Below are 576,716 nucleotides of genomic sequence, written 5' to 3'. Positions count from 1 at the left end.
CAAGAGTGAGTTTGAGTAAATTGCTAAAGTCACAAGAAGGAAATGGTAATGACAAAATATTATCAGATTTCTAGTCCAGTTTTTCAAAGCTTCCATCTACAAGATAAATTTCTAAATAATTTGAGAGCATATAAAAGACTTTCATGTTGATCAGATTTAATTAATCACTTTTTGGCAATGCTAACATTTTATTCAGTAAAATTTCCAAATAATCTAAGACAAAAGGGGGAAAAAAATAGGATTCAGATACTGAACTAACTACAAAAGGTAGGGTGTACAGATGTGGAATAACCTGTCAAAGTCTATAACTATTATATATTCTGTATATTCATCTGAATGTTACAAAGTGATGTTTACTAATTCCAGCGTAAGTAGCGTGACAAGAGTTTCTCTCTTTAAATATCAGTTGTTACATCACTCGGATCTCTTTCTTTGACTTGGACTTTGAGGATAATGTCTGTATTATCCAATAGGCATCAGTAAACCTTCAGTCCAAGGCAGCTATAATTAAAAAAAAAAAAAAAGACTAAATACTGAAGTATAAGGGAAGTTTTCAAGTGCAAGACATTCAAACTAGTTTCATACATTAAAGCAACAGACTGCAAAGAAATGGGAAAACTAGTCTGACAAACCAAGGAAAACCGCGCTAGCAACTTCAGCCATGAATGCTCACATTGATTCTCCACTAAAATCAAGACGAAAATGATAAACAAAGAAAAATGGAGTGCTGCTAGATGTGTGTCCTTCCTTTCCTTTTTCATCGATCTGAACTGGATGATACAAAACACCAAGAGCCAGAGTCACCATGCCTCAAAGTCACCATCAAAAAACTATATGTTTATTGTAGGCCAGCTGCCTAATTTTATTCTGTATTCAATGAAAAAAAACAGGTACATCAATGGGGCAAGCAATTCCATTCTTTTAGTTATTTTTAGTTATTTTTCTTACACCTTTGCACACTGATGTAGGAGATCTGATGTCTTTGATAATTATTACCAGTAAGAATTCTTCTTTCATTTTGTCTTGGGGACATAGAGTTCCTGCAGACACTGAAACAGCAGTTAAGATCAGGAAAAGATATTAAACTACACTAGACTGGACAGGGTCATATGTCATCCTCTGGTAAGTTAATTATAAAATATCATCTTCTATACCAAAGAAATCTCCAGCGCACAAAATGAAGCTGTGCGAGGTAATGGTTGGGGCTGAAGCGAAACGTATGAGTCCCAAGTGAAATCGCTTGTTTGGGTACTTAGCTGAATCATGGAGTTAATTAAAGAAGAGGTTAATGGTTGCAGGAGTTACCTGCAAGGGAAGCCACCATATGATTTTAAAGGTGATTTCAGTAACAAGGTGAGAACTGCGTGCCTCAACTCCAGCATCTCAGTGAACTGCCCCAGTTTTGTTGACAATGTCAAAACCCAGGAAAAGGAGAACAAACCCCTCCTTAGTCTAGAATATAAACTCACTGAAGCAAGGAGACAGACTGAATCCCTCAGCATTTGGGGGTAAAATGGTCCCGTGTAGGAGTTTAAATACAACAGACATGTACAAGCTTTTATTGGTTTCAGGGTTTTGTTTGTTTGTGTGTTTGTTTTGGTCCTGTGCTATGATTTTCTGCTATGCTAAAATAACTAGTACTTTTGATTTAAGAAAGTCATTTTGGGCCACTGTAATCTTCCAGATGGTAAATTTAAAATTGATGATGAAAATTTCAGTGGATAAAATTAGGTGAGGCGATTCTTCTTTTTCTCTGAGATAGCTGGGATGAATCTCCTTTCAGAAACATCCTTCTGTTTCTCAGGACCTCCTACTGTAGACAGCATTTAGATGACTACCTGACTTTTAGATTACTAAAACAGGACAAGATGAATCCCACTCCAGAAGACTAGGGAGATGAGTCAGACATACCGTTCACTTTCCTATATCACCATTAACAAATGTGTAAGTATGCACTGCTCTGCACAGGGAAAGCTTTGCATCGTGCATCAGGCGTTCATTACAACTTGAATACTGGGAGGAGGAAGACTATGAGTGACACAGGCCTGAACAGACAGGTATGCATGGGCAGCCTTTTATGGATGAATGCTACATCTTTCTTGTGATAAATAAATAGCAATGGTTTTCTGTCAGATGTTCCTTATAACCCTCTGTCTTTCTGCCCGTGTCCATCCGTTGTCTTTTCTTTATGCTGCCATAGACAAGCACAGACTTGTATTTATCTATGTTGCATTTGTACAGCATCCATCCCTGCAGGATCTTAGTCCATTGCCTTAAAATCCTGTTTGACATCATAATAAAAAAAGGAGAAGAGGTCCATGGGCAGCTGAATAGGTGAAACCTGGTTTCCTACGGGATCTCTGTGTTTGAACTGGATTGTCTGCTCTCTGTGAGGACAAAAACTCATATCTGAAGCATTGCAAGCTTTGGGAATTTATAGGCCACAAAGCATCCAACCAAATAAAGATATTTACCATGTAGACAGACATTGGATGAGAGGACTCCCACCCACAGGCTCTGCAACCCAAGATGGGATGCATGTGATTTAGTGTAGATATCTCTAAAACAGATGTCTCCGTTGCCCTTGGCTCCATGTATAGTCAATGCAGATGACTATATTTCTAGATATTTCTTGGTCATACTCCATTCTAAAATAAATAACTGAAGTCAGATAAATCACACTCAAATGTATCTATTTCTTTTCATTGACTATACAGGGAGTCTAGGTGAAACTAGACCACAGATGCAGACACGGGGATGTCTGCACTTGACCAGACAAATCCCACCTTTCTTTCAACAGGAAAATTTTACTCATCTAAGGCTTGAAGTTTTGGAAGCACTTATTCCAAGGAACAGCAAGGGCTGAGCTCCTAAGTAGATTTGACAAGGGAACTGAAAACTGTGTGAATAATGTTACAGTAAAAAGGTTTCATCCACTAGTAAGGGTGTAATCTCAATGGTCTTTCATAAACAGATACATAACTCAACAGCCAGGCTGTATAGCAATAACTTAACTAAGGAATTCTGTCACTGATTTATTTTTCTACTTCTGAATGATTTTAACATAACTGAGTGTTGTGTCTCTTCTTTATCTTTTGGATCAGATCTATTCAGAAAATATTAATAATGCTTCATGTTGTGGCTGTACATTCTAGTTTGAGGTAACATATTTAAAACTGAGAATGCTATTGGCATTTCTGAATAAAATTCAACCGTTCTGGGTTAGGAGTTATGAGAAATTTTTTTTTTCCTTCAGTTGTTTTCAGCTTATATCTTTGTGCAGAATGTGGAGTTCAAGGTTTGAACAAACCTAAGACCTCAAAATAAAATTCCATCAAAACCATAGTCCCACCAGGTTTCACGTCAAGATCATGGGAATCCATGAATTTTGGATAGCCTCCAAATACTATCAGCACTATTTAGCACAGATTTGTTTCAAAGATAGGTCCAGAATGATTCAAAAACAATGAAAAAATGTCTAGCTATTTTGTACCTAACTTAGAAGTGGTGGCGGGTCTGAAACATTTGGAGAAAGAGAGGTGACTGCACTAAGGTTATAAACCATAATTATATTAAAAAACTTGAAGCTGAAATTGTATGTCTTGAGGGTAGGAGGAGCATGCTGATCATGAGGAAGCAATGTGAAAACCTCCCGTTGCCTTTTCAAAACAAAGGTACACGGTCAGTTTGATACTAAGATTAGCTTTAATTCCAGCAACAACTGGAACAACAAATGCCAACAGTAGTGGACAACAGATCTATCTCCTTAGTTTTCTTCATTTATTTTCACAAGATTGAGTAAAAAAAGAGGAAAAGAAGTAGGAAAACAAAGCTAAAATTCCACAGGTAGAGCAAATCTTCTGATTTTTCAAAGATGATAATCTTCCTTCTGTCAACCCTCTTTTGGTCTAGTCATATTATTATTACTACCACTAAAGATAATAAAAATAAAGGTAAAATAAAGCCCCAAATCACACAGGATGCAGATAATGTAGTCCGTGAGTCATAAAATATGCAATAGGTATGTGCAATAGGCTCTTGTGACTAATGTTCCTATAATGAGAGTTTCTATCATCAGGTCCGTTGTGTCAGTTCGTAGGAGATGTGTAAACTGACAAAAGTCTATGCTACGTCTTAGCCCTACTTATGTTATCCATGCTAGGTGTGGAAAAGTGCAGTGGGGTCTAAAGTGATGTACCTCACAGGCAGATGCGAAGTACTGTAGCTGATGCTCACAGCCTGCTCTTGGACCTGTGCGAAAGCAACACCTGACAAAACGAATCATCTTTTGCACTGGACTAAATCATGTGCACTTGGTGGAGTAACACCAGAGCTCAGTCAGGACTTTTGCTCGTAATCCAAGACCACAGATGAAATCCCTCTGCTGGAGCTGGTCCAGAAGAGAAGCTGATCCACACAGAACTAAAATATAAGAATTAAATAAATAAATACTTAACTATTGCTACTTATCAGCACGACTGGAAAAATGGCACTGCAACAACTCAGAATAAAACTTGTGCTATCACCAAAAATCTCCCCCCCACAGATAAAATGTTTCTGAGTTAGGAGCTGAAATCAAAGCTGAATAATTATGTGTTATTATGACAATATCTATTTCAATATTTATACCATGTTAGATATTCCTGAATACATACATTAAATAGACATATGTGTGTGGGTATGTGTATATGTTTGTGAGTACAGATGAAATAATTTAAAAAATATCCAAGGTAATTTTATTTCTAAAAAATAGTAAAAAAGAAAAAAAATCACTAGCATTCCGAGTTCCAGCCTGAAGCACATTTTTACAGCTGAAAATAGGATCTCATAATGAAAATGCTGACACAACCTTAACTATAGAGGTGGTAGCAGGCAATGCTATAATAAATAATGTGGGAAATATTTTACACTTCAAGGCAATTACATGTTCAGCCATCTTTAGGATTTCTGGGCCATGAAGGGTAGGGATTAGGTGTACTTGACAAGTGTAAAAGACCCATGACTCATGACTGCTAGAAGGCACAAATGAATTACAAAAGCTGAGAGAAAGCTTTGTAATCACATAGCATAGGTAAAATATTTTTTATTTGGGGTAGATAAGGATCAGGTAAATGGAAGGATACACACTCCAGATTCCATTTAGTTTGCTTCTTGAAGAAATAGTGAAAGTTGAGTTAAATCTATTGTCCTAACTTGCCTGCCATCCATTTGTGCATTTCTCTGTGCCACACAAATATGACTTTAATTTGCTTTGAAATGAAAGTTCACACTTGTAGAACAGTACTAGATAGGACCAACTCGGTCATTAAGTAGGCTCTCTCAGTTGCAGAAACCTATGCAGTTGAGTTTAAGTTTACAAAGACCCCTAAGAGCATCTTCCTCAACCTTCACCCACCGCAAGCAACAAATAACCCAACACCAATAACAGCCTCTTTGTTTAAGTGATGACTAAAGACCTCAGTCTTGGATTGTGAAGCATCTGTCCCCTCTTTCTGCTTGGAGTTACATGTAATCGCTTTCCAGTCGGTGGGGAGAAATGCCCACCATAAGGAGAGAATTCATACGACCTTAGATATTATTTTCATATGAGACAAAGGACCTTCTGGAAGTTCTTGTTCCTCTCTGTTCATTAGAAAGAAAAGTGGCAATTGCAGACTTCGAAACTGCAGATGCCTGAATTACAATGGGTGAACCACTCTCCTAGCCTCTTGGTTTGTCTAGACTGTGCTGTAGCTGGTCAGTACTAATTGGGTGCTATAGTTATTTTCACAGCATCTGTCAAACGAGTTCAGACTTTGCGGCGTAAATCCCATAGCAAACAAGTACATATCCATGTGATAATGCTTCTGGTAAACCCTGTAAGGACACCAGAGAAGGAGGAACTACCCTGCCCTGTCATCTACAAGAGGTCCCTCCAGAACATCATTGTGTAGACACAAGAATGAGGGAGACACCATGGTCATTTCCTGTGCCTACTCCTGTCCAACGTCTCCCGTGTTTTAAGCTGCTTCTTATTATGTTTTCCAAGAATCTGTGCTGGTGTATGGGGTATGTATTTTCAGAAATGTTTATCTGACATCGGCTTTTCAGAAAGCAAACAGAATTCTCAGCCCAAGAAAAAAAAGCAAACAGCCCCTCCCAAACATTTTATCTTAGATGGTTAATAAATATTTGAAATATCTCTGGATCTTCGAGTGCTGAGGGAGCTGGCGGACATTATTGCTAAGCCACTCTCCATCATCTTTGAAAGGTCATGGAGAACAGGAGAGGTGCCCGAGGACTGGAAGAAAGCCAATGTCACCCCAGTCTTCAAAAAGGGCAAGAAGGAGGACCCAGGGAACTACAGGCCAGTCAGCCTCACCTCCATCCCTGGAAAGGTGATGGAGCAGCTCATCCTGGAAGTCATCTCCACGCATGTGGAGGAAAAGAAGGTGATCAGGAGTAGTCAGCATGGCTTCACCAAGGGGAAATCATGCCTAACCAATCTGATAGCCTTCTATGATGGAATGACTGGCTGGGTAGATGAGGGGAGAGCAGTGGATGTTGTCTACCTTGACTTCAGCAAGGCTTTTGACACTGTCTCCCATAGCATCCTCATAGACAAGCTCAGGAAGTGTGGGTTAGATGAGTGGACAGTGAGGTGGATTGAGACCTGGCTGAATGGCAGAGCTCAGAGAGTTGTGATCAGTGGCACAGAGTCTAGTTGGAGGCCTGTAGCTAGCGGTGTCCCCCAGGGGTCAGTAGTGGGTCCAGTCTTGTTCAACTTCTTCATCAATGACCTGGATGAAGGCACAGAGTGCACACTCAGCAAGTTTGCTGACGATACAAAACTGGGAGGAGTGGCCGATACGCCAGAGGGCTGTGCTGCCATTCAAAGACACTTGGACAGGCTGGAGAGGTGGGCAGAGAGGAACCTCATGAAATTCAACAAAGGGAAGTGCAGGGTCCTGCACCTGGGGAGGAATAACCCCAGTCACCAGTACAGGTTGGGGGTTGAGCTGCTGGAAAGCAGCTCTGCGGAGAAGGACCTGGGAGTGCTGGTGGACACCAAGTTAAGCATGAGGCAGCAATGTGCCCTTGTGGCCAAGAAGGCCAATGGTATCCTGGGCTGCATCAGAAAGAGTGTTGCCAGCAGGTCGAGGGAAGTGATTCTCCCCCTCTCCTCAGCCCTGGTGAGGCCACATCTGGAGTACTGCGTCCAGTTCTGGGCTCCCCAGTACAAGAGGGATGTGGCACTACTGGAGCAAGTCCAGCGAAGGGCCACAAAGATGATTAGGGGACTGGAGCATCTCTCTTATGAGGAAAGGCTGAGAGAGCTTGGCCTGTTTAGCCTGGAGAAGAGAAGGCTGAGAGGAGATCTTATCAACGTGTACAAGTATCTGAAGGGAGGGTGTCAAGAGGATGGGACCAGACTCTTTTCAGTGGTGCCGAGCGACAGGACGCGAGGCAATGGGCACAAACTGAAACACGGACACTTCCATCTGAACATGAGGAAAAACTTTTTCACTGTGAGGGTGACAGAGCACTGGAACAGGTTGCCACGAGAGGTGGTGGAGTCTCCTTCTCTGGAGATTTCAAAAGCCGCCTGGATGCAATCCTGTGCAATGTGCTCTAGGTGACCCTGCTTGATCAGGGGGGTTGGACTAGATGATCTCCAGAGGTCCCTTCCAACCTCAGTGATTCTGTGATTCTGTGATCTTCAGTCATGTGTTCCTAAGACTGTGTGTGAGTTCATCTGGAATGTTATTTCCAGCATATACCATGTCTATATGGTCTTTGTTAGAATATTTGACAGAATATTAACTTTTTAGATCTATTTACACCATCTTATTTCTTACTTTCATCAGTCTTGGCTAAAACAAATGCAGTAGATAATGAGGAACAAGCAAGGAAGCAAGCAAGGAGACTTCTTTGCTTATAAATTAAGTTTGATTGCCTTTTTCAAAAAAAAAATCATGAAAGATGTTTCACAGTCTGTTGTTTGGAGAACTACAGGGGAATGAAGGAGGACTGGAGGGTTAACTACAGTAGGATGGAAATGAAACCTTGGTCCCTTAATATGATGTGTCCAGAATTTTAGTCAATTTTTTAATTCTAATTTCCATGATATTTTGAGTACCCTAGTGCCATTCAAATTGTTCTAGCCTCACTTTTGTCAGCTGCAGCTTATTTAAAACTCCTTCTTTCTAGCATTATAACAACTACCGTGCAAAATGATGAATATTCAACTTCCATTTTAGAAGTCTGTATGGCTGCAGAGATAGATACATACTTTTCAGTATATATCAGGGTTAGGTAGCAGCATGATAGCTTAAGACACTTAAAATAACGTGACACCAATTTATTGCCATTAGAAAAAAAGCCTTTGGAAAAGACCCTAAGCATTATGTTAGCACTGATATGTCAATCCTTTATTTGAAGGATGGCAAGTCTGAATCCCAGCACAGCCTTAATTAACAGAAAATAATTAGCATCATTTTCCCAGCTGTGAATTTGAGATTTTTTTTTTTTTCCAACAGAATCCATTGATTGATAATTAAGGAGGAGTTAGTTGTAATAAAACTCCCAGTATTGCAATTCCTAATTGGCCTTTAAGGACATTTTACAGTTACAGTTACTTTGTTCCAGGCGTTTTTTAGCTTTTTTTTTTTTTTTATACCAGCTTTAATAAGGAGTCCTTTCTGAGTGAGGTAAAAAGGATGCAGCTGAAAAGGAAAAGCCACCGTAATGTCAGATCTGTGAATTAAAAACTTAGCATATAATACAGTCCATTTGATTTGTTTGGGTAATAATTGGTGCTAAGTGAATGTAAAAAGCTTTGAAGTTTGGTTTGAATAACCCAAGATTTATCCAGGCACTTGAGTCTTGAGATTAAACTGCATTATCACAGAGATTTATGTAAATGCTTAACTTGATGCACAGTAAATGCTCCTGTTGGCTTCAGTGGGATGGAGCATCGTGTGTATAGTTAAGCAGATATACGTATATCCTTGAAGGAATGCTGCCTTAGGCTGGAAATCTTATAGGAGCAGATTCAGTTCAGGGCATGTCTGCTTGTTTCACATTTCCAGCCAATCCTCAACTACTGCTAGCACAGTGTCCCCCAGGGCACTAAAACTTTCTTTTACCAACTCTACAAGCAGAATTGATCTAAAAGCACACATTTAATGATTTTCTGATATTAATGCATTGACATAATTTTGATTTTGTTTCCTTAAGCTACCTTAAAATTTCAGATTTCAGTTGGAAAAAAAAAATCTTATTTGTGTTTTCTCTGTTTCTTTCCTTTCCCTCATTTCTGTTTATTCTCCCACCTGAAAAGCAAGCTGGAAGAACTGACAAAAAAAAAGGGGGGGGGAGAGAGAAAAAAGATCTTATACCTCTAAGTACAAAATGATCAGAAAATATTTTATGCAAATTCCCTTTTCACAAAGATGATTTTCTAGCAAAAAATATGTGTGAACAAAAAATGTCAAAGATCTTTTTGTATCAGCAAATCCGTAAGTTCAATGGAACATTCAAATATAAGAATAATACTATTTGACCAAAAACCTAAAAAGCAACCTTCATAGGTAAACTGGTGATAAAAACTGTTTGCTACTGTTATGAAAGCAGATACGAATAATCAGACTTGGACTTGCATTGGTGCTGTCAGTGGCCACTACAGAAGGATTTAAGCTTGCATAGGCTCAGAGAAATAATTAACGGTTCATTAAAGTCTGCTGTATTATGGGCAAAAACATTGCATGATGAAGGAATTTTGCTGTTGTTGTTTCCACTGGTTATTGTCTTGTTGTATGATTGTTCTGTATTGCTCATGTGTAATTTTTGGGCTGCCTTTGTCAATGAAGAAACCTTTCTGTGTGATCAAAGCATCCTGGCTGTCTTCAGAAGAACACGTCAGCTCAGTTTCTTCATCCTGGGAAAGCTACACTGCTGCTTTTCCACCTCTCCGAGGAGGATGTCAGATCACTGACCTGTGACTTTGCTACATCTTGGCTGGACTAATGTAGCTTTCTGTCTTTGGAGATCTTCCAGGAAAGCTATACGCTGGTTACAAATTTATTCAAAATGCCTCCACCGTATTTCGTTAACACAGGCTGAAATGTCCTCTCTTATTTCAATCACGCTGAGGTCACCAGACTGGTTTTCTGTGCAAAACAATCTAGAGAGTTTGACACTATCATAGTTGGTGTTCAAGGCAACTTGATTTTCTTCCTAGCTAACTGCACTTAAGTATCATTTCAGCTGCCAGGAGCACATGAGTTACAATAAAGCCACAGGCCACCTTAGCCAATATTTGAAGCTGCTACAGATGCTGATATCAGATATTTCAAAATAAGCTGTGCAAAAAATAATAGCATATATAGATGTGAAAACTATAATGTATATTTACAGATCAGCTGTACATGCATAATGAGGACAATAATCCCAAGTATGCTTATCACTCCCTAAAAACGGAAGGATTTTACCTCTTACGAGGTTTTATTTCAGGTCCAAGACCGGTCCCAGTGGTAGGCAATGCATGTGGCCACCTAGGGTAGCAGACTGCTGGAAACAGCAAGCCACCGTGCTCCACCTTCAACTTTGCCAATGTCACAGCCCTGCAAGGCCCAGCTGGCTGCTGCCACCACGGAGGGAAGGATTAGCAAGCATGAGGTGGCAGCTTTTGCTTATGGTGAGGGCCCACACTGAAATAATCGTTGCCATCCTTGTTTCACTCATCCCCTGGAGGCAACGTTGGCGTCAGCTGAATGCATATGTACGTTTGCGTTCACATGCATGCGTTGTCTGGGCACACAGCTGGGATAAATCAGGGTATCTCTATGGATGATAATAGAGCTTGGCTGTCTTTCACCCGTTAAAGAGGTGGGCCTATAAGTATCACATGGGGATTCAGCTGGATAGCGTAGAAGAGAAATTGTCTCAGTTGACCTTAGCCTTCTAAGAGAGAGCTGTCAGGTCTCAGCTAGTCTTGACTCCTCAAGTGAAAGAGAGAGCTGAGCATGCCAGAGAGCTAATCGTTGTACCAATTATAAAGCTATTTAAAAATCAAAGCAATATGGAGTACCTTAACAAATGAGATAACAAATTAGCAGAGCAAATCCAAAATTTTGTCTCCATTTGCTGAGCTGAAATTCTCCCCCATATTGAAAATTCATTGGCAAATTATTTCAATTGCCTCTCAAAATTGCTTTCTTTGGAGGACTTAAGATTTACGCAGAAGATTTACAATTTCCTCAAAATATTTCTCTAGTCTTAACCTAATCATCTCCTATAGAACCCTTCTCCCAATAAGTGACCACATGAAATCCTGTGGTGGGGGAATCTAAGGCCTGCCTGCCAAAATCTCTAAGCATTGCTGTTATCATCCCATCAGTGATTTCTGTTCAATTTTCCTCTTAAACTGCACAGTTTTATGGAAATCAGAGTAGGAAGAGACCTCAGAGTATTGCTTGTTCCATTGCCCCAAAAGAGACCCAGCTACAAGCAAACACGATACATGCTTCCTTGACTTGTTCACAAAAACCTGCAGTAATTAAGTTTCCACAATCTCTCCAGAAAATCTGTTCCAGGCCTTAATGGTGCCTGCAGTTAGAACATTTTTTCCTCAGACCTCTCCTGAATCTCCCTGCTTGTATTTTATTCCCATTAGTTCTCCTCCCCCCTGCAAATATAGGGAACAGTTCATTACCCTTCTTTGCAGCAATCTTTTTACATCTTCAAAGACTGTTGTCTTGTCTCAGCACAAATTTTTAGTCCTTTCAGAGTAAACAAAACCCGTGAAAGAGTCCCGACGAAAGAACGGTACCATCTGAACTGGAGACACTGATAACGAATGAACAAGCAGAAGCGCGTACGAGGTGCTGCATACCAAAAGAGAAAAGCCATTTGTGATCAAAACACATACTGGCTGGGGTGACCTTATTGATTTTGAAAACACAGCAGGGAGCTGCTTAGAAAAAGGAATAAAACCCTGGATAGTTCTGATACAGTGTTTGAAAAATGTCCCCATCAATATATTGCAGTGTACATTTTGTATGTTCCAGGAGAATATTGGCATGGAGGGGAGACTATAAAAATCTACTACAGGACAATTAATATATTAGAAACAGACATATAGGACAACATATTATATTCTATATATAATATAAATAATAAATATATATATTCTATATTAAATTTCTACTTCAAATTCTGAAACTTTAATCTAAATGAATCTAATGGATCTATCTAATGGATAAAACATGGATCAAGATTTGCAAGTCTAGGTGCCAAAAAACAAGCTCCAATGTTAATATTTAAGCAGAAAATAAGAGGTCTGATTTTTGAAACAGCCAGATTTTCCATAGTTGCAGTTAAGTGGACAGCCTTTCCCAAACCGGTTCTTAGGCCAAGGATTTCTATTTTTATGCCCGTGACACTGTCTTGAACCGCAGCCGTGTTTGTGAGCAGAAGGAACGTGTCAGGTTGTTGGTTCAGAGCTATGTCACCTGACGGCATAGCAGTGCAGCCTGTACCATTCATATACTGCATCTGGCTCGGAAAATCTCCAGGAATTTCAAAATAAGGAGCTTCAGCTCTGTAGGATGAGAGAGTAATGAATTTGATCTGAGGTCACTGCTTTGCTGGAACCCAGAGTAAGTTCAGACCACAAGTGATCAGCATGGACCAAAGCACATCACAAACCAAAGAACGGGAGAGGTTTGCAAGAGCAACATGGCTCTGCACATGGTGACTTACTCGCAAAATTAGTTGGAAACACAAAGCCTGATCAAAATGACACATTTGCTCATTCTGTGATTTTGGGTTGTGGATTTTTGAGGAGCAGAAGGGAGGGAAAGCTACTAGCTAACCCCTGCCCTAATATGAGGAATGGGCCATAGCTCTCTTACCTCCCTAACCTGCACATCTTAACACCCCTGCAAAACTCCTGACATCAAAAGCAAGTTTTCTGTTGACTTCAGTCTTCTCTGGATTTTTAAAATAGATCCCCCACCCCAAAACCTCTTACAATTGCTGGTTAGCTGTACAGGAGACTGGGGTTTGAAATCCTACTTAGCTACAAGATCCTGGGGGTAAGTCAAAATTCCATTGCGTTTCAGACAATCTCTTCCCCATGAAAGGTTTTTTTTGACAGTTATACAGTTCATGAGCCACTCAGATGCTGTAGTGATGAGGTCCATATAGAAAAGTAAAGCTCTCTTGATCAAGGTGAATGTTGCTGGAGCACAGAATATGATCGTTCATTTAGCTTCATTGCTAGATGGTGGCTCAGGGTTAGTAAAGATGCTGTGAAGCCCAAAGATGGGTAGCTAAGGACATTATTTCTACTGAGATGAAAGATATGAAGAGCAATAAGAACCAAAACCTGAATTTTTTTTTATTATTCACTCATTCATTGATTTTATTCTGCTTTATTGTTATTTGAGCTTTTTATTTATATGTCATATGCACCAACGTATACACTTTGTATTAAAAATGGGAGTGAACCTGATATACTGGAATCTTAGATACTGACTAAATATAATTATTAGGTCTGAATATATTGCCCCCCATCCAAAAAAAGTGTTTAGGTATGATTTTAGAAGAGAGTATATAATTCTTATTGATGGCCCCCTCACTGCTTACCCTTTAGGTTTCCAACAGCCATTTCTTTTAATCATAGAACTTAATATACTCCAAGGTGCTGAATTCCGTGTCAGCTGTAAACATGCAGTGAAACATTTACATGTAGGCTTCCTTCAGCACCTCACATTCAATTCAAGGACTGAACAATGAAGCAGCACTGCTGTGCAAGATCCAGATTGTGCTGCTGGCAAGAAGATTCTCAAATAACCGTGGCTCTCCTGGGAGAAGGAATATTATACTATGGAATAGAGAGTATTTGCCATAGAGCAAGCTGGTCTGTAGGCTTTTTTCGCTCTTCTTTCATTCTGCTTATTTATTTGTTTGTACTGTCACCGATGTCATCCGAAGTCAAGAAATGCAATAAGGTTAAATCTATTGCAGGAAATTATTTTGATCTGCCAATTACATGAATAAGTTCACCTTGCCTATGATACGCCATCAAACATTGGTAGGAGCATTTGGTGCAATCAATCTATTACACATCAATTTTATGGCTGTATAATGAGGTTTAATTGCTGCTTTATTAGTCTGACTAATATTAAGTGTCAGTAATTGCCTTCCATTCAAGTTGGCTTTCTCATTTAAATTACATTTCCAATATTTAACCATAAATGTACATATCCTCTTTATCTATTGAATTTTTGCTTTCACCCTGTACCAGAAAACCCTGTTTGGGGTGATTTTCTCTTTTCTACAGGTTCTCTGGCCCTGAGGAATACAACCTGGGAAAGCTAAATGTTGTTCTTGGTAAATGCACAGGCCTTTGGCATTTAGAAAGCTGACTTCAAATTTCCTTTTGACAGAAATATAATATGAGTTTTGTGTACTAATGAGTGAATCACTAAGGTGTGTAAACACATTTGTAGTCCCACTGAAGTCTATGGGACTACTCATACTCATTAAGTTATGCATATCCTTGGGTGAATTGTAGACCTAACACTTACTACCCTGGAGCACATATGAAAAACAAGTCTGGCAGGATGCAGGATGCATTTTGACTGGCAAGCCACAGACCGAATGTTATTTTCAGCCAGGATTTTAGTGCATTGCTAAAGTTGTAGGCTTAGATGTTCGGACCTGCAGTTTAAGGGGGTAAGTGTTGAGGTGCAATAAACTACTTGATATAAGCAATGAGGAAACTTTTTGTACACTGAGTCTTGTTCTGTGGCTTCTTTGTATTCACAAGAACTAAATTCAGGTGGTAAATTCCTGTTGTTTTCAAGTCAGCAGCACTTTTGCCATTTCCCTTGGCTTCTTCTGATTTCTTTTTTCATTTGAAATAAAGTCCATCTGATTTTGTAGTGATGAGCTCAGCTCACTGAATAGACATGCCAGTTGCCATTAACATCAACCAATCCTCCAGTGCCAGCTGGCTAATATCACCCTGGAAGCACCTCCTGAGCTAAAGTTAAGCTGTATTTGGGGAAAAGAGGCCTAGTGCTGGGATGTTTCATGTGTCTGGTTTGTATGATGTTGGATTCCTGGAATTCTGATCAGAAAAAGGTGGTAGTTGAGTCAATAACATTGTGTTGCAATTTGCTTTCTGAATCCATGGAAGAGCTAATATAGCTAGAGACTCTGAGAGTCAAATATCCATCACTGGGCATCTACTGGACTGCAGACTAATTACTGAAAATATGAAAGTCTGCTGCTGCTTAATCTTGGTTGTCCCCCTCCCCCCCCCCTTTTTTTCCCCCTTCTTGTCAAGGATGAACCTTTTGAGGATAGTAAAATACCTATCTAGCACAGCATAGGTTTTAAGAGAGATTTCTTTCAAGAAGGGACTTCCCCCATGCTGCCTATCCAGTTTTCCATGACTAATGTACCCATTTTACAAGTAGTGAGAGGTAACAATTGGTGGACTGGAGTTAGTTCCGAAGTTCACAGCTTTCTGAAGCTAGGATTTGGGCCTAGCAGGTACCTGACAGAAATCCAGGTCACAGCCTTTCAGCACAAATAATACTAATGTCAAAGTTCACCTGAATAAATGAACTCAGAAGTGCTTGTTCTGTGGAGAGAAAAGCCAGTCAAATCTCCTAGGCCCTCCTGGACAACCTAAACACCAGCTAGGGTATACATCAGACCCAGTCCTATTTCATAGTGATGTGGCCATCCACTTTTGCCATGGTGGCCTAATATTTTGCAGCATGCACTCAGCCCAGCAGATCTGGGCTTCGGGATCTCCTTAGCCTGAATGGTTTCACATCCCAGAAGAATACCGTAACCACCAGATTACAGGGCACTCTGGGTGAGTGCACAGCCAGGAATGTAAGATCATGGGACCAGACAGATAGACATCAGGCAAGAGGGAACCTGCCCCTGGCCCTGGTCTAGAGCATTTGGCTAGGAAAAGGGACACCTGGTGTTTTCATCCCCAGCCCAGAGACTGTTTCTCTTTCTTATCCGAAGACTGATCTCAGGTAAAATGCACACACATTCCAGAGGGCAGGTGAGACCTCGCGTGTGAGAACCGGAAGCTCAAGCAACTGCAGGCTGAGAAGAGCCCCGGACCCTTGTCCTTCAATAAGGTGAGTGCCCTAACCATTAGGCCCTCACACTAAAAGTGATGGATACTGCCACCACTTTTGTTGTTGTTCTTGTTGTTCTTTCTCGTTAGACACCATTCCTGAAGAAGGCAAGAACTTGAATGGACACAGGCACCTACTAACTTCTGCTGACTCCCTATCCAGTCAGCATGGACATGGTTATCTTCAGAAGCCTTGAAGTCTTTCAGGGTCTTCAGAGTCACTCACCTCTCCTCAATGCACTTCATAAGAAATGTATTCCCTTATTCCCTGCATTCCCTTACATCCCCTCTCCCTCTCACCCAGGAGTGGGAACCTCAGTTACTGTACCCTGGATTTCACGTTGTGTTCCCCTGCACCACACTGTCGACTTCACCACGATGATGCAGAACTTCAGTTAACCACTCAGTTGATCTGAAAGTTTCAGCAAGGCTGACACAAGTAAAATCTTCCTCCTGCCTTACTATTATAATTTTTGAATGCTAAGGCAGCAGAACTGTCCTGGGGAGCTGATCTGCTGTGTAAGAATGTGCCATTTTTACACCATCACTTTTCAGAGCCGAACTGCACTTTTAAATGTGTCTGCCAGTCTTTTCACTGTCAGGTGAAACCCTTACCCGTGGTGATTCTTGCTCATCCGCGCAGACTGTCAACACGGAGATCAGGAATGAGTTTCCCCCCCATGGCAAATTGGCAGGGTGTTTATGTACGAGGGACTAATCCACCTTCCTTGGAAGCAGCAAGCTGAGATTCGCAGTCAGGAGCAAACGGCCAGAACAAAGGTCAGAGAGTACAGATGGACAAACATTTGTGGCCCTCCTTGTTTCTGCCTTAATTGTTTCTGACAGGCATTGCCAGACCAGTGTAATCCAGCCTGGATGAGGCTCTGTTTCTGACGGGGAATGGGCTGCAGAGGGGTAAGGATTTCTGTAAGGATCCCTCAGCAGGCAAGTGAGAACCTGCATCAGCTGTAGAGCTCAGCTGGATCTTGGATCTTGGACCTCAGCTATTTTCTTCAGTATTAAACTTTGGCCGTATGTCCCTCTCAAATTAAGCAGGATGATTTTTTCTCTTTCCCAAAGCTCACTTCTAAAGGTAGATTTTCATCTCTGTGGAAACCCCCATTATTCAGTAAAAAAAAATCTTCACTAACTGAGAAGAGTCCCTAAACCATCTTGAAAAGACTCCCCCATTGCAAACCCCTGCTGTGTGGGTCATACAAAGGCTGAAGACTGGAACATAAGAGCTGTGCCCGGGCCCAGAGGCATCCTCCTAAATTGTTCTGGAAGCCAAGTCAAAACCTGCAGGAGTCCCTGGCTTCTGCATGGGTTTTGTAACCAGCTAGGGACTTGGGGGGGGGGGGGGAAATATATATATTAGGGGAGTTAAAGGTCCCTATATACCTAAACTCAGACATGAAGGACCCACATTGCCTATACATACCGCCTTGCTCTAGACACTTAGGCAATGCCTAAGTCAGTTAATTACCCAGAGCCAGGGCAGAGGCTTTGGCTTTGGAGCTCACTCATCCCACCTCCTCGGTTCTCTGCCAAGCCCTTGGTCCAGGCCAATTAGTGCTTTCCCAAACAGTTCCCAGGCATGGTTTAGGCGCTAGCAAGAGCCAGGGGCCATTCCCATAAAGGAATTTGGATGTGAATAGCTTGTTTTGGAGGCTAAGAAAAATATGGAAGCGGTCAAACCACGTCAGGTGGATTTAGAGCCAGACAACAGGCCCCCACAGTAATTCTTTTAGTAACATAGATGTGGCAGCAGTGAAAAGAAACTATTAAGTGTAAAATCCAGAGAGGAGAAGCTTCTCAGGGCCAGAGTCTCAGCTGGAGTAGATCAGTATCAGAGCTGTGCTGGTTTACAACAGCTGAGCAATTATTCTGCATCCTTAAAAACAAACAACTGGACAAATATGGAGCTGCTTATTGTTTTCTTCAAGAACTGCTTCACCCCTCCCTCTCTTCCTCCCCTTCCCTCCATGTCTGAAAGCCTTTACCACTGCACAGTGAAAGCAAATAAACAAGGAAGGTTAAAATCTAAAACCACTCATCCAAGTTAATTAAGTTCAGCCAGCCTCAACTACATCATCTGGTAAGATCTGGCAAGTCGCGCACGCGTGTGTGCGTGTGTGTGTGTGTGTGTGTGTGTATGTATATGCATGCCTGTGCGTTTCTTCTTCTGCTCAGAGAGATTCATCTAAAAGTGCACCTACTTTTAAATATACCATTTCTATGCCTGGCTGTGAGGTTTTTTGTTTTGTTTTTTCCTTGTCTGTTTTTGTTCTTACAGCCACTTTCATATTTTTCTCTAACTTCCCATTATTACATTTTCCTCCTTTTATTTATGATGCTTGATTCTCAGTGTACATTATTGCTGCTCTGTTGGTACTTTATTAAATACGATACAGATACTAGAGTGAGAGTGAGGTTTTATGTCCCACACATGGTGTGTCGTAATTATGGCATTTTTACTTTCCATTAAGAAGTATCTCCAGGAGGGGAGGATGGGGGACTCGGTTCATTACTTCTATAAACCAAAGAAGAAACCCCAGACAAGCTTGATGAGTTGTTAAGTAGTCTTTAAAGAAGTCTTTAAATCAAGATTAGATGCCTTTCCTAAAGAGACACGCTATTTCAACCAGAAGTTACAGGCCTGATAGAGGAGTCACTGGTTAAATTCTATGGCTCGCAGTATGGAAAAAGTCAGACTACATTAAAATAATGGTTCTTCTGGCCTTAACATTTAAGAGAGTGTAATTAGAAGATAGTGGTTTTAACTAGCCAAGGTACCAGACAGAGTAAAACTATAAACAACTCCATGGTGAGCAGATAGATTTCCACATTGAAAACTTGGTCTGAAAGAAAGACAGACAGGACAAAATGGACACAGGCTGAGCATAAGCAATTGAATTACTCTTCTGGAGCTATAGCCTTTCTTCCTAGAATCTATCTGAGATGTTTCTAAGAACCTCTCCCTCTATGCCAGCTCTGAGCACTTTGACATTTTAATGTATTTTATCTTCACAGTCCCCCTGCCAGGAAAGGATGGCACCTGTCCCACCTTTATAGTTGTCATGTGGACGTCTTTGTGCAGCATTGCTCTGCTCAGCACCTCGGAGTCTGAGTGCTTCAGAAAGCTAAGCAGGCACCGGGGCTCAGGCACTTCCAGCGATATCACTGCGATGTCCTGGCATTGCTAGAACACAAATAATCGTAATAAAATTGTATGGTTCTTTTCTGGGTATTCCTTTTTTTCCATGGTGGGATCTAAACCTAGTCAAAACCAGATGGGTGGCCAGGAGGGCAGCCTGCTTGGGGCCACAAAAATGGCCATCTCACTGATTAGTTCATGTACGCCAGAGCCTTGGCAAGGCGAAGCAGCGGCTGCTGCCGAGAAGTAGCTCTTCGCTGGGTATCGCTCGCTGCCCCCTACTAACCTAGTGACACAAAGAGAATCTGCAAAGAGAAGACGAATGGGACCAGCTGAACAATTTGTTTAACTTTTTTTACATCTCTTTCACAATTACAGAGTCTTCCTTGTAAGTATTTTGTGTCTGTGTGCGTGTGAGTGAAAGAAGGAAGGAAGGGAGGAAAGGACAGACAATAGCAATCTCATATTTACAAGCTGCCCCTTCTGCTCGCCTTATTTGTTGCATGACACCTCTTCATTTAGAGAGGGACTGATCCACATCTGAGGGAGGCAATGTTTGAGGAAAAAAAGCAAACAAAACAAAAAATGATGACCAGAAATAAAGCCTCAAAACATTGATCTTTAGAGGCCAGCATAGTCTTGTAGAGTATCAACACAATATCTAAAGCAGGATAATAGGCAGTTGTGTTTGCGGATATAGAGTCCTAAACAAGGCTGGATTTGCCTGAAACAACTGAGGTGCTTTGAAGTCCTTAAGGCTGTTATTGGTTAAACAAACTGACTTTGTATCCCTCATTTCACGGCTGGAACAACACGATGGGGTGTTTTACTTTTGTAATTTCATTGGCTTGCTGGTATCCCCCAATTAAACCTACCTGGCCCGAAGGATGGAAGGAAGGAGATCTAAATTTGTGTTCACAAGACAATTCAAAGGGAGAGCTAGATGTTCACATTGGACTGAGAACAATCAGAAACCAGAAGTCAATATGCAGTTGCCAAGTCTTATTGATTCCCACACCGAGATGCTTTTGGTGATCTTTGTGCTGGTTCCCAATTCTATGTGCCACAATATGATTTCAACTACACTTTATTTAGGCTATCAAACTTGCTGATTTCATTTTGAATTATTTCAACAATACTGGTTGAACCTAGTGTAACTGACTGAAGAATCTCTTTTTTCTGCTTCCTTTCTTTTTCTCCTCCTTCTCTCTCGCCTCTCCCCCTACACCTCTGGATATGTTCCCTCCAAGGGAATTCAGACTTTAAACACTTTAAATAGCTTTTGAAAGTCGTTTTCCAAAACCAGGATCCAAGCATAACAAGCTCTGTTGTGAATGACCAGAGTCACTAAAGTAGGGAACACAAACAATGCTACAATTTCAGTGAAAAAGTACTTCCATGAAGATATGAGTTGGCAAATAGTGGAACTTGCATGTTTTTAAACAGAGGACCACGTCTTCAATGCATGCACAAAGCTGTGGATATGAAATCTGACTCCTTTTCTGAAAGCCGTGATCAGACATTTTCTACAATAGGAGAAAATAAAGCTTTAGATTTAGGGTCCGGAGTAAAGGTTTAAGCTGAAATCTTTTGAGGATCCCAAAGCAGACAGGAATGCAAGCTCCAGAGGCTGCTGAAATGACAGAGAACATTTTCAGTCCCCGCACTCTTCTGCAGACTACTTAGAGGTGGTGGTAATATTTGCTATGTTGTTGTCAGTCCCTTTGCCAGTTATCAGCAGCAGAACTGCAGCTGTCTGCTGAATAACACATTTGTTTATACAGTAGATTGAGAATATTTGTGTGCGCAGCAAACTCCTTGGGGGTATAAACAATATGTTTCTGAGGAGGCCCAATGTCATTAGAATAATCAAGACTTGTAGGATGATAAACAGAGTCACAAACGGAAAGTACTACATAGACTCTCGAGTGTGGTATCGCATTCAGTGTCAAGTCCCGAGGATGATCTGTTCAAACAGCTTTTCCTGTGGCGTAGACACAGGTTGCTACGCACTTTATGGAGGAATCAAGGGGAGACATGGTCATGGTGCATTTTTGATGAGATCTTGTCAGGGGCATGCTGGTACATAGCAGAAATCTCTTATTTATTTCACGATTCCCAAACCCTTTCATCTGTGCAAACCATGTGAAATTCACCCTAGTGAAAGAATGTCCACTTTCTTTACTGAGGAGACCAGACTGAGGCTGAGGTCCTATTGGGGTTTATTTATATTGTCCTTAATAGCCTGTAACAGAGAACACGTTCCCTCTTGGCCACCTGACAAAGTTAGCTGTGTGCACACCATCAAAGTTATGACCAGCCGGAGTGGACTAGCCATACTGACGCCGTGGAGCTTGGGTTTCCCCCAGCATCCCAATGATGCTTCTGCTGTCCTGTGACAATTATAAATTTTGTGACCGTTATTTTGAGTAAAAAGGATGCAAAATAGTGAGAGGGGTGTGTTGCAGCTCTGCGCAGTGGTGTTATTTCATGCCATGATTTAACACCGTAAGTGTTGCCAGACGGTCAGTTTGTTCTGAGGGTGTATGGAAGTGTTTGAGAGCTAAAATCCTCAAGGTATGGTGTTGGGACAACTCTTTTGGGTAGGAGAAGACAAGCAACATCTTCTGGAGTGGATCCTGGAAATAATTATCGTGTCAGCTATGGGTTTCCAACTGGGAGGAGGAATGTGGCTTGCTTAAGAAGGGAGCCTGGGAGTGAACAGACACGAATACAGTGAAGACACTCAGGCAGCTAAGGCCTTGGTGTGAAAATGGTGGCGAGCCAGGGTAATTATGTAGACAAACTCTTAAAGATTATCATTGTCCTAAAGAGCTGGAGTATGGATTATATGATGAAGTCAGCCATATCTTCAGAAATGACTGCGTTAGATTTAGCCCTGATTTCCTAGTCTTGTGAAAAGTAAAACACACAGAGATCCCAGTGGGGAGAGGGGGGGAAAAAAAAAAAGTCTTCTCCAGGAAAGTGCATAGAATCATAAGTTTGCTCATGAGTGAAGACAGAGGGAAATAATGGAAAAGGGAGAGTTACTATGGTGAAAAGGTAGTAAAGATATGGTAGAGGAACAGAGATTACTGAAGCTGTGCTCTTAGTGATAGCCACAAATATGACTAGTGCACCAATTCCAGATGTATTCTTTCAGTACCATAGACCAAACACTGCCTCCTAATTCACCAGCTATATGTATTGGCATTAATAGCTCACATGCTGTCATGAAATGTTTGCTGTGGGAACACTGAACAGAAAAAAGTTCATTATGAGAATGTCATTTTACTATTTTTCAAATAATAAGACCCCAGTGTGGTGTAAAAATCAAGTGGCTGCACTTTACACATGCATTTCTTTATTGCTGGTAAGTTGGTGTTAAGCTGTTAAGATCACTGAAGCCAAAATGAGTTGGTCAAGAGGGAAGAAAGAAAGAAAAGCAGAAACAAAAAGTAAAAACATGCCTAGGGCTTTTGACTTCTTGACTTTAGTCTCCTTCTTATGCCGCTGTGATGAGTGACAGAAGTCTTCTGAAGCCTGTTCATTTTGTTTTATTCCTTCTGTCCTGTTTTTCCTCTTCACTGAATTCAGGTTCTTCCTCTGAAGGTGAAAGATCTCTCCTTAAGTGTAATTCATCTGTTCACTTGTAGAAACACCATGTTCTCAAAATTCATGTGCAGCTAATTGACTTTTCCGTGTGTCTTGCTCCTAGTCTCTCATTCCTTTCTTTACTCCTCTTCCACACTTCTCATGCCCTGTCTAGAAGACTACCATAAAGGAACTATCAAAGCTTGCAGAAATTCCGGTTGGTAAGAGGTCAGAAGAGTGGGGCAGTTAGTCTGCCATCCTAAATTAGAGATATAGCTATACAAAATCAAACTGAAAGTTTATCTAATCCAAGGTCCTTTCTCCAACACCAACTGTTGTAGTCCTGCTGTAGCACCAAGTCTGAAAAGCCATGTTGCTTTTGCACACATGGAGGCAATGTGAAGGGGTTACAGAAGAGGCACCTACAATCTCTGCATTCTTTCCTCATCTTTTTTATTAAATGGCTGTGCAAATCTGGGCAAAGGATTTCTATAACTGTTTTGTTCACCATATAAGCTCTTGAAAAGGCAAGGAAAGGTCTGTGCCACCTGAAGCCAAAGTAACCATCTAGGCTGACTCCCTGCAATGCATAGGCTGGGGAATCTCATCCGGTACTCCTCTGAGTTCTGGGGGGAGTTTAAATGCATCTTGAAAGAAGATGTTTAATTTGAATATTTCCTCAGCCTGTATAACAAAGTAGTCCAAAATAAAAGATAAAATAAGAGTCAGTGTCAAGACATGAGGGGTTTGGGATTTTTTTTTTCTTTTTTTTTCTCTCCCTATCCTAAGCATCAACTAGTTTTCTTAAGGGCAAAATATATCATTCTATGCCTTGGGTTCTACATGTCTTAAAAAGATGCAATATTCATCCATTTCAAAGTACTTGTATCTTCCACAGATTGCTGTTACCTATGAACAGAGTAGGAAAGGTATGTGGACAAAATCTCATGGGAGGTAGAGAATAAAACAGAGGAAGAGTTTCAGAGCGGAGGGTGGGGAAAGCAGAGAAATTTAGATCCCTCCATACAAATGGGCCTGTGTCAAGGGGCTGTGCAGCCCTTTTAATTAGATAACTGCTGCATCAACTCCTATACACAGGAGTTGTACAACCTGATAACTTTGCGTTGACCTAAATTCCCCCTGTGCTGTCACCAAATTCCCTATGTCATTAACACAAGATGGTTCTTGTCCTTTCTCCAGCTTCTGTCTTTCCGTCTTTTCATTACTGGTGGTATGTCATTTACTGCACAGATGTTTCTCCCAAGCCATTGTAAGGTTATTTTTCGAGTCACTTCTTTCAGCAGATGTTCCCCAGTTCCCAGGTGTATGTGCTGTGCTCTCCACTGAGCTGAAACTCAGTGATGCACTTGACATATTGCACCGCCGCTGTCTCTTTGAGCTAGAGGGTCTGCACAACCGCACATTGCTGACATCTCTCTGCGCTTGTCAGGCTGCTTGGTGATGGCTTCCCTCACCAATAGGCCTCCTTGCCCCTCTCCTGGCCATTTCTACTGGTTACAGACTTGCTACCTGGGCTGCTCCAAGCAGCTTTCTGTGGTGCCTGAAATGAACCTACACAATTGCAGTGAAGTCTACGCCCAAAAGAATAACGAAGAGTTAACTTATCTTTTACTCAGGCAGCCAGGTCGTATTTCCCTGTAGAGTCAGAGAGGAAAGCCAGATGCAATGAGATCAATAAAATAGGATTTTGAATACAAGACCTTCTTCCCCTTATCTGGGAAGTCAAGGTCATATAACCAAGTGCGGAAGGAAAGTTGAATAAACCACTGAGCTCTTTCCCTCAGAGCCCATAATCTAAATCTGTCTTGGGTCCTGTGGTAGATGACTGAATATAGGTATTTGGGCCTGGCTTCCTCTGCAATCTGTGCTTTCCTGTATGATTCAGTCCCCTCCCTCACTTTCATCTTTTGGCATTAATTTAACTTTCTTTTAAACATTGCAGGGGTGCAGACTGGCTCGCAATGACAGCCCTGTTTGGTTCAGCTAATATCTGGGCTAGCTTTTGCCTCAAGCTATGGAACAACTCCTTGCAAGCCTTCTGTGAGCCAAAATGAGGCATAGATTCTTTAATTATTATTATTTTTAAATGGATACTATATACTGAACTCAAAGAAAACTGCAACCTGTTTTTAATTAGAGGGAGAAGAAAACTAGTGAAGAAATTTCTTCTCACCACCCCTCCCCCTTGCTCCCCACAGAATTATTCCCCCCTTGTCTTTCATTCTGGTGGCCATTGATAAGGGAAAAGAAAAAAGAAAAAAAAAAAAGAAAAAGGAAAAGAAAAAGAAAGAGGAGACAAATCACTAAAACTATTCTGTGTAGACGTAAAATCTTGGGGTAGAAACTTGACTATAGCTAATAGGTACTACATACTAGCAGTCAACTGATGAAGGCAACAAAATGAATGTGGTTTTGCTGCTAACCTTATCCGTGTCAGGAAAGACAAACTGGCTGCTGCTGATGCCCAAGGGGTGAGATTATGTATACTTGGAGTATCTCTCCGAGAAGCAGTGGTTGCTTCTCCTGTCCCCACTGTCCTGCTGGCAGCAGCAGGGACAGTGAGCCCAGTTTCTCCATGATGTTTCTTTCAGCTCTCTGTCTTGGCTTGGCCCCTTCATTCGGTCCCTTCCCTTCATGTTGGAGCAGCTCGCTCCTCATCCTTGGGTCAACAAAATTCAATGTTTTAGTCCAGCACTGCTAAGAAACTCTGAGCAACATGGAGGAGAAAGAGACATTTCTATGTGTACTGCCAGGCACTTTTGCAGAAGTGGAATGAAGACAAAACTCCTGCCAGACATTTTGGCTACATCTCTACTACTAAGCTAACCAGTGTCAGGATCTGCTCTCCAGCCCTGAGGCCAACTGGCACAGTGTGGCCACTTCCTTGCTTTTAAATACTATTAAATTCCTAAACAGAATAGCCGTATCTGGCTTGCCCACTGGCTAGTCCCTTGTGCATGCTAGCTCCTGAACTGTGTCTGGGAGAGTGCTAGCTACCTGGATTAAAAGCATGCCAGGGACCACGCCAACTAGTAGTAGAGACTCAGATTCCAGTGTTTACTCCTATGCACTGGCCTCTCCATTTCCTCATCCCCTTCCCACCAGCTTGCTGAAGACATACTGCTTGAACATGGGCAGACAATGACTCCAACGGCCAGGTTTGGCATATTGTTTGGCTTCATTGCTGTCGATGTTTTTCTTGTAACTCACAGTATCAGTGCCTACTGTTTTGCAAGGATCCATCTCATACCTTTATGAACCGTTATAAAGACTCGAAGAATGAATGGGTTTTAGAGGTTAAGTTAGCAAGAATGACCATAGCCTGAATACCAGTGTTCTCCCATTTCACCATGAACTAAGACTTGATCTCTTTCAAGCAAGTGCAGGTGGGGAAAGGTAATTAATGCTTGCATAGGCAGGTGCAGACAAATGTGAGCTTGCATTTTAAGCTGATCAGATGTGAAGCTGCTACCCACAGCCTGTCCTGCTGATGGACACCACTGTGACCTGAGGTTGCAGCTCCATGGCAGCCTAAGCCTGTTTGGCCACATCTGTACCAGTAAACTAAACCTAGGCGGAGTACAGGCATGAGTATGGGCCCCTTATCACGTATATTGATACACTAATAGCACAGTTGTTGTCTTAGTTTTGACTCAAGTCAATTAGCATATGCACAAGCAATGCTTAATCATGGTTCAGGGTTAGCATGAAAAAGGGACTAACACCAGTGAACTACTCTGTTTTGGTATGGTAAGAAATTTCAGTTGCACGGGTGCAAGCAACGTCACGTCATTCAGCTTCAGAATGGCTAAGGAATGGCTCTGCTTATTTATTGGTGTGGATTTAGCCTTCTGTGGTTCTCTCTGGATCTCCTGGTCTCATATTCCCAACCACCCATCTTGAGTCATCTAATCCAACTGTTAGGTGGTTCAAGGACCTGGTCTGGCTGAAAATTAGTCCTGGAAAAGAAATTTATTGACTTCCATCAACAAATGAACCTTTTTACAGTGCAAGAGGAGGTAGCAGGAGTACAAATAGGAGCAGAGGAGAAAACAAGATAGCATCACCCTGAACTTAGATCAATTTAAGCTTTACTGGAGCTGGAGCTTGGCTGACAGAACCGAGCAGCTGCAAACATGCTCTGTGATGTTGTGTTCACTGTACCAGCCAGTGGTTTTATAGGGGACAAAACTTCCTTTGAATCCTCCCTATGAGGCCCAGTAAATTCACATGCAGCTGTAGAGCCAGGTTAGTACAGTCCTAGGTTCTAGCTAAACTACTTTGTTCTTAAACAGGTTTCATTACCACCAGTGAAACACTGCTTGAAGGATTCAAGATGTCCTTGAAAGCATACTGTCTGGCTGGGTATGTGTCTTCCAGCTCTGCTGCGCATACAGAGAAATAAAAAAAGAAATAATTTTGGGACTATATTCAAGCATCTGCTCTCACATACAAATACACCCACACATGCACCCATTTTAACATGTTTTTGAAGCTGTATTTCTAAATTTAAATATGTACCACATATATATATATACAGGCCTAAAATCTTTCTTTAGGCAAACTGTCTCGCACTGAAAGGACATGGAAAGAGTAGTGGGGAAAAGGACATCTTTTGAAATGGAGGGTTTTAGTTCCTTGGTTTGTTGTGCTTGTATAGAAATAACATTAAAATACAGCCAGTCGAAAAGCTCCAAGTATTATAACAAACCATTGTGCTTACAGGGAAAAAAAAAAAGAAAAAAGGAAGGAATAGAGTAGACAACTATCAGGAGCAAAATAACAATAATAATAATAATAATAATAGCAAGCATACACAAATACAGAATTAAATCTGTCAATTCAAAATACTAGTGCAGGAAAAAAACAGCTTTTTTTTTTTTTTAATTCATTGCAGAAATATATCTATATCATCCCCCGACACCTCCGCCTTTCCCTGCCGTCTTGGAAATAAATAAATAAAGAGATTCATATATTCATAGATTTTTAAGGCCAGAAGGGACCATTATGAACATCTTGGCCGAGCCCCTCCTGAAGACAGGCCTTATAATTTTATTCTTACATCTGACCTGTAACTTTTCTGAGCAGCACCATACTTTTTCAAGAGGCATACTGTTCTTATTTAAGGACTTCAAGTAATAAGGAATTCACTCATATTCCTGGGTGATTTGATTAGCTGGTTAGTTAACCCTCATTGTTAAGTGTTTTGTTGTTGTTTCCAGTCTGAAACCATCTAGATACAACTCAGACATTGGATTTTGGATTGCCTTTTTCTGCCAAATCACAGAACCTGCAGCCCTCCGTAAATAAATAAGAAATGTTCATCCCTAAAAGCTTTGGCCTTCGTTTCTAGTTCCTAAAACCACATAAATTTGATCGCAGTGTTCACTCAGCCTCTTTCTTTTACAACATCCAGCAGTCTTTAAGCAATAAATGAGCCAATATTCCAAAATATCTAGAAATCCATTACAACCCACCTGTACCTTGGCCCTGAAAACACATGGCCTTCAGTTTGTTCTCTGCTTACAAAGTCTGTCAAGCACTTTGAGAGCTTTGGATGAAAGCCATCTTATAAAAGTACATTATTGCACTGTCATTATTATTGTGTTGTCATTCTGTGTTCGGCCTTTTAAAATTGTTTCAGCCTGCTGTAGCTCTTGAGGTTTAATTTCCTTTCTTTAAGCTAACAGCCCCATTGAACAAAGAAAGTAAGTATGGGGACATTAAAAATAGACTGAGTTTTCTGTACTATTATTATTATTATTGCTGCAAGTTCACAGCTTACACCATTATGACTCCATCTCATTACACCGAGCGCCAAGAACGTGCAGCAATAACAGGCTGCATTTGCGTAAAGTGGGACCTGCAATAACAATTGCTGAGCAAAACTATCCGAGGAAAAGCAGTTGGTAGGCAGTGGTCTGATCCTACTGGGTGTGCTGCTGCACCTCCGGCTTTTAACGGGCTCTGCGTGTGGGAAAGAGAGAGATCCCATCTGCTTTGGCTCCTGCTAACCTCAGAGCTGTAAGGAGTGGGGAACATCAGGCAGACAGACCCAGGTTGGATCTATAAAAGTGCTACCCCCATAAGGACCGGATGCCCCGAGGTTTGGGCCACCATGACTTCACGGGCATGTCACAGCCCTGGGATCACGCTGGAGAGGGCTAGCAGGGCTGAAAGCCTTTGGAGGCGTACAGGAGTGGAGGTGCAGCCAAGGTGTCTCAGTTTCTCTGTGAAGCGTTAAACGGAGGAAGAAAGTTACTTTCTCATCAGCCCTTTCCTATTCTTCCCCTAAAACAAAGGGGAAAAGATAAGGTGTGCGGCCAGTTTGAACCCAAGGTATCATGGGGGAAACAGCTAGCTGTGTACTTCACTTGACACCCTTCGAGCAGACGTCGGCTTTGGGAGACCATACACGCTGCGCGAATACACACGTATACATGTATACACCCATATACATTTTTGCAGAATGGAAACCATTGTACAGATTTCAAAGTGCCCGTGTAAAATCCAGACCCAAGTACTAATGGTGAAAAGACGCTTAGAGCTGGAACCTGTGTCTTGTTTGTCACGATCTGATTATATCTATACTAGCAATAATAGTTTACTAATGCCTGAGCACCAGCACACTGAAATACACTCTTTTACACCACTGAATTGTAGACATGGTCGCTCACATGCATTTGCCCCAGGTCAGCTAACCAACTCTCAAACAGGTCCCAGGCAGGAGCTGTGAATTAACATAGTTCAGGGACCCCAGATCCTGGAGGCAAGAGAGAAAGTCTGGAGGAAGGAACACTTTCCCTTGGTGGAGGAGGAGTGAGTTAGAGATCATTTAAGCAAACTTGACACCCACAAATCCATGGGCCCTGATGGGATGCACCCACGAGTGCTGAGGGAGCTGGCGGACATTATTGCTAAGCCACTCTCCATCATCTTTGAAAGGTCATGGAGGACAGGAGAGGTGCCTGAGGACTGGAAGAAAGCCAATGTCACCCCAGTCTTCAAAAAGGGCAAGAAGGAGGACCCAGGGAACTACAGGCCAGTCAGCCTCACCTCCATCCCTGGAAAGGTGATGGAGCAGCTCATCCTGGAGGCCATCTCCAAGCATGTGGAGGACAAGAAGGTGATCAGGAGTAGTCAGCATGGCTTCACCAAGGGGAAATCATGCCTAACCAATCTGATAGCCTTCTCTGATGGAATGACTGGCTGGGTAGATGAGGGGAGAGCAGTGGATGTTGTCTACCTAGACTTCAGCAAGGCTTTTGACACTGTCTCCCATAACATCCTCATAGGCAAGCTCAGGAAGTGTGGGCTAGATGAGTGGAGAGTGAGGTAGACTGAGAACTGGATGAATGGCAGAGCTCAGAGAGTTGTGATCAGCAGTGCAGAGTCTAGTTGGAGGCCTGTAGCTAGCGGTGTCCCCCAGGGGTCAGTACTGGGTCCAGTCTTGTTCAACTTCTTCATCAGTTACCTGGATGAAGGGACAGAGGGCACCCTCAGCAAGTTTGCTGACGATACAAAACTGGGAGGAGTGGCGGATACACCAGAGGGCTGTGCTGCCATTCAGAGAGACCTGGCCAGGCTGGAGAGGTGGGTGGAGAGGAACCTCCTGAAGTTCAACAAAGGCAAGTGCAGGGTCCTGCACCTGGGGAGGAATAACCCCATGCACCAGTACAGGCTGGGGGTTGACCTGCTGGAAAGCAGCTCTGCGGAGAAGGACCTGGGAGTGCTGGTGGACACCAAGTTGACCATGAGGCAGCAATGTGCCCTTGTGGCCAAGAAGGCCAATGGTATCCTGGGGTGCATCAGGAAGAGTGTTGCCAGCAGGTGGAGGGAGGTGATCCTCCCCCTCTACTCAGCCCTGGGGAGGCCACATCTGGAGTACTGCGTCCAGTTCTGGGCTCCCCAGTACAAGAGGGATGTGGCACTACTGGAGCAAGTCCAGCGAAGGGCCACAAAGATGATTAGGGCGCTGGAGCATCTCTCTTATGAGGAAAGGCTGAGAGAGCTGGGCCTGTTTAGCCTGGAGAAGAGAAGGCTCAGAGGAGATCTTATCAACGTGTACAAGTATCTGAAGGGAGGGTGTCGAGAGGATGGGACCAGACTCTTTTCAGTGGTGCCCAGCGACAGGACGCGAGGCAACGGGCACAAACTGAAACACAGGCAGTTCCATCTGAACATGAGGAAAAACTTTTCCACTGTGAGGGTGACAGAGCACTGGAACAGGTTGTGCAGAGAGGCTGTGGAGTCTCCTTCTCTGGAGATATTCAAAAGCTGCCTGGACGTGATCCTGTGCAATGTGCTCTAGGTGACCCTGCTTGAGCAGGGGGGTTGGACTAGATGATCTCCAGAGGTCCCTTCCAACCTCAGTGATTCTGTGATTCTGTGACCCTTCCCAATTGACCATTTAGCTGTGGTCACGCTGTTTGGAGGCAAGGAGAGCTTTACAGTGCAGACATGCAGAGTTTAACAGTAATTATTTCAGCGGGTATCAGGGTCAGATGATAGGCTGGGTATAGACACTACTGTTGGACTTAAAGTGTTAAAAAACCTCCACCATCATCACCATGGGGGGGGGGGGGGAGGGATTAATCTTCCCTTATGTTAGCAGTGTAAATATTAGGCATTTACCTTAAGCTGGTTTTCTGGAGATGAGGCAGGCATCTTCACAGGATAGTTTGCCTATCCTAAAATAAATATCTAAAAGGCATAAGGTAAACCAGTCTCTGGAGAAACTTGTCTTTTACCTTTTCAATAGTAGGAGCCAGATTAGACAGACTAATTTGGCCTACAGGGCTAAACTAGCAGAAGTCTAACTCTGCATTTTCAGTTGTGACTTAAATCTCCATATTTGACCTCACCAAGGGCTGCAGTCTGGGCTGAATTCCCTCACTGTATTAAACAATAGTATTAATGATTATTATTGTTATGCATCATATAATAATAATAATTGTTACTGTTAATTATTAGGGGAGGGGTCTCTTCAAATATAGTTTGAAACTAATGAAAAGAAGGATTAAGGATAGAAACTCCCTGAAAATTCTAGAATTTTATTACAGAAGGAAAACCCAGTTGAAATACAACCCAATGCATCTGAACAAAGAATGCTTACAAGATTCAGGCTGGCCCCAGTGCAAATTGTGTGATAGCATCTTATGATTACTTTGTGTCTGACACAGTTTTAGCCTAGGATACAATCTGTCATGCTGGATTGCAACTGTGTGTTCTCCACCAGGGAAAAATATATTATCAGTAAAATTTACCATCTGTGTCATTATGTGACTGCATAAATTCCAATCTGAGAACATTTGTTAGTTTTAATTCCCAGATTTTTTTTTCCACTAAAGCCATTATTTGTATTAGCTGATATTGGATAACCCTTACACTGTCTCTAGGGGTCTTCTCCAGATCAGGGAAAAAATATAAAACCTATATTATCTGTAAACTTTAGGGTAGGGACTGCAATGTTTTTTACCTTAATGCCTCCTTTGAAGCCCATCCTTACAACTAAAATTGACATTGAAAGGTTAAGGATCACCAGCAGTTATGGTAGCTCAGCTGCTAATCAGTCACTCAGTCTCTCCCTCTCACTGTGTCATGCTTTCTGATGGGTTGCCACTCCATAAACATCATTTGATTAATCTCATCCATTCTCTAATGCCTACTTGCGAAGAGATGGAGGCTGCAACATGAGGAATGTGGAAAAGTCAGTGGAGGTTTAATTGGATTAATCTTTGTGTTCTACATATATGCTGGCAACTTTCATGACAGCTCAGCTAACACGATAATATGCAACAAAGAGATCTGGTATTCAGCAGGGTCCCACACCTTAGCTAGGGGGGATGCACCTGGGGAAGCTGCAGTGCGCAGCAGAATAACAGGCAGCTGACAACAACTCTGCTCCGATATTGTCACAAATCTCTGCATCTGGAGTGTGTTTTTCAATGAAACTCATCCCCCAGTTTGAGTGGCTCAGAGTGATGGCTTTCAGCTACAGGCTCCTGCCAGGTAAGAGCTCTGCACAGCACCTTGCTTCTTCCCCTGGGAAAAGCAAAACAGCACGAGGAGAAGGCATGGAGGTGTTGACACAGTGTGTGCTAGAGGAAGAGGGGGCAGAGGTGGTGAGTGTGCAATATCTCCTCATTGCATCTGCAGTAGTTGGAAGCTAAGACAGGACTATGGGAGATTTCACCTTCCTGGACCAGCAGCTGGAGGCCAAACAGGATGTCACCTTCTGGAGGTACTTGTCTTCCTCCCTTGACTATAATCTAAGGTGTCCAGCTTGGACCTGGTGCCTAAATTCTAGCTGCTCAAAACTAGTTGACATGGAGCTCCTCCCTACTGCCTAAATCTTTGCTCCTTTATTTTCCTTCCTCTTTTCTACTCGGATGAGGGGATTCTCTCTCAATGTCAGCTCCCACAGCCCAGTATATTTTCCACTATCACAACTAGTAACAGTGGTGATGCCAGTGCAGTGGTTGCAGTGAACGCAAATTCTCCTATTTTAACTTCCAGTGCCATCAGTTCTGGTGGACAATAATTCAGGTTATAATTACAATCTGAGTTAAAATATGGTCAATGTCTAAGCATATATGTCTTTATGCCACTTCTTAAATTCTTTCTATAAGAAGAATTGCAGAAAAACAAACAAAAACCCTGACGATGAATTCAGATTTCTCAGGCAGTGCCTGGATTCCAGTCCCTATTCCTCTCTAAGAGTCAACGAAACAGATTGGGTACTTCATAGACAAGTGATTTCATCATGAAAGGATTTAGGTTTTCTATATCAAACCTTCCCTGCCAGTAGTTCCCACCATTTGATTTTAGACTTCCAATAGTAATAGTTCACGTGGAGGAAGGAGAGATTCTGTGCAGTTTGGGATTAGTGGAGAAACATCTGTTACCATAAGAAATTTCCAGAAACCTGTGAAAGTCTCACAGCCCTTTTATTGCAAATGGAAGTGTTTCTGCCAAAGTACTTTTAAGAGGAAATGTCCATACAGGTTTCTGTCGACATAGTTTCCTTGAGACTTCCATGTCTTGTGAAACTCAAAATAAAAAGTTTGCTCTGACACTACAACCCCGTTAAGTAGGGATTACAGCTCACTCTGGCCTTGTAGACTATACTTGCACTAATAAGCTAACCACTGCCAGGACCAATTCTTGGCCCTGAGGACATGTGATATCTCTTAACCTCATATACTCTTAATTTCTCCTAATCTCCAAAAGATGGTGCTCACATCTACTGCCTACTGGAAAGGGTCACTGTTTTATCCTTATTCCCAAATAGCAAACAGGAATTTTTCAGAAGAGTGCCAGCTGGTCTGGTCCAAAAGCATAACTGGCACCATGCTACCAGTTTAACAACATAAATGGTTAAATTCCTTTGCCCGTGTTTGTATACTAGCTAACTAGACATCAAACTTCTTTCAATACTGGGCACCTGTTGTATCCTCAGATCCAGTGTTAATGAAGATCCACAATTTTTCGTTGTCTCTTCCATTACTAGTTGGTTTTTCACTCCTCATGTGTTCAAAGAAGCATTTCCTATTCTGTTCCATGCAGTATAATGTCCTTTCATCAATACACAGACAACTCTGAAAGCATAATTGTCAAATATTTTTTCCAGAGGAGACAATGATGGGGGGAAAAAAGCTCTCCCCAGGACCTCAGACACCTTTTCAGGGGGAAAGGCCCTGTCCAGAGCTTGAGTCTCAGCTAGTTCTTCACCCTGACTAATTCTGGTGGACTTCCTCTCTTTTCGTCTTGGTCTCCTTGGGTTCAAACAGAGGACGCCTGGTGACAGAATCCCAGAGGACGGACAGCTTCATGTTCAAGACATGCCTGGTGATGGGAATTACTCTGCTGAGGAAATTGCTGAGACAATAACACCGATTGACTGTAAGTCAGAAGGCAGCACGTGTTGACTGGAGAATCACAACTAGTTTAAGATCGCCTATTAGCTTCAGATAGTTTAAATTAGTTTGAAGATATGTGACTCTGAAGATGTATACTTTCCCTAGGTCACAGTGGATGGAGGAGCCTGGACCCTCCCTTTAAAGGAAGTGGAGGCGGCGGGTAGAAGGCAACTGGCAGAAGGCTTTGGTGCATGTGAAACATTCAGTTTCAGGACCTGAATTCGCAGCCTGGGATCCCTAATAACCCAAGCTCTTTTGATCTTCAGAGCATGACAGAAGGTGTCTGTTTTCACTTGGCCACAGAAGAAAAGTGGCTGAAGAGCACTGGTTTTATGGTGTTCAAAAGGGTTTCTATTTTGCCTGTTTATTTGTTTGATTAACCTTTTAACCTGCACACTAATTGCTGAGGGAAAGAGAGAGAAAGAGGGAGAGAGCGATTTCATAGAAACATTATGAGTTTGGGTAGAAATCCTGAACCAAACTATAGCAGTAGCAATAACTCTGAGTTTACAGACATCTAGAAATTATGAGCACATTGCACTTTTGGAAAATATATTACATGTGGGATAGCTTGTGTCCCTAGGGTAAGTGTTCTGCTTCTTTCGTGACCCATAACTCAAGAGTGTGGCAGGCTTTAGCACTTTACAAAACATCTTCATTCTTCATGGCTGAGGCAGAACCCATAGACTGCAGAGTATCTTACTTATTCAGCAGTGATTGGAGTCATTTTATTTTAAACACTAACTTTATGTGGTCAGTATCCCAGACAGATGAGGGAAAAAAAGGGAGGCAGTAGAAGTGTATCTAATTTTTTATTAAATATATCACCGTTGCAATCTGACTTGTTGTACTGCTATGGAAAATTACAGACCATAAAACAGTAAGAAGAATGATTCTGATGCATAAAACAGGAGCATGCCTGGAGAAGAATGCCTATCACATAAAACTGTAAATACATACAAATTCATACACACACATACACTCACTGGGACAACAGAGAGATCTTGCATCATGTGTCTTGAATGAAAAAACTGGAACGCACTGATGTGGCTTTCTATGTGCCCTAATGCTGCCTTTCCCAATATCAGAGGGTTTTATTTTTCTATATCAGTCACTAAAATGTTAAAAAAGAAGAGAGGTGGCTTCTTTAAATGCATAGGAACCCCCTCAAACTTCTCCCATTCCAGGGAAGCCGGAAGGTTGGGTTTTAGTATCTAATACCAATTCCATGACCTTTCTTTTTCGGCCAGGATGACAGAAAAGACTACAGTAGTTCAAAGAAATCCCAGTATTAGTTTAAGTTCTGAAAGAAGGTAATAGGACTGAAGTCGTTTTAGGTTCAAACATCAAACAGTTGTAGGATGATCTCTCTGCATAAAACATACATGAAACCCTTTTGTTGTGATTTTCAAAACTGGATCTGGAAGAAAGATTTTCATTAAAATTTCTTAGAAAACCTTAAGACTTTCAGGGAATCATGAAATATTTCGTATATTTGACGTCTGTTTGTTTGTACCGCGGCAAAAACTATAAACTGAAAATACATGAAAGTGGTTTTTTTCTTCATTTTAAACTGCCTAATTTAAAAATATTATTTATTTTAATTTTTAGAAGTTTAAAATGCTTACAAGTGCTCAGAAGTGAAATCAAAGGGTTTATTTTGAGTTGAAGAGTGCAATTTCTTCAACTCAAAGCAAAAAACTCACTGTCTTTTTATTTTGCTAATATTTTATTTTGCTCAAGCAAACACTTTTAAAGATATATCAGCAAACTGCAAAAATCCACTGTTTCTCTAGCTCTGGCTAAACTATTTGCCACTTTAGACTGCATATATTTGCTCTCCCAAATTTGTTTTTCAATTATTTAATTTAATCCTGAGCATATTTAAGATCCTGTGTCTTTCCTAACAGGACAAGTGAATGCATTTTTCAGTGTTTTGGTACTTAGTATCCTTTCACATGGATGTAACATTTTCTGGTGAACCTAGCAGATCAAGGGGTCACACCTCAGCAATTAACAAAAATCTGCCATTTTTTCCTGCTAGAGCTTTTTTTAAGAATTACTTTTACCTCTAAATGTGATGTGAACTGCTGTCTGTTTTTAAATAGAAAAAAAACCCACAAAGCAACAACAACAACGACAAAACAAGCTTGTTCTCTGGGTGGAAAACAACATTTTTTTTCTTTTTTTTTTTGAATGAGTTGAATATTTTCCATAAATTTTCTCACTTGGAACAAAGAGCCAATTTCCATTCAAAGCTCTTTAAAGGAAAAATACTCAGAGTGCTCTAAGCAGCCTTAGGTGACTGCATTTCACTGATGGGTGAAGTGAGTGCTTGAGAGATGTCACGTTCATAAAGCTTTACAAGATTCTCGGCAAAGGGAACTGCTTGATAAATATTAGGGGCTGATGTTTAATATTATTTTGTCTTTGCATTTGTCCTCTCCTTGCTATAAATTAGAGCCATTTATAAGACATATACACATACATTTGCAATCTGTTGGGTTCAATTCATGCGGGGACTGTGCAGAAACAGAACATCTCCATTCAGTTATCGAGACACACATAAGCTGAATGTATTAGTTTGGACATTGTCATATCAACAATGATCGAGAGACAGCTGGAGACAGAGGATCTTTGTTTTTAAGTGATTAATTTTAATAGCGTGCATTAATCTTCCCTATGTCGCCCGGCTTCCCTGGCCTTGGTCCTACAAGTACTTAAGTTCATATCTAGCTTTATTCACAGGAGCAGCTTAGCTGGAACTTTGTGGAAAGCACGGTCTCCTCTTCAGCAAAGTTCAGCACAAGCTCAAGTGCTCTGCTGAAGAAGAGCCAAACACCTCATTCCTTTCATTAAATTCAGTGGGGTTTTTACTAAATACATCACGGTCAGCATCAAGCACTACTTTTTTGCAGGATTCACGCAAGAGTAATTTTCTGTCCTGGTAGAATAAAATTTGCTGGAGTATAGACTTTTTGAATCCTGGTTGTATTGCCAATGCCTCCTGGATTCTACACTGACAAAAATAACCATGATAATTTTATTACAGTGAAATTAACCCTATAGCATTGAAAAAGAATAAGCTACAACTTAACTATATGTAAGATAGAAATATAACATAAAAAGTACACTTTCACCCATTTTTCCAACTAACAGTTCTGACTGGATGCATTATGCTGAATCCTGTTAAAAGTCTGGTTTTCTAAGCCTGGAATGAGATAATAAACCCATATGTTTTTTTCTCCTAGATTCTTCTTTAGCACCAGCTTCTAAATCTGGCTTGTTTTACCAATGAACCATTTTGTCTGTCAGCTTAGATTAGGTCAAATTAGCTCTCATTTCAATAACTGACAAAGATCATCTTTGACAACATCAGTGACCTCACATGTCCTGACAAGGGCACATATTCAGAGTCTATAGAATAGGAAGAAAAGTTTTATAAATTGTGGGCAAGAGGAAGGCAAGTAATAAGCTAACACTTGGGCTCTTCTTTGGGTAGAAAAAGGCCTGAGTAAGAATTACATGTTTTTAGTAGTAGTTCATAACCAATTTTGAAGATAGATAGGTAGATAGATAAATAGATAGATAGATAGATAGATAGACAGATGACAGACAGACAAAGGAGGTAGGCAGACAAGGAACAAAGCAAGTAGCAAATTCATTAATACTTGCCTCAAATGTGCTATTTGTCAAGGACTACAATAGCTTTAAAAAATTGTTCTTGCCATTGCTAGCACAAAATTCAGGTACATTATTTTTATGAGACAATCTGTACAAAGCCAGTTCGGTCACCCCCAATCTAAATTCCATTGTTTAGTGGGACAAGACACAGGCTGGAGGTTAAACTTGCATATAGGTATTTTACTGACTATACTGCTATAACACGCATCCTTAAAATTGAGCAGCTGAGTATGCTCCAACGAGCCAGAATTGTGGGAGGGTTTTGCAAGGTCAAACCCACCCTCGCATACAAGAGAAAGGCACTGCTGGAGAGCATCAAGTAAGTTTGCATGATGTCTGCGGTACAAAAGCCTTTGCACTAGACCCATTCACGAGGGGTAAATGTCACTTCCAATAGAGTAAGTTGTTCAAGGAGGTGGAGGAATGCCTATCATTTCTGTTACTCCTGACTAGACCTGACATTCATCTGGTGGTGTCAGGGATGGTTTAAGGATAGTGAAATGCATCTTCTGCTCTCCCATCATTCAGACAAACAAAAAGCCTCATAATCCTTTAACCAAGAAGATATTTCATAGTACAGCATATTGGAACTCCTTAAAATATGAAGATTTTAGACAAAATCTATTTCTTATCTTTTCAAATAAATCTGTTTTCATTTTGTTTTTACTGCTGGAATATCATGTGTCTCCAAAATTTTTAACAACTATTAACGCTCAGCTCTCTGTGTGTCCCCCAATATATATCCCAACTCATCGTTTAAGGGTATGTGGAGGAATTGCTACTTCCAGCACTGAACCGCAGCTATCTCTGGCGAGGAATACATCAATTGTATTCAATACTGGAACAAACTCTTCAACATTAAAAATTTGCTTAAGACAAAGGGTATTCTATCTAACAGAAGCTTCATGATCATTCTTACTCCAGTAAAATCGTCAAGAGACGTCTTTGTCTCTAGCTTCCATTTATAACAAACCAATTCCAGTGTTAGCGATCCAGGGAGAGGAACATATTCACCCACATTTAGGAAATCCTTTTGCTGTTTTCTGAAATCTGAAAACAGAACAATTAAAGATTTTAAATATAACTCAGAAATTTTGTTGCATTTTTAAAGGTTAATTATTTTTAAAGACAAATTAAAGGTATAGATCTACTTGTGTGAATGTGTGTTTTATAATATTTTTGTATTATAACCTTTAACTGACATTTATTCATATTCTGAGCTGTGAAATGCAATGAAAATCCAGAGATTGTGGAGAAATTAGTCCACTTTGTGATGAAGACCAGGTTTTCATGTGTCGATTTAGTAGCGCCTTTCTGATTTAATCATGTCATTTATCCCTGACATTCCAGACTACTAATTTTCTGTGGCTGATTTCTAGTTCAGATATAATTGTCAAATATCCAGGAATGCAGCTTGACATTTCTCTGCTCACGAGCTAGGATCTTATAAATTCCAGAACTGAGTGTAGAAATTCGGTTGTGTAGTCTGTTGTGTACTTAGCTCAGTTGAAGGCCAATTGCTCGTGACTTTTGCACAGCCATGCAACAGAAGGGCACAAGGTGCTTTACTACCTCAGACATGCCATGGAGTTTTACAAGAGCAATTCTTCTACGAGACTCTTGGGAAGAGGTTGCAGTGTACGTGGCTCCACTTTCTCCTTAGTTGTAGTTCACTCTGCTCACTCCTTTCATGGCACGTGAGAACTTTCTTGCACTCGGAGCACAGATTTGTGACTCCACAACCAGTCTGACTCCTAAAAAACATGTCAGGAGGAATGAAGAAGAGGTTGATGGAAATCCTACCATCACTTTCACATACACTGTGGTTGTGCCAATGTGAAATGGGTTGGAAACGTCCACTCTGTTGTGACCGGGGATAGGATTCATCTGACTTCATTTTGGCCACATAAAAGCGATAAGCCTAGTCTAGATTAGTTATATAGTCTCCCTCTGTAGTTAGTGGAGAAAGATTTATCCCACCTGTCTTAGATATTTGTCATAGAACGAGATAACTCATCCTCTGAAAGCTCCATCATTGATAACAGAGGGATGATCAACCAAGAACAGACACGTGCATGCTGAATGACTCCTGTTAGACCAGGTGAATCTACTCTGCAAGAGAATATGCCATCTACCCATCCCCAAAACAGACAGGAATGTCCCTCCCGTTATTAACGATCACCAGCCAGCACTAACACTTACTTTAGCAATACACTTATACCACCTTTATGGGGCAAGTGAGGCTGAGGGTGAACAAGCTATATTTTACTCTTTCAAGCTGCATCATTAAAAGTCACCGTGTGAGGATTAGCAGATGGTGATGCAGAATAAGAAAGAACCTATAACATATCACATTTTAGTGAGATAACGAGAAAAGAACATTAAGCAGTTTGATTTCTGATGTCACCGCTGTTATTGAACTTTGCAAATTGATATCTAAAACAAAACAAAACACTTTGATTAAAAGTTTTCTAGTGATAGAGAAACTATCACAACTCTGTTACTGCAGTGATTAATTACCCCATCTCTTAAAAGCATAAGCTTTACATTTACGGTGAATTTACCTAGCTTTGACTTTTTATTATTTATATCTTTATCTCTGAAAGAGCAACCAACAACTAGAAACATAGAGCAACTAACAACTAGAAACATGTTGTCTTGACATGTAAATTATTAATTAGGCTAAATCACTTACCAGATTTTGATACATTTGAAGATTCATTTCCTTTCCCCAGTTAATCCATTAACCCCTCAACTACCATTTCATTAAGTAAACAGGAGGGCTGTGTAAACCAGTTAATATTTATTTATAGTGTGCCAATTAGTAAGGAATATAATTTTTCTAGGCAAGGGCCAAACAGCCCTCCAGTCTTTTTTTGTGTACACTTGTTTTCTTTTAATTTGGCTGGCAAAAGCAGCAGGTGTTGAAGGCTAAGTGTGTATGCAATTCGAGGTTGTTCAAGTCTACTGATTAGGTGATCACTTTGGATGAAAATTCTCACTGGAAGGCAGGATTCCTTCATTCATTTTGGTCAGTCTACAAAATGCCTCCTTACTAGTAATATACTTGCTGAACTTTGCTGCAGAAATGCACATCAACAACAGCCATTTATCCCATGCACTTCTTCACAATAAAGGCATGTACACAAAATATTGCATGAAAGGGCTCGCTGCCTCTGACAAAGATCAAATAAAACTTGGTTGGTTGATCTGTCCATGCCTATAGGGTATTAGTGATTATAATATTGCGCTTTAATGGACTATGGACCCAATTTACATAAAATTTACATGTCATCTGCATACTCTTTATAGAATTAAAAAAACAGTGATTCGGACACAAAAAATATCTAACACATACACACACACACTCTTCAAACTGTTTTCTTTTCTGGTCTTCGGTTTGAGGCCTACAGACTTTTGGCTTTACCTGTTCCCACTGGAGTCTGAAAGCAGAGCTGAATGATCGTTACTTCACCACTCCGAGCGCTCACAGCGGAACAATGGCCATTAAACGTCCATTGAACCAAACCAGCATTCTGAGCATTTCGTTCCTAAAGAAATTACCTGTTAAATAAAACTGTAAACACTCAAATGTTCCCTTTTTTAGGCAGGCTTTCAGCAGGCTGGCTACCTACCAAAAACGCTAATTAGGAGTTTTTGTTCGAAGGGGAAACATAGGGAAACCCTTTTTAAGTTCCTGATACACCTTTGTCATTTAAAGCTTTGGGCAGGAATGCTGAGAGGTTCTAAAACGCTGAGATGCTCAGTAACGTCCTGGTAGACCCTGAGCCTTGGCCCCTGGAGGCCTAAGCCAGGAGAGAAGCCTACAGAAGCCTTGCAGGGCTGTTGTGCCAGCTTTGAGCCAAAAAATATAAAGGCCATCTCAGGGCAGTGACTGCTGTTTGCGTGTTAACCAACCTGGGCATCCAACATAGCTCTGACAATAACCAGAAAGTAAAATCGTCAAGGCCAAGGGGATGCCATATTAAACAGGACACGCACTACACCAGGGGTGAAAGTTCCATTTATTATACAATAAGCCCAAAAGCAAAAGAATTTGAGTATTCAGCGAGGGACTGGGAGATCTGGGTTCTAGGCTTTCCTCATCTGTGTTTGAAATCTGTACATGTTATAGATTATCTGAACCACAAACACATACTGCATCCCTTCTGTTGCAAATAGGCCACAGTAAGCTCAGAATGTGAAATGCATTGAATTAAAACAAGCCAAAACATGCAAAAAAAAAAAGAAAAAGAAAAAAGAACAAGGAAAAAAGAAAAAAAGAAAAAAGGAAAAAGAAAAAAAGGAAAAAAGAAAAAAAGGAAAAAAGAGAAAAAGGAAAAAAAGATGAAAAAGGGAGAAAGGGAAAGGGAAAGGGAAAAGAAAAAGGAAGCAAACCTGTTTCCAGACCAGTTAGGACCTCCTGCTGACGGGAAATGGAGGAACAGAATCTAAAGCACAACATATACAGACACCTCGTAGAAAACCATGATCTAAACATCCAAGTGCAAGACAGCGGTTTCAGGCTCCAGCACAGGATGCAACCCTGAAATTTGACTCAGACACACATAAGTGCCCTTCCCTGGTATTATTTGTTGTCTGGCTTAAATATGAATGCCAGAGGTCACTCCAAGATCATCTTCTTCCCCAGTAACTAGCTTTCTGCCCAGCCCAGCCTTGTAAACTTCGACCCCAAGTCTGGGAGCCAAGCAGTTGAGCATAGCAATGATGAAACTTGCTTTTGTGCATTACATGTCAGCAGAATCAAGCCTGAGAAGTGACAGGATTTTGTGAGAAGGACCTTCTCTAGCTTACAAAGGTGTCCAGCACCTCGCACAACAGGTCTTCAACACCCCTGTTTGTAAACTCCAGGTCTATCGTAACACAATTACTACATTTCATCTGTTTCAGAGTAGTTGGATTCTGATTCCAGTAGAAAGAAAAATTCGTTGGGAGCTAGTAAATACAAAGGCACCACATCTGGCTCAAGATGGTCCTGAGTATGTAGGGGAATGAATGATCAGCCCGTTCTTCTACTATTCCTCACATTTAAGCAGAAAAGACAGGAAACAAGGCTATATGGAATTTTGTTCTGACCCAGTACAGCAGGCTTTTGTTCTGATGTTCCTATGACTAAATAAAGGAAAGAAGTCAAGCTGAAAATTTGGATGTAAAGCCAAATTCAACATTTGCATAAGGGCTTTGGCCAGACATATTTTTTTCCATATTTTATAGTATTACTTGGCACAGGTTGTCTGCCCGGTTCTACCCCCAAAGGTTTGGTTTGTATTTTCAGTTTGGCCATCTCTCACACTGAAAAACTAAACAAAGACGTATCTGGCACATTTTGCTGATTCAAGGTCACTAAAAGAGACCACTCCAGTTCATCTGAAACATCTGCGAAACTGCAGCAAATCTGGCTGCAAGTCAAGGCTCCCTTGCGAGCTGTGATGAAACCCAGGTTTCTATTGAAAAGTACTTTGACAAGAGAGGATGATATATGACATGTAATCCCAGTGATGCATTATGCAGGTAAGAGTGCACTGCTGTAGCCCATCCATCTCTAATGGAACAAACCCTTCCTCCTCCATATATCTTCCTGGTGGTACTTGTAATGGTATACGCCAGGCAGTAAAACATGGAGCCGAGCCTGGGAGCATGCAGCAGGGAGAAGAACCTGTTTACCAAGCCAAGCACACAGGAATATCTTCAAGGAGAGGAGGCCCCAGCAACAGGGACAGAGATCTCAGGGGAGGAGGAGGCGGCTGCAGGGAACCTAGCTTCTTGGTAAAGGGACAACGGTGGCTGGAGACATGGCTTTTAGCAGTGGCAGAGGTTATGGCATGCTGGGAGTGGATTGTAACAGACAGTTCAGAAACTGGCTGTGATTCCAGTAGCCAAGTTCAGCCAAAACAGCCTGAATCACCTTCAGCACAGCTGCAGAAAAGAGGTGAAAGTGGAGGAAGACAAGGATGAGCGTTATGTTTGTACACGGACTGGGGAAACTGATTTGATTCCTTGCTATCAAGGCTACACTTTTAGGTCTTCCGGCACTGAAACCGGAGCATTTTATTTGTGTAATAGGACCAGCAGAGCAGAGCAGCCAGTCAGTTAGCAGGACAGCAGCCAACACATACTCCTTGTATAATGACCGTGAGCATGGTTCATGGTGGGACAAGAGTGGGAAGATCCCAGAACTCTGGGAGTGTGGAGCTGGCAGTTTATCAGGGAAGCAGTGCTGTCAAGGAAAGAGCATAGACAAGGCTCTCTGCAACCCAAAGCTTGGAAAAGAAAGTATATTATCTGGAGAAACACACCAAAAGGACAAAGTTGGACAAATCAGTCTAGATGACCCACGTGGCCTCCTTCTCTGTGATGTATATTTTATCAGATTGGAGCAGAGGCTTCCTTAATGATAACTAACAGGAACAGAGAGTCAGAAAATGAGCAAAAATACTCATGAACTTTAATAAAGAATTTAATTCTTTCATAAAACTTATGGAGGATCCTTACTTCGCAGTAACATAATCTAACATATTTCTCCTGAAGTTAAGAGTAAGACCCCTTTTGACATTAGCGGCAGCCAGGTCATACCCATAAAGAGCCTCATGTCCTTCTTCGCATTGTAGAGATGTGTTTATACCTCCTGTTCAACCGAACGCATTAGCAGGCTGTCAAATCACATGGTTGGATAATTAGCATCATTACCGCATCTTCTAAAAACACACAGGTAGCAGGATCACGCATCTACGCAGTCAGAATAGGGATGGTGTTGTAAGATTTGGTAGGACCTACAGATCTGTGCATTGACACAGCACACAGTTCTCTGCATGAACACAAATCTTTTCAAGTGAAGCCCACTGCAAGGAGCTGCAATCTTTGTATCTTGTGGTGTATGTGGTGGCAGTTTATCTGCAGGCACAACGACAAAAAAAAAATCTGATCAAATAAATAACTAGTCTGAGATGCTGACATTTACTACATTAGAATGCTGACATTGCATATTAAACAACATTTAGGAGGGCCAAACTAGCTGGAAGTTGCCATGTGGTAGAAGCTGTTTGAGCACAGTGAAGAAACAGGTCCAGCCCCAAGGAGAGACAGTGGCATATTTGTCCTTGAAAGTATGATATTTGCCTCTGAGGATGAAGGAGGAAGTCCTTGTTGTATGGGGTGGAGATGAATTTGTTCATGACATTAGTTGCTGGATGGTTTGTTGGTGAGTTTTAGCAGCAGTTGTAGAATTGGGAAGTCTGGCCAAAAAGGAGAAAAATACCTCTAATGGGATGCTGTGAATCCCCCTGCCTTTAATATCAGTTGTGGACAGTTTACTGACAGTCCTAACAGAGGGATAGGCTGACCTGGGCCAAAGATACCAAGAACAAGCAGCCATTGACTGGAGGAGTTCGCAATCTGAGGACCATCACAATGGGGAAAAAGAAGGCTTCATTGAGAGCTTTAAGAAATTTGAGGAAAACGGTCCTACTTTGCACTTTGTAGTCAGGGACAGGAAAAGAAAGTGGTGACAGGTGATGACAAAATCCTGACCCAAACTAACACACAAACTATGGGATAGAGAGTGTCTCTTTAAGTATGACTGAAACAAGGCACTAAAGTAGGAAGTGTTTTGTACATAGAGTTCATGGCTGAGAAGGTCTGGGCATCAATATGCCGCTGGATACAAAGATGAGTAGAGACAGGGCACGGTGGAAGAGAGAAAAGGCTACGTGGATAACTCAGGATTTTCAGGTACCCACTGAACAAGAGGATGACAAGAGGCCAGACAGATGCCTGTATGACTATGAAAACAAGGCAAAAAAAGAGTCTCTAGTGGGAGAGAGATGGAGTTGAAAAACACATTTTCTGAATCAGGGAGCAGTGGAAAGAAATGGGCAGAAAAACAGGTGGAAAAGAAAGAAGACAATTTTGTCTCACAAGATGAGACTAAGACAATGGAAAAAGCCGTAGAAGAAATAAAGCCAGTGTGTGGCTGATGGTGAGAGAGCAGAAAACACAATGTTTTGCAGACAGAAGGAAGAACAGACGAGACAGGCAGCGGTTCACAGAGTTCATGGCAGCTCCACGAAGAGCTGTGTTGCTGTGGACTTCTGTTAAGAAGAATTGCTAGACCTGCCACAAGAGTGGATGGAGAGAAAAAAAGGGTGTCTCATCTGCCAGGAGGATGCCGACAAGTGGCAAAAAATGGATCTGATGAGAAAAATACACCGATTATCTTCTCCCCAGGAACAAATGATGCCGCAAGTTCCTGCGCGTTCTGCTTTTCCCAGCTGGGGAAAATGAGGCACACAGATTTATTAATGTGCTGTTGGTGTCTTGAAGTGGGCTAGAGGTAGAAATATGAATAAAACACAACTTCTGTCTAATTCTGGGTTAATTTCTCTGTTCAACAAACCATACCTTCTCCAGTGACAAATGCTGTTTGGGTTCTGTCATATTTCGATCAGCATTGCCACTACTTTTAATCTATGGTGGGGTGATTTTGACAACGCAGTCACAAGTTGTTCACTCTGAAATGCTAATTAACATATTAATTTAAGTCATTTGCACACCAATAAGCCTTTGTACTTTTTTGGAAAGAGACTGTAAATTGTCCCCTGTATTGTGAGCAGCAGATCTGTAGCAATGTTCACCGCCACCAACGTGCTTGTTTCCCTTTACAAACTAGGCTCCTTGATGTAGATTTCAAAGATCTCTCGTGTAAAATCCTGCTTGACCTTGTTGCATCGTCAACAAGCAAACAACTTTTATGTGCAATCTCTGGTGACTTTCTTTTCCTTTCATTTTTTTTGAAAACATCAATATGTAATGATACAAAAGGATTTCTGATAACCTAATTTTTTGACTGGCAGCAAAATAGCTGCCACTTCACTCTACTGCTTGTGTTATCATGGGTTTATTTTCTTGTCTTTTTTTTTTTTTCTCTCTCTTTACAGAAAGGGATGTTTTTAATCTCCTTTTAACTGGAAAACATACTCAAGCCCTTTTTTTGCATTTGCTTAGCCTCCACTTATTATTTCTTCTGTTAGTAGGCAAGGAAGAGAGGAATGAAAAGGCTGCTATGGTTGTTCCTATAAAGAAAGCATGTGTGTTTAGTAGTCAGAGCAGGAATTGAAAAGGAAGGGCTCATGGGCTCTAATCCGTTCTGCTGTGAGTTAGGGGACTTCTTTTCATTCAGTTCAGTAACGATGAGGACTGTGTATTTGTATTTCTGTGATGACTGCAACAACACCAAGCCATTCAGGTTGGCGTCTTTTAAGTGAAATGAAATGCGTGAATCAAATCCCTCGTTCCATCAGGGCTTACCATACAGGGCTGTCTGCAGAGCGTCAGGCAGTGCCGTGTGGGATCTGTGAGCTGAACCGAGATCAGTGAAGCTGGGATAGTGTGGGACTCTGCCTGGCTGATTTACCCCACTGCTCCTCTGTAGCCCCACTGCCTCCGATGTGCACGTGCTCCCACGTCATGTGCTGCTCTTGCAGCCTGCTGGATAAATCAGCTCTCTTCTCTTTCCCTCTTCAGCTCGGGACTTTCTGCTCTGTTCATTTAATCATTGTGCTCCTGGAACTGAACAAATATCTCTGCAGGTTGTTCAGTCATTGCTCTCCTGCCTAGTCACAGCAGTCCTTTACTTTGGTGGTGCAAGTTTTGGTAAATAACCTCACTGCATCTGTAGGCACCTGTGCCCTCACTCAGAAGGGACACAGAGGAGGTCAGGTACACGGGTGTCAAGTGCATCCAATGCTTCATATGGGAATTGTTCTTTATAACACAAGAAGGGCTTGTTAGGACAGACTGAAGGTCCATCCAACCCAGCATCCTGTCCCTGAGAATAGTGAAAAGTGTATGTCTAGAAAGGAAAATAAGAATAAGCATATCTGATAATTCCTCCTAATATTTTCCAAGTTTCCAGCATTTCCAAGTAAGGGACTTCAAGAGTTAGTTATAGTTTCCCTATACTTCATGATTTTCAATGGATTTTTTCTTCATAGGCTTTTCTGATCTCCCCTTATAATTAAGATAAGTTCAGATAAGTCCCCTTACTTCTTCCTCAAATGAGAAATTCTGGCACAGATCAGGTCTCTGAGGTCTGTGGAGAAATTTTTTAGGAAGATTGTACAGTTTTTGAGAATGTGACATGCCCAAGAGTGAAATGAATAGACATAGAATCAACACTCCTAGCTTTCATCTTTCATGAATGTGCTGATTTCCCTGTCTCTTTTTAACTGTCTTCATACCCAAGCACTTCTTTCAGGTCAAGTGATTTAACCTATAGGATAACTCTTTCTCCTTTTTTTAAGTGCAGTGAGTGTTCGTTTCCTATAATGTAGAACAGCACTAACATTCAGTATTCAAACTTGTCCATACCAGTGGCTTCTGTATTCCCCTGAAGAATGGAGAGAAATTCAAAACACCTCAGGCATAAAAAACACCTCAGGACTGAACCTAGATCTTCCTCATCTGGATAGAGTGCTCCAACCAGAGAGTAAAAGTAATAAGGGAAACGCTTCTCCTGTCACTGGTACTTTGCATGAATTCAGTCTTGTAGGTTGATTCTGATAATGTTTTCTGAGTAGGATTGCTGCGATACAGAAGAGGAACGGTTACTTTTCAGAGTTCTCCCTTCTCCATGGGTTTAGCTGGCTGACACAAGGCTCAGGAGTCCACTTCAGAAACCAAGATGATTAAAAGTTAGCTGGTTAGCTCTGTATGTCTTTATTGTCCTTGCATATAAGCAGAATTGCCTGAACTTTTCAGAGTCTCCAGAGTCTCAGGTCTCAGTAAGCCCTTCTTAAAAACAGTAAGTAGGAAGAGGACAGTTTAGCTGGTCATTAGGAATGATCCATTGGAAGTTTTGGAGAAAAATATGGATCAGTTTATTTTATACAAGCTAATTCATTGTTTTCCATTTAATACAGTAAGAAATAGAATAAGGGATGCCAAATCTGAACCTGGAGCAAGACTTGGACCAGTCAGAAGTCACTGTTTAGCATATCTGGATATGACATTTGGATCAGTTATCTACCCCCAGAAGTTGTCAGCACCATGAGGTCCTACTGCATTAATTAATACAAACTTTTGCCATGCACTAGGAAAAAAGAAAAAACAACAAAAACCAGCCAGATGGATGCGGTCTGACAGCAAGCCAGAGCAATGGAGATGGTTTCACAGCTGCACTGCAATGGGTTTTGCTTGTGAAAGGATTGGCGCACACTAGGGTGAGTACGTTCACAGTCCTGCAGATTTTCATTTAGGTGGAATCAACAGCATTTGACAGAATCAGGCACCTTATTCCTGAGAATAGTCCCAATAGTTCCTACATGAATTATGAAAGTGTTTGACAAATACCCACTAGATGAAGTTTGGAAGCCAACAGAGAGATATTGAATAGTCTTGGAGCTGGAGCGAGCTTATTTTGACACAGCATTTCCAAGGATTAAATTCCTCTGGTCATCCATCGAGGAGAAGAACAGGAGCCTCATCTGTAGCCCTTGCAGGGACACCCCTGCAGAGATTGGATAGAGGTTTTGACCAAAGAAGTCATGATCTGGACTAGTGGAGAATGTCAGGACAGCACTGATCCCTTTTTTAATTTTCCATACAAAAAGCAAACATTACCCAGACTAAGATACACCACTGTGAGAATGTGTTGAAGGTCTGCAGCCTTTTTTTTGTGCCACAAATGCCATTAAATATTTTGTTTTACATATTCCACACCTTCTAAAGCCACTCACCCGTTAAAACAATGAAGTTTGGAGGGGCGGGGGGAAGAGACCCCAAATGACAAATCATTCTCTGTAGAAGGGCCACAGCCCCGTTAATTCAAATGACATTTTGACAGTAGCGTGCTGTCAGCCCAATGGTTTGACCTACACAACAACCTCTAATTATTACTAATTAAAGAATTAATTATTCATGGCAGCATGCATTATTAGCATAGCAGAGATGTGTTGGAATATGAGTTATGCGCGGTTTATGAATCTTCAGAAAATAGATTCTTTAATAAATTAATAAAGGGGCTCTGGGGTTTCATTAAAAGGTGGCTGGAGGGGTTGCAAGCCAGTTTCCAAGGAGACCACAGGTGGTTTGCTTGGATTTTTTTTTTAGTTAAACTTGTTTGGGCCAGATGATTTCCCTCCCCCTCTCACCCTGTCCTCACTGCTCTTTCCTCAGGCAGAGAGGCGAACATTTTAATGAAACCCCTGTTGTCCTCATATCGCTTTGATCCCCGTGTGGTCTCCAACCTCCACGTTGGCCAGTTGGAGGATGGTGCGATTGTTGTTTTTTTTTCCCCTGTTTTTTTTTTTTTTTTTTTGATTGAAAGCTGCAACCAGCTCCGCCATGAATAAACAACAGAAATGATAAAAGCGCACGGGTAAAGGGAGATGGAACAAACAAAGGGGAAAAATAAAGGAAATTGCATAAATTCAAATGAGACCATCAGGATGGGAGCAGTGTTAATTACCCTGCTCTCCGTCTTAAGAGCAGATTCGGTGATTATTTTTATTGCTGTTATTATATCGATTCTTGTTTCCAACATGATATTTCTCATTCTTGGGTCTGTTTTATAGATTTTATTGTTATTAAAAAAAAGACAAGGGAGAAAATTCTTCACTTTTTTATTCCTTTTTCATTCTGTCATGACCAATGTTTCCCAGCATTTATTTCACTTCTAATAATGCAGAGGGTGATATTAATACCTTCCAGTACTGCTAACTAAATAGCGATATAAATAGTAATAACAATTTTTCCAAGCTTCTGCTCTGGCTTCCAGACCGCATTAAAATTCCATCCTTGGTTAAGGAAAGCCTCAAAAAAATAACAACTATGTAATAAATAAATAAATAAATAAATAAATGGTCTTGCCTCAGCTTATGAGGGTTTCCCTCAAGCTTTCACCAGTGCAGGGTATGCCCACTGACTGGACTGGTCCTTGCTGCTGCACCCATCCCACCAAAACCAAGGGGACCACTGTCAGGGTCCATGCTTGTCAGTCGTCCATAAGGTGGATATTGCGGGGAGGATGCTTTTCACCTGTCTCTATTCACCTCAAAATTGTGCCCCAAGCCTAAACGAGGACCCAGCTGGGAGAAGGAGGCTCTGCTGAAGGCAGTCCATCCCACCTGTCTGAGACACTGATCTTGGGACAAGACAAATGACCTCCGCAGGCTATTGAGGAAGCTTGGTCTTAGATGTACAACTTTTAAACAAGATGCAAGGTGAATCTCTCACCCTGTGACTTCAGGTTCTTGCAAGAAACCTATCACTTCTCATTCAGTTGCAACTCAACTTTCAGAAAGAAGCAGCTACATTTGACTTTCAGGTCTCACGTGATGGTGAGTTTGCCACAAACCTTGATGAGATGTTCCAATGGTTAACTGCTGTGGGTGCTATGTACGCGCGCATTAATCCCTGTCTACACACTTTTGGGGACAGTGACCACATATTAATACATCTATATACAATGCCTAAAGCAATAAGGTTTCAATCTCCAGTGAAGCTGTTGCCACTCTGATAGTACCAGTAATTTGTGATCATTTTTACTCATTTTATCATTGCGCTTAGAGACTCTAACAAGGGATTCAGGCTCTACTTTGCCATGTACAGTTGCACATGTAAACGGAATCACATTACAACCTTGCAGCAGTTGTACAAACTTGATCTCCCTGTGCCTGTTTTGCAGACTGACAGCCAGAACCACCTTCAGGTGAAGACAGATCTTTTCAGTGTGTGGCACATCTGTAGCAGTTAATGCAGTAGGCCACTAATTGCCACGTTCAAGAGCCTAAAAATTTGGATCAAATTTTGTCCTTGGAAAAGGCCAGTCCTCAGAGCTAAATTTCCCATAGAAATGTATCACGTCTCATGCTATATATTTTGAGACAATGTCTCAAGTCTAACAATGAGTTTTGTGGTCAAATTAAACAGACAAAATGTATTCGGGTTGGGATGCCAATATCCCAGTAATAAGGAAAGTCAGCTGGGACACCCTGGTTTGCTTCAATAAGAACAAGAGCGTGCATCTGGATCCCACTTCCCAGATGAGCGTCTGAAGCACTGGAGAAAGGAAGTGTCTCTCTCTCTCCCTCTCTCTCTCTTTTTTTTTTTTTTTTATCCTGAGAAAAAAGTAAAAGACTTTTGGTTTCAAATGAAAACACATGCTGAAATTTCAATTAAAAAATATACAGGATAATTCTTGTTTTCCTTTATGGATTAATTCCCTGTCCTGAGCAACATATATGTCTGGGATGCTTTATAATAATATTGCCCTTGGCAAGTTTAGAAAGAAGCTCAGGACTGGGATCCTCAGACTGGGATTTAGAATATAAAAAGAAGTCTCTGCTTAGCCCAGATATGGAAGCCACTGCTACACTGATCACCTAAAGCTTTAATGAAGTCTAAAGAAAATTGACTCAGAAGATTCTCAGCTTCTTAGAGAGCCCAGCCAATTTTATTTAAATACCTGAAAAATAATTTATATGCTTAACTTTAGGCATAGAGATTTGAACATCTAATTGACTTAGCCAATATTACGCACAAAAACAGTGTTATCCTCTTCAGTCTCCAGCAGTGAACTAGAGCCAGAGCGTAGCTATTTTTCTATAATCAGCCTTAAGTTTTAATTGGTTATTTGCTCTCTGGGAAGGTTTTGGCTTGAGCTGCCCAGGAGTCACCAAGCCATGCACAACCTGAGAGCTGGCCCAGGCCACGGATGTTCCCAGCAGTCACGATGGACTCGTCCCTCGAGAAGAAGGCAGCTGAGCCACGTCGGGGCTGGAAACCAGTCCTGAACCTGCCGACGTCGCCTGGGGATGTGGACAGGAGGACGCAGGACTCGTACAAGAGTGTCCTGCAGCACCGCGACCCAGCATTAAGTTTTCATCATTAGATTAAGTAAATTGAAACAAATGAATCCAAATGAAAATTTTTGACTGGAAGAGGCAGTCTGTAAACATTCCCTGTTCTTTTTTTTTTCCCTAGAAAAATGTTTTGAAATGTTCTTTTTTTTTCCTTACATTTACAACATATTTTAAAAGTTTCACAATTTTGAAAAAAAAAACTGAAGTAAATTAATTATGAGAGATATTTCTTTTAAACCGAGCTAGAAAAGAAACTTGGTTTAAACAAATTAAAGCAATGCACCCACACTTATGCACTTGAATAACTACACATATACACACACCCAAAGCTATGGACAGATACAGAGAGACAGTATAAGCATAGGCATATGTGTATGTATAATTATATTTTGATCTGTTAAAGAACAATGCCAATATTGTAATTTTTGTCCTGAATCACATGACCACTGAACCATTTCGGTGGTTTCTGAAACACTGAATAATGTTCTTTTCCTTCATTTAGTTCTTCACCTATCTTTGAGATATCTTAACATCCACCACTGAAATTCCTACAAACTGTCAGTGATTAATTTCACATTGCATAATGCTTTTTCTACTTCAGACCTTTCCTAACCTTTTCAATTTCCAGGGCAGAAAAAGATCTCTGGGACATTCAGGCCAGTACTTGGAAGTTTCACAACGATCTTTCTTCCCTCAATGTATTTTCCTCCTTCCTTTTGCTCTGTACCTGAGGAATTCTTGTTTCTGGATTCATCAGATCTTTTTGATCATGCTTCTTTGATGGAGAAAGTTATTTCACCTGCTTCCCTGTGACTGTTGTGCTTTGCTGCTCAGTTAGCAGCTAGAGGCTTGTATAAGCATTTCAGCCAAAAATATCAGGAATCTTTTTCTTTGCATTATAAGTATCTTTTCTCTGAACTGGCTTGTGTTTTTTTTTTTTTTTGCTTTGGTTTTTTTTCTTTTTTGGCATTACAACCTGATGAAAAACTGTATTTTCATTTCTCGGAGAGCCTTGATAGCCTGAAATTTCGGTTCGTTAGCCCCAAAAATCTCAGAACTGTCTGTGAAATTCATCTCTGCCCAATTTGCCTAGAAGCAAACTCAGCCTCCCTGACGGTTTGCCCCGGGGCAAGGGGCAAGAGATCTGCAAGCTCGGCCATGGGGCAGATAAAAAGACCTCCTGCCCCCAAGGAAAGATCCAGGGCAGCTATGTCTCAACTTTAACTGAAAAATCATTGTCCAAATAGTCCTATCAACCTTATTACGGTGCCGCTCCTTCAACAATGATCTGGACCGGAACATGAAATTGGGAGAGGTAAAGGGATGTCCAGACACTGGAGTTAATTACTAACACAAATGGATGCTTACTAATATATATTGTAGGAGAAGGAATCACTCTAGGAAAATATTATCAGACCCTATGGGCGTCCATTCCCCACTTTTTTTTTTTTTTTTAAATGAGCTCAGGAAAGATTAAAGCCCTAATTAAACACATATTTTAATTCTGTATTGAGTGTTTTGGTTTGTTTTTTAAACTGCATCTTTTTAACGCAAAACCGACGTTCTGGCATTGCTCATATGCCCAGAAGAATTAGATAATCAGCAAGGTTTTGTAATAACAGTGTGCTAGTACAGAGTATGAGGCTGGGTAAAGAGGGTGTGTTTTCCTTGACATGGTTAGGGGAGACCAGATTCACTTCTGGGTTTTGTGCTTTATTCTCCAAGTCAAGCTCCGGACTGCAAATGTGCTGTGGTTTGAATTCTTTTCTCTGAACTACAGTCAAAGTTGGGAGCTGCTGTGCTTGGGGTTGATGGACACAGACAAAAAAATGAAAAATAAATAAAAATAAGTCCTAATCTGGGTAGGATAATGTGGATGGACGACTACATTCAAACTAGTCACTGGGCTGGGACTCAGCTCTCCTAACTCCAGCCATCTAAGGTGCTGGTGCCCACGTGTGGGCTGGGCATCTTAGATCCCGTTTCAGCCTGTGAAAATTGAACTGATTCAGCCGATAGGATGTGAAGAGTGATGCGGTGAATCCTGAAGTAAGCATGTACATTGAGACAGCTGGACTGCTCTCCAAAAGCTGCCCAATGTGTTGGACAGGTCTTCGTCGATTAAAGTGGGGGCACCCAGCACGCACGGAAACACGTACGCTGCGGGGGATTGAAGTTATGGTGAGCTGAGTTCCACCCCTAAATTCTCCTCGGATAGAAACCAACACCCTGACTGGAGAATTGCGGCTCAAAATAGAGTTAAAAGAAGACCGTGGTGACTTAGTTGAAGTTAATCCCTCTCTTCCTGCCCCAAATACCATCTTATCCTATTCTTGAGTGGGTGGAATAGAGAACATCAGAAATGTATGGCATATTTACACCAGTAAAAAGAAAAAAAAAGAATGAATACAAATGGAATATAGTATTAGAAATGTTCCCTGCAAATATAGCATGCGAGATAAGCTACCAAGAGGGAAAAGAATCCCTTAAGCAAAATAATCATGTTGCCACTAAAACAACGTGGTCTATCCTGATGGTGCATAAAGAAGGTTTCTAAGAGTTTGTAGAAAGAGGGTCTGGAACAGCCTGATTTTGCACTAAAAAAAAATTGACCATGCTCATGGCATAGAGAGGATGTGAGGGTTTTCTGATGGGGCTGCCAGCAATAGCCAGCAATGAAACGTGATGACCAACACGGTCTCATCCAATTCTGACGTCCTAAATCAGAGCTGGTGCTAATAATGTGTCCTGGAGTGAACTACTAGGGTTTATTGTGCGTATTATTACTAATTTTGTGGTGGCCAACCAAGAAGGGCTTCTTTATGCTCCTTGCTGTACGTAAAGGCGCCAAAATAACCATAACTTCCCCAAAGACTTTTGAACCCACAAAGTTTTGACTCTCATTACCCTATTTCATAGTGTTTGTGATTGTTTCACAGACCTGTTTGCTTAAAAAGAAAAAGCAAAAGCAAGAAACCACAGTCTTTCTATAAATGAGGTCAGAGCACAGTGTAAATATTTGAAAGAACTTGAATGCACCAAAATTATCTTCTTTACAACTCAAATGAGATAGCTGCTAGAAAGTCGCAGAATTTATGCAAGTAATTTTGAAATAGGTGGCAAGACAACACCTTTTCACAAGCACAGATTTCTTTTAAGAAAGCAAACAAAATTTATTCCCATATAAAAATATATGAGAGATTCATGATGTAGAAAAATATTTCTTTGATAGATTCTTAATTATTAGTAAGGTGTGCATGCATCGTCGGAGGCAAGAGATCTAAAATGAGACAAATACTTTTACTGAAAATTTCAAGTTTTACTGAAAGCTTTTTGCTCAGTGGGAGGAAAAGTTTATTTTTCCTCCAGAAGAAAACACAAGGCTGATCCCCTGAATCACAGGTACTCTTTTACCCTAACGCCCCTGCTGAATTGGCTCATAAAAAGAAATGAGAAGCTCCTGCATCAACCAGGATCCAGAGATTAAGAGCCATCAGAAAGTTAAATTACTGTTAATGAGAGCACCTCTGTCCCTGAATCGTCAAACCAACGATCACAAAGTAACAATCCAGGCACAGCATTTTTCTGAAAGGCAATAAAACCACTGTGGATGCAGATATTAGGTATAAACTATCATAGCTCAGTTGGGTCCGGTGCTGTGGGTAGGTGTCTCACACCAGCTGGGCATCCAGAGCCTCAAACCTGGCAGTTAAGCGGTAAGGGTCTGAGTCCGCTCTTGCTGATGTAACTGCAAACCCAGTTCCATTCAGCAGGTTTAAATCCAGATTAACTCAGTGTAAAATGAGATCCAAACCTGGCTGTGGCTTGGGGATTTGCTTCACATCCCAGCTGAGTTTGATTCCTCCACAATGCCTGTGTTTCTTAAGATATTAGTGCAAATGAAAAGAACAGATCCTTGTTGTTCTTAACTGCAACCGCTAATGATAACCGCTGTGTAGAGATGTGCCAGGACTAAGGGATAAAGCTTCTGTGATGCAACATGACAGTTATTTTTAATCTACTTAATATTTGTGGTTTATACCTGTTGCTACAGGCCAGGGTCTAGGATGCTTAAGTTTTGCTTTGTATTGTATTCCCTTAACGAAGGCCTCTTTTTCCAACATCCCAGTTAATTAGCTCACCTGGATCACACTTACTGTTCTCAAATAGGTGCAACGTTGAACGGAAACTCACCTGAAAGCTGACATTGTTACCGTTATTGTGTTTAGGACAGCATTTCTACATGAGGATAATCTGTCCGTGAATCTGCTTCTCCATCCGTACACTGGCTCTTTCCTAGGTGGAGAAATACATTTTCCTGGGGGAGGCATGATCATGTGCTGGCCAGTGATGCCTATTTGGTCCAAAGTCCTAAATTCTTGATTTCCTGCAATAAAGCTGAAAGGTACTGGTGGTGCTCGCAGACCAGAAAGGGATTTTAAACCAAATTCTTGTTATTTTTTTCCATTAAAGCTCAACCTGTAGGCTGTTCACTATCAGTTCCCCTATAAGATCCTACAGAAGAGGCTCAGAGTGTCTGAAATGATCAAGGATTTGTCTATTCTCTTTCCCAGCTGCTGCCTTTCACCTGCAAGCAGTGTTGCTGCGTGGACAGACTCTGCACGCAACAGATGTCCTTAGCGGTCCACTGTGGCTTTGTATGCAGGTGGGTTTCATTCATAGCTCCAGAGAGGAGCATGAGTGCTCAGAGGGGCACATGTGAGAGGGACGGAGGAGGCAGAAGGATGGTGTCAAAGAGAAGAACAACGCGGTGAGAAGGAAGTGGGGGAATGTGAACACGAAAGCAAACGAGCGGAGTTGGCTTTGGTGGTGCCCACAAATGAACAAAACGTCAGACTGAAGAGTACAAGCCTGGATTCTGTTCTCAACTTTGCTGCTAGCTGCCTGCGTGACCCCATGCAAATTGTGCCTCAGTTTCCCCCCTGGAAATTGAGGGTAATAATACTTTTTTTTTTTTTTTCATTAAGTGACTTTGAAAACTGCAGTTGAAAAGCATTTTTACTATCACCATTAACCAACCACGAAAGCACTCTGTTTAAGCTACAGACTTGAAGCATGTCCCTAGGGCACCACGCGTTGCGACAAAAAGACACTTGCACTGGTTCTTAGATCACCAGCTTGGGTCCTGTAACTGAACGAACTTCATTCTGCCCAACCTATTTATTTCTGCTGAAAAGCAGGAATTTTTCAAGGAAGAACACAGCATTAACAGTGTGATGCTGTTTGTAGTACCTGAATTGACTCCAGCAGATCCAAAGACTTCAGTATAGACAAACTCCCATGGGAGTCAGATGTCTGCCCTCTTATTCTCCTCTTTGCCCTCACATACTCTTTAGTTTTCTTCTGTTTAGACTATAAGGCCCTGGCAGGGAATGTTTCTGACTTGGTGTCTGCAAAGCACTTAACATAATGGCGCTTAGATTTGTCTGGGAATTGTAGTTGCAAATGCTAGTAATTCGTAGTATTAATTATTATGATTTTCATTTACCCTTCTCTGTGTTATTGTCATCACATTTAAACAAATCCTCTTGCAGGAAAGGAAGGTCAGGATAAGGGAGGAGGAATTTTACAAGTAGCATTGTTATAATTTTCTTCTTGAATAAATTAATGGGAAAATTCCCATTGTCATGGAGGGAACTGGATCTGATTCTTAAACCTGACCTTTGCCCGTGTTTGATTTTGTCTTCCTTACATCACCCTCACGCTAATCCCAGTGGCTGATCCGTCCTTTTGTCATGCTGCCATAGGTTTATGGAATCATCAGGCATGCCCCAAATACTTCTCTCTCCCACCTTCCAATAATCTTAAACATTGATAGGATTTCACACAGGCTTTTCCAAGGGCCATCTTCAAATGGTGCGGGATTTCAGACATGCTGCGAAGGCTTTTTCCTGCCTTTCAGGGTGGAACACACTCAATCCGTCCTATTTTTATGATGTGCTGTCGTCCCTTTCAAATCCTGCCGAAGGATCTCAATACATGGCACAGCTCCTCTGAATGGGTCTGTTGTCTGAGGGGGAGAGACAATGGGCCTTATTTAATGAGATTAGTTACAATAGGAAAAACAGCTAAAAGAAAAAAAAAAAAAAAAGAAGCAGTTATAGCAATTGGACTGACTGTTAAACCATTCTTTTATGCAAGTTTGGCACCAGCCATACCTTTTCCTGGACTTTTGCCAACATCTTTCACAGTTTAGACTCAGTCGTTGATTTTTTTGTTACAATTTCCGCTCGACTTTACAGTTGCATGGCCTATGGTGTAATTCATTTCCGCTGTGAAAATGCTCTAGTATATTAACACTTCTGCTTGCTTGTAACTTGATCAAAGACAACGTATCTGCTTTAATTTACTCTCAGGAGCGCCCTTTCTTTTTTTTTCTTTTTTTTTATTTAAGTAATATAGGTTTATTGCAAGCTGTGTCTCCATTAAAAATGGAAACCTTGTTTTTAGGAGACAGCCAACAGCAATTCCACTTATAGAATGTTCAGACATGGGAGAACAACCCCAAATATAGCTGTCACACGTCACAATAATACCCTCGTGCTCTCTTCAAGGACACAAACAACCTTCACAAGAGGAACTCTGTGCTAATGCATCTAAGCAGCTGTCTGGTTTACTGCTCAGGTGGTTAAAGCAACATTAATGCTTCATTTTATCTGGAGTTTGGCCTGTGGAGTGATTCCACCTAACTTGTTTCCTTTCCTTTGGTTGTCTTGGAGAAGACCTGCTATGGCAATCAGGGCCCAGTAGCCAAGTGCCTCCTCTTGGGAACAACACCCAGGCAGACTCAGAAGCACGAACAATAAGTTCTGGATTCACTTGGTGTCTGAGGGTGGAAGATCATATATTCAATTAAAAAAATAAACCAAACAAAACTATATTCAAAGAATGCTAAAAGTAAAAAATCCAAATTTTAACAGTTCCAGGATTAAGGTTGTTTGCCTATGTCTGTACATTAAGATAGAGTTTTTAATGATTTAATAGCATGTTGTAGCTTGTTTTCCATATGATACAACAAGGATTGCTTCTCAAGCCATGTAATCATCTTGGGTTTCAAACCTGGAAACAACAATGAAATCTGACTCATGTTGCTCCACTGTATCAAGCTGGCCATGGACTTACTGGTGTGCTTCTTCCTTCATTCTACCGGTGCTCTGCCAGCATAAATTTATCAACATAATTCAAACCTCAGATCATGTTGCAAAGGTAACTAATAGTGATAGTAGGCTGTTATTCTCTATTACCGCTTCGAAAACACCCTACTGAGGAGCTCACAAGGTTTGCATCTCTCTCTCTCTATGTACTTTACAGCCTGACAGGCTTAGACTATCTGGCTTTGAAGAACCTACGGAAGATGGACAAGGATCTATCTTCTTGAAGGAGTTGTGATGTGCTGAATCATGCTGAGTTCAGATTGAATCATTGGATTATTTTACTGTTTTATTACCAGGCACTTTTTAAAAGCTCATAAACTGGCCAAATCTGGAAAGGTTTTTGCATGAACAGCATCCCTGACAATGTTTTAAATGATTCCTCAAGTAGGAGTAGTGGAGCATCTTGAGGATTTTATAAACAAATAATAGTAGATTTTGATACTAAGAGATAATCTGAAATGAAAGACAGTTCCCAATTTTGCCCAACCTAAAAACAAATTAAGAATTTAATTCTGTGATCCTTATTCATCCTCATTAAACTGTACCTCACTTTCAAGAATTGGCATGATTTTAGTGGAAACACAGTCAGAATAAGGTACTATTTTTTCTAGATGGAGAATCTGCCCCTAAACAAATATGTTATCTCATGCTGAACACTTTGGTCAATTAAGTTATATTGCAGACCTTGGTATAATGTTTTGTTATTGCTTTTATGGATAGCATCAAATTGTATGATCACTCTATAACTTGACAACAACACAATTTGAACCAATGTATAAAGGCAAAACTCAGGCACGTCATAACAATTCAGTGACAATTAATTCATTCTACAAAGAACACTGCAATGTGAGGAATAATTCACAAAAAAAGACAGCCCTGAGTGTGTCTGTAATCCAACTATGATAACTACTATCTGTGTTAAATAGTCTGCAGCTGGTCCTCCAAGCCATATTGCTTTTACAATGTTTGATAGTAAGTCTTAAGGCTGTATTCAAACATGGTGTTTTCATTGGCATTAATCATTATTATAGTATCTAGGTTCAAAAGAGGGGTAAACAACTCAGACTACTAGCTAGAGTTACTAAATGAATAGAAAGAGTCACAATGCCTACGTTAGGCATCTACCGTATACATCACAGCTACTGCCTCTGATCCTTGACTTTATCCAGAATTGATTTCTGGCAGTCCTGGATCGTACGTGGTCTGAATCACTTATCCCTCTCTTGAATGAGGAAACCATAATAATGCTTAAATAAGTGCCTGGTGTCACAGTAGGCAGTCTATATATGACCTTACATTCCCAACTCACTGAGACTCTTTTAAAGTCTCCAAATCCTAAAATGTATTCATGGCCAAGATTGCTGGCAGTTCTGCTCACTTCACCGGCAGAGAGAAACTGCTCTACAGTGTAAACACAGAGGTTAACCAGAACCCTGGGCTGGGAGCAATTTTGTGGATTGGACTTAAATCATGGTAAGTCATATCTACACACCACAAGCTGAAGGTTGAAATGTGCTGCAGAAGACAAAGGAGTCCTGTTACCACAATTAGATCTACTTTAAAGGTGAGTAGGAGCAGCATGTAGTGACTGAGGTGAAGAGGTGTTGGTGGAACTGAGACTTGGCTTAAGGAGACAAGATAAGAACTATATTGCTTAGGATGTTTTAAGGGCTGAAATGGCTTCAAGAAACAGTCAAAGAGATTTTTAAGGAGAAATAGCTCAGAAGAGTTGGTGCTGAAGTAATAGCAGGAATGGGCTGAAAACTAATGGAAATATGAGTACATTTAAAAATATATATTTAAGTTCATCACCAAAAAAGACATATATTTTTGTGTTTGAAATACTATGATATATTTTGGCAGGTCTGGATATAAGGCTTATAAAAATAAAAAACTCAAAACTTCATTCAAAAAGTGTGATCCTGAAAAGACCTTCTAGATCAGACTTCCCAAGCTTCTCCTTTACAGATCAGTCACAGTGGTCTCAACATCTGTGTCTAGACCAGCAGATTAAACACTTGACCATTTCTGATGCCACTTAATGCAGTTTGGCCAGTCTGTATGATGAGCAGTCCATATTATTATTTACCAAAGCAGACCAAACTCTCCATTGGGAATGGTTCTTGGCCCTTGTTAAGTCAAATTACAGGTGGAAATGTTTGGAAGAGCTCTAGGTGGTCCATGAAAAACCCAAACCAGACATAACTGTAACAGCTTAGTCATACAGACAATTGAATTTCAGAGTGTGGGACCAGGCTGTGGTACTGTCTAGTCTATTAGTAAAGTTATAACCTCTACAGAACCATCAGGCATTATTCACAAGCAGTCTACCCGCAAGATGACTGTATGGCTGCAAAGCTGGTGGGACATGGGGCTGTAAATATAACTTATCTGTATTTCTCTGCGGTCGCAATGCAAGAATGAAAATGGGGAGTTGATACGCTAGTGCCATAAGGACATTATTTCTGCGTAGTAAACTTGTTCCATTGTATTGTTATCATTTTGATTTTATATCTCCCTTTGTTGTTTGATTGCATTTATTGCGGGCAGCTTTAGAAAGCACCCATGGAAGAGGAGCTAGCATCACAGGAAGACCCACTCTTGTGTTTGATGCAAATAAAGAACTTGCATATACAAAGCACAGGGCTTAGTCAGTGCAGCATCATGAGAGAAGCACATTATTTAGCTTGCCTTTGAAATGTCACTTACCTCCAGGGGTATCAGCTGTGTTTTGCTTCAGGGAGATGGGGAGCACTTATTTTTCCCTCTACTGTTAAGCATCTGCCTGGTGGTCAGGTAAAAGAGAAGAGCTTGAATTTGTGCTTCCGGTCCTTTTCACCAAAAATAATGAAACTGTCAACAAGTAATAAAGATGGAGGCGTCTGTTTTTGAGCAGGGTTGTTTATGTGTTCTCACCAAGCTACATCTCATTATGTAATCCGTAAGGGAAGCACTGTCACGGAAAGAAGACAGTAAAAAACACTTTGAGAATATATGAGTGAAGCCTGTACACAGCATTTAGAAATCGAACCTGTAACTACAAAAAAGAACTCAGAGTTTTATTGGTGGTGTCTGTTTTCCACTATCTTACATTTGGCAATTACCTTAACATATTTTTATTCACTTTCTCTTAATGATTATAACTGAAATCATCCTCTCCATGATTTTCCTGGGGCCAGATCATAGTTGTCCTGGTCTTCCTTTTATCGTTTTTCTATATTAGCATAATAAGCCATTTCTTCAGTCGTTTTCCAGTTGTGCTCTAAAGCTGATTAGAAGCCCACGTGAATTATTTGTTGAGCTCTTTTCTATTTCTTTAATACTCCTGGGTACAAAGTAACCAAGCTTTCAGTTTGGTTATTTGCCGCTACCTTTTATTCCTGATATACTAAACCTGGGCTTTCATTGTCCTCAGCTTTGTCCACCTCCTTAGTCACTTACTGTCATTCTCTAATTGCCAGCCGGTAGCTATTTTCCATTTTCCATTTAGTAAATATCTTTTAACACCTCAGCACATAATTTGTGTATTCCTATTTGCAGAGCCTCACGTTCCACCTTAGCATGTGTTCAGACGGGGCATTGCTAACAGATTTTAAAGGACTCTGAACAAATTCCTCCTCATTTTATGTCTAGGTTTTAAGAAACCTGAGATTTTTTTTTTTCTTGTAATGCTATCTCTCATTGGAGAGAAAACTGAGGACTGAAATTCTATGTATCTATCTGAATATTTTTGGATGCTTTGTATATCAAGCCAGTCTTGATATACAGACTTTCAGTGGCTAAAGTCATTGAAAGTCTTTCCACTGGGAAAGAGCGAAACCCTGAGCAATTCCTTTTTTTTTTTTTTTTTGGGGGGGGGGGCTAAAACCTCACATTTTAATTCCAAAGCTCCATTCTTCATCTTTGCCTATGGAATTAATTGAACACATAGGTACTGTGTTGCCATTTTCAGGAAAGGTGTTTCCTTAAAAAGATCTCATGTTTTCTGGGTTCTTTGAAAACAAACACATTTTCAAATGTATTTGTTCAGTGGCTGAAAAAGAAATCAGGAAAGATGATGATGATGACAATAATAATAATAATAATAATAATAATATTAGTAATAATAATAACAATAATAGAATCTTTAAACTGTGGAGTTAGACATTCAAGGCTGTGTAACTGTATGCTTTTGTCCCAAGTAACTGCCTGAATTTTAAATAAGTAAAACATTGAATCTTCTGTTTTTGCAAAGAATGAATAACATTTTGACGCTAGGGCAGGAGAGTGACAGTCACGTGAGCTGCCAGTGCCACGAGTCTGTGCCTGGAAACCCATTATGGAAATCAGCCCCAATAAATTATTTGCTTTGACTTTTCTCATCTCGTACAAGTAACTGTTCATTGTCCAACTAATAAAAGACAGAGTGAAAGAGAGAGAGGTATTTAGGAAGCCCTTAATAACCAGCAATTAACTTTCTATTTCCTGTTATAAAAATTGAACGCACTAAAGAACTGAGTCATTTGTATCATTTTCAAGGAAGGAATTGCCTTTTCTGTCGTGGATCCTCCCACAAAGTTGTACTTAATTTTAGCGTCCAAATCCTAACTGATGGCCAGGATTGTCATCATCACGGAAACCAAGAGGATGTAGGAAATGGGAGAAGGAAACAAAAACGCTTCCAGTTTTGTTTGGAATTATGAGTTCAGCTCACTGAAAAAAAAAGATAAAGAAAGAAAGAAAGAAAGAAAAGTCTAAGCAAAATATGGAAGCAAGATAATTCCTCCAAGAGGCAACCATCCACCCTGAATATTGGCAAGCGAGCAAATCATTAATAACAACAACAAGGGAGCATTCATTGTCGTGCAGCAATGTAGCTTTGTGGCTCTGTGCTGTGTGGGGAGAGAGAATAATGTTGAAAAAAAAACGCAAGACATTTCTAATATTTCCTTCTTCCATGGTAGAAACCATCTGAAATTAATGAGTCTTATTAATGTAAATTGCACCACACTGTCAGACATAAATATCCCAATACCAAAGGGGCCCATTACCATTAACATCAGAAATGATCAACAAATAAAGCTGTTAATGCCACAATATTTACTGGACAAATTGACTACACTCCAAGATAGGCTTATGATCGTGTCTTGCTGTTCGATTTCATTTCACTGCAAGATGCACTAATGCATGTTGTTATGTGCAGCTGTGGCTGCTTTCCATAAAAAAAAAAAAATCTGTTTTCTGTTGGGAGGTGGTAGAGCTCAACTTTATCATTATTATTTTCTCCCTCTTGTGAAAATATATTTTTAGCATTTTTGGTCTCTTTCAAACTGATATATGAAAATTTTAGGTTTTTATTAGAAAGGATAGAAGCAAGCTTAAAGATTGGTCCTCAAGGAAAAAAACAAAACAAAAAAACCCAACAGACTAATGATTTTAACCGATCACAAACAGATGTTCTCTTAGAGAGCTAATCAAATTTTTTTCTATGATTTTCCATTGAAAATGCAAAGCACAGTATCCTTTAAATAAAATATCAGATTTTTCTACTGACATTTTATCAAACTTTGAACTTACCAAAGACACCAGATTTTCAGCGAGAAAGCTCATTTTTTTGTTAATGAAAAACACAGAAATCACTTTTCAAATAGGACGTGAATGAAAGGAGACAAAAAAGTTGATATAAATATGTTCCAAATACTATGAAAATAACAAAGGCGCAAAGTTTAAATATCCTGCATGACTTTTTCTCTGGCTTTCAAACAGCTGAATTTGAGTACATAGGTTTTACTTGTAAAATTCAAGATACAGTTCTATATATCAAGCATGCAAGCTAAGAGTAAGGCCTGTTCCTCTCTGATGCGTATACAACATTTAATTCTGGAGAGTCCTGATTTGTGTCTGAATGCGCTAAGCACCACTATTGTAAATGTGTTACTGGAGTTCCCAAAACTAACACTGTAATCTATGTGTGCTATTAAAAAGGTGATACAGCAAAAATTAAAGAATGAGGGTAAAATAAAAGCGCGTGCATTCTAGTTAATTCTTTCCCGTGGGTTTACTTTGAAGGGTGATTCCTATTCCAACAACGCAGTGCTCTGATGAGTCCTGAAACTGGGCCATTGTTCAGATGGAAGCGTCTGTGTTTCAGTTTGTGCCCGTTGCCTCGCGTCCTGTCGCTGGGCACCACTGAAAAGAGGCTGGTCCCATCCTCTCGACACCCTCCCTTCAGATACTTGTACACATTGATAAGATCTCCTCTCAGCCTTCTCTTCTCCAAGCTAAACAGGCCCAGGTCTCTCAGCCTTTCCTCATAAGAGAGATGCTCCAGTCCCCTAATCATCTTTGTGGCCCTTCGCTGGACTTGCTCCAGTAGTGCCACATCCCTCTTGTACTGGGGAGCCCAGAACTGGACGCAGTACTCCAGATGTGGCCTCCCCAGGGCTGAGGAGAGGGGGAGAATCACCTCCCTCCACCTGCTGGCAACACTCTTCCTGATGCACCCCACAATACCATTGGCCTTCTTGGCCACAAGGGCACATTGCTGCCTCATGCTTAACTTGGTGTCCAACAGCACTCCCAGGTCCTTCTCCGCAGAGCTGCTTTCCAGCAGGTCAGCCCCCAACCTGTACTGGTGCATGGGGTTGTTCCTCCCCAGGTGCAGGACCCTGCACTTGCCTTTGTTGAACTTCAGGAGGTTCCTCTCCGCCCACCTCTCCAGCCTGTCCAGGTCTCTCTGAATGGCAGCACAGCTCTCTGGTATATCCGCCACTCCTCCCAGTTTTGTATCATCAGCAAACTTGCTGAGGGTGCACTCTGTCCCTTCATCCAAGTCATTGATGAAGAAGTTGAACAAGACTGGACCCAGTACTGACCCCTGGGGGACACCGCTAGCTACAGGCCTCCAACTAGACTCTGCGCCGCTGATCACAACCCTCTGAGCTCTGCCATTCAGCCAGTTCATTGAGTGTAAAACAAGCCAGACTGTGCCTGATGCTTCCCCCTTGTAAACTGAGGTAGCTTTCCATCCAGGAAATGTGTCAAAAGTTTGCTGCTTAGCTATTACCCAGCACTGGCCAGGGAAACCAAAGCTTTGAATTCCCTTACGAAGCAAGCTCGTTGCACCTGGGTAGTTCTCTAAAGGAGCAGTGGTCTGCCCAAAGTTTGGTGTTAGACACCTAATCCCCATTGACTTTCACTGGGTTTTGGATGTTCTAGCCTCCTTTTCCTAATCCCAAGCCTTTGGATGGGAGTCGTATCTTAATTTTATTATTGAAACACCAGGCTTACACTCCAAGCAAGTCCTCTGGGCTCCCTCAATAGCCAGTGGAGGAGAATTTGCACCTCCAGAAGGTAATTTGTCCCATCCTAACACAGATGTCTAAGAGATATGGGATAAATTTTCCTCTGAAGGTGTCTGCTTCTCTCCCTTCACTGTAGCAGGTGCTCAGGGACACCAGTTAGTACTACATGCCTAACTTTTAGTTGAAGGCAAGGGAAATTAATACCAGATATAATATCAGTGTTACAGAACCATTATGGGCCCCAAATCTTTGACATTCTAATTATCTCCTCAGCGCAAAATCCATCCCAGAAAACCCTAAGATCCAGTTCTGACCGTTCTTCTAAGCAGAAAGGCTACCTTTTTCTGTTCTTCATGTCAATATTGTACTTACTGTGTCCATTAGAAATTTAAGAACCTTAGTTTTCAACAAGAAATATCTGAGGAAAGGAGAAATAGATACCATCCAGGTACAGTGGACTGACTTCAGCCTCATGGGCTACATCTATGGCAATAAATACACTAAGCCAGGGACTATTCTTGGACTCAAGGCTATTTGGCACAGCACTGCTTATATCCATACAACCATTCCTTCTCCCCTCCCAGATCCAAATTACCTAATGGGAATGCTGTTCCCCAATTCGGGTGAATTGCCTGGGAAAAAGTGGGTTGTTACAAGCCAGCAACTGCGCTGACAATTTAATGGTAGGAATTACATTGTGCCGGTGCCCAGTCCTGCCAGGCTGGCTAGTACAAACACAGCCGTAGAGGCTAAAGCAGCATCAAATGACTCATCTGCAGCGAGGAAGCCTTGCCACAGCCATTAGCACAGTGATCCACAGCCGGAGGCGAAGGGGTTGCTTCACACAACCTTTCCAGGATGACGGAGTGGTCCCAGACATCATCCTCTGCGTGTGTGATTGCACACTGCAAACATTGCCTTTTTCAGGCTATTGGCCTCACTGCAATATGTACTAATAATAACCACTTTTTTTCGTGTGTTTTATCCACCTCATTTTAAACAACTCAGTCACTCTACTTGGGTACCTACTGCATGGCATAATTGCTGAAGGTCACAGTAAGAGCCTGAAGCCGCAGAGGAAGCAAAATCTACAGGTGGGGCCCCCAATTGACATCGATTGACCTACCTTTGTTGAAGTCAATGAAGCCAGCAACAGTGGAGGGTTTAGTTCAATTCTCCTAATTATCTCTGCTTTAATCACTACTCCATCCTTTCTCTAAGGATCACCATAGCTGGGAGCTGTGCAAGAAATGACAACATCCTCCCCAAACAACGAAGGTAATAAAGTAGATGGTACCTACTCTCCTGGTTTATAATAAGACCCTTACATACTTACACTGCATTTTGCATTCAAGCGTCATTTTGTCCAGACACACATAGCGCAACAGAAGGAGAGAGTCTCGTCTCTAGCACTGACCTGTCACATGGCTTCACTCTCAGTGCCCTCTTACCTTATATCTCTTTTTCTTTCCTTCATTTGGAAGGTAGATGCTGCCAATGTGTGTCACTATACGTAGATATAGCCCTTAGCACAACAAAGACCTGATCTGTGTTGCAGCTGTTGCTGTGGTTTCAAGGCAAAAAATATTTCTGCCACATAACACCCATTGTCATGGATAGACAGAGATATCTTTTCCTTTGAGCTCCATGTCAAAATTGAATTGTGAATTGTGATACACAATGGTTACGAATCATCTACAGACAACACCCCTACTTGAGATGGAGCTGAAAAATTGCTATAGTATCTACAGTAGTACTTGTCAGACTGCTTATTTTCCAGCTCTACCAGATCCTGGCTCCCTATGTTGTCTGCAGAAGGAAGTTAAGGGTAAATTAATCACCATCACTATCTTAATAGCAATCTGCAATAGATGGTCTTCATGTCAACTCAGTTTCTATCCACTGACTGGATCTGGCAGGCCTGCACAGTAGGCAGTCATGAAATGCTATGTGCTCTCTTGACTTTAGACACCATGGTAAAAGTGCTGTTTTTCTCCAGATCACTCCACCAGCCAATCTTGATATCATGAAAGGGCATCACCACCAGGAAGATAACTCAGGTGTGGAACATCATGACAATATGGGTGCCACTGAGGCCAAAATGTCAGTGCTTTCAAAAAGCAGCTAGAAAAAATGATGAAAGAAAACTTCATGCAGAGTTATGAAACACAGACACACAGGTTCAGCCTCTGGTTTGGAAAGCCTTTGAACCCTACACTCCTGGGAGATGGGAAGATGTACTTGGGAAAAAAGTAGGATTTAGGCTTTGCCTTGTCTTTACGTTCTTTACCTAAGGATCCATTTTTGGTCATTCTCCAAATGAGTGTGCTGACAATAAACATTTATCTCTAACTCAGTTAGGATCATTCTTAATAAAGCACTCTTTATCCTTAATACTAACAGTGCTGCCTCTGCTTTCTGGCTAGATTCCACATCTTCAGTTGAGCAAGTTCTTTTTTTTTTTTTTTTTTTTTACTAGAAACCCCCATATTCCACCTGTCTTTACTTTTGTTTGATCACATTTTCAAATAAAAAACTAGATACGGATGTCATATTTATGAGTGCATATATATATATATGCATATAGATTTACACAGACATATAGACATATATATGTATCTGGTGCTTAATTCTTCACAATTAAGCCTGGTGATAATTGTTTTTGTGCATTAGTCATAATCACTTTTTAAGCAGCAAAGCCTATTATTGCTGTAGTGTGCGTCTCAGATGCCCTGCAGATTTCAGTAATTTTGAGTAATGCAGCTGTGTGTGGTAAAAAGATTTTACAGTGCCTATAAAATTTTGCCTGGTGACATGCTCAGCAAGTGAATCTGTGGCACCATGTAGTAGTTTCAGTACTTTCCATTAAATACTGGATACCGTTAACAGTCTGCAATTTTAAACAAGACCCATCCTTACAGACAGGGGTTAAAAACTTTGGAGTCTGGGGTGAAACGTGTTGTTCATGAGGAGTGAATGATTTCCATGTGGCTAATCCAGCTAGTTCAATTCACCATTTTCTTAGTTTTGGATGTGTAAATTTGGCTCATCTTTCCTCAAATTCCTTGCATGCTGCTGAATACAAAACTTTTATGTTGCAAAATTCCATAGTATTGCACGGGGAACCACTCAAAAGGATACTCACTAAAACGGCCGAATTATTATCCAAATATACTTCACTGAAAAATTAGGGGGGGGAGGCCTATTCCACTGGAGCCGGATGGGTCTCACTTCCTGACATGAGACAGGGTTAAAGCATTTTGAATGTCTTTTTCCCATCTCATTTAGGTGTCTAAATTATTTGCCTAAGTCTCAACTAGCTGCTCAAGGATACTTTCGCAACCAATAAAAAGAGGTACTTTGAGACAGTGACTCACCTCTCCCTAAAATAGGTGTCCACAGTAAAACAGGTAAGAGCTCTCAGGAGCTGCTAATTTCTATCTACTGGTACGAACAATGTCAAAGGTGGCTACACTAGATTTAGGCGTCCAATATTTAGCTGTCTAAAATTAAAAGGAGATGAATTACACATTTTCAATCCTAATCTGAGTCAGTTAGCTGGGCCAAGCAATAAAGCCATCTGTATCACAACTGTTCTTATCTGTCACTCTTCTGTTTCCCCCAAAGAGGTCTATAAAGTAGGTTAGGATAGTGGCTGATATTCAGTTTCCTCACATGCTCTTCCTGCAGAAGCCTAGGGGCTAAAGAGCACCAGCAACTCTTTTTGCAGCTGTATTCAGAGCCACTGTTTAATACAGACATTTTTACTTTTAGCATGTGTTTTTTCAGTTTTCATCCAGGGCTTCAGTAGCATGGTTACACAGCTCTTGGATCAGCGCTGAGTAACACCGGACCAGCTCAAGGACTGAACTGAGAGATTTTGGTTCTGTCTGCAAAAAGCAATAGAAGCCTGCCCTAATCCAGCTAATCACAAGAAACAGCACTATTCACATTCTGAATTTTTGTGCAAAATCCCTGGAGGGAAATTCTGTTGTTTCTGCTGCTAAAATACCTATTGACTAAAAAAGCAAATGAAAATCATGGTCTATCCACACAATTTCTCTAAGGAAACAGAGAAGCTAAACTGCCTGCGTGCATTGCTTGGTGTGATTTTCTCCATCACTCTGAATTGCCTTGATGCAAAACACCACCTTGCAGCAGTGAGCATGCATCATTCAAACCAAAGTAACTTTCCTGCCGTCCCTTTCCTATTTGCAATTCGTAGCCAGGACAAATGCATGATATAAAGGCAGAATTTGCAACAGCAAAAGTTTCAAGTGATTTAGAAGTGCTTAAGATGTGTGGAGCGCACAGTCCCGTTTTAGTGTCCTGTCCCTTGGTGAAAACAAGAGATGGCTAACAAGCGTGCAGTGATCATATCAGATGTCATAGGTACTGTGCCTTTACAGATGTCTCGACATCATGTCCTAAATAAACCCACAGGCACAATTATTGAAAAGAAGTGTGTTGCAATCACACTTAATTAGTTTCAGTTAAGACGGGATGGAAACATCTTTAATGGACTTTAACCTTCAAAAGACATTTCCACTGTTGCTTCTTCAGATCAGATTCCCGTTGGACATCCTTCTCTACCCCTCACCCCTAACCAGAATGTCTCTTTTTTTTTTTTTTTTCTGAAAAACACTCTTCCATTATAGCTCTGCAAGCTCTTAGGAGGACATAGCTCAAAAGGATCAGTCAACTATTTATTCCTTCCGGCCTGGGAGTCCACAACATCTTGTTGGCTGCTGTAAAAGGGTGAAAACTGATCCAACAAAAAAAAAAAAAAAAGGAGACCAATTTTTCCCTATCAAAAATAAGGAACAAAATAGAAATAACCTGGGGGATGATGTTAGTTTTCATGAAACTTTTGATAAAAAGGAGGCAAATGGTTTCCTGCCAGCTCATTTGGCTATCCTCCTCAACTGGTCTTTTTCTCCTCTATAGCCTGCATGCCAGGTGTAAAGGAATCTCCCAAAACAGTTCAAATCCTTGTGCAACATCCTTCATGGAAGCTTAATGAGACCAAGAATAAGAAATTTCATTGGTTTTTTTCAAAAATATCTTTTTTTCTTTTCCTTTCTGTCTCCATAAAGACTGTTTTTTTTTTTAATTCACTTGTTTCCAGCCAGCTCCACTCCCTGTTATTTCAAAAACAAGTACATCAAAATGAATCACATTTCTCTATTTTTAATTATTTTACTTTAACATTTTCAAAATATTTCATTTTCATTTTTCATTTTGACTATTTCAGGGTAGTGTTGTACAAATAAATAGGTAGGTAGAGAGACAGTAAATACATGTGCACACTGTGTTTCACAGGTTGATTTAAATCAGGACACTAGATTCTTGGGGACAGTTTGAGATGGAGCTACCATCTTCAATGAAACACAACATATTAAAAAATTCCCATCCACCTCGCATTTCTACTTTACCCTAATTTGGATCCTCCAGAGTTTTATGAAAGTATAAAAATCACTGACTAAAAGCTCTGACTCTTCTTGCTCTCAACATAGCCTTTCCCTTCTTTGGGTCAGTGTTGTTCCTGACACTCAGATCTCCTCTGAAAGCAAAGAAAGAGATAATTCTGAGCCAAATATCCAGGCCTCTTGTACCTATCTTTGCTCCTTCCCAACGAACTTCCCCCACAGCTCCTTTCTGCCATCCTTGAAGACCCAAGTGCTGTGCACCAGACCCATGATGACCAAAATTCCGATTACCGACCTCAGTGCTACGACACTGATGGCGTTTCAAGGCTTTGCCAGTAACCAGCCAGCAGAGCTGTTCAGCAAAGTTTGCAGACCGCTGCTTTGCTGTGGAATTAAGAGAAACAACACCATGTGCCGTGCTGTCAACACCTTGGCAATATCAGCCTTTCCTCAATTACTTTTGCTTACAAATTACTCCTAATTTTGTTCTTTAAAGCTAGTTAAGAACAAGTGCTGGTAGGATTGATGGGGAACTAACTGCATGATTAAGTAATTACATTTTTAAAGCTTGCCTTACACTACGACTAATGATTTGTCACACAGTAGCAGAAACCCAAGATAATGAATGAGAAATGTTTACATGTAGTTAGTTTCTTCCAAGTCTTATATCATGCTGTGGCTGGTGCCATATATGCATATGATTCTCAAGGGAAGAAAATCTATCACGTAATCTCAATATTTCTGAGCAATTTGTTAGAACTTTGGTCACCATGCACCATTTATTATGTGATTTGTCTATGATCAAAGTTTATTTGTGTTAGGAAAGATTGAATTGTTTTTGGATAAAAGAGTTTTCTATAAGAAATGGCGATTTCACTAAATTCTAATATGCTGCTGATGCACAATGCCATCAACAAAATTTCAGCACATCAAGAATAAATTAAAACATTTTATTTCAATAATTTCAAAGCTCATCATTTCATTTTCATTACTTCAATATGTCACACTGTAATGTCATTCAACTGAAAGAAGGCTCTGCAGGTTGTGTATGTCTAAAGTTTTAATATGATTGTTTCAATATTTTTGAAAGGAAATTCTTCACAAATGCTATCTTCCAAGAAACTTTTGAATTTTATTGTTTTTGTCCTCATTTGAAACAAAAGAAAATTTAGAAGAAATGTTTAGAAGCAAATACTCCAGGTTTTGATCAGCTCTTATCATGATCTGATTTGATAGCCAGCTGAATGAATTTGATCAGATACTTACTGTTGTTTACAGTACAGGAGCATCTGGAGGCTTCAAACAAGATTGTGCCACAGCTGAACTGGACACTGTACTAAAGGACTAATCAAGAGTCCTGAGAAATTAATGGAAATAGTCCTATAGATTTCTGCAGGCTTTGAATTGGACTCACAAAGTGAGAAGATCTCTGCCTCGAGCAGCTTATATACAGAGAGAGAAGAAAGATGGTGGGGGAAGAAAAAGGGACTTTTCCCAAGGTCACACAGGAGGTTAGCATTCGAGGAAACAACTTCTGGCCATTATTTCAATTCTGTCCTCACTGGAAAACATTAATTGTAATTGTCTCTGTTCTTCTATTATATGAACCAGACCTAATTAAGGCTCTTTCGATGAACGCATCAAATCAGGTACTACTAAGCCAACAGAATACACGACCAATCATTGAGGGCTCTCTAATGAATACTGTCACTCACCACCTGTAACTTCTTGTCTGCTTGTTTAATGACACTGAGCGTGAATGTATGCATTCTACCTGTGTTCACACCTGTTTGTGAAATTTTGCCCTCTTTTTTTGTAATATTTACCAGCATATAGCATCATGATAGCTAAAAGGTATTCCTTCTGTTTTGCTGTAGCATTAAGATAAGGACTTAAAACAGAATAGAGTTTTTTTATTCAGATGACCCTGATTTCAGTTTAGCTTTGTAATGATGAAATTGGAGGGTCAGCTAAAAATGTTACCTGTTATTATTCTAATTCTACTGCAGCAAAAACTTCAGACAGAAATGGACACTATCATCAGCTGCTAATAAAATCAACAGAGTTTTAGGTGAGAGAGTACTTCTGTGGTCTTCTATCTTGACCTGCTTCATAAAATGGATGTCAAAAATATTCACCCATTAGTATTAGCATTACTGCCAGAACTTCTGGTTGAGCCAAAATGTCTTTTTTTATCATCCTAACTGGAAGATTCTAGACAATGAAGAATTTTTCATATCACTTGGTAACGTGTTCTAGTGGTTAGTTACCCTCTCTGTTTAAAATTTGCTCCTTATTTCCACATAAACTTATGACTCCAACATCAAGACATTAAATATTCTTATGTGACTAGATGTGTAAGCAGCAGATCAATGGTAAATGACCTGTAATAATAACCAAACAGACTTTCTGAGCTGTCCAGGTCTTAACCTGTCCTCATGTACAGTCTGGCTGTTAATTGAACTGGCTTGATATCGATCCACTGGTGTCCTCATGCAGGTTACCCCTTGCAGATGCAGCCCTGAAAGCTTTATCAAAGGTCTTATTCTCACTCCAAGCATGATAAGATTTGGAAAAGAGAACTGTGGTAGTCTTTCCACTTGGGCCGTAAAGGTTGAAGTTGGCATCCAAAGCTAAGAAACTCTACAGAAAAGAGAAAGAGTTACATAAATATATATTTACATGATTTCATTGACAGATCAAAGATGGACCAGTAAAGGAAAAAAACAAAAAAAACAAGCAAAAAACCCCACTAATGAAAGGCTTTCCACAGTTGATTAGGCCATGTCTAATGCTTGGCCTCACTGGTGTTACAGTGGTTCTCAGAGATGCCTCCAGACTTTTCAGAAAAGAAACAATATATTCTTGACCTAAAATGATGAGATGGAACTAGATCAACTCCAGGCCACTCCTGCCCCAGAAATAGGAAAGGTTTCAGAGTCCTCTTTTCTCTATAGCTTGGAGAGGTATATTTGGCATTCCAGGTAAGGCCAGAAGGATGGGAGAAGTGGGAGCACTTGTTCCCGCTTCAAGGACAGCCTGTCAGGCCCCTCACACATCTCACCATCTCCCTTGGTGTCAGAGAAGCAGCATCCAGCCTGGCGCAGGCAGAGTCAGTAGTAAGATCCTGATGAGTTTGCTCACTCTTGCAATATAATGCCCTCAGCATCTGTCTGACAGCACTGCTCTTGGTGGTTTCCATCACCAGTGCCTTGAAGTCCCAATTCCACTCACTGCTGAATAATTCATGTCAAAGTGAAGGGATTTATGCATTTATTATAATCTCTGCTTCCTTAAACCATTTCTACTCTAGGCTTAGGCTTTATTTATAAAACACAGACTGAAGGTCCAAGTTGTAGTTCAGAATCTATTGCATGTGGTAAGGTGCAAGGAAAAGATTGCTCCTGACCCAAGGAGTTGGTGAGCTACACAAATGTGTGTCGGGAGGAGAAACAGAGATGAAGTGCTAGTCTAAGGCCATGTAGAAAGTCAGTAACATGTTGAGACACAGATCTCAGATGTCTCAATACTGAGGTTTATTCTTCATCTCCCAGACAATTGTGCCTTGGAAACAATTGTCTCCTACCCGGAAAAGAAAAGGTAACTGTCTGCTCGTCCTTGTAGATGTATGAGTAGTTAGCTGATGACAGGGATCATAACAGGGCTTCTTCAATGCTGTTAGTAAATAAAATCTGAGTCTTAAAATAGTTTATGCAAAACTATCATTCTAGCCAGAAAATAGCAAACCAAACAAGATCTACTAATAGAAGTGCCTATACCAGTAGGGTTGCAAGAAATTACAAAAACTGCTTTGGACATCAAGCTGAAATGGATGTGTGGGGGAGGTGTTTTTATTTTTTTTTTCCTGTGTGCTTTTAAAATTTGCCCCTTCCTAGCAGTTACTCTTCCAAACACAAAGGACAACTAAACTGACATCAAGTAAAGTTAGTAGTCTGCTGTCACATCTCTGCACATCATCTGTGACAGCTGCGCTTGCGGTGATTCGGTCCCTCACACGTCACTGTTTTCATGTCAGCTCTCCATTTCACGTGGCAGAAATCCCTTCTGTCAGCTCCCATTCAGTTTGATAGGTCATGCTTACACCTGCAAGCTGGGGCAGTGCCTCTGTGACAGGACCTGTCACAGCACAGCAGTCACCACGCTCCGCGAAACAGCAGCTTCACTCAGCAGCAAGTCTGTTATGATGACTTTTAGGATATGAGTTTTCCTTTTTCTTATCTTATCTTTTTTTTTTCTTTTTTTTTCCCCCTCTGCCTCCTCTCTGCCAGTGACACACATTGGGAGCTACAGGAAAAATGACAATTGTCATCAGTGGGGAGAAACCTGAGTCTTTTCTGGCAAAGTCAGACCAAGATGATGGCTTGTTTTTCCTGCCTTGGTCCGTGCCAAGCCTATTACAGGATGTCACGACAGCTAAAGCGTTCCTTGGGTATGTGAAGCTCATGAATCAGTTAGATGCATGTCCCCGTATTTATAAACTGTACAGTTCAAGGAATCATTAAAATTGGAGATGGCAAAGACCTCTGAGGTCCTCTGCTCTGTCCACTCCTGACAACTCAGGATTGTTCTCTCTAGGCACTGAATGGGTATGTCCTCCAGTCCCCTGTCTGCTCACATTTAATTGCATGTAGGATGCCACCGGGCTTTCAATCACTCCCACAGATCCCACCATTAGAAAGTTTCTGTTTTAATTGACCTCAATATATATATTTTTTATTTTATCCCACAGTAGGTCTTGGTAACTTCTTGGACCAGCAGAAGCTGCACAAATCAGGGGAAACAGCACTGACCTGGGGTTCAGGAATTATATGTTAGGTTCTGCTGTGTGAACTTCACAACCCACTTTGCCTCTTCACCTTTGCTTCTCCAGAGTCATTTTATTAAAGCAAATGATTTATCTCCTATGTTATGCCCTGTGCAGAGTTGTTAATTACTACTCCTTTATGGAATTATATCTTGCTTTTTTTTACTCAAAATGCTTCTTTATTACAACCTTTCCCAATCTAATGGCTAATTTTAGTGAAGTTATAGAGGACCCAACAAACCTTCACTGTTGGGAATTGTGAATACAGGTTTATCATCTTAGTTTATGGAGTGCCTTTTGTGCTCGATGTACCACCAGGTATCTTCAGAAGACCGAATCCTTAGAAACAAAGATGGTAAGTCTCAAACATTATTACAATCCCATTAGAGTGACTCAATATAAGTGAGTCACATGAGATCCCGATGCCAATATGAGTATGATATCACAATTTCATAAACAGCATGATGGAAACCATGGAGTATGTGGGGAGGCTAGATCACAGAGGAATTCAACCTCATTCTTCACCTTATATCTTCAGAAATCTTAAAGACACTTGTCTGTCTCTGCCAAGTACATCGTTAAACTAGAACAATATTTTAGAGTCCTTTGAGTTTGAAGGACAAATCACATTGTCTGTGCCACAGAACATCTAAGGTGAATAAATGGTAGAAAAATCCCACGCTCCACTAATCTGCACAGAAGTGCAATGTTTGCTGTCTGTGCTTCAGGTGAGATGAGGGGGACAAGAAAAAGAAACCCGCCTAGGACTCTGGTTTTTCTATATGCCTGACATTAAAATTTAATATCTGCCCAACTTAAATTACTTGATTTAATCTATTTCCAATTAACGCAAAATTATGATTACTGAATCAGATATTGAGAAAAAAAGGAAAACATAAACAATTAAGCAAACACTTACAGAAGCACCCTTCTTCCCTCTTCCCCAGCCTCAGCTTCAGTCCAACAATTCTCCTCTGCCCTTCCTAGTCCAACCTTCCCCTGTTTCTGCCACCAGTTACACCCAGTCTGTTCCAAATCCTTCAGTTAAGTGAGGATGGTGCAGGAGGGTAGGGTCGATGTATAATATATCCTTGCACCTTGCTTCTTATTCATTTTCTACCAAACCCCTGCCAGTCATGTCCAATACATCATTACTCTTGTCTTCTCGATTTGTAAACTGGCAAAAGTATTTATTTTGTGCCCTCTTCCTGTTTATTGCTAGATTGCAAACTCTTTGGGACAAAGATCCTCTCTTGCAGTAACTCTCCACTGCAGAGGTAACTGGGAGAAGTGGCACTGAGGTGTGAACACCCCTGCACGTTGCCTGTGCGTAAGCAGGCATAACCGATCATCGTGCCCTCCTACATCTACTCCAAAGACTTCTGGAACAAATCCCTCTTTTGTGTATACATGTGTGCTTGTATTTCTGCAGTAAACTTTTTTTTTCCGGTGGCTTCTGGAAAAATGTGTCTGTTTGGGGGAAACTCTGGGAAAGCGCTGGAGGGCTTTCCCTGCTGCAACCCAGCACAGCACCCTCAGTGCAAAGACTACCAATACCAACCTGGATGAAAATATCTCCTAAATTTTATTTTAGTGTCCTTGCTTAAAACCAGCACGGAAGTCTGGGAAGACCAACTGTCTGTGGAAGATAAAGTAAGATTAAAAACCTGCGTTTAACCCAGTGAAGGCATAACTTTTCTGTATGTCTGAACAGCATTTGGTATAGTGTGAAGCTTCACTTGATAGGGGAATCCCAGCGTTAAAGTACTATAAAGAACAAACATACAGACGCATGCCAGCTGAACATCTCAAGAAGCAATGCACAATGGAGGAGAAATAGCATTTGCCTGTCTCCAGGAATGCTAGCTTCCAGAAAAGAAATAATTCTCTGGGCTTTTACCAAGTGAATTTTCCATTTCAGTGTAAAATTTCTTTATTTAGCATTACACCGATTATCCATACTTAGACTAATGATCAAATAGCTCTAAAGTCCAAGATATTTGGCTAAGGCAGCCTGCAGGATTTTTCTTTTCCTTTTCAGTCCATTTTTTTTCTCTTTTATTCCAAATTTTTAGGGTGATTATAGGGTGTGTAAGATCTTTAAAGGATTGGCAGCGTGCACAAAACTCAAATCCTTTATCCAGAGGCTAGAGGAAATGTGAGTTGCCAACAAGCAATTCCTTCATTGTCCCACCAATGTCCTGAATTAGCAAAGGAACCACGGTTTCTCTCCACTGAGAAGAAAATAGACTTCTCTGCTTCCCAAGACCCTGATACAACAAAATGCTTAAGCAGATGTTGTATCCTACTCTTAGGATGAGAACAGTTAAGCATACATTGAACTCAAACTATTTGCTTAATATTTATGAACCTCAAGATTAGAGAAACAATGAGCTAGAAAAAGAACAGGCTTTGGTGTTTTGAGTAACAGGGGTAGGTTTTTTTTCATTAAATATAGGCTAAATAAGAAAGAAGGCTGCCACTTAGTCATGTGAGAAGAAATTGCTTAGCTTCATATCAAAGGATCAACTAGCATCCTGTTTTCTAATACGAAGTGATGTTTGGACAGAGAAGAAGAAATGCCTAGAAATTTAGGATTTCTGATTCTTTTCCCCTTAAGACCGTGTTGGCGTTCATGACTTTCACATGAGCAAAGGGAGTCAGCATAGCAGACACTGGATTCACTAGCTGAGATTATATAAACACATACTGCTTTATATAAAAGCAGCTGCAGAACAAGCTTCCTGGAGCCACCTTTCCAGTGCATCCCACCATCTGTCCTCAGAGGGTGACTTAATCTCCAGGCCTGCTCGGTCCTTTGATCCTTCCAAAGCTGGCCAACAAGACAGCCAATTAGTAATAGGTTTTATTTTTAATACAGTCACCATCCCTACAACATTATGGGTCATTTTTAGTTTTCATTTTTCTACTAGGAAGTTTAGACCATAAGCCAAAATGCTTCTGAAAAAAAAAGCACCATTATAAATGCAAAAATAAAGAACAAGCCCCAAATTAACCGAATAAAGACCACAGATAAACCTCTGATGTAGCAGAATTATTGCTTTGTACTCACTACATTTTTAAGGTCTTTTTTCTCTCGTTAATTCAGAAAAAAAAATACTCTAAAAGACTGAAAAAAACCTGAAATTGGGAAACTCCTTGCTTTAGCTCTTTACTTTTCTATGGATTTAGTCTCATTCCTGCTGCTTGGAAGACATTGTAACTACAGCCAGCTTAGCAGTCCAGCCACCTGGGCAGAAACTTTTTCGCCCTCTTGAGAAAAACTTTTTATCGTATCCGAAAAAAGTAACACCTGAATGGGTCTGTAAGCAGCTCTGCTTTGCTTCTCCCCAAGTATAAACTTCAATAATTGCGACTGAAGAGTTTGATGACTCAAACTCTCAAAAAGTGGGGGAAGAAAGTAAAGCAATATCTTTAGGATCAGTGGGAAAATGTTTGCGTTGTTGCCCTAGCCTTGAAACGAGCCATGCTGTCTCCTAGGAAATAATCTACATTTGAGAGCTGAATGTGGCACGGTTCTGCACCTTTCCCTGGCAGCAGTCCACGCAGGTGTCGGAGGAAATCCCACCTGTGCAGAGAGTACAAGGCATACCTGTTATTCAGTTAGAGGAATCGGGCAAAAGTTTCCAAAGGCGTTTTTGTCTGCTTATTTAAAAAAGGGCAACTTCCTTTTCTCCTATCTTTTCTTTGTTTCTTTCTACTGTTTTGTTCAAATAGGAACATGACTCATTTTCTCTCTGGGGGTTTCCACGCTATTTTTTCTCAGTGTATGCTTAATTTCCAGGGTTAAGAATAGATAGCCATACCGTTGACATTTTTGGTTTATCCTTTTGCTTTTCCTATCACCTTCTATGTTTTCTCTCTTTTCAGTTCCAGTGATAATCGAAAGAAAAAAATGCCAAAAAAGAAGGGAGAAAGAAGAGAAAAAAGAAAATTGTAAGCCAATAGATAATGAAAGACATTGAACCTAAAGAAACCTAAAGATCGTATAGTAATCAGTGTCCAGGCAAAACTTTGTGTTTAGATTTTGGTACGTTCTGATATTTATAATCCTATCCCTTTGCTCACCTATAGAATGTCTCAAAGCACATAAAGAAGGTAAGAATTAATGCTCCCTTTTTACAGGTAAGGGAACCGAGAAACACCAAACCTAAATAACCAAACCTGCCCAAGACTTTCCACAAGCGCCCAACTGTCCTGAGTGCCAGCCCTGTGCTCTGCCCCTGTAAAGCAGTCTAAACAGACCGACTGAATTTTAGGCCTCCGATTACTAATGTTTTCAGGCCACAACTGCTTATTAATATTTTCAGACCACAAACATTTTCTGATGTTCATCAGGACTTACAGTTATTTAGATGCAAGGTACCAGATGAACAAACATTTTGATAGAGGGGTTTTGATATGTTTCTGCTGAAGCCCATTTTGGAGGGGAAAGAGTTTTCCAAAGAAATGGAAAAAAACATATTTTTAATTGAAAATCGAATACACTGGAGGCAATACCGCACTCCAGACTCCTCCTGCACCACGCAGCTCTGCAGAGGTGTTGCTTTCTGTGTTTGAGCTGACTAAGGATGACCCATGCGCCCTTTGTAAGCAGCCTGAAAACAGCCCTTACTCCAATGCCACCCAAAGCAGTTTGCCTCAGATGTCTATTCAAAAGCAGAGAAATGAACCCTTAGTTCCTCACGTCTAAGCTAACGGCCTAAACTGTCTGGGAATTAATCTCTCTCCCTTGCTTCGCCTCACAAGCACGTTGGTCTCCTTTGCAACCTTTGGAAACCTGCTTTCCTCAAGCATCCCACGCTCTTTTCTCCCAACCTGCGCGGCTCCATTGGTGCAACGGTGTCAACTGGTGTGTTGATGGGAGAGGAGGCAGGTGGTGCCGGCGTTGACACAGGGGAGGGTCTTCCTGTAGGGCTCCTGCTGCTCCGCTTAAAAACCCGTTGTTGCCTGAAACCCATGCCCTGGAGCCAAGGTCTGATTCCACTTGCGAGCAGGAACCATGCCATGCTAACAGATGGGCTCCGGTGCGAACAGCCAAGAAAGCATGTATATTCATTAAAAAAAAAAAAAAAAAAAAAGGGTACTGAGGGCATGAACGCTAGCCAAAAACATCAACGTCTCTCTGTGTCTTCTCCTGAGTGTACAAATCTATGGTTAAGGGGATGTGTGGGCGCTGAGCTGAATTCATTTTAAAAAAAAATTAAAACAAAATGCCTGGCCACATAGAAAGATATTTTGGGGCGTCAGGAAATGGGCAAAGGTGCCTTGAGAGAGGGGAGAAGTGAAAGAGAAAAGCAATATTCTTCTAAAATCGCTAAGCTATAAAAAGACATGGGGTCTGACTGTTAATCCCCTCACCCTGCAACTCGTCTGGGTGTTGAGTACGCTCCTGCGATAGGTTAGGGCTAGGAAGGGGAGCAGCTAGGACACCGAGTTCGTCCTGCTGCTGGGGGCAGATTGCTACTGACACTGATAGCTGGGCTGGTGGAAGAAGCAGGTTTGACCGTCCTGGTGCCATTTCTGCTATACCTCTACTTTTTACTACTACTGCCCGTCACAAAACTGAAGAGGAAAAAAAAGCATTGTAAGTGTAACTAATTAATAATCATTAATTCAGCATTTTTTTAATGCATTTCAAATGTCTGAAGCAGAAATGAAGAATTTCAGTTAAAAAAAAAAAAAAAAGACTTCTGTCTCCAGTTCAAGCCATTTCTCTTTCAATAGACTGAGGGGAGGGGGGGGAAGCCAAACCCCAGGATTTCAGCTTGGTCTAACACTCAGTCGTCCCTGAGGTATGTCATGCGGGGCAGCAAAAGTGTGTCCTTCAGGCCCTAGAAACATGAGCCTCAGCAGCCATGGGGGCTGGGGGCTTGAAAACTCACAAGTCAAACAGTGAAGGAGAAGAGAGCGGTTGAACCCAGGACATTGAGAAATGGATTGTGAGTGTGAGTAAGGAGACCATCTCAGAGGGAAGTCCCTGTTGGGAACCCCTTCCAGCAGTTAAGTAGGTAGAACGTGCCAGCCAGGACCAGATCTAGGCATGAGAAAAACATCAAAGTGCCTTCCGGTGCTACTGTCCTGGAAACAACCAGGGGAATAACTTTCCTTAAGGGAAGCCTCGAGAACCACACTGAGACAGATGAAGGGTCTGATGGTGCAGCTTAGGTGAAATACCATGAATTTCTTTTGTACATGCTCTCCTCACTGTCAGCAGAAGCAGCAAATGATCTGACTCCCTGGGGTTGTTCTTGGTCCTCAGCTCCAGATTTGCCCCTTCCCCAGCTCCTCGCTTTCTCTGGGCAGGACCAGATCAAGAATAAGAAGCCTCAGGCTGGGTCTGAGCCAGCCCTTTATTCCCCTGATGGGGAAAACCTCTCCCAGAGGTGGTATCCCCTTAAAACCAGCAGATCACCTCTCCCCTCCATCCATTTTGGAGCTTGGAGTTGCACCTGGATTTTCTGCTTCCTTGCAGACTCCACTGTTCTGGAACAACTGGACGTTGTGAGGTCGGCCCCTGCTTCTGAAGCTGTTCCAGTTCATGCAAAATAGTTAATAAAGTAAGGCCTGGAGCCCAGATCTCTCACAGGACTGTGCTAACATGCAAGCTGTGGACTTACATTCCTTGGACTAATTCATATTTCATTATTTTATGCAAAACAGAACAGCCTCACACTACAAAGAAAGAGGGAAGTTTTCATTACGACACACACCTTGACCTGTGGATCCCTGGTCCAGTTCAGAAGGATGTGGGATCTAAACCATTCTCCATCGCTGGGTTGTTTTTAGATGAAATTAGGAGTCAATCGGGAAGTTAGAGGAACATGAGATAGGGTACTGAGCTGTAACTAGCTGCTAAAGATAGAGATATTTACTCAGTAAGATTTGCAGGTTCCTACGAGCTTAATTCCCATTGAAATGAAATGCTGTTAGAGCCTATGTTCTTTTGAAAAGCCTACTAGACACTAATATGCATTTTCAAAAATATCAGTACTTCTGAGAATCTGATTCTAAGCAACATGCTTAAGTCCATATATGAAATCTGTGTGACAGTGCAAAGGGATATTATGAGTTTAGGCTAATGTCCTAAACACTTAATAGACTTATTTTTAAAATATCACCTTATAGAATACCTATAGCATTTAGTATAATATATCTTTTCTATAGCACTTTGAAACCATTACAAAAATCAGGAATACCTGATCCAAAATTTATTTAGGCACTAGAACTTCAAGAGGCTTTTGATAAGACCCTAATATTCAGTGCTAATGGATATCAACTGAAAATGTCCAGTCCACTGTGAAACCTCTGAATTTTTGTAGTCCTGGTCTCTCCCCAACAGGTTATATGTTATGCTAAAATTTCCCAGCCATCTTGGCACTTGTCCCACCGTTGGGTAAATCACAGTTCCCAAACTTAGTGTCAGAGAATGAGAACCTGTGCATCGACATCTGATCAGCCTGGAGATGCTTTGATGCAAGATGAGACCTGTGAAAGAAGAGGTAAAAAAGGGACTATTGTTGCTGTGATCCTTTCTCAGTGCTCTGTGGAGTTTCTGGAGTATTAAAGCTTCTCTCTGTTCAACAGAAAACTGTTAACTTCTGCAAGTGTTTGATCTTTAACCTGTGTGCAGCCACATCAGTGCAAACCTTTGTTCTTGTCCCCGTTGAGCCCAAACACCCAGTATCCTCCATGGTGCCAAAAGTCAATGTTCTCTCCCCACTGTGCAACAGCTATTATTATTGTTGTTGTTGTTGTTGTTGTTGTTGTTGTTTCCAATCCTCCACCCATGTTTTCTCACTGTCTCCTCCCTCCTCCTAAATAATAATAAGGGAAAAAATCAAAATTTGGATTCTGCCCTTTCTAATTACAAATCACCACCTGTGGTAAAATTATTGAAAAACAGATGAGCGTTTCATTCCAGCAATAGCCTTAAAACAAGCAGCAGTTCCAACTGCCAGTGTGATGTATAGACACAGCACAGGGCAGATGAGGGATTAATTAGGTCTGTCCCTGCACATTGCCAGGGGAGCACTTCTGTAGAGGTGATTGAAAACTAGAAAGAGTGGCATTAGTCTTCATTGTTGGTTAAAGGCAACAAAAATAAAGATGCAATTGAGTTGACAAAGCTTCCAGGTATGTGGCTGAGTCATTTGGAGGTGTCAAAATGATCAAACCATAATTAATTAGCTAAAGTGCTATATTTCATTCCTCAACTTTAATGAAGATTTCTGCAGCCGAAAACACACAGCGACACCATTTGCTTCTGAAGGGAAGGGGTGGAGTGTACTGAGGGGGTGACGCCAAAGTTTAATGGTGCCTTTATAATCAAGCCCATGTTCTTAATCTTATTGTCGTTTTCTGTACAGCTGCAGAAACCCGGTGCTGTTCTTTGCATTTGTATTAGGGCTACCGTTATGAGACCACAAGTGACGAGTAAAGCAAATGCTTATTACTTTCAATGAATGAAACAAAATACATCTGAGGAATCTCTTCTATTTCCTCAGATAGGTCTCCAGGGTTGACACCGTAAAGACAGAAGACACCTCTGTGGCAGGTAATCTAAATCTATATCTGAGGAATTTAGCACGACTTACTCCAAAGGAAAGAATATTAAGATTTATGAGTAATGAATAGGAAGAAGAGCAAAATGCAAATTTTGTTCCCAGTTCTGCCACAGGCTGTGTGACTGGGGACAATCGTACCTCTGAGAATTTGTTCAGACTGAGGGAAGATCTGCCTGAAAACTGAGGCAGCTATTCCTGAGTACCTACATATGCAGATACTCCTCTCATCTTGGACTGAGAGAGGCTTGTTTCTCATTTGCTTCATCTCCTTCCACCGCACACTATAATGCATACTATTCCTACCATGTGCTTTGACCTGCAGAGATTTACCCCAAAATGTTTCATGACATACGTACCCAACACCCACATCAAAGTGGACATCTATGTATACCAGCTGCTCTGGAATAGACATTGTCCCATCCCACACACATTCACACACATACACTGGTGCACCTGTGCACCTCTCAAAGATAAACTGGAACACGACACTCTTCTATAACATTGTATGTTTTATGCAGGAATGGCTATTCTCAGCTGACTTTACATTGAAACATGCCTTCTGATTGCCCCTTTTGCAAAACAATAGTACCTCCTTAATAAACTGATGTATTTAGAGGGTCAGTTTTTCAGAATGGTAGCTGCCTATTTGATATGCATATGCACAGCACCTACTGTGAACGGTTCCCAGCAGCTTCCGTAACAAAATTAATAAAGCAGCAATAAGGGCTGAAGAAGCCTTGCACTTAATGCATATATGATAGCAGTACAAATGTACAAATCATTTAAAAGGCCCATTTAATGATACACATCATGCACATGGGCAAGATGTGTGTGCATGTGTGCTTGTGTGTGTGTGCAAAATCTCTACTTTCTGCAAACTGATGGTCATGTTCAGTAATGTTTTACGCTCCATTCACACCGGTGTCGATGGTGCCACAAACTGTGTGCCACATGGGAGGCAGGACCAAGATACTACTGCTAGGGGTATTAGGCAGTAGACGGTAGTTTAAAATATCCCCTCACCAATACTCTGTGGCTGGCATAAACCATATTGCACAATCCGCACAAAATCCCTATGTTCAGCAGCCCGTTTCTGCTGCTGGCATCCTCAAGCTTGTATGAACCAGAAGGGTGAGATGCTGCTTTCTCCCAGAGAGGAATTTACTGGATTAGCTGACAGTCAAGGTCTTACCAGCAAGGCCGGTTAACTTATTGTTTCAGCTACGATGTAAAATGTAAGCAATGTTTTGTTCTTGCTCTACAGCTGTTACCTCTACTTTAAGCTGTTAAAACTCCCTTGTTACTCCGTGCAGCCAGGCCAGGCCTATTTCCTGTGCAGTTGTCATCTCCTTAATATATTACAACATTACAAACTTTATTAGTATATTTGCAGTCCCTTTTTATTTTTTATTAGCTAACGGGCTGCTTTCGTGTGCTGTATTTTCTTAATCTTTCAGAACTCGGACTATAAAACGGCCAAACGCGATCCCATCTGGAAGCCATTAAAGATCAATAGAGACACAATATGAAGAAGAAAGAATAAAAAAAAAGAAAGAAAGAAAGAAAGAAAAGCCCACTATCAAAACAATTGTGAACAAAACCTGTCAGCTTCTGTTTTCAAATCCTGGTATGCTAAAGCCCATCATACCTCCAACGTGACAAGAAGGACCATGGTCTTGTTAACAACAGGAACAACTAATATAATTGAAAATAACCATAAATGTGATTAAAGCCTATGGTTTCCTTGATTTGGGGGGAAAATGGAAACCCTTCTACCACATGTGGCATTCTTCTGAAGTGCTGTTTTTTGCGGGAGAAGCGACTGAGTGCATGACTGCTTCTATGCCAGAAATATGAGTTACTGTGACATGTCCTGCACTAGCTTTCATGGCTGTGTCAGAACTTCCACTGACTTCAACACGATGGGATTGCGCCCATATCAAGGAACCCGCACTATGAAATGCAGGTTATAGAAGCCAGCCTGTTAAAGCCTTTTGGGGTCCCAAAGAATATCAACTCCATATCTTTAGTGCTTAATTTGCCCAGAGTTTAGCAATCACCCTTTCTCAGAAATGCTTGCCCTGGGGATTTTTCTCTCAGCTAAGACTGCAGGGCGACTTAAAGTACATTTTATTGGGAGGGTAACTGAACACTGGAACAGCTTGCCCAGAGAGATTGTGGAGTCTCCATGCTTGGAGGTATCTGAAAACTGACTGGACTTGGCCCTGGGTAACCTGCTGTAGTTGACCCTGCTTTGAGCAGGGTGGTTGGGGTAGATGATCTGCAGAGGTCCCTTCCAACCTCAGTGATCCTGTGATTTTGCTTTTCAGTCTCAAGAGGGTCCTACCTCCTAAACAGGTGCTTTAGTCATTTTGCTGAGGAGCGGTCTGGGGCAGCTTTCCCTCTGCCTTCACCACTGGGGTAATCCAGCTTCACAGGAGACATCATTTTGGCCAGGCAGGATGTGCAGATAACTCTACAGCTTACTGTTTGGGGGAGGTACCTGAAAGACAGCTCCAGTCCCAGCACTCAGGAATACTTAAGTATTTTTTACAAAACAAAGCAGATTGGAAAGGAAAGGCTGAGTCCAAGCAGCTCCATAGTGTATTCACTAGGGCAATTTCCTAAAGCTATGAGACTTTACATCTCTGTTCTGAATTTGTGAGAGAAGAGATCTGGACCTAGGACCACAGCATCTCACAAGAGCGTCCTAAAGGCACATTGTGAGAAACAGAGCAACACCCGGATCATGTCCTTGATCTGTTTACAGAAACTCTTTAGTTTTATTGAAAAATGTTCAAAAAGATATACAAAACGTGTTCCATTAGATATTCCCTCCCCCCCCCCCAAAAAAAAAGAGAGAGAGAGTGAGAGGGAATTTACTTTCAGATTGTCCTGATGCAAATGATTTTTTTCTCTGAGTTTGATGGCCAAACTGAAAAATCACAGATTTAAAAGAGCCTTACTCCAGGGTCCTAACCTTGTGTCTTGTCTACCTTGCTATAGTATGGAGGAATTTTGTGCTACTCCTGCTGCTATTATATTGTTCCTCTTTTGATTGACAGCTCTGGGGACAGCTTTCAGCAGTGTTAGATCTACTTTGGGGAAAAAAAAATAAAACTAATAGAGTGCTGCTCATCTTTTCCTCAGGCTTCTGATGCACCTTGTGAGTTTTAAAGAAATTTTCACTCTCAGCAACTAAAAATCTCCCCACACCCCCACCAAACACTATGCAAAATAATAATAATAACAATTATACATAATGATAACAGCAGAAAGAAACCTAAAATGATATACCTACAATTTGGTATTTATGCAAAAAGGCTATTCTGTTAGGCTCTTGATAGGAAAAAATGGAAAGACTAAACAACCACCCTGAAAGGCTCTTGAAGATTTTAGGTGGAGCCAAAGAAACCCCTCCACACTCGTCACAGAAGCTAACTTAGAGCTAGCATATTCTGAAGTGAATAGGAGACACTCACGCTGCAGTGTGCATTAAAAATCGTAATAGCTACCCAGGAAAACCAGGAGCATGATGAGGAAGAATTGTATTCAGGAATCAAAAAGAAAAGCAGGAGATTTATATGATAATGCTTTGGTACCAATCAATGGGCACTTTAGGCAGAAAAAGCAGATAACCATCAGATTTTGTGGCAGATGCCTCGATAGCTGAAGTCACCAAACTGCCCAGGTGAGAGGAAGCGTTTGAGAGCATTTATGATTTGCCAGCACCAGGAGAAGCAATGCTCAGTTTAAAAATACTGCCCCTCAATGGGAGAAAATGTATTTCTATTAAGGGACCAGAATTGCGCTACGCCTGTTGGAATTTTTGCTTGTGCACAGGAATTTAGCTCCAGGTTCATGTCTGTCACTAAAATTGACAACTGCCTATGGCTCTGTACAATTGAAACGTAGATCTTAAATTTCACATCATTATCCAAATAAAATATATCTGCCAAGGGGGACTGGTATTACACAGTTAGAGAACTGTGATACCAGTTGTCTGATTAACATATTGAGAGGAATATAAGAATTTCTCACCTATTTTCCAGAGGGAGACTAACTGGGGAGCTTGTGGTAAAGAGACTAATTGAACATCCTCCCTCTGCTAACTACGCAGATGCCCAGAAATATGTCTGCTCTATGCAAGCAGGTTTTCCCTCTGTATATTATATTTGCTTTTTAGGATGGTCAGGAGGAAAATCATTAATTTTTTTTTTATCTCCTTTCCTAAAAAAAGTGTTAGCCAAATTTTCATGTTGCAGAATGTATGAATTTCCATAGAAAGCTTTCTTATGACCGCATAGAGTAACACATGCAAACAGACTGTGTCTTAAGCAGAGAAGCTGATTTTGGAAGCTAGAAATGCTTTCTCAGTAGACATCAATGGAGCAGAGGACAAATGAGAATCTCACCAAACTTCTTTTAGACCCTGAAGACATGAATAGGCGAGGCAGATGTGAATTTGCACATTACAGAACTCAGTTCAGAACTGGAGCTACATTTTATGTGCAATTGAAGTCAGGATTTTGGATCAGTTCATCAAAGTACCTGGCCCGTGAGGATTTTTGAAACCAAATTCGTGCCTGAAGTTCTTTCAGGGTTTGTGTCTGTAACGTTCATGACATGTAAGAGAGATCCCCTTTCATTTCACTTGTTTTGCCAGGACTTGAGAAATACAAAACGAGGGCTGACAACTGTGTTGCCATAAGTCAGATGAGCCACAGTAGGGGTTTCTCTGCACATTCTTAGCCCATGACATATGCGAACTAATGCGAATTATGTTACCTTCCAGTGAAATAAGTTTGAGCTGGCACAAATCACCTGTGCTATTGCCACAGATGAAGAACATGCCCACAGACAGTTATCACCAATAAGCTGATGTGCCATCCCCCATATCTCACCCTGCAGCCAGCTGGAGCTGCTCCAGGTTTATTCCGTCTATAACAGTGAATGGAGTTTGGCCCATATACAGGTATATGTTGGTATATCTCATCTAATTTTAGCCATCTGAAAATCAGAAGCTGCAACTCAGAGACTGCAGCCAGCAGATCAAGAGACGATTATTTCCCGCTACTTGGCTCTCATGAGGCTGCATCTGAATAATCTGTCCAGTTTGGGCTTTCCTGGGGAAGAGAGAGATTGACAAACTGGAGAGGGTCCAGCAGAGACTGCTAACACAGTTACAGGGCTGGAGCACATGATGCATGAAGAGACGCTGAGGGAACTGGGTTTGTTTAGCTTGGAGAAGAAAAAGCTAAAGGAGGATGTAATTGTTTTTAGCTATCTAAGGGGGAATTATCAAGAAACTAGAGTCAGATTTTTATTGGGGGTGAATGGGAAAAGAACATGAAGGAAAAGCAAGAAATTGCAGCAGGGAAATTCTAATTGGACATCAGGAAAAAAAGTCTTCATAATGATAAGGGATAAGCACATGATAGGACCCAGAGACACGGAGGCATCTCCATTTTTGGAGGTATTCAGAACTCAAAGGGCTCGAACAACTTGGTCTCACTTTCAAGTGCTAGCCCTGCTTTTGGACTAGAGACTTCCAAGGATCCCTTCTGACCTAAATTCCTCCACGATTTTATGATTCAGTGTGAGATTAAGAAACCTAATTTAAATGTCTACAGCCCAGAAGTCATAAGGCATGCCGGGTGTCTAAAATCCCATTTTGGTGAATGGGGAGTGAGTTCTTGCAATCATCATTTCTAGATTGCTATTTGTCTAAATAGAAGTATATCTTTTAGATTAAATGTCTTTCCTGATGCTGTTAGTCACAGTCCTTAAATCAGGAAAAGCTGAATTCTACCTTAGGCGTCTTAGTTTAAGCTATTCATTTAAATATCTTCTGTACAGTGACTGGAGGTGGAAGTATATCTCCAAAATGTGCTTTCCACAATCACAAAATCACAGAATGGTGGAGGTTGGAAGGGACTTCTGGGGATTGTCTAGGCCAACCTCCTGCTCGGAGCAGGATCAGCTAGAGCAGGGCCATGTCCAGTTGGATTTTGAATAGCTCCAAACATGGAGACTCCTCAACCTTCTGGACAACCTATTCCAGTGTTCAACCACCCTCAGAGTGAAGAAGTACTTTCTTATGTTCAGACAGAACTTCCTGCACTTTAGTTTGTGCCCATTGCCTCTTTTCCATTCACTGGATACCCAGTCACCTTCTTGACCTTCATATGTTTGGAAATGGCTTCCAGAATTATTTGCTCCATCACCTTCCCAGGGATTGATCTTTCTTCTTGCCTTTCTGGAAGATAGGAGTGACATTTGCTTTATTCCAGTGGTCAGGAACCTCCCACAGTGGCCATGACTTTTCAAAAATAGAGGGTGGCCTCTCAATAACATCAGCTGCTCCCTCAGCACTTGTGGGTGCATCCATCAAGGCCCATGGACTTGTGTATGTCTAGTGTGTTTAAATGTTTCCTAACCTCATCCTCTTCCACTGAGGGTAAGTCTTACTTGCTTCTGACTTTCCCTCTGATCTCAGGGGCTCAGGATTCCTGAAGGCAAATTTTAGCAATAAAGACTAACATGAGGAAGGCATTGAGTACACTGGCTTTTTTCAAGTGCTTTGTCACCATGTCCCCTGCACCATTCAGCAATGGGCCTACATTTTCCCTAGTCTTCCTCTTGCAGCGTATATACCTGTATAGGTCTTTCTTGTTGCCCTTCACAACCCTTTCCAGAAGCAACTCCAGATGGGCTTTGGCTTTCCTAACCCCATCACTTCATACTCTGACAGTGTCTCTGATTTCCTCCTTGGTCACCTATCTTGTATGCCTACTTTTTATGTCAGAGTTTTGTCAAGAGCTACCTGTTCATCCATGCAGACCTCCATACCATCTTTGTTTGACCTCCTGCATGTAGGGATGGACTGTTTTTGAGCTTGGAGGAGGTAGTCTTTGAAAATCAACCAGCTCTCCTGGACCCTTTTTCTCTTAAGGACCATATCCTATGCAATTATTCCAAGAGACCCCTGAAGAGACCAAAGTCTGCTCTCCTGAAGTCTTATGATCCTGTTTTTTGCCTTGTTCCCTCCTCTCAGGATCCTGAACTCCACCATCTCATGGCCACTGCAGCTAGGGCTGCCCCTGACCTTCCACATCCCCAAACAGTTCTTCCATGTTTGTAAGTACCAGCTCCAGCAGAGTATCCTGTCACAGCTCCTTGATCACCTGTGTCAGGAAGTTATCACCAATGCACTCCAGAAACCTCCTGTTTTGTTAGTGTCCTGCTCCGTTGCCCTCCCTCATTCATCCCACTCTTAGATAGGTGTCAATGCAAAAGAAGGTGTCAAAATATTTTTAAGGCTTTTGCCTCTTCAGAGGTGATTGCCAATCAAGGCAGCCTAAATGGCTGATTTATGCTGACCAATTAACACTTAGACAAATAAAATTGGAGGAAATAATACCACCCTGAAAGTTTATATACACTACTTTCCAAATCCCCCAAACTTACGCACTATTAGCAAACCCTCATTTCAGTTTGTTTTGATGAGGATGGACTGAATAAATGTGGAATGAGGAGGGACAGACACCACCTATCAAGGGTACCTTGGCTTGTTTTAACATTACTGCTGAAAACAGAAAGGCTGCAAAATATTTAGGGGTCCTAGCAGAAAAAAGCAGCTTGATGCACGTTCCTAATATGATGCTGTGTCAAGTAGGGTGAAGAGCTTTTGGACAAGGAATCACAGAAATACAGTGTAGAAGTGAGGAGCTATTCTTGCCTTTGCATACTGCATAGGTAAGAATAATATGAATCCACTGGGGCCCACTTATATTTTTTGCCTTTTTAAAGGATATTACAAATTAGAGATGGTTCAGAGAAAAGTCTTAGATGGTGAGAATTAAGAGGTTCTGTTTGCTTAATTGTCTGAAAAGAAGGTTGCAAAGACTTTCTTTGAGTATCTGGGTTTTGTAACTAAAAGAAAATATCAAGTATTAAGTAAATGTTTTATTTAACAAAGGAAGATATATAAGGACACGGTAGTACAAAGCAGAAAGTCAGACAACAAAAATCGGAAAGAGGGAACCAATGTTTAGCAGAGATGAGCCACCAGAACAAACATCAAAGAAGTGGAGTGAATGCCTCAGTTTTTGATATCTGCATGTTAAGAATGGATGGTTTGCCAGGAGATATGGTTTAGCCAGAAATGGATAATTAGGCTCAAAACAGATGTTAATAGGTAAAATTTTATCACCTCTTTTATACAGGAAATTAGATTCAAGGATCAAATGATTTCTTCCGGCTATAAAAATATGTGAATACTTCGAGGGTCAGAGCCTTGCTTATATGCTTTCTTGATTTTTGCAGTGGAAAGACACTAGAAAACAAGCAGCCACAGGCAAATCTGCTATGAGGGAATCACCATTAAGGAGCAACCCATGTCGTGCGGGGTGGCTGTCACGTCGTCTTTCCAGCCTATGGCACCAGGAACACAGGGAAGAGAAGCGGCGCTAAGCTGTAGTTTATGTCTCAGCTCTGCCACAGATTTCCTGGAGCAACCTGCTTACTCTTTCTATGCTCCAGCATTTTCACCTATAAAAGAGAAGGAATTCAGTCTGCTTTACCTACTGCAAAATATCTGAGAAATTGTAATTTCTCTGGGAAAGGAAATGTCTCCTAGTATGTATCTAGCAGCAGCTATCATATTTCCTGAGACCTTGTAATGATGCAATAACATGAAAAAAACCACCGTTCCCAGCTTTCAGTGGTGCCAGAAGTCCTGGGCAGGTCTTCAGATTGCTCTAACTTGGTTAGAGCAACCCAGAAGCCTGTATGCTTCTCACACAGAAAAACTATGTTTCAGGCATGTCATCCACACTCACAGGTAAACATGAATATTTTGCAGACTTGCTGAAAAAAATGGAGTTTAAAAGTGTAGTATGCTCTGCACAGTAATGCTAGAAAATACTGCTTTGAGCTTTCTATTGGTCGTTTGTCTCTCAGTTATTTTTTAAGTCCTTGTTAGAAAAAGAAAAGGAGAAATGCGAGAAGGGAAAAAAAGGCAAAGAGCAAAGAGGGAAAATGTTCTGTAATGCTGAGTCCCTTTTCATGATAATTTACTCTCAGAGTCATTTCCAGTCGCAGGCATAGAAAATACTGAGTCACTATCAGATCTTGAGTCACTGCCATTTATCTTCCACACCAGAAGGAGACGGCTTTGGTTGGACATGCACAGTGTTGAAACGCTTAGCAAATTATTCTGATCTTTTTTATCTCTTCAACAGCTTTTTGGTCTTTCAACAGCTCATTCAGCAAAGAAGAATCAGGATTTTTTTTTCCATCTGTTGTAAAACGAAATGATTTTCAACCTGCAAATTATTTCAGACTTACGGTAGTGTCTCAAAGAATGTGATGTGCTGCTGATGTTCCAATATTTGACATTATCGGAGGATAATGCCAAATTCTTGGACTGCATTACAGCAGACATTTTTTAAACTAGGGAATATAATCATTGAACATGGGCTTGCAAATAGCAATAAAATTATATGTTTTGTAGAACAGAGGTTCATAGCATGTAGCATGGATCAAAATGCGTATCAAAAATGTGCAGCACCACACAAATATCCATATTTTACAAAGGGGAGAACTGGAGTCCTGAAAAATATGAATTCTGTGTCAAAGCACAGGCTAACACCATGCCGAGAACAGAAAATAAAGGTCAGATTCATCTAATCTATTTTTAGATATCTCCAATGTAGATCTGCATCATCTACATATGAGTGAAACACCACAGATTCCCTCTGTAGTCAAAGGAGTAAAACAGACTGCAATAATACCTCATCTGATATCTAAAATAGATCTGTTCTAATGATGCAATGATGCAAACGTCCTTTTTTTGTTTGTTTTTTGTTCCACCGCCCTATAATCTTTTATGATAGTAGCTTCTAGAGAATGCGCAGAAAGGCTGCAATATAAAAGGACGCAAACACTAAAATCTGCACCTCCTGATGAATAAAAGACCCTCGTTAATATTTTGATCTGTGACTAAAGTGGAAACTCAGGAGCACCAAGACTAACATTTACATTTACCAGTAAGAAAAAATAAGCCGCAATATTCTGATATTATGGCCCATTCCCCTTCCACACGAAGCTCTGGTATCTCTCTGAGGCATTGGTCTGACATTTCAGTGCACCACAGTGCATTTCAGGCATTGAACGTTTCCAGGAAAACAGGCAACACCTCATTGCTCTTCACAGAGCCACATTAGCGATTGCTTACAAATTATATGGCATTACGGCATGTGTGGGTGAGAATCCCCTACTTTAAAGTCCCACCACTTTTAGCCCCAACGATTATTTCTTGGAGGATGTTTAGATACTGTTCACTGTATCTGATCTTGAAAAGATCAGCCAGAGTGGAGAAATACTCCTTATGAATGACATGACCAGTCATGCCAGTCAGAGCAAACAGGCTACCAGTGATTCACGGGAAGAAAAGTGCTTATTTCTTCTGCTTGGCAAATATTGAATGTTTTATTTTTATCTTTTTTGGAAAGCCAGGATCAGTGAGAGAACAATCTGTGAGCAGCAATAAATCCACGTTTGTTACCTTGTTCTATTTCCCTTGTGTAATCCCGGCTTCTGGAAGTTGGCTCCCGTTGAAATGCCAGGGGAAACTGGGGTAAGCTCAAGGTAGCAACTCAGGATACCGCACTATATTAGCTCTTACTTTAAAAAGAAAATGAATTTGCTGCGAGGGGCCAAACGGTTAGCTGCTTATCCCAGCTAGAGGACACTTTTTCTTAGAAGTTGTTCCTCTAAGCCAGGTCCTCAGCTGGTATAAATCTGAGCAGCTCCATTTAAATTAATAGAGTTACACAGATTTACATGATCCAGCTGTTTGATTTCAGCTAAACAGCTCCTGTCAGAAGGCGATTTTCAGCGTGAGTAAGGGTATAAAACCTTGACCCACACTGAGTCAACTAGAGAAAAATCAATAACGATCATTTTTCTTTTTTTTCATTTCATGTATCAGGAAGGGCAGAAAAAAAAAAGAATCAAACGAGATCTGAAATTAAATATATACAGCCCATGAAGAGGGTTACGAAAAGAAAAGATATGAGTAAGATGGATAGAAGCGGAGACAGAGCACGTATTGAGACAGCGTGCCCTATTTGCTGAATGCGGTCTTTGTGAAGACTGATGGATCAAAAAAACTGGAAGCTGCAGTGCTCTGTTTATCCAAAAATAAAATACTGGGTAGGTCAAGCAAGCACAATGCAATCCCCCTCCCTTTCACTGTATCTCAGCCTTGACCTGAAAAGACAACTCTCTAATGCGCTGAAAGCCTTTCAGGTTCCCTTTCCAGGCAGGGACTGACAGCTTTCCCGAGCTATGCCAGAAATAAGATGGATTTACAAAAATTAATCAAGATCCGATTTACCAAGGGCTTGAGCACACACACAACTCCTTGTACCCTTAAAGCAAGGCACTTGCTTACATAGCTTAATAAATGAGTGTGATTTTTTTTTTAAACCCAAACCCAGAGAAATTGTGTAGTAGAAACTTTCCAGAGACGTTATACAGAAATGTTTCCCCCAAATAATTTAAATCAGTTTTAAGCTCCCCCATCCCTTTTATTTTCTATAAAAGGTGGTGAAATGGCTCTTTCAGTAGTGGGGAAAAAATCAAGCTGAGGTTTCAAGCCACTCTGGCAATCATCACAGCCCTCAGTTTCATTAGGAAAGATGTATGTGCATATGCGTATTTAGTGAAAGATAGCAAATGTTGGCGCTAAACTGGGCCATTTTTAACTCATGACAAATTTCCAAGTAATTTATAACCTTCTGATGGAAAAAAAGAAAAATCACATGGCTGAGGAAAGCTTGCTGAGACCATCATATTCATTTCTCTTAGATATGTTTACAGTTATCTTGCCAGAACATATGGTTATTCATCCATTCTTGTCTGATCAAACCCAGTTTCAATCTGACCTTTGAGATAACAGGCTAATATCCCTTTCATTCAGAACTATAAAAACCCTGATCTTTCTGAAGACTGGCAAGGAGAGAAAATACTACTGACAGGTGAATCTCAAAAGTTTCAGAACTTCTTTTGGGTAAATGTCCAGAAATATGGGATTCATATAAAAATTAGATCTAAGTCCACCAGTGAGTTCAACAACTATAATACATACTACGATACAGGGTAGGATCTAACTGTAGGGAAAAAAGGACATGGCTGAAATTATTTGGACTATCCAAGCTAATTTTTCAGATTTGAAAGTTGTTCTGGAGGTCTAAAAGAGCCTCAGGTCCTTTGTACTTTGTGTACTTGTGTTTTTTGTTCTGATTTTGACAAGAAACAAGCATGAAAAAACATAAAGTACATGAAAATAACAAAAATTGATTATTTTGAATTGGCTCATGTTGATTTTATTTAAAAATATAGGCAAAAGGGCAGCAGCGTTGAAGCAAAAGATAAAAATCTCAATAACTTGGACTAAATTCAAAAAGATCAAATATTTGAATCTGCTCTTCTTTCATAAGGGAGAGCTCAAAAATCCACACACAGACTGGAAAAATACTCATATTAAAACTTTAATTAAGAAAAAAAAATCACAAATATGGTATTGCTGATGTGAGTGCATGGAATTACCCTTTTCTCGCTAGGTAATGTGGGTGCCTCATCTAATGCATGTTATAACTGCAGGGCACATTTCCACGTGTAGTCAGTGGGTGTTTTACAGTGGACTGTAATGACTGTAGATGGCCAACGCTGTAGCTGGATGAACCTGGAGAGACACCAAGACGTTGCCAACATCACAGACCATGACTCAGGAAGCTCAGCACCCTGCCATCATCCGTAGGGGTCCTCCAGCCCTCCACTTCTTCCCTGTTCTCCCTGAACAAGGAAAGATCCGCAGAAGCTGTCAACAGGGAATGGGTGAGGAGATCTAGGAACATCAGCCACAAAATCCCACATTAGTGTTTCAGTTCATACCATCCTGATTTTCCTATTGTTCTGCTACAGCCAAGGTAATCTCTTAACACACACACACACACACACACACACACACACACACACACACACACACACACACACACAAAGAAAAAAAAAGAAAAACAAAAAAGAAAAACAACTCCTCCTCCAAACCAAAGAAAATAGTGTTAGGAGCAGGATCAAACCATTACCTGGCATAACTGCTTGTGCTAGTACTGAAATCATACCTATATCTGCACTAGCAAATGGAGCTAGGACCTGGGAATGGACACAAGAAATCAGTCACAGTGGTTCCCGCATTATTTCAGTCCAGGTGTGTTTTGGAGTTCAGCAGGTGTAAAGGACCATTCCTGGAAGTCAGTTTGGGTACGGTCACCTTATTTTGGAGGGTAGCTTAATATAGATATGTCCAGATCATTCTCAGTTCAGGAAATAGGTCTTATTGCTGTTTAGATGATTAATACAGATGTAACTGCGGGGTTTACACTGATTTACAACTGCTAAACACTCATCCCTAGTGAACTGAAACCTCCAGTGCTGGATCCAGAAGTGATCATTGAGACACAAGGCTCTTCCATTGGAAAGGAAATAGGGACAGAGAGATAACAGAGGGCAATGGATGCAATGTCAGGAGGGGAAATATTTCCCAAACCTGCAAATAGTTCTCCCTGGGAAAACTCCCCGTTTGCGGCTGCACCTGGAAGATTTGCCCAGGGATCGGAAAAAGCCAGGGATGGGGGGAGGTGTTGGAACTGGGCATGGAAAGGGCTGGGCTCTGCCTGTCCAACCGGCCTTGCTCCAGCTCTACAACTTCCCAAAGTTTTGGTCAAACAGCAAGCACCCAGACACTTACCAGCGCTCAAGCACCTTCCTAAGACACACTTCAGTAATAATTAAAAAAAGAAAAATAAAAGAAGGAAACCTGAAAACCCAAACAAAACCCATCAACCTTCAGCTTCTTTTCTCCTCAGAGTGCCCCATCTTTTTTCTGTTTCAACTTCCATGTTTCTTTGAACAGGAGCTGGCTTTTGCTGCTGCTCACGTCCTGCCTTGCTGGCTTTTAAAAAACATTAACAAATCCAGTGGCCCAAAGCCTTATCTAAATGCCCAAATTAAGTACTGCAAAACATCAGATTAACATCTCGATGGGTGCCTGATCATCGACAGAAAGGATTTTTTTCCACCATGAGCCAGCGAATTTGAAACTCGCATTATGTTTTACAGGAGAGTGGCCCAGAAACTGCTCTGAAACGGGGCAAACGCACCATCCTTTGTTCCACAGGCATTTTAAAAAGGAAACGTGTATCTATATCTATATCTATGTGTACAGATTTTTTTTCCAAGATGCCAAGACAGAAAGTATCTCATTGGTCAGCAAAGCCCACAAAGCTTGGTATAAGAATAAAAAGAGTATATATATATATATATATATATATATATATATTTACATTTATTTATTTATTTATGTATTTATATAAAAAGAGGGGGTTAAAACTTCATAGGCACAAAATGATTAAATTTAAAATCTTTCCAACCCCTTCCATCCCTCTAGAAAACGAAACGCGCAGCTGGGCACCCGCGCGTCGAGACCCGAAACTCTTTGCTCCGAACAAGAGGAGCATCCCTCCTCCGGCCGCCCAGGATGGGGCCCCTTCATTATCCTTAAACCAGCCGATAATTAGCAACTTTGGTAGCAACCGTGTCAGGCGAGCCGCCTGGGGAAGGGAAGGGAATCTATTATGCAGCGGGGGCCCTTCTGTCGGCCCGATCTCTTAAGCAGATTGAAGCGGGGCGGCCGGCGCGCACGAGCGCCCCAGGTAAGGCGGCGCGGGGCTCCGGTGGGGTTATCGAGCCGGCCAGCCCTTCCAGGCAGCGCAAAGCCATCCGCTGGGGAAGTTCCTCCTAAGTGCCGGCACCGCATCTCCGGGATTATCCCCACCGCACTAACACATCATCTGGCTTTAAACTTCAGCCCCTCTGGCAAAGTATATACTAAAAACGCCGCTCTCCCCCCCTGCATCCGCCCTCCCTCCTTATCCTTTCGTCCCGTTTTCCCCCTCCCCTGTTTCCTAGCAGCCACGGGCTGCGGCCGGCACCACCGCCAAGCACCGGGCTGGATTAGCTGCGAGCCAATAGCTGGGGGTCAGGATTAAGAGGCCAGCGTGCACTTTAATACAAGCTGCCTATAATTAATGGCATTATTAATAGCTTGACTGAAAAATTCATTAAAAAATCCATTAAAAATAAATACCCTTTTACAAAAGGCATTGCCTTGGGTAAGAAAAACAGAAAAAAAGATAAAGGAAAATTGATTGGTGGTTTTCAGTTCACAGAAAGACAGACCATAGTTCAAGCTGATTAAAATTGAACATTTTAGATTAAGCACCCTTGCCAAAATATTCTCTGTAGTTACCCAATATGAAAATATTATGAGATGTCACGTTTTACATTTTTTATACACCAAGCTTTGAGCAGGAGACACATCCACCCCACACGCAGGCACTCAGATACACACACATCTATGTGCCCACGCTCATACTTGCAGGTAACTTCCTTCCCAAGATATTTTTCTCCCTCAGGAGCAGCAGGACTCCTCCTGAATCAGAGGTTAACTGTAAGCGATAAACTCTGAGACTCTACCGCTGAACATGTTTGCAAATGCTCCAGAGATCCCTGCCAACACATATCTTCGCCTCTCTGTTTCCAGGCCTAATTGTTGCATCTAAAGAAGAAGAAGAAGAAAAAAAACAAACAAACAGAAAATAGGTGTCTTTTCGAGGTAGGTGTGGGCTTGCCTTCAGATTTCACTTCCCAGTGCTCTCTTCTGGAGCTCATCAGCATTTTGAGTGCACAGAGCAGGGAAGGAAAAAACAGATAAAACTGATTCTCATTTATACTAAGGCCTCTTGACATCTCTCTGGTAGTGCAAAAAGCCATTAGAGTGAGCAAAAGCGTAATTTATCCCATTTTAAAGTCCCCTTTACGCTGCCTGAGTGGTGTAGAGCAGACTCAGAGTAAATGAGAAACGGACCCAGAAGGGGCCTTGAACTTTGCTTCCAAATCCTTCTTCGCTGAAATGAATCTCCTGGAGTTATAGGCAAGATTACAAAATAACAATAATCCTGCATTATTTTTCTTACCGCCAGCACTAAAACCTGAAATCCTGTATAGAGTCCCAAGGCGGATACAGCATGGGCAGCAGTGTTGAAATTGCTCAGGTGGTCCTGCAGATGTGCTTCAAACCTGGCCTTGGAGGAGCAGCAAAGGCCAGAATTATGTTCCTTTTAAGTAACACTGATTTATAACCCAATATGCTAAGACCTTCTGATGGACATGGACATGTGCCACTTCTAAAATACCAGCTTCCACTGTTCTCTTATAACCCCCAAGTTATCTACTCTGTTTAAACCAGTAGGACAATATGTGAAGGATTCTACCGGACTTACAGACCAACTAGTCTGTTATCCTGTGACTGACAGTCACCAAAACCAGATGCTGAGGTGAAAGAAAGCTCTGATGAAATAAACTCCTAATCCCCAAGAGCAGGAGCTTTGTTTAAAATGACCAAATTGTCACAAGTTGCAGGAAAGCTCTAGCTAAACTGGAGTTATATGCTGAATAAGGATTTAAAACTCAAGGATCCCTGCTTTTGTCAACCTTGCTGGTTCTCTGCACTGCTGCTCCACAGTTGTCGTTACCTCTGCCAGACGATAATGCAAAAAGGTTCAGTTTTCATCACTGTTACGCTGAAGCTACAGAGGCTGACTCATGCGTTAGCATCTTGATTGCTGTTGTCATGCGTTGGACATCCAACGTGGAGTATCAGTGAACTCTTTCACGCTTCATCCCAGGAAGGCAGCGATACTACTCCTTGGCTCCAAATCCCTCCTTGGCTCCTTGCGTTGCCAGCTGTTAAGTTTAATGGCAATCAAACTGTTTGTGCCTCTGAACTAAAAGTCTCCTGGAGGCTATGTTGGATCCCGCCTTTTCTCTTGAGAAACATCGTGATTCTGTGGTTAGGTCGCCTTTGTGCTGTCTAATGAATATGGCTAAGTTGTTTGCAAGGCTGCGGCAGTGTTTTTGCCCTTAACTACATGTAACAAGCAGTAAAAATTTCACTCCAGGACTAAACTTTCCCAGAAGATATTGTAACAGATAAGTGTTGTAAGATCCCATAACTGGTCTACTGTTTGTTGTCAAGTCACTCTGGTTCTTTGATCAGTGCTGTTATGTTATGCTATTAGAGAAATGTGAGAGCCACATGGAGTGGGGACTGGTAAAAATCTCTGCTTTTTTCCTACCACTACTACTTTTTTTTGCATTATTAGCTGCATTGGGGGGTGCTTTCTGAAGTGGGTGCTCAGAACGTATGGACGCTCTATACAAAAAAGAAAAAAAAATGCAAAACAGCGTATTTTCCATGTTTTCAGTCTGTGTTTTTTATATACAACTTTGCAGATTTGAGATCATAAAAAGTTTTCATAAGTTGTTCATTTAAAAAACTATTGAGAATAAATTATTGAAATATAAACATTGGACAAATCTTTGATTTTTTTTACTTGAAAATATCTATTTTTTAAAATAAAAATACCCTCAAAACCACTCTAAAATGATCAACATTAAAGCTTTTCACTTTTCAAAATTTCCACTGAACCAAAATAGATTCTATATATAACTATCTCACATAGAGACACTGAATAATTTGACCATGAATAATTTGACCAAGGACACACAGTACTCTGTGACGGAGGAAGGGACTGAAACCAGATTCTCAGGCTCCTGGCTCCAGCCACAATATTGCTGTCTTGTTGCTATTCACTCTTCCATGCAGGACCAAATATTCGTGCTCACAAGTTTTCCTAGTAAGTCCAACACAAATAGTAGCTAGTCCAGAAAATGTAAGCATCAGCTCTTTACTGATCAGTAATGATGAGATCATTTCTGCTGGCCATATTTCTTAACTGATTTAATCTCTATACCCAAAGTGTCATTTAACTACACTGATAAACTCTCTCCATCGCCCAATGCCCACCCTCACCACAATTTGTTCATACCGAGTCCATACTGTATTACTGTGTTTGTACTACATATTGCACTTACACATATGCTGATTGCTATTATTATAGTTTGATTTATGTTTATAGCCTATTTTACATGTTATATTCTTATATTTATACTTTATAGTCTAACATTAACTTCACGCATAAGTGCCTTAGATACACCTTTACTTTAAGTAAAATTCCATTATCAGAAAAACACTAACATTGCAAAATTCAATTTTCATCTCCATCAGGACAAAAACAAAACATTTTAAAAATTCCCACATTTTTCTGAATGTTTTGATTCAATTAGCATGTTGATGAAGTTGTTGTTTTGACTATTACTACAATAATAGTTTATGTATTACTAATAGATTAATATTGTCACAAATTTTGTTCCAATGAGGTTGAAAGGAGTTTTTTTGCTGTATTAAAATGTCCTATTTAACTTTCTTCTGAAACAAACTATCAGAATTGTCATGTGCCCACGGAAAGCTTCAAATTTGTTAAAGACATTATGACAGCAAAACATTAAACTGGAAACTTTTCAACAATTTTTACTGTAGAACAATCAATTTTTTTAGTAATTATGCCAAGAAAGCTAGACTGTAGATGTCTTTGACAGGATCATAGAATCAAAACATAGAAAAATGAATTAAAATCCAATATTCCAAGAAACTGAGGGGGGGGGAAAGAAAAAAAAAGATTATTCGAAAGTATCAGCTTCCTCAGAACTGAACTCTTAAAAACTGATAATGTCATTGAGGGATCCAATTTTTGGATTTGTTCATCTAAATAACCACAATTCAGGGAACTAATCCAGATTTTTGAATTTTCACCCCCTTCTTTTAGACTCAAAACGTTTCAGAAACTTACGCATAGTTCGTCTGCTATCCTGTTTGGTTTCCTTTAACAAGCTCGTCTCCCAGGTCATTTAGAAAGTGAATTTAACCTGGAGACGATTTTTTCCTCTCTGCAATAGACTGGCACAAGACCTGTTCACTCCCAGTAGAAGTTTAGCAGGCTGATTTTGATCTGGTTGCACAATCTGAACAAATCTCTTCCACTACCTGTGAGGCACAATCACCTCTAGTGGTAGAAATCAGCCTGCTGTTTGGCCATGGCCCCACCACACGGTGTATTACAGAAGAAAGAGAGAATATGAAAGTCAGTTAAAAGGACAGTGATAATTTAAAGCTAACTGAGTATACTAACATTAGTTAAAATTTGGTGATGACTCTTCCATTCTTCTAAAAAGGAGTAGTGGGCATCTTATAAATCAAGAAGTCAGAGAGATGATAGTCTGCCTAAAAAACATCCCTTGGTAATCACAAGGTCTTAGTTCATTACTGGCATATGAAAAGGAGTGTTTCTACTGAGACATGCCTGTGCTTCAAAATGTATGTTCATCTGTCATCCCAATATATCTGTGCTTCCAGGGTCTAACCACATTTAAAACTAGCTCTGGTACCTCTGCACCTCTTCTGGATTTCCCCTGACGGCCTTTCATTCATTCGGGCAACCTTAGTTCATCATCCATTAGGAGTGAGATTCATTTGATGGAAGGCAGATCTCTGCAATTTAAATCTCCATGTAGTTTAAATCTCTATCTCTATCTTAGTCACACTAAGCCCTCTACACAGTCAAAAGGAAAAAAAAAATATATAAAAATATATATCTTCTTGGAGTGTGATTTTTCTCGTCCTGAAGTAGCGTCATACTCCAGCACACTCTGACCAGACTGTTTTAGATACTCCACACATGGAGAGTTTAATGTTTTGTACTAAATTTCCTTCTCGGTAGATATTTGACGTTACATGGGATTTTGATTTAGCAGAGTGATATAGCAAAGTACCGAAATCACAACAGAAGAGTAAACTACACTTAGAATATATCGATTGCAATATACAGCTGAATCACCATACAAATGTGATTTTTTTATTACTGGTCTCTATAACATGCTCACCGTCGTGACACTGCGTGCCCCCAGTCGCCAGGAAGGAATACGTGGGTTGAAACCAGCTCAAGGCCATTGCTCTCCTCAAAGTTCTTGCTGTTAGTTGTTAAGTTTTTATACTGGGTGTTGTACACTCACCACCAGACTGGTCTGGCTAACTCAGGGCTAACTCATTCACATTTTTTTGTTTAACTCAAGGAAAAACATTTACAAAACCAGATGATCTACTCAACTGATACGGTCAGTTGATCCACTCAACTGATGTAACCGCTTATCTAAAAAAAAGATCACCCTCCGGTTCCTTTAGGTTTAGACAAATTCAGCTTTCTTTGCTACAGCTGTGGTCAGTCACTCCCTACATTCTTGCCCAAGTTTCATGGACACATTGGTCTCGCCCATCTTCTCTGAGCCTTCTTCCATTGTAGGGATTTACTGATTGATCACAAGTGGACATCTAAAAGAGGCAAGATAAATTCCCCTCTGTAGGTGGCTATTCCTCTCCACTAAATATAGCAGGGTTTCAGAGTGATTACTCAGAAATAGCCGATCACCTATAGGTAAAATTACATCTCAAAGTTAGATGAGATTAATCCCATCATAATTATAAAATTAATCTTCAGTGTGATTTATGATAAATTACATTGAGAAAATATTACATCAATATATATAAATTTCTGTATACTGTAAGAGATCACTGGAAGAAATTAAATGCCATTGCCAAGGTCTGTCTTGTATTTGCATTGAATTTTGTATTGCACAATTTGAGATTAGGAGAGCAATACAGGTGCCTAAATACAGACCTCTACTATTGTTAAAAATCTGATGGGGTGTCTGCAACATCTACACAAGAACAGCAGAAGTCATCTGGGACCTACTGGAGACCTGAGTTTGGAGGCTAGGTTGAACAGCCCAGCACCAAAGCACAGGCCTAGATATAGTGGTTCATTTAGGGCTCAATCACATTCAAAAACGACTTTAACTCTAGAAAGCAGCGAGATTCAGACCACTGAAACAAGTGGGCAAAATTCCAAGTTTGGGTAACATTATCTTACCCAGAATACCCCAGGCTGTGGGCATCAGAAGAGCGATCATCTTACTGTAGATACCACTGAAAATTAGCCTCATTGGTAAAGGCACACATTATATGTGCAACCTACAGCGAAGCATTTGCTTCATTGCTGTCAGTACCTGAGGGCACAATACAATAAAAAGTGTATAACCATGAGAAAAGTTAGGCCCTGGAAGAAATTACTATTGAGAGTAAGGAAAGAAAATAAAAAAGTTTTAAACAGAGTTTAAGTTTTCTGGTGGGGTCATCTGACGTGGCTACTAGCTGCTGCAGCATTCTGAACATCATGGCCAGGAAACGCTTTTCAGGTCTATGTCTCTAATCTGAGATCTTGAAATTATGTCTTGATGTAAGAGAGAGAAACTTGATCTCCTTTGTCCACGTCGGAGGAGGGAGCCAGGTTTGGAGCTCGGAGCCTGTTTCTGGCCCTGTAGACCTCTTGACTGCTTCACAAGATGCTAGCCTCTTCTGGCACCTCTACTGAGAGCACGACCTAGGCAAAAGGACACGCTTGGAGCAGAGCCATGCCTGCTTTACGCCAGCAGGAATCACTGGAAAAATTTCTGCAGTTCCTGTAATGAACAGGGTGGTGAATAAATTGACATCAGTGTTCCCGTCTGACATTAGCATTTCCTAAATCTGTTATTTGACTTCTTGTTCTCTCTCTCCAAGGTCTGCTGTGCATGAACAGTATCACACTCAGCCACAAAATGTCAGAATGGATTTCAGTTTGGCTGCTTTTCAGGTGAGGTTTTTCAAGACTCAATGTTGTCCCCCCCTCCTTTTTCTTTTTTTCATTTTTTAAGAAGGAACAAAAACATAAATAGACTGCTGTTAATGCTTCTTTTGGCCCAGACAAGAACATTTTATCCCAGTTTACTTTTCTAGTTAGTAAATGTTTGTCTATTAAAAGTGGTTTTTTTTGATCTATAAATAAAATTGCCTTTGCAAAGACAAAAGCAAGCTCTGTTTGTTTTGAAAATATCAAAATAAAATGTATTTTCTAATTCTCCTTCCCCATATTTCCACTGATAGCATAATACTGACTTTCACGTGAATCTACAAATTGTTTCATTTCACACCAAACTGAACTTTTTCAGATTATTGAGCACCATAGGAAGTTTGCCCATTTCTAGCCATCATACGCTGTCTGTGTTCTTCACTGTATGGAATATCATCAGGAGCTAAAGAAACATCTTTCTAGCAACATCTCTCATATGTAGCAATTTATAAGCCTATTTTGTCCCACGTTGTCCTCCTGAATCAACTGTGCTATTCATGGCCCTTCCCTAATCACTGAAGACCAGACTTGGACTGGTGCATTAAATCATTTCAGTGCTGGAAGCCAGCTTATCCTTTGTTCCCACTTCCTCTCCTCGCTTTCTCCTCTGTGCCGAGTACATCTTGTGTCCCATCCTTACAAGCCACACCTAAATGGTTGAGAAACTTTGCATTAAGTACAAGCCCAAGTGCAAAGCAGCTCCTTCTCCCAGATGACTTTAAGCCTAGAGTTTTAATGAGCAGGGTGGGGACTCTCACCGTTTGATACTTCCTAACTTTACCCGCTGGCTAAATAATCCACTTTCAGTGTGCGTACACAAATTTGATACTTTTCCAGAGTCAGATAGCATCTCAGAAAGATTTCTTTTATCTTTAACCTTGTTAAAACAAGATGTCTGGGTGGTAATATTTCCGTTCCCTCTCAGCCCACAGACTCCAAACAATGATACGCTTCACACAGGTTAATCGAACTGAGATAATAATTGTGTCATAACTGAGCCAAAATTCTGGAAATTGCATAAATCAGCAAGAGGAACATCAATTTTCTAAACCTTTCCCTTGCCAATGGAAAGGGTCAGCAATAAGGAGAGCTGCAGTACATAACCATGAAAATGCTATGGGAATGCAGGGTTACCTTTCAGGGAAGTGATTCTTAACTATTTTTATGATAATCAGCTTTTTTCCCCAGATAAGACTATATTCCCATGTACTGATATACCAACGGAAGCATGATTATCCTGAACTTTATCATTCCTGAGCTTTAAAACTCCCATTAACTGGAGCATTCATGACTTCTCACTGGGAATTACTGCACAGTGGTATAGTTCTCTAAAGAAATGCTATTTCATCACTTGAGCTTCACTTGGGATCCCAGCGTATCTCAAGAAAGCTTCTTGTCGGTTCCTAAATACTCACTGTTCAAGCCTTGACATTTACACTCTTCAAATATTTGCATACTGCTATGCTTCTGTTAATCGTCTATGAGCAAAACTATATTTATTCTATCTTTGTAGTCATTCCTCATAATTCAACCCTTCCCAGCTTTGATCTTTTTGTTCTTCTTCCCAGAATAATTCTTGCATATTGTCAGCACCTTTTTATTTTGATGGGGCCAAAGATAAAAACTTATTCCAGGTGAGTTTGCCAGAACAGATCTAGAGGTACTATGGTACTGCCTTTTTGAACTGAGATATCACACGTCTCTGAATGCATACTTTAACATTGCATCTGATTCTCTTCTCTTTCTCAGTCTCCCAGCTCAATACTATTCTGGTTTGCAAAAGCAAAGAAAGCTTCAGCACAGGGCAGATGAAGTAAGACAAGGTTGCTCAGAGCTAGGACTAAAGGCAAGTGCCCTGAGTCCCTAGTCATATAGCTTCTTTTCCTACCTATTGGACTATTCTTCATATATATAGGAACCCTTCTTATTAAGAAAGTAGCTATAAACTAGGAAATAACAATCTTGTGAATGTCTTATCCTTCTATTCCATGTCCCTTGGATATCAACAGCACATCTCCTTTCCACTTTACAGCTAGTTCTATACCATTTGAAGGTTCCTATATGGCTATGCTACATGTATGACATTTCCAATTAGAACAATAGAAATGTAATTAAATGAAACGTTATTTCCACAAATGACATCATTTCTATTTTAAGAAGAATATCCCTTTCAGCTATCTGCCCATCCACTTTGTAGTCTGCTCTACTTAGGCCTGCATCAACAACTGAGACACATTAGTATAACTGCATGTGTGCTATTCTGTATGCAAAAGATATCTATGAGTATTAACTAAATTTGCAAGAAGAATTAGGATCAGTAATAAATGCTTCAGCAAAGAGACTTTTGGGAATAAAAAAATGTGTCTTCAGGCAAAATTCTCATAAACTAGACATCATCTTTGATTTACAATTTATAGTATTTTCTTCACTGCATCCAATATTCCCAGCTTCGGGGCTCCTGTTCTGTTTGTTGTGATTGACTGCAGAGGGTAGGAGGGCAGTTCTGTAGGCTAAAGTTGAGTCAATGGAATCAGGAACTTAGGAAAATAAAGAACATGTTCAACTTCAGTTTATACAAGTCGGGTCACTCAGGCTGAAATCCCTTGGACTCACTCACTGGTAAGGAATTTCCATTTCTTGATACACAAATATTGTATTACCTGCAACTGATTCAGTGACAAAATCTAGTCATCCGCTTGTAGGAGTAAAACGTGGCCACATATACACAGAGTGAGGAGGAAAAGCTGAACATTTCTGGGATGTTCCCCCCCCGCATCACACAAAAAGAGCAATCTGTCTTTGGCTCAAAGGAAGTTTTACCTTAGTAATAATTTTAAGATCCCTCCTGCAGGTCTTGTCCATCTCTAATTTCATAGATTCTTGTTTTACAAGGCTAGAAGGGACCATTGCAATTCTCTTGTCTGACCTCCTGCATAATAAGTTGATTATGATGATGTCCCCATCTTAAAGTCTTTTGGTTGCATTGTCCATACCTTAGATACTGAGGAATTACCCTGAAGAGGAATTTTTCCTTTTTCTTTTTCCCTTTTAAAATGACCCTTTTAATGGAGCTCCCACCACTTCCAGTGGTAGGCAGTTTAAGATCCACCATTAAGACTCTTTTTTCCCCTCTGATAGTCAGCCTATATGCTCCTTAATTTAATTCCATTGCTCAAGGCAATGTCCACACCCTAAATATTTCTTCACCCTTCTTGGCATTTAAACCCTTGAAATAACTGTAGGCAATTTTCCTGTTTCTCCTTAGTCATTTCTTAGCCAAGTTAGATGGATATTAGCTTTTCAGATCTGTCCTTATAAGTCAGTCCTTCCCAGCCTCTTAATTATCTTAGCTTTGCTCTTCACTACTATATTGGAAGAGCTTCATTTCTCTTCCAGCATTAACCCATCTAGACCAAACAGTGTGTAGGCGAAATCCAAAACTTGCCAAGTCCATAAAGACTCCCATTGACTTCATTAGATTTTGGATCAGGACTTACACTATGTGTGGTTCCTTCAGGTGAATGTTACAGGGAAATGAGTTTGCAGCTCTGGCGCTGTAATATGTTAACTCTGCAAAAGCACATTGCTTTCTATATCCTGATATAACTATCTCATGACTCTTTTGATAACTACTCTTATCTCGAGCAACTTCACCTTCTGAATCTCACTTTCCACAGAATAGTTGTCTTTGAATTACTTTTTTTCTGGGTACTTCACCTTGAGTTTTCCAGGTTGAATTTCTTGCCAGTGTTTCTCTGTGGGTGCCTCTGTATTATTTCTCTTTCCCCTAAGCTCACTTCTCCATTCCTGGTATGGGCTTATTAGGATGTTTTTTTATTGTGTCCCTCAATTTTTAATGAAGTGTCCTCATTTCAAAGAGATATCAATTTAATGTGTTTTGCAAATGCAATTATAGTGTGCTATTTGCAATAACCCTCTTCCAGAGCATTAATGAGAGCTTTCAACATGCCTGGGCTTTACTCTGCTACTTGGGATAAGCAGAACTCACTGTGACACCTATGCAGACCTCCCCAATATTTAAAGCAATTCTTGTTTTCATTAACTCCTTGCTGTGGCTTTTCATTACATTTTCAGTCCATGCAATAGTGTTCTTATTAGTCAATCCCATGTGAATTAGTGTGTAGATTTATATATAAAATACATGTTATAGTCACATCAATATCTTTCACACTTTTCCATACATTTATGGTATACATATACTTGCATATAAAAATGTATTTGCATCTGAGCAAATGCACATATGTAAGTATATAACATGTTAAGCAGCTCTCACTCACTGTGTGTGGGTACATACACATAGAGCAGAACGATAAATATCACTATAAAACAGCAATTTGCCTAGAGAAGAATAAAGAACTCCTGTTCTAGTCATTCAATGCAAAAAGGAGATAATCAAAAAACAAGGTGGCAAAGTGAAAACCAGAGAAAAGAAAATGGATATGATTAGATCGTGGAATTTATTTCTAAAAGAACTCTTGAAGCCAGAAACTTAATACTTTTCAAAAAGTATGCGTAGTTATTGGATACAATGATGATTATCCAAAGTTAAAATACTTATTGTGAACAGACTTTTCCAAGGATAGCAAATCACAGAAGTCAGGGCTTAAACATTGTTGCAGAAAAAAACAAGAGTACAGGAGGGATACATGACTGTCATGGCCAGTATGTCACGGAGACATTTACCTGTCTAACCATACACAGCTTGTGCCATTTGAAATTCCCCAGAGTGTCCAAGACATTCTTATGGGACTGCTAAATACAGGACCAATGGAAACCGTATACCTCTCTGGAGTGATATCTTCTGCAGTTATAAAAGATATTTGATGTACAGGAATATGCATCCCCAGTTATGGAGTTTGTGTGCTTCAGCATTATTTATGTATCAATTCTTGTTGCACCGTCATAGGGTAAAATATTGCCATTTCTGTTCCTTAGATTGGTTTCTTCAGATTAGCTTCCTTAGGAAACAAAGCTCCTATGAAACTTCTACTAATGTGCATTAAAATTTGAACGTTCTCCAGGCATCTACCTGTCTGTCTGGGCATTGCCTAATTACCCTCACAAGACACAAATCCATAAAACAATACTTCATGCATGATTGCTGCTGCTCATGAAACCACTTGTTTTTAGGAGATGAGGAGGAACTGAGGTACAGGATTAACCGACTTGTCCAAGATCACACAGGAAACTTGTGCTGGGCTTGAAACGGCTTGCAGACCAAAACTGAATTTTTCTCCCTGTGAGGACATAGAAAGAAAATAAGTTAAAAGGAAGAAAAAGTATGGCAAGGCAATAAAGTTAAACTGAAACCAAACTTTAACCCTTGCTGCCTTTGGCTAATGTGACTCGTTCTAAATATCACTAGACGACTACCATTTGTCGGGTCAAGGCATACCTATTTTTCATAGCGTTTGCAAAGAGCAGAGAGAGTTGCAGGATGAAAATCAGTCTAGTACTGTGATAAGTGCAAGATGGATATTGCCAGTCATGACAACACATAAAGCTTCCTAAACAGGATTTGGTACTATTTTGGTACTTTGACACACTCTAGACAATTTTATGGCACAGAGGCCAGATGATATGGAAAATCTCACACCCAAAGAGTTTAATTCTCTAAATCTCCAAAACAGGGCTACGGCAACCAAAATTCATTCTGGCAAGGATCTATGGACAGTTTCACCTCCTGTGCCAGGCTCAGAAATTTTGGGGCTGAGTGCCAGAAGGCCAGGGGCCAATCTCAAAAATTAACAGAAGAGAAGACTGAGTTCTAGTACCTGAGAATGTTAGTGACAATATTTAATTTACTGGTGTAGCTTTAGTCTTCTAGATCTGGTCAGATGTTTACTTGGCTGTTTTTTTTTTTTTTTTTTTTTTAATGGAGTCATTATACAGAGGTTTTTTTTTACAAATTCCCATTTTCTCCCCCCCCCCCAAATAGAAAATAATATTGAGAGTGTCAAAACATGCTATTTTAACATTATTGGAATAAAAAAATGAATATTTCCTCATTCTAAGCAACATTTCATTTTGAAATTGACTTTATTCATATTAAATACCATAGAAATTAGTTTAAAATGTAAAATAGTTTTAATTTGTGAAAATCTGATTGATTTCATTTCATTTCATTTCATTTTATTCTTTTGCTATGTTTTGCGAAAAAAATAGAGGAGAGTTGTCCTACAAAGTCCCAGACTGTCCCCCATACAGAAAAATCCTTTCTCCAATCTGCATTTTCTACACTCAGTTCTAAGGACTCCATCCACACATTAAAAAAAAAAAAAAAAAAAAAACTTTGAAAAGAAACTGAATATGATAATTCTTAGTTTAAATGGAAAGGAAAATTAAGAACAAAGAGTTGAAGGTGAGATTTTCTGCAGCATCTACATAACTTGGGAGCAGAAGTCTCATATAAAGTCATGTTGGTTTATCTATCAAGGTGTCTTGCTCAAAGTTACTCAACAGACCAGGGGAATGTTAGGAAGATCCCTACATGCATGTAACTCTATATCTTCTTTAATCTGTGATTTGTCTGACCTACCATGTCCTAATGTTCCTGTACAGCAGCTTTGTTCTTATTCAGTGAAACTCCAATTTATTTAATGTTCCTGCACCCTCTGGTTGCCATCCGCTGCAGACATATCACAGGCCACAGACTCCGTACACCTGACCTGGCATTTCCTCCTGCCCGCAGATTCCTAGTGTAATCCATAAAGGACATTTGGCATTGCTCTGCCTTGCCAAATCCACCTCGGGGTTAAGCTTCATATGTTCTCTTTTGCATCAGTTCCTTTAAAGATGGTGCTTTCTTTAATGAGCTGTCAGAGCTAAGCATTTCTCTGCAGTTAAACGGGACTACGGTTTCCTTGAATTTATTCGTTCTAATAATTACTGAACAGCAAGAGACACCACAACACTTTCTCCGTGTGCAAGCTGTACGTTAATGAAAGTTAATGTGCATGGGAAGCTAGGAGTATCAGAGCCATCAGGTTGTCTTCAACGGGACCATTTAATACAGAAACATAAAAGTGAGGATTTGTCATACTAGATTGAACCAATGACCCCTCAAGTACTGCTGGCAACAGCCTGTTTCTGATCTTTAGGTTAAAGGCAAAAAAAAAAAAAAAAAGCCATAAAGATGTCCTAAATGTTGACTACCTATATTAAGTTAACATTTCTTTTGCCCTTGCCCAAGGATATGGAAAAGGATACGAAGATAGTTTTCCTTGTGTTCATTTTCACTTTTATTTTCTCACTGAGGGTGAGACACGGTTTTCAGAGCTATCAAGCAGATTTGGATGCCCCTTCATGAACCAAGTTTCCGTTTCAGTGGCCTTATTTGAGCTATGCAAAATGCTTTACATTCAACTGCTTTTGAAGTAACTCCATTTTTTTTCAAGTATCTCATAGAGTTTTGTATTCTTTCAAACCAGAAATTGAGACCAAAAAGCAGGAGAATAAGAAGGTGCGACTTCATTGCCCTGAATGCTTTGCTTATCTAAGGGCTTTAGTCTGATAAGTACAAAGCTATGCAAATGAAAAATAACGATTGAAAAGAGCTACAGAGAGAAACCCACAAGCCTTAAGCTGGTCTGATACTATAACACTATATTTTACATTATTTCTGACTCCCTTTAAGAAATTAAAATCAAAGCACTTTTCTGGACAGACCTAATATTTATGAAAATTTAAATCCAAAACTAGATTCAGAGGGTCTGAGGGTTAATCTACATTCCAGTACGGTCTGGAGTGAATGCCAGAAAAGTACATATTCTTAATGACAAAATGCATTCATCAATTGTCTGAACTACAAAACTGTAGCACTTGAATAAATGCTGTCACTTAGGAAAAAGAAAAAGGGGAGGGTAAATATTTCAGTTTAAAAACAAACAAACAAAAGTCAGAATTTTATGAATTCCTATTTTGTTTCCTGATCTTTTATCAGCCCTCCAAGTTAATTGTCACCAGATTCTCTCACAATCCTCTTGATATATCTGACAGACATACAGCCATGTCTGCTCTGCACAAGCGAAAATCTGGCTTCCTATCAATGAAAGTGAAGGCAGAACACAGTGATAGTCACGTAATTAGAAAAAAGAACAAAACTTAATATTTATATGCAGGTATGGTCATATATTCATTTATCAGTGGCAGAAGGAACAGACTCCAGATTATTCACAATTTTGCTTGATCGAAACCACTCACATTTTACAAAGGCTTAAGATTCCTGAAAGTTTGAATTCAGTGATAGGTTTAGAAATATAGTAGGAGAAAAGGATGGCTTTACAACTCACCCAGGCAATTCACAGCCTTGAGCTGAGGTTCGAAACCCAGCTCTATTACTGGCTTTTTCAGGTTCCCAAAGTTTTCACCATCAAACAATATCCCTCTCATCTGCTCAAAATCTGGGAGGAAGGGGCGTGAGACCAGGACCATAGTGAGCACCCAGGAGAGCTATTAGTTAGAGGTGCTACAATATAAAATCCTTCACTAAGCCTTAGTCCAACTTGTTTTAACCCTGCTACATCTATTTGGCTTCTAAACCAGCTTTCTGCTGTTTAAGGGGCTTCTTAAGATTTTGTCTCCAGATGCCTTGGTGCAGACACTGGCTTGTTTCTCCTTCCAGTGTGGGATCTCAAGGCTCCATCAGAGGGATTTTGTGCAGCTCACGTCACATCTCTCTGTGCTCCAGTTCCTTGCCATCTGAATACAGGCCTTCTGTGTCAATGTGGCGATAAAAGGGATTTATTTCTGATTCCTTGAGTGTTCATTGTAACTTTTTCCCCCAAAAGTTACAGAAAAAAAAAATCCCTTAAAGTTGCTGTTCAGTATGCAACAAATTTCATGAAATATTCTAGTAATACTTTCTGGGTGTATTTTAATAAGATTTCTATTACATGTCAGCATTTTAAGAAGAAGGTAGCTTTTGATATCAAGGTTTGTTTATATTTTAGGGAAAAAGACAACCAGCTCTAATCATACTTTATCTGCCTTTCCTTTTTAAGCTGCTGTCTTTTGGGTAGAGAGACCATTTTTACAAAGAGTTTATACAGTGGACCCACCAGGCATTATTAGAATCAAACTGATGATATACCTCCTTAGGGCTAAAGAAATGGAGATAAGAGAAGTAAATATAATATTCAAGGTAATTTTTAATAAAACTGAAAGTCAAAAAAGTCTGTGCTTTCTTTGAATTTAGATGATTCACTCCTTGATCCTGAGAATAAATACAATAATTTGCCAACCAAACTAATTTTCCAAAGCAGAGAAGGTAGAACCAGTAGTTTTATAATGAGCGGTTGAAAGTTTAACCATAAAGAAAAAAACATTTCCTTTTCATGCAGAAGTTGATATGAAAAGAGGGAAGATATTATGAATAATTATGGCTGGCTGAAGAATTTACTTTGAAACTGCTTTGGAGGAAGATTAGCTTTTCTGAGTAGGTGAACCTTTTCCCCCATATTGTTTAATTTCTTCAGGGAAGTGGTCTGAAAGATGCAGAACACTTATTTCATTTTATGAAATAATGACATTTTCTTGACCAAAGTTGGAACTGTATATAATGTGTAAGTATGTACATGTATCTGTGCATATATAAAATCTCAAAAATATTGGCTGACGTAAAAGCTATCATCCAATCTGCTCTATTGCTTTAATCCATATATTCAAAGTGATCTTAATGTCTGGCAAAGCCTAATCCGTGAGCAGTCCTTATTTCTGACATGGCCACATAGATGACAGAGTGTAAAAAATGCTGAGTGTGGTAAGACTGACATCCTGTTTCCTTAATGTCATATTTTCTCTGGTCTGCTCCCCTTTATTGATCTCTGCTGTTCATATGTTGTGGATCCTAGATCAGGTGGAACGACAAGGGCTTGGACACATTTATGCCTGGAAACTCACTCAAGGGTAACTATATTCAAAGATACCACCTTTGGCCCAGGAAACCTCTGATTCGTAGCTCATTGAGGGTGGGAGAGTATCCTAGGAATATCCTAGCAATAATTAATATATGTGAGCTATATTCCCTAGTCATCTGTTATAGTCTACTCTCAGAGCCAAAGTTTAAGGCGATGGCATCTAGAAAAGAGCAACAAGTCTTCTACCTCGTTCTTCTTTCCTCTCTCTTTATATAAAGAGATTAATTCTATTCCTTTGACCTTATAAAGGATCAGGACAGATCGCTCCTTTGGACCCAGTCCTGTGAGATTCAGGCACATCACTGCAAGAAGGAATTATGACATGACAGACCTTGATTTAAAGGTTGTTCCAGGGGGATAGTTGATTAGACCTGTTACCCTGTGGTCCGGTTCCTGACTTGTCTGGTTATTGACCAAGATGTAGATCAAGCCATTGGATCCTTTATGCCTGTTTACTCAGAAAGCTAAATAAAATTCATGAGGCTTCTATTTCTCTAGTGCTAAGCAGGAAAACATAAGATTTGTAAAGGTTTCTATATCTTTTTTGTTTGTTTCCTGAAAATAAAGATGAAAATTCAATGTTTTAAAAATTTTTGCAAAGCAGAAATCTACAAAGAAGCATGGATATGGATCAGTCAGTTGAACTTTTTCATTTTAATATTTCCAAACTACTCCATGCTTTTCATTTAAAACTCAAAATGAAAAATCTCTGCTAACCAATTTAGGAAAAAAACCTTGTTTTACATAATGTCCAAGTAGGTTATTTTGGTACTCCCAACCTCTCCTCCTTCTTTTCCTTTTTCTTTAATATTAAATACACCAAAATCAATTCTTTCCTGAGAAAATCAGGGGGGTTGAAACAGTGGCATTTTCCAACCAGTTTTTTTATTGAAAAATTTCCAGGCCTCTCTGCTTTTTCATTACTCTGCTGTGTGAATCCCTTACTCCCCTGTAACCATGGCACAGGGTCAGCCCTCAGCTTTCCTCCGTGCAGGCACAAAGCCCATGGGAAAGTGCACATGTTCCACTTCTTGCCTTTTCAGCTGTAAGTGGCACTATTAGCCCCGCTAAGACTGCCGACACGCGCGTGCCAAAACGCCCGCTGTTTCTGGCCTTGGCTCCCGACACGACTCCCGCTGACACGAGAGCAAGATTTTGCCAAAGACTTGACCGTTGACTGCCAACACCCAATGTGACTTCGTTTCCCCCAGCATTTGTGATCTACGTGCTGGGTGAATATAGCCCGAGACCGTTGCTTCAGTTGTCTTCACAATCAATTGAGAGAGCAAGAGTTACCTCCTGAGGGCCCTGGAGTCTGCCCCTCTTACACACCTGTCTTAGGAGGGGATGAACGGTGCCCTGGAGACACCCACTTCTCTTCGTTGGCTATAGAGGACAACTAGCTTAGATTGGATATTTAACTCCTAGATAGCTAACGCTGAAAGCATTAATCCCACATTAGCTTTACTTCATTATTCTGGTTTGGGTCTGAACCCAAGCTTGCAGATGCCCGTGGAGGTCTTCCACTGACATCCACAGGCTTTGAGTTGCATCCTTTCCACCCCGGGCACCGTTGAAACGAAAGATCAACACTTACAGCACTTCTGTGTTTGCCACTGCCACTTTAGATGCAGCTTTTCCCGTATAAGAGGAGGAAATACCAAAAGTGTCACAGTAAATGTAATTACCATGGTCTGGTAAATGTTGGGGGCTTGGGCTTTTTTGTTTGTTTGTTTTCTTCTTTGGAGAGCAGTGTACATGCTTTCACATCTACTTGTCCCAGGAAAATTGTATATATATACAAAAATATATATATAGTGAGCAGATCCTGTAAAAAGAGATGATCTGGTGATAAAACAGAAGTTAAGTGACATCAAACTCTCTGTCTTGCACACACGGAGTCCCATCTGCTTGGTCCCGCTAACTCATTTGCACCGGGCACAACAAATGGCTCGTTTTCGAGCAGTCAGAATCAGCTGCAGCCCACGTGCCTCTTGCTCTCTAATTCTTTATTGTTATTCCATGAACTCCGGTGGCCCCAAGCAGCAGGAGACAGGGACACATGTAACAGCTCTCACCCTCTGGCCCAGATACCAATCCTTTTTTTGTGTGTGTTATGCTACAAACACTTCCCAGGACTCTCATTCACTACCCGAGAGCTTGTGCCGCGCTGTTCTGTCTGGACGTTCGACCGGCGCTCATATGGAGCTTGTTTTCTGTCCCTTTCAGCAATGCCCCTGTACGAGAGGATAAAACACTCACAGACCATCCAGGCTTTCAATGAATAAACCTTCAGCAAGGCTTCACCAGAAAAAAAAAGTCAAGCAAATACGTCTTTGTATCAGCAATATGGAGCCAAGCGGGCAGTTTCTCCCAAGTAGCGAGGAGGTACTGCCCACACTTGGCTTATCTGTGCAGCGATTTGCATATATAACCCTCCGTGAAGAAGAGGTATCCGCTCTCTTTGACCTTAGTAAATCAAAAGCAGACAGGTCACAACTTTAACTTATTTCTTTGGATACCAATCCTCCAACATACAGAACTGTATAAAACACATGCATAATACATAATACAGATCGTGTGCAGACCATCTGACTTGCTTTAACCCCCCTGGTTCTGTATATTAATGGTACTGAATTTAGACCTGTCATTTCAGGGTTTTTTTTGTGTCTGCTGAATATATTTGGCCAGAGTTTGTTCTCTGCATTTCCAATGAGGTCAGTAAGTAACTCAGTGTTTACACAGATGTTTTACAGAGTAGAGTATGTTGCTGATATTTAAATTGCACATGTGTGCTTACCTCTGTGTACATATCTGTAGATATATAGATATAGATTTATAGAGATATATAGATATGTATATATCTATATGGACATACATACGCACACACACACATATATATAAAGTTTAAAGTAACTGGGGAAGGATCCATGTTATTCTACCTTCTCCTTACGGGATATGATTACTATTATTTACTATAAGTCATCATATGGTGATATGATACTGCTTCTGTTCAGATAGGTGTAAATATTCCTACGCAGCTCCGAACTTCTGAGTTAGCAGGGAAGAGAGCTGCTTATGGGTATCAGCACTAGGAGTCTGCTCACTTGCCTGCCTGAAGTCAAGCACAGCCTTACTCCAAGCAAATTTCATCTTTTTTTTTTTTTTTAAACTCATTTGCCATATCTGCGTGCAAACCCACCTAGAGCATAGCTTAATCCAGCACTGATCGGCAATTAGACTGCTTTCCAGAACGGGCCTTCTGCAATGAGAGTGCCTTGAAGACAAAGAAGCAATGGTAAACAGTCACCGCAGCACGACTCGGAACAGGTCCTACCTTGCCCTCACCACCCGGGAGCTGGGGCAAGCCTGAAAGAGAGAGTTCCCTTTCTCTAACACAAATCGTTCAAATTTGGCCCCCTCAATTTTAGATGACCCAATAAACTCCAGCCCCCAATTACTGACATTTCAGAAAAACTATGTTCAAAATATGGGAAAGGTAGAGTCCCCTTCATATCCCTGTGAAATGTAATTACCTCCAAACTTATCAGAATAAGGGGTTACAATAAAACATTCTAGCCTCAGATTCTTGCACAGAAAGGATGTGCTGAAGTGATACATATCCAGCTATGTCTATCATGGTAAATAAGATAAGTGAGGGCCCTTATTCCAGATCTGATTTTACACAACATGCCTGGATTGCATCCATACAGATAAACTGCTCTTACTCCTTTCCCCTGCACTCCCCCTTTCTTCCCCCAAAATATGGAAGGACCTTGTTCTTATTGGCTACATAGACTCTGGTCCGTGCCGTTTCAGAAACCATGATCTGTATCCAGAGCATCCTAAAAGATGAATCACACCTCATGTTACAGAGGAAAGCACATTGCTGACAAATCATTTGTAGTTGCCAGTTAAATCAGAAGCCAACACCTTAGTTGCATTTGTTTTTATTTAAATTGTACTACAATAAGAGATCCGTCCTCCAAACAGTGAGGAAAAGGTCTGGCCACACTTTTAGCTCAGCAGCTCCAAAGCACAGCGGGAAGGCAAGGTGTGATCCCTGGCTTAGAGCATTTGCTGGGCTAAGGTCTCCGCTCCAGCCCTTGCTTCCAGCATTGTTTCTGTGTTACATGAAATAACTGTTTAATGTAAAATAAAGAATCCTTTGAAGAGGAACCGGGACCCACACCCACCTCATATGAGTGCTAACTGCTGAACTCATGAATCATGTTCCTTCTTGCTCTTCTCGCCTTCTTGGAGAATAGCTTACACCTTTCTACACAGAACCCTACATCAACAGAACGGGTGATGAACGAATGCTGTTATGTTCAGTGTTTAAAGGTCCATTTTGGGCCCAAGTCCATATTTATGAAAGACTGGCTTTAGACAGCCACCCACTTCAGGCATACTTTGAAAGACAATAATCACAGAGGGCTTTCTGGGAATCCTGATGATGTCTGCGTGTACCAGGAGCGCTCAGAAAGGTCTATATGAGCAAGTCCTTCAGCAGACAGAGAAAAGGATACGAGGAGAAAGACCCCTGGTATAATTTTGGCGCAGACCAGTAAGGATTGTCCCAGAAAACGTCTGGCCAAAATTCATGGGCCAGGTATGACTCCCAGTAGACGTCCTAAACACAGCCACCTTATTTTTGGAAGTGAAAGACCACAGCCATATCTATCTATGCTGTCTGGTCTCTGCAGCTTGTCCTCAGAGCAAGATAACATTCGCAGGGCCATTTCCTCTACTAATGTATAGGAAACCTTTTTATTTTGCCTCCTGAGGCCTTAAGAAAAAAAAGAAAAGGGTTATTTATCTATGTATTCATTCATTTATTTTATTCCACTTGCCTAAACTATTGTGAGGGCTTGGTTACAGTCCACAAAATTGATGATTTTCTAGCACAACGCAGCAAAATTCTCCCTCTCTCTGCCCACCCCAGTACAGGGTGACAACATCCCAACAGGCGTTGGCCTGTCACAGCTCCTGAAGAGCGCCAGGGCATTCCCTGTTCTAGTGTTAATCAGCACAAAAACGCACAGAGGACTTTGTTAGTAACCAAGAAGTAAGGACAACCACCGGTCAATACTTGAACCTCTCTTCTGTTTTGTTTACTGGTATAGAAATAGCTTTAATGTCTTTGTGCTTCAGCAGTTATCCATGGAATAGGGATAACAGGACTTTTTTATCTAGAAAAGCATTGTCAGGACCTCAAAAGTATTAGTGCTGGAGGTGCAGTGTCAGTGGGCTCTACTTCCAGTACAGGTGTGCTTCCTAGCAGAGTTTTAGTGCTGTACGGAAAGCTCGACCGGACCCCTGAAAACTAACTAAGCAGTTTGCTACTTCTATCCTTCAGCACTACTGCGAAGCTTAAACAGACCTAATACGGGTGGATGATGCTGAATTGATTGCTGAACTAAAGCTGATGGTTGCCTAGGTGCACATGGCCTCATGACCTAATTCTGTTTGCAATTTGCAAGCAGGTTGTACTCCTAGCTGTGAATACATATACTGGCTGCTTGGAGGAAGACTGATTTACCAAAGCTGAAACCATCCAGGAGAAAAACTGAGTGAGAGGGAAAAAAATGTAACCTCCCCAGGAAGGGAATGATCTTTTGGTATCTCTTAAAGATGTTGATTAAACATGCCCTAAAATAAAGCGTTTTCACAATCACAAAATAAAGCTTCTCCTGGTGAAAATAATAAATGAATCCTGGTTAAAAGGCAAGAAAAGAATGGTTATTTTTTAATATTTAAAGACAACATACAAGGTAGAGTAAATGGAGATTTGAGAAAGCTGTTAGCAGTGAGGGCAAACGAGCAGATAGGAAACTGCTGGTACCAATACAATACCTATGCCCTTTGGGACTAAAGACAATCACAATTATTTAAACTTATCCAGAACAAAATAAACAGCCTGATCAACGAAAAACTTTGCTAATGAAGCAGTTTCTAAAAAAGGTGGCTGTTACCTACGTAAAGATAGGGAAAGAGCATAACCCAGCAAGTCTGACGTGACTGCGTGAGTCCATGGCACTCCTCCATCTTCAGCTGTGTGTTTGGTTTTGATCCGCGCCTTGGGGAAAATAGAGCAGAGCAGAAAGGGTGTAAAGAGAGCAAACAAATAGCGTTACATAGTAAAGACAAGGAGAAAACTTGGTGTATAAGTAAGGGAGGTAGATCAGGTGCTTATATTTATCCTTTACATTTAAAGAAAAAGCAGAGCAGAGGCTTTTCAATTAATTTTAAAGGCAAAACTGTTTAATTAGCAAATGAAGGCCTTTTATACATAATTAACCCATGGCTTTCAATGTCACATTCTATCACATGAGCAAAATTCCTAGCAATATTTTAACAAATGTAGGGGTATGATGAGGTTATTCTGTGCTATATGAAAGTTCAAAAACTATGAAGATTCAGTCTAACTTCACTCAGATCGACATTGCTTATGTCAAGCTTGTATTTATAACAACCCCAACAGTCATAATCGTTTTTATTAATTGATAATTAGATTATTAGAATGAGCTCTTAATGTTGACCTGGATATTACAATCCTATTTTTCTGGGGGGAGGAGTTTTTTGTTCCCCCCCCTCCCAGTGCCTACTGTATCAAGCTTGTACATGTCTTCTTTGTTTTTATGTCTTCTGTGTTTTATTTAAAAAATGCCACTTATAGGTTGATCAATGTGAAATTATCTCAGGAAAGTGCTGTGTGATGGCGTTCAGCTCAAGCTAGACCTTCCATGGCATCTCCGTCACTGAAGATGCCTCGTGAACAGATTAGATGATCATCTCTTAGAAACAAAACAGGTAGGGCTGATCCTGCCCTAGAGCTGGGGCATGGAAGAGGTAACCTCTCGAGGTCCTTTCCAGCCCTACGAGTCTACGTTTCATTATTCTGATACACCAAATTGTGGAGCCCCATTAAAATGAATACACTGATATAACACACACTTACAGAGATCCCAGGAGAGCTCATTAGAGTGAGGCGAGATTGTGTTTTAACTCTCTTTTTTCAGTGCACAAACCAGCCAGCAAGTAACATGTAGCAGAGGGACAGAAACACAGGTAAACAAATATCCCGTTATTATTGGAATTAAATCACCTTACAATTGTCCACTTTGGGATCTCCCTCTGAAACATCTGACTGACTATGATCAGAGTCTAGCCATTGCAGAGGATGAACCTGATGTGGCTGAGCAATATATATGTTTCCGAGTGAGGTTATAGTTTTGCCTCTAGAGCTCAGAGTTCATTATCCACTTCTTATTTCTGAAAACCCAACTCATGTTTTGCAGTCATAGCTAGATGTCAAAATGCAGCTGAGCCAAGGCAGGCTATCATATTCGGAATAGTTATTATGCCTTATGTTAGAATGACTTATGCAAAAAGATAGTGGAGCTGCTCTTTGGATGTCCACTGAGAAGTGGGGAGAGTTGGGGGCTGAGCATAGAGAGGGAGGAGGGAGAGTGTGAGTCCGTCATGAGCTATGCAGACTTGGGAAATCCAAATTAGTGAGGTTCTACTATAACTGCACATTTAGAAGGGAAAAATAGAAAAGCTTTATTTTATTTACTGCGTGGTTTTAGTCTCTGCAGGAGGCTGAAATGAGCCTCTCACTGTACGAGCTGACTGAGTTTAGTTACAAGTGCTCTTTGCCACTTAAAACTCATCATATTTTAAGCACTTCTTTTTTTGAGCCACTAATAAAGACTACAGAGAGCACATCTCCAGCACCACTCTGCAGAGCTAGTAGCTAGATAAAGACACAGAGATCAGGGAATGTGGGTCAAAAGTAGAGAAGACAGTCCAGACTGGCTGGACACGCACTGAGGAAGGCTCATTGCTGCAGGCAGTCAATAGTAAGAGGTTACTAGGGGAAGAAATATGAATTGATCATTCCCGAATTTGTCAGTTTGCAGCCAAATTTTCAGGGAAAGGAGAGTGTCTCTTTATGATTGGAAAAGAAAAACTGGAAGTTAATTTAAGGAAAGAAGATTTCTAGTAGCCTGGTTGCACAATGCTATACATGGACATTTTGGGTAGTTAATGAAAAAAATTTAGGAGTTGGTGTCCAATTTAAAACTTCATATTACAGCACGCACATATATACCTACGTAAATATATATGTACATATTTATTTCATGTCTCAGACCAAACTCAGATCTACAAGCTGTAATCAGGTATAGGAGCTGCTATTTTGATTCAATCTATTGCAAGTAATGAGACTGTTCATGATATTAAGCATCTCACCAACAGGTAAGGTCATATGCTCCAGGAGCCGCAGGCACAGCTGACTAGTCATAAGTTACCTACTTTTTCTCCATATTTTTATAAATTCAAATGAATAAATGTTTAAATGACAAAATCCAGAATATCATGACTTTTCCCTTACCTGTAAAGAGTTATTTTTCCAACCTGCAGTTTTCGTTATTTTTTTTTCATTCCCCCCCCCACACACACTGTTTTAAAACTTAAATATGATATTACAGGTAGACCCTCTTCTCTTTCTTCAGTGGTATCCAGCTGGTGATCTATCAGCCTTTGAGAATAAAGGATTTATTCTAGAAGATTTGCAAAGGTAACAGAGATTTCACCTGCTGTTAGTAGGCTTACATTCGCTAACCAGGGATTGCAGGTCCACTGTAGAAATGTTAGGAGCCCACAAAATGAAAATGAAATGCTGAAATCCTTCTCCCAAGATCCACATTTAGCAGTGGAAGTTGTGAAGGTCTCAGCAAACTGATGAAAATGCAACTTATAATGTATCTTTCTTTTCTGTTGTGGTCCCCAAATCTGCTATGATATATAAATAAGTTTCCCACATGGGTAATGTGTTTTTCATGACCTTAAACTCAAACAGAAAACGTCTGTTTAAGTCTTTAGAGGATCACAGTTAAGAGACAAAAAAGTGGGTGAAAGGATGAAGAAATGCCATTCTCATTTTCAAAAGGGAAACTGAGGCACGAAGAGTTCACGACACTCACTTTATACAGTGACTTTGTATCAGGGAAAAAGAATACAGATTTCTTAAGCCAATTATACCTTTTCTCCAGAAGATCATTGACTTGCTCCTGTGGGCACTACCTTGGGTTTTATACCTGAACTACAGAGCTACTAAGGGCATTCACATGTCATTTCTACTAAACCATTATTCAGCTTGTGCTAGAGCTTGTTCACTGCCCCTGGGGCCATCTGGCATGATCTGCCACCTAATACCTTTCATATTGGTCTTAACCTCCAAAAGAAGCTGTATCCAAGCTGCTAATTTGGAATGACCCCTGGCCTGTGCTAGCTCTGGGATTATATTGGGAATTTCTTAAGAGAGTATCAGCTGGGCTGGGCCAAAACGATGCTGGAACCTAGATGTGTGATCTGATACTGGCTAATTTACTGCTATAAACATAAACACAGGGACCTGGCCTTCAATTTAGCATTGTTCTGGGGCCCCATAGAGGCTTGCTGTCACCTTCATGACCATACCACGGTCTGAAGATACTTGTATTTCTTACCTTGTCATAAGCATTTCTGTTCTACAGCTCTAACTGCAATTGCATAAAGGGAGAATAACAATAATATACCTTTTTTCTTTTTCCTCGCTGATTATCCAGCACAGTGTCTTGACACACTGAGGCAGTGATAGAATATGAACAGTGTTTTTCAGTTAGGCATGAAAGGTCTGTGGTGGTCCAGGTATATGGAGGATGAAGGAGAAAGAGGACTTGTGTGCCAGATTGCCTACTAGACAGAGAGACGTGAATCAGGTCTTCACCTCCTGGTTCCTTAGATGAAGAAACATAGAGGGAAGTAAATGGACCCACTGAAAATGGATAAAGTTATTGAGCAGTTTGTGAGAGTGAAGGAAGTGCTGTTCGCTCTATGTGCTGCCCTTCTCTCAGGGCAGGTTTCATAGCTTCAAATTAGTCTGAAATATAATCTGTCTAGAATACAAATCCAAGGGAAATCTATTGTCCAGCCGTGGCATATCCTCTCATATTGCCCCTGTCCTGGAAAATCCTCGTACCCTCCTGGGTCATTACATTCATACAGCAAGGGTGCGAGGGGGCACACGGATGCTAAGCAAGGCTGGAAAAGGGTCCTGGCTGAAGAGGCGACAATTTAAAATTCCCATCTGGAGATGAATGGTCAAACAGCAAGACTTACCCCAGAAGAGCTGCCATCTCTTGGGCACGCATGAGAGCGCAGCTCTGCAGCAGCTGCATCCAAGCAGTAGTATCCTTCACTTTCCCAGGATACAGGGATTGCAGCGGCTGAGCAAGCCTTAAAATTGTTTCTGACCTGGAAGCCCATCTCATACTGTGCCTTCATGCCCTGCCTCGCTGCTTGAGATCTGGGTATGACCCCAGCTCCCTCAACTGTCAGAGCCCAGCGCTGCCTTCCCAGACAGGGCAGCACCTTTGACTTCACCCTTTGCCTAAAATAGTGCCTCCCCAGTGGCTTTCCTAAAAAAAGCAGAGTCCTGGCTGGGCTTTCAAACACCAAGGCAAAAGCAGCCTTTGCAAACGATGCATCTGGGACTTGGTGGGAAAGGAAGGGGAACATGTTCCAGAAAACCAGGATAAAAGGGTTCAAGCCAGGTGTATGGAGGATCCAGGTTCCACGTCATAAAGGCAATGCAGAGGGCTAACGAGAGCATTCCTGATGGGACTGCCTTGGATGTGATGAGACTTTGAGAGGAATCCTGGTGATCTAAAACGAGGAAATGACTTGGGTGAAAAGCCAACTGAGATCAATTAGGAATTCCCCAGTCCCACAAATCTCCTGCTAAATAGCTGCCAGCTATTTTAATGCACTAGGGAGGAGAAGTGTACTTTTGGGAAGCAACCTGAAATCCTCAGTTACGTCACTAGTCCCATGTGAGGATCATTTCTTCCAGTGACAACTGCAAGATCAGGCCAATAATTAACAAGGCTGCAAAGCTAAGATTAGAAATGGAAGGTAAGGGTTGAAGAGCATAAGACAAAACAGAAGGGAATTACACTGAGACGAGATGTGAAGTGAAATAAGTGGATGTTCCAGAAGAAAAAAAGACAAAATGCTATCACTAGTAGTGAAACTATGGGACAGAAGAAACAAGTCAAACTGAGGATGGAGAAACACTGGAGATGGAAAAAAGGGAAAGCTTTTCTCTGTCTTTTCAAATCCATTTCCTTTATTTTCTCCCTGTCACTTCTGATTTCCACTGGTGTAAAGATGTGTAAGAATGAAGCCTAGGAGATTCATTCCAGCCCATTGAGAGCACAGTTAGAAACGTCTCTCATATTACCTCATATTTTCTATAGTCATAGATGATTCTAGGTAAGTTTACGCCATTCATGCAGTACAATTACAAATATATCATTTGAATAATGGAGAGTCAAACTTACCTTTTAAGCATCTCCCAGCACTTTGGAATAAGAACTCACGAACATCATAATTTCTCTTGATAATATTCAGAACCTGTTTTTGTTTTCTTATCAAAGCTATTTAAAATCATGGACTTCACTGTGTGATAATTTACTTCATAACACTTTTATTTCTCCTTTAAGGTTTTTATTATTAATGAGAATGTATTTTTATGGCACAGAATGCTGATACCTCTCCTTATAAAGACAGTAGGAATGTGTCATTTGATCATCTAATGACCTCTGGTGGATGAATCTAATTGACTCACAAACACATTATGTTTCACACTGGTTTTAACTTGTATTGATCGAAAGCTTTACTACTGGGCTGTGCACTGACAGCTTTTCCGTGCTGCAGAAATGTTCAGACAAAAAAAAAAAAAAAAAAAAAAAGGCTAAAAACAAAAATGCCTTTTTTCAAGCTAGGAAGAAAAGTCACTTCTCAAAATTTCTCGGGAGCTGAAACTACTTAATGACAACAACAAAAAACCCTAATAATAAATACTGATCACCTCTAACTTAGACCAGTTTTTCTCTTGTGGTCCCAAAGTCTTTTTGCCCGGTGCATTTTGCACAATACACACAAAGGAAACAGAGTATTGTACTTGTATTGTACTGCTGCTCCTGCTTTTCCCCCATGTATACCTCTTTAGCTGTGTTTTTTACACTGCACACTGAGAATCTGATTACCTGTTCACCCTCCCCTGCTAGAAATATTTCAAATAAACTTAAAAATACAGTGGTTTAAAATTTCACTCAAATGAAAGTACGCTTCTGCTATAAATTGTGCCTGCTCTCCAGTCCCTCCGAAAGACACAAACTTGCGAAGCAAAGAGAAGGGTGACTTAGAATTACAGGCAGAATTGTTAACTCTTTGCATTATTTCTTTTTTAGAAGGCGAGATATTTGTACTACCAGTGAAACAGTTAAAAGAGCAAGCCGTATCCTGTAGATTGGCATGTGCAATAAGACCCTGTTTATAAGGCATGTCCACTTAGACTGAAGTTTAAGAAACGAAACGTTAGTGAAGGCATCTTCAGGTCCTTTTCGACCTCTAACTTTGTAAAGGGCATATTGTGATCGCCATTAAAACAGTGCAAGTCCAGAGGAACGCCGGTGCAGTCAGTGGATTTACGCTGGCGTAATGGCGATTACAGAGTCTGCGATTAGTTACACGTTGGCACAAGAGGGAGAGCAGGTTAGCAGTGCCTAATTTTTACACCGCTGGATAATAAGGAAAACGGGGAACGATGTCCTTGTAAAATGCTGGAGCACGTGAGCGCCTATTGCCACGCAACTGGAAATGAATTAATGAAAAAAAAAAAAGTAAAGAAGGAAAGAAATCCTTTCCGCTTGCTCTTTGCTTGCTAAATGAGTGAAGGGACTGTAAAAGTTTTTCAGTCCTCCCAGATGTTCCTAAGTAGATACAAGAGCGCTATTAGGACTAAACAATTCAAAAAGGAAAACTTGTCGTCCTGCTTTGGATTTATAGCAAGATTCTTTCTTACAATTCAGTCAATATAAGAGTTCATTGAAATTAATGTAAAAATACATCACCAGCTTTAGTTTGTTGTTGATTTTAACTGTGAGAACATTTAAAGTGACATTGCAACCAAATCCTCCCATAGTCGGGTTTCATTCATCTTTCTTCCCTTGTGTGTTTCTAACAAATCCGTTTTGTCACTTGGATGTGAGATATTCTCACAAGAGGTATTCTTAAGGAGCAAATACAGGGCACGGAAGATATCATTTAAGTCTGCCATTGGTGTTGCATCCAAGAGGATAAAAGCACAGAGGGGCCTGAACACCTTTCATATAGTCCAGAGAGGTTCTTCCACCTAATGCAGAGACCTTTTGGTCAAGGACCCAACACAGGAATATCCATGGTGGCTGCTCTTCTAGTTCTGTCACTGAAGATCTCGCATGCAAGAAGCCGCAAATTCCACCTCTCTAATCCCTGGCGTAAACCTTGTGTTATCTGACTGAATTGCAAAGGCAGGGAACTTTTTTATTTTGCCTGCACTGCACACTCTCCTATCCTCATTTCTATAGATATCTTACAAACTGAAATTCATTCTGGCTATATCTGTCTCAAAACAGACGGACATCCTGCACTGAGAAAATCTTTCCCTAATCTAAATTACTTGCCTCCCCCCTTGCCTCTGTTCCTTGTTTTTATTCCTGCATGCAATTCTGGCACCAGCGTAAGACTGTCTTGGACAGAAAACAAAATCCTTTAACAATTCCACCAACCTAGAAACCTCGCTGGGGAGGAAATGGGAAACCTCTTCCCCTTCGCTCTTGCTACCAGCCGCTGAATCAATGGAGGTCATTATACTCCTTGCCCAAGAAGTCAAGGGGTCAGGAAAGAGCAGCTTTGTTGGGGACTTGCTCCAGTCCGATATTATGGATTTAAACAATGAAAACAGAGCCGAATTGTGAGAACCCATGTGAGATTATTTAAGGCAAGATAAAGTCATTTTAATCGTGGTTATCGCAAGTGGGCTTTGCAGGGCAGTGGATCACGCAGGGCACCTCCGTAGCCAGATCGTGGGACGGGATCAGTGCGCAGAGCGGGGCAGGAGGAGGGAGCAGAAGCCACGCCAGGACAGAGCTGCTGGAGCTCTGAGTGATGGAAATGCGCTGCCAGGAGCGGAGAGGATGAGACCAATCACCAGGCGACACCTTTGGACTCCCCAGAAAGTCCACTCATTTCACAGGGCAAGTTTTATACCTTCATGTTTGAGACAGCAGTTTGTCAGAAGAGTTTTTGCCTACTGCAGGCAACTTCCAACATGTCCTGGGGAAATGATGATCCCTGAGGCCAGCGCAGCCCCAGCTGGGCATTAGGAGATGAAGTTACTGTTCCTTTTGTTCCTTTAATTACCTGCCTTGTTTTCCCAGGCTCAGGCTCCAGGTATCCCTGGAGCAAGCACAAAACTGTTCTTCTCAGAGGTCCACCTCTGTTCTGGCACCACTCCTGGACAAACTAAATTACTTGGAAATGTTTTCTTTCCTTTTTTTTTTTTTTCTTCATTCTGACTTTTGTTAAAATTAGAATCAACTTAAAGTCCCAGCCAGAAAAAAATCACTTCAAGTTAAAAACAACAAAGCCCCAAACAGCATTTTTTTCTTTCCACTTTCAAAGCCTTAGAACTGGACATTTTGAACATTTTTTAAGTTTCTCAAATTGCAGTGGAAGAGGTGAGCGTGTTGGAACCAATCTTCCCAGGAATAGCTCCGGTTTGAGTCACCAGCCTTTTACAACAATAATGAAAACAAAAAAACATTTCCTCAACAATTCCCAGCTTCCCCTCATTGGCATTACTTTAACTTGCTTCCAAAGTCGGTGAGAAGTTTTGTGACCTCGTGACAAAACACTTGAGTTCAGCGGCTCTTGAGTTTTTCTCTTTATTGATGAAACAGTGGGTTCACTCTCATAGCTCTCATTAGCAGCTAGGTGTAGAGAGGGCAAAGGCAGGCATCAATTTGTCCCATGTTTCTTTAGGCATCTCATGGAGGCAGCCTTCAACGTAGAGCCCATGCTGATGCCTCCTCTCTCACCTTATACTGTATAGAGTTGCTAAATTTCCAGTCGATGTGTCCCAATAAGGCCCCAAATTAAGTTATATGGGTAGAGAGGGGACAGCAGAAGGGCATAGCTTTCTGCCTGGCCACAGCACAGCAGCTGAGCAGATACGTGCACCCCAGCCCAACTTTGGTGCGTGACCATAACCTCCGGCAGAGGCGAGTTAAAATGTCGTTAGACCACGCCGAAGTGGCACACGTGCTTCCAGTTGCTGCAGTTCAGCTGAAACCCAGCAATTTATTTGGCCACCGCAGGCCTGATCGTATGTCAACACAAGGCTGAAGCATTTTAAGAGACCCGAGACATTTTCTACAGGACTTAGAGGAAGATGCTGTGATTTTGCTAACACGGATCCTAAACTCATTTGGTGATACGGGGGGAAGAATGAACTCTAGAGGTGTTTGCTCGATGACATCTTTTTTACTATTCAGTTTTCTAAAGGGGTCTTAAAGTGACTAAACGTGGCTAGACTTATAGGAACTTTTGAGGACAGACTTTTTTTTTTGCAGATATTTAAGCACACAAAAAGGTAGTTAGGCACTAAGATACTTTTGAAAAGCCCATCAGATCTCTGATCTGCATCTTTAGGCATCTAATTACGTTTGAAAATGCTGTCTCTGGTGTCTGTGAGAATTGTATCTTTTGCATATTAGGCGCTGTACTACAAAATGTATAAAAGTTACATGCATTTTTTTGCAACAAAGGGGAAAAAAAAAGACCAAAAATTTGAAAGAAATCAGCTGTCAATTTAATCTCAACCACAAAACAACAACACAATAATTGTTCTTTTGTTTCTTTGTTTTACTTTCTAAAATTCCTGTAATTATATGCAATTACCTATTATGCTGGAAATTGGTTCTCCAAGACATAGAATCTGATTTTTTTTCTTAACTGTACAAAATATGCAATTTAAAGAAGTGAGCAGTTTGAGTGTGGAGAAAAATGAGGCTACAGCTGTAGGATTTTGTTATGCTTTTAGTATCAAATCACAAAACCCATTACATTATTTATCCTACAGGCAGGCCTTGTGCTGCAAACATTGAATACAATTGCATACCCTAGGAAAAGAAATGTGTGCTTTTTAATTGCCCCTGATTTAAGCAACCCTTAATTTCATTAGGCTTTTTTTTTTATGGGAAATCGAAACAGTTTACTTTAAACCATGGGTATGAATCAGTGCTTTTTTAAAAATCCTAATGACTGAACATTACACTATGTGTATGCATAAATACACACACACACATACATAAAACAAAAGTATATAATTTATACATAGACACGTGTGCATAGGTGTGTGTGCACACACAAACATGAAAATATTCTTTCCTATCACTATAACATTAAATTTCAGAAAAATAGCAGTCTGTATGATTCCTGCTCAAATAGTAGAATACAGTCCCTGAATTCAAGGGCTTTCAAAAAATAAATCCCAGTAAAGACACACTTAAGGCCTGTGTCTGAAATATCTTGGTTTTGTCATAGGCTATAATTCAAACTACTGAGTCATAAAATTAATCTGTTTTGCTGTGAATTTTTTTTTAATGTTCCGTTATTTCATCTGTTGGAAATCTCTAAATAAGCTGTAGGCAGGAGGTTAAATTTTAGTGGATCAGTGGCATGTGGTGGGGAGAACCTTTCTTTAGAGGAGCCCACACTTCATTCCCGTTAACGTCAATAGGATGGATGCAGGTTTATCTCGGGAAAAGATCTTTGTACAACAATATTATACTGTGTTGCATATTTAAGACTGAAACACGTTTGGAACCGAAATGCAAATATGGGAAAGCCGGGAAAGAGAGTTTTTGCTTTGTGTGCCTATGTATGCCACCGGTGAGCTGCTGGCCATCACCACTGCTCATGTGCCACTGCCGCTGGGTCGCCTTCGTGTACGTCACGAGTCAGCTTTCCTCCGTGTGTCTTTTGGAAAGAGCGTGCACATTCATGGATACTGAAAAAACACAAATTCTGGGCAAGAAAAGCGGCTGACGAGAACTGCGGTTGATGACAACCTAACTGTTCGGTTGCTCTAAATAACTTCAGGGTTTGATCCTGCCCAGCAGAACACAGGGCAACTTTGACCCTTGCTTGCAGTAGAACCGAAGTTAATTGTCATATCAAAATCTGCTTATTTTACCCTGTTTTCTCCCATACTGTTAGGCTACTTCAGAATTTCCCTCCTTTGTGGAAGATTCTACTAGTGTGAGACGCCCCAGAATCCAAGCGTTAAACACCAACGCAGCTCGTTACAGCCCTTCAACTTCTGTCCCTCCTGCAGCAACCAAAAAGGCCAGGTGCTTCGATAACCGTATTTGTGTGTCTTACACGGAATTCATCTCACTCAGAATAATCTGGCTCTTTCAGGATGTTTGTTTTGCTTTCACACAACAGCATATTTGTCTTGGACGCTAGGTAATGCGGAAGCTCTTTGGAGGGTAAAAATAGGTTGTGGCAGAGAGCTGAGCATTGTTCTTTGTCCTTTCAAAGGGTTAAACCCCCCAAAAAGTTATAAAAAAAAAAAGGAGAGGAAGAGAGAAAAAAAAATAAAAGGTTAGTGTTTTCTGTCCATTAAAGAGAGTATTCTGTTCTGAAACCGAATTGGTCATGCATTCTTCCCGCGTTTCCTGGCAGAGCGGAGACTGACTGCAGCACCTGCCCGCGCGGTGCAGGGCTGCCCCGTCCCTCCGCGCCGCCGCTCCCGCCCTGCCCAATCTGTCCCCCATTACCCACCTCGCTTACGGGACCAAAGAAGCTTTGAGACGCCGGTTTCCCTTAGTTAGCTCCATATGAAATTCCTCCTGGAGCGTAGCTGGAAGTCGTTGGGTTTTTTTTTTTATTGGTTTTTTTTCGTTTTCCTGGCTTTTTTTGCTGCAGGACAAGACCGTCCTCGCTCCGAGCTAAGGGCCTGGATTCCACGCGATTTTATGGGAGGAAGTGGACAATGCTCTGTTTTATCCTTCTCCTTCACATTTGCCTCCAGCAAATGCCTTAAAAATTTGTAAAAAAAAAAAAAAAAGTTTTTTGTTAGTTTTTTTTTCCTAAAAAGGTACTTTTTCAAAAAAATGCCTGTTAAAAAAAAATGTTTCTGTTGAACACTTTGGATTACCTGGTTTTCATACTTCTTCAGATTTGCCTCTAATTTTGATTTCTCAGCTCAGTCGCTGCAGCTGGGCAGTGAAATGGTAACAAAACAACCTAGTTGCTCACAGAGAAAAACATGTTTTCACCGAAAATGAGATCTATCAGCTTAAGTCTCAAATTTAATGAAAAAAAGAGTTAACACCAAACATTTCTGTCTGATGTATTAATTAAATAGCAGGGATATCCTTAAAAATCCAGTGTTTTTCTCCAAAACAAAACAAAAAAAATTCCATTTTGATATTGAAGCATTTCCTTTTCTGCAATTGCTGACTTGTTATACTCTGATAAACATGTACGGATAATGCTAAGAAAAAAAAAGTTGTTTCTAAAATTGTTTCTAGAAAAGATTGAATTAATTATGAATACTTGAGGATTTTTTTTTTTTTTCCCTTTAAGTGTTACGCAGAAGCGTTTCCTTAGGACTGAATCCATCTTCCCAGCACTGCTCTAGTAAAAGGGCCATATTCCATAGTCTGAATTTTCCCGTAGCCCAACAGGAGAAAATGAAACAGTTCAGCAAGCAGTAGATGTCCCATCCTTCCCAAGTCACTGCTCTCTGAAGGACAATTTTCAGGGAATCAGGCTGTGAACCCTGTAGGTGATATGACCCTTATATGTTACATGGATTTCAAGAATATAAAAATAACACCGGACCCAAGCTGGTCTCCTGGTATCACCTGGGCATCCTGGGCACGTGGAGATGTGGGCAGCAGTGATGCCCGCTCACATAGAAAGAATTAACTACCACCAAAAGCAGGCTGGTCTGACCACATCTCTTTTCCTCCTGCTGCTACAGCCACCCTCATCCTTTCTTTGCCTCAGTTTACCCCTATTTCAAAAGAACAAGAATAATCCACCTCATAGCAGAGCAAGGTGAAATTATGCATATTTACTGACAACTTGTCAAAATGTGAATTCGTGTCATTCCCCATTAAAGGATGAAAACTTTTTTTTTTGTTTCAGTGCTCACGTAAATTGAAAGGAAAAAAAAACAACTAAGGAGAGGTTCTGATCATATCAGTATTGATGGCAAGTTTTCATTTTGCATTTTTTTAAAAGTAGAAGTGGAGGAAATTTTGAAGTGTAGAAAATCCAGTTGTTTCATTTAAGAACATCGTGACTGAAGTTTGCTTTTGCTTTTGTGACTGAAAGAAGTTGCTACGGAAAACGTAGCAAAATAAGAACATTCCAAGGCTGCTGAATCTATATTTTGAACAAAAGATTTATAAAAGGACAAATACCCTGCCCTCATGCTGGGGGTGCGATCGGCTGGGGCTGCTTTGAGACCCTCGGCTGAAAAGATCTGGAGAAGTATCACCCTGTGTCTCTTTGGAAGAGGGCTGAAGGCTTTCAACTGTTTGTTTGCCAGGAGAAAGGAGGAAGCAGAAAGCTGGCTGCAGGTGGATCCTATTAACCCTGTTATAGCAAATGTCAATATGCAGCGATTCTGAGAATTTTGAAAAGATTTGCCCAGTGTCCCAGCTGTGTTTTCCCATTTCGCACAAAATATGTGTGCCGTGGCCTTATCTCTTGGACAATGTGAGCATTTAAGGAGAGGCATTCTCGCTCTGTCCAGATGTCACCTTGTCATCTACCACAAAATTGCCTGGTCTCTGGCCGGCTCAGATCAGAGTAAAACAAAACAAAAATGTTAAATCATTCATTTAAACTCTGTAATAGGTCATTTAAGAGGAAAACATGCTTCAATTAACCTCTGGAATATGCTTTTTCAAGGATTGTCTATGGCTTTTTGTCAGCGTGTATCTTCTTTCTTTCCTTTTTTTTTTTTTAATGAAGTAATGAGTGCATCCACACCACCAGTCCCACCAATGTTATTTAATTCATGTACACGTGAGGGATCCTTTCTCTGATGAAATCCAGTTGTGCCCATTTTGGTGCTGCCAAGCCTTTGGCAATCTATTTAGATTAATGAAAGGTGCTCTTTGCAACCAAATCCTCTTTCCTGGGGGTAGCCCACTCTCCACCTCCAGAACCATCCCCGAGAATGCACTAGCCTGAAAGATAGACAGTCCTTAAATAATATGGTCCTTGCTGCTCAGATTGATATCTGCGAACAGATGTTAATTATAAGGGAAGCAATGGTTGAAATGCAGATGGTATAGAAAATGTCTGTTCAGATTCAATCTGTGTTGCTTTTTATAGTACTCAATACTGTTTTCATTGAAACGTTAGGTCTGCAAGAATAGGTTGCAAGGCTTTAAACAGAGCACCCCTACCCCCTTGTGGCATAATGGCATTTCTGGAATGGAAAGAAACCCTTATGGAAATTGCTTTCTCTGGTTATCAAAAGCACCTTTATCATACGATGAAGCAACGCTGGACAGCTGTCCCCCTCCTTGCTCATGCTGTGCTCCCTAGGGCTCAGCCTAGCTATTCATGCGGTGTCCTACACTGGGCATTTGGACCTTTGCGAAAGGAACCGAACCAACATAAACAATGCAAACAAAGCTGAAGAGCTGGTATTTTGGCTGATTTCCACTTGTTTGCGTTCCTTTCTGTTGTGTTTTAAATGTCAGTCCTTGCCACTGAACTAACTCGGCTTTCGCCTGTGTGTTATGCAGAGGGTTGTGGTGTGTCATGTTTCCAGGGCATGGCATGTGATAGAAGGCTGGTGCAGGGTGACTTCGGATGGGGGATGTTTTCAAACACAGCAAGGTCACAGTGAGCAACAAAAGTCATCTCAAACAGATTTCAGCCCAGGTGCCAAAACTGGCCTAGTTAGAGTACTCTTGCTTTGAGTCAATAGCAACGTAACTTCACCTACTAGCAGATGAACCAGACCTATTACTCCAGTACTACTTACATTAATAGGGTGTACTTGTTAATACTGAACTTTCAGCAGTGGCAACTAATTTAGAACACCTTTGTGCACTTTTTCCAACTTATTGGTTACGATTTGCAGAGTGGTTATTTACGTATTCCATGAGCTACAGGTGGAGCTGTAGATGGGTTCTCTGAACTTTTGAAAATGTTCCCCTGAATCTCTCTGACTTTGAGCATTCAGACTCTCTTCTGCAATGTTTCCCTATCAAAAAATTTAAAGCTTGCATTTAACTTTTTTTTTTTTTTAATTTAAACTTCACTTAATACACATCCAATACCAACATGGACCTGAAAGGATCTCAAATAGCAATTAGACCTTAGTCTTACCAGCTCCAGTTCCTTTTTTTTTTTTTTTTTTTTTTGCTATTGATATTTGGTGTTCTTCAAATCTTCATGTTCAAAACATCATGGAATCTCAGTCAAAAATAAATTGTTGTCTCTTCTGTTTGCAGATAAAAGACTGAGGAGATAATTTTCATGAGGACTACAGTAAAGGTTCAGATACCAGAATGCAAATAAAATGAACCCAAAATGTACTCCTTTATTAAATGTCATGTTTGCTAAGCTAAATCTCATGCTTTTTGAGGCCTGACACATGAGAATTGTTGGGCTTCAAGTTATTGCAGTCTCCCTTCCATCCTCAAAATTTTCTTTAAAGGAGGATGATCTTTTGACTTTGTGCTTCATCTTTTTATCCAAGTAACAGCAGCTGCATATGTGGTGTTTTGCCCTACTGCACAGGGCTCAGAGGAATTGATATGAACTGCAACTTTGACTTCTTCATCTTTTTTTTTTTTCCCAGTGTCCAATGCCTTATATGTACATTTAAGAATAAATGAAGGTCTCACTGGCAACAGTAATGTCCTTCTTGTTCTTGGGGAAGACAGAATATATCAAAACATTAGCTGAGATGTTTTGCTTTCCTATTTATTAACTAACATATGACTATCATTTTTGGACAGTAGGATCAGTTTTAGTCATGTAATTACAGCACAAACTTGATGTTTTTTTCTTTTCCCTTTCTTTATAAATTACCCAAAGTATCTACCATCTTTTCTTCTAGAAAGCTGAAAGTTGGATTAGCAACAAAGCAGATTTTCATCTGATGCAGGCTATATCAGGACTGAAGTTTAGACACGTAAATGTTAGAGGTCGGGCTTTTTCTTTTCTTATTCCTCCTAAATGTGGATAAAAACAGATCAAAGATAGCAATCAGGAGAAGCAATTTGATGGAATTTGCTGATACCATCGCCAATCCCATGTACTGCAAACAACTCTAAATGCAGGCACAACACACTAAGATTGTTCTCATTTTGGGGAAAAAACAAAAACAGTTGCATGATTTTGAAGCCTGCTCATCATGGAAGATAAGAATGGATGGTTGCCACGATATGGCAGGGCCAAGATGCCCTTCTTGCCAGTCATTTGTTCCTGATTTGTGTATGTGTGAAATAGTTTTTTGGAATGTGGGGGCAAGGCCCATCAGAGTCATCACACTGGAAGGATACTGTCAACATCATCATATACCAGCGGTGGAGAACAAGGCTTTCCATCAGACAGCCTCTAGCTCTGCCATGCAAAAAGTTCTCTTAAATTGTGCCAGACAATGTGTTAAATCACAGGTTCACTTTCTTGCCTCAACATACAGCTTGGCTGTAGAGGCAAAAATTATGCTTTAACTCTAAATTAGTGTTACCAAAGCAGCTGGAGGGGTATGAAGATGTAAAAATGAAGATGAGGGGCATGTAAGTACCAAAATGACAAACCATATTTGAACTTTCTTACATAGGGGAATTATTGGAAAATAAGCAAAGTGTGTATTTAAAATGTAGTCACCTCTCCACACTAGCTTCCCTGCATTGTCCTGTTACACTATACGGCAATTGCTGTTATATAGCATGGCTTACTGCGTTTCAAAAGTGGAATCATGCTGACTTTATTGTGGCTCTACATGTGGCTGGACATATCAGGCGGTTTCAGATACATAAATCAATAGGAAAACCTCTTCAAAGGGCAAACATTAATCCTCAAACCCTATTTCTCAAGATCCCTGGCCTTGCCCATCTGATCCCCAAGATTTTCAGCATGATGTTCTTCACAAAACCCATTTTCTCCCCATTCAAGTAACTTAGAGTTGTCTGGCATTCATTGCTTAGCATATGAGTCACCAAAAAAAAAGGTACCAGAGCCATCTGCCTGCAACTCAATCATATCTCCTAAATGATTAATAAGTGTTTAAAAGAATAAGACAGTGAACATCCTAAAGTCTGGCCATGCTATTGTTTAAATGAAGCCTAAGTGCACTTGAAGAAACCTTAGTTTGTTACTCATTTTCAGGAAGAGAAGAGGGTTAATTTCATGCAATAATTTATTTGGATCTAGTTAACATGTCCCTGTCTGCAGCCTTGCACTGCACTATTAAACAGCTGCTTCAAAGGTGACTGAATTGCCCTGATGGATGACTTGCTATTTTAATATATTGGGTAAAAAAAAAAAAAAAAAAAGCTTTCCATTTCCTTTAGCATGAAAGATGAGATAGTAAAGTGGGATATTCTACTCTGCTGCTTTATTCAGGAAACTGGCTCAGTGATGAGGATGTGGATGAATCAAATATTTCTAGCATTGTTTGAGAACATGTCTCCAATTGATTTAAAAAATCTCTCTAGGGGTAGTTTCTTAAATTAAACTTAATGATACTGTGCATCAGTTAAGATCTATTAGATCCAGGAGACATGATAACATTTATTAAAATGATGGGTTTCATGCTTTCACTGTTTATAAAGTTTAAACATAATTTTTCCAATTAACTTGCCCCCTTCTTAGCAACACAGAAGCATTTAATAACAAAGATAATAAGAAGTTCCTTTGATGTAGTCACAGGAATGTTCACATCAGTTATTTTGACATGTAAATAGCACCTCAAGTTCCTGTTAATTCATCGTGTGTCCTGGAGTCGTGCCATCTGGGGCTGTGAACTTGTCACATCCACTGAGTGAACAGTGTTGGGTGGAAGAGGCCACAAGAAATGACGTGAGAAGGTTTCAGACAGGGCTTCTACCTCCTCGCTTGCTGAGGAGGCAGTACCACCCCTTCGTATAACTGATGTCATGCTGGCAAAGTGCTTAAAGTGCTAAATGAGTGTAAGTTTTTGTGGTAGGGACTCGCTTTCACCGTAGGTTGTTTGAACAGTGTCGTGGATCCCAACCTCGGTCAGGGCCTCAGCCTCTGCCAAAGAACAAATAACGACGTATGCTGAGATCCTCACCACTTATGGTTAAAGAGCCTTTGGCACTTCTCACAAATGGAGTGAGAAGCTAAACGCTGGAAGCCTGACCAAACTACAGCTGTTCATATAAACATCCTTGCCTCTGCGTGGTGGGAGAGTTGCCATTTTCATCACTGTCTTGGGTTCTGTAATTCCTAGCCAAGCCTTTAAGAGAAATTCCCCCAGGCTATCATGTCAGCGGTTCAGTAGTAAGCAAGAGCTAGTTTGGAAAGAAAAAAAGAAAAAAAAAAAAACCCTGCAAGGCCTGAAAACCTTTTCAGGGCACAAACTAACTTCTAGCTCACTAGTTTTCAACCACGGAGGCATAACAGTGAGAAAGAGTATATACGGAAAGGACTATAAATATAGCATTATACATATGCATCTATATGTATATGCAGGATACAGAAGTAGAAAAAAACACTAAGATGGGCTCCAAACCACTGCAGCTGGTGATAGAAGAAGAAGAAGAAGTGATAGGTTTGTGGGGAAGTGCAGGAGGAATAAAAATGTGGCTGTGGAAGGTGAAGGTAGGGATGCAGAGGAAAAAAAGCTCAGAAGGACAAAAAGAAAGCTGCAAGGACTGGAGAAATAGGCAGACAAGAAGTTGGCAACTGGGGAGCAGAGGGTGAGGAGAAAACAGCAGTAGTTCAAAGAAGGGGAAGACCTCAATGTCAGGGAAGAAACAGTAAGAGCGAGGCAGTGAATCAGAAAAGGCATCAGTGTTAAAGGTGTTGAGGAGGCAGGAACATGCGGGTTGGAGATGGGGAAAGGCAGGAGCAGGTAGCTGATAGTGGGGTAGGAGAACAGAAAAGGAGAGGTCTAGATCTGGAGAAACAGTGGCAAGATATGGGGAAGAGGAACAGTCCACCAAAGATAAGGAAGGAGTAAGGAGGAAAAAGCAAAGGAGGCAGCAATGAGGCTTCCTTTGGAAAAGATAGGAATCACCATGCTGGCAAATCAGTTTCTCCTCTCTCTCTCTGAAAGGTCTGGCTTTGGTAGCAATTCGGTAAAAGATACTGGAGAAGGCAGACATAAGAATTATCCAGTATATCGTAATTATGGTCTTTGCATAATCATAGCTGTATCTTCAAGCAAAGCAACGTTGACAGAGTTTCTAGTCTGGTTCAAACACAGTAGAAGGGATGGCAATCAGCAAAGAAGAATGGTGGGACTAGGGCTGAAGTACCTAAAATCTGTGATACATTATTACTCATATTGTTTGTTTTTAAACTAATTGCTTTCTTTTGTTTAATATAGAGCAGGAAAGGAAAAAGAGGAAGGACAAGTGAGCCTGGAGGAGGCAGAGGAGGAGGACTGTGCAAAGCATGCAGTGACAGAAATGTGCTAGTTCGTTGCTGATCAGAGGAAGCCAAAGGGTTCCTCAATCACACTGAATTGGCAGTAGAAAGGTATAAATATTTTAAAGGGTTTAGGAAGAGGTGGATTGTTCAGCAAGACTTTCAATGTGTTTTAGGAAGGACAAGGCTTCATCATTTGTCTGCACACGTAAGTGTCTCGCATGGGTCATTCATCATTGAAATCAAAAAATCTCAGATTAGAAGAGATGAAAAGAAGGCCTCTATGAATAAAAAGGAGACTAGAAACCTTATCACATGAGAAGAGACAAGAAGAGCAGGACTGTACTGGTTTTACATAGAAAACTTCAAAAGACTAAGTTTACAGAGGAAAAAAGGAGTCTTCTCATAGGAGTGAGAGAAGCTGTTTAAGCAAATGGACAATTCTGGTAAAATAAAAACTGATTATAAACATGATCAATACTTTTAGGGTGGAAATTAGGTTTTCAGCCACCAAAGAAACGAAACTCTGGAAAAGCATTTCAGTAGAAGCACTAGGACTCAACAAATCTAGCTAGCTTAAAGATGGAGCTTGATAAAGTTATAAAAAACAATATATGATATGCTTATCTATGATAAAAGGTGACTTAGACCCAGTGATCCAGGCAATCTCTTCCAACCCTATGTTCTTTTTCTTTACACTTTTTCTGTCCTGACAGACAAAATAGCAGCCTGTGAGTACGTATAATTTTATCAAAAGGAACCGAATGCATAAGTCAAAGTTGCCTTGAGGCAGTTTTAACTTGAGCAACTAACTTTTGAAAGGCCCAGATCTTCTCTTGTGGTTGTGGAATTCTTGCTGACATCATTAGGAGGCCCATGTGTGGACAGATTGCTGAATATGAAGTGGAAATTGGCAGAATGGATCAGAGAGGAGAATTTAGCCCTCAGCAAATCTCTTTGCATCTTGCTGACCTTGGCAAAATTACAGCTATTTTTCCCAAGTAAGATAAGATGCTTTTTAACCATCTTCTCCAGCAAATAAGGCTCAAAGATGGGAACACTCCCCTTTAGAGACTTTCGATCTCTTCATTGCTTGCACATATTTTGAGAGCATTTTCATCAAAGACTGAAAACAAACAAAAAAATAGATTCTATTCTTGGCTCTGGGTGGCCTTAGATAAGATATTTTGTGAGGTGAAATGTTAGAGGTGCCAACCAGGTGTAGTGCTCTACTTGACCTGCAGCTCATTAACAAGGAAGAACTGGTAGTGAATACGGCCATAGATGGTAACTTGGATAGCCTTGACCAAGAAAGGATGCCAGATCTGGAGGAAGGCTTGGGAAGGCGAGCAGCAGAGGCAGGACAGTGGACTTCAGGAGAGCAGACTAGGTCAGTGGGAACTGCTATGCAGAATCCCCTGGGTAGTGGCTGTGGAGGAAAGGAAAGATGCTGTGGAGAGCTGGCAGATTTTTAACGAAAGCTTACCAAGAGCTCCTGCATGAATGCTTCATTTGTGCAGAACACAAATTTCAGCAGGACTACCTGGCTAATCAAAGAATTCTTTCCGAATCACAGAATCACAGAATGGTTGAGGTTGGAAGGGACCTCTGGAGATCATCTAGTCCAACCTCCCTGATCAAGCAGGGTCACCTAGATCATGTTGCACAGAATCACATCCAGGCGGATTTTGAATATCTCTAAGAATGGAGACTCCACCAATCTCTCTGGGCAACCTGTTCCAGTGGTCTGTCACTCTCACAGTGAAAAAGTTTTTTCTCATGTTCAGATGGAACTTCCTGTGTTTCAGTTTGTGCCCATTGCCTCGCGTCCTGTCGCTCGGCACCACTGAGAAGAGTCTGGCCCCATCCTCTTTACACCCTCCCTTCAAATATTTATACACATTGATGAGATCCCCCCTCAGTCTTTTCTTCTCCAGGCTAAACAGGCCAAGCTCTCTCAGCCTTTCCTCATAAGAGAGATGCTCCAGTCCCCTAACCATCTTTGTAGCCCTTCGCTGGACTTGCTCCAGTAGTGCCACATCCCTCTTGTACTGGGGAGCCCAGAACTGGACACAGTACTCCAGATGGGGCCTCCCCAGGGCTGAGGAGAGGGGGAGAATCACCTCCCTCGACCTGCTGGCAACACTCTTCCTGATACTCCCCACAATACCATTGGCCTTCTTGGCCACAAGGGCACATTGCTGCCTCATGCTTAACTTGGTGTCCACCAGCACTCCCAGGTCCTTCTCAGCAGAGCTGCTTTCCAGCAGGTCAGCCCCCAACCTGTACTGCTGCATGGGGTTATTCCTCCCCAGGTGCAGGACCCTGCACTTGCCTTTGTTGAACTTCAGGAGGTTCCTCTCTGCCCACCTCTCCAGCCTATCCAGGTCTCTCTGAACGGCAGCACAGCCCTCTGGTGTATCGGCCACTCCTCCTGGTTTGGTATCATCAGCAAACTTGCTGAGGGTGCACTCTGTCCTTTCATCCAGGTCATTGATGAAGAAGCTGAACAAGACTGGACCCAGGACTGATCCCTGGGGGACACCGCTAGCTACAGGCCTCCAACTAGACTGCGCCGCTGATCACAACCCTCTGAGCTCTGCCATTCAGCCAGTTCTCAAGCCACCTCACTGTCCACTCATCTAAACCCCACTTCCTAAAATGCAGAACTGAAAATGTCAAAAAGGAACATAAGAGAAGTGGAAAGAAGGAAGGGAAGCAAAGAAGGAATATAAAAGCATTGTTTGAGCTCTTACGGATGAAAGCAAAAAGGCCAAAGCCCAGCTTGAACTAAGAAAGAAAAGGGAAGGGATTCCCCTGTGATTCCTCTGTGCCACAGTTTCCACATTTGTAAAATGGGGATAAGGATGCTGACCTACTTTTGTAGGAAAATAGTTTGATATCTACAGATGGAAAAAGACAGGTAAGTGGAAGACATTAATATTAAAATAGTTAACTACATGTATAAAAATAGCTAAACTTAATGCCCCCCTTTACCTCAGTATAAACTCATATTTTTGTACAATAAACTATATTTTTAATACAAAAGTTTCAGGTTGAAACCTAGAAAGTTGCACTTTAAGACCAGGGAAACAGATATTTTGGAATTTTTGGCAATTTAAAAACAAACAAATGCTAAACAGGAAATCTGTCAAAATTTGGTATTCCAAAATCAGAGCAATTTAAAGAGGTAAATTCATCTCAGTTCACTTACAGCATGTTATCCTAGATTCCTTTTACAGTCAATAAAAAGAGATGCTCTACTAGGGTGCGATTCATCTGACCTATTTTGGGCATCTACTCTAAGCTAAGATAAATCATTCCTACTCGTGCCAATTTCTGTACAATCACTATAAAAGGAGTCACGGGTGACTGCCTCCAGTGGACACGTCTGCATTTAGTTGCATATATCTTACCAAACAGAAACATTCTATGTCATTACTAATATATATGTATGTAGATATTGAATTCAGGCAAAGTATATTATATAAGGCAAAATATCACTGAGTTTTGTGGGATATGATTGCCGCAATTTGCATTCTGACACTCTGAGGACTGGACATTGTGCTGTTCCAAAAGCATTCAGGCAAGCAGCCACTGAGATCTGGGGATGCCTGAAGTAATCACCATACACCAGCAATTTCACGTGTTGTAAGAACACGGGAATCTGAGGACAGCCATACTGGACCGGCTTTGAGCAGGGGATGGGACCAGATGACCTCCCGAGGTCCTTTCCAGCCTAGATCATTATTCCATGGTTCTGTGACGTATCCCTCAGGAATTTGTCTTTATTTTTTTTCCGGTGATTTATATTTTAAGGTTTCACAACAGCTCATGGGAACGACTTCTGCAGTGTGATTATGTGCTTTATGTAAAACAAAACAAAGAAACAAACAAAGCAAAAAGAAATGCGACCTTCTGTTTGTTTTAAACTTGCCGTCTGACCATTTCACTGGGCTCCTGCTTTCTGGGCTCTCTGCTGCACCATGTCAAAAACAAGTAAGTTACACAGAACACGTTAACATGGCTGGCATTGACTGTCATGAGGAAAGCCAATTGGAAATAGTTTCCTTAACCAAGAAAAATGTTTAGTTTTCTAAAATTTTCTTACACCAGACTGATAGAAAAAAGACAAAATGTCAACAACAACAGAAACAACAAAGCAAAAGTAACAGTTCCCCCAAACTAGTTTGGATCGACTATAGTAATTTACTTCAATTTCAAATTTTAATTCAATATATATTTTTATACTATAAATTATACTTTCAAAGGCTATTTCATATTTAAAGCTGGAACTTTGGTTTTAAGGATGTTGAAACAGGACAGGATGGCAATCCCAAAACTGGAATCGGCAATTTCTGGAAAGGGGAACTCTGTTGGAAGCAAAATGTTCTCATATAAAGGAATTTGTACTATTTAATGGGGGAAAAAAATGTCCAGAAATTGCCAGTCAGCTCCAGTTATTAAGCATTAAAAACCTAATACACTTCATTTACAGATTACATGCTGCTAAAGTCTTCCTACATTTTGATGTGCAGAAGATCCACAAAATAATCCATTAAAAAAATTGCCTAAAAAATATTTGTCTCATACAGTCAAAAATGAAAGAAACACAAATCCCTAATGAAGCTCTTATTACATTAAGAAAAGTCTTCTGGAGAAAGCACAGAGTGACTGAGCGGAGAGCTGTGCAGCAGCCATCTACCGAGAAACCAAATTAGCGCTAATTATATTATGGCTTGCTGTTGTGCGATCAGTGTGACTTCACCCAAGGAAAGAGGCAGCGGTGTCACTAGGTGGCACAGTTCTGACACATTTACAGGTCATTACCCAGCGTTAATGTCGTTTCGCAGGGCGCAGGGCTGGGGGGACAAGGGGGGTCTCTCAACGTCACTCAACTATGGGTGATCTGTGAGTGTAAACTGCTTATCGGCTCCCGACGGGTACGAGATCCAAGCTGAGCTCGGTCAGCTGGCCTTGAAACTAACAGCAAGAAGTTGTGCGCCTCGCAGAAATGACGTTTAGATCCGAGCACGGCTGGGAGATAAAGGGAAATGGGTGTAGGAGCCTGTAGATGGTTGCTTTCTTCATGCAGTCCTCAATGATGGGCCTGGCAAAGTCACCTCTCCGGTTGTTATGGCTCAGGAACATCTATTTCTTCAGCAGCAGGGCGCAATGCAAGGATGTCTCTCTTCCATCCATCCTTGACTCCCAGACTTGCTTGATGAGGTAACCATGTGCAGCTGAATCATTGGGGAATCACCACTGGAGTGTGAGCTCACACTCGTGACTGCATCACGTGCCCACTTGGTTAGCTGCAAACCTCTCAAACCCCTCCGCACGTCAGCAAACAGAAGGATGGGAGATGGCCACTTTTCCTGAAGACTCCACTGTAGCTTCAAATTTCCCAATAGTCGTGCTTGAGAAAGAGCCTGAATACAATTTCAGTCACTCGTAACTATTTACATCCATTCACATCGAGCTTGCGATAACTGTATATTCATTGCACTCCTCCCTGTTTTTTAATTTTTCCTTGTCTACTTTCCATACAGAAGTTCTCAAGAGTCCTGCTCGTTTCCCTTTCACACTGTTCTGGCATTACTAGGTGAAGTCATAATCAACATTTCTTTAAAAGTTCCAAAGGGGGCGGATCAAAATAAAGAAATACTAATTTGGCTTTCCTGTCACCACACCTGATTTGTCAATCTGTTGGTCACACTTTTAATACAAAGAGATAGATTTCTCAAGATTTTATCAAGGGCTAATGAATGATAAATAGCAGGAGTAAGTGTGCAATGGATGTGAGACTTCTGAATTATAAATGGCTATAAGCACACTAACAGAGGATATTAGAGGGGATGGTATGCACACTATTTACCCGTTGGGCATGGCAAAAATGCATTCATCTTTAATAAACATGATCTATTAGTTAACAGTCATCATTTACAGTTGCCTTTAATATTGAGACATTTCTATGGAAATCTGCAGTTACCTTCTAGAATCCTCTTACAGCAAGGAGATATTTCTCCCAAGTACTAACATAGTTGTGGATAACAATTTTTATTTCCAGAAGCAAGGAAACCATTGTAGTTCTTTGGCTCTCAGCCAAGACTGCCAGCACAACAGGAACTTTTTTTGAAAAGCTATATTTTTGTTAAATAACTTTCCAGGAGCTGGCTGGTAGATTTTAAGGAGCTGATGGCTCCAAGCTGCCAACTTATTTTTAAAGTTTCTTAATAACTAGTGCTTTGCTTGGGGCTGTTATCCAATTAACAGGGATTTATACTGAAGATTCGCTGTGTAATGACTACCCTCATGGCCATTACGTGGTATTGAACCTGTGACCTCTAGACCTGAGGGCATAAGCGGATAAAACTTCACATTCTGATTCCAAGGAGAAGACAAAGAGTGCCTGATTTAGGGGCATATATTCCCCACACAGTGAGTGGAGGTGGCCAAGAGCCTCCAAAGGGCAATCCAGAAAGCACATATGCTGAGTGTGGGAAATGCTGACAGCACACGAAGGCATGCCTTTCTCTAGAGATTAGGAGCCAATTCAGGGATGCACATTAGATACCACCAGCCTATCTGACCCAGGTGCTTTCTGCTTAAGGTAAAGACACTAGCTTAGCTTTTTGCCTTTTGACAGGAAGACTACTTTGGCCAACCTCAGCTTGATATTATTCAAATCACCTCTCCCGTGACTGTGCTGTAGCCTCCAGGTCCTTGAACAATCTTTCTAGAGAATACAAATCATCCCAGCTATTGAAATGGGACCACAGTATAGCCAAAACAAAACGCACCGTGGGTGAAGTTCATCTATCTACAGTTGAGCTTGTCCCAGGCAGTTCTCTATATACCATCTCTGGAGAGGTGTAACTCTTCTGGGCTATTATCTGTTTCTTCCAAAAAGCTGTCATCTAAGATGGGTTTAAAGAACTGCACCTGAGAATTTCTCACTTCTTTCCAAATGCTATAAAGGGAATCTAGACAACTAGCTCAAATGCAGATGTCTATACCGTACTTTTCTAAAGTTAGATGAGATGTTGCTTAGACAGAAATGAAACTTGACTCCATAATTAACTGTTTGGCCCATGTATAGGGAGCATAGGGCAGAGGAAGGATATGTGGTTTTCAGTTCCTGCTCCCTTATCCGTTTATACATGTTGTATTAGATAGTCCTGAGACCACAAATCATTCGTGGAGCAGACCTAAAGGATCCTCCCTACCAGCCGAATACTCTCTACGGCCTGATAGTCTGGTGTTGATTGTGGGTGCCAGCCATAAATCACTCTCATGGCCTTAAGCTACTACACAGGTTCATTTCTCTAGTGCTGCTAATTCAGAGTTTGACAGTGAATGGGGAATATCTGGATATTTCTTACTTCTGGGAGATCCATAACTACATGAGAAAAACTTGGCTAAGGAACCAAGCTTGAAAACAGAAATCTCAAAACTGACCCCACTACAGATCTCAGAAAGGGTTTTTAATTGATTTTATTCTTACAGTTTAAATGTGTGCTATATATACATAACATATACCACATACTAAGTTTGTGTGTGTGTGTGTGTGTGTGTGTGTGTGTGTGTGCATGCTCGCACATGTGTATGAATGCATATGTATATATTAAATATTTACTCAACCATACACAAACATATATGCGTATACACATATATAAATTTGAGGCCAGAACCATCTTTTTCTTTTATGTTGATACAGCTCCAAGCTCAAGAGAGTTCCAGGCCACTTGCTTCTACCTATTATGACAGTACAAATAATAAATATCAGTAATAACTGAGTCTTTCAGCCAGCTGAACAGGGCTAATATCAGAACTTCTCTTTATTTAAACATTCAAAGTAATTTTTGTTTTTATCCTTTGTACACACACAAGGATTTGTTTTAATTCAGCTTTTCTCCTGTAACTAGCTGACTCTTCATATTCTTCCCCACCTGTCTTCTTTAGTGTTTCTTTTCTTTTTTTTTCCCCTCTCTTAATCAAAATTAGAAATAGATTGTGTGTGTCTGTTAAAAAAAGAGGGGCTTGGCTAAAAATAGTTCCCCAAGCCAGGATATATTACAGCAAACTGCTTTTGCCTCTGGATGTTAGTGGAGTTTCCTTTGTTGTCTTCTTTGATTGTTTCATTTATATGGCAGGTTAGACAACAACAGACTCCTGTTATTGCCTTTCCTCAGTGGTGATTTTTTTTCTCTTTTTTTTTCTTTTTTTTTTTTTTTTAAGGCTTGGAGCCCCTGAGGACAGTCACTCCCTAACCACAGCTGGTGACAGGAGGAGGGTTTTTGTGCGTTCGATACTTAGAGCTGAGAGCTGACTGGTGAGAAGATTAACAGCAACGCTATTAAGTGGGATGCACTGTCTCCATTTTTAAATTGCCTAGGCCTTTAATAAAAGGAAGAGAGAGAGAGAAAGGGAGAAGGAGAGAAGTCTTAACAGCGTAGCATCTTCTGTATGTTCGCAATCCATTTTGCCAGATGCTAAATTGCTTTGGCTCCCTTCCCCCCTCCACGCACACACCCCACTTTCTCCGCTTCCGCAAGTACACGCTGGTGTCTAATGCTGTGCCTCGTGGCTCAGAAAGGAGCCCTCGAATCAAATCGCAGTGGTGGTCCCTTAAAAGGGGAAGATTAGTGACCCAGGGTTAGGCAGGACGGTGTCTCTATGCGAATTCAGTTTTCTCAAGTCCTGGGGCTGTTTTAGAAAGTTCTTCCAGGAAACTTTGTGTCGTTAACTGCTTTCTAGCTGCCCATTAGTCTTCTAGCTAATACTGTCAGAGCAGGAAATGAGGATGAGCAGATTTAGAAGATAAAAAGGAAGAATTTGAGAGACTAAACTTTTTTTTTTTTTCTTTAGGGAAGGCGAATGTATTACTCAGGAATATATATAGGACAGTGACTCTAAAGACTCAAATAAGAATATGGAAAGGGTTGAAAATGATGACTCCAGACCTCATTTACTGTGCGCAGGGTACTAATCCGTGCTCCTGAATACTGGACCTAATTCTCTGCTCTTCTGAATCCTGCATTTGCCTGCACACAACTGCTAATCTGACAGCATTGTACATGCATTTTGAGTTGGCCAGACTCCTAGAAAACAGAAGTGCCGGTGTTTAGGAAATTTCAGAAAGGAGGAGCTGGTTCCCTGCTCCGCCACATGCCTTCTGAGTGACCTCAGAGCTTCAATAGTATGAGATGCCTAACCCCAACTTTGTCCCAGGGCATTTCTGTATTTTAGCCAACGAAATACCATCAAGATTTTTTAATACTAACCAGTTCGAAGGCATGCTCCTGGGCACTGCACCTTGGCTGGTTATATTGTTAAATTGTTAGGCTTCCACCAGCTAGGTGTGACCCAAAAAATCCTCAGGCACAGTTTGGCAGTCCTGGGACCATTCTCAGGAGACAATCTGGTGGAGGTCATCCTAGCCTGGAGGAGAAAAAGGTTTTATAGTCTTAACATGTCCAGATCACACTAGCTGGTCTTGGAGCACTGTTTAGACTATGAGCAAAGATGTGGCCTCCAGTTCTCCTACTCCATCTGTGTAAAGGGAAGAACTCCAATCCTCTTCCTCAAAGAAGTGTCACTAAAGCAAATGCCCTGAAGACTCTGAAATGCCTGTGAAAGCCATGAATACCTTAATTTGTTGGGCCTATTTTTCCTTTCTACCATGTTGACAGTAGAAAGAAGCCTTAGAGGAGGAACAAATATAATCCATTCTCGCATTGGAAAAGTGTTTCTGTTGATAGATTGGGATCATTAGTCTGAACAAGAATTAGGCCCACAAGGGGTAAGATTTTGGAGACTCAGGTCCTGTCCTGGTAGTGAACATAAATCCTGCTGCCTTCATATGGATTCATCAGGACTCACTTGCTGAATACAAGACGCAGAAAAAGACTCCGTGAAACTAGGTCAGTACCTGCAAAGCCTCCTCTGCAAAACCACAGCCACCTGCAAAAGCCCACCTCAAATTCTCTAAATCTATGTTACTGCCTTTGACAGTAGAGCTTTTCCATCCTGGATCCCTGCTGATTTTTGGAAGGTCGCGAAGGTCAAGCTGGCAGTGCCAGCGAAGTTAGCGGTGAAGCTCAGACTTCTGCAGGGAGGCCCTAGGTTTGCTAAACCTCCTGGCAGAGACCGTCAAGCACATCCAGAAAGCAGCTTTCAGGTGAGAGGGAAAACCCCAAGTCACATCTAACATCACCTCTTATCTGTGTATCACTGTGGTACATGAGGAGCAAAAACCAAGGTATAGATTAGACTTAATAACAACAACAGCAATCTGTAAGTGTGATTTTGCTCATATTTTACATCCTGCAGTGCTGTCCAGATTTGGCTGTTCTGCTTTACTGTACACAGATATAACCGAATTTTTCAACCCCAGCATAAGCCGTGTTAAGAGCAACATGATTGATTATATTTCAGATGCTCAGGACTGGAACTGCTGCCTCTCTGCATATTGTCAGTTAACGTTTATTATTGATTAGGTCTTAGCATAGTTATTAGCAATGATTCTGAGCATCTGTTTGGCCATCTTACATACCAGAATCATCAAAACATGTTTAGAAAAGACTTTAAAATGTCAACTAGGAGTTTCCCCTTCCACAAGAAACATCATCTCTCTGTACCATTTCTGTCATATATTTCTGGAATCTGTTCTTTAAGACTTTCAGCGATGGAGGTTCCACAGCTTCCCCAGACAATGTTTTTTTTGGGGGGAAGGGGAGGGGAGGGTGTGACTATCTAACCTAGATCCCCTTGCAAAAATTTTAGGGCACAATTTCTTGCCCCTTTCCATTGATTATAGAATAACTTATTTCCTCCTGCTTTGCAACACCTTTTTAACATATCTGAAGGTGGATATCATATTTTATACTTAGGCTACAAGTTAAAATTTGCCACAGTTCTGTATTATACTCAGGTATTGTCATTCCCAATTTTCTACACCAGCAATATTTTAAACCAAACTACATTTTTATAAATTAGAGAGTTGATAAAAATATTTTATACCTGAAATCAGTGTTTTTTGAAAGAAATGCATTGGTTTTTTTTAGTGTTATTCCATTTTAAGAATGTTTCCACCTTGCAAGTTTGAATGAAAAGTACATTTGTTTTGCTTTCCTTCTCTTTGTTGTTTTAATGACAGTTGGGAAACATAAAGAATGACTCCTGTACTTATTTATATACTGACATTTGCCCACAAAAAAAAAAAAGAAAAAGAAAAAAGGATTTCAGAAGTGGAAATTTCAAAGGGGGATATTCCAGCCCATTCCTCTTTTCTTGCTGGCTTTACTACAAACCAGTGTTCAGTCACACCCCAGCACTGCAAGTACTGACACATACGTTTGGTTTCAAAAAGGATGGAGATCTCGTGTCTTGAAATAGGTGACTCTCAGACATGCAATAAAGCATATTCAGAAGTCTGAACAGGATCAAAAACCTGAGCAGTTATATACTGGCATTCCTTTAGGACCAAACTTCATCATCTTCACTTCTATCTAGCAAGTGCTTTGCTCAGCAAAAAATATTACAGGTATTCTAGTCAAGTCTGGTCTCATCACCATGTATTTGAAAGCCTTCCAGTACTGCTTAATGCAATATGAACAACATCAATCAATTCTTGTTCTCTCAACACTCCTCCGTGGGAGAAGCATGAGTGTGGGGTGTGTTTTGTTTTGTAATTTTTCAGAAATACTGCACACATGCACATAGATACCAGTCTATACTATAGAATACAAAGTCAGAGAAATGTGCTGGTGGTTTGGATGGAAGGCAGTGAAGCTTAGGGAGATCTCGAGTACCTTTAGTTTGAGACTGCACCCCTTAATCTTTGCTTCCCACAGACTGCCTACAAAATTTAAGGATGGAGCAAAGGCAAGCTTTTACATTACAGTGTCTGAAAGTGGAACGCACTGACATTAGGAATTAAATCAACACAGTCAGTGCGCAACCCATGACGCTGCTGTCCCATTTTCATGCTGGTGGAACTTCACTTAAAGGGAGGGAATATCAATGAGCCTCGCAGAGCATTTTGTAAAACACCACCACCGTATCAAGGACTGCCCTGCGAAGTGTTATCACAAATGGGCTGATCTACAGCACTTTGGCAACTTTATCTTCCATATTTCCTAGCTTGGGTTCCTCATTTTGCAACAGGCAATAGCGTTCTTTTACTGTATAGTGAGCATGAAGGGGACACGGCATTCAGTACCTATGCCTATTTAGAAGAGAAAGCAGAAGAGAACAAAATAATATTTTAATTTTAAAGATGCCTGTTTTCTCCTGAATCTGGTCCCACATTTCGAGCAGGAACAATCAAACATGTGACTATTCCACTATTGCTACTAGTAATAATGACCAATATGAAGCATATTGTTGCTCAGGTCCTGGCCCAGGAGCAGGATAATTGCTACATTCTGTTCCAGAAAAAACAGCAATCCACAGGCTAATATCAGAGCCCATATACTAGGAAGACAGCCTTCTCTCAGGACCAAATTCAGAGGGAAGTTTCGATACATGGAGGAACTAAAAACGGACCACCTAAGTCACTGAGATTACTCTTCTGTAGCCATAGGCAGCTACATAGGGAGCACTTGAACCAAAATGATCCAAAAATCGTTCTGCCTGCTTCACAGACACAAAGCACTTTACGAAAGGCCTATAACTATAACTTTCTACAGACAGAAAGCAGGAGACAGGTCATGGCTGACGGCCTGCAGATCCCTGCAGTAGCAGGTGGTTTCTTAGCAGAGATTTACCATGGCAGTAAGCCAGAGAGAGGTCCTCCCAGCAATAGTGGCACATACACACACGTCCTCTCTCACAGAGATGGCCACATCCAGTAACCACAGGAAGAGATGGATCCAGACTTCATCACCTAGCCTACACCCTCATAATCCTGTAAAGGTTTAAGACACCTGTGCACTGTCCTGTTACTGTTTGCTGGAATTTCATCCTTGAGGATAAATTTCTTGGCAGACCACTCTGGAGTGCACTGGTGACAACAGATGGGAAAATTGGGGCCTTCTAGGCATTATCTTGTGCATCTGGGTGATCTTTTGCATCCCCTGAAGTAATATCTAACCATGGGTTCTGGTGCCCTATGGTCAGCCCACTCTGTTGGCTCCCCACAGGGAGGCAGGATTCAGATCTTAGGCTGGCAGAAGTGGGAAATAATAATATGGCATATAAATGGGCACAAGAGCCCCAAACCCTGTCTGACATAAGCCGCATTTTACCAGTGGAAAATAGCATTTCTGGTAGCAGTGACAGAAGCTGGTAGGCTGACGAGATGTAGGTCTGGGTCCCAGAACAAATTCTTCTCCAACTGGCTTCTCCTTTGCTGTATAATCCTGATGTCAATGGCAAGAGCAGGCCACCCTGGGTCCCAGAAGAAGCAGGCGCTATACCTGTGCCCAAGCAAACACAAGCTGGAGGGGTTAAAAGTACTAGAAGGGCTCTGCTGGGCTTGATATCAGTACTTGTGGGATAAACACTGTATGCAGGAGCAACCTGTACAGTGTGTAGCATAGCTCTCCAGTTACGGTCTGAAAGTGCTTTACTAGCCCACTGTATGGACACAAGCAGACCACTCCTGGCTAGGACAGTCCTGGGAAAGCGACCTTATGGGGAGTCTTGGCTTGGTTCTGCATACCAATGTGAAAGGGACAGGAGAACCCTTGTCCTACCATGGATTCAAAGACTGACCGACACTTATGCAGGCCAAGATAGAGATGGGAAAACCTACTCAGGTCTTTGAGGGAATTTCTAGGATACATCGCTCCCTGTGCTAGATGCTGGAATATCACTCCTCAGCATCACCTTTTTATCTGTGCCTTAAGTTACAGTCTGGGCCATAATGGCACTACAGCAAGTTTACATCTTTAAAGCATTATATATTGTTAGTGAAGAGAAGATCAACACCACGGCTTTAAAAAATGAAGGGAGAGAGGGAAAGGAATCCCCTGACAAAGTCACTTCTCAGAGGTCTCAGCAGAATCTGATGAAGCCCAGCCTGTTTTAAATGACAAAAGTTGGGAGAGCTATCAGCCAGAAACACACTCCTCACACCGGGAGCCAGATTCAAGCCTTTTCCCCCTTTCTCCTTGCAGAGCCTTTGTCCTCTTGCCAGAAGCCTGCCTGCAGGCTACATCCCGCTTTCTAATAAAGCAGCTCCTTTGTCAATGACAGTAATGATTATCTCCTACAGCTGCCCGTGGTGTTGCATTTTGTAACACAATTTGGCCGCCTTTGGCCCCGGTTAGTTCTATTTAACGTACTGCAGGGGGTTCACTGTTTGATCTCTAATTGATATAATTGACTGGGAATAATCAGAGCGGCTTTATAGATTTTTATTGATAGCTAATTTTCCTTCATCCATTGTTTAATTTGATAAGACTATAACCTAATTTATTGCTACTCTGATAGGGATCCATTACCCTTTTGACAAATGCTTCTGGGGCCCACTTGTCAGCAACTGATTTGAAAGAGCTGTTAAGCCTACAGAGCCCATCATTAGTTAATGGCAGTTTAGAAAGCTAATGGCATTATAAATTAAGATCAATAAGTACATGGAAATTACAGTTGTTCAGCAAGACACCACTGTATTATTAAACAAACATAATCCTGTACCTTTGCTTAATGCACGCACAGGGAGTGAGTTTGAGAGCCGAATAAAGCCAGGTGATTAGCAAAGGAAGAGCCCTTCTCCTGCGCTGGAACTGCCAGAGTAATTCCTAAAGGATCTTTGCGAGAAAAGAAAGAAGCCAGCACTGCATTATTTTGCTATGTAAGCAACCCAAAGTCTCAGAATAGCCTCACACAAAACAATACCCCTCTCTCTTCCTTGGGTTTTGATCTGCTCCAAAAACACTTTCAAATTCATAATATAAAATCAGCAAAGGAGAGGCTCCTGGATTTATCCCAGGGATAAAGAAAAGCAAACATGGTATCCCTCGATGATTTCGCATAGCTGCTTCTTGATTCCTCGCAAAGCTTGATTGGCACTGAGTGGTGTTTGATCATGTTGGGCCAACACAGGCTGGTGTGCATGTTGAGATTTTTCCCAAGGAGGCACTGTGATCTAATGGATTGGCCAAAGTACAGGATATCAGAAAGCCTGGAGTCAGTTTTGGCTTCACCACTGATTAGGTATAGGACATTGAACAAATGGCTTCATTTCCTATGCCTTTTTGCAAGTTCACTCTATCTCAGCCACCGAGATTGAGGGTTAGGCCTTTGGGAGCAAGGATTTCTCATCCTGGGTTTAGTACAGACAGGCTTCACCCACAGTCATGCTCTCTAGAGCCTGATATAATATAAATAACCAGGACTGAAGTGAGTATGGAACAGAATGGATGAGAGAGGTGGGATAAAAGGGAGAACAGTAACAAGTCCAGCAGCAACCTAAAGATCTGATTGAGGTTGTAGAAGGCACTGGCCACCCAGAATGCTTATGCCAAATGCGTTGCTCACTTAGGTGAGTCACTCCGTCTCTGACGGACTCGGGCTGCAGGCTAAAAACGGACAGCTGAAGTTGTCACATACCTAGACATCTACCCTGCCTTCTGAGAAGGGCTGATATTTCAACACAGGGATATTTGATCCTGTCCTGAAGCAGTTCCTGAATGACTGCAGTTTTTATCACAGTGTATTCAAGTTAACTGGCACCAATTTTGCTTCCCTCAATATGCATGGTGTAAACAGTAGCAGTGAATAAGAGAATCAGATGTCCTCACCTCTGGGACAGCAACCTCTGTCAGATGAATGGGGCAGACACCTGAGGGCAGCTAACAGCTTCTGCCATCCACTTTCAGTCTGGATCTACAGGTCTGGCAGGACCTTCAGGTACTTAAAGTTAGGTGGGATGAATCTCATGATTTTTGTAGCATGGCAATGAGCTCAGCTGTAAGACTGTCTCCACCTGGAGTGCTGGGGTGCATCAGCAGCTGTTCTAGCATTTGAGCCAGTTCGAGCTGAAGTTTTGCAAGAGAAGGGGAAAGGATGATGCTACCTCACAACCCAGTCCGAGTCCCTTGCCTGGATTTAGCTTTAAATCCAAGACTAGTCTAAAGACTAGCTTGATCAGAATTCAGATATCCCTAATATCCACCAGCCTTGGGAACCTGAAAACAATGAGCCACAATCACACTGGCTACAGTGACTGCAGAGGAGCTCTACCAGCAGTGGATTGGTCTTATGATCTACTGCTTGACTTATTTCCTGCTTTAGTGTTTGTTGGATGCAGTCATCATTTGTAAGCCTGAAATCACTTTTCAAGTCATTCCAATTCTAATGATGGAAATCCCTCACTCAATTTACCCCAGAGCAGGTGAGGACAGAAACAGGCTCCCTTGCTTCAGCACAGACCTTGCCCTGACCACTGCCTCCCTTGCTCTCATCCCAACCTCATTCAAGCATAACTGGTAGGTAAATCTTAGTGATCCAGATACTAACTTCTGACATACTGAAGTCCTTCTGACTGTATAATTTCATTTTTAAAACAATCAAGATAAGACAAACTACTAAACTTGTCAACAGCTTGTCCATATTGACAGGATATTTGGCTGATTTACAGATAATCAGCTTATTGGGTAGAAAGACTATTGGGAATTTTAGTTGTTTCCTTAATGAAATAACGGCTCTTCAGTTAGAAGTTATTTACAGTGGCCATATCCCTATCAATAGGGATGAAATATTCGTATTCTGTTTGTCTCTTGATTACTTTGTGTGAGTTAATGTTGCATTACGTAAAAATGTTGACCTGGAAACACAATTTATTTCTTAGTTTGAGATTCAGCTTATACAATTTAAGTGTCTCAAAATTAAATATCTAAGTGTGAGCTCTAGACTATTTTTTGAGGTAGAAAGAAAATATAGGCAATGCCTATGTTAACATGTAGTATGGACAAAGAGGATTGGAAATGTCGAGTGAAACAGTTCGTGCCGAGGTTCTGACATCCACACTGTAGCCATTTCAGAGGGATTTCCCTGCAGTCTAGTTTGGTCCCATCTTAATTCCCATCCATGGTTAGAAAACACTGGATGCAGTTCTATAATTTATCTTCTGTTTAATTTCATTTGAAAGGAATCCAGTCTGTGCAGTCTGGAACTAAATGAACTATTGAATCATGGTGAGCTGAAGTGCACTGAGTGAAGATGATCAAGAGAGTCATGTCAAAAGTGCAGTCCAAATTCCCAGGATAAAATATTGATCTATATTGTTGTTTTAGGCACCTCCAGATGGTGATCTATTTCAAAATTACCCCTTGACATTGACTACAGAAAGAGCCTGGGTAACTGGATCAGGTTTAAGCATGTAATTCTTTAACACCTGTATTATAGCAGATAAATGACACTTTTGACATGGTAGCAGTGATGCTCAAATCCACCCAGAGGTCTTATTGGCCAAAGCACCATCAAAATCATATAGCGACATACAGATGGGATCTTGCTTCTAGATAGGCAAGGCAGAGCTGAAATAAGTGAGGAAGGCGAGAAACGAAAAAAGCCTCAAACACGCAATATACCTGAAATTGTAGTAAATGTAAACTCAGACTTCAAAACTGAAAGCTGCTTTTGAAATGTGTTTTTTTCTTTTCCCTTTTTTTTTTTTGGAAGCTGTAAATTGATGCAGCTCGAGTGAATCTAAGATTTAAGCACGCTGAGGATCCAGCCACTGTTCCTGAAAGCTCTTGGGTGAAAAACTAACACCTTCACACCTGAATTTTTTCCAGATGGATCTCACAGGTACCGACAGGTGAGTTTTCAGTGATGTGCCTTGCTAGCAGTGCAAAGCCACCATGGCAGGGACAGCAGACCTGGTGGCCTGAACCTGGTTTGGCCCATCAGTGACAGAAACAGCGCCAGACAAATTGCTCTCTTTAACAGCTGAGAAGTGAAAAGACCAGATTCAGCCCCAAGTGACTTGCACCTCGTAGCTGGTTTCAAGGGGAGCAATGGATGTAAACTGAAAAAGCATTCATATTGCTGCTGGATTAGACTGAAGAGACATTTACATGCCTGAAAGACTAAAGCACAGTCACTTCTGCAGGTTGCCCAGATCCCCTCACTGAGGACTTTAAAGAAGCTAACTAAACAAAGTGAGAAAAATTAATCCCAATCTCACTCTCCTCTCTAGCCTTTGCAAATCAGGAGCAACTCTATCAAAGCCTTTGAGTCTACTACAGCTCTCAGCATAACTCTGAAGCCTAATGAGGTTGATGGGCCAGATCGTCCATGAAGTGCAGAGAGACATACAGCCGCTGACTTTAGTGCTCAGGTCATTTAATTCCACTGCACATCAGTGAAGCTATGCACCTTAAATGTAGCTGGTGATGTGGCCTAAAGGAAGTATATGGTGCAAAACTATTTTGAAAGATATAAAAATGGAGTTGTCTTATAATTTTCCATATATTAATTGTTCCTTTGTCCTTTACTATGAAGTGCAGCCATTTGACTCTGCTATTGGCTTGGGAACTGCGTGTTCCTGTCCCACTGCTCTTGGTGCAAAAAGAAATTTAGTCTCCCACAGCTCTACTTGCACAAACTCTCCAGCTCAGAAAACTTTGAGGCAAGGTCTGGATATTCACTTCTCACAGTCAGCATCACAGCAGTGAAACGCAAATCCGAGGAACCTCCATCCTCTTATGCTACTTCTGGACCCAAGACAACAAATATGGCCCCAAGACAGTAAAAATATGATTGTCTATCTATCCCCTAATGAAACAGAGCCAAGCCAAGAGCCACAGGGTAAAGCAGGGGATGGTGGTGGAGGGAGGAACTGAACTGTCTGCTTAGTTGAAATAAAGCAGGCAAGATTACGAGACTCATGTACAATTCTCCACGGTCCCTAAAGTCTCTAGCGAAAAGGTAGAAATGAACTAATTTATTAGTAAAATCACATCAGGGGCAGTAATTTCATGTTAGTGAATTTACATGTAATAACATTAGATTTCCAGCCCTCCATATCAGCACACTGTGGCCCTCCTGGATGATGAATGAGCTGCCTAAAGAAAGATGATGGTTTGATTGTTTTCACAGTGAACGGATCAGCATTTTAATTTCTTGCCTCTGTGTTTATTGCTTATTTGGCCCCTTGCTCAGCTTGTAAAAACTTGGCTAAATGGAAATGAATAAATGTAATTACTGCGGGTGACAGTGGTAATCTGTGTGGGTTTTTCATATTGCCTTTGCCAACGTTAATCTAATCACTAGAGAATATGTGTCACTGCACAAATACACTGACAGAAAGCAGAGTCCTCCGTCAGTGCCAAAGATACGGAGGCTGGAAGGAGTTCCTGCTGGTGGGGGTCTGCTGCTGGGACAAGGCATTAGTGCGCTGGCCTATAGATGATGCATATTTATCTTTTATATACTATACAACTGTACCCAGGAGAAAAAGAGGGAAGCGATGCAAACCAGAGTTAGAACCGAATGCAAGATTTTTCTGTTATATGAATCTGCCAAAACAGTGCATTATTGGCTTTCAGATCTCTCCAGGAGGCCTGAAAATGACTGGGTGTATTATGATCACTCCTCAGAGGGTATCTGCCCCCTACTTCTCTTCCCCTGAGCTCTGCTGGGCACAAGCCAATCTTTTGGTGTACGCCAAAATTACAGACATATTGCCCAACATTTTGTTGGGCAGTCTTCTGAACAAACAGATCCAATGCCTGACAAAGTGCTTACATGTCTGCTTGTTTGTGGAGGTATTATCTCCACGTTGTTAAAGGACAGCAAAGATTCAGAGTGATTAATTGATTTTCCAAATATCACATAAAGGATGGGATTCAGCTTCAGATGCAGACACTTGTATTTAGATGCTTACTGTATAGATGTATAGATGTGAATTATGTGTTGGAGCTCCCATTCTAGTCAATGGAAATGGCAGGTGGATTCAGTTGCATAAAGGTAGACACTTAGTGACATTTAATATGTCCAAGGGATATCTGCTTGGGACTGGCAGATATGACACAGGACTTGAGGGATATTTCTGCCCTTCTGGTGAGACAGTTGAAGGTCTTGAAGGACAGGCCATAGCTAAAATAATGCTAGACATAGGTCTTCGACAACAGAGACTAGAGGGTTATTCAGCTGCCCAAAAGTAGATGTCTATTTAGGCTAAGGTGAATTGCTCTCTCAGCTCCATAGTCTGACTCTCCTTTGACTCTAATGAGCACATAGACACATTAGGAGTCCCTTTATCAGGCTATTTGAGATACCCTCAGGTACTCCAGCTGACCTCTAGCTGACAGTCCAAAAGAGTTTGGGCTGTTGTAATTCCATCCCCATGTGGCTATCTTGGACATGCTGGGCGGTCTCAAATGGCACTGGATGCCTATGTTTGTGCAGCTGAACTGGACCTTTAGTGCACCTCTCAGTACTTACAATTTGGATAGCTTCATTTAGGTTTGTGTACCTGGAGCTGAATCATGCCTAGGAAATCTGTAGTAGAAATGAGATACAAAAAAAGATGTCCTTATTCCCAGACGTGAACTCTAACTGTGAAAACATCTTTATTCTCTTAGGAAGCTGATTGCCAATTTTTCTTTATTCCTGAGCCTCCTGAGTTGATTTTAGTTACTTTAAGGGGGAAAAAAACCACAGATGATAAACTGGAAATCTTTGTTGAGGCAGAACTTAATAAGGCTGAGGATTGTGTCTATATCCAGATGAAACTGCAACTGCAGACAGTTCGTATATATTGAAAGGTACATTCAGGAGCATGTGAGGGCTCATGCACTCATGCACATGTACACCAACATGTTCAGGTTGGTGTACAAATACATCAGGAGCTCTGTCCTTCAGTGGTTATTAGAGAGATCTCTAATTTTGCAGCTTAATAATTGTGATGAATCTTTATTGCTATAGATAAACAAAAAAAAGTTAGAAGAGGCATTTGCAGGGTAATTGGGCATGTCTCTTAGGAATGGTATTCACCAGCTGACTGTAACTCTTGGTTATCATCGGACGTTCAAGGCTCTTCAGGGGAGACACTCCTGAGCAAGAAGTCAAGCAAGAGGAGGAGAACACTGGGCCTATGGCGTCTCCATAAATTGTTCTTTCAATCGTTTTTATATCTTATAGATATTGCAAAGGGAAAATAAGGAAGACTGAAGAAGATTCCTCAGTAACTCATACCTAGATGGTAAATCCTAAGCTAAGAAGAAGAGCTGAACATCTTGAGCTAAAAAGTTAGCATCTTTGGCTGAGTATTAACAAACTCATCCCTGTTCTATCTGCTGTAGGTCCATATATGCTCTGACCCATTTCATATCTGAGTATCCCCCAGATGCACATTAAACCATCTGAGAAGCTTCGGTCACCTGCCAGCTGTAGGAAGCAGCTGAACGACCAGACAATGAGTGCTCTCAATTGTGGTCATTTTTAAATGTACTTAGTGCTGTGTGTTTACAGTACAGAGGTGGGTAGAACTTCCATGGGAAGCAGAAAGACACAATGATGTTCATGGAGATTTGATATATGCCAGCCATAGGATTTATGGGGATAATCAGAAAAGAAACAGTATTGGTCACGTGAATGCACCCCCAAAACATTCAGGAAGCATCAGGAAGTTTTATGTTGTTCATAATTCCTCTTTCCATAATCGCAAATACCGATGATGTCCTTAGTATTGTCCAAAAGATATACGAAAAGCCTTGGCACATGCCCAGAGGGATTACTATTCAATAAAGACATGAAAAGACAGAGAAATATGGAAGTTATTGCAATACCAATTCAAAATCCAAGGGTGGCTATCTCTAATATTTACAATTCACTATTCCATCTCTTATTCCCTGAATCAGCCACAAACAGCTTGCACTCCAGGCACACAAACTGCATAGCAAGTAACTCCCCATTTTAAAGTTGGAAAACCAAGATACAAAGGCTATACTAACATAAATATTAGTAAATTAAACAGCACCAGGGCACTCTGCCCATGAGACTTTTGACACTGGACACATCCCTGCAATTAAACTCCCTTAGCCTCCAAAACAGGGAGGTCACATCCAAACTGCTCACTATGAATGCTCCATGGCTCAAGTTAACTCCCCAAATACAATCAGGATTTGACTAGGAGAGGGCTCAGTTCACATGTCTGAGCCACACTGGCAATGCGGTACCAGCATCCTAGTGATGGCAACTGCAGAGGTACTGAGTCAGGGGCACGGAAGGATTTGTTCACTGCTATGCAAAAAGATTAATAATAGTGCTAGGATCTGAACTTCAAATATTCAGGAAGCATCTTAACCAGGAGACTATCTCCCTGCACCAGTGTTCAGCCCCGCACATCTCTGCACTGTCTTTATCTCTTCCCTGTTACACCTGAGGTCTACAACCTTGTATCTCCTAACCACCCTTCCTAAACATAACCATGTATGTGCTTCCACTGCTCTCTTGATTTGTTTTCTCTAGGGCAACATCGGGTAGGTGAGGCTCCATGTATGGCAGCCGGCTCCAGGACCACCACCTTGGATCCTTTGCAACATGCTCTCCAGAGCTGCTAATTTCAGTGCTTATATTCAGATTTCCAGTCTCTGTTCCGCACTCCCCAATGCTTCTGGGGACAGGGTAAGTGTGGACAGAGCCAGATGTCCACATCTTTGTCAGCTGTATGGCTGTGCTCAGAATCCCTCTGCATAACTCCCAGAAGTTAGACTGAACTCCCAGAAGTTAGACTGCAACTTAAACTCTTCTTCAATTCCTTCATGGTGCCTCTTATACTCATTTTGATTTCTTTGACTTACTTAGGCTCTTTTGTACTTACTGCTGGCTGTTCTACACACAGTTTATGCACCAATTTAACTAAATCAGTTTAGAAACCAATTTAGTTAAATCAGTACAACCCCCTAGGGTAGATCCAGATGGAGAATACCTTTAATTGATTTAATGTGAGTCAGGGTATTTTAGTCAATATGCCCTATTTTCTTGTTGATGTGTATCAGCAATACCCCACCATCAGCACGAACAGTGTCTCTCACTTCTGTGAAAAGGGGAATTTGCCCCTGAGAAAATAAGTCCATGCGTGTTCCCAAAGTATTTGCATAAAGTTTTGTTTTTCTCTTTTCCTCCTCTTCCTCCAACCCTCAGTGAGTAGCTGCCTCCTATGCTTAAAAATAATGCACTTAATATAATGATTCATTTGAACAGGTGAGGGGAACAGAGGACTCTGGAGGATTGTAATGGGATAGAAAGCCAACAGCACAAATACAGTGCAGGTCACTAGTGACTGGAAGCTGTAACTATCCCGTGTCTGAATTAGAAAAGCCTGAAAAATGAGTCCATTTCACACTTGCACATTTTATCAGCCCTTACATTATCCAGGCTCAGAAAAAAAGCCTAGGAGTGAAGTACCGCAGGGCTGAGCTATCCTTACTAGAAGCTCCTCCTGAGCAAAGGCTGAGAGAAACCGGAGTGGGAAAGGAATCCACCATGCTGCCGACGTCTCTTCTGGGGACAGAGATCTTTGTATCCTGTGTACTGTCCTCCGTGGACATTGCATTATTGTTTACGCAGGAACAGTCAGCAAAAGAAATCCAAATTAATTGAAAGTGGGGAATTTAAATTGCATTCAGTCAGGCATAATGTTAAAGGAGCCTTAATTCTGTCTTACTTCACCCAATGTTAACTTGAATGAAGCAAAAATGAATTAAAGCCCCTTTAATTCTGAATGAGAGAGTCCACACGGCGTTTTAATTTAGTTGAACTAATCCACTTCAAAAATTAATTCAGATTAATTTTCCTCAGTATCCCTGAGCAGATCTGCAAAGCTGCCTGAGGGAGTTGGGAGCAATTTCTCTGTATAGGGAAATTGAATGAAATAGGCTCCAGTCCAATGGCAACTCCACAATAGTGCCTTGTGTGAGCACTGTTATTCCAGTATTAAATAGAGAATCATTTCAGATTATCTGTTGTGCTTTATATCCTCATCCTGCCTTCCTTCACAATAATTTCCTTAATCCCAGTGACATGAGAATTGAGCCACGAGGTTTCTAAAGCCTGCGCTAGATTCACATCCACAAAATTAAATGAGAACATGGAATAGCAATTTAGGTTCTAGTTATTTTTATAGGAAGCATTCCTTCCAAAATGAAAATAAACATGATCTTTCTGCCTTCCCCCTACTCTGAAGTGCTTTGAATTTCAATATATCTGGAGCTAATTGGAACCCTGCAAACCAGCCAGACTTAAGCTGAAACTCTTCAGTCTAGCTTACATTGAACTAAATGTAGTGAGACAAATGTGTAAAAACAGAAATCAAACTGAATTTTAAAAGTTACAATAACATGGTTTGCTACTAGCACAAGAAAAAGTTTGATTTTTTTTTCCAAACTAATTGTCTCACTTTCTGTATGTATAAACTGGACTTCAACAAGAAATCTTGTAGCTGAGTCCAGATTTTTGTTTCAATTACATTTCTTCTTGCTTTCTTAAACTTCTTTTATTATTATTATCCCCCATAGAGGTAAATAATAAAGGAACTTTGGAAACTTCTGTGCCTTTTGGCATCTCATTTTTATAGAAGAAAATGTTCTGGCTTTATTTTTCTCAGGATATAAAGAAGTAAATTATTTTTTGACAAACTAAGCTATTTAACTTGTTTGGGTTAAATTTCGACAATGGCTTTAGAAAAATCTAAAGCAAGTGAAAAAAGATGTTCAGCATTTTGTACTAACACAGTACTGCAACTCATTGAACTCATGACAGCATTCTCACTTTGAGGCAGCCAGTCTCAGAAAATCAATAATAATGCAGTAGCTTTTGCAGAAGAAATCACTGGCACAAAACAGACCTTTTTGCCACTGGGAAACAGATTTTACTTCTGAACTTCTTCTCGAAAATGAGTGATTTTAGGTCATCCTGATCAATGAATCACATGAAGGTATTTCTTGCATTCATTTTCTTCATTACTCCTTTGTCTTGGCATTTTTATTTTTGTTTGTGCAGCACATAAGCATATTTAAAAATATATAGCCTTTGGATGCCTCTTGCAATTACTTTGCGTGAGAAAAAGCAACATATTCTGCTTAGATCATCTGGAGGGCAGGTCGTGAAAGAGACTGTACAGTGAGGAGCTTGTTACAGCAAATAAACTGACATTAGAGTGTAAGTTCCTATCTATTGCTTATCTCTTTTTGAGACCTAGCTATTAAAGCAGCAGGTGGAAAATGTCTCATTTTTGTTGAACGTCCTGTTGGTGGCAGCAGTTACAGTACATTTAATATGTAAGCAAAAGTAAGAGCCTGTTCTGGCCAGGTAAAGCTCCAACGTGCCATTTAATGAGCGGGTGATGGTCTCTCAAAAGCATATGGCTCCACCACAGCTTCAACAGTTAAGCGCACACAGAAGAACAAGGAAAGGAAGGGAAAAAATCCAAAACCGGTGTCACGGGAGCATTGCAAGATGAGACTGTGCGAGAGTCAGCGAAGCCAGATGGAGAGAAGGTAAAGTTGCGAAGTCAGTATGCTCTGGGGAAAGTGGTGGTGGGGAAGTGGGGAGGAAGGGAAGCGAGGAGGGGGGCATTTTTAGCTCTCATTTTTAGTTCTCTTCCAAGCAGAACTCACAGAGCATAAGCAAAACCTGTTTGCATCCTTGAGAGAGCTGATTTTATTGTGGGGGTTTGCTTCTCACTGCTAGTCTAGAACCAACATTTCTCAAATCTTATGGTTCATTTCAGGGGCTTGTTTCTCCCTTTCTCTCAAGAGGGGCTTATTTTTTTAGGATGCGTTGTGGACATTTGCCCTGAAAATGAAGCCTCTTTGAATTTAGTGGGCATATGGCTGTTAAAGCTGCTGGAGTCACTGAAAATGTTGGCCTGCGTTTGGCCATGGCAACGTGAATGGGAAGATAGGACGAGGCGTAAGATGCCCTGATGGAAACCAAGCAAGAAAGTTTTTTTTAATCTACCTTATGGAAAAATGATTTTTTTAATCAAAAGAGCAAAAATAAATGAAAGTATCCTGGCACTTAGGTTATCAGCTGAAAATGACCATGTTGATGTTCTGAAGGATCGTGGAGCTACCCACCTGGTTACTGAGAGGTGGTCTAGCCAAGAATAAAGGGAGATTTTCCAAGAAAAGCATATACTTCTCAGTGGCATTCATGTTCGACCAAACCCTCAAATTTCCTTTCAGAGAAAAAGATAAGTTTTAGTGGTACATTTTCATCCGGTCCACCTCATCATTTCCTGAGAGGAGGGAAGGCACTTCGCATTAAATTGGAGGCATGGACAAGGATCACGTCAGGTATCAGATTAGGTGAAGTGACAGAAAGGAAGGTTTTTGCAGCACTGTTCATGTAGTGTCAGGCAGCAAGAATGGCAGAGCTGCCTGTGGAGTTGGCAGATGGGAGCAAATCAGCACTGGGTAGCCTTTATACTCTCACTGTAAAAATGTGGTCATTCAGGACATTTTTCACGTGCCGTACAGTCATCTTTTCTGTGGAGGTGACACCTTCTGAGCAACTGGTGCATTGGACTGCCAAGATCAATAGGCCTGGGAGACATTTGGGATAAGTAGTCATGGAGAATCCACTTTAGTGGGTAGATTAGCTGAGAAACTGCAACAAAGATGTGGTGGAGGACACCCAGGTGGCTTTACTGCAAAGCTGAGCTACTGGTAAGTCCTGTGTGACCAAATGGGAGATACCCCACAGTTCTGGTCTTCCTTAGAGTTGGCACTGTTACCTGAAGATCTCTTAAGTATAGCAAGACACTAGGGCTTCCAAGATGCATCCCTCTTTCCTTTCTATCTGCTTTCTGATGAGAAAAGAGATAATTGCTGGTTTATAAATAGAAGAACAAAGAGGAACCTTTATAGTCTTCTCTATAATAAATAAAGTAGTTTAGTGGTTAAATCATCAAATTAGGACTCTCTTCCTAGTTCTTTCCCTACATCTCTTCTATACCACAGGAGGCCAACTCATGGCCTGGGCTGCTCTCTATATGTTGACTCCATCCCATGTAGGATATTCATGTATCTCAACAGACAATTTCAAGCTGCCGATAGATACCATCTATCCTGGTGACACACAGCACGGAGTCCAGATCCCATTGCAAGGACAGACTATTGGCGACAGCGAGACCAGGCCCATCCCATCCATACTCAGATATGTGTGTGTTAGAAGGTGATGGGTGTTTGAGGTTTTACACTCTTACAGGCCCAAGGGTCCTGAGAGCCTTTTCCTGAGGAAGATGGGATGAATGTGAGGGTGGGAAGAATTTGGATCTTGGTCATCTGTAATATAGACAAAACAATGGAGTTTGACTTAAAAGAAGTAATTTCATCACTGCATGACCCCGTATCAACACCTAATAAGTTAGAGTCAGCCGATTTTCCCATTTCCTCATGGTTTATTGGTGTCATTCATTTTAAAAGGTGACCAATAGTCCAGTTGCAAATTTTCCTGGCATGAGGGGATGTTTCATCAGCATCTCCTTGCTGAGGCTTGAGACTTTCTTGTCCAATACTGAAGAGAGGACGGAAGGAGCATGGATGAAGAGGGAGTTTGGAGGAACAATCAGAGAACTTTCTACTCCAAGCACAATTTAAAATGGCCTTCTACACCATCTTAGGATTTGGAGTGGGTCTTGATGCTTTATTATACTACTGAAGAAACTTCCCACAGATCTTTTAAAGGATTTCTAGTGCCAGGTTCTCCCTTGGAAGAGGGAATGGAGAGGTATTTTGTACATGTGAGTTGCAGATCCTTTTGCTTAACAAGCACTCAGTGCAAGCTGTGTAAACTCACTTTGCTTAAATAAACATTCTGGAAAGCAAAGAGTTTTCAACATTTTCAGGGAACCCCTTGCTTCCACCTCCAGATAGCAAATCTGAATTTTCCCCGTTACAGGCAGGAGTAAAGTTCCTTGGAGGAAAATAAGAAGAGAAGAAAACAAAACAGACAAACCTCAAAGTCCCCGAGGGAATGAATAGAAATAAACACAGTCAATGTGGAAATCAGTGTTGATTCCTGCCATCAGATTCTCACTTAGTTTGACCTCAGGAACAGCATTGACATATACCAGAGGCCAGGGAGTAGGAAAAAAAAAGGTAGGACACGTGACATATTGTGCAGCAGGGACAACTGATGTGTTTTTAAAAGTCATTGCGCCTTCGAGTTTTTAATACAAACCACCTCCAAGTCATTCTACTTAACTACTACTTAGATAAGTAATAGCAGTGGAACTTTTCCCACTTTATAAGTCCTGTAGTAAACCATGAGCTTAAAGAAGCATGCCTGCTTTTTTGCTCAGTGACTTTAACTGCTGTTAAGTTACTAGGCGTCTATAGCCTGAGATCACAGATCTGGTACCTAAGTTTTACACTGCTAACAAATTAAGACTCAGTTTAAAGTTAGATGTCTAGTCTAGCCTAGTTCCCAAAGAAGACAGAGACCTCTCTAGTAGGCAATTTATGTCACCTGTGATTGACAACTATCTCAGGAAAGAAGAACTGATCCCAAGGTAGCTATGTCTGTCAGCTAACAATAAAAAATAGCTTACAGAATCAGAACAAACAAAAAAGCTTATGTTTTAATTTCTAAAAGGAAGTGATATGAAACCAGGTCTAAATTCAAACCCAAATCCAACAAGAATCAAACCAATTTTTGCTTGTCCCAAACAGAATAATTTATTTCCATTTTGGAACTTGCTATGGACAATATGTGATGCTGTAAGTTATCAGACTCAGCAGTTAGTGGACTCTTTGTGGTGTAAGGAACCTTCTCTGAATTACTTTCTGTAGACCTTTGACCCACAGCTTCTTCTGAAGAGACTGCCCAGTAGCTGGTTATTAGGTGCTTTTCACATATATATATATATATATATACATATATATATATATATATATATCTTTTTAAAGATGTTCCACTTTGTATACCCTGCTTAACACTTGGAAATGTCACCATTCCTCACAGAATTTAGATTTTTCTCCCCTCCCTCTTTAACTCCATACTGCATCTCCCGTAACATTTGTTGATGGTGGACTTCCATTTGCCACTTCCTTGCTTTTCCAGGAGAGAAACTTGTGATGCATTCAGAGATGCTGTTTGTCAACCAGCCCTGCAATCACCAGAGGAAGGAAGGAATATACAGCTAATCTAATCTTCTTGAAAGGCAGCATATCAGTATTTGCAAAGCAAAATATTTCAGTTTTCAAGTTTTGCAGAGAAAAGGGAGTTTTCCAAAGATCCGGCAAAAATAGCTGTCCAGCTTTACGAAGAACAGATATGAAAGTTTTATAGCGTGGGTCAAGGCACATAAGCATTCTTGTGTCTTAAACAAGCAGCTAAATGGATGAACTGAAAAGAGGAGCATCATCTGTCCCATTAGCCATCAGCTGCCTGGTGCCCTAGGCAAAGACAACATATTGGGGGACTTTGTTATATTTTCTTTTTCACTTGGCTAGTTCTGTTTGAGTCAGTGGTTCAGACTAATTACTAGAAAATAAATAATAAAATATGTAAGAACCTCAGCAGGAGTGAATCTCTTTGCATACAGAAGGAACCAATTCAGATCTCAGCAAACTCACATGGAGCCAGAAAAATTTCTAATAAGGTTAACAGCATCAAAAACAAAAATATACTTAACTTTGCTTCTTTATTAATCGTTTGCTAAATTTCTGGACATCCCAACAGTAGCCACCTTCAATTTCAAGGCACGCAAGGTGTGCTGCCTAGCATATCTGCCTGCTACTTGAAAGAACTTGAGCTTATTTTTTTTTTCCCCCCCACAAATGGTAGAACATTGTTGTGATGGCAAAAGAAGAGCTAAAGATATGCAGACCTAAACTGACTCTACTTAAGTGAGTGATGGGGTTAATTTTGGCTGGTTTATCTCTTTAAACTTAATATGTCAGCCCAAATTGCTGCTCCAGCATCCCTTTATAGCCGATGGAAAGAAACAGGCACTTTCTGAGGGCCATTCAGCCCAACTGTCTTTGATACATGTTTTAAAAGCAGATCAGTCTGTTCTGCTGCACGAGCCCAGAAATCACCCATTCTTAACACTGCTTGAACTGCTCAGGTTTGGTTCTGCTGGACACCCAGTAGCCCGCGGACACCAGGGTGGGATTTATCACTCCTCGCTCTGCTCTGCAGACAGCTACAGCTGACCTAGGTGGCCAAGGCTCTCCTTTTACTCAGTGGAGAAAAATAAGTGTGATTCATCTGATGTATTTTAGACACTCTTTAGTGTCTATAGGAGGAAATGCAGGTGCTTGCTTCTCTCCATTGACTCTGAAGGAAGTTGGGGTACAGCTGTAGTCAGATACAGATGTCTCATCTGCAGAAACCTACCTGTGGGCAGATGAATCCCACCCAAAGATACTGCTTATGATTTAATTTGTTTCTTTCTCCCTTAAAACTACTGGTGGAACTCCATGAGTTTGAATTCAGATCCAGTCTTTGGTCCCCCTCAAGAAGCTGGAAGGAGTCTAGATTGCTGATTATGATGCGCCTCTTAAAAGTATGATTCAAGAAGAAAAAAATAGCTTCAGTAATCAAAAGAGTTTGTCTCTGCTCTTTCATTTCAGATTATCTCCAGTTAAGACATCATTTGAACTGATATTTCTTTTTTTTTTCTTTTTTTTTTTTTAATAGCTACCCTATTTGACTTGTATCGGAAATGCCATTAAATGAGATGCCCCTGGCGTTGTTACAGTAGCTTCAGAGATACTGTCATAAGAGCTCCTGAGTCTGTCTGGGAAACCTCATAGCACAATGTCTCTCCATTTTATCCCTGTTCCTAGATTTCTGGAAGCCTGTAATGAATAGGCAATGGAATATATTCAGACAAATGCCAATGGGTGCAGTATTTATTGAACTTTCTGGAAAAGTTAACAGTAATGTTATAGGAAGTGTCAGAAATGAGAACTTGGGGAAATTTTCACTGGGACATATTCATCATTCGATGTGTGAAAAAGGAATGTAGTCTATACATTGATTGGACAGAATGGGACATTTGGGACAAAATGCAATTAAACATAGATTCAGGAGACGAACAGATAAAGTAACAGTACTTCTTTTTCATCTTGCAATGTCTGGGCTATCCTCAGTGATTACTGTTCCTGCTGACTATCATTTTGGTGGACAGTCAATGTTGCTTAAATTGTGCAAGTGTTTTATTTGCGCCTGTGCTATACCTCTTAGCAGAATCTTATGCCTCTTCCAACTTACATTTGATTTCTAAACATGGGATAGGTATCTTAAATTAACATGGGCTTTGGCTCTAGAGACTACCCTTAAACTAAAAAATAAATGATTGTAATGACTTGTGACTTATTACCTGATGCAAGCCCTAGGTCCAGTAAGAGCAGGCAAAACTCCAGTATCTACACTAAGCTGCTGATTTTTCCAAAAGATAGGTGCAGGTGAGGTCTTGACCATACTACCTTTAAAGATCCCTTAGGAGCAGTACTAAGGAGTGTGTTAATCTGGACGTCCTGGCCAAGTGCCATCTTATTAACAAGCCCCAGTGTGCTAATAACTGAGCTAGTACCAAGCTGCCTAATAAACTAACAATTGGCCTGATGTTGTTTTCAATTGGAAAATTATAGGAAAGAAAATTAGCTGACATTTGAGGGAATTAACCAGGTCACTGGAAATTAGGCATTACAGGGAACTGAGACATAGTAAGGAAAGTTTGCCTACCAGAACTTACATTTGGAAATCTCAAAAAATTTCATATTCATTAAATGATTGTATTTAGCTTCCCAGCATTCCTTTGAACTAGGAAAAATATTTTTGTTTTCTTCATTCCTATCCTGGATGGGATCCAGAAGATTGATAGGCCAATTTGTTTCAGGGAAATAGACAAGCAAAGAAACAGGGATCCAGCTACAAACTTTCCTGGGGGCTGAGGTAGTTCAGATCCTTACTTTAGATTTCTGACTGTGTCTCCAGAATACTGGAAGCATACCCAAAATATTAATGTGGAATGTGTGTGTGTGCATGTGTGTGTGTATTCAAGCTGCAATAGTTCAGGGATTTTTCCTTTTCTTTATAAATAATATAATAGGCATTTTTCTATTTTCATCTTTAAAAGGCTAAACAAATGAATGGTCAAGCAAATCCCCCTTCAGTGTTCTCTTCCCCCTTTCCCCTCTCTTTTTCCTAAAATATCTGTCTAATGAAAATATATTTCTCTTCATCAACACAGTTTAAGTGTATGCAGCAATACAGTTGACAAGTTTTAAAACAGTTTTACAAATCTCATCTATTCATTTCAATACTCAGAAATGTGGAGATTAGAAAAGCTACAAATTGAGTTTCCAGTCTTGCAAAAAATTCACATATGGCCTTAATGCCATGAAGAGTATATATCTTGGGTCAAGAGAGCTGCAAAGACATGCAGATAAGACTGTCTAGGACTGGCACCTTAGTGTATCAATTAATCATCCAAAACCAAGCCTGGATAGACAGTCTTACCTGAACCAGAATTGTTTCCTTACTCAAATGTAATAAATTTCAGATAATAATATTAACAGCTTCTAAAAATATCTTATGGAAGTCCTGTGATACTTCAATAAATATACATTCTCAGTGATTTTTTTTAGCCAATTTCATCTTGTTTCTTAACAGCATTTGCATGGTCCCAAACCAAAATTAGATTATATTTAGAGGATTAGAGACTGGCAAGTGTTGCCATTGCTGGAAACTGCTTAGTAACAGAGAACTTAAGCTTATTATTTATTTCCATTGAAATATCTCTTTCATTCAAAAATGAATTTTTTCTTTTAAGCTGTGTGTTTATTTTCTTTAAAAATAATGAAATACTATATTTAAAAGTCAGCAACACAGGTGAAAGAGGGGGATGTGAACTTCCAAAACGACATCACTCATGTTTGAAAATAAATGATTGCATTTTCAACATCCTTTCAATCACCTCATTTGCAGTGCTAAGTCGCAGCCTGATCATCCAAATCTGTAAGCGTGTGAATGGACTCATTCACAGGAGAAGTCAACGCAGAGAGGACAGGTATGATGGTAAAATCTGGAAGCCTTTGTATTTGGCCAGGATTCTGTCATGCGAAGACAAGCATCACTGAAGAATAAAAAAAGACAATGTCTGATTTGCAGAACTCCTGGTCCATGTGTGATACCAGAGGGCAGCAAGTGAAGACAGGGAAGCAGCAAGAGACACCGAAGCAGCTTTGGCCACTAAGACTCTGCCTGTACTAGCAAACTAAGCTTTAGACACCTGATATCCCACATCATCATCCTAGATTTTGCTATAGCCACTGAGAAAGGTGCTGTCAGATAGCAATTTAGCCCAGGCTAGATCTGAACCGCTCTCCGGAGAAGCCTATCTCTCTCCACTGATTATAGAGGGAGCCTAGGGCAAGTGTGCATCTAACACAGGAGCCTCAGTTAAACTAGATGAATGAGGACCACAATAGCTTACATATCAGTAAGTTACAGTGTTTGAGGGCTTACTTCTGCCGCTGTCGTCAGAATCAATTATATTCCTGAATAAATCAATTAGATGCTGGTTAACCCCAATAGAAAGAGAGAACAAGGTCCTTTGTGAAAAGGAGACTGGAATTAAATTTTTCCATAGGAAAATCATGGCTGGGCTCCAAAACTTTTATAAGTCTGCTTTGCTTTTCCTCACATGTTCTTCTGGTACATTTTTCTGTTTATTTGTTTAATGAATGTGGTGCTGGTGAGAGATGCTGGATTGATGCCTTGGGGAGAACAAAGTCTTTTATTTGTCCCCAGGCGTGCTATGCCCATACCCTATAACCACGCGTCTTCCCTCTGACCTGAAAGGACCACCTTTAAGGGTGAGAAAGTAGTTTTGTTTCCGGGCCCTTTTAAACGTGCCCTTTCCTCTGGATATGCCAGCGAGGGACAAAGGGTCATTAGCGCTTATTTTTATAGACAAGGGCACACTGTCGAGAGGTTCATTTTGTATCCAGAGCTTGCTCGTAAATCTTGTTGGCCTTGGAATCTCACAATAGCAGGCTTCTTTTTTTTTCTTTTTTTTTTCTTTTTTAATAAGGCAACTGCTGTCCAGTAAAGTTTCTCTCAGAGTCATTTTTAGATACGACTTCAAATCAGGAAATTATAACGTTCGCGAAAAAATAGTGATAAAACAATAACAGCAAGACTTTTAAAACTCATTCTACAGCTCTGCCTATATTCCTCATACAATTCACTGCAGATCTCTGTTAAAAATGATTGTACGCCTTGTTTTGTTCTTATCTAAACTCTTTGTTCTCCTTTATTTTGCTCCACAGCCAGTTAACCGTCTCAAAGACAGTTAGCTAAAGTTACCCACTTCTGGGTGTTTCCCTTTGTCTTCTGTGTCACAAACCTCATGTGAGGTACCTGGCCTTCAACAGATCATTTTTTTAGGCAAAGATTAATATTTGATGACATTCCACTTTTCCCTACCAAGCCCTTAGAAAAGCTTCCTCCCGAGAGCAAGAAATAGCAAGAATGAGAGAAATCAAGAAAGTGAGAGTGAGAGCAAGCGAGTGAGTGAGTGAAAGAAAGATAAAAAGATCAAACAATATTCCCAAAACATCTTGGGTGAATTTTAGGAAAAGTTGGGTTTTTTTGTTTTTTGTTTTTTTTTACTTCAGCAGTGGCAAAAGATAGTTAAATATGGACTGTCGTAGTAGCACCTATGGGTTAAAGTGCTTCTATGAAAGTAGGTCCTGGGCTGTGCTTTGTAGGTTGGGTTGATAAAAGGCTTTGATCCAGCGACTTTGTGAGAATCTCCATTGCGTCTGAAGGACTAACTCCCAACAGCGAGAAGCAGGACTAGAGTCATAAATGTTTTCTTTCGTGAAGGAAAACCACCTCTGCTCTACTATTGTTAACTTTCCTCTGGCATCTTTTCTTCAAAGGCTGAGAGGCTTTGTAACAGCATCCCAAATCTCAAGCTGGTTATGAGATAAACATGCACACTGTGGGCCTTTATCAGTACTTTGGGTTTCTGAGGAACTTCTGATTTTTAAGCACATGTTAGTCCTGGCACTCTCAGTATTAATAAATACGAGGGTCTAGATATCTAGCACTCTGTGGGTAGTTCTATTCCAAATGGTATCTGAAATGTCTCGTTATTAAAACTGCCAAATGGGAGCTGCTGTGCCTTCCTCCTCCTAATGTACTTCTTTATTGAATCTGTCAGTAAGCATCTCCCATTTTAATATTTGATAAATATAAAGAGACCAGAGTGCTGTAAAATACTTACTACCACTCATTAACAAATCTAGGACATCCTCCTCAAATTATCACGGTGCACCGTCCCTCCATCTTTTCTCTTTCTAAACAAAAAAAACACCAAAAACCAAACAGGAAATCTGTTAGAGGAAATTGCCGTTGCCGCTATTATTATTATCATTATTTCTCCCCCCACCTCCCTCCACCCCATCAGGAGTGGAAAAAAAACAACAAAGGTTTAGGAGTAATTTGCCTGGAAAGACAACGCTTAGGTTGTTCTGGTACCGGCCCTGCATTTTTAATATTCATCCCTGCGAACATTTCATCATTAAAACTTCGCGGGGAGCATTTCCTTCCCGTTTATTTATTTATTTATTTATTTATTTATTAGCAGCAACGCCACCTCTCCGCTCGGCAGCATTTCCTGTGTTGCAGATTTCGGCAGCGTCTGACCCCATTTCAGTCAATTTTCCATATCCTGCCTGTCTCGTATCCGCCGAGGGAACACACTGATGCTGTGTTTATGCTAATTTTATGCTCTCTGAGTTGTGTCTGTTATTCAAAGCAGTTGAAGCAGTTATTGCCAGTAATCTTATTTCTGCCGGAGCCCTGGGGGCAGACTAGGCCTCAAAACCGGGCCTGCAGACCGAGCCAGAGCCATCACAGCCTGCTGGTAAATGGCAGCTCTTTCCCGCAGAATCTGATATCAGTTACTTCGCAAACACAGTAATAAAATGAAACAAATCAGATTTTCAAGTAAATAAACCAGACTTCAATGGCAAACAACAATGGTCAGGACAACGGGATTTTAATAAGTGATGCCGTACACGGGGGAAATAGCAAAGCGCCGCGTTGCCTTCTCCCTTCCGGTCCCCCACCCCGCGGCACCCCGAAATTAGCTGCCTGAGCCCCTCGCAGAGTGAAAGTATAGCAAAAAAAAAATAACGGCAGGACCGATTGGGTCTGTTTTCCGCTCAGAGGAAAAGAGCATTCACTGCTGGTATGTATGGAAATTCCCCCGTAAATGTGGGAACCAGGCAGCTGAGCTGCTGCATCGAGCCTTCAAAGAAACTGCTATTTCTCTGCCCCGTAATATCCACCGGAAAGTTCAGGAGAACTTGCGCAGTGAAGGACCCGGTGTCTGGTGACAGAAAGGCATTGACCTTCCGTTCAGTAGAGCCGAGGGTGTTTCACGGTTTTGCCACCATTTTCCAGGGCACCTTGGGCAAGCGATTTAAGGATAAGTGTTGAGGTGCCCATCACCTTTAAATGAGTCTTTAAAACAAAGTTACCTACTTCCTTGGTGCCTACTGAAAAGCTAAATATTCAGAAGGAGAACAAGACAAAAAATGTGTTTTATTGCAGCATAACATTTAGAGAAAACCACAAAATTCTGCTTTTTCAGATAGCCTTGCCTTGAAAAGTATTTTAAATTTTGTCAAAAAGCCAGTAGTTGAAAAAAATTGAATTCTTGCCAATTTTTAGTAGCCAAAAATACAAACCATTTTTCTCTGAAGAAACATTTCCTATAGAAAATTCCAATTTAAGAAACATTTTTCAATGAGAAGACATTTCAAATGGAGGATTTTAATTTTTTTCTACTGCCATCAACAGCACTCAGTTTTTATTGTGATGCTTAAGGCCATGTTTTCAGCATACTGTGCTCTTTAGAAACTTGCCCGTTTATGTTGAGTCCTCTACAAGTAGCAGGTGCTCCCATATATAAATACATATATATATATACATATGTGTATATATACATAAGTAAAATATAAAATCCTGGAATTTATTCCCTCTGTGTTGTAGCTTCCCATCTGTCAAGTGTGATTAATAATTCTGTTACTCTTTAGTAATTTCTGAACTTTTCTGAAAGGCTCTGTCTTCTTTTGTATGTTAGACTTCTTGAACAACAGAAGTGTTACCTTAATATCACCCTCCTTGTATTTCATGGATTTTATATGAGGATTTTAAACTTTACCTTTTTCTTTGCACTCCTACAAGACCAATGGAAGTGGCCAGATCAGCCATGCTGTTCTCGCGGTGACATCTATAATGGTAAATTACACGTGCCCTTACCATTCTCTGTCCCTGAGGCCAGTTCACAATATCTGACCGCATCCATGCTCTAAAGAACTCTTGACCTCCAAAACATGGTGGGCCCACCCAAAACGAATGTTGGAAATGATTTCTGGTCAAAGCTGACTCCTGAACCTAAGCAGAAACTGTATGGGAAAGTGCTGGCTCTCCTAAGCCAAAACCACACAAGGGACCATGCTAGAAAATTAATTTTGCTGCCGGGGGAGTTCCAGGGCCTGGGAATGTTGTCTGATGCTGTTTCATTTTGTAGGGTATACAGAGCCTATGCTCTCTGTTCCCGCTCTCTGACCCAAAGATAAGTGGAATCTAGGGCAGGTGTTTCACTGGTTATAACTGTCTTTCAATGGAGCTTTTATGCTGGTAATAGGCTCCAATAGCCTTCAATCATACTAGTTCAAACCAAAGTTGAAAGCAAAAGACTTATCAAGAATTTAGCTCAGTGGCACTGCATACAGATTTTTGACTGAATTTCTGTAAACAGCAGCTATATATTAACCTTAACTTCAAGTCCTTGGCTATCTTCTGTTCCTTTAAGTGTATTTTTTAATTTTCTCTGTGTTGCAGATTTAGCAGTGATCTGAATGGACTAGAAATAGACAGAAGACCTGGGATAAAAGTCTGCTTCGGGTGAAGTCCATGAGAGCTTTCCTTCACTGCCGTGACCAGTATTTCATCTCCACTCTCCCATCTGGTTTGTTCAGCTGCTTGCTGGGTCTGAGGCCACTGCTAATGTGATAGACTTCACCAGAGTAAAGACCTTGACAGAGAGCACACTGTTCTTCTTCATCTCTCCTTGCTTGGACAACTCACAAAGTGTCATGGAAAGCTCTTGCCTGACTCACTGTTGGCCAAGGTTGGCCTTGGACATGCTCTAGCAATGGCTGAACGTTAACTGAGATGAGATAGCAATAGTGATGGCTGGGCAGCGGAATTGCTCGAGAGAAACAGCAGATCCAAGGGTTGCTAAATAATTTCCTCCATCCAGGAGTATGTCCAGTCTGTACAACGGACCATGAGCTAAAACTGCCAGAACTAGCACTGGAATTAAACACAGTATAGCAGTACACATCCTAATGCAGATTACAGACCCAAATATATCCTGTCCATGGAGCAGCACTAGTTGCTAACACACCTTACTTTGCTGCTGACTTGGATAGCACTGTTGTGTTTCAAGGGACAACATGATTTTATTCCAAATTGTTCTTAAACTGCTACAAATGGCAAATAAGTAACAGTAAAAATGAGAGCATTTTTTATAGGAACTAAAATATGCAGCATTATTTTTTCCACTGGAGTAGTTTCTCTAAAGACTTTTTTTTTCATCCAAACATGCTTTTAGACCTCTTCCAGTGGAAACCTGGACACTCTAAACAGGACAACCTTCCATAAAATTGCTTAGATTTTTTAAAGCATGTTTTAATTCAGTTTTCTTCCTTTAGAACAAAAATGCTTGGAAAATGTTTTTTTTAGAAAACCAAATGGAATTCAATAATAAGTTTCAGAGTTCTTCAAAATGTGAAAGAATTTAAGAAGGAATTTGTTTTGAAATTAAAAAAAACAAAATCAAGGTTTTCTGTGAGGACTAATTTTCACTTTTCCATCACAGATATAATCCAATACCCAGTCTCACTAATCTGTAACCTGTTTGCAGCATCTTCACATGAAATAACTCCTTTAAGGTGAAAAGAGAAGCAGAGAGTATATTCTACCTGCTTCTGGACAGATACGCCTTGCAATAGTTGCATTTGGCATGGAGACGTTTCTGCGTTCACAAAACAAGTGTCAGCTGATTGGATTGTTTTATAGACTTATTAGTTCAAAACAATATCTCAGACTATTTTTAATTCTTTTTTTAATCTATATTAAAACTAATCTGATGGACTCCTTCAGTGTTATTCCCTCCGAAATAAATTAAAAAAGTTATACTGACTTTGATAAAAGCAGAATCAGGACACTTAAACTTAATGAAACTCTTTTTCATTTACACTTTTATGTCTGGAAGTGAGAGGTATCTGAAAACAAACATGTATGTCTGGGCTTCCTCGTCAATTATGATTTTATGTTTTGGTGATTTCATACTATTCATAATGCACTTTGGAAAAAAATGCTTCATGAATATATGTTTTTTTAATAAAATCTACATATGTAAATACAAATATAAATATAAATATAAATACAAATACAATCTAGGCACGTAAAGCTTTTACAGAGTTCTCAAGTATCCATTGGCAGGAAACTACTTTTTAATATTAATGAAAACTTGTTAGATTTATGATATCCAAAGAAACACAATTAGCAGGGTTTTTACATATTTGTTTTATATGTTTGGAAGCATTTTAGGCTAGGAAGATGAATATGTATTGCATATCCATCAACACGCAGTTTCCAGAAGTGTCTGTCGCTTCTAACATGCCAAGCTGTGGGGCTCTATTGCGCAGCATTTGGGAAAATGGTGTTCCTCTCGCTGGCCGTTTGATAGGTGATACCGATGCAAGTGTTACTTTTGGGCATTTAACACCTGGGCAAAGTGCCAAGGGACACCTCTCAAAAGTTCTGGAGGAACATATATGTGATAAATGATTTACGCTCTATGATCAAGCTGAAATATGGTACTGATTCTTTCTGCTAACAAATTGAAGCTAGTAGAGCTAGACTTCATTGAATTCCTTATTTTCTAGAAAATGAAAATCCAAGGCTGTGGAAACTATCTGAGTATGTGGTTTGAATTTAGCAAACACTTTCAAACACTTGAAATGAGGAAAGCAGTATTCCAAAGTGATGTGTGTTTGTGTGACAAATTTAGAGATTTAGACCTCATTCAGAAAAAAAAGGGGGGGGGGAAGATGTTATTTTTTTCTACATTCAGCTGATAGACCATTCACCCAGACCTCAGAAGGACAAAGTTTGCATCACTGCTAGTTGTTACACAAGGCTAGGAAAGATCTACACATCCTGGAAGAGTGCCCCAACCAGGAGGACAGAGGGTCTCAATGAGCTGTAGTTCTTTGAGCTGGGCCAACAGCTAAACCATCATGCTATACATGACCTCTCTTTTCTTGTCCTGCACACTACTGAACTTTTTTTAACTAAATGAAGCAGCACCAGCAAGAGAGATTTGAGGAAGTCTGTTTTAGAAATATAACATCCCTAGGTTGCCTCTGTAGCAAATGAAGAGAAATAGGTGTCTCCTGAGCTCCAGTGTAAGAAATGTGTCTAAATGAGATGAGATGAATAGTCCCCTGGAGGTCTCCTTCCCTCCCCACTGGTTACAAGAGAAAATGCCAATCTGCCCTTGCTATATAGCATCTTCATGCTTCAACTGCTGCTTGAGATGTGGAAGAATCCAGTCTCTCCTCCACCTGATACAAACTCAAATCTCCTATTTCTTTTCAAGACAAAAAATGTTCTCTGTCATTTTAAAGAAAAACAGGCTAATTTTCCTATTACTGCCCAGTTCCTTGTTGCATCAAAGGTATTAATTTATTTTAACCAGATGATTAAATTGCACATATTTACTTTTTTTTTTTCTTCATTTAGCTCCTTTTATTTTATTATTTATTTCCATAGCAGAAAGGAGGTTTCTGAATGTATCGGTTATTTCTCTTTGGAGGTAATGATATGCTACATAACACAGTGACAGACCAGCCAACTTCACTACTTTCAAAAATTAGTCTCCTTAGAGCATAAGTTCCTTGTCCCAGAGATATTTAGGACAATTTTCTTTAAAGAACTTTCTCTTACATCCATTGTGCATGTCCCACCATTATGTGAGCTTTCACAGTTGGAATAAATAGGTTGAATTACACCCACAGTCCATTCATTACCACAGTAAAATAAAAGGAAAAAATAATGTGTAGACCTAATCATTTTCTCCAATCTTTTCATGTGGAGTCTGGATGTACGTTTCTGGTTTACATCAGAGAACTTCAATTCTTTCCACCATCCAGCCATCACCAGGCATGCAACACACTTGTTCATGAATGAACATGGGAGTCTTAAAAATCAACTCTCACCTGTTCTTTAGCTCCAAATAGCTGCATATCCTCATTCAGCAATACACAGAAAATGAAAAATGCAGAAGAAAAACAGCACAATCTTATAGCTGACTTCTGTTAACGAGAAGAAATGCTAATTTCTTAAAGAGATCTAGAGATTTGCTTTTTATTAAAGCTAATGTAGATACACCATTTCCCTTCCTAGACTGGATGCTGTTAAAGGGTTTTCAAATATTGTTTCTTTCCTGTTTTTCTTAATTTGTCTGGAGGAGCAATGAACATAGTGAATTGGAGCACTGAATTCCTAAAAAGAAAGTACATCACTTATTTCTCTCTGATAAAGCAGAGCACACACACATGCATACAAATATGCACATATGCACATATACACACACTATTTTAAATCCCAAATATTGTGTTGAAGCATTTCTCCCTCACATATAGGCTTGGGAAGAATTTAGTGCTAAATAAATGCTGCCTCAAACCAGGCAAGATAAAACATAAATCATTGCATTAAAAACCTCTAACAAGTCTATCTGCTTTTTGAAATGACTGGGAGATGAAAGAGAGGAGTCTCATTTAAGAAGGCCCAGCGGAACAGTTCTGCATTTATATAGCTGTTATCAAAAGCAATTCATTTGGAGATCAAATAGACTGACAGATAGGACAAGCAGGGGATCACTACTGCCTTCAGGCAGCCAAAAGCAAGGATGGTTTCCCAGTACCATCACTAATATTGGGTCTAGTCAATGCTCATGTCTATTATGGCTCACAGTAACAGCCAGCTGAATGTTAATATACACTTCTTAGACTCGTATTCGGTGCCGATTTGTAGCTGAGGGACTAAATAGTGTACATCCCTTTCTCTGCCTTTTTTTTTTCCCCTGTAGGAATATCTCCTTCTGTAATCATTGTGTATCCGATTAGTATTTACTTTTTAAAAAGGTAATGCCACCGAAGACGAAAGCAGAAGACCGTGGACTCCTTCCAATGTCCTGTGAGCAACATGCTGTGGTGTGTGCACCAAGAGCACCTGTTTTCCTTGTGCACTAAAGACATGAAAGAGCTTACAGAAAGAGCTTCGTGCTGTTTTCTCCCTTTAAAATAGAAGAGAAAAGCGACATATCAGCCCAGGACTGCCTTCAATTTCTCCATCCCAACAATGAAGTACACCCATAAGGGAAACTTTTTTTTTCCTCTCTCCAAAAACATGACACACCACCACTGAAGTGAGCATAAAATCTTATTCCATCTTGCCCATTTAAGGTATGTTTACAATGCTAAATAAGAAAGGAGCAAGGAATGATCCCTGGTTCTGAGATCAGTCAGCCCAGAAATGGTTTGTGTCTGTACAGTTTAGGGTGAACCTCCTCAAGAGTCATCTAGTTCACACTACATCACAATCACGGTCTCCTCAGGGTCCCATGAGATGGTACTGTGGCCTTAAGACATGATTTTTTCTTTTTCAGTATGAAGGCTGCATTATGGCCAGAGCATGAAGCTGAGAATGTGTGTTGCATACCTTGGGGTGTAGTGTGAAAGGAACTGAGGATGCTGAAGGGTACAAAGTCTTCTAGGATACTGTTAGCAGATTCCTCTCGACCAAATGTGGCCATAAATATATGCTCAGCATCTTACAATGTATCTGAAAAAGAGGTTCAGGAACCACTTGGACCTGACTTCTTAATGGCACACAGAACTCAGTGCTCTGTGAGATGCAAATGTCTTGGAAAAGTGGGATTCAGCATTATGACTGAGTGAAATAACAAGTGATAACCAGCAGAAATGCATGAATTTGGAAGACAGAGTGACAGTGAATAAAGCACAGGAGGGTGACACTTGCAATCCAGCTCTTCAATATATCTTTCGGTTTGTTTTGCTTTGTTTTTTTTTTCTTTTATTATTTTGCATTGTTAAATGAGGCCATAATTTTGTGGAGAGTGCTGGAGACTTGTTCAAGCAGTGATTTAGTGGAAGGTTGAGAAGGAAAGCAAGGGACTGGTAAGATAGTTGATTTTTTTCCAGGAGAAAAGGGTACTGAGAGCTGTGAAAGGTGGTGGATTACAAGGAATATCAAGTGAGAGAAGAATACAGAGTGAAAAAAGTATGAAATAGCAGCAGGTCAAAGTAAAGAGGATAATACACTAATTCAGGATTTAGGGTTTGGTATTAAACAATAGATAAATTCCTAACAGGCGCTGAAGCACCATTAAAAATTTGGCTCTTAAGCCCTACACAGTTTCCTATTTCTAGTGTACCATATTGCCCATTTTCTTCAATGCAGAACTACAAACTGGGTAGAGCAGCTCAGCCTGGAAGAGAAACACCTGGAGGATCTATGAAACTATGCTGGAGGTCTATGAAACAATGAGCGTCAGGCAGAGGGTAAATAGGGAACAAGGTAGACAAGGAATGACCATTCACTGTCTCTTCGCGTAGAAGAACAGAGAGGTACAAAATGAAAAGATCAAGCAGCTGGTTCAGAAAAAGCAACAGGACTATTTCTTCAAACAATGCATCAGTAAACTGCAGAGTTCATTGCCATGTGATAACAAGGTGACTCTAAATATGTACATGAGTTACAAAAGCAGTAAGACGAATTCAGGGCAAGAAATCATCAAGGACTGTTAAAGAGAAATCTCCTTCCTCTCAAAGCTGAAGTTACTGAGCTGCAAGACAAAGGAGGCTGGGACGATATACCAGGGAAATATCATTCTGCGCTGTCCTGATTTCTCTATTCTTCCCTAGGCGTTTTGGCCACTATTAGTTACTAGGCTAAACAGGTCTTTGATGTGGACCAACAAAGTTATTCTTATGTCCATATCACCAAATCTCCCTTTCCGGTTCTCTGCTGGATCTTGTTCTTTGTTCCAAAACCCAACTGCCCTGCAGATAGTTTTCCTGCAGAGTTCTTGATCTGCTGACCTGGGAACTTTTTCATGGATTAGGAAAAAAAAAGCACTGACAACAGAACAAAGCCATAGTCCTCCCGGTGCAGCCAGCTCCATCATAAGGAAATGCAGCACAACACTTGGATGCCAAACAACATGGGATGAAATACTAATTATGGTAAGACTTTAGAAAAAAGGCTATCTGCCCCTGTGAGAGTCCAAGCCTCCAAGCAAGTCTCTCATGGAACAAAAGTAAGTTGTCAGATTTGAATAATTTCTCTGCATGTAGATAAATCCTCTCATTTCTACATCTCCCCCTCCTTCCTTCCTCCCCCTTCTCTTCAGTTTTGCAAACAAGAAAAGAAACACTAGGAGCTATTTCACTGGATAACCATGCAAATGAAACAGGAGATTTAAACGTCTTAGCAAGGAGATCAGAGACACAGTTGGAAACAGCTGTAAGGGGCATTGGAATGATTATAAGGGAATAGGATGGGTGCATTATTTGGCTTGGTGACTTCATTAGTGATATTTGGCATCAGATGCTCAGCTGGTGTAAATCAGAAGAGCTCCTCTGTGGCTGTTTACCCCCTCTGAGAATTCACTTCTTTGTCCTGGAGATGAATTTCTGCATTATTCTATTTTATTTTTCTCCATTGCATTGATCTCCAGCAGCATTTTGGGAATAGGAGTTAAAGCTGTGAGAAGATATTTCATTAAATGGAACAAAACTCAGGGCACACCCATTGCCTTGAAGATTTGGAGGTTCTACCAAAGGCCTACTGAGGTTCAATTTGTCCTCAAATGAATGAAATGTAGGGGTACAGCATCCTTGCTCTACTGCCAGTCTGAAAGAAAAGTTAGCAGACTCTTGCCATTCAAATTAATTGCTGAAAAAGTTCCAGATGGGGATGTTTGTCCATACAACAATACCAAATAACTGCATAAAATTTAATCGGAATTTTCAATTATGAATTCATGTTCCCTCTTAAATATTTCCTGAAATAAAATAAAAATGAAATAGTTTTTCCTCATTTTTATCTTTTTATCTATTTTTTTTGTTTGTTTGCTTGTTTGTTTTTACAACAGATATGCAAGCATTGCTCTGCTCCAGAAGCTGAAGACCTACATATACTTTTATTTTTTTCATTTTTTTAAGTGGAGGAATCCCTAGCAAAAAATAGAAATATGGTTCTTACTGAGAGAAATTATCCTTTGACATATACTTTGTATAACTCATAAAGTGTCCCCTGCTGACATTTGAATTGATACCATTCATTCCCTTTCTTCTTTCCACTTGGAGGAGGTGGGAATAAATAAGCAATCATTTGAGACACTCTGCCTGACAATATACATCCAAAAATTTTGCCATTTCTACTATTGGAAGTGTGTCCAAAGACAGAAAGGGTAAGCAAGAAAGAGAAATCACTTCTTTTCATGCACCCAGTGGACATGCAAACTTCATACTTCATCGGAATAAGTAATGAAACTGCATCTGCATTCAGCACACACATGTCAGTGGAAACTCCTGTCAGTGGCAACAGGCTTCCATCTCTCTCATAAACAGATATGTCTACACCTTTCCCAGCCAAGCCAAGTCCAGTTCTTTGGACTATTTGCCAGACTTCCTTCTTGCATTTCTTATCATTCTGCAGCTACCTTACAGTCATTTCTTATGCATGGTCAGTGAGTTAAAGGTCAGTCCTGCTTCCTCTCTTGGCAAAAGTAATGTTTTGCCACATAATCCTTTGCTTGTGCCATAATAGTCTTCATACTAATCAAGTATGATATGTAAAAAAAAAAAAAAAAAAGACTCTCAGAAATTCTTCAGATTTCCAAAGTAATTTTCTCTTGGTTTGGCAGGAACTTAATAACTAAATTTTCACTTGGATGAAAAGCTACTGAACATAAGGGAAGAATTTTTGTCTGAACACTGCTGGAAAACAGACAACTTTGGCCAATGTCCTCATAAAATGTTAGTATTCAGAGAAGCATTTGAAAGCTTGGGGCATTTGATTTTCCAAATAACATTTTTAAAAAATGTTACATAAGGAAGAAAGGAAGTCCCAGCGAAAATGCTAAAATTTAACTGAACATTTAATTTTCCATCAAGGGGGGAAAAAAAAAAAAAGTTAAACATTGCGGCCATCCTGAATTAGGGATCTAGAATGGGATGTCAGTATCTTCAGTTATAATTCTGGGTATCGACAAAAGTCAGAAAGGAAAGTTAGGTAGCACTGCACACCTCCTTTCCTACAGCAAGATGTAAATAATGCAGATGTTCAGCAGGAAGACTGAACTACCGGCTAATGCTCTGGGAGCCAGGACTGCTGGGTTCTGTTTCTGCCCTTTTCCGGTGTGCCCTTGAGAAAATTGATGCCCTTCACCTCTACTTGCGTGGTCACACCAAGTTGTGGGACTTCATTTATATCTGTGAAATAAGTTGAGATTCCTGTTTGGAAAGCACATTAGAAAAGCAGAATTGTGTTGTCAGCACTGAGATGCCACGCAGGAGAGCATTAAACTTGGATTTGGGACAGGCAGAAGAGGTCTTTTCCTGTACAGGGAATATGGGACTTATTTCTGATTAACTTCCCAAATCAATGGTTCATGCAAATGAAAGTTCAAGAAGCACCACTGGGTAGGTCAATGTAATTATTACACCAAGTGGCACAAACCACTGACCAAAAGATATAAATAGAGGGGTGCAGGATACAGTTCTCAGGTTGATGACGCTATTAGAAGGCACTTCATGCATAAGGGCTTGTTGTCCAAACCGAATCTGCATGCGGCAGGTCCATTGCAAAGTGCAGACGATTTCTTCCGTGTGGTGCCAGAAAGGTAAAATTTTCTCTCTGTGAAATACTCTGATCAATCATCTTATGAACAGGCACCAGCAAACCTTGTTAATGTACCATGGCTCATTGTGTGTAAAGAAAATGTCCATACTTTAGGCCTCAGTGCTTTCGTTCACAAAAAGCTGTTCACAAGATGACTGCAGGCTGGAGCCATGAATCCATTTTGCCTTATTTACATGAATTTTCCACAGAGTCCTTCAGGAGGTATCATACTCAGCACTTCCCAAAGGAAATTATGTGTATAAAATTCATGAGAAACCCTGCTTTCTCTAGAGTATTAGTAGACATCTCTCTATTATGCAACCCAGGAATATTATAAACCAATAAATAAACCTTGAGATGAAGGATATTTGCCTCACTGAGCCGAACATCCTCAGATGTGTGGGGATTGTATGTGCAGTGCCTTTAAAGGATAGTCTTTGCTTTCTTTTATCTCTGAAATATCCATGGTGGTTAAAATCAGAGCAGTATTGGCTTAGCCTCTGCAGCAATCTTAGCACAAGAATATGATTCTAATCTGTGATTATTCTTGTAATATGCCTATTACATTAAGCAATATTAATAAGCCTAATATATGTCATTTCTTGGTAAACCAGAGGAGGAATTTGATGCCTTAATGCCAGTGAGTCTTTCCAGTTTTTGGCTCTCAGCTAATCCGAAAAGCAAACACATGCCTGAGCTCAGGTTTTCCAATCTGCTCATTGTAATGTTCAATGCAGAACACAAAGCGCTTATAAAATTTACTCAAATGGAAGGATATTCAAAGCTGCGTTTTTCTTTTGGGGAAACCTGTCTTTCAAGAAATTATATTTGGCTTAATGGCTTGTATTTTCACAACTATTTATTCCCCATAGCTCTGACAAGGAGCTAATTCAAGCATGATGGCACGGCTGTGAAAAAAGACTGCTTGTTGTAGCCAAAGCTTGGTGATTTTCAGCACAACCATAAGCAGAAAATTAACCGCATCTGTCTTTTAGGCCTTATCGATGCCTGGGGATGTCCAGAGAATGAACCTCATGGACTCGAATGGGCTTTGGCATCACCCGTAAGAGACACAGATGACTGCTGTTGCACCCATTGCACGTCAGTTCTTCAGAGATGGTACTAGGGTGCTGCACCAGAAACATCTTTGACACTGAGACAAACTTTGTGAGCTGCAAGCCTCAAGATTCATAGGACAAAAATGGGCCTTAAGTCCCTACTAATGCAGTCAGAACTTTTAAAGACTGCTTATCAGGGCTTTGAAAGACTCCTTAATTGTCCAGGGAAAGGCTTAATTTTATGGGATTTTAATTTTTAGAAGGCTGAAACATTTCTGGATGGATAAAGAGGACTGGAAAGGGAAAAACAGTCTTCCATCTGCAGGAGAAGCTTCCAGTGGACTGAAAGTGGTGTCCGAGGTCTCCCTTGCCACCTTGCTTCCTCTTCCCTGGGCTCTCTTCTGTCTTCCCCTTGCTACCTTGGGATATGGAGTTGCGGCCCTCAGCACATCCCTACCAAGAACCACACAGCCTCTCTTCCCTCTTTCCACTTCCTACCTCTGCCATTATCCACACTGCAAGAAGTATCTGCCTTTTGCCAAGAACCCCACTCACTCTCCTGTGCTCACCCAGTCTTTGGGGAAAGGAGGCGGGATGGGAACAGAAGGTGGGATGGCAACAGGTGGGATAGGAACAGGCGGGATGGGAACAAGAGACAGGATGGTCCCTCTTCTTAAAGACGAAAGAAGTTCACGGGCCAGTCCAGGAGCCAAAGAAAATCCTCAGAGACAAGGCTGTTTTCTTCCAGCTGCTGTCAAGGGTGATGGTAGGTTTAGTCTTAAATTTAAACCTGTATTAGATACCTCCCACAATCACCCCTCTCCCTTGCTAAACTCTTGGCTAATATCCTCACTTATAAAACCCTGTGCATTAACTCCACTCTGAATCTGCCTAGCTTAACATGTTTTGTCTGCACCAGAGGAAAGCACTTTCAAATTTCAAATTATCAAATTTCTGTTCCACCTACACGCAGTTTTAAATTGTGACCATATTTCTAAAACCAGCACTTTCACAAAGTGTTTTATTGCTTTGTGAGCAAGGGGAAGATGAGATGCAAAGTGACGTGCCTTCTGGAGGTGCCCGTCACTGGTTACACAGAAAGCCTGAATGACTAGTTTAGACTAGGCACTTAATTTTTAGTGGTGAAAATTTCCATTTTTTTAACAATGAAAAGTGTTTTTTTTCCAAACTTTGGTTCTTTTATGAAACCTCTGAAGAATTATAAACTGTCTTTTTGAATTACAGAGATTAAAAATGTAAACAGTATCACTCCCGAAATAAAAACCACACAGTTCCTATTTAAAAGACATTCAAATATGCGGCAAAATAACATTAGCTCCTTCGCAAGGCTTTTATTCTGGCAAAAAAACATCTTTAGTTATCATCTAATATGACTACAAGTTGTTTTCTGTAACCAGCTGTCAGAAGAGAAGCTCTGTCGAGTAAATAAAGGCTATATTCTTACACAGAATTTCTCTAGTGTTATAATAAAATGTACCTTGCTTGCGTGAACACTGTTGATTCACTGATCACACTGCATAAGTGATCTGTCATCTTGCTTTATTTACCATTCCCTGAATCTCTGTGTCATTAGACAATTGGATGATTACCAACTATTAATTATCTTCGGGTTTATAGATAGCATTGCTAAAATAGCATAAGGACCTGCTCAGCAGTGACTTCTATAAACACATTTTGAGGCTGTCAGCCTATTTTTAATCCACTTAGGGTGCACCACGTTAATTTTGTGGTTTTCTAGTTTAGTAATCAAAATGTCATGGTGCACCAAGTCAAATGCCTCACAGACGTCTATTACTTGAATACTGTTACCTTTATCGACTGAACTTGTAATCTCATCACAAAAAAAGCTATCAGGTTAGTCTGACAGGGTCTATTTTCCATAAGCCTGTGTTGACTGGCATTCACCAGATGTCCCTTCTTTATTGCTGAAGGTGGGGGACTCTAGGGTACGCGGGAAGAAGGTTTGCCACAGTGTATGCATCTGCAGCTTCAAATTCAAGCACCAATTGTCGGCTTGTCTCCTGGAGACTCCTGCAGTCTGAAATGGCCCTGAAGTTATTTTATGCTTTGCTCTCTCCAAATCAAGACTGTCCTGTCTAGAAACCCAAGGAGGCCTTTCTCAGTCTCTATATAAATAATTCTTTCATACAGCCAACATTATTAGTCATAGCGTGCAATCGGTTCTGTATTAGAATAGTAAAGAAGCCCACTGGCAGTGTGAAATGACTGATCTCCAGTGTGGGTGTATCTAGAGCGCTGAGTCCCAACAGCCGTCTACCTTGAGGCATGGGAGAATTTAACTTGGTGAGGAGGAGGAGGGATCGGTGATATTAGGGAAGCTGACAATTTGTGTGACGTGACAGTTCTTCTGCACAGGCTGCACTTTTTCTTTTTTTTTTCTTTTTTTTCTTTTTTTTTAACCCCCCAGCACCTTTCAAAATAAAACTAGTCTAGGTGCATATGCTATTACTATTACTATTGCTACCATTCATTTGTTTCAAGGGTGGTTTCAATGGCGATAGGGATACCAGGGTGCCCGGCACTTCGAAAATAATTATTTAGAAACAGCCTCAGTTCTGAAGACCCTGAAGCTTGACTGGGCAAAGTGGGCTGTGGTATGGAGAAAAGCTGTATTAGCATTCTCGTTTTGCATGTGAGGAGCTGAGATGCAGAAACATTAAATGACTGGCCTAAGGTCACAGAGGGGAATTGGTGGCAGGATGCAGACTTGAACCGAGGATAGCTGATATCCAAGCTAATGCAAAAGCAGCAAGCCTTGCCCTGGATTACTTTTTCAGTGCTGCCTGTCTCCATTTTCCCCTCTGAAACAGGATTAGATAACAAAAATGGTGTAGTGAATGTACCTGAGGACAGTTAGTGAAGGGAAATGGGTGCTTTTTCTCATTTCCTCTCCCCTTGTTCCTGCTGTGATCTTTGGTGAGTTACTTAACTCTTCCTTGTGTCATTTCTTTCACCCCTGATCCATGGACAGTGGTGTAGCTTTTCCCCCACTGGGGCTGCAAAGAGCAGTGATTAGGGCTGGCAGGAGTTCAGTATTTCCATTTGAAAGGAAAACCTGAATTAAAAAAAGAGAATGCAAGAAATATCTATTTTTTTCGGTAATTATGAAAGCATTTTCTTCAGAATTATTACAAAATTTTCCAGAGTTCCAGGGAACTACATGGATCCTCCAACTCCTTGAAATGCACAGTTGTCGGCAGTTCATGGACCTGCGAGACAGGAACCTTGACTGACCTTGTAGTTAACTCCCAGGCTCATGAGACGGCCAAAGCCCTGGATCCCTGGCAGCCTCCTAACAACCAACCTCAAGGTCGCCTCAGGCAGGGGAACCAGGCAATCCCACGATCTCCACCTCCAAGGAAAGCTGGGGCTGGATGGATTACAAAAAAGAGGAGCAGTTACAGAGCAGGGGACTATTTTCAGAGGCAAACAGTGCCACCAGACTTGTGCAGTACTTGCGTACTTTACTTGGAAAATAACTCATGATGAGTTAGGAACTGATTGGTGAAAGATCTCACATACTTTCGGAAATGCATATCCGGATTAAGCAGAAGATGCCTGCTTGACAAGCCTAGAAGTCAGCCATCTCGTCTAAGCTATCCGTGTAACCCCTGCAGAGAGACAAGCACTTCCAGAGGGTAACTTGCCCGTCCTGCAATAGCTGTGTATGAAAAGTGAAATGAAGCACTTTCTGGAATGCCTATCCATCTCTATTAGCTGTACGCAAAGAACTAGATTAGACTAGACACCTAATTTTTAATAATTAGGGAAGATAAATCCCACACCTAGATGCCTAAATGCAGATGAAAGTTAGGAGGTCTTGCTTTCGCTCCTCCATTCAGTGTCTCAGACAACGATACTTCAATGCCTTCACCATGATGGACTCAACTCCACCCAAGGAGGGTTGGTTAAACAACTCCTTTGATAGAAGTATTCTGCATTGTCACTTCCGAGAGGGTAAACGGAGAGAAGGAGAATTTGTCTCGTGTTCACATTTCATCTCAGATATGTATTGTCTCTGTTCAATTTTACATCTCCACACAGCCTAGATAAACACATATAAATGTTTTCATACTATTACGAAAAGGCACAAAATATTTTGTGCCCTGCCCATGAACAAAGAAGTCAAATCAACCATGATTTTGCTCAGCAACAGGAAAAATTGAATTAAAAGCTTCTTTTTCTGAAAATTTAAACCCCTCACAGTGGACCAAGAGTTTCTTCCTTATAGATATAGAGGTATTAGGACCCACAGCAAAGAACTTCTGCCTCCATTCACTTGGGAATAGTGTTGCAGACTTTAGTTCCTCATATAATTTACCACACAATTTTAGATTAAATAAGTGGGTATTGAATCATTTCTGGACTTGCTACTAAGCCCAGTGGTGGACATGAAGATAAAAAGTCCCAATGGGCAAGGCTTAGAAGGGAGTTGCAAATTTTGCTTCAGCTAATCATCGTTGCTGTGTCTGAAAACAACAAGAAAGCATGAGGCATAACAGAATGAAATGTAGCATCCCTCTCTCTGCAGTGCACATCTTTTCTCCAGGATTAAAATAGGGTTTGCATTTTAAATTTTCATTTACTAAACAGAAAAATATTTTACTAGGAGGGAATGGTATTAAGGAGAAATGATTCTTTGTGTGCCCTCAGGCCTGGTGAAGACAGGATTTGATTTGCTGTGTTAGGCTGGAATCTGGATTGATACACAGAGATGAGAAGGTGTTTAATAAAATTTACATTTCATTTTCTCACTTGACACCAGTCTCCTGTCACTCACCGAATGAAGGGAATACGACAAATAACTTTTGTCAGCACCTAGACATAGAGAGGCAGTCGGAGGGGGAGGGAGAGCAAGGGTGGGATATTTTTAGCATCATTTCCTTTGACGGCTGTGAGACTTGGTGTGTCTTGGGCACTGGCTTCATCTTTAATGTACTTTGGAAAGGAGAGGCGTATCAGGAGGGAAAGCACAAATTAATCCAATCACACCAAACCCATCCCAGGGGATGGACAAATGACCTACTGGGAAATGAATGAGACGACCTACACCCAACCCAGCAGAGCATTTCAGCGCATGCTCCATGCTTGCGGCTTGTTAGCTTGCAGATTACTCACATCTCTGACAAATGCAATCTGATCGTGCTTGAATCCATCTTCCACGGTGCTGCCGCAAAGATCCTTTTCCAGCTCAATTTTTTGTCCAGGTTACCTGTTTCTGTTCTTCCTCTTCCCCTACTGATCCCAAATTAAAGTTATTGTCTTTAGCATTAAGGCCTTTCAACCCTGATTTATTCCATGTAAATTTAGATTTCTAACTGAGGATCCAAGATCAGGATCATAGTCAACCTCATCATAGCTCTTCACTGTGCTCATAACTCGTGCACCTACGTGCATAAAATTTAACTAACTGTGGGAATCCAGGGGTGGGAGCTCTTTTGCAGGAGGACCAAGCATATATTTTCCTTTTCTTCTGCCCCTGTGGGGTTTTATCCCTTACTCTTTTCCTCTACATTTTAAGACTCAGAACTCCAAGCCCTTCAGGACTCTAGCTTTGAAAACAGCTCAGTGTGATGAAGAATGTGCTAGACATCTAGAAAAGCAAGGTGAATCCCTCCGTATTTGTCATGCAACAAAACTTGTAAAGTATCGGGCAGAACATTTAAAAAAGACAAACCAAAAAACTTTTTTTCACACAGGGTGCTTATAATTTATTGTAACATGAGATTCAGGTCAGGCATTCAGAAAAATGTTTACGGAGGATAGATAAGTCCATCCGATGGCCACTAGGAGCAACCTTCAGCCCAAGAAGTGTCTTCTTGCTGAAGGGCAAACCCAGGGAAGGTTCGTTTCATATTTGCCTTTTTCTTATATTCTTCCCTAAACATCTAATACCAGCAAGCCCTCAATACAGGATAGGAAGCTAAGAGATCTGGTCTGATCCAATACGGAAACAATTACCTAGTTTATATCCCTTTTTTTGCCATGACTTTTGTTCATAACTGCAAGTTGACCTAGGTTCATCAGTATTAGGGACTATTTTTCTCTTAGCTTATAATGTGAGGAAAAAGCTTTGAACTGAAAGATCTGGGGTAAGATTGACAGGAAGCTGGGAGTATTTTAGGAGAAAATGATACACTAACCTGGAGACCAAGGCAGAGGAACAGAAGTGCAGAATCAGATACTCCTCTGAGGCCATAAGAAGTTCATGTGAAATTATATCTGTGCATCACAGTTTGCCTTATCTTCAATGAATGGGTACACATGAAATTAAAGAGCAATCATACTGAAGAAAGTAACCTCAATTACTTTGGATAACTACATAAATATGTACAACGACAACTCATGAGTGTTTTTCTTCCAATTTTTTGTTCAGAAAGATGATGTTTAAAAAGAGTACTTTCACACATTGTTGCCTTATATTTTTCACACTGCCTTCCATTTTTTTTTTGATTTTTTTGAAAAAGTTTTCATCTTGAGCATAAAGCTAAGTACAGACTGGGTCACTTTTCTAAAAAACTGCTACAAAAAAAAAAAATCTCACCTGTTTATCAGTTTGAGTGTTGTATCTGTTGTTTTCTTTTTTCCCCTTCTTTCTTCCCTGCTCCTTTTCTCCTCTTTCTTGGTAAGAATGTGAAAGGAAAGGGGAGAAAAAAGAAAAGGAGAGGGCAAATACCTCCCTAAATGTCCCTCCTTCAAAACAAATCTCAGCTTCCAGTTTCAAAAAGAAAAAAGGAAAAAAAAACACCTCTGTGTATTTCTATTTTCCTTTTTTGGAAAGCTCACTAACAGAATGAAATGTTACTCTGTTCTTTATTATTATTATTATTATTATTATTATTATAAATATATTAATTTACAAAAATCATGGCCAAATTCTTCTGCTCTATTCCTTATGCACTTCTGGGCATTCACAGGAGAACTGACTTTTTGAAAAGGCCTTGATGAGAGGTGGTGCAGGCTAGTGCTGCAGCAGACGGTGAGTGACAGCTATACACCATGGCAGGGACAAAGGGTTCTTGTCTGAATGCCAGGGTGGTCTCATTGGCGCAAAGGTGGGGGAGAAGGAAATAAGGTAAAACTCCAGATAACTGCTGAGAATACATTAATTTGGGATCCAGAAAGCAGTTAAAATTACTTTTTTTTTAATTCCAAACTGGGGTTGAATTTAACCTGCTTTGCTGAACACAAGCATCAGTCTCACTCACCCAGCTTCATCTCATAATGCCTTGGCTTCTCCGCTCAGCACTGGAGCTTCTTGGTAGCTCCAGGCCTACATACACACAGGCTCAAACCAGTGAAAGCATCTATGTAGTCTACTAAATGTGCCTCCTAGGTTGGCCTCGCACTCCAAGGAACCTCACTGTCCCACACTGCAACCTCGTTTGTCTTCTGTCATGTCACCTGATATGTGAAATCTTGTATCTTGGGTAACACCTACCTCCTGTTACCACCCTTCAGAAGGAAAAGACAAGGGGCATGATTTTAGAGTCTAGATATGAAGTGTGGTCTACCTGACTAATAAGCCATAGTGCTTTTATATTACTAGAGAAACCCCCATGGCAACATCCTTAGCTGACATGTTCTTAGATCTTGGAACGATCCTACTGGGTATCAGGTTTTGCTCTTGCTATCATCTCTTTGTTGATCAACAAATTGTCACCCACCATTTCTCTTATTTTAGCAAGGCTTTTCCTGTTGGTATAAAGCTGGAATCAGTTCAAGACTTGGCAGATGCATAATGATTGCAAAAAATTAATTCTAAAAAGCCTGTGCATCTGCATAATCAGTAAGCACCCATAATTGCCCTTGTAGTGTTGCAACATATAGCATTCCTGATCCAGTCAAGATTTTCTATCAGTGCTCCTAGTCCAGGGAAGATTTTGTTTGTGGAATTTTTACTCTTAATAAGGCTACTCTTTGCAGAATCAGGACCTCAGAGAACAGGCCTTTTGACTGGACACTTGCCTCCTTTATTTGCCTTTTGTACCTCTGATGCTATAGAAATAACTGCTATAATAAATAGGGAATGGGAGTTATACCACACAGAGATGATGAAAGGGTTTATAATCTCATTGCTGTTATTTGGTTTTTCTTTTTTTTTTTTTTAATTTTGTCTTAGGCACACTATTCCTTCAACCCAGACCGTAATTAATTTTACTACATCACCGGTTATCTCTGCTCGCTAACCAGCCTTGTCATTTTAATTTTTCACAGTCTTTCTTTTTTTCTATCCATGTGCCTGCTCCTGTATCTTCGTGAAGTCTCATCAACTCTGGCCCAAAGCCTTAGGCAAATTTGTCTGTAATGCACTCCTCTACTTCAGACATAAGAGGAAAAAATACCACTGCCACAAAAGGGAGAAAGAAAAAAAAAAAAAGAAGAAGAAGAAGAAGGAAGAAGAATATTTTTGACCACAGTATTGTCTAGGAATTCAGATAGTCCTGGAGAGCTCAGTTAAAAATTAGGCATCCTTTCAACTAGACTCTTGCTTATAATAATAAAGGAACTAAAGTGACATTGGAGATGGGACTACAGAAAAAGGTGTCGAGAAGAGCAGGTGGAAACCCCAATCCCAGCAAACTCAATAAATAAAAATAGTTTCAGAATTTCACTCATATTTAACATGGGTATCAAGAAATAGTTTAGGTCTCTGAGGATGGTTCTGCAGAGGCAGAAGCAGAGATTTTTTACAGTAGTTTTGCCTGCACTTTGAAAGCTTCTTTGATATTCACCGTACACAGGTTAGCACTTCACTGGACTGTTTCAGGTAGGTCTGCTGAAAGGGCTTGCTGTCCCCTACACAGCCTGGATTTGGGCTGAGCTAGCACATGAGTCTGCCCTGACATGCCTACAGGCTCCTCTGAAAAGCTCAGCTGAAATCCTACTATCCTCTTTTTATATGTCCTCCCAGAAGCTAGTCAATGACAGTGTAAAATCTCAAGGGAATCCCTTTCAACTGAATTTTCTGCAACTGGGCCAGAAGTCAAAAAAAACTCAAAAATATGAAGGCCAGCAGCCCATCCTGTGTAATCCTCATGTCGCACTGTGGGGTTTTCCTCTGGCTCCTTCATCTCCTTCCCTACCCCACCCTGCCTTCACACTGGCTTTTATATTTTCACCCTCAAGAAAACTCCAGTTCATGCATCATCTTCCTCAGTGTCTCTCCCCCGGATCCTACCTAACCATGTGCAGTAGGCTTTCTTCTTCTAGCAGCTGACTACTTCTCCACTGAGAATGCATCCATTCAGGTCGGGAGTTTTTCCCTTCCTGTCATTACTCTAAGAAGTCCTCTACACTGCTTGCATTCCAATTTCAAGGTTTTATTATCCACAGTTACTTATCTTAATGCTCCTGAGACTCTAACAGCAGCTTACCTCAAAATTCCCCTAGGTCCCCTCCTAGCCTTTCTTCCATTGGGGTGGTGAAAATTCTTCCATTTGTTTTTTGTTCTAAGTTATCTCCTCTCCTTCTGTGTTAACCTAACCCAAAACCTAACGCAACCCAAAGTCAAGGGAGAAAATTATTCTGTTTGCCTAAAATTAAAGATCATAGCAAAGCATATACTAGAAACGTGTATACAATAGAAATACAGTGAGTCAGTGAGCAGAACACTGACTTTATGGCTATTTAGCTTGCAAATGTATAATGTCTTCTTATCAAGGAGTATTTGAGCACACAAATTTTCTCATATGCTATCCATGCAAAGTTGAGAACTACTGCTGTCCCAATTATAGTGGGAGGATATTGGAGAACTTAAGAGTTCAAAAACTGAGGATCTTGAACAGGATGACCAAAAATGTTGGTGGCAAAACAGTAATGGTATGGAGATGCCCCACAGGCTAAGTTAGTGTTCTAATTATTGCAAAATAAAGCTTTTGGCTTGGGACACGAGATGTATGTTCTCTTTCTTGCACTGCCCGAGACATCCTGGAGCAACTTGGGTATGTCTACCCATCTCACCGGACCTTCCTTGTGATACTGGGAGGCTGTTTCCTTTGCCTGTCTAGACAGAAAGGTCTTCAACCTTCAGCAGTGTGATCTGGTCTCAGCCAAATGCTGGTACTATCAGTGGAAAATCAATCATTTTTAGAAGAGGTACTACCTTATTCTTGATCAATTTCTTCAATGAGTAAGTCTCTGTCATATCACCTCCCTCACCAATCACCACAGGGACCATATACAAGACAGGATTCTTACTTATTTAGGGCTCACTTCACGTTTGTATTGCAATCATGTTTTATTTCACTTTCTCCCCGCATGTTTCCCATGCTCCAACACTCAAATTAATACACAGCAGTGTGGGAAATCAAGATCAGCAATGCCGCAGTTAAAGATTTTTTAGCTCTGCTTATTCCATTAGAGGTCTAGACACGCAAGACATTAATTATGCTGCAAACAAAGTATGGATAAATGCAAGGATTCTGAATTAAAGGATTAATTAAAACCCTTAACTGTTTCCAATATGTCTGATTTTTTTTCCGAATAGAAGGCTCCATTGTATAATTTTTGAATATCATTTACATTCAATATTATTTACATGTTATTTACATACATCCTGACATTTGTAATTATATACTTTTTGCTTTCACAGTGCTTGGATGTGATAGACTCACTTGCCAGGAGTAGAACTACTTAAAGGGAGAAGAGATTAGGGTATGGAGGAAGTTTATTTCTGCAGATAGAAAAGGATGTCCTACCACGTGACAGCATCTAAAACTGGATATCAGTTATGAAGGAAAGGAAGAGTGTCTGAATCATTTCACCGAAGCTGTGTGTCTTTACAAGTTATGTCTTCTTATTCAGACTCTGAACCATGAGGCTTAGAGCTCTATCATGTGTATTCACATTAAAGAACATTTTGGGTTCTGCAGAAAATGCTGGAAAAAATCCCAGGTCCATATTATGGAGGACTATATAGCCCTCATCCTCAGCTGTTTTAAGCTAGCAAAGCTCTAGCACAGTCAGCCAGAAGCCTGGCTCAGCATGAAATCACTCTGATTTCACTTGAAAATTATGCTTATAAATTCTACATAGTGCAAGGGCTCCAGTGAATCTACCCACAGTGACATGATATGAAGGACATTGCACTAGTATAGTGACTTTCTTCCAGTGGAGACATAAAAGAGAGGCTATAATCTTTTATGGACCTAAAAGATCCTAAAATATGAATAAAATGGGACTCATCTCTAGGAGCCTGGATGGAACCGAAGTAAGAAGTAAGGAAGACAAATCAGTTCTTACTTTCAGTTCAGCTGTTTCAATTATTTCCTTGTTGTTCAGAATCAAACAGCAATATGGACTGTCTCCATCCTTTCAGCCAAGGTCTTCTTGAATTACCGCAATGAGAAAGATGAGCAAGAGGAGAAGGCATTATATATTATTTCATGACTAATAACAGGCTTGAATCTCACTATGACTGGCAGTATGAGGTTCATCTAACCAACGTATATGTCTTCATCTGAACTAGTCATACTAGGCTGTCTTCATAGTTGATGGACAGAATTAGGCACTTTTGGGACATAGTTCATCTCATCCTAAAGCACACATCTAAATTAAATCAAAGATTTCACATAACAGAGCCACTGAGTTACAAGGCAGCCTACACTGACTGCTTCTTATGTAGATATCTACAAGAAAAAGTAATGACTGAAGGCTGTTGCCAGCTGGTGACACTTTAAGGAGAATAAGCTGACACTCAGACTCCATTTCTTGGCATCACAGCTGGTGTTAAACCTTTACAGATATGCCACAGGGGCAGAAGAAGACCCGTACTTTTAACAGGACCCATTCCTCTGATATAGGATTTACTTACTTTGCCTGGGAAGTGTGGGTAGGATGGTACATGTGCACTGGTCCTCATGGATGAGCTTGCAATAGTGGACTTAAGAGGTTCAGGGTTGGGGTTCAAGTACTGTTCTGCCACTATCCATCCTGATTCAGCTAGTTTTCACCCACAAAATGCCCATACAGTGCACAATTCAGGAGCTTGCATGGGCCAGGGTGATGAGTATAAATGAAGTCATCCAATTTGGAAGACAGTTCTACAGACAGGAACCGGCTGTGCCATTAGGTCTCAGGGTCAGGTGGCAGAAGGTAGCCTGTTTTATATACTAGCATAGATGCAATCCGTGTTCTGAGTAACCTCCTTCACCCTGTCCACAGCATGTGGAGTGGGTTTATCCACAGCTTCACTCTTCAGCGCAGGTTCAGGGTGTGCACACTTAACACCTTTGGAAGCCAATAGCACCTTGTGCATGGGTCAGGGTGGCAATATTTACACACAAGTTGGGGCTCCCTTAGGGCTTAAACTGATGTGAACCTGAGAAGTCTGGAACAAGATATTTGTGTGTGCAGAAGTAAGTAAGAGAAGTGATTACTTTTCAAGACATCACTTGCAGACACATCCAGCTTCGGTGAAATGATTTGGAGACCGTTCCTTCCATCTACAGCTGATAACCAGTTTTAGGTGCTTTTACATGGCAGCAGTTTTTCAGCTGAAGAAACTTGTTTTTTTTTCAAGTTGAGGTTTCTCACCTCAGTTTCCACAATCGGTCTGGCCAGAAACTTCATCTTCCTGCTTATGTGTTCTGCAGAAGAATATAAATTTTATGTGCCACCAGGACACCTTGCAACCAAGAATTTTATGATACAGAGAGGGCATAATAAAGTTCCTCATCTTTCGGCTCAGTAAAGCAAAGCACAGAGGAATCTTCTGAACAACTGAAGCACATCATTATTATTATTATCACTCATAAAGAGCAGTCTTCATAACAAGCCAGTGATTTAAAGGTATTAGAAAACAGCAACATGGTGAGGATCTAACTCGGCAAAACAGTTTAATTAAAAAAAAAAAATCTTAAACACAGCTTTAACTAGGATAGCCTGGAAGCGCTTGCTAAAGTCACAATGAAATGGAAGGTGAATACATGATTAATTTTTTTTTTCCTCAGAAAAATAACAACAAAAAAAAAAGAACATACAGAAGTTCTTTGAATCACAAACTAAGGACAGGAGCAGAACAAACAGGAAAAATCTTATACAAGCTGCTATGTGAATATGCACATATACACACGTTTATATTTATTAGTGCATATATATAAATATACACACACCAATGGGCATTGATCTAGCCACTAAGACTACATCAATGCTGAAAAATTAAACAGTGTCAGAATGTGGAGATAGGAACTTGATCACCTGCAGTGTTAAGTCATTAGGCTAATCCATCAAACGCTTTTGGCCTAAACCAGCTAGCATTTCCCCAAACAATTCTTGGAGAGAGAAGCCAAGGACATTCTCAACAGGCAGTTTAGATATGCCTCTAAGAGAGTTTAACAGCGTGGACATGGCCACAGCCTCCCTGCTGGCTTCAGAAGCAGGTAACAAGTCTAGACATAGTTTTGTTTTTATGTGTGCAGCATGACAGGCTGATTTCCAGTGTTAATAGGTGTATGTTTTTTCTCTGACTACCAATAAAAAAGAAACTTAAGTTGGCATTGGCTGCAACCCAGAAGAAGCTTGGTTTGTTGGTGTTCCACCACCTCAAGTCACTTCTACACATCTGCTGCTCCCATGGCAATCTCCTCTCTGGTGTCGTTCTGAAGTGTTGGCACCCTTTCAGCCTTCTCCCTTTCCTCGCTGTGACCAGCTGAAGGCTGGGGGGCATCCTTCCAGCCAGAGAGCCCAGGGACAGCCAGCTGCTGCAGGTCCAGAGAGTCACCAAGAGATGCTCCTCCACATGGCTGTTGGCAACTGTCATTTTTCCTAGCCATAGAAGAGATGTCTCTATGACCCGTCTTACGCTGGACAGTGTTTGTCTTTCCATCCAACCTGGCTTCAAGGGGCTGTAGGTTCAGCTCCTTTAATTGTCCTCTAGCATCTCCCACTGTTCTGTTTTCTTCCACATCTGTAAAAGAAAAACCTGTCTGTGCTTTACAATAACTGTAAGACCCTGCCTTCATCTTTCCTTCCCTTTACTGCCTTTCCTGTCTGTTAGAAACTTTAATGAAAAAGTAGTTGTTATTGGAAAAAGGGTTGTTAGAAGGATCATTTTAATGGGCCCCCAATTTCAGTTTGGCAAAAATAAGTTGTTAAAACCCAATAACAGTAAACTGCTTCCACAGATAAACATACAGCAACCAAAAACTGAAATGGAAACAGCTGTCTTTTTCATACTGATACAAAAATAGCTCCTAAAGCATTATCCAATGGTTATCAAATGTTTCAATAAATTCTTAATAATAAAGTGTATAGAATACAGCTGTTTTATAAGCTGTTTATTGCTAAGGTTGATAATCATCTTTAATACTCACTACACATCTATAAATACATCAGCCCTCTATGAATCAAGCTATAGTATAATGCACAACTTTCCAATGTTTGAAACCTACTCAGGGCAGAGGCTGTAACCTGTAACGTTGTTTATGAAATGATGTTGAAAAAATGCAGAAAAAGTGAAATGGATCTTATACATTTTTCATGTGGAAATGCAAAATGTTTACATCATAGCAATCCAAAGGGTTATCAAGCACAGAGGCAGAATCACTTGTAGTGTTACGACAGATGGCTTTTGAGTTGACAGTGTGTGCTATCACTTCAGCGCAAGATTGGCAGTCTGCTTCATTTGGATGCTGAAAACATTTGTGAAATTCTTGCAGTTTTCTCTCCCCCAACCCCAGAAAAAAATTGAAATTGTTCAAAAAACAAGCCTTGGATACTTGCTCCAAATCCAGAACTAGTCCTAGACTACGTACCACATTTGTTACTGGATGACACTGGCTTTTGCAGACCATTCATTACTGGTCCTTTCCACAAGTGATCCACAGAAAATGTGTTGCTACCACTACTTATTATTGAGCTTTGTCTTTCAAATTTAACCCTTAGCAGCCCAAGACTTTTTGCCCAATGGTTTCTAGAGCCTGCTGCTCAGATTAACGGCAGAGGAACATTTCTGCTATCCAGACCATGTCAGAGCTCATACCAATGTGAAGAAAGGAGACAGGTTCAGTTCTGACGAAGGCATTTCAAAAAGACCTATCTGCTCAGTCTTTATAAGGGGGACAGTAGAAGAGGCAGCAAAGAGGTCGGATGGTTTTGCAGATTCCTAATTGGAAGGCAACATCCCACAGATGTCTGCAGGCAAAGCTCCCCTTGATGCCAGTGGCAACTTTGCTTGGCTGAGCCTGAAGTCTGCAGGGTCATCTGGAAGATTACTTTCACTATTATTTGAGTAACGAATATGCTACTGGTGTTACTGGAAGAGAGATAGTGTGGCTTTGGCGAGGTAGAAGGAACAGCTTTGCTTGCTATTTCTTTTGAGTAAATTATGCTTCACTTTCCTCTCCAAAGGATGGATCATATGCATGCATGGCATATCCACTATGCCAAATCCACTAGGATTGGCTCCTTCCTCTACATTACTTGGGGAGCTATGTGAACGAGGCTGACACAGCATACATTCACAGTCAACATTAACCACTGTTTTGTGTGACCTTAACATCCCTCTTTCTGAAACTCATTCTATATAAAATATATTCATATATTTTTTTGTCTCTCTCTCTCTCTCTTTTTTTTTCTTTTTTTTTTTTTTGCATCCCTTCTCCCTTTTCTATAATTCTTTGATTTTGAACTTTATTTGATGGCATCATTTTCCTCTATCTTCATTTCCTTCCTACAATTTCCACATTTCTTTATGCCTGTGCTCACTTTTCCTGGTAAGGAGTGTTGCTTTTTTCTGACTAGAATGCCTATAGCATTCAATTTCAGAACTGTGCCTTTTGGAAATTCACTGGAAAGTTCTCAGTAAATTTTCAGCAGTCACACATGCTTCTGTGCATAATAGTTTTCCTCCTCATGATTGTTTTAGCATTAGGTAATTGGCTCTTTTAAAGTACAGATTACATATATGACTGCCTTCAACTTTCTGCTTTTTACACATAAGCAAAATGATCAGGTCATGATCCCCTATAACAAAGTTTCATGTTATTTTTTGCTATGTATTTAAGCCTTCTTCATCTTCAAAGGTGCCATCTTCTGTTGCAAAAATAGGTCTTATCAAACAAGTTTGTGTTATTCTTGGAAAGGGCTAAAAGTTTATTTTTTGGATATGAGCAATTTCAGGGATGAAATATTGCCTAGACATTTCTAGAATGTAGTAGTCTATAATACCACGATTTTCTCTATTTTTAATTAAATTGAAGACCCACTGTTTTCTCAATAAAACCCACATTAAATGGATTAAGAACCAGCTAACAGACAGCTCAGGTAGCAATTATCAATGAGAAAGAATTCTAGAAGGGTAGGATGAGTTGCGGTACCAGACACTACAACTGAAATGGATGCTATTCCGTGTTTTTATCAGTGATCTGGAATCAAACCTAAAAAGGATTCTGATGAAATTTGGAAGTGGCAGGAAGAATGGCAAGCCAATAGAAAGTAAAGAAGGAGAAGCTGTCCTGAGCAACCTAGAAACAAAGGATGCAGACCATATTTGCAGAGTGGGAACCCTCTTCTGGAAAACAACCAATAGTGATTTATGGATCATAGTGGCCAAATAGCTCAGGATAAGCTCTCAGTGAGACACAAAAGCCCAAAGGACTAATGAGATCTTTTGGTGGGAGAGAGGTAGTGAGTGATGTCAGGGAGGTGATTTTACTTTTGCAACAGCACAAAGCAGACATCCAAACCAGGTCTGAATAATGCAGAGGGCAGAGAAAAGAGCCACTGGAAGGGTTCCAAGTCACCAAAAATGGTGAGAAACTCCCAGAAAAGCAACAATTTGCCTCTAGGAGACAAGCACTTTCACAGGGAGAAGCAGCATGGTATTAAGGGATCTTCAGTATAACAAATGAATCCTGTAGATTGAGCCCAAACGCTGGAAACTGAAGCTAGGAAATGCAAACTGGTACAGGATACAACTTTTCAGCGCTGAAAGTGGCAAACCACCAGAATAAATTGCAAAGAGAAGCAATATGTACCTCCACTTCTGGCTGCCTTTCTGTTAACCATGCTTTAGTCGATCCAAAGTTATTTAATTCAAGAGAGAGAGAATTATGTGAAACTGAGGAGATTTTTGTTACAGAGTGGGTCAGGCAAGGTAATATCTTGATCCCTTCTCACCTGAAATATTGCATATCTATGCACATGGCTTTCTTCATCATCTCCATCCTCAGCTATTTGCCCTGGGACAACCACCAAGGCTCCTAGCTCCATTGGACTTTGCACTGAATAAGTACTTACCAAACAGAAAAGCTCTGCATTGCAAGACTTACTGTGATGATTAATAATAAAGACTCTGAACATTTAATTGTTTTAGAAAGGTGGGATTTCTTATGGGGGGAACAGCTGTAAAGCAGAAACTAAACAAAAAGACTGTAGCTTTGATTGCCTCTCTGTCTCCAAAACCAACAGCACTTTAAATAGGAGGAAATCAAACAGACGTTTCCAAGTCATATGTATTAAATTCACTTAAGATATTATTATCCTTGTTTAGATTTGAACATATTGGGGAATCTTTTTGTCTTGCAACTATTCCTAAAAGACTTTAAGTGGCTGGATTTCCTTTTCCTGACAAAAATCTTCCCATGAATTATTTACACGACCGCTCCAATCAACGCTATACCTGTCAGCCTCCCCAGCCAAAATGAAAGTTCACTGTGTAAAGGTGCCAAGGGAGAATGGCAGTCTCCCACTGCGAGTCTATAGACAGAACTAAGTCAGCACGCATTATGTGTCAGAGCCGACATCAGACAGAATCAGTTCCTTTGATCTCAGACCTCCACAGGAAGCTTAGATCTCAGACAAATTAGATAAAAAATGAATTTATAGCAGATATGTATCCTAAGGCACACAGCTGAATGCTGTATTTTGGAGGAGTACAGCAAATATCAAAACACATAAACTGCAGAATTTCCTCTCTCCTTCTCTCTCTTTCTCTCTGCTTTTGTGATAGATGCTAATGAAAAGAAGATAAAGCTCCAAATATCTTCTTCCTGCCTCTTGTGTAATCCACATGCTTTGGGAAGGAGGAGGAAAAAGAAATTCCCGATACAGGGTAAATGGATGGTTCATCAGGGCTATCAGAATGCCCTTAGATGTGCGCTGTTGGCTGGTGAGACCAAAAAAGAAAAGAAACCATAGGAACATGTCACACGTGCAGAGAGGGAAGCCAATGCTTTATGCTGCCAGCTGCATGCCCCAGAGGCTGTCTGCTTTTCAGTGACCTCAGAAGAAGTTGTGTTTGATCAGCAGATGATGAAAAGACAAGTCTTGAGGAGGTGTGCGGAAGAGAGTTGTTTGTGAAAGTGACAGTAGGGGGTGAAGGGGGACACAAAACCGGGGAGAATGGAACCATTTTGGGGTGCTGGCTCTGAACCACTGCACAGAAAGCATGGCATGAAGGTCCTGTAGCAGGAACTGCGAGTGGCGGAGGTAACAGGGAGAGTGTGGAAATGAGCCCTGAGTGGTTTTTCTTGCTCTCCCCACCTCCACCACAGTAGTGGACCTCAGTACAGTCATCCACAGCCTGCAGGCTCATCCAGAGCTTTTGAGCATTGCACAGCAGCTATCTCTGTGCTACTATTGCGATAGCACCTGGAGATCTGGTTAAGGGAGGCCCTGTTGCTCCAGGAGTGCTGTGGATACAATGGGAATGTCAGTCCCTGTTCTGCTCCAAAACACCAGGTGAAATCATGGACTCAGTGAGCTCAAGGGGGGTGGGGGTGGGGTTGCTGCTGCCTTCATCTGAGCTAGCATTTCACATAATATGTCTACAAGGAGAGAAAATGCTAAGTAGACAAATAGGAGGAGAAGATCTCATTCTGCAATCTCACCTCCTGTCACAGAAATGCCGCTGTCATTCTCTCCTCGATTGCGGCAAGGCTGGATGTGAGCTGAACAAGGCTGTGCCTGGGTCTGGGGTGCGTGGGTACTGGCTTCTGCCTGCTGCGGTACATTAGCCTGTTCAGTCCTTGTTTCTGCAATGAAGCAAACAGTTGCATCACTCTCAATCCACCCTTGGCTCAGCACCAACTATTGCTTCAAGCAACAATAAATTGCTGGTGAATTACCAGATAATCGAGCACGTGTTCTTTCTGCCCAAAAGGAGAGAGGCTTGTTTTATGATTATACCATCTTGTGTTTTACCACTAGGGATCCCACCTATTCTCTTCAGTAAAACCTGTCCTTATATTGTCACCATGTTCACTAACATTAGAGATTCAGACCTTATTGCAGCTAGTGTTCACGGTGAAGTTTAGGAGAAGGGCTCTTTGGCCTCGATTTGCAAAGTTATTTGGAAGAACAAGTTTAGTGAAACTCTTGAGAAGATAGGCCTTGAAACTACTGGGAAATTGGTCTAAAATGCTTTATTAACTGGGATGTGCACTGGCTCCTTCAGTATGGGTTACCTGTACCCATGGCTAGGTCCCAACATATCTGGAAGACAAAGTTATTGGTGGCTTTCTACATATCCAGAAGTTTAGGGTGGCAATTTGGGAACCAATCCACAGAGCAGTTATCACCATGTTGTTTTACCTTCAGTTTTTACCTTACACAGAGAGCTTTATGCCTCCCATATTAAGAAAGCTTCCTTTAGGTAGCTATGTTTGTTTTTAAGGTCAGTGTTAAAAAACAACCTTAAGGTAAGTTAGAAGAGGTGTGGATTTGTCTGGGGGAAGAGCTCCAGAGAAGCTGCAGCCTTCCAATCACCACTTTGAAGGATATGATGATGATGATGTAGCATGGGATGTCAGCATGGCTACACAGCTGCCTCTGTCGCATTCACATTGCAGCTGTGTCTGCTTCCTGGTCAGCACTTCAGCTTTGCATTAACCTCACCACAGCAATATGTTGCTGTGTCACCTGTTATCATGAAAATGCAGTGGCTGAATGGATAATCTTGGCACTTGAAATCATGGTGAACATTTCCTTTATTTCTCAGTTCCCTAACTGCACTATAGAAATCAGATTTTTTCCATGTTTTAAACACATTTAAAACTTTTTGCAGCAAGGACTCAGGCATCTGTTATAGGGACATAACCATATAACCCTGAACTATATTGCTTACTACTGAACTCCACAGAGCTTTTTCTGAGGGCCACCATCTACCCGAGCAATTTGCAGAAGATAAATTAAGATGCAAAAAAATGATGAGACAACCAGAGGAAATAAGTGAAAGAGTCATGAGAACAGCAGAATAGGGGATATGTAACTAGACAGACTGACTGTGAGTCTTATCCAAAGCCGACAGAAATTAGGAAAAAATGAAACAATCAGGCTATATTGGGGTAAGACTTATGAATGGTGTTAAAAACTCTGCTCAGCTTGCTTTGCCATTGTTACTAAATCCTGTTGTGGCCACTCTGGAGATTAGCTAAATGAAAGAGATTTATGCTCTGCAAGTATAAATTTTCGTGGGCATTTACAACTTACTTTTGCTTTTGCTTTTCTTGAGACAGCAGAATGCAAGAAGACCAAGGATGAGTGCAGATGCTGCTGAACTCAGCATAACAACGATCACGTTGGACTTCTCTCCCAGGGCGACAGGAAAGATGGTAAACGGCTGAGACAGCACAGTAAACTTAGCCCCTGAGAATTCAAAGCAGTGAGAGTTTATTACAAAAGTGAGGACACCAGTTTCATGGTGAAAACAGTAGGTTGTAGCCTTTTAACAATGCTGCTGCTATTAAAAGTGCATGCTGGAACATGCCAAAAGTCCATCTCTCTCCATATCCAGCATTGGCCAACAATTTTTATTTAGGACAGAATATCAGAACAAGGCAAATGTGTCACCAAACTACTCCAGTTTACATTCCAAGTCTTCAGTGCTTCCTGAAGTAGACGCAGCCTCTTTGAATGTAACAATCCTCAACCAAAATTTCTTCCATGAATTTGTCCAATTGACTTCCAAACCCATAAAATACATTTGCAAAGTATCTGTGTCTAAGGCCAACCAGATCAGGCCCAGACACAACACACGTACATTCTGCCCAACAAGACAGAGAGGCTGGCTGCAATGAGAACGGTTCTAAGTCATACACTGTTGTTAAAGGCTATACCTCATTCATTTGAATGTAAGAGAGAATCTAGAAACATTCACTGGCATTAAGCTTAAGTCCAAGATACAGAAAACTCCCAGGGAACTCATTAATATTCTCCATTGTGTTGATAACAAGTATTATAAATAAAAAGTTTGAGTGTCATTGCTGCTAGCATAGTCTTTTCCAGTACATTAGATAGTACCTGGGTGTGGACTCAGGTATTCGAAATTGATCTAAAAAACTGAACTGTGAAAAAGCTGTTTGGCACATTTTGGTCTGGGCCAGCAAACACTCTCCCAGGCTATGCTCACAAGCAGTCTGGATTTAGCACAGGCTCTGGACCACTTCCAAAATACATTTTGAATGGAGATGTGTTCTGGAAGGAGAGGAGTTTAATAAAACTGGCCATTGCGCTGTCTATAGACTGATTTGAAGGATGTGGAAGAGCACACTAACATACTACCTATCATATCACCTGACTCATTCTCAGTCCTAATCCCACAATTCTAATCATTTCAACAGATGTGTATTCCTTTTACTTGTTTGAGCTATACTTTTAACAAAATTTGAAAGTCTTCTTTTCACTTATTCTCAAAAATCAGAAACACCGTCAGACGGAGACTTGGAGACTAGCATAAGTAGCTGTAAGTGCTTTTATCTGAAACTGATTAGATTTGTGTCAATATTGCCCACTCGAACAGAAGAGAGCTTCATCAGAACAATGCGGGAAGCATGTTCCAATTGGGAAAAATTTGCCTGCAGATGTACACCCATATGAACTTCACCTGAGAGGAGATAAGTAATCTCACAGATGTCAAGGACTCTATACAGACAGGTGCTTAAAGGTTGCATTTCACGCTACTCTAATAGTTTGTGATTAGACTGCTGTTGGTTTAAACGGAAAGTGAATGGATCAAGCCTGCTGGGATACCTGTCAGTTAAGTGAGTATTATTGCAGAATAAGGAGCAAGACCATGCAGCAATGCAATGAATATTCTCCTCTCCCCAGGAACTACCACTGAAGAACCTGGGATCATTGCATTCGACATCAGCTGCATCTTCTGAGCTCTCTCTAAATCACAAGAGAATAAATAACTATGCCAAGGTACACACAGAAAGCTAATCATGAAAATGCATCCCAAACATCTATTATTTGATTGTTTACTTTTGTTTGTTTATCTTAAATGATAAGCAAATACCTTCTATAAGAGTCTGGCAGTATAAAAGTCTTTATACTGTCTCCAGCATGGCTCCCAATAACAAACAAGCATCAGGGATTTCTTTTTGGTGTGTATTTTTATGATGCATACTAAAAGTATAAATTTTCTGATTTACAAAGACGATGCCTACACAGGTGGATCAGCTGTCTGCATTGCTATCTGTAAACATCTCTTTGCAACACTCTGACTAGCTAAGTGTTTAATGAAAGGGCTCTGCATTTGATCAGAGGAAAGGAGATATTTTGACTCCCCTGAAATAACTTTCAAAACCATTTCATTGTGCTGTACTTCCCACTGAAGAGTCTAATCCTGCGAGGTGCTGACTTTCCATCTGCACTCACTGAAGTGTCATCAGTGTGGGTGTTCAGGTCAACATATACCCCTTTAAAGACCTACCTCCAAGTATTCCCTGTACCACAATTCTTCCTTTGCAAAGCCATGGGAAACATTGCATCGATTAGCCACTTTTGACTTGGAGGAAAAGTTACTCATGAAAAAAAAAAAATCTGGATCTTCCCAGGATGGGAAGGGATTTCTTGGGTCATTAATCTTGTCCCATGCTATTGTATGTACCATGTTATACAATATCATCCACAGGCCTATCAATTTCCATCCAAAAGTAGTTTGATTATCTGCCTGCACTATTCCAAACTATTAAGAAAAACTGTTCAGAAGCATAAGACTGTAAATGTTAATAGCCTTCTTTAATTTCTAGGCCAAAATTATTCTTGGCCATTTTTTCCCAACAATATCATTTTAAATATTTCATCAGCCATTTCCATTCAACCACTTTCAACTCTCAACTATTTACCTCTCTGATGTATTTGTCCTCTCTCAGGCTTGTTTTTTTCTAGCTGAAACAAGCCAAACTATCTTGGAGTTTTCTCCTAAAAATGGTCATTCCTCTCTCCATTTATGGGTTCTTCTCTGTACCTGCTCTAATTTGAGATAATCTCTGAACATGGGTAAACAAAGTTATGCTAGTATTCCAAAGGAGTACTCAGCAGGGCTTAACGCAGTGGCACACGCATCATCTGGAAATATTTCTATCTATGCTTCCTAGGCTTCTTTCCAGCTGATGGATCCCAGGTTATATACATAATACCAGTGTTAGGACCTTACACATGGTGGTACAACTTCTATACCTTAATTTGTCTTTGGGCTACCTGCTGGTTCCTGTCAGAAAGCATGTTCCTGCTCTTCCATTGATACATCCCAGCACTCATTCTGACACAAAAAAAAACAGTGCTTTGACCCTTATGTACCGTTAGGGCCAGATTGGCAAATAAATTTAAGCCCTAAAACAGTTAGACAGGTGCTTATCTCTGAAGTTTTAAAAGACAGAGTTCGAGTGTTGCCTTATCTCCCAAGGTGCCAATGTTCCTCTCCGCTGGTACTTTTAAGGGGGAATAAGCATCCCTGCTGCTTCACCATTAACAGGTTGCCTCTTGCAAGCTGCACAGTCATGGAGGTCCCAAGATCACATCTGTAAACCAGCAGGGATAGTCCTGCAGAGCCCAAATGTCTGTATGACCCAAAGCATGTCACACCCAGAAAGACAGCCAGGTGCAGAAAAATGGTAGGTGAAAGGCAGTACAAAATTTGTGCACTGGGAGCACAAATGAGGGACAATTACTGAACACATTAGGAAAAAAAAAAAAAAAAAGAACCAGGGAATGATGGGATTCAAGTCATAGGAAAAAAATTACTCCGGTTGCTTAGGCGGCCTAAGTATCTAATTAGCTCATAGCTAGGGAACGCAGGAAGAAAGAGGCACCTTTCTCTGGCAACACATCTCTGTTCTAACCCATCTTAATTTTTAGGATCTTGAATCAACGGCATGGGAATCACCCAGCTCACTGATTGCCTGCGTGATGCCAGCTTGGACATGGAACAAAAGTCAGGCTGTTTAGAGGTTTGGCATGGCTCCACTCATTCAAGTAAAGCTTAGCTCCCTATATAAATCAGATCACACAATGTCCATCTCCTGTAGGATTTTGCGTTCAGTTACCAAACAAAACAAAATGCAGAAAATGGAGCCTACCTGGAGGTGATGTGACAGTGAATATGAGGTTCCAGTTTGTGCCTGTGCTGGAGACAGCCAAATTGGTAAAGCTTGCACGTCCATCTATGACCTGTACTTCAGTGAGCCCTACAGAGTAATAATAATATTAAAAAAAATGCAATTAACAGCTTCCAGATAAGCATGACCTAACCACACTCCTGAACTCATCAGAGAAAATGAACAAACCAGGAGAGTCCTTGTGACTTTAATGGGACTTGGGAAGGCCTGAATCCAGTGTCCTTCCTAATTGCAAAATTTCTGCCTGATCCCAGAAATTTCACATGGGGCCAAGTCTTCAAAGCTACTTGGGTACCAAATTCTTGATGGAGTGGAGGATCTAAGTTTCTGAATCATGGGTCTCCAAGCTCTTTGTGAAATGAGGTTTATTGCACATATCCTTATCACAGGGGTGTAACATGAATAAATGTTAAGGGGATCAGGCAGAGGTAATGGGAGCTATACAGATGCTTTAGAAAGTTCCCAGTACTCATTTTTTGATTTAGCTCGTGTCTTGTGTGACTAAGAATGTCACCAGGGAAACAAAAAGTGCTTAGGAGAGTGTTAGGGAGATACTTAATATTTTCTGTACTGAAGGAATGGTTTTTAAAAGCCAGCTACAGCAGCTAAAGGAAAAACGATGACTGTTTTAACCCCTTTCTGATTTGCAAATGTTTCACCTCATCCTTTGGGCATATCACCTCCTGTCCTACTGCTAAATCGTTTTGAACTGTTCTCCATCCCTGTCAGAAGTTATAAAAGGGATCTGGCCATGAAAAATGTCTGTGGTGACTATCCTGTGATCATACAGGAGAGACTAACTCAGCTAGAAACATGACGGGGAAGTCTCCACGGAAAGCATTAAAACAAAACCTGGGACCCAGATTCTCCATCGCTTTATCTCTTGTTCTGAACTATTAGGGAATGCATTCTGACCCAACATTTACCCTAACTATGTTATTTATTTATTTATTTTAGCAGGCTCTCTCTAAAATCTATAATTGATTTTGCAACTGGATCTCTGTTTTACTGTGTGTATCTTTGAGCACCAGCCAAGTCTTGGTCTTTGAGTAATGCTGACCAGGTCTGTGCTTCATTCAGGCTCTTGGAATGAAGGGGGCAAAATCCTAAAGATTGACAAACTTTCCAAGTGTTGGTTCAGGTGGGGGTAAGAAGTCAATACTTCCTAGGATGCTGGACTCCATCCAGCGACCACAAACACAGACTCTCTTGCTTGCTCAAAGACAACACGTAACAATTATTTTTACGAAGCAGGTGTCTTGGCAGTTAAGCAGCACAGGTGAAGGTACATACAGTTTGAACGTGATACTCTTCCATCCCCATACTCAGGATACTGAGCAAACTGGTGAAATAAACATCTTTGTGAGACACCTTTAGCCAGTGTTTTTGTAACCACAAATGCATAGGACCATTCAGGAGGTGTAGACAGGGCTGTTGATAGTAGGCCAGATTGCAAGACCTTTGCCTATGTCAGTGCTTATCTTCTTACATTAATTATCCTCTTCTCTTCCCAGAAGTGTCTACGGCACCCAGCTCAGGATGAGCTGGATTTTCCTTGTTGTAACTTTAACTAGTGATTCTAGTGGCATAAATTTGTGAAGTATCTGGGATATCAGATGTGAATATTTGGAAGCTTTCTCACATGCCAGCTGCAGAATAGAGACTTGTAAGGAAAAGTACAGCATTCCTACACTTCCCTGGGCCTCAGTGTAAAACCCTTCTCCCATTAGCCCAACACTTCAGCAATGGTCACTGAACACTGTTGGGCTGATCCGAACTTTGTGCTAGAAAGGCAGGGGGAGAAGCACTGAGCTGGACCTGGAAGCACAGAGCAAATGCAGGGCATTCGCTTCACTGCTGCCTGCAAGCTGGAGAAAGGCCTTCAGAGGTAACCTGCAGTCATTACCTATGCTCTCCCACCTTGACCTGTGTCCCCATGAGTAAGGGAGGCAGAATGTAGGATCTTCTGCTCCTTTTAGGCTGTTAGACATTTAACAGAGCATGAAAACATTTCTATCTGTGGGGTAATCCAAGGAAAACAATTTCTGCCACCCCGCCTCAGTTCCTCTCCCACTCTGCGTGCCTGTACCTACAGGACAAGAACTAACTGTCAATCAGTGTCAGGGTCTGTTTTTTGGCATTGAAGTGACTGGCATGCCCTGGCCTTAAATTGTGCTCTTAAATTCTTACAGCCTCCAAACATCAGTGCTGCATGCAGGTTGCCTATTGAGAACTGTTCATTGCTGTGTTGCCTTCAGAGCCATGCTCAGAATTGTTAGAGAAAAGTCTAGCTTTCCTGGGCCAAAAGCATACTACGTTTTAACAGTTTAATCACAGCTAAAAAAGTTACAGTTCCCCTGTCCATGATGTGGTACTGTTTAATTTACTAGTATCCCACTTATTTTTGACTACTTATATCTTTCTCTATGTGCGTACAGCATCCAGCACAACAAAGCCCCAAACCCATTGTGGGTCTCCAGGTATGCATTATATGATATGATATATAAACAGGCAGTAATTTATACTGTGAAAAGACTTGCTGAAGACATGGGAATCTAGATTTCTCTAACTGCTCCATTCTGATCCTGGTTCATCCATTTATGTACTGAGCATATGACCCTCTTCACAACAGTATTTGCCTTGACTACCAAGAGTTTACTTGGCTCTGATGCTCACTGTAACAGCACTTTTATGGAGGGTCTTGTCAGCTGCCTTCAAATATTTATAATTGTCATTTCTAGTCTATGATGAAGCCTGCAGTACTGTACTGTACTTCTCAACAGAGACTATCTCAGCTTTCGGGCACATATGCTTCAAATCTCAGAATATTATAGATATATATGGGAATCTTCACAAAGATCTCTCAGGCAAGCTGGTATTTAACACAGAAGCGAGCTAATTTGGAGCTAAACTACTTTCCATGAGGCAGTTTGGCTGCTGTCAGATGAAGCAGCCTCACTATGCTAGACGGGACCCATTTCGATTAAATGCTGCTTTCATGTGCTTCAAAAGACGAGTGCAATAAGGACATTTGTCAAAGGAAAAACTGCAGCAAACTATTACATGCAGAACATCTGTACAACGCAGTTCATTCTTTGCTGGAGTTTACTGACTATTAATTTGATGCATGTATCTTTTAAAGAATGTGAAGTGCATTTCTTTTCTCTGACTTTTCTTTCTTTCTTCTTTCTTTTTTCTTTTTCTCTCTCTCCATCCTCCCTCCCTCCCTCTCTCCCCCCTTCCCTCCATGCACACTTCCTTCCTTCCTCTCTCTCTCCTTTCCTTCCTTCCTTCTTTCCTTTACTTAGCACTTTATTTCATTTTCATTGCAAAAGTCAGACAAAAGTTAGTCTCCTCAAAGCAGTTTTTATAAGGCATACACACAATCAATAGGAAAAAAAGGGATTTAAGATTTCAAATTGCCAAATTGTTGTTTTCTAGCCACCAGGATCAAAACCAGTCAAAACATCACTGCCAGAGCGCTCTGTTCTATTCATGGCAGGAAGTTAGTTGCATAGTCGCAGTACAATTATTATAGGAGAAATGTCTGACCTACAAACTCAGTCTGAAAGTATTTCTGTGGGTCACTCAACTTGTATAAATGCAATCGTCTTGAAATGTACAGTGCCAAGCCAAGGATCTGGCACTGCCTTTGAACAGATCCTAAAATTAGACTGCATTTTGTGGTCACCTAAATTTTCTCTTACATGATACAGGCCACAAGATCTTCACAGCTGATCATGATAGCTGGTCCAACAACCTGTCACTCACCTAGACCCACATTTCTAAGTCTTTGAGGCTTACCTCCCTGAGAATGCACTAAAAACAACAAAAAAGACCTGAACAATTTTCTAACCTATAAACCTGGAACTACAACAGGGCAGGAAGAACTTATAATTAACAGAAGCATAAGCTAAAAGGGTGAGAACTCCTAATCTAGAGCATGAGCGCCACTTACCTTCCCCAAATGTTATCTTTTCAAGTCAAATTTAATACACAAATCAAATTTAATACACAAATAGCCTTACTGTAAACAAAATACTTTACCTATAATAGGAAACCTGACTTTTCACTGTGTGCCCTGTTTTCTGACATTTAAAGATCAGAACAAGGGAAACCGGGATGCTTTGTTTATAATCCATTGCATTTCCACTTTCCAGTTTACAAGCATATGATCATCCTCAGGTTTTCAGTTCAGCACTGTGCTTAAAAAACGATCTCTATCTAAACATGTGCATAGTCTCAATAACCTCAAGGGAAATACTCACATGCTTAGAGTTAATCATGAGTTCAGGTCTTTTGATAAATGAGGACCAGAAGGGAAGCATTTAAATCCCTCATGAAAAACATTTTCACATTGAAGTATGCTAATTAAAAACAATAGGCAGTTATTTCTGTCTGTACTTGGCCAGATCATTTGCTGGGACAAACAGATTGCCATTGACTCTAAGGAAATTACCCCAATTAACATGAGCTGAAAATCAGATATTAGGATTTCTAATCCTCCATTCTTTGCCTTTTTGATCTAAGATACACATTTTCAAGATGAACTGCTGGATATAGTCCCTTTGTGCTGTCAGAGCATGGAAACACCTTGTATAAGCTTCTCTTTCTCTAGCATATGACCGGGCAGTTCACCAAACTCCTTCTAATTCAACCTTCCTTTTTTTAGTCCAAAGATCACCTTTAAGCCCAACCTTTCCCAGGGAGAACTCTTAAATTTATCACATAATTACTCGTAGCTGCTTTGCTATAACCCTTGATGTAAGAAAACACGTCCAAACCTTTTAGCACAGCCTCCGAGGAGCCCTTGAGGTGAGCTGATACAACCCAGGGCTCTGAGGGCAGCCCCAGTTTGTCAACTCTCTTACCCTGGGAAAAAGAACAAAAGAAAAAATTCATCACCAGGAGGAAAGAAAGTTTGGATGGTTTTAAACAATTGGAATCATTTATTAATGCCCAGTGGAAGGGCAGTTTGCACCTACATGTTATGTGTTACAGACAACAAAACAGAGCTCACTGTCACTCTCTGAGATGAGCTTAAACTCAGAGGAACCAATTCTGGCAACTTCACTCTGTTTCAGCAAGGTTTGGCAAGGTTTGCTGCTTCACTTTAAATACTCGGGGTCACATTCACATCACTTATGAGAAGCACCTAATTTCAACATCATGGCATCAAAGTTCAAGGAAACTGAGTGGATTCAGTTTGTCTATATAGTTAAGCTGCAGATTTAAGTTCTTTATACACTCATTGAAAGAAATTAATTTTGATACCTAAATATCATAGCTATAATAGGCGTGCAGGATCTAGTCCATGTGTATATGAAGAGCTCAGCTTTCAGTTCTTTATTTTTTTTTGAGGGAGTTGCTAGCTCTCATGTGTAGTAGAAAAAATGGAATATGTGTCTGAAAAGGGGATGAAATTCAAGGGAGGATTCAGTTGCCTCAATTAAGGTTTCGTGTGCCATTTCAGATACCCACCAATGCTTGACACCAACCCGAGTTGGGAGATATGACTCTTGGCTTATAGAAAACCCTTACCTTTCTGCAGGAGCTGGAGGCTAAATAGGATATGCCATAGCCCAAAACACAACAAGATGCCTATGCACAGGGAACCGAATCCCACCCCAGAAGGCAAATGGATAGAAGCAGAAAGTTTTGTGTTTCAGTTGTAAAACCTGTCCAGCCACTCCCCAATTAAATAGTCCTGCTAAGGACTCATCAGACCTTGCCCACTGCTTCCAGGACCTGTTGGTACCCCTGGCAGAGCTAAATCACACCACACAGATGCCCAAGCTTCTTTCAGTCATGGGGATCTCCACACAGCACTACTTTGTATGGGGTGGACTTGCTTGGGCAGACCAGAATAGCCCATTTCACTGCCAACCTTAATGATTGTGTTGCTGTTCCTACAATCCTCAATGCTATCCTCTAACCCTGAGGAGCGGAGATTGAAAGACTGAACACAATAGCTACCAAAGTAAGAATCTAACCCTCACAGATGCAGGAGAAAGCTCAAAAATGTGACCAGAGTCTATCTTAGGAAATAAGGCATGTGACAGTACCACTGACTACTTATTTATAGAGAAATCTTATGCCTTATCTAGGTCAGTCCCATGGCTTTTGGACTGCTTGGAGATGCCAAAAATGTACAGCATTAATAGAAGTGTCCATACACAGAGGGGTAAATCCTACCTTCCTATCCAGGAAAATGATTTGCGGCTGTACAGGAAGCTGTTTCTCCGTTTCTCCATCTGAGGGCTGCACCCGAACAGAGATGTTATAGGGCCTCACATACAAGCAAGTTCCAGGGCTTTGTCTGCTTCCATTTCTTTCACTTGCAAAAGAAGGTTAAAAACAAAAAACAAAAACCCCCAGAAAATTAATGCTATGAAAACACCTCATGTCAATTCCTGAGACAATTCACACCTTACCTATGTCTCATAACTACACATTACTTTCTGTTCACAAGATTTCTGCCTTTTTAGTGCAGGTGGCAATACTCAAGTGTTTGTTGTGAGCAGGAAGGAGCACTGTGCTAAAAGACTACTAATTTAGCTTATGATGATATTTTGATACATTGCATGAGATCAGTATGTGCAGAAATACAAAACAGGCATCACTCCAAGGAGATCACAATGCCTAACTAATAAAAGACCCCTTTGTTCCTATCCCCAGTTAACAAATAGAAAACTGAGGAATGACCAAAATAACTTATTTTCCCAATATCACACAGGAAACATGTGGCACAGATAGATTTTATGCGTTCAGAAACCCAGTGCCTTATCCCCAAAGTCTTCATTCCAGTACACTGATAACTGAAGGCTACCAATGCTTCCTGTCCAGCTGAAAGATTTCCAATGGATATCTTCGAGCTCTCATAAAAACAAAGTTTCAGTTCCTCTACACAAGCACAGGACTTTAAGTCATAGGGTTTTACTGCAGATCTTCATCCTGTCATACCTATGATCCTACACTTCATTATCTGTGAACTCCACATACTGAAATATAGCAGTATACAGACACCCGATTAAAAGACACTGGCTTTTCAAGACTGAAATTTGAAGTTAAGCATCCCAGGAGAGCGGTTTTGCATTTAAATAAAGAATCAACACTTTATTCTGAGCCTATATCATTTCATTCTCTCTCCCAGTGCTTTCTGTCATTTAGTATCTCTTTTATACATATACATACTTCTAAACTACAACTGCAGTGATGTGGCTGGGGGTTTGATATTGTCTTGAAATGAAAGTAGGAAAGCTATTCATTCATCTCTCTAGTGTTTGCTTAAAGGTGTTTACAAACAGAAGATTTACTGAGCACCAATTTCCTTTGGTTTAACTTCAGGTTATTTTTCAGGGTGTTACTATGCATTACAAAACAGATCCTGCTTGTACTGCAGCTGATGGGAAATATTGGCCCAAACCGTAGACAGAGAGAGAAGACTAAAGGTTTTAAGGACACCTGTGGTCTAAAGAACCGGCACAACAATTTAAACAAAAAGTCTCAGTTCTTCTCTTGGTTCTTTTTCTTTCTTGTGAGTTGTTAATTCTGAAAAGCAATGGTATATGAGAAATTCATGTCAAAGGCACCAGGTCATTCTGCAACGCTCTTTTCTGCCTCCTTCCATAACTGGGCATTCAGCGCTGTGACTTAAATTCACTGCAGGCACAACTCGCCACACCACTGTGTTTTTATGGCAGAGATCTGCACTTTCGGTGAGCTCTCTGGACTCAACTGAGTCCAGACAAGTTCAGGTGAATCTTGGAATGGCTTATGTAGGCCAAAAAATGTTTTTTTCTCTCTCCAACTTCTTTAAACCGTCAGCAAACAGGAAAAATTTGGCATGCAATGCCCTGGCTTCACAACTCAGGCCTTACACAATAAATAGTGCCCATCACTCATTTAAAGGAAGCCTGCAGCTAAATCTCACTGTAGGAGGTAGCCATTCCCACTCCCTAAAGCGAGCAACAACAAACAAAATGAAAAAAAAAACAAAAAAACCCACGTGCATGTTTAAAAATTAATGTTTGTTTGCAGGTGATTTGAATCCAGCTAACAGCACAGAACATGATATTTATATTCCACATGGTCCAGCCTGCTTCTTGCTGTGAAGGAGCCCCCGCCTTAGGTTGCAACCCTGCACACAATGAGTTATGTCCCTGCAAGTGAGTATCAGTGTCAGGAGGGAGGAGAGAAGAGCAGCCTGCTGCTCCCCTGTTGATTTGTGCCGGGAGGAAAATAGGCTTGCCTGGCATAGTTTTGCCACTGCGAGGTGGGAACGGGCAGGAGTGCCTGTAGCCCAGCAAGGGCCGGAGCAAGGAAACCTTTCTCCTTCAGCTCGGCACCAAGAGCGTGCTATTTTGTCACTGCCCTGAAGTGTCGTGCTGGGAAGGATTTGCAATTCCCTGCTGACAGTGCTCGTTGCAGAGCAGCTCAGTTGCTCAGTGCCTTGCAGCTCTTCTAAAGGTGGGCACAGTGGGCAAGCAAGTGGTATCATGGTATCTTGGTCAGCAACGGGACCTGGGCCAGGCTCCCAGAGATCATTGTGCAGTCAGCACCGACACAGCTCTGCAGAACATGCTGAGGCTCTGCAGGAGAGCAAATGTCTGTTATTCAGTACTAAGGAAGTTATGGGTCATAGAAAGAAATTAGAGGACCTACTGAGGGTATCAAGGCATGACCGAGAAGCTAAAAGGAGATATTTGGGGCAGAGAGAAGGAAGCATTGTTGCAGTCAAGAAGAGGTTGCCATTTTATTTTATATAATATAATTTATAAAATTTATAATTCATATAATAATAATAAATTATTATTATTATCCATTGGCTTCCAGGGGAAAGAGATCAGACCCAGAGCCTGTGTCAAGGATCTGTTAAAGTCAATATATACATCAATATTAGAAAACAAAATAGTGCCAAAGAACAAGCCTTGGCAATGAAGCTTGATCATCTCTACTGTCAACTTGTCAGTCCTTGTCAAGCCTAGGTCCAGGCAAAACAGCAAAGTCTACAACTACACCCAAACAGTATGGGAGCTAATACAGTCAGAGACTTATCACTGGGCAGCTTGGACGAGGCCAGCCTGAACTGGTGTGTGAGAGAGTGTACTATGGACACAGGCTGATCAACTGGCCTTGGTGCTAGAGAAAAGTCCCTGGCATATTTAACTTACTAATAAGCATAGCCAATGAAACTAATTGAACAGTTGTCTGAGTGTGTCTGCAATGTTAGGGCTGCAGCACTGGCATATCCTTGGCAGGGAAGGAGATTGGGAAGAATCTGGGGAAGCAATAACATGTCCAAATGCAGCAGGTGGCCAAGCCTAGGAGTATTTTATTTTGTTCTTTTACTGAAAAGGCAGTGGTTGCTGGTGAGGAGAAGACAAGCTGTGGGGAAGAAGGTGCCATAATGAAGACAGGAGATAGGCAATCTGAGGACTTGCACAAGGTGAAGCAGGTGCAGGTTCACCAGAAGGGTCGTGGGGATATCAGCACCCCTGGGTCAGAGGTGTGCTCTCATGTCCGGTGGTAATGAGGTTAGCTGAACACCAGGTACCTGTGCCCTCTTTCCTGCATTGTTCAGAGCTTTGTCTCCCTCTGCAGATCTTATCACTGAGCATTAGAGACAGGAAAAGAGGGACATGAGCATCCAGAGGGCTGTGTTAGGAGTCCGGGCTCATTCCTAGTGTGCGCAAAACAGCTCTCCAAAGGATGACTTTTATTTCCACAGATCCCCAGGTTTCCCCATGTTATATAGAGAAATCAAAGCTATAGGAAAGAAACTCCAGTGGAAAGCAAGTTTCAGCTTTCCCTGACAGCAAAGAAACAATAAAAAAAGTAATATTGATCATGTCCCTTTATGAGGACTGGGCTAATGGACTGAATGAGACACATGCTGTCAGACATTAATGATGTCTCCCATCTTTTGCCTACGCTGAGCCAATAAGACCAAAATTCAACATATTCTAGCCGTGCACGCTGCTAGCACTGACAGGGAGCTTTGAACGAAGCCATGACCATTGCAAGTCATTGCCCTGGAGGCTAGATGCTGTGATGGCAGTGTGCTAGCAGGCGTAGGTCTAATAGGGCAGAGGAGTAACAAGGGGTCCAGGACTGATGGTGAACTGGGATAATAAACAAGTAACTGAATTACCCTGTGTTGGTCAAGTGGGACAAGAGGGGCAAGCTTATTTATTTAACCATTTTGAGCATTTCCTTTCAGACAGCAAAGAAGTTTTGGTTAGAAGCTAGATATTTTGTGCCTGTTCAAAGCATCAGATAAGGTGGTTAGACTGAAAAAGAATAGCTCTTCTTTTTGGAATATATGTTAATTCAAAAAACCCAGTCTTTCTGAATGACGTATTCTGACTTTAACCTACTGAGGCCCTACAACCATCAGATCTGCATTTGCTGGCTGTTGCACCTATACCAAAGACTATCCAAGCTCCAGACAGCTCCCAATCTAGCTTGGGGTGAATGTTTTCCCCGTTTTACAGAGAAGGAAAGAGAGTAACTCAGCATGAACACAGCCCTCTAGGAATACACAGACATGTCTCCTGCATAAGGCAACTCTTCTCCCTTGCTCAGAGAGCTTTCATTTAGTAGTTTACGATCCCTATGGTACCCAAAACTGAAGGCAAGCAGCTGCCCGGTGGAAGCAGCTGGTGGCAGCTGGCATAGTCCAGATTCCCATAGCCTGGAAAAGTCAACTTAAAAAAAAAAAAAAATCGGGGACTGGAGGACCCAAGGGATCCACTCAAGGGTGAACTGCAAATGCCAGGTGCCTTCAGAACCAGTCCATCAGACAGGAGAGAAACATCCTCCAGATTCATTAGTGACTTTCACTAAGTGCTGGAGACCAGTGGAAATACCCATACTTACAACGCCGCCTGCTAGTGGTGAGGGACTAAGCCAGGCTTCTTCCATAACACACTCCTGAAGTTTACTGTTGGAGGAACGTCTTTTATTAAATGTAAACAGCATCACGCCGGAGGTCAGAGCCTTGCTGCTGCTGCGTATCCCAAGGTAATACCACTTTAAGCTCCACATAAACTCTTAAACAGTTTCTATCCTAAAACCAGACCGTAGGTGGTACAGTTTTTTACGATATGTTATAATAGTGCAATAAATCTGTTAGCTTAAAATCGAATCTCCGTGGCCTTTTAGAGAAATCATCATTAAATGCAAGGCCCTGTTAATGATGCCATCCCAGTGAAATTGTTTAATCTGCTAGGGGGGTGAAAGGTCACCAAATGAATTTTTTTATAATACATCAACTTGACACGCAATAGGGAAAACTGTAATAGATAAAAGCAAAGGAAAAGGGCACTGTCTTCTTCTGATAGGTCAATAGCAGCCAAGAGAGTCACTCATCCACTTTTCCTTCACTACCGTGCTCCTTTTCCATTTAATATGGACACCCAATTAATACCTCAGCACCATAGACAACCTCATTTTAGGTGAATTATAGCAATTTCTTCCCCCTTCTCCGAAATGAAAGTGATCACAATACATCATAGCATTGTGCGAATTAACGTTAATTGATTCGAGTTACCAAGCATTGATGGGCCACTTCTATAATCTGGCCCTTATTGGGAGCTGGAAGGGATGAAGGGAAGATTAGATTGCACCGTCCGTTGCTTTGACGACGGCAGTCACCTGACGGCTTGTTAGACAGTTGTACGGTTCTATTGCAGGCCCCAGTGGGGTCGTCAGTAAACTGGAGTGATGTCCAAACATCATTACACGCTGCTCCGATATTAAAGCAAAGGGATTAGCACCTTATTGCAAGCAACCTGGATTTGTCATTGTGCTGTCGTTATCCAATTTCCAGATGATAATGTGACTGTGGCCTGCGGGCGTTTGGTCCTACAGCCAAACTAAGGTGTATATATATATCTATCTATATATATATATATATATGTACACACATCCCCACAAAGATCCAGCACCCAAAGCCATTTAACCCTTTAGTCGCCAGACTCCTCTTAACAAAGCATGTGAAAGAATTTTTCTTCCTTTTCCGTGTTAAGCAATGGTCAAGGGTGCAACACAATGGCAAAACAGGCTGACTTCAGAGCAGAGACTCCTGTCACTCACTTTTAATTTTACACCAGCCACGCTCTGCTAATAGAAGTGACACTGCTCGTATTTTAAATAAGGCTGAGCGAGGAAAGGATCAGTCCCTCAGAGACGGGGCTGTCAGCTCCTCTCTGCTGTGTGCACACACCCCATGTAAATCATCAAAGGCACAGCTCTCCTTGTGTCACTTTTATCAGAGATCTCATTAATTGTTAAAAGGAAAACCAGATACGTATGTGACATTAAAAAAGCAGATCTTGTCTGACAGCAGTAAGATGCCACTTCTGGGACCGGATCTCCTCCCAGTCCCCTAGAAAGCCTATGGGTACACTCCTGGCTCTGAGGTGTGCTCCTGCACGTTTCTGAACATCCGTAACTTCTGGGGAAATACATGGGAATTGGGAAAGGCTCCCCTTGAGCTGGTCTCCTTCATTTTGAACTGAGATATAATAACACAAAGCCCTCGCTTTCAATGAGGCACACATTGGATGGGATGACTCATAGCCCTTTAATGACAATATATCCTTTGTTCCCCCCATGTAGACCTGCAAAGTGTTTTAGCTGATAGAGTTAGCACTGTTTGTCCTGAGTCCTTCCTCCCCTCTTCACTCTCCTCCTCTGCTCTCTCTTCCTGTCCTTTCTCTTTTCCTCTTTCCTTGCTCCCTTCCCTCCCTTCCTGCAGGGGAACCATCTAGTTTTTGGAAGCCCACTGATGGAGCAAGCTGCAGTTTCAGCCACAGTTCCAGTGGAGGTAAGACTTTAATTCTCATTGCCTGAATTTTATAATTCACGGGTGTCACTTTTGAGAGTGATTGGTGAATTTTCATAGCTGTGAGGCACAAAATGACACTCCAGAGTAACAAGGACTTTTTAGACAGGTTTACTACATATGGTAGATATTAACCAAAGGGTAGCTTAAAAGTAAGGCTCAGTTTAAGAAGAAGCAGGTCCATTTTAATTCAAAGGCAACTACTGTAGCCAGGAGGACTGACAGACTGACAAAGTCCAGTGCTGTCTCAACTGATTTAGTCTTATTTTGCTTCTGTGATTAGATACCTTCCCCAGCAGACAGGGAGAATAGAGATCTCAGTTCAGTGCTCCATCATTCTTAGTGACTTTCACAGATCACTGCGCCTAATTTTTCCCCTTCCTTCCCAGTGCAAGGTAGTAACCTCCTACAAGGAGGCTATATAAGCTCCTGGAAATCTAGCTGTGGGAGTCCTCGCAAGAACTACCTTTCTCTACTGACGATAGGCAGGGGCATCAAACTACCTCCTAAACCTCCCCAGTCTGAATTCAGTTTGAGGAAGTGTTAAAATAGCAGCCCTGGAGTAACATCTACATAGCCAAAGACCTCGTGCAGTATCGACAGCCCCAGTACAATTGTGCCTTTCTGACTCCACCAACGTGCTGATGGTTCAGTTTTGTTGCCCACTCAGTTCCGTTTTTTTCTGCTAAAAATGCCACCAGAAGAGGCAATTAACAAAAGGTTTTGCGATAAGGAAACTTCACCTCTAAGACCTGGAATAACTTCCCACAACTCTTTTCCCACACAAGCCACCAGTTACTACCTTCAATCATCACAGAAAGATGTGTCTGAATCTCTGAGTTCATGCTGAACTCATGCTGATGTTCATGATGAACAAATGAAGAAGAGTTGCATGAGGCCACGCTGCCCTTTGGTGTCTAGCCTCATCCTGAATAACAATCTATAAATATTCTCTTTGTCTGTACCAAGGCCTTAGTTCCCAAACCAGACAACACAACTTCTCTCTGGCCAAAATTCTGGTATTTCCTGCTGAGAAGAGGGCCAGGTGGGTAGCCAGGGCTTTCCTTGCTACAGTGTCATGACACAGCTGTGCACACACCCAGATGTGAGAAATCAGGTCTGCCCACTTAGACACAACCTCAAGTGCTGCATTAGGTGCAGCTCTGAGGTCAGGATTTTGGCATCCTACCTTTCACTACAAAGAGGAGGAGAGGTTGGACCCCTCCACAGAATGACTTTTCATCTTCCTTTTTTAAAACCCTTTGCAATTACTTACAACAGCCTACCTGAAAACTGCATGAAGGTTATCAAGTCCAAGCACTTCAAGGTTAGGAGGTGTCAGAATTAATCAAGTTTGGACCTTTAACTCTGCCTGCCTCTGTGTATGCCTTGTGACATAGCGAATGAGTACTAACTTCTCATTTAGTCCTCTGGATAGGTATTGCTCTCTGAATGAGCACTTTGGCAATTTGCTTCACTTTTATTGCTTGCTGTGAGTCTCAAACATCGTTATTTCCTGCACACACACTATTTTTCACATGCTACCCCAAATCTAATGTCTGCAAATTTCAGTTTGTAACAGGTTAAAGGTCTATCAGGGATGAGCTAGGTACCTGCCTTAGAGAGGGAAGATGGACTAAATGGTTTCTGGATGACTGTCCAGCTTTATATTTCTGATTTTGTATAAAACACCCACACAAACATACACTATGTATTTGCTGTTGTGTTTTCTTACTCTTTTGCTTTATATTTACACTGATATTCGGCAAACTTTGCAAAACAGAGATTATTATCTGTAAATACATTGCAATATACGTTTATACACACACATTCACAGAAAGATGCAACTATGTGACAGTTATCTCTCTGTATCTCTAGCTGTGCAAGGCTATAGCTGTCATAGCAATCATCTCTTTCTTTCATTGGCAAACCAATGAGCCATGCCTGAAGTGACCCTAACAATGGAGTTAAATTAAAATCATGTAAAAAGGCATTGCAAATCATAATAGACAACTCATTTTTTAAAGGCTTGGCAATGAGATACACTGACTTATTGCCTTGCTACCACAGTAAGGTTTCCAAAGCTACCTTCAGCCTCACTGTCCCAGGCTGCAAAGAAGAACACTCAGTCTTTGCTGATCAAACATCTTTTTGCTGTTGTCTTTAAGCAAGAAGAGCCATGAGTCTGAACCTGCAGGGAGACTGGCCCTGCAGGAGTGCAGGTTCTGTAAATATCTGTTAGCTTGATTGGATTTTGCATAACTCGGGGGTGAAAATATTTCTCTGTTCCTTCCACAGAATAAATACATGGGAATACTTAGTCTGACTTGTAAACCCAACCCCATTATCCTTGCCTGTGCTAGCATGTACTGCCTAAAGAGAGACAGATAGACAGTGGGGATATTACATGTCCCAACAGGAAAACCCTGATTTCATTTCACAAGTTATCTGTGGCCTTATTGTATCACAAATGCCAGCCATGAGTAATTCCAGAAAAGCTGTGACTGATGGGGAGTAATAAATAACACTGCAGAGGAGCCCAAGCAGAAAAGGTAGTTGGGCTCTGATCTGGTCCACTGATTTGGTGATTTAGTCTTCTGCTGAATACACGTCCCACGTCTTCCCCTCTCTGGACTGAGCTACTGAGAAGATGAATCTCTGGCTTTAAGCTGGTGCTGTTCTTGCCCCTCTAATAAAAGAGCCTCCTTCCCTGGGTGCTGCCCTGACCCTCGCTGCTTGGTGGAGGTCGCCCCCATCCACATCACCCTTGTCCACAGCTGATGCGTGATGAGGAGGGCTGGCGTCACAGAGCTTCTAATTCCTGATGCACAGAGGAGAGGGCAGGAAACACTTCTCCATATGCCACCCTGGAGAGCAGTGTGAGGTGCAGGGAAGATCTCACTCGTGTCTGACAAAGGGCAGCCACAAAGTGTTCCTGCCTGGCACACCAAAGAGGCAGTGAGCCTTCCCTGTAGGTGATCCCTGTTTGCCCACTGTGACGTTTCACGGAGGTATTGAGGAATCCACAGACACTTAATAGGGTTCTGTTGGACTTGCTGTGAAAAATTATAGCTTTTACATTTCCCACAGTGTAGCTATCATTGCTCCTCTTGTGCTGATCATCAGTAATCAACACAGGGAATGAGGGGTCATTTATCTGTCAAAGTCTGCAAGCTGCTGGGCGTCTCAGAATAGCATAGAGAAAGGATAACATTTGCTATCACAGGCTGCAAGACTTCCTGCAACACTGTTTGCTTAAAAACTGTCCCACTTGCACCGGAACACAAGCACCCCCCACTGATGTTAGTGACGCTGTGCTCATAAACAATATTCCGTGTCTTCAGGGTCTGGCCCTAACTTAAGACTTGATCTTGCAAACAACAATTTCTCAGTGTGCTTAATAAGAAACCACCTCAAAAGAAATCAAAGCAAATACTCCTGTGGTCCCAGTTTAGCAAACCTTAATGTGGGAGTTTCACTATCATAAGCCACTCCGTTCCTGGTAGAAAAGTTAAGCATGCGAATAGCAGCTTGTATCACTGGCAGTCAGCAGACATCAGGATGGTACAGGGGTCAGTGGTAGAAAGAGGATACGGTATTAATTAGAGAAATAAGTCTTAGACAAATCCAATTTCTTTCTCTGGTTAATAAAGATAACTGCATAGATGGAATATGCTTATAGTTGGGTAAGGCTCAGCAGTGCACAACATCAAAAAATAACATTATGCAATATCAAGACAGTACACAATAAGGTTGCCAGGCATTAAATCCCATGTCCCCTATTAAAAACAGATGGAATATTACCTTTTTCATATTTTCCATATGCTTTTAATATGGATTCAGGATCTGGAGCTGAAATATACGGCTGTCTGCTCCCTCCTCAGCCCTGCTCCTCACAGCGTTCTCGGCAGATAAGGGCTGCCATCTGGGCCGTACAAATAGTGGCTGCAAGAGGCCGAATAGAGCAAGACAGGGCCAGAGGAAGGAAAGACAGAAAAGGGTTGTTTGTTGCTGTGGAGGAAGGGAAACCTTTTTGGAGGAGGAAGGGAAAGGCCTTTGGAAATTGAGCCCTCATTGAGCCTCATCAATAAAAAATCAGTGTATACAAAACTCATCAAGAACTAGTTAACAGGCAGAGCAAAAAATGTAGTTTCCATAGGGAAATGATTATCAGGTAACAGAGGGTCCGCTGGTGTTGTGTTAGAATCAGCTGCAGGCCTGATGCTGGGGGATATTTACCTCAACAGACAAATATAAAATCACTTCTGATGAAAACACCAAAGTTTTGGTGGGCTGGTAAATTGTGGAGAGTTGAGAACAGCCAAACAAGGGCACCCAGACATGTGGTGTGTTGGATCTGGGCAAAGAAATTGCATTTTTATGCAGTGAAATGCAAAGCTATGTGTGCAGTAAGACAAGTTTTAAAACATGGAAAGCCACAGACACAGAATGGGGGATTGGGTCCTGGAAAGCAGTAACTAAAAAGAAACTAGAGAATATAGTGAGAAAATGAATGATCAGGAGCTCTTATATTTCTGTGGAAAAATGGGCTAATGGGATCATTGAATTCTGTGAGTAGAAAATGGGATTTATTACCACTTTTGCATATGGCACTGACATCAAGGAAAACTGCTAGCAATTCAGACATCCACACTTCAGAAAGGATTCAAAAACACAGAGGGGGAGAAGGAAAGAAACCAAAAAAGGATTTAAACACCTTACACCGACCAGAGCTCAAACTCCTCAATTTATTAAAAGCAGCCAGGTAAGTGATTTTATTGCTCTGGAGGTATCTGCAGGAGAGGGAACAGCCAATGCCCAGCAGTTTGCTGATGTAACAGAAAAAGACAGAGCAAGAAGCTCTCACAGGAAGCTGGAGACGGAGGTATTCGCAAGAGAAAGCAGGCAAGTATTTGTGATACAAAAACAGGGATAGCATTCAGCATCTAGACACACATTCAAAAGAAGTACTGGATGCTGCCAGCTCCGTATCTCTAAGGCTGGTTTTCTAGAATGCATATTTTAGCCAAACACAGAAGTCAACACCTAGGTATCAGAATAAACAGAAGTGGCCTGTGTCACACAGGAGATTAAACTAGAAGATTAAATGGTCCTTTCCAGCCTTAAATTCTGTCAGTATATGAATCAAGGTTTAGACCCGTAAGCAATTTAAGGCAGCAACCTGTCTTCCACACCACGTCTCTGGCAGTGCATCAATTTATAAACATTCATAGGCTTACTTAAGTGTCTAAAAGTAAAGAAAGAGATACCATAGTCTGAGCTCCTTTAGAAATATTGACCTTACCCAATAGTTTACAGTTTCAAGGCAAACTTCTAGTAACTCTATCCTAGTTTAAGGCATCATGGACAGCTCTGCAGTACACAGTGGAATATGGTGCAGCGATCCATGAGAACCAGCAAAACATCATAGATTACACTCAGGACTCCTGCTAAATTCCTGGGCATAGCTATGCCAGGAGATCTTTATAATGCATTCCACTGTGGTTAGACATATTTCAGTCAATGGAGAAGTTATTCCCTATCCTGACAAGCAGATCAAATGGTTAAATTGCCTCACTCCACTTAAATCAATGTCAACATCTTTGATGATACTGCAGCAAAACAATTACCTGTTATTATCTCCTCCTGGAGATAGGAAGGCAGGCTGAGTCACCATTAAAGTATCTACTGGTAAATCCAGGCCTCTCTGAAGGTCTCCAGTTTGATGAGTGTTAATAATAGTTCTGGCCAAGCTTTTTAAGCCATCGCTTGTCAAGGAGGGATGAAATTCGTTTCTTGAATGGCCTGGTGGATCACCGAGTTCAATGATAAGCACTCTTGATGGAACAGCTCTGTCAGATGGCTGCAGGGTTTGTGTGCTTACTGATCTTCTCCCCACTCTCTGTGAGCCAGCCCTGGTATAAGAGGCCATGCAAAATGTCATGTTAGGGCAGTGATATCTCCTCTTGCTAGCACTGGATGAGATGACTTTTAACATGCTTTCATCTCCCAGAACATGATAGACTATTCTGACTTGGTCATGACCAACCTGCAAGAAATCAGCTAATCGACGTATTATACTTGCCTCACCCTCTTCCCCAATGGTCTCAGGTACAGAAAAAGCAATGTGAAGGGAAAGGCCAGTGACTATTTCTACAGGTTCCTCTTCATGAAGGAGAACATAGAGAAGGTTGTCCTCAAAGTTAAAGTAATTGGCTCCTACCCCTTCATTCAGTGAGAAAGAAGATAGGGTTGGAGAGACATACTTCCCTTGAATGAAAACACGAAGGCTGAGGGGTTCATTGTAGAATATAGCAAGGGGCACCCTGGTTGAGTTTTGGCCACTGAGAAGGTAAAGTCTGAAAGTCAGAGGTGCTAGGTCAGGGAAGCAAACTGTAGTGAGTTTGTTGGATGGCAAGACAGAATAGAAAGCAGGAGGATGCTCTGCTGGATAACATTTTGCATTTGAAGTCACATCACTGAAGGTATCCATAAAGCTGCCAGTCATCGCTACCACTGGAGATAGTCTCTGGTTGACTATACTGGGGTCCAGGTTTTCAAGGATGACAAGTGCATGATCTGTCTGCTTGCAGAAGTAGCCTTGTACTGCAGGTTTGAAGATACACTTGCTGTCATCTCTGTAAATTCCTGGAAAGATAGAGAGAGGTGAGGAGAGGAAAAAAAAAAGGAATTGTTTCAGGTAGCATCTCAACACTTCGTGCTATAACTGTGTATTTTCCCATTCAGTGCTTAAATTTGTTTCTGTGGATGCTAAAGTTTTATATAGTTTTAAAGGAAAACTGGACACTAAGGGATATGAAATGGGTAGAAACCACATCTACCTCAAGAAGTCCTTGAGCTGAAAATTGTTGAAGACTGGTAGAGCATGAGAGAGAACCATCATAGACTGTTCTTTCTATTCTCTAGACATCCAGTTATGGGCACTGTTGAAAGAGCAAGTTGGGCTAGATGGATCTTTGGTCTGACCCAGCACATTAATCTATATGTCTTTATGTCTTCTCCTGGTTCTAAGTCTGTAGCAGGGTCAAAAATCAGGTCATGACCGCAATTCTTTGGAAAGATAACAACTCTACACCGAGTCCTCTCATCCCACTCACATGGATTGCATTTCAAGGAAACAGCCTAGAAAGGATTAGCATATCATTAATCCAATCCAGTGATGAGAAACACCTCACCCAGCTTTAGAGCTGGGACAAAGCTCCAGATTCAGACACCTACAATTAACATCTATAGTAAAGACCCTGTGCTCCGACTGTCTAAGCTCCTATCACAGTCACTGGAGATCTGGAGTTTAATTTATTTGCCCACAAATAGTCATCTAGTGTCATGTGGGATGCCCTGAGGTATTTATCTGCACAGCCTGGCAGATGTGACAGAAGGCCTACAGAAGACCATCCCTTCTTGGGTGGCAGCTGGAGGCCAGGTGGGACCATAGCACCTGAAATTACACTAGACACCTGTTTTGGGCAACTGAACCCCACCTATTCCCAGCCATTAATACAGTCATGGCAGTGCAGAAAACAAGTCAGTTAACCTTAAAATAGGTACCTACATTTTGTCAGCTGAATTGCTCTCTAGACTCCCCTAACTGTACCAATTAGAGTTAGGATCCAGTCACCAAAACACAGATGTATAGTGTCACTTGAATTTCTTAGGGTAGCTACAGTATCTGTAGATACTGCACAGGACCTATGGGAGTGGAAGAGACACTTTAGGTAACAGAATCAAGCCCTCTTCTCACTTCAAAGAGCTAAGACACTTCCATCCATGTCAGAATCTGCGGCAGAATCCCATCCCAGGTGTCTACCCTATAGCAGCTCTATGGAGACTAATCAAGAAGAGCCTTTTACAGAAGGATCTATATAAAGGACATCTAGGCCATACAGTTGTTGGAGTGAGGGCATGATCTCTCTGACCGAATATAGGTCTCTGCTTTAAGATGAGAGAAGTTGTGCCTCAGGCTGTAATGATGAGATCATCACTGATTATAAGGAAGAATAAAAGTAAATGAGTGCACACAGGGACACCAAAAATGTAAACATTTCTCCCCAAAGCACCCTAGGGAACGATGTGTGTTTTTGTTTTTCCTCCCTCCCTTCAAAATAAAATCAAAGAAGGAATTTACTACTGTAGACAGCTGTAATCCTCCTTTCCTCCCCAAGCCTGCTCTTTTCCTGGTTGGCTGTGTGCATGAATGTGTTAGGCAAAGCATGGACAATGTCTGAACTAATTCTGCGTTCCTCATTCAGCAGCTCTGGGGATGTGTACACAGATCAGTAGTGCTTAGTGTTAAGGATAAAAAGAAAGAGATAACGTACTTGAAGGTCTCAAATTTTTGAATGCATAAAAGAGCATTCACCTTAGTAAGCAAATGCTAGAACTGTGAAACTCCCTGCTAGAAGGAAAAAACAGACTCCTGGAAAAGAGATGAATTAAATATTGCCATAGAGGAATCAGCCTGAGTTCACTTTATAGTTACATCTTTATGCCTGATTCCTGTGGACACTTAACTATGATTTATTTCAAGGGGATTCCTCAAGTGCAGAAAGTCACCCAGGTCTATGAGTGTTTCCCAGAACGAGCTCTCATTGCGCACGTCACAGACGAGAGCAATGAAATTACATAAATGTCAAGCTCTGCTCAGAGAGGAGGTCCAAGTGAGATAGGATCTGTGCAAATGCACCTATTTTTAGACAGCAGCTTACTATCCTCTCCTTTTTTCCTTGCTTCTTTTAGTTTTGGCTAGTCTTTCCCTTTTTTGTTTCATCATTACATGCATTTGCTCTTAGCATGTGCTGGGGGCAAGAGAGGAGGGAGCAGCGACTTCATGCAGAAGCAGAAGTGGTAATGCTGCACTCAGATACTTGTGATGGTCCTCGAGCGCCGGGAACACGCACCCTGCCAACGGCAGCCAGGTCACGAAGGCTGGCAGATCTTATCGCCTGCTCTCCCGGAAACATCCAAATCACGCCCTTCTCCCCTGGGTGACATTGCTCTTGTCTACAAATGGGGCTCACTGATATTTTGTGATTCCCAGGGCTTGACTTTGCCTTGCCAAGTGGGTTTGTCAGGAGGTTGCCTACGCGCCCACACGCTGATACACACACACCCATCTTCGCTTGTCTCCTTCCAAATGGCCTTATCTGCCAGTCACAATTTCTGCAGCCAGCAATTTCGATCACTTTTAAATGAAACCCATGCTGGCCTTAGTAATCATAATGTCATTTACAATTTACCACAAAACACGTTTATTCAGTTAGTAGCACATTGGAGAAAGAGAACTCCATATGAACTCGCCGCTGAAGGCCTAATCTGATTATTTCCTCATGAAAATCCAAGCAGGGGTGCTTGTAAGAGGGGCCTGAGAGAAGAAGGGAAAAAAAGTGAGGCCTGGTCACAGCTGACTCTCATAATCAATGCGAATAGATAAGTGACACGGCGTGTCAGGGCCAGCACCTAATCTGCCCTGGGGCTTTCCTCTCAAAAAGGCCAGAGTGGACAGGACTTAATAAATACTGAGTGACCACTGAATATTGAGCTGACATGTGCTATTTACATCGGCGGCGGACAACAGCGGTGATAAATTCCAGAAGCCCTCCTCCTAAATGGGTGAAATTAGATTAAATGGGTTATATTTGCCCGTGCGTTGTGTGTGCACGCGCACGCACGCGCGTGAAAGAGAGAAAAAGTGGGGAAAAGAGAAGAAGGAACGTGTGGGAAGACACAAACAGGTCAAAGATGGAGACATCCACGTCTGTGGGAGCACGTGCACGTGTGAGACAGGCGGCATGTGCCCTTGGGGGCCACATGCACGGGAGGAGAGGAAGAACGGATGTGTGTGCCGTGCACGTGTGTGTGCACGTGTGCCGCATGCACGGGTCTCCGTCAATGCACGAAAGAGAGAAAAAGTCGGAGGTAGAAAGTATGTGTTTGCGTCCACTCTCCCCAGCTATTTCCCTAGCCTCAGGTAGCAGATCTTGCTTTCTGCAGATTCCCCCATCATCAAGTCAAGTTCATTATTTAATTTTATATTTTTATATATATATATATATATATAATATATATATTTTATATATATATATGTATGTATGTAAGATTTAAGCACTCAGGTTGCTTCTACGGCTCCTGACAAATATTAACTTTGTGTCAATATTTGTCCTTCCTGTCGTGAAATGAGGATTTTCCACCTCATTTCACATTTGAAAAGAAAAATGCGCCGAGGGGGTCCTCTTTGCTTAGGAAAAAAAAACCCAACAACAACCCAACAACAACAACAACAACATCTCATATCCTTTATTTAGAAAAATGGAGCAGGAGGGAAGGAGGGAAGAATATTTTTAAAATAGATGTTTTGACTTAAAGGCACACAGAGTCCCTTGCAAGTCTCCTGCTTTTTTCCCTAGTTCCCCTACGCCAAATAAATAAAATAAAATAAAATAAATTCTACATTTAAAATTGAATGAAATACATCAACATTAATGATTTTCCCCTTCAGGTTAACACCACCATTTCCTTCAATAATTTTTACCCATTTCGTGATGGATTTCACAATTCACGGTATGAGGAAAAGTATAGTCAGTTTTTGACAAAAACAAAAGGCAACGTCAGTTTTTTATCAAAATAAAATAAATCTCCCACAATTTTCTTTCCATCTGACTGGATTTGCCCGTCAGTTATTTCTAATTTAACTATGATTGTAGTTACAAAAATACAAAAGCGAGTAGGGGAGGAAGGGGGAGGGGAGAGATAAATGGGACACTGTTTAGAAATTGCAATTCGTTGGCCTTGGGCTGGCCGGCACATATCTTTGCTGAGGGGGAAATATTCATCAGCATTAACTGTTCCTTTTGACCCATTGACATTCAAATACGAAATAAAAAAAGGCCCAGCAACAGGACCTTAGAAATCTAGTGTGCCATGAAGGTAAATTATTCTGAGGTCAGTCATTTCTGCTACGCAAAAGGTTTTCTACGTTTCTTGAGTTCCGATGCTCCCTGTAAATAATGCAGGTCCCAGTCCTTCCATCCGATCCCTGGGACCGGGTCCCCATGCCCATGCACTTGTTCTTTGAAAGCGACGGCTCTGCAGATGCTGATCGTGTAAATCTTGATACACATCAGTAAAAACAGGCCTGACAACTTCAGCAGACACTGAGGCAAGGCATCCCGGGCCAGTTTTAGAAATCCCACTGATTATAAGTAGGGGTTATCATGCAATTGGGTTCACCAGTGTTTTTTTTTTGGGGGGGGAGGTAAACATGCAAACATGCAATCACAAGTAACTTAGGAATGCATGGAAGCACGTGTGATTGCATGTGTAGTTGTGTAAGTTTGTGTATGTGAGATATATACACACAGAAATATATATATATATATATATATATATATATATATATATATATATGCCAGGGACCATGTGAATAAAAATTGAGTGACTGCTTTAGGCTGTTAATTCTTTCTTTTAGAGAAAATGATTTTCTAAGGAAATGAGTCTCATAAGATCACACTGTGTGTGCTTTTATGCTCTCCTGTTTATCACTGCTCCATAAAAACCTTTGAACCCCCCGGCCAATTCCAGTCACATTTGTGGACTCAAAGATATTATGTTCTTACAAGTTCTGTAAAAGTCGTTGCACAAGTAGAGCAAAGAGAGCTATTAGTGCTCCCACTGAAGGAAAGCTTGTAGTGTAAGCTCACCTTTTTTAGACACCACTGTATCTATGCTGGCCCTTCCATTTCATACACAAATCCATAGAAAACCAGATATCCTAAATGAAATATTTGTTCTTGTATTCATCGTTGGCATACGTTGATCTGACCACACACATTGCTATATATTACCTGTGAAATCAAGTATGGCTTGCATCTTTAATACGGTTGGGTATTTATTACACTAGCATCAACCCTTCACAACTTCTCCATGCTGAAAAGGTAGGTCATGTATGCTACAGGTGACAGTATATCTTTCCATGTTATGAACAAAAACTTGCAAACTTTTCCAGCTGCCGGAGGCTAGAGTAATAACTCATTCCTGACCTTAAAGCATAAGTACACGGGTAAAGTCTTAACAGGTGAGACCAGAAGTCCATCTAGGCAAGGATGCTCTCTGACAGTGGCTGAAAAGAGGTGCCTAGAAAGAGTATGGGAACAGAGCAGGCATATAGCAATGTTTCTTAAAATGCTCCCCAAACTTCCAGTGATTAGCAGCTCACGAGCTACCTGAGTCCAAAGGACCATCTTTGTTCTTCATAGGCATATTTATATTCAAGAGCACATATCAACCCAGGCAGATCCTGCCTCACACAGCAGCAAAAAGTTGGGGGAAATAACCTAGCCAGAAGAATATATCCTGAGCCCTCTCGGATGAGGCGGGTCTGTAAATCTGAAGTGCCCTTTAGTGAGATTGTCCAGTCCAGGCCTTGTGTCATGGTTGAATTAAGGAGGTGTTGCAGTGCCGCAGTGTTTCTCAAATGTCATGCTGTCGCTGCCAGGCAGCCCCGCCGGGAAACACCTTGGCAGATCGGACTGAAACTGAACTGCTAATGCATCGATTGCGTCAAAACTAATAAAATAACCACTGCCAAGGCCAGGTCTTTGTCCCTGAGGCCAGCTGGCAAGGCATGGCACATCCATACTGCTAAAGTCACTGACCCTCCAGCAGATGGTAGCCACCTCCAAACTGCCTTTTTGGACTGGCCCACAGCTTTTGCTAATTCATGGAAGGCACCCAGGAATTGTGTTGGAGACTGCTGGGTCACCTGGGACAAAACCGGGCTTGGAGTGGTTCTGCTGATGGAGCAGGAGTGACTGTAAAGCCCCAGCATCCATACCCTGGCACTATTTAATTCACAAGGTGTGGACATCGAGCCCGTTTCTAGTATTTTCCACACCAGCCCAGAGCAGCTTGACCATCAACTTATTAAACTGCAACAGAAAGTCAAGGTGAGAGAGGATTTTCCCCCCCCATTATCATTCTCGATTAGGGAATTTGCAGCAGTCATTTTAGGCATCCTGGCAACATAAAGGTCCCCATAATTCCTATTTAGGCAATAAATCCACCATGGGGGGAAAAGAGGCATTACTTGACATTATATTGTGCATGGAGCGAGAAAGTATTAAACAGCTGAATTACTCTGTGATTTTGTGCATTTTCAGAGAGTCCCAGAAAGTGCTGTAAATTAAGCCTTAAACTGTAACCCTGAACTAGGGATACACAGACGTTGCAGGAGTCACTACTTTAAAACCTGCTGTAATGCAATCAAACACGTGCGTGGGACGAGAGTGCAGGGCACAGAGCGGGGCAGGGCCAGCTCTCACAGGATAGCGTGGAAGAGATTAATTCAGTCTCCACAACCTTCTTGAGGGCTTGGAGGATCGACCAGCACACAGCCCAGGGGTGGAGATCAGGACTTTTGTGCAGCTCCCAGCAAAACTGAAGCCAGGGTCTGACTAGGGCTTTTAGATGCTCTCATGAAGCAAATAATAAAATATAAACAAACTATTCTCACAACCCTCTTGAATTCACTGTCCATCATCCAGCAGAGCTGAAAGCTTGGGAAGGGACGGTGGCGGGGGGGGGGGGATTCTGTCTGCTAGGAAAGATGATTAAAAGAGAAAAAATACACACACAACCATCTTTCCGTCCAAATTATTTCACCTTTGAAAGATCACACTGTTCCGCAGGTAACGATTTGTTTCTCTTGTTGCTACCAAAGCTTTTCCCATTACATTTCCCCCCAAGATATTCCTGGTTTCCTTTAGCTGTATTTAAAGCCCAGAAGGCATCTTCTCTCCTCCTGACCAGCAACTCCGTTGACTGAAGCTTTAGACAAACCGATACCCACGGCTTAATTTAAAGGCAAGGGGCAGCAAGCGGCATCCTTCACCGACACGACTGCAATCACCGGCTCCCTCGCCAAGGGATGACAAAACCACCACCTCCCTCCAAAAGCGGAGCAGCAATTTCGCCGGGTGCCAGACCTAAAAACGAATGGGGTTGTGCCATGCGCGGCTCTGAGCTGTGGATATAATGAGTTTTGAATGGGAAGTCCCGGACACAATAAATCTGTGCCATATGTGACCATTTCCTGTGTCAGTTCCTTTCTCATAACCAGCGGAGGCTTCCCCCTCCTCCCCGCTTTCCCTTTCATGACCCCACGCCAGGGCTCTGAAATCTTTCAGGGCTGCTTATAGGCCCCAGGCCGTTCCACAGCAGTTGCATAAATAAATGAGTTTGACAGCAAACATCATAACGGTTAGCAGTAATGTGCGCTCCACGCAAGTGCCTGCACTACTCGCTGGAGAAATGGGAGAGGAAAGAGCTCGTTTCGTTACCGCAAACAAAAGTATGTTCTCTGACAAGTGGTGAAAGAATTAGTCAAATAAACTTGAACTCTATTAGGACTAGTGCTGCCAGGTTTTGTTATGGACTGGAAGGTTCTCAGCTTCTTTTTCCCTGCTTGGCTCGCCGTTACTGCAAAGACAAATCATCATTTTCTTCTGCAAAAATAAAGTCAGGGAATAAAATGACTGCCTCAAAATAAAATTGGTGTGGAACTCCATTTTACTATTTTTATTATCATTTCTTCCTAATGAGAACAGTTCTTTCGTCCTGGGAACCGACACACAGAGAGACTGAAAGATTTTCCGTTAGAACCAGGCCAGAAGGAAAACATCAAATACCTGCAGACTTTGGAAATACTCAGATTAGAATTAAGCTTAAAAATGCCAATTATTTGTATAAGACATAAGGGAAGCGGAGGACAGAACAGAGCCCAGCATTTGTCCTGAAATAGTTTCCCCCCTCTTTTGTTCATTAACAGATCAAGCATTTTGACTTAAGTATCAAAATTTTACTAAGTTTTAATCTTTATCTAAGAATTGATTATGTTCCTGAACAGTGTAAATTTTATTTGCCGTAAACCTATTTTACTGAAATATCCTTTTTTCCCCAGATATGCTTTTTGAACAAAAATATTCCATATATCCCAAATTCAGCCCAGAACTACAATTAGGTTATGGATTCAGATGTGCTGACTTCTTATCATTTCTTACGCACACCATTTTCAAAAGAAACTAGCAATTCTGAATGCTTTCAGCTTTGTACATCCAATTTCAGAGTGTTAGGAGAGACCTGGTTTTCAGGGGAGTAAGGTACTAAACACCTGTGCATTAAAAACTAACCTCTTATGAAATATAAGAAATGAAGAAGAAAATTGAGAGATTTGAAATCTCTAGGCATTCTTTAAGAATTAGGGTGATTTGCAGATGGCACTATTTGGAGATCCAGTCACTGAGCAGTAGTTGTGATGGTTCCCCATTTGTACACTGGAAAGTTTCCCACTGGAAGAAACATCATCATGGTCTCCTTCATTAACAGACCTCTTGGCATATCTCAGTCCCACGCTGGCCCGCCAGTGAACATGATGAAACAGTGTAAACTGGGCTGCTACTGTCGTGTGTTCAACCCTCCCTTCACCTCCTCCAGACCGCAGGCCTGAGGCATTACACAAAGTTGACTTTCTCTTCACTTTTTCCCCATGTACTGCCCTTAATTCCATTTCCAACAGTGTTAAGCTTGAACAAGGTAGGTAAACCTTATTTTTTGCAGACTCAATTTGTCTCAGAGAAGTGTTGGATTAACTATCAGTGGCAATGCTGTTGCAGACTCTGTTGCAGAGCTGCTATGTAATTTCATGCAGGTCCCTCTTTCTGTACCACAGCAGGGCAATAAGACAACGGTATTTCCTCTCATCCATTCCTCATCCCTCCAGAGAGCTCCTTGTCAGAGAGGTGAAACAAGATCAAATTTTGCATCTGACCCTTAGGAGAACCTCACCACCACCAGTAGGTAACAGCTGTGACAAACTGAAACATCTAAAAATCTCAGACAAGGACTGAATTCACACCACCTAAGTGTAAGGATTGAACTAACGTGCCTAATTTAGGAACCCAGTCATCCTAGGCCTCAAGGGGGCAATTCAGTCTGCCAGCATCTGAATGCCTGTCTTCTTTCATTGCATGCCAAGGAAATTTAGGGCAACGTTAAAAAATTGCGTATGTCTCTAGGTCTCAGCCCCTGAAAATCACAAGGAAGACTGAAGATCATTACAACATTAGATATTTAGTTGTATGATTTCATTGATTATTCCAGTTTTTAGTTGCCTTTTTTTCATCTCTGATGGGCTTTCAAGCAATTATATGTAACTATAAAGACTCACTATACAATGAGATTCTCTAGGGCTGTGCTTCCATTTTCCAAGGCTTTATGAATTACCCCAGTTCTCTCTAGACCTACTCAGAAGTTCAGATAGTTGTTAATAGACATCTTGGGGAGGCATGGGTGAGGCTCCAAAAGACAGGAAAATGGGGGAAAAAAAAAAGGCATCTATCTTTAGAAAAAAAAGAAAAAAAAGAACATTATAAATCTGGCAGTTTAAATTCAATTCCCTAAAGATACTGGAACTAATAACCTAACAAATTGGAAATATTCAGAGGACAACAAGGAATGACAGACAGCATGGATACATATAGAAGGCAGGCCATCTATCCAGCTTTACTGTAATAAGGCTTTCAACAACGTCACACATGATAGTTTTGTGGGAAAATGTAGTCTAGATAAAATTAGTGCAAAGTGAATGCAAAACTGATTGGAAAATGGCAGTTTCAGAGCAGTTGCTAAGAGTTTGCTGGCAAAATAGAAGACCATATAGAATAAGGTTTATAAACATCTGTCCTGGTTTTGGTAATAATGAATACATTAATTTCTTGCTTGATGATGGCATAAAGAGCATGCTTATACAGTCTCTAGAGGACACTAAGGTAGGAGGAAGTTCAAGAAGTTTGGGGGACAGAATTTTGAATTCAAAATGGACTCAGTAGATTGGCTTGAAACAAAGTAAGAAAACATTCAGTAAGGCCAAAGAAAAAGTTTTGTACTTAATTAGGGGTAATCAGATGCAGACAGAAAAATCGTACGCCAGGAGAAATTCTCCACGAAAATGATTGGTTCTCACAGTAGATTACAGACTGAGCATAAACCTACATTGTCATGATACTGGGGGGGAAAAAAGTAATATTCACATGTACAAAGAGAAATACCACTAAACCTCCTCAGCACAGACAAGGTGCCAGCTAAAGTATTATGTCCAGTCTGAAGCTTTGCATTTCAAGAACGATAAGGACCCACTAAAGAGAGTCAAAATAAGAAGTCTGAAAATACAACTGACAGGAAAAATTGCAGACATTTGAATTAGTATACTAATTAGTATAATTAATTTATAGAAGTGTAGACCAAGGGGACTAGTCTACAGCATCAGAAGAAAGATCTGGAGGAAGGTAGGTTGGTTTCCATGTCCAAAGTGGATAGAACAACAACAGCAACAACAAAATAGATTAATATTTTAACCAAGGAGATTTCAGATAAAAAATAGAAAAATAGCTTTCTAATGAGAAAAAAAAATTTTTTTTGAAGCCTTGACATTAACTGATTGGGACACAGTGGAACCACCATAATTGGAGAGGGGTTTTTTTGTGTTTTTTTTTTTTAACAGATTATATTCATTTTTCTCAGGTGCAATGTCAGTGCTGATACTGCTTTGGAGCAAATGGATGGGTGAGATGATTTCTTGCAGTCTCTCTGAGTTCTGTGCAGTGTCTCTAATATTCATCAATTGTCTTGTTTTACAGCCTTTCTTTTTTCTCCTGCCCCAGGAAGTTATACAAAACATTACAATTTTATTTGTCCCTGTCTTGGCTGAAGGCCCAGTCCTACAGCCTGTGCTCATGACAGAAAGGTTCAGAAGCACAGGAGTCCCAGTGACATTATTAGGAAAATTTTCAGCAATATTAGTCCTGTATGTGCTACAGAGTTGAATCTTAAAGCAGAAGGATTTCATTACAGGTACAGACAGCTATATTATACCATGACATATTTATGACAGTGAACAGTAATGGGACGCAAGTATTTTAAGCCTTAGAAGTGGAAAAGAATCTGAAAGCAAAGTGCAGAATCCAAACACCTATGAAAACATAGAGAAGAGTTAAAAATTGAGATACAAAGGCTAGAGTCATTATCTAAGAACACAGAATGGGATTCATCACATTAATTTTAGCTGCCTAAATGTTAAGAGTCTAGTCTAAGCTAATTGTCTGGTCTAAGCTGCTCATCTAGACTATAATCATTAGAGAGAGAGAGACTTTTATAGGATCATTCATTCCCCCTTTCCCTTGGATAGATTGAATCACTTCAGGAGATACCTGTCTCTACCGGTTGTATGGAAAAACCTAGAAAACTAGATTGGACTGAAAGCCTATATTTTGAACAGCTAAAGTTAGGTGCGATGAGTCCAGCTCCTAGTGATGCAGCTAAAGAGCAAGGCTTGCAGAACAGCGAGAGTAATAAGTGTTGGTATTCACTGAGGGTACTTCAAAATATGCGGGAAAAGCTTGTCCTGTACACACCGTTAATGTAACAGTATTCTCCAATTATGAACAAGGGAAAAGACAGAGAGAAAGAGATGAAGATCTCACCGCATTAATCTAGAAAATAATAAAGAAAATCCCCCTATCCCTGACAGATCTCTTTGGCTAAGCAGGCTGCAAGCAAATTTTTGAGAAAGACTCTGAAAAAGGTCAAACTCTGTATTTGGCTTTTGTTGCTGTGATGGTTAAGCCTGAAACACTGAATCCAGATGTTCCCACCTTTCAACAGCACCCATTAGCCTGATGCACAGTCGTCTCTCTGCTCCATCTCCTGTGAATGTGAGCAGCAGAGCTCACATAGGTAAAGGAGACAGCACTAAACAAAATATCTTGGAAAGCACAGAAATAGATAATTTATTGCAAAGGAAACATCTGAGCAAACACCACGAGAGCCCATAGAACTAACTACTAACCTCTGCCACCAACATGGGTGCCAGGCTGGACACCAGTTTCAAGAAAACCAAATAAGTCTCTAGGCATAGTCCAAAAATGCAATGTCTACACTGAATCTTGGAAAAAAAAATAGGTCAGAAAGGATCTCTGGAGGTCATCTAGTTCAACCTCCTGCTCAAAGCAAGGCTAGCTACAAACTTAGATTAGGCTACTGAGGACTTTATCAAAAATCATAGTATAACTACTTTTTAGGCCCCTACGTGTTTACTAGGACAGAAGACCCAACTTCGTATAGATCCAGAGAAGTCACCAGGGTCAAAAATGATTTAAACAAGGTCTGTGTTCCGCGTGATATTTTCATATGTGACTTCACACACAGGCAAGATGGTTTGAAGGAGCTTTGAGGCTCCCTTTTGCACCTGTGTGCTTGTTTTAGGTAATCCGAAGCCTCCTCCTTGTCTCATCAAAGTCTTGTGCACATTTCCATGAGAGAAGAAGTAGGTCCAAAGCTGGAGCATCTCGTGTACGTTACCATAACTAGAGTAAAGATGAATAAACTCAGCTGCACATTGATCTTGGTTGTGTGGTGCAGTGCCCATGTAAGGAGAAAAAGAATAGCTAGACTGGCAGAGCAGAGCAAACGCCCGCGCAGCCCTGGCTGTCCTGATCTGGCTGGTAGCATCACTCCCTTTGCATTTTATTCCAGACTTACCAGGGAGCCGTTTGAAATTTCTCACAGTTCTCGGAGTTGTTTTGGCCAGGGAGTATATTTAAAAATCATTGTGCCTAATGTTGTCTTTCTACAATTGAGAAGTAATTAGGAAAGACGTGAAAATAAATAGACAAGTGAGAGGTAAAATGAAATATGAAGTGGCTAGAAAGGAGTCTGTTCTCTAATGTATTTTTTCAGCTTATTATTGTAAAAGCCCAGAGCAAAAGAATAGCTTTGAAGAGTCTTTTGTTAATAGTGGCAAGGTTTTTTTTTTTTTTTCTCTCTCTCTTCTTCTTAACTTTTTATTTATTAACCATGCTGCGCAGGGTACTTCCATAAATGATGGCTGGGTTCAGGTTACAGGGACTTGTTTAGTCTGAAAACATCCCAGCCTGCAATGGGAACCAGAAAAGAGAAGTAACAGCCCATTGTCTGGTTCTTGAAGGTCCGAAGACCAATGCCCATTTGTCCTCTGTTTTTCCCTGGGATTTCTCGTGGTGGAGTTTGCAAAGGTTTGAATGTCTCTGTTTGGATGGTTAAAACGCATTCCCAGCAGGCCACTTCCTCAGGTGGTCTATTTGATGACAGCTTGATGTGCAGGCCAATATTAAACAGCTGAGGTTTTGACCCTTTGTGGGAATAAAATTATGCAGCTACATTCCTACATGGGGCAATGGTTTCATCCTGCAAATTGCTGTAAAAATAACAGTTGTGGAGGGTGCTTAGCTTATACTTAAGCCCTAAAACGGGGCAGTCATTAACATTTTTGAGACTCTTCTTGTTGGGGTACTACGTACTGTTTTATCGTTGCCCTGAACATGTGGTTAATCATACAAATGCTCAATTGCTGCACAATTTCATTCAAAGCTGCCATGTGGGAATACACTGGTTGTGCACAGGAAACCAGACAGGTGCACTAGTGCTTTAGAGTAGGTGAACAAAAGAGCACCGAAACAGAGTTGCTTTAAGATAAGCAGAGCGATATAGGATTCCCCAAGACTGCTTTGCTCAGGCATCCGGCCTGGATCTATGGGATGTTCTTCATGCATAAGAGTCTATTTCATCTATCCTTTTATGAAGAGAATTGCCAGGATGGTCAATTTTGGGTCCATTTTCATGCTAGAACACTAGCATTGCCAGACAGGCTGGTAAGATAAGCAAAGGAATGATTTTTACTTATTTATTCCATGGAATCTACAATATTAGAAAAGCCTTGATTTTCTGAGCTTATCTGGCATGCTCTCAGCAGGAACCTGGATAGATCCTTCTGCTGGTTTGGGACATCAGAAAGCAACTCTGAGTTTATAGGGTGCCACGTTGCAAAAATCTACAAAAAATTGTTGTCTAGCAAGGTTTGCTCAGTTTTCACATGTGGGGTAATCCTATTGGACATGAGGCTGAAGCCTTGTAGGTCTAGTTCATATTCCAGTAGCATATAAAGGCTCATTTCAGACCCAGTGCACACCACTACTAAGACTAATTCAGGTAAGCAGCAGAAAACGGTCTTGGCCAACCCCTTTCAAAGTTGCACTGCGCTGCAAGACTGCCAAGGCATTTGGACCGTAGCCCTTCTTCTCTCCATGAAAGCCACAGGAACTCCATTTATGCATAATTTCCAAGAACTTTCAGCAGAGATTCCACTTTCCAGCCCAACCCTACCCAAGAGGGTGGTACATTACATTAAGTACACTTTGTTGTGTGCCACCAATTAATTCACATTTTATCATATATTATGTTTCCCTGAGTTTCAAAAAGAGCTAATTCTGACAACATTACAGTCTGTAAGCTGAATACCCAACCAGACAGATGATCCGGGTGCTTCCAAGGGACACTGAGGACAGAAAGAACATGAGGGAATCTTGCCTTTTTTCTTTGCTCTCTGTGGCTCTCATGGAACAAGTGCTCAGACACAGAGGCCTCAGAAATAGAAATCTGAATTTAATAAAGCTGTCTGGATGGGGAGGGAGACAGAGGAAAAAAAAGATCATGGAGATAAGAAAGGCAGAGATAGGAAGAGAAAAAAGAAAGAAAATTAGAGGTGATTGGTGATTGCTGTGTCCTTCCAGACTGAAGCGGCCAGAAGTGAAATATTTGTTTGAGAGGTGGGACACCAGCTCATTATGGAAAGAATAACAAAGAAAGAAAGGAAAAAAAAAACTTTATGATTAGGAGACACACTCTCATGCAAAACATGTGCCACTCTAATGAGGCAAGGCAAAAAGCAAAGCAAAAGGCAAGGAAAGGCAAGGAAGAAGAAAGGCAAGGCAAGAAAAGGTTTCCTGTTTTCATTGTAATTTTTATGAGTACTGGAGCAATACTTTAAATTCAGCACAGCTACACCTACAGTCTGCAAGCAGAATTAGGCCCCTACTTATAAAAATAACCTCTTTCAACTTAACAATCAATTCCACAGATTAGTAAAATGAGAGGGTCTGTATGCTTCACCATTTCTGCATGGAGAATAAAAGTTGACTGAAGGGCAATAAGGAGGTGGAGGCTCATCTTTTCCCCACTGACATCAACAGCCCTGTCTGTCAAGGTACTAGACTGACTTTTTACAGAGAGCAAATGCACTAGCAAAGATCCCCACCTAGGTTGATTGGTTTCTTTCTTTCTTTTTTCTTTCTTTCTTTCTTTCTTTTTTCCGTAAGATTCTGTTTGTTAGAGAAACCAAAAAGATACCAAGGGGAAAATGCAGATACATTTTTAATGCATACATTTCATTTTCTGAACATGGCAGGCACTTCAATGCTGGCTGCAAGAACTGCAAGGGGGAATTTATCTAATCAGTCCTCTGCGGCCCTGCTTCATTGACATAATGTGGTCCTGCCGATTAAAGCACTGGAATCGTAGCTCTGAATTTTCCTTCTATTTCATACTAAAATTATTGATGTGCTTTGTACAATGTGTAATTGCCATTATTGTATATGTGCCTAGAGCGTGTGCGGAGCTGAAATTGAAATAAATAAGCAAACAAAAATCAAGCGATACGAAGTCTCTGATGGTATGGTGGGGGTGGTACCACAGCATCACTAGCTGAAAATAGGATTTGATACTGCTGTGACTGGTTTTGATAGAGTGAGATTTGGTAAGACTAGAAGAAAGGCTGTTATGATCATCTAGTCTGACCCTCCCCCCTTTATATAGCACGGACCCTCATCAAACACCCAGAGGTGAAGTATCTTTTTTAGCATCCCAGGTCTGAGCCTCACCATCCAGACACTTCACTGGAGCCGTACTAATTTACACCACCTGAGGATCCTGCCCAGTAAAATACATTCTCGTTTGCTTCCCCCCTCTCTCTCCCACAGACACAGAGTAGATTTGTTCTTTACATTTAATTTATGCAAGTGAGGCTCAGAATACATTTCAGTAACACCAATTAGATACGCACTAATTTCTTCTCTGTGAAATAGCAGTAAGTAATTAATCAGAATTTTGATCACAACTCAGTTGGCAATTCTAATTGCACTTGCCATTTCCACAGCAAATATGGAATCATTATCTTTTTTGCCTAGTCCTCTGCTCCTAATCATCCAGGGTGCTAGAAGCAAAACTTTTCCAAGAACTCGATATTGTCTCTATCAACGAGCTGCCATAATACCTTTGGACTGAGGGTTAGTGGGTTCAGTCCATGGCTGTGCTTTATTTCAAGCTTCATCGTAATTTTAAAGTGGATAGCTAGTGGCAGGCTGGCTGCTTGCCTGCGGGAGGGGGGATTCTGCCTCGTAAAATTATGAGAAAGGATGAAAGCTAGCAGTGCCTGTCGTTAAAAACCTTCTGGGAGAGCACTCGAGACACCTGACCTTTGCACAAGTGTCCAGCGTGCATCGAGGGGGCATATGGACAACGATCAAAGCTGTATCATCAGAGCACACGCTGCATCTCTGAGGCACCACAACCACTCATCAGCTCCAGATGTTAGCAGCCACCTCCACAGTACCGAATAGGATGCTCAGGGGAGACCGGTACCCCATGTTTAACTTCAACACTGTTGACATGATCATTTAGTCATCATTTTGCTGATCTATGCAAATCCACAGCATTGGACAGGAGCAGGAATGGTAAGATTGCTGAAAAGTGTTGTGACTGGGGGGGGGGGGGGGTCTATGGAGGCAGGACTCCCCTTTGCTGCGCTCTGTAAAAGCATTCCTCATCTCAGACAGCTTAAGAGATGAAACGGAGCAGAAAGAGAAAGTGAGTTTTACCGTTTAGGAACTGAGCCCTACAGAGGAATGAGGGCGTACCAACACCAACAGTTCAAACGTGCCCTTCAGGGCTGTGTCCTCCTGCCACGTCTAGGAGCAGGACATGGCTCTTCACAGGCTCAGGGAGGATGCTCCGAGCCCAAGCTACAGCAAGCGACCTGGGAGACCAGCAACAAGGCATTGCCTGCTCAAAGCCTGCTGCTCAGTGAAATCTGGCTAAGCAGTTTAATGAAGATAAGGGCAGAAACGTCTGGTGTAAGAGACCAGGCCTTCAAAACCAGCCTGGAGCTTTACCTTCTCTCACTGCTGGGAGGAAGGGTTTCCTAGGACCTGACAACTATAGTCTGGCTTAATAATCAGATTCTTCATATAACTCAAGCCCAGAGGCTAAATATTTTCCCAAGTAATCCCAAACCCTACAGAGTAAATTTAAGAATAAACACCAAAACTGAGATACCAATTCTATCCACTCAACAACTAAAATGAGAAGAGCTTTACTTCATTCAGGGGGTCTCTCTGCTGAGCATACACCTTGTGAACTGCAACAGTTTAGCTTGTTCTGGTTCTGCCCTTACATACAATTTGAAAAGAGAGCATTGACAGAAGCTGCTCTTTTTAAGACTGCCTTAGCATCTCCTATACTCCCCAAGTCTGTCTCTTGTCTGCACTGATCACCTGATGTTGTTGTAAAACAAGAAAAACAAGAAAACAAGACTCATCCCTTTCCTTTGCTTCCTCAGTTCTTTTTGCTAATGTTCTTGCTTTTATGCTGTAGCCAAGAGATAAATGGGAAGGATTTGAAGGAAACTGTAGCCTCTCAGAGTCCTTTTCCTTCAAGACACCAAGCCCCTACCATAGGAAGGGGGCACCACTCTAGTGACACCAAAGGGGATTAAATGAGGACAGAATATTGCAGAACTTATCTATGAGCATTGCAGCAGGGAACAGCTGAAGTCAGACTTGGACCAGTTCATCCTGGAGTACATACAAAATCCTACTGTTTATTCTTATTACAGTATGTTCTTGAATGCTTGAATTTTTGGTGAGTTGGATTTTATTTCATTCACAGAGGACAAAATAATACAAACAGAATAAATGTCTGAACTGCCATGGAGATATTTCTTCATCTGGGGTTGTGGGTAAGGATGTCTTGTTAGACATGCCATCAGTGTTGAAAACACACAGAAGCCGTGGGATGAACCACACATTTTCCAGGCTCAGCCCTACCTTCTGGGACACAGAAGTTTTCTATCAGCAAGTAGGCATTTGGAAAGAGGTACCCTGAGGCTATAGCTACACTTGTGAACTCAGCAGTGCCGTGCCTTAGGCCTTAGCGCTGCTATTCAGTCACACGCATATATTACACTGCTAGAACAGTGGTCGGCATGGGTTTCCGTCTAGGCCAACTAACTGACCCAAACAGTGTCCAGGCTCTGTCTGAGCGTTAGCGTGGTCAGGGACCACTCCTGTTTGGATGTAGCCAAACTGTTCTGGAGGATAAGGGAATTTAATAATTATGGATGCGGCCAGACCGTGCGAGTTGGCTTTGGGGCTATAGAATGGGCTTTGGTGCTCTGTAGTTTATTGGTGCAAAGGTAGATGGAAGATACATGATCTTTTTGGTGCAGCTACATTATGCAGAGCAGAACCACTGTGCTCCCAGCTATTCTTCATGAGAAATATCCAACTACAAGAATCCCATTCCAGGCAATTTTTGGTAAAAAGGAATAAAAACCTGTTCAAAAAACTGAACGCACAGTCTGCAACAGAAAATGTTCATTTTAGTTGACCATAATCAGAGTCGCTTAATCACCTCAGATCAAAGAAACCAGCTCTTGGAATCTGAGCATGTTCGAAGACTGAGTAAACCGAAACAGCACAGATTTATGAAGACAGCAGATTGTGCCCCAGATCAGCTACAGCAGCCAAAAGAAAAATAAGAGCTTTAAAAACAGAGGCAGTGGGATACAATCAGACTAGTACAAAAACAGTGACTTCAACACAGATATATAAGTAATGAATGGTCCTAAAGAGACATTCTGGCTACATCTTCACTAGTAAATTAAATGTGCCCAGGAGTATTCCCAGACACCAAGGCCACCTGACATGGTCTGGCTGCATTCATCTATTAACTCTCTCAGCTTTCAGAACAGGATGGATTCATCCAAATGACCAATTGGGAATGTTCCTTGGCACATGTTAACTCCCAGACTATACCCAAGAATCGTTTGGGGGAGTATTAATTGGCCCCGGACAAAAGCCTGCCAGGGGCTGTTCTCACCATTTCACAGTGCAGCTGACTGAGTTCCAGCGTCTGTGGCCTGGCACTGTTTTACTGATTTTCGGATGGGCGCAGCCTCTATCCATGTTAATTGCTGCCTCTGGAGAGGGCTGCTATGACCACAGATTTACCTGCAAAATTTAAGAGGGCACAGGCCACGTCCATTAGAGTGGTATCTTGAGCCTAAGGAAATGAACAGGAAACTTGCAGACAGTATTAATTCTGGGTCCCTGTGAGAGAACAGTTCGCACCCGCTGGCAAAGACCAAACAGACATTGTGTGAAATATGTGGCCTTCTCCAGGCATTGTTGAATTTTTTGCACGCTTAGGCCTTTTTCATTTGTTTTGTACTTACTGCAAACAAACTATTACTGTGCGCTCGGCAGATTACAAAGATGGAGCTGCTGTTTTCATGCACTATAAAAAATATTTTAAGTGGAGAAAAACATAATTTGAGGTCACCATCAACAAAGTTATTAGTGGGGCAGGAAATACACAAAGTTGCTGTGTGCCATCTATTTGTCTCAATGGCAGACCTGAATGGAAGAAAAGGAAGGGACAGTCAAATCATGTCCTACCTGTTATCTACCAGCTGGAAATGAGCAACAGATTAGCAGCAGTTGAAGAGAGACATACCTACTCGTGCACCTTAATTAATATGGGAGTCTAGGGTGTGGGGTGGGTTTGAGAGGACCTGGAGTCATAACAACAGCAAACCGAGGGATAATTTTCTATCTCTACTCAGCCAGCATCTCTCCTGGATTACGCAGCTGGACCCAACTCCAGTCTAAAACAATCAGTTAAAGCCTTTACATTGAGTCCAGTGAGGTTTGGGCCTCTTGTAACTGTGGAAAATACAGTCTGCTGGATCCTGATGTTCAATAAAACCCCTCCTCAACACATAATGCATGAGCATCCCTCTAATCAAGATGTCCCTGAGAAACGGTGGGTGGAATGTATGTGCAGAAAGGCCCACAAACAACCTGGCGGTTGAAATCCTGCTTACAAGCAGACTGAGCCACCTGAACACGGGAGCTTGGGCAGGGATGTGGCAGGGAGCAGTTACAACACCACCACTCTGCTGTCAGCAGGTTTTGGAGACAACGGTCTTTTGTCTTGGCTGAGAACTGTGAACCTCAGTAAAACACAGTGTGCAGAGGGCTTACCAAGCAGGCAGGTACCAGCACATGCTACCTCTCCACCACAGAGGGGTCAGGGAGCCTGAGCTACTGGGGCTTCTCATGGAAACATGGCCATAAGGAGCAACGCACATGGAGATGCAAGAGCGAGGCAGACTTTCTTTGTGTCTCCTGTCTGCTTTGCTCCATGATGTTCAGGCTAATGTTTGGATTTTTAATGGGAAATGGCTCATTATTATCCTTTTCTAGGTGATGTGGGAGCAATATGCACACCTGCAAAGCCAGTGGAGGACTGAGCTGATGCCTCCTGGACTGATAATGTGGGGACATGCAGGGGCACAGCCAGCACTGGGCTGGGTGACTCTAGAATGCGATGCCGTTACAAATAGCGCTTTGCCTGGAGGCCCATCCAGTTGAATTAGGGGTAAAAAAGAGCCATTAATTAACTTGACTTAAGCAAGAGCTGATGCAGGGCAATGTGACCTTTTCTCTATGTCACATGCCACACGGATTTCAGCCTCCCTCTGATCCTTTGTCACCACCAATACTTGTTTTTTTAGATCATTGGATTGCAGGGGGATGATGGTGACCAAGAGTCAGGGGCAGCAGGAGAAAAGAGAGAGACGGCCTCACTATTTCAGTAATTTGTATATCAGAGAGAGCAGAATCCTGTCATCTATCTACCATCTATTACATTGCATGGTAAATATATAAACACACATAACCTGTTCCAGGTATTACATACACATGACACATCTTGGGTACATTCAGCTAGTACACTCACACCACTTAAGATATAGTAGTTCTGGCAATACTTTACAAAAAGCTGAGAATGGTATCAGTTCACAAAATGGAGAATGGTATTGTTTAACTTTGCTCACCTTTTATATAAACACAGTGGTAACGGAAGGAGCTTCCTGCAGTTCCTTCCAGTCAACACAGAACATTGCTTCAATAGCCAAATATTCTCAAAAAATGTTGTTGAACTTGCCTATCCCAGTGATGAGTGGGAACCTGTAATTAACAACCTCAGTGGAAACTGATGATAGTCCTGATGCTTCAGGAAGACACAAGTGAAACTGTATGCCTCTAATTCACCATGAGTTTTCCCTCTGATATTCCTGAGGTCAAGACTGACATATGGCTAGATCTGCTACATCTGTGTGGCTGGGAACAGGTTGAAAACTAGATCTTCTGCAGCTTCTTTGGATGTGATGTCATCTAATTTTGGGGGCAGTCACACCTGAGTTCCAGCATAACATCTAATTCCAGACTTGTAAAAGAGGAGGAAGTGAAATGCTGTGGCACGTGTAGGTCTAGGAATATAAGGCTTGGGATAAGTTGGCAAGTCATCCCTTCAAAAACACAGACGCATTTTTATTTTAGGGTATCATGAGCTCTACTATTCTAAAATGGGTAACTTAGAGGCTTAAGGTATTTTCATTTAAAAATCTCTTTTTTTTCTTCCGTTAGTTGAAAATTAGCCTTTTTGCTGGGTTTCTTGTGGAAAAAAGGTCTTACGCAGTCACATGACATATGTGTTCCTCTACTTGTGTCCTCACATGTCCTAGAAAATTTTCAGTTCATGGCCACTTTCATGCAAAGTGGACAGAGATGTTTTAGAAACTTCTTTCTATAGGCAAACCCTCTCCTTCCACAAGTTCTTAAGCTGAAGGAAAAGCTTCCTTTACAGCTTTCAATTTCTTCAACATCAGAGTCAATTAGTCATTGAAGACAAAACCATAGGAAATGACATTTCCCTAGTGGTCATGCTTGCAGGACCATCTCTTAGTTTTGAAAACAGAGAAATTTAATGTCAACATTCAATTTTCAGATTTTTTTTTTATCACAACAAAAAAGTTTAAAAAACCTATCACTTGTATCTAATTTCAAATAATATTTGCAGGAGTGTTATGTTTGTCCTCCTTTTATTGTTGCTTTCAGTGAAAAAAGAATGACAACGGAAATAAGCAAAAAAGAAAGATCAAAAAATTCCTCTGCATAGAAAAATGAAAACCCATGTTTGAGAGTGAAAACAATAGAGATGGGCTTTTCTCTGTAAAACTGGAAAAATTTGATTTTTTATCCCATAAGCTTGAAAAAGATGAAAAAGAAACAAAACCAAACAACTCTAAGCATCAGCAGTGCACACAAAACATAGAGGCCACATAATGATTCAGGCAAAGAATCAGAAACATTGCTATCTATCTTGTCCATATATTTTGTTTTTCATGTCAGCCATTAAATCAAAGATCCCTAATACAGTGAATCTGACATCTGTGAGAGTTACCTGGTCTCAGTAAATGTCAGTCAGAAAGGGATGAAGCTCTCCAACCTCACTGAAAAAAACTAAGCTTGATGTCTAGTGCAACGATCTGCTCAGAAGGCTGTGGTTGAGCATTGCTATATTTTTATCAACCAGGTTACGATGGAGTCTCACAAAACCAGTTCAGAGAATGTCTCCCTGCATCACAGGGGAAATAGTCTCCATGCAAGTTATCTTCTTTCTGAAAATCCCCTAGGCAAGCTTCCTCTTATCTAACTTTACATGTTTAGGTGCTAGCAGTAAGTCTAAGCTCGGCTCCTTCATCTAAGTCTAAGCTCAGCTCCTTCACCTGAGAGAAATCAGCACTTTCCAAAGGAAATGTATCCATCTATCTCAGACACCTACTTAAGGGTGAGATGAATGATCTCAGTTAAGGGAGATGAATCTTTTGAGTAGCATACATATCTCCCTTTGAAAAAACAAGCAAGTCTAATCCTAGGTGTGACATTCGGCCCCGCAGGATACATCTAAATCTTCTCCTTAGTGCACCACAAAGTCTCCCTCAAGACCTGACCCACATCCCACAGTGACAATAAACCTGCAATTACAGTCCCCAGGCACATTGGGAAACCAACTTTTAAGGGCACACAGGACGCTGTCAGCCTCAGTATGAGAGTCTGAAAGCAAGCACGGTGTCAAGCAGCTGCACACACAGCTAGGCACACCTGGACTGGCTGTCCGTGGGTGGCTGCAGGTATTTCTGCACTGCCGTTGGCTGCCTGTGTGGTCTTTGTGGGGATGAAAGGTGGATGGATCTGGGAGCTCTCCAAGCTCTGGGTTTCTCCTCAGAACCCTCTTTAAGAGTGGTGTCAACACAGACTTTGAGTTCAGAGGTGCAGGGTTTCATCCTCTGAATCACAGATTTTTTTGCCCACACTGTTGAAAAAGAAAATACAAGGAAAAACCACTTAAATTCCATTGGATAACATGGGCAAAGAAAGACATGTCAACGTTCTACCCACACATAGCTGACGTGGAGCAAAAAAACTCAGAATGGCTTAAAAAATACTTGTCCAGGTCCCTTTAAATCACTGTGGCTTAAAGTATTGAAGGCCGTTTTTGAAACTTCTCTCAATGAAATCTGTGCTTTTATCTCGGTGAAAACATTCCCTTCTAACTAAATAAACACGATGTGATCAGCAACGAACTTCAGAAAATCCTCTCACATCTCATTATCCCACAGTTTAGATTACGGCTTTTATAGCTTGACTTCATAATTCAACCACAGGATCAGCTCTGTGCCCCTCTGCTAGATCCTTTGCAGCACTAATATATTATTTCTGTAACATGAAGAGAGAGAGAGAGAGAAAAAAAAAAAAAATAAAACATTCTTGCAGCAACAAGTTAATTTTGATTTAACCTTCCAGTGCTTGACGTTCTGGGCACTAACACTTAGAGTCTACGCTTAGAAACACATAGAGAAACACTAAGCAAGCAAGTAATAAACCCTTATTCAAACAAAAAGCCTTCTAAAGGTGCTGGCTGCATTGTTTCTTGTAATGCAAAGTGTTCCTTGGTCAGTCATCTTTGCAAGGTAAGGTTATGCCCTTTCCATGCCAAGATGCACCTGATCGGTCCTGCTAACCAGCAAACAGCTAACCTGTCAAAAAGGGTATGAAGCTGAACTATGAGGACTTTCACTGAAGAAAAGCCCTGTGTCCAAGGACAGCCCAGCCACAGTAAGGCTTCTGGCTCTGCCATGGACGTGCTTTAAGTCCCCTCTGTGCCTCAGCTTCCCCTACCACCTTTTGTTTTCCACATTTAGACCTATAAATTCCTTGTAGCAGGATAATCTCTTGTTGGACGATGGTGCCTTGGGCAAAAAGTCTCCACTCCCATTTTCTAGAGTATTAGAGCTCTTAAACAACTGCAAATACACAGAGACTGAGGCACAGCCGGGGAGTAAGATAATAGAGTTGCATGCTGGACTTTTGCTCTTGCAAGCACTCAGACAAGATGATGACTGCAGAAACCTCAAGGACTAAAATAGATATATTTATGTCCCTTTGAATTTAGGTCTCATCTGTTTCCTTCACAGATCCCAGACACCTTCGCCAGATACTCCAAGTCAAAGACTCAGATTTCCAGAGTGGCAGAAGGAATTAGGTGCCTGGTGTCCAGCTCCTAATGAAATTTTATAAGATTCATATTCTCTAACACAGAACATTTATACAGTTTTATGCAAGCAGACCCAAGGTCTCCCTGACCTCACTTCTAGATGATCACAAATGAAACAGCTGCAGTTAGCCTGGCATCGAGTCCTAGTGAATAAATGACACTGAGGTAAATACAGTACAGCTGACGAGATGTGGCCCCATCCTCGCCGCACACTGGGATCACAGTCAATGGAACACAGGCACAGCAACCGCACGTCTCCTTGCAAAAGGTCACATAGACAACTGCGAGGAAGGGGCTGCTTTGGCTTTGGATTAGGGCTCTTGGGCTGCTGCTGTTGTTTTTTTTTCCCCAACATCCTAGCCTACGCCACTCAAAGAAAGGCACCTGAAAAAAGAGAAGTTTGCTTTTCAAAAGACCTTCAGCACACTCACCTCCCACTGAAGTTGAGGGAAAGGAAATTTTATTTTCCTAAGCAGCCCCCAAACTGTGAAAATGAAAGCATACAAATTCAACACCCACAAAAATGAGGAATAAGATAATAACCCTGGACAATGAGAAAATTGCACAAGTTCACTTTCCATGTCAGTATGCATTTCCCTTTAAGAATTTCCATTTCCCTTTAAGCAATTCTATTATTCACACATAGCATTTCTAATCATTCTTTCAAGTGTTTCTATGTAACTTATCAGGGTTTAATGAATGCCAGAATAAGCACTAGAGGGAAAATCCACATAACTGGACAGTAACCCAAAGGTTTTAACAAGACCTCTACATTTTTCTTTTTTAATATAATCTTTATTCAAGCATTTTCTCCTTTGATCAGAAAGATGGCTTTTTTATTGGTATTATTATTGACTTTTTCCCACCCACCCTATTCCATAATCCACCATCCTACAACTCGTGAGCCCTGCAGGGTTGCAGTGAAGAGTTATTAGCTACAAAGGGCTTCTTTGGGAAACATAATCTACAAGTAAAATCAGTCAAAGTAAACATGTTAGCTTGTATACTGCTTTCTACTGAATCAGGTCCCACACTCTATTTTCCTTGTTGAGTGAATAGTAAAAAAATAGCAACCATCCAATGTGATTCATCAATAAGCTGGGGAACAAGAGTGACTTGTTGAGTCTGCCATAATATGGAGGTGGTTGTTTGCTATTAATAATAGTTCATAGCATCACCATATGCCCAGAAGTTGTCAGTCACACAACAAAATTCCGGAATGCCTTGTCATAGGAGGTTAGAGAAGCCAAAAGAGTGGATGAAAACATATATCAACCTATAGCCCAGGAACTGGATCTATTTTCAGGCCAAACTGTCCTTGAATGGTGATCAGGAGGGTATGTCTATGGGAAAGAAGTCTCACTCTATAAATGGTGTGTTCTTAATATTCTTCCTGAAGCAACTACTACCTTGAACAAGACATGAGAAACATGCTAAATCATGACTGTTTTTTAAGCCAGCCCTGGAATTCTGTAGGATTTGGCTTCTTTTTCCAAAAAAATTGCTGTGGGCAGCACTGCACTTGTACTGAGGGACAACCCACAAACCCCAGCCAAGTCTGGATTCTTTTCTTTTGAGTGCTATCAAGACACACACAGAGCCAGGTGTTCTCCCCAGAGAGCCTTGGTCTTTCCAGGAATGAAGGATGTGTTTACCTGGGAGTGGTCCCACTGACTTTCATGTTCCAGACACAGATTTGAATGACTGAGGAAGTTTATTGCCCTAGAGAGGCAATGGAGAAAGCAGGATTCACTCACCACAGAACAATCCAAACCAGCCTCCCACAGCACCCTGCATAGGGAGCCGAAGAAAATAATCTCTCACCTGTGAAAGCTAACTTAGATGTCTCACACTGGGGATGCAAACAGTGAGGGAGACATCATATCATTTTGCTGCAATGAAAAAAAATTATTTCTGCTGGCTCTACTTCCACCTCTTGTAATTTATAATAATAGCACATAGCGTTTATAGTCAAAGGGTTGGAAAAGTCTTCAAGAAGTAACACAACCTATTCCTCCACCCCACAGCAAGATATGGTCTACCCAGTGTCATTCCTGACAGATAATTTCCTGCTACTGCTATTGCTTTGTATCTTATTTCCCTCTCCAGCAATGGTAAGAACACAGTTGTGCCCATCTCCTAATAGACAGAGATCAAAGACATTACAGCCCGGCCTTGCTCCTGCATAAGGCATGTATTTATTATGGACACTCCTCATAGCAGGATGAAGACAGAAAGTTTAAGTAATTTGCCACATCTTGCAGCAAATCAATAACAGAGGTCCAAGAAGAGCCAAGGACACTTCTCGGCTATTAGGAAGCTTCTTTTTGACTGAATATTTATCCAATGGATCTGTATTGTCCACTTCTTTCTGGTTTATTTTTGGTGCATCCCTCAATCAGGTTGATGCCTCTCATCAGCTAATGCTAAAATTTCCTATTGACCCTGCAGGGGAAAAAAAAGAGTGCTTGCAATACGGGTGTTATAGGGATAAAACTTCTTTTCAATCCAGTAACTGTTTCATCCTAGTCAGCATGGGAAGAAAACAATAGGGCAGACTTGCTCTAATTTTGCAATGTGTTTGTTAATTTTAGAGAAACCACCGCAGGAACAAAGTTTATTAGTGAGTAAGAGGACATTTCAGGAACAGAGCTGGACTGAAAATAATCAGCTTTCTTTAATTAATTGCATACAGTTTTATTGCATAACTGATGGTTTTAAACCTTGGCCAATTACTTTGTCAAACACAAAAGTTAAACCCTCTATTGGTCTCTCAAATAAGATCTATGCCAAAGTTTTAATTCGACTTGCCTTATCCAGGCAACCAGAAAATAAGGCCTCTTGAAACTGAAATTAGTGGGCAGTTACCCAGAACTGTAAAAAAAGAATAGAAAAGACAAAGAAAGAAAAGAAAGACACAGAGAAATCCCAGGTGGGAGCCAATATCAGACGGAAGTGCATGACCCCCATTCTGGGGTGCATTACGGTTGCAAAGTTACCTCATCTTGATAGCTAGTTTTCTAAGACAGATTGAGGTACGGCTGCCAATCTAACATACTTCCACTACAGAAGAGGAGTTTCCTTGAAAATAAAAACTACTTCCAGAAAAGCTTATGTTGTTTTAGTGTGCTACCTGCCTACTGTGTGTCTCTTTACCATGCAACTGTGAAATGCGGGATGATTTTATACTCATATATATGTACATACACATATATATAAATATGTGTAAAACTTCATAGAGTATGTTAACAACTATGTTCCTACCGTGATCTTAGGCTGAATATTCAGTGTAATTACCCAAGATGCAAATGTTTATTTTTCAAAATGTCTTAAACGCAAAGGACTGATCTATTTCCCCAAAAATGCATTATTAACTTCATATGCTTTTTAACTAATTCTTTTAATTAATAATTATATTAATACCCATACCACATATCCAGAGCACCCTAAGGTGCTCATTGTGTCAGCCACATGTGCTTTGAATTAAGGATTTATATTTGGTAGAGTGATGACACTGTTCATGGTACCAGATTATTGTTTCCCTAGTGTTTCACAGGAGCCCAAAGCTAGTTTGGGGTTCCAGCACACAAGATGTTACACCAACACTTCTTTAGCCACACCACTGAAGAGTTAAGAGCATAAACGGCCATGACAAACCAATGAGTGAAGAAAAAGAAGAAAAGAACCTCATTTCATAGGAAAATCGGTGTCACAGGAGAAAGTTTTAGCAGAGTTTTCTGGGTGAACTCGGTCTGAGTTTTTTTCCAGCACTAGCCTGTTGTCCCCTGTCACTCCCACATATAATTTTTCATAAATCACCCCTCACACGCTGATGGATGAACCTACTGGATGCAAGCCTGCCAGCAGTGAAGCCTCTAGCATGACTTGTTGTAACCTAGGAAGACACTTAAACTGTCTTTTACAGATAGACCTGAGATTGTTCTGCCCACAGTTCAAGCTAGAAGGACAAGTGTTTATTCTGAAGTGGAGGCTGTTTAACCACATTAGCTGGGAACTGTGTCCAACCTAGTAAGTCCTTCCCCTCTTTGGTTCTGTGACATGGTTGCTGGTTCAAAGCTGTCTCATGTCCTGCCAGCCTGGACCACAGACAGACCAAGTGTGAGTTTGCTTGGAAGAGGTCATGTCAACGTGGCTAAGCTGAGATGGTCCCCAGGAGAAACTGTCCTTCAGTTGTGCCTTCACATCACTGCCTTCCATGCACAGAACAATACTGTCCATGCTTTTGTCATGTTTCTTTTACAGCACTGAACCAGTGTGGAAAAATTAAAGATGCCTTATCTGAAACATCCACGAAGGAAATCCTGTGTCTCTGATGAACCTGACTTCCTCAATTTCCTGTTTGCTGCACAGCTGTCTGCATCGGATGGGTCTCAGGGACATTTTTTTTTGAAATATTTGTCTACCTCAGTTGGAAGCCAGGCTCCTTGAGTTAGAAACATAAGGGTTTATAATCTTAAAAAAGAAAAAAAAATTACAGTGAAAACAGAAAGAATGAAAAGCAAACAAACCAATAAAGAATCTATCCTGTCATAACATTTGAGGTTCTGGTATTTGCTGGCCTTGGAGTAGGTTCAAAATAAATGAAGGAAATGTGTATTTCATTAAATGCTAATATTTGGAAGATAAGAGGGAAAAATGATGAAATGCTTCCAAGCGCAGTTGCGAGGACAGTGTCTGCGTGTGTGTATAAACACACACACACACATACACACACTCACACAGTCGTGATTCTCGTTTACTCAGACTGTTGCTACCTAGGAAGAAGCGCTGGGGAAGGCAATGAAGGGAATTGCTTTCCCAGGTGACTGCTCTTCGTGTGCAGGGCAAGTGCCTTTACACTTCTCATTCTCCCTCTCTTTTCAGAAGTGCAGCTGAATCCTTCCATAAGGATCCATTTCTTGCAACTGAGGTTTGGTCCTATACGCAGTCAGTGAGATGTGCAGGCATGTATAACAAACTCTCAGCCGTGCACAAAGTAAGCTGTGGTAGATGCCTTAACAATAAGGCTGGTTAATCAAAATCTAACCAGCATGTTGCCAGTTGATGGTGTTCTTGACTGAACTCTCTTTTCATCTCCACCACAGATGAATTTGTGTAATGTCTTGGCTCCGAACCTGTCCAGTCTGTAATGTTAGGACATAACACGTGTCTGTCTCCTAGGGACACAGAGCCTCGTGCAGCAACAGGGGTCATGAAGTGTCCAGAATTCTTTCACTAATTGACAGATGCAATGCAAGGGAGCCAGAGCATGGGATGTGAGGCTCCAAATACTAGGGTATTTTGGAGAAGGCTGAAGGATCAGGAGCATTTGACATCTTGCAGGACCCATGCCTCAAAGAACACACAGGAACACAAAGAACACAGCAGGAACAGAAATTTTCACAAATGATAGTCAAGGCTTGGACCTTTCACAGCACATCAGGAGACAATGAATCTCTGCAGTTTATTTTCATAGATAGTTTCGGATGGAGTTTTTTATAAGGTCTGTGAAAGAAAACATTTCACTGACCTCAGAGCTGTCTCCCTGCTAAACTTTAATCCCCAATACAGGTCCATAGGTTCTAGAGTTTAGAGATTTGTTTTCTAGCATACACCAAAAAAGCTTCATTTTGTTCTTTGCAGCTCAGCCATTTCTGATCAAACTTGCAGACAAAATCTGACCCCAGGCATAAATCTAGCATGGGAAAAGGAAAGCATCAAGTGTAGCAAATAGCATAAAAGGATACAGTATTAAACAAACAAAAATCAAAATGAAACATAAAACTAGGAGCAACTGAAAAAACAGGCATGATGATGGAATATGTTAGAATACAGGCTATCAAATTGTGACTTGCAAGAAAGTCAGTGGTACCCTTGAGTAAAAGTCATTGATTCACTGATCCATGGTAACCTTCTCTTAGGTGGGACAGCACCTGCCAAGGAACTGATTAAGTTTCAGGATCTAGGTTTCAGGTGAGGCTCTGTGGAAGCAAGGATACAGTTTGGTTGTTGGTTTGGAAGTCTGTGGAGGTAAGAAATTTGGATTAAAATTCCTGGTTTGCAGAGGAGGGGGTAAATTGTAGGAGAAAGGAAGAAGGAAGTTACATGCAGTTGGACTTTTGGGTTGGAAACAGGAAGAATATGGAGGTCCTGTGATTGATAGAGAGGAGATGAGGGGTCCTGGTCTGTGGAAGCAGAACTGTGTTGGGGCTGGGGATCTTGGATGGGTTAAATGGGATGAACAAGGAGAATGAAGAGGCATTCAGTTTGGGGTCCTGGTTTAGGACCCTCAACTATATGAAGACATTAACCTAGGGTGAGGATATTTTGACTTTCTTGTGCTAGACTCTGGGCTTCATCAGAGCTGCCCCTGCCCCTTGCAGATCTCTCACACATTTGTGCATCATGTAACACATCTCTCCACATGCAGATTCATTGGATCCAAGGAGACTTTATCAATGTTTTGTGTGAAATAAGCATTAGCAAAGCCTTCATGGCAACAGACATCTCCAGTACAACATCCCATCCAAGCCACGTCTACAAGCTACATATTTGATCGTGTCTTTTTGGAGTACAAGGAACAGATTCTTGGCATCCAGTTACTCAGTCCCACAGACTCTGCTCAAATAAAATTCTCCACTGACTTCAGTGGGAAAAAGTTTGAAAGATCAAGTCCGTAACAGAGCAGTCAAACACAAAGGTACAGGCAATTGCAAAAACATACAGTAACGCTTTCTGCAAATATTTGGCCATTCTTTCTGCTAACTGATGAAAGATTGCAACCTTTTAAAGTGTCTCCCCACCCATTTACACTAGGAAATGTAAATCAGTCAGTCCCTCACCTACAGAAATACTGACTGCCCAGCAACAGTCTCATGCATGAAGGGAAAATGTTTTAATCCCAGTTTTATAATTCTAGATCAATTAGGGCTCTATCAATCAGATTTATGTCATCATAAATGAGGGAGAATCTGGCCTGAAATATTTCTGAATTATACACAGTGATTATACCTGGCTGAAAATTTACTGTAGAAGTTGCGTTTCTGTGTTGTTATCGAAAGAAAACTGGGTTTTGACTAAACCCAGGTTTTCACACACACACGCGCACACACACACGCACACACACACGCACACAAGAGAGACAGAAACAAAGAAAAACAAAATTATTTTGGCTGAAACATTTTAAGTGTTTTCATGGAAAAAAAAACCCTCTATAAACTCTAGTCTCTCTGTAAACTCTAGTAGGAAAACAGTTTATGTTTGTTTTCATTCACCAATGTTTTCCAGAAGAAAAGAAAAAGTATATGTCATCATTCAGACGGCTTGCTATTTATCTCCCTTATTTCATAGCTTTGATTAGGAAGGAAAAAAAAAAAATCTTGGGGTTTTCTTGATTTGCTATCATCAGATAAAATCTGAAAACCTCCACTGTTCAAGTTTTACATCGTCATTTTTTGTACTTACTGAGCAATATGCTAGAGCAGAGGAGAATCAGGAAATAAAGAGAGAAACTAGTTTCCTGGGCGGTGGAACCAGTGCTTTATTACGGCTCTGTGGCTCGGTTCCCTGGCATCTACCAAGGTTCAAGTTCCAATCAAGCTTGCCCTTTAGTTGGAATCCAAAACTGGAGTTTCTCTCCAGAGTACATTTCTTGGTGTCTAGCAGGGAATCCGCTTACTCAGCACTTTGGGGGAGCCGCTAATAGTCTCCTTTCTCTTCTCAGCCCCCATTTTCTTAACCTGTAGGAATGTATTATCCTTGGGAACTTCTCCCTCTACTACTTTTGAGTGAAACTGAAAATAAGTTAAAAATTACCAAGTAGAAAAATTACTGCGTGGCAGACGCACATACACCGAGTGATTGCATAAAAAATCACACTTTAAGGCAGCCAATCTCAAAAGAAAAGGAGAGAAATGTGCTTATTCACACCACAAAATTGCCCAGATTTGCCATATTAGCTGGTATGCTGGTCTCCTCCAAAAATCTAGACTGTGATCCAACGGGTGCCAATTTCCTCCAAAGATCCAGAAGGTCTCTCTGGTGCTCCTTTAGAAATGTGGCCCCTGCCGCCTGCCCAATGCCTTCTAAAATTGATAAGGAAGATGTTTTGCTATCCATAGGCCCTGATCAGGCCCATAAAGAGAGAAAGGGAGGAAAAAGGAGTGATATCCCTTGGTGTTTGTGCCTGCTTCTCTTTCATATGGAATTAATGGTGGTTTAATGGGGTATGAAAGGATGTTTTACTGGAAACAATGAGGAACAATTGTCTAGCTCACGTTTCATTTCACAGGTCATTATTGCATTAAGAAGTAAATCGACCAAGTCCGGTAAATAACAGTCTGTGTTTTGCCGAGAGCTTCAAACCAACAATCTTAGCAGTCACCAACTAATATCTTTGTCATTTTTAACCCTTGCAGGGATCTGCTGGGGGCTAAACAATTACAGTCTTCACCCACCCCTGGCAGGTAAGCATTATTCATTTTATTTCTCATCCCTTCTTCCTGCAAACCCCACGAGGCTGGGTTTTTGCATTGTTGTTTTGTTTATTAGCCAACCTAGCCAACTGTGTGTCTGGTGGCCTTGAAAAACAACACATATTTTAGTGACTGCTGCAGGCACCTTTAAACAGGCTGCTTCCTCTGCAAAATTAATTGTTGCAAAATGCAGTGCTTCCTCTGTAAAGCTCTGCAAACTAACACTCAGCAGTTTGGTTGGATTATAGATATGCTTCTAGGATCTAAGGAAAAGAATATAGTTATACTTGCAGGATGCAATTCACATTTCTTTTTTAATTGCATGAACACAAGCAGCTAGTCTCCTTACAGGTAACTGCTGTCAAGCCTGGAGAGCACGTATGATGTAGAGTGATGTCCTAAACTCTGTCCCTGACTTACTCTGGGGCAGCTCACTTCCCCTGCACTTTCCTCTATTTCTCCTGCAGCCTTCTGGGTTGACTATTAATATCAGCAGCTTTTTCCAGAAGGTACTTGAAAGGTTTCTGGACAGTACCTACTAGTAATAAAGCCCAGCTACTGGCTCAGATCTGCAGGCATCACTGTTACAGGAATGACAAAGGAGAATGGAGCAGTGCCTCGTGAGGAAAGGCATGATGTCTGAGCTACTGAGATTTAAGAGGTACCTCCAGAGATCCCAGGTTACGAACCTGCCTCAGTTTGGATTTCCTGGCGCTCAGGCCTAGTACATCATTTTCCATGGGACGAATCGCTACATTTCACAGTCTTTCCAATGCATTAGCATTCCACAAGAAAAGGCAAATTGGTGAGAGGGACCAAGTACACGGGTTGTGAGAGACTCTCTCTGCACTAATTACCCACCTAGTAGTTCCTCTCTGTCTTCATCAGCAGTATTTAGAAAGTCCTAATTACCAGAACTTCCCATTACAGCACCTCGGCTTTTTGGACCAATAAATCACTGTCAGACCTCAAAAGGTTCCTGCAGACCACTAAGCATCCTTACAGAATTTTGAAAATAGGGCCAGAAAGGTCCATCCAAGGTTATTTAACCCATTCTCCCCTGCTCAAGACAGAACTGGCTCTACCTGGATCGTCTAAAGATGTTTTTATAACCTCTACTGATATGGACTCTACAACCCACTTAGGCGATCTCTTCCAGTGCTCCATTATCTTACTTACAGCGTTACCTCCCCAACATCTAGAATTATCTTTTCTGAAATTTCAGCTCATTATTTCTGATCTTATGGACATGGGGAACAATTTATTCCTTTCTACTTTGCAGCAGTTTTCTACATTTTTGAAGGCAGTTCTCAAATCTCTCATCCATTTCTTCTCCTCCAAACTAGGCCACCCAACTTTGTCAGTCATTCCTCATAGCTCCTGTTTTCTAGATGCCTAATGATTCTTTTCACCTTTAACTGACAAGTTCCTAAATTAATCCATGGATGATGTGAGCATCAGTTACTCAGGCTTCATGGACCACTGGGGGTTTATAAATCACATCTTAAGAACCACTGCCAGGCAATAGTAGCCTCACCATGTCAAGGATAAAAAAGCTTATGGTCAGGCTTAGGACAACATTTGTGAATAGGGGAGCAGACAGGTAGATATGAAATCCATAACTAGACTCCTAAATGGAGGTAACCTGGTGTTTTTTGGTCACTGAGCTATTTTTCAGCTCACAGGGAAACAAATGGACTCTCCAAGATTTCATATACTCTAAAAATGATGACATTTTTCTAAATAGCTCCTTAAACACAGGACTTCAGTTTTGAAAACGATAAACCCAGTGTTTTGTCCTTAGTGATTAAGGCTAAAGGGAGGAGCCAGGAATTTCTGATTGCAAGTGTGGGCTCAAACTATTAGCTGCCACCTTTCCAAAATGGACTGCCATCCTAAGGGCCAATATTATCATCATTTGTCCATTGCCAGGGACCTGACCTTGTATTCACATCTTCACAATTTCATTATTCTTGATACATATGTATACATATTTTATATTTTATGTAGCTGAGCACTGGTGCATGCCTTTTTGAAAGTAACTGAAGAATTTAGAAAACAAGAAGTAGAAATGGTGATACAAAATGGTAAACTCCATTTGCAGCAATAAACATGCAAGATGGATGAATTTGGCCCAAGGTGTTTTGGATTCATCATAAGAAAAGCATTTGAGTCTCTCCACGGGAACATACAAGATAATGTTTGACAGGCATATGCATTTGTGCAGCTGTAGGCAGAGACTGGAGACTCTAGTACATAAATATGAAGTAATGGAAACAAGGCTGCATCAAGCAAGAGTCCATCTTCTGCACGGGTTTATTACCCTGTTCAGCATAGCTGAATTTCAGTATGAGCTTGCTCACAGTTAGCAGAGCTGATCCTCTAGCTCAGTAGATTCAGTCGTCTATACCTGAAGAGCCACCAAGTAGTTATGATATGTACAACAGTGATTTATCTCACTTTGGCTTATTTTAGCCAAACACAGCCTTGTTCTCACAAAAGGATCAAATGTACCTCCCAACTTTGTTCTCAGCTTAAGATATGCTGAGATCTTCACCAGGGATGTGTTTTCAGAAAAATTAAGTAAAAATCAAAAGCATTTTCTGATCATATTTTGTTGTTTTTTGTTATAAAACAATAACTTAGGAAACAGCTCTTTTAATTCCCTCCATTGCCAATTTCAACCCATTTTGCATGGGCCATTTATTACAGAAAAAGAAAATTTCTATCTGTGAACAACAACAACAAAAGCTTCAGTGGAAAACAATAAATGTTTTAGGCAAATATTGCAGCTGTCTCCTCCTTGTGAATCTAGCAAACCTGCATTCTCTTCTCAAACATACTATACATGATTATGCACAGCAGGTATATTATAGCAGGTATAGCTAATCATGATCCTTGGAATATTAAATATATAGATCTATACCTACACACACATATATATACACATATATATATACATATGTATATCTAAAATGCAAAATTTTCACACAGCTTTAACCCTAAATCATATTGTCAGCCTCTGTGCCAAAATGGTATGCTACCTCTACTATTTTTTGAGAATTGTATTCAATACCAAAAACTATCAGAAGAAAGAAGATTTTATCAAAATCCTTGATCCACATCCCCTGGAATTTTAGGCTGTTTAGATCTAATCTGAGATTGACATTTTATCTTATTTTTAATGAAACCTAGTAAATCTCTGTATATTCAGTCATTTAACCTCAGTCCTATGCAATCTTTTGGAGAGTTTTTTACACAAACAAACAAGACTGGGTGTTTAAAAATCTGTCCAAGTTAGTTTCAGATAAATATTTAATTAAGAAATATCCACCCTTTTTTGATCTAGAAAACATGCTTGTTATTTCTTGAAAGCAAAGAAGACATTTGTAGGAATTTCACAGTTTTGGATTTGTCTGGATTGAAAACACCATGGGAAAATGTAGTTTTAGTTATCTGTTGTTCAGATTAAAAGATCAATTACCCACAAAGCCCTAATCCTCTCATCAATAGATACCTACTAAAGCTGATTCTTTTTTTTTTTTTCAATAAAACACCTCTTCTACTTTTTAAGTAATAAAAATGCTTGGGATTTTTTGTTGTTGTTGTTTAAAACAAAAAAGTCCAGATTTTAAGTATTCCATTAAATCCTGAAAAATGCTCCAGGCATGTTTTTAATAAAAAAGTAGTAAATAAAATACATTTTTGGCTGATTCTAGTTAATACAACCATACTTTTCAACCTGCTGAAGCAGGATGGGGTGCTTTTAGATTAAGAGTCTGGCTGTCAGGGTTTGTGAAGGATATGCATTAATTCAGTGACCGACCTTGGGCAAGTCACAAATTCTGTCCTCTGCCTGGGAAACCAGTGTCAAAATATATGTCCATCCCATGAGGATATTACAGATCTAAATGTCATTGATGCTTCTACTGTATCTGGAGAACTTACAAGGTAGTGCCAGGTTTTACTAATGTAAGAAACACAACTATTCACAGGAACTAGATGGAGCGCTTATTAACAACAAGAAGAAAAGTTGCGTAATGGCTAAATCCTAAAGCCCTGATCCTGCTAATCCTTCAATAAATCAGATTTACTCCGATGAGTAAGAATATGTAGAACAGAGACTCAATCAGTTAAACTATCATAAAATAGGATACGCAAAGAAATTGCTCTCATGCAGCCCTAAGGATCTTTCCACATCTCTTTACAAACCCAGCATAGAGATATTTTGAGAGCTCTGAACTATAAATAAGAAATAATGATTTCATGAACCATTGGAAGATTATTCTTCCAGATGAATTTGTGACCATGCTAAAGGGGAAGAATAAGAAGAGGAAGGACAGAGTTTTGGATTTATACAAGATCACCGAGGACTGGATCCCCCCTGGATGAATGAGAACAGTCAAAATCCTGAAGAACGCAATATTTTCTGGGATGCCAGCCTGCCTGTATGCTTTAACACCCTGACACCTGAAATCCTCAAAGTCTAATGTTTAACTATAAATATCTGCTCGGACTAAAGGCCCATGTAGCAAGTTGCAATCTTTTGGGTCAATAATTGCTTGGAAAGAGAGAATATTTTCCCCTCTAGCTAGGAAGAAAGCCAAGCAAATGTCTACTCATTTACTGCTTTCCTTAGACACCTTATCACTAAATCAGGTTACTTACATGGATAACATCTTAATATTCAGATTAGCTTATTCAGCCTGTATTGCTTTTAAAATGTCTAGAATGTGTCTGCAGGCAGACGGGAAAATACAGCTGTCCACAGGCAATCGCTCTAGACTAAGACTAGATGTTAGATGTGCTCCTCAGTCCCGGGTGCCTGCCACAGGCAGTGGGAGCATCGGGGCTGAAACACCTCTGTGAATCCCTGGGGCCAGGTGTTTCTTTCCCGTCTCTGCCTGCCCCAGTTGCGCAGCCATTCTGTACCCCACTCAGTAAGCAAAGATGCCTTGCAGAGGATGCCTCAGTCCGCCTAACATCTACCCTTCAGGTCTCCCTTTGTTCACCAGGGAGGACACTGGAGGCAACGAAAGGGCGCTCAGATGAATCCTCCATCAGTCTCTGGTCCTCAGTTACATTTCCACCATGGGAAGATGACGAACTTCAACATCCCTGGGAGCTGTTGTTAGGTTGCAGACACATGAGGCACTTGCACAGTTTGATAACAGAGTCCATATAAATATTGCAGATAGCCAGAAAATAATTAGAAATTTAATTACAGAACGACAGTTGTATCAGCTTTCTGTGGCATGTTAGGGGATATAACCTAGACACAGAAATCAGCTGAACACATAAACTCTTCTCTTATCCATCATTCCTCAACTAGACCCACTCATATTTATAGCTAATTCCTCTGTACAGCTTGTGATCCTGGTATTTCCTGTATTATTGTACCATGTAGTGCTCCAGGCCTGGCCCCAAGCTCTTTTCTAAGAGCTTTGGTATAGAGATGAGCAAGAGTTTTGTGAGAAAAACGTTTTCTCATCCAAGAATGGCAGTTCAAAGAGATTAAAATAATTGCAAATTGATGTCAAACTCATTAACTTGTTTTGGGTGACGTGAAAAATGACACTGTGAAAGTTCCTTATAAATGATTTAGGGGGGTTTTGTTGGAAAACATTTAATTCTAAACTTTTGCAACATTATTTAAAAGAAAGGGGAAAAAAAAACAGCCCCAAAGTACCCTTAGATAAAAAATAATTATGCTTTGTTTGACACAAAACCACTTTTTGTTGTTGTCCCTAGTGGTTTTAGCATAAATAGCAGTAATAAAAATCTTGGATCTGTTCCCCTCCCCCCTCATTTTTTTTTCCTGAGTTTTGTGGTTTATCCAGGAAAACTAAAAATGTATCTTTACATGCACAACTCTACTTCTACAGAAAGCCACAGTAAAAAGACTCAGTCCATGACCCAAAGAGCTAACACAGCAGGTAAAAGAACAGACACACAGGAAGACAAAAAAATAAAAACAAATGGGTACATGATTTAATATATATAATATGGCTGTTTGCAACTGCAGTGGGCAAGACACAGGAAGCCAAGTGGTGTCACGTTGGTCTGTAATACAAACACACACAGACACACACACGCACACACACAAATGCACACATGTGTCTAATGTATTCTACATACTCTACATCAATTGCATCTTGAATTAAACACATCATATGGATTCAGGAACGTTAATCTTGTGCAGGGTGACCCACTGTCCCCCAGTCATGGTGAACTCAGCCGACCTACCCCATAGTGCTACTCCTGGAAAACATTTGACTGAAGGATACAGAGTGTTTTTGCTTTTTTTTGCCCTGTGGAAAGCAGGATATCTAGCAATGGCTGAGGGCCAACAATTTCAAGCTGATTGTCCAAACTAGAAGCTTAAAGGGAATGTGTACAGGCAATGGATGAAGGTACAATTATGAGGATGAGGAAAGCGAGAGCCACTGAGTCGGGGGAAATGCGTGTTCCTAAACTTTGGAAGTGGCAAGGATGTTGTGTAGCTACCTGAAAAACTATCTACTCTTTTTGGGCTTAGCAGAGCTAGCAGAGCACTAAGCACTGCCTTGCAGTGCTCTCATGAAGCTCTCATGAAGGAGGTTGGACTCGGGTTTAACAAGGCACCAGGTGGCTATGCAGATGGGGGTTTCAGAAGGCGGGTGATGACCACCTAGATGACGTAAGTCTCAAACTCTCATCTGGATTCAGGCAAGGCATATTTTCAAGGGCCAAATTCTGCTCATTGGCATCATCTGGAAGTAATGTTACACCAAGGGAGAATTTGGCCCCACAGAAGTCCTGTGGGAGCAGAAAAGGTCATTTTTTTCTCCTCATTCTCTAGTGTGGGCACCTGCATTGCATGGCACAAAATATTCAGCGTTGCAACTTTCAAGAGGGTGAAGGCGGGGAGGGGGGAGAGAAGGGAAGAAAACAACCATGAATTCACCTTAGCATCAAGCTGTGCCTTTCCAAATGATAATGATCCAAATGATTTCCTTGAGATAAAAGGAACCGCGGGTCAGAATGAGAAATACGTGGGAATTAAACACAGAAATGGGAAGAGAGAGGGGGGAAAAAAAATCCCCATTCATATTTGGGCAGTAAGAAGAAAACACTGCAATTTTGTTATAGCCTCGGAGGCAGGCAGCATTTACCATATGCTGTCGCCTCCATTACACAAGATAAACCCTGTGGAGTGCAGGTTGCGCTGTCAGTGCAGTTTAGATGGTGGGGATTCCTGGCATTCATTATGAGTATGTGCCAGGGTGCGCGAAAAATCATATGAAACTAAACTGAATTAACTGAAGTCCAGATTCTGCCTGCACAAGTATACGTGCATTAATATGCAAGTGTTAAGTGGTAATACAACCAGGATATTAGCATTGGCATGCAATTCATAGTCAGGGCAGGAAAGGTAGAGTAAAAAAATAGCATGTTTGTGTCTAGACAACATATTAATCAGCCCTCTAAGCAGCCAGTTAGAGAGGGATCCTTGGAGGAAAAGCCTTTACTGGGTACACGTTAGACATTTTGTTTAAAGATTAAAGTTCTTCTCATGTTTAATCAGTTTTAGAGCAGGATGGAAAGCAGGATTAATTACAGTCCCTTCCATCAGTCTCCCATACTGCTAAAGTCACAAATGATGCGCCTTTTTGGCAAAATGGCCGCCGTCAGCAGCAGGCTCAGGAAATGCTAATTGTAATTAAAGAGTTTATTTGGAATCACAGAGCAGAGTTTTAATCAGGATGAGAACGGAGCCTTGCTGTGTGAACTTTCAAAAAGTGGTTACAGAGCAGAATGGGTCTTTTTAAACTGGAGAAAGGGTACGTTAGACTTCTGGAGGAGGTTTTCAGCTTGATTATCTCCTCAGTGGGATACAAATAAAAATCCTCGCTGGGCCAAAGATTGTTATTATTTTGCCCTTACCTAACAGTCATGTGGCACGTCTTAGTGCTCTCAGAGCTCTTTGCAAAGGGCAGGTAAGCTCTGAACTGGTCTTAAAACAAATAAATTAAGCCATAAAGGGGATAAGGACGTCCAAGTGACATGATTCTGCAAAAAAAGCAGAGAGGCACTGTTGGAAACAGAATCGTGCAATCTGGTCCCAAACATCTGCAGTGCATCTCATTACCTCTGTCCTGGAAAGGCATCACACAGTCTAGGACTGCGACCATCCCAAACTCAGGCGTAGGTCTCAGCCAAAGCTTGGAGATGCACCCAGGTCTCATGGGTCGGGTGTGTCAAGCATGGCTTTGCAAGCACTCTAGACAGTGCAGGGACTTACCAGCTTGGGAGTAGAACTGCGTCCATTCAAATTCTGACTTTGGGAAAACGGAAATAGGTGCTTCTAGGTCCAGGATACCTCCATCCAAATCCTTGAAAAGTGCCTTTCTTGAACTTTTGCATCTCTTCTCTGGGAGTGTGATGTCCTCAGATGTATGTACACTGACAGTCAGGAGAGGTAATGTCATTTTGAGGAAGGCAGCAAATGAAATTATTGTGCTGTTGTTTGGAAGTCATTTACACTAGCAGCAAGCACTTTTACATATACAAGCAAGGTGTCCATTTAAAGAATAAAAATGGAAAATAAGGGAAAATGAATGAAAGCAAAGCATACCAGTCAAGATTTGTCATACTCTGTAAAGAAATCCAATGGAATATTTGTATTTTGGCAAAAAAGACTCATCTGCATGCTAGCTTTTCAAATTTTGTCTGGGTTTGGACAGAGCAAATCATCATCTTTCCAGTGTAATTCCTGTCCCCAAATGCCATCCTCCCTCGTGTTTCATTCAAGCTGTTGTGGACCATCGTGGCCCTTGGAGCCAGCTGTACAGTTGCATTTTGAATACCTCTGGTTCCCTCTTGGATTTCCTGATTCAAGGAATTTCACTGAGGTAACCATCAATACCCACGTGCCATTAATTCTTGACCTATGGTAAATGAAGCCATGCAGTTACTGGGTAAAGCAGAAATTTGCACTGGTTGCTACCATGCTATGTGGCCAGGAATGTCTCTGCTGCAGTAGTCAGTGCTAATAGGGGACTATGGTTGCCCAGCTGTTGCTCTTCACACCCACTGAGTGATGAATTATTTTTGTTTTCAGATTGCTGTGTATTGTATAGAACATTTTGTTAAAAAGCACTGGCTGTCCAGCAGAGAGGAAAGTACCTGTTCTTCTTGCCCTTACCTGGGTTCTCCCACCCACTCCAGGATGGGGAAACCCTCTGAAGGGTCACCTTCACATGAGCAGGAGAAAGCATGAAGCAGGGTGAAAGGGCAGAAAGTGTGACAGAGGGAGCCAGCAGGGAGCACTCATCATAAATAAAGGCTTGGAGGTCCCTGGAGCAAGCAAGGAGCAGATACATCAATACAAGTAAACTAAACGTTTTCAGAGCCCATCCTTTTCTTACAAGGCCAGCTGGCACAGTCTGTCCATGTGCATAGTATTAAACTCCCTTGGTGTCCACAACAGCATGGTCACTTCCAAACTATCAACCTAGAATAGCCCTTGACCAGCACTCAAACTATGCCCAGGAGTTGTCTGGGTCAATGCTAGCTGGCCCAAGCCGAAGCCATGCCAAGGACCATCCTAAAAGTTGAACAGTGATGATATTCAAGTTCTGATGCCCAGTTCCCTGCCTCTCTTTAATTTGCTAGTATAAACATAGCCAGAAGAGCTGGAAGGAGATTTCTGCTAGGGATTCAGAAAAGCTTGCTGAAGCTCAAGGAGCCACTTAATGATTCTAGAGAGAAAGCAAACTTGAAAGAGAAAAGCCATCCTAAAAGGACACAGTAGATAAGGGCTTATGTGTTTATAAACCCTATTTGGTTTGTTCGTTTGTTTGTTTTCTCTTGTACACAGCAGTTTGCAATTGTCTCTGAGAAGATCATTGTCCTAATTTATGTTCTAACAAAAAATGTTTTTGGAGATTCAATGTCATTTTGGTGATTTTGATGAGCTTAAAGTGAAGCGCAGATGGATCTTACCTCAAAGCTGTGCTTGAGGTAAACCATACTTTGAAACTAAGAATTATAAGTTAAAAGAATGTTAAAAGAATGTTATAGTATTAGTCCAAACCTAAAACCAGGACAAAAAAAACCACAACCACTGTATTAAAACTGATATTTCTGTATTAAACTATAAATCTGACCTCCTATTACAAAATGTGATAAGATACAATGATTTGTATTCCAGCACAGTCCATGCAAACATGTTCAAATTGCTACATGGATACTCTCTAAGTCTTGAAGAAAACTTAGAATTACTTGAACTCAAGTTGGAAAAAACAATTATTGATATTTTTAATGAGTTCAACAGATACAGGCAGAGATCTACGGTAATGGCAGAGAAATAAGTGGGCCAGTGCATCTGGTCAGCACAACTCAAAAGAGGTGGAGAGCAAAGATGGTTCCTCTGATTCTGAGAGCTAGTTCAGTTCCTGAGGATATCAAAAGATCCATCTTTCCAGCTGGTTAGGTCTACCAGTGGGGCAAGCAAAGTGCTTCAGGCTCTTGCCATATTCCCTGATGTTTCTCTTTCACCTCCTGCTCCAAAGCAATCCCCACTTTCTTCTTGACAGGAGATATCTATCAAGATATCCCTTCAGGACGCTAAAGCAGAACAATGAGGCCACAGCATGGATCAACCACAGCAGTTACAAAGGTGGGTTAAATAAATACATGCAGATAATGCATGAGAAGCACTAAAAGACCTGATCTCCCTCAGAGATCTACCAGACTACTGAGAAAGACTTCAGCAATCCATGTGCATTCATCGTGTTTGAAAATCACCAGCTTTTGCAGTAGACTGTGTATTCAGCAGCTCACTAATAGCATAATATCATGGGATGGATACAGGAGTGAAACATAATGGGAGCTGACAAGCTGGACAGGTCTCAAAAATCTACACGCAAACTAATGCCCAGAGCAAAAAAGAAAAAATATAGAATAAAATAAAAGTTCTGGCAGAAGGCTGGAGGGGCTTCAAACATAGCAGTGTGGGACACCTCCAATTATTTTTGACTGGCAAGTGGAGTCCATGCTGGATATTTTTGCTACTTCAAGGCTTTCCTGACATAGCCTCTACATTGTGTTCACTAGTTGTAATAAATAAATTGGCATGTGGTTTCCAATGTTTGAACTGCTGCAACCAACAGTGATTGAAGGTTGCAGATGAAGCTCTCTCCCTCCCTGCTCCATGTTCCTCCACATGCAGCCAATATTCTCCCTGGGCATGAGCAGTCCTGGCACTCATTTGACATCTCACAGCCTGCCTGGTACTGATCAACATTCCTGATGTGATCTCGCAGGCAAAAATCAAGCTCTGCTTCTCAGACCAAAAAGACACTCTCTGTCTCAGGGTTTTCCGTTGGAGGTCCTGACATTTTTGTGAAGCCTAAGGCTGAGAAGTCAGAGATGCTCAGGACAGAGTCTTAAGAAACGGGATATGTGAACCTTGTTTTGCTATACAAATGTTAGTAAAAGGGGAACTCCAAGAGGATTGGTCTGGAGATGCACCTTGACTAAATTCTTTGAACCTCAACTCTTCAAAAATTGCCCTAAACCAACAGAGGTTTGGGGTGTTGGCTTTTATTTATTTATTTTTCCTTGTATTCAGGCTTTTTTGCTTGCTTGTTTGATGTTTCAGCTTGTTCATTTTTGCCAGACAGGAGCAGTGCAAGAGCAGAGACAGAGACAAAGATGGGACTGCTCTATAACTAGACATCCAGTCTAAACTAATATTTTATACTCTCCATCCGACAATAAAGAAAGAGAGATAATTCAAACCAAAGTACCTGCCAAAACTGGAGGTACCTTTTTAGCATAAATAATTGAAAACAATATTTAAAAATGGAGCATATTACCTTGCTGGTGGCTGATGAAAGTAGAATTTATCCTTCTCATTGACTTGTAACATCCTTGATCTCTCTGCTGTGATAAGAGGCATGACGCCTAACTGGTCAGCACTGGACATGATGCAGACATCTCTGTCTTCACTATAGCAGCTCTTAATAAATCCAGTAAAGGTGACTTCTGGCAATGATTAAAGAATACCAAGCAAGGAAAAGTGGTTAGATGAGTGAAAGAATTAGAGTGAGAAAGGCTCTGTTCTATGTCTTTGTCTATGTTAAACTGCTATCATATATATGTATAAATCATTTTTAATCAGACTTATTGCATTGGTCATAGACCTTCAGTTTTCTTTAGAATGTTCCGTAGCAGAAGTTATATCTTAAGTTGGCATAAACCAAATCATGCCCATAGGAAATGCAATCAAAGGATATGTTAATAAGTGAGAAGGAAACACAAGCAAGAGGAACTAATGGATTTTCATTGGAATCAGTCAGAACCAGTTTAAAGACAAGCTGCCATTGATGGTATATCCACCTGCCATATGTTAATACAAGATGAGGTGTGTCCAGAGACACATACTTGGCGCTAAGCACCGCTTGCGCAGTGCCAAAATATATATGTAACAAGACTATTTTCTCCTTGGGACTTTGTCTCTGAAATTTAGCAAAGGTTTGCATCTAATAGACTGGCTGCTATAACTGAATCTTCAGAATTTCAGACTAGGACTTTGTAAAAGATCTGATTTGTTTCTGGGAGGTCTGTAAGTATTAAATTCACTACCCCTGTATTTCATGTATATATTTCTCCTTATGCATCGTTTGCATTGCCTTGACTGTACTCTTTTACTGTATTATATTTTGGATTGTCATCACAATTCAATCCATTCCAGAAACTGGTTTCTCTGGACAGGCCCTCTGAATTCCCTTCATTCCTAGATTATCTTGAAGATCAGCAGAGTTATTAATGTCTGTGAGGAACCATATTTCAAAATTTAGGTTTGTTTAGAGGAATGGGTATGTATGAAAAGTATTTCCTGGTGTTCTTGCTGGATTTGAGTAGGATGCATAGATTTCAAAATATTGCTCAACATGTTGAATAGTCACAATGCCTCTCATATTGCAACAGAGTGATTGTCCCACAAGGGTACATTAACTAACAAATTATATAAATGAAGGACCTATTTATACATGGACACTTAGTGCAGGAACAGAGAGAATTACTGTGTTTAGAGAAACTATTCCAGAAGATCTTTGGCATGGAATCAGATCTGGGGGATGTGCAAACTTTGGCAAATAGTCCCTGTTTACAGAGCCCTATGTTAGTTCTCTGTGCTTGCATAGTATGGAGAGGAACTGGAGTAACTCATCAGAGCATGAATCCTGAGGATATTTGGGGTGTGCTATGTAGGAAATTCCAAACTCTTTCAGATCAAGGAGTTAAAGCTACCAACCCCAAGGGATTCTGTACAGATTTATTGTTTACAGGCTTCAGTGCTTTGATAACAAAGCTAAAATAAAAGGTTCATGCTTTAGGATATTGCTAAAGAGAAATACCAGTACTTGAAAGGGAAGGATAATGATTTAAATATGAATATACGAATGACTGCACAAATAGAGGCACTGAACAAATTCAGGCCTTAAAGCATAGCCTGAGAGGAGATGAGGCTGACAGGTGTCATGTTCTGCAGACAGAAATGCACATCATGCTAACAAAAAAAAAGAAGTTTCTTTTGGAACGGTGTGAACCACCAAAGCCATTTCAACTCTAAACCGCAGTATTTCAGGATACAACTTGGAATCTCTTGTAGATCAGAATGGAGGAGGCTAATGCATTATCTCATCCTCCTCCCCCAGCTTCTTGTTAAACCATCTTCAGCTAGAGAGTGTCATCTCTTCAGTGAAGATGTTATACTTGATTTACTTGATTATATGAGCATTACTTATCTTTCTCAGCATTACGCAGTGGTTTTTTTGGGGGGGCGGGGGGGATTTAAAATGAGCTTCCTGCCTTCACTGGAACAAGTTGGGATTGTTCATGTGATCCAACATCCAGAGAGTAGCAAGCAGCTTCTTATTTCCCCCATCATATCTAGAGGTTACCAGTCCCACAGCTCAGATGTCATCCTGTACCACGCTACCTTCCAAATGTATTGTATTATAATTATTTTTCTTTCTCTTCCTTTCAACGGAATTTTAAAGGATGTGCAAAACTACACTGAGCAAATGTCAATCCTGACCTGAAAGTAAGCAGATTAGGGGTAAGAGATGTTTTTTTTTCAGAGTTGAGAGGCCAAAATTCAAATCCATGCTTTGCCACAAGTTTTCCATGTCATCCTGGACTAGTCTATTTGTCTTCTCTGGCTCCTTTATTCTTCAGTAGAAAGGGGATAATGCAGTTTCTCACAACAGTGGGCCACAGTGAGGTATAAAGACATGAAAAACTGTGAGGTATTTAGATCCTACCATAGGAACCATCTATCTAGGTTCTACTATTATGCAAATATTATTCTGGGAACTGTAAATTTCATTTGAAACAAAGACTCAGGATACAGAACTTACCTGTGCCCTTCTTTTACCATTTTAAAGTTACCACCTTAAAATAATAAAAGTCATGACTGTCTGTTTCTATGCAGCTGTAGGCATTACACTCTGTACAAATTCTATACAAAGTGTGCTGATTCGCTTCTCCTGAGAGAAAGGAACCCAATGGAATAAAAAATAGCAGTACAGAAAATGAGGTGTGATTGAGAGAAAAGGTACAAAACAGCATGTGCCAGAATTACACTGCAGTCAGTCTAGGAAGGAAAAAATACCAAGTAATAAGGTTTTTTTAACTGTATTGAACTGAACAAGAATTCTGTTATTGATCTCATTGGTGTTGGGATCTTCCCACCATATCCATTTGGGGAAGCAGAAAGCTCCAGGTTTAACTGGAAAGATGTTACTATTCAAGATACAACCTCACCAGAATAGTCAGGCCAATGGAAGCAGAAGACCAACCTTTTAGCTTCATGAGTCCCAGTAACTTTGGACAATGCCCAATTTTGTGCCATGGCTTATCAGGCCTTTGGCTGAACGTGGTGGCAAATGTAGGCCATAGAATCCCAATACGGCCTCGGCGGGGGTAGTACGGTGGTCGATCCCTGGAAGTTAGATCAGCTGAGAGAGGTTTAATCCTGTCCTTAATGCAGTCGAAAGCTGAGCTTGTTGCGACAATGACAGAGTTTCTAAGTTCTATGTATCTTTTCCCCGTGTGGCACTGCTCAGCATATAGACAGTACACTGCTGGCATGAGACCAACAGTGTTGTCCACCAGCACCACATTGTCCATGATGACACTGCTTCCAAGGTGGAACATGATACCATAGTCGTAATTCTTGTAGGATAGAAATCCTGTGATTTTAGTGCAGGTCTGAAATCCATCTCCCCTGTACAGATGAACACCATGGAGACTTGAATGGGCCACATTTTCACTGCAATAATCTCCATCAAGCAAGCACTCTTGACCCCTGATATGGAATGCAATCCGCTCAGATCCTGCCACAACATTGCCATGAAGGGAGACACCGATGACAAGGTTCACCTTGATGCCAGCAACCCAGTTTAATAACCCTTCTGGCTGCCTGCTCAGAATGACAAGGTTCCTGATGAGAGAATGATTTTGCCCTTCCAGATCAATGCCAGGTCCAATTGTGTTGAACACCACGTTCTCGCGCAACAAGATCCCGTTGCTCGTGACTGCTTTAATACCCCCTCCACAGCTACCATGAATGCTCGATAAGACCATCAGCGATCCTTGGGTTATATTCCTGAATTCAATGGCAGAAAGCTGAGGGGGCCCAAAGTTCAAAAATTCAATATTTAAGAGTTGGAGGACACCTGCAATGAGAAAACTATAATGAGATGGAAGCTGACAGTATTACCTGAGAGCTGATCAAGTGACACCCATTTAGATGTAACATAGGCACGTAAACAGTAGACAATCCTTGTCAGTGCATTGCCAGTAATGGGCATTTCTCCATAAATAAATATAAAGTTATGGTTAAAAAAAAAACCCAACTATCGGTCATTGGACAATTCCTAAATATATTCCAATGTTATTTATGGAATGTTATCTGTACTTCATACATGTTGCACAGTTGTAGTTTGCTGAAAATCATATAGCACACTTGGATACATCTGCTGTTGGGAGGGTCCTGTCTTGGGCAGAATTGGACTGGCTGTATGACGATAGGTGAGTCTCAAATACCTTCAAACTCTGTTCCACTGGAATCTCTAAAACGTCCCACCAGCATCCTCCCAGCACAAGCCACATCAGACTTGATCTGCACGTTGCGTGTTAGGAGCCCAACCTCCGCAGCCAAAGGGATGTGTCTACCATCTTCTGTGTCATGGGATTGTCCTAGGGAGTTTCAAGAGAGAAAAAATGACAAATATCTATCATATCTATAAACCAGTGCTTCTGGGGACATCAAGCCTGACAGCTGGTGCACGGCGTCTCTGCAGAATCTGCACTGACATTCAGGTATGTTTTTCCTCCAGCACAGTCTACATTCATCAGCACAAAAATATAAAGGCCACCTGTCCATCAAATATTCACCAGGAGCTTAGATTTTACTAACATATTTTGTTCTTCACAAAAGAAGGTGCTAAATCTATTCCCTACAGTGTGCAGATGCTAAACCAATGAACAGATTCACATTTCATTTTCCTGAGCTATATGTGCAGGAGATATTCTTTGGTACACACATACTACAGAGTTGATCTCCATGAGTTCTTGTTACAATCAGGCTAATGACAGTGCTGAAAAACAATTTGCTGCAGAGACTTGGTTGCAGGTATTTTCTAAGACAAAGTCTTTCTAAATGAGACTTTTGAGAGCATCTGTGAAGCGTCTGTGCAGCTTAAAATTCATCTCAGGTAACTTTAGACATCTACAGATCTGATCTAGTTATCCAAACTGTTTTTTATGTATAATGGAGAGCAATAAGCAATTCTCAAGTGCAATTCATCATCTATTTTATAAATCTACTTTAGGATGAGATGAAATATAAGTGAGCAGTATGTACTTTTCTGAACCCAAGTATTTAAGTAGCTCTTAATTCTTCCATCAGTGCCCCTTTCTTCTCAGGTATGCCTTACAACTGCTGTAGTGTTCAGTATGTACATAATCATTTCATCTCAGGATACACTGACTACATCTATATTAGTTAACAAAAAAGGCCCAAAAGTGTTCTGGGTCTGAGGCCAACTGGTAGGTTTCTTCACTCCCTTCCAAAAAAAGGACAGCTGTGCCCTAACTACTGGAAATGAAGTCTAGCCCATGGCATCCTTTGAGCTACACTCTTTGGAAAAATGCTAGCTGGCATACCAAAACTGTGCCAGGGAGGCGGCTGCCAATTTAACACTATGGATGACTGCAGAACAGGACTCAGTCCCAAGAGGTGTTTAGTTTAGTAGTATAGATACAGCCATTGAAAGCACTCATAATATTCCTGAACCTATTCATTTGTCACACTAACTTTTGTGGCTACTAGCCTGAATAAAAGCTGAGAAAAAAAATATATCATGCATAAGAAAAATCCTACTGCCTTAAGAGCTTTGAATTTGAATCACTGAAAATAATTATTTTTTCTTGCTACAGAAATGGTAATAGATTTCTCTTATTTGCAATAATAAAATTAAATAAACCATTAAGAGTGGATCTCTTCTTACACTTAAATACAGATCTCATGTAATCTGTATAGGAAATAGAGCTATACTAGGTTAAGAGATAGAGGTACCGCTCTGTCATACATATTTTATTTTCATTTATGCATTATATTACAAATACATCAGTTTTGTGCTACAGAGTTGATCACAATTTTTCCTTTGAAATTCCATTTAAGTTTCATTTTCTGCAATTGGAAAAAAGGAAGTTTTGTGAAATTTTCATTGGTTTTGACACACTACAGAAATTGCATAAATGACCTAAAAGTCTGCATTTAAACTTTACGTTAAAATTTCGATTATTTTCTCTCTATGTTAACCAGTGGTAATTACACATATGAAAAGCCATGACATTTTCCAAACATTTTCATCACTGAATTAATTTTATTCCAAGAAATTAGTGTTAGAATCAGCTAGTTGTGAAATTTTGAACATCACATTGCAGTATCAAAACAAGAAAAAGCATACAGAGAAAGAAACAAAGATATATCAGCAAAGCAGGGTTAATCTTGGGGAGATATGAAATAGAAGGTCAATGCAAAGCAACACAGATTGGCTGATCAGAAGAATAAAGAATTCAGAAGAAAATGCTCTCAGATGGCAAGACATTTCTCACCAATATGCCTGTGGAGAAGGCGTTCATGAATCCTAATGCTATGACCATTTACGTCTTTAAGTGTAACTACTTCAGCTTGATGGGCTTCATAAGAAGAAGAGCTGATCACAATATGCCCGCCATAATTCCAGTCCACTTCATCCTCCACCAAAATCCTGCAAAGGCCAGATATTAAATTTGATGTCATTAGATTATGAGAGAATTAGGCTCACAGGTTTCCTAAAAAACCCCCAATAATCTTGCCACAACAGATCTCAAAAAGAAGCTGCAGGGTATGGTCTAGGAAAAATCCCTTAGGGTTTACTGCATTCAAAAACAGATGTCTAAAACAGATAGGATGAAATTCACCCTGAAATGCCTATTTCACTCCACTGATAAGGGTAAAACAAGGTATCTGCTTCCAATGTAGAGTTGTAGGGCTCAAGAAAGTTGCCTAATAAGGACATGTCGTATCATTTTAGGAGCCGGGAACATCCTACTTGGCCTCCAGCTACTGGTCTGAAAAGCCCATGTTTTTGCAGGTGTTATATCATATTTGCCAGTGTGTCATGAATGACTCAGATGCTCCAAATCACTCAACACTAGACACCTAAATCTATAAAACTGAATCGATCTCCTGCCTTTAGAGAGATGGCTTGTTTTCTGCAGGGTGAAAGTCAGCTCTGGACTTTGACACCAAATGTCAGTGTCCACGCGTACATCTGCACTTCACACTTAAGCTTCCGCTATAGCTAACGATACTGTCAGTAGAGGGCAAAGGCAATTCAGCTCACTGAATTAGGCATGTAGGGCAGGATTTGATTGCCTAAACATGGGCACCTATTGCTATTTGAGATGAACCAGGATAGACAAGACATGGACTGGCAGATATGACAGGACTTAGAGGAGACCCATGCATTTCTGGAGAGACATGTGGAGGCCATGGAGGCCAGGGCATCTCAGATGAGCCCAGAGGCTTTTTCAGTACCTGACTCCTTCCTTTAGCAGCTGAATTGCCCTCTAGGCTCCAGGGACTGAACTCCAGTGACTCAAATGGGAGCTTAGACCCCTCTTTAAACACTTCACACAGACACCTAAGTTTATGTGTTTTAATCTTGGATGGAATCCCCCCCTTTGCATTCAAAGCTCAAAGCTTTTGGCGTCATACAGAGAAAATAAAAGTATTTAGGGAAAGCAAAATGGATACAAATCAGTATTTATATATATCCAGTAAATACCCAAAGGGTACTGTTACAAAGTGACTGGTTCTTGACAGGTAATGATCTCCTCAGCTAATTGCTGAGGTAATCGACCATTGAATAAATTCAGAGATTGAGTCAGCTTGTGGCGTATGTTTGGGACTTTGACACTTCACATGCAGCCACATTAGGAGTTAAATCTTAAGTCTAGGCCCAGGTATACAATCCAATAATAATTCACCTCTCGTGAATGCATCAAATTTACCTCCCTTGACTCCTGCATTTTAAAGCCTAGTAAGAGGAATCAGTAGGCAAAAGAAAGAAAGGTTTGTATGAGACACCATCTAAATTGCTGATGTGCTGAAATACTAATTTAGATTTTCACTGTCTGTCCCCTTACACAAATAAGTAATTCTTTTTGAAAGCATCAGTCCTTCTCTGACTCATTTGCCAATTCATGCTGGAAAACTGAAACACATCTCAGAACACTTAGAAAGACACAACAGCTTCTCTCAGTCAATAAAGAAAAAGCCACTTCCTTTAGCTTTCATATTCTAGCACTGACTTGCCTATTTCCTGTGTCTAACCACATTAACTCCTATCTGGTTATTAGTAGGTCTGGAAAAAAATCTTTTTTTTTCCCTCTCTTTTTCTTTTACAATGGAAACAACTGTTGTTGCCCTATTTAATGTAGATGAATGCACTCCAAATACTTGTATCTTAACACCTCGTGATATTTCATATAAAATTTCTGGGCAGCAGGCCAGTAGTAGCCTGGATCTGTTTCATCCAAGCATTTAGCTGGCATGCTTCAGTCAACGATCTGCTTACCCTAAACTCCCATCCTGATCAAGTGAAAAAGAAGAAATTCCAGGGGGTGATTCTGATGTCGCATCATTTGAATCATCATCTGGAAGTATCTATCTCTCCACAGACTACAGAGGAATCCTAAACAATTTATTTACACTGGACACTCAACTTTGTGAGAGCTACCAACAAATGAATCCTGCCTGTGAGGTCTTTGTACCTCCATTCCCCATCTCTCCAATGGGTTTATAAACACTTCTGCACCTAAACACTGACATTTCACCTCTGCCTATAAGGGAACTCTTCCAATGAGTTTCTGTTAGGCATGTCTGGCTGATTTTTTTTTCTTTGAATACATGCTTTCCTGTTAAAAATGAAGTATGTGGCAAAATTACAGCAAAGGGCAATGAAAATTTCACATAAGACAGAATCGAGAATGAGCGCTCCAGAGACAGAGGTACCAAAACATGCTAACGGCAGCCAGGGCACTTGCAGGAGAGACCTGCACGCAGAGACCTTCTCTGATTCAGATGAACGGCTTGAACATCGGGTCATAGAAACATATTTGTTTAACAAGCAGCTGTGGCAGCTCCACTTAACCTGCCTTAAGAGGCAGTTTAGGCTGAGCCTAGACTGAGGTTGTCAATACACACTCATGTCGCTGTGTCACTCAAAGCAAAATGAATATCCTAACCACCAAGATACCAGCCACTTTGGAATGCTCCTTTTCTTTAAAAGTGAAAAGGAGAGGGAGAGAGGGAAGAAGGGAAGGAGGGAGGTAGGAAGGACAGAACGACAGAAATAAGAAAGGAAGGAAGAATGGAATGAAGGTAGAAAATCTTGACTTTATTAACTTTAGAACTAAAATTAATCTAAAAATGGTATAATTTTCTTGCAAGATGTAACATGGTAAATTATTTTTTTCTGCCTAGCCATAGATTAAACAATGCCTATCACAAAGGAAAATGGCAATATTAATATCAGTCATAAGCAGAGGAGCACAAACTTGGTATCTGGAGACATATTTTGGGCAAAATACCACCTTTCATTGCCAGGTGCAATGTTAGTTCCCAGACGTGTCCAAGACCTCCCAGGATAAGCACTATGAATTTGCACCTTTCCATAAACCCCTGAAAAAAACAGAAACAGGAGATCAAAGGTTAGGAAAGAGAAAGACTTCAGCTGAACTGAACTTATAACTAAGTGTGACAAAAACTGTATGCATGTTAAAACATGTTTCTATGTTTCATGAAACATGTAAGAACACCACATAGCTTCCATTTGAAATAGAAAGATAACTAGAAAAAAGTCATTAATAAAGTAGAATGAGCATCATATGTAAAGCCAAGAAAGGGGATTGAGCCACAGAAGTCTCATTAACTCAAATGGGAATTGCAGACAAAGGTAACTAACTCTGAAAAATTTCTACCTAAATCAACAAAAAAGTAAAAAAAAAAAAGGGGGGGGAATGAAAGATGTAATTAGCTAATATTTGTATTTCTGGTGGGTCAAAAATGCCAGTAATTCAATATTTATAATATTTTCTTGGCAAAAACTATACAAAAAGCTGATTGAAGTGGAAATTTCTAATTGAAAATATTTATTTTGATAGTAACTGCCTTTTGGTTGTTGAAAAATTTTCAGCTTGTTCTCACAACACTTCTATGAAATGGTGTATTCAACATATTTTGTTTTCTATGTCTCATGTTGGACAAAGTCATTCATATTAATTATTAGAAATATTTTACAATGTAATATTAGACTAGAACCTAAATTTAACATCTCCTCATGTAACTGCTCAGCATAGTATCTCTATCAAAGCATATCCTTGTATTCTGTGGCAAGCGTGAGTAATTTGACTCGGATTATCCCATAAAGAAAGAGGTTTAAAATAAGTTGAATGATCTTGTATTTGCTGTGGTTTAAGAAGATGATGTGGACAGTTGAGAAGTCTCATTTCACTCATGATGTCGTGCTAAACTGCAGCAACTCATCTGTCTGCTTTTCTAGCCCCTAAAATCATAAGAAACCAAATTGCTAGTTACAGTTATACTTAATCTCCTAAATAAATAAATAAATAAATAAACCTCAGAATCCATTTTCTTTGCCACTTAACTTTCTGTCTTGTCTTCCCAAGCATCCCATCTAGCTATTTGCTAGAATTTTCTGATCAGTGTGTGCAACAATTTCTCAATGTCACTATCAGAAACAGACTGGTAATTTCAGTTTCTTCCTCTGAATTGCTCTAATGTTCTTCAAGTTTAGATCCTGGCAATGTCTCTTGATAGCACTTTGAATTTCTACACTGTCTTTATAAAAGCTCACCAATGAATGAAGTCTTGCAATAACCAAGTATTGTTTAAAACATGTTTTAAACCATGAAAAATGAATCACACAAAAGTTAACTTATCCTTTTGACCATGATCATATGAGAAGTAAGAGTTAAACCTTCCGCTGTCAATCAATATGGGTCCAAATATTTGGAAGTACTTAAATCCGGGTATTCAGATCCAACCAGTAGCTCCTGGATATAAGTTGTCTAACTTAAGTCAGTCATTTAAAAAGAGTCATATAAGTTTAAGTTCATCATCCTAGGCTGGAAACTCTGAGGGAAATTTGTCTCATCCTGAGAGACAGATCAAAGATAAGTGAGATGAAATGCCCTCTGGAAGTGTGTATTTCTCTCTACTCGATAAAGTGATTTTAGTTTGAATACCTTTGCTTTGAGAACTACCTTTTACAAATCTAAAACCTAGAACCTAATGACGGACAGGTCAAGACCAAACCCATGTACATACATTTGAGTACTTTCAAGCCCTCTCCAGTTTCTCATAAAAGAAACTCAGGATTTGACATCTAGTTTTTAATTCAGGAGAACCCTTGTTCGCTTCTATAAATTTTTTCCTGAAAAAATCTCCACAAAATCTCCAGGATTTGACCTGGTAAAATTGAGACAGTAAAAGTACTTGATAGCTTTATCCCCAAAAGAATGTGTACCTTTGTTAGATGTTTTCCTATATGACATAGTAATAAGCTCAACAGCAGTTGATTTGGTGTAAGATTGGTTTCCTACAAAAAGGTGAATTCTTGTTTCATACCGATAGTTCCTGGGTGGATATTTATTTCCTCCAGACGATCACAGTAAATTCCCTCAGATGCCCGAAGAAGGATCAGTAGCTTTAAGCCTCTTTCTAGAGGATGCTGAAAAGAACCTGCAATAAAGAAAAAAAGGCAACAAGCCACCACAGAGTTTTAAACTCAAATATTTCATCAAGTGCTGAAATTAAGAGGTCTGTTTTTGCCCTTCTACTCCCTGCTCATATATAATTGCACCAGTTCCCAGCTAATCATGAGTTTCTGCAGCCAGGATAAGCAAAATGGTCTCTCAGACCAACAGAAAGATGTTAATAGAGCAGGAGAAGAGAAAAAGTCCAGAAAGTTTTGGTGTGTGCAACGTTGCTCTTATCTTGTGGTGATAAGTCTGTACAGTAAACTGTATTCCAACTGTGACTTCATTTATTTCACCAAGGGTAGCTTACAGTTTCAGAAGAAAATGGCCCAGCACTAAACAGATACTAGGGATGAAAAAGTAGGACAGTTTTTGCCCTGGAGAAATGTATGCGGAGTCCAGTAAAAGAGTTCAGCGTTCCTTTAAAATTAGAGATTAAATCAATTATGCAACAGAAAACTGCAGCAGATGTAAAACTAAAAAATATATACATATCTGTATAAAATTAGCTGGCCTGTCATGATCTTTTAATATTGAAAAATTAGTAGTTTGGAAAAGAGAGCTGATTTTGTATCCTAAAGAATCCTGTTTAAGAGCATTTTTAAATGAAATGCAATCAATAATAAATGCATTGCTCCTCACCAGTGCCTGACAGATATCTGCGGATATTTAAATTCTCTGTAAAGCTTTTAAATGGTATAAGACAAATCCTACAAGACTTGTGGCTCCCCATCTAATAGATCTCACACCAGTGAGCTGGTATCTTCTCTGGGGACATGGAGGGAATTCAGCCTTTCATCGCCTGTTTTCCACCCAATCCATCTTTGACCTTCTTGTTTAAACTCCCATAACTGTGGTTTGCACAGAAGATCATCAGGATTTGGGTCATAACCAAATACTAGTTTCAGATTGGAAAACTAGGGGTAAGCACCCTCACCACTAGTGGACGAAGTTAAACAAATATCTGGATAGAGTAGCAGCAGACTTGTGTAAAGAGACGTGTCTAGTTTTGGATGCAGAATGATTGTTTCCCCACTTCACCCTCACAGCAACCTGTGTTTAAAGTACTCAGCCTAAACATATCCAATCCTGAAGGATTCTGCAATGAAATTATCAGCTTCACTGAAGACCCAAGAAAGACTCAGCAAAATGCTTTGGAAAATTTTGTATTGATATTACAACGTAATTCACAAATACCTTTTTAATCATAATGATATCCTTTTAAGGTGGGGGATTAATTAGTTATCGTTACAAATTATTATTGGTACTACTATTTTACTGGTAGATACAAAGTGTTTACTATTTCTTCCTGATAAGTCAGTAAAAAATAACCATGCGATATATCCAACTCTCAGCTTTCATTTTAAGACAATTTTTAAAGTAGGTTTCTAGGCTTAACACTCGGAGAGAAATGCTTGGAAATGTGAATTCTAAAAGCTTGAACTGGAAGTTATCACTTTTTAAAAAGAAATATGTCTACCTTTATCTAAAATCTGTGATTTTTAAGCCCTAAAAAGCATGAGAATAGATTAGTGCATGTTACTCTTGAAAACCCCCCACAAAACTACACACACACACACACACAAACGAAAATATAAATAGAATGAGAAAGAAGACAGCTATAATAAAACCACTCATAATAGCTCGTAGCCAGATTAAGCCCACAGAAAAATCTAAAAAGGGGAAGATAATGGTCACAGAACTGCTTCAGTGGCTGCAAACTGTAAATAGCATACGACACAAGAACACAGGAGATACCTATGACTAGAAAAACTAAATTTTCTTTAAGTATATTCAGAACAAAAATAATTCTAATAATTACTTATTTACAATAATAGTACAGTAGTTTTATATCAATATATTTAAATAACTTGAATGCAAGTGCTACAGAAAAGTTGACCCAGAAACTCACTGAACTATTAAGGTGGACTTTTCAGTAAGTTTTGGATCACTCACAATGTGTCATAACACTTGAAGAAAGCTAATATTGTGCCAATATTTCAAACAAACATAAAAGTAAGAGCCCCAGCTAATTACAGGCCTGTCAGCTTGACATTGATTGCAGGGGAAAAATAAATAAAAATGGAATGTCCAACTCGAAACACAATTAATAAATCATTAAAGGTGGATGATATAATTAATGCCAATCAACACGGCTTTATAGCAAATAGGTCCTGTGAAACTTCCTCGTTATCATCTTTTGATGAGATTACAGGGTTAGTTGATAAAGATAATAGCTTTGATATAATTGGCTTCTCCAAGATATTTGACTTAGTAGCACAAAACTTTCTGATCAACAAACTACTGGTACAACATGAATATGACACACTTTAAATTACAGAAGGACCAACTGAAATGGGGCTTTTACTCAAGCGGGTCTGTTTCTCATCTGGTCTTGAAAGCCCTGTGGTATACAGTGCTTTGCGAGTGACCTGAAGGACTATGAAGATATTGGAAGTGAGCAGATAAGTTGCTACAAATGGGAAAAAAATAAAGAAAAAGGCCAGCAAAGACAGATATGATTTAGGAGTGAGGAACTGGGGGGAGAAAGTGGAGAATGGTCAAAATCCAGTAAGATAGGTCTTGCAGAGGCAATGCAATCTGTATGAATAAATGGAGAACAAATTAAAAATTAAAAAAAAAAAAAGAGCTGAAAGGAACAAGCTAGGTAAGGTCTGAGAGATGTATTTTGGCTTAGTCAAAATACAGCCCTGCACAACGGCTCATGAAAATGAAGATATGGAAAGGAAAGCTACCTCAGCTTACTCAAAGCAAAATCCAAAGTAGTTAACACACACAAGTCATTGAGTCTGCGTAACTTCCATCACCATATGAAATAACTAGCATATGAAATCATGGCTGCTGTTATAAGTTGTTTTGATAAAACTACCAAGTTGCCCTAAAGCAGCAATCATAATCTCTGCAGCACATATGTGAAGTATCCGGGCTTTAAATGCCTGTCTTTGAGCTCTGGATATGAAAACTTTAGGTGACTTGCCCCACTTTCATGTGGTCAGCTAGTCTTACCGGCATGTCAACCTGTCAGATCAACTGCCCTGTGTGTGAGAGGCACAAAAATGGTCCCCACTTCATACTCCTACTGCTAGTTGAAGGCTCATCAATTTGACCTGGGCGGCCTGATGGACCACAAGGTGAAATGATAAATCACCACTGGCAGAGAAATAGGAAAAAGGTAAGTATGACCAGAAGTTGCCAAAAGTATCTGGTGAGATGTGCAGGAAAGTTCAGGAGGGACTAATGCCGGCGTACACAGAAAGAAAGTAGAGCTTTCTCAAACACATCCTCTTTTCCACCTAGAAAGTTTATCTAGAATTTGAAGGGTTTGCTCATCTGTCCCAATTTGCCACTTATCTGCCAGTCTAGGCAGAGCTTCTGAGCAGCAGTTTGACCACTCTGGAAATCTCAGGTGTTTCTTAAGCGCAGACACAGTTTGATTTATTGGTGTATAGGTAGGAAGCACGCAACTTCCTAGAAGCTGGATTTTCAGCACAGGCACTGCTCAGTCATTTAGTGCCTTCACTGTCAGTCTGATGTTTGACTTCATGTCAAATGGCCTCACTATAGACATGAACTTCTGTGAGGGGCAGCTTGAGCTGATGTTCTTCCAGGGAGTGCTGGCACCATGATGTATGTACTGTGCAGTGCTTGCAGCCAGAAAAATACGATATTCCTGTGGATAAGAAACAACCTGCACTGCTGATCAAGTCACCACTGATTACATATTTTCCTGAAGAAGTGTGAGGACCAAGTGCCTCAACTGACTCACAGTTTTGTTAATGCAGTGATTTAAGCTGATTCGTAATCTTTCATCAGTTCCAGCCACTAAAGAGGATAAAACCCCATCATCTTAAAATAAAAAAATAAACACGGGAGAACAGAGAAAGAGGTGTATTTTTTCTACATGGATTTCCTCTTATTCTAGACTGCAACCTGGATCTAGTTTGCTTTTGGATTTCAAAAGCATTTTCCATTGTTTTCACATTTCAGTTTGATTCCAGATGTTCTTCCTGATAGTTTTTGTTGTGTTTTTTTTCTTCTTTTTCCATATCAAATCTCATTCCATTCTTTCCTAGAATAGTGGGTGTTTCTTCCCTTCTAGCTTTTGCTTTCTTCACAACATAACATGGTGCAACAGCTGTTGTATATAAGAGCAAGGAAATCACTGAGATAAGATCCCCATCTTCCACCGGCAAATAGACTTTGCTAAGTACGTTGCAGCGACCACATCTAATATCAGCTTTGTGTTTCCTTAATCCAAATCTTCTTGGGTTCTTCCTCCCCAACTATTTTCAAAACTGTAGTGCGTTGTCACCAGAAAGCCCGAAGAATTTTTAATCATGGTCAGTGCATAGATGGATAGTCACCTAGTGCTGGCTTCTCCTTTCCCAGCTGTTCCATCAGGTGTCCAGGCTACACTCTGCAAAGATGGAGCCTATAAAAGTAGCTGTAAACAAGGAGGCATCACATGAGTGGATGATGGGTGGATTGGCAGATGATGCTGCCAAACAAATGGAAGAGATAAGACAGACAGACAGCTTTGGAGTTGGAGCCAGCAACTGGGAATGAGAGATGAATGTTGAAGGAATAAGAAGTGAAACACATGGGATAGGATTCAGCTGCCTAATTATGCATGCCTAATGCCATCTGAGAGCCCTAGGGTATCCAGATCCACCACGTGGGTTGGCAGATACAAGACTGGGATCAGTGGGAGAACTGTGCCTTTTTAAGTAGAATCTGTAGGCCAGGTGGGACACCTGAGTGTGCTCAAAATGATACAAGTGCCCTATATTTGGGCAACTGAAGCCTGCTCCCAGGGACATTCACATACCTACATGCAAGTTCCTTCATGCAAGTTCCCTGGGTGTCCGAACTAACAAAGAACAGTCAGTGCAGTCAGTGGAGCCTAGAAAGTAATTTGCTCTAAAGTAGGTATCTGTATTAGCCAGTCCCACTGTCTCCCCTGACTGTATTGACTAGATCTACATTGATACGGTGAGGACTGAAATACCCAGCTCACTCACTGGTCTCTACATGTAACACCTAATTTGGGTATCTTAAACATGTGAACCGAAACCATTCTTTAGATGATATGATCAATTAAAAGCAATCAAGTGGCTGGGAAAGTACAAAGACCAAACAGATGGAGGCCGAGAGATGAACTGAAGGGAATGCAGATGGTGCAATGAACTTTTCAAACCCACTTATTTAGTGGGATGAAAAAATGCTCTCAGTACATCCATAGTACTCCATCTTCATACATGGAAGTTGTGCAGCTGAGCAGGAATGTTACGTGACTGCAAACAGGATGAGACTCTGAGCCCACAGAGAAAGACAGGACCTACACAATAGAGGTATCAGAGAAATTGAAGAGTGCAGTCCAGTGGTAAGACTCACTTGTGCACTAACTGTTGTTATGATGCTGAGCAGTAATCATCACTAACACATGGTCATCTCACGGACCACAGTGATTTATCCTTTGGAAACTCAATATGGGGGTTCTTACTAGTTTGGAAAAGAAGGGAAATGAATGTATTAGAGCTCTCTTACCACAAGCAAGATAAGAGACATCAGAAATGTCTGGGGCTTTGTCTCCAGACAGAGAAGCCGCGAGCCAATGATAACCTTAGGCTTCTTGCCTGAAATGAGTGACAAGACTGACAAGTCACCATCACTAGATATGAAAAAAAAAGGGAAAGGAAGGGAAGGGCAGGGCAGGGCAGGGCAGGGCAGGGAGTGGCAAGTTGAGACTAAAAAGAAAATTCCTATCTGGATAATTATTTAGCAGGTTCTACTACAAAAAGCAAAAATAGCCTTCCAGCAAAGAACAGCTGAGTACAATGGAATTCAGGATGAGTCCAATGGACCAATCTGTGAATTTTCTGCAGCCTTATCAGGCGCCGAGGGCTTTGTTCAGCAGTAGAACAGGGCATTTTCAATGCATGCCATCTGCACTGTAATGCTGACTTATGGGTTAAAATGAAGGAGTTACCCTAGCATGGAACTGAAAAGAAACCTCTGAGATATCAAGCTCAACATTTCCTTTCTTCTTCTGATACTAGTATGCTAACAATGTTTAGCAAATCACTTAACATCTCTGAATCTCAATCCTTCCTGCTATAAACTGGAGGGGAAAAAATAATAATAATTGTTTTAAAGCAGGGAAATACCAAAAGGTAAAAATAAATGGTGTTTCTAAAATGGTATTGGAAATACCACCATCAAAAAAGAGACTTTCAAAGTTTAAATCAAAGAGAAAAGCTCCTTACCTGGGGACTAGGACTACCAGACGGGAGGTAAACAGAAAGTCTTCCTGGGTCCAACAACAATGAACTGCTTAGAGCACCAGAAAAATTGAGGGTGTGGATATACCCACATATTTTACTTCTGTTGTCCCAGGGCTCTGACAGAGTTCTGTCCTTTTCAGACCTTTAATCATCTCACATCTCCTGGTGATCCAGTTGATCATAATCCATACTGACCATGGACTATACTGGAAGAACAAAGTGTGGTAGACCCTCCAGGATCACAGGTGTCCCAAGAATTCTAATCTCTTAGCTCTCAATGCATTTCTGAAAGTCGTGGGGCCTTTCAACATACTAACTCATCTTAGTTTTAGTGCAACTTATCATTTTAGCAAAAAGTAATCAGGATCCGGTTAATGTTTCATAAACTTCACTTTTATACGATTTTTTTTTCCTTTGTTATCTATTTCTCATGTCACTGGGTTCCTATGTGCTTATGGTTGTATTTTAACCACCTGACTTTTTTTTCTTTTTTTCTCTCTGCAAATAAGGCAGGTGCTCTTAAGGGCAGCATAATCCAAGTAAGATTTGTTTCCAGAACTAATCATTGTTCCCTAGCAGTTTATTAAGCAAAGCAGTGAACAAAAGATCCAAGCTCTGCTAGACAGTCTTTGTTTGGCCCAGGCCAGTCAATTAACGGCAATGACATGTGGCCAAGGATTGCTACACCGAAAATGGCCCAGAGAAGTTACACAACAGGGAGGATCTGGGAATTTGGATCACATGATCTCAACCTCAGATCCTGCTCAGGCAATGCTGAATGCTGATGTCCACATCTATTAAATTTGTTTACTAAACTGTCTCATTATCTATTTTGTGTCAGGATTTCTTTAGGGTGTGGTAGAATTGGACAGATGGGCTTCAAAACCTTCCTTCAGGCACGGAACAGTCAGGATTGGACAGATGGGCTCCAAGAAGTTACCTTTAGGCCTCAAACACATGGGAAAAGAAAGAGGAAGGGAAAGAAATGTTCACTCCCAGTTTTACAAACAAGCATAGAAGCCAGGATAAGATGTGGGAAACTTGGAGACTTTCTACCTACCTCTCATCTTCACAGCTGAAACTAAAGCAAAAATATCTCTCCAGAAGATGCTGGTCTAGGATTCAACAGCTGCAAATACCTGTTTGGCTTTTAATATCATTACTACTCACAGATATGCTGGAGGGGAGTTCACGCAGCAAAAAAGTGCCTCAATGTTTCTTAAGTGTTTTTAGCAATGAAAACATGCTTTTTCATAAAACCAATAAGAAACCACATTTAAACTACAGAAGACTGTAAGTAAGAAATGACTGAGATTCTTTTAAGCATATATATATTGACCTCCCAGATTAGGCTTTCGAATCTTTTTTTTTTTTCCAAAGGAAAACACAGGGCAGTGAAATAACTCTTTTTCCCAGTACTGTATTAACTAAACAGTCCCTTGAGATTAACAACAAACAAATATTGGAGCAGGCTTCCTCAGGAGGTGATTACACAAACAAATTCTCGTTTTAAAGTTCATAAAACCAATTTTGAGAAAGGTCAGGCGGTGATCAACAATGTGATCCCAGCATCTTAAGGATTCCTGTAAGTAAACACAATGCCTGGCTTTAGGAACCTCGATATTTAAAAGGAATTATGCAAGTAATTACTTTTTTGGGGGGGGGGGGAAGATCCTGTTTGTTGCAAATAACATGGAACAGCCCCAGTGACATTGGAGACTACCTCTAGAGCACTAGAGGTAGTACCCCTGCAAGGTAGCACCTCCGTGAAGTCCTGGTACACATCCGTGCAGAGGGAGGAGAAGAGCAAATGCTATGAATCCAGCTGTGCCAGCTTTATGCCACAGCAGGATTTCCAGGCACTCTGGGGATTCCTGGTCATTTTATTTGAGTCGGTTTTAAATACCTCTATGATGCTTAGTAGGTGCCTCACTAATGTCCACAGACACCAGCCACTGCCTGAACACAGAATAAGGGAGAATCTGCCCGGAGGAGTTACAGCCTCATAAAGCAGCCCCACATGAAGTAGGAAGGGTTTTTATACACCAGATAAAATCTGAGCCACGATGAAATCAAGGGGAGTTTTGCCATAGACTTCAGTGAGGTGAGGATTGCATCAGTTATAACGTGTTGCTATTAAATGAATCGGTAATTAGCTCCAGTGGATAATCAGTGCGCTTAATATGGACATTCTCAGTGTCCACATTACAGACATTCACACAGCTTTGGAGCAATAGGATGGTCAGCACGTTTATACTAACACAACACAGTCTTTCTTCCCTCTTTTTGTTTATCAAGAGCAGAAACAAACCGCTGGTGTCCAGAAGACAAGCTGCTCACTTACCCACTTTCAGCATGCCCCCCACCACCACGATACAGGCAGCGCTCAGGACGTTGCTGGAGTTGCTGGGGAACTCAAGGGTCCCCAGGATGTAGAGACCCCTCAAAGGGGGAAGAGCCATATCCACCAGGATGGTCCGGTCTGAGAAACAAAGCAGAGGGTTATTCAGAACAGCAGCAGACTACGACCTGCCAAAAGTGGCACGGAGGTGGAAAGAGTCAGAATATTAGCTCTGCCTGAGTTTAGCTTTACTTAAATCTTTTTTTGCTTAGAAAAAGGCAGCTAGGGATTGTGTGCTTGCACAGCATCCACAAGAGCTTCATCTACAGCTGAGGGTCCATGGTGTGACTGCAATCTGATAATAAATAACAACATAATATTTATAATGATATTGTTGCATGATTAAGTTTCATCAAATGCCACTTGAAGCTGTAAGAACGCATGTAAAGTGCAGCAAGCTGGAGACATGCTGACCTTCCTGGATGAATCTGGCTCTACTTCTGAAAGTAAATCTTGGTCACCCAATGCAATGAGGCAAGAGGAAATTAATCCATGTCCAGGCAGCATTTTCCCTCATGGCAAGGAAGAGAACAAGAGTGAATGAAGTGAAAAAACACAACAGTGTCAAACAGTTATGGTGACATTGGTGGCAAGCTGAAGGGACATATCACAACCCACCTCCAACAACTCCCTGTCACTGCTCTTCTCTCTCTGCAGTTTGACTTTGCTCCTGGGTTTGCAAGAGAAAAGCTTTGCTGAAGTCAACACAGTCTGCAGGAAGCTGAACTTCTCTGGTTCTTTATTCACAGATCTACTCATTCCCTACTAATAACTTAGTTAACAGCAGCCAGGGGAAGCATCATTCCCTTAGCTACATAAGGTAAAGTAAGGAGTATAGTCACTTCTGACCCCATTTCCAGGCTCCTTGATCCCTGCTTTTACCAGATGACACTAGCAGTATGCTGCAGCACTGGATATTCCCAGAAGTCAATTTATGACTTCCTATGCTGGTTCATCTCTGAAGTACAATTAAGGCAACAGTAGGGAATCTGTGTGGTTGAGAGCACAGGGCTGAGACACAAGGGCACAAATTTTATTGCAGGTCACATGCCATCTTCTGTTGCCATATTTCTCCACATCCCTCCTTCCTGTCAAGCATCATGTCAGGCTGGGACTGCCTCTTAACGTATATTTTTATGTTGCAGAACAGGGTTGGGCCACTGAACACAACAGCAATGCCACTGGTGCCTCCTAAAGTTGCCGGCCCACAGCCTGTGAACCATCTAAACGCCACTTAAGCTTTCAAAATAGGACATGATTAACGACTGAAATGGTGCATCATTTAAGGTAGCCCACAGAAGTGAACTCCATCCTCAGGGCCCATCTAATGCTCTTTAAAATTACTGGGAGCTTTTCAGTTGATTGCAGTGGAAACCAGCTCAGGCCCTTTAATTGCGGTTTCCAGCTCATTTCACTATCAACAAGAGTAACAGCTTCCTGGTATAGCATCTCTCTGAGTCACTGGAAGCCCCTGGAAGAATAAGAAGCAAAAACTCTTAACAAAGAGTTCAATGAGATGCTGCTATTTAGGGCCTTTCTGTGGTGCAGAAGCCCTGTTTAGGATCTAATTGTGACTTCCATAGAAATAGTTTGCAGAAAATGAGATTCTTCAACATAATGACAGCTGTCAACTCTTACCCAGAGATTTGCTATGGCTTTCCTTGATCTCATATTCTTTACTGCAAGGCACAGATTCACAAAACAGGACAGATTAAGGAACAAGCAGATTTTCCAATGGATTTTGACAAAGCGGCGAGAATGGGGCACTTGAAACAGTTTGGGTGTGGAACATGGGAAGAGTGATGCAATGTCTTAAGAAGTGGATCAGCTACTGAACAGTTTTGCTTCTCCCTATAGCCATCAGCAGCTGCTTTGGAGGAAGAGACAAATAACCATACAATAGGTAGTGCGGGGAAAGTCTTTTTCCCAAAACAAATAATTAGAACTTGACTCAGGCCATTCAGCATAAAGGTTTATCAACTCTTCCAAACCCTTGCTTGTAGAAAGAGAAAGATTAGGCATTTAGGGTTTTCTTAGCCCTGAGCCCGGTGAACCTTGCAGCATTTATCAAGCTAACTGTGAGTCATGTGAAAGCAGGGCTAAAAGTTAGGATATTTTTTCCCTGCTCAGTCTGGTGTCTTCCACAGTAGGAGACAAAACGTTCTGTACATTTTGAAGGTGGAAGTACAAGGCTTTTCATTATATCTGAAGAATATCCAGAAATTCTGTCTTATTAAGGACAAATTCACACACTGTCCTTGTTTAAGCAAAACTCCTGCTGACTTCAATGACAAATTAGCCTGCACATGGGCTCAAGGCCTGATGTTGTTCCCATCAGGTGAGATAGCTGCAGCTGTCAAAGCAAGCAACAATAGTCATAATTTAGGGCAAGAAATGAAGAAATCTTTATTTATTTAACTAGAACTAAGGATAACAAATGCAATCATCTAGGGTGATGTACCAAGGGGGCACGGTCCCTGGGCAACATGATTCCCGGGGTGAGTCCATGCAATCAGGGCCTAATTTTTGCACTTTTGTCATTACAACAGACAGAGTTTAAGATATATCATGAGGTCTTTGGAGTCCTAAATCATGCACATCTGTGAGTCATCAGGGACTCACAGTGCAAAGGCTGTGACGGTCCTTGCTGGTCCTGTTATGATGTGTCATAACATAATAAAAGACTGCACAAAGTACACTCAGGAATGGACTGAATAAAAGGTGAGCAGATGGACTTAATATTAGCATTTCCTAGCTTTTGACTGTTTGGTTTTGCAGCCCTAAAATTTCACAGCTGTTTGGGGAGAGCATACTCAGGGGTCCCAGGTCTGCTTACTGGTTTGTTTCTTCTGCACATATGGTCCTACTCTGTCCGTGCCATTTACTCCTCCTTTCCAGGTATTCTCCCACATCTTGCTTTTCCATTTTTGTCTTCTTCTTGCCCTCTGGACATCAGCACAGGACACGCTGAGAGCCCAGGAGATGCCATACCTCTGTTCTCAAGGACTATACCAAGCATCACAAGAACCCATGGTCACTCAGAAGACTCCAATGGGAAAGAAACTCCCTGAATCTTTGGGCTGAAGCATCCTTCAGGCATGCAAGTTTTTCACAGCGTTCAGATATAATAAGTCTCTACAGAGCATGTGCAATCTGCATTTTTTTTTTAAATCTCATAATATGAGTACTTGATACATTTTCACAGGCATGAAGAAACTCCTGTGTATAATCTCTTTAGAGGACAGGCATAGTCCTATGCCCTGCAGAACTGAGAAGGAAAAGCACAGTATGTGAGGATAGGAAACAGAAAGAAGAGAATAAGGGGGAAGACGTTGTTGAAATGATATCTCTCAGGCAGAAGGGGAATCTAGTTTGTGAAATCACAGCTCAAGAATGTGGCAAAAAGCTGCAGTTGACAAAGGCCATAAGTATATTCATCAAACACAGGCTGAAACATTTTTACAAGGAAAAAAAAGAAGTGCTCCTAGGCATACCATTTATATGTCAAGTTTCAGTCTAGAACAGATATTTTTGCTGAGTTGCACATCTTTCTAAAAAAGACTTTAAAAAGGAAATGCTGACTGCTCTGTAGCTGTAGCATCATGTATGTGAGCCCTGAAACACAGCAAGAGAGAGAAATTCTCCCTTCCAGAGATATCTGTGCAAACCTGTGATTTCATCTGTGTAAACGAACACTTTGGTGTGTGTTCCTTGGTGTGTGAAGTCCTGGGAGAGCAAAATGTTGCTCTGCATAAATAACAGAAGGCTCATTGGCAGGGAAAAAAAAAAAAAAAAAAGGTCCTTCCACGCTTGAGAAGAAAGACAAACAGATTCAAAGGAGACTCTTCAGGATTAATAAGGTTCTTACAGAATACTCTCAGTTATGTAATAGAGGGAGATGGCTACTAAGGGGTTAAAATCATAGACTTGAGGTCACTAGGCTCAAGCAATTTACCTTCAGAGAAAGACAAAACTGAGTTTTTTTCCCCCATGAAGACATTCACATAACAATAAACAAGCACTTTCAGAAAAGGATAATTCAAGCTTGAAAACAGGACATTTCATTAGACATATACTTTCTCCAGACAAAAGCTCACAGGTATGCCACAGTCTTAATGTTCAGACGTACAACACTGAGAACTCACTAATGACTCCAGCAATGACACAAAATGCCTTTGATCAACCGCATTGCTATATAAAACACCATAGCATGCCATTGAATGGAAATCAGGCACAACAGAAGAGCTATTATATGAGATACAGTACTCCAGCATTCATCTCTTCAAACAGAAAAAGTTCAAAGAAAATCAAAATCAGAAAATGAATAACAGAGCGAATTCCACCACTAAAAAAAAAAAAGAGAAAAGAAATTGCCAGAGGCTACATGATATCATATCAATACCCTTCAAAACAGCATTCCATTGCCTGGAATTATAACACGTTCTCCTTCCACCCAGAGCGCGCTGTGTCAGGACTGTGTCATACTGAAAACCATAAACCAAAGCCCTGAAAATCCAAGGGCTTGAGATGCTAATGCCACTGCTGGCTGCCAGAATGGCATGACTAAACTCATCCAGCTTGTTTTTCGAGGTGGTGCAATTGCCGAAAACTCAAGCATGTAAGAGGTCCTTGTGTGATGACTGCAGCTCTGGAGGATGAACCTCCAGAGGTAGAAGCACAAGTTGTTCCAGCTTGAGCTAAAGCTTTCCAGCTGGGACTGGGACAGACTTATATCCGCTAGGGAATCAGACACTGAGGGGACTTGTAATGCACAAACACTAAAAGTTACCTTAACATGACAGACCCACCTCCGTTGCATACCCACTCTAGTGAGAGGAGCTAAGAGATTGTTATTGCTGATATCAGAAAGACAGTCAAAGAATATGGCTAAGAGACACGCATGCTCCACCGGACCTAGCAGGAAATGTATTTTCATGTGTCACTTGCCTTTTTCCTTCTCAGCTGCTAAATATTTTGCTGCTGTTCAGCCATTCAATAAGGCTCCTCTCTAGAGCAGAGGCAGTTTTATTTCACACTTTGGAGCATCCTACACTAAGTAGCTGAACACTAGGATTCAGGACCGGGAAACTGCAGTGTCTAATCCTGCTCAGGCATTGACTTGCATGCTAGTATTGGGTAATCTTTATTATCTTGGCCCCTCAATTCCTCACAGGCAGAAAACATTCCTGTCCAAGGAACAACAGAAATCATGCCAAATTGTTCAATTCCTACCCTGTTGCCTCCCAACCAGCAGACACCAGTATGCTAAAGAGAATCCCCTATACCATACCCTGCAGCACAATGCAAAGACTCCTCAGTTAAGCTGACCGAACCAGAATTGCTCTACATTCTGGTGACATTTGTTCTGACCCAAAGGCTGTGTGGTCATGCTAGCACGGTGCCAGGGCTGAGCTAATGAGCTTTCCATCTCAGGAAAGCTAATTAGTATATCAGCACACTGATGAAGCTATGCTGCTTCCAGTTCTAGAACGAGCTTGATTGGGCTGGGCTGTAGGCATCTCTCTGCAATGCTTCAGGCACAGCTTGTGTGAAGGGCCTTGCATTATCTGACAAAGACTATGGTCAATACCTCGCATGGCAGCTAAAATGAGATGCTCTGCCGAGAGGATAACACTTAGCTCTGCAAGAAACATAGTGGGGTTTGATTCACAGGTGAATTTGCAATGCAGTAAAGGATCATCACAACCTCAGTATTCAGTTTCCATTTTCTAATCTAATCTAAATAACACTTTTTTTTTTCTTTTACTTTATGCTTCACTGTAGGTTGTGCTTTACCTCCTATGATCATCTGAGCACATGCTATGAAATCAAATCATGGTCAGTACAGAGGCCTTAGCTACCAGTCTTCATATCTGCCTTTGACTCTTACTTACAGCTTTGGAAGACTGAAATGTTTTGGTCTTTTAAGAACCATGGGCTCTAGGTAGGGGTATTTGGTAAACTGGGTATAATGTGATGCGCAAGGATTTGAAACAGATTATCTGGCATTGCCTTCTGGCAATGTTCTCTGGGAGCTATGAAGAATGAAGTACACATAATCCAACCGAGAGGATCAGAGAGAGAGCAAACCACATGGGAAATGGCTCGTTGCTTAATGCCTGCATAAGGGGGCAGATGTAATGGAGGTGAGAGTGGAGCAGGAGCCAGTAAGCATAGATACGGATCTTCACAGCATGATTTAGAGGATATACATTGACTGCAAGCTGGGCTGTTCTCTCAGGTGCTCCTGAGCATGGTCTGGAGGAATGAGATTCACGTCTCAACTTAAAAAAAAAAATGAAATGAGCTGTCTAATGAGAACTAGGTGTTTGAGCTGCAAACACAATTGACTCTTTTAGGCATTTAGTGTCATCTAAAATGTCCTTGGCTATTTCAGACCTCCTCACAGCACTGGCAAATATGACATAGGAGAGACCTGTGCCCATCTAGGATGGCACCTGGATGACAGGCAGGATGGTCCTAGGGTGTCTCAAAAGACACCAGATATTTTTCTATAAGCACCTGACTTGACACCTGGAGCTCTGCTTTATACCATCAATGAATCCTAAAAGGCAACTCAGTTCACACTAAAGTAGATACCCACATTTGGTCAGCTCAGTAACTCTTTAGGCTTTACTAACTGTGTTGACCAGTAACAGATTCAGCTGCCTAAACGTAGGCTCATACTGTCATCTTGGACATGGCAATCACATGGGGCTGGCAGATAGGATACAGGACCTACAGGTGTTTGGCAAATCTCTGGAAAGACCTCTGGCTTTTCTGGGCTCTGATCTTACAAACACTTAATGACATTTATTCATTAATGGTAGTGAGATAACAGAATTGAAAAAACTAGATTTTGCTTGTTTGACAGGAAATAGGAAACTAATCAGAAAAGTGGAAATTATCTATTTTTCAATTCAATGTAAGTTCTCCTCAAAAGCAAGGACAAACATTACTTCAAGATGATCCGAAATGAACCCATTTTTTAACATTTGTCAGAAGACTGAAGATTAAACTAAATATTCATTGAAGGCTGAACAATATTTCTTTATTTAACTTGACATTACATATTATATCCTAAGAAGGTTTGGTTTGGTTGTCTTTTTAATTTTAAAAATTAAATTGTAAGTGTACTTCCAAATGAAATAATATTTCAAATTGAAAACATTAAAATCATCCCTCTTCAAAAAAAAAAATTTACAGTTCAGGCAAATCTAAAAGAAAATAGAGGGATGGGGGTGTCTTAGCTAAAAATCTTTCACCCAACTTGAATACAAATTAACTCTGCAACAGAGGCTGGGGGAGAGCTGGGAGACAGGGTGATAGCAACAGAATTCTATAATAATAATAATTCTTTCAGAATTTAAATTCCTTTTTGCTACATGCAGAGGGTTTTTGCTGCTTATTTTTGTTTATATTTGATGCCTAGGACACATTCTGGAATCATAATAAGGAAAATAAAATAAAACCCAACTCAACAGTAATAATGTCAATATGCCTCATATCTGGAAAAGCTCCAGAAAGAACTTCCAAATCCCCAAGATATGGCATAAAGCAAAACCTAGCTGGTTGGAGAAGTTCCAAATAAACATATAGACCTTGCAACACAGAGAAAATCGACAAACTTGCACACTGTCTGAACAAGAGAGGAGAGAAATCCCAGACTGAGTCCACTTCACTCAGGCCCTTTCTCTTCCCTCTCTGTTCTCCCCATGCTCTCAGTCTGATGGGCTTTAGTATGTAGGTGACATATTATTTTTGATGACACAGCACAGAGAAGTCTTAACTACGTCTGGGGCTCAACTCCCAAATGCCAGCAGACAGCAACGGAAATTTCCTTCCACACAAAGACTTCATAAGCCAAAAATAGGTTGAAGAGTGAGAGGCAAGGAGCAGTGTTATCCCCATTTCCAGAAGTGGAACTGAGGCAGACAGATAGATTTGCATGGTTTCACACAAAAGTTTTGAGGACGAGCCAGCAACAGGTACCAGAGTATGTCAGACACATAGTACACAGTATTCACAGGGTTATTGGATAATTCAGGTTGGAAAGGACTTCAGGAGGTCATCTAGTCCAACATCAGGGGCTTATCTAGTCCAAACTCCTGCTCAGAGCAGGGTCAGCTATGAGGTGCAATGGTTATCGCAAATTTTCTCCTCCAGAGTTCACTGCAGGTTGCCTAATATCTTAGCTAGAATTCAAATTGCTTTCACGCAGTAAGGCTGTAAACTAAGCTGTGATTTAAATGTAACTCGGGTCTGAGGTTGAAATACAGACGTAGGCTAAAACATCTAGGAGGTATCCACTGCAAATGGATTGAGACACTATCATTGAAAATCTGGGAAATGCAATGGGAAAATAAAAAGGAAATTGGTACAATTGTGGAAACGTGAAGTATGCACAAAAACCCAGAGAGGTCGGTCAAGAAATGATCTCTTTGTGAGCTGTGATTCTGAGTCTAGCAGATTCTCCGCTCCAGAAATAAAGTCCTTGCTCATAATCAAGCTTGAATATCAGTGTGGGTAAGTAAGTGTGCGTGTGTGTGCGTGTGTGTGTTTAAATGGAAAAGTGTGAGTATTCTTTTCCAAAAATCACACTTCTGTGCTGTAGCTTAGGGTAAAGGTGACTAGGAACAAATGTATTGGCCTGCACATACTAGAATAGACACTAATGCCAATGAGCACACATTGCAACACAGCTACCTATCTTAAAGTAGACAGGTCCCAGCACCACTAAAGAAACTGAAGACCATTCCTTCCTTACTTACTAGGTAAGATGATGACATCTTCCCCAGGACCAGGGATGCTGTTGTTGGATCCACCCCAGCCTTTTGCCACATCATTCCATGTCTCGGAGTGAGACCATTTCAAGACAGCATCAGAAGGAACTACAAAACAGTATATACGAAGAGAGAATTACCATTTTTACTAGCTGAAAGAATTACCATTTCTTTGATAGTCAAGCATCTGTGGCATTAACACCCTCCTTTTGTCATGATGAAGCAACACTAACTGCTCTTTAGGATATTCCATGCTTTAAGGAAACTGCCCTATGGAAAAAAAGTCAGCTCTCCACAGACCATCTTTTCAGCATTAAAGGTCAGGGAGATAACTGAAAAAACAGATTCAAACTCTTTGGGACTCACCAAAAACAAAGCAAAACTTGAGGTATGTCATATACTTACCTTATATTCTACCTTGTGAATATGCTTCACAAACACCCGCTTCATTTATTTTTATTTATACCATCCAAAGCTCTGAGCACTTTGAGCACAAAGTTAAAATGCACAAATGAAAATGAAAATTAGTCACCCATGCTTGCTGGCAAAACCAGACAATCAAAATAATAACTAACCCCACCAAAAAAAGTGCCAGCTCTTCTCACACGTTTTTTTCTCCCCCAACACTCTAGGAAACAGATTGAACTCTCAGGGTGAGCTAAAATATGAGACTTTCAAAACTGAGTAATCGGTTCTTACAAGGTTGAAAGACCACAAAAAAGCAGAATTCTTCCCATTTCATGGGGTAATGAAGACCTGGCCTGGGACACATGGCAACTCCTGCTGATTCTGTAAAGATTTATTTTTCAGCTCAATCCAAAATGAAACTTCCTGGCCCTAGTATCCCGAAATACTGGGAGAAATCAAGTTCACAAAATTTAGGTCCTTAATGTGCACTTCAATTTTAGACAGCTAATGAGCCAGTCTTCATAAATTAATTGCCCAAATTGGCTTAGTCTGCAGTCAACACAGGAAAATCCTATACATGAAGTTTAGTAATCCCTAAACCAACGCAGTCAGGGCCTCCCTCTGGAGGCCTCCACAAGCACCTACCTCTGTCCTTTAAAGGACTATAAGGGAAACTCTGGCATTTTTACTTGAGGAGGGCTTCATTATATGTTGAAAGCACAGGGAAAAGCTCATACGTAAGTGAGATGGACTAGAACTTACTCAATAATACTGTGCAGTAGAAAAACATCACGAGCTTTCTGCCACCAGTTTAGGGAAACACAGAGAAATTAAATCCAGGCAGAGCTCTTCAAGGCAAGGTCTGCCTTTCCATTACTTGTCTATTCAAGAGGAAATACTCCGTAAAAGGATCTCTAAGGCTGACTGCCATGCCAATGATTACTGTTGTTAATATGCAGCAAGATAGCTATGCACCTGAAACCAAATTTTGGACATCTCCCCTCTCTCTGGTTTATTATGCCGTCTGACTCAATGTATAACTGAGCAATAATGTCAGACTATTACACTAAGATCACTCGGAAGCACTAAAATACATTGTAGTCTTACATTCTCCATGACCTTTCTGATCTGCTATGGTATTTCTTAACAAAAGTTTATAGTCTTTTATAATGTGGATTCACACATTTATCATGAGCAAGAGTAGATATGGCTCAATGAAATGCTTAAATGAATCCCAAGATCCCCTGTTGGGTTGATAGATGTACAAAATATTGAAGTGAAATATAACAACTTATTTCTGGAAAAGTAGTAAAAAGGAAATGGTGTGACTCTTAGACCAAACCTTTCAGCCTGTACGTACTGTCACATACCTGATGTAGGTAAAGCAACTCTCTCTTTCTCTTTCAGTGTGACCTGAATTAAGTCAGCTCCTGTGACTGAACACAGAGAATTGCAGGTAGTTACAGAAAAGCCTTACAAATTAACAAAAAATGATAGTAAATCAGTTGCTACATGTGATTTTATGACATTATACATTTCTAACAACAGTTTTTTTAAGAACTACAAAGCTTTTCTAAGTATTTTTTTTCTTTTTGTATTTTGAGAAAGGATTAAACAAATACATTTTAATTTATAGATACTGGGGAATCTCTTGACAGCTTAGAAACAGTTAAAATAAAACATTCAACAATCAGAAATTCCAGGTTGGAACATGAATCTTATTTATCCCACTATAAACCCACAGCAGCTTCACTAGCATAAGTGTTGTCACACCAGTGAATGCGTAATGTATTAACTGGCTCAAATAATGAATTACGGTTGTTTTTTTTGTTTTGTTTTGTTTTGTTTTTTTGTAGTTTGGTTTCGAATATTTTTTTCAAAACTAGTATCTAACAGAGATGCTTTAATTAGTCAGACTTAGACGGGAGACAGGGACCCTGTGTTCTGCACTGTGAAAGGAGGTCAGAAGCAATTATCACAGTTGTAACCTTTCCTCCAGTATATTGTCAGCAGGAGAAGGGCTAGGATAATGCAAATCAAACCAAGAGCAGCAGAAGAAAACTCTTCATCAGGCCCAGCTAAAAAGCTACCTTTTCTTCACCTCCAGCAGCATATAAAGTCACTTCCCTTCAGTCACCAGACTGGAACAATCAGAGGTTAAAATAGAAACACTTTGACAAACAAATAAATCTCCTGTCCACTGCCCAACCTACTAGGGTGACTCAAAAATGTCATTGGAAGATTTCGGGGGTAGAAGAGTTGTATAAATAAAGCTATTGTCAGAACTTCCCTCAGTTCCAGAACACACCAGGAACTTTCCTTCATGTGTATCAATCCACCGAGGGGATTTCATGCCATATTGTAATTTACTTATTTTACCTTTAAACAAGTCTCTGTACTTTTAAATTGTGAGAACCCTCTTTCCCTACCTCCCTCCTTTTCTCCCAGTGCAACTGAGCAAATTTAAAATAACTGAGGTTCATTAATTTTAAGTGTTCAATAAATTAGTATGAATAATCAAAAAACTTGATTCTTTCTGATAATTACTATTTGATGTCAGTTGAAAGCACTCGATTGAGTTAGCAGCATATGCTCCTATGCCAAATGAGGCTTCCATAATTAAATAGAAACTGATTCCATGAGGTTTTTCTCGTGTCTGATTAATTAGTAATCAGGTGCCTCAGCCCTGTTCTTCAGTGACACCTTCTCTCCCAACGGTAGCTACAGTCCGATACATATTCACTTAAGCCAGTCTGCCCCAAATATTCATATAGAGCTGGAATTGAACAACATCATATTGCTGGGTGGCCACAGTGAGAACCTTTGAGGAGAAAGGGTGACACAAGGCAGCTAATTTAAAATTTTTGGCACAGAGTTCATGTGGCTTTAAGACAATACTCTTATATGGGTACTTATCTCCCCTAACACTAACCCTTGCAGATGGCATTTGTCTCACCTAACATTAAATGGCTGCAAGCCGGTCAGCCTGGACTCCAGTAATGTCACTGGAGGCATCTCAAGAGAACTGTTCACCTATCTTATGATAAACATCAAGGATGAGATGTGTTGTCAGTGAGGTTCCTTTCTCTCTCCCTTGACTATAAATGGGAGCTAGGGTAGGTGTAGACAACTAACTTTTAGATGCCTGCATCAGATGAAGTTAATCACCCTAGCAAAGATACTCCTCTAGGCTACCTTGGCAATCAGGGGAGAGAAACTGGCACCTTCAGATCTGTGCTCTCTGATCCCAAGAAACAACAACTGACTGCCTTGGAGGGCTAGTTTTGATCTTTTTTTCTATTTATGGTGGCCTTCCTTCTGTTCTTACTCATAACAGGGCAAATCAGGAGTCAAAGGTGGTACATGAAGTAGTGTTAGGGGAAGGGAGAGAACCAAGCCCTGACATTATCTGTTTTTTTGATAAATACATTTTGTCATTTTTTGCTTGATTTTGCAGGAACTGTAGTGTAAGTCTCTAATTAAGGACTTTTGTTTCGTTCAAGGAAAAGCTTTCTTCCTATCTGACACAAAATTTGAGTGATATACAACATAGACCTCATAAAGGGGTTCAGTCTACACAGTAAAGAAAGGAACTGCTGTGATGTAACCCGGTACAGCCATGTTCTGAGTCAAGGCAAGGACAAAAGTTTCTCGTATTTTAAGTGTCATCCAACCACACGGGATGACGATTCAAACCATTATAAGCCAGCTATACCCTCCACATGAGTAAAAGAAGTGGGGCTGAATTCCCCACAGCCCGCAACTTGCACAGTTATTTATGTCAATTGTACGTAAACTGCAATGGTTTTGAATCAACAGTATTTTATTGCCATTCTCCACAAGCACTCCAAAAATCTGATCAAAGCAGGAGAGACACAAGCCTTGAGAATAATCAAGACTACAGTGACATAGTTCTTTTGGTTGTTTTGTTTAGCTACTGAGCGTGTTATCATTGTTTTTGTACAAGACCGGAAAAGATATAGGCAATACAGATGAAGGACGTCATTAGTAAACATTGAATTAAGGTGACTCTTTACAAAATGTAGTTATAAGGCTCCAGGGTTTAGCTGTATAAAACCTTTATAAGGTTCATCAATTTTCTGTCTTATTACAGCTCTTCCTGGATGCTTGGGCTGTGAATCATAAATATAGGCCTGCTTGACCATATTCCTGGTGACTTTCTTCTGGTTTAAGGCTTCTTGAGTGAACACGAAGGAGGAGCAACCTAGTCTTTTATCAGCTTTGCAGTGACAGGGAATTTTGCCTCTGGATATTAGGAAAGGCTGAAACTAGGATAAATGGTTCCAATAGCCCAACTTACAAATAACAAGCAACTATGTGCTATTTAACATCAGTTGGGCTAACGTATATCACAAGAAAATCAAAACTTTTAGACACCACAATCAACAACGCAGCAAGACACACGTCTGCAAACTGGAGAACCTGGACTAGGATATTTTGCCACCCTCTGCCAGGGACTCTTACAGGATGTATCCAGGAATACAGATTGTGGGAATGTTGCAGTGAGGAGTAGAGATATAGAAACAGAAGACTGGGACTAATGGAGACTGATTCCTGCTTACAGCAGATTAATATTGGGAATGACAGAGGTGAAGGCATGAAATTCCTCCTGCAGACATTGCATAGACCAAAGACCATCCCTGAGAGGATTACTGAGGCATTTCATTATCTTATTTCTGTAATTTCTTCATTCTCTGGTCTCTCTGCTGACATGCCAGAAGGACAGTGCTCGTCTTCCAGGGGAAAGTAGATTTTTCTCTTTGTGTCAGTTATTGAGGGCACCTATTTCCTAAGAACCAAAGTGAACACATGCATTTCATCACAGAGAAACCGCTGAGCAGCCCACATCTGGTCCATGGACCTCCTGAAACAGCTGATATAGTGTGAATTTTAACTAGCTGGAAGAAAAGACTCATGCCTGTACAACCAGTCCCCTCACAGAGTTTAACTCCATTCTTCAGGTCTTTCACCTAGGATTGCCCTTTATCCCTGAGCAATAAGGATGAAGAAAATATCCTGTTTATTTATTTTCTATATTTCAATATTAGAAACAAACGTTCTTAAGGGCCTGCTTTTCTCTTGCACAAAGCAATTACAGAAACCCACCAAATAAAATGGAAGTGAGATCATTCATTTGGAATTTATAAAGACAATAAGTGTAATCAAATTATTTTTTGAAGAACTATGGAAACTGCAGACCTGCTTCTGACACAGCCTCGGGCCTTCTTAACAGCTCACACATGAGTAGCCTGAGCAGAGTCAGTAGGATGACCTGTCTTCTTAAAAGTTATATCTACTAAAAAACGTATTTGGGGTAAATGAAAAGTTTGATAATCCTTTCAGTGATGTTTTCAATAATGTTATGACAAGCGCTTCAACTTTAGAAAAAGGCCAAGAGAAATCTGGAGACGGAGCAAACCAACACCCTGTTTCGTTCCAGAAGAAAATGGTTTAAACATTTCAAAAGTGAACAGAAAAGAAAATTTCTCTGTTTTCTAGCCAGTTCCAGCGTTGCCCAGAGACCTTAACCAGGGAGCAGTACCATGCTGTGGCACCATATGCTCATATTTGTAACAGACTTAAAAAGCTCATAATGTTATTATTGTAATTCACACAAGATACTGCTCCTAAAAATATCTCTGTTGTCCCAGTGTGATATTTCCTTTCTCCTCCTTGTTATAGTAAGATTTTTCGACTCGCCACAGTCATGTCTCACTAAGACCACTCTCCTGATACACGGTTGAGCCATAACGAAACACACAGAGCCACACACTGATTTCAGGGCCCATCAGCGACCTTTAAGGACCACTTCTCTTAAGACATGGGGTACACCCAGATAAAATCAGGATGGTGCTACAAAGACAGAATAATGTAAGAGAAAAGTCGCAGATAAAGAAATTACTTGAGTTCCCAGGTTCCCTTGGCACAGGGTGCTCCAAGCTTCCTCATCTCCCTTTCACCCAGCATCCACAGTGAAGGGGTGTTATCTGTCCTTGATACCAATTATTCCGAATGGTTTGAAAAGATTATTTTCAAAGGGATCCAGTTAACAGGATTGATGCACGCCTCTGTTAAGAGGATCATTGCGTAGGTACCCCACATAGCTGAAACACTGGATCCCAGATTTCACTTACTGTCCATTACAATTATTTCTCCACGTTCAGAGTCCTTCGCATTGTCCCATGGCAAAGGTCTAATTTACAAAAGTGCAAGCACACAAAGGATTAGGGCAACTTAACTCCTTTAATCCCCTCCAGACTGTATGTTTTCTTGCCTTTTGTATCATCAGGCACACATTTCTTCTCCCCCAAAGACGAACACATGCACGACGCTGGATGATTTCCCCGCCTGACCAGACGAGAGGGGCACACTGAACGCCTGAGACGGACACAAACTGCGGGCCAAGGTGGCTTCATTCAGCTGCCCGCTTCGTTTGAATAACAATATCTTCTCCGTTGCCGTGTCCTCCCTCCCCTTCTTCCCCCTCTTCCCCCCATGCGGTCCTGAGCAAAAGGCTGTGTGAATTTAGGAGCCTGCTCGTGAATGAGCCGGCATCTGATACGTATTTACCGACGTTAATTTTGGATTTAATGCACCCCTGCCACTTCTCAACAGTTTGCCCTAAAAGGCTTCTTAACCGGCACAAAGGGAGCGGGGTCAAAAGTAAGTTGACCCCTGGCAGAATGTACAATTATTGGAAAGTGGCGGTACACAAGCAGCTGTTGAAACCCCACTGGCACGGCCAAAGCGCTTCCCAAAAGTCAGGGGTATGAATAATACGCGCAAGCTCTCCCCTCCGCTCCACGAGGGCCCGCTCCTCTCCGCGGGAAGAGTTACGGCCCTCCCCAGCAGCTGCAATAATTGTGTCCCCATTGTCCCGCCGCCCTCCCCGGGCCACCCCCTACAAGTGTCCATTGTCAGCGCGGAGTCGGGTGATTATACGCTCCGGCCGACGCCGTTTGGGCCCAGCTGCCTAACCGCTGACACACGAGCACCGGGAGAGGGGACTCGCGTCTGCGAGACGGGACTCCAGCATACCAGACCTTTTACATAAGTCAACCGGGAACAAATGATGCTTTATCAGCCCCCTGCTTCCTTTGAAGTGGCGGCCGCTTATAGGCCCTTACAGCTTCTCCTCCGCGGCCCGAGCAAACATCCTCCTTTTGATATGCTACATGCTCATTATCTCTGCCCCATTTAATGATTTTTGATTGAAGGGTGGCAGCGCAGTTGCCAAGAGGGTAGTTAAAGAGGCTCCACGCAGGCAGGCCTACAAGAAAGGCTTTCCTTGTGCCGCAGCCTAAATTTGGAATTTCTTAACAGTGTGTTCTTGTTCTTAGCAGCAGATAAGGGCTGAGCGTGAAATTCTTAATTAAGCAGTAAATAGAGAGTGGGGTGTCAGCAGATGCAGCCTGTAGCCATGGAGACCAAGTCACATGGACGGGAGAGCGGAGACGAAACGCCAGCCCCGGGCTTGGGCATGACTGACAGCTGAAGAATCCAACAAAGCTTGTAAACGGGATTAATTAGTTGACTAATTATTTCATATAGTTAAATGTAACTAAAAAATAAAAACAGCTTGCGGAGTTAGGCAGCAGAGCGTTCTGGAGGCGAGACCTTAAAGCATCGTCCTCCCTGGACGGGCACGCAGATTCATAGGTTTTTAAGGGCAGAAGGGACTATTGTGACAGCTTTCGCTGGCCTCCTACAGAGCGTGAACCTCACCCCACGGCTCCTCACAGAGCTCCTCATAGAGCTCCAGCATATTTCTCTAAATAGACGCTCAAACTTCATCTAAGGACCCTGAGCGATGGAAAGTCCACCACATGCCATGATAGTTTGCCCTGATGGCTAATTATCCTCACCCTGCACAGCAGAGATTAGGATAGAGATAAAATCGTGTATCATGGCTAGGAATCCATTCACTATATTTCAGACTTTTGCCCTACTAACAGTAGGCAGTGATATTAACTGTAACAGTAGGTAGTAGATATTAGGTACCCAAGCACTGAATTATTGATCTGGCTGCTATAAAAGTCTTTGCTGAAAATGTTCACAGCATGAATTATACATGTTAGGTGTTTTCATAAATTTCCCGTCATGTACTCCGTGTGATTGTTTCTCTCTGTATTAAAATGAGAAACAACAACCAGCTCTTCATATAATAAAATCAAAATGAAAAGAAGGCAAAAGAAGGGCAAGAATGTATCAGTGATTCTGTAAGAGCAATACATGCTGACCAGATCACTTTGCCCCAATCTTCCAAAGACCATCATTTCCTCTGCTTTCAATAGCAGTAACAGGTCAAGAAATAGGGTCATATTCTGAGCTTTCCCATGCTTCCCCATGTGTGAAAATGCAATTCAGTATATCCAAACTGAGCAATAATTAGCATCCATGTTTGAAAGAACGATCCCACACTGTTAGAAAACTGAAATAACATATATATTTTGTTTTTCAGTAGATACCTAACATGATCTTGGGCCAGACTTAGATTCAGCAGCTATGTCTGTATTAGTGGACTAAACAGTGCCAGGACATGGGTCTAAGTGTTGGCTCCCAATCATCTGTGTGGTTACACTGTTGGTCTAGTTCTTGGCATAGCTTTGGCCTGGACCAATGCACTCTCCCAGATGGTGACTATTATAGATCAGGAGATTTCACAGGACAGGGATCATTCCTAATTTGAAGCTGGAGTGCATCCAGCCCATTTTGAGAGATATAAGCTGTATGGACACAGGTTGTGCAATGACAGCTGGCCCTGGGACCAGAGGTGGATGTAGCCATTGTGGCTCAGACTGGGATTAAGGAACGGTATTCCCTATCTCTCCTCATATGCGCACTGAATGGTTTTCATTGCTCTAAAACTTAGCTTCATGGGTTGCTTGTCCTCACTCCAGCCATCTCTTCCTCCCCACTAGCCTGCTATTGCTCCAGTTCCTCATGCCTAAACAGATCCTACACAAAAGCACTGTGCTCCACAATCTAGTGTACAAAGCCAGCATACTCAAAGACCTATGAAAACTTTGAGTTTATCACAGGAGGAATCCTTGTTCAGTAATCCTATGGCCTTCAATAGGTTCAGCCTATACAAGTTTCATATGGTTTATTGATGATACATGTGATGGGGGACTGGCTGACACCAGAGATCATTAATGGAATTTAATGTCTTTCCCTCTCCAAAACACCAATTCAAATTCAGCCAATGCCACATCATCCACGATTTATGATACATTGCTCTTGTTGATAGATTAGGCGCCAGATAGATCAGATAGAGATGGACCAGATGTGAATGCATTTACCTATTTGAGTGGTCTTACTGAAAGAGCACTCACTTATTGAAACACCTTTGAAAGATGGACTTGTGTTTAAGGCTTTACAAAGTTTGAGGGCTTTGGTGAAAAAGACATCAGCTCTGTCACAGTTCTCGAATAAAAAGGTACATTACATCCCTTGTATTGCACTTACCCAAATAGGTTAACTTCCTCAATCTGCTATCGAGATACCAGTCACAGCTCTGATGATGATGGTAGGAAGGGAGCGATTGGAGTGGCTGTCCAGTCCTTGTCCCACAGGATACCATGACCTCAGCATAGGCAGGAAGATCCTTGTGTTCCACCAGTAGGTAATTCCCCGTCATGAAGTTGCTAAATGCCGCCGAATACTGGAGCAGAGGGAAGCAAAATAAACATGCACGTGTCTGTGACTAGAGCTCCACACTGCAGTGGAGTGCAGTATAACAGCAGGGATAAAAAGATGGTGGTGCTCCTCACTTTTAACATATTCTTCTGTAAAATGGTTGTTGGAAACAGGGAAAAGAATACAGAAAATTAAGCAGGAGGTGATGGTGAATACAGACAAAGCCATCTCTACTAGCTACCTTAAAATATTTAGAGGAATAATGTCCTCTGAAAACAATGCTTCAGTATGTCTTAAGAGAGCATAAATTTTGTTCTGATCCCTAAGCACCAAAGCGAACTTTCATTTACAATGACCAAAGTCGTCTTCCCACTCCAGGTTACTTCTGAGAGCCTCAGGTACTAGATTGTCACATCTGAGTCCTACCTATAAATATGGAGCAATTTTCTGAGTGCACTTAATACTTTTTTCCTTTCTCTGCCTACCCAGAAAGATGAAAGCATCTCTTTCAAATACAATTTACAAATTAAAAAAATGCATGTGTTACCTGGAGCTGTTTGCTGACCAAAGGATTGTCAAATGTCAGAGCGTAAGTCTCTTTATCCAAGAGAAGAACCACCCAGCCATACAGGTTTGATAAAGTATCAGGCACATAATTGACTGTGGTTGTCTTATTCCTACCGTCAGTCACAGTTAAATTATAAGGCATGTCTGGAGCCTCTTTTCTAGAGGGAAAAAAATATATAATCACATTTTTCCACTCAAATCCATCATTTTGTAACCTTTACATTTCTATTTTTATTTGAATTACAGTAGTGTATGCTGGCTCTCTCTCAGAATGCGACTTCATTTGTGTAGTTCTTTAAAAATACAGTAAGAAACAATCTCTGCCTGAAAAGCCATAAAAAAAGAGAAAGAGCGAGACAAAGGGTAGAGGAATAAAGGCACAGAGGAGTGAGGTTGTGCCAATATGCAGCAACGGCAGAAGAGGATACAACTCCTGGACTGCCAGAGTATTTCCCTATCCAACAGCCCCACGATCCTCCAGGTCAATTTTTAGGATCTTCATGCTCATGAAAAGGTTTGACAGAGTTTTCTGATTACTCACCGGCATTTGGACTCAAGCTGTCAAAACTGTCATCAAGGCTGAGGGTGCTAAAATCCTGTGTAATTCAAAATGCTATGCTGTGCCCAGCTCAGCGTGCCGTACAGAGCTGGGGCTACTGAAGGCGGATGAAAGTCATCATAAAGTGGGTGAACGTTTAGTAGAGCAGTTTGTCCGACCACCCAAATAAGAACCCAAACCCCTTTTTCACCAGCACTTTCCACTCTCAGTTCTGTCCAACCCAGGCAGAGAAAAAAACTTACTAAACAGATCAACAGTAATAATGATAATATGAATGCATATAAACTCTTTAGATTTAAAGCATCTGGGGGCCTTTCGCTGCTAAGAATAGGAACTAACAACGTGAGGCTGGAATGGGTATAGCTACCCATCCTGACTACGGCAAATCTTTTAAACTGCTTCCTCTCCATAGGCAGACTCCCTCTCTTTCCTGCACCTCTCTTTCCTTTTCAAATTATGCTGAACTGATCTTGATTATTCGGGCTTCTGACCAGAATAATATTTTGCTGGCATGACTGCCAGTTTCCCCAAAGTAGAAGGCATTCCTGTGTAAGGTAACGACTGAAAATACAGAATACTCTGCTTTTAGGAATTGCTTGGTTGGAGGCGGCAAACTACATGAAGGAAAGGATAAAGCTGGAATGCAGGTACCTTTCTGATGTTCAGACTTTAAACATCCATTATCTCTTCAGTGTCTGAGTGATCACAGCCACCTGACTGATTTTTCTTTCACAAGCTGCTTCTTCAAAACAAAGGTTTTGCTTCCAGTCCTCAGCATATTGCATTCCCGCAACAATTCTTGAAACTTATGGAAACTATAGTTAAAATTATGTTCTGGTTAGCTACCCTGTGTTACTTCTTCATATCTGGAATTAAACTGAGAATGTCTCTGGGCAATCTCTTCCTACAGATGCCATAGAAAGCCTAGCTGACTTGCAAAGCAATCCAGCCAGCCTTATTTTGTAACCGAATCATGCCAATCCTATGAAATATCAACAAAGAATTACCATTTAGCATCTTCAAGGCTGAAGGCGCTAAAATACTATTTCATTAAAATTTCTATTCTGCACCAAGACCTGTGTGGCATATGAAAGACGTAGGAAGAGCAAAGTCACAGAAGCCTGGATTCATCTCTCTTAATTCTAGGCATTGAACTAAGGTTATACTCTTTCCCTCTAAAGGCAACAAGGGACATCAGGCTCCTCCAAGAGGATGGGTCAGATGTTAGGTGGTCTGAGATATCCTCTGGAGCTGCTGTTTTTCCGTGATCCAAATGAATTTGGATGTTGAGATTTCCCCATTAGGAATCTCATTTCAGTACCAAAAATTAGGAAGAATAAATCCTGGCCTAAGAACATCCTCCCTGCTCCCTTACCACACACACACATGCATGGACTGCCCACATTTGTCTGATGCATCTTTTTATGGCACTCTTCTCTGTAGCAGCCATGAGAGATTATTCCTCATTGCATGCATGATCCCGGCTGACTTGCAAAAGGATTGACAAAGGATGATCTACGCCACAGAAGATGCAGGAGGAGCTCTGATAGAAGCATCCAAAATTCTTGCTGAAGACTCCCCATCCCACAAAGGGTCCTCCCCCCATCCTCACTCCTTTTGCTAGCTATGCTTGTAAAAAAAATCGGGGTAGCAGCTGCAGCTTATGTTTTTTCCCCACTTCTTGTATTCTTCACACCACATACAGGGAATAGCTAGGGATACATGTCCCAGGATTGCAGGTCTCATTCTCAGCCGAGGAGAAGCTTTGCTAGCTGGCCCAGGTACCCTGGGGCCATGATTCTGCCTTAAAAATGAATGCAGCAGATTTATACATGAATAAAGTACCGCTGCAGGATTAAGGCAAGTCGGCAATTTCACGTTTAGTCCACTTAGTCACTTTTGGCATTTGAGTTGACACTGAACTTAAAAAAAATCTCTCTTTTTAACATATCTGAAATGATATTTCTAAATACTAGGATATTATCCCCCAGCTAGACATCTCAGCATGTTACCCAGCGCTCCAGCCTGGATATGGCCCACTTCTTACCCAAGAGAGACAACACTGAAACTCATGTCATCTAGAAAGTTGCCTTTTTGTGTCTGCACTTTTTGGCTGTTTCTTCCCCTTACTGCTTAGGAGAGGATATACAATAGCAGTCCCCCTGGGGGAGGGTTGCCTGTACATTTTTATTTCCCTTTTAAAATCAGTTCCTATTCTTTGCTATTCTGGTGGCTGTCACTTCAGCAGAGGATTGCTCGGATTACCCAGAAACATTCAGTGGAGAAACAGCAGAGGGAAACAGGGAAAGTGTGAATCAGCAAAGAATCACTCAACCAGAAGATATTGGCAGACCAATGAAACTGATTGGAAGGAGTTTATAAGGCTTAAACAGCTTTCGTACTACTAATAAACCTCCTCTTATAGGCATTAGCTGGACCAGGATATTAGGCTGCTAATTAAGCAAGTAAAAGACAACAAACAGATTATTGCCACAGTTATCAGCACCTGTACAGGTATTCAGGAAAACATTTCTAGCAACAGTAGCACACCACATATAAGGTTAAACTCTTCTGCATACCAGAAATCACTTTATTGAGTTACAAAGGTATACAATGCCATAGCAAGTGACACAGACTCAGACCCATCCTCTCGGCAATGTGAATCCTTACATTTTTACTGCACTCTTCATCTCTGGAAAACTCTGATGAGATTGCTTGGACCATTTTTCCCGGGGACCTCTCCCCAGTACTCCTGAGAAATTATAAAGGCAGAGAAGAAAACCAGCAAGGGGCAATCACAGGGTTCTGGGCAACCTGCTTTAGGTGACCCTGCTGGAGCAGGGCAGTTGGATTAGATGATCTCCAGAGGTCCCTTCCAATCTCAACCATTCTGTGATTCTGCGAATCCTGCTTGAATTCAAGAAGGGATACAAATCACCTGGTTTATCTGTCAGAAAGGTAGGTGGCAATTCCACACTAGCCATGTAGATCCCCCGGCTAGTGAATGAGGTGTTCGACTCTGACTCTGGTGGACACCAGTCTTAATGTGGGATTATAAATGGACCTAAAATAACTATCTTAAACTGGACCTCTGACTTCTAGATGGCTAAAGCTAAGTGAAATACATCTTTCCCAATATGTCCACCTATAACAGATAAATTGTCTTTCCAAAGAGTTGAAAGTTAGGCTAGGGTTTTGATTGATTCAGACACTGCCAACTTTCTTTTTCAGTGAATTGTTCTGAGTCTTTGGGACAGACAGACAGGGAGTCTTGGCTGAAAAATTTGGGGGTGAAAATGCCATTTTTTAATGCTGAAAAGGTCTTTTTGAGGAGGAAGGCTTTGCATAGTTTCTTAGTATGATATTCTGGATTCCCTGACCTACATTTGGAAGTCTGTTCATGTCCTGGGAAGGAAAGGGAGTAGGAGAGAAAGACTGCCTGACCTCTTATGGCCTTAAATCTCTATGATGCCGGAGTTTCCTCAACCTGGAATACTGTGTCCCTGACTTTCACATCCCTTGCTTGAAGGTGTGGCCACCCAAAAACTCACACCCTGCTCCTCATATAGTGCCAGCACACAGAAACAAATATTTTAGGAGCCTAAAAAACTTTGCAGCTCTGTGCAAAAGTTAACTTTTACAAGATAACAATGAGTCGCAGACTACACTCCCCTTGAAAGGATGTCAGTGTGCTTATTTTTTTCACCTATATGCCAAACAGACACCAAAATGGAAGTACCCTGCTAATGGAATTACCCGCCACAATTAGCACCATTTCCATTTGCCCTAAATAGCCAGTGATTTCACTGTGCCCTAAATAGCCACCAATCTACCTCTCTTTAATGTTAATGAAGCAGAGTAGCGCTCACGCACACCAGTGTTTCTAATTCAGAGGATCCAAGGGAGCCTGCATGCATCATTAACGTGGAGAGCTTCATTATCAAAGGAAAGAGCCTTCCCCTGAACTTCCCCTGGCTTTATTTGAAAGAAACTAGGAGGCAATGGTCTTAATGCAAAATTAACCCTCGCTTTAAACTGCTGGAAGCCTTTACAAACTGTACAGAAAAAAAATGGATGACTCATTGAAAAGGCTGCATTTTTATATTGAAGCAGGTTTCAATTAAGGAGCAATTTGCTTTAGAAATATGGCAGGATTACTAGATAGGACTTTACAGTCTGAGTAACAATTTACCAGTTGTGATCTTATAAACTGTTATGTAATTTAGATCAAGCGCATTGTGCAGAACTGCTCAACATAGATGGCCCACAAAGGATTTGTTAAACCAATCAACAATATCAGGTAGAACAAATATGAACTCTCCTGTTTATGTTTACCATTAACTTACTTATCCTAAGGGTCCATATCTCTGTGTATGAAGGCAGAAACGGTGTTTGGCTCTAAATGCTTTCTGTTTGATACATTTGTGTAATAATCCATTATGATTATCCCTCTCCTAAAACAGGAAACAATATAGCATTTAACTTCAAATGGGACAGCAAGTGTTTATATCAACAGTCCAATTTATTGTTGGACAAATGGAGGCTAATTCCAAATTATGACCATAGCAAACACTTTACAGGTTTGATGGTAGGCCTAAGAACAGTTCATTTTGTTTTAATCGCCAAGAATCAGAATTTTCAGCTGTTTTCAGTAAATGTGTGTGTCTGCGTTGAGAGATGAAGGACAAGTTTCATATCTGCCTTGTATTATGAACCCTTACCATCAGTGAGTTTTTGCAGGGGTCTTTTTTGAAAATAACTAGGTCTTTGTTGCTAGTGCTGGGTAGCCATTATGGGACAGACCTTCCAAATGTGAAGTAAAAGAAGAATTGAGATGATCTCCCAAAAGCAGAGATGGTTGTGACTGACGAGCTACCATGACTTCATTTAAAGTAGCCTTTGAGTTCACCACCAACAGCTTCCTACCTCATCCCTCTTCCTCAATCAGTTCCCCAGCTCCTGTAGTTTACAGGCTGGTATTTTAAGGAAAATCAAAATCAGATACAAACTCTGAGCTGGCAACTGGCTGGTAAGCAACCAGTTCAGACATCTCTGCAGCGTAAGCGTAGCAAAGACCTGCAGATGACAACCTTGCATCCCACCTGCCCCACATCAGGCAGAGCCCTGAGGCATTCAGCGTGGATTTGAAAACTTGGATACAGTCCTCTACAAATTAACACATTAGGGCTAATAATCCATTGGTTACGATAGCGTGTCCCAAGTGGTAGACCTGGCTCAGACCTATCCAGCCCATAACAAATATCCAACTGGCTTGTCAGCCTTTTCCTTGCAAGCAAGGAAAGTGTTGAGTTCTCAGTGCTTCCTTAATGCTAAATATCTCTCCCTGCACCCAAGCACATCCTAGCCAATGGTCCAGCTGAGGCGTAGGCGTGGGGACACATCTCATCCTGCATATGCATAAGCCTGTGCAAGATCTGCATCTGCTGCCAATACTGCAGGCTGCAGGAGTAAAGGAAAGGGGTCCCACGCTGGGAACCAGCTTTTTCTTGGCTGCTTTGGCTGGATGAGCCAGATGTTAGAAATATAGCACACTGAAAGACCTGAAGTTTATCTGCTGTGTTGGTTAACTAACAGCCAACAGCCAATGATTAAATATTTTCCTCTCATATCACGCCACAGGCTGTCTTGTGAGGCCAAGTGAGTGTGCAAGCCACCCATGCATGAACACAGTCATATATGCAGGGAGGATACATGGCCAGAGAGCAACTGAGCATGTACACGCTGAGTGAAAAGTGTGCTTGTAAGGGTGTTTCACAGCAGGTGGGTGTTCATCTGAAGGCACCACAGTAAGTAAATATCAAAGGAAAAGCAAAACTAGAGAAACCATTTGAACTCTCTTCAAGACTCAAAGACACAGAGGCAGGGGGTATGCTATTCTTTTCACACTAACCCATCAAGGGCGGCTGGGTTTGCAGCAACTGAATGCATGCACTACGGGAGAGGATATTAGACCAGATTTAAGAATTAAGGCTATAAAGAAGAAAGTTAATCTTTTCCTCTGCAGCAGGCTAGGAAGAGAGAAGCAATAAAAGGCTTGAACTACAAGACTGGTGCTGAGCAAGAAGTCCCATGTTTCCCCAGTGAGAAGGGGGAAGCGACTGAAAGGGAACAAGAGGCGACATTCCTTCTGGTGCACGCAGTCGCAAAGTGTTTGGAATCCCCTTCGCCGCAAGGTGCTGCCTGGCCACTGATTATTCTAACGCTCTCTTCTTGTAAAAATTATGCATAATGTGAAGAAACTTTTAAAGTCACTTAATCATGTTATGACAATTTTTTAATGAAAATTTGTTTTAATATTAATAGAGACTCATATTTTCATGATAATATGGGTAGCGGTGGCATTTGGAGCAGCGGTATCTAGCCTGCAGCCACGCTGTGCTGTGCCATGGCATAAGCTGTTCTTCATAGTACTCAATAACTTTCCCACATATAAATTTATAAAGACTTTTAAAAGCTTCAATTACATTTTTAAAAGACATAAAAACCCTCTTCAAATGGTGCTTAAGTGACACATTAGTTTAACTTTCAACTGGACGTGATGAAGAAGGCTTTTGTTATAGCAGTGCAAGCTCAGAAATGGATCCCCATTGCCCTGGAAGTTGTTGGCAAAGCAGTTCAGGAGAGAGAGAGTCAAGAAATACTCCATATACTTGTTTTTCTCTAACAGAGAAACAGCTCCTAAAAGCAAATATACTTTTTTTGGGGAAAAAAAAAAGATCCACCAATAGACTACATCTACACTGTAAATGAAACAGCACCAAGATAAAGACTTGGGCACTATATTGTTATTACTAAATTATTAGAATGGTCCTGGACATTCTTTTGACTTGTGCCAGCCAGCCCTTTCCCAAACAATTACCAGACAGGGGCACCTTCCCAAAATTAGTGCAGATGAAACTTCCCTGTTCTTTTGGAGGCTAAGAACATAAATAATATGGTCATGCCAAACCTTGCCAGGTGCCCTCAGGTCTAGGGAATGACCCTGAGGCTGCTGAGATATAGGTAACCACAGAGTACCAAGCCTTTCTCCTCTTCTGCAAGTGAATACTGTTTGCTTATGTCTTTGTCTACCCTCCTTGCCATACCAGTACTCCTCCTAAAACCCATTATGTGTCTTGTGTCTCAGCCTTTAAGGTTTTTGGAGATGAAGTCAGGCCCTAAAGCACCATGGAAGCAATAAAAACACCATTTCAAGCCCCTCACAATTTTATTTAGGGGCACAGAGAATGTGCCACTATAAACCAAAAGACAGATACAGAACATGGGAGATGATACTGTTTTATTGCTATTGCCTGAAACTTCCTCTTTGTAGAGTGTGACCTCCTACCAAAGTGAGGATGCTCTTGTGCTTACACTTCAGTCTGAGGATCAACAAATGTGGGTACAGTGCCTAAAGCTTGGGCTTGGAGGCTTTTCACTCGTGGCTTTAACAGTTCTCCTGTTTTCTGGATTACAGGGCTATGATGAATCCTCAATCCTAGCAGAAGGTAGAATTAAGAACAAGCAAGTTGCAGATATGACAGGTCCTGTACTCCGGGGCCTGGTAGGGCAGCACAAAATGCTTTCTTCCAGAGCCATTTTTAAATCTGTGCCCCTGACAGTCTGAAGAGATCCGAGCAACACTACTTTAATCTTTCTACTGAGATTAGAGGAGTGCAAGAGACTGCACTGTTAGGAAATTCTTCCTGTCACCCAGCTTATCTTTCTTTTTCTCTCTGCTCAACTTCTGACAGTTGTTCCTAATCATATTTTTTTGTATTAATCCTAAACTACTCCCCTTCTATTGTGAACACTCTTCAAATATATCTAGACAAAATTCACCCTTTTGTCCTATTGCTCCACCCCCCCCCCCCCCCCCCCATGCTCTGGTCATACTGTGGGTATTGTATTAATTGACTTGCATCCTTCATTCCCTCCAGCTCCTTTCGTTCCCTGCCCTGTTCCTCCACCGGGTGCATTTCAGAGAGCTGTCCCCGTGACCGAAGCCTCCCTGACCCACCAGGCTGCCTGCTCTGCTCGGCTGCCTGCTGACAGTCTTCCAGCTTACCATGACGGCTGGTAGCAGCTACTCAGGAGGGAGGATCTGGAAGCAGCACAGAGAAGATACCCTTGGTCTCTTGGGTTACTCTATTCAGCATGTAGTCCTTGAGAGGACAAGCTAGCAGCCGGCCTCTGCTACTCAAACTGCCAACTATCATGGACATAAATTGACTCCCAGCTCGTGTAGATGAATAATAATGAAGGGGGAGAAGGGGGACTGGCTCAAAATGGAAGGTTGACTGAGAAGTACCAGCTCCTCTTGCTATGACTATCTAAAACTCCCAAGCAATTTAGTGGGAAGGCAGAGTTTAGCTTAGGGCTCGAACATTTCCAGACTTCAACAGCAATGGTGCAGATGAACTCACTCCTTAACCACCTTTTGATGGCAGGAGGAACAAGGTGTATTGCATACGATATCTGTCAAGAACTATTAACATTTTTATTGCAGCAGTGCCCAAAAGGACTCAGTCAAGCTCAAGGCAATATTGTGAGAAGCTTCATACGCCCACACAGCACTGACCCACAGAGCCATCGGTTTGTGTAAGCAAGGTAAACATAGGCTAGAAAGGGAAGCGACTTGCCTAAGACCACGAAGTAGTTAAGTGGTCCAGAAAAATCTAGCACAGTCACACTTTGCCTTCTACCCAGCACCCTTTCTACAAAGTCAGAATGCTTCCTAACTCTTAATCTATTGCAGACTTTTGTTTTAGTTAGGAGAAACAGTAATCACATGCGAAGCCTGCAGGTAGCTGATAGTTTTACATTTTTCCCCTGTTTAATGGAACTTTTTTTTTTTTTTCTCCTCTCTGTTTGGGAGGGATCTGTTTCCTCCTTTTTCTAAAAGAGGAATTATAAGACAGCCATGAATTATTCACAGCTATCTGACAGAGCACTTCAGCATTGCTGCCTGTGTACTACTAACCTGAAACAGCAAAAATGATTCAGATTTGTACTTTAAAAAGAAATTGAAATGTTGAGTGGGGCACTGGAAAGAAAAGCGTGGGAAGAAAAGAAGGAATGATGTTTTGATCATTTTTTTTTCTGCCCTTCATTTTTATTGCTAGAAACTTCCTCATGTAACAGGAGTGGTGGTAGTAGTCGACTGAGCAGCATTTCTCCATTGGATCCTTTTAGCTGCTCAAAAGCAGGAACAAGTCCAGCTTGGGGAGACAAGTGTGGAAACAGAAGTAAGCTGGGGTGGCACTCAGGATCTGTACGACCATCAGAGCTGATGGGAAAGACCTGGATGTATCCTGGGACTGGGTTAATATAAAGGTGAGATATGAGGCACTGCTGGTAGGAGGTTGAACTCTCCAAGGTTTTATTTAGGACATTTTCTGTCTCTCTGGAAATGAGAAAATGACTCAAAAGTAGCTTAGAGCAGACTGGATTTACTGGGAGTGTGAAGAGATACCAGCGAGGAGGACATATACCCTACAACAAAGCAGTGGTTCACCTACCCACAGAGTGTGTAAGCTCTCAGACATGGACCTGCAGCTAAACCTCTCCTGCTGGACTCACTGGTGCCATGGGGTGTCCTCCAGTGCCCAGGCCAGCTGGCATCGTCTGGCCACATCCAGACAATCAAATTCTTTCATCCTCCAACACAGCATGGGCATATCCAAACTGCCCTACTGGAAATGCTCCCTGGGTCGTGTTGACCCCTAGCTTGTACCCAGGAATTGTCCTGGGTCAAAACCGTGCCAAAGATAATTATAAGCCTTCAATAGTACGAACAGCTGAAACTGGGAATAGGTTCAAAATGAATCACAAGGAGAAAAGGCAGACGAAACTTGCATATGTAGGCATATGCACACGCAAACACTCCATGGGCTGGTGTAAGTCTTATTTCCCTAGAAACTGGTATAGAAGACCAAATCAGAGGAAAATATTTAGATCCATTTGGCTTTCTCCATGAAATGCCCCACAAGAAAATAAAACATTTGTTAAAGTTATAACACTAAAAATGATTAAGATATATAACACTTTTCATCCAAGGATACTTGCCCGCTTTAAGAAAGGTGATCAATTATGACAAAGTTCAAATTATTATTATATGCTTTTTATTTTTTTTTATATTTACTTGAAGAATTTTGGTGAAAAAGTCAATTTTATTTTTAATATTTTTCTTAAAACATATGTATGTGTATTCTCAGAGCTTACATTAACTTGAAAATATTGGAGTGGACTTTTAAAAATTTTTAGTTATTCTCAATATTTTTTTTTACCAAGCAGTCATTTTTAGTCTGAAGGGAAAGTAGCTCTGTTTTATTTATTTATTTATTTATTTATTTATTGGCCAGGGGAAGGAGAGTCAGGAGTGGTATTTGATTTTTTTTTAACCTGTTCTGTTAATTATTATTATTATTATTCACAGTTTCTGGATAGGTTTTGCCATCAAATGAAACACAACAACTGTCATCAGAATGAAGCCAAATACGCTGCCTCTGCTCTAATCACATCATATCAGAGTGAGAAGGAATAGCTCAGTGAACATGTGGGCCCAGCCATGGAAGAACATCTCAGAATTGCATCCGGAACCAAGGCAGGCAAAATATCACTCTTCTCTGCCCCTAAGGAAGCTGGGTTTAATCCTTCTAGTCAAGCCAAGGCCATTACCCAGTGTCTGTTACCTCCCTGTTTAATCCAGACAATGTCACCTGCAGTACCACGGTAGCATTTGTAGTGGAGAGCACCAGATGCTAAAATACGAGAAGCAATATTCACATAGTCACATTATGGCATTCAGTTTGGGAACAAGACACCTAAATGCCTGCCAATATTTACAGACACACTGGGTGACTAAGTGCCCTTTACCGCCACTAGTGACGTAGTAAGTACAGTCAATAGAAGCCCAAAAGGCAATGCAGCTGGCCAGCCCCCAGGGGAAGGATCAGATAAACAGAGGCATGTAGTGCCATTTAAAATGTCCCAAGGAGTCCAAACAACTGCTTGAGGTGGCAGATCTGACACAGCATCTCCAGGAGATCCTTGCCCTTCCGCCACCTAAGCAACAAGCTAAGTGGGCTATCTTAGAACACTTTAAATGGCGCTGGACACCTCCTCATGGACAACTAAAACAAAGACCCAGATTTCCATCACCTGCAATGGGATACATTGTCGGTGTCCACCTGGTAACCACATATGTCCTTCAGGACAACATCCAAGTTTTTAGGTCTTCACCACAATTTGAATTCCACTCAAATTTGAGTTTTTGGACAACCTGCCATATCATTCAAGTAATATTTGAGCACTGAATAGACTCTGAGATTTATATCAGAGATTTACTGTAGCCCTTTTCATCCATGAACTGACCTGTTCATTTATGCTTTGGGTGCATCTGTCACGATTAAGACAAAGAAATGAGTTTTTCATTTCAATCTATAAATGGTGAGAGTGTCACAAGCATTCGTTGAAATCAAGTGAAAATTTGTATCTATCTACTTCAGAAAAGCACCTACTCAATTGTTAAGAAAACTCTGCTTCTCATAATAACAAAAGCTCACTCCTGAGACTGATATATCCCTTGTACCATTGCCTGATTTCATAATGATGATGGAATATAATCTATATAGACTGGAATATAATCTATGTAGTCTGTAATCGTATAGACTGAAACAGATTGCTTAGGCAAGTAGGCCTGGGTCAGTCTTAATATGGTCTGATGACCTGAACTGACTAAATTCACCTCACAGCAAGCAAAGGACAAAAAGATGAAAGATGAAAGAAAGTACTGATGATGTATGTAAGAAACGCACAGCTTGCTTGAACAGAATTGCAGAAACCTGTCTAATAAAAAGTTTTCTTTTAATTCAATACATCATGAACCTGCTACATCTTCTAGACGATATGGCTGCTTATTGCATGAGAACTGGGCCCATGAAATCATAAAATCCCAAATTCAGTATTAGTAGGAAACATAACACATGAATGATAGCTTATGAAATTAACATAGAAAGGAAAGTAGATGGCAGAGATTTTCTGCTGAAGAAAAGAAAAACTATGCTATCACAACCACTTATTCTTTAGGAGGTTTGGGGAAAAACCCTAACAGTAAGTATAGACAAAAACACTTTCAGAGCTTGACTTCAAATCTAATTACATTCAAACTTTTTTCTTTTTTTAAGTAGCTTTCTGAGGACCTCAAAAAAAAAAAAAAAAAAAAAAAAGCCTTGGGCGGGCCATATCTAAGTTTGTAAATAAAATAAGCCAGAGACTGGCCTGAAAGCCAGCTGGCATGTGTAATTCTTATAACTGTCCATATAGTTAAGTCCTCCCCTCCAAAAACGCAATGAGTACATCCAAATTGCTGGTTGGGAATGGTCCCTGTGCTATCTTTCAAACCATGCCTGAGAAGTGTCTGGGCAAGAACAAGTAGCCAGGCCAAACACAGTGCCAGAGATCATATGGACAAAAGCACAGACTATTGTACACCAGCACTCAGGCTTTTGCCCTGACCTAGTTTAGTTCACCGGTAGAGAGGCAGTTTCAGAGGAGTCTTGGGACTGTGTTCAGACTGGCACCTCTCTAACTATAAAGCACAGAAAGAGGCTTTCATGCCAATTTTTCAAAAGTGGAACGGTTACTTACAGATATATAGACACACGGTGAAAGACAAGGTCCCTCCCACAAACGCTGCCCCTGGAAGCTTGACTGAAGTTGGCACTGGCTGCACAAGACATCTCAAGGATGGCTGTGGAAGGGAGGAGATGACTTCCTTCGTGCCCTGTGACAGAGCCATCAAGATCCTCAAGGACGGCAGAGTGAGGAAAGGGGAAGGACACTTGGTAAGGTGCGTTGAGGAAGGTCAGCCGTTCAGCTCTCACTGTGAACCCACCTGGGGAACAAACAGCAATTCAAAAACAGGGATTGACCTCTTCAAGTTACAGGCCCAAGCACTCCGGAAAACAATGTGTTAGCTTCACTTCACCCTCCCTTTGGAGAAATGTCTGCTGAGTCAGAAAGAGGGGGCTTCAGGTTTCCAAAAAATAAAAAATAAAATAAAAAAAAATTAAAATAAAATAAAATAAAATAAAATAAAATAAAATAAAACAAAGAGAGAAAGATATGGTTATAGGAATTGCCATGTTCTGGCCAAATCTCAGGTCCCACCTGTCCAGCACCTCGTTGTGATAGGACTCATGGGTACAGCCTCCTCTGATCCAACTGCTCTTCCTGGCTCTACCTTCAACTCCCGAGTGACTCCAAACACTTCTTTGCAGACCCCTTTGCCAAAATTTACAGTCCCCAAAACAGTGATCCTTACAGTTCCTTTCTACCTTGTTTATAAGATAAATTCTTTGGAGGTGAGGGCGGTCTATCTGTGTGTTAAATATATATGTGTGCATATGTACAGTACCTGGCACAATAAAGCCTTGGCTGAAAAGTTTGACTGGAAGATCTCTTCACTGCTGTACCAAGGACAGTAATGAAAAGGAGAAATATTCATCAGGACTAAAGCTCAGAAAGTTTTCAAACACATTAACATTTCCAGAAATGTCAGAAAAACACTGCCCTACAAATGATAACAACTTGACTTTGGCATGAGCGTTCATGAGCTACATTTGATTAGTATTTGACAATCATATTGTCAGTTGTAGCCTCTCTGAGTCAGATTTTACTATTCCTGCTGTCCTTTGATCTCACCTCCTGAAGTCTTTTTCTCTGTTATGTTATTGTAGGACAGTATACATTTATATATAAATATATTTAACAAGTAATTGCAGTTGGAACACTCTTCAAAGAGCCTTTGGGTACCTCATCAAAGCTCAAAAGGATCCTTAGTTTACGTATGTTATCTTAGGCAAATTTACCTAGGGTTTAGGCTGGCCCGAGGTAGGAGCTTGGTGGAATTCTGTGAGGATGTGTCATAGCTATTAAAGAAATCATCATTCTTGAAATGTTACCTCCCAAAATGAAGAAGCAATAACAGGTCAGTGTATTAAAGCCCATTCCTAAATCTCACTAAAGCTTTTGAAGCACTATCCCAAACTCAGAGAACTGAGAAAATGAAATCAGTGCAGCCTCAAAAATGAGTGATATGTGACTTTGACTAAATAATGAAGCTATTTCAGATGGAGATTGTCTGGAGACAACTTGCAACCTGAACCTCAGCCCAGGCAGAGCACAGCAGCTAAAGGGTCTGGTTCAGCCCACCAGCAAGATCAGCAAAATAGATATACTGAAGAGAGTGATTATGGTTAAGGACTGGTTATTGCACATATTGTTATTATCCCAGCTCAGGGATTTTCTCAGTTCATCCAAGCTGCACAACTAGCATGTTATATATCTTGAGTATGCATATCACCATCTTATGTTTTACCTCCGTGGAAATGGGGAAGGGCTATTATCCCTGTGCTGCAGTTGGGGAAGTGAAACAGAGAGAGTGACACTGTTTTAAAAGTTATTTAGTACACTGAAACCTATGGGAAGCAGGTATATAACTACCTCATAACCTCGATCTTGACAACTCACCTATAGCAAACATAGTGGTGAGAGTACAGAAGCAAAACTGAGGTCAGTACCCATCATCACTGCAGAAAGCTTTCTCCAGGTGAAATATCTATATATCTATCAGTGATTCTCTGTGGAACCACAAACTTCTTGCATGTGACTGAAATGGGTGAAAGCCAGGGACTTTGCAAGCCCTGCTAAATAGGTGTAAATCCAACTCACCCTGCCCTTGGTAACAGCCAGAACAGGTCCTGATTGCTGCGCAAGTGCTTACATCAAAGTTCCTGAAAGTTGTGTTGGAGATGAACAGCTGGTATCTTTTGGGAGTTTTTAGTCCCGCTGACATACAGGTCCTGTCCTGCAATGAAGAAATGAAGAGTGCTGTGGAACATATCAATGTTTGAGACTCCAAGTACCATTAATAAGTCCAAGATCCAGCAGCTGGGACACAAGGATGTGATTCCATTTAAGACCACCGTTCCGGGGCAATTCACACTATTTGAAAGACATTGCCTTACAACTTCTGACAAGCAGTATCTGTTTCATTCACCATTTGCAGTATGTTATAGTTTTATGTTCTTTATAAAGGGCAGTGATTGCCTTGTTTGCTATGTCCTCGCTGTTGCACACTAGGTGAGGCTGAACATTTGAAGGGAGAGGAAACTGCACATTCCCTGAGATAACCGCATTCATTCATCTCAGAAGACCTCCAGGATCAGAGGACAGCAGAGAAGTAGAATTGAGACCTGACCAGCCAACAGCCTGCAGCAGAAGAGAGACAGGCAGAGAGAGAAGAGAGGGGACAGACATGCAGCTGGGTCTCAGCAGGGACAGAAAGACAGAGACACTTCTTGAGATCCAGAAGTGCTGTGTAGCTTGGTGCAGTTGAAAAGCTGCTGTACTGAAACTAAACCTGGAGGAAAGGACCCATGTAAGTCACAGTGAGCAGACTTATGTGCAGCTGCTTTCACTTGACTTTGTCTTGTTTAGCAAGTCTGAGTTTTCTCCATTTTAAAAAGCTCATTATTCTAATTTATGTTCTAAGAAAGACCTGACTGTTGAGGTTCAAAATTCTGCTGTGTGGTTGGGGTGGCATTAAGCTAGACCCTCTTCAAAGCTCTGGTTGACTTCAGGGTCCAGTCAAGAATAACAAAAGTTAAGTAATCATTTGGAGACAGGAGAAAACATAACGTGAAAAAGAAGAGCAAAACCCACAAGTGACTGGAAACACGTGGTGATTCTAGGCCATGACACAGGGGATGCATACCCACTGGTGTCCCTCTGCAAACTTATCTCAGAGACAGGATGGGGAGAGGATGGACACAGAGTTAACGGGTAGCCTGTAGGAGAAAGAACTGGCAGGAATGCATCTCATGATGCTGTTTGAGACCAATAAACACTTTTGCAGAACTACTCTCTAAATCCATAGTAGAGAACCAAGAAATCCCACATCTGTGAAGACATTAAAACGTAGACTGAAATGGACTTTTATAAATAGTTTGTCACTTTAAAGGGACAGTGCCATCCTTAATCTCGTTAAGAGTCAGCAGCTCCATCACCTCTCTTATCCTCAGGCCAAGACACCTGAGGTGATGATCCTTGGGTCAGCTTCTTCCAAGTGACTGCTGAGCACAAATCCCAGCCTCCAAATCATTCAGGACACCACTCTTAGGAATACTTACATTTTCTTTTTTTATTTATCTGTCACCAGGACAGGAAAATGACTTAAGGAAGTCTTTCCTTTGGCTTTTATGGGCACTGGAGCTAGCCATGACTCTGATGTGTTAATTGATCAAAGTCTCATTTTTTCAATGCCCTGGTGTTTCCATATAACAAGCCTCTTTCAAAAACTGGAAGGGCTAGCAGAGTGGAATATCCAATGTTCCTGTTAAATTAATGTCATAAAGTTTTAATTGATATTAAAGAGGCATCATTATTAAAGGCAGAATTACATAAATTAAGATGTAAATTATGACAAGGAGGCTCTTATCATGAGATAATCAAAGATAATCACCCCCCTGGGGTGCTGCAAGAAACAAGGCACAGCTGAGCGCCTCTAAATCTCTTAACAAGTACAACATTGGAGTTCTTCCATGGATCCTGCAAAGCAAAAACAAAGACACCCACCCTTTCCTGTCTGAGAGAAATTCGTTGTGTAGTTGGACCACTGTAAGACTGGACCAGGAGACCAGGATTTTATCTGAGCTATATACTCTAGGTAGATGAACCTGCTACAGGGGTTTCTTTCTGCAAGCTTCTAAAGGAAACTCATTTAAACCTCTTTCTCAGCCAGTCAGAGGGGAAATGAATTTCATAAACAGCAAGCGAAACTAGAGCAGGACAAAAACCCCCCCCCTCAAACTCATGAACAAGCAGCTGTGGTCAGCTGTTACTAAAATCCTGTTGTTATCAATGTTATTAATCTGTTAACAACATAGTAGCACCCAAAGGACTTTATCCAGCCACATGAAGAAATAATGAAAGAAGATCAGGCTTACTGCATAAATAAAAATGTTGCAGTTAGGTGGCATTTTTAATTCTAAAGCAGATATGTAGTACTCTGGGATAGGAACCAGGATAGGAACCAAATCCTTTGTTCCCCCTCATTATTCTCAAATCACTAAACTGAACATCTCAGTTGTATTTGGTTAAAAGATGTTGGGATGTTAGTGCAAAAGATTTATAGGAATGGTTGTTAGAAGAGGCTGGTCTCCCCAAAATCATGATTTTTCCTAAAAATTCAATTTCTGTGAAATTGCAATGGTTTTCTGAGACCATGACAATCTTGGAAAAAGCATAGTTAAGGAAAAAAAATAACACTTTTCTTGCTAAAATCCTTCAGATCAGGAAAAAGTTTCATTTTGTTTTGACTCTTCAGTGTTATGTTTTATAAAGAATATATATGAATATACATCATCATATGTATTGTTCCAATAGTTTCAAATTAAAATAAAAAAGTCAGAGTCCTTGTTTCAGGGCTATCTAAAAATTCTTCAAAAGTTTCATACTGAATTAAAAAGACTTTTGCAAAAAATGCTGAATTTTCCTGCAGAATGCAAACTCTGGTTTCTGAACAGCTGATGCTTATTCAGCTATACCATCAACTGTATGAATGGAGCGCTTGAAAAATGATGCAGGGTCCAGCTGATCAAATGTCATTTCTCTTCTGCTGCTGCCAGGAGGAAACAGCAAAATTCCTGGTTGGAGCACTGATGCTCCACGTCCCTCTGCTTCATCATCAACTTAATGTCCCTTGCAGGTGCTGCTTGCTTCCTCTAAGAGATGGAAGGCAGCTGGAGGACTAAGCAAACAGATCAATGCCCAAACCTCATCATTTTTCTGGGTGTCCTTACACAGCATCTATTTAAAGACCAAGCATCACCAAAGCTGTCACAGAGCAGGGGCTGTTCTTGAAGTTGCATTCTTACTTTCCAAAATCCCTGTTTGAAGGGCTGTGGTGCAATTCAAGAGACACTGAAATGATTCCCGGAGTGCTTACCTTTTGCCCAAAGTGTCCAATTAAAAAGCTGTTAGCTACAGAAGTGTTTCCCAGGCTTTCGACGATGTCAATGCCAAAGTCTTTGCAAGCATAAATCCGGAAACTCTGGAGTTCAAGGTTGCTGCTGCTAAAAATCTATTTAAAAGCATAATAAAGGAAGAAAAAATGTCTGTGGTTTATGGCTGTACTTTCCTCACTATACAATAAAAAGAGGAGTGTAAAAACACACAGAAGTGTTGAATGTGTATTTATTATTTGAAAATCTCCCCCTAATTTCTTATTTCTGCTTTCAATTAATCATATAAACCATTTTACATTCTGAAAACTTATTTTTACATTGAAAGGAAAAAAAAAACAGTATAAAAAAAGGGAACTGAGGATCAGTAACAAGTAGGGTCAAAAATGCTCTAAATATTGTGGTTTTCATTATTGTAAAGAATAGTAGTGTAAAAGATGTTAAGGTTTATAGCAGAAGGATGCTTTGAACAGAATCAGGAATATTATTTAAGTCACCCAACTGCAAGAATACTCTTCCTAGAGGTAGCCCATTGAGCGAAAGCAAAATGAACTTGGTTATTAACGTATGTTGGGCCAGTAACATAAAATAAAATTACAAGTCAGGTAGAGAAAAGTCAACAAAAGTACAAAACATCCTTTGGTTTTATTCCTTTTCATACAAATAAGCTTTTCCAGAAACAGAACATGCCATCTAACTTTCTAAAACTCGGGCACTTTCAGAGGAAGAGCCATCAGAAGGATTAGAGACTAGAAAACATGCTTTACAGAGAAGCACACAGAGTCTTTTTAGCTCATCAAACAGAGGGTTAAGAGGAGACTCGATCGCATCCTGTAAGTACCTATATGGGAAGAAAGTATCAGATAATAAAGGGCTTTTTAGCAGTTAGAGGCATAGTGAGCTACAATAGCTGGAAAATGAAGCTAGCCAAATTCAAATTAAAAAATGCACATTTTTAACAAGGGGAAAAATTCCCACGGAAACTGTTAACCCAGTGAAGATAAGTTCTCCACCAGCTGGAATCTTTACAAAGAGCTCAGATCCACTGGGAGGACTTCTTTGGCTGTATTGTATTGGTAGCCAATACACTAGACGATCACAGAGGTCATTTCAGTTATTTATGAAAGTAAGGGTGATTCTGCACTGAAGCAATAAGGAGAGCTCGCATGAACAAATGTTCTTCTGCCTTTATCACTAAAACAGAAACCTCCAGCTGAGGGGCATGGACATACCGGCACAGGAGTTTTTATAGTAACTGTGACCTCTCTGCTGCCTAAAAGATGAAGACTGTATAGAGAGGATACAGTCTGAAAGATCAAATGGTATTTCCCGAGCAACATAAAGAATTGTGAGAACAAACATACCTGGGCTCCACCTTGATTGCTCCAAGCCGTGAAGCCGTGGAACTGCACGGGGCTGTCCAGGCTCGCTGGCAAATATTCTGGATACACCAGCAAACCGCACCTGTTTAGGGGAGAAAGCAAAGGAGACTGTTTCTCTACAGTGCATGTATTTATGGCCAAATTTTCCTGTTCATCCTTTCAATAACTAAAGTCTTAAATCTGCAACAGCTCCCTGCACAAGACTTTACTATTTACTCAAAAACAAAAGGCTTGGGGATACAAGTATTTATTGCAGGCATCTAATAATACCTGAGAGCTCTCTTAAAAATCCTTTTCATGCATTTTCAGAATTAGGCACGCCACAGCTAACACCTACCCCACGGTGCCACAGACAGGCACACACTGCAAAACATACCCAGCACCTTCATGAGCCTTTAACCACCGTTGCCTTTAGCTAAACAGTAGGTGAGCCTGGATGGGTAAGTCCCTTCTAGTTCTTAGATTCAGCCAATTTGTACTCCAGGTGTACATGTTCCTGGATGCAGTGTTTGGTTTGACCTTCTCAGAGATTTCAAGTCCAGTTTATAATCCAGATTTTCTCAAAATTCAAGTGACTGCACCCACTGACTTTTAACATAATGCCACCTTTTGCTGTGATTCTGTTTTAGGGAAGCGTATGCAAAGGCTCTGATAAATAGCTACTGTTGGATACTACAAGAGCAACAGTTATATGTAATATCTGATATGCATATAGCACCCTTTATCCTGTTTGACTGCAAAGTGCTTAGACTCCATTCCAATCAACTCAATCAACTGAACTCTAAAATTTGAGTAGTCATGGTGCTACTATAGAAAGCATCTGGAGATAAGAAATGCCTTTCCAGGTCCTGTAACCCCATATCATGTTTCTAATGGCAGCCTGTAATAGAAGCTAACAGAGGAGCCTAAGAAAGAAATCATGTCTCTTGCATGGTACCCTCTTCTGCTCAAAATTCCTGCTATACCTCAAAATGAGCTTTAAATTCAATGCAAGAGCACATGCTTAAGTGCTTTGCTGTTAAATAGTTGACTAGAAAATGTGCTAATGTTTCACCTTAACCTACATCAGGATCATTCTACCCCCTATTTAAATAAGGGGGTAAAGTGGAACTGCTGTTAACACCACAAGGGAATGATACAAGTTAATGAATTGATGAATTGGGCTTGTGAATGAAGAAAAATGGGTTGAACTGAAACTAAAAAGGAAAGGATTTACAAGCAAGCCATGAAAAACAGTCCCAAACACATCACTGTCAAATACTGATTCTGTTCTGCTGTGGGGAATTCTGCTCTAACAAGGGGGAAAGCCCCTAAAGGAGAGCAAAACTGGGGGGGGGGGGGGAGGAGACAGAGGAGCGCAAAGCCTTTCCCACTGCCATTATATGTAGAGCTACCATGACAGAAGGGAAATCTCGTTAACCAAAGATCCCCGAGTACCTCGTGCAGGAATGGGCTACGTTCTCACTAAAGGAGAGAAGAGGTATCCGGGATGGTCCCTCAGGGAAGAGATGAAACAGATACCCATATCCAGCAGCACACACTGTGTTACCCTGCAGAGAAGCATATGCAACTGTTAGAAAAATATACCCCAGATTTCAGGAAATTAAAACAAATTTAAGAAGAAAATGCACACATCAAAACCCTGGCTGTGGACCTCCATCTGTGGCTGGCTGGCAGCAGCTGGTTCCTTTTTTTCTGTGTCCAAAATCACACCCTGTTCTCATCTTGTCCTTGGGCCACTCTCACAAAACCCCACTCTCAAGCCAGGCAATAAGGGCTGGTGAAACAATAAAAACATGTCACAGCAAAAAAGGGGTTTCCATAACTCCACGAGAAGCAGGTAAGAAAAAAAAGAGAATATGGAAAATTTCTTGCCCGCTGTGAAATTCTTTCTAACTAGAAAGGTGAAGCCATGAATGAGAGGTAAATCACAAGTACTCAGTTTATTAATCTATTTTTCAATCTGAAAATTCAACTTGAATTTCAGTCTGAAAATTTCAATCTTTTCCTATGTCTCCCAAAATAAATACAGCAAAATGGAAAGAACATTGGCACTAAAAACCGAGACCCCTAAAAGTCAAGACAAAGCAGTGAGCTACATCTTCAGGATATGTCAGTAGCTGGAAGTGAAAATGAAATTCATTCAGATCTGTGGTGAGTTACAGGTTTTGTCTTCTTTTTAACAGGACAAGGGGATAACCATGGGAAGATGTGCTCTAGGTTACCATCGCTTAATGTCTCGTGATGCAGAAATTATTGAGTTGCATTTTTTGTATTCTTTGTATTTCTATGTAGTTGCAAGAGGTGAAACAGAAGTGATCACAAGGTCTGCCCGGCCTTGAAATTAGCAGTTTAATGCTTACAGAGTCAACAGCAAGTGGATTACGCAGGGGGATAAACAGTGGTAAAGGAGCTTTTCTACTTTAGGGCAAAAAACCTGCTCTTACATGCACCATTTGGACAGTAGCCAAGCGTAGTTGTTTTTGGATGGTGTCCATCACAGGGATGTTTTCATGTGCACATCTGGGCAGGATCCTTCTTGCCTATCTTAGATGTCTAAAAATTTGATGCTGAAGTCCAGGCTGGTAAACCTAGCCTCCCTGTGCAGGAGAAGGTAAGGCATAGGCATGTCCAGGGGGCAGTTCATCTGATCTACCCTCAGATAAGATGGATTGCTCTCTGGAGATACTCAGTGCTCTAAGGAGAGCCTAAGATGAGCTTTCCTGAGACTGTAAGGAGAGCTCGTTCGCTAAGATCAGGACTGACACCCACCGACTACCATCTCATAGGTCACCGGACAGTGTTAAAACAGTAATGGCTTTTTGGTCCCTGATGACCCAAATCAAAGTGAAACTTTGTGACCTGGAGGTGAAAGCCTCCATATTCCAATTACTTTCTCCTGACCCATCCAAGAGAGTTCCCTGCAGTCATGATCTTTGACATCTGTCAAGCAACAAAGAGATATCAATAACCAAAGCACAGCTCTCTCTATCCCCTGGAAAAGCTGCTGCTATTTTTTTCAAAAGTGCAGCCACAGAGCCTTTTCCTTTAACAAAATACTTCTGCAGTCCAGTCACATTATTTCCAGGATCTTTTACTTGTGACTCCAATTGTGCATTCTGCAGATGATTCATAAGGAAAAGCTGCATATTTATTCAGCCAGATAGTGGCTGGAGGGCAGGGGTTTTAGGCAAGCAGGGAATTTTGTGTGGAAATCAATTCTTTGTGGAAGTCAGTATATTACGAATGTCCATGCAACCAAAATTCCAGAGAGAAATTACCTCCTTGAGCATGCCAGATACCTGGAGGTATGCATCGCAAGTCAGTATAATAGTGGCTAACGCTTTAAGTGTCTCTCAATGGTACAACAAGGCTAATGTAAATATTTCATGAATTTCTTTAGATGACCGGGGCTCAATGTGCTGACCTTTAAGATGATATTAAAGCACTTTTTCTCCCCACTGTAGAGAGTGTGCCCCAATTTCAGAACCTGCCAGGATGCCAGGAGTTTTTCCAATGGGCCAAATTTAACATGCACTCACTTTGCAGAGGATTTTAGAAAAGATCATGTTGGGAATTAAATGATGAGGAAAAAATGGATGTTAAGCAGATGCATCCTCTCCTCTTTGGTGCTGTGGAGAGTGGGTGGGCTGGGTGATACTGGGAAAAGAAAATGGATTTACTTATCAACAGCGTGACCATCAGTCATGCCTCTGACATGGAAACACAGGTCAGTCTCCACCCTATTCACTCTGTTTAGCCGTTCCCCAGTCCTCAAACCCACAGCAGGATAGTGAGGCTGCCTGTTGGATTTCATAAGTCCAGTTCATATGTCGTTATAGATGATGACTGCTTCATGCTGGCACTGGGATTTAAGGACATTGGATCTTTTTGAATAAGAATTTATTGCAAAAAGTCCATTGTCCTTTGGGTTCAAGAGAACCAAGAGGGGAAGTCAGAAAACTATGACATTTTGCCCGAAGACAAAAGTAAAAGCAGGGACCCAGAGCACGCTCTTCAGTGACAAAATAGCCAGTGTCTAAGAGGGACATCTTCAGTTCCTCATGCTGATTCTTCCCTTTTGAAAGGGAAGAAATCAGCTTTCTGATGAAATTGTCTTATGACACTATAAAGTGACAACCAGGGCTTCCATACTTAATTTTTAAAAATGTATTATCCTTGTCATAATCATTTACCACTTATATTTTATTAGTGTAAAATTTCATCTAATACCATGATTCACAAATGCACTTAAGAGTTTAAATCAAATGGAAACCAGTGGGAACTGGGTGCCTGAATGTCTTTGTAGGCTTAGGTCTGAGTGAATGCTATGTCCCAATATTTTCACACTTTAGGAGACCGTTAATTTTCAAGGAAATTTAAGCTTTGCAGTCACCAATGCAAATTTAGGCTCCAAAGTAACTTGAGCAGTTGTGTAAATATTATTACAGGGATCACCATGAAAAGCTTAACCCATCGAGCACAGAAGATGTAGCACAATCTGAACACAGGGCTCTCTATCTATCTTAGCTGTAGTCCTTGCCTTAAAGATTTCAGAATGAAAGTTTAAAACCAGAAGCATGAAGATGACAATCTGAAAACAAAACAAAACAAAACAAAACAAAAAACAACACCCTAACTCTCAAATCTAGAGGGGAAATTTTCTATTCCATGTCGTGGTCTAGAAACCAGGCAATGGGAAGATGAGACTTTCCCATTATGTTCTTTGAACCTTCCCATTCAGTTAAGATTTTAAATAACCAAAAAGCAAAATACAGATCTTGAGCCATTTTGATCAGAAAAAAGGTGCCTAAACTGTGTAACTTCATGGTGCTGGCGCTGGACCAGCATTCCCCGCATTTACTGAGTTATTATCATACTAAGGAAGAGTCCAGACAACGCAACTAAGAACAAATCCAGCACTTTTTGCTTTAGAGACAGTGCGGGTCTTTCTCCTAATATCCATGTCCTTCCAGGTCTTCTGCTAAACACCACTCGGTATTGTAGTACACTACAGCTAATAATAATATTAAGCTAGGCAATTTTTTATTTATTTCCCTTACAGCCAACTGCTGCTGCTGCTGCAACACCTCCAGCAGCCCCCTGCGAGAGGCTGCTGTCAATGAAGTTCATCAGCAACCCTTCAAGGGCCATCTGCTACTGTGCCTTGAGTAACACATCTTTGGAGAGCAGACTTAACCCTGATGTTCGGGTACGCTGCCACAGATGCAGCTTTGGGCGCATCTATGACGACACATGAACTGCAAGAGCTAAACAAATGTGCTGAAAACCAACCACAGTCAGTTCACCCATACAAATAATTGCAACAACCCTTTTAAAAAGCTGAGCCACGGGCGATCTAGTAGACAGCTCCAGGGTAAGTCAGTGTATGATACTACAAAACTCTGTGTTTAGTGGAGTTGAAATTCATATGATTCTGCCTAGTTGTTGTATTTTTTAACCATATTTGGTGGTCTTAAAAATGATAAATAGGCCCTGTGGGGAGTTACAGAAAAGTCCTCTCCTTCTTCCTAAGCACTGTTGTCTTCAGAATAACATAGGAAATGTGTAGGTCTCTTTTTCACCTTCAAATTTAGGTGCAATTTTTTCCTCATGGAATAAAAGCCCGGGGGGAATTAGGTCTTCGCATACACTTAGTAATTGCTTTGGTTTCTGTGGGTTAGCAATAGAACAGGTCAGGATTTTTTTTTTTTTTGATGGAAATGTGCATTTGTCACAACTGAAAGTGTGGTAAGAAAGGTTAGTTTCAATGAATTTCCAGACTTGAAATAGTTGGGAAGGAAAAATGGTTTGAAATCACTGAAAATGATATTTTTTCCACAAAACATCTAAAAGTGACTCTTTATTCTGAAATGTAAGTGACTGGAATAAAAGAAGAGAAAAAAATATATGAACTGAAAGAAAGCATCACAGATTTAGTGAATTAAAAGATTTTTACTGAGCTTAACTTTTTGTTGGGAGGGTTGTTACTTTGCAAGCTTTTTAAGATTTCAATGTTTTGTCATTATTTAGAATAAAGAAGTTTGCTTTCTTTGAAAGTCAAAGTCGTTTTCATAGGACAGGGAAAGAATTATTCTTTTTCTGACCTGGAATGCAAATCTTGGACTGTGCATAAGTTGTCATTTCAAATTCAGACAGAAGTACATTTGATATTGCCAAATCTTCCTGTGTTTATCATCAGGCCATTAGAAATTGTGATTTTTGTATTATACTGATAGAAGTAGAAAATAATCTAGCCATTAGCTGAACCTAAATTTTTTTTCCATTTTTTTTATGAGTCCATGAATATTAAAAAATAAAACAACTTAAAAAATTGTCCCATGATGAAGGATCTCACGGCAAATATTTCATGCCACTCCAGTAAAGTACAATTTTCAGTAACAATAAATTTGCCTATAAATATTATTTATTTTGTAATGTGTGCTTCTTTTAATATCCCATCAAAATCAGTTTTTGACAGTTCAGCCAAGGAGCAAATGTTGTGCATATAAGCTCCAAGAGAAATGAAGGTCCGTATCTTTCTGATATCTTTTATTAGAAAGGATATCTTATGTTTTATACCTGAACTTCTTACCTCTATGTGGTTGGCAGGAGCCCTGATGTACATCCCTGCTGGTGACAGTGTTTCAATGTTGGATAAACCATCTGTTCCAGAAAGGCCAATCACTATATTGTTACTAACTCTGTTTCCCTTTTCCAGTCCCTCTCCTTAAAAAAAAAAGAAAAAAAAGAAAAGAAAAAAAAAGAAAGTAAATAAAATAGTTGGAAACCCTCTATTATGCAAATTGCATGACTTGCGAGGTTTTACCGTGGTCACTGTGCTGGCTTGTTCCATCTGAGAAGAAGCTTTGCTACGCTGTACCTGTATATGTCATTGTTTGAAACGGACTCAGGAAACTCTGTTTAACACAAGGCAGAAGACGGCTGTGGCATCGTCAAAGACTGCTGTAGCTGAACATAGTGATGAGTAGCATGGAAAGAGGAATACTATGCACGCCAGAAATATCAGAAGGCTACAAGCAAGATCTGAACAACATCGTAAATACGGCAAAAAAATAAAAAGTCTCTGTCACAAAGAACTTGCAATCTAATGAGTAGAACCAAATAAAACAGTCAGGGAAATTAATACTATAATATATATTCTACAAAGGGGCAACAGATACCATGATTCTGCAATTCAGTATGAGCAAGACCCTCTATCAGCTCTTATATATAAATATAGCAGACACACTCTCCCCCAGATTTATGGAGGAAATGAATAAAGGGGATATTAGAAAGCACCTTTTACAGCTGGAGAAAAGAGATTCAGTGTGAGGAAGTGGCTTACCTATGGACACACAGGCATGCTTCTCGCAATGCTAGGATTCAACGTATTATCCCTTGTGTCTCCATCTATTGCCCCACTTATGTGTGAGAAGAATTCCAAACAGACTTTAAAACACCTGGTGCAACTCTGCACCAAGATGTTTTTCCCCCACACCCTAAGCAATGAAGCATGAGAAGAAAAAGGAAAACATCCACTGACCTAGTGATCACAATTCAGTAGTGGTGTCCCCCAGATCTAGTTACAGAACTGAATTAGAAAATGAAAAAAGATCATTTTAATCTCCACCCTAAAGAAATGTGCCACCCAGCAGCAAAAACGGGCCAGCCCTTCAGAGAAGAGAAGCCCAGACAAGGGACAGGCTCCGATTAGCCATGGTGTATGTCCCCACTCTGACGTTGTGCGTGCAGAGCACAAAGCAGGTCATCTCTGTTTGGCCCACACCTGTTGCGAATAAAATCTATTTAATTGCTCTTACTGAACTTAAATGATTACCTTCAACTACAGAGGCTCCAGTTCTGTCCCAGATACAAATCCCTTTCCCAGTCATGACTACACCAAATATAAGTCAAGTGGAAATAGGCTTACAGGGAAACATGCATCTTTTGGGTTTGGGAAGAGGAGTAATTGTTTTTAGCCTTCCCCACAATCTTTTCAGACTTTCTGCATTTTTGGAACAAAATCCATTTAGGAAATATTTCCTTTCCAGACTGTATTTACTACAAACAATGTGACTATAAGAGCATAAGCAGGGTCCTAAAACAGTCTTTTCCACAGTCATATAGGTTTGAGAGGAGGCATAAAAAGTCTTGGCTTCCAAGATGAGACCTTGTGTGTGAATTAATTTTTAAGCCCAGAGCGACTTTTTATGACTGTCTTGCAAACCCCCTGAAAATAAGGGTTTTAGATGAAATCACTGAGGGAGTCTAAATCTGGAGCCACAAACAGCCAGCTATAATAAATATGCCTTCACAGGTAACAAAATGATATATAAATTCATCTATCAGACCCTCTGGAGCTGCTGACAGTGAAGCCATTAAAGACATCTTGGGGATAAGGTGTATTCAGGCTGAAACCTCAGAGGAAACATTCAGCTCAGCCCAGGGTCCGTTAAGTCAGAAACATGTCCTAGCACGAGAGAGCAAAGGTGTCCTGGGAGGATGGAGATCTTGTTCTGCTTCCTCACTGCCACAAGGGCTCCATGTGTCACCTTGGGCAAGACGTTGTATCTCTCTGGGCCTCCTCTCTTCATCTGCAAGATGTGTACAGTCACTCCCCTTTTATAGGTCCCCTCTGTTTAAATTGTAATCTATCACATCTTATTATGTTTCTATACAGGACCTAGCATAGGGCCTCTCTGTGTGTGTTGAACTGCAGGATCAGGGCTGAAGGCTTTTTTTTTTTTTTTTTTTAATCTTAAAATTGGTCATTTTCATCCCATCTCTGATGGAAAACAAAAACCAAGCAATATCTTTAGGTATTCAGGCAATGAGAGATCCCAGCAGAAGACGCTGCAAGTCAGTCTCCTGATGGTTAGTTAGGAGAAATATTTTGTTGTTTAACATTTTTGTTGCTCCAAGCTCCAATTTATTTAAGTGTTAAATCCTCTGCTTAACTTTTAACATATGCTTTCACTCCATTATCCACAATGTCAAATGACTAAAGTTAAAGGTAAGTATGTTCTTAAATGCCTCACTGAACTGGAGTCTTAAACATTACTTAATGGTGCTCTTCTAAAGACAGATAAATCAATTCCTTAAAAAAAGGGGGAACTAAATCAAGTGAAGACTGACCAGAAGAAACAAACAGTGTATGGACAAATGGAAATAGTTCCTAAGTGTTGCATGAGGAAGCCTGGGAGCTTTATTCCAGAATCACTAATACTAGAAAATGTGGAAGACGTGATTTAAGCCATCAGGGTGCACCTACTATTCTTTCCTCCAGAGAGACATTTTCATGCAAACAGCAATCAGCATATTTTGCTGTACATGGTGGACAGATATCTTCCTGCTTCACTTACCCAGTAGAAGCCCATGGCCTGAAATGTTACAGAAAACATTACTGTCCACTGTAAGGTTTGAGATCCCAGTCAGACGGAGTCCTTGACTGAAGGAGTCCAAAATGCAGCAGCCACGTATGTAAGAATCTGGAAAGAAATGAGTAGTGTGAGCAAAAAGCAAACTGCATTTTGAAGTTTGGGACAATTTCACATTAGCTCCTCACTCGCTGATTCTGTGCAATTCATTTATTCTGTTCCCATGAGATTGCTTGGTTCCAGCTGCCGATTCTTACTCATCTTTGCAGATCTTTGTCAACAGTTGGACATTGGCAAAGGGGAAGGTATAGGTGTGGGTTAGTCAGAGGAAAAAGTCCCATCCAGTATCCTTAGAACATTAGTCTGTCCCACCTAACCTTCTCCAGTCACCACCCCTCCTCAGAGCCCTCGCTGCCTCTTCCATAGAGGTGAGTTTTGCACTTACTAATGACAAAGTCAGAACAAGTTAATGAGTTCCTTAACTTTCAGGTGACAGAAGTAAATTTTGGTATATGCTGCCAAATAGCCCTTAGCCAGCTCTGGGCTCTCTCACAATAATTTAGTACTTCATTTCCAGAGCTAGAAGTAACAAACTAACTTAAGAAGGGTGGCATAAAAATGAAATATTGTGTTAGCAAAAAGCCAGACAGAGATATAAAGGAACTTAAGAGAGTTAAAGCACTTCTTCAAGTTTCACTTGGGTTTAGACTCCACTGAGGATTTCTTATTCTTACCAACCCAATTTTTCAGTGGTGCCCTGAATCTAGAGCAGGCTGCCGAGAAGGTCTGCCCCAGCTTTGGGCAGGAGGAGGTAGACATATGAGATCATTTGGGCCCAGCTCCAGCGCAGCCATCTCACCTGCCATCTGTGCATTGCCAGCAATGGTCAGGGCGCTGCGGTACTGCTGAAATGCTTGGCCAATGTGCCGGAATTGGACCCCTTCCACCCAGAGGTGACTCTCCTCTCCCTGGAAGGCCTCCACAACTACGATGGCCCCCAGATCCTGAGATCCCAGCTTCCTCTCACTTCTCTGGTACAGACACCCAGAGCCACCTGGAATACAACCCAGAGAGAGCTGTCAGCGTTACTTCTCCATAAAGACCATGGTATCTGCAAAGGCCCCCAAACCGCGTCACAAGAGCTGCCACACTGAGCTAGTTCCTCTCATCCACTATTACCATTTCCAGCAGCGATCATAAACTCATGCCTAAAGACAGATAGCCACAGGCAAGCGTATTTGATACTGCCTCTGAGTACCCTCACAGTTTCTTCCCTAAGAGTCAGCTGGACTTTTTTAGAGCAACATATATTAAAATCAGCAGGAAGCCATAGTAGTTTCATGCTTTGGAAAGTTGCTTGTGTTCAATTTTAAATAGACCAATGCATGGGCAAGATGGATTTGACATTGATTTACCTTGGGTGAGGTTCTTGAAAAGGTGATTGGGCATGGATTTACTGAACTAAGCTGAAATGAGAACATTTTGAAAATACCCTACAAACTCTAGCTTTTCCTACTGCCACTGCAGACGGGTAAGAAACCATTACTACCGACAATTTGAAGACAGGGAGAGTAAATCATAGGGCTGTGCTTAGGATATTTTGGCACAAGGAAATTCAGACTACAAATGTGCAGCTTTGGCCTGTTCTTTGGATGTACTGAGAGAACTTCAAACCCTAACATTGACTGTTAGTCTCAATAACACTCATTTTTCTTTTAAAGAAAGTAAATTAACAACAAAAATACTGCCCACTCATCATCTGGTGACTTCTCTGAGAAATACTCCTATACTTTAATGCAAATAAAAACCTCAAACAGTTAGTTCATTTCAGAGACTATATTTATGAGTTCCACACAAAATGGACTATAAATTCATGGGTAATATAAGCATCTGGCTGCTGGATATCAAATGAAGTCTTGTGTCACAGTCTTAAAGCCCAAGGCATTTTATTTTTAAAGGAAACCATAATACCTGGGTAGCCAGAATGCCTAACTCTCCTCAAATTATAATCACTGCATCTGATTCCACTTTCTCATCAGCTGGTGTAAATCAGGAATCCCTCCACCAGACTTCATGGTGGAAGGATAAAGGTAAAACCAAAGAAGAACTGAGATGTCTTTTATTTTTTCATCAGTGTTACTGAATGCTACAAGAAGCCATCACCTGGCTTTGTTTGTTGGGATCCCTAAACACTAAACAACATCTCAATATTTTACTCTCAAGAGTACAAAAAGTATCAGGCTGTTTCGTTTTTCTTTCTTCTTAAAGTGACTAAATAGTAAATACAATTAAAAATTTAATACAATATGTACACTGAAACATGTTTTCAGAAGACACTTTCTTTTCTACACCCTTAGGCTCATGCAAAACTAAAGGGTCTGTCCCAAGATGGCTTGAAACAATGTGAAAATAATACATCTGAGATATTACAAGGAAATTCAGTTCAGCTCCTGAGACTTCGTGCTTCAATGTCAAACAATGTCTGGAAAGATAAATTTGCTTTCCTGGTGCTGTTACGTTTCAAAGTTATCCTATTAAGAAATATTTCTAATACACAGCGACACTATAATGCAATTTTAATGGAGCAATAATGTCTTTATTCATTTCCTCCTCAATACGTTTCTGTCAGAAAAGACCTCCTCACCTCCTGAAACACCTGCTTTTGCACACTGTCTGAGGTGGGACATCCTCTCCCTCGTGACGTTTCCTTGAACTACAACTCTTCTGCTAATCAGTGCCACCACAGCACTCAAAGGCAGGCCTTGGCCATTCACCCATTCCTCTCCAACATTGTGAGAATACCTAGGAAAGGACACACAGACAAAAAAAAAAAAAAAGGGCAAGAAAGCATCTGCACCTGACAGATGGCAGGAACTCTCAGCTTAGGTATGACCTCAACCACCTGAATTCAGAGCTGCTTCCAAAATGACCCATGATATTTTGGGGAAGTTGCAGGGGGTCTGAGTGTCTCTGTTAGCTTCGAGCTCCTGAGGTGGCTGGGGATGGGAAGAGACCGGCTGAGAAGTTTTCCAATTAGTTCAGCATGAGCAGTTCCAGCACAAAGCTTGAATTTATCTGTTTTCCCAGCAAGCCTAAAATTCACATCTGGTTCTCAGAATACCCCGGCAGGTTACACAAATCTTCTGACAAATACGGACAAGTTCTGAGGGAACCTAGGGCACAATGTGCGCTTTCTGTCTTTGAGTTTTAGACAGTTGTATCCTGGAGCCAGGCCTCTTCTTACCTTCTACAGTGGCATACCCAATATGTCTGTGTTTGTGAGCCAGATATATTTGTCCCTGGCTGCAGTTTGTTTTCATCTTTTTGCCTCACCAGCTCACAAAACCTCCTCATATTATGTATGTTTTCACCATAATATTTCAATATTTGAATTTCCTTCATCTTCCCGCAACATGTTTCAGCGAAAAATGTCAGTATTTTCTTCCTCAAGCAAAAAATATTTCTGTCTGAAAATGATACTATTGTTCTTCATTGGCACTGTAGTTAGGCTGCCTTCTCTCCAGACTTCCCAAACATTGCAACACTGGGGCTCCTGGTTATGGTAATAAGAGGTATAGTTTGACCAAGATCTTAATGCACAGGAGATAATGAGAACATGAGGCAGCCAAACTACTGCTCACTGGAAGCAGGGAAGCAATGTTTCCAAATTGAAGTAATTCACTTTGAGTGTTTTGTTAATCAACCCCAAAAAATCAATCAGAATGGAAGAAAAGGTTTTTTTTTACAGGAATCAAACACTTTTTGTGAAAAAAATGTGCTTAGTCAAGAAAATAACCATGCAGGAAAATTGTTAGTTAGCCCTATGCTAAAGCCACCAGACTGTGCTGGCCATTAGTGTTTTCTGCCTCAAAGGTTTCCAAGTTCATGGTTAGGATATGGGATGTAAACATAGAGGTATTCAGAATTGAACATCCACTGGTTTTAGGGGAAGTAAGGAAACTAAATATCTCTGAGCACCTTTGTTAAAGGAATTTCTATAGTCATTCCTTCTCACAGGGAACTGCAAATCCTAACCTTCACCCAAAGGTTCGACTGGTTTAGCTCTCTGCTATGGAAATCCCCTTGGCCCCTGAAAGGGTACCTGAGCGGTGACGTAAGGTAGAGTTCAGTGTTGTTCACAGATTCAATAATGGCCATTTCCTCTTGCTGCGGTGCATCGCCAAGGCCCGTCCCTCCCACGATGATTTCATCGCCGGGTTGCCAGTCAACAGGTTCCTGTAGCACTAATCGGGTGTCATTAACATGAGCTGATGATTTCAAGTGTGTGAAAGCTACTTTTGGCATCCAGCCTAAAAAAATAAAAAGACATTTTAAAAAAAAAAGCACATCAATCAACATAAAAAACAAACAAGATCTACATGATTAGAAAATACTGCCTCACTTGGACCTTCCCACGGTCATTCATTTCTTGCTGATACTGGGTAGGAGAGACGGAATTAATGCTACAAAAGAGGATTTGTGCACATCTGCTTGGACAAGAAATGCAACGCCTTCCAAGCAACATCTTTGTCTCATACCTGTTGATTTTTATTGGTCCCAAAGAGCTTAAAAAAGACAGGCTGGAAAGAAGTTTGCTCAAAAGGCTGTGGAAGATGAGGTTCAGTTTCAATCCACCCAACTGACTTCCCTCTGTGAGAAACACCCTCTCCATAAGCACCCTCTACAACTAGCAGAGAAAACCGCTCTCTGCAGGGACCATCATTCTCCACTGAGAGGAAAAGGCACTTGCAATCATCAGACTCCCCAGTCAAGTATCCAAAATGAGGTGGGATAAATCTAGGCCTACAAGTAACTTGCATTCTTAAAATTCCCTTTTCTATCAGTAACATTTCAATAACATAGGGAAAGACAAATATCACCAGTTTCAAATATTTTCAAGACCGACTACAGATTGCTCAGCTAGGAAAATGAGATCATTTTAACACCGTCTCAAGTGGAGGACCCAAAAAGAGGGATCATTTCCTAAAATCTTGGCTTAAGTGGCCTGCCTGTTCATGCAACCCAACCAATGGGCTGCAAAGTCAAACACAAGACTAAAACAGTTAGTGTGTGACCTACTTTCAAACAGTTGACCAGGAAAAAAAAAAAAATATATATATATATAAAATATATATATATATATATATATATATATAAAAAAAAACCCTGAAATGAATACAGAGATAATTCAGGACAAAAATGAGCTTAGCAAGCACACTCATCAGTTTAGCACAATGTTATCAGATATCAGACATGTATGGTGCAGACTGGACATCTGATTGGGTCAGCAAGAGATTATGTGAGGATAGAAACAGGATTCTGCAGATGCCTAGAAGGGCATCTCAACTTGTTTCCAGAGCTGGGTATACAGACACCTGCACGGAAAAAGCTTCTTCCATGGGTGATGTTTCTCAAGGAGTCTCAGGTGCAGCTGAATAGAGAAAGGAAAATCTGGAGGTCCCAAGAAAGTTTATGATAATACCTAGCAAAAAACAGTTGGACTTCATTTCTTTTCAAATAAAAGGCTTCTTAGTTGTTGAAAGTGATTTCTCAGCTCTGAAGAGTATTTTGTCACTTCTATAAAATCTTAAAAATTGTTCAACATATTATTTTAAAAAGTCATTTGTGAGGCGGTTAAAAAAAACTCATGTGCAAATTTTTCATTTTTTCCTCATCAATATTCCTTTTAAAATTAATGCAAGGAGAAATACCAAAAATCCAATATCTTTTTTTTTAATAAAGTAAAAGTTTCATTTCAAAAGAATTCAGTTCAGCATTTTTCATCCAAAAGCTGAAATAGCATCATATAAAGTTTTAAGTATTGTAACTTTGGGGATTTTTTCCAGAAAAATTGAATCTCAGCAAGCACTGCTGAAACATATTCTTGAGGAGGCCTTAGTCTGGCTGCCTCAGATAGATCTGAAAATACATTTTCACCTTTTAGGTTCAGTTGTGGTGAAGGCCACGTTACATCCCTGGGGATGGGGATGGGTTACATGTTTAGCAAGCAGTGTGAATACACGGTTCACCATGCTCTGCTCTTCTTGAAGTCCTGCCAGCTTGGACTGTGAGGGAGTTAGGCGCACCATTAGTAAGACTACAGCATTGTCCAGTGGGTTGTAGTCGGTAGGAAAGTCCCCAGGGTATTGTCCATCCTCAGCATTCCAATGCTGCCCATGAGCAGTGAACAGAAGAAAGGGCCTGTCAAAGCTATCTGTGAACACATGTTGGTGATGGACAACGGTGGCACTCAGCAGAGAGGACAGGAAGTTTTTAAAGTGCCCAGAACTAAGTCATGACCTGCTTTCCCCTTTTCCAGAAGCACAAGGTGAAGAGGAGCCTCCTGCACCTGCAGCCTTATCCCGCACTGGAAGGCAATATGAACAGTTGCAGTTCCCAAATCCCCTCCTCTTCAGTGGACACATGACCAAGTCTGCATGCAGTAAGCCCCAGTGATGAAGCATCTTGCAAATTCCCCCTCCCTTCTTCACATAATGAAGTTTGCTTTAGCTCTGTATGCTTCCTTTTCCCTAGCAGGCTTTGGAACAGATAGGTCCAGTGAGATCCAACACACTAAGCCCCATCAGGGGAAAGCATGTGCCTTACACATCCTCCTTCAGTATATTTCTCCTTCACTCCTTTGTAATAGATCATAATTTACCTTTAGCCCACAGCAAGTTACTGTCCTCCCTGGCTGTACTATAGAAAAGTAATAATAGCAGAAATCACTGAAGGTAGAGGTTGCATCCAATAAATCATTTTCAAATTATTTTAAGCAAGCTTCTCTCCCCATCTCCTGTTTTGTTTTCTGGGTACTTATAGCCCAGTGTCCCAGTTCTTCCCTCCTTAACGCAGGAATAAATAAGGAGTAGCACCTACGAGTCAATGAATTCCCACCAGAATGAAAGAAGGAAGAATCTAGCCTTTATAGCTGGTCATCTAGAAGCATTTTTTCGCTGGAATAATCCTTTATACCAACATACCAAGAACATGGGAGGAATGGACTCAGGACCTTGGCCAACTTTATTGTCAGCACCCTACAACTTTGGTGGCACACAGGGAATGCAAGTTTCCAAAAATCAAAGAGTAACACATTTTGGTCCCTCTGCACAAAGAGCAGGGTCTTCTGAATCTCCCTCTTCAATGATCTCAGCAAGCTCGAAAAAAATCTCTTGATATCTACCTATGCACATTCTTCTACTAGCAGAGCTCATTGTCATTATTCATTTACCCACTTTTATTGAGTGAACCTTGTGAATTTTTAGTACTCACATAAAAGCAAACGACTGACAGCAGCCAACTGCATGTTGAACAGTATACAATCTTCCTCCAGTGCTAGCCCTTAGCTAGTAGCAATTCTTGTATGTGTGTGTGTGTGTGTGCGTGTGTGTGCACTCATGTCCAGACACACAACTGCCTCCCATTATGTATATATCACATGCTTGCTACAGCAACCATTATAAAAATACTGCTAGATAACAACTCTTGTCTGTAAGAGGTGTAAATCACAGTTCTGCATTCAAAACATGCTCGAATTGAAATAGCTTAGGATTTTTTTTTTTCCATGTCCAAGCTCAGAAATAAACATTTTTATGGAAAACCCTCCCAAGTTTTCTTCTTCTAAAAGAAGTGTATCCAAGGTGTACAAACTCCTCTCTTTTGTTTTGGGCTTTGGGGTTTTTTTTGACTTTTTATGGTGCTCTCCCCGCTCTCTGTCTCCCATTCCCTGTTTTTTTCCCACATTTTTTTCCTGGTGATTGATTTGGACTGTAGTATTTCTTTGTATGTGTAAGATCTTCTACTTCCAACTTCCAATACTTTATAGAATATTTTTATTAGAACAAAAACAGAAAAGATATAGCAGATTCCTCTTTCCTTGATTCCTTTTATATTCCCCCACACAACCAAGCCTGCAGATCAGATTTTCCTCTACCATAAGCAACATGGTGCCACTGAGTGATTCATAGGGTTTGGTCAGTGATACCTTTCTGGCCAATTCACCCAGGAAAGGACCAGGGATCTCCAGAGAGAAAAGCAGGAAGGACCCCAAACTGGAAGGAAAAACTGAGACTTTCTTGCTGTAGCTATAACATATTGTTAGCAAATTTACTGTTGTTAACCCTAAAAAACAAGTTTTCTTTTCAGAACATGTATAACCTTGCTATCTATTTCCTGCATGAGTCCAGCCATAGGAAAACATGCAGCCCCCATGTTCTCCAACTTCTGCATCCAACAAGTTTAAACAAAAACAGCTTGAAAAAGAGCAAAAGACCCACTAAGCCCCTTAGTCACTGCCAGCACTGGTGTCTGTAGTTGACTTGACTTAGTTTGGAAACTATGGGTGGGTTTCAGGTGCCTAAAAATGCCATTTTTAGATGTCAGATTGGCCTCTAACTGCTCTTACAGAAAGACACGTGTCTGACATATCCCATGTCTAAACTACCAGGTCTATATAGATACCTCGGATACCCTAGTGTGTCTGAAATAGCACTTTATAGTAACACTTATGTAACTAAATCAGACCCTAACTATGCTTGATACCTACTGATTTTCTCTCTTCTTAGCCAAAAGCCAGGCAAAAAGTTTCATCTTCTGGTCTCTGGGATTTTCCGCAATGGGTCTTCAGTAACACACCAGTGTAAACACTTTGAATGCATCTAGCAATTTAGGAATCTGCTCAAGTCCAAATAGTGACTATGGGTCTGTTACATCAGGACATCTTCTAATTTAGCCCTGGTGGGAGCAGGATTGTCCAGTTCTGCATCTGGTCCCCCATACCTTACACAACTCCTTAAACTTGCAAGGACCTTGAAAACACACAGCAGTCACTAAGTCACTGCAGACAGCCAGAACAAATTGCTCCTGCTCCTTGAAGAAATTTCTAGTCTCCTGCTCACCTCCTAGTGGTGGGCTGACTGGCTAGGATACATTATTTTCATAGGTATCCTTACACCCAACTTTAAAATGTGGAGATGAAATATGCTGATGAAAATCACAGGAGGGAATAGTCTCCAGCAGGGAGACAACCCTTGTTTCCCAAATGCCTTTTAAAGAACCAAAGGGGCTCTCTACAAAGATCACGAATGGGCAAAGGGAGTTCCGTGGAGATGATGTTCCTTGTCCCTGCAGTCAGTCTGCAGGGCCACCCTGTAGGAGGCCAGAGCCCTCCTTCATGTTTCCCTTTCAGAACAAACCCTACTTCAGATAAAACCTACAGGGTTCAGAAAATAACCTTCAGTGACTGGGGCTGGGCTGTGCAACAGGTAAATAAATGACTTGTTTGAGAGTAGAAGGTTTAAAAGACCAATAGCTACAGTATATTTAAATTATTTCTTCCCCCAAAAAGTACTGCAAGCAGAAACACTCAGAAGTGCTGAAAAATAGATGAATCTGTATAACTCCTTAATTATTGAACTCATTTTTAATAATTAACTGAGCTCAGATTGGAAAAACACATCCTGAGATCTAAAGCAGAAATGCCTTCATGTTAAAAGGGACAGGACAGACCCTTCAGACTCAAAATGCAATTGCAAGCAAAGCAGGAATGGAACATTTTACTAAGTGACTTGACAGGAACATACTTAAATACTGAACAGAGCAGAATTGATTTATCAAATGGCAACCCAGAAATAAGTATGACTTGAAAGCAGATTCCAAAGTGAATTAATCGCAGACCAGAGCATAAGGAACAGCTTGGCCGCAGGACTGGCTCAGCACCAATATTTCTGGTTTTGGCAAGTCACCTCACTGCATCAAAATTTCTTTCCTCCACCTACATGTAAGGAATAAATCCATTTTACCTCCCTGCTTCATTAGGAAGGGCCAGATCCTGTGAGTACTAATGATACTCATTTATTGATACTCAACACCAGCTTATGAATGAGCCCTGTAGGAAGCATGATGCAAACATGAAGTCTAGTATTTCATGAATAAGGTAGTTCTGATGTGCATAAAGTCATTCTCTTTCCTGTGTCAACTACAGAGGAAGAAAAACAATATTAATTCATTGTCTTACAGCCCCCACCTCAAAACATTTTATAAATCCATGTAGGACACCACATGGCATCACCAACTGATTTCACCTCGTCCTAAGTGATTAATCCAGACAGGAGGAATTGACCTTTACAGAAATGTCTCAGATTTACATCCAAACTCAACAAGCTCAGCAAGATATGCCAGGGCATACTTGTTTCTAGGCTTACAAATAAATCTGTCTACAATAGGTAAAGTGGTTAAGTACTCACTTAACATTTGAATGGTCCAGATGAGTGAGGTACATGTTTAACTGGCCTGCTGAATTTGGCATACTCTAAAACACTAAAGTAACCATGTTTAACACAAAATTTCCAAAGCAGTGTGATGAATCTGATGCTGTTCTAATCCAAGCAAGGAGATTGCCCCCAAAGTGACTCAGAAGCACGTCAGTCAGCCAGAGCTCTGCACACCCAGATCACCAGCTGCATCTGACCTCTCATTTATAACTCTGAGCACATGCCTCGTCTTTCTGCCAGTCTCTCAGCACGCCAGAACAGAAAGGGGGAGAGAGAGAGAGGGAAAAAGCAAATGGTATTGATCTCAGCTGAGAAAGACCATTCCAGATCACACTTCTCATCCCAGTAGGAAATATTGCTTCAAACAAAGCAACTCCTTCAACATCTCCGCTTGTCAGATAGGGGGAGTTAGGAAGTGTTAATTTTTACCCATTCTTTATTCATTTATGAAAAGAACCACCTCTTGCCCAGTCCCTTAAAATGCCTTCCAACTCCTGCCAGCAGTTAAAAGAAACTTGGATCGACACTGATCAGTAAAGTAGGTGCAGGGTTTGCCGTCTGTGATTTATATTGAAGTAAGGCCTAAAGGTACCACCTGAGCTAGGTACTCTCTACATGCACACAACAAGAGCCACACTTATTGGGAGTCACTCCCCTGGGTTACAGGAACTTCAAATCAACCCTTCCACAGCACTCATTGCCTTGAGGAGCCCACAGCTCTGAGTTTCCCTTCCTACAAACATAGCTGAAGCCTCCACAGGACAAAGCTATTAATCAACTTGTACCCAAAGGAAGGTGGGGAGGAGACACAGAATGGCTAAGTAACTTATCTGGGGTTACACAGGTATTGGGCATAAAGGTGGGAAGTGACTTTCCTCTAGCTAGCACAGTTTCTTAAGCATGAAGCCTCCCATTCCAGTTAGAAATAATCAAACACATTTAAAAATCAGCACTTCGACTCTTGTTAGCATTTTCACTTACTACTCACTGTTCATATGGTAGCTCCAGAAGCAGGTGACTAAACTGCCTTTATAGGAATGCTTTGCATCATTGTACAAAAAGGGGAAATTGAGCCAGTTCAAAGAGTGAAAGAGCAAAACAGCTATCTTGCTCAAGTCCGAGCAGCAGATCAAGACCAGAGAAGGAGATCAGGGTTCCCCAAGGCACTCCCAGATCTCTGCCAGGAAACCATGAGATGTTGTTACTGCAGTTATATTGTGTCTTCTTTTTCAGTTTCTCATAGGTTCTACCCTTTAACTCACCTGCTCTCTTTCGAAAAAGTGATTCCAGTCTTTAATCAACAGATTAAACCCCATGGCCTTGCAAGGTTGTCATTCCTCTTTAAGCCTGTTCCCTTCCTCCTTTCTCTGTCTCCATTTGATGCCACATCTCCAAGCCTACTTCACTTTCTCCTCTTGCACCTTCAGGATACGTGGGGCATGGGCAGAGAAAACTGGCTGGTTGCTCTCCAGTTAATTCATGAAGATCTGTGGGCTTGAACAGTCAACCTTAGACAGAGTGATCTTTTCAGACCGTTTTGCCCAAACTTTCAATTCTTTCCCCCAGAGACTGGGCCCCCATCTCTCTTTCAGTGCTTCCGGGTCATCCTCTCAGGTTCTACTGCATAGTTCCCACCTCACTGCCCGCCCACTTCTAAGCTTTCCTTCAATTTGGTGATTTCAGTCCATGGTTTTCCTCCTGGGGAATGCTCCTTTGGACTCTGGACTCCTCCTTGCCTTCCACTTCAGCCAGGGCTGCTGGTACCTCTTCTTCCTTCCAGCCAAGCTATATTTTGAGTGCTGTGTTCAAAGTATAAAGTTCAGTCATCTGGTTATATACATCTCAGTGGAGTCTCCTTCATGTTTCTTCCCATGAGGTTTTTTTCAATTTACACCTCTGCTTTTCCCCTTTGTCTCCAACTCTCTTCCCAACCTTCAGGCTGTCTTGAGGTCAGTTTTGAATAAAACACATCCTCCCCTCTCCCAAGCATTTGCAGTCACCACCTTCTCACACGTCTGCTCTAAAAGTCAATGCAGTGGTGACACATTTAGATACAGTCTTTTTATCTTATTCTTCAATGCAGCTTCTTCCCTAAGGATGTGGTGTGGTGCTGTTGCTTCTTCCAGCATTTTTAGAGTTACTGGCCTTAATTTTTCAACATTTTTTTTTTTCATCCGAACATGTTACTTTAAGACATGGCTGTCCTTCCCTGGCATATATTCAACACAGACACTCTTCTATGTCTGATTTGACCTTTTGCAGTCTGCATCCACAGACTTCTTCATGTTCTTACTCCAGTGGCAACCTGAAGGAGTTTGAACCTCCAGACATCACTTCTTAATAATTTCCCTAATCACCAGTTGATTATTGAAGGAACTCCTGCCTTTCACACATTTGTGTTCAGTTAGAAGAATCCTACTTTAAATTTCTGTCATGCTCCAGAGATCTAAGGAGAATTTAGGTGACTAGATCACAAAGAGCTTAGATGAAAAGTAGATTCTTCTGTCCTGAAAACAAGGCTCTTTGGAGCATGCGCGTCACATAACTTTAGACACCCAGGGAACTTTCAAACCAAGCTTGACAGCAACCAGCTTGTTAGGCACATCCAGAGTTAGGCAGAGCTGGAGAGTCTGGGTTATGCGCTAGGGTGTTGGTAGAAACTAGACTTTAGTTCTGCATTAAACAGGTTCTAGGAAGACTGGTTCTGGCCCTAAGCCTTCCATGGGACTATTGGCCTTTCTCCCAAAAGCTGTTTAATTGTTTCAAACAATCTTCCTCTTGTGGACATAAGGAATGGGATAGCAGGCTTTGAACTCTTCTTCTCTGACTCCACAGGGACAGTATCCTGTTGCATCTTGTCTTCACTCCTATTTACCACAAATTAATTAATTTGGGTTAAGAACACACAGTTTGTTTGTAGTGTTGACAAACTATAAAACTATTGCACCTTTTAATAGTTTATTGGGGCTTTAAAGTTGAGGTAATGAGATCCCTTTATACCACAGAAAGAATTTACAAGAACTGCAAGGCTGAGACATACAATCTACTTCCTGTGACAATACAGTGTATACGGCAGATAATCTGTCAGTCTGTTGCAGCTACAGTTTAAATCTTTAGAGTAAATTAAAATAAGATCTTTCAATTCATATGAAGAAAGAGAAAAAACAGAACAAGAACAGAAAAGAACAAAGAAAAAAAAACAGTTGATATTACCCCAATAAACAAAAGAATGTTGCCAGAGACAGTTAAAAAGGTAATTCAATGGATTATTAGCTATGATTAAAAAGAAAAGAAAAAGCACAGTATAGTCTCCTGTTATAAAAGGCAACACAATTTACTGCAGCATTTCAGCCATCAGACTGCCTAAGGAATCCAACTTACTCCTCACTGTCATAATCCTTTATTGCTCACTTTTCCCCATCCAAATTGCACTGCCCAGTCAAACTAAGCTTGGCCTTTCCTAAAATTTCCGGTTGTCAAAATAACAAATGGCAATAGAACCATTAGAAATGGGTGCCTGAGAAATGAGATAGGGGTTTTCACCTTTTTAGATCCAGGATGCAGACTTGCTGGTGCTGCTGCTGCTTCACAGGTTAATAAAACAAACCATAAAAATAAAAACGCAAAAACTTCCTTAAGTTAAAAGGAACAGAACAGTCTGAAAATCTTCTCCAGAAAGCCTCCCAGGTCAGGATAGCATTCAGTTGTGCTGTTATATCCCTCTAAGGTTAAATGGATCTTAAAGTCCCTGATCCTTAAGCTAAAGACATGGAGAAATTGTCATAAACTTGGACCTGATGAAGATTTTTTTTTTTAATGTTCCTGCTGCCTCATCTCTAATAGTGACTAGTCAAGTCACCAGCCCAAAAAAGGGAAAGGAATCAGAAAATAAAGAACGAAAGCCACTTCCCTCCATTTTCTTATATGTTTAAAAAGAGAGACGTGATCAGCGAGCCCTCAGCACTCACTGACACGTTCACTAAAACACTCTGCACAGTGATGTTTCCAACCCACTTTTGCTCCCTGTTAATTCCAGTCCTCAGTCTATTCCCTAGGCATTTGCACAAAGTTTCTAGCTTGTTTTGCAGTGAAAGAAGTCTGGTTTTTTTCCTGCTATACAACTGCTAAAGACAGGGATCGTCTCGGCTCGGAAAGTGGGAGAGCTCCTTCCTCCCCCATATAGTCCTGCAGGCCAAATTGCTGTGTGTGGGCAGCTCCTGGGGAAATGCAGACAGCTTTTCTGCTACTTCCCTGCCACTGCCAGTGCAGAAAGCTTCTCGTTCATGTCCTGAGGTAAAATAGGAGGTCTTTTCTTGTTTATAACTGCTCATTAACCCTTAGGAGTCTCAGAAGTTTATCAATTTTGTGACTGTTGCACAAGCAAACCTGCAGCAGCCTCAGTGCTGCACGCTCAGGATCAGACTAGGTACCTTACACTGGATTTTGGCACAAATTTTTGGCTCAAACTGTAGGTCATCTCATGTCCCCAGTGTGTGGATACAAACCCGGCATCAAGCACAAGCTTTGTGCAAGCAATGGGGCAGGCTGGGCAAGGAAACTGGGACCTACACTGTCCCTCACGCGAACCTGAGTAGATCCCTCTGCCCCAAACCATCACATATCGTCATCCTCATGGCACTATCCTGTGCTTGGCTCTGGGCAGAGAAACACCTGCGTGAGAAGCTCCAACGCGACGTACCACAAGGGCAGGGGGTTTGGGACGCAGCTCCGGGCTTAGGCTGCCACTGCAGCATGAGGACCTACCACCTTACCCAACAGGTATTGCCGTCCGAGCAACGTGAGTGCGCAGAGCTTCGTCAGGGCTCAGCTTTTTAATATCAGCTTTTAAGCTGTTGTGATGCCCACCCATCTACGGCCCAATGTAGACACAGCTTTAGCATCTCTCCAGCTTACTCCTCTTCTGTAAAATAGGGATAATGCTTCCCCTGATGTAAGTGGTTTCTGCAGGATGAAATCCAAGTCTACAGCTAGCCAGAAGATGTGATTTCACTCTGAATTTACATGAAAGACAAACCTTCAATGTTTTCCACAAAACAAAAATTCCTCAAAAAACCTTCAGTTCAACTCAATTCAGATCAATTCAGTTCAATTCAATTCAATTCAATCTAATTCAATTTTTGAACCATTAAAACTTTTGTTTTTCCTTTATCCTAATGTCACTTTGGGGGTTTAGGGGTTTTGATTTTCTTTCTGTAAAAACATTGCATTTCACTAATGTTGATATGTTGTTATGAAACAGATGGTATATGAAAATTAATACCATGAAAGCCCAAATGAAGCATTATGATAGAATTAAACACCTTTGCCTTCTCCCAGTGGGAGGAGGGAAAAAGAAACAAAAAACAGATATTATCAAAATGAGAGGACAAATTGAATCATTTTGATTTTCTAAAACAGGAAATATCCTTGGGATTGAGCTATTTCTGCTGAATGTTTTGTGAAACTACATTTTTCAGTTTAAAGCTGTTCTGCCTAAATATTTTTGAACAGCACCCTCAGGTAAGCGAGGAGTATCTTACTGAGGATAGGAAGGTCTATGTGATTAAACAGATCTATAGAATCTCTTGTTGTTGCTCTTTCCCACTACAAATTACCATTAAAAAGTACATTTCCTATGTGCTCTCCCAGAGGTTCAAGCATTTCCAAACAGTTCCTTTAATCCGAGTTTACGCAGCTATTTTATTAAGTGAAATCGCTTCAGAAAGGACAGGGAAAGATTTCTCAGCTCTTTGCATAAATGAATGAGCCAGTCTGACACACACACACAAAAAAACATGCTACGTGCTCAAAAACATCTCACACCCAAAGGTGCCAAGGAGGAAAACCTCTTTAAACTGACACCAGGAGCAAACGGCTTCGAACACGGCAGCTAACTACTGTACGCTCTCGTCGAGAGCTGCACACAGCTGTTAACATTTTGCGTTATTGCCAGTCAATCTACCGCGTGGCTGCCGAACGAGACGGGGAACGTCTGCCTGCAGGAATGGGGATGCGGGGCGGCGCGGTCGTTTCAATGCTGAGACGGGCTCGCTGCATCCCCAGCACGCGGTGGAAGAGAATTAGCCACACGGGCCCCGTCGCTGTCAAGGGAGCAGGGGAGAAGTCAGGCAAAGGAAACCGTTTTGGGGAGAAGCAGACGTGAAGATGAGCCCGAACGGAGAGCCCTGCCTGGCTCAGCCCGGAGCGCTGTGGCGGCTCGGATCCGCGCCCGGGCTCCTCCGCTTCGCAGACTTTGCAAACTTTCTCCCTTCCTCCCTCGGGGGGGAGAAATTCATGCTGAAATTGTTGTTGCTCGTTTCTCTTCCTCCACCCCATTTCCTAGTTGTAGCTGGAGCCAGAATGGGAAGGCATATTTCAATGTTATATTCAAAGTTTAAGGGAGGCAATTACTTCACTACAGAGAAAACCTTCACACTTGTAGCAATCCACAGGCTCATTACTTGTCCTTTTTCTGCTGTCAAGAAACGCAACCTGATATATGAGAGATATTCAGTGCACATCTCTCAATCCCCTTTACATCACATGCAAATCACGCTGTTTTCCTGTTTTCCTCATTAAGATCTGCACCAAAATATGGGGCAACTGGTTTAAGTTTAAATCAAACACAATAGAATTAATCACCTTTGCCTTCCGCCAGCGGAGGGGAAAGAAAACTGACATTATCAGAACGAGAGGACAAAGTGAATCATCTTGACTTTCTTCAATAGGAAATACCCTTGAGATTGAGCTAGTCCTGCTGAAGGTTTTCACTTTTGTGAAACTACATTTTTCAGCTTAAAGCTGTTCCACCTAAATATTTTTGAACAGCACCCTCAAGTAAGCAAGGAGTAGCTCACTGAGGATGGGAAGGGCTATATGATTAAACAGGTCTATAGAAACTCTTGTCGTTGCTCTTTACCACTACAATACACCATAAAAAAAGTAAATTCCCTATGTGCTGTCCTGCAGAAGTTTCTATTAGAAAGAATGGAAAATTATGAAAGACATAGCAGCTTCCCCTGAATCCAGCTTTATATGATCCTTTTTTCCCCATCTTCTAGCGATTTCAGATCTAATCTTCATCTCATATTTGTGAATAAGAAACACACAGTGAAGGAACAAGTAATTTTACGTTAGTTGCTCCATGGGAAGTGCCTAAGTGCAGTTTCTTATCCCCAGTGAATGAGAGGGGGTTCAAGGCAGCTTAGCTCTCTGTTCAGGAGCCATCTGTCTTAACGCATCATGTTAAAGGCAAGATTTTGAAAGAAGAAGAAGGCAAAAAAGCCTCCTGCAACCACCACACAAAATAACTAGCATCTAACAAAAACTAACCGATGGAAGTGACCCCAGAAAGTGAAACGGAGTTGAACTCATGGTGTTACAGGGTGAGCAAATCAATGATTTCAATTAGTGGGAAATAATATTTGTATTGGATATACGAACATTTCAATAAGGTAAAAGAGCACATCTTATCCATAGCAGATCTCTGCACCCTATCTAGAAACCTTCTGCTATGGATTTTCTTTTCCCCAGGAAGCTTTTCTTTTTAAAATGTGAGTAAAGCAGAACAAATTCTCTCATGCTGTCTGTGATCTCAATCTCAAACTCAGCACAGATACATAACACTGCCTAATGAAGGAAAAACAAGGAGCATTTGATTAAATGTTTGATCTCTTGAGGAATGTGCAGGCTCTGTGGGGTACAGTGCACCGCTCACAAACGTTTTGTGTTTCATTATTGATTAAAAGTGATTAAAATGAATAATTGGTTCAATTGATTAAAAATATTTTCTTCTGAGCCAACCCCAAAAATGTATTAGATCGCTTTAGTTTCAGGGAAGCTTGGGATTTAGTAAATGCAGGATTGCCTGTATAACGTCATCTTCCACCATCAGGATCCACTCACAAGTATTGCAAGTGCAGGGGCAGAACATGCTTCGCAGCAGAGCTATCCCTGACTTCAGGGGACTGAAACGATCACCGCGCCCTCTGTTTTAATTATACTGATTATAAATAGGTATGGCATTAAACCAAAACTCTCAGGATATTGTATTTCTTTACCCCACATCTTTCAGAGCCAGGACAAAGTGAATGTAATGTGTTTTTAAATCTGAAGTGCAGCATCTTCCATTCATATGTTATTAGTCAAAATGCAGGGAATGGGTTCACATGCTCATGCCATGGTATCATCAGAGCATTGGTACTGACAAGGTTTCAACTGAATACATAGCAAAAGTGCCAGTCTTTGGCATGAGGGACAGGCTGCTTCAACGAAACCAAGCGGAATAATGACCACATGGTTACAAGACTGATGAAAAATGGAACAGAATGGAAAAGGCCTTTAATATTTTTCCATCTGTGTTAATGAGAGTGTTGGGATGATGAAATCTGGCTGTGAATACCTGCCCCAAAAAGGGTAGGTGGCCTCCAGCGACTCCACTTAGGCAGCTCCTGCACCCGGCCCCTTCTCCCCACCTTGGCGTGAGCGAAACGCCGAGCCTTCGCTCCGCATCCGCAGGGCGCCTCCGATTCAATTTCCCTGGAAAGGACAAAGGCGCAAGAACGGCCAAGGCCACCACGCTAAACTTCTCTCCAGAAACTTGTCAGGAGAGTTTCTCGGGGAATAAAGGGTGAACGGAGCTGGAGACAGTGATAAATTTCCCTTCTGCGCAATCAATAAAATTCTCTCAGTCCTGCTCAGGCCCCTACTGCGGATGCAAGGGCCATAATTACATTGTCAAAAATTCGAGTTGCCCCGGCTGACTGAAACCCCCTTTAAAACTGACGTGTGATTGACAGGCAGTTTATGGGTGGCACGCTCTGACTGGCAGGGGAGTTGGCTAAAGCCAAAGGCAACAGTGAAATTTCCCAGTCTGCTACAACCACGGGAGCAAAGGACTGCCACTCATGAGGGAATTGTGGGAAATCCTTAGTCATATTAACATATCAAAGTGAGGAGCTGACAGCACTTACTAAACAATCTGAACTCAACCATAGCTGCGGAACATTCCCCAAACTTCCCAGTCTGAAAGAGAAAAGAAATTAAAATGCGCTCAATCCTGTCTTCACCAAGACAGCTAAGAATTTGAAAGCATGCTTATTTAATGATTTTGATCTGTGATAACGTGTGTGTCTGTGTATGTATATGTATGTATATATATATAAAAATATATATGAAAGAGACTGACATGCTCAACAATTTGTTCTATACCACAGACCAGACTGGCACTAAATTGGAACCAGAACAACATATTTCTGTTTGATGCGAGCAATATGAATCCAGCAAAAGAACACACTCCTTCCGGTCTTATTTTCTAGAGGGCTTCTACTGCTTCAATGCTAAATTGTGGATTACATGGTTTGAATGAATCTTAATTGCAGCCATGCACGGGGACTGTATGTTGTGCTGAGCTTAAAAGTGACTTCACAGCAAGTCTGGGTTTCTTGCACGGGTGATAAGAAATTGAAGCCGAGAGATGTCTCCATTAATGTACCAATCCACCTATGGCTTCATATTTCGCCATTTAGCTGATGTCTTGAAACCTTTGAGCTCCTCACTTCTGGATACACCAGGACTATAAAAGGTGTTTGGAAATGGTAAGTCCCAACCCGTAACAACACCGTTCTCACAGACTTTTGCCAAATCCTTTCTGACTTTACACAGAGGGTACTTGCTTCAAACAAGCTGGGTTTGCAGCAGGTCAGACAATATCAATGAAAGCTTGAGTTTATTAGGTTTGGCCACTGGATTTCCACCTTACTGAAACACTGACCTCACCTTCTCGCTTTCTTCAGGAAAGAGATATCACTGGAAATTACGGCCCTGAATAAAATGTAAAGAATATCAGCAAGAAATTTCTTGAGGGTATTAACATGGACCCCCAGGTTTACTTCCCTCTATCGCATTTCCAGGGTAACCCTATGAAGGTTATTTCTGCCTTGTTTTTGTGTAATTTCATGGGTTGTCTACAAGGACTGAGGCAGCAAGCCCAGCACTAATGACAAAGGCTCAGAAAGGAAATGAGAAGCACCACAGCACGCCTGGATACAAGGAGATGCTATTGCATTTTCCCACATTGCTAAAAAAACAAAACACCAGGAGGAAGTCAAGGCTTTTGCTCTAAAGTGCTGACAGTTTAAGGAAAAAATCCTAACTTCTTTACAGCAGTGAAACTAGGAATGGAGGGATCTTTAACATAGCGGGAGCAGACGCAGAAAGAGAAATAGTGAAAGCTGATATCAGAAAAATTCAAATCAGACATTTTAACACTTTTCATAAAAAAGTAATAAAATAAATATGTGGTTGATTAACCAAATTAATCCTTTGGAACAAGCTTCTAAAGAAAATGCTGGCTTCTGTGTCCCCTGATGTCTCCAAACCAAGATCAAGCTTTTCTGCAAGGCATGCTTTAATCTAATGTGAATTACTGAACTCAGGGCTGGGATAACTGTGTGAAACTCAATGGCTAGTAACGACCAGTCAATTCAGCCTCAATGATCTGATAGTATCTTCTTCACGGAGCCCCTCTAGGAAATGGGATAGAAATACTCTGCCTTTCTACAAAGCCAGTTTATTGAAATTATCAAAGACGCTTGCAAGCACTAAATAATTTAGCCTCACTGCATCTTGACAAAGAGACCGAGAACACGTCACTTGGTTTTCAGCACGTGCCCGGGAGTAGAATAGCACCTTCCTCCACCGCAAAGAGCACCTTCCGCAGCCTCCACCGACCTCCCTCCTGCTTCAGCAAAGCATCTGTTCGTGGATGCCTCTCCAACAACCGACCTCACCTGACCTCGCGGCGCATGTGTGAGATGACAGGATTACCGCACAGCACTACAGCTTGCGCGCTCAGATTGGACCCCTTGGTGTCTTACATTGTTTTTGACCGAGAGCCATACATGTCAGTAACGTTCAGATAGTAACATTTCTGCCTGTAGGCCAGCAGCTTGTAAGTTCAAGCCCTGCTGGAGGGTACAAACGCCTATCAACATGAAGGTTGACATGCAAGAACATAGAGGAGGGAGATGAGGGATTCAGATATGAGTTGGCTTTTCTTTCCTCCTTCTAAGACACATATTGCATTTAGAAAAAGCACATTAGTAAGAGCTTAACGCGAGTGCCTTTTACTCGTATTCTGATTCATGTTGAGCTTGTGCTTGGATTCCACATCCAATCTTCTGCAACAAGAAATGGCCAATTTATACCTCTATTTCACAGCCATCCACAAAGCTCCATATACAGAGTCCTCTGCCCCATAAAGTAGGGTGAAACTTGCATTCATCTGCAAACCCATAGCCAATTTCTCTCCTTTTTTTCCCTTGTCTCTTCCACACTCGAGGAACACACAGCTCTGGTGCTGCAGGGCTTCCTTTGAGAGAAAAACCTGGTGGTTAGAGCAGAGGACTGGGCATCTCGGCCTGAAATTACTGGCATTGCCGCAGTCTTTCTGCATAGCCCTGGGCTTGTCACTTATGGCCAGGACGTGTGCTGAGCAGGTGTGTCTGTGCGGACCGCCAGGAAATCAGAGAGATGTCAGCTGTGCTGCTAACGCTAGAGAGGGACTGCTGGCACAGGGGACGCCAGCTCAGCATGGAGAGATGGAGGAGAAAGGGAAAACACACTGCCAGGAGCACTTTGCTGCTCCTTTGAAGTAGCACCCACACTCCAGCTGGCACAAGCTGCTGACTGCAGCACTGGCCTGGTCATGGGACCTATGTGACAGACCAGCCTCTCTTGGAAACACTAGGAGCCATCCACCTCTCCAAACAATTTAGCTGGCTGGGAGGAAACTTGCAAATTGTTATAGGGAGAAACGAGGGCAAAAGGATACCCCCTTTCAGCAGAAGAGCAAACCCACATGATACACAACAGAGATCCAAAGTCCAGTTTCCAGAGGATGAAGACTTTCATTTGTGGCATACACAAACCCAGTCATCCTCTAGGTAATTAAATGAATGCCAAGGTTTCATAACTACTGGATACTATCTAGGTTCTTCTTAGAGATCAGATTTTCAAAATGACTCAGCTCCCAGTTTAGGAGCTCTTATGGGGGCACAGCATTGAGCTTCGGTGCTTAAGATACTGTGACAATAGGAGTCTGACTGTGAATGTAAAAATACGAGAATTCTGGTCTTCTGGTCCAAAGACTAATGTCAACATATACTTAGCTATTTTTAGAAAAGCAAATCTATGGCCAAAATTTTACTTTTTTCTCTGAACAGTTCTGTTTTTATTTTTAGTTTTTACATTTTTTAATTGTGCTTTGCTTTTAAAGAGAAGGAAAAAAGGTACTCACCATGCATGGAAAGGGTCCCATTCCTCACTGCCAGGAACTTGATCCCATATGGAAATACTGGTGGAGAATGGAGGCTTCCGTACAGGTAGATGTGTGCTTTGTGATGGAAAGGGGCCTTGGAGGATCCCACACGGAGTTCTCCTCCATCAGATATCAGGATGTAATGAGCATGCAGTTCTACAGGTCCTGGACCAGTAAATACAAGTTTACCACCTAAAGACAACAGAAAAGCAAAATGCAACTGTTTGTTTGATCTCACAGCCAGTCATCTCATGGTCAAAGGAGCTTAAGAGCTAGGTGAAACAAATGGTCTTGCAAAGAAGTTACGGGATTAAGGGTAAAACCGTATTGTTTCCTGCAGAATCCAAGCTTGCCCTGTAGATTTACCAGCTTTTAATAGCATGCTCCTTTTCACAAGAAAGACCTTATTAACTCAGCTTATTTTTCAGCTCTACCACAGACAGTTTTTCTAGACTTGAACAAGATCATTCAGCCTGGGCAGACATCTAACTGTCTCCAATTCTAGTGTAAGGGAGCTGTGTTTCAAAAATCCCAGTCTTAACCTATTCACTCTCTAACTGTTAGAAAGGGATACTACTACTACTTACTTTGTATGCCTAACTTTTCAGGTTATAAACCATTTGTGACATGGAGAAGGGAAGGGAGAAGAGCTCTGGAACATAGGAACTGGCAACTTGTTTAGATCAGTGGTTGATTTAATCCTGCATACTGCTTCCAACTGCTGTTCAAAACCAGATGCTTGAAAATACAATACAAGAAAGTTTTCCCTGTTAGCTGCATGTGAGATGATCTCCCCATCCCATGAAAGCCTCGTTTTAATCCTTAATTAGAGGTTAGCTTTGCCCCAAAGCACAAGGTTTCATCTCCCTGCCAGCACTTTCCTTCTACCATCTATTAGTGCATAACCAGATAGGTTTTGTTAATAATAGAGATCTGATTCTTCTCCAAATCCTTCTAATACTTAGTCTCAATGACTTCTTGAAGCAATGAATTCTGTGGTCTAACTGCATAGTGTATAAAAAAAGGCATTCCCATCCTTTGGTTTTGACTCAGTCTCTGTCAAATGCCGCCTTTGTTCTTGCCTGGTGTAAGCCAGCAATCCCATTCTATCATCTCAGGATGGTTCACTCCTTTATCTCTTTACATATTTTCCCTTTTCTCTCCTATGAAGGAAACTGTCACTGTCTTCATAGTGTATTTTCACAGAGTGGATTGTCGGACATCCAATCATTCTGAATTTGGGAAATGCCTTCCTAGGTCAAGCCATGCTTCCCCAGAGCTAGCCAGGAAACACAGGTAACCTCAGAAGTCCTTACAAAGGGATAGTCACCCTCCCAGCATTCCTCTTTATCTGAAGTGGCTAAAAACTGGCACCTTTCATACCATGACCAGCTTCTCTCCGGTGTTAGTAGTTTTTAATCGTGACCTTCATACCTACCTACCAGCTGGCTTTCCTTCTCCACAAGGTACTACCAAATAAGTTGGCACAAGGGATTAGGAAGATCAGACCTCTGCTTTTATTTCAATATTGAGGCAAAGAATGAGGGTAGATGTTTTAGTTAAAAATATCCCTTTATCACTGCCCCCTTGCATCGGGTCCCACTGATTATAATGATGTGGGAGCTACATAGCACTTGCGTGCCTTTCCCACCCAGTTGCATCCAGTCCTGCTGAACACATTTTGCCTTGCCAGATCTCCTTATTTATTCTTGTATTGAAGGGTTTTCATTGGCAGCATAGTCTGAACCTTGTCATCCACTTGAAAATAAAAGAAAAAACAAATCAATTAAATTCAGTAACACACTATAAGACTTCAGTCTCTGGAAGTCTCAGCTCTGAGAAGTTGGCTTGGTGATCCTAATTTTTAAGTATCACAGTAATGCTAGTATTTGAATAAGGGTTACCCATTAAATGTTTTATTCCTAGATTTCAGTACATTCCAGACAAGTTTATGCAGAATATGCTTAACAGAAGGAAGAGGTTAATCCCACATTTTCTCGCTTATAATAACTGTCAGCCATGGGATTGCTCCCACAAATACCAACTCCCCTATCTACAAGCTGTCTCTTTCCCTATCTATATACTAATTTCTGCTAAGCTTGCTATAAATTATACTGAATACAAACTTATAAAACAGCACAAATTTCAGCTTGTTTCATTCAAAATTTCAGGCTTATTCTGAGATATGTCTGAGGTTTCTAGAAATCTGAAGTGTTCTCAGCACAAAATGTGCTACGGCAAAATGGGGATGAGATTCAAGACGGTATTAATTTACAGACTGAAGTGACCATTAGATCATAGCACCTGATGGTCTGGGCACATCATACTATTGAACAGCTGGAGGAAGTCAAGTCACCTGTGTTTGACTACTGTGTACCCTCCAGAAAGGCAGACAGACAGTTAAGTGACTTGGGAACATCACTCCACCATTTTCTATGACCTTTTTTTCCAACAGTTCATCTCCCTCACTGTTCATGATCTCTGTTTTATTTCCAATTGCAGCTCGTCCAGGATTAACTTTCAGAGTGGTTCTCTTTGTACCCTTCTGTATTGCACTGCAGAGAGGTTTACAAACGGCATTTTCTCCCTGCAAAAGTATTTACATGTGCTCTAATTCCTAACTCCTGACTCTTTCTAGGACCATGACTTTTCTTGATGAAGTTATTTACTGTGCAACCTCAACTTTCATTCCTTGCTCCTAGCTGCCCTGCTCTCCATTCAGCTGTGTAAATCTGTATTTGGTTTGAACAGCACTCATAAATGTAGTCAGTGATGGTTCTCCACGTACTTCCAGTTCATCGATGATGGGCACTGGCATCCAAATAGACATGAAAATGATTCCCCATTAATAAATTGTGTTTTGAGTTAATGTATTTCATGTCTGCTAGCCGACATGAGATCTTGCTTCGCTAACATTGCACAGAGCTGTGGTTTTGCAATGTTCAGTAATCCTCAGTTAATCATCACATTATCACATACTTTACAGACTTAACTTTTAGACATTAACTTACAGAATTAACTACAGAATCAAACTTGTAATTTTCTTCGCAAATAAACTAGAATTTGTGTTGGTTTTTTTTATTTTTTTTTTACAAGACATATTCTCCATAAAACATCTTGCCTATCAGTCATTGTATCCCTGTATGATTTAGTCATTTAGGATTCAATCAGCTGTAACATTTAACTTCATCCAGTTTTCAATTTCAACCTGTGGTTGATATCAGACTAACCAGCCAATAGTTTGACCTTTACCTGTCTGGATACTGGCACAAGATCAGAACTTGTACAGCCTTCTGTAATTTCCCATGTATTCTGAAATGTACTGAAAATTAATATTTATGGAAAATTGAACTCATCTACCGACAGTTTTAAAGCTTTTGGATAAAACTTGACCTGTTCATCTAAGAATGTGTATTCCTGAAAGATATTATTTAATATCATCTTCAGTAATAAGTGGGCTGCTGGTCCATCTTCCTCTTGTGATATAATTTACCATCCTGCTCCTTCCCCCATTGAGAAGAGAAATATTTATTAAATACATTTGCCTTATAGCAGCAGTGTTAATAATTTTATCACTGCAATCTAGAAATGAAACTATAAATCACTGCGATTTATTTTACTCTTAACATAAGAAAGCAATCTTCCCCACGGTCTTTATTGACTTCCTATGCTTTATTTCCACTGAAATGCAGTCATTGCTGTTTCCACTTCTCCTCATATGATTTTTAATGAATATTCTAATTGCTGCCATGCTGCACCACTGAACCAGGAAGGCTGGTAGCAAAAGTTGTCCTCTCTTTCAACTCAAAAATCATAAATCTTGGCTGCCTCCAACATGCTCCCCAAAAGATTTCTCAAGTTTCAGTCATATTTTGGCCATCCAAAATATTCAATTTGTCTACAAGTTAGGTCATACATATTAAGCTCCTCCCACAAACCCTCGTATCTCCTCCCCATGGGATAACAGGGATGGGGGCACCTCTCACTTAAGACTTTCCAGAGTCTTTTTTTGTTTGCAGCCTTCCCATGCATCTCAAGACAGCCAGGGGAAGAGGTCTCTTTCCCATCAGGGTCTAGGATTTATCTCCTTCTGACCTGCCTCTGGAGGGTCTCTTGTAAAGGAGCAATGCCTTTTCATTCCTCCTCCCACCATGAGCAGTGCTGAGGGACAATGGAGCCCATATCAGAGCTGTGCATTGCCGTCAGTGCTGCAGTCACTTCCCTCTTCTGCAAAACTAGCAGCAAGTGAGGAGAAGGCTGCTCATATGTTTCCTGCAAAAAGCAGATGCAGCTTGATAAGCAAAAGTTAATCCTTTTGGGATGGGTATTAACATCAGTTCTTCACTGTCCCTTGTGCACTCTTCTGCGCAAGGCAGCTTTGGCATATCCAGAATAGCCCATCTTCATATATCTCCTAAAAAACATTGTCTTCTCACATATGACCAGTCATCTCTGGCTTTTTTTGTTTCCTTTCTTCTTTTTAAACTCTCCTGTTCCTCAGTAGTAGGCTAACTACATGTCAGTTGTCTGGAACAATTTTTGCTCTATGGAGTCAAAGATTTCCCATATCACTTGTGGATTACTGGGCATCTGCTCTGCACTGGTTATAAACACACCATAATCCCAACATGTTCCAATAGCATCAGACTTGCAGGCACTAACCCTGCTATGCTTTGGCTGCAGGTTTGACCCTTCCTGAGTGAAATCCTACACAAAAGCAGGGTTTACCCTCCCTGAATGTGAAGACTTGGATGTGCTGGGAGAATAAGAAATGGACTTCAAAGTGGGGGTCGTTGCCTGGCTCTTGGGTTTCTCTATCCCTAAGTGCAACAACAACCCTAAGCACACTTTGCAATGGCACGAAGACTTGGAAGTCTTCCACCAGAAGGAATTTGCTGTATGTGATGCTTCGGCTTTCCTTTAAAAGCAACAGCCATACCCAGCATGGAAGCGCTGGAAACACACCCTGCATAGGAACCAGATATATAGGCTATATACACGGTGGTAGCATAATGTCATCGTATCCCGGCTATTTGCAAAGTTTCTGGATTCTTTCCAGAACAAAGTCAAAAGACATTTGGTCTTCAGAAACAAAGCATAAACAGAAAAGTCCAACTTCTGAAAGCTAAAAAGCAGCGTCACAGAAGAGAAAAGTAAGTGTTAGCAGGTAGTCACTTAGTCATTTAACAAATCCAAGTATTAAAAAAAAAAAACCTCTAGCCAAACTTACAAATACTTATGCCCAAAATTTATATAGGGTCCCTCTAACCATTAGCTCTTTGTATTTCTGTTGTTTTCATTGGATCAGAACAAATATACAGCTGCTGCTTTACAAGACTGTCTTCCCCTTTTTTAAAAAGAAAATAAAAGTTTTGCTTCCCTCTTTTATTGCACTTGACCCCTTCTCTGAAGGCAGAAAGCAAGAATATTGCTCAACTGAGCCTTTGGCTGTGACCCTCAAATTGTTTGTTATGGCTACACAGGAAAGCAAAGTCCTACACATGACCTTGAGGGTGATTTTGTAAAAATCAATCAACTACTGTTATGATGGCCTCCCCACCAACCAAAATAAATACAATTAAACCCATAATCACTTCTGTACAGTAATGTGCTATTCAATGGGTCTCTTTAGGTGGAGTGAGGGAGAGCAGGGAGAAAAATGTTGAGGCTATTTGATACTTTGTGAGAACATCAGAAGCACCATTCTTCTCAATTAACCCAGCAATTAGCCTCCACCTCTCTGCCAGGAAAAGAAATCTTTCTTTATCTGTCTTTACCAAAAAAAAAAAAAGAAAAGAAGAAGAAGAAGAAAAAGAGGGAATGAAAAGAGAGAAAAACTAAACTGTTGGCAACTCCATCTTTCCCAGAGGAGCGGAAAAACAGCCAGACCAAAAAGCTAGGGAATATTACAGAAAACAAACCTGATAATAAGGTGTGTGAATAACTACTGCACCAGCATGCCAATGGTAGAACTGGTTTTGCGAAGAGACATTTCTCTTCCTAGATCCTTGGGAAATGATGCAGAAAACGCTCAAAAGGAAAGGATAATGCATTACTACTTTAATCTGTCAGGAACCCTTGACTGGCTCTTAGAGAGTGCCAAATTGGGTTAGACACACAGCCTACGTACCCAGAGTCTTTACTCTGCCAAAAGGCTGCGTCATGCACGTCTGAAAAAAAAAAAAAAAAAAAAAAAGAGCAAACATTCATGGAGTTGGGGTTTGTGAGGATTACTATGGAAAGTTTCTCCTTGCCTCTGTGATACCGAGATTGACTCACACTTTCACATAGGGACATCCCTTCTCAAAACCTCAATTTTTTTAAAAAAATGCTTCTAATGTAGACATTCTTGGAATGCATAAAAGGGATGCTGATTTTTCTCATTATTATTTAGATTGTGATTTAGAACGCTCCAAGGATTTCCTGAACTCAGAGGGAAGCAAAATCCCCATTCCAAAGAGCACCTTTTACTTTGAGGGTTTTTTTATTATTATCTTTTGAGGCAACACTTTAGCATTCACCATCAATATAAGTCCATCCTAAGAAACAGTCTAATTTTTCTAATGAACAGCTCATTAGAGAACTAGGATAAAAGTGGCTGTCACCAGATTTAATTCCACTTCTTTATTCAAAGCTGAGTGAAGCGTTAAAGCAAGCAAACTTCAAGAAAGGTGCTGGATAGTCTTGGGAGATCCTTTTTTTAATCAATAATACAAGTTGTTAGGAGAGTACTAACAGAAGAATTGTCTCGCATATCATTGTGTCACACCCCTTTAACTAACAGAAAACCTCCCGTCTGTGGAAGAGGATTTGCTGATAGAAAGATCATCTCCTCAACGGGACTAGTCCCTCCCATCACTGTGAGGTTGGCTGTGCAAGGAAGATCTGCTCTGGCTGTGCTGTGGGTACGCTATAGCCATATATAACTAATATTCCCACAGCCTTCAGCTTGCTCTTCCCAGTTTCTCCCGCTTGGCATTTCACATGATGAACTCACAGAATCCCCCATGAGCCAGGCTCGGTCTCACAAGTTATATTGCTGGCAAGTATCCCTGAGTGGCAAGCAGCAGGAGGCAACTGCTGGAACTGGAACATCTTTATGAAACAACTGATCCTGCACAAGGCTGCAGTGTGCCGGCAGCCCTCTTATTGCTCGCTCCCTGCCTCCCAGGGTGTGCCTGGTGGGGTCTCCTAGCAGAAAAAAACAAAGATTCTCCTGTGGATATAAAGAGGAATATAGAGTTTATGCGCCTTAAATAGGAACAATCGATTATTTCATGGATCTGTACCCTGTTGACATGCTCACGTGATATTCGGATGAGCCATAAAAGCTCATCGCAGGCTGGACCACCGCTGAGCAAAATACAAAGGAGAAAGAAGTTTGTTGTATTGGGTCTATCCCAGAGGCTGCATGAACCAAAAGAGTCCAAAACTCATTCTCTATCCCCCCGTATATGTTCCTCCACCCTCCTTGTACTGTACAGGTACAGATCCCAAACTAGCCATGAACCTAACTACCTGAGTATTTCCACCAGGAAGTCACCAACACATTAAAAGTTAAGCTTGTATTCCAGCACTTTGTTGGACTGAGGTTTTAATCTGTCTCCGAGCTAGGCAGCTGCTTGAGTACTCTCAGTCAGGAACCGTCTCCCAAGCCTGACAAGGCTGTGTTTTCTGGCTCTCTGCACTCACAGCCATCTGTTCAGATGGCACGTGCACCCGTGGAGGCTGGTTGGGCTCTTCCCTTACAACATGGGAGCCAAGCAAAGGCAATTCAGATTGGCAGCCCAGAAGACACTGCAGTAGGCATCTCTTCCAAAGAAGTCCTTCTACTTCTTCATCTCTGAGGCAGCATCCCAGACACTTACTAACACCTTTGATGCTTTTGTAAGAGGTGTGGATACTCCTCGATGCAATTTGACAGCATGTATCAGAGTCAGTCATCTGGGACCTACTGAATATCATCTAGATGCAAACGTCTACCCAACTATACAGTTTGGAGACGTGAGGTGAATGCCAGGGATGAAGCAGGTGAAAGCAGATGCTTTGCTCTTAATCAGTGCCAGCAAATCCCAAGATCTGAATTCCAGCAGTGAGAGAAATTTTGCTCTGGAATTGGGAGGGTTTTTTCCAAGGAACCCTCACAAATGCACCAGGGTAAAAATCATGCAAATGAGTCTGATGAAAAAATAGGTCCTTGGGCTATTTAAAGTCTGGAGGGGATGGACACCTGTTATCCGCTTCACACTCACCAAGGGAGGAGGACACTAGGGGAGGTGAAGGAGCATGGCATGTCGAAGGAGTAGAGTTATCTTCATGTTCATCTAGAGTTTGCCTGGGTAACCATTAGACCAGCACATTTGCTATGCCTCTCTACTTGTTCTTCTGTGACTTTTGGTGTTTGAATTTAAAAATATTACAGATAGGGTTTGACTCTCAGTATCTAGCACAGTGGGTTGGACTTTGGTCTTAATGAAAGCCTGTTCTACAAGACTGTACCATAATGCATGCTCTTTCAAACCATCAGAGGAAGAGGGTTCAATGCAATACTTCAAACCTTACGAAGCTCGTATGCAGCCCCTTGTTGTAAAATATGTTCCCTCTGTGCCTCTGGGATCATAATTTAGACTTATGTCTTTGAAGGCATGTGCAGTTAAAAACTTTTTTAAGACGCAGACCTCTGTTTTCAGCCTGTACAACTAGCAACAGCAATATTCCTGTACCACATAACGATGTGTGAGGTACTAACAACGTGAAGCTGGTACAGTAATCAGGGTCTGATTAGTATCTACAACAGACGTAGACAGACTCAGAAGATCTCTCTGTCACGTGGTCAGAAGCAGCATCTGCTTCCCAGAAACAGGTGTGTTCCCTTGCTCCATGCCAGTGCGTGCAGCAGGGAGACCGCGCTGCTTCGTATTTCAGCCCGGTCTCTGCGGGAGCTGCACGTGGTTCCCATCGCTATCACGGCCAGGATTAGCTTCCACTGATCTGCTCATCCTGGGAAGCCTCAGAGGAGCCCCAAGAGCTGCAGAAGATGCGGAAAATCAATTTCACTGGCAAGCGAGAGCCCTAGGAATCTAATGTACATGCTGTAATTCCGTCCTACACAGAGCTGGAGAGAGATACCTGCACGCCATACCCAAACACAACCCGGGATTTATAGCTAGGGGAAGAAGTAGAAAAAAAAACAAACATCTAATTGCTACAGATTTAGGACCCTAAAATGATGTCTTTGGGAATGTCCAGCCCTGAGAGCTGAACCCTACTGAAAAATATTGAGCTCATGTCAAAAAAAAAACCTAAAAATTTTAAAAAGGGATTCCTTTCATTTTCCATCAAAACAGCTGTGACTTTAAGGCTCTGTGGCTGTAATTATTGCAGACTTGATACACCTCATTGTAGCAATGTAGGAAAATATCACACAGCGACAGGGAAAAATAGGGCTGACTTTTCTTCCTTTTAAATCTCAATTAAAAAATACATTGGATGAAATTTCCCATTAGCTGGTACTATTTGTACATCCCATGTTCTTTCTTTAATTAAAAAACATGCTTATTGCAATACTGCCAGAATCACTTTTACGGTATTTTAATTGTAATGTCTCTGCCTGATTAAAAAAAGAAAATATGAACTAGAAACTGCCTGAAAAAAAGTATCACAATGCACATCCCAAATGGATTCAGCAAAATGGCATAGAAAACACCGCAATACAAACAGTTTTTAACTGTGGCTACTGACAAAGGTTTCTAAAACAGGTTTAAGGACTGGCTGACACAAGAAAGAGAAAAACGGAGAAAAAAGCTTTTTCCTTCTTTCAGCCAATTCAAGCCCAGTTGTTATCAGCAGAGACTGAGGCACTTATTATTTGACAAGTACTTATGCAGGTGTATCAGCTACTATTCAATGCTATTTGCTAATAGCATCAAAGTCTAAGAAAAGTCAAGCAAAATTGATATACAAGTTTATCTCCTCCCCTGGTCTATCTGTAGGACCCCTTCTAGCCACATCCTGATCTGAGCGTGGATTCTGAGGGATCCAAAATATTGATGGATAAGCATCACTCTTGGGACAGGGGTTTAAGATCTGACACCGTCATGGGTGTCTCTGGGATCTTCTAGGTGTCTAATTTTTCTAGGGATCCGGTAGTTTGAAAAAGCCTGGATTACCTGTGGTACTGTCAAGACCAGGTGAGTTTAAGTATGTACCATCAGTTTTTAGAGGCAGAAACCACAGATGATGTGGGTTAGACATTTCTCAAAGGTTCAGCATGGAGTCTGACGATGGAACTGGCTTTGCTGGTTCCAGCAGGATGGATAAGATGCAGCAAGGGCTACAAATCATGGGGGACAAACAGGGCTGTGACAAGTGACATCATGGCTTTTCCAGAGAAGGGCCTAAGCAATCTTCTCTCTTATGCCTGCAAGGACAGCCACCTCAAGGGTGCCACTGCAAAGGCAACTGGATGGTTGCAGACCTGGGACCTTCAACCCCAGCAGTGTCACCCCAAAAGTGAGCCCTGAGGCATTCCTGCAAGAACAAGTAGTTTTTTCAGTCTGTGTAAAGCAAATTTTTGTCTGCCCTGGGTTATCATAAATATTTACATACTTGGGATGCTCCGATCATGAAAATAAGTTGCAATCTGCTGAATTTATAGGGACATCTGCAATCTCTCTGTCTTGTTTCTCACCCCCCATCTGTACCTTCTGAGCAGTTTCACAATCTGGCCATTAAACTTTCCCCTGCCAATAGCCAAGTGTTCACGTTTCACTCATCGAGGGGGAAGTAGAAGCTGCTGAGCCTTCGGCACAGTGGTCAGAGACAGCCTGTAGGACTCAGATGCCTAATCCTATTTCACTATTGCTTTTGGCCTCCAGATCTTCTGTCCAGACAGTCTGGTCACTACTAGAGCCTGCATCTTCCCACGTGACACACAGCCAGAGCAGGGCCACCTTAACGATGCAAGTGTAGGTGACATCCTTGTTATAATAACCTTAAAACAATTTCTACAATGTTAAAGTCATCAAGAGGACAGGAGCAGCCCTCAGAGCTGGTGTTCAGAATCCTCATGGTGTCTTAAGAACAGAGAATTTTGAGAAACGAGCCCATAAAAGTGTGTTGGGTTTGCTGGGTACAGCACCAGGAAAAGGCGAATAGGGTACAACAGCAGAGGAGCAGACTCAGTGGCCTCACAGTTTTTTTCCATCTGTAATGTTTGTTATATCTTCAGCTTGTGAGTGCATGGACAGCCCGATCCTGAACCAGTAAAGCCAAAGCGAAAAGAACTACAGTTTAATCCCATTCTCTGGCCCCGACTAAGAAAAACACTTCATCTTATTCTTCAGTCGAAGCACGTAGCTACACCCGCCTGCAGGTTAGGGTTTATCGTCATGCCCATCTTGCAGCTGGGGAAACCTGGCAATTACTTGATGCGTTCACAGACTCAGTAGTTGCTATTCTAAGGGGATCACCTAACTGTGATTCATCTTAAGATTGGTATCTATAATACTTCAGATGAACAGGTCTTTGGTGGTGTGTGTTTCTTTCTATCAATACAGGAGCCTGAACAACTCCCCTGGGCTAGATAACTTAAAGAAAGGTAAGGTTAGGGAGGATGAATCCCACCCACTCTCAAAACAGAGTAGACCTCAGCATGTCTTGGCTCCAAATCAGGCCAAGGCAAAACAGCTAGCAGCACTCATGTTAGTGGGGGTGGATGCAACAAGAAAACTCCAGGAAAGAGTCAGCTCAGATAAATAATTACCCTGTAGGTTTCTACTTCTAAAATGGAACCACCTATATTTCGTATGTAGCTATGCTGAAAATAATAGCATCTAGAATATTGTAATGCTGCTTTAATAACTGAATCTACACTGTAAAACAAGCTTCTTGGAAAATGTGATAAAGAGGAGAAATGATTTGAATGTCAGATGAGCTAAAGGCATAAAGATACTGCTTCAGACTTCATTAAATTCAACAAGACCTCTATTCCCTTCCTGAGTCTTCACTCATAGATCAAATGTGCTTTTGAGTTGGCCCAAAGCGCTTTTGCTACAATAGTGTGCCCTACTTCTTCGCAAAGACAGAGGCTGAGCCCCCAGATCCTCATCCAGATCAGCAGCCAAAAGTCTCAGAAGTTTGGAGCTCTGACCTATCTCATCCACTATATGCAATAATCACACTGGGCTTTGGAAGGATCTTGCATCACCCAGATCTAGAATTTTAAAGTGTGGGAGACAGGGAAGAAAATCAGACTAAAATTTTTCTTTTTTTTAAATCTTAAATACTTATTTGATTTTTTTAAGTTGAGAATGTTGCCCAGTGTAGCAGTTTTGAAAAGCTCTGAACCTAGACTGACCAAATTCAAAGTTTGGTGGAAATATTTGCACAATATGGGTAAACTTTCAAAGTTTTATCTTTATAGACTGATCATTCATAGCTCTATTAAAATATAATTATCAAATGCATGCTTTTCCTCATTATCTCTCTCAATGAAAACCTGTTACCTTTCATGCCATTTTAACATAAAATCACTTTTGACCGTAAGGAAGGTCTAAGTCCTTAAATCAATACAAAATTGTTTTTTAACTTTTTAAGCTCCGATCCAGAAGAAACTTACACGGAGGCTTAACTTCAAGCAAGTAAATTCACCAGAGCAACTCGTGCGCTTAACATGGAGCACAGGCACAACAGTTTGCACAATCAGGGCATAATTTCCAGGGAAGACCTCTTCTGGCACTGAATAGCAAGTTATTCTAGTTTTTACTTTGACACCCACAGAGCGGCACTTTCTGACTCTGATGCTGAGTCTACCCCAGGGCACGCGAACCCTGCAAACCCACGTTCCGCCCGTAGCTGCGCTCGGTTATTTACTCTCCACCAGCCCTGCTCCAGGATCTTGGATTATTTATTACATTCTGTAGCTGTGGCCTGTAATTCTGTAGCATCATTAATTTTGTAAAGGCTTTTGCAATACGCTTGCCTCAAAGATGCCAAAGAAAACAGTGTTGATTATTGTTATCAGCACTGCCATTATCGCTGAACACCACTCAGGATAGCAGTGCTTTCAGTAGCTGGGGAAAATAAATAAATTTAAAAAAAGCCTTCCCGCTCGTATTGTCATTATGCCTCAAAACAGCATAAACGATGCCTTCCGCATACATAATAATTAAATGCTTCCCCCTTCCCCCATCGCCATCCTGCCGTATCTAATGAAGGCAGACTCAGCCTGGCCAGGTGTCGCCTTCAGTGCAGGAGCAGGGGCAAGGGCAGATCGTGGCAATGACAAACTCCAGGCCTGGGAGGAATAAGAGCCCCGAAACCCCGTTCTCCAGACCTTTGAGATGCAGCAGGTTGAGGTTGGTGGTGGTGGTCCCCAGCAGCATGGTCCGTCCTCCTTCTATCGTGACGTTATCGCCATCTCGCGGCTGGTGGCCAGCAGGCCAGCTGCAGTCCTCGGCCCACCGGCCACAAAACTGGAGGGGAAGCTGGAAAAAAAGACCCGGAGAGGTTCAAATCTTACCCTTTCCCACCCTGCAGGAAGCAAGCTTGCAGCAAATGCCGCAGCGGGGGAGACCCGCACGGCACCGGCTGCTTTCCCGGCGGGACCTGGCGCAAGGCGGAGAGGTGGAGGGTGTTTGAGGTAGCGAGGTTCTTGGCCTTCGGAAATACCTCTCACGATTTGGGGGTTGCACCTTGTGCTGCTCCTCTCAGGGTAACAAGGGGTTTGCTCTGCCCCCCCAAAAGCAGAACTGCACATTAAGTCCTGGTAAATTCATAAAAAACAGCCCAAAGAATTTTGAATTAAAATATCCTGCTAGATGAGCAATATTTTGTTTTACGGACTTTTTCAAAGGCTCTCCTGCCACTCATTGTCATTTATAGACATTCCTCCTTTCAAATACTTTTTATCTTCTCTCAGTTTATCCAGGATTATTAGCGCCCCTACTTTGATGGCTCCCACATCAGTTCCCAATGAAGCATAGCACTGATTAACTTCAAAACAGCAGACAATAGCCTGGCTCATGACGAGCAATGGCAAAATGATACTTGCCTGTTACCAGTCATGGTTCCTCCTCACCTCTGAATTTTAAGCATGCATTTTGCAGTGAAGGTTTGACTGATTCCTTGAGGAATGTGTGTTTATTTGCGTGCGGAGATGCACGCACCACTGTGGACATATGCATTCATAAAATATTCTTGTGGAATCACATATGAACTAGCAAGAACAGCCCCAGCTGATCTGGGAGGAAAACTAAAAAACAGCACTGGAAAGGAATAACCTCCATATAAAAGAAAAATACAGTTACTTCATTTTCGATCAGAGCACATCATGCTCATTAAAGCTTTTACTTGGGAGCTGCAGTTAAGGCGAATCAACATTGGTGGCGTTGCAATAGATACTTTTTTCACATGTGCTATTGTCAATGTTGGTTTTATGTGCCTGATGTTTTATATAGCACTTGTCACAGCACCTAGAGCCTTGGAGAGCTGCAATTTGAAAAACAAGAACTCTGATAAATATTACATGGTGGCTACTGTCTTAATTATTTGCACCAGGGAATGAATGTTGGTCCCCAGGCTAAAAGATACAACTGGCTTATGTCCATCCTGTCTGCAAGGTATGGATCCTGGTATTTTCTCTCCTCCATTCGGTAACTGCCCTGCAAAAGGAATTACTTGGTTCAATCTAGAATGAAGCCTGGGACTGAATTAACATGCATGCAGCGAAAACATCTGGGGAGCTAAGTCCCTGACGTCAGAGGGAGTCAGATAAGCCTTCACATCTGTACACAACTGTTACAGAGAGAACAATAAACAGCTCTTTTTTTTTTTTTCCCCCCCAGGGCTGCTAAGTATAATAGGACAAGTACCAGCTTTAAAAAAAAAAAAAGAAAAAAAAAGGCAATTTAGGACAAACTTACTAGCTGAAAGGATAGATATCTTGAAACAATATCTTCCTAGAGAGGCTGTGGATTACCCTTCACTGGTAACGCTCTGAACTAGGTTATATGGTTATATGCAGTATGCACAGATTATATGCAATAGGTCCACTGAAAAAGATCTACTGTCAGAGCAGGGGATAGAAGAGGGCATCGTTCTTGCCAAAGCGCGCATTTCTCCAATATACTGCTAGGAAGCCAATCACAGCACAAAATTGCAAATTCTCTAAGTTCCTGGCACAACCTTAGTCAGTCTCTGTTATGCTGCTAGGACAGCACTGGATGATGCAGTTGTTGTGAAATGGTCGGATTCAGCAGAACATTTCTCTAAGAAGGTTTTTTAACTGGCTTCATCTAAGGCCCAATAGGAGGCCCCCAATTAATTCTAATGGGAAAACAAGGATAATAAAGAATATTATAGGCTGTTCTTCTTGTTAGCACCAAAAACTTAGAAAATTGTCAGGTAGAAGTCTTACAAAATTAAGTCTTAAAAAGTTAAGAAAAATAAACTCCTCTTCTGAATTTGACTTTTATTAAGACAACTCCCTGTTCTAACTAGAAATCACCCAAGCTATTTGTTTAAGGCTCTCTCTATAGAACATCAATATTTAAGTTATTTTTACTAGGCTTCTGTTGTCACCCCTTAGAAGATTGTGCACCGACCCAGTTCTACCAGTTACAGAGAGCAATACCATCTGGCGTAAAACCAACAGCTTGTATGAGCAAATGATCTCAAGGCACTAGAGAATGGTTGAAACCCTCTGAGAAATTAAGAATTATTAACTTAGTACTGTAACTCAGAAAAGATATAAATTTGCTGGAATCAAATGCTCCATTATTTAGATGACACATATGTCCACAGTAAGAGGCAGTCCCTACCTTATCAACCTAAACAAAGATGAAGAAACTAATTTTTATTACTCAATAAAAAAGTTTAGTGTCTAAGAATGATCACATAGAGGGATAAAACGATTTGGCCAAGGTCATGAAAGCTCTCTGTGGTGGCACCCAGTCCATAATCAAAGGATTACTCTTCCCTTCAGAGAGTGTGGTGCTTTTTATATCATTTTTTGTTTCCCAGGCCAATTCCAGAGGACCCACCTCAAGCCTGCAAGTCACAATGAAGAAAATAAATGTCATATCAATTGGATTCTTAGCCTGGGGAAGAAAAGGAAGGTTTCCAGTGAGAAGATGCCTGGTTTAGTCTGATGCCACCTGCACCACCTTGTGCAGTGTGCATCTTTCAAATGATTTCTGATTTGTTTTTGTTTTTGTTTTTTTTACAAGTAAACAAATGAACATCAACTAATAGCACAGGACAAAGAGCAATTTATAACCACTTGTGCCATCCTTGTACCATCATGGCAAGAATAGGTCTAAAGAACGCATTGGCCTGAAGGGAGAAAAGGGGTTTTGCTCAAGGAATGCACTTTAAGTTACCACAGCATAGAAGAAAGTATACGGGACCAGAGGGAAAGCTGTTCCTTAGTAATTGAGGAAAGACATCAGACTGATGGAGCGGAATATATAAACTGAGATAGCACAAGATTTTATCTGGTGATCTTCTTTTCCAGCCCTATGCCCTTTTCCTAAGTGGCATGCCCAGACCGGCACTCCTGAGTGGGCAGCCTCCTTGCAAGCCTAGGAAGTCAGAAATGACTCAGGAGAAGACAGCAGACCATAAGAAGGAAGAGCATCTCTAAAGGATCTTAAAAAAAAAAAAAAAAAAAAAAGTGTAATCTAGTGCAAAGCTAGCGCAAAAGCTACCTGCCCTACACCACAAGTACAGTTTGCCTGGACCTCGTGAATCCTGTATGAGTCGCCTCTTCCTCTTTTCTTGAGGAACAGCACAGCGCTACCTGCAATTATAATGGGCTTGTTAAGCCCTTGGCTGAATGGTGATGAAGTTGATGTCCTGCTCCTGCTCAGCAGCCCATGGTAAAATGACATAGACTAGCACACACAAACTAAATGCACATCCCGCGTCTACCAGGGTGGGTGACACACTCACACCTCTAGAAAACCCAGCTCTCTCCTGGCCCTGATAGCGTCCTGCCATGTGATCTTGGGGAACCTCCTCGGTTATCATGTCCTGTCTTCTCTAGCTGCTCTGCAGCCAACATGGGACAGGCCATAACCACGTCACTTGACCCTCCAGACACTACTGTCTCTATGCTCTGCTCCATGCAGGCTGAGGACCCTCTCACGGCTGCTGGGACAGACTGACTCATTTGGAACTCCTCCAAATAAACAGTGAGGCAGTCACCTTCTCCCTTGAAGGGTTGCATGGACATGTTGCAAACATCGCCATCATGCAGAGACTCCAGACCTTTTCCTTCTGCCCACAGCCAGCTGAAACAAGAACATTCCCCTCCCCATTTGATTATTCAAAGAAGCAAGACTCTTTCTTTTTTTTTTCCCTCCTGCTTGGCACCCAGCATTTGCCCTATGGTGTTATTTAAACACTTCTTAGCAACGCTGAGGAGCAGCAGCAGCTGCAAGCGCCAGGGTCATGCCTGAGCGCCTTTCCCGTGCGTGCTTGTTGAATGAATCGCGAGGAACCCGCAGAGCCGGGGAAAGCCACATGTCTGGGGCTGGCAGTGGCTGGAAGTTTTCCTTCTGCGCTTTTATGAGCTTTAGCACGGGACTGCTCCCCTAGGAGCTGGGGCACAGCAAATGACAGGGAGCTTGAAAGTCAGGACAGGGGCAAATAGGAATTGGCGCAAAATGAGCGCTGAATGATGAGGCTGGAGCTAGCTGGCTGTGTTGGCTGCAGCAAGGTGGGAGCCTCGCGCTCCCGAGCTAGCATGGGAGTGCTGACAAGCATTTCCTCGGACCCCTCTTTTGCACACGCAGAGGTGGTCTAGGCAAATCCTAATCTGAAAACAACCAGGTCTCCATTCTGGTCTGCATGGCCCTCTGCCAACTGCAGAAGGGGAAGAAAGATGGAGGTTGTAAAGTACGCTGCTGAAAACCATTTCCTCATTTCTGTGCCAGTTCCTCAGTTACGGTTTCCCTCTCTGCTGCTGTCTTTGTGCTACAGCAATGCCAATACTGCATGTCAGAAGTGGAAGCCCCCCCAAAGGGCCGTAAATCAGGCATAGAGACCAACCTGAGCGAAACCGCAGCTGAGTGCACAGGGGTAGAGGAACTGTGCGCAGCTCTTGCTGTGCTTTTAGAGGTAAATATTTATTTTGGGGTGAAAAGAAGTCCTTAGTTAATGATGAGGGCTGTGTCCAAGTTCCAGGCTCCATGCCACTTCCCAACTCTAGATAACTAGAAGTTTAAATTAATTTAGGCTGAGGGTCAGCGGTTACAATTTCTACTGAAGACATTCAAGTATAGGAGATACTGGGAAAAGCAGCTGAGAACGAGTTTCACACCCAAATTAAGTGTGCATGCGTATACCCTAGCAGATCGCTGGAAAGACGATTTGGAGGAAATGGGCCTTATGAGACCATAACATCTCTGCATCCATCTGTCTCTCTGCCAGTGCCCTTGAACCTGGCCAGCTTCAATTAGATTTGACAGGGGGGGTGAAACCTCAAAGATGCAGTGTTATTATAAGATTCGTGAAAATTAGTAGCTAGATAGAAGCAAGACATGCATCAGGTGCTTTCCCCAAAGACAGAGAGATATATATATATAATGAACTGAACGCTTGCAGGACACCAAAGCACTTGCAGGATGTGTCCTCATGTCACACATCCATAGAAAACCTACTCCAGCATTTCAAATCCAATACAAGAGCTGATACTAGCTCAGGTGGGAACCAAGCATGCAAAGTAAGAGCAGAAACCCAAATGGGTGGAAAATCACAAGCACCAGGAATCCTTAAGGAGTCAGTTGTACTTCTGGTGGTACCAAAGAGCACTAGGATCTGGGAAGGGAGCTGACACAAAAAACATGGTGAGCAGGGCCCTGCAACCTCTTCCCGCCTCCGGCCCCGCTTGTTCCATGATGCATGCAAGCCATTTCAAGCCCATACCTTGTGTACAAAGCAGGTGAATCAGCTCCCCATTCGAGCTCCAAAACCATGGATGAAATGGATAAAATAATATTTTAACAGCATACAATGAAAGACGCACAAGCCCCTTGCAATGCAGCAGAGTATCCGCTGCCTCCCTCCTGCACCTTCTTTTTCCATTTTCAGGCAGATTTCTTTCCGTTTTATGTTTTAAGCTGTTGCCATTGTCAGGCAGCCTGGGGTTGCCTGTGTGTCAGCCGTTGGGGAAACGATCTCTTGGTGCCGGTTTCTCAGCTTGTGTCTGTGACTAGCAGGGCCCAGATACAGCAGCAGCAACTGCAATGACTGAATAAATAACAGTAATACACTTGCACACCAACACAGGCTGGCAAACAAGCCAAAAAGGGACAGGATTATAAATCCTCTATGACCAACTCTTCAATTTTTGGTCTAAGTTTCGTAAATAAAAATCATCCTGTTATCATAACACATTTATCTGGGGACTTTTTTTATTCCCCCACATGAAATTCAAAGTAATCTTTGGGTTTTAAAGGGTTGAGAAACTCTTTTTTAGACACAGTATAGCTCATTCGATCTCATATACTTTGTGATGATGTTCTAATTTGTTTGGTTAGGTGGGTTTTTTTTGTTGTTTATTTTGTTTTAAGAGTAAAGTCCCAATAGAAGGACACTAACAGCCATTAAAGACACAAAGACAACAGCCTTCATCTGCTGATCACAAAAAAAGACAAAAATTTCAAACCAAGAAATAATGGTGGAGTTGACAAGCAAGGACTTTGCTCGCCGCTATGCTCAACCCTGTCTCTTTCTCCAGGCTGCGGGTTTCAGCTCCGGGCTCTCCAAGATGCGGCCGTGGAGTGAAATCTGAAGGCAGCCAGGTGTCCCCGTTCACCAGCAGCAGCAGCCAGCCTTATTCCTCCTCCGGTTGTATCTGCCAAGGTGCAAAGCACAACGCTGCTCCTGCACCGCAATAATCATCTCGCCACCCTGCTTTCCTGGCTAGGAGACTGCTGTCCCTGTCTCCTCCTACGATCCCCAGCAGGAGGAAAGCGCAGCTTTAAGTAACGCCGTCGTTACCCCTCCCGGCTCGCACGGTGGTGGGCGAGCGAAGGTTTTGAGCGCCACGGAGCGACTGGCGCGCACGGGGTAGCCTTCTCCCTGCCGCTGACAGATTGCCATTTAACCAGCAAGCACGGGGAGCAAGCGTCGCTGCTCGCCGTCACCGCGGAGAGACAAGGTTAACATTTTAAGTGATGGAGCGCGGCGTGTATTTCCCCGTGCCGTAGACCCGGGACTCCACGCCACGTTCGAAAACACTTTAATTTCAGTGATGGATACACGGAGCTCACTTTCCGGGCTGTGAACTCGTGACAGCTCCTCAGTTTAATACATCAGGAAAAGATTTATACCCCCACCCAACTCCCTTCCACCTGAAGGAAGAAAAAATATATATTTGGAGGAAACAAAGGAGGAGGGGAGGTATTTTATTACCCTGGATATCTTTTACAAGGGAAGTATTTTCAGCCATCTGCTCTAATTATTCCTCCTGTATTGGCCACCATCTTCATGCAACAATAGAAATAATTATCTCCTCGAGCGCAAAAAAAATAAAAAAAATTACAGGAACAAACAAAAGTTGATTATTTTTACCTTCCAGGGAAAAAAGAAACAACAAGCTACTTCCTAATGAAGGAGCAATTAGAAAGGTGGGTAGAACATCCATAATTAGAAAAGACAAATTGGTGTGGGCTCCTCCCTTTTACACATAGTTGAAAAAGACACAAAATCATGTTATTTTCTACAGTTAGTGGGGTTAGTGTACAAGGTGGTGCCTAGTGCCCAGATGAGCTGAATCTGTCTCTTGGTACAATCCCCTGCCACTCTTGATTTTAGCACCTCTAACCCAAGATGCACCTGTGCCAAATTAACTGAGAAACACTCATCACAACTGTAAAGTCACAAAATTTCAAGTGTCATGGATAGGTCCTCCTCTGCACAGCCCATGTACCTGACACAAGTGTTCATAGGACAGTCCTTCATCCTGCTCTTATAAGAGCGGACTCCTGTGTGCAGTACATCATGCCAAGAACACAGGAAGTGTCCTTTGTTGGATAAGAATCAAAAGGAAAAAAAGGAATTTTTCAGTCTTGCTTTCATTCCTGACAGCATACAAGGAGTGTCTAAAAAAACAGAATGAATGCATACATAACAGCATCATGGGAAAGAGGGACAGGGACTTCCCGAGGAGGAGAGTAAATATCTTCCATTTTACAAAACCAGTACGGACAACAAAACAAGCACTATCTTTACCAACAATGCAGTGCAACACCTTTCGGTGTACACACATGTATTTAGACACTCAGTGAGAGAAAGAGAAAGCTCCTACAAATTAGTATAATTTAGTCAACTGTGCTATGAAATCAAAGAATGGCCATATCAAAGCTGCTCTTAACTGATAATGAATGCAGATGTTCCCAAAGCTCCTCCAAAGATTCCCAAAATAGGAGTGCCATATAATGCTCATTACAGGAGTTCAAAAAAAAAAAAAAAAAAGGACAGAGAAGAGCTGCAGACCTGCAAGGTGTGAACCATCCATTCTCTACACTAGGTGATTTCCCCTTCCAAAAAGGCCCATTTTCACTAAGAAAAAGCAAACAGGGCTGAGATTAGCCATTACGAATTTCTGTGGGGTCTCTTTTGCCCAGAGAAGGATTTCAGAGAAGCTGCCACCACACATTAGCTGTAGTAGCCTGTATTGAGTTTCTTTGGAAACAAGAAAGCCTAAACCATCTAGTAGATCTTTCAATATGATCAGCAATCTATTAAAGGAATTTCATTCACATGCACTTCATTACAGTCCTTCAGCTTTGCCATTGTACAAGGCATTTCCAAGGAAATAGGCTGGAACTGAGGAACTGGAAGGAAAGGAAAGGAGAACTTCCAGAGAAGCTTGCAATGGATAGTCTACTTCCATCCTAAAGAGGACGTTGGCACTAACTGCCTCGACAAAGTAGTGAAGAATTTTACTAACAAATCAGAGGCATGAATGGAAGTTCAACCTCCAACACATGACATGGCGGAGACCACCTGTGGTTAACCCATATGAGCAGACACTGGCAACCAAACTGGGAAGCAAAGATAGGGAGAGAATGGGACCATCTTCTTCCAATAACTCAAGAAGAAAATGATACTTAAAATTGTGGGAATGATTGCAGTCAAGTCACAGGTGACTGTGCATGCTAAGAAAGTAGCCATACATAAATTAAAGACCAGAGAGAAGGAAAGATATCTAGAGAACTATACAATGGGGAAAAAATGAATCATTTATGTGAAAAGACAACATTATTTTCAAGCAGAATGGGAATAGTATTGTACCTATTAATCAATGAAGGTTGGAAATTATCAGAATACTTCTGACTATCAGGGCAGTGAGAATCTATAGGAATTTTCCAGATGCAGCAGGAAACCAAACTGGATTTAAGATAGAGCTCATTCCTTTATGAATTAGTACACTTGGCATGATTGCCTGTGATAGAACAGGCCTGGACCATGATCCAACAACCTTTTTCCAAGGCTATGACATGATATTTTTATGATTACCTGCATCATCTATTGCTGCCTAACTTCTCTCTACCTCAGATCTCCAACTCTAAAATGTAGGTGGTGTTATCCTACCTCAAGAGTCCTACCTCCTACCACCACATAGTAGTTCCTTCAATAATGATTCCCAGAAGTGTTGACACAACATGGATCAGGGCTGCTAGCTGAGACTGTCTGTCTCACTCCTTGTACCCTGAATTAAAAATCAAGATTTTTTTTTTAAATTTTGACTGTCCTGCAGGAATCTTTCTGACTTCTGCTGAGTTGCACAAGCACAAGAAGGGAAGAATCTGGCTGGCCATGTTCTCTATGGGACTGATGAATGACCCTAGTCTCTCTCCAACTATTACAGGATAAATCTGTTTACACACAAAAAATTGACCTGGGCCAGTGAGGTGGGACTAGAACCAGGAAACTGGCACGTCCCAAAGGTAAAAATACATTTGCAGCCAACAGCATTAGTAACTCAAGACCATAAACAAGCCACGCTGTCATTAATTACTGAGACAGGGGCAGCCGCAAAAGCAGTAAGAAGACCCAAAAGCCAACTGTAAATAGTTCGACTAGCTGATTAGTTTGGAAAAATAATGAGTGGGCAGTTTCGGAGGTCAGAGCCCATGGCACAAGTCAGTCTCAGGCCAATTTGCAACTGGACAATGGCATGAGAAAGAACTTAATTCCTGTTTAAAATAACCCCAGCAAAATCACTCAAAAAACAACCACCAAGAAAAGGCTTTTCCAGCAGGGGAGTAATCACTGCAATTTCCAAGCACAGAAGGTAAGGCTCTTTGCACCAGAGGTATTTAATTAAGGACACGGAATATTAGTTTGATCTAATGGTGCTTTCACAGGGAGGGCACTGAAAAGACATCGCTGTAGAGCAGCGTGTATGTCCTAGATATAGAGCGAGTCAACTTTCTATATGGCCAGCCAGGCAACAAAGCTCACCTGAATACAGGTAGGTTATCAAGAAATGGTGGGATATGAGCAGTATTAAGGCACACCACAATGAAACAAACCACGAGAGTCATTGGAAGGTCCAGGTCTATTTACCATACTCCTGTGATTCCCAAAGTATCGTCCTCAGGTGTCTTAGGGTCTTTTGAGGGTTATGTTGGGAGGTTGATCTTAGAATGAGAAATCTCAATTTCAGATAGAAGGAAATCACCCTGGAAGCAGAGGAAACACTTTGCAGCAGGGGACAGTTTTCCTATTATAGCAAAATCTCCCTATGGCTGCTGGAAAAGGAAAGGGTATCTGGGCTATGCTGGAAGAGAAGAGGACCAAAGGGCCAACACAGAGTCAACCTTTGGTGCCCAGACGTCTCAGCCAGCTACCAGAGAAAAATGCTGAGACTTGTGAGAAGAGGTGGGGAGTGCCCAAGCCTGGGTAGGAACGTCAGGACCAGATGGGCTCATACTGGAAAATGTTTTGGAAGTCACTGAATTAGAGACAAGATACAACAGTAGAGGCAGTCATGTTAGACTCTTCCATACTTTTAGTGAGGATGCACAGCTGATGGAACATGCTGTCCCTGGTGAAATGAACAGGAAAATTCCCACTTGCTTCAAAAAAATGGGATCTTATCTTTTGGTGCCTTAGTTCAGCATCTTACAGAAAGCGATAGAGGAGCTCTGTTTCACAGGAGACAATTTACCCTTAAGTAACTGATTGCTAATTCACAAGAATTTTCCTAATATTCATTTATGGCCTAATATTCAGAGACAGTTTATTTCCATGAAAACTTCCTCAGTGCATTGTTTTAATCACAAACCTCACTCACATGAAAATGCTGTACATATAAACACATCAAGCAATTCAGTGTGATCTTCCAGTTTAGATACAACTTAACTGATTTTCCCTTTCCAGAGCGCAGTTAAAGGACACATGGAGTTTACACATTGCTTTAAATCAGTGATTGCTCAAAGGATGAAGGCTTCTGAGACAAACTAACAACAGCAATTTAATGGTAATGAGCAAATTGCAAGATCAAGTTGTTTACACAAGTGGAATAACCCAAGCCTGGTGGCTGTGCCGGACTTTGCAGTATGTACTATGCAAACACTATCGCACAGCTGAATGATCCCGACTAACCTGAGAGCAAATACTGCAAATACAAATATTAACTTAAGCACCTTCCAGCCACCTGCAAGAAAACACATCAAATTATGTGTCTACAGCAAGGAGGATTTCTGAATGAGCTCTACAGTAAACAGGTGGGCCATGAGTTTAATTCACCCCAGCAGTGTTGGTGGAGACCTGCTGATGACAGGGCTTTTTTTGAATCATGCAGACCCAAAACAGCTGCAAGGAAAAAAGGTGGATGGGAGGTTGGAGCACTGGTGTGGATCCAGGACTTGCCAGCCCTTGACTTTCACACGGCTCCTATGGGGACACAGGTAACACAAGTGAACTGAGGCACATCTCTTTCCTCTGCAAACCTAATTTGCAATGATGTTGCAGTGATTTACCAGGCTAAGACTGAAAAGTGCTTTGACAATGAAAAGTGCTACATGAAGGCTATGACCTGGTATGTCCTGTGCAGAAGGTAAAGCAAACAGCAAAACCACACAACCCGAGGACAAAAACCCAATACTGTCACATGCACATCCATGTCCCTCCAGCCAGAGCCGCAGGGCCATAAGTGACTAACTCAACATCGTCCTCCTATTCTTCTATCATGATAATTTTGTACTATCGCGTTAAGGGGTTCAGGCACCCCTCTGAACAGTACTTCATTATAGTCACAGTATTGTTCCACTGAAGCATCTATTACCACTGGGAACATTTTATGCAGCACCTAACTGAAAGATATGAGGATTTACAGGTGTGACTATTGTCCTGTCTCCTGTATATCCTCTCTTTCTCAAACAAATAGGATGGTACTTTGCCCAGCTGTAGCACCTTCCATCCACAGACCCCCCAAAACCTGATGGAAAGAAAAACCTACTAGGAGAATTATGAGTTGCAACCCCTGTTTTGCTGAATGGAAAACTGAGGTGCTTGCTGATAACTGGTTAGCAGGAGAACATTGCTCTATTATCTTGCAAGGAAAATGCATGGATGACTGCACCATGTTTGGTTTCTGCTGAATCACTGCAACAGCTTCATCAAAACATTTTGCCTGTTTATTTCCACCTGTTTAAAATGTATTTTTAAAGTAGATTCCAGGTTTCAGTGGGAGGACCTGGATGGCACCATCTATCTCAGGCTAGGGTCTAATGCAGATCAACAGTGCTAAGTTATTACTCTCTGAAATCTGCACCCCTGCTCCAGTGCAGTGCCATCTGTAGAGGTAGGGAAGTTACTAAAATCTTCTGTTTATCTGTCAGAAGTCCTAAAAGATGTAAGAGATCTAACCGTTTTGGCATGCTTTTATAAGAACAATCCCCTTCAGCATGTGGAGCCAGAATCTGCCATCCAGCTACTGAGCACCACCAAAAACACCCCTATGAACTTCACCTAAAGGGTATAGTGTTTGCATGGCAAATGCAAGACAGCAGATCAGAATCTGGCCCTTAAAGCTGTCTCTGAATTGCAGGGATAAGAGCAGGTGGGACGCCTCCGGTGGTGAGCCTGCCTGACTTTTAGCTCAGAGCATCCGCCACGCTCCTCAGACAGGCTGCGTTCAGGGCATCTGCACTTGGCCAGGCAGACCCAGTTCCCCTTAGAGAGTGCTCAGACTGGGTCTGTCTCGAAGCCCAGGTTTGCAAGGAGAGAGCACAGGCAATAGCCCGGTGTGGACATGAGAAGGGACTTGAACAACTACTTAGCACTGCCAATTTTCTAAAGTTGCATCATTGCTCCTCACTTATAAGGGTGCAGGACTTGGGACTTCCCGCTGTCAGTGAGACCTTCCTGCTCCTGCAGGGCTGAGCGACAGCCAGCAGCAGTCCCGCTGGCAGACGTCTGAGATCAAGGCTGAAGAGTAGTATTGGGGAAGCCTGCACTGCCCTTTCAATCCTGTACCTGCCCAGCAGGGAGAGGGTTTCACTCTGCAAGGCTGTTATTTCAGTAATGCAAGGGTTTTAAAGCGACTTGGCCTAATCTGCGAGCTTTCAGAGTCCGCTTTCAAATGCAAGGTCCTGTTTAGTTTTAGCACATCAACAACATGCTTTCTTAGCCTATCTGTATGCATTATCTACTGCTGTAATGTATCATGTACTGAACTACAGCATCATTACAGGTAAGTGCTCAGGTTTAAATGCAAACATAATTGCATAATGTGGTACAGCCAGGAAGAATAATGCAGGAAATAGAGCCAGCTCCATCTGATAGTGCAATCTGACTGGAACGCTGACCGTTGGGATCAAACACGCAGCCCAGATGGGGCAACCAAGAATAAAAGTGCTTTGTGGTATCTTTATTGTCATCATCAGAAACACTTATCTGCCAGAAAGGTAAAAAGGTGAAGATGGGACTCTTACAGAAAAGGTCACATAAACAATAGGATAACGTGGGGTTGCGATAGCTGGGAAGATGTCACGCCTTAGCAAAGGCTACAATAGCACTTTCACTTCAAGCTGAATTTTCCAAGCCCTAATGGGAACTTGAGCATTAAATGGCATTTAGAAGGATGGGGACACCCATCGTATTTCCCTGAAGCTAAGGATATCTATTTAATTGTAATAAGTCCAGCTAAAGCCTAGGATCCTACTGTGCAATTAGCTGTACAAACAATATAGGAGACAGTTCCTGACCCAAAAGACCTACCAAACAACAGCATATCTACAGCAGAAATATGTATTAGTTTAACGAAGTGATCTAGTTAAAATTAGAATCGCTTCCTAATGTACTTCTCTCTCTTTAATCCTTTTTTTCAATTGATTGAGTTCACAGCGGCATCTGATCGGCAATTTCTGCAGGGACGCAGGCAGCACCACGGCATAAGCCTGGATGGAGCTGAAGTTAGTGCACTGCACTGAGTACTGAACCGCTACGCCACGAACGACTGTGCCTCAGCCGAAGAGCAGCATCACACAGCTGTGGGACAGTAACCTCTTAGACCACTCCTGCCCTTTCAAGAGATTTTAGCCCAAATTAATTTGAACGAGGCAGCACGATAAAGAGAGTAGCGTGAGAGAGAGCCTCGCGACCAGCAGGCTGCGCGCTGAACTGAGAGGCCTTTGAGGAAGAAAGCACAAACTGCTGCTGTTTGAGCTCTAAAGCCATCCCTCTGCCATTTGGGGCCCGAACAGCTCGTCTTTGTTGGGAGCGCGGATTCCCTGAAATAACATAGGCCCCACGGCTTTCGCTGTCTGCCCTCCCACACACGCATTCATCTGGCTGTTAATCGTCTGCCAGGACACGAAATCCAGGGTCCCTTTCCCAAGGACTCTCGCCGGCACAGCCTTACCCCAGTGTCTGAATGCGTTCAAGTGCTTACGGATGCACAGAGGTGCCTAGTGGTGTTTTCCAAAGGCACATTTGATTTCGGGGAGAGCCCAGCATCTTACTAGGGTGCACATCCTGATGAGGGTGCACACGTAGTGGAGGTAAAGTGCCTCGGTCCAGACATTTCTGCAGCATTTCCTGAGCCACCTCAACTTTGTCCCCACTTTTTTCTCCAGCGACTCCATCCTCAGACTCTCCCCCTTGCCAAGCGGGCTCCCAAGAAGGCAGACCAGTGCAATGCCAGCTGTCCATGGACCTCTTTGCACCAGTCCATTTGGTGCAGAGGGGTTTGAGACAACAAGGAGCAACATCCCGAATCCCAGGAAGAGGAAAACCAGAGGAAGACAGACCTCTGGGTGAGTCATCTCTATGACTAATACAGAATTGCTCCTTGCCAGTGGTTTCATACCTCTTTATCCAGCTCTGCATGGGTCAGCCTGAACATCTAAATCTCCCTGCAGGCCCACTGAGGGCTTCCTGGGGAGCAGTCCTCAACACAGAAAACAAAAACCGCATCTCCACTCACTAAGCGCAGGCTAAGGCAGGAAGAAAAAGGCAAATGGGCAAAAAGGAGCAAGTGAACTAGGAAGAGAGAGAACGAGAGGGAGTGAAAGAGCAAGAAAAAGTGTGTGAAAGAGAGAGAACTGGAGTCCCTATGTGGGCAAAACTGAGCCTGAACCTTGACCAGAATCACAGACCCAAAGAAGAAGTGTGAAAGCAGGGAAATAAATCAATAAGCAAAACGGCAATCTCTTTCCTTAACTTTATATGAGGAAGTCAAATTTACTGAGCTCCTCGCAAGCTGTCTTTGGCTAAAATCACCGCTAATGAGCTCTGACATCTGAAATTTAACTGGATATGAGCTAACAGCTCCCAGCCCTGCGCCACCCATGAAGTTCACTGGGAATATTTTGTTAAAGCCGTAGACCGGCTAACTGCCTCTTTATTGAAAAGACGCAGCGTTCGCGGGAAAGTGTTTATAGCGCCCGCTTCACCTGATGCTTCCCGGCCCAGGGACGTCTGCTTTTCTTCACGGGGCCCGCAGAGCCCTCCGTCGCCTCCGCTCCTTCCCGTCACTACTGTAATTGTTGGCTCGTTTTTACGAGGTAGCCTTACGATCCCTTAATGAAGTACTTTGCTCCGCAGTTGTTTACAAGGACAGGTTGGAAACGAGGGGCTTCCACGCACGGCGCTGCCGATTAGGGAAAGGTACCCAGCATTTAGCAAGCAGTTTGTTAAGGCAGTCTAGCACCTGGTTATTATGGACTCGTCGCGAAAACAGCCTGTTTTTACTGACAATCACATAAAATTAACCCTTTCCTTAAAGAGAGAACAAAGGCTTTAGCAGATTAATTTTGGAACAGTTGTTTAACTCCCTGTTTTTTCCCCCTCTTGCTACAGCAGTTTTTCAATTAACACTTTCTGAATGAAAATAGCACAGCAATTCATTCATCCTCCAACCATACGCCTAGGTCACATCATTTAATTTGGGTAAGAGTTTGCCATGGTGCCAGCAGTAACAAAAAGGAAAAAAATCAGACCTTTTTTAAAAGGTTTTTTCCCCATGCTCTGTCCAAGGCTTCCGCGCATTTCTTGGGATGGGATGGGAAGCCTGATCTTGCGCTCAGGGCTGGGATATGCAGGGCTCTCAAGGCCAGGCCAGGTACCAAACTCAGCGCTGCAAAGCCACCTCCCTGCAGTAGTGACAGTTGTACCTCAGCATCATCTTACACCAAACGTCATGAACGATGGAGGCGTTATGCTGCACTCAGGTATAAATTGCAGCCTGGTGGAAAACGTTGTAGATGCAGAAGGAGGAGGAGAGCCTGGTCCTCTACAACACGTGACTGATGCTAACCAGGCCGCTTGTATTACCGGCACTAATCCTGCCAGTGTTGACTCGCGTGAGTAAAAGTCCCACAGAACTCAATGGGTTTGTATATATGCATAAGTTTATCTCCTAAGTGTCTGTGGACAAACTACCCGTATACAGGAGCAACTTGCAGGACTATGGAGCTACCACACCACCCAACACATGCTGACGCTTGTGCATAGGCTCAGTGTTTTGCAAGATTAAAGCTGATCAGTTTTAATGTGGATGAGGCAAACTCTCATTGGTGTTATATTATACTATTATATTATTATATATTAATTATATAATAGTTATAGATGCTATTATATTATATTAAACTCTCCCAGATTTCAAAACAGGGTAACCACATGCCCAGCCCTTGCTAACTCTTGAACGAGGCCCCAGAAACATTTGGGAGAGGGTTCAAGGTAGCCGGAGTGCTTCTAGGTCAGCCTAACCACCTGCCCCACACCCAGCAGAAAATCCCTCTCTGCACCATCAGGTCCACGTTATTGATTACTAAGGGATTAGGGAGAGGACACGAAGTCGGCTGCTGATGCAGAGTCCCACGTTAGAGATGCAAGGGCTGCCCGAAAGAGCTGCTCTTTAACCCGTATCACCCCTAAGGGGGAGGCAAGACCCTTCCTCTCCTTTTTTTAGATCAAGCAAGGCTCCAACACAGGAGAGGAGCAAGTCCAGGCTATGCCTGTCTCCAAGGAGCGCAGCCCTTTTCCTGATGAATTTGAGATGGAGATGGAGAAAGCTTCCCTCCAAATTCACCCAGAGCCCGAGGCCGTGCACCCCAGCACCTTCACCCAAACTGAGTAATTCAGGATCGGGTCACAGACTGAGGATCAGAGCCGCGCTTTCTAATGCCAGCGATCCTTCCCCCTAAAATTGCCTAAACGCTGAAGGAGTCAATTAGAGTCTCTGTCATAATTAAACAGGAAAGTGGCAGCAAGACTCTGTGCAAGAGCCTGGGAGCAAACAGCAAGAAAATTTGCCCGCAGTCCCTCAGGAAGGCTTCCCCGCACCCTCCTGACCTTAATTCAAGCCTTCGCTTTCTGACGGAAGGGAAAAGCTTTGCTTTCTGTTCCCAGGAGGAGCGCCTTCGAAATGACAGTTTTCAGTCTGAATCCACATTTCTTTAAAGGGTGGGGAGCAAGGGATGAACAGAGGGGGACAAAGGAAAGCAGTTCTCTCATCAAATGGAGCCAAGTTAAATTCCGATTTCACATTGGTCTGCTTAAATTCAAGTGGAAAGGCTTCTGCTTCATTGTGCTTCAGGTTACGGGAGATTGGCAACCCGTCCTGGAAGTAGCATCCAGCATGAGCAATGGGGGAAAGGATGGCTCCCTGAACAGGCACCTGCAATTTAGGGACCGGTGTTTCAGAGACACTCGAAAAATGGCGGGATGACAAAAAAGGGGCCATTCAAAATGGAAAGAAAAAGCATGTTACAGTTCAGCCTCTGATTTTCATTCTCACAGGAGGAGAGGAAAGAGTTAAAAACCTCAAATCAGGAGGCAAAAAGTTGCAGCAAAAAAGAAACAAAAAACAAAAAAGAAACAAAAACCCATACCACCAGCACATCTCCTAAATTTCCCATTGCAGCCCAAGGCCCATCCCATTAAAAAAAAATAAAAAATAGAAAAAGAGAGTGGAAGAAAGGGAAGCAATTTTGCTTATCCTTTCCCCACACACCTAGCAGCCACTTTTTTTATTTTTATTATTTATTTATTTACCACCCCGTTTCGGAGCAAGGCCCTTATTTTCTCATTTAGTCCAACAGAGATTGTCCTCCTGGAATGACCTTTTTTTCTTTCTCTCTCTCCTTCTCTCCCTCTTCCTCCCCCCTCCTCCTCACTGCCTCCAGGCCATTGCCCTCGTGCCAGTAACTAGATAACACACTCTATCAGAGATTTTTTAAAAAATCATTGCAAAGGCACTAGGGCTGATAGTGGCATCAATCCTAGCCTGACACAGGCTCGGGTCAACCATTTATCTCTTCACATTGCCTGTGGTTACTGTGGAGGCCATCTTGGTTCTCTACATCTTAACAACCTTGCAGATGGTACCTCTGTCTGCCCTGACAGCATCCGCACCCCAAGACTGCCTTTTGCTTTAATTTTATTAATTCGTTATGGACTCCTCCACTTCCTTGCTGCGAGGCTTGCAAATCTGGGTTGGTTTAGCTGCGTTCCCCCCGCATCCACCCCAAAACACTGTGACCAAGTGGGTTAAGAAATAAGGAATTCAAAGAAGCAAAAGTGGGATGGCTGCACTGTTAAAAGTGCATATATACAAAATATATATACACAGTACTTTAGGCAATGAGGATTTTCCCCTAGCCTTACTCCCGAGTCCCCATACTGTCTGACATTGCCAGTTTTGGCTATTTACACTGCCAAAGCACCCAGGAGCCATAACCAAAGCCCAAGACACCGTAATGGCAGGTGCTGTCAGAAGAGGATCCCCCTAATAAGCCGCAGTCAAAGCAAACCATTCCCTCAGTCCCAGCTAGATGTGATTACTATGGCCAGATGAAGGGATTTGGGGTGCTACACATCTGGAGGGAAGCACAGGAATAAAATATCATAGTAATTGCTCTCCTAGGAGTCGAGGAAAGGGGAGCTGTTTTACTGCCCCTGCAAACAAGCAACATATTAGACCAGAATTCACTGTCACTTCCGACGTAAACGTTGCCTCATCAAGGCAATGACGGCGAGGAGGAAACACCGCTCCAAAGTACCTTTTAACTTGCAGTGACACAGTGTAAACGACACTGCTTCCACCGCACCGAGGGCGAAGAAGCACGAGCCTGAGGGTGGCATCTCCATGGGCAAACAGCGCCAGGGTCCGTTCTCTGGCCCCCGCTCTGACAAGGACGTGTCCACCCTCGTGGGCAGCAGATTTCATTCGTACCTTGCTTGACCACTGTCAAATCTGTGTGTTTTCCTTATGGGCCTTACAGCAAGGGGAGCAATGGAGAAAAAGAGAGGACATTTTCCCATCTCGGCACTGTTAAGTGTTCAAGGAGAAAAGGACAGTGTGGGAGAAGGAGAGCAGATGGAGAGGGATGGTCAGAAGGGAACCAAGGGGAGAGAGGGTAGGAATGAGAGGATGTTTAGGACTGTACCAAATTCTGAAGGCACGGAAAGAAGCTTGAAACGCGATACCAATGAAAAAATTCCCTTTTTAAGCCTATGGTACCTATAAACATATCTGACCATAAGCTGGGAAGCCTGCGCATGTCTGCAAGGAGGGGCACCTAAGTTTGAGGCTCTCACCCTCAAAATACAACCATCAGAAATTACGTGACATGAGAACGGCACAAAAACAAGAATGGAAGAGCAGCACACATCTACCATGCAGAGCACAAAGAGCCCGCTGGACCTGCAGGAGAGAGTCACCTCCCAGCACCTGTCACCTTCACAGTCATCTTCACATGGTCTGGAGCTTCAGCAACAGAGCTGCTGCGGAAAATAAAGTCACAGCGTTTTGTGTCCAGAGTGCTCTGCGCTTCAGGAAAGCCTTTTATGCTCCCCAGAACTCTGTCTAGGATTTGCCATCTATTAAAGTCCCAAATATCTTCAAAAGCTAAAAGTATCTCATCTCCTTCTTCACCCTCCAAATTTTGTTGTATCCAGAGCACTGGTAAATGGAGAAAATGAAAGCAAGAAGGAAGGAAAGGAGCAGCTCTGAGGATCTACAGAGGAGTCCAAGGGATTTGGAGAGCTAGTCCTGATGACATTCAGCAGAAGTTGAACAGCCAGGTCTCTCAGGTGACTACACACATCTCAGACACAGCCTTTACTTTTCTTTTTTTTTTTTTTTTTTTTTTTTTTTGCTTAGAAGTGAAAAAAGCAGTTATCCCAGTATCAATCACTGAGCTAAAAACTCACAGATCCTCAGTACTCTAAGCTACTTCTTAAATCTCAAGACCTTCCCTTAACGCTCTATTTAAAAACAAACTAAAGGAAGCACAGCATACCCAGACAGAGCCATAATCCAGGATGGCATTTTTATCTAGCAAGTTATTTTTTATTAGCCCTCTATTTCTTAATAGGGACCCCTCGAGGGTTGGTTTGTAGAGGATTCACTAGTATACCAGTTCAGCTTCCCTACGATTGACTTAATATACGTGGCATCTGCCCTCCGACAAGCATTATATTACCCATCTGGGCCAGAGGAGGAGGGGGAGTCAGTGCAGGGAAACATTGCTCAAACAGCATGCGTGCATGATGATTAGGTCTGGTCCAGTGATCCGGAATAATAATCTGAAGGCTCACTAAGCATAATAGGTTCGGAAACATCCAAGCCTGGTCAAACCTTCCCGTGAGCATCCTTTACGTGTGTTATCGGCGTGTTTTGCATGTCTCATCAGTGTCACAGCAGCTGACATCTCATTATGCAGCTGAGGTGGAAGTGGACAGGTAGTGATTGAGCATTAGAACTTTTCTTTTTCCTTTTATTATTTAATTCATATCTTCCCATTATTCAGTGTATCATGAAACTGTGAACTAATTAAGTCCTGTGGGATATACAATCATTGCTGGATTTTTTTTTTCCTTTTCTTTCCCCTTCTCCTTTCAGTAGGCTAAATTGCATTATATACTGATATAAAAATAATTCTGCAATTCTTCCTTAGCTAATAACGGAGCAAGTGACAAACACTAACGATGCCAAATGGAACAGTGGGGCAGAGGCCTGCTGCTTATTTCATATGACCTAATTAAGTCATACAGTGGTAACCACTTCAAACACAAAGTGAGGCAAGTTTCAGTTTCTAAAGAAACTCATAAAAAGACATTTTGGGGGGGATATTCAAGCACCTGATCCCAGGCAAAGGCCGAGTCAGTAAAGTAAGGGACAAAACTTGAGGTGATGGATACAGCCTCACCTTCAATGGAAATGCAGCTATTTTCCTCCACTGAGGATCACGCCTAAGAGTTCTCAAAGGAGTTCAACTGAAGAGCAAATTCAAGTAATTGGCCTATGAGAGAAGCCTCTACATACCACGCGCAACACAAAGGACAGCCAGCTTTTTCAAAGATACTTTCTAATTTTGGGTGACAGCTACAGCCCAAGTTTCAAGCAAAGGCAGGTTGAAATAAGAGGTGGAAGAACTTACTTTCTTGAAAAATTAAACGGGCAGATCATCCAAAAGTTAAAGCATCTAGAGTTAAACTCTCAATTTGCATTTAAATAGATCTTCATATGCATTTATCAGAAAAAAAAAAGCAGAGTCAAAGAAATTTAAAAGAAAATGCAGCTATCGGGAGTTTGTATCTAGGTACAGTGAACCTCTAGTACCTGGAGTTTACACATATCCAAGACAATTAAAACCAGTTCAGAGAACAAACACCTCATTAACTCACACAGAAGGAACGCATGCGGTGTTTGCTAATCTCTGCAGATAATTTTGGTGTCCCTGGCTCCCACGTGTATGTGCAATTTACACAGGCAGTGAGGGAACACCATGGGAATGCACATAATATATTTGGGATATGACCTGAAAAACGGAGGAATGTGTCTGTCTGGCAACAGTTTGATATTCAAAACCAAACTAGCATAGCTGAGCCTGATTCCTGGATGAGTTACATTAGCTATTTAATGCAATTTTCAGTAAAGCTGACACACAGATCAAGAGTTAATTCATGGGCTAATCCAGTCACTATCTGGATACTGTTCTGCAGATTCAGGCAAGAGAAAAATGGGCTATTTCCAGTGCAAAGCTCCTTCTAGTCAAAGAAGGCAGATCTAGCTGGCAAACATGTCTCTGCCACTTGCTGTGCACTAGGACCCTTGCTTATGGATTTCTCTTCAATGTGCCTAGGTTTTGCCTGTGACAAGGGATAACGGAGCTGCTGAAAGCATCGTAGAAACATAGACCTGGAAGAGATCACCATGTCACCTGAGTTCAGCTCCCTACTACTGCAGGTATCCTGTCACCTAGTCTCTCTCATACACCCACTGTGCTCCCTCCCAAAGCTCTCTGGAGCCTTCTGCCTGGTGTTCTCCCACCAGAGGTTTGCTGCAAAACCTTGTCACACTCCCAGTCTGCATTCTTCTCATTTCCACCCCACACCTAGGCATGGATGCTTTATACCCAAATCCCAGACGATCATGGTATTATCTTCTCTATTATATTAAGAACTAGCCTCACTTCGCATTGGGTGTTTTATAAAGACAGAAGAAAATATGTCCTCACCCTAAAGCTTGCACCCCTTAGATTCAAATTCCAAAAATTGACCTTTAGAGGTTTTTTTGCTTTTCTGCTCTTAACCAAAATTGTTCTCTTTTCTTGCCTCCATGCTCCTGATAACAAAGCCTCATTTGTGCTTTTGCCAGCCTTTCTGTGATGCTTCTTTTCACTTCCAACACCGTCCTGGAGCTAATCCAGGGAGGCCTTACTCATCCCTACCCAAAGCCTCCCACAAAGCCCAGCCGTGCTAAGATACTGATGACTTGTTGGCCTGCCTGAGCATCATTCAGCTGGCAGAAAAGCGAGCAGAAAATGAAACAACTGACTGGTGTAGCTATATATGCTGACAGCAGCTAAGGATCAAGCCCAGTCTTTACGAACTGCTTTGAGATCCTTGAGTGAGAGTGCAACACAAGTGTTATTATAAAGAGATGCAGTCCCATTACTTGTACGCTGAGTTGTGTTGCCTGTTAATAGCACCATTATCCTAAGGCACGTGGTGCTATTAATGCATTTCGCTGCTTGGTGCTGAACCTGGGGACCATTATTTCCACTGGAAAGGTAAGGCCAGTTCACATGACATGATTTAAACCTCTACAGTGAAGCAGCGTATGCGGCACCAAGTCGTAAATCTTAACAGGATGCTGTCAGCTAGAAAGGGACCAAAATTGAAACCATTTATCTGAACTCCCCATTCATCCACCTCTGTTCACCCAGGCCAGTTTTGGGAAGAGGGATAAAATGATTCCAAATACCCTCTGGGTTCATTAAGCAGAAGTCAATCCCGAATCTGAAAGCACTGCTGGTTTTGTCATGCTTCCCCTTCATTCATTCATTCAGGACACCTAGGACCTCATTGATTTTCCCCACATTGTGCTGAGCAACCAGGGAGAAACCTCACAACATTGTCCTATTCTTGCTGCCAACTGAGCCCAAACAAACAAACAAACAAACAAACAAAAAAAACCCTATCTTCGTCTCCTTGTTGAGGCTACAGGACCCAGGATACACCCAAGCCGTTCAGACTGCAGCCAACAGGAGGTTATGGATCCTATATGCTGGGCTACGTAGATAGGGATGCCCTTAGCACATTTGGGAGAGAAAACTTACAGGAAAGGAGTAGTTACCATTTGATCTGATACCGGCCTAATCACTTCCTTTTGCTGGCCTCCTGCAGCGGTTAAATAATAATTTTTTGACTTGTTTTTCCCCCTTAGCCATGAATGTTTCTGGTAGCACAACTAGCAGTGCTGACGAGCAAATAAGCCCACAGAAAAGGAGTCAGCCTACACTGTGCAGAGCACAAGAAAGCCAGGAAATCACGAAGGTTGGCAGCACTAATAGGGAAAAGGCTATATGTGACATTTCTTTACAGGCCAAGGACAGACTTAAAATATTGGGTGGGGTTTTGTTTGTTTGTTTGTTTGTTTTTTTATTAATAAAATGGTAGAAAGCAGTTGTATTTTAGGAGACTCGGCTGCAATGCTAACAGGCATTTAAAATATGCATACAGGGCAAATTCAGAAACTCCTGGCTGAGTAAAAACTTCAGAATTTGGTGTTAGAGACACACCAAAATTACTTTGCCAGGACACTGCAGTTACTTCTGGGGTGGGGAGCAGGTAAGGAAACTTCACTGCAGATATCAGAGTTAAAAATTACCATGACATCTTTAACATCAATCCTGAGCAAACAAGACTTCAGTTTCCTAGGTCTCATCCATACCAAGACGACTGCATGATAATTTGCCTTGCTAGATAAAGGACAACATTTATTCTGACAAGTCAGGTGTCTAACTCATCCCACTGGTGGTTTCATTTATGCAGTAGGGTTACACCAACTTCCCAGGAGGTGCTCGTTCAGGGGAGAATGGTGACAAAGGAATATTTGACGTTCACCAAATATCTCCCCCTCCACCCCAAATTCCATGTTACAAGTGGCACAACCCAGTACTTCGGCTCAACACTCCAAAAACTCTGAAAGGCTGTTTTGGGTTGGCAATGAACATTTTTAGATATTGAGCCGTAATATGATATTAGTTAAGAGTCATAGCTTTTTTTTTTTTTCCTCCCCACAAAATAAACTTTGCTGATGTCTTTTTCCTTGTTATACCCACACATAGCCCTAGAGAGACTGTCCCATTTTATTTCAGACGCTGAAGAGGAGCAAAAAAAACAAATATAACCATAGCTGAACCAATGCTGAATGCTAAGTCTCTGCAGGAGAGCTGAAACTCTGTATCTCATGGCTAAGATATCTGATCAAGTGACACTGATAACAGAAAACAGCACTTTTGGAACAGAATTTGCATTTATATAAAAGGCAGAGTGTTAAAAAGACATACACCGACCAGAAAATAAGGTAAAGCTCATTTATATCTCATAAAATACATGATTAACTAGTTAACCATTAATTCAGCTGCACTGCGTTAGAACTGCTATTCAAAGTTGGAAAGCATTTAATATTATATATTGCTGCTGCTCAGCCTAAATTGTTTTTTTTTTTTTGCCCCCTTTAAATGTACACAATATTACAAATTTAATTTTAAGCTGTTTGAATCAGTCTGTAAAAAAGATTTGATTATACCTGAGTGTTCTGGCCCCAGTTTTTCCATATCTCAGTAATCTTGGCGGTAATTGGCTGATTAGCTCCCTCACACTCCATCTCTGCCTCAGTTTCCATGGTAATGTTACAGGAGCTATTATAGATGAGAACTTCATCTCTTTCCACTTTAGGGCTGAAACGAGAAGGGAGGTTAAATGGGGTGTCATCAATCTTAATGAAATGCAATTATTTTTACTCTTATTAATCATTGCAAGCCATTAGCTTGTGGCAACTCCTGGCCACCATTTGTCAAACTTTGCAAATTTCTGTAATTTTGTTTCCATTCTTTTATTGTTTATTTGTTTTTTCCCCCCTTTATCTGCACACACTCCCGATGAAAATACATGCAGTAAATATCTCTCAGTGATGCCTTTCTGCCTCCCCAAACTATTACAAATAGCAGCAAATGCTGTTCTAGGACCAAGCCAGGAAGATAAGTACAGACAACAGCTAGGGAATCAGCAGTGTTAGGATCAAAGATGGACTCCTACACGGAGTAGGGTTTCTTCGTGTCTCCCCCCTCCCCGTCTTACTCACACTTAGCAATGGGGAATGAATAACTTGCAGCTCCCTTAGGGCAAGTGGAGAAATTGGAAAAACCACACAACTGGCTAACTGGTCCCTAATTCCAACTGTGAAAAAATGAGCTCATTTAGGGGTTCCAATTCCTGCTACCCAGCTGATTGCAATGATGCTTTGTTGCTAGCATTGGAACATTAACTTAGCAAATTAATTAAACTTACTTAACAGCCCAGACTAAGCAGATTCGATATATGTGCCAGTTATACTAACAGACGTTTGCTCTAAAGTCTCCCCTTGCGCAGGGGGAAGAGGTAACGACAAGGTGGTGGGGAAGAGATATTTTTACAGGGTCTTGCTGCTGACCCAACTGCAGGATCCAAAGTCCCTCAAAATGAACGGAGAACTTCCCGATATACTCCAACAGGCTTTGGATCAGGCCAGGGTAATCCAGTGTCACTTCACTTCCATTCCTTCCCCTCCCATCCTTCCTTCTTCCTCTCCCCCCATTCACACCTTGTAGGAAGCAAAGAGGAGGTAAATTATAGAAACACAGGCACAATCCAGAATTTATTCCACTGTTCCAAATAGCTATGAAAGGACAGACTTCATAAGGGGATTTGCTCACCAAAGCAAGATCAGATATGTAGGACCAGGATTTTCAAAGGTCTTGAGGTTCCTGAAAATCCCATTTAACAGGATTTTTGGAGGTGCTTAAGTAAATTAGGTGCCTAAGTTCTACCAAGATCAACCCAATCAGAAACCCAACCCTCAGAGCCTTCTCAAGAGCATGATGATCAGGGCGATTGGACAAACCTGGAGTTTTCAAACTGTTCTGGATGTGACAGCTCACTGTACAAATAAAGAGCTGCCCTGAGAAAACATTTAGGGGATATTTGTTTTGTTGCCCTTTTCCAGTGCAATTGGAGGTTAACACGCTACAGCAAGCAGCCACATTAGCAACAACAAAAAGACCTTCTGCAAGTAGCTGAACCTTTTTAACAGTGAGTTTTTATTTATATATTTAAATGAACCTTTCCCTCTACTGTATCAATAATCAAAAGCCAGCCATAGGGAACTAAACCTGCTTTTGATAGCAACACTTTGAGAACTGCTCTTGTCCTGTACAATAATTCAATGGACTGGGCCGTCTTTCAAGACAGCATATTACTTTTTTTTTTTTGAATATTACAAGAAAATGCTGTATCCTTTAAATAGCCAACTGTTTTAAGGGAGATGTGGTTTGTCATTAGCTAGATACAGCACAAGGGCCCAATTTGCCAGGCCTTGAAGTCGATGGAGTGATCTCCCTCAGTGGTCATTCAGGTCTCTTTACAAAAAAATTAATACGTTTTGCTTGAAGGCAAAGGGCCAATTCTTCCCTGTCCTGTAGTAACTGCATCTGAAACCTGGATGCTGGAAAATTTAATTAATTGCAGTGTTTAAGGAAATGCAACAAGAGAAGGGCTGACTTGCAAAAGGGAATGCAGGACATATCCTGGTGCTAGTGATGTTAACGACAAGACTTGCATCTCTTCTAAGGAATATGCATTTGACACTAAGTGTTCATAAAGCGTAGGCTATAGCACAGGCTATATTAAGAGAAGCTTCATTCAAACCAATATAAAATTAGTAAGAAAGAACAGGAAAGATCTAATGTGTAGTAAAGCCAGGGAGGATTTTCAGATTTTAGTGTCATGGGACAATAGTTTCAACTCTTGAAGATTTACACAGAACTCAAATCCAAATCTGAACATTTTGCTTCAAATTCCACTAATATTTTGAAATAAAATGTTTTTCTGGACTGAAATTTGAAAAAAATATTTTAGAAAGCTCTTAAATGGGCCTTTTCGATGATTTCAAACTCCCTCTTACTCTTCTTTCCCTCGAATTTTTCAAACCAGGAGATTCACCTGAGATCAACCCATCTTCCCCCTCACCCCCTTTCAGGCAGGCCCAGTTTAGAAACAGATTCACCAGAAGAAACACCATTCCACTGGAAAACTCCTTAGCAGCCCAAATTTTAATTCCTAAATACTAGAGGACTATGAACACAACAGGGGAAAAAGTTAGTGACAGTAATAAAAAGGCTGGAGAAGCTGGCAGAATGTGAAAAAAAAGTAAGAAAGAAAAATTTGCCAAAAGGTAAAATGTACTCAATTTAGAAATATCGCCCCGCAACTGAAGGAATGGTAAACTGTGTCTCTGGGGGCATTTACAATTAAATTGGACAAAAAACACAATGAAGAGCAATAAGAAGGCAGACAACGAATGGACTGTGTGACTGGGTCTTTTTTTTTTTTTTTTTGTCTTTTTTTTTCCCCCTCTCCTCTGCATGTTCCACTCAAAGCGCCCAGGCGCAGACGTCCCTCCCCACTCATCCTGCGGACACCAGGCTGGAGCAGCTACGGTGGCAGAATTGGAGCAGCACAAACGAGAAAACAGAACTACTGAAATCAGTTTAATTTCAGGGGTTTGTTTATTTTTTCCTCTAAGTCTTCCCATTATTGTCTCCCCCAATAAAACCGTCCTCCCTGTCTTCTGGGATGCATGTTCTTTGCAACTACACTGAAGTACCTGGACTGTGCCAATATGCACCAGTCAAGAATGTGTTCACCATCTCATCGTGTGGTGATATCCCAATTTTCTATTTGTTTAAGAAGCAAATAAGTGTCTTTTGGAAAGTTTTGCTCATCTGTTTATTCCTTCATTCAAACCTCCCTCTTCTTCCAGAAAGTAAATGCTCCACAGGTATAAATCCCCACAGCTTTATTAAGGGCAATGGTACCAATTTGCACTGTCAGGCAGCTTGGCCTTGGGTTTGCAAAGCCTGTGCCTTGAGTAACTGCCTGAGCACCCTTGCTGAGTAAATATTGCACAGCCTGCTGGATTTTCTCTGTGACTTTCTACTCAAGAAATTGCTTGGAGAGAGGAAGGGAGAGGGAAAAAAAAAAAACAACCCACACTTCTGCTTTTCATAATGCCTAATCTTTTTCCCCATTGGCATCCACCAGATGTTGCTTTGGATCAGAAGATAAATATTAAAACCTAAGAAGGAACAAAGCAGGCTGTTTACGAGATGGATTTTCTGATGTCTCTCAAACACTTTAAAAAGATGGGAGGAAGGGGAGGAGGGGGGACACTAGAGATGCTTTGATAGACACAAGGAATGAATTTCACAACCCAGCGGAGCTCTCTAGCGGTCTCAAGGTCAAACTGCTCCACTAGCGTCAACCTAAGAACTAGAAATTTGCTCTGTCGTCAGTCCATCATCTGGCAGGGGCCAATCCTGCAAAAGGTGAAATACCTTCTGGGGGATATTGCCCACAGTTGGGCCCACGCACCTGCCAGAGAAAACCAGCACTAACCTGACAAAAAGTCCAGCAAAACGCTGCTGGGATGGGTCGATGTCCCCCTGGTGCCACTGAGGTCGGTGGTCGGCACACAGGTACAAGTAAAACACAGACTGTCTGTGGTGGTAGGAAGCCACCGTGACCTGGATATCACATCTGACGAAGGTGGCCCCAGCTTCTTGGCAGTCAACCGCAGAGTGCTTCAGGCCACAAAGAATGGCCAAAGATGCTGCAGAGACAGGAGGGGAAAAGTAATCCAGAGAAGCCTACACACCGCTGAAGTTAATCAGATTTTGGTTACTGACAGTTGTCACTGTGGATTCCCGATCTGCACATCCCAACCTTCCCTTGGGTACATCCTTCCTGAGGATGAGTAGGTCTCCATCCAACTTCTTCAGCCACTTTTGCTCTGTGTGTGCAAGCATATGCCTTCCCTGCATGACGACCATCCAGGTGGCCTTTGGGATCAAATAGTCCATTGTGGGAAGAGGTAACAGGCACAAGATCTTTCAGCAGGGAGCTCCGACCACTTCTAAGGTCCAGCACAGCTTTTTAAATCCATAAACAGGTTTAGTGAGAACATTGCCACATGGAGGGCTTCTTCTAGGGAGTGTGCGCGATCTGGGAGATCCTGCTTTGTACCTGAGTGTGACTATAGACTCGGTCAGAGTCTGACTCCATAGATGTGGTAGGAGGTGTGAACGGAGAGGATGCTCTGCTTTGAGGTGTATTTAAGGGACAAGCTGTGTGAACAGAAATTGGGTTTTCTTATTCTAAATCCAGACAAAAAGGCTAACAAAAAATTGTGAACTGTCTCTCTGAATTTCAGATAGGTTGAAATGCTTGGTTCTAATAATGTTAAAAAAAAAAAAAAAAAAGCTTTAAACATTAAACCATGCCAGAGATCAAGACTGCTTCACTAAAAAACCCTGAGCATGTAAACACTTCTGGGGAATTTTCATTAATGCTGGACTAATCAAACAGTTGTAATGAATTACTGAAAAGGTTTGTGGGCAGTGTTACAGCCTGCACTGTAGTACCTAAGAGTGTTCATCAAGTATCAGAAGAGCAATCAATAGGAGTTTTTTAAGAAAGGATTTTCTTTGTTTGTTTTTAAATTCCAGCTTACTCCAAAGGTTTCTGGTTTGCTGGGAAACTGTCATAATCAATGAATATCTTAGTGCCTAAGCATTTCTGAAAATGCATTTTGAAATGGTAAAAATATGAAATTGCAATGTTACCTATGTTAAAATATTTAGGGTCTTTGGCTAGAAATGATTTTTTCATTTTTTAAACATTTATAGGGTGTTTTTGAAATGTTTATATCTAATGTTTACAGTATTTTTCAAATAGTAAAACCTATCATTTCATCTGCTTTAAACTGCAGAGTGAAAGTTCACAATTTTTCAATAATGCTTTTGTCTGGATTTAGAATAAGAAAAAATTACCCACATCTTCACACTTCTTGTGATATGTTAAATCTCTTTCCTTCCCAAATCCAGTCATGATTGGCTTGTTCAGCATCTATTCAAACACAGCAAAACGCAATCCCTGCCTTAAAGATCTCACAGTCTACACACGAGAGAGACAGAAATGATGGACAGAAAAACCTACAGAATGATGGAACCATGCCTATATTTTTCTTTTATTGTCCAGAAATGGTGTCTAGAGCAACCAGAGATGTCCTATAGTTAAGTCTTGTATTTTCCTGCAGGCCAGGCTTCCATTCCCTATGACATTTCAATGGCACTAGATAACTGTGTTTTGGGAAATGAATACCAACCAAAATACTACAAATAACTTGCCTTTTTGCAACATTTTTACCTGTACCAGAACCAATTATAGGATTTTCTCCAAAGGAGGTGGGATGTATGCTTTTTTTAGCCATTGGATATAGGACTGAGAACTTGTCAAAACTAGCAAAGATGACAAACACCAAAGCAGTTAGGGCCCCGGCCTTTCCTTCCTCTGCAAGTCCACAAATTTACCATGGGCAGAAGAGGAATTTGTTCCCCTTCTGTAAAAGGGTGTAATAGCTCCTTCTGCCTTACTAGAGACATGAAAGGCTTTAACATGCTCAGATGTGATAACGAAGACCGTACAACTGCTTTTGATGAATAAGCAACTAGCACAATATTAAAGGAAGATTGCATTCACATTCCACAGTTTAAGAAAAACAACAGGTAGGTGAACTAATCAAAAGAGGTATTGGATATTTCTTTTGCAGTCTTGAATACAACCTGGCAGAGTTTTCCTGGGTCCCTACAAGAAAAGCAGCTGAACCCAGTTTTGGGATGAATGACCCACAGAATTGACCCAAATATTTTCCTTACTACCCTGCTGCTGTCAAAGAACTTGCCTAGTTAAGGTAGGTCACCAGAAGATAATTCCTGTACAGCGCTCAGAGCTCAGCAGAAGAACAGTCTGTCACCCTTTGAATACCCTGGAAATGTTATTTGGAAATTGGGCATTTCTGAAGTGCTCCAGTGCCCTCATCTCGGCACTACCATGCCTGCAGAAATACAAGGCCTTGTGTTTTGCCAACTGCTGAAATAATTAACTTAAACCAGGCAAATGAAGGTATTCATTTTTTTTTAAGCCTGAACTAAAGGACATGGTTGCAAAGGGTTCTGAAGAGATCAGACTAAAGTGCAAGAAACCCCAGAATCAGACCTAAAACCACTTTCTCCCTCTCTGGCTATAGGAGAGAGGGACCTCATTTCCACTCACTATAGCTCCTGTCCATCTGATGGAGATACCACTCCTTGGGGAGTCTCCAAATCTCATCCCTTCCTTGGGGATCTCTGGGGCTCTGTTCTTCCCTTGCTCCCAGAGGATTTCTTAATCCTTTCCTCAGTGAAGTTCTGACCTTTCATCCCCCTCCCTCCAACCATTAAATTCTAATATCCCTGGGGCATGTAAAGGTGTCATTATCTCCTGCCACAACTGTGAAAAATATCAGCCAAAAAATAATAATAATAATAAAAAAACCAGCTCCTTTATGTACTTTATATTCCCCATAATCACAGAACCTGCTAATCATACTTGATACAATCCCATCAGTGATATTAGTGCATTCAGCCCGTTACAGCTTTTCTTTTGAGATCAGACACAGTGGCAGGCAAATCCCTGTGTACTGATAATGCGTTAGGGACTGGCTGCCCCCAGCCCTGTTTTTGAGGGATACTACAGCTTAAGTCAGGATACTGGGATGTTCAGCACAAGGGCTTTGTTCCGGTCACTGTTTAGCAGCAACGGTCGGACATGTGATGAGACTAAAACATACAGGAGGTCCAAGGGCAGCTGCCGATTTACTGAACAACTGCCCAAGGTGCAAAGTCGCGCTTCCCCAGTTACCCACCACTCGCTGAACAGCTGCAAAGCATAGCATTAGCATGTGCTTAGCAGAGAAGACAAAGGTTAGAAGAAAGGAGAGGGAGAGAAAAAATAAAAGAGAGAGAGACTTGTTAAGGTCATCAAGTCCAACCTCTGCCTATGAAGAATTGCTCCCTACGAGACATTCATTATGCACAGCTGAGTTTTAAAAGTCCCAAGAGGTGATTTTGCAAGCATCTATTCCACTGCCTGATAGATCTCACTGTCAGAATGCTCCTGCTTTGTAATCAATATATATTTTTTTTCCTCTCTATTTCAATTCTGGATTTGAAGGACAGAAAAGACCATTTGGATCTTTAGGTTTGGTCTCCACAATAAACATTAGAGGTCCTAGCTGCTATTCAGATCCCAACAGACACAGCACATCCTCTTCAGGTCTTCTCTACTCCCTCATACAAATGGTCCCATTTCCCTGGATATAATCCCTCTTGGTCCTAACTCACTGCATCTTCTTGGTGTATTTGCACCTCTACATCCAAAGCACGTTCCTCCCTCTCCTGCTACCCTATATAAAATGCTCTGCCAAGCTTCCTTTTAAATCAACCTCATTTCATTTTTATCTCTTAATCTAAATTCTTTTCCGTAAACATTCACTTTTACCAATGTAATCTGGATAACGGCAGGTCCAGAATTGGCTTACAAAGATCTCAAGTGCTGTAACTCCAAAACCCTAAAACTAGGGCTGATAAAGGTGGCCAGATCACACTGAGCTTTTTCACTGATGGATCTTTCCATCGGTTCACTTCCTTTTAAAGGCATCTTTCTTGCCCTAACCCCAGTGTCAAACATATAATCTTAGGTACTGGTTTACTGCAAAATATATATACAGTACTTACCCTAATACTGCCCAACAGGAATTTTCAGCTATTTTCTCACCAGCCTAAAGCCTTCTGCTAGTCTTCCCATCTTTCATGGGAGCACAATTCAATCCCACAGACATTAGCTGTGTGTTCTTTAAATTTAACCTGAGCTGAACACAATCCACAGCTGTATTTGCACTAATCAACAGCACTGCAACAAGAGTAACAAAGAACGAACAAGAGAGGGGTTGAGCTCTGGGGATCAAGCCAGTTATTTCTGTACCAAGCTTTTAAGACTTGTAGATTGGGGGGTTTTGTTTGTTTTTTCCTTGAAAGGAGTCTGGTTTTGTTAATTTTGCCATCATTTTTTAAGCTTTAAGGATGAAACTCAAGCTGAAACTCTGTTTTGATTTAATTTTTCTGCAGGTTGGAAAAGACAACAATTTTTTAACAGAAATGTCTGGGTTTGTGTTCCTTTTTCTAGTGCTCTGGGTTGAGCACAGTTCAGTATTTAGTGTGCCCAGGTCTTTCCTGTCAGTGATCAAACCAAAACCTTGCTGCAGCCCCACTCAACACCCATTCCTAAAGGCAACCCCACGAGGCAGACTTGTTGCTGGATCCTGCTGAGACCTGTGGTTCTTAGAAAATACTGCCATTAAATACGAAGTTGTCCCATTCCCTATGTACAAAGCCTTGTCCCACAGACTGGATCCCATGAACAAGCTAGATGGACCAACTGGGGATTCCCATGCAAATATCTCTAATCTTAACAAGCCAGACACATGACCTAGTGCCAAAATCCCAGGGCAGTGAGCTGCCACCTGACCTCCGAAAGTGCTGGAGGAGAGGCGTTTCCGCTTCACGGTGTGATACAACAGAAGAAACGCAGCTTGAACATGTTTCGTGACGCAGGCCGTGAGCAACACCAGGAAATGTCAAACAGCATCCAACCTGCCCGCACCAGCTTCTGCACTGAACGACCCCATGGACCTGTCTCTCTGGTCTCCTTCACAGCTCATGTCCCTGCATCCCCCAAGCATCCTCCAAGACACTTAAGGACCTCTCCCAAGAGAAAGTGCTGGCAAAAGAAAGGTCTGAGCACTAGACATGGGAGTCAGAAGTGGCAAACTTCCCTGGACAAACAGCCACAGGTAAGCTGCAAGGTGGGACTGGAGTAACAGCATTTAAGAAGTCCATTCATCTCCTAAATATTGGGAATGCGTAATCCCTTAAATATTTGTGTTGTGGAAATACCCACACAGGCTGGAAAGCAGGTTGTTCTTTACACAAATTCACAACACCACTTACATAGATGTGTGTCACACATACAAATATGCTAAACACGCTTATCTCAGGAGTACAAATAGCATGGCAAAGGCTTTTAAAGCAGCCCGTGGGGAATTTTTGTAAAACACAAAAACAACATTGTCCTGTAAATACATCATTGACTGACAAAAGAGAAATGCTTTTGTGACTGGACTGGCGAGTTTTGCAAAGTTCCCTACACGCAAATTTGCACTCTGTGAAGTCCGTGGAGGGAGGGAGAGAGGTCGTCTTGTAACTGGACCTGTAGTACTCAAAGCAATAGTGTGTGCCCCCCCCTTTGGTTAGCAAGGTAACGCACCCCGGGCAAAGATGCAACCAGCGAGCAGGAGCGATCAGCATTCGCCTGCTGACATCTAGTGTCAGTAACGAGCACTGTGGCCCTGCCTGCAAAACGGTTTTCCCCAGGCTCCCTTCGCCGCCTACCACTCGGTGAATTTTGAACACAGTTACTAACGTTTTCACAGTTTGGATCAATTTGATTACATTTTATCCCCTTATTCTTTCTGCAATAACCAGCCTGCTCTAGTTTATGTTCTGTGGGTGTTTTTTTTTTTTTTTTCCTTTTCTTTTGTAGCATTCCAGGACTATGTCTTTTTTGTTCTTTAAAAAAACAATAATAATAAAAAGTCAGTTCTCTGGACTGTGCCCAGATCCTTTTTAAAAAAAATAAAATTTGGCCCTTACAGACTCTCAAGTGTTTCCTTTCTGAACACTTGAGATTTGGGAGCCTTCTCCCCATTTTTCTTTATATTCTTCATGGATAAGGAAGGGAACTGTTCAAAATGACAAAAGCAAATTTAGAATTTTAGAATAAATCTGGTCAGAAGGGACCCCTGAGGTCTGTAGTCCAAACCCTTGCTTAAAGCAATGCTAAATATGATGTTGGATTGTTTTCTCAGCAGCTTATCTAGTCAACTTTTGAATGTTTCCAAGGATGGAGATCCCACACCTCTTTGGGCAAAAATCCTGGCAATTTACCATGATAGACACTCTGACAAACTCCTTCCTTCCAGGCCCATGAAGGAGAAGAGGCCACAGATCTTTGGTCACCTGGATGTCCACAGAACTGTAAGGATTTCTGTAGCTCTCAGGATGCTTTCTTAGCTTCAGAGCTAGGCAGGGACTAAAGCATTATGTTACCAAGTATTGCAATGCCACAGCACCACAGCAGGCACCAAGGCTCTGAATATAGCATTCGGGGAATGGTATATTTCTCAGGGTGAGGTTTAAGAGTCTTAAATCCTACCTTTTGCAGATTTTAGGTGCCTAATTCCGTACTGCCAGTATGGGAGGGACAAAATGTGTGTCATATGTCTGTGTCACACAACAATTTACAGCAAACGCCCTGCTTCAAAATCAGAGCACGGTTATTTCTCTCTCTGAGAGAGCTGGAGAGCATGGCAGTGCTTTCTGCCATGCTGCCTCTCACCAGTTGAAGAAGATGCTCTGGCTGTGGAATGTCCCCATCTCATCTCAGGGAATCCAGCTCCGTATTTCTACCTTCCCAAAGGTATGAACTAGCCACACTGTATCACTCATTCACCCTATCAGTCATTCACCCTCTCCTCCAAGCCCCCTTGGCCACTGAAGCTGCCCCACACAAAATGCATAGGGCCACAGAATAAGGACATTTAAGGGAGCTCAACTCACTAGACCAGAAATGATGGCAGAGAGAAACCTGGCTTCCCAACCCCAGCCCCACAACCCTCAGGCACATTTTAATGTAAGACAGTTTCCCTGAGGAACCAAGGTGCCACAAGGAACTGCTATTGCTGTGCAAATCTCTTATACATCCACAAAGCATGTGTGGCAGCTCCAGCCACAGGTGCATGGCGGATCTAGTCCAAAGCTCACGGTCGCTGATGCAAAAACTCCCCATAACAGCAATGGACTTCAGACTGAGCTCAAGAACCCCAGGTCAATGCCATGTTGGCTTCTCTCCCTTCCCCACTGAGTTTTAGGACCACTAGTGCTGCCTTTGCTCCATTGCCCTGGGATGGGATACAATGGGGCCCCTCATATTTGGCTCAAGATAAGTTTTTAGGGAACATTTTTAACACAATGTCAGGTTTTGTGTCTTAACCGACCGTGTAAGCGTGGGACAAGGCAGCTCAGGTCAGTCGTTGTCATGTTGCCCAGAATTTCACACGGGGTGCCACAGATGGTGACCGAAGTCTGCCCCGGGGAAAAACCAGTTCCACGCAGGTGAACTGATCCTCCATTCAAGCCACCTTGGAAAAAAAAAAAAAAGCAGAAAAGGGGATTGAAGACATAGCCCAATGGCTAGCTACCAACAGGAATGGCCCAGTTAGAGCTGAGGAACATATTCACTTGGATATCACAGGTGGGTCTACATGGCTAGCTACACCCATCATATATTCAGTCTCTGTGTGAACTCCAGCAGCAGTTCAAGGTTTGCTAGCTCATACAGTACGAGCACACCACAGTCTTCCTTCTTTTGTATCCAACCAGCTTTAAGAAGCGACCACCCAAATATCTGAACACACTTCACAATCATTACCTAAATTTCAGCCAAAGGACCTCCCCCATGAGGTGACAGGAATTCGAGTGATCTATTGTCTGCATATTTAAAAAAAAGAGAGAGACAGAACTGATGGATAAGTCACAAACAGCTAGCTACATAATCCCAGCAAAGATTTCCTCACGCAATCCTGTATACAAGAGACTTACCTCAGTATCTCTAATAACATGGGGAATTTTTTAACTCATAATTTTTGCTTTCACATGAGCTACCCACAGCTGTGGCAGCCTACCATATTGCTGAACACTGTGGAGGAGCTGCAACAGCCCTTCATGACTTACCCCAGTTGCGATGCACAGATGTCACTGACAGCTGAGAGGTGAACATCAAGTTCGAGGAAGCCCAGCCCCTGAGGACATCCAGGCCCAACACGTGGTACTCGCCAGCAGGGAGTGGAGGAGCTGAGCACTGCAAAGTAGACTGAGTGATGGTGATACCACTACAAGCAAAGTCCCCAACAAATATGCGGATGCTGTCCGTCCCTATGACCTGTGATACAGTCATCGTTAAAAGGAGGCCAGCTGGCACGAGTGAAAGGAAAGCTGGGGTGAACTCCTCACTGTAAGTTATTCTTCCAAGATAATAGACAATGCCATCTACTCTTAGCCTCAAAGCACTAGTCCCATTGCCAGGAGGCACCATGCACTGGATAGCTGTACTGGTGATGTTGAGAATGAGACAAGGATGATGGTCAATGAGAACAGAAGTCATGTTCTTTCCTTTCAGTGCTGAGCCTGCTAAGGTGAGCAGGCCTCCACCATTAGTACTGAAGTTTTGGGGGTAAAACTGGTGCACCTGAGGCACGACAGTGAAAACCGCAGTTGCCCTTCTGAAGCATGCTTGCCCATATCTCCCATGGGACACGGAAATGTTGTGCTTCCCCGGGGCAATGCAGTCTATTTGGCACTTGATGCTGGTTTCATTCCAGAAAGTTACCTTGCAGACAGCTTGATTGTTCACATGTACCACAGGGCTGTCACTTAGCCATGCCAGTCTCTGTCCTTTGATCATCATATAGGTGAATGTCCCATTAGTTTCCCAGGTCACCAAATCTACAAGGGGGGTCCACTGCTCATGCAGGTGGAGTGTACAGTCTCCAAGGCAGACACTACTGATCCCATTGACAGTCACTGTGACATTAAGAGCCCAGGATGCCTCAGTCAACCTCTCGTAAGTTAAAGGATGGACTCCAGGAAGAAGAAAACACCTAATGGCATTATTATCAGAGTTCTGGATCTCACAGGAATAGTTACCCTCCAGGCTCACCTGTACCAAGTTCCTCCTGGATTTTAAAGCAGTGCCAGATATAATGAGTACCATTCCACCACAAATTGATCCTTGTGTTGGGAATATGGAGGTTACCCGTGGAGTTACTGTAAGGGAATGAAGCCTTGCTGCCACGTGAGCATATCCTAGCTGCCTCTGGATGACCCTGATGGGATAAGTCCCAGGTTCCAGGCTGTTCAGTGGTAAGGAGCACTGGGAAAGCATTGCAGAATTGTTGCCATGTTGAAACTCAAGCTCACATTCACTGTTCCCAAGTTTAGCCACAGATCCAGTGATGTTTATCCCCTGGATGTTCAAGAGCAGGCTGCTGTCTGTAACCTCCGTTTCAACAGTAGTGATCAGAGGAGTCAAAGTCCTTTGATAAGCAAAGACAGTGGTCTTCTTTGAAAAAGGAACATGTTGAAGTGACCTACTGCTGATGAGCACATTTACCCCAACAGAGACGTCTTGTGAATCTTCATTAGACAAATTAGCAGCTGGTGGGGTCAGGCACCAAATGGTCTCTTCTGCCAAGTGGGTAATCATACAGGTTTGCCTATTCATTGAAACAGAAACCAGGGCAGGGTTTTGGCTAAATCCCACCCCAGAGATTGTCAGCAGTGTTCCACCTAGGAGTAAAACAAATAAACGAAGCAGAAGGACGTTATGCAGGAAAGGAATTAATGACTGTCTGAGAAAAATCGCAAACCGTGACAAGCTGATAAGCATGGCAGACACTCTTATCCAGTCTAAACAGAAGAAATTAAGCCTCTTTTTTTGGAACAAAATGGCTGCAGACACAGTAATGGAGATATCTGGGGAGATGGTAGAAAAAGCCATCTCCTAGTGTCTGTTCCTGCTGCATACAGAGAAGCAGGATTCAGTGCTGTTATTTTCAAATTGAAAAGCCAATATCACAGACCTTCTTTCAATCTTGAATTCTGCCTGGACACCAAGGCAGAAATATTTGTGTGGCAACCAGCTCAGCATAACCTCCAACACAGTGAGTTGTTCTGAGGTTGCCAGCAGCACCATCAGATTTACCATGTGCCCATGGTCACTTGACTGTGAGAAGGAGTTCACCGACTAGAGAAACTGATATTGTTGAATGATCCCAGCTTTAAGTCCTCTCCTACCGACAGGCTCAGTCTGCACCATTTAAAAAGGGGGCAGAAGAAAAGGGAAGAGAACAGCAGGTCCCACACCACTGTCAAAGGCAAATCTCACCACGGTTTCCATGCATGGGCTGAAAGAAGGCAGGCTGTCTGCTTTCCCCTAGGATTGCCTGGATTTTTTTCTTCCCTGGACATCTACTTATGACCATGGCAGAAGACAGCAAATGGGTAAACAGACTCTTGAACGGCACTGGTAGGGTCATTCATATGGAAGAGGAATTAAGAGTTAGACACAAAGTTATGACCTCTGTCTGGGGCTGTGCTTCTGCCTTATGTTGAAAGCTGTGAGAGTATTGTAGAGAAGTATGATCATACACTGCTCCAGTCTCATAATCTCCCTAAGGTATCCTATTTGGAGCACTCCAGGAGACAGGCTACCTTTGGTCTTATCTAGAGCAGTTGTTCTAGGATGTTCCCTGGTGGAGTCCACCTCCCCACTTTGACAGGGGAAGAAGCCTTGGGACACTATGCTACCAGCCTGGGCACCAAGAGTAGATGCTAATTAGCTGGGATAAGCATGAATCCCAACATCTGGATTTACATGACTGTGCAAGGCAACAGTATCCCTTTCACCTATGGTTTTGAGAACAGCAGCAGCATTGAAGGAGTGGAAGCCCAGGTTTTTGGAAGTGTTAACGATAAAGATGTAAACCCTTTAACATTCCCAACCTAATTCCAAGTGTCCAAGCTCAAGCTGCCTCACTTAAAACCACCTAAAGCATCCCTCCATCTTCCTTTAGTTTGCAGCACAGACAGTCCCAGCGCACTGCCTTACTTCAGGCCTCTGTATCCACTAAGCTAACAAACTCTAGAAAGGTTTTGTCAATCTTCTGATCAGCTCTTTACATCTGCTGGAAGCCCATGACCTTCTTTTTCCTATGATCTAGCTGTAAAGTAAGTTGTTTTATAGCCAGATTCATTTTCAGTGAGCTCAAGTCCCTAATTCATATGGCCATGCAAGTGTCAGAGGCTATGAAAGACAAGGGATAAGGGGTGGGAGAAGGACTGCTGCTTTTTTGCACCCATGAGAATCTAAGTCAGCTTAAGCCATTCATAAAACTACAGCCAATGAATTAATCAGTTCTTATTTAACCTTCAATTGAACCCTAAAAATAAAGAACCATATAGCTTTTTTTTTTTTTAACATAGCTTATTCTTCAAAACTGATAGCCTTTGCTCTCTAAGCTCTAAGTTCTCATCTTTCAAGGCTTGGGCACTTTACAAACTATAGAACTGATCATGTATCACAAAGCCTCTGAATTTTTGCCTCTTTAAATGTGTCATGAGCCTGGGAGAGGAATCTGTGGAGGACCTGAGGTTACAGCACAAGAATTGCTCTTCTCTATGTAAGTGTTTCAAAGGATCCATGTAAAATTCACTAAATGAATTCAACTCTCCCCCACTCCTAGCCAAATGTTACTCTGCAAAAGACAAAATAAAGGAACCCCCCCATCTGTATTTTATTTTATTTTTTAAAATTTTTTTATTGAGGTTAAACTTTTGTTTTTAATTCAGTGATGTTTTACTTGAACACAGTTGAATGGTTTTAAATGTTTAAAAAACTTGGAAAGGGATTAATAAATATTTCAGTTTGAATTCAAATTAATATGGAGAAAGGTTTTTGTCTTTTCAAGTTAACAAAAAATAAAAGCTCCCTTTTGGATCACCTGAAATGAGTGTTTGCTTCAAACCATGACCATACCTTACCATCTACCTAACTTTGATGCAGAAAGCCTTGAAAGATGGAGGCATAATGACTGAAAGATACAGCACAGATGAGTCAGGTGTGGGTGAGCTTTGTTTCCCCAGTGGGAACATGCAAGGATAGAGGAGCAAGCACTTGGAGAAATCGTATCCAAAGCCCAGGGGCCCCTGAGCCAGACAACAAGATTGAGGGTTGCTCACTGCAATCCCACATCTCCAAGCTGCTGCTGCCTGCCAGTGGGAGTCTGCATAATAAAGGATCACAGATTTTAAAACACACTTGTTTAAACCAATGTGAAACAGGATGCCCTCTCCAGTCCTGCAGGGAAGCCATATCCTTGATCCCTTTAACCTCCGTAAGTGGCTGCAGATGTACTGGTACTATTTACCCAGTAAAGAGCCACAACATGGCTCAATGCTGAAGATCTCGGAGACGTACTGGATTAACGGCTTAATCCTGCAAAACACAAGCAACATAAGAGGGTGGGTTTTTTTTCTTCTTTTTTCTCTCATGCTGCATGCAATTCCTACAACCCCCTCAAGGTTGGAAGGCCAGATGCCCACCTGGCACACCTACTTCGTTCCCCTCGTAATACAGCAATGACAAGAACTCATGCCTCAATCTCTTTCCCTGTGGTTTGAGCCACATCTCCTAGGAGCACCACTGTCTTATCAAGTGGCAGTCTGTGGGCCAAATCCAGTCCATCAGGCACAACTGAAAAGCCTATTGAAAGAAGCCAAAATGAGGGGGTTTCTACCAAACAGACACTACAGCCATGTCTATAGATAGGAGACGCGAAAGATATCCTTCCCCCCTTTCTTCCTCTCATGGGAAATAAGCAGACAGTGGGCATAAATGCATCAAGAAGAAACTTAGGCATAACCTGCCAAGGCCACTCAGTCAGGGGTGTAGCTCTGCTTCTGTCTCACCCACATCCATATTTCCCCCTCATTAACATCCCCTCAAAAAACAAACAAACAAAACAAAACCCTAAACAGACACAGCAGAAAAAAAAAAAAAAAAAAAAGAGTCTCCTGATCTTGCAAGTCAGTCCACCAGAGATGTCTTCTGGGCTGGCCCATCTCCCTCCACTCACTACCCCAGGAGACAAAGCGTCAGTGCTGCTAACAGACTGCAACGTCAGATGGGATGAATTCGTATGCATCATCCCACCGACCACAGGCTTTCTCCTCCTGACATTCATTAATGCAACAAGCTGTTTAGGGCTGTTTGTGAGCAACACAAGCAGCTCCCTTCTCCCTAATGTCATTGTTTCAGGAGCATTCCTAGCAACTGCCATTGATGAGAGCTGTGTGGCTGAGGAGTAAAATTGTCTTGCTTATGAATGAACTGCTGTGTCCCACTTTGAGGTGGGTTTTCTCCTACATTTTTATTCTTTTGTATTACATTTATCTAGGCATGAACTTGAAGTGTCACCTTAAAAAGATGGAAATAGTATGATTTAAAAATTCTCAAAACAAAGCATTTTTTTATTTTTCAAACTATCCTTTGTTTTTTTCCATGAAAAGTGTTTCGTTTCTTCTTTTGTTTTCCTACAGCAGGCTTTATTTGCATTTGACCTGAATTTGTGAATAGTTTTGATTGCCTGAATATGCATTTTTCATCAAATCAACTATTTTTTAAAATGTTTCTCTCCTGCCTCCTACTGATCCAAGGGGAGTTAATTGACTAGCATTAGCAGTTTGCTGACTTAGGTTCCACAGATCAATAAATGCCTTAATAATTATTCATAATTTTATACCATACTGCATATTTCCTTGTTAGGTACAGCATTTGTGAAAACTTTATCTTTCTTTTCAGATTAACCCTAAAATAGCAAATAGGACAGACAATGAAATTCTTATATTAAGGGAAATACATTCACACACCTATTTGAAGTAGCAACAACAACACCATTGATGATGACAGAAACGTTGTACCATCCCGGAGCCAAGGCTGGAAGTGTCACATTAACACCGTGGTCCATCTGTGCCTGAATTTGTGCCCACAAATGCCCAGTTTGGACCTTGATATCTGACCCTCGGTAGCTGGCAAATGAGGATATTCCAATCTGAAGTTCCTGACCCCCTGCAGAGAGAAGAATGGATGGAGCAATTTCAGCGTTTCCAGCAACAGTTAATTTAATGCATATGAACATTTCCTGAGGAAGACCATGGAGTCCCATCATCCCAGAACTAGTCCAGTCATATCCATCAGCCAAAAACAAAAGCCAGAAGACCACAACAGTTTTGTGCTCTATTTGCCCCTTGGCCTCCCTGATAAGGTGGACAACCACCTTTTTAAATTTTATTTATTTTATTTTTTTAAGAGATGTTAGCACTAGGAACTTGATTATGACCATCTAAAGCCACTCACAGCCTACTGATAGATGCTCAGGATTGAACTGACACCCCCCTAACTGTAAATGTCTAGCCCATACATATCTACAGCTGATTAGAGCTGAATCCAGTTTTTTCTAAAGCCCATAAAAGTTGAAGCTGAGGAGTTCTGGATTTTTTCTTAAATCCCTGACAATGATGCAGACCAGACCTTCCAGCACTGTCCAAATGTGCAGGTATCTAAACTTAACAGGAACCTCCACAGCTGGTATGAAAATTTCCTGGGGTATCTAAAGTCAGATGACCATACATGCTTCAAAGCACCTTGTTGTCATGAAGCAGGCATCTATCTCCCATTTAAGCTCTGTAGTGAGCAGAGTGATATTCAGATGATAAAGACTATTTTCCCCGTATTTGTGCATCCTGGAGTAATAGAAAAGGACACAGGCAGCGGGGAACGGAATTCCGTAACCTAAATTCCTCCTGAAATAGCTTTAAAAAATTAGGGTGGCATGCATCAGCCCAAAAACAGACATTTTCACTGAGATGGTTGTATCTGTAGTCAATGAAGAGAAACTGAGCCTTTATGGCATGAATTATCTTATCATAAGGAAGACATCCAAAGGAGGTCAGGCAGATCTGACCATAGAACTGCCAATTACCCTTCACTGACTATACCAGACATCTAAGCTACTAACACAGATAGAGATGCGCTCAGGAGGTGAACCTCATCCCTCGGTCCCTTCTGAAGGGTGTGAGTTCAATTGCACAGACACAGGAATGCACAGGGCCGGAAGGAGCTCTTCAAGTTCAGTTACCTATTGTGATAGACAACTATGCTGCATAAATCCCTATTCCAAACCAATCAAGAAAAAGATATAACATCCCTTTAACAACCTCATGAGCCAGCCAGCCTGAAATACTAGTCTACCCACAGAGTTGCTGCAGAACAGCTGGTGAAGATCAGCTGTCCCAAAACAGTTCCATTTTTGCCCATTCCTGCTCTTCACTGAGCTCATTCCACTTCAAAAGTGGACAAAGCCAAATGTGGTACTGCTATCCCAGCCACTCAGGGAGCTAATCAGGAGCAGTTAGCCTGCTTAACACTCTCACTTTGTCTTAACTCATAAAAGTACGTTCCGATTAACTGGCCCTTACTAGAGATTCAGATCTGACTAGCAGCTTTGTCTACCTTGACTTTAATGCAGCCTCTGTAGCAGGCATGGCACCAGTTAGCATTCAGCACCTCAGCCTCAGCTTTAGAGGGAAGCGTCTCCCTTACAAGAAGCAGGAGAGGCTGTGCAAAGCTCCTCTCGTCTACCAGCTCCTCTAAGCAGATCTTGAAGCCAGTACTTTCCAATTCTGCATGCACAAGGAGTCAAATAAAGTTTGAAAGTTTGAAAGCCTAGGAAGTTGAATATATTAATAACATGAACTCTTTGGACTCTTGGTCAATTGTCAGCTTAATCCTAGATGCCTGGGAGGCATTGGTGTAATTTATTTATTCTTTTTATTATATAGGAGGAAAATTATATTAAAAGCCGAAGCCACGGAGGTTCTGAATAGAAGATTGAACTCAGCCCCACCACCATTCATGAGATGCTATAACATTAAGGAATTCCATGCACCTGGGCTGCCCACGGCTAGAAAAATCTCCCCTTGGTGCTATCGTATCTGAATAATATTCAGATGATAAAGGACGTTTTCTCTTATTTATGCATTCTGGAGTAATAGAAAATGACAAGGGCATCAGGGAATGGAATAGAAACATGGAGTGTGCAGCAAGAAGTGTGTCTCGTCACAGGCACAATCACCTTACCCCTCGCATCACCACTAAGGCAAACTGCTGAGCTGGGGAGAGCTTTATTAAGGTGTGCACTGGAGAGGTTGGAAGAAAAGAGAGGGGAAAAAACAAACTGATGAGTCTTTCCTTGAATGAATGTGGGTGGGGTGGGGAGGAGAGCAGGAATATTTCTGTCTCCCTCCCAGCTTATGCCTCTATTTGTCTTTTCAAATCATTTTCCCTAGAGGACTGAGAGGAGACTAAAACAGGTGAAGTCAGTTTGGGTTGTTCAACCTCAAAGAGGTTGAGAGTACCAAAGCCAAATCTAGCCTTCCTTAAAGTAGAGTTGAGACCACAGGCTCACCTCAGACAGGCCAAAGGAAGAGGACTACACCCAAACTGTAACCCATTTGCCCTAGATTATTGAAAATCACCTTGAGGAGGAAACATGCAGAAAAGATAGCAATTTATACATCACAGTATCCCACATTCTCAGCCCTGCCAAGACAAGAAACCTATTGTCCCTTCAGCTGCTAACTCAACATGAGGGAGAGACTTCCCACGCGGGAGACCTTACAATCTACAAAAGGTGTAGCAGAAATAAGGGAACCACTCTGATCACTTCATAGGCCAGCAGCAAAGCTAGGAATAGAGGCTTCACTTCCTAATTCAGAAAGGCAAAGAGGGCAAAAAGATCTCAGTTTTGCAGCTGGGACATTGGGTCCAAGATCATTTCAGTCATCTCTAAAGGTGGTAGCTGAGCTGGTGATGGTTTGTGTCCTAAGAGAAGGAAGGCATTTAGATTCAGTAAACAACAGCTTGGTCCTGTTGCTATCATTTTAAATTCCCACCCTGGATATACTGCTTGGAAACTAGTAAAGCAGCAGGCTATGGAATGAACTGGGAGCAAAGGGGTCTAAAAAAAAAAAAATGAGAGAAAATAGAGCAGGGAGAAGTGAAAGTCGTTAAATAATCTGTATTCATTGGACAAGATTTCAATGGCAATGGCCCTATGCTTTTGGGTTTTTCCCCCCCCCCTTCCTTAAAAGAAACTTCCTGCTACTAGGAACCTCAGGTCTGGTCGCCTTCCAGAAACATAGTAAACTTTCTTCCTAAAGTATTTCTCTTTAAGTTGACACCATTCATCATTACTGGCTTCTGCTCCCGATGCTCAGCCAAAACGCTGCGAAAAAAAAAGGAAAGGAAACGAGGGAGGAATAAAAAAAGCTTTCAAAAAAGAGGACTGCCAAGCACTCTATGAGGTCTAATTGGGATGTTGCCACCACAAAGTCTGTGAAGTCTGTGCTCATATTCTAAAGTTATGGATCACAAGGTCAAACCAAAAGAAACAGTTTTGCTTGGAAATGGGAACTAGAAAGGCAAGTGCTGCCTCCTTTCTGCTTTCAGCAGCCCAAAACACACTTAATGAATTCTGGTTTTGGCCCACCCTTTAGGATCCTGGGGAAGTACAATCGCAGAAGTTCATTTCTCTTTTCACTGCTTAACATGCCAACAAAAATGGGTGTGATAGAGGAATCTTCAGAGCAGAGAGCAGAGTTAGAGAAACAGGAGTCATGACGGAGAAGCAGCATCCCAACCTTGACGTCCTAACTTTGGACATCTCTCCACACAGCACTGGGGCCAGCACCTCGTTATCTCATAAATGCTAGAGAAAAAAACAACATAAAGCAAACAGGGCTGACAAGGACCAACAGGGAACAGGGAGGCTACAGGTTAAAAAAACCCTCTCTATAGCATCACCAGACCCCATAGACCTTAAGTTCTTCTGCCCCACTATTCTCAGCAGTAAGAACAGCACTTATACAGATGATGTCCAACCACATCCATTTGCATTTAAGGAGCCTGTAGCCTCTTCACCTGCTATGCCACTTCTGTTTCTGCTCAGTGATATGACCACAGGGTTTAAGGAAGGATCATACTGGAATAAGTTGTAGACTGTTGTTGACAAGTGCCTAGACATTAGTGTCACAGGGACAACAGCATCTTCTCTTCCCTGGAAACAGAAATGAAGAAAATGTCAGGGATAAGAGTGCACCAATAAAAATTAATTCATTCCCTGTATGCACATGTCTCCATGCTTAATATGTCAGGCAATTAAAAGCCCTAATATCCTACCTGGAGGATTTTTTATTTGTTTAATTAGAGAAAAAAGATGGAGAAGTACATGGCACTGACCGATTTGTGCATACAAACACTGTACTCAAACGAGTATAGATATGCTGTATTTTAAGGAACATCTATGAAGAGTTATAAACCTTAAAACATTCACAAACTATGCAGATTCTCATTTGCTATTTCCCTATTAATAAATTAAATAGCAATAGGGAACCGGCATAAACAGTTGTCTCTACTCTTAAACTATCAGCATGATCCTGGGTATAATTTTGACCTCAGTCAACTAACACTGCTAGCAATTCCCAGGCATGGTTCAAGAGTTTGCATGAGACACAGATAATTCCCAGTAGAAAAACTGGATGTAAACAGGAGGGTTTGGAGCTGAAGAGGGTTCAGTAATATGAGTAAGAATAATTCTACCAGGTATGTACTGGTAGACACCGAGCCAAAAGCGCAGAGAAGCAATTTTTTTCCTGGAGTTAAAGGCCCAAGTTTGGTTTATTTGAGGCTCAACTAATCATCATGCAATCCCATTCTTGCAGTTAAACTAGGTTTCATAAATCAATCCATTGTTAATTAAGCTGGTCTAAATTGTAGGTGGAGCCCAGGCGAAACCGGGCAGCCCAGATTTGGCTGATGGACCATTATATGTCCTTCCCTGCCCCTAACGGAGCTCAGGCTAGCACAACATATAAAGGTCTGTAGGCTTTCATCATATAGCTGACTGTACCCCAAAATATGTGGTTTCTTACCCGAGAGGGAACTTTACATTCAATTCTTGTTGAATTTCTGGCATTCTCGGAAATTGGGCAAGGCTGAGATCCGAACAGCACCAGGTTTATCCCTTCCAGACCGGTCCCTCTGAGAGCCACTTTCAGTCCTCCTGCAAAACCAGTTATTCCTTTACTCTCAAGATGTGGAAAGATATTTTAATATGCAAAGCATCCTTTATTAATGGGTGATTACAAAAGGGAGTACTGTCTACTGGTTAAAACACAAGCATGCTAAGATGACATTAGTTTATTAACATCGATAATGATCTGTTTCCACTTTGCTGTGGCCCAGCTTCCTCTGTTTCACTGGAGATATTTTCTATTAGTTGAATTCTTGTCCATCACACAAGAGGACAATGTTTGTTTTTTAGCTTATTTTTTAATGACGTACTTATTTAAGATGACAAGGTCTGATCTGTGATCTCATCCTTAGAAAGTTCCCCAGCCAGCAAATAAAATAAGGAAAGAAGCAGCGCTAAGAATGGAAAATGAGCTTATCACAGCAGGTGCTTTCACAGTTCAAATAGCTGCCATGCACCCTGCTGTCAAAAAGCCCTGTAGCACGTGTCCGGGAAGCTTAGGTTAGAAAGGGGACTTGGCAGGGCTGGAGACTTTGCAGAGCTGTGAGGAAGAAAGTCACAGAGGGCTGGACTCTGTGAAGCGATGAGCAACCCCAGCTCTCATTTGTGTCAGCCAGAGCCAAGTATCTGCGATCACATTCAGGATCATAGCCAACACAAGTCAGACCGACCATGCGTTTGGTCTTTCTGCAGCACACAATTCCTGTCCAAATAGCCCAGATGCCCTCTCAGCCTTTTCAAATTCAGTGGCATTTCAAAGAGAAATAGTGAAGAGAAAAGAAATGGGCGTTAACAGCAGTTCTAAGCTGGACTTTGCTCGTTGATGTGGTTCAGAGACAAATTGATAGGCATTCAGAAAAAAAAATCCTCCCTTAAAACCTATAGTGCTCTGCTCTACTTGGAAGGCCAAGGCATCAGCACCACAGTGCTGCCAGGCTTTAGGACTGTGATTGGACAGACAGGCTGTTCAGGCAGGGATTTTATTACTGCAGTGTGCATGTGCTATCACAGTTGAATTACAACATAGCTGAGCTTTTTCATGCTTTTCACATGTAGAATTTAAAACACTTTAAAAGCAGAGGTGCTGCTCTTGGGGTAAAATGTCCAGAATTTGGTTTCAGGAAGGTGGGACTCGGTTTCTACAATCCCATTGCAACTCCTGAGGGATTCACTTAAATATAAGACAAGGAAGCATAAGGATGGCCATTCACAGTGTTCATCCCCTGGGGAACATTCAGAGTTGGGTTTAAACCGTTACATCTAAATCTATTAAAACATGCAATTACTGCAATATGCATGGGTTCAAGGACAGCCTGCTTGGCCCCATCACCTCTGTGTGTCCCCAGTGCCTTTATGGCAATGGCACACCACTAAGCCCAGTCATTAGAAGGACCCAGATCTGGGAGACAACAGCGTCAAAGATGGGATTTGCAGGACGCAAAATTCCAGTGGCAGAGTCAGAGGCATGGCCAGAGTCAATTTAGGAATCAGGCAATGAAATCAGATAAAATGTAGAATAACCTTAACCTCTCTGGGTGCAAATCACTTGTCTGCAAAACATGAAACTGACTTTTTCAATCATTTGTCTAATTCCTAGAGAGTGTCTGTATTGCACTCAGCGCAAGTGGCAATGCATGGTCTTTAGATATTCCCATTAATAAATAAGTAATGGAAAAGTAAACAAGCAGGGTAGAAACTAATCAGCCCAGCAAAAATATGAGCAAGAAAACAGGATAATCTGATTGTCCGTTGTCCCTGCACCACCTAGGCCAGCATTTTGTTAATCAAAATAAAAACTCCTAAGGGCCTTAGCATTTGGTAAGAACTCTATATCGGCAAAGCAAAATCCTATTCTTCCCTTCTACAAACCTACCCCCTATTTTCTCCTAAGATACTTTTCAACGCAACACAAAGCTTCTTGCAGATATACACCTCCAGCAAATAGAAGTGAGGCAAAAGCACAGCAGAACCCAAATAAATGCTTAGACTTATCTGTATAGTACCAACATCCTTAGTTTCATGAAATATAAAAGGAACTCTAGAATTTATATAAATCCTGTGCTGTACAGTGTAAATAAGGAAAAAACTTCTTCTATGGGAAACTCATTATACACTGATGGCAGAGTTCCTTGTACCTTTTCTCAAAGCATCTTTTGCTGCTCATTCTCTAAATCAGAGAAATCACATCTAGAAGTTTAATCTTCTAGATCTCCTCTGGCCTGCACCAAAATCAGGCCAACAACAACATCCAAATACGTTCTCAGAAAGCTCCTTCCATCTGCTGGAGCAGGAAGCACCTTTACAAAGACCTTCCATGCTAATAGGAAGCTATGTCATGAGGAGCTCCTGATATACACCACTGAGACCAGTGATATTTTGACAAGGAGGACCTGATGCAGTGAAGTGCAAGATGCTTCCTAGCCTCCTCCTCCGTAAGAAGTTTTCAGAGCCACCAACAGCAAAACTCAAAACTGAAACCACTTCTGTGATAGTGGTTTGATAAGAAGCCTCAGATTTAGAGTACAAAAATCCCTGTGTATTGTGTAAAGACTAATGATCTTAAAGTTTTGATATCTACACTTATATCCATATGTGATAAAATACTGCATATGAACACTTTACGATAGGATTGAAGAGAGGTATTTTAAATGGAAGAAATTAAAAACACAGATGGAAGCTGTAATTCTTTCCAATTATAAATGTTCAAGGCGTATGTAATGTAAGATAGCATTATACTTGCTTTCTCTTTAATGAGTGACAGATCACTGTAATTGGGAGAAGAGCTGGATTGTCAGGGAAGGAAATGAGAAGCAAGGCCCAAGCACTAAAACTTGTCATTGTTGGTTTGTTGGGTTTTTTTTTTTCCTTTTAGGGGTTTTATGAATTACAGCAGTGAATCTCAACCTTATGTAGTATATGACTCTCCCATTAGAAAAACAAAAAGAAAAGGGTTAGAATATGTCTTCTCCTGTACACCCCAACAACCCATAAGGAAAAGGGGTGACTAACTTCTTGTTTCAGCTTATGAACCCCATAAATTCTTTCAAGTCCATCCCAGGACTCATCCATATAGAAGTTCACAGACCATTGTTTGCATCCTCTGCCCACTCCAAGCTGGCCAAACACGACCCAGTTCAGCTCTCCAAGCCACATGGCTGTGCTAGCCTGGTGCTGCACCAAGGCCAATACTCTTCCTCTCACTGATGCTTGTTAGCATGGACTCAAAACACCCTACTATTGAAATCAGGAGATTTCCAAACAAAAGCTGGATAACTTTTACTGGCAGACTAGGACTGGATCATTTTTAAGTGCATTCTTATCTGCTCGAAAACAAGTCATACACCAGAGGGTTGGTCCTTAGTGCACCACCCAGGTGTGGTCAGAGTGTTCTCAGCTCACTGAAGAAGGTAGAGGAATCTCCTTCCCTCTTCCAGAAAAGGAGGGGTGGCTTTTTACAGTTTGGCTTAGCTACAGTTGGGTGAGCACCCAGCAGAAACTTCCAGGTAAAGTCCTCTCACCTGTGTTATGCACATGGCAGATGAGGTACTCATACTGGTCCCTTCTGGCCCCATAGCCTTGTGGAAAGGCTTCCAAGCTATTGTCTTCAGGGATGGAATATATTGCCCCTTATTTCCTCTCATATTTCAAAGAGGAGGGATAATGGGAAATAGAAGGAACTTCAGTTTAGTTTGAGCTTTTCTAAGTTTCTCTGTTTTGTATCTAACCATAGACAAGATTTCCATTTTGTCACTCAGAACAGAAATGCACTTAAAACCAGAACAAGTTCAACCAAAATTTAGCTATTTCACAATTAGGCCAGAAAAGTCCAAATCTTACCAAGTTGCATGTCAATTAGATATGGGAAGATTGGCCACGAAACTCTAATACCCTTTTGAGTTGCTGGAATGAATATACCCATACTTGAACTTACTATTCCCAAACAAATCTAACAAGGGAAAAATCTTGTTGCTCCCACAAAAAAACAAGGAAAGCCTGTCACTCTATAAGAAGCTTGCCCCAGTACCATGGGGGTACAAAGAAAGTGTCAAGACACCTTTTCTTAGGTGAAGACGTTAGTAGTGGAAGGACAGTAGAACTGAAACATGCTGTGAAAAGCAAGACAGAAAAAAGACACCCACTCAGAGTCAGTCTGATATTCAGACCTACCAATCTCTGAAGCTGTAGGAGGTTCGATGGCCACCAGCTTGGACTCAGCTCTTAGGAAGATGCCTTCTCCTGTGCTGATGTTGAGTGCAAAGCCATAAGGTCTCACCAGTAATGTCACATGGTAGACTCCGACTGGCAGCCTCTCCATCTGGCAAACCACTTTGGTTTCATTCAAGGTTATGACATGGCAGGTTGAGTTGTTCACCTCTACCTGGAGTGCTGACTTCTCCTCCGTGAAGCCAGTTCCCCTGATAACTACCGTAGCCTGGGATCCATCATCTGAAGGAATATAAATAGCAAGATGACTAACAAATGTTGGAGTAGCAACACCCAGATTTACTTTCAACCAACAGTTAAAGTTTTTTACCATCCTTATCAGGACGCCATGTAAACCACAACACTCGGTCTCGTTATCCCGTGTGTTCCTGCCTCTGTTCAGCTTTTTTTTTTTCCTTAAATATTTTATTAAAAATAACTGGAACCAAGAGCCACCTTGTTCTGTACAGCACCAAGCCTAATACTATTTCTCTCCCCTTTATGCCTCTACCACCTTCTTGCCTCCATAATACCATGTTTGTACTGCATAGTTTAAGACTCAGGCTAATTAGAATTGGCCCATTAGAAAATGCAGACTCCATAAAAATCAAAATTTTCAAAAAGAATACACACACTTACATACATACATATAAGATCATCATCATCAAACCAATTTTTTACAGAATAGTGTTTTGCCATTTTATTCACGCACAAAGCCCATTACCTGACAAGTATTCCACATCACTGACTAAGGGTGTCATTTCTTGGCAGAACTGAAAAGAGCACGAACCAGAACAGTTTGCGAGGACATCATTCACCACCACCACCACCTGGAGATGGAGAAGAAGGTTACCTTAAGTAGGGATGGGAACTGAGGTGGTTTCTAGGGTGTATGATACATGGCAGACTGAACAGTGATGCAGATAGCCACACTGCCTCAGCTACTGTATCAGCACAGACAGTAATTTATCCTGTTGCAGTCTGATGACAAATTTCATTGCAGGGCTTGCTAGGGCTCATCTGAGGCAAAGCAGAGCACAGCTTTGAAAGCTGTGTCTCCACCTTTCCTGGGTGTCTGCACAATCCTAACTCCCATGTCGCTGAGACACACAACTCCTCCCAACGCCTGTTTTTCTAGCTGTCCATTTAAGATCCTACCTGCCATACCCCAGTTCCTCCCGCCCTGCCTTGGGAACAACCTTACTGTGCTTTAAAGCACCCTGTGAGATCCTAACTAGAATGAATCCCAGATTGCATCTATTCAGCATGTAGCTCTCAAGGGGCTTTTTTTTTTTTTCCTCTCCCCTCATTGTTTGTGTTAAACCAGGAAAGTTGAGCTGCAACTTTGAGGTCTAACATCAGCTCCACTCTCAGAGGAGTCAGCTAGCAATGCAGCCTCTTCCTCTCTTCCCCAGATATGAAGGAAGTGTGTGCTGAGAGACTACACCAGTGCCTGCAAATAAAAGCAGATTGTCTCTGGGAAACCCAGGGAGCACTCGAGTTTCACAGTGCTCTGCTTAATAGAGACAATGGTTAGAGGGACACTTTTATATTTTTTGCTTGCAGCAAGCCAGAAAAAGCTTCAAAAATGAAATCTGATTGCAGCTGCCATCCTTATTTCATCTGATCTATTTGAGGGCATGTCTGCACTACAGAGTGCAGAGGCACCACAGGTGACTCAGGCACTGGAGGCAGGGCAGTCTCCATATCCGGGGAACAGAGTCAGCCAAAAAGCAGGATGAACTAGCCCCCACTGCTGCACAGCTGGGCTGCTAGCACATCCTGCATTACCCAGTTATTGCTGCAGTGCCCCACAGTGCATGCTGGAGGCAAAGCCCAGCCATGCACACTGCTCATGAGACCTCCAAGAGCGGAGTTTGCAATGCATTTGTCCTCTCAGCAGAATCATTCAGCTGGGAAGCCCTTCTTGGTCCCTTTTCACAGATAAAGGATTGAGGTCCATGGAGGGTCAGCAACTTTTCCAAACTAGTATCACAGCCACAAGCTCATTTATTTTGTCAGCAGCATGACGGCTGGAACCTGCAGATGAGTGTAGGGTCATTCCCAAGTTTAGGACCCACAGTAAGAATGGGAGTCCAGAGACAATGTCAGCTCTTGGCCACTGCCTCAAAAGGAATAAATAGTCTTCCTTCACCCAAGATGACCATTCTCCTCTGTTGCAATAGCTCTTGTAGTGAAGCCCTGCTCCACAAACCAGGGAGCAAAATCTGACCAGTTAATGACAAAGCACAGAACAGCAGATTTTCAAAAGGATTTAGAATAGCAGCAGAACGAGGTGCCTCCATAACTCAGACTCCTGGATCTATGGACCTAGGTGAACCAACTAGAGGTGTGTCAGCACATTAACTCACCTGTGTGTTGTTATTGAAGGTCGCAAGCATGTCTCCAAATATTGGCCCAATAAACACACCCCCATCATAAACTACACGACTAGCAACAGTTGGGTTCAGACCAGTGAGTTCTTCATCAGAGACCTGGCAAAAAACAAAGAATTGAAGTTTCTCACCTTTTTCTGTGCTGTGATTGTAAATTAAAGTTGTGCCCCCACGGTTCATATTGCACCATCACAAGATGGCAAATAACTCCTAGAAAACTCTTCTCAAGCTCCCTCCATGACTCCTATCTCCAGGTCTTAGTCTTCAGTACTCCAGTCTTCACAATGCCTTAGTGTTTCCATTCTCACCTTGCAGGCAAGAAACTGAGGCAAAAAGATTTGCAATTAATCTTCTAATGCTCAGTAAAATCATTTGGAATTGGGCACTGAAATACATATGAATATCTGCTTCTCAAAGATGTGGCTTTGGGTAAAATAAGGGTCTGCAATGCTGCTAAAGAAATAGCTCAAGTTTCTCCTCACCTTCCAGGCCAATGTATATTGAGCCACAGGGTCATTCTGCTTTTTTGAAGATTATTTCTTTGTATAACCCACTTCTCTAAATGTAAAATTGTTTCATTTTTTGGTGAAAGGACCAACACAGTCCCAGTCCTTATTCAGAAAGGACCATTCTACTTGAAGCAAAACTTAAATTTGATAAACTTTGGGATGGGACAGCATGAATTGGACCTTCATCTGAGATTCATGAGAATCAGATACCAGCCCATACAAAATAGTTCTTGGAAAAAGACTTCCTTGTCCAAGAAATGATGCCACAAACATGTACTAAGCTTCAGCTCAGTTACTATACTGAAATATTACTGTGGTTATGATAGCTTTCATTTCAGTATAGTTAGCCCTTTATTATGTCAAACTGCAATAAAATGCAGAAATTACGTTCTTGCCTCCTTAGTTTGAAGCACAAGTTAGATCCAATTTCTCCTTCTGTAACTACAATTAAGTTCCAGATTAGGTGATTAAAAAAAATGAGTGGCTGATCCTAATAGGAGGACATTTTGATTCAGGTCTCACAGTGAAAACAAATGCTGGCAAAAATCACCCAGTTAAGGCCATGAAAGACACGAAGGGATTCAGAGTGCGTTTGTAAAAAATTACCGTACACTAATAACATTAGGTAAGTCCCCAGTTTTTGTTTTCCAAGTTAGGGTCCAGATGTTTTCATAACAAGAGTTCGAGTCCTTGATCACTGTGAAATCACTGACATTGAAGTACGGGGCTGTAGAGTTATCTGTGTTGTCTTGCAAAAGCCTGCGGAGATGATGGGAGGAAATGTGCACTGGGATACCTGCAAAAGCGATTAGAAAGCAGCATTAGAAAGCAGCATACCCTATGAGAGTACATCCGCCTGTTCCTAGAAAAGAAAGATGTTTCATTATTAGTGGTAGGCTGTGATGGTTTAAACCTCTGTAATTGCAAAAAAAGCAGCAGGGGAAAGTTTACTGAATCCCAAATGCCAAAATATCTTCTGCATTTTCTGCTAGCTAAGAAAACCCAGAAACGTGTCACTAGATGGAACCATCAGAGATGTTGTCTAATACTTTTTATAACATTCAACCTGCATCTTTGGAAGGCATGAAATTTCACTGTGCAATCATGTTGTTTCAAAAGAGAAAAGCCAAAAACTTCCTAGACAAGTAAAGTATATGTGTTTGGGGGGGGGGGGGGATTAGTCTATCGAGAAGATTTTGTAGAGTCCAGGCCCAAATAAATGCACATGGCATCTTATTTCCTTTGACACAAAGGCCCATAGCCATTCAAAGCTGCAAAGACAATAAATTTCCCTGAACTTATTCATAAGAAAGAAGGGAAAGGGCAGCAGGGAAAGGCAACAGGGCAAGAGAAATGGAGTTCATTTTAGAAAAGTAGATCTTCAAGGCAGGGAACTATTGAGTTCACCTTTAGCTGTAGTTATGAGATATTTCAGAAAAGTCTTAAATGACAACATGAAGAAGAGTCATTTCATGAATATTCTAAGCTTGCTTCTTCCTATTTTATGATTTTAATTTCTAACTACAAGTCACCAGTTCTGCAGTCCAGAACTTAATCAAATCAACTCTATGCACAAAAGCTTTTGTGGTGTCTGCAAACCAAAACAATTCCAGTAATCCTGGGAGTGAATTAATTCCCTGATAAATTGCATGAGTCTCACTTGCAGGCTGGTGTTATGAAATGCAGAGGGAAACTCAAGAGGAGTGTTACTAATTGCAGTTTTGGAAAAGCTTCTGATAAGGGAAAAGCTATTCATAGCTTGCAACAATATCAGCATTGTCATTCAAGAGGACCAGAAGTACATGTGCTGGAGAAACATCAGTGTAGTGAAACCTTCGGATGCAAAATCCCAGTTCAGGCTCTGATCCAAAATCCTTTAATATTAAGACAAGTATTTCAGAGTGGCTGAATGCATTTTGGAGCAATCCCATAATTAACCTCTAGAAATACTTCCCTCCCTGTAATCCTTAACTCCTGTTTTTTAAGGACAACAAATGCAAAGCTCTATCAGCCATCCCAAAGGGTTTGATCTGCCAGCCTGTTCTTTGAGCATTTTCAAGGTTCAGTCTTCTCTCTTCACTTGGCTTCCTACAAATGAAATCCTGGACTCCTACTCACCCTTTCTCTTACCTGATATCACTGTATTGGCCAGGTGGATGCGGAAGGTCCCTCCAATAGGTGGAGATGACTTTTGCAGTCTCTGAACAGTGAGGCTGATTCTTGCATCCTCTGTGGAGACAGAGAGTTTGCCGTCTTCCTCAGAGCCATCCAAAAGCAAAGCACTTCTGCGTGACAGAGAGAGTTCACACGAAGGCATTAGCAGTCAGGAACCCCACTGGTGATACCCTTGTGTGACCAGCAGCAGAAAACAAACATAAAATTAATCTGGTCTTGGCATCTTGAACGCACTGATGCTGGAGGGATCAGTCATGTTCACCAGACCTTTGCTCCAGCTCCCTAAATATCATTTTCCAGGCTAGATTAAGTTGCAGCAAGTATCTGTCCTTGTTCTACAGGTCCTTGAACAGCAGCAGGGTTTCTTACCTCTGGAGCTATGATTCTTCAAGACAACTGCCATATGAACCTTTGCTCCTACCCTCATAGGAATGCATGGGAGCAACATTCTTGAAGGACCTAACAAGAACATATTTGCACCCCTAATAGACTCAGTTACTCCCCGCATGCTCTCCCATGATGCTGGCATTGCACACAACAGGAAATGACGGAAAAACACCTGTTTAAATGGAAGAAATAGTTCATACAACACCAAGCTCAAGTGAATCATGCTCCAAGAAGGGCGTTTTTAAGACCCACCTCAGTGCAGCCAAAGCAGCAGCAGCAGACAGAGGAAGGCAAGAAACCTCCCTACCTTTACGTACATATAGCCCTCACTCACATTTCATTCTGTAGTCTCCCCAGAATATCAAAACCTCAGCAGTGCTGAATTACAGCAAGGAATGGAGACCAATATTGTGTATCCTAGTTCACACGAAGGCCAGTTTCTAAGACCTAAAATATTTTCTACTTTGCCACTAAAACTTTCTCCTTTTTTGAAAGAAAAAAAAAGGGAGGGGGGGGGGGGAAGAATCTCTGCGGTACAATGATGCCACCATGTGGTTATGTGTCTACATAACAGCTAAAGTCTCCGAGTTCAGCCTGGACTTCTGCCGATGAAATTTAGAGAATATGAAACCAAAAGGACCACTGGGCTCTCTAGTCCGACGTACAGCTGGGACATCGGATTTTATCCAGTAGCCCTGACTCTGATCGCAGCAAGTTATGTTAGACTAAAGCATAGCATGAGCTCAGTTAAGAGAAAGAGCCAGTTTTATTTTGAAAATATCCAAAGACAGCAAGTAGCCTGCCCATTTTTAAAGCATGCACTGATTTCTCGTTGCAGTCTGGCTGCAGCATCATACACGGATTTTGCTCATGTCTCTCTGTGAAGCATAAAAGCCCACCAATGCCAAGCATGTTTTTTCCTGGTGAGAGGTACTATTATTACTAATCCACCTCTTAATCCTCTTTTTGATAAACTAAACAGATTGAGCTTCTTAAATCTTGCTCTGCAAGGCATTTTCTTTCACTCCACAATCATGTTTATAGCTGTTTTCTTCCATTTTTTTCTGAAACCCCTTTAAAAATGTGCTCAATGCAGTATGTAGCATTCCAGTGCCAGTCTTAAGGCTACACGCAAGTAAAAAAATTCTCCTTTCTATTGATTGTACCACAATTTATACCCAACAAACCTCACAGACACTCCCCCATCTTCTCATCCTTGCCTTTATCATTGGTAACTTGTGCTGAAATACTAAACTTGACATGATCAGTTAAGTGTACTCCTAGGTGAGAGACCTTTACAAGTCAAATCCTTCTATGCTGTGCTAATCCTATAAATTGTCTTCTGTAGAACAGCTAGGTCTGAACAGTGACTTAACTGTTTTACCAAAAGACCGCTCAGACTTGGGCTTTGCAGAACAAGGACCTGAACTGCTGCTGAATGGTCACCATGTTGGGAACACTGAGGTATAAACTGGGTCATGTCAGTCTCTTTATTCGTGCTGACTTGGGCTGTGTTTCTCTGAACCTCAACAGGCGATCGACAAATTCACTCAAGCCATAGATTTCGCTGGGAGATCCAAACGCTTCGCTGTTCTGGAAACCAGACTCAACTGCCTAATTTTCTTCAGATCTTAACCACTTCTGAAAGGAAAAATCTAACTGTCTTTCGAGACCTCTCAAGCAGTGTGTTTTGATGTGCACCCCAAAACTTTTTTTTTGTTGTTTTGTGTGAACCCCAAAACTAAAAGTTACATTTCTTTGTTTTTGCTTGAAAAGGGAGAGATCAGAAGGTGAGAAACCAACTTAAGTCACAGCAGAGCTGAAGTTCATGTTCTTCTCCCAGATGTGAGCCACTGAGCCAAACCAAGGGGAGCAGAGGCTGCATCGTTCCAGCATCTCCCTTGCATTGGCTCTGGCCCCATCAGGTCCTTGCTGACTCATCTGAATATAACCCAATTTTTACAAGGCTGTTCTCTGTCAGTTCAGTCCTTCAATATTGTTCTTTCTGATCTCATTAGCCTATGGCCCTGCCTCTAAGTTCATTATTGGGACTTCCAGAGTAGAAACCATCTCTCCAAACAAGGAGAAATAAAGTGGGCTTCCATTTCCTAGGATGACAACTGCTGTCATTAGAGGTGTCCAGCATCTCTCTCTGGATCTCCAGCTGTTCCAGAAGGGCTTAGATCTGCTAGCTCTAAGTCATATCTTGGTGGCCCATGCAGAAGTCTTAGATACCCCAAGGTATCTGAAATACATTAGGCACTTGTACCCCACTCATACAGTGCAGCTTCAATACCAGAATCAGATATATTTTAGACATCTTAATAAAGGTATGTTCAAGCTCCTACATGGTCAACAAAACCCAAAACACCCAAATGCTGAGACTGAAATTAGGTAGTTTAATTTTGAACTGAATACCACCCACTGAGCACAGACATCTGTGCAGGATTCAGTAGTCTAAACACAGCCTGAACATAGACCATTTGAGATGACTAGAGAAGATACCAAGGAAATTCCCATCCAACCCAGACTTATGTTCCACTGCCTCATGTCCTGTCTTAGATGACAACCAGATCCACACATGTCAGGGGGAACTACAAGAGCTACTACAGAGTGTGAGATAATCTACTCACTGTCCGTACCTTAGTGAGAGAAGGGGCAGACTTGCACCACAGCCAGACACCAGCAAGGACACATTGTAAGTGGGAGAAGACCCCACCACAGTTACTGCTTCAATTATCCTCCCATCTGGCTGAGATGGTTTGGGATCCCTCTGAGAAACTGAAAAGACGACAATCATTCATTACAGGTGGGAGACCAGATGTCACAATACCTAGGTTATTTCCATTTCACATGCTGGAAACACACCCACTTTTGATTTTCTGTTTGGACAAGACCACTATTACATATTGAAACATATTTGCAAATAGGCTAAGAATGTTCATGTTTGATAATTCCTTCTTGATTACTTTCACAAAAAAATGTAAGTTCAAGAAAACAAAAAGAAAGGTTTTAGTGTCTGCTGTGAAGCGCCCTTCCCCTCTGAAAAAAATTTTAGCCAACCAAACATTTCAGTTTTGCATGGAGGGTCCTGGAGAGAGAGCAACATTAAGAAGAAAAAAAACCTGATTCCTTTACCAGTCACATTGCTGTCTGTGATGACGAGTTCGTCAAGGTAAAATGACTTGGAGGTCTCCTTTTGCATCTCAGGGATCAGCAAATCAATCTGATGCACAAACACTGGGGAATTGGCAGGGAGGTCCTGGAGGAGCGCAGATCGATTCACACATCCCTTCCAGAGGTCGGTGCAGGTAAACGTCCAGCTGAAAGATACCACCAGGGCTGGTCCTCACCTCCTTGCTGTGAGGCAGTTGCAACAACTGAGGGGCTTTGTTAAGCCTCCAGATCACCTCATGTATTCTTCTTATTACTATTGCCTCGCTTATACGCAGCACACTGGCTCCGTGGCTTGTGGTTACCCTGTCCAAGCCTCTCTGTTAGGTGCCCCACAGGGGGGATGAAGTCTTTACATCTCTGCTTAGATACCCTCCTCTGCATCAAGAGATTCAGCACGTGGCAACAACTACCACTGCTCTATTTTTGGCAAAAACACTTCCATAGCATCAAGGAGCTCGACAGAACAGCAACTACCTACACACAGCAGCTTATCCAGGTCCTGAACTCTGAACAGTGCTTTAAACTACCCATGTCCACACATAAAATGGTCTAGCTCACTTAAATTCAACACAGAGTTCAGGTCCCTTGGGAATATCAGGCACCGCTCAAGGCCTCAGCTCTCTCCATCATGTAATGGACATAAATGTGAATCTAGACTACAGATCTGAGCAAGCACATCTCCTAATCATGCCATGTTTAGCCATCAACTTCAGTCCCAGGAGTCAAATTCTTACAAGGATGCTATTTCAGGAATCTGTCCCATCCTCCCCTTCCAGGACCATCCACCTACCCACCCACCCACGCAGACCCCTTGGCAAACCTTACAAAAAACCCAAGCTCCCAACTTCACTTCCAGAAGTTCTTCAGAGACCACTGATTCTTTTTGTTTGCCTGCCCCTAACTTCACACCTGTCAGAAGGGTTTCTCACCCATTTATTTTAAGTGAAACAAAGATTATGCCAACGTCCAAAAACATTATCAACCTGCGGTCCCATAAGTTCCCTGACAGCAAACTGCAATACATCTTTCTGTCTCACTGCAAAAATTCACTGAGTGTTGCCAAAGAAACCAGGAAATTAATGCCTTTGAAACTTTCTGGTGTGCCTGCTAGAGACATAACAAGCTCTCCAACCAGTGTGCATTACTATGGTGAGATAGTGCGTAAAACAAGGAACATGCAAATTTACTCAGGAAGTTCTCAGAATTTATTGCTTCAAGTAGTTAATAAAGCTGAAAGAATAGAATATCCTTGGAGACAGCATTCCCACTTCTTGGAACTGGGAGCATTGACTGGCCAGACTTGCTTTGTACGGTGCTCATAAAGCAGAGACAAAGTCAAATAGTACAAGAAAATTACTGCTCTCACAGGGTTTGACATATATGAAGCTGGTACTGACAGAAATTTAAGATATTTTCTCTTTCAGGAGAGCTGAAAGCAAGGTCAAGGCATGTCTCTGCAGAGACAGGACATGTCTCAATTTACCACAACTCATGATGTGCTCCTGTTCAAATAAGAACTTTCTATGCCCACTTTTCCTAACATATTGCCTACTGTGGAAAGTGTTATCACTGGAGACTAGGTATCTGGATACCTTTTTAGGTGGCTCTCATTAAAATCCCACTGGCAGGTGAGATTCCTCTTCACTGAGCAGAAAGAGACATTGGTGTAAGATACCGAGATATGAAGGATTTTGCTCATATGTCCTTTATGTGCAAAACACACCTGCGAAAACAGAATGGAAAAAAATCTTTCACAAATCAAAATAGAGATAATATGTCATGTCTGTAGAAGACATGTAGAAGACATTCCGATTCAATCCCACCTCACATTAGTAGGGAAGGATCTTGTTCAAGGTCAGCACCAGATCCCTCCCCATGAGGCCAAGAAGCCTTGAACATGCCTAGCGGAGATGGAGCCCTGGCATTCAGGTGTCCTATGTGCTACTGCATGTACTTCAAATGATCCTTGGAGGCTTCTGTCTTGTCAAGGACGGGCCATTTCTGCATCACTCTTCCCCAGCACCATGGGGGAACGCCACCATCCCACCTTCCTCTCCCTCATCAGGGGCTGCACCATCAGGAGCAGAGGACAGCCAGCTGTGCTAGACTGTATCCATTTCTCCGGGGCCCCAAACTATCCACTTGGTCAAGCATCCCTTTGCAGAGAAATGCAGAGAACTCTGCTTTGTCCATGACCAGTGACCATAGCCCCGAGACACGATCCTTTGTGAGTTTGGGGGAAGGCTAAAGAGACTGGATAATTTTATGCTGCTAATTCGGCTCCGAGCATCCGCTCCCCAACACAACATACTCAACAAGAGCAGCCACTTACGTGTGTGTATTCCGTGAGATCATATCTCGGCAAAGTTGATGGGGAAGTTTTCACCAGCTGTTCTGGTCTGTGAACGCTGAACCTCCCACAGAAGGGCTCTGTCGCACTGATGATGCGCCCTGTGGTGACAGAGTCCTTTGTATCTGACAGAGATCAAAAAAAACCAAAGGGGATGAAAATACAGGAAACAGACATTCAAAAATTTTTGAACACAGTCCTACTCTTACAGATTCTCCCGCCCAGATAAATTTTGAACACTCAGATGGCAGTTGTCTCCTAGGTAAAGGATACTGAAAGGCAAGCGGGACAATTAGATCCCTGTTTTGACCACAAAACTTCATGCCAAATACTACTGTCTTGAGCCAAACAGAGTGTTTGACTAAATACACCCTTTCCTTGCAGATAATACTCAGGCAAAGCTGGAAATCAATACATCAAGCTCCCCTCTGGGAGCTTGTTCCACAGGGTTATCAGCCACACTGACAAAAATTGCTAAGATTTCTTTTGTTCCTAGTATATAAGTAAGAGGCTTTGTTCCATCAGTAGATACTAACCATTCACCCTTTCCTCCAATAAAAGAAACAGAGTCTATCAGATGAATATCATAGGGGACAAGTTCCTGTTAAAAATCTTTGCTGAAAAATATTATGAATGTAATAAGTTTAGCTGTGTTCAAGGGGAGGCTATGCAAGTACTTGGAAGGCAGCACCACTGAAGTCTATTAAATTAACAAAACATATCAGGCTCAAGAAATTAACTGAGATGAAAAAAACTTTGGATTTGGAGAGAACTAAGATGCATGTTCATCCAGTTTTTATTCTTTCCCAGGCACCTATTTTGGTGCTGAAGACAGGACATTGGGTTTGATGAACTCTAGGTCTAAACACGTGTGGCTGTTTTGTATTGTCCTGGAGTCTGTTCACCGCAGTTTTATCATTGTTATGCTATCTTTAAATATTTTCTACATTTTAGAAAAAAAAAAAATCCCCCCCCTTTGTTCTATTTGTTACATATCTTTTTTTTTTTTTATTCCCACTTTAATGTTGAACTATCACCAGCTTTTAGCTAAAGTTATTCTCTTTTTTTCTTGGTAGAATTGTAGCTTTGGGATCACATAATTAGACTTATAATGTCTAGTTGCTATCTCCATTTTTATGCCTAAAATTTCCATCCCTCTCCTGTTAATTTAACTCATTGCTTTCCTCCACTTGGAAGAGTCAACCACCAAATATGTATATTACTGGCTGGGACCTGTTCTCTGTTCATGCTGAATATAAGGACACAATAAGTAGTCTCTAGGGAGCCACTTTTTGGCATTCCTGACAGATATAAGAGAGTTACTTTCCAATTGGTGCAATACCTTCATGTTAGAAAGTTATCTATGATTTTTACAAAAGCTAATATTTTATACCTTGCCTGACCAGTCAAGTATACCCCAGATATTTGCATTGCTGCACTGAATGAATGCAGCAGTCATCAAGAAAGACTGAAAGCAAAGATCTCCAGAGTCAGAATCAACTTGAGCTGTTGCTAGGGGCTCTATCAAATTTGCTTCCCCAGTAGATATACTGAAACATGAAAAATTTCACATGCCCCAGGACTTGCATTTTTTTTGTCTCCATGCCTCATGTTCCTAACCACCAAAACATATCACCTACTCTGATAAGTGTGCTGCAGTACATGACTGAGTCATGTAATACATTTCAGGAAGAGTTTTGTTGATATATTAATCATGTTTTTCATATAAGTACCATAAGCTCCTTCATCAGAATAAATACAAATAATGAATACCTGAGGGAAAAAAAGTGTGTATTTAAAATCTTTAAAAGTGTACATTTACTGTTATTAAAAGTACATTTACACTATAAAAAGAATCAGCTGTCACAGCGAATACTGCTTATTTGTCAAAGAAAATCACTACCTTTCTCAAAGCCATTCTGGAAAAGGATTTTAGCAGAAGATGGCTCAGTTTCACATCCTACTGAAAGAAGTTCCTCTATTGCTATTTGTACCTTAAAAAAAAGAAAGTGAAAGGCAGTCACAGTACAATAGCAACTGGCACGTTTCAGCAGAAAGTTTCAACACATTAAGTCATCACTGCATTTTTCATCAAATAGGGATGGATGGCAAGGCAGTTCTGACCAAGCAGGCAGCCAGATGGTAAAATCAGCTCAAAACAGAGTTTGAGCTTCCAGCTGAGTGTGCTGTGAAGGAGTGTGAGACATCCCATAGGCCTCCAGTAGCCTCATCAGAAGGGTGCAGATTTATTGGAAGAACTATACTATTCCTGCCACTCATGTACAGATGGCCTGGACAGCCTGGGACATCTCAGGTGGCACCAGGCACCTCTGTGCAGGTAACTGAACAGAGAGCTTGGTCAATGCAACCAGCTGGCATTAGAGTGGTTCAGCTTATCCCCCACCAGATACCTACCATCATGCCAGGTACCACGAGGCACAGCACCTAGCCTCTTTGATGAGACAAGTCTCCAATTAACTCTTTTGCCAATTCGACCAGCCCCATAGAGCCCAGGCATCTGAATGCCCCTCCAGGCTCCATCAGCTGTGCTGCCTAGATGTCTAATGACTATCACAGAGCGGAGACATGCAGGGTGGTTTTGACAGTGGCCAATTCTGACTGCAGTTCCTGTATCAAGAATATGTTTGTTCACTATATCAGTGATTCCGAAGAAACCAGTCTGGAGCTCCTGTAGCCTGTGGCTCCTGACTTCAGACATGTCTGAGGTGTATGTGAGGTCCCATATGTGAAACGGCTGATTAACAGGCACCATACATGGGCTTTGCTGCAGACAGCAGAGGCCAAGATCAGATGCCATGATACATTGTAGAATCCCACGGGGATTCAGCCCAAAAAAAACAGAGACACCCACAATACCAAAAATCATCACTAGACCATATAAAATTTATCTCAACCTCTAGGCCTTGACTGCTGTTAAGTGCCACAGCTTCATCAATTAGACCCCAGCACAGACTGGGTTTTCTGTGTTTAACCATACCTACCTGGTGAGCAGTAGCATTTGTGGGAATCATGTTGCTGAATACATTGTTCCAGGAGATGCTGAACCACCCTGTACCTGACACAGTCAACATCTGACAGGCAAAGAAGCAAATAAACAAATAAAAACAGATATGAACTGCATAAGATATACAGAATTCAAACCTGCCATACGGGTCTTCGACCAAGGAGCTTTTTTGTGGCCAGCATTTTAAGCTTCTGTAAATTGAGAGACCTGTCAGCTACTTTTTAGCTGCTCTTGGTCTCCATGCTCTCTTTTGATGCACGCCATTCTCAGATTAACAGGAGTGCAAGGGACACATGACCTGTGCAGATGCAATGACAGCCACAAACATACCCTCCAGCTCTGGACCTGCAGCTCCAAGAATTAACCACCAGGACAGACTTCCTTCACTACTGAGAGCTTCATCAAGCTGAAAGTTTGTCCTCTGATTGCAATATGAGACAGATTTGATAACACATATTTGTGTGTGTTAAAAAAAAAAAAAAGGTACCCCAAACTTGTATAAATTAGCTTGAGGTAACAAAGCGAGTCACTAATTAGCGAGGTAAATCCTGAGGGAAGTCAGCATTGCTTTCAGTTCAACACATTAGCAGATTATAACGCAAACATAGGGTTTACGTCAGCCTGCCAATATGCATTAAAAGCCATGTACAGCTTCAGCTCGCATGACACTATCAGCTCAGCAGGTTAAAAGAAGGTGGGAACACACTTTCATGTCTAGCAAGGCCAAGGCCTTTACCGTTAGGATTTGCTACCCTCTGTGTAATCAGGGCCAGTCTAACTCCCAGGGTCAAGCACGCAGCACTGACCTGCACTTCTGGGAGCTGCAAGGCACGAGCCCGAATTTCATGTCTCTCCAGGTAGTAGGTGTTCACCACGTGGGGATTCAGCCACGTGTTGTGTATCTGGACGCCAACTCTCATCCCGCTGCTGGGTGTCTTGCCATGATGCAGCGCTTCCAGGTAGTACTTCGAGCCAGCAGTTAGCTCAAATTTGGGGGATTTGGGCTGCCAGCTTTCACTCCAGTTCTTCTCCCAGTGCTCTGACCACTCAGAAATGCCCTCAGGGAGAGAAGCTATTCTTACCTATGTCCAAACCAACAAAATCAATCAGAGCTGTTTCTCCAGCCCCAAAAGTCACTGTGTCCAGCACCACAGCTCCAGTGGTACAGAGAAGAGGCTTGTGCTCATAACTAATAGCAGTGGGTTGATGGATAATGCTTTCAGTTTTATTATCCAGGAAAAGCCGTCATCTCAACAAGGTTTGGTTTAGGGCTGCGAGCTCAATACCAGAAAGAAGGCAATTTCTAGGGCTGATCCTAGCCCTAATAACTTCCCCATGCACCTTTTCATGAATAACTTCTATTCTGTCTCACATCCCACAAATACAAAAGAAAGAACCATGTCTACAGCCTTCTGAGTCTGTATACATAACAAGTCTGTAAGATCAGTAATATAGAGATTTTTAAGAGATAAGGAGAAGGTTTATATGCTTCTGCTAGCCCTGTTCAGTTATTAGGCTTAAGGCTAGCCTAAAGAGACAAATTACCTGTATTTGTAGCATCCCCTCAGTGCTACAGAGGGGAAGACCAATGTTTTCAGAGGGTGGAAATTCTACAGGCAAAAAAGGATGTAAAAGAAAGAAGTAGGACAGAAAGCCTCCAGGTACCCTTGCACAGACTGAGTGATGTGTTGAACTACTGAAAATGTCTCCCGGAAAAGACGTTCAAAGACTCTGGATGCAACAGTGAAACTTTCATGAGCTTAGTTGCTGATAAGGTCCAATGTAAAACACCAAATATAATCATACATATTTAAGTCTGTCACAGCTGCAGAATAAGGGCCAATAAGTCAATTCATACTGGGGAAATTCTCACTTGTGATGACCTTAAATAAAACTCTTCCCTATCCTGACCCTCTTATTTTTGCTGTGCCAACAGTAATACCTTACATCCTGGATCTTGAGACAAACTCAAGTACAGAGATGCTTGACCATCTGCCTGAATCCAGAAGGTGTAATTGTTGGTCTGAGGAGCCACAAAAAATCCACGAAGTCTGGAGCTAAACAAAAGCAAAAACATCCATAATACACAAAAATTAGTGCAACCATCCCCAACCCCATCTTCACACATACACAGAGTAACAGGGAAAGAGTGTGGGACCTATCTATAGCAAAAAACACACAAACTCATTCAGAGATTTAAAACTGCTAAAAACAAAAAAAAGACCCATTTTAAGCATAAACACTGTTTATGCTTGAGAGAAGTTTTCAAGGTGGAAAGAAAAAAAAAAAAGAGAGAGAGACATCCCTCAAAGAAGTAGGTATGATTTTGCTGGTGGCCACATTTCTTTGCTCATTTATTCTTAAGCAAAGTCTTATCCCTAACTGGACAAGATCACACACAAGATCAACTGAGAAATACACAGAAGTGTTAGACAAGTGAAGATGTCCGTGCATTTTGCACAGCTCTCCATAGCTGTCTCTAAAGAGGCAGGGCTAATGGGCAGCAACATGGCTCACAGACAAATTTGCAGCTTGGGGCAAATCAGCTTATTTCCATCAGCTCCAGCTGAGCTGCTGCTGCCAGCATTAACTAAGGATCTGACCCTCCACATCTGGCCAGAGCTCTAACCCAAGGCAGCCTCTACTAGAGATGTTTCTACCTCCACCACTATTTCTTTTGTGGTGTTTCAGCACATCCAGGCCAGGCAGAGCAAAAATATTGAGTGAAAGTGAAAAGAGGGAAAAAAATAAAACGTTTCACTGAATAATTTTGAGCTTCAAAGGGGCATTGGAGCAGAGGGCTTGCTTTGAATCGCATGAGCTATGCGTCAGACTTTGCTAAAAAGAACTGTCAGGTGTTATTGCTATGCCTTACGCTGCTGCAGGTGATTGCCATGGCTTCATCTCTTTTTAAGATCACTGAGTACCTGAATGACTGCTTTGCCCCAGACAGAAATCTTACTGGGGAACTGGCATTAGGTACAAACTGCCATCTATATCCAGGGCCTGCTTCTGTCAGATCAGAGGCATCATCCCAGACTTCAAAGAGAAGCCCTCTGTTTCCTAGAAAGTTAAAATAAAAATGTTCTCAGTAACAGCCAACAAAAATTCCAGAGCACATGCTAGAATCAGTGGTGCAAGAAGGCCGGCCAGAACAGAAGATTTTAATAACAGATTGGCTCCATTTGCGGGTCTATTTGCACTCCAAGGTAAAAACACAGTTCTTGCTTTAGGGAATTCTCTCTACCTTGACACCCTTCACCAAAAAGAACAAAAATCCTCTAAGAACAGAGCTTCCAACCCAGCTAATGTGTCTGTTGTCCTGCAGGAAGGAATACTGTGCTGAGCCATGGTCAAAATAAGCCAAGCCCATTTTATGGTCAACAATTTCCTACTGCAATGCTCCACCCAAGCAATGTCCCCAGATTCCTCTGCAGTAACTCATCTGTCCACACCTTCACCTAAATTTTGGCCATGCTTCTTCACCTCATTTTCAATGGCTTTACACACCAGGCTGAGCTTCCCCCCACCACAGCCCGTCCGCAAGCGGTGGCCTGAACTCTCCTCCCTGCCAGTTATTGTTATCAAACCTGGGAGAAACTAGCTTGATGTTGAAGCAGAGAGTGTTTTGGGAAGCCCCCTTTCTTTAGCATGTTCACCACCAAGTGATTGCTACTCTTCATTTCTGTATGTTTGTCCATTTGGGCTTTTAGTTATACAAATACCATACCTGGCTGGGGGGCAGCAAGCCTCCTGCCCTTGCCAACAGGCTCAGTGGTGCAGCTGATCTTCTGGGGAGAAAGGTGCTTGACTTTACAGTGGACACCTGGCAGCAGGAAAAGGAGTCAATGTGCCAACATGAGATTTAGAAACACAACTGGGCTGTGAAATAAGCCCACCTTCTTCCAAAAAGGGTCAACAAGCCCCGAAGCCTGGGTTTGTACCATCAAGAAAGTAAAAGGGTTCATTCCCACAGTCAAAATAGCTAGGCCTTCCTGATGGTGAGTATTACAACTCCCTCACTTACTATCCATGAATACTGGTTGGATTTCTGTGGCCAATGCCCATGCCCCTGTACTGGAAAAACATTTAACACATCTCCCCTTACCTGCAACAGTGACCTGCACTGGCTCCTCAAAGAAATCCCCCGTGATAGTGAGGTCAGCGCCTCCTCCGAGACTTCCACCAGCTGGAAACACAGAGGCTATTTCTACAGAGGAAGGAAAAGGGCAATCTGAAAATGAGCTTGGGAAAGATTGATTCCAGTCCTATTTTCGTCAAAGCCAGCAGTGGATTTGCACTATTTCCAACAGGAACAGGCTCCTGTGAATGAAACAGGCTTCCCTGATCTTTCATTCAGCTCTTGGCAGCCATGGGGATTACAGAGAGCTTGGCCACATGACAGGAGAAGTACTGCCTGGACTGTTACTTAGCCTTGCATCTGTCATGCTCAGACTGCAATTGAGGAGCTCTGAAAAATGGAAGTAAAACTGTTTTAATCCTTCTGACCTCGTCTGAGTCGCTTCTGAATTTAACCTACAAGTTTAGATGTTACTGCATTTTCCAACAGTCCTTGCAGGACACATGCAGGGAGCTGAGCATCTGACCATGAACATCCACATTGTGAGCACTGGAATCTTTCAGGATTTGCTCTTTATTAATGCCATCCCCTTCCACACTGTAAACCTACTTTTCTCCTTGATGAAGAGTTATTCACTTTGCACTCAGATGTCCTAGCCTGAGCACCTAATTGCACTTGTATAGTCTTGAAAAAAGCCTAATGAAAAAGCTGAGAGAAACTCTTCCAGATCTACAATTTTTTTTCCCTAATTCATCCAATTTCAAAACCTTACTTTGACACTATTGTCTACTAGGTAGAGTAGTACAGTCTACTAGGTAGATCTGGCAGATCTTGTTTCTACTGAGACTCTGCCTGTAGCCTACTAGACAACTCCAGGCAGAGTCATTTCATCTTACTGTGACTCAGTTTCCCCACATGTAAATAAAGGAGCTAATGATACTGCCCTCCTTTACAAAGATCTTTGAATCTATAGGTGAAACAAGCTATATGCTACATACAGTATATGAAATGCATTCATGCATTGACCATGTTCTAAAAAAATTCTTTTGCTATCTCGTGAACCAAGCTCCTCAGATACAGCACAAATGTGGCTCAGATACAATAAGGCACTAGTGAGTTCATTACATTAATTTCAGCTCCTCAGCAGGTCTAACCTTAATGGAAAAAAATATGATGAGGCCTTTCTGAGGACCTATGCAGGTGAACCATGTGGTCTCTTTCAGCTTTATGCAACCACTGGAGGTCAAACACTACCCAGTGCTCTACAGCACATGATCCTCTACTTCCGTAATGACCGTTAGGCACGGGTCCTTTCCAAATCTCTAACGCTATTTTTTCATGATCATTATATTGAGTGGGTGCTCAGGATTTCATTGTCTGTAATCTATTTAGCTGGAAATGTCATGTTGTGGTTATAAATATTAACACGCTTTGATCTGTATTCTTTTCAAACATGGTGCAGTAATGGTGCCATTCACCGGTCCTTCATCTGAACTCAGCTCTTAAGAGTGGCTAAACATCATCGCCTTCTGCGATCTGTCTCATCCTAAGGCCACTGTGTTACTAAAATTGTAATCTTACCAAATACAGTGTCATTTAAGAGGGAAAGGTGGTATAAAACTTCTCTAGAACCGACACCTCAAGTCTACTGCTGCTACAGGACAAGGAATAAGGATTAAACAACTCCATCCCAAACCCTGTCACGCTGCTGTTCTCTGGGTGACTCTCTCAAGTCAGAGCTGTCCACCACAGACAGAGTTCAAAGACATCCCTAAGAGGTGAACATTAATCCACTGGGAATTCCAGATATAGCCTAAGGCAGCACATCCAGCCTTAGCATGTAAATTTGGTCTTCAAGAATTTTTTTTTAATCTGCAGCTTTTTGTGCAATCATCCCAAAACGGAGCATCACATACCAAGGGAGCCGCACACCTAAAACAAGGGCACAACATGACTATGTCCTTGGGAAGAGTAACAGCAAGAGTTTTTTCTAGACCACTCTGTAATTGCCATGGGACAGCACAACCAGCAAGATGAATTGGTGCAATACCTGAATGCGTCTGATACAAGAAAAGCTCCTGTTTGGCACTGATGAGCCAAGCACCTTTGTGTACTGCTGACCTGCAAGAGAAAGAAAATGCCTGAGAGATTCATGGCAATTTATCTTGGGATCAGACCTCCTTTTGGCAGAATTGGACACTTGCTCTCCAGATGAACAGTGGAACATTTTTATGGGGACCAACAACAACTTTTGCCCACACATTGGGACACTGATTCAAGACACTCCATTATATGGCTGAAATGCTTTATTTGAAGTACTTTCCTATTACAAAGTACGGCTTTGACATTGTCAAAACCCATCCTCTCCTTTTCTTTTTATGGCTTAATTCTTCCCTATTTGGATGACAGGATAAAAGTGAGGTGGAAAGATTTTATTCAGCTACACTTAACAGATGACTCCTGTTTTGGTCACTGAAGCTAAAATATTAAACCTCCAAAGTGGAGGTGCTTTGGAAGAAGAATGCCCTCCCTTTTCATCCCTAATCTGATGATGATCTTTTCAAGTTAGCAAAACTTCATTTCTAAGGGACAAAACACAATTTTCAGTAAAATTTCATACACTTATCTGACTCAAAAATGCAGCTGTGTTCCCACATGAAAACAGAGAAGACCAGAGAAAAGGTTCTCTTACCTTCCTTTGTTAAACACTGAGAAGCTAACATTGTGGGACCCTGGAGGAGAGAAAACATGTATTTTACAGCAGGAATGTGAATGGCTCCATGAAGAGTGTATTCTGCCAAATCTTATCCAGGTGTCCTAGGTCTGATTCTCCTCTTCCTTACATTTTCCTTTTATCAGTATAATTGTACTGATTTCAGAGTTACTCTTGATTTACAGGAAGAGGAGAAAGTATGTCAACATGCACTATAAGAGACAGTCTGGAAAATCTCAGAAGTAACAGAAAAACAAAACAATAACCCCATCAAACACTTTGCAAGTCTCCAGCTGATATAAGGCCATGACTATTGTATCACTTAGGGCAGGATTCCCTTCAACTTAATTTTAGGAGCAGGGTTCAGGTTCACAGATTAAGACCAATTCAGAGGTCTGCATGCAGGGGTCTATATCTGAGCTCCCAGCATAGCCAGTGAAAATTTAGGGCTTGACTCCTTTACCCACACATAGGTTTCAGGTGTCATTTGAGATGCTCTAGGGCAGCAAAGACATCTGTAGATGGCTGACAGATGTGGCACAGGACCTACAGGAGATCATGCCGTTCTGACAGGGTACCAAGAAGCCAGGTGGGACATTGTACAGCATCTCAAACTTATGTGTGTGCAGGCAACTGAACTGCATAACAGCATAAGGAGATTAGAGCCTTAGATCATAGTTGGACACTACACTGTGAGCATCTAAAATTATGTATCTGAGTCTGACTCTCAAGAGTAGGATTTGGCTGCACACATGCTTTGTTTTATCTTAGACTCTGTGGGGATCTAGATTCTTGTGGGGATAGGACTTTGTGGGTCCTATCTGACCTCACTTGCCATGCCACAAGCCCTCCATCATGTCTGGGAGCCAATACAGGTCCAAGACACTTCAGAATTTCAGGCTACTGAATTGAGCAGGCAGAGTCTACATGAAAGCTAGGTATTCATTTCAGATGTACATATTTACTTAACTCTGGTCATCTTTCCCAAGCCGGAAGTTTGCTGTGCAAATAAAGCCTCAGAAAGAAATCAGAAGCTTCTTCAGAGCAGCGGGAAGTGAGGAAAATGAAGTAGCAACAAAGAAAGTGATCCAAGCTGCTATCAGAGGGGCTGTGAATGTGGGTATTCAACCTATTTCTGCACTAAGCCAGGAGGAAAGGGAAGGTCCATCATGTACAAGAAAAAGCAAAGAAAAAAAAAGTAAACTGAGCAAAGAGAGAAAAAAAGCCAAATCACTTAGTCATTTTGGCCATGACCACACTTTTTCGTTGCTTCGTTTGGGTACTGCGCTTCATTTTCTCCAAAGGCTGTACAGATAGCTGGAGGATGCAAACCACTTACCGCAGTCTTGAGCTTAACCATTGCAGTAAATCAGGCACCTGAAGCCAGTTTTAGCCCTGACTCAGCCCTGAGTCACATTCCTAACTCAGGAGGCAGGGCAGGAACTTGTGGTGGACTCCCCACCTCTGCAGGAATTACAGAAACTGGAGCTCTTCCTCTTTGCACTGACCTATGTGGTTGCCTTCCACCCGGCACTGCACGGTCCCCAGTCTGCCTTCCACCCGAATAGGATAGCTGCAGAAACAAAGGACATTGTTCTTTTTGCTCCCAAAAGGTCAGAAAAACACAGGGAGGATCATCAGACCAAGCAAAGACTCTGACTTGTACATCTGAGCTAGTCACCCTTGGCTTCCTTTAGAAAAAAAAAAAAAGGGTGAGAACAGATTGTTTCATTCCTGTCTCACTTATGTCACTGCTGTCGACAGCTGACTAGCTTAGGAGGATCCCTCCCAGCAACACCCAGCTCCCCAGTTTGACCCCATTATACCCGTTTCCAGAAGTTGATCCTGCTGGCAATTTTGAGCGCTCCCTCTGAAATGAGATAAGACTTGGGCACTTGGTGAGGGTGAATGAGAGGGGGGAAAGTCCTGAAAAGAGAGGACCTAGGATTCACACAAAGGGATGGGCAGATCACATATGGCTCCCAGGTTAGAGATGGCCAAAATCTGAGTTTGCTCCCTTTTCATCTGCTGCAAAACTTGAGAAGGGCAGTTCAGTGTCTCTGGGAGGAAACGAGCCTCACGGGATGGAGGGAACTGATCTCTCAGCAAGGGGGTAAGTGATTGCTCATAAGCTGGAAAAGAGCCATAAATGAGGAAACTGCTCTGCTTTGGGGAAGGGGGGGCGTGGGGAGATAGGTCTGTAAAACTTTAAACAATTTAGAAAGAGTGGCCACACTTTTCACTTCTACACTACTTAATAGTTTGAGAACCAGATGCAGATCCGTACTGAATTCCTGCTTTCCACAGCTAAGGACTTAGCTTCAAAATGTGGCCTGGGCGCTAGGAGTTAAGACCAGACCTGCTCCAGCAAAAACACATCACACAGACAGGTTTTTCCCCATTCTGCCCCATTAAAGGTGCAGCGAGTAGCTCATGCAGCATCAGTCCTCTGATGGCAGGGATCTGCCCCCGCGCAGCGACAGGGGTTAAACGCTCAGGGTCAGAACAGAGTGAGGCTGGGAGGACTACTGGGGAAGGTGGAGATGTGAAAGGGAAGTGATTAGAGGGGAAGGGAGGTTGTGGGGAGGGGGTAGGAGACAGTGAGATGAGATTATTTGGCATTTCCACACCTCCTGCAGCTCTTGGAGACACAGGACTAAAATAGACCAGCGGGACAGGTCCATTTTTCTAGTCAAAACCTCTCTGAGAGCACGATACTTTCCAGGGCTTCCCTCTACTTGCTCATCTGCAAGCTCCTAAATCTGTAATTAGGAACAAGTAGCAACTAAGCAAGATACGCTAGCTTTACATCAACCCCTCCTGGAGCCATGGAAGAACACAAGTCCCATCTCCAATTCAAATCTGCATTTAAGTTCCCCTCCTGGGAGGCAGGAGAAATTTTACAGTGAAGTAAGTGGGCCTACTGAGATCTCTAGGAGTCTTTGCACCAATTTTTGTGCGATCAGAATTTTCCCCTGGTTCCCCGTAACACAAGCCTCCCTTTTCTGAAGGCTTGGTCATTGCAAGAAGTGCATTGCTCATAGCCTGGAGAAACCAGAGACAGCACTACAGCACAGCCGAGTCACATTGACTATGTCATGCTCCTACCATGACAGCATGGACTGAGAGAAACACGAGCAGCAAAATGCTCCTTGGTGACTGCGAGCTCTGCATTCTTTAAAAATGTGGCACAGTTCATTACCCAGTCCCATCTCGCTAACAACACCGTGGGCTACTACAGCAGGCAGGCAGAGCCATATCTCACTTTTTCCCCTGCTCTTTTCCAGGAATTCACCTTCTGTAACCTCTCAAGGTGTAAGAGGAGCTGTACAGGACACTAAAGGGAATGTTACTGCGCAGCCCACGGCCATTTCTGTAATCCAACACGCAGTAAGAGAGCCAGCAGGCCAGAAGCATCTCCTGTTACTTCCAGGACGTAAGGATACATCCATAACAATAAATGAGCAGTGTCAGGACTCGGTCACTGGACCCTGTTCATCTATATTGTTAAACTGCTAGAGCTCTCCTTGAGCACCTCCTTGGCCGAGGTCAGCTAACACACCCTTCAAAATACAACAATATTCATTGCATTGACCAAGGTCTATTCCCAGTAGGTAGCTTGGACGTTGCTACCCTTTTGTGGAGACTAAGAGAGTTGAACAAAAACCTGGATGCAGCCAGGCCATACCACATGGCTTCTGGGCCAGAGAACAGCCCCTGGCCCTGCTTCGCTACAGCTAGAGCCACAGAGCCTGTAGCCACGGAGAGCCAGCAGCCCTCGCCCGCCCCAACCATAGACCTCGTAGCCAGCTCCTCGTGGTCCTCCACATTACGACAAAGCAAAAAGCTTTGCCAATAGACAAGAAAATTTTTGTGCACAAGCTGTGCTGAGTCTTTGCACCAATACAAACCAAAGGTCGATCAAAAACTAACATGCTTCCAGCTTGCTTGTCGGCAAAAGAGCAGAGACTGGTCCAACCATCTGCTTCTGCCACAAGGATAGCGGGGCTAGGTGGAAAACAAACAGGAAAGACATGACTTTAAGACAAGAAAGAGTGCTTCCCAGTTGAAATTATGATCTTGTTTAAATGAGCAGCCAGTATTTTCAAAAGGATCAGGAACTTCCCCTCACTTGTATCCAGCCCTTACTGACCTTCTAGAAAACTGAACAAGTCCTAGTCTCATGTCTTGGAGTGTATTAATACTGCAGAGTGTATGAATACTTTCCACACACTGTGGGAAATGCATCTCTATAAAGACTGTGGCAGAGATGCCTTAGAGATACCCTGGCTACTTCTGAAAGACCCAGTATCTCCTCCCTGTAGTGAAGGTTCGGTAGCTTTTGTCCCAGAAAGTCTTTACCTGCCCTTTCCTTCCAGAAGAACCAGGAAGCACAAGCACAGTACCATGTTGGTACAGCTGTACAACTTCACGATGTAGCTCAGTCACTTCTCTATTTCATTGAGGAGAGACACTCCAACAAACAACTTCTGCTAGAAATCACCCAAACTCCTAAGAGCAAACTGCAGTATTCCCACCTTAAAGAACCATGAGGGAAAGAGAGACAGCTTCCACTGGAGAAGAGGAATCAGGTGGGAGCAATAAGTCCACAGTAATTAGCATAAGCAGCAAAGGGTGGTAATGATTCTTTGAGAATTAACAGGCAATTAAGGAAAACATGTAATTAAAAACCTACTATAATGCAAACACTTTGCTATGACCTGGGCTTCAGAATGCAGTTGTATGAGGTTTTATTAATAGAGTTTGTTAGTATCCAGATACCTTTCTTTTAAGGAAAAATGGAAGAAAATTGCAGTGTTGTGAAACAATTGACTTAACAACACTGGACCATTGTATTCCATACAAAGCCTGAAAAAAGAGTACAGAACGCCTTCATAAGTACAAAAATCCTTCCTTCTTTTGCCCTGAATCCTACCCAACATGACTGAGTCACAGATGTCTTTGTTGGAGGCTAAGTTCCCCCTAGTACATCCTAGTACATATTTACTGACACACAAACAAATATGAGTCAAGCGTTCCTGTGAAGCTACGATATGGACTTGTCTGGTATGCTGAGATTTTGAGGCCATTTCCTCTTTGGCTGCTTGTGAGATTATGCTGTAAATGAGTAATGTAGCAATGGAGCATGCAGGCATATCCAACCTGAAGTCAGATAGCCCAGCATTTCTTCCCACTGATCAAAGATTTCACAGTTCCACCAGAGGCAGGTGAAACTAATAAATATTGAACAAAGGATGCATTAATGGTATCCAGGGAGCAAAAAATGTAGGGCTGATACACAGGTGCAATTAGTGTGCCAGTAATCTACAACAGACTTATTTTCACTAGCAGAGAATTTAGTTACTTTTCAAGGGAACTTTCCACCCAGTCTGAGAAATAATTAGAAAACATGCAGTGGTCAAACATCTGCAGGTGTACACATCAGTAATTAGGATTTCTAGGTAACTAGTGGGGATATACACCTTCCCTGGGTCCTGAACAGGTCCTTAAAATGCCAGAGTGGCTATAGATTAATAGTTTCTTTAAAGTATCCACCTGGGCTTAGTTCTCCACTGCCATGGTCACAAGAGCAAGGAAAACAGAACCCAGTGAGACTATGAGAATATTTCCACACGTACAGAAATATATACGTTGGATCTGAGGTCAACATTTACACTCATTTTTGACTCACTGTGCTTAAAGTCCTGTTATCTTGGAATCACATAAAATTTGAAAATTTACCTGCTTTTCTGTGTTGTGCAAAACCACAGAAGCAGCAGGAAATAGAAATTAAACCCTTCTTGAGAGGCTGGAAGTGACCAGTGAAGGTTTAAAGCAGTAGAAAATTAAGCTTTTTGTCTCCAAATACTTCTGCTTTGCTTTTTGACTCACCATGAGAGCGTCTGCTTCAAACTAAAGTATTTCTAAAAATGCAAATGGAAGGGAAAATTTATTTAACTTTTAGATTCTGACATTATTTTAATTAGTTAAATTTTAATTTGCTAGCCAAAATAAAATCTACAACAAGCAGACGCAATTACAGTACAATTCACACTGAGCTGTGATTGACTGTGCTGCCAGTAAACAAACCAACTAGCTTAATGGACCAGTTGCAATTAGATTAACAAAGTTTGCTGGAGCCCAACTCATGAGATGCAATAAACCACAAAAGAAGGAAATGGCAATTCTGGGCCAACTGGTTGCAATTTATTGCTGTCAAGGAGTCTGATGGAAGAAATGCCAATTTACAGGGACTGGGTCAGGTAGCAGCTTATACATAATTACCCATCAATATAATCAACATTGAAGTCCAGGGTTTCATATCTTCCAGTAATTGTCTTCCCATAGAGCTCTATTAAATTTCCTGTTTGAAAGGAAATTGAGATTAAAGGGAGTCTTTCAAAAGCAGAATGTTTTTATTTGCAGATTTTGTGAGCTGAAGAAGAGAAATTCTTGGTCTCTGCAAAGTTTGCAGAGGGGTGGCCCACCTGGCTGCATGGGCATCTGCTCTCCGTTTCTATCAAAGTTCAAGGTGATTTGGCACTCAATTCACTTGTCCAAAAACAACCCTTCTTTGTTTCACACAAAAAATGTCTATTCTTGATTTTTCAGCATACCTCTAGCATCAGTACTGAGAAGATATTTCCCTCAACATACTTTGTTAACTAAAAAGCATCTCCTAATTGAACTCCCCTGCAGGACCTCCAGAGGTAATCAAACAGCATCACCCACATGCACTAAATGTTGGTGTGCTGTGTTTGTACAATAGACAGGGTCAGGGCCCAGAAAAGGACTTCAGCATAAGTTCATTTTTACAATTACATACAGCAGACGCTTCACTTTTAGGACAAGTATTCCAACATACTAGTGCGTGCGCTTAACTTCTTTTTCAAGGACTCCAGTGAAGCAGGGCCCAAAACAAGAAAAGTAATCATATAGAGGAATAAGTAGACTACAATACAATAAAGAAATACTTAGAATAAGCAGTTTAAAACAAAACCAAAAAAGTCAGAAACTAGAGTTATTTAGGGTATTTACATTGTAGATAAACACATCTCTCTCCCCTTGCGTGTTGGGTTTCTGAGTTCATTATAGACAGCAGTGGTCTAATGTATATGGTCCAAAAAAAAAAAAAAAAAAGTCAGTGATTCAAACACCCCGATGTTAATACCTACATTTGGCCAGATGAATCCCTCCCAAGGCTCCCTTCACTGTACTGACTGCCAGCTTGATTCATTTGCCAACACATAGGTGTCTTACGTCTTCTGAGGTACCCTGAGGTATCCCACATATCCCCCAACTGCGGGTCCAGAAGGAAGTGAGACTTCCTGGTCCTGTATCATATCTACCTGCCCCATGCAGCTCCCTTACACTCTGGGACATCTCAAATAGTACTAGATGCTTAGAGTCTCTCTCTTTTTCTGCACTATATTGGACGTCAGACATCTGACTAACATGGAAAAACAACCCTATAGATACCCTAAAGCAAGACATGTGAATCTGGAGCTGAAATCCACTCCTGGTTTCCAATTATTTTCAAGTGGGCTTAGGTGATTAGATCACTTAGGCACTTATAAATCTCAGAAAGTACCTCTCTGCACTCCCAAGAGACCAAAATATTTTGATTGATCATGACTTTGGAAATAAAATTTTCAAGCAAGTTTTTCCTAAGAAAGCCTGGAAATACCACCAGAATAGCAGTAGGGGATGAAAAAAGAAACAACATGTTTTCTAAACAGCAGCTAACTGTTCAGACCAGTACCAGTGATTGTCTTTTCAGGTAACTTTGAAGTCTGGTCTAAAACCTCATTAACCACAAATATGTATGGCATTATAATATCAGCACCTAATAGGTTGTCCTTGTTAAAAATACTATGAAAGAAATAAAACAGGTGACTTAGGAACTGAGATCGATTAAATGTACCCCCATACTGAACAACATCTTTCTGCTTGGGCAGAGCTGGGCTATGGAGACCAAGTGCCAAATGTCCCCATGACCATTTGCATTACCCATTTTACTCGTACCCAATGCAGAAGACTTTTCCCCTGAGAAAACCCATTTTCCTGTTCAGCATGAGCTTGGACATTAAGTTCTGGAGGTGCCCATTTTAAACCCCAGCCAGACAGCCCCCTCATAAGGAGAAAGACGATATGGAACATCAAATAATAATTAAAGTGGGCTCCATCTTAAAGAAAGATCCCATACCTGGGACGCCAGATGGTGGACTAATTTGGTAAACCACAGGTGTCTGTGCAGCAGAGAACTGCAAGGAGAAATTTGTAGTTAAATGGCAGTCGTTTTCACAGCAGCCTGACAAAATCTGATTACACATTGCTCTCAACACAGTTGGCAACCACATTTCAGAGACTCACACTTTAGGATTTGATCTTTGAAGTGGAGTCCTGCTCTGAAAAGGGAGTAAGTCCAGACATACCCTTCTTACCCAGGAGACTTGCTCCCCCTCTTCATTCAGAATCTGACTTGCTGCTATTTTTGCATTCTCTTTGTCTGTGCCCAAGTTGTCCACCCCAGCTTGAGACAACCCCAGATGTTTATTATTCATAAAAAATGGCTTTATAAAAATTCTAAGCCATTCTTTGTTTAAAGTCAAGGCCTCCATTTTTGTGGCATGGTGGCATCAATCCCTTCTCCCCTTGCCCCAATAAGATACTCTTAAAAACTATTTCTGCATCACAGAAGAGACACCCAAGCTAGCCTTCAACAAGCACGTTGGGTACCCCAAAGCACCTTAGCTAAGAAAATGCTTATATTGGCCCAATTTGAGCTCCATCTTAATGCAGTATAATACATCAGAAGTGTCTTCAGAAAAGCACTACCTTCCCCTCTGTGAAGAAATGGCACAGAAATACTGGAAATCTTCTCTGGAGTACTATTTCTGATTTGAACAGATTCTAAGAAGGAGCAGAGATATTCTGCTTGGAGAAAAGCTTCTCAGAAGATGGGAATAACACAGGGATCCTTTCCAAATGTAGAAGGGACATCCTCAGCCTCCCAAAGTAGCTGAAAGACACCAACACCTGACCTGACAGATGCTTTTTCTGCCTTTTCAATGGGCAGAGCAACCCTATTCCTTTTTTTAGTTTACACTAAAATCTGTTTGAGAGACTTTTTTAGCCAAATTAACTCTAGCAACTGTTTGTCTAGGCTGACAGCAAACCTATTCAAATGCTGTTGTGTGGGGGAACATTACTTAGTCAAGGACAAGAAGCATACATGGTCCTCAACATGCTGTTAACTCACTACATGTAGTCAATATTTTCTGCAAATGGACCTGTCCACAATCCACAGAAAGAAAGCCCAACAGGACCAAATACACGGAGGGCTTCAGCAGCAGAAAACTCTTATACCCAAGACCAGGATCTGGATACCGGAACTGGAGGGAAGCAAAAGGTGGTGGAAAGTCTTTCAAACTACTTTAAAAAAAAAAAACAAAAAACACAAAACCCACACTTTGGACACTTTGGACAAGGAGTGAGCTCTCTCCAGAGCAGAAGGTATCATCCAGGGCTGAAGACAGGGTTGCTGGATTAGTTGAATGTCATCTGACAGCAAGCAGATATACCTGAGATGGTATAGTCTGACTTCAGTAGGAACATACCAGGACAGCCAATGAAACAGAGCTAGATGTCTTGCCAAGGCCATAAGGAGGGATATGAAAAGGGAATGTGGGTTCTTGGACTAGGGCTCTATTAGTAAATAAACCTGGAACCTGTTGTTTGGCCCAGAAAACTGCAGGGTTTGTATTCATGTAGGGAAACTCTCTCTACCGACACCAAAGTGAAGGTGGCCTTATCCACACTGTGGGGAGCAGTCTGGCCATTACCCAGGCAGCATCTGGAGGAGAGGTAGGGAGAACCACCCAAATGCTGAATCCTTAGCGCAATTCCAGGCACTGCTGGGTAATGCATCCTGACTTGCTTTGCTAACTAATACAGACACAGCCTTGGGAGTCACAGGAAGACCTTGGGAAAAAAATGCTTCAGTGCTTTGTTTCAGTTATCTGCTCTGGAATGCAAGAGTGATGTTGTCATCTTTCTCCTGTAGCATTCTGGAGATAAAGAGTGCCATGTGAAAACTGAGGGTCAGATCTACCTTAAGCCCAGATACTTAAATACCTTGATAATCTGTAAAGGAACCTAGCTTATTCTGACTTTGTAAAATCTATTTATCTATCTGCTTTCTCAGGAGCTACAAACACCTTCATAGATCCAGGCTGCAGTACTGCTAACTGGCTAAATCCTGATTTCATTTAAGGTAACAACTGCTCAATTTCATTAACCCTACAGAACAAGGTAGGTTTCCCATGTGTGTTTATTCTCTGTCCCCATCCTCACAGGTTTCTCAGAGCCTTCTTCGCATATCTCCATCCTCCCCACCTTTTTTTTGAGCCTTCTCCCATCCTCACTTCCACTTGTGGATGCTGCTGTCAGGCCTATAAATAGCTTGAACCACTTGCATTTCCAGAATCAAATCAAGGACTCCACTGCATGTTCTCTCCAAGCTTTCTTTGAACACCATTCCCTTTTAGAGCTGAATTTTCTTCCCTCTTGGTCACGGTTACGTGATAAATGAATGAATAGCCACACACTGACTCCAGTGCTGGTCAGTGCAGAGAAGTAAAGGCAGCATCCCACCATACCCTGGGCTGGAGCTGATGCAGAGAAAGAAGTCAAAAAACAGCATGGAAATCCAGGGCCACTAGCTGACACTAAAGTCTGAGCTGTTCAGACTTGCTCCTGCCTGCAGCAGGCTTTTTCAATCTACTGCAGAGGGAAAATTAATTTTTAATACGCATAGCTCCCAGGTCCCAGTCCCAAAACAAAGAGACACATTGTGTTTTATTTAGCTTGGAATGTGTCTCATTAACAGCATCCCCTGGTGATTTTTCATCAGCTCTCTAAGCTAGCTGAACCACCCAATGACTCGTCAGCTTTAATGTGCCATTTACTGAAACACTGGGCTTTCTTGCTCGATACTCAAAGTTAGCACAGAGGTGGGACGTGACTTCCAAACACACCAGGCCTCATCCTCAAGCAAACATCCATGGTTAAGGATTCCACTCTGCAAGAGTTCCTGACACCATCGTCATCAACTGCTCTAACACCACCATACCCCACAACCTCCAAAGACAACGTATTTTGATGTTGAGAGCCAAGGGCACTAAATACTTTGCTGGAGGAGGGTGGGGTGAAAAGCTCTCATAGGCCTGGAGAGATGCCTTTTTCTGAAACCAGTGTGCCCATGGAAGGTATTCCTGCCCTTCGCTACCTGGCAGTGCTGACTGGCTGTGCACTAACACCCTACAGCTTGAGGGTAACACCAGAAGAAGCATCTTGTGAGCCCCTCAATTCAGTTCAGCTAGAATTGTCTGGGTTAGGTTAAAACTGTGTCTGTCCGTTGCTTGTGCTTGCATAGCTGCCTTCATGTAAAGTGGACTGGGATCATTCACAAGAACTGTGACAGTCAGGTACTTGAACAGGGGCCCTGGGAGGCTGTAAAATCTTCATCTCTGGAGATTTTCAAGACTCAGCTGAATAAATCCCTGAGCAACCTGGTCCGATCTCATAGCTTACCCTGCTTTCAGCAGGAATTTGGACTAGGGATCTCCTAAGGTCCTGTCCAACCTGATTGAGTCTACGATTCTGTGACTGTATGAACTGCTCTGCAGCAATGTGAGCAATTACAGTCAGAAAAGGGGCAGGCAAAGAGCCCTGTAGGCAGATTGAGATAGCATCTCCAGCCAGTAGAGCTGTGTGCAACACGAACCTCTCCACAGCCCTTGTGAATCCACTGAAGCATGGTATTGTGATCTGTTTCTGACTTCATCTCCAAATGGAAATATAGTGAAAGGCCCTAACTGATATTTCCAACAGGAACAAAGTCTAAGGGTCTTGGGCTGAGAACAAGAACACCTAAGGTTTGCCACAACATTTCAGACTGATGTGATTTTTAGATGTCTAGACTTATGCCTCAAGGTTCATTAGCTGCTTTCAACCTTTGCTTGATAAGCCCATAGCTCTCCATATACAATGTTAGCAAGACCACGTACACCTTTCCAAAGGCATTCAGTTGAAAGCTGAATGTTCTAGCAAATAAAGCCATGAGATTCATGGAAAGCATGGCTGATTGTTTAGTCAACTCTTCCGGACAATGCTAAAAGATTCACAGTAGGGTCTTCCTAATGCATGGCTTAAGAAATTCAAAAACAGCTTAACTGGGACCCAAATTTTTGCTTCAGAAAGACCTCCTGGATCACCTAGTCTATCCAGTGCCAGACTAATCCCTGAGTGCCTTGATGCATCTCATTTTAAAGGACATAAGTAGCATCTTAACTTCTTGTCCTGACAAGCAATCTGGCATACAGTATGAAGGATGTTATGCAGCATGTCTCCTGTGATATCAAGTCTAAAGTTTGACTCTCTTCAATACCTTGAATTCTTTATCATCACTTCTATTCTTGGTTGGTGGTTACCTTGAAAATATAGCTGTCTTTCTCCACCCCGGTCAGATTGTTAATCACCTGTCCTTCAGAGATCAGCTCCACATAATACAAACCTTCCTGAGGTGAAGACCTGGATGGAAAAATAAAATACATTATTTTTATACAGAATGAGGTTTATTTTTATGTAAATGCCAGATCTTTCATGGGGTCTACATGCTCGTCAGGTCCACTGAGGCTTTGATAGAGCAAAGAAAGTTTACGCTATTATATATAGGCCCAAACAGTCTACTCAAAAGCTAGAATTAAAAAGAAATTAGAACACAGAGCAAGAAATTCCAGATAAGTACAGAAAGTAATAGGGCTATATCAGAACTCTAACTATCCAAATTGTATGTAAATGCAAAACACATACATGCCCATTAGTGTTCGTTAATACTAATAACTAATTGTTATTCATTAGCATTAAAATAACCCAGGGCTGCCTAGATTTACAGGGCAGCTTGATCCTGGTTTGTAAATTAATGATGCATCCTTAATGCACATAGTTTCTCATCATAACATTCAACAGAAGAAATAACTCCCAGCTAAATCATAGAAGCAAGAGATGGAAGAGCCCCATTAGGGTCCCCTCTTATAGCCTCTTGAGAGACACTTAATCTTCTAGTCAAAAGAAAAAGATCTTTGAAATTATGACAGACTAGAAAAGGAGCTTGGATTGATCAGCCAACACTCAGAACCATATTTGTTTCCAGCTCTACCACTGCTTTTTTATGATCTTGGACAGGTCAAGGACACCAAAGGTGGTGAAATCCCTAGATTTTCTTGGGAATTGTGCATCTAAATAAGAACTAGATGTCTACAAGTATTTGAGTCTTAGCCTTTCCAAGCCTCAGGCTGTCAGACACACATGCTAGCGATCCTAGTGCTTCCTTAAGTTGAAACAAGAATAAATGCAACACAGCTTAGGAGACGCTCAGATTCAGTGATAGTAGCAGCCATGGGAATCTCTTACACTCCCAAACTGCCTGTATGGACACAAATAGAGTGAGGATCCTAGTATACAAATGACAGACATCTACCCACACAACAGTCAAGGATCATACCTTGTTCTGCATCTTATGGTGGATAAGTCAAAATAGGCAGGAGAGACATCACAGGGTAACCTGGGCAGGCCTTGATTCACTAGGGACACCTCCAGCTGGGACCTGCTGGCTGAGGAGGCATGCTCTAGCTGGAGAAATGTTGAACCTAAGTAATCAAAAATGAACCAGAAGAGATCAGTGAGGACATGATCACTCACATTCAGTCACACGTGATATAAAAATTGAGTGTGAAATTCACTGTCTCTTTAGCAGCAGTGCTTAGCACCCTTAATCAGGGTTTTTTAAATCAGGTTTGACCAATTTCATATTAAGCCCAAATTCGTCTTCCCATGCAGTTGCCTGGCTTTTCTGCCTCTAATGCAATACCTGGTCTCTCCCACACATATTCTACTGCAGAGATTTCTGTTTACTGGGAGTTTGAATCTGCTCAGCCATCTACACTGGAGCACCCATCATGCCCATATATATTTAGAGCACCTGCAAAACCAGTTGTTTCACAACCCCTTCTCATAGTTACACCGACAGGACCTCAGGTTGTCCTGGGCTGCAAGGTGGGTCTGCTTGGTCCATTTCTTTAGAGCAAGCTGTCCAAAAGATCAAAGTCTTTTCAACTTCAGAAAGCTATATTTTGTATTAATGTAAACTAGCATGCTTACATTTTGTACCTAACTTAGTCATACAATTTAGAAATAAAGAAGGCTTTTAAGCAAGTCTCCCTTTGCACACACTATCTTTATAGATGATTCCCAGCTTACAAATTCATTTTAAAGGTGTAAGCGGTTTCTCAATTTGCAGTCAACTATGCGGTTCCTCCTGCTCCTAGGAAGGTGTTTTCCTTTCTCCCCCAGCCTAGCTGTCTGCTCCCTGTGCCCCCAAAATGTCTCACAGACAGCTTGAAGTGTGAGCTCTCAGATGTGATTCCCTGTCTGCCCCACAGTGCTGTGGTGGGCACATCTCCTCCTTCCAGCTCATCCTCTCTAAAGGGACATAACACACAATTCAGACAAGCAAGACAGATGCCGTTCATCACAGTTGTAAATGACCAAGTCAGAACCTGAATATCTTAAATGAACTGCAGAGTACATACACTTGGCCTGGAAACTGAATCTCTTTCCAGGGAGCCAATATTCATCACTCCTGAAAAAAAATCAGGCTTAATTTGGGGCAGTTGGGTTTAACAGTTTTGGCATAGATCAGCAAGGCATATCAATTTGGCTTTTATCCAGATCTCATGTTCATCACTAGTGTTTCTGAAATTCCAGCTTCAGAGGACTTATGAATGGAAGAGACTCAAGTTTTCTTTAAAAAAAAGGGGGTGGGCAGAAGAGAAGAGATTTTCTAGCCCTGGGGCTACAAAAATAAGGCACAAATCAGACTATCACTTGAAAAAAGATTTTAAACAGGTAACCATCAACAATGGTTTATGAAGTAATAATTTCAAGCCAGTTTCAGGGTGCCACAGCCTGTGTATCTGTTACCTGGAATTTGTTGCTCCACCTCCAAATCTCAGAACAGAGCTGATTCTATTATTTTGACATATGCTTTATGAGTTAAAAACTCACCAGGAAGGGTAATAGTAATCCACGTTCCTCCAGCGACACTGCCCTCTCGGGGCTTAATATGCAGTCCTGTAGCTGTCACTGCAAAAATAACCCAACTATGTCAGGCCGAAGCGTAATACAAACATCAAACCCATCTCATTCAGGACAAGGCATATTTTATTGGCCCAACAGCTGTCCTCCTGCAATCCCACTCTCCACTTGATTTCTCCTTCGTAGGCATACAAATTTTTATATTACTTGCCCTTTTTATACCCAACTATCTACCCTCTGTAAGAGTCCTGCTTCTCAGAGAGGTGTTTTTTTGTTTTTTTTTTTTAATTCTTTCTAGACTTGGTGGACTGAACTACAGTCCGAGTGTCTTGTCCTTCTCAAAAATCAAAATGAACACAATAAACCTCGTGCTTATTGCTCCAGCTCTCAAAGAAATGTGCTTGCTCACTTCTGTACACTGTCCCCAAATTTAGGACTGCCGACATACCAGATCTGTTTCTGGCTCTGAGACAACCTGTCCAGCTCTTTCTTGCAGAAGTTCTTAGAAAAGAGAAACACCAGACTGGAAACTCATGCTTTATGAAATTAAGTCACCTGCAACTTGTCAGATAGTCTCTTTCATAAATGCATAAAATTTTCAGGTGATTTAGGCTTTTAGGGACCCTCATCTTCTGATGAGCATGGAGATGAACCAATGGCTATGAAAGAAAAGGCCAGCCAGCATTCAGATTTTTTTCAGAAGCCCTTATTTACAGTGATACCCAGTTTGTTGTCTAGCACTACAGCTGATTACCAGCTTCTTTACCACATGTCAACACAATCTCATATAACCATATTGACTAATCTAAACCCAACTATTGGACACGCAGCATGAACTCTTGGTGTCAACATGTAAAGAATCATAAGACTGTTGAGCAAATGGAAACCAACAAGCACAAGAGGAACCCAAGTAGAACAGAGGCAATTAACAACAAATCCAAGCACCCACCCTCAAATGCCTGCTAACTATGGAAACAGAACCATCAAAAGCCACTGATAACGGTTGCAAAAATCCAACATGCTACAGTCAATATCCCATAGCATCCAACACCTCTTAGAGACACCTTTGCATGCCTCACACTCAGTCAGGCTTTACCTAACCCAGAGGCACTGTGTTTTGCAGCTGTTGCATCACCAGCATGGTTGGGGACAATACTTCTGCAATACCCACCTGCAAAGAGCATCAGCTCAGCACTCAGAAATGGTCTCAAAAGGTTCATCTCAGACTTTGGGCTGGGATTTCACAACAGACTGGCTCCAGGATCTTAGCTCAGGCCCTTGGCTTTAATACCTTATCACCTTCCCTGTAACATTAAAAACAAACCCTGTCTGTATTCTTTCTTTATGTTGCAAGCCTGAGGGGAGAGCAGTGGACTGTTATATCAGACAACGAAGACTGATGTGGTTCAAAAATAAATCCCCGATTCATTTCCCACACTATATAAAAGACTGAAATAGTGCAAACCACTCTCACAGAAACATCCAACAGAACATTACGCCTCCCCAAGCAGATCACTTTCCAGCCCAGCTCAGGATGAGTTTTCCCCAGGGGATCCATTTTTTGTGGGACTGAGTCTGATTAGGGGCTATGCACACTTGAATTAGCGAAAGCATACACAAGGTTTAGAGTTATCAGCATTAAATTCTCCTAGCGCTGTGCTGCTTTGTGCAAAATTGTAACATCTGTTCCGCTAAACTAAACCATGCCATGGTCATTCTTCATCTCTGAAGCCAACATTTAAAAATATAGACCATCAGCTTCTACTGCCTTTGCCCTGGGTTTTGTACTAGTGTGGAAATAATCATGAAGCAATGATTTCAGCCAGATTTTAATGAGCAAAAACCCCAAAGCACAAAGATAGGCTGGACACCTTACCCAGACCATCCCTTGGTTGTTAAAACTCATCTCAGACCAGAGATTCAGCAAATGGTAAGAAGCTAGTTTAGGATTTAGGATTGTTGGTGTAAGGTCTAGAGGGCAAAACCAATCATCATATGAATCCGTGTACAACCAGTAATCCTCAAAGAGAGGACCCATACCCTCAAATTCAGAAGAGCAAAATGATACAAAAGCTTTCTTTCAGGACTTTTACATTCCTGCTCCACTATTTAGTTAGTAAAGGACAGACTTCAACTTTGTTAGGGACCAGTTCTGCCTCCGGGATGATGGTACCAAGATCTCCTATGTTCTTCCATCCAATGATTTTCCTTCCTTTCACTGATTGAAGCCTTCTTCTACATTGGTGAGTGCCTATCAGGTCACCTGAGACAGTCCAAACAACCGTCCATCATACTATCTGCTCTGCAGTTTTCTACAAATGTTTGTAGGCCCATCAAAACCAAGCCAATTGAGCCAATTAGCAGGTACATAATGAAACATCTTAAAAATAAATAAACAAATGAAAGGAACAAAGCACCCAGGACTAGTTCTTTGTGGAATACTGCTACAGTGGCTCTGAGGATATGATGATTTGACTGATTACTAAAGGGACTGATGCCTGTTGAAAAGTGATCTGCAGTTTGTAGAAAAAGTGCTTTTGACGCTGTTCAAGGGATGTGATCAAATTCTGTCCACAAGAGCTGAATATTGCTGAGGTACTACACGTTCCTTACTCAAGTGAAAGGGGGTGGGTAGATGAACTTGCTTCTCTGCCAGACATCACAAAAAGGAGTTTTAATTAAGTTGGTCAAAGCTTGGAGAAGCTATCATTTATTAACACCCAATACTGATCTGGTCACTGAGATGTTTGCAATAGCAATGTACTGATCTCGTGTTAAAGAAAAAGAAACAGAGAACACAAATAATTGCTTAGGATAAGCCGCTTGGGCAGGAAAACAGTGATAATGGCAGAAGAGAACAAAATACAGATCAAAGACAGCTGCGTTCATTGCAGATCCTAATACAAGTAGATCTGTAGCACAAAGCAACTGGTGCTAAAGATCAACATCCACACTGTAAGCATTTCAGGAGCATTACTCCGCGCTAGCTCTAGCCTAGCCCGAAGGACTGAACACCTACTAATGGTTGGAGTGTATTTGGTGCATATCTTGCTGTTTAAATTTATTCAGAAGGACTTCAGTTTGTACGCTAAGACAGTTTTCTGATATGAAACAAAGTACCATACGTGGAAACAAAAAGACTCACTTTAAAATGCCCTCCTGGATCTAAAATGAACACTAATGGCAGATATTGTGTAGTCTCCAAAGCACCTGTCCCTCCCTTAAAGTGGGGGGCTTTTTTGTGGAGATCAGAGTGGAACATAATGCACCCATAGTGGGCAGTTAAGAAGCTAAGTCTGCTGGTGGGACCTCTAGGACAGAGAAACTTTATTGCAAAACAGATTGTTTTTTTATATGCTTCCCCCTAATCCACTCAAAATGGTGATATTGCCATTACCACAAGCAGTACACTGGTTTTAAGTTCATCCAATTACTGTGCGTTATGGTCACAAAATCACAAAGAAAAAGCTTCCTCGGAGCTTCTGAGTAGGAGCAGTTAATACCTAGGGCTGTACGGTGGAAGAGCTGCAGCTTAACACCCTGGGAAAAGCACAACAGAGGCAGGATGCTCTGAGAGCTGAGGCGTTGCCTTACCCATAAAGAAGCTGTGGCTGAAGAGAGGTAAATGGTCTCTCATTACAGAGTTAAGCACCAAGTGAAGAGCATGTTTTTCATAGTCACAACTGATAAACACACCTGGCCTGCAGAAATGAGGCACGTACGCAATATCAGGTATTCTCTACTCTTTCCCCCTGCCTTTTCTGGGAAATCCAAACATATGAGAAGTTAGACCAGATATAAAAGTGATGTAAAATACTGGAGTAGCAATGTTGCTGCTACTGTCTATTATATTGCAAGTGCTGCTTTAACTGTTCACTTGATGTTCCTTGCAGGCTTTACGACTGAATTTGTAGGGGTCAGAGTCCACAGTCTTGATGCATATGGACCTTGCATTTTAAAGCAGGCATATAAAAGACATTTTGAGTTTATTGCTATTACTCTTCTTCGGGCTTTTTTTAAGTATTACTTACCTTATTCTATTTGCTCTTCTTCCCTTTCTCAGATGAGCAAAGTGTGGAAGTACAGATGCCAGAATAGCTGTTCCATCCCTTTAACATCTGCTCTACTGCAATTCCAGGTCCACAGTTGTGTCAGGCACTCAGGTCAGTCCCCGCGTGGGTCACTGGCCTCATTGCGCTGAAAACCACCGGACTAGTTTCTCAGCAGGCTCAATGCCCATCACAGACAGAGCTCAGACCTGTCCATTGGGCAAGTTTAATTATTAACATAAGCTACTTGCTACTGTTAACTATTTTGTTCCAAGTCTTTCATGATCACAAAGGGAGTAACCTGGACTTGTTCTCCCCTTGGTATATAACTAGATCCTCTAACAGGACAATTAATCCTTTTTATTCTTCTCCTTCCACCCCCCCCCACACCCCCAACAAAAATTGATTGAATGGTGGCTCTTGGTATGCTGACATCTGACCTGGGAGTGGCTTTCACAGCAAGTGGAGTTTGAGGTTTCCTTGTATACTCTCAATTTTATCCTTCCATGGCATTACTAGGAGCCTCTGAGCTTGGCAGGAACTCTGACCAAGGCGTATGCAGACCACCTGAGCACACCTTAGGTACCCGCACTCCCATGGGTCCTTACAGAGTCTCTGGCAAGACAGTGAGCAGTGACCATGTATAGCTTTATGATTCACCCCATGGGGAACCATGCCCCTCCCCTGACTGGCAGGAAAACCCAGACTAGCCTTAGTCAGGTGCTGAACAGCTGCATTAACACCAATCCTACTGGCCCTGCATTAATATGGATGCCTTCATGGAAGCTTCCATTGAAACTCACAGGGAGCTCTGCGACACAACAACACAGCTACAGTTTAATGAGTTACCATGCACTGGTTGAGCACCAGCAGCATGTATATATGCTCTTACCTCATCCCCAAAAGGAGGTGAAACAGGCTTGCTTGTTCTTCCTCTCTTGTTCTTCCCTGGCCTCAACTCAGAGACACAGTGGCAGGAAGTCATGGGTGATCAACTTTCAAGGGAGTTTTGGAGATCTGCCCAACAGTGGAACCAGTTGGGTTTGGTTTACTCTTGGACCAAGCCCCTGTGTCTCAACTGCATATAGCCAATGATTACAGGAACCCAGTGAAATTTAACCCCGTTCTGCCCAAGAGTCTACACTCAGTTTACTTATTAGCCAGAGTTTCACTGCAGGCATGGTCAGAATAAGGAGTAATATTGAGGGAATACTCCAAATATATACATATTTATACATATACTTACATATATATATTTATATAGTCAGAAAAAAGACAGTCTTCAAAGACAATGATAATTTGCATCCCAGTCTTCCTTTATCCCTTTCCTTATGCATATGCTTTCCTCACCATGAGTAGCAACTTTGCTACCAGAGGTCACAAGACCCAGGGTCTGAGGCAGAAGTCTGTTTTCATGACAAGGCACAGCAAGAACTAGCTGCTCCATGAGGAAGGATGAGCTGGGAGCCAAGGGTGACCCTGGTACAGGCAGTACCTACATGGACAGGGTGCATCCCTGCCAGGTCTGAACAGTGTGGGCAGAGCTGGGTGCTGGTAAAAAGGTCCATTAACAGCCCCAGATAGAGGGAATGGAGCAGATCCAGGGTCCCATCACAACAAAAAGGAAACAGAGATGGAAATGTAGCTACAACACAGGTCCAAGGTCCATCCAGGAGCCAGGGCTGGAAAGAGTAACATCTATAACATAGCTCAGACAGAGACTGAAAGCCCTGGGCTGAGTTTAAATGGACCCTTGGGCCCATGGTTGTGTGGGTGGGGGGAGGCTCCAGGTGGGGCTGATCAGGGCCATTAAGGCTTATTGGTGCATCCAGGGTCAAGACATTTAATCTCTCATCTTTGCTCTGGCATACTCAGTCCCCCAACCTCTTTGGATCTCAGTGAGCAAAATATGAGTTATCGCCTTTGTTGCTCTGTACAGCATTTTGTGGTACAACCTTGAGGAAATGCTTAATATAGAAGACACTAAAAATTCTCAGATTTGCAGGTCCAATGGATTTATTTGACTGAGAGGAGAAGAGGAGTTTATTGTCTGCATAAAAGTCACAGATTAGGTGAGGCACGGGACCTCAGGAACCATCCTCCTGAATGGGTTGCAACTTGGAAAGAAAGAGGGAAGCTGGTGGGTAACATTGTCCTTAATGACCAGAAACACAAGCTCCTCACCCACACTTCTGGCTAGGAGAAGAATGGTGGGTTTGCACAAGAGTCTTGTTATATGAAACGTAAAGGCATGCTACATGCTGACGACCATGTTTAGGTATTACTGCCCACTGAAAAGGAGAGTAGTACAGTTTGATAAATAAATATATGTGTGTATGTTATGCATGTGCGCCTGCACATTAGTGTGTGCATAAATTCACATGTGTGTGCATGCACATGAGTGCAAGCAATTTTTTTCTTGCTGAAGGGAAGTTCTGCTTAAAAATATCCCCACAGGCCATCTGTTTTTGCTCATGTGCAGTCATTCATTCGGAGATTACAGACTTTATGCGTACCAGTGAAAACAGCCCGCAACAGGGGTGGACAGGGTCAGCATTGGGTGTCTGACAAACATTCCTGCAATGCAAGCAGAAAGGAAATAAAGAAAAGCAGGAGATGTGAGCAGTAGCTCTTGGTCGCTAGGTGGAAGCATGGAGCCACTGAACACCTGTCCATCACTTGAAACACAACTGAAGGCCAACCGAGCTGTCACCACTCTGGAGAATGGCTCTGCCTAACTTGGGTCCAGGGCTAATTGCTGTTATCTCTCTGCACTTAAGGGAAATGCCACGATCAAGCAGTCAGATCTCAGGAAAAGGAGACATTGGACCTATTCCCCAGCTCTTTCACTTGCTAATGCATAATCTGGGCTAACCTGCTCCATATTCAAGTAGCCTGTGTGTAAAATGAGGGCAGCAGTATGCTCCCTGTAAGGCCTTTGCAGGGCAGATGCTGTTTATATGCAGCAACACGCTCTGGAAGCACTAAGTTTCCCCAAGACTTGCAGCGCTTCTGGGACAGAAAAGTTTTGCAGCAGCCACGGGAGGGCTCCTCCGCTCCTGCCCCCAGCCCCTGTAACGCGGACACCTCTTGCGAGGAATGCAGCAGTTGTTGGATGCCACATGACATTGCCCAGCAGAACAGCTGAGGGAGGATAATGTGGGATAAGGCAAGGTTTAGTGATTTTGTCTGCAACCATTCAGGAGCTCCCCTCCTCCCTCCCAATCCTGCTTGTGCATGCACAGCCCCATACCGAGGCACGAGCATTTCCTGCCTGATCCCAGCATCTGCACCTGTAAATAGAGCATTAAACACCCTGGAGTAAAGCAAGCCTAATGGGGCTTGTGCTTGAACCATCCACACCACGTTTCTCTCGGACGTGGTCATGGAAAAGCAGACCTCCTCCAGTACAAGCTGTGCCACACTGGGCGTGAAACTGCTTGAATTCAAGGGACTCGGTCCAGACGTAGGTCTTGGAGAAAGGCCAGATCTCTGCTTTCCGGCTTGGTTTTGTCTGTACTTAGTGCCCTCTTCCACTTCTTGCCTATCACATTTTTCATCTCCCCAAGCAATTTGCAAACTGTTTTTTACAAGGGAAGGTGGCTATCAAGTCACATTGCCAGCCTGCTGCAGAAATCAGATGAGGACTGCTTCAAGTGGTTAGTGTTTGGAGCAAAGCTTTAAAGCTTGGGAAGTCTCTAAAGAAGATTTCAGCACCTCCCACAGGCCAACCTGTGCCTTGGAATTTGTGGCTACATCTGAGAGTGAAGTAAAAGCATCAGGGCTTGGGCACTAGATCTCCATAGATCATAAGTTGCAGACACAGTCGCCTGCATAGTTTTGACGCACACCAACTAGTGCTATCCCAAACAATTTCCAGGCATGGTTTGGCAGTCAACATGGCCAGAACTTGCTCCCAGTGAGCTGTATGGTTGCAGTCACCCAGTTTTTGAAGGTGAGAGAGTTAATAGCATGGACATGGCCACAGGATCAGAGAATGACCCCTGCAATGTTGACTTGCTAGTAGAGATGTATCCTGGAAGGCTTTACAGGCTGGTGTGTCCTGTGAGGGCATCCCCTTCACTGGCTGCACTGCTCTGTGCAGAGGTCCCATCAGCTGCTACTTCTTTCTATTAATACTTCACCTTTTGTGTATTGACACAAACTTCCTAGCAACCAAGGCCACAAGAGAAGGTGCTAAGAAGCTGGACTGATTATTAATAAATCTTGGTGTTTGCTGTCTTTTTTCTTGAGAGGCTTGTTAGACACTGGCATGCAGGGTGCTGAGCCAAGATTTCCAAAGGAACCTAGGGGATTTGAACATGCTGCTTTGAATTTCCCTGTCTGCATCCCAGCCTTCCTCCATTTGGCCTGCAGTGTCTGACTGGGTGAAGCTAACCACGGGAAGGTGAGTTGTGACAGTGCAGCAATGCTAGGCAGGGATCCTCCAATCTACCAGCCATGCTGAGCATTGTCCCTGGGGTCCACAGGGGCTGGGTGTCTTTGTTTATTTATATCAGGATCTAGTTTGACTCCGCAGACCAGACAAAGACCTCTCATTGCTATTCAGTCCCACCATGCAGACTGATTGTACCCAGTCCCTCCGCACTTCCTACAGTCCTGAGCGTGCTTCGAGTGGGAACAACATCATGGGCTTAAATCTCTGCCCTCACCAAGCTGCTGCATCAAGATCCTGGAACAGGCTGAGCTGTGCCATCCCTGTCGTGGCCCTGGTCTGGGGAGTAAGGGTGAGAAAAGCTGGCACGAGATTTCGAGTGCCCCTTCTGCACTAAAGAAAATAAAACACAAAAAAGTCCTATCTTTCCTTCTAAGGTTTCTAAGGTTCTAAGGTGCTTAAATTATTCATCAGTTATATCTGAATGCTCACAGGTAGAGCAAGAAGAATAGTCAGGAGGGAGTGAACAGCGGGATTTCAAAAGCAGTGTCTGGTTTTGCTGCATTCAGCCCCACACTAAACACCTTAGCATGGAAACCTGAGCATGAGAGAGCCAATACAGCTAGTTTATGAACACTTCCCAAATCATGGGAAGAAATTGCCCATGGTACGTGGATCTCCTTTTCTTTATTCCTTCATTTTAGGCTCCAGCTGACCAGCTCCCTTGCTTGCCATGACATACACAAGGTGGATGGTAAAAGCAGAGGATATTAATATAAACAGTGTGTGAACTGTCCTAGGGAAGATAACAAGAACTTTGCAAAAAGAGATTGAGGGTAAACTAAGAAGAAGAAAAGCCAAAAAGCATTCTATTAAATACTGTAGGTAGATCCCAGTACTTTCAAATTTCTCTTAATTCCTGCTCCTTGTATCAGGGACTGAGCAGCACAAAAGTCTGAGGAACTTTTAGTTAGATCTTCTAAAAATGTATCAACTGTTATCAAAGTATATCAATGTTTTCTGAAAAAGCTTACATCTTCCATAAAATATCACCTAACATTTTTTTCACAAAGAAAAGAAAAAGCAGTTTTCTGAAAATCTTAAATGGCATTTTTTAAAACATTTTCAAATTTTAAAACATTTTATTACCACCACTTCATTTTGCTAAATGTTCATCTTGTTAACAAAACAATATCTTTTCCAAATATTTCAAATGAAAATCCTGACCCACTCTGGTTTTGTTTCAGATCTAAATTTATAGTCTGTTTTTCTCTTGATGTAATCTGACAAAGCCAATGCATTTACAGCCCTTAACTGAGCTGCCTGACTGTGCTTGGCTCATTTTTCTAGCTGATTTGAAATAGGCTTAACTCTTTCCTTTGAGAGAAAAAATGTTGGTGCCTCCAGGAGCCCTTCTGCATGTCTTTACAGTGTCACTTTTCAGGTTGATAAAACTCTATTGAGGTTGTTGCCATAGCCACTCTCGCTGCATTTTAAACAGTCGACGAATTTCTTCAAATACTAAATTTATTGCCAGTGCAGCTGCTTTAATGACAGGTTTGAGGCGTCTTTGGTTTCAAGGTTCGGTGTGCTTCAGCTCACATCCTCTGCGGTCGCGCTGGTCGCAGAGGGGATGCGAGTTGCCCACCCCGTGGCAGATGCCAGAGTGTGTGGCTGCAGAAGGCAACGGGGTAAGGAGAAACCAGGACCTTGCAGAGGCTTTGCCTGCCGCGGCTCAGGGCTTCCCGCTGGCATGCCAAGGGAGCTTCCCTGCTCCAGCAGATCCGCAGTGCTCCTGCCAAGGAGCACACAGGATGCTGGGGGAAACAAAAGGTCCAGGCCAGCCCTGGCTTCACGGCTGAGAAATTTGCCTAAATGCAAAACCGTGGCTGTCAGGAGAGAATGTAAATTTGAATGAAGTGTCCCATTCTGGAGGTCTTCCAGAGATATTCGTCTTCCAGGTTACTAATAAACAGTCTCATTCACACTTCACGTCAAGCAGGGCTCTGTTTCAGTGTGATGAACCATCATTCCTCCAATCTCTGTGTTACAGGGTTTTTATCATGCTAGTGCTAGTACCCAAGGAAGACTACAGCCCCATTGTGTTAGGTGCTCTATATCCCCACGATAAGAGATAGCATCTAGCCTAGCAAAGATTTCAGTTTAAATAGAGACAAAGGCACGCAATCCAGCGCGGCCGTGGGAAAAAATCGCATGCCGCAACCTTTGCAAACCGTGCGATACTAATAACACATCCCACAAGAGAAATGTACAGGTTAGATAAAAAATCCTAAAGGTAGCATTCCCTGCTAAAATCAAGAGGTGTCTCTTGGACGGGAGCAATCTTCCAGGGAAGTCTGCGGAGGCCCTGCTGCCGACTGACACTGCGGCACTTGTTTAGATAAGCAGCTGGCAGTGGATCGGGTTTCCGAATCAAGCCGCAATTCTGCACCTACTGAGTTTCATCCGTCATTAATCTTTCATTGGGAAGCTTGTTCTTGGCCTGGTCCCAATTCTCAGAGGAATGATTCAGCCAAATACCAGCCCTGTCACTATGTCCAGCGGCCTGTATGTCTGTGCTCGTTCCTATCATTGTGGCAATGTCCATTTGTTTCTCATTTTAATGTGAAATTCCTTCTGTTCGATAAGTTTTTATTCTGAATGCTGTTACTGCCCCATCCCCTCTGTCCCTGCTACCCATGTCTAAGCGGGGGAACAGGTGGGACAGCTGACCCTCGTGAATGAAAGGAGAGCACAGTTTCTTTCCCTTCGCCCCTTTCTCACAGGCTGCCACCGCTGTCGATGATCCCCGAGCCCCTGGGGACGATGGATTTGTGTGTATTGGTCACATGAAAGGAAAGAGCCTGCAGCGGGCTGCTCCTGGGCTTTGCTTCACCTCGAGACAAGGGAAGAGCTTGCCACTGTATTTCTCAGGGCTGGAATCAAGTGACATATCTTTTTTCTTTCTTCCTTTTTTTTTTTTTTTTGGCTTGCACAGATTGCACTTTTACGTAAAACGTGCTAGAGCAGAGCAGAGCAGAGCAGAGGACAACTTGCAATAATCCTGGTTATGCAGGAAAATGTTTAAAGCTGCCCATTTAGTAGAAACTGAAATTTTTTTCCGGATATTTTTCTTTGAACAGGAATTGGACTCATTCACCTTGCATGAAGCTCTGTGGCCTGTAGTCATACAGCAGGTTTGAGTGGATGTGCTGGCAGTAAGCCACATCTCAGGGATATTGTAATTCCCTCTGGAATAAACACTCATACAAAACACCAACCTGTTACACCACAAGAAAGCAACAGAGGTTCCTAAATAACTTTAATTCTGCTCTATATCATTAATGTCTAAGAAAAGATTTCACTATAGGCTTGATTAACATTGTTTTTTTATAGAAATACTGTGTCCTAATAGCAGCAGGGGAGGAACTCCATTTCCCCAGGTCTGAGTTATCTCTGGTTGCTGGAAGCCACAGAGCCCCAGCATTAGCCAAATGACAGCAGTTGCACTGAAAGTAAACAGTTCTCCGTTTCATCCAGGAAGAGCAAAGCCTTTTTTTCCAAGTATTTCAGGCATGTGAAAGCATGAGGAGCTCTGCTTATGTGATCAGTGCCAGCTTGGCCGATGTCAGTGAGAAAACCTAAACCATCTTCAGCCAAAAGTACTAGCCTCTGCATGCAGAAGGAAATACTGAGTCCCACCAGGCTGGGAAAGCAGCATGCTCACGGGCTGTGTGGATGAGACACTGCAGAAGAAAATATCTTGACTGTTGGCACAAATACCTTGACCATTGGTACAACCAGAGGGGCAGATTTGGTAACTGCTCGTTGTTTTCTCGTATATGAAGGTTTCGGGGATGAGGTTCAGTTCTGACCCACTTGATAAGTTTGCGATTGCCAAGTTTACCAGCTATTATTAATGCTATGATCGGCCTTCATCAAGATGAGAACTCAAGGCAGATAAAATATTTCAGCCAGAACTCCTTTTTACCCCCAGCCAAGAATGCAGCAAAGCGTTGCTCTACCTCAGCTTGGCTCTGATGGGTTGATCACGGCCAGACAAAGAAGGAAATCAGTCAAATCCAAACATTTCATTTCAGCTTTTTTTTCTTTTCAAATGAAACTTCTCAATTTGTTTTTCCAATTAAAACAACTTCTTTCAGATTCCCTTCTGTTTTCCTTCTTGCAATTCTGCTCTTCAGGTCTTTATAAACTGCTTGAATCCAGTAAGATACCATTTCGTGTCCAGTCACAACAAAATATTCCAGTCAAACCACAGCAAGTGTTTCCCCACCCCAGGTTTTCGACACTGCCCGAGACCTGCATAATTGGTTGCTCACACAGCTCTAATCAAGACATCCTTGTGTCTCCTGCTGCACAAACCCATCTTCACGGCAAAGAGGCAAGAAACAGAGAGGACAAAAGCACGCAGGTGGGATGAGGAACGAAGCCCTGCGTGCTCACTTAAGCATAACCCTGTTTTGGTGCTTTAACTCAGAAGCTTTGCATGAGTTAAAAGGAAATGTCACTTCCTTCCCCGACTGTTCACCCTCTGAAAGCGCGACGATGCCCTTATTTTGGGGGAGGGGGGCTCGTTCAGCGCAACCCGATGCTTTCCAGGCGGTCGTGCCCTGCGCTTTCCAGCGCCGTATGCGCGCGTACGGTGGGAGGGCCACCAAAAATAAAAGTGCCAGTGTTCCCGCTGTCGGCCCCTACCCACCTGTTCCTCTTTTCGCCCCGACGTTTCCACCTCTGACCCTGCTGCGGGACCACGGCGCTCGCGAGGCTGCGTCCCCCTCCCCGGCTCCTCCTGTCTCCAGGGCAGCTGTATAAACCTCCAGGGCAGCAGCTGGGGGCCGCGGGGACCCCAGTCCCGAGCGGATCCACAGCAAAGGGCTCCTGCGAGGGCTCGAAGTCACCACCCTGCCCGTGGGGGACTCTATTTATTTAACTTGCTAAAAGTTTGGAGATACTCCGTTGCCTCCTTTAAAGCCTTGGACCATAAATCCAGCTTGACTAGCTCTCAAGGCACGTTCTCGCTGTGGGGTGCTAATTTGGTAATTCCCTGCCCCTAGGGACTCCAGGCCAGCTTGGCTCGGTTGTGATTTTAGCTTTGGGATCTGCTCAGCATTGCTGCAACCCTCACAGACCCCGAAGTGAACCTGGCCGCTTGTTCCCTGCAGCCGTATAGACGGGAAGGGGAGAGAAGGGTGAGATAAAACATCCTCCTGAGTGCTGGAGAAAGCTCTGAAACCAGCCAGTAACTTGCTGGAAGGATTTTTCCGTCCTCCAGAAGTCAGGGGCAGTGAATTTCATGCCCTGCCTTCAGAAGGACAAGGATGCACAGGTCATTGCAGCCAGCGCGTATATGTGCCTGTCTGCAGGCTATTTTCCAAAAACCTGACACAGCATTTGGCCTTGACAAGACCCTCCTTAATCAGATTAATTGTAAAAACACCAGTGGGATGAGATCAAAATATTACCCTAAGGCATCGCTTTTTTTATCCTGCCTAAAGACTTGACAATACTCAACAACACTCCTCCAGGATCTTTTCTCCTGCCTTAAAGGCAGATGGAGCTGTCCTGCATGCAAAGAAGCCCCTATGCAGGAACTGTTGCTATTCTAACACCAATAAATTAAGGTAGTCACAAGCTGTGCAAATCAGCAGGGTCTTGCAGGTCAGCAGAGCATTGGCTTTCTCATTTGTGCAATGGCTAAAAAGAGCCATCTTGCTGCTACCGTGTGTCTGGACCTTGGCCATGCAGCAGGGCAGTCACCCCAGAGCTTCTGACCTTCTTCAGGTGAGAGGAGCAAAGCAATGAAGACTCTTCCATTCCCAGCACTCTTACACAACCCACTTTTAATACCAGACAGCCTCAGAAATCTCATCTCTCTCTTCCTCTCCTTCAAAAACTGTCTGGAGACTTGAAGTAAAAGGTCCACTATTTGACACTGCATATCCTAAAAGGTGGGATACATCTGGAGCCCAGGTTCACTAGCCAGCTCTGTCCCAGTCTTACAGGGGACCCTGGTAATTCACTTAACCTCTTCAGGACTTAGCTATCTGTAAGGGTAACAGCAGGAACAACACAGGAGTAACAACGTCTTGGATCCTCAGCCAGCGAGGCTATGAACACAATATATGTCTTATTAGACATTTTCATCTCCTTAGTCCAACACCAAAGGCAGATAAATTCCTAGTTGTTTTCTATATTATGAATTTTGTGGTGTTCCTTTACCGTATCTGTGCCCACACCTGGACATCACTATGCTATTTTCATAACTCATTACAACTTCATCTGTTTGAACATTGATTTCACAGGAACTAATTGGGCCAGGAGGCACCATCATGTTATCTCAGCATGACAGAGCAGGGAATAATACTTCAGGTCCCTTAATCTGGGGAAACTCAAATAGAGGAAACAGAGGTAGCACTTGCCACACGAGTACCTGACATTATTGGGAAGAGCCAGGGGCCTCTGCAGCCTTTCCCTTGTTCAAACTCACTTGGTCCATGAAGCCCTACTCAGATGCCTCCAAACTGAACAGGTTACTAAACCCAACCACAGCCAGTTCAGGAAATGCTAAGGTTCAGGAGACTTTGTTACTAACAGAAAAATAGTTGAATATTGTGTGCAAAATAAGTCATTTCTTGGCTGTTTTCTGGAGATCACTGCCTCCTCTCACACCACTTCTCCCTTAGTGATGGTGCAAAGGACTGTTAGATTTGAAGCTCTGGTGTCTGGAAGTGGAGTGACCATATCTGTTGGCAGTCACCTTACCCAGGCCAAGTCTGAAGGGGGCAGCCAGATGGTCTTCCTGTGAACCAACCCAGAGAGTACACTTGAAAGCAAGTAGACGCTCAAAGACTGGGTGTTTCCTGAGGGGTGGGGACTTAATTTCTGCATCCAGGCCATAGGTGTTCCAGGTTCAAATAGCTCCTTTCATTCTGGAGTCTACATGTAGCTTTCTACCTCCCTTCCCCATCACCTACCCTCCCAGGCAGCTTGCAGACATGCTCCCCCACCCAAACCCTCTCCGACTCAATCAGCTGTCACAGGCCCCGCATTCTTGCAGGACTCCCAGAATTTGCAGCTTTGGACATCTGCTCTTTTCCACCCCCGCAAATATGCAAGCAGGTGTGAGGCACCACAACTTTCGTTGTTCCTAGCCATTTTTACCCTGGCAGTGTGAATGAAGGCACAACCAGAAAGGCAGATCTCTGCTCCACTTCATCCTCTTCGCATCCTTCAGGGAACGTTTGAACAAAAATGAATCTCTCCACCACCACTGACTGAAGTAAACCCAGAAAGGATGAATCTTATATCTTATGCAGCAGAATATAATTCTTTTCTACCTCATTGTAACAGGGACATTACACCAATGATGAAAATGAGAAAAGTTCACAGTTCTTGCTGCACTGCAGCACACAGTTACAAAGATATCTGGAGCACGTGCTACTTAGATCAGTAAAGCTGCAGAATACTGTGTAGAATAAGTGGTATCCAGATCAACCTCACACTGAAAGGACCCCAATGAAGGGATTCTGAAGGATAACAATTGCTTCCCTATCTAGTGAAGACTAAGGTGGAGAAAAAGCAAATATTTCACTGCTCATGGCAACGTTTTCCAACCAGACAGGCTATGAAGTGATGGTAGGTACTTGCAGGGTTACAATGGCAAAGAAGATCAGATCTCAGAGAAAAGGTTTAGGTAGCTTTGTTGCATTAATTATACAAAAGGCCTTTCTATAGTGATGGCTACACTTTTCTCATTCCATTGAGGCCTGTCATCTCACACAGAAATGAATCTCTTCTTGGTTCATACTACAGCTGTTCAAGTGCTACAAGCGGAACAGTTACCTGGCAAGTTTATAACTACCCATCAAATCATTTATTTCATGAATGGCAATCAGCATGAAACACAGCAGAGCACTTTTTTTTATCCATACCCCAAGGAATCTTTGAGTGTTGAGAACAGATAAATCTGAAGTAAATTTAGTTTTGGCAGTATATGCTCTGCTGGTTATTATCAAGGACTACGAGAAAAAAAAATATTCCATTCAACTTTTTTTTTTTCAAATAATTGTGATTTTAGCCAAAAAAAAAAGGGTCTTTTTCCCCAAGAGGATCTATTTTGCACTGAAAATTTCAGCTGGCAAATGTGTGCAATGTACCAAGATGGTAGGCTTATAGAGAAAATCCCCTTTCCATAAGGGAAGGAGCTGATGCCTTACAGGACAATAAGGCGTCATCCTTATTATTATTCAGGCCAGCCAGGGTTAGTCTAATGTGAGGATGGGACCATGAGGTATCCCCAAACTGACTACTGCTCCTGACAGCAGTACATGATGCACAGGATATATCAGTAACGCTAAAAAATTTCTGCTTTTTACAGCTTTCAAATGGCTGCAGAAGAACTTGTATACCCAGCTTTGTGCTTTCACAGGAGCACCCGCTGCTGGTTTCACATCCTCGTGATATCTGGTACTGCCTCTGAGCACTGGCACACTTCAGTGACACCAACCTCCCCTGCCGGTCTCAGCTTGCCGCGCACTTAGAAAGGAGGCTATCCTCTCTGCATCCTAAATCTGCCTGGGATCTACCTAGGGTACTGTAGGAGAGGGCTTGTCAGCCTCTAAGTCACCCAAACATCATCTTTTCTATTAGCACCAGTCTAGCACTTGATGAACCCGTAATTGCTCCTGCAGGGCTGGTTCTGCATTTCTGCATGACTCTCCAAGGTCCTTAGTAGAGCAGGGCTCAACACTATGGCCCAGCTGGCCATGGGAGCTTGAACAAAGCTGTGCCTCAGCTTATGGTGTCAGACCTGAGATAGTTCTCTGTGGAGACAATCCCTCTCTCTGTGACAACATGGGCCGATTAATGCAGAACCTGGATGAACGACAGGCAGATAATGCAAAGTCAACAGTATTGTTCTCCCTCTTTTGCATGCGGGTAAACTGAGGCACGAGTGTGTCCTCTCCCTGTCATGTCCTCCTCCCTGCCATCTCATGCTGCCAGCATCCACAAGACGCACTTTTGTGCCCTTCCTTCCTTCCCCGTGGTGTCATTATGCCCATGCTCTGACTGGCCTAGTTCAGCTGCAGCTCTTGGAGAGAAGATGGGCAGCGCGAGGTTGTCTCCAACACTCCAGTAAGATCATCACACTTTTCCAGCAGTGCTTCCCAGGAGCAGGTTGCACCTGCAGGGGCATCCACCTGCCCTGCCAAGCAAACCTTGGAGGCCTTTCCTGGGGGGGCTTTACTGCCCTGAGCCTTTGTGCTGTACCCTCCCAGGCTTGAACTGTGCTTCAGAGGAGCAAATTCACAGAGGGAAACCTCCCTGAGTATGAGCCACCTGATATCGCTGATAAACAACCCCAGGAACACACTGCAGTGAAGGCAGGAGCTTTTTTGTTATTTAATTTGTTTATACTTCTTGGGGGGGGGGGACACTCCTTCCCCATCAATTATTTTTCACAGAGCTGGTCAAACAAACAATTTTTCACTATTACCCAAAGTATTATGAGCACTGGAAAAAAGTTTAGAGAAAAAGATGTGTTTTTTTTTTTCAAGTTGCATAATTTAGGGTGTTATCATCCTTTTTCCACTGAATTCAGCAGAAAAAATCATGGTGTCCACTTTTTTCCTTTCTTATATTTATTGTTATTTGTTTACCACGGAGCAAGGGACCGGGGTTGTAGCGGATATTACAGAACAAGTAGAATGCATCTCCCTACATGACATATTTTAGTTTCACTACATTTTCTTCCCTCTTTTCTCTTTTTGTCTTATTCTGGAACCTGGAAACACCCTCAACTTTCTCAAGGTTAAAGAAGGAAATTCAGAGGGAAAACTCTATCGCTCTGCTCCTTACCGTCAGATTCCCGCAAGATCTAAACCAAAGTGCCCTTAAAAAAATGTATCAAATTTTTGCAACATTTTCTGCCAAAACGTTAATGTCTAGTGTCAATTTTTTTATGTGGGGAAAGATATTTCTGCAGTAGTTTCAAGATTTTTAGCAGGGAAACTTTTTCATGTTAAAAAGAGAGTGACCACATAACCCTGCAGTCACTTCCAGACGTTTGAACACTCAGAATAAAAGTAGTAGTAGGATGGGGGCAAAAACAGGGAGCTGGATCTGTAGTGAAAGGCAGCCTGTAACAAGACTGCCTGAGAGAGCAATGCCCTAAATGCCCTAAAGCAAATTAAACAGGGCCAGGCAACACTCCTGGGTGCAGGAACTCGATGGGCCACACTGCAGGAATGTCCTCCGGCAAGGGTTTGGCCTGAGCCAACTCTTCCTTCCCAAACATCTCCCAGGCACAGGAGTTTGCATGGTAGAAGGTGATTCCCAACAGGCAGCCACATGCAGCAACCCTGTTTTGGAGGTTAAAAGGGTTTAATAATTCTGACGTGGCCTATGCTATGCTATTTGGCCCCAGGGCCAGGGAACGATGCCAGCCACATTTAATTTGTTATTTTAGATGTAGCCTAAAGGGTGTGAGTTTTAAGTACTTAGTACATGCTCTGCCATAGAGTAACTACTTAAATTATCCAATTTGGGCAAATTGGGCAAATTAAATTGTCAAATTACCCAACTGGGGAATTCACCCTGTGCCTCAGTTTCTCATCCATAAAGCTAGATTAATAACTTTTCCCCCTCCCAGGGTGGGCTGAGGACGAAGGAGGAACTCTGAGGGGCTCCAATACCCCATTAACAGTGTCCGTCAGAAACGAGATTGGTAAAATCTCTCTACAAACATCCACTTACACAAATGGATTAACTTCCATCTTCCCCGGGATGATATTTTTTAGCAGAACTCACAAGAAAGAAAAGAGAAGGCAATTATAATTATCAGTGTACCTCTAAAGAGCCCAGCTTTATGCTGGTGTGACCTGTGATGCTGGTTGGGCTCCTCACCCGCTGTTGGACCTCAGCGTTCGCGAGAGCCCCGTTCCTCCTGCCTCCTGCCTGGCCACTTCTGCTAGTCCAAGAGCCCCACCAGGATTTCAGACCTGCTCTGTATCCAGCTTCCTTCGCCTCCTCCTGCTGCCTTCATTCTGCAGTGGAATGAGTTTTACACGTACAAAACTAGACCCTTAATTGGCCACGATCAAATTCCCCTGAGTATAAGCAAAGAGAGATAAAGCGATTCTCCTTCCAGACATTGGCCTTGCAAAATCCCAGCCCTTCTAGTAGCAAAGTGCTCTGAGATTCCCCCACTGGGAAGGATTTCAGTGTCTTGTTTTATTTTCGCTTCTAAATGCATCTAAGCAGCAGCAGCAGCAGCCCTCTGGCCGCGAAGATATTAAACTGATGTACTTGCAATAAAACGCCTCTTGTTCTCAGATCTTTCCTTTCGACGGGACCGAGGGAGCGGGGAGCTGCGACACGGGAGCCACCCCATCGGAAAAGGGGATAAAATTGAGATGTGCCCTCCCAGCGCAGGACAGCTGAGGCGGTGTCACTCAACATGCCGCTGTCAGCAGGGTGATTGAGGTGGACAGGAGGGGTGGGAACGGCCCGAGGCTGTAAAGGACACGGGCAGGTGGGGGGACGGGGCCACGGGGTGGGCTGGCCCCGCAGGGCAGGCCATACAAAAGGGACCGCACCGGCCTGCCAGGGCAGGGACCCAGCGGGGATGGAGGGCGAGCGCCTCAGGGGCAGAGCGGTGCTGGGAGGGGTGCAGAGGCGAGGAGGACGCATGCATGGAGAGCAAACGGGCAACCCGCTGCCCTGGCCCCATGCAGAACGCGGTGCTCCAGCCTGCCCGGAGCAGGGTCAGGAGGACAGCAGCGCTGGTGGAAAGCCCTTAGCAGTAGACCCAGCATGGGAGTTAGAAGGAAGGTGAGGGAAATGAGTCTGGATGGTGGGAAACTGAGCAAGGGCAGCAAATTTTAATATCACTAAGGAGATGAAAAATTGGGAGGCAGTGGCATAGAGGAGACTAGGACAGGGGAAAGCTCTCACCTCCCCATACACACTTGCACACACACACAGGGGTCAGTGATATAAGTTGCTTCAAACGCTTTTTTAGCCTCAGCCTTTGCCAAGAGACTCTTCAGCACCCCCAGACGCAGGCTGCTCGCTGGACAGCATTTCTGATCATGCCAGCTTCTGCTTCCTTGGGGAGACCTGGAAGAGAAGGAAAATACCCCACACTGAAAACGCTAGCCCAGAGCAGACTCCCACCGTTGTGAAGCAGTGAAAGAACCAGGGGACAAGGATGAAGAGACCAACTGCTTCTTTGCTGAAGGTAATGTTTGAGGCTTTTTTCAGTGCAATATCTCCTATGGCATGGGAATTGCTGGTACTTATGGTCAACCCTGGAGAGCACAGGCAAGCTGCAGGCGTCATGCCTTCAGGGCTGTGTAAGGTTATCCTAAGGTATCCTAAGGGACCGTAAGGTGTTCTAGGCAGGGCAAGAGAGGCCAAGAATGGACAAGGGAAGGGGGGCAAGGTGGTGCCCTCAAGGTCTGAACAAGACCCCAAGACCAAGTTCCCAGGCACCAGACCACACCTCCTGGATGTGGCGGCCCCGAGAGTGGTGTACGGAGCAGCCTAACCCTCAGAGGACTGCATTCATGTCTGCACCACATCTCACGCATCCTTACACAAGGGCCTGTGTATCTCTAGACAAGGGACCTCACTTTCCTACCACTGGAGCCTGGCTGAGGCTATGATTTCCCCCAGCTCTCAAATAGGGATCCTACCCTTCCCCATCCTCCTAGGGGGCTGAGAGGATAAACAGCCTGGATTTTGGAGGAATGCAATAACTGGACCTTATAATATTTAAGACAAACAAGCAGAAAAAGTTGCAGTTAATCCCTCACACAGTCAGTGCAACAAGACATTTGTGTGTGCTGAACAAGTGCGCCAAAACAGCAAATGCACCTCTCAGTGCAGTGGGAGAAAAAAGCCCTTGAATCAATGCAAAGACCTTAACTGGGATGATACTTAAATATGTAGATTTTTGGTTTTCCTACAAATCCCTACAAAGACAACAAGATGGTGGCTGCTTGGGCAATGCCGGTGCCTGTCACGCAACACAGTAACTGATCAGTTCCTGCAAGTAACACCCCTTCGAGGGGCACTTTTTTCAGGCTCACAGCTAGGGACAGACATAACCAAGGGATGTGTCTGATTTCCAGAAACATCTTCAAACAGAGCTGGGTTTGCAGGGGTGGAAGAGCTGGTGTGTGGTGCCATGCTGGCCAGACCAGTTTGCTTGCAAGGCAAACCTTCAGGGACTCTGGGGGCGCAGGGATGGCTGAGGAGGGACTGTAGGATCTCAGATGGTCAGTGTAGGCTGGAGGGCCTGTGGCATCTCCTGGGAAGCTCTACTCAGGTGAGAAGTGCTCTGTAACAGGACCATCTTCTTCTCTCTGTACCCTATATTGCATGGCACAGTGCTCCAAAGCGGTCCAAACAACACCCTTGAGGGATAACTCCTTTAGGAAACCTGTCTTAATCCAAGACAGGGATCCATGGCCAGTAAATAACCCATTAGGGAACAAAGCCTCTGTGGTGGGATTCATCTCAGCTAAGACCAGCATCTCTGATTGCTCCAGAGATGCCTCTTTCCACTGTGAAGGGCGCCAAGGCATGACTAACCCATTCCAGGGGAATTTGCCCTTCTGATAATCATCCTTCCCTTTAAATAAATGGTCTTCAGCAAGTTTCCTCTACTGTCTTCCTGTCTGCCAGGGAAACCAGCTGTTAGACTGTGCCAGCTCCACACAGCTTTTGATGTATTTATCACCCCATTAGACAGCAAAATGCTTTCCCCGTTTCACAGATGGAAAGCAGCAGTACAGACACACAGAGGTCAAAATTTGTCCCGTTTACCTCTAGACCCTTAACTGAGGAGTCTAAGAGAAGAGCAAAGTCAAGCTCCGCTCCTCTGGAGTCAATGGAGAGAATCAGGCCCCTCTGGACACACTCTTGGGCCCTCTCTGTGGGTCCCTGCCCTCCATGGGTGGCTGTTCCTCGTATTTCTTTAGAAGGTGTTGCTGGCTATTAGCAGTGCCAGTTATTTTAATTAGGAATGCATAACTGAAGCTGTCGAGAGCACAGCATGGGTTTATCCTCCTCCTCTCTCAGTGCATCCCTCCCAGCTTCCTGCGCTTGGACCACACGGGGAGGAACCAACCAGAAAGGAAACTAGAGGAGAAGGACACTGGCAGCCTCCCCAAAGTAACAAGGTTGTACGCTTGGCACCACGTCTCAGAGCTTATCATTATGCCTCCTGGTCTCTGGGAGAAGGCTCAGAGCTGGGGAAGGGTTCAGGACACAAGGTGATCAAAAAATCCCCAACCAACCAACTTCTTAGATGCAGAAAGAAGGCAAGTGAGATCCCCACCTTTTTAAACCAGCAACAAAAATCCTTTTGGCTTCCAGATGGGCAGTTATTTCATCCAAATTGAACTATTTTTGCAATTCACAAGCATTCAAGACATGGGAAAGGGAAATCTAAGGGGCAAGGGAGGCCATGAAGAAGCTGTCTGAGTATCTCTGCAGGCTCTTCAGTTTGCCCTAGCCAAATTATTTCACCACTGTGCCTCAGTTTCCCCATCTGTCAACGAGGAATAACGATGAGCAGGATTTGTTCAAGAGTAGTTATTCTGCTCTGTTCCAAAGAGTCAGCCTGGCTAAAATCTGATGGGACTAAACTGTAGCTGACATATCAGTTGAAAAGCATTGTATATTAGCCTAGTTAAAGCAGAAAATATAATTTAGAAGAAATATAATTTCAGTGCCGTTTTTATACTAAATTCGAAGTGGCAGAAGATCAACCACGGAGACTGGTTGGATGGGCAGTCAGGTTGCCGGACTGTCGGCAATGCTAACATAAGGTTTCCAAGAAACCTTAGGCAACTCGCATTATTTTTTTCCAGCTATGTGCTCTGTTTGATGTCTCACTTTCTTAAGGCATTAAATATAGGGACATTAGACCTAGATCTTTCAGTGATGCTCACTGAGGCCTGGTTTCCACTGACTTCAGGCAGAGAGCTCGTTCCTTTTCAAAAAACATAAGCTTTAGGAGGCCAAAACACAAAAATCCAAACACCCTGGAAGGATCTGAGCCTTTTGCAAATATGGACTCTGTGTCTTCTCGTCACCCAGCTGTAACACCAAGACAGCAACACTCTCCTGTTTAGCAAGTACGAATGACCTTTCTGTTTGGATCCCTGCTGTGGAAAGTATAAGGGCACTACATAAAAGAATCAGAGCTCAGCTCATCCCCAAAAAAGCAGAGAGTCAAACAGCTTGAGCCTAGGACTTCCCTTAAAAAGAAGTAAAAGAGAAGCACAGTTTATTGAGTGAACTAGACAACTTCTGAGACACTCTCATGAAACCCCACCAGAGACCAAAAGAGCCAGACATGCACAACACCTCCAAAACCCCAGGAGCCTAAATTTAGTCTCTGGCTAGATCTAGGCAATATTTTGCAGACAGATGCAAACCTGTTTTGCTAAGTTTCAAGCTTCCTGGAAGCTGTGGTCAGGACAGTGTTTAGATGAAACTAATTAGCCCTGCTGCACAAATATACCCTCAGGCACCTAATTTGGCTCCCAAGGCTAAAACATTAACCTAAATGTTTTGCCTGTGGTCATACAGAAAATCTGCAAGAGAGGCAAGAAAAGGCTCTAAATGAGTTTTTGCCTCATGCTAGGTGCCTTTTGATGTGGCCGGGGGGAAAATTAGGGTGGCAAATTTCAATTATGCAAAGTTTTGGGCACAAACCTCTCTTGTGGAGAGGGACAGAGTATTTGGCAGGAACAGGGAGAGAGATCCCAACACTTTTTAGGCCTCAGGTTGGTCTTTTTTTTTTTTTTTTTCCTTTCAAGTCAATGGCAGCTAAGATGACTTATTTACCCTCTCACTGCTTTGCACTGCTGTCACAACATCAACGCACCTCACCCTGCGTGTGCGTGTAGACCAGCCTCTACCCTTCCAGTAAAAACTGCTGCTGGTAAAGCGTCCATCTTTCAGTCCCGGGTGGAAAAAGGAACTTGACAAAGAGCCCAGACGAGTGAGTGCCCAAATGCCAGGCGTATTAGAGAGCCTGTTTCTGGAGTATCGCCTACCGTCTCGTCCTCAGTGGCAAATCATGCCGATTACAGCGACCCTTGGAGGACAGCTGCCCCATTCTTTCCTCCTTCTCTTCCCCATGCCAAGCAGGGACAGATGTGGCTCTGGATATGCCTCACATGATTGGGTTACTCTCAGCAGCTCAAAAAAGCATGATCTGTTGGCTCTTAATTTGCACGTCTGCTGTTCACGATGAATGCATTTTCCTTGGGTAGTTCAAAAAAAAGATATTGGCTCTAAATGGACACATTTTATACCCTAAAAGTTTCCTTCTTTTGCAGATTTTATTGTCATTTTTGTGATTCTTTTAAATTCGTGTACGTCTTAATCAGCTCCTTAAATTTTAGTACTCCTAGCTATAGTTTCTAAGTCCATGTTTCTTCATACTGCCTGATTCCTTTAAATCTTGCAGCAGTGTGGTTCTTGCAAGCCAACCCAATGAGCCTTTACTGCAACAGTCAACGTTCATTAAAGTCATGAAATATAATACTATTCTTGGTCAAATAAGGTTTTAGCATCATTAATAAATTCCCAGTTATGCTTATGTAAGATTTTGAAACCCCAAACAACAAACTGCACCAGAATAATGTGCACAAATAAGGAATGTTTACCTACCTACATTTTTAGGAGCAAGCATCTTTTGAGCAGCTAGGTCTGTTTCATCTCTGATAACTCTGATCCCACTGTCTCACCCTAGAATTTGAATGACAGTTTGATATAGACTTGTGTGGAATTTAACAACATGCCAGTCAGCAGCTGTAAAAATCCTGTACAGTTTGTTGAAGGACAAAGTATTTTCCATACAAGCTAAATGAACTTACAAAATGCATCTATGTAAGACATCTTTGCTATAGGATTCTTCATCTCAGTTGAGAAAAAAACAATAAAACCTTCAAAAAGTAATAATCTCGGGTAAAAACTGCTAGTCTCTCCTATAAGGACCAGGAATTAAGGCAACTTTGCAAAAGTCATGAACCAAAATGAAAGGTTTGATAATGAGGATTGCTGGTTATGTCTGAATGAGAATGTTCTTCCCTTTTCTTTATTCACATTCCTTGTTTTTCTATAGCCTTCCCCCCTTAGCCAGAATTTTAGAAAAAATCTGTGAATTCTGTTGATATTATTTCCTTCCCTATTTTCTAGCTAGCAAATTTCCGTTTTCCCACTGCAGTCCCCAGAAATGGGTTGTCACCTCCTCTAAGTCAACTTTAAGTTAAGCATCTGGCCTCCCACAGCCAGTTTGTGAGGGTACCTGTGTGTCCCTGGTGATGCTAGCAACAACCTGGACCCTGGTGAGATTAGGCGTATAACTTCCCTGTGTCTGACACTGAACGAGGTGAATCCCATCTCCTCGTGCTCTGTCATGCTTAACAACCCTCTGTGTGAAGGCACAGTAACCCAATCCATAGGAAATGGGATGGGGATCCTGGAAACCTGGTCCTAGTCCCATCTGTCTTGCCTGGTGAGACATGTCTCTCTGCCCTGCCTCAGTTTCCCTTCTGCGAAATGAAGAGAGCAGTACCAGACCCTTTGTTAAGTATCTGGAGATCTGCTGATGAAAAAGCTCTGCATACAGTAAAGTTTTGTTATGTGTTCATCTCTTTCCTTTTTATGCCACAAACTTTTTCTCTCATTCTTCCTAATTTGTTTTTTTCATCCCCCTTCAGTTTTTAAAAAAGTGATTTGCAGGAAGGATCCAATTCTTTTTCCACTTCTGCTTTACCAAAGTGACTAAATCACATAATAAGGACCCAGTTTTCACTCTGGATACCTACAGGGAGAGGTTTTCAATCAAAAGTTTTTTCGTAACCGGAATGAGAAGCATGAAATTTGGGGTCAAAGTCCATGCATGTCATTTCGCAACCCTAAACCAAATTTAATTGGCAAAGGTACCATTTTTCCTTAATGGAGGAAGTCTCTTACAATATATGGCTGCTGCAGTAGTCCCTTTTCCAGTCTTGTTCATGGCTTCTAATGTAGCACAGCAATGAAACTGGGGCTTGTGCTGTCTACTAGATTAAGTGCTTACAGCCATGAATAATAAAAATCATGCAGAGCTGGTGTGCTAAACAGAAACTTATATTCTAACTGGGCTAAAAAGAAACATATTTGTTCATTTTTATTGATAACTCATTTAAAGAGATTTCTGCACTCAGAAGAGTGGGAACTCACAGACTGAGTCACGGCTCCACCAAAATCTTTGGGAGTTTTACACTGTCAGCAATAGCTTCCTCGTCTCTTCTGAGTCAGAAGCCTTTATGCTTTCTTACAGAAAGAAAAAGTTACATTGAGTTTTTGCCTTGATTTAAAATGTAATAAATGCTCCTATAATAATGGTCTATCTTACATTTAAAAAAAAAATAAAGAACAGGCAGCCTTTGTTGCAGGTCTTTTTAATGTCTATTTTGTGCTTGGTATAAAGACCTCTGTTTAACCCAAATGCAAGCACCATTCCTGATCTCGCAGACTCCTAATCAATATCGTTCACTGAGTCACTGCATGACTCATCTCTCTAAAACATGCATTCATTTGTTTTATCAGTTACTGGATTTAATGCAGGAATGACTGAGTATGTGAAATTCCCTGCATGAGTTGTTCCAGAAATCACACAGGAAAGTCTTTACCTTGCTTTAAAAAACAAACAAATAACCTTTCCCCCGCAACCACCCATCTGCCACTGAAGTCAATAGGTCTTTTTATATGAGCAAAATTACTTAGAGGTTTTTTTTATAGCATCAGGATCATAAAGTTTTTAATTGATTGATCTGTTCCTTGACTCAACAACCTCTAAATCCATGGAAAAGAAAAACTACTAATATCATGGGAATTATGAATTTGTCTGTAAATACCACAAGTTTTTCCAGTTCTGCTTGCAGAAATCTGCTAGATTGCTACTAGTTAAAGGGATGCAGCTATTACTTGTTCCAGGATGTTGCTTGTCAGATGTAATGACCGGGGCTTGAAATACTGCTTGAGCAAAGTGCAAATGAAATAATTTCTATTTCAAACACCTGCAGCTACCCTGATTCCTTCTCTACCCTGGGCAGATGCAGAATCAAGGTCCAAGCTGAGACTCGGGAGAAGAGTATGACTCTCTCTGCTGCAAATTTCCCGTGCATCACTGGCCAGTCGTGCACCTCTCAGCACCCGCTTGCCACAGACAAACATGGCACACGAATCCCCTTCTGTGCCTCATCATAGCCACAAACCAATTAGTCCTTCAAGTCTGGCTGTAAGTAAAAATGTGGGTTACTAACCAGTTCAGCCCCAGCTGAGCGTTAGGACGAGCATCGCCATGGCATGGACCTCCACCCTAAACCCATTTGTAAACATAAATCATGCAGTGGCACAGACTTACTGATTAGCTGAAAGAGAGAAAAAGTAGGTGCAGAAAAAAACCAAGATGTTTGCATGTGAGACATGAAAAATCAATGTCAGATGTTAGAAGAGGCTGCAGTAGCATCACGTGGGGGGAATGCCTCTGCCATGGGTAGGATGGGCATGGAGAGCAATTCTGACCCGACTCCTGAAACACAAAATAAAATGGCTGGAAAGTGATAGCAAAGCTGGAGAGAGGTCCAGGGAGGCCTGCAGCCTCTGAGGAGTGTTGCTTTGCTGTCTGGACTCTGTGCGTGGCGCTCTCGCTAGGATTTGCCCACATCAAAGAGCCTATGTGTCTCCTTCAAGGCTTGGGGTTATTCCTGTCTTGATTTTAGCACTTTTCATCAGCTGAGATCATTCCTTAGTCTTTTGACTCTTTTGGAAAAGGGAGATATGGGAGAAAGCTTAGTTTCCTTTCCTGTCCTATACTCTTGTGTGGACTAGTTGTGTAGCACTAAAGTCTGGTTACTTCCCCCGCCTTTCCCATCCTCAGAAACACTTCCACTTAGAAGGAAATTACCTTTGTGAATCAGGTACATGGAAGAATTTATTACAACCAACTGTTCCCTGAACATGGACATAGTTCCCCTTGAGCGTGTCCAGCATCCCTGACCATGCCTACTTCACTGGGAATGAGAGTGTATCAAAGTGGGGTGAATGAGTACTTTAGTCCCAAAGGGAGGAGTGGAAAAGGTGGGACAAGAGGTGCAGGACCACGGAGAGAATCAGTGCAGGCAGTACCCAATCCCTGATTCCCCGCTTACCGCCAGACCCCTGCCTCCTCCAAACTCTGAGTCAGGACAGCAGGGTACCCTGCATTTTGCTTCTGCTGGTCATTTCTATCATCAAATATAGAAATTTGTCTGTATGTTCTGACATCTATGTCATGACAGACTCCTCTCAAAGGTACCCCATGATAAGACAATAGTTGGAGCACAAAATTCCAAGTAGTTATTAAGAAACAGTTTTTTCACCACGAGGGTGGTCAAACTTTGGGGCAGAGACCCAGAGAGATTGTGGGATCTCCATCCCGCAGTCACTCACTGGACAAGGTCCCGAGCAATCCAATCTAAGCTTGCCCTTCCTTGAGCCAGGAGTTGGACCAGAAACCTCCAGAGGTCCCTTCCAACCTAAATTACCCTGTAGCTCTATGAGTTGAAAGCTCCTTTCTGAAAAAACAGGTCAGGCTTCAGTGGGCTCCTGTCTAGCTTTCGTCAGGCAGCTGTCCAGGGCAGGGACCTCCTTACTGTGTGTGAGCAGGTCCTCTTCTTGGTCAGGTCCTCAAGGCCCTGCCTTGATACCCATGATAATAATAATGTAAAAGGCGAGGATGGTATCTTTCAATTCTCACTTGCGTAACTTGTTTTTTACAGAAAACTAACTTTTCAGAATTTCGGGGGTATCAGCACAGGTCCAAGATATATGCATGTCCACGCACACACATGACACCTCAGCCTTCAGCACTGTGCAATAGCACACACAGGAGTGCTCACAAATGACAGGCGCTCAAAAAGATGAAGAGCTTGAAAATGTTTCTCCAAACATATAGAACTGACCGAGGCCACCAGCAGAATTACATGTCTTTGTGCTCCCACTGCTTTTCCAGGGAGGAAGCAGACCAGCCTGCTCTGAAACACATCTGAGGAGCAATACTACCTCTTTAAAAGTGGAGGATAGACAGCTGTCCTGCTGCCCAGAGGTCGGGATCCAGACTTCTCTTTTGAGATGACATGCTTCTTTATATCCCCATATGGATTAGGCTGCTATGGAATGTAAGGAAGTGTGTGGTTTCAGGGAGATTCACCGGTGTCCTCTGCTTCCAGCTACTGCAAGGAGTCAAATACTTTTATGTAACTGCATTTTAGTTGAATCTGACTTTGTTCTCAAAGCTGCCTATAGTCAGGCACCTTATATTCACTCTACAGGCCCCCAATGCCAGTGGAAAGTGCATAAGGATCTTCAAATCTAAAAAGGTTGCAAACTCCTGAATTAATGCAAATTCGATAACAAAGATGTATTCTGCACCTCTTTCTCCAGAAAATCACCTATCTGAATATAGGCTCCTCCTAAGCAGAATGATATTTGCCCAGTCCTGAAAGAACTTTTGGAGGGGATTTTGAAAATCACTACATCCCAGATGAGATTGCCTCAACAACTGTTGTCCATTCTCGATGGGCAGAAAATGCTTCAGGTTTAGTGACATCAAGAAAGGCTTACATAGCACTGGATAGGGATTTCTTGCAAAGAGTGAGAATGAATATGCTTGGCTGATCTAGAGCTCACATCAGAGACAAAACTGTCCTCTCTGCTTCCAGTAGTTCATAACAAGGACTCCATTAATTGGATTAAAATGAGTGCTATAGATATAGGAATTTCTGTACTGGATTGGCTACACTGAATTCAATATCCTGCCTCTCTGAGCCTGTAGCTTCACAGCAGAGTAGTAAGCAGTCAGAGAGCAGGCCAGATTATGCAGAAAGTTGCCTCCAATCTTATGTTAGTTAGACTGTGAAGAAAAGCAGGCATATAGCCTTCTCAAAAATAGTGTGTTTTTTGTCTTAAATCTCTATTACTGTAGCTCAGGATATTCTTGCCATGTACACAAAATCCTTTCATCTTCCAAGCTCTGCTTAGTTCTTGGCTCTAATGATGCTTGTGTAGCAGCGAGTTCAGCAGATTTGTTGCAAACTGTAAGACAGTTGGCCAATGGCCTTTCACCCAGGATAGCCTGGAGAAATCCTGGATATCTCCAGAGCATACTGGATATCCTGTTCCTTGGAGCTGAACAGCTCAAACCATTTCTCACACATTGCATTCTTGCATTATAGGCCAGCTATTCAAAACTTTAGGTAGCTTTCAGTCTGTCTTAATTTATTTAAGGAAAGCCTCTAGGAAATATTTTGAAGCTCTGCAACAATGGAGACTGACGTTAGCATTATGGCCTAGCCCCTCAAAGGTCTTTAGACACTTATTCCCATGGGAAATTGCAGGAATTCAGTCTCAAAATACCCTTAACAAACTTGACCTACTTAGAAGCTTAAGGACATGTCTATGCTGCAGTGATTACACAGGCTGGAAATGTTCACAACTTACTTTTAAACTGCCTATCATGGGTACAGCTAGCAAGTAGACACAATAATTCAGCAAATTCATACTTATATATTTGTCCAACTTTGGGGTAAGTTGTGTAATTCATGCTGGACATGTTCTGATGTAGGCAATACCCAAGCAAGCTGGCTTGAATTACTGCAGCTTATATTCCTTGGCCTCATGTTCCAAAGAAGCTTTGGCATTTGGAGTCGAAGTCACACTATCCACATCACTATTACTACACAAAATAGTGCCAGGGCCTGTTTCCTGACCCTGAAACCAATGGGAAAGAAACAAGTATTCAGCTATCTCATCTCCTTAAAGAGGATGGCCAAATTCAAACTCCCTATTGGGAATGGTCCGTAGTCCTCCCTGATTCCTAAACTGAGCTTGGAAATTGCTAGTCAGTACTAGTTGACACAGTTCAAAACTGTGCTAGTGACTTTGCTAACACAGCAAAAACCACTGAGTTCCTGTGCTTGTACCTCAGCACTATTTAATATACCGATATAGACCTTGAAACCCATGACATTTAGGCTCCTCAGTCACCAGGATGCTTTTCAAAATTTCAGTCTGAATCAAAACCCAGGCTTCTGCATCTTATCCAAGCCCTGTGGTCTCCCCGATGTAATTCAAGAAGGTGCTTGTCAAACACTGTCTCATGGTGTCCTTTTTCTACAGATTTGACTCTCAGGTTTATGAAAAAGTACTTCAGAATAAAAATGCAGTAGAGGAAAATGCTCTTTTCTTCATTAATAGCAACAACTGCACAAGATAAAAGGGGATCCGGCAGGAAGAGCATGCAGGGATATGAATCCAGACCTCTGTTCTCTTCCTGGCTTTGCTGATCAACCCATTGCCCATGTCTCAAACACAACACTTCCCTTCTGCACCTGGTGGCTTCCTCATCTCTAAAATGTGGAAGACTTAAGTCTTTCGTAGTAATGAGAGCAGCAGCATGTGATGAGCAATCAAGAACTGCCATGACCTGTCAGGGATGTTTTGTGTAGCTCTCCTTGCTTGTTTCCTCCCTCTTCTTACAAGCTCCATCGAGAAATGAAACAGCCATGTGAGGTGTGATTTTAGGGCTCTTACGTTTGGTGCTGAGGAAAACAAACAGTGATGCTCACAGCTGGTTGTTTCAGGCTCTCCACACACTTGGGCAGAAATTTCTGCATCAGCCACGCTCTCATGTGGACTTCAAGGTTTTCTTTGCAATTGTAACTGCAGACTTTTGTTATTGATAACAGAAGATGAGAGTTTGGTGTGCAATGGAGGGACTTTTCTCCACCCATCCCACAAATATGATGCATTTCATGCTTTGGGTAATACTGAACTAATGGGCTGGGCTGTCCTGGGGAAGTGAGTGCAGCTCTCCCTGTTTGTACAGTCAAGGAAGCAGAAGTGCAGGGACAAGATGTCAGAAGAGATGAAAGCAGAGCCAAGAACTCTGTTCGAACCATAAAACAACACTGTTTCAGTAAGTCAGCAACACTAAGTAGTAAATTCATATAAAATAGTTTTTTAAAGTATTTCAGCCACCTCAAGTTAGAGAAAGCAATGAAAAACAAAGTAAAACTTTCTTGTAATCCTGAATAGATCACGACTAGCTTGTGTTACTAAAGGTCAGACTCAGCTCCAGATCCATGCTCTTAAATGCAAGTGTCTGCATGCACACTCTCTTCATAGTGTGTGGAGATGCGGGCTTTATTTAGCTGCCTAAAAAGAAGCACTGAGTAACTTCGGAGATGCTATAAGAATATCCCACTGGCTTCTAGCTGTTCTTCTAGATCTCAGGTATGTCCTGTGCCATACCTGCCTGCCACATATGGCTGTCTCAGACACCTTAGGGTTCTTCAGATGGTGCCAGATGCTTATTTATGTGCTGGCAAATGAAGCCTCCCCTTCTGGCTGGTCAGCTGAACCCATCTCTAGTCTTGACTAACTATACTGACATTATCTCCAGTCACTGGAATGGAGGCCCAGACAACCAGCGCACAGGGAAACACAGTGAATAGACACCTAAATCTGGGTGTTTAAATCTGGAGTTGAATCCCATCCCTCATTTACTTTCTGCAGCTGTCTCCAGCTTGCTTACGCTTGTTCCACTATATCCTGCAATGATCATTAACTCTTGGTGCACAGCATGGGCCAGGATTAAGTTACGGGCACACACTGGCAGAGACACATGAGAAGGAACAATGCAGACCAGTCAGGCAGACAAAGAGCTAAGGTTCAGGAAAGCTTCTAGCCTGGCTGGGGGTCAAGGCCACTGTTTTAGCTCTGCACCTCCCTCTGCCCGCTGGTGGGTGAAGATAAAATTGTGAAATGGCTTAAGGACAGGCCTAATTCTCCCTCCCTTCCACCAACTCATTAGCAGATTGCAACCATCTAATGCTGATGGGAGAGTGCATGAAATGAATGCTTGCCTGAGCTGTTCTTTTGCAGCAAGGCGGATGTCTCCATAGACAATATAGAATTTAGGCTGCTGGTGTTTTCTCTGCTAAAAAATAGCCTTGATGATGCAAAGAAAGAGCTTTGATCAAGTAGAGGAGTCCTGAGGTTGCTTGGGTTAACATTCCTCCCAATATTCAGCAATGACAAAGGAAGGGGAGGAAGAAAAAGGAGAAAAAAACACCCTTCTAATTGAAATGTTTTTCAGAGAAAATTTTGTCAGGTTACTGACAAACCACTTGCACATGGAGAGGGGCCTAGGCACAGGGCTGGAAAAATGCTGCTTTTGTCCTGTTTGGAAGCTGCCACGTGCCCCGCTGCTCATGGTCCCTGGCAGCTGTCTCCTCTCCGAGACTCCCAGGTACAGCTGGAGGGCTCGAGGCGGCTCTCTGAAAAGTGATGCCTGACTGACAACTGGCAGGTGACTTCCCTTCAGTCGACAAAGGAAGCATCTTTCCTCCCTTCCTCCCTCCAGCTTTTCCTTTTTTATTATTAAAAATAAAAAATAAAGAAGGAAGGGGGGGAGGAAAAATAGGGAGAGAGAAAACAGCAGGCAGAAAACAGCTGTATGAAGAGAAAGCTTCTAAGATATTGCTGTGGCTCAGGATGGGCAAGTACTGAGCCCCCAAACTTCAGGGGACTTTCCACATTATCCATGCCCAGTCTTACGAGCCGGACTCTAAGTGGACCACAAACATGCTCTCAAAACAAGCCCAGACTCCATGAAAGATCTAGAAGGGACGCAGAAGCCAGCTCTTGTGGCTTAGACCCATCTCTAAATGCTGTTGACTTACTTCTCTTTTAGTGAGAAATTCACCCTAGTCCAGACAACCACCCAGAGCCTGGGGCATCACATGGATACTGTGCAAGCACCAGTTCTCAGCCAAAACTGGATATAAAAGAAGTCATCTGAGGTGGGAAGTGGAATGACGCAGAGGTCTCCTAGGCTGGTCTCTTATCTGCTGTGACATCCTTCTCTCCCCCCAAGCAGTGGATGGCACCAGCGCTCCTGTCTAATCTGTCTAATTCACATTGCAGGGAAGGCACAGGGAAGGCATCACGCTGCGTGGTCAGGAGCTATGCTCTGCTCTGGCTGGTCAAACGGAACCAAGCCCGTCTTCCTCGGAGGTTTGGTCCCCTTCAACCAGCTATAGCAGTGCTGAAAACATCCAGCCAGGAAGATGTGCTTCCCTCCACCTCAGCTCAGCCCACCGATCTTTCCTTCTGAACGGATCTGCTCTCCCTCCGAACAGCTTCTCCAGAGATGCACCCAGGAGGAGGGGAAGAAGCCTCCCAAGAAGGTTTGGGATAGGTTTTGGGGGGTTGATTATCATCACTGCAAGGGTGCTGGCTCCAACTATTTGCTTTCTTCCCGAGTCAGGAGAGAAAGCCACCAAATCTGAGCAGCCTCAAATCCACCCCAGCTTGTACCAGCCTGGCATACTCTGCACACTTGCCATGCCCCTGCCCTCTCTGTCATTACCACAGTCCCAAAATATCAGGTACGAGGCTTGCTGGCTGCACAAATTTCAGCATGTTTCTAGACAGTGGGAATCCTCAGTTTCCTGATATCCAACCTTCTTTATTTCCCTTCCTTGACAAACACACATCTACATATACCCCTCTGCTGAGCACTGCCAGCCCAAGTAATTAAATTAAAAAAAAAAACAGCAAAATAAATTTCAGAAAGAACAAGGATATTATATGCTTGAAAGTGCACTGCATCCATATGTCTTTTCTTATGTATTTAATGCAAAAAGGAGCTAGAAGTAACCATAATCTACAGGGTAAAGGTCTGTGACCACAGGAAGCAGCATATCGGTTATCCCATAGCCACTTAGCCCACAACACACACATCACCTCACACATCCTCATGCAAGGTATCTTCCCATTCACAGCACACTGCAGAAAATGAAGAAAAGCAGACAAATAGCTTGAAAGCCTCTTTGCTTATGAGGCCTGACCAGCAATATATGTTTTCTGACCCACGAAAAGAATTTAGATGCCTAACTTCAGACATTCAGCTCTGCAAGTCCCTCTCCCCTCCACCTCAACTGCATAGCTGTCATTAAACAAATGAACAAATGCATATAAATATCAGTTTATTAGGAGTGAGAACAGATTCACGTGCTCTTTCACTGTCAAACTCTGCATGCAGTTCCTTTCTTTCCCACTGCGTACTGAAGATGGCAAGCTTGCCTACTTGCAGAAGAGTACAGGATTTGCTTGGAAATCAATGTAATACAGCCCAAATAGACATCAATAGTCCTCAATATGTAGCTTGGGGGGGTTTACCAGGGAAGCCTTTGTCCTCTTTAGGAATAAAGCAAAACCTCACCTCCATAATAATAATTACTAGTATTTTTCATCTATAAATCTCAGGATACTTTACAGAGACCTCTCAAAACCTTATTCTTATGTACAGATGAGAAAATAAAGTTGGGAAAAAAAGAAAAAAAAAAGGAAGTTTTTCCCTTCAGACCCCAACAGATGTTCACCTTCTAAGTGCTTCTGATGTATAATTGGCATTCCCCTTCCTGCACCCTCTCCTCCGTCCCTCTTAACACAACAACTGCCAGCCTTGCTCAGATCTGGGCACATACCAAACCATATCCAGCATCATCATGCTGCAAATCAGCACCTCACTTGTCAAACACCAGGGAATCCACAGGCCCTAGGACATAAGAGTGTTGATGCTAAGTGGAAAACAGGTTCATCAGCTTCCCTGGGAGAGTGAGGGGAAGGGTGCAAGTGGCAAGCCAGAACTTATGCACTGTCCTTCTAGGTTTGGTACTGCTGATCTTTGGCTCATCTTCTCTGACGCTCTTAGTTTTTTCTGAATGGGTGGGGAGAAGGCAGCATCGATGCAATGTGTACAGACATCAGTGTGAGCAAAGAGCAAAAGAGTATCTTTTCTACAGGACAACGATGTCCCATGAAGTGCTCCATGTTCCCAGTCCCTGCATCTCCCCCACGGAGATGCACTGGCTCACAGCTTGGTTTCTGCCAGGCCTGCATGGTCAATGTCCCTTGGAAGATGTGGACACCCCAGGGAACAGTGTGCAGCTCAGTCCATCAAGTAGTCTGTCCAGGATCCCTTAGATGTGACAGAGAGGACAAAGGACAGCAATTATGAAGTCCCCGTCACATCTCCTGGGTTGTTCTTCATTAGTAACAGTGAGATAGTTTTTAGATGTGCCTTTTGGGCCCTGTAGGAGGTGGCGGAGGTCATGATTTTTGCCTCTCTATCTTGCCTCATTTTTGTGAGTCATTAGGCAAAACGTTCACTTACTCATTGTCCTTTTGCCTCCTCTTCTGGGCTGTCCTTTGTTTTCCTGAACTGGGTGCACTGAGAACTGCACACACATGTGCTGTGACTATGACGCTCTGCCTAACAAAATGCTATCAACATGTTATTCTTTCATCTCTCCACCCACCATTTCTTCTGTGATTTAACACCTGCCTTTCCATTCATACTTCACTCACACTTGCTGTTTCTGTTACATATCTCTGCATCTTCATGTCCTGGTGTGTGCTGAATGCTCACCATTAGAGCATTAAAGATCACAGGTTACTTTGGTACAAGGGTATGCACCATCTGCGTGTCCCTGGACATTTGGAGATGATACTTCTGCACATAAACGCCTTTGTGCAGAGAGGGAAGAAGGAGTATGTGCACCGTATGTGTTTGCTGCAGCTACAGATTTACAAAGCCTATTAAATTCAGGTCAAAAGACAAACTGTTCCAAGGCACCTGACTCTCCCTGTCATGCAGGATATACAGTTCATCATGACCAAGGACTGTGTCATCAATAACAGCTCATGGATCTCAGCTCCCACACAGTCACAGATGCCATATTTCACAGTCCTAAACCCCTGAAGTGTTTCTAGCACGTCATGAAACCTGCTCCCAGTTTGAAACTGTCCCTGGCAATGAGTCAAAAGGGGATTTTTAGTTCTAATCCACCGTGGCTCTTCTGAAAGATTAAATTCACAGGCCCTACTCTCAGCTAACTGCCAGTCCAAATACCTGCCTGGCCTGAGGAGGGGACAGCCAGAAAAATCGCTTCTGTTCTGAGCGTCCCCAAGCCACTTGCCAGGAGGACAGCACCTTCTGCCAACGCTGGTGTGGGGTTCCCTGGACTGGCAGTGAATCCGATCTCATAAGGGATGAGAGTAGGGGAGGATTCGCAGGAAAAGATACAGTTGGGGAAGTCTGTGAACATCTCACATCTCACTGCATCCCCACTCCACACAACTCAGGTTTGCTCAGCCGCAGCACTGCTCTGCAGGGGCATGCCCTGCGTAACGCCACACAGGACAGCACTGAGCTGTGCAGTAGACAGCCAAAGCCTCCTAACACAGTGTGCAAAGCAGATTGTAAGAACATGCACTTGTCATCTTCCTGGGTCTTGCTTTCTATGGCAAGAAATGTTGGCTGAAAATGTGTTCCCAAACAAAATAAAAAACATCCCTAACAGTCTGGCAGACTTGGGAAAGCAAGATGCAACAGTTCCAGCATGGTACACAAAGGCTGTATCTTTGCTACTGAACTAACTAGTGTCAGGGCAAATTCCCTGGCTCCAGAAATGGCTGACCTCATCTGGCCACTTCTACACTTAGCCACCACAACAGCATCACTGAATTCAAACTATTTCTGGGAGGCTGGGAACTAACCTGCCTCCCAGATGGGACCCAGTCCATGTCCTTGCCCTGACCTCCTTTCAGAGGTCCAGGCTCCATCTCCTCCCTGAGCAATGGGGCCAACGGTACTTTTGTCAAGTGCAGTATCCTACCATGCGTCTTTGTGATGCCAATGTAGGTCACCCAGCAGTTCAGCCAGAGGAAATCCTTCCCATAGGGCCTGGGAGGGCCCGGCAGGGATGGCACAAGCAGGAGCCATGGGGGAGGGTTTATGCATGTAGAAACCCTCCCAGAGAAATTGCCTGCTGGAGCAGAAGGGCTCTGGGGTGGACACTGGGGACCTGTCATGGTCTCTTTTACCAGCGCCAGAGAAAGGGAAACCCTTTGAGAATCAGCATACCACCAGGACTCGGCATTGAGTGCCAAGGTTCCCCTAGTTGTGTCCTGCTGGTGGACAGATGTGACAGCTGATAGACAGGAGGTGAGAGGCACCTTGGCATCCCTCTCCCAATGGTGGGGAAGGCCTGTGCCTTGCTAAGCTAGCCACACTGCAGTCATTAATAGCTAGGCAGTGGAGATGGTTAGTTTTTCTCTGTTCTGACACCTCCTGTAGGCATAGGTTGTGGACCGAGCGCTTCTCGCACAGACCCCGTGCACCCCTTAGGCACTGATGGGAAGCGAATCCTACAGCGTGGTGGTGACTTCAAAGTGACCCTGGCAGGGACATAGCAGCTCATGTTCAGCCAGCCCCCACGTCACCCCAAAACCCTCTAGCCAAACAAACAGTTTGTTTGAGACGTGCTAGGAGCATATCCTCCCTCAGCAACCCCTTCCCAGGTGTTTGACTCTCCAAGACCAAGGCAGTCTGTAGAGGCTGCCGGTCAGTCTTTGGGGCGGAGATGGGGAAGCAGATACTACAGGCAGGGGCCAAGTGCTCGAGCAGGACCAGCAGCAGCTCAGGCTTCAACAGGGAAAACACCAGCAGGGAACAGGACAAAACTCTCAAGAGAGAATCAGGGGTGGACCTCTCCAGGGTGCCCTAAGGCTACCTTGTCCCCTCCTGCCTGGATCCTGCCTGGCCACCAATGGCTCTGCAAATGTCTGAGCAGGACAAGCAAGCTACAGTGCAGGAGCTCATTTGATCCCACTCTCCAGTGGCAGCCAAGAGCCGGCTGCAGTGTGTTTGAGCTGTGCATTCACTGCTGCAAGGTCTCTGGGCACAGCTTCTGGTGCCTGAGCACAGCAGCCTGGAGAGGAAGAGGAGAGGAGTGGCAGCGGGTTCTGGCAGCCTCCAGCCACCCAACCCCATGGCTCTCCTGTACGTGATGATGTTCATGTAGCAGCTGTCCCACCACAAGCAGGAACTCAGCCAGACCACATCTCCCCCAGCGAAGCGAATCTCCACAGGGTAGGGAGCCACCCTCTTTGGGGTGTTTTCTAAGGCAGCCTTCAGCTCCAGCATGGTCCCCTTCATCATCTCACTGTCCATGAGCAGGACATCCCTGAGGGACTGTGGTCCATGGAGGACTAATGTCAGGGCAGGGACACCCCTGAAGGACTGCGGTCCATGGAAGACCCACAGTGGAGTGAAGGAGCAGTAAGAAGCAAGGGGCTTGTGAGGAAAGGAGTGTAAAGTAAGGAGCAGCAGAGAAAACACAAGGCACCAACCCTAATCTCCTGTGCCACCCATCGCCTTATTGAAGGAGTTGGAAAGGACGGAGTGTAACATGCAGCCAAGACAAGGGTGGTTGAGACTAGGAAGGGGAGAGGAGAAGTGCTGGACTGAAGCTGTGCCTGGAGAAAGTGGAGGAGAGGTGTTTCCCTAAGTGTGTTTAATCATTTGTCTTCTTTGTTTCTGTATACCAGAATCAGTAATTAAAAGGTTTGTTATTATTATTATTATTATTACTAATAATAATAATAATAATTGGCTGTGTATTAAATTCAGTGAAATGCCTTGAGTCAAGACTGTTTTGCCTGTGACAGCACGGCCAGGTCCCTTTGGGTTTGAAACCATTCCCCCAGCTCCACCCCCAGTCCAGTGCTAATTCAGGGTATGGCTTGGTGCATCCTAGTACATCCCTCCCACTTCTTTGGACTCAGAAAGCCCCAAGACGTGCCGTGGGAGTTGCATCTGGTACCCCAGGACTGGGTAGCAGAAGGGTCCCTGTGCTAGGCTTGCAGGTGGGAATGGTGGCTGCTAGCTGGGCTCCTTTGCACTGTAGCCTCACTGCTGCTCCAGGCAGCGTGGCATCTGGTTCGGCGGAGGCGATGGAGTCTGGTAAGGGGAATGAGCCCAGCTGGGGATGGACAGGAAGGGCCTGCAGAGCCGTTTACATATGGATGGCCCAGTCTTTAACATGCTGCTTGAAGTGACCCTCGTAGCTGAAGATCTTGTAGCTGGTGGCAACGCTCTCCGCCAGGAGCTGAAGAGGAGCCAGAAGAAGCAGCAGCTGATCCAGCACACCAAGCTGGGCATGAAGGTGCTACGGGGGAGAGAGCGGGAGGTGAGGCGGGACCCCGGAGCTGCCACTGGGGGATTGCCAAGGGCATGGTTTGAGCTGCGATGCCCCAAGCCACAGCACAGGGATGCTGGGCAAGGGGATGCCCAGGAAAAAAGAAAAAAGATTTCAACCAGCTCTACTGCTAAATAACTCAGAAAATATGATCAACAATATGAGTGGGCACACGTATATGTATCTGCTTGCTCCAGAGCAGAAGGAAAAATAAAATGTACAAAACAAGACAGCAAAGAACATTTAGCTTCTTGATGTGATGATATTCACTCTTCCTACTCCCCTATTGCACTGGAGTAACTTGTCAAGGGAAATCCTTCCTGTGCTTATGTTCTTCCTTCTTTTCAGCAGTTAATATACCCAGAGCTTCAACCAAGAGATTTCTCAGCACTTCTGCAAATCAAAACTAATAAAAAATACAAAAAAAATAAAAGGAAGTATCTTTATGAATACTCAAAGCTCAGAATTTTATTTTATTTTTTTTTGTTTGTTTATTTTAATTTTATGATGATCTGGAACAAAATAGCTTGCTTCAGTAAGGCTCAAAAAATACAGTTTCATTCCTTTTTACATTATTTTATACAAAGAAAGAAAACTTTGTTGTTTTTTTTAATAAGGATGTTGTTTCTTATTTTTAGGTCAATTTGAAGTTAAACAAAATCAGCACAGTTTAAGAAACATCTTCCCCTGTATTTCCCCCCACCTCTCCAGACAAACTATTAATCAAATTCACAGTGAATTTGTGAGTAGTTTTCTCCCCCTAAAAATGTTTTTAGAAAGCAAGAAATAATATCGAACCAAATCCAGTTCAGCTATTTCCGCCACACGGCGAGTACGGCGGGACAATAGTCTCACTCCTGTCCCAGTTGAGCTCTGCAAGGCAAGAACATCGTATTTAGTTCCGGCACAGCAGGAGGAGAGAGGGCTACAGAAACAGCATTTTCACACATATGTCATATGCATGATTTGACTGTCACCAGTTCTGATCTTGCCTCATCCCTGTTAATGTGATTTTTTTTCCACTGACTTAAGTGAAAAGTCATACTCTGCCATTGCATTATGTTAGAGAACGATTATGAGATAACTAGGAGAAATGATGAGTAAACTCAGGGAAAGTAATTCTTAGAAATTTCCAGGGTTGTTTTCTCTTCAGAAACTACAAAAGTGACCCATTTTTTTTTACTGCAGATATTTTAAATTCCAAACCATTTTAGAAACAACCTTCAGCCGTTCGGAATTAAGCAAACTCCCTATTCACAATAAACGGAAGTATGGTAAAAATCCATCTTGAAAATATTCTGCAGGATACTTATGGGCGTAAAATAAATTACAATTTTAATGGACACTAATGATCAAAACTGTCAATTTTAAGGAAGTGTTGCATTCAATCCAGAAGGCTATTTTTCAAAAGGGAATCTATAAGCCTATATATTCACATGGAAAAATTCAAAACAGAAGATTTTTGAGAACCTGAGATTACCCACATCATCATTTCAGTCTTTCAAAGACAGACGCTTGCCACCCAAAAGCTCCCGGGCTTCATGATCAAGGCGGCTGCATGAGTTGGGGCACGGCAAGCGCTCTCCTTCCAAAGGGAAGAGCGTCACCATTGGCACCTTTATCCTCACGATTCCCATTTCCAGATCCACACCCACCCCTTCAGCACCACGGCTTCCTCAACCAACCCCAGCTCCAACAGACTTTTCCATCAAGTCCTGCACATGCTTTTCTCTGTTTCCCCTCTGGAGGGGACCCATCATTTTAGTCCTGAAGTTTGCTGGTGCTCAGCACGAGTTACCCACACAGGACGCAGTAAGCTGCTACGCAGGGGTGAAGAGCCTGTTATTTGTTCCGAAAGCAGGAGTTTTGGTACATGGTCACCATGCTGTGGATCATCAGTGTCTCCCTCATTTGGGCGTCTGAGCTACGTAACATCCAGGTTGTCCCAGCCTTGACTTCACAGCTCACCCAAGCACTGCAGTCAGGCCCGTAACAGCCTTGGCTCACCCCGCAGCAGTGGCTGTCTCTCCCCGTTGACCGTCAAGGGGCAGGAACCAGTGATGGCAAAGAGGGGAGAGAGGTTGAGAAAGGAGCCCAAAAAAAGGGTTAAGAGGTGCCATCACGCAAAAAGATGGACAGTGGCCAACTACTGTTCATCAGCTCTTCCCTCAACCACCACCAGGTTCTGCCTGCGCATGAGACCTGGACTGGGATCTAGCACACTTCCTCCTAATCCAGTCTGAAAACTCCTTTTTTCTCCCCTGAGGGAATGAAGGTCACATGGATACATGTAGAAAGCCTCTGTCAATCTCTCTTTCACAAAAAGGAAAGAAAAAAAAAACAGCAAGAAAAACAAGCAGTCGCTCCAACATCTGATAAAAATTTTACTTTGCTTGGTGCAACTTTATATGGTAAAGCCTTGCTTGAATCCTTTTCACACAAACTTCATATTGGGATGATGAGACATTTGAGTACTTTGCCTGCTAGTCTCCTTCCGTCTGTCTAGCACAGGTTTCTTATCAGTCATCAGCTCTTGTGCAGCACTTATGCCCTGTGATATCTGGCATCTTTCGCGCTGCTGCTCTGAGCGCTAAATCCCATCCCCTGAGCCGGCCCAGAGGAGCCCCTTGGACACCGGGGGGTGGCAGCAGAGGCGAAGGCGGTAGGGATGTGTCCCTGCAGGGATGTGCCGAGGTTTTTTTCCAGATTTTCCAAGCTGGCACGGACCAGGAAGAGGATTTCTCTCCTCAGCTAAAAGTATAGACACACTTCAATTTAATATTTCACTGTTTACGGCTTATTTAATTAAAATAATAGGAGAAACAAAAACTGAGAGTAAATCCAGCTACTATCTTGGAAGAGCTTTTAGCAGCTCCTTAACTGATTATTTCAGGGAAACTTTTCTTACAGTCATGTATACAATTCCTGTGTATTTGTACAACGTTCTCACATCTCAGCACATTATGAGTTATACAAATAACAGGAGGAGCAATTAGAAAATCCACCTTTAATCACTCATAATATTTTCTTTCTCTCTTCCAAAAGGTCATTGTTCCTACCCTGTTTGGCTTGTTCCCTCTAATCAACGGTTCCTACTGTTCCTGAGTGCATTTCAAGATTTGAAGTATCTACAGAGACTTAGTTTCAAGTACCAATACTTTTAGAAGGGTGCAGGTCTTCTGATGTGAAGGTTGGATGCAAAACTGATAGTTTCTGAGCTGTTATCACAACTAATCATATAGTTGCTAATTATGTAAAAAACATCTTTAGTCCACACAGGACAATTTTGTGTTTTTTTACTACTTGTAGTAACAGATGGATAAAATTGATATTTTAAATCTAAATTTAAATTGATAAATTTAAATTGATATTTTAAATCTGTGCCAAGGAACCGTGGTCAAGTCAATACACAACCAATCCTGCTATTATCATTTACAAATGACTAAGAACAGTAATGCACAGACTCAGCTTCTGATGTTTATGAAACTAAAAAGTATGTTCAGGATTCTAGTTTGGTGTTAGTCATTCAAACTTCTTTATATTTTGGCTTCTTTAGTTCAATTTGTGGTCCTTATTACCTGTTTCTCTCCCTAGTCTAAATCCAAAATTCTCACTTGGTTGATTGCAAAAATATTTCATAAAACCACAAATCCAATTCCTCTTAAGTTGTTAAGTATTTTAAAGAAAGAGAGTTCAGTACAGTCTAAACAAGGACAGCAGTTCAAAACTGAAAATGATGCATGCAATTCTCTTAAAAAGCAGAAACAGAGAACAGATTCCCATATGAATGTCTAGGATTTGGGCACATGAGGGAAAAAGTCTTGGTTGGAAACAATGGAGTGAAAATGCAAAGAAATGCCCTTATTTTTATGCCCATGTTCCTAGTCTGGTATCACAAGGGAGCAGCAACTCTAACAGGATTTCATGGAGTACCATGAGAGGATCCCATACCCCATCCTGCCCATAACATTTCCACCATTGCCTACAATCCACCACTACTTCCAAGGCTTCCATGGTGGAGAAAACAGAATCTTTTTCCTCCCCAGAGGAGCAATATGGAAGCAAACACCAACCTATGAATCTCACAGTCTCTGTTTGGTCCATGCAAGACCTCTGTGTCTGTGCTGCCTCACAACCTATTCTATAAAATTAGTCTGCAGCCCTCCTCTGCAATGAAAAGGGTTCATAAAAACAACATTTGTGAGAACTATGGCCACACGGCTCCAAGGTTAGGAGGCTTACGAGCTACAGCTAAAAATAAAACTTCCAGGCTGGCAGAGATGCTTGAATTATCTGTTGCAAATAAATTATCTGATGAAACAAATAAGTTATTGATCAAGTCTTTTTCAGGCAAATAATTCACATCCTAATTTGCTGTTTGTGATTATCTGCCATGGGTATGGTTTGGATGAATCACTGTTAAAGTTTTGTCCATATCTTCTCATACTGATATACTGCAGATACTGGTTGCTTTAAGCCAACTGCTTCCTGACTGGATGTGAGAGAGTTTGGCCACAGAAATATTAAGAGAGTTGCAAGCATCAAAGAACTGAGTCTTTCATGTGATGTGTACTACTGTCATTATGGGATCCTGTGAAACATTCACGTCCCGCAGCAGGTGGGAGCACGAAGCACAGATGCTCAGTGGATTTGGGGCTGTTTGTGGAAAGAGAAATCTCTCTTGTATGGTTACCTTCAAGGGACTGGACTCTACAGACAAGACTGATCATATACTCTTATGCTCCCAAAGTCAGAGGCTAAACTGGGGGTACTCTTGTCTTCACAAAAATATTCTCACTCACACACTGATATAGTGACCTGACCATCAGTTATCTCCTAAAAGAGTCCTGAGACTTCATTCCTTCAGTCCTTTGCATATTCAATTCTTCTGGTCTGGGATCATATATGTTCTTGTAGCCGCATCTACTTTGGGCCAAAGAGGACTGAAGAAATCCCTAGCCTGAAAAGCCCCAGCCCTTTGCAGTTCCCCAAATTGCTTTGCAGAAGATACCTCTCCTTCTCATCCCTGTATCCACTGTGGGGCCAACTTGTCAGCTGTTATTCCTGGCCTACTCTTTCCAGAGAAAAATAAAGAGAAGAGAGTCCGCAAAACAGCAAAGAGAAAGAATTACAGCCTCCAGCATCAATGAAGAAGTCTTTGGAGAAGGAATAAATGGTCATGCAAGGTCACACCGGTTAAAATAGGTACGAGATCATGGTCCCTTTTCTAGCCCCAGTTGGGCTCAGCAGATCAGTTCACCCAAAACAGAGAGCTGTTAAAGTCAGCAATGACGGCCCATTTCAAGAGAGAAACGATTCAAGAGCGCTGTTTGGCATCACACCTTTGCCCTCATCACAGCGTCATCAGCCCAGACAAGACCCTGTCGTGCTAAGGAACATCGTTCGGGTTAAAACAGGACACTGCGTGTCTGTTGCCCGCCTGCTGTCCCCCACTCTGCTGCTGTGAAACTTTATGTCTATGAGGAAGGGACCTTTACCAGTGGTTATTCTCTGAAATTTATGCCTTGGATAGTTCTGTCAACTGCATCGCACTGCGGTCAGAAATTGCATATGTTTGGAAAAATGATGAATTTCCTTTTCTTATGGAAAAAAAAAAAGATTCAACTCAAACCTTGGCTAGGTGAAAGGGCCAAAACAGCAAGAGCTGCATTGCATATTTTTAACTTGCCTTAAAACCACTCTGAGTCACTTATCTAGTACTTTTGAATTATGACACTTTCTTCCACAACATGTCATGGGCAGAAGTCATTTTTCTGAAAGAAGAAAAAAAAAGAAAAAGAAAAAAAATGGAACTTTAGTTCTAAAAATATGAGATGATGAATGACCGAGTTTTTCAGCTTTTATCCAGCTGGAGGTACGTGACCACAGTGCAAGCGACATTATTACCGCAGCTTACATTATCAAACCTGCCTGGCAGCCCTAAGAAGCTGGATTGATACATAGAGTGCGAAGATTGTGCTGATGATAAAAATAGTTTTGTGAAGGGACCTAGTTTGGTTTAAAGCCGTGGGTGGTGGAATACAAGGTTGTGGTCAAGCAGCTGCCATTCAAGGGCTGGTATTTCAGCACGTAAAGTTAACCGCCAAATATTCAGCATAATTCCCTTCCCTAAACGCTGCATGTCTGCTGCAGCCGTGCATTGCTGCTGAAACCACGAGCCTGGAGATGAAAGGCTCCCCACCGCTTTTGTTAAAGCCGCATGATCTTCTGCATCTCAAGGGCTGCTTCCTGCTCTGCCAAGTGACAGAAGACGACCTTTCCCAAAGCTCGCAGGCAGGTGTGAAACAGCCGTCACACGCTGGGAGGCAGCAGTTGGCAATGCGGGAGCAAACCGGCCGCGGAGCCACTGCGGTGTGGTTTCATAAAAGAGCAGGTTGGCTCCTGGGACACTCACTCCTCCAGCGGAGGGGACCCACCAGCTCATAAATGTCCTCTCTGAGACCTGGAAGGGATCTGGGAGAAAAGGCCAGAACGATGTCTGCACAGTTCAGTTTATCTGAGCGTTTCACATCAATCGGCCACCCTCATCACACCACAGGGTGGTAGAAAATGTGTCTTGCAGATGAGAAGAGACATTGCTGGGGAAATGTTCTTATTTAATCATGCTGCCTTATCTTTCCTCCACTTCAGTCCTCCCAAAATCTGGTCTAAGATTTCAGTGTCAGGTTCACATTTATGTTGTGCTTTCCCTACACTCCTCTGCCCTCCTGAAAAAGTAAACCTCATTATACCTGGGACCAAACTTTTCATTATTTGCTGGAGATCACTCCAGACTGGTCTCAGCACAGAACTAAATTTCAGCCTTGTAAAGTGTTTGAGAACATGAAGTGAGAAATTTCAACACCCAATGTTCTAGTATCTGTCCTCTTTTGTGTCAACCAGAAGAATATGCTTAAGTGCATAGACAACCTTATTCACTGTTACATTCTCCATTTTGTTGACCGGTTAAAGTCAGGGCTAGAACATCCACTTAAAACCACAAACATGTGCCTGTGTATGAGAAACCTCTAGTTGCAAATTTTAATATAAATTTTATTACACAAAACTGATAAAATTATACAAACATGAATTTGGGGTATTTTTTTTTCCAATGAATGCTGTAAAAAACTCATTTGCAAATGTTCTCCAGACAAGTCTCTGAAATGTTTTTCTTCCTGTTGGCCACAGATTTTCAGTTTCATAAACTCTGTGCACTTAGTGCAGCCAGTCCTAATTTACTGCAGAGTAAGTTAGAAAAGGATCAGGACTACTGTAGCTAGAGATGAAAGAAGCTGACAAATCTGCAGTGGCAGCTGTTTTTGAGATAAGATTGAATATACCACAGGCCCCCTGGCAGACTTCAAAATTTATCTCATTTAAAATAATAAATATAATGCTTCCGAAAAGGAAGACTTGTCCAAAGGTTAGGACAGTGAGACTGCGTGGAAATCTTGATTTCTCCATGATTTCCTGATCTGAGACCAGTTTCTTGTGGTCTTCAGTGAGTGGTAGAGTCTCTCACTGCAGCGACTGTGAAGAGGCGGCGTCTACCAGTTCCCTACCTCCGAGGGGGTCTGGGAGCATCAGGATGCTAATACCTTGTGAGGAGGACTCAGAGCACCACACTCCAAGGAAGGGGTGGAACAAGTGGAGATCATCCCAAGCAGAGCAAGAAAAAATGTTCAGAGGTCTTGAAAGTCCAGCCCAAGAAGAAAGGGGGAAGGAGGCAGCATCCCAGGGGAAAAAAGTTAGGATTCAGTCTTTTTTGTTTTACTGTAAAGAGAAAAGAAATAACTTGTCCCTGTCCCCACTGGGGGCAAGAAATAAATGTCTCAACCTGCAGCAAGTGAAATTTGAGATGGACATTAGGAAAGTGTTTTTTAAAGGTGAGGACACTGAGGAGGTGGAGGGGAGAGTGCAGCGTCCCCATCAAGGCAGACCGCTGCCCAGAGTGCCATGGGCATGAACTGCTCAACGCGGGACCCCATGTCCCTTCTCCCCCAAATTTCATGTGATTCGCTAGGGCCGAGTTGTGCGTGAGACACAGGATGTAAGCAGATAACACAGCAAGAAGAAAATTTCAAAATGATTTAATTGTTTGTATAAAACATTCTACCAGCTTGAATATGAGCCAATTTACCCATAAAGGGTTTCTTTTTTTTTCTTTTTTTTTTTAATGCAGTTTATGACTGATTGTGAAATATTTTGTCACAGGATGTCTTTGAGACCAAGAAGATAAAGCATTTGCAGAGAGACTAGACTTTTAATTGATAACAGAACTATTCAGTCATTCACGTTGTTGATAACAACAAAAACACATACATGAGGAGAGATATTAAATCAGCTATGCCCAAGAGAGATCTTTACCATCTCTGAAGATCTACTTGCAGCTTAGATCCCCTCTCATCAGCCAGCTCTTGCATTTCTCAGACCTTCCTTTAATGCTTTTTTGTGTCAGCCACATTTGGAGAGGGCTCACTGGGCTGGATGGGCTCCTGGAATTCTCTCACAAAGTCTGGTTTCCACCTAAATGAAATCTCTTTTCCTCTGATTGAGGTGTCATCTTTGACTAAGACCTCACAGCAAGTCCTCGCATCTGCACAGTCCTCTTAAATCCCATCCTGTGCAGCACCTTTGAGCTTCAGTTTTCCTTTTCTGTGCCTGGTTCTACAAGTTTCCTATCACACAGCATCCCCATTTGAGATATTTCTGGCTTTAAGTGAAGTACGCTTGTCCTTCAGTTCTTTAGTGAACTCCAATTTGGCCATAGCTCCTTTCTCACTGAGTCCTGCCAGGAGTTCCTCTCGCTGGACATCAACACTGTTCTTACTGTTCAAGACATGGTCCCATCACACTTGTGTCTACCAATATCTCAGATCCATTGCACACTTCTCAGATTTTTGGTCCACCCCCTTGATGCTTTCCACTGCAGAGCTCCTTACTCTTTGGGAGACCTGCCCATAAATGCCCTCAAAGGCATCCTGTTGTGTCCTCCTTCAGATCTGTCCTCCAAACTCTCCTGTTCAGTGTATTTCGCCCTGCAGCACATCCCCCAATGTTTCTGCTTTTCCACTCGCAGCCTAGCCTCCCAGGTGAAGAATCATCATTTTTTTCCCTCTCTTTAGTGTAGCCTGAGGGCCCTGCTCTGTGAGGGAAGGTGCAGTTTCACGTTAGAGCTAAGCTGAGCTAAAAGTTAACTGCCGCAAAAAAGGCCCTACCTCTTTGCATTCCTCTGCCTGATCTCAGTTGCTTCTTTCAGCCCCATCTTGGCATTCTCTGCAATGAGTTGAGTCACTTCTCATCCCACACAGAGCTAGGGCTACTGGGGGGGGGGGAGGGGAAGCAAATCATATTCTGCTAGCTTTGCTCTCTGAACTACACACATACAAGTAGCTTGAAAGGACAGCATTGGGTAGGAGATATTGTCCCTTCCACCAGCCATTAAGCACTAGCTTAGCTCAGCTTTACAGTGAAACCTTGGGCACAACAATAACACAAATAATAATACTGATGCTGATCAGGATCCAGCTATAGGGAGCAGAAGCAGTAGCCTCAGATAACTGCTGGGAGTGGCGATTAGAAAGAATGATGTGACTGCGATTACTCCTGCCTCATTCCCCTCCAGGGAAAGGGGAAATAAAGGAACCAGATCCTCCAAATCACAGCCTACTGTAGGCTGTACAGGAGAGTCCCTACTCTCCCCCACACCAATGGAAATACGTGCTCCACTCCAAGTAGAGAGGGAGAAAATGGGGCATTGATGCTCCCAGTCACACAGCAGAAGAGCAGTCATAACCTGCACCCTCCTCGTCACAGCACAAAGCCCCTCTCCACTCACCTGGAGTATATTACAGTTAAGTATTAAACCTCTGTTAGTCATCATAGGGTCAGCTTAAAATCCTGCATCTCATCAAATCCAACTCCTACCTGGAAGCCCTGTCTTTCCCCTGTCCCTCTAAAAAGCAATCAGAAAAAAAAGTGAGAGGTCTATTTCCTTTATGTCAACTCCCTGAATATCTAATATTTATTAGATATTAGTCATACAACAAATGTGTCAACCACTGACAGTGACCGCAGCTGATGAATAGTTACAATAGTAATTTATGTGTTTGAAAAATTCAGGCACGCGGTAGGACATAGCAATTTCTTCTGTGGCTTGTGGGGAGGTAAAGAATAGGGATTAGATAAAAGAAAAAAAAAATCTTTTCTGGCTTGTCTCGTGTACAAAGATCAAGGAGAGGAAGACTGGTGATTTAACCAGTTTAGTCTGGAGGGGACCTCTGGATGTCTCTGATCCCACCATCCATGCAGAGCAGGGCTAACTTCAGTGTTACCTCAGGATGCTCAGAGCTTTGCCCAGCCACGTTCTGAATATCTCTGATATCCAGACTTAGCCTAATCATTGTTCTCCCAGAAATTACCTCCACGATGTTCAGTGGGTCACAAAATGGTTATGTGCAAGGGGAAGAGCATTGCATTACCCTACAGGTATTTGTAAGAATATGTACTCAAGAGAAAGAAAATGCAATTCTTTCTAGAAAGAAGAACTAAGTAAATATCTTTCAACATGTAAATAGAAAGGCTCCTCGTTTTTCAAAAGAAGCATAAATAACTTAACTGATAGTGACTGAAATAATGCTTAAAGTATTTGGAGGTTGCCATTTCTCTTTTAATTTGCAGCAAGGTGAGTCAGGACACCGGAGTGCTGGTCTCTGCTCTGCCACTGACTCACACTGTAACTTTGAGGGAAGAAAGTCTCATCAAGGCCAATATACCCAGACTCGGGTGCCTAAAGGATCTCAGTTGAGTAAAGTACTTAGTAACAACTTAATCTCAGAAAAACTCTCACCAAGTCAAGAGAATGACGAGCTTTGATTTCAGTAGATTAATAATCTTTCATTTCAATTTCAAAGATTTCAATAATCTTTCATTTTTTTGTTTCAGTAAGCTTTGTTACCACCCCAGTTTTCAGATCTCCAAATAACTGTAGTTTCTGTTGATTGTGGCACTAGCAGTTTTGTGTTTGAAGCTGATCCTAATAGGAGGTCAAAGCACATAAAACTGTGAACTCACAGTGCTTTCTATGTCACCTACCTACAATGTCATATATTAGACTATAAAAGCAGTTACTTTTTATCTCCTCACACATGAAAACAGAAAAGGCACAAGATATAGCCCTTTTTGCTTATAGAAATGAAATTGCTAGTTAAGAGAGCTAAGTGTCAGAATAAAACAAATCCTATGGAATAAATTGCAAACTCATCAAAAAAAAAAAAAAAAGTTCAATTTTTGCTTCCATTCCAAACCAGGAAGAATTGGAAAATGAGTGTTTGGGATGAGGAAAAATCTTGAAATCAGAAATGTGAGAGTTTCATTTGTACAATTCAAACACACTGGAAGCATTTCAAAAGGTACATTTTCTCCTGGGGCACTCTCATCTTTCCTCTGACAATTCGAGACGAATGTGTTCATGGTTCAAAATAAACCATGGAAAGGGGTTTTTTGCCTTTTTTTTTTTTTTTTTTTCTTCACTGTTTCAATGTTGCATTACGTTAGCCACGTTCTAATGCTTAACTGTTCACCTTTCAAGCACGGAGGTAACCCAAACCACTGACACACTTAGAGCAGATGAGCCTGGATTTAGGGTCAGAATGGGTGAACCTGACCTTCTGCTGCCTTGCAGGCTTTCGAAATCTTTCTTGCTTCTAAAATTACAAATTTAACTGACCCACTTTGAATGGATATTTCAGTAAGAGGCTTTAGAGAAAACCCCTTCTGAGGGAACCATTTCCGTTAATCTGTATGCCTCTTACTCTGAGAGGGAAACTGAATTATACATTTAACTTTTGAAACGTCAGCATCTTTTAAAACAAGCTGATATAGGTCACAGCAATCCCACAAACTGCAAACTAAATTCTACCCTCGTCTGCATTTTCCTTTGGATGGTATAAGGTGAGGAGGGGAATCTCTCTGAAGCTGGCACCAAATTATCAGGGTTTCCCCTGGTAAAATCCCCAGAGACCAGAAGTCAAAAGGAAGGACAGCCTTGAAGCAGCTCAACTTCTCCAGGGCTGCAGCCCCCTTATAATATCCCAGTGAAAAACTAAGAAAATACAGCCACTTGAATGGGAGAAGGAGATCCCAATGGTCACCATGTCACGTGCAGTCCGTCCACTTGAACACGGACATTAAAATGGTACATGTTTAAATACTAGGGTGGCAAAAGTCATTTTGCATCCTACAGTCTTCACAAAGTTTCTCTCGAATCCCTCTTTACTCTCCCAAACTTAAGAATTTAGGGTTTGACTATACCTATCACAGACCTCTTTTCTTAGGATCTTAGCCCTGTCTCATAGCACAAGAACATACAGTGAACCCGAAATGGTGGCAAGCTCAAAAACAATTGAAATAAATGATTGCTTTGTTTTCTCTCCCAGATGGAGAATGACTGAACATGAGAATTCACTATGACAAAGCATTCAGTTCAAAACTTACATATCACGGCTGAGGTATATACATGCATAAAAATAGCCTGATCCAGACTAGGAAATTTGAGAAAAGTTTGGGCAAGTATCTAGGTGCTCAAACATCAAGGCAAGTGACAGCACTTGCATGGAAAGCTATCCACCAGGGCCAGCTTTCCAGCAACTGCCCAACTCAGGATGAGAAGACATCAGACTGACTGAGAAGCAAACTGATTTAACCTGGCAGTGACAGCGACATTAGTGTTTTTGATAGCTACATCATCTCAAGTAGAGACCACGAAGTGCATCAAATTACATTTGATTAGATGACCACTCCAGTCCTAACTCAAAAACTCCATACTTTGCATCCCCTTGCTGCAGCATGTGTGCCACTTTTCCAGTGGTTTTCTAGTAACAACGTTGATTTTTGCTGCTGCTTGAGTGACATAGCTAATGTAATGACATCACCTACAGATCTAAGAAAAGGTGAGCCCATATCCTGTCTCCCATCTGCGCTAATGGAATTTATATAAGTTATGGTCAAAAACCACAGTTAAGGTTGGGGAAAAACACCTACTCCACATTAACTAGGACAGCGCAAGAGCCCTTATAAAAAGTCTAGCAGTAAATGTGCCCATACACCTTCACTCAACAGAGCCCAGCACAAGTATCAACCGCAGCAAGAGAGAGAAGTAGGATGTCTCCGACCATTTGTGCATCTCTGGTAAGAACTTGCTTTGTGTTTTTTTCTAATTTGACAGAGACACATTTAAATTATAATAGCTATCCTTTGTACTGTCTCATATCTTTGATTATTTGTATAATTGATATTTCTTGCCATCAAATTTCAACTGAGTGTATAGCATACCTGTCAGGACAGTAGGAATTAGTTAATGCAAAGCAAGCATGGATATGATGTATGTCCAACGTACAGTATATGCCCTTAACTACCAACTAGTGGAGAATGAATGACTTTCTCAGCCCCACAGAAGAATTGTAAGGCATGCTGCATTACAGCACCTCCATTGTGTCCTAAATGAGCCTATTGTCTTCAGTTCAGATCTCTGTTACTCATGCTGCTGGCCCTGCTCTCAGCCAGCAGTCCTGCCTACGGGAAGGCAGTACGGCCTGGGCTCAAGCCGGAGAGCCTCTTCAAGCAAGGAGATGCTGGTTGCTCGACCCCAAGAGATTCCCGATTCCCTCAAACCGTGAAAGTCAACATAAACATCAGCAACGTAAACCAGGACACCAAAATGAGTCGTGATGTCAGCAGCCGGTCACTGGCTCCATGGGATTACAGGTATGATCTCTGTTCCTACTGACAAGAAATATGCTGGCTTCCCTGGTCGTGAATATGCAGAGGCTTTACTTTCAGTACTTCAGTGCTGAAAGGTTTTGGCAAGGATATCCACAGTCCATATAATCCCCCTTGAAAGCTATTCAGCACAGAAAGGAGCACAGAGCAAAAGCATGGTCTGGGACAATATATAGAAGACAAAGCAAATTACCTTTGTGATTTAATTTTATTTATGTATTAACGAAAGCTTTATCTCCAAATACATTCTTTATCTAAGAGATCATCAAAAAGACCTCAGAAGGTCAACACTGCACCAATTAATTCAATGGTGGTTTAATATCATCAGAATTGGGCCTTAAGAACATCCCATGTTTTGAGGGGGAGCTGAAGGTCTTGGGGACCATTAGTCAATCTGACATGTTGTAGAGCTTAAACCATTTCTAATCAGTCTTTCAAAGTCAGTGGCCATTTGAAGTAGGCCCTTTGCAAAGGCAGCTGAATAGTCTTGGCATGCTTGTCCAAGTTACACTTCAAAAGCTACAGTAACGGAGGGTCTACTGCCCCTTCTTGGGCAGTCTGTTCCAGGACGTACAGGTCCTCAAGCTAAGAGCCCATAGCAATCCAGACCATCACGCCTCCCGAGATGCAGCAGCATTTCCATTTCAAGTACTTACCTATCCTTTCATTTCAACTTATAGAATCGATGAGGACCCCAACCGCTTCCCCCAGGTGATTGCTGATGCCCAGTGCCGCCACTCCAGCTGCGTGGACTTGGCCGGTCAGCTTGACTACAGCGTCAACTCTGTCCCCATCCATCAGGAGATCCTCGTTCTCCGGCGGGAGCAGAGGGGCTGCCAACACTCATACCGGCTGGAGAAGAAAATGATCACTGTGGGCTGCACATGTGTCAACCCAATCATCCGACACCAAGCTTAAAAGGAGCTGATAGATAAGAGCTGGGAGCTGCAGAACTTCCTACTCTATTAGTCAGCATCAGTCTTTGATAAAATGAAGAGCCTGATTCAAACTCTGCAAAACAGTGGAACTGAATCAGATTAGCTAGATTCTGTCAGAGGAAATCAAAAATGTTCTTTTCTCCACAAAATCAAATCCAGACACCTTAATGTGCCTGGCTGAAAAAGTAATGGGAACTCTTTACATGTCTTTTGTTACATTTGAAAGATCTATTTATGTAATTCTATTTATACTGATGGAAAGGTTAGCAATATGTATGTTTATTTATCTTTATGCAATAAAAAAACCCAGCAAATTAAGTCTATGCTATTCTCCTTTCTTTCTAATGAAACCTTTTCTGCTAGGAGAGAAATCACTCAACTCAATTATTACCATATGACAATGTAAGAGATTTGCATGATACTAACAACTAAAATTCTCCTGATAATACCTGCCTCTGTTGTGATAGAACTCAAAATACATACCAGAGTTGGGGCAAGTATCATTAACACCATTCTGCAGATAGAAAAATTAAGATACCTGGAGCAGAATGATTTACTGAGAGACACTCAGCAGATTCACAGCAAAACCAGACTAGTAAAAAGCAGTGGATAATTACCCAGTTATACACATAATTAGCCAATTACAAAGAAATTTGTAAAAAAAGGTTCAACACAGCAACTTGAACCCTTCTTAGGCGGAAAAGAAACTCTTTCCCCCTCCCCTCCAAAACATAGAATGTGTTTACAGTATTAAAACTTAACTTTGGTCTGACGTTGCCTCTAAATTTCAATACAACCCAGTTCAACTCATTTTCTGTGGTGCAGGCTCATTACCTGAGTACAAGATGAACAGTGTATGAGTGAATCAGGTGGATAATTGAAGCAATTAACCGCTGGTCAGAGAAAACGCAATTGTAATTTCCTCCACGCTCAAGTCCGTCACGTTTGCTGCCACCAGTTACTGCTTCCGGGACCTCTCAAATGTAGAGCGCAGTGATGCAGCATTTCTGCAGTGGTTGCAATGGGACTCGTGTAGGTGGAAATCTAGCTCTGCAGGTGCCTTTATTTAAAGCACAGTTAGATTAAAAGTGCTCACATGAAAATGTTCCATGTTTCAAATGACTGTCTGGCTCACGAAGACACGGATGTTTTGTTTGCTGCTGTCCCAGGGAGGTGTGACCATCTTAGTCATCCGTGAAACGTCATTGGCAAACGCAATAGAAAATATTGAATTTTCAAAGACGCGGAGCTCAAGGGTGTAAAGCCCCTTTGAGAGGCAAGATCTTCTCAGGGAAAGCATCTCCTCCAGATCTAACTGTGCTAACTGAAGATATTTTCACTCCAATTTCTACTTCCGGGGCCTATTGCCCACAGCTGTGCCAAGGAGACTGAGCCCTCCCTAATCCACTCCAGGCAAAATCAGGAGGGTCAGGTCATACAACCTAAGCTTATGGCACAGTCAGAGTTTTCATACCATCCCTTCACCTCTACAGAGGATCAGGGAAGCTTTAATCACGTATCTTTGAGTGATGGTAGTATCTGCAGCCACAACAGTGAACTTCTGTCCACAGCTGTAGTTACCTTAAAACAAGAACAGATATAACTTTGCCAACATGAAGATGTCTAGTAATGTAAGAGATCCTAACTTAGCTTATGTCCTACCTCGTCTCCAGCTATTCCTCCTTAAGGTCTCCTGTAGGTCCTGAAGTTCAGTTCAGCTGACAGTCCCAAGAATGCTTAAGCATGGGAACAGGCTGCCAAAAACAAAAACAAAAAAAAAGAAGAAACACTTTTCCTTTGAGGTTTTCAAGAAGTTAAATAAATATTAGTCAGGGAATATTAAAATAGAGCTGACTAGCTTGTCCATTAGATAATCTCTCAGTGTCCTACCACTTGCTGTAGAATGAGCTTAAGCAAATTGTCAGAAGCAGTCCAACTTCTAACAGCTAAAATTAAGGTAAGACCCACCCTTTATTGCCTGGTAGTGATGTGCAATTTAGCTGAGTTTGGCACATGAGTAATGGAGACTAGTTAGCAATTCTGAGAGAGAACTACTATGTGGGAAATGTCAGAAGCAGAAAGTCAGCGTTAGTTCACACAGCTGGAGTACCAAAATGTGGACAGCTTTCTGTTGACAGGCTGCAAAGATACTCCCATCACTCTTCCAGAGGTGTCAGTCTCCCTTGGATCATTTACCAGCCCAATGAAATCTGTGCCTGAGGACACAACTTTTTCACTTACTTGGCCTGGCGCCAGATTCATTGCCACCATCTGAGAGCTGCTTGGGTCTTGCACATACTCCAGCTGAAGTATTTAACAGTGTGACTGCCTGGTTTAATTTGGTCTGAGGACTTTTTTTTTTTTTCTTTTCCTACTGTGAGTTCTCTTGTGACCTCTGGCATCATGAGCTAACAGGTCTTTCCTTGCATTCCTGTGTCCAGGTGATAAGGTACAGAATAAGTACAAATCAGTGCATCCTGCCATGAGGTGACCAAACCAGTGCGTTTGTTTCTCTGAGCAAACATTCATGACTACAGTCGATGATAACAATCACAACAGGAGACTGAGGATAGTAGGATCCCTCTTTCACTTCTGCACAGCTCCTATCAGTTTGAGGTTCAACAGTTAACACTTTTTGTCTTTCTTGTCTGGGAGCATTTCAGTGCAAGTTCCTCCTGATCTGATATCCTGCAATGACATCCGGGGGCTGGAGGGAGCGCAAAACCTTGTCCTCAGAAAGAGGTTTCCAGTCCTGAGCAGCATCATGTCTCAGTTTCATGTCAGTTTGAAAATCTGAGCGGCAGTAGCTTAACATTCACAGAGCGCTAGGCAACCGATGAGTAAAAACAAGCAGAAAGGGAAGTTTGAGATTGGATGTGGCACACGATCAGATAAACATTCTCATTGGTGCCAGTTATCAAAGCAAGTTGGGCAGGTGCCAGATGCTTGTGAAAGATTGATAGATTAAACTGTTTTGCAAGCCCTACTGCCTGAAGGAGGTCAGGACACACAAATTCAGTTCAGATTTCAGAAGTCTGAAAAAAAAAGCAAACTCCCAAAATTACAGGGGCAGTTTAGAGAGAAGACAGACCATCTTTACTCATTTACTGGAGTGAGGAACCTTGATCATGATGCAAACAAATTGTACTTGGTAAGAATGCAGATAAACCAGAAATACTACGCTTTGCGCTGGTTTAGAAAACCATCAGAACTCACCAACTCACTCACAGCAAGCTGTATCCAGAAAGCAGTATTTTGAGTACAACCTGCTTAGTTCATGACCCTCAAAGAGTATCAAACATATCTTTAATTTTTTCTTTCATTACTGAAGTTACCAAAAAAGATGAAAAAAACTGAGCTAGCTTTTCTGAAAAAAAAAAAAGAAGAAAACAAAGTTACACAGAAAGAAGGAATGAATTTACCAGAGGAGCTGAGAACAAGAAGCTGCTACTTCCATACAGCCCTGGAAGTGTGGAAAGTAAGTATCAAAGATAAAAAATATGCGTATGAGTAGCAAAGTCAGAAAGTGTGGCTTTCGTTTCTGGGGCTGACTCTGACTGGCACCTTCTCGGCACCTGAACACCAGCCCCAGCACACGGTCACATCCCCATCAGCAGCTCTGAGCCTGGCAAGCAGTATCAGGCGATCAAAGATGTCATTTAAGCAGCCTTTTTGGTCTCAGCCTTGCAACAGTGTTGTAGAAGATGCAGTCTTGGCTCACTCACCTAGACTCTTCTTGAGCACAAGGTTAAAGAAAAATCAGAGCACAAAGAAATAAAAGGAAAAAGATAAAGGACACCAGGGAGGGAGAGGAAGGCAAGGCTCACATTTTACACTGAGATGATGATGTGGGCGCAGGTTTCTGCTCTGGTTCTGCCAGGCCGTATCCCAGGACTCACACAGTTCATGTGAAAACTCATCCCATCATCTATACTCATCGTAGGTACCAAACCACAGATCCCCAAATGACTAATCAGCAAATTGTTCATCCTCTCAGGACGTCTGTTAGGTCTAATTCCCTACAAGCCATGTCAGCTGGCGGATTTTCGAGTCATTGCTCCTCTGGCTCACCAAACACAGGAGCTACACAGCCCTTGGGTTATCTCACAGTTGCAACCTTTGCAATTTTTATATATATAATTTCTGTGCATTATAAAAACAGCAGTTTTGTGGAAGAAGCTGACTTGGTCTGTTGTCCCTTTGAATACCCCCAGGAACATCTACCTGTTGCCAAGGGTTCAGGGAAGCCTGACTCACAGCAGCAGGCCAACACATCCACAGGTCACAGCACAGGTCTGGCACCTGCTTGGGCACCATGGGGCTACGTCACTGCTACGATGCTGATGCAGGGGTCTCTGCAGCATGCTCCATTCATCAGGGTAGACACATCCCATGAGAACTGCTACACGGGAAGATCCCTGCTTGACTACCAACACTGCCCGAATGCAGTACAGACTCAGCCAAGGGGAGAAGGGCTGAGTGAAGGGGCAGAGAAAGGAGGTAAGAGAGAGGCAAGCAGAGGAGGAAAGGAGTGGGAAAGGTCCTGAGGTTCAGATACCAACCCGTGAGCATGGGCTGCTTAGCCCAGCAGGTTACACGAAAACAGTGTGGGACTGCTACTGTACCTACAGCTGTAGCGTCTCCTCCTTGTGCCAGGCATGAAACGATCAAATCCTTGAAGGCTGCTCTAAGATATATCTGAGAGCCAGCGACACACTGGCAGCTGAGGAGACGTGTTCCTCTTAGGGCAACTCGGAGATGGGCTGGGCTCGTGGACTAAATGCCAACTTTGCTCCAAGAGCAGCACAAGCAGGCAGAGCCTTTAGCAAGGGCTCAGTTTTGAAATATGTGTGCTCTTGGTGATGGTATGACTGTGCTGTTTACAGGAAGCATAATCTTGTTTGCCATGTTCTTAGATTGCTGGGAATGAAGGTCAAGCACCTAGCTTATTGCAAAGAACTGGCGCTTAAAAAAAATAACCAGACTCTTATTTACAGCCAGCTGCACTCTAAGAATAATGCCATTAGCAGGAAATAATCCACATTGCTGGTTTTATTAAAAACCAATCCCCACATACAAGGGAATGTCTTAATGGGAGGTATGTGGTTTTTAATTGATACAGATGGCTCTGAAATCTTGTGATTCATGGGTTTTGACTTCCTTAATTAACTACTTTTTTTTGTTTTCTTAATTAGCTACTTTAGCATTCTTCTAGTTAGAACAAATCTTAAGCTAAACTGACTTCATCGGTGCAGGATCTTACCTGACATGAACCCGGTGCCAATTTAGAAGAGAACTCCAGGCTAATTTTCTCCCAGAAAAACCAGTGAGGACAACACCACCAATTAGCTTTATTGAGAAGGAGAGAAATTAGGTCACGAGTAACAATTTGGGTGCGCAGCGTGTGACTTCCTGGTCAGCAGTTACTGTAACCGGAGGGCTGGCGTTATGCAAGAGCACACAGAAAACAACTCGGCTGGTTTGTGCGCCGCCACCACATGAAGAGCTTGGTGGTCATAACGAAACAGCTGTTGCCACAGATGAGTACTGATGCTTGTAACTGAGTGAGATGGTTTCCCCGCCTGGCTCGTTTTCCTGGAGGAGCTAGACTCCCAGTGACCCCCAGGGCAAGGAATACACCTGCCGCCAATGAACAGGCACCAAGGGGCATTTGGACCAACCAACCTGACCTCCTCGGAGTTGGGGAAGGGAAGGAGGATGCCTCCCAGAGCGTCCTTGCACCAGGCACATTTAATTCAAAGTGTCTCCACAGCCCTGGGCAACGTGCTCTAGGTGACCCTGCTTGAGCGGGACGGGGGGTGGACTAGATGATCTCCAGAGGTCCCTTCCAACCTCACCCATTCTGTGATTCTGTGATCAAGCCCTGCTGTGGATGCTCAGGTGGGGAGCAGGTCTGAGCAGCTTAAGGCAGCTGGGAACAAGTTCAGGGCAGCTGAAATAAATGCATCCTAAACTGAAATATGATGATGCTCACACACAGGTTTACCTTGGTTTACATGTAGGTAGGCAAGGAAATACAGGTTCAAAGCCTTTGCTGGCAGAAACCAGAGTCAGAGGCAGGGTGGAACCTGGCCCAGCTCTGGATGAAAGGTGCATAATGCTGAAAACAGCAACACTGCAGCAATCTGGTAAAATAACAGGTAGTGAGTCAAAGTGCCAGGCTGCTCACAGCTTGGCTGGGAGCTGTGGCCGCTCACTACTATCAGCATCATCTGAAAAACTCAGCAACGGGGGAATCGAGGAGGGTGGAGGGACCTCAGAGCTGTCGCCTTCAGCCAGTCCATTGCTATTCACCGCGTTTTGTATATGCAAGCAGCGGTGCCTCAGGCCTTCCCTGGCTCGCATGGACCAGCATTCAACACAGCGCTCCCGAGGGCCCGATGCTACCCACACTGCTTGAAAAATGTTCCCTCAGGACCCTCGGATCAGCCCGGCCATTCAGCACCTCATGTCTCTGCTGGGAGGCAGCAAAGCAGAAGCTGCCCCATGCCTGGTGAGCAGCGTATGGGGAGCCAGGAGCCTCCACCGCACGCAAGCATCATACCCGCAGGGGCTTCATCCCATAGAAATATCCAGCACCAGCCCGTGTTGCTTCTCTCCTCGTCAAAGCCATGTCTAGGGCTTGGCTCCAGGTGCATTTTATGCGAAGGAGACCGTGCCCTTCCAGGCTGGACCCCATCCCAAATTTCGGCTGCAGCCCTGCAGCACATGGTCCCCCCCTCCTTTCCCACCATCCCCACTGCCGGGGAACCACATGCTATTCACAGCCCGGGTGGAGGCTGTTTAAGGCTTCGCCTGTTTTCTAGAGACCTTGGCTGCCACTGACGGTGCCCCCAGCGCTGCCTGTATAACCTCACTTCACTGCTTTGGGCCCTTTTTCGCATCTTTTCATCTATTTAGATTGCAATTTCTCTTATGCTGTCTCTTACTCATATCACTGCCCCGGAAAAAGCCTGATCTTAGCTGAAATCTCTCAGTGCTAAGGCAGTACAAACCCATTTTAAGCGCCTGTTTTCATTCTGAGCTATCACAAAACAACATTCTTTTAAATAAAAGAAAATACAAATTTTATTCAGCAGATAAGTTATCAAATAAATACAGATAAATGTTTACCATTTTCTGGATATTCTGAGCGCACACAAGGCCATAAATACAGTCATAAATAGAAGAGATAAATAGAAATATAAAAACACTTTGCTTTTTTAAATAAATTACTCTGTTTTTTTATCATTCAAGTCAAGTGGGCTCAACTCCCTCTTGAATTGCTCTGGAATAAGTCAGTGATGGCCCCACTGAAGTCAATGGAGCTGCAGTGACATAAAACCAGAATGCAGTCAGAATCAGGCCTGGCAGCCTTTTTGCCACATTTACACTAGAAAAATTCACTAGTGATGGCTGGAGGAGGAAACAGGGTTAGGGGATGAGGAAGGGAGCGGGAACATGCAAGAGTGGGGCTTTTTTGTTACCGTTCCGGTTAAAATGTACGTTTATGGCAATTAACTGCAGAGAAGAACTTTCGATACTGTAATTCATTTGATTCACCAAACTGATATAAGCTGTAATGAAAAAAGCACGTCTTCACTGCCTCCCTGCAGTAAGACAAAAATAAAACAACCTTCTCTCCATCCCCCTCTCTTCCCTCCATCAGCAGCTGCAGGTGATTCCCATGCTAAGCCCTGTAAATTAATAAAAGCAAGAATCAGTGCTTTGAGGTAATTTGCTCAGATTTGTACTGGGAATGTCGAATCCGCAACGGTGGCTGGGACGCAAGGCGAGCACTGGCAGGAGTTCTCCGCAGAGATGTCCGTAGGAACCAGGTCTTCGTCCCGCTGTTGCCTCCCCTGCTAGTTGGTCCTAGGCCTGGTACTGGACAACCGGGGTGGCACAGGTGCAGCCCACGGTGACGACCTTCTTCTCCAGGCGGTAGGTGGGCAGGCAGCCCCGCTGCTCCCGCCGGAGGACGAGGATCTCCTGGCGGATGGGGACGGAGTTCAAGCTGTGGTCCTCCTGCCCCTGCGGGCTCACGCAGCTGGAGTGGCGGCACTCGGCGTCCGCAATCACCTGGGGGAAGCGGTTGGGGTCCTCGTCGAGCCTGAGGACGGGGACACAAAAGTCATGGAGTTTAATTCACTTGCTGTGCTCCCGGACACAATGTGGCTTGGCAGGATCTTCATTTTTCTCCATGAAAGCACCAAGGGAAAGCAGACACAAGGCATCTATGCATCATGGAGTATCACATTATTGCATTAATTCCTTGGGTCTGGCTAGCAGCCTCTTGCTCAAAACAGAAAGAATGACAATGGAGGTAATTTTTCTCTGTCTAATAAAAATAAAGATGTTATCTATCTTTCTGTAAAACTTTACCCAAGAATATGAATGGCGAAATCATAGTAAAGCAAAGGCAATCAGCTCTAATATAGCATTTCCCAAACTGATGAGGATATCTGACAGCAGATAATCCAACATATTCATTCTGTATATGAATATGTATATGAAATATTGTATTTTCATTCTTCTTTTATGTTCTCATGACCATACCGTAGCCCTATGTATTTTCATTATGAGACAAGGCCAAAGAATTTCCCTATACTTTAACATTTTTAGAATGATTTTCTACACATGGATTATATTTTGGGAGGGTAATACTGCCATATCATTCTTCAGTAATAAAGAGAGTGGGGCTGGATGCATTACAGAACTGATAAGAAATGAATTGTTCCTTTCTGTCTTTTTTTTTTTTTTAATTTCAGCATTCAAAAATACTACTTTTGAGGCAATTTCAAATAGAAGATTTCAAAATTCAGATAGGGAAACAGAAAATTACAGTGTATTGACATTTTTCTTTTCCTAAAGAAGTGATTCTTTGACAAAAATTGACATGATGGTAATAAACCATTCTAATAATGTTACTTTTCACTGCAAACAGTTTCACTTGGAAAAAAGACATCCAACACCAAAATGAATTTGTGCGTCCAAGCAGTGGTTGCAACAGTTACAGGAGTTTAGGCATATGCCGAGAACATGTCATTGTTCACTACAGAAAACAACTGTGTGCATGGCCATTACCTGTAATCCCAAGGAGCAAGTGACCGGTTCCTGACGTCATGGACCATCCTAAAGACAGGATCTGAATTGCTGATACGAATGTCAACTTTCACTGTTGTTGGGAATTTGAGGTCCTTTTGACTCAGGCAGTCTTCACTGAGCTTTTCAAAGCCACCATCCTTGCTGAGTCGAGGATGAACTGCCCTCCCGTGGGGTAAGCTCCTTACAGTGAGTGCTAGAACCAGCACCAAAAGCAGTGACCTGAGCTGGAAGAGAGAGGAGTGTCATTGGCTCTGTTCAGGCAGGAGGGTTAGGGCGTGAGGAGCCCTCCTGTCCTCTAGGCATAAGCTCCACCTGGCAATTCCCTTTAGTCATGAACAAGGAGGAATCTTGACTAGACTGGACCATTGCTGCTAACAAGAGGAGAAGCATGTGAGACAGAAGTCCAATCCCAAATTCCTTCATCACTGTGAAACAGCGCTGGTTTGCACACTCTTATCTGGGTGAGATGGGCCAGCATGGGAAAGTAGTGCAATAATGCTAATAATACTGATCACGAAGGGTTGCTAAACTCTGATTCAGGTTCTGATCCATTGTTGGCACAGCACCAATAAGAGCATCTCTCCAGAGAGCTATGCGAGGTCCTCCTCCAGAGTCAAGCACACATGTCCCATGATCTACAAGGTGGGGTAAGGACTCAGCTAAGCCCCTATGCACAGAAACCTAGGTGAGCCCTATACCTTCCCAAGCCAGTAAAGGAACCCAGGATGGCTGGCCACCTAGCAGCCAGATTTGCTGGAAATGACCCTCTTCTTGATGAAACCTGAGTTTCTTTGGCCATCTCCAGCAGCTGGGGTTTTAGAAATAAAAGACAGATAGATGCAAGGCTTTTAAGAAAATCGCAAGAGGTGGCGGTGTTACAAATATAACTCATGTTGAAATTCAAATGCACAGGCATTCACTTCACTCTGTCTCCTCCATTTCTCTCCTCAACTTTCATCAATTTTGATAGCAAGTTGTCTGAAGTGAGGACTGTCTCTCCGAGATCCCGTATACTGATATGGTAATGCCCTACAGATAAATAATAGATAGTCCATCTCTCATCCCCTCTCACACTAGGCTGGTCACATCTTTCTGGCAGAGCTAGATATAGCTTGCCATGCCAGTCAAGCACCAAATCCACTTGGAAAAGCTCAGGACAGAAAGCTGTATCAGAGACCTAGCAACTCATTCAGCTCCCACTGAGACTATCAAGAATTGTTCCTAGATAACAGCATCATGAGGTCTGCATTCTGTATTTCTTTTGCAGAAAATATGATATCTGAAGATTTTATTAAATATGAGTGCTTACCATTGCAGCGTAGCTGGCAAAAGCCATTGCAGACTCTCTTCTATCTGGGCGAGCGCACACGGTGACAGAGCACAAAAGTTCTCCTTCTCTGAGCTCTCTTCAATCTGCTTGTGTTTCAGAGCCAGTCATGGCCTTTTTATAGCGAAGTTCAACCGCTATCTTTCTTTCCATTGCAGCATATAGCAGGCTTACCTGACCCTAGGTTAGAAGCTGGTGTTTCTTTTTTAGCCCACTTCCTTCTGTCTACCCTCAGAAAGGGGAGGGCAGATATTGTGTCATCAGAATCCCAAATCAACCAATACAGTTTATTCAGGCAGATAAAGAGATAAGAGAAGAAAATTAGAGCAAAAAAAATTGTTCAGATAGCTTTTTTACTCCCTCCTCCACTTTTTTAATATTAATGTTCTCTCACCACAAACACATCTGTGGATATACTTCCACGTGCCTCACAGAAAACCGATGAAAGAGATCAGAAAGTTGCGAAGTCGAGCACCCAAGGGCTTCACAATGAGGGCAGGATACGGAACTTTACAGTTTAACCTCCCTTTGTCTTAATTACACAATCTGCCCCCCCACCAGCGTCACCCAGGACCCCCACCCGCACCCTCCGCCTGTGGCCCAGGGGCTTCATTTCAGCTCAGCCCTAGGTCCCCAGTCCCTGCCTGAGCTACAGGGTAGGAGTGATGGTCTCCAGACCTGTCTCTGGCCTTGCCTCCTGGATGGAGCTTGGACCTGTGCTGCAGGTGGCCTGTCTCCCGGGTGGACCCCTAGGACATACTTCGTAGCCCACTTCAAGTCCCATCTCTGACCTTGTTTCCTGGATGGACCTCATACACTTGCTGTAGCTGTGTCTCCAGCCCTGTCTCTGGTCCTATCTCCTTTTGCTCGAGACTGGACCTCCTGGAGGGACTGTGGACCTGCTCCCTCCCCTCACCATGTCTCAGGCTGCCAGTGGACCCCGTTACCAGGACCCGGCTCTGCCCACGGTGTTCAGACCCCGCAGGACTGCTCATCAGTGCGAGCACTGCCCGCGCTGGGGTCACCATCAGCTCCCAGCTCATCCTCCCTCGTGGAGCAGCCAACCTTTGCTTAGCCCTGACGTGCCCATACTTGGCAAAAGAAACATGAAATCGTTTTCAGTTTTAGATCATGTTTTCAGTGAGAACAATTGCAATAATCACTCTATGCATAGAGTCAGGCCGTAATTCTAGTTTCAGGAACAAGAAAACATTAAGTTGCCTCATAAAGAGTATATTGTAAACAGGTTTTCACTCCATCCTCTCATTTCCACTGCCAAGATCCTCAAAGAAACTTTTCCAGCAACTCCAGGGCAGAAATACATATAAAATATTTGTAACTATATATATATTTTTTTCATCGGAAGGGCCTGAAGGGGCTGTATCACCACCACTGGCATAGTGGTTGTGTATGGTGATGGCACAGCAATATTTTATGTTCTGGGATGTGGCATCGGGGCAGGTGGGAAGGAACAAGCTTAGCGTGAAGTTATCACTATTGCTTATAGGGACAGGTCCTTGGAATATGTCACTAAAGGGGATGCCAAGATAATGAGCTCACAAATAGCTCCATGTCTTTTTTCTTTTTTTTTCCCCCCCAAAGGAAACACATTTCCAAACAGGAATTGGGATCTAGGATGAAACTACGAAGTTTGGTTATTCTGTGGAATCAGTGAATGCCCCAGAAAACTCCTGCCTGTTTTTTCTACCTAACAAGAGCCTCATTAAAAACACCTGAAGGGAGACACACACCGGTGGGTCTCTCCAGAAGCTGGCCCAGACTTATGATCTTACCAGTAGCCAACCCTCAGACCCCACAGTTTCTCCAGTAGCCAGGTTAGATCCGCTGGTCCCTCCAGTACCCAATCCAGACTTACACCGATACCTGGCTTCCAAGCCTCTTATCCTACTTGCTGGCTAGTCTGGCTTGATGATCGCTAGCAATTACATGTCAGCATGCACCCCCACACAATACGCATGAACTCCAGTTTCTCTAATTTCTGGCACCTTGCAGCACCCACACGTAAGACAGAGAGTGAGATTACACAGCAAAAATAGTTAAGAAAAGGATTTAATAAGAAGACGGGACAGACTGTGGTGATGAGGCAAAGGTTCAGCCAGACAAGTGTGTCGACCAGCAGCCTGCTTACATGTGATCAGCCCTTTCAACTCCATCCTTTCTGTTTCCCCACATTTGTTCCTCACCAATCCACCTTGATCCTTCCCTTTCTCCACCTTTGATCTTTCTCCTAATAATCCCAAAATGTCTTGCACAATCCCAAAATGCTCTCCCTAGCATGCCTTTATGAGTCCCATATGTCTGTAGTTTTCAAGGTGATGTGTGGAGAGCCTCTCCTGTTGACTCAGGATGGTGGGTCTCTCACCGGACCATGGGCTGATCGTCCTCCCTGGACAGCCCTGGGAGGAGCTGGGTCGGGGGCTCTGTTGGCACTGATTAGGTTATTGGAGTTCCTCTGCCTGGCATTGTTCCTCTGTTCCTTTGTGTTTATGGAGATTAGCTTTTAATCACAGAACCTAACAGCCCCCATTTTACAATTAAGGAACAGAAGCATGAAAATAAAAGGGGAAGCACGAGCAAGAATCCAACCAGGGTTTTAAGATGCACTTGCTGAGTTTCTGGAAGGGTCTTGCCTGTCTCTGATCCAGCAGAGATTGGCCACAAACTGGAGGGAGAAAGGACAGTGTGTGTGCTGGTTCCCCCAGAAGTACCAGCAGCTCTTGGAAGCCTGTTGGAAGGTCTTGCTCATGCACTCAGGGAGGACACTAGCAAAATTTTCAATTTCTCCCATTGGCACTTCATAGTTGTAACTTTTGGGCTATTATAGTAGAGCATACTCCGCTGTGGACTATCAGGCATGTGCAGGGCATGATGAGCTCTGTGCTATGACATACCATCTGGCATGCAGGAATGGTGGGACCTGAACACCCTGACCCAGCTGAGCCTTTCCAGTCCTTTGCCTCTGAAAATCATACACTCTTTTCACAAGCCCTACTTTAGAAATCTGGGCCCAGCTTTCTGTGCATGTCTTGTGCCTTGTAACAGCTCATCGGTAGAAGCATCCTTGAAGGATAAGGGAGAAGTCCAAACCTCTGTTGAGAGTCCAGTTTTTGTCCTCTCCACCTACTGAAGCACTTCCACACCTGTGCTTTTGTGTCTTCTCAGGGAGGGAGTCCAAACAAAGAACAAATCGAGAATCAGACAGGCATAAAAATGACGCAAAGCAACAATGATATAATCATGACCAGCATTATAAAACTTGAAGATGACTGCTTAAGTGTTAGTCCCGTGTTCCCTTCCCGGGAGAAGCTTGAAGGCTTGTCTACACAGGACAGCTGGTCAGAACTGGGAGCTAAGTCATTATTTTGGAATGAAAGTTGTTTTTATTCCAGAAGAGGGCCATGTAGCCCATTCGATCAGCATCTCTCTGGAGGATGCCCTGTGAGAAGGGAAGCCACCTTTCCCGAAGCCATGTAGCCACATGGGAGGAAGACTGAAGCGTCGGACCTCCTCATTCAAACTCATCATCAGTCCTCCAGACACACAATGCTTGTTGGAAAGTTAGGAGCCTCCTGCAAATTCATAGCATTTTCAAGTCAGAAGGGACTATTCTGATCACTGCTCTATCACATTTCTTGAATAATACAGGCAGAAATTTTCATCAACTGATGCTTTATGTCATTGCCAGATGCCGTCACAATTTTGTGGCCTGATTTAACAAACAGTTCAGAGACCAGCAACTCATCTCACGTAAAGTTTTAGTATTTCAGGTTACTAAGTTCAGCTGAGGCAATATCAATTTCATGACACATGTTCCTCTTCTGACCATTTGCATCTATAAATCAACAAATGCACCTATTGACACCTGGAATGTTGAAGCCCAAGAGAGGGTAGAATTATAAGAAATCCACTTTTACAGCCTAGAAATTGACCCCCTTTTTTTCCCCTAATTGACTGCTTGCAGTGAAAGGAAAAGGGTATTGCCATGAAAATGGATTTTGCAGGTACAGAGTTAAGTGGAAATTGTTGCAGGCGATGAAGCAATGACGTTGTCACAGCAAATATGGGGTTATTAGTCCTGACCACCACTTTCCACTCACATCTGCTAAAAGATCTAAAAGAGGTCACCTATGACAGGCAATTACCAGGGAGGAAAAAGCTCATTATCTCAAACAACCGTACACTTCCATGTTGCAGGGGCTCAGAGCATGGATAGGGATGGGGACATGGAAATCAAAGAGTGATTTTTAATTTTGTCTATGAGAATTCTCTTACACTTGCATTACTATAAAGATAATTGTTATTTGCACTGTAGGATTCGTTATACACTTAGGTTAAGGTTTTCATAATACTGCAGGGATGTTACGCTTGCAACACGAACGATTTCATACTGGACTTGGATACAATAATCTTTTAAGCACCTCTGAATATTTCAGCTTTAAGCCTCTACAACTCAAGTGATGCACCTGTATCACTTACAGGAAAACACGGAATTACAGCTCCAAAGGGGACAGAAACCAAAATTACTCAAAAGCCTTTTATACCTAGGGGAACAAACCCTGGGCACAGAACTGTGACCTCCATTTCACTGACTTTGCTATTGGGCAAAGCAAGGGCTGTTTCCCAGCTGCATCTCCACAGATTCACAGCTGGTACTTATACTTAAATGATATGATCATTTTCTACTTTGGAAACCAGTACTGTAACGTGCAGGATGGACCAACTAGGGAGATGCTCCCTGGAGAGCACTCCCACACATCTGCTGCCTTCTTCTCAGCAAAGTCCCTTCAGCTACCCCAGTCCCCAAACCACAGCTGATCCTGTGTTGTCAGTGGCCCAGCTCCACCTGGAAAATGCACATCGTAATAGTGCCTTTCCCCGCTCTCTTTCCATTTTGGTTATTTACACTGGAGCAAGGACTGTGCTGTATTGCAAGTCTGCATGTACAACACCTACCACAGGGAAATGCTGATCTCCTTGTGCAATACATAGTCTCTAGCTTTGGTAGAATCCGAATAAACAGGACTTACACACAATAAATGTTACTCTGCTACCCTCTGCCCTACCACCACTTCATCCAACAGACGGGGGCCATTTTACTCAGTGTCAGTGTCGGCATCTGAGCAAGCCACCATGATTTCTCTGTTATAATTGAAGAGAAAGCAGCATTTTGGGGGTAGACAGCTCAGTCGCCTCAGCTGAATCACATCACAGGCTGTTCAGTGGTCCCCCAGCAGAAAAGGAGATAATGTGGCTGAAATCGCAACCACACGCTGGATCCCCAAAGCAAATAAATACGTGCCCTTTCACAGTGGGCTCAGCAGATCAGCTGGAAGCACAAGCCCAAGCTTATACCACCAGCAGCTTAACCCGTCCTAACTGATTACCCCAGCTTTTTCCCTTCATTACGTCAGACACCATGAAATTACCTACCTGCTTTTTTAGAAAGCTGACTGTACGGATCTGCATTTACCTCTTGTTCGGTTTGCTGACGGTGCTTGATCACGCCAAAAAGTAGCATGACCAAATCGCAGACCACAGTCTAGAAACACGAACTGGAAAGAGCAAATTCTGAGGGGAAACGTGGTTGGCCAAGCATGCCACAGATGTCAGTAGCAAAAAACCTCTGAGCGGGGCCTTCGGCATGTATTGCTCCAACACGACAGCAACCACAGCTCTGTGTCATCACAGGCAGCCCTCAGAAGGGACAGACAGCACCACAGAGCTCCCTCTACGGGCGACGGCAAACCTCACTTTTGTCTACCGCTCTTGGCTTGGCTTCACACTTTGGCCAGAGTTGTGGGTAGAGTGAAAGGCGGGGATTGATTAAAGCCGTTTGCACTAACTCAGGGATTTCACTGCTATTTCCGTGCCCTGGGCACTCACCCATCCTCTCAGGAGACAGACAAACAGGGCATTTAATTTCTAACACCAATAGTCCTGCTGAGAGTAGAGTGATAAAGATTCAAGAGAGATAAGACCGAGGTGCAGCGTGTTAAATAAGGCACCAGAGAAACAGCACCTACGTCTGGTTGCATGACCCAATACTGCATTCGCGTCTCTGGTGTGTGACCCAGCACTGGTTGCCTGACAGATGGGGCTTCCATGGGTGCTGTGTGAGGGCGCTGGTGGAAAGACTCTCTGTATTGGGTCACCCAACCCAAAACAAGGGTCAGGTTCATAACTGGGACTTCTGTTCTCACTCCCATGCAGCAGGGATGAGAGTGGGCAAATTATTAGGTCCTGGCTTGAGAGGAGGTGACAGGAAAGGTAAGAGGCAAAACATATTGGTTGCCCATGTTGGATTCACAGGCCCTGAACCATTATTTTTTATTACATGTGATCTTTAATCTCATAATTGCCTCTCAATAGAGGCAGCATTCTCCCATTTTCCCAATGGAAGCTGAGTTTTATATTCTCATCTATTTTGCAGGATTAATCTATGCAGTTGAATGCTGGTCTTGGTGTCACTGATCTGATCAGCTTTGTTATCTGATTCTTTCCCACCAAGATAGGTTGTAGTCAGCATATCGTCAGAGGCACTCTGGGGAAAACCCAACTATATCTTTCTCACATACAGGCTCTTTCTTGGACAATCTAGGTTGCATTCGCATTTGTACCCTGTTCACTACTGCCTAGTAGTTCTTCCATAGATCAGGACCCAAAAGATATGGAGGAACCTGGCCTCCTTTGGTTTCAGATCCCTTGGAGACTCTAGATCCAAGCCCCCCCTTAGCATATGGTGTTTTGGAATGACATCACATAGCCAAACTAGAGGGTTGCAGAAACCCTGTACACCTTTGTACCTTGGTCAAAACTTTTCCCAGGTATTGCAGGAAATCAGGCTGGAAAGGATCTTGAAAAGGAGCTAGTGCATCTGCCCCCGCTTGTTCAGCCTCAGCGTAGGAGCAGTTTTAGCTAAATCTTTCCTGATCAATGATCATCTAACCCATTCCTGGAGATCTCCATGAACAGGGACCCTACAATCTCTCTGGGGAACCTAGACCTTCCTTATCGATAGAAAGCTTTCCCAATTGTCAGATTCAAACATTTCATGCTGCAGTTAAGCACATTACTCTCTTCAGTGGCCAAGGAGGACAGCTTATTTTTTTGAAACTACCTTTGTATAGTTTGAAGACTTTCATTGCATCTTCCCTGAGCCTTCTGGTTTCTATATGACCTCACTTCCTCCAAACCCTGAGATTTCCCTGCCTCATCCTCTTCATTTTCCCCTATTGGCCAACATTTTTCTTAGAGTGTGATGCCTGAAATTAGCCGCCAAGGAGCCTAGGAGAAATGAGTGAGGTGGAAGGATAACTACCTATGTCTTTTAGACTCTACAACATTTTATACATCTCAGTATATTGTGGTCTTCACACCAGCATGACACTGTTGGCTCATGTTTAGATTGTGATCCGCTGTTAATGCCAAGTCTCTTCCTAAAGGACTATTCTCTCCCCATTAGCCTCCTGTCTTTGACTAGAGCAGTTCATTTATCCTACTTCAGTTCAGAGGTTTAGACATGTCTTTATTGAATTGTATATTTTTTATTTCATAACTTTTCCTCAGTTCTAACTTTGTCTTTTAAATGCTCATGGCCCCTCTCAGTTGGCTATCACCTGCCAGTGTTAGTAAGAACACACTCTCTTCTGTTATGCAGCCTGTCAATCAGAGTGACTAGTGCTGGACTGAGGACAAACCCCTGTCGGGGTCCTGCTTTGTTCATACTTCCTATACGACATTGCCCTCTGAGAAGGGTTTTTCCAAGAAAGTATTAGCCCACCATCTGATAACTTCATTTCTAGACCACATTTCTAGCATGCTTATGAGAGAATTACGTGCAACAGTATCAAAAGGCTTAATCACACCAGGATATAACACACATACGGTTCATCTCCTAACCACGAAGCCCATTATCTATAACAGAACTATGTTTGTTTGGCATGTCATGATTTGTCATGTAGTTCTGTTACCTTTTTACTGCATACAACATTTGCTTGATTATTTGTTTCGGTAGCTTTCTGGGAACTACAGCTTTCCCTAGTTTCTCCTTTTCTTTCCCCACTTTTTTTTTCTCTTTCCAGTCTTCTACATCCACTCTTCAAGATTTCCCAGTAGGAATCCAATGTACTGGTTCAGCTCAGCTGACATCAGTCATCTAAAAGTAAGGCACCTTCAGCTGATCTTAGCAACTCAGGCTCACTTTAGAGTCAACAGAGAGGAATGGGAACCTTCAGACTGCACATAACCTCGACTCCTGCAGATGCCCTGTCAGGCTGAGACAAGTCCCACCTACATAGGATGAATCTTGACCTATAAAAAAAAAAGAAATTTTCTTCACCAAATTTACATTTAATATTGTTTCTTTAAGACACAGAAATCTTTCCTTTAGATTGTCCATAGGATCCATGACTGTTCATGGGATCTTCCCTATTGTCCGTCCCCCCACCCAAGATTACTCAAGCCAGTAAAACTGTAAACTTGAAAAATGGCAAACTTTATTCTATTCTTCCTTTTCTTTCTAAGTATCATAGACTCTATTGTCATTTTCATCCATACATCCATTTTCAATCAGTTCTTATCTATCAGCAAGAATGAAGTCTGATAATGAAGTCTCCTTGCTTTCTCCAACACTGATATGAGAAAAAAAATGTCCATAACACACTCCAGGAACTTGTAGTTTGTGTCTTGTGCTATTCCTTGCTCAACAAAGTTTGGAGTAGTCACACTCTACCCAGTGTCACCCAGCCCCGAGCTCTGAATGATTCTATCAGTTATTCAGAAAAGACTCCAAAGCTGATCTTCTCATCTTGAAAGCTAATGACAGACTCCTACCATGATGTCATGTATCCAGTATGTTTGGGATCTCAGGAGAAAGGCAAAGATCTTTGATATAGATACACTGAAAACTTACCTTTTTCATTTCTAAATGAGCTCAGCCTTTCTGTATCAATTTTCTAATCATGTGTGGGATATCCCTCAGAAAGCTTCCAGCCCTCTTCCCTCATTCCCAGTAGTGTGTATTCTTCATTGTTCAAGTCCTTAGACTACAAACTCATATATACTAGTTTACATACTAGTAAACTAAATAGTGGCAGAGTTTGTTATCTGGAACTGAAACTAACTTGCAGGTCTGGCCATGTCCCTACCGTTATCTCCCAGCCTCCAAAACAAGGTGGTTATATCAGAACTGCCTCCTAGGAATGCTCATTGGCCCATGCAAACTCCTGAATCATGGCCAAAAATTGTTCAGGAGAGGGCCAGCTAAACCAGTCAAAACTGTGCCAGGTACTAAGCCATTAATATAGGCAGGTGAGTTGCAGTGCCCCAAGTCTGTGCCCTGGCACTGTTTAATTTATTAGTGTAGATATTGCTTCAGTGCCCATGTGGATGAGCATCCAAGACCTGGATTATCTCTGATAACGTTGCAGACTCAGACTCACTTCCAGAGGCAGTGTTGGGTAGGCAGATGGATTCCCTCTATCTCCTCCGAAAGAAGTCACCAGCTCTCACTGACACCTTTCAGGAATCATGGATTAATTTAGGTCAGAAGAGACCTATGAAGGCCTCTGGTCTGAACCCCTCCTCAGTGAAAGGCCAATTTCAACATTAGATCCAACTTAGTAGGAATGGTTGTCATGAACCTCTCTGGCTTTGGGACTTGTAGGTCCAGGTCTTCCATCCATAGGGCTAGTTGAACACACCTTGCCAGGACAATTTTCTTAACTTGGTGGCTGGCAAGCTGATGTTGCTCCTCTGCCTCCTACTTCTCCCTACTGCTCTCCCACCCACTACCACAGAGATTCACCAGCCCCACATGGCACCCTTTATCTGACCTCCTTTGGCGGGGAGAAGGAAGCCATGTGCCTTTTTCATCTAAAGCTGATAACCTCGAGCCCTACAGGGAGCATCTGGAGGCACTAGGCAACCATGGACCTACCAGTCAGGTCAACTTACCTCCAAGGATCAGGATTTTTTTTTTTTTAAATATATATGTATACCAGGAAAGACTCCCCTCTCCGAAGGGCCTTAGCAATTACGAAGGATATACTGAGGTGGCTAGCAGCACACAAGAGGGTAGATAGCTGCATCATACCCTGGTAAGCAAGAAGATAGTAAAAAAAGCCAGATTTACCTACCCTGGAGCTCCTCCTGGTGTCTTGTCATGGGAGGTACAGTATTAGCAGTCCTCACGGCTGTAAAGACAGGAAAACAGGAACAAAGGACATACCAGCTGGGGAATGGGAGATGGCTCCACGGAGCCACTCTTTCCAAATGCCCTCACTGCTCTCAGCTGTGACCGGCTGAGAGGACCAGCCTGCAAAAGTCAGCGAGCAGTGGGAAGAGAGCAAGGAAGCAACAAAAAAACCCCACTCCTACAACAAGGCAATTTCAGAGCAGCAGAAACTGCCTGGGAGCTTTAATAAATGCCCAGGTACCTTTTCAGAAGAGAAAGGCTGTTTTGATGCAGTAACTCTCCTTGTTGTGGTCGAGGGAAATTATGTACAGGAGACAGTCTAAACAGAAGATGGTGTTTAGGAATTCGTGATGACTCAGAAATATTGCTAATAGTCAAACTCATTGGTAGCTATTATCAGAGAGATTACTCGGCTAAACACCAACAACTTCATATCAGGCCCAGTCTCTCCCTTTCCAGAAAATATGGGGCTACCTCTGGCATTTGTGGAAACAACATATGTGAGGTCAAGTTTCCAGGTTTCTGGATTTTTTTTTTTTCCAAAGCATCCAGGGTTTCCACAGCTCCCAAACCTGGAAATTATGGGAATAGTTTTGGATGTGACATTTTGATGTCACGTAGACAAAGAAGCACATTGCTCCCTGTAGCTGCTCTTTTCATTTAAGTTGCAAGAGGTTCATGTTCCAGGCAGTAGGAATCCTCTGGTGTTGCACGACTTGGTGACTTTCACAGGCAGAGGAAACAACATAAATAACAATGTGTTGCTCAACTCAGAGAAATTCAACAGTCAGGAGACTAGCCCTGGCTTTTTATCCTGTATTTTGTCCTGTTTGTTATTCAATGTCCTAAAAAAGCAGGGCTCTGATCTCTAATCATGTCACGTGTTTCCATACCAAGATGCAGACCAAAATCTACATCTGGAGTAAGAAAGATCCTTTCTCCAACCTGTGGGGTAGAGCATTTTGAGTAGCAGGAGTCAGGGTCTTACTTGCCAATCTCCAGAATGCTGCTGATTCAACAAAACATGCTTCCTTCATGTGATGGTGATTGACAGCTCTGTCAGATTACTAAAGTTAAACTGGTGAGGATTTTTTGTTTGGTTGGTTTGTGATACCACATATTTTCACAATAGAATCATAGAATAATTTAGATGGGAATGGACCTCTGGAGGTCTATGGTCCAAACCTCTGCTCAAAGTTAAATCAGATTGCTCTGGGACATGTCCAGCAGAATTTTGAATATCTCTAGGGATGGGGCCTCTCTGGGCTCCTGTCCCAATGTCTGACCAACCTTATGGTGAGATGTTTTTTTTCCTGTTATCTAACTGGAAATTCCTGCGTTTCAGCTTGTGCTTGTTGCATTTTGTCCAACCACCATGTACTTCTCAGAAGAGTCTGTCACCATCATCTCTACTACCTCCCATCAGGTAGTGGGGGAGAGCAAGGAGATCTTTCATTCACCTTCTTTTCTAAAGGCTGAACAGACCCTGCTCTCTCAGCCTCTCCTCATGTCATGTTCTCCATCCCCCTGACCATGCTGGTGGCCCTCACTGTACCTGCTCCAGTACGTCAGTGTCTTCCTGTACTGGGAAGCCCCTGACTGGACAGAACACTCCTGACGGGGTCTCAAAAGGGCTTTATAAAGCCTCTCTTCCCTCACTCTGCTAGCTGCACTCTTGAAAACGCAGCCCAGGATACCACTGGCCTTCTTTGTTGCAAGGGCACGTTACTGTCTTATGGTCCACTTGTTGTCCACCAGGAACCCCACGTCTTTTTCTACCACAAAACTTTCATTCTCTTTAACCACCCACTTATCTTGTCCATATCTCATCAGTTTGGCTATAAGGATACTATAAGGCTCAGGGTTATATCCATCTCATGGCAAGAAAAAGAAAGAACAAACCTCCCAGGCATGGTGCCGAGTACACTTTTAAAAACTGGTGGGTTAAAAAGGGAGAAAACATCTGGAAAACAGTGATGCTGCAGCAGGAAAGTTCTCGATGTAGACTGTGGTGGTGATCTCTTACGCATGCCCAGATGCACCCTGCCCCTATGTCTCGCTAAACAATTGGATCTACTACGTGGAAACCCTCACCCTATACTGGGTTTTCGGCAGTTACAAAGCTCAAAGTAGATATATATTTATATATGTGTGTGTAAATATATATATATGTTTTGTTTTTTTTTCTTTTCAGATTTACTAGTGAAGCACACCAAAACCTGGTTTGAAGCCAGGAGCCCTCCCCCAAACCTTTTAGAAAGGCTAGGGTCTAAAGGAAACATGACTGAAGGGCTTTTCCCCATATCATCTTCACTGTTCAAACCACAAAGAGAACTGATGTGCTTTTTGATCTGGGCTGATTTCTTCCTCTCTCTTGTCTGATGTTAAAAAAAAAAAAGAAGAAAAAAAAGAAAGTAAAACTGCCTTAAAAATAAAGCAAAAAAGGGTAAAAATGCTTAATTAACTTCTCTCTAGAAATTTGACTTTTTTTTCATCCAGGTGGTTCTGCAGCTGGGGGAACCTGGGGGAAATAAACATATTTTTATTAAAATTGTTTCGTCAATCTTTGTAGAGGGTCAAAATAAAGAAAGACTTGACCAACTTGTTTTGAAATTTAGAATTACGTACTTTCTCCTTCCCACTTCCACCTTCTCTCATCTCAGTGATCCACATCTAACCAGTACCTTCAGGGGTAGCTCTGCTTGGGACACTGAAGTTTGACCATGAAATACATACTTCAACTTTCAGACCCCAACAGAATTTGCAAGTCCAGCAACTGGACTTTCTACTGAGAACAATCTGACCCAGAGTTGAAACGAGGCAGTAAATGGGGAACAGCATGCAGCTGTTTTTAGGGATGACCATATCACTCAAAAGACTAATAATAAATATTTGTTGCAGAGACTGGGGAATTGGTTAATGCAACCACTGTCTTTACTAGAGATCTTAACACTTTTGAACCAGCTAAACAAACAGAATACACCCATGGAGAATACCTCCCACTTTGTTATTTGTTTGGAAAAAATCTTATGATACACTGGCTCTAAAATAGGAGGATCATTGATTTCTTTTTCTTTGTGGGCAGGAGGATTCCGTAGAGATTAGGAGTGGCTTTAAAGGGGTATATTGCAGATGTCCCTCAGCAAAAAAGATGCTACACAAACTCTTGTTCAAGTTTCCAAGCACCTTTTACACACGCTCTTTTTTTGTCTCTTCGCAAAACTAGTTTTCTGCATTGTGACTGTTGACATAAGGCTTTAGCAAAGGAGTTCTGGAGAATCAGCTTGCGATATTTTAATATATTCCCATCCTCATGTACCCCTCATCCCAGATCTGGAGGTTATCATCTCCCACTGTAATCGAGAACCTAAACCAGAGATGAAGGTAGGTTTGAACAAAGACACTACGCTGGTGCAATGCCACAACTTAGTGGGGCTTGTAAGGTCCAAAACTGGTCTGACAAAACCTTTATCAGTGAGCAAACAGCTTTACCAGAGAGCAATACCTGTGAAGTCTGCACTGGAGGAGCTGAGCCTCTCATCCTATCACTGGAGCCAGACTTTTCAGTAGTGCCCACCTTCTTTACACGTTCCCTTCAGATATTTATACACATCGATAAGATAGCCCCTGCACCTTCTTGTCTCCAGGCAAAAGTCCCAGCTCTCTCAGCCTGCCCTCATATGACAGATGCCTCAGTCCCTTCATCATCTCATCTTAGTGGTCTTTTACTGGACTCACTCCAGTAGGCCCACATCTTCCTTGTACTGGGGAGCCTAGTCTTGTATTCAGCACTCCAGATGAATGTCACCAGGGCTGAGCAGAGGGAAAAGATCACCTCCATCAACCTGCTGGAAACACTCTTCCTAATGTAGCCCAGGAAGCCTAATGTAGCTCATAAGCTTGTCTATGAGAACTTTATGGGAGACTGTCAAAAGTCTTATCAAAGTCCAGATAAGCAACATCTGCTGTCCCCTCATCCAACAAGCCAATCGTCTCATCATAGAAGTCTATCAGATTGGTTAAGCATGATTTCCTTCGTAAATGCAGGCTGACTATTCCCAGCGACCTTCTGGTCCTTCACACGTCTGGAAATGTTTTTCTGGGATTAGTTGCTCCATCACCTTCCCAGGGATTGAGGTGAGACTGACCAGCCTGTAGTTTCCAAGATCCTCCTTCTTGCTCTCCTTAAAGATAGGGGTGACATTTGTTTTCTTCCAGTCCTCAGGCACCTCCTGTGATCACCATGACCTTTCAAAGATGATTGAGAGTGGCCTTGCAAGGACATTGGCCATCTCCCTCAGCACATGGAGCTGCATCCCATCAGGGTCCATGGACTTGTCTATGTCCGGTTTGTTTAAGCATTCCTTAACCTGATCCTCCTTCACCAATGGTAAGTCTTCCTTGCTCCGGACTTCCCCTTAGGATTGCTCAAGGCCAGTCTTATCAGTAAAGACTGAAGCAAAGAAGGCATTCAGTACCTCAGCCTTTTCTGTGACCTTTGTCACCAGGCCCCTGGCCCATTTAGCAGAGGGCCCACATTTTCCCTAGCCTTCCTTTTGCTGCTAATGTATTTGTAGAAGGCTCTCTTATTGCCTTTCATGTCCCCTGCTGGTTTCAACTCTGGGTGGGCTTTAGCTCTCCTAACCCCATCCCTACATGCTCAGCGTCTCTATATTCCTCCAAAGACACCTGTCCCTGCTTCCACTTCTTGTACACTTCCTTTTTATGTCTGACTTTTGCCAGAAGTTCCTTATTCATCCATGCAGGCTTCCTGCCACCTTTGCTTGATTTCCTGCTTGTTGGGATGGACCATCCCATGAGCTTGGAAGAGGTGATCCTTGAATATCAGCCAGCTCTCTTGGACTGCTCTTTCCTCAAGGGCCGTATCTCATAGGATTCTTCCAAGCTGGTCCCTGAACAGATCAAAGTCTGTTCTCCTGATGTCCAGGGTTGTGATCCTGCTTTTTGCACTGCTCCCTCCTTGCAGCATCCTGAACTCTACCATCTCATGGTCATTGCAACCAAGGCTGCCCCCAACTTTCACATGTCCAACTAGCCCCTCCTTGTCTGTAAATATGAAATCCAACAGAGCACCTCAGATTTATACTAGTGGGGGAGACTCTGAGAAGAGTAAGAGAACACAAATCTTGCAGAAGAGCTGTCTTTTGGGATTTCCTGAGGATTTGGAGCTTGTGGGTGTGACCAGTGGATCCTTCAGGGCCAGGTGCCTCTGAAGCTAAACCTGCAGGTAGAAGAGAGCAGAGACAGGGACAGGAATGGTTCTTCCAGAGCCGGGTTTTAAGGCATTTGGGTTGGACCTAAATAGATGGGCCAGAGAATTGGTCTCGATATGGGATGTTACACTGCTGGCATGGTTTGGCCAACTAGCCCTAACCCAGGGGCATCTCAAGACTTGGCAGGGACAGAGACCCTTTGCATACAGATGCAGCTACTGTTTTTGGAGGGGAAAAGAGATTAGCTGTGCAAACACATGCTGGCCTGGGCCTCAGGGTCTGAAATCAGGTCCTGGCATGGTGGAGTTTACTGACAATGAAATAACCCCAGTATCAGAACTTTGATGTCCCTGTGCAAGCCATACTTCAGTCGGCCCTAATCATATTTTGAAGAAAAACAAACAAACAAAACACGCACCCACACACACCCCTCTTACTGATTTTAAGGCTATGGCACTTGGAGAGGGCAGCCAGGGGGCCAAGGCTCAGGTTGCCCGACCCAGTTTGGATTTTGATCAGAGAGAGGGTCCTTATACCAGAAAATGTTGGCAAAGGCTCAAAAAGCTGTAGATGCAATAAATAAGTCTTGAGTTAAAACTGAAAAATAAACGATGAGAAATTATGCTAGGGATCAGCTCTACTTCAGGATGGAGGGCACCAGCTAAAGACGACAGCAGTTATGGACCTTTGGGACCTTTTGTGGCTGGCCCGCTCCAGTTCAGCTCCTTTGTGCAACTTCAGCCCAGATAGACAAGGTTAATAGTAGATTTCTATTTTTATTTGCTGAATTTTACCTACAACTGCAAGTTTCCTGCTGCGGTGGCACAGTTTAAAAATCAAATCTCTTACTCGAGCATGATCCAGCCTAAGAGAACACCACCTACATCCTGCAGAAGATGCCCAGGTACACTTGGCCCGTTGCTCCTGCCCGGAGAGCTTTGCAGCATGGAGCTCCCACGGGGTTGGCGATGCAAGAGCCAAATGCTCAGTCCTAACTTTTTCCCCAGTCCCCAGAAGTTCAGGATGTGAGCTGGGTAAGAAAACCACTTGGACCGAACAACTCTAGCCATCTGTGTGTTTAACTCACATTCAGTCTCTGCCATTTTGAGGACCAGACACTGGCTATAAGCCCAAACTTACACTGCAGAAGTGTGATACATCCAGCAAGACGCTTAAGAAGCTGAAGGACCACAAGCGTACAAAATCCCCTACAAACCCGAAAATCTGCTGCCACAGCCATGTTGGGTATAGGGGGCTCAAAATGGGGCTCTTGACTCAGCAAGTCTGATCCATTCGCAGAAAAAAAGGGAACGAGAAGCCCTTCTGGAGAAGGGGAGATGCAGGGTCCAGCGTCCCACTGGTGAAGGGGCAGGGTCCACTGCAGAGCTCCTTCCCATGTTGTTGGCTCACTGAGGCCTTCTGCAAAGGCACTGCTGCAGGAGGACATGCCCTAAACCATCCCTGAACCGAGAGGGGCAGGCAGCTCCTTGAAGGCTTTTTATAGCAGTGCAGGTCCTCATGAGACAACCAAGTCTTGTGCCCAGAAACAGGAACAATCTAAATCCAAGCAAGCAGTAAACCCTGGGAGAAATAGTATCTAGACACATTTTATTATTCAAGTAAATATTTATGGCATCACTGACACAGAAAATCCTGGGGCAGATGCTCTGTTTCATTTGCCTAAGTATGTGAGACAGACACCCCGAGACAGGCAAGGGCCACAGCAAACAGCCTGTGCTGCTCAGGACCTTGTCCAAAGGTTAACTTTTTATTCACTAGGACAAAAAAAAAAAAAAAAAAAAAAAAAAATAATTCCGACTCTTCGACAGTTCTGGCCTCATGAGCAGCTGAGAGAGGAGTCACTGTGCATTCAGCTCTTTTTGAAAGCCGTCCCTGGCCACGCGAGTTTGCTAGTTTCTAGTAATAGAGTCTTGCTCCGAGAATTGGCCACCTACACATTCCCCAAAAGCAAGACAGTTAAACAGATCATCCAAAAATGAGGGAAAGCTTTTATAGTCTCGGTAGCTTGAGGTTACCTTCCACGTTAACACAAGGAAATGTGCAGTGATTTAGTCAGGACTTGCAGGCGATTTAAGAGCCCAGGTCCTAACAGCTTTCGCAGACTGGGAGTACTTCTTAAAAACTTGACCTTTCTTTGCTACAAAAGGTTTCCCTTTTGCGGTGGGTCCTGCTATATTCATAGAGGAGAGATTTCAGACTAGAGAACCCAGGAAGAGGTTCAGGGAATTCAACAAGGAAACAAAACAAAACAAAAAACAAAAAAACCCCACAAACACCTAAATAAGCCCTCCCTTGCAACTGCTGCAGCCATAAAAGACTGGAGACCTATTCTACATGTCCCAGGTCCCTCCTACCTGCTCAGGGCTGAAATTCCCAGCAGGGTTGCAAAAATCTAGAAATCAAACTGAGCCATCAGTGCAAAGCAGGCGGGACTGTACTTGCTCCTGCATCACCAGAAACTGTCCTCTATGAGCCAGTTAGGAAACCAGTGTTGAAAGAGACTGGATGGCACAGCTGAGAAAGTGCAGGCATTAGGGATGACCGTCTTTACCTGCAAGACAAGCAGATCTAGTTTATGTAATTGGGGAAAATTAAAAAAAAAAAAAAGCTTCACTACCAAGAGTGGAGCTTCAATATCACTTCTTACCACTACTGCTATTGAGCACTGGATTCCCAAATCCTTTTTATTTGAAGGCTGAAACCATTATCACCAGCTGGTGAGCTTGTGCATGGTTACAGCGAGAAAACAAAAAGCCTGTGTTTTACGCACTAATAAAAAAAGTGGGAGGCAAATAGACTGCTTCCAGCCTGGTAAGTCTCCATTCAGCATGAAAACATAGGTTTATGTGGGCAGCTGCCTGCAGACAGGAGCCCTGCATTAAAATCAGACAGCCTCAAGTAAAATCAGGCTGACCTCTTGAGCTTGCGTATGACCAAGACCAAAGCTAAAAACAATACATTAAGATCAATAATTTGCACAAAAATTTTTCTTTTTGTTACTTGCAAAAATAAACCTCTCCTAAAGTACTCCAGTTTGGAGGCAGCGACACTAGGAGAGCTTTCAGAGCTCCTGGCCTTTTTGGTGCCAGCAATGCACAGCAAGGACTGTAAAGTGCACAGACTCAAGCTCCCCAAAGTCCAGCTCAGGCAGACAAGGCATTCAGGAGGGGGCTGAAGGCAAATACAAACAGTCTCCAGATAGAGAAGTCCATGAGGATTTGGACTCTTCTGCCTAGAGGCTCAGATTAAAAAGATAATGTCATCAGACACCATGATCTGGTTGTCATCTTGCATGTGGGCTAACGCCACCTTCACTTCAGCTGGTGAGAAGGGCTCAGGGTTGTCCTGGTTGATGGACTCCATTGCACTCTTCAGGCCCACGGACTGGGCATGGGAAGCTTTGAAGACCTCCAGAAGGGCAGCCTTGAATGCTTTCAACCTAGGCAGGCAAGGTGGGAAGTAATTCACATCAGACACTGAATGCAAGTCCTTCCCTTCCCTGTCCTGAGTTGTTCCAGAAGCAGCACCCAGCAGGAGAGCCAAAATGGGAGCAGGGAGCATCTGCCACCCAGCATGGGTGTGCTTTAAAGACCTGGCACCTCTGGTTATGCCCACCGAGCTGCTACATCCACACAGCCCATCTCAGACCCACAGATACCAACTCCAGGTATTCCAGCTATTTTTCAGCTTAGAGGAAAAAAAAAATCCTGCTACATTACCATCATGAACATCATCTACCCCACATCTATGTTTCTACTTGTGCTACAGCCCCTGCACAGGCTTGCGCAGAGACAAATCCCTCCTCTTCCTCCCCCTGCTTTTATGGCCCCTCACTCACCTCGGGTCAGCCAGCTCTGGCTTCTTTGCTTCACCAGCAGTCGAAGGTTCGGGCGTCTTGGGAGTAAGTGCCTGGACTGGAGCAGAAAGAGGAGAGTTACGTTCACCCTGGCCAAAACGCAGACCCGCAGCTTGACACAACCCTTTCCCCACTGCAGTGCTAAAGGCTTTACTGCGCTCGGTTACAGACGGATGAGAAAGGAGCCCAGCCTGGGGCTTCTGGCAGGATCTACATGGAGGCAGCCCATCCACTAGCTGAAAAAGGAGAGCACGGCTGGAGCAGCACTGGGTTTCCAGGTACTGCACTGTGCCAAGGACCCCGAGCAGCCCCAGCATGGGGTCACTTCTCATTGCAGTGCACAAGCCCACCAGCCCAGAAGGCAGCAGCACCCTCAAAGAGCCATGTGCCAGTGAAATCTCAGGCACTCACCCTCTGGCATCTCCTCCTCCGCATCACTGAAGTCATAAGGGTCATAGGAGTCTCCTTCATCCCCTGAGCGTGCCTTCTTCCTCCTGGGTGTGGAGAGAGAAGGTCACTTCCCTGCACTGAATCACAGACCTCAGGAACGCTACAGAGCTCCTTGAAACATCAAGCTCGGACAACACAGGGTACCTGCGGCTTGCAGTTAAACCCAGAACCTGTCTGCCATCAATCCAGCCATAAACCTCCACGCACAGCAGGGGATCTGATGTAAGCATTCAGGTGCTCACCTAGTTGCCACCACAAGCCTCAGGGAAGTCAGCCTGCCCCTGCTGGCAGCAATTATACTGGCCAGAAGAGGCCAGCACCTTTGGGCAATACCTCCCCTTCTCCTTGCTCAGGCTCCTACCTTCTCTTCCTGCTCTCCTCCTCAGGCTGCTGATCCTCCTCCTCCTTTTCAGTCTCCGAGTCATCCTCCGCCTGCTTTTTGCGCTTCTTCTCTTTCTCCAGCACCTGTACAATGAAGGTAGGCAGGATTCAGCCTGCCTCTGACGCAGGTAGGATCCCTGTGCTGTCCCAGAGCATCGCTCCTGCCTGCTCCCAAAGCAGACCTGCCTCCCTCCAAAACGGCCTCACCGACTAAACAAGCCAAAGGGTTTCAGTCCTCTCCAAGAGACCTGTTTGCCCAACCTTCCCTTGCACAGGGAAGCAGCCTGAGCCTAACACACACCCCCACACATGCCTGTGAGTTAGGCGAGGGCTCAGCCACGTCCCCAAGCCCCTTACTCCAAACAGCCCATTGCCAGGAGGGGAGGTGCAGGGCAAGGCTTCCTGGAGGTATTTTCAGGGTCACCAACAAGGCACACCAGCATGTGTCCTTCCCAGCCATGGACAGACAGACACCAGCCCTCTGCACTCCAGAGGGGGGGACAGCCATTGCCTTTCAGGCGCTAACACCACAACGTGGGGCCAGGAGCTCGCCGCAGCCCAGGTCTCATGCTGGCACTGAGAAATGGCCCTGCTGCTAGCAACCCTGGGTGCTCAGCCTGCACCAGGTTCAGAGCCCAGACCTCCCCCTTTCCATGATCCCTTCAGGACCCCACCGCTGCTAAGGGGCACCTTCCCCTTGCCGGGCTCCAACCTTTTTGAAGTAGGCAAACTGCACCAGCTCCACAGCTGCTTCTGCATCCTGAAGATCAACTGTCTTGTTCATCCTGGCCTTCGCATGGGCCGTGGAGAGGCGGATCAGTGTCTCCAGGGTACGGGCTGTGACTGGGGAGGTCTGGGGATGGAGAGCAAACGGCTGTGAGGCACCATGTCCTCATAGGGTCTGCTTGATTGCCAAGAGGCCCCATGCAGTGCAGGGCCCGGCAGGACCCCATGTAGCCTGGACATCAGCACCTGGGTTTGCCTCCCTTTGCAACCCCAGAAGGCGTCTCATCCAGGGCAGGAAATATCCATAATGGGAGAGGAGAGCATTTGCCTCAGTTTCCCTCCTCCTGGCATTAGAGGGAGGGAGGAAGCTGCTTGTCCATCACAAGCAGCACAACGGCAGAGCTCACCCTGGCGATGTCGGAGTTCATCTGGTTCTGGCTGCGCAGGCGGGAGTATTCCTCGGCTATGTAGTCTGCCGACTCTTGGGTCAAGACGGGCTTAATGATCTTTGCTACGTGGATGTATTTCCTCATGAACTCCATGCTGACGATCTTCTCTCTGTGGGAGATACACACACACCCATGTCCCCAAAGGGATAAGCAAAGGCAGCCTGCAAAAATGGGGCTGCACGCAGAAAAAGGGCAAGCGCTACCCAGTACAAGGAAAATTCAGCTCTAGGAGACATTCCCCAAGCTCTTGGTGGTGCCTGGCATTAGGAATCAAGTTCAGAGCAGCTGCCCAGAGTAGACATGTTTCAGAGCTCCCTTTACATCCTGCCTACACATTTTCACATGGATCATCTACAGCATCACTGTCCCCTGCTCTCAGCTGCCACCTGGATGCCAGATCTAGCACATTTTTTAGGTTGCTCCTCGTGCCGGAAACCCCCCGCAGAGCTAGAGGAAGGAGCAGCCACCAGGGCTGTGGACAGGGAACTCACTTCCTCCGGTGGGGCCCATGCAGGAGGTCATCGTGTTTCTCATACACTTGGAGCTCCTGTTCCTCCTCCTGGGCAAAGTCAGGGTCATCTGTAGCCAGGATCTCCACGGCGCTGCCCAGGGGCATGGCTAGGAAAAGGGAGGGTTACAGAGAACAGGATTTTAGCCTCTTGCAGTACCACTGGACCACAACGGTCTTCTGTGAGCAGGCCAAAAGGCACATGCTAATAGCACTCAGCAAAACCACATACACCGGCCCCAAACAGTTGGTAACAGGGGCCATGAGGTGGGGAGGTTGGACAGCGGGAAGGGTAAGATCAAGCAGCAAGGCAGTTTCACAGCCTGGGGAAGAAGAGTCTGCATCGAGGACTTCCAGCACCACGGTGCTGCTCCCTTTCTCACAAAAAACAACATAACGCCGCTTTTCCCCATGCTCCCAGCTCCTGGGAAAGGGAGCGAAGACATTCGGGTTGTGCCTCAACACAAGAACCCCAACCTTCCGCTATCTCTGGTGCCTCTGCCACGGCCAGGTGGGACAGAGCTGGGCAGTGAGCTACAGAGGACAGACGGAGACTCGTTGCCTCAGGGTCACGGCAAAGCAATATTCAATATCCCACAGGGAACAAGGGTCCAGTCCCTTCTTGCCTGCAAGCAATAGGGAAGTGACCACAGCCATAGAAAACTTGTAACTCATGGGCTCCCTATTGCCCAGCCAAGAAGGAGAGAGTAACCCCAGCTGCAGGACAGCCCAGGGCTCCCAGATGGCAAGAGCCGACTCACCATCCCCATCCTGCTCGTTGGGGTTGCGGTAGCGGTGCATTCGCAGGACGTGGTCCGAGATCTCCCTGTCCTGCTCAGGGTCCATCTGGTCCAGGACAATGAAGAGCAGGTCAAAGCGGGAGAGCAAGGAGTCCTGCAGGCCAATGTTCTCCATGGGCGTCTTGTACTGGTCGTACTGCAAGAGGTCGAGACAAGGAGTTAGAGGAGACCCTCTTGGGCCAGTGTAAGCCATTAGGAGAACTGGATGGACCTCCCCAGGCCAGGCCTTAAAGGATGGATGTAGAGCTGGCCAGACGCTGCCTGCAAACTCCAGGCAATACCCAGTCTGCTGCAGAAGTAAAGGGCTATTTTCCCCATACTGGAAGATGGCTAAAGCTCTTATTTGCAAGAAAAACCCATGGGTTTTTTTTTGTGCTCTCTTCTCAGGGTCTGTCACAGCCAGATTGAAGGCTACACACCAGAGGCTGAGCACCACTGCCCTCATCCTGGCTGTGCTTCCCCCAGCCAAGGCTGGGATATCCAGCTCGGGATAAATACCTGGGCACCACCAGCCACGAGATGCCATCCCAACACAGTCCCCCAAAAGCTCATGACCCAGGTTGAGGATTCACTGGGCTGCCCAGAGCAGCTCTGGCTGCTCTCCAGTCCCACATCTCTGGGGCAGAGCACTGAGATCCCCAGGCAGCACTGAGCCGAGTTAAGAAACTCCACAAGCCTCATTCAAGGACTTGAGCACAAGGTAAGAAACCCCACCAGCCCCTCTCACTCCTGGGACAACTGTGAAAAATCAGCAACAACTAAACATCCAGGTCTTTGCCCCAAACAGCCCAGTCCCATTAGCTCAGTAAGAACTGAGTCCCTAGTTTGTGGGGGGATCTTTTGGTTTTTAAGAGAGGCCTTTTCCACGAAGATAGCTCCCACCAGCCTTCCCCACAGAAGGGACCCAGCGTACCCCAGCCCTCACCCCCACTCACCCGGCCGTAGACTGGATTAGCCGCAGCCAGGACGCTGCAGCGGGAGTTGAGCCGCGCGTGGATGCCGGCTTTGGCGATGGTGACGCGGCCCTGCTCCATCACCTCGTGTATGGCCGTACGGTCGATGTCGGACATCTTGTCGAACTCGTCGATACACACCACTCCCCGGTCAGCCAACACCATGGCTCCTGCTTCCAGGCGCCGTTCGCCTGGGAAGGAAAAGGGTGAACCATCACTCAACAAGCCCCACAAGTCTGTCCCCTGCCATGACCCGCTGCACCATCCCTCCATCCCCGTGACTAGGCTAAGCCTTGAACAGCAGCAGCCGTTTTGGCTTGGACCTGTGCATCTTCTACCCTCCTTGAGGGCAGAAGGGCACTGAGGAAGAAGAACAGACCTACAAGGAGAAAGAGGACAAGATCCAGCCTGTTGGCTGTCAGCCAGCCCCCAATGGGGTGAACCTCATAGAAAAGGAAGAGAAGACCATCACCTGACAGAGGCAGAGATAATATCCCTAAACACTATTATCGTTGCCATAAAGCTTCTGGCCAGAGCAAGGCATACAGGTGCCACTGCAGGAAGAACAAAGAGTAATCCTGGATCTTGCAGAGACCCTGGCATCACCTTCAACATCAGCCAGCAAGCCTCTGCCAGCTCCCAGCAGGAGCCAGCCCGCTCCTTACCAGTTTCTTGGTCCGTGGTGACGGCAGCAGTCAGACCAACACCAGAGGAGCCTCTGCCGGTGGTGGGGATGGCCCGGGGTGCAGTGCAGAGCACATACCGCAGCAGCTGAGATTTGGCAACTGAAGGGTCTCCTGAAATGGAAAAGACTGCATTAAATCGGGGCTGACTGTCCAAGAAAGTAGTTTTGCAGAAAAAGAGCTACAGGTCCAGATGGGCAGCAAGTTGAACATCAGCCTGCAGCGCACCCTGACAGCAGAGCAAGCAAACAGTATCCTGGGCTGTCTGAGCAACACTGCAGCTGGCAGGGCGAGGGAAGGGATCCTTGTCTTCCATTTGGCACTTGTGACACCACATTACCGTGTCCCGTTTGGGGCTCCCCAGTGAGGAGAGATGAAGGAAAAAAAAGGGGGAGGGGGCGTGAGGGGGAGAGGTTGTTTAGCTTTTAGAAAAGAAAGTGAATGGAAGATCTCCTTGCCTTCCTCAACCACCTAACTGGAGAAAACAGAAAAGATGGAACCAGACTTCTCCAAGAGGCACATGGTGACAGGACCAGGGGCAACTCTGAACATAGGAAATCCCTCTAAGTGTGGTCAAGCACAGGGAAACAGGCCCAGAGAGGCTCTGGGATCCCATCCCTGGAGACATTCAAAACTAACTGGACAAGTCCCAGAGCAACCTGATCTACCTTGGCTCTGCTCTGTGTACAGCATCAGACTATGGGCCTCCTGAGGTCTAACCTCAGCTACTCTATGAAACTAAGACTGGCCTTCATTTTCCTGGTCCCTTCATCTCACCTCTCCCCCACCCAAGACCCAACCTAGGGTTCCTCTGCCCAGCATCTCCAGACCTATCAGCAAGATGTTGATGTCTCCTCGGATGCGGCTCCCATTCTCTAGGACTTTCTCCACTCCTCCAAGCAGCATACAGAGAAGGGCCTTCTTGATGTACTCATGCCCATGGATACTGGGAGCCAGGGATTTTGCCAGCTGGTCAAAGATATCCTAAGGCAGAAGAGGCAAAGCACAGCCCATAAGACAGACAGCAGCAAACAAGAACAAGGAGTAATTCTTTACAACTCTATTTGAGCACACCCATGCAAGAAAAGAGTTTATTCCTACCATAGAACCACACTAGTGAAAGTTTTTTTTTTTACACAACAGAAGACATTTATTGGAGTTTTCTTTCAATCATCCTACCCATGGCTCTGATGTCCTACATCACAGTCACCTCAGCAAGCACTGGAAGCAGCAAACCCAGTAAGTGCAAAGCATCCTCCTCTCCAAGATACAAAGCAAAGGCTAGATCACAGGATCAGGCTGGGGGACCCTCCTTTTCCCTTCTTAGCCCAAGACTTGTGATTTTGCTGTTTTCTTTCAGAGCATCGGTGATCCACACTGTGGTATCACTCTGTTCTTGGTTTTGAGGAGAAAGAGAGGAAGGTATTTCTTCTACAGACTATTTCTCTGGCAACCAGCTGGCAGATTCAGGAAACACAGATTTCCATCTGGACAACCATGCACAGTGCTGCCAACAATCAGGAAGCTCTACTAGTATTACAGAAGCAGCAAAACCAAGCCAAAACAAACAAAAACCACCCTCCCAGAATTTGATAACAGTGTGAGCAAAACGCAAAGAAAGCAAGTGGAAGATCCAGCAACGTTGCTAAGAGGAGTGAAGAGTTTACTCAAAGTCCACCCGAGAACACGACACGTTCTTAACCACATGTCAAGCTTTAAAATTGCTATAGCCAAAACCTCATGCTTGGACACAAGCCTGCCTAGAAGGCAGGCTCGTAAGATTTAAATACCTTGGAGCGACTCTTGCTGAATCTCTTGATCTTGGCCACATCAGCAGCAGAGTAGAGAGGCCGAATGTCCTTGCTCATCTGCTTCACATGACAGGCAATGAGGATAGTCCTGAAGAAGAAAGACAGCCATGGTCAGGTCTGCAAACCCCAGAGAAGCCTACAGGTCACAGCAACAGTGCCACAGAAATTTCCACATGGTCACCATTTGCTCTAGAAAGTCATCATGGAAGGCTGAAAAGCTCCAAGAACTACAGTCCTCCTCTGTCTCTGTCTAACTGGACTACTTTAAGAGCAACTGGAGCAACTTTAAGAGTGTCCAACCATCTCTGCATACAGCTGGACTTTACAACTCAATACTGATGCTCAGAAGCCAGTAGCAAACCCAGCTCTGTGATGGCTATCTACTTGCCCTATCTCACCTGCCAAAGACAGGACCCTACTGAAAAGGGGTGAGCAGCCTGGAGTTGTCCTTCAAGCCAGAAGGAGACTCACCTGAACGTCCCTGAAGTATAACCCCCTTTCTTTCCTGGCAGGCAGCGGTATGTCCCGACCACCTGGATGCGGTCCCCAGGCTTCACTTTGTCCACTAGGTCGTCATCCAGAATGACATCGACAGAGCGTGGCAGCTGCCCTGCTGGTGCCTTCTCGGGCATCTCCTGGATGGTGATGGTCTGATGATCCTTGTAGACTGAGAGGCCAAACTCGGTCTCCAAGGGATTATTCTCTTCATCCTAGAGCAGGAACGACCATAATAAGACCAGCATCATTTTTCAGGAGCACTGGAAAGATAGGTCAGCCGAGCAGCAAGAAGACAGGCTGCACCATCCAAAATGCCCAAGACCACTGAAAAGGCTTGTTAATGAAGTCTGCCAGAACCTGGGGTTCACCAGCTCCACAGGCCCCTGGTCTAACACTGTTAGCACCCAACAGTGCTGGTACTCTCTGTTTCTCCAAGGCCTGTTGCTAATGTAGGCAGCAATAACACATCACCCATGCAGAAGACAGTATGGGCACTGAGGACATAGCTCAGGTCAAACCTTCTTCCACTCCCAAATACAGACCAGTCATTCTGCCCAAGGGTGCATACATCCTCCAGGAGAGCACAGACATGCCCATGCTAACGCAGGTACCAACAGAAAGAAAACTGGCTGCAAACTCCTAACAAAAACCAGCTAAGCATCTCACAGCAGAAGCAATATTATAACTAACATCTGAACTTCCCAAACAAAAGCTGGCCTGGTGACTATGTGTCTAAAAGAGACTTTCTTTAAATGCTCCTTGTAGCTCTCTGGGTCTGTCACATCACACATTCTTTTCTCTACTCCGTGGACTATGTAGGCAAAGGGAAAAAGAGATCCACAGGGATTTGAGACCCTCAGCTCACAAAGAGCATGATCTCCCTGAAGGCGTTTGCTGACACTTCTCATTAGGCCACTTCACCTCACCTTTGTAGGGTAGACAGAGCTGGACGGGAAAGCATCCAGAGATGTCATGTCTGTATATCGTCGCTCAATGGTTTTCTTAGTAGCTGGGCAGTAATGGACACTCCGGACAATCTTTGGACGAACCAGAGAACCTGGGTTTGGAAGAAATGAGAGAAGAGTTGGGGCAAGAAAAGTCCCATCCATATGTCAGCCAGCAATCCTTGATGGGATTTCCACTCATAACTGCACTCGGGACATCTGCTGATAGACAGGGTCTATTCTGTGCCAGAATTTGCCAAGTTCTTTGTTATCAAAGACCATCCCAACATTCAGAACTTGTACTGAGTCCCACGTTCCCCCTCACACACGTTGCCAGGACATAACCTCAGCTTCTGGATGAACTACAGCCCTTCCACAGCAAATACCTCAACCCACTGCCCCTCAGCACAGCTACAGCTCAGGTATCCAGGTCTCCCCCCATCATACGCCACACTCACATTTAGTCACGATGCCCTCCACACAGACGACGCAGCTAAGGAAACAGGCGGTCAGCGTCCGGGGCGACACATGCTTGGAACCAAAGCTGCCCTCGAGCCCAATGTAAAAGTCCTCGTATTGCTTGGCATAGGTGGCGTCAACAGAGGCAACAAAATCCTTCAGAGCGCGCTGGAAGGCCATCAGCTCCTCAAAGGCATTGCTCAAAAGCCTGGAACAGGGGGAGGTGATGATGCCGTCAGTTCAGCAGCAAGGATCAGGCGCTACTGGCATGCTAGCAACCCCCTTCTGCCTTTCTCCATCAGGAAATCTGGGAAAACGCTCAAAGCTTTCCCAGGGCTCCATGCACTCTGAAAGCTTACTAGGAAGTCAAGACAAAAAAAAAAAAGCTTATCAGTTCCCTTATAGTCAGCTCAACTCCCACTAACAGCCAGAGGCTGTAGGAGTAGACTCAGCCCAAACATACCTGCAAAACCTCACATGTTCCTAAACTGATTTGCAAGCCTGGTCCAAAATAATACTAGCATCCTAAAAGGAGACATTTCATATCACACAAACAACCCCAGATTGCTGCAAATACTAGAACTAACAGCTTTTAATCAAATCAAGGGTTTGCAAGCTTTGGAAGGGATGGATGTCATGGGGGAAAAGACAAAGCCCATCTTTACAAAGCATTCTTGTGGTCCACAGGACAAGGTCTGGCCCTTCCTTGCCAAACACGATATACAGAAAATGAGTTAAACTTCTAAATCTGCATGGTGCCAGAGATGCGCCCCACCACCCCACTCAACACCCCTCCAAGCTTATCAGAGGCCCCCCTAACCGGCTGGCTCTCTTCTCGTTTTTCCTCCGCAGGTCATTGATGTTGACAAGGAGGCGGTACTGGTTGTCACTGATCATGTCGCGGACTTTGCTGTGGTAAATCCCTTGATCTTCCTGCAGGAGAAATACCCATTTTAAATGATCATATATATATATATGCAAATGATCATATATATATATATATATATATATATGCAAATGCAGCCCGAAGGAGACAATTTCTGCAAAGCATCTCTTGCTTGAAGCCTTTTAAAGAAGCTGGTCCCAGGGTCAAAGCAGCTTATCATAAGGAAAGGGTCCCACTGGGGCACTTGTTCAGTTCTTCCCACATACTGTAAGGGACCCTCCTTTCCCAAGGACTTCATGGATGTCTTTTACATTCTTGTATTTAGAAACCATCCTCATCAGATCTAGGTTGTCTGAGTCAACTTTGAGCTTGCATTTAATCTAAACACAGTAGAGGCGTGCGCTAGCCCGCCTGCATGGGCCGACCCAGGCAGCTCAGCGGAAGCGTGCCTGGGCAGTACCCGCACACCGCGGCGGCCCACGCACTCGCTTGCTGGCTCTTCCTTCGCATCACACCTAAAGGGAAGAGCAGCCCCTCACCTTGCCCAGCGCCCGCGGGTGGGACCCCCACGCTCGGCCTGCAGCAAGGCAGCGGGGCGGCAGGGGGTCGGCCCGGGAGAGCCCCCGCGGCCGGCTGCTGCCTGCCCCTGAGCTGCAGCTGCTGGATCCCAAAACGGGGCCGCAGGGGAGGGTGGAGGGGTGCCGGGGACAAGGAGGGAAGTGCCCCAGGGTCCGCCCCTACCCCGCTTCCGTGCAACACCCCCCCGTCCTCCAACGCAGCCCCTCTCCCGGCCTCACCTCATCGTCCAGGAAATCCAGGTAGTCGCGCTGCGCCTCTCGCAGCTCCGCGTCCTCCAGCGCGCCCGCAGGGGCCGCCATGCTCCCCGCCGCACCGAGAGGCCGGGCGGACCGCCGAGACCCCCGGGCAGGGGGGGGAGGAGGAGGGCGGCGGGGGGCGCACGGACGGCGCTGGGTAAGGGCCCGGGGCGCAGACCTCGCTCCGCCGGTGCCGATCGCGCCCGAACACGCTCCGCCCTTGGCGCCAAAACCGCGCTTTCCCGCCACCACAGGGCTGCAGCGCGGGAGGGGGGTTCCGCTTCCTTCCCACCGCCGCCTCTCATTGGGTGGTGCCGCCCCGCGCCGCCGAGCCGCCAGCCAATGCGAGAGGCGCAGGGATTCGCGGGAGCCGACGCGCCACGGCGCCGGCCAATCAGCGCGCGGAGGGGCGGGGGGGGCTGCCGGGGGGTTCCGCGCGGTCGCGGGAGCTGCGCCGCCGCGGGGTGGGAGTCAGCGGCGCGCTGAGAACAGGAGGTTTGGGTTTTTTTTTTTTTTTTTACTTTTAACTTTTTTCACTTATTTTCCTTTTGGATTTTGAGGAGACCTATTTTCGCGTGTTTTCGCCCCGAAGCATGCAGAGTGGGCGTTTCTTTTTCCCTTTTAGGAGGCAGCTTAAATTCTTCTTTACTGGCATGAGTCCAAGAATTGAGGGCTTGGAATTAAAAAAATAAATAAATACTGCGCAATTTGCAGTGAAATGGCGAGGTTCGAGCATGTTTTGGGGAGGTGTCGCAGGCAGAAATCACAGAAAAGGGGAGGTAGTTGCACTTCTCAGTTTTGGGTATCCAAAAAGCTCGCTGATACCCCGTTAAAAATATTCTTTGTTACTCCTTGAAAATAAATATCTAAACTGATACTCCGTTGGTTAAAAATGAATTACGAATTAAAAGCTAGAAACCCTCTATTTTATTCAGCAAGGCATGCAGACTTGTCTGTGTCCCCTAGACAGTGCTATAACTGAAAACAGTTGTGCTGGGGATGATAATAAATACTCGCTCAGGGTATGTTTAGCTGTGCAAAATGCCTCGTCAAATATTCCTCCTGCCTGAGGTCACTAGGGGGAGCAGCTTCGATTCACCAGCTTGCAAAGTCCCTGGAACAAAGGAGCAGGAAACAAGAGCTGCCCTGTTTCCCCTTTACCATTTATGCCTCTGGATCAGATCCCTCTAAACGCATTGGAGATATTATTAGTAACTGTTGTGAGTGGTTTAGGATATATGTAGCCCAAGTCCTCGAAGATATTCACCCCACAGATTTTTCACCTAATTCTGCATCAGAGTGAAAGTTCAGCTTTTCCTTCTAAAGTTTTAGGGCCTAATCCTCCTCCGGAATAACAACGGAGTATTAGATGTGGCAGGTTGGCAGGAGTAAGGGATCTAGTGCTCTGTTGCACTCTTTTTCCCCCCAGGGCATTTTATAAGCTCCTGAGCTGCACTCTGCAGCTGAAATACCCTTCCTGCCTATGTGTGCTCTGCAGTACCCATTGCCCTGCAGACTCTCCTCAAACCCATCTCTTTCCATCATTTTCTGGGCAATTCTTGTTTCTATTTCTGCTGACTTTAGTGGGGACGACAGGAAGATGAGTGAGCAGAGAAAGCCTTTTGGTGTGCCCGTACCACACGGACTTTTTGGCCTGATAAAAGAGGCATAAAAGTGCTACAAACATTTAGGGTAATGTATTGTGTGTATTTATCAACCACTGCCATGAAGGAAGAGTGCGAGAAATGCATGCACTGGATATTAGCAAGAATGACGTGCAAGTGGCCAAGTCAGCTGTAGCTGTGTAAACTGCCTGGAGGAATCAGTCCATGTAAGTCCCAAAAGGAAATATAATATGTCCTATATGTGTTGTCAGAACCTGACATGAAATATCAGCTCTGAAACTGTTCTTCTCACTCTGCAATAGCCAGTCTCTTGAATCCATCAGTGAATGCAGCCAGCTTGCTTTATCACAGGCAAAAAGATTGATGGAGGGGAAGAGATTTGTTGAGTTGAAGCACAGTTCTTCATGCACCTGTGGATCTGGTTGCAAAGCAACCCATGAATCCAGCTGAAATCTAGTGCCTTTTTAGCCAGAGGCACCAGGGTGGGATCCATCTCCAGATTCAGACACCCATATCCAGACAGAAAGGTGATCTTACCTACATTTAGGTGTCCTATTCTCAAACCGAACCCCAGCTCCCAGCAGGGGAGGAGAACAAGGTCCTCTGCTCTGGAGTGGTCCTCTGCTCTGCTTGCCAGACCCAGACCAAGGCAGGGGAGCGCTGCTCGCCCTCCACCGCTGCCAGCACGCACAGAGCGGTGCTAAGCGCATGCTCCTGTGCCCCGCTCTGTCCCAGCTTGGACCCACAGGATGAAGGCTTAACACCCGCTTCACAGGCCAGCCAGAGTCAAGGGGGAGTCAGCAGGAACCATCACTCCTGACTTCAAGGTAACAAGAGTTAGGGCTAAAAATAGCTGCCCGTTGTTATTCATGACAGTGCCCTATAGCAGCTGCTCCACTGCTTCTGTGAATAATTAATAGGAGCAGGCCAGGCCGGAGAGGACAAAGGGATGAAGAGAGATGGAGACTGCACCAGTAACGGAGCTGAGGCAGAAGCTTCTCTACTCTGGGGCAGAGGAAGCAGCATGACGCTCTCAACCTAAACTCCACAGCCGTCCTGTATCACGTAAGCACTGCCATGGCCCACGGCTGTCCCAGAGCCTTGGAGCACGCTGCACCGAGCAACGAGGGCTCACAAAAGGCCTTCAGGATGGGTACGCTGTCCTCACGTCACCCCGAGGCTGTGGGCTCATGAGCAGGAGGCTTCGGTGATGATCCCGGTCTGGCCATCCCTGCTGGCCTCCTCCAGGGTTGCCTCCACTCTCGCGGGAGACAGCGATACCCCAACATGCTGCATAGGCAGGTTGTGAGCTGGCCAGTTCTCCGGGCCGGTTCACGGTGTAGCCACAAAACCCTGCTGTACCACATGGAGTGGGGAGGAGACCTTCCGCCTTCAGCCCATGTTGCTAGCAAAGACTTTCTCGGATGAAGCCAAGTGGAAGAGAACCACACAAGACACACATCTGCCATGCGTTACTCTTTCAGCCAAGACAGCCAAGCAGAACTTGTTAATTTTGCATGGGCTAATTCTATAGCTATCAAGAAATTCCAGATTTACCATAGACAACATTAAAAATAAACAAGCGTTTTGAGAAAAATTAAAGTGAATGACAAAACCAAGTGTTCATTCTTCAGGCTTGTGCAAATCCCTACCTTTTAGGACTCCCTAGGATACTTTTTAAGGACGAATCACCAGGCAATTCTTTCTCACGTGTCCTGCCACACTTCAGCTGTTATTGGGAAGAGTGAAGCACAGATCCATAGCAATATTTAGGCACCTATCATCCACTGAAAACAATGGGAATTAAGCACTTAAATATAGAGGGTCTGGGCTGCAGAGCTCTCAGAACTTCTTAGCAGGACTTTGATTAATTCATTAATCAATTAATGAAAGCCTGAAAGAATCAAAGGTGAGTGTAGGGTTAACTTCCATGGATGAATCGCACACAAAGGGTGCTGACCGGAATACCTCAACTGTTCCTGTGTACATCTTGCTGTAAATGGGCATTGATTGCAGTTACATCTGCCCCTCAGGCTGTGACCAGCAGTGGATATGTTGCCCTCTCTGCTCTGTCTTCAAGCCTTCACGGATAATGTGAAGGGGTAAAATTTTCTTGGCGGGGCGAGTGGAGATGCAATAGCACAACAGTGCGTAGCTGCAATCATGCTTCCAGGCAGAAATCCAGCCAGGCTAGTACAGGCAGAAAACCAGGCTGATCATAATCAGTTGAGGAACAAATTGGGTGTGCAGCTCCCAGGAATCACAGAATGGTTGTAGTTGGAAGGGACCTCTGGAAATTATCTAGTCCAACCCCCCTGCTCAAGCAGGGTCACCTAGAGCACATTGCCCAGGACTGTGTCCAGACAACTTTTGAATATCTTTAAGAATGGAGACTCCACCAACCTCTCTGGGCAACCTGTTCCAGTGCTCAGTCACTCTCACAGTGAAGAAGTTTTTCCTCATGTTCAGACGGAACTTCCTGTGTTTCAGTTTGTGCCCGTTGCCTCTCATCCTATTGCTGGGCACCACTGAAGCGTCTGGCCCCATCCTCTTTGCACCATCCCTTCAGATATTTATACACATCGATGAGATCCCCCCTCAGTCTTTTCTTCTCCAGGCTGAACAGTCCCAGCTCTCTCAGCCTTTCCTCATATGAGAGATGCTCTAGTCCCTTCATCATCTTAGTAGCCCTCCGCTGGACTCCAGTAGTGCCGTGTCTCTCTTGTACTGGGGAGCCCAGAACTGGATGCAGTACTCCAGATGTGGCCTCACCAGGGCTGAGTAGAGGGGGAGGATCACCTCCCTCCACCTGCTGGCAACACTCTTCCTGATGCACCCCACAATACCATTGGCCTTCTTGGCCACAAGGGCACATTGCTGCCTCATGGTCAACTTGGTGTCCACCAGCACTCCCAGGTCCTTCTCCGCAGAGCTGCTTTCCAGCAGGTCAACCCCCAGCCTGTACTGGTGCATGGGGTTATTCCTCCCTAGGTGCAGGACCCTGCACTTGCTTTTGTTGAACTTCAGGAGGTTCCTCTCCGCCCACCTCTCCAGCCTGTCCAGGTCTCTCTGAACGGCAGCACAGCCCTCTGGGGTATCCACCACTCCTCCCAGTTTTGTATCGTCAGCAAACATGATGAGGGTGCACTCTGTCCTTTCATTCAGGTAACTGATGAATAAGTTGAACAGGATTGGACCCAGTATTGACCCCTGGGGGACACTGCTAGCTACAGGCCTCCAACTAGGCTTTGCACTACTGATCACAACCCTCTGAGCTCTGCCATTCAGCCAGTTCTCAATCCACCTCACTGTCCACTCATCTAGCCTGTACTTTATCAACTTGCCTATTTGCATTTTCAACAAGACTTTGCAGTGGGAGGAAATAAAATAGGGAGATGAAGGCACCATGGAGGACAAAGCCAGAGGAGCACCTGACTACCTACCAGCCAGGTCTTGAACATAGGCACAGACATGCCCCAAGTTGGCCAGCAAATTTTCCTGCTTTCCCAAGGATCTCCGAGCAGGAGGAAGGCCCTGCTGGGGCTCTGCCAGCTGGGGCTGAGGCTGCCTGAGGCAGGGAGCCAAGTCTCCTGCAAAATGCACCAGGCTGGCCACATCCCACTGTAATAGCGATGACTTTGATCGCTACATACTGGATTTTTATTTTTTTTTCCCCTCAGACCTCTGCGAACGCTTGAATCCCACGATGTGAGACTTCCTTACATCTCTGTGCACAGATGTCCCCATGTGCACTAGGTTTCTGAGATCCCTTTATCATCGATAGCCTTTATTTATTTCCTGTTGCACTGGAGAGATCTCCGCTTTTTCAGACGTATGTACGCTGTGATCTCTCCCAGGCTCTATTTTTCCCTTAGTTTAAATGAAAGTCAATTTTCAAGCCAGTCAAGTTACTATCTGTTAGCTTCCTGTTATGCCGAGCAACTTTATCTAGCCCGTGGAAGGGAAAGGAGTGCAGGAGTAAGCTATGCAGTTAAGTGGCTTGTGGTTTATCCACAGCTCCAAAAATGGGGAAGGAGTATCCCAGATAGACCAGAGTGTCACTTTGTCATCAAGCGACACATCTGGGTCGAGATTTCTGAGATACTTCAAAAATACTTAGAATAAAATGAAAGTGTAATAAAATGGAATAAAATGAATTGAATAGGAAGAAAAAATCTTCCTTTTAATAGAAACAATGTGGGAAATGAGATGATCTGTGAAATGTTTTTGTCAGTTTAAATCTTTGCTTTCCAAGGCGTAAAAAAGAGTTTGTCCGTCCTGTTTTCTCATCCAGCTGCCCTTGCAGGAGCTGAAATTAAACCGTGGAATTTGCTCTTGCAAGAGGAAATAGTGATCCTGACTTTCACTGTTCCAGGGCCAAATGTGGAAGACATAATTTAATACTGGAGGAATCCTGCTTAATCCTCTAATCTGACCTTTTACATAACATAGGATGGAGAATTTCACCCGATCGCATCTGCACCAAACTCAGGCATTTCTGACGTCATTTTCTTTAAGTATTTGCTATTCCCACACACTCTGGTAAATCTTTAAACTGATCTAGCTTTTTTTTTTCCCTTTTCCTAGTGCCTGGGAAGAAAAATAAGGAAAAAAACCATCAGTGCTTATGAATAGAATTTATTTACTTAAATGCATGGGGAGCTGCTTGCATCTCACCAAGAGGGCACAGTAAAGCATGCAAAAAAATTAAGACTGACCTTCAGCCTATTAGGATGTACTGTA

At 42.3% G+C, this 576,716-nt stretch overlaps 4 protein-coding genes and 1 long non-coding RNA gene across 5 annotated transcripts; 2 read left to right on the top strand and 3 right to left on the bottom strand.

The window, feature by feature from the left end:
- Nucleotides 1-205,428: 205,428 nt before the first annotated feature.
- Nucleotides 205,429-476,095, bottom strand: PKHD1 (PKHD1 ciliary IPT domain containing fibrocystin/polyductin). Its single transcript, XM_067294855.1, has 65 exons — nt 476,047-476,095; nt 474,846-474,923; nt 473,284-473,428; nt 472,211-472,310; nt 467,923-467,980; nt 466,002-466,080; nt 463,650-463,724; nt 461,225-461,289; nt 459,696-459,735; nt 459,054-459,124; nt 457,031-457,132; nt 456,653-456,748; nt 455,850-455,985; nt 454,865-454,979; nt 453,729-454,004; nt 452,900-452,989; nt 451,798-451,891; nt 449,880-450,022; nt 449,140-449,270; nt 447,509-447,693; nt 447,013-447,151; nt 443,939-444,093; nt 442,420-442,604; nt 441,276-441,398; nt 439,628-439,733; nt 438,868-439,146; nt 434,600-434,730; nt 433,590-433,725; nt 429,479-429,677; nt 427,978-428,045; nt 423,725-425,338; nt 422,989-423,132; nt 415,395-415,608; nt 411,490-411,640; nt 386,257-386,407; nt 372,900-373,112; nt 354,433-354,640; nt 352,975-353,132; nt 351,190-351,384; nt 350,316-350,456; nt 347,546-347,679; nt 342,388-342,500; nt 340,933-341,032; nt 339,553-339,687; nt 336,276-336,411; nt 334,191-334,437; nt 320,961-321,138; nt 320,243-320,438; nt 312,124-312,189; nt 310,334-310,453; nt 301,506-301,643; nt 292,726-292,839; nt 290,670-290,757; nt 287,643-287,797; nt 285,567-285,719; nt 284,318-285,196; nt 281,330-281,498; nt 277,750-277,910; nt 234,942-235,959; nt 222,657-222,783; nt 221,246-221,333; nt 216,423-216,530; nt 212,551-212,706; nt 210,951-211,094; nt 205,429-206,026 (listed from the first exon to the last, which is right to left on the bottom strand). Exons 1-65 carry the CDS (start codon nt 476,093-476,095, stop codon nt 205,674-205,676), a joined length of 12,114 nt encoding a protein of 4,037 aa, XP_067150956.1. The 3' UTR covers nt 205,429-205,673.
- A 52,572-nt stretch (nt 476,096-528,667) lies between these two features.
- On the top strand, nt 528,668-530,203 carry LOC106481986 (interleukin-17F-like). The gene is made up of 3 exons (XM_013939493.2): nt 528,668-528,694; nt 529,026-529,270; nt 529,966-530,203. The coding sequence occupies exons 1-3, from the start codon at nt 528,668-528,670 to the stop codon at nt 530,201-530,203; spliced, it is 510 nt and encodes a 169-aa protein (XP_013794947.1).
- A 7,895-nt stretch (nt 530,204-538,098) lies between these two features.
- Nucleotides 538,099-540,667, bottom strand: LOC106481985 (interleukin-17F-like). Its single transcript, XM_013939492.2, has 3 exons — nt 540,641-540,667; nt 539,311-539,555; nt 538,099-538,336 (listed from the first exon to the last, which is right to left on the bottom strand). The coding sequence occupies exons 1-3, from the start codon at nt 540,665-540,667 to the stop codon at nt 538,099-538,101; spliced, it is 510 nt and encodes a 169-aa protein (XP_013794946.2).
- Nucleotides 540,668-557,699: 17,032 nt separating this feature from the next.
- MCM3 (minichromosome maintenance complex component 3) lies at nt 557,700-570,456 on the bottom strand. Its single transcript, XM_067294412.1, has 17 exons — nt 570,331-570,456; nt 569,468-569,580; nt 568,647-568,855; nt 568,171-568,301; nt 567,218-567,456; nt 566,726-566,834; nt 565,766-565,919; nt 564,918-565,049; nt 564,235-564,443; nt 563,261-563,435; nt 562,483-562,609; nt 561,950-562,100; nt 561,529-561,669; nt 560,797-560,900; nt 560,397-560,479; nt 559,968-560,043; nt 557,700-559,568 (listed from the first exon to the last, which is right to left on the bottom strand). Exons 1-17 carry the CDS (start codon nt 570,409-570,411, stop codon nt 559,370-559,372), a joined length of 2,433 nt encoding a protein of 810 aa, XP_067150513.1. The 5' UTR covers nt 570,412-570,456; the 3' UTR covers nt 557,700-559,369.
- A 1,646-nt stretch (nt 570,457-572,102) lies between these two features.
- On the top strand, nt 572,103-572,959 carry LOC106481988 (uncharacterized). Its single transcript, XR_001292095.2, has 3 exons — nt 572,103-572,179; nt 572,709-572,800; nt 572,894-572,959. It is a non-coding gene; the product is annotated as an uncharacterized lncRNA (long non-coding RNA).
- Nucleotides 572,960-576,716: the final 3,757 nt, after the last annotated feature.

Source organism: Apteryx mantelli, chromosome 3 (assembly GCF_036417845.1).
Source record: "Apteryx mantelli isolate bAptMan1 chromosome 3, bAptMan1.hap1, whole genome shotgun sequence".
NCBI classification, from domain to species: Eukaryota; Metazoa; Chordata; class Aves; order Apterygiformes; family Apterygidae; genus Apteryx; species Apteryx mantelli.
This window is presented reverse-complemented; position numbering and strand designations above follow the sequence as displayed.

Coding starts and splice junctions, on each gene's coding strand:
- PKHD1 (XM_067294855.1), bottom strand. CDS start 476,095: ATGAACCTTTTGAGACCATTTCTGAGTGCTGAGCTGATGCTCTTTGCA. Junction 354,641..372,899: donor TGGGACCCTTTCCATGCATG/GTGAGTACCTTT, acceptor TTATTTTTTTAG/GCTGGATGCCAAAAGTAGCT. Junction 206,027..210,950: donor CGGCATTTCTGTGACAGGAG/GTGAGATTGCAG, acceptor TTTCTTTTACAG/ATGTGGAAGAAAACAGAACA.
- LOC106481986 (XM_013939493.2), top strand. CDS start 528,668: ATGTCTCCGACCATTTGTGCATCTCTG. Junction 528,695..529,025: donor CGACCATTTGTGCATCTCTG/GTAAGAACTTGC, acceptor TATTGTCTTCAG/TTCAGATCTCTGTTACTCAT. Junction 529,271..529,965: donor CTGGCTCCATGGGATTACAG/GTATGATCTCTG, acceptor TTCAACTTATAG/AATCGATGAGGACCCCAACC.
- LOC106481985 (XM_013939492.2), bottom strand. CDS start 540,667: ATGGCTTTTGCCAGCTACGCTGCAATG. Junction 539,556..540,640: donor TTGCCAGCTACGCTGCAATG/GTAAGCACTCAT, acceptor TCTCTCTTCCAG/CTCAGGTCACTGCTTTTGGT. Junction 538,337..539,310: donor CTTGCTCCTTGGGATTACAG/GTAATGGCCATG, acceptor CCCCGTCCTCAG/GCTCGACGAGGACCCCAACC.
- MCM3 (XM_067294412.1), bottom strand. CDS start 570,411: ATGGCGGCCCCTGCGGGCGCGCTGGAGGACGCGGAGCTGCGAGAGGCG. Junction 569,581..570,330: donor TGGATTTCCTGGACGATGAG/GTGAGGCCGGGA, acceptor TTTCTCCTGCAG/GAAGATCAAGGGATTTACCA. Junction 566,835..567,217: donor TATACTTCAGGGACGTTCAG/GTGAGTCTCCTT, acceptor TTTCTTCTTCAG/GACTATCCTCATTGCCTGTC.